At 46.6% G+C, this 518,985-nt stretch overlaps 2 protein-coding genes and 1 pseudogene across 9 annotated transcripts in view; 2 read left to right on the top strand and 1 right to left on the bottom strand.

The window, feature by feature from the left end:
* The window catches only part of GMEB1 (glucocorticoid modulatory element binding protein 1), a 283,921-nt gene extending 243,011 nt beyond the window's left edge, over nt 1–40,910 (bottom strand). The window contains exons 1-2 of one of the 7 annotated variants that reach the window (XM_086957555.1): nt 40,805–40,891; nt 39,233–39,278 (exon numbers count right to left, since the gene is read on the bottom strand). The gene's annotated coding sequence lies outside the window, so the exon portion shown is untranslated. Of the gene's footprint in view, nt 1–39,232; nt 39,279–40,800 lie in introns of all 7 variants that reach the window. The other 6 variants (XM_086957562.1, XM_086957558.1, XM_086957556.1 and 3 more) reach the window with 6 other exon arrangements.
* Nucleotides 40,911–43,087: 2,177 nt separating this feature from the next.
* Nucleotides 43,088–45,257, top strand: LOC147733007 (uncharacterized; annotated as a pseudogene). Its single transcript, XR_015308694.1, has one exon. The product of XR_015308694.1 is annotated as an uncharacterized LOC147733007 (transcript).
* Nucleotides 45,258–112,753: 67,496 nt separating this feature from the next.
* Nucleotides 112,754–363,432, top strand: LOC147733006 (discoidin, CUB and LCCL domain-containing protein 1-like). The gene is made up of 15 exons (XM_086957563.1): nt 112,754–112,919; nt 180,139–180,354; nt 214,686–214,823; nt 218,574–218,625; nt 234,443–234,515; nt 237,195–237,328; nt 241,809–241,846; nt 242,918–243,118; nt 296,562–296,686; nt 297,540–297,708; nt 314,132–314,224; nt 314,893–314,983; nt 356,664–356,701; nt 357,093–357,215; nt 358,304–363,432. Exons 1-15 carry the CDS (start codon nt 112,856–112,858, stop codon nt 358,810–358,812), a joined length of 2,064 nt encoding a protein of 687 aa, XP_086813689.1. The 5' UTR covers nt 112,754–112,855; the 3' UTR covers nt 358,813–363,432.
* The last annotated feature ends 155,553 nt before the right edge of the window (nt 363,433–518,985 follow it).

Genomic DNA, 518,985 nt, shown 5'->3' with positions numbered 1-518,985 from the left:
GTCGTTCTCAATGGGAATCTTCAAAGAAATGCCACTGCTGGAAAGAAGTGTCCAATGGAGCCCACAGGTGGATTCTTGAAGGAAGGAACCTATAAGCAGAGGGGACAGAGTCTTGGTCACTCAGGAGTGACCAGGGGCTCGGTAGACAAATGCCCAATGATGGCGGGTGCTTCAGGAGCGAAGTAGGAGAACTTGACTCTGCAGCCACGGGGGTCAGGAGACGTCAAAGACGACCAGGAGCTGGATACGAGCTGTCCCACGAAGGATGTCGAGTGCTGAGGGGTCAGTGTCCGGCAGGAGCACAAACAAGCCTTGGCAACGGCAACCCACAAAGAAGGTCACAGTCTGGCCCACCAAGGACCAGAAAGACTCACCACAGCAAGGGGAGTCAGGGCAGACCTGGAGCGACCAGGGGAGCCCAAGAAAATCGGTGTTGTCCCTCAAATGGACCCACTGGCCAAAGGCACAGTAGTCGCGAGGGTACCTCTAGCAGTTTCACAAAGTATCAGCTAGTAGGGCAAAGAGTGTGAGGAGGCCAGAGTCCTTTATATGAAATGTGCACAGAGGTTGGGGCTATGGACAGCCCAATGCAAGAAGTTGGGGAACACCAACACGCATATGCACTTGCAAATGTACGCTGTGCACAGGGGTTTGGGTTATGCGGTCCCCACGAGGATACTGGCCTCAAACTTGGTGAGAAGGCAGCTCGACCTCCTGTGCTGATGGAGCCTTCGGAGTCCGCAGGAGCTCAGGATTAGCAGACCGGTCAGTTGCAGCACACTGCCTGCGAATGAAGGAGTTGCTCCTTCACCACAAGGGAGATACTTCGGATGTCCTTGATGCTCCACAGGTCTTGCACGCAGCCTGTATGGTGCACGGGCACAGACAATGCTTTGAATGGAGAGGGGGGTAAAGTCGGGCCTAGTCGAAGTCCAGAGTGTCCAGACGGTCAAAGTTCAGTGGTTTCTTGTTCAGAATCTTGTCAAGGGGAGAGGATGTAGACTTGCGGTTAGAGCAGTTAATCTCAGACCTGGGGAACAGAGTTCGAGTCTCGGCAACGACGCTCAACATCCTGTGATTCTGGGCAAATCACTTAATTTCCCCATGCCTAACAAAAGAATGAATGTGTTCATCTGTAACTAAACTGGTACTCATGTAAAGCGCTCCGATACCCAATGTCTCGGGTCTAGTTTGCGCTATAAAAAAAACTTTAAAAATAAAAAACATCGAATTTAGGGTCCTACGGCAAGGTAAGCCCTTTTGTACCCCCAGGAGAGGGTTGGACAGATTCTGGGGTCCCTCCCAGGGGAGGGTCAGTACAGAGGATGCTCCCATGTTCTTTGTCCAGTTTCATGCCACTGCAGGAGCCAACCGCTCCCAGAACTGGTTTGAGCTGGACTAGGCACTGGGACACCAAATGTGCCCCTCCTGCATACTTTCAGGCACTTTGGAAGTGCACCCACCCAGCCCCAATACACTAAATCCTGTCTGGGAGCTGGTCACACCTCCCTGTGACAGGATGCCTATTGTCCTGCCTTCCCCTGCTCGAGCTTGGCTCAGCAGCAGGAGGGCAGAAATGTGTCTCTGGTCGGCAGAAACCATTTTGGCCTGCCCGGGTCGAGAAGGCTGGTACCGGAAAGACAAGTGACCCCACGAAGCTCACTTCAGAGGGGTGGAATCATACCTCCCACACCGGTTACAGGTGTTGAGGTATGATTCCAAGGTATTTGATACCAAACACAACATGTTTTATTTCAGCCGTTTTCGAGATAGCATTTACCGGGAGGATATAATGCACCTCTACCTATATGTCTGGCTGTATCACAGACAACCCAGGAGAATGGTCTGCAGGCTGCAGAGGGGCTCTGCTCATCCAGGGGCACACTCTCATGTAAAACCCAGCACCCTGCCTTCAGGATTGTCACTGCCTGCTATAGGGGTGACTTACAGTTTTGAGTTTAGTGACCTAAAGATATAGTAAATATATCTAAAGTAAGTGGTACAAGCACTAGCTTAGATAGGCTGTGATGGTAGACCTGTAGTTCCATTTTGCATGGCCTCTCATGGGTGTCATAATACATGCTTCAGCCGATGGGAGGCCTCTGGGGTACCTATGCCCTGGGTACATGTGTACCATGTACTAGGGACTTATAAGGGTTACCCAGTAGACAATCTGGAGTGTACCTAAGTACATGTATAACATTTTAAGGAGAAAGCAGATAGGCTGGGGTCCTGATTAGCAGGATCCCAGTCAGACTAGTCAAAACAGTAACATCAAGCAAACAGTGGGGGTAACCATAAAAAGCAGATCCTACTTTCCTACACAACCCCTCCCTCCCCCCACCCCAAACGTAAGGAGATGAGACAATCCTTGCTCAGTTGAGTCTTCATTTTCTAAGAGGAAATATCTGGAGAGTCCATCTGCATTGGCATGGTTACCCTCAGGTCTATGTTCCACTGTATAGTCCATCCCTGTAGGGAAACAGACTACCTGAAAAGTTTGGGGTTTTCACCCTTTATCTGCTTTAGCCATAAGAGGGGCTTATGGTCGGTCTGAACAATGAAGTGAGAGCCAAACAAGTATGGCCTCAGCTTCTTCAGAGACCAAACCACAGCAAATGCTTCCCTCTCAATGGCTGACCAAATTTTCTCTCCAGGAGTCAACCTTCTGTTAATAAAAGCTACTGGTTGATCCTGACTCTGCATTAAGTATTGACCACACAGCCCCTACCCCAACTCAGATGCATCTGTTTGGACAATGAATTGTTTGGATAGTCAGGACTTTGCAGAATGGGAGCAGTGCACATGGCTTGCTTGAGATCATCAAATGCCTTATGACTGCTAACTGTCCACTGAACTTTCTTGGGCATTCTCTTTGATGTAAGATCATTCAAGGGAGTCACTATTGACCCATGTCCTTTTACGAATCTTTCGTAGTACCCAGTCAGGCCCAAGAAAGCTCTGACCCGAGTCTGGGTAGTGGGGAAAACCCAGCCCATGATGGTCTGAATTTTGCTCTGCAATGGTTGAACCGGGCCTCCACCCACAAGGGTGGACAAGGTTCACAGCCTTACTCTGCCCTATCTGGCACTTCGTGGTCTTGATAGTGAGACCTGCTTTCTGCAGAGCCTCCTAAACATTTTTCAGGTGGACAAGGTGATCCTCACAGGTGGAGCTAAAGACAGCTATATCTTCAAGATATGCTGCACTATGGGCTTCCAGGCCTGTAAGGACTGTATTCACCAGCCTTTGAATGTGTCAGGTGCACTCTTCAAACCAAAGGGGATCACAATGAATTAACAATTCCCACTAGGGGTTGAGAATGCCGTTTGGGGTTTGGCACCCTCAGCTAGTCTGATTTGCCACTATCCAGCATGGAGGTCAAATGTGCTAAAGAACTTGGCTGAGGCCAAAGTGTCAATGAGTTTATCTGCCCTAGGAATAGGGTGAGCATCAATCCTAGTGTCTGCATTAGGACCCCTGTAGTCCACACACAACCTCATTTCTCTCTTATCACCCTAGGTGTAAGGTTTAGGTACCAGGACCACTGGACTAGCCCACGGGCTATCTGAGGGTTCAATCACTCCCAATTCCAGCATCTTTTGGACCTCAGCTTCGACGCAATCTGACATGGTCAGGGTGCCTATAAATCTTATTTTTGACAGGTAGGCTTTCACTGGTGTCCACTTCATGGGCACAACAGGTGGTCTGACTAGGAGTAAAAAAAAACATGTGTCTGCATTGATCAAGGACCTTCCTGAAATCAATCTGCTGTTGCTCAGTGAGGCTGCCTGCCAAGGCTACACCATCTACTGAGCCATCATCGGGGTTCTGTGAGAGGAGATCAGGGAGTGGGTCATTCTCCCCTCCTCCTGTCCCTCATCAGTAGCCATGAGCAAGACAATGTCTGCCCTGTCCACATAGGGTTTGAGCCTGTTCACATGGAGCACCCTGTGGGGGCTCCTGAGAGTTCCAAGGTCCACCAAGTAGGTGGCCTCTCCCTTCTGCTCAAGAATAGTATGGGGTCCACTCCATTTGTCTTGGAGAGCTGCTGGGGGCACAGGCTACAACACCCACACTTTCTGTTCTGGCTGGTAAACAGTCAGTACAGTCTTTTGGTCACGCCAAGCTTTTTAGGTCTCGCCTGTCGATGCGCATGCGCATCGAGCAAGGCGAGAGTATTGCGAGTTATCCACTCTTTATCTGCACTGCAAGGAATCGTGGCGATTCCTTGCAGTGCCCGTGACTTTTAAGGTCAATGCGCATGCGCATTAAGCTTATGCGCATGCGCATTGACCTTAAAAGTCACGGGCGCGTGCATGTCCGTCTTTGTTTACCCGCTCCGCCCCCTTCCCGCCGTCTCGCATTTCCCCCTGCCGCATCAAAGGCTTTCACGGCCGGCCGGCCATGCTTTCAGTTTCACGACCGGCCGGCCGTGTCAATTACATTTCTCTCCCCGCTCCGCCCCCTGCTGCGGCCGTGTCGCACTTCTCCTACCCCCCCCTCCCCACAGCAATGCCCTCCGTCTTGTTTGTTGCAGTCTGTCTTCCTTTTGTCTCTCCCTATCCCTCTTACTTCACCTCATTCTCTCCCCTTCCCTCTGCCTCGCCATCTCTTCTTTCCCTCTCGATTCCCCGTGTTTCCTCCTTTCCCCCGCCTCACTCTCTTCACTATATGTCTCACTCCTGATGTTATTAGGTTGAAGATATTTCAGTGACATATATATTTTTTAAATATAGCACTGTCCCATCCTCTCTCATCAGCCCTTGTTGTGCAGTTTCTCATTGTTGTTTACCTCACAGTCTAACCCATGGCGTCCGCGCCGTCCCGGCTAAACACAGCAGTGTTAGCGCAAATTCTGCGTTTAATCCTGTTTTATCCGCCCTGCTCCACCTCATTGTCTTGTTGATGACCATTTAAAGGGCGGCGAAGAGGTCTCAGCTTTGCGACGTCACAATAGTGGAATGAAACCATTCACTACATTGAAAAACTGTTCGCAACTATGCCTATAAAATGTAAGGCCCTTTGTACGCAGGATCCGCTAACCCTGTGTAAAGTCTATTCGCTCCCACTAAGTTTATTTATTTTAGTTTACATTTATTTTATGCATTTTTATATAGCGGGACTTTACCTGAAGGTAAGCGCTTCACAATACGAGCAGTAGTGATACATGAGGAGAACATTAGATAGATAGTAAGTTAGAACATTGCTTTAAATATTCTTTAATACATACCTCTTCCCTGTGATCTAATTTGAAAATGTTGGCTTGCGTGCTATGTTTTATCATGCACACATTAAGTGTGTTAAATTAAAACTTAGTATGTTAGAGTATGTGCCCCCACCTCCCTCCCACCTCCAGCGAAGCCCGCAGTGCCCCCCACCTCTCTCCCACCTCCAGCAAAGCCCGCAGTGCTGCCACCTCCCTCCCACCTCTAGCGAAGCCCGCAGTGCCCCTTCACCTCCCTCCCATCTCCAGCTAACCCACAGTGCCCCCCCCACCTCTCTCCCACCTCCAGCGAAGCCCGCAAGTGCCCTCCCCTCCTCCAGCCATGCCCTTCCACCTCTAGCGATGCTCGCAGTGCCCCCCACCTCCCTCCCACCTCCAGCGAAGCCCGCAGTGCCCTCCCCACCTCCAGCCATGCCCTCCCACCTCTAGAGTTGCCCGCAGTGCCCCCCACCTCTCTCCCACCTCCAGCGAAGCCCGCAGTGCCCCCCACCTCCCTCCCACCTCCAGCCATGCCCTCCCACCTCTAGTGATGCCTGCAGTGCCACCCCACGTTCCTCCCACCCCCAGCGAAGCCCGCAGTGCCCCCCCACCTCCCTCCCACCTCTAGCCATGCCCTCCTACCGCCAGCGAAGCCCGCAGTGGCCCCACCTCCCTCGCACCTCCAGCCATGCCCTCCCACCTCAAGCGATGCCGGCAGAGCACCCCCACCTCGCTTCCACCTCCAGCCATGCCCTCCCACCTCTAGCGATGCCCGTAGTGCCCTCCCACCTCACTCCCGCATGGGCCCTTTGGTACTCCTAATGCCCACTCGCCCACCAAGTGCTCTTTCAGAAATTTGCAGAGGGCAGGGTCGTGTGCACTAGTGACACAGGAATATAGTCACACGAGTGCTCAAAAGCGCACAACTACTACAAAAGTTCCATATATATATAAAAAATAGTGCGTTCGAAAGTAGTTTGCTTAGTGGCTTCAACACTCGTTGCTGACATCTGGTGTGGACGGGTTGAATCGTGTAAGGGCCGACTCTGCCTTTTATCCTTCTACGGTTGATAAATTGACATTGGTAGGCAATTACAGCGCGTTGACATCCCAAGGTCTGCAGTATTCTGGAGTTTGTGAAGACGAAAGGTATGAGATTGTACAGTGGAATGCTGAACAGTTTAATGAATTTTTGAGCACCAAGATCTGTATAGGGGTTATATATATAGCCTCTTTGATCATTCTGTGTTTTATTGGGAAATGCGAAGAATATATTTGAAATGTGGCTCTGATTTAAAACTGCCGAGTCCTTACAACGTGAGAGCAAAGGCTGAGTTTCAAATTATAATATCAATAACTCGTCTTTTATATAACACTTCATACCACATTCCTAACGTGTCTAAGCGATGTTACTGTTACTTAATTAAATGATACTTGTGCACTAGTGACACGGGAATGAAAAGACACGTGAGTGCTCAAAAGTGCACAACTACAATGAAAGTTATATATATAAAAAATAGTGTGTTTCAAAGTAGTTTGGTTAAGTCCCGGGAGGTGGAAACAGCAGGCAGCTGCCATGATTTGTTTCCTTGTGGGAAACATTCCTTCAGCAATCAGTTTACCAGTCCGGCAGGAAGGACTTTGATTACTATCTGTGTCACCATCTTTTGTTAATCTAGGAGCAGGAGCCCCAACCTAAACATTGATTGCTTTTCACCACATGCTTGCTGACACACTTAACACTTTCTCCATGCCGTCTGCACTTTCACTTTCATTTGATTTGCAATGATGGCCGCTGCACACACCATTCTCGGAACGTTGCCCTTGAGCAATGGCAGCCGCTTTTCGATTTTATTTTCTGCGTGCCTTCACTTATGTTTCGCAATGCCCTGCTTTCCTGACACAATGTGATCCGGGCTTTAGGCTTATATTCATTCACAAGGGGGGAGTTGTCCCCAGTTTTCCACTTAGTCAAATACATTTTGAGCGTTTCTTAAGATCGCTCAGGGACATGTAACTGACAACTGTCTCGGGGCTCCGTGTGAAGTAATTAGCTTCAGCTCCAGGAACATGGACACAAAGCTAAGGATCTACTTTGAAGGTATTTTATTTTTGGTACATATAAAGTACACGACTTCAAGAACACCTGTGAAGCCTGGGTTTCCCAGAGAGCAGAACCGGTTCCTCAATTGCATTGCCGAGTTGTGAATCACATTCATATTAAATGATAAGGGTGTAAGCGGAAGTCATACCAGGGTTAATCAATAACAAAAATACACCTAAATATGTTATGACCATTTCCATTAAAATCACTCATACTAAACAAAACGAAATTCACCATGCATACCAAAACAAATATGTTCTATCTATCTATCTATCTATCTATCTATCGCCCTCACTCTATCTATCGCCCTCACTATATGTATCTATTTATCGCCCTCACTCTATCTGTCTGTCTATCTATCGCCCTCCCTCTATCTATCGCCCTCCCTCTATCTATCTATCGCCCTAACTCTATCTGTCTGTCTATCTATCGCCCTAACTCTATCGATTGCCCTCACTCTATCTATCTGTCTATCCATCTATCGCCCTCCCTCTATCCATCTATCGCCCTCCCTCTATCTATCGCCCTCACTCTATCGATTGCCCTTACTCTATCTATCTGTCTATCTATCTATCGCCCTCACTCTATGTATCTATCGCCCTCACTCTATGTATCTATCGCCCTCACTCTATCTATCTATCGCCCTCACTCTATCTATCTATCGCTCTATCTATCGCCCTATCGCTCTATCTATCGCTCTATCTATCTATCTATCTATCTATCTATCTATCGCTCTATCTATCTATCGCTCTATCTATCTATCTATCTATCTATCTCTATCTATCGCCCTCACTCTATGTATCTATCTATCGCCCTCACTCTATGTATCTATCTATCGCCCTCACTCTATGTATCTATCTATCGCCCTCACTCTATGTATCTATCTATCGCCCTCACTCTATGTATCTATCTATCGCCCTCACTCTATGTATCTATCTATCGCCCTCACTCTATCTATCTATCTATCTATCTATCTATCTATCTATCGCCCTCACTCTATGTATCTATCTATCGCCCTCACTCTATGTATCCATCTATCGCCCACACTCTATGTATCTATCTATCGCCCTCACTCTATGTATCTATCTATCGCCCTCACTCTATGTATCTATCTATCGCCCTCACTCTATGTATCTATCTAGCGCCCTCACTCTATGTATCTATCTATCGCACTCACTCTTTGGCCCTCACTCTATCTATCGCCCTCACTATATGTATCTATTTATCGCCCTCACTCTATCGATTGCACCCTCAACCCCTCACCTACCCTCACCCTCAACCCCTCACCCTCACTCACCCTCAACACCTCACTCGCCCTCACCCTCACTCACCCTCAACACCTCAACCTCAACCCCTCACCCTCACTCACCCTCACCCACCCTCACTCACCCTCACTCTCACTCACCCTCAACCCCTCACCCTCACTCACCCTCAACCCCTCACCCTCACCCACCCTCAACCTAACTCACCCTAACTCACACTCACCCTAAATCACACTCACCCTCACTCACCCTCACCCTCACTCACCCTCACCCTCACTCACCCTCACTCTGACTCACCCTCAACCCCTCACTCACCCTCACCCTCACTCACCCTCACTCTCACTCACCCTCACTCACCCTCAAACCCCTCACCCTCACACAGTGCAATAGGTCTCGGAGCATTTGAGTTAGAGCTTTTACAATTGTTTATGGCTTTTTTTATTTGTAATTCTTTAGCATTGGCTACAGGAAACAAAAATGCTAAAGATTTACAAAAAAAACCATAAACAATTCTAAAAGCACTAACTCTAATGCTGCGAGACCTATTGCATTTCCAATGCTTGTTGTAATTCTTGACTTGCCTAAAGGTTTTGCTGGCCTTCATGTACTTAGACATCCTGGAGCGTAGACCATGTACACAGTCCACCATGTCTTGCTTGGGAGGGTTGACAGGTAACTCCCATCTCTCTTTCACCAAACACACGGGACCCCTAACTGGATGCCCAAACAAAAGTTCCAAAGGGCTGTAGCCAACTCCCTTGTGTGGGACCTCTCTGTAGGCAAAGAGAAGGCAGGGCAACAGCACATTCCATTTTCGCCTAAACGTTCCTGGGAGGCCCATGATCATGCCCTTCAGGGTTTTGTTGAACCTTTCAACTAACCCATTGCATTGTGGGTGACAGGGTGTGGGGGAATATGTAAATTTGCTCCACACGCCTTCATTGCAGTGATATAACTGGGCATGAAGTTTGTACCTCTATCAGTGAAGACCTCCTTAGGGAAACCCACTCTGGAAAAAAAAAATCACAGGAAGGCCCTGGCCACCACAGGAGCTGTGGTGGTCCTAAGGGGTATTGCATCTGGATACCCAGTGGCATGGTCCATCAGCACTAGAATGTAACTGTGCCAAGATGCAGTTGGAGGGTTCATGGGACCAAGTATGTCAATCCCAACCCTCTCAAAGGGAACCCCCACCACAGGTAGTGGTATGAGGGGGGCTTTTGTGGTACCACCTAACTTACCAGTGGCTTTACAGGTGGTACAGGAGCAACAAAACTCCTTTGTGTCCTCTGACATATGAGGTCAGTGAAAGCGAGAGACAAGCCTGTCCCAAGTCATACTTTGGCCTAGGTGTCCTGCTAGAGGAATAGCATGTGCCAAGCTGAGTAGGAAGCCCCTAAACTTCAGAGGTATGACCAACCTCCTTGTGGCACCTGGCTTGGGGTCTCTACCCTCTGAGTAAAGGAGTCCCTCATCCCAATAGTTCCTGTGGGATCCACTGACACTCCCAGCAGCCTCAGCAGTAGCTTGCTGTCTGAGGGGTTCAAGAGAAGGGCAGGTTTGCTGGTCCTGGCTCAGTTCTGCCTTACCCCTCCTGCTCCTTCTCTTGGAAGGCACCTGGTCCACCTTTTCAGGATCCAGGGCCTGTTCAGTAGACATCAGTTTGGCCTGTGACCTGGTCACAGCAAACACATCTGGAGAGATGCCCAGCATTGCTGCACAAGTCCTAAGTCCCACTTCAGCACAGGCTGAAGTTTCCAAATCATAGCCCAACAAGAATTCTACTAGATGGTCTTAGCTAACCACACCTTTCTTTGGGCCAGTTACCCCTCCTCAGCTGAAATTAACAACTGCCAAGGAATGATCAGTCCTGACATTGTTAGCATTGGTCACTTGGTACATCTCACCAATTATGATCTGGTCAGGGTCCACAAGATCTTTTGTCACCATAGTGACACTTGCACCTGTGTCCCTGTATGCTATGGCCTCCTTACCATTAATCAAAGGCTGTTGTCTGCATTTGCTCAGGTTACTGGGACTGACAGATAAGGTGGCAATATCCATGCCACCATCACAGACAAGAACAGCCTGAGCTGGAGTTCTGACTAGGGCAGAACCCATCTCAGAGCCCACGGTTAACCCTACTGTTCCCTTGTTCCCTGTACACCAGTTGAAACTGTACTAGGGGGGGAGCAGTTACCTTCGGGGAAGCGATGCCTGGAGTTGAATCCATGGCCTTTGGACAATTGGCATCTTTTGTCAAATGGGTCTTTTCTTTACATAAGCAACACCAAGGTTTATTTTTGCCTTTACCTTTGTTGAATTGTGATTCCTCCCCGGATGCAGTTTTTTGGGGCCCTGATGAAGACTGGTCATCTTTACCCTTGTCCCCACCCGTATGTGAAGTTTTAGAATCTTGCTTCTTTTGGTCACCACCATGGTTCAGGTTTTTCTGCTTCACCCTGGTTCTGGCCCACTCATCTGCCATCTTTCCCAATTCTTGTGGATATGTCATATCAGAGTCAACCAGGTACTGATGAAACAACTTGGTATGGCAATTATTAAGCATCTGCTACCTCATAATCAGATTGTACAATCCCTTGAAATCATTCATTTTGCTGCCAAGCAACCAGACTTCGAGAGCCTTAATGGCACTATCCACAAAGCCTACCCAGTCCTGATTCTGTGTCTTCTGGGTGTCTCTGAACCTAATCCTATACTGTTCAGTGGTTAAGCCAAATCCATCAATGAGAGCACTGTTCAGCACGGAGTAATTGTCAGCATCCTCTTCTCTAACCGGGAGGAGCTCATCTCTACCTTTGTCAGCAAAGAAGAGCCACAAGATAGCTGCCCACTGCTCTGGAGAAACCCTCTGAACTTTACAGGTCCTCTCTAAAGCAGTTATCCTTTTATGGATGTAATCCCCAGCATGGTAGGTAGGGACAATCTTGCTCAGGTCCCTCTTTTCAAAAGAATGTTCTTTAACTATAGGGCCACTGTTGCTGCCACCATGGGACTCTAGTCCCAACTTTTTTCCAGCCCTCTGGACCTCTAGGGACTCTTTCTCAAGGGCCAATTGCTCTTGCCTGAACCTAAGTTTAGCTTTCTCAAGCTCAAGAAATTGGTACTCCCTATCATAAGAGTGGTCCCTCTTGCTAGATACAGGGGTCCCTACAGACTGTCCTGAGTGATGTGATTCAGCAGAGGGCAATCTAGATCTCCTTGGTAAACTCTGCACTCTTCCAGAAGGGGTGAAGAGGGGGCCATTTTGGCCTTCTTCAGCATTTCCCTGAAGATCTGAGTTTGCCAGGTGGGACCCATGTTGGCCCTCATGGCCAGGGTTTAAGTCTAGGTCAAAAAGGTTTCACCTCCTGACCTGTCTTCATTCCGTGTACCACCCACTCTTTCCTGTTCATCTGACCCAGGGGTCTTCCCAAGGTCATCTAACAGTAACACCTCAATAAGACTTTGAGTGTTGGCACTTCTCCCGGTCTTCAACTTTCTAGAGGCACAAAGTGCTTTCAATTCATGGAAGGAAAGCTCACGGTATCTAGAAGGCAGAGAACCACTAGTGACTTCTTCTTTAGTAGACAGACTATGTGTGGTGTGTGCACCTACCTAACCTAGTGGACAACTAAACTATTAGGTTGGAGAAAGGGTGTGCTAGATCCTTAACTTAACCAATCCCAAGTTCAGTAGAACTTACTTATCTAAGCTAGTATTATATGTACCAAGTACTTAGTGGTTTTCAGTTAATCAATACAAAGATTTATCTGGTAAAACAATGCAGGCTTGAATCCCAAACGCTGCACACCAATGTGAGAAGGTGGCCTGGTATATGCTGTCCACTAATTAAAGTGGGCACCTTGCACCAGACCAAACAACCCTTATGGTGATTTAAGAGGTCAAAGATAACCTTATAAAGCTATCCAATTGGTAGCTGTGGAGAGCAGCCTTCAGCCTTAGTCTTGAAGGAATGTTAAGAAGCTTGTTTTACCAGAATGCAATCTTATTGTATTGGTTAAATGAAAGGAGAACCACACAGTAGTTATAAGAATATATATTTATGGGGAGCGTGGCCAGCAGCCAACGAGAATGGCCACACACTAGCGAGGCTCCGAAGCCCTCGTATGTCATCTGTCACAAATCCTGATTATAAACGTGAATCTGAACTCTGATTCAGGTGGACTTCAAGCCCTGGCTGCAGTGAGTGCCTGAAGGTTCGATAACAAGGAAAGAAAGTGGTGAGTCTGCCGAGGTGGAGACGCCACAAAATGGCAGAACGGCGGCTGTGATAATATTACTGTAGGATATCGGATCTCAGAGCTGGCGGTGCTCTGCATCTGCTTTTGCTGCCTGCAGCAAGGCTTGTGGGCGTGTGGCGATCGAGGGCAGCCCAAGGGAGGAACTTCTCAGCCCAAGGTAGGCGAGCGGATGACAGCAGCGCGCCAACTCGAGGAGAGACGGTGCGGACATGAAGTTGCCTGGGAGCCCTGAGCTCAGACAATGCCACAGTACTACCACAGTGTTTCACAGCTGCCTCACTTGTGCCCGTCGCCCCGGAGGTAAAGCCCTGTGGTGAGGTCACCAGGGAAAGTGCCCGAAGAAAGCCGCAGGAGGCTGGTGGATAGCGGGGATGCCGCAACCGGGTGAAAGGCGAGACATCCAGGGAGGTGGTGATCGACCCGCTGTGTGAAGGAGTAGGTGAGAGCTCCTGAGCTGGTTCCCGGGTCGGTGGTTGTGGGGGACACTCTGTTGGCCTGATACTTAAAGGGGTCCCTGAACTGAACTCCTGCGGCGTGCGCAGCGGCCACCTGTCCCGGGAAACCAGTGGGGGAGCACAATGCAACGCTATACATGTGCACAATAGTGGTGCCTGCATAGCAGTTGCGAAGAAGAAAAACCCTCGGCACACGGCGCTTCCGGGAGACTGGGTATTTCACCTGCAGCGAAAGTCAGTGAAGTGAGAGAAGGGGCACCAACGTCCGTCAATTCGCACCACTTGCGAGGGCCCGGACTAAGAAAGAGGCAAGGGCGCCTACGGCAGGCAGCAGAGACTACTGGTCCTGGCCCCGCCTACACCACCTATCGCCTGCCAAACACGGAAGGATCATAGCAAAGGGGAGAGGTATGAAGACTTTGCTGCAGATCAAGCTCAACAAGTTTGCATGGTCTAAATCCGGAGAAGATCAGGGGGTCCCCTGGTCAGAGGTCTGCGATGAAGCGGGGTCCCCACCACCCCACAAGACCCAATGCTTCAAGATATCATGGCCGCCATTAATGGAGTGCGCACCTCCCTGGAGACCCGACTTGATGTAGTGAATGTTGAGGTCTCATTCATAAGGGCGGACCTTCGGAAGATGGACGCTAGAGTCAAAGAGATTGAAGATGTCACAACAGAGCTCACAAAGGAAACCTCACAACTCACAAGAAGTCCAGCGGCTATGAGACACCCAAGCTAAAATGGAGATGCAACTAGATGACAACGAAGAGCGGCGCGTCGAAACATGCGTATCCTGGGGGTCCCGGAATGGGTCGAGGGCCCGGGTACTGATCTCTTTGTCGAGGACCTAATCTCCAATCGCCTAAAACCAAAGGGACTGTCCAACTACTTCTCTATTGAACGGGCTCATCGAATCCTGAGGGAGCGACCTAAGCTTGTAGCTCCCCCTCGACCGATAATAGCAAGGGTCTTTAACTTCCGGGATCAGGATGCCATCCTCCAGCCCACATGATCCTGCCCACCACTCACTATAGAGAACAGAGCAATCACCATTTTCCCAGACTTCACCACGAAAGGCCAAAATCAAAGTTGCAGCTTTTTAGTGGTTAAAAAGGCGCTGAGAGAAAAGTATGCAATGTTTTTGCTGACGAAATTACCTGCTGTTGCAGAGGGACAAACCTGGTTCTTCTCCTCCCTTGAGGACGCATGGGACTGGCTTGAGGGGTGGCGCTGAGTAGGGAGGCCTGCCAACGAGAAACAAACTGGTGTGCAACACAACAGGATGAAGCCCGCCACTAGGTCCTGGACAGAGTCCGCTGCTAAAGACAATAAGCTACCTCCTGGGAGCTGAGAAAACCTCAGACTTTGGCCCACCTTTAAGATACACGCCACAGCTAAGTGACTCTGGATGTGCCTGTGTCGTATCCATGTGCGGATGTTTGGGGTCTTTAGGCGGGGTTTCACTGGGACACTGCTGAATCACGAAATAGGACACAGTACATTTGACTATTGTATTTTTGAGGAAGGGGTGGGATATCACTTATTCTACTGTGCTTGCCACATAGCCCACTCTGGGAGGAGGTCCACGCTTATTATGCAGCTTGTTTACTGAAGATGTATGGATCTGGACGGGGTGGCTGCTCACCAGGCACCTCTGTTATTGTGGTGGTGGGAGGGGGGGCCTCAGGCACTCTTGCCTTGTTGCGGAGTGGGTAGTTTTAGATCCACTGGCAGGAGGGTGTGGCGGTTGGTTTGGAGCGGGGGGTCGTTATGTTTTTTGTATCCTAAGTCCACTGTTTGCAACATTGAACCCATTCACATAATTTATCTTCACTCATGCTCATTATGGTTTCTAGCCGCCTTCTAAACTCGGTTTGCCTTACTACCCCTCATCAAGGGTAGTAAGCGCTATACAAATGCAATTACAATACAGTGACATGGTTAATAATTCTATTGAGACGTCACATTGCGCCCGGACCAGGAATGTCAATGAGTTAAAGGATAAACTAAAAAGGGGCCTGGTGCTACAATACTTTAAACACCACACCCCTGATCTAGTCTTGGTACAGGAAACTCACTTGGTGGGCAATAATTGCAAAGCTCTGTCCAAATGGGGATATAAACCTCTTGTCCATTCAAGGTACACTTCCGGCTCCAGGGGTACGGTATATTGGTGAAAAGAAGTCTTGCATTCACACAGGGGACGGAGGAGTTGGCAGACTTGGGAAGACTCTTACTAGATCTCCCAGCTGGTCCGCTAATTCTGGGGGGTGGATTTTAACATGACCCCAAATTACCTGGTAGACAGACACCGGGCACACCCCCAGGACCGTTCTAGCATGCACGTTAGACTTTTTCAAAGCCATGGGTGTCATTGATATATGGCGTAATTTCCATCCAGACCTGACACACTTCACCTACCACGCAGGTGCCCAAAGCAGTCTCTCCCGGATTGACTTTTTTCTGACTCAATCGGTACATATCGATAACTTTCAGAAACCACACTGTCTGCTCTGGGGCATCTCTGATCATTCCCCAGTGTGGGTGGAACTCACATTACAATCGGAGGCAGCACACCATAGTTATTAATCCCTGTTGCTCTGGATCCCGGATATAAAAGAGAGCCTAATATCACAGTCTGAGAACTATTTCAATCAGAATGTCGGTTCGGTGGCCTCGGCACAGACGATATGGAAGACCTTTGATTGATTTTATGTTTTCTAGTTTTCTAGTTACTAGTCCTGCAGGTCTAGTAACTTGGAAAATCCCCTCGACCCAACTGCAACCTACTTGACCTCTGTCTTTGAAAACAGAGCAAAAGTGACAAGTTAACAAGATTTAAAGGCATCTTTATTGCTTAGTTCCTTTGTGAGCAATAAAAATGCCTTTAAATCTTGTTATCTTGTCACTTTTGCTCCGTTTTCAAAGGCAGAGGACAAAAGTTAGTTTGTTTCCTACTCGCCAGAAAGGGCGAGTAGGAGCTAAAAATAGCTCGTCCTCCTCCATTCTCCCTCGCAAATGAGAGCGGGCGAGTGGATTTGTCGAGCCCTGCCGCGGCGCAAATTCCACCACTGGAGTTCTAACCAGTGGGCGGGACTGCGTCGGCCAATGGAGGTGTGCAGCACTAGCGAAGTCGTGCTTGCGACGGCCGTTGGCCGACGCAAGCACAGAACGGGTTAAAACAGTGAAGGGTCAGGAGTTTGCTCTCAAGGTAAGGTATAATAAGAAGCAAAACCTACAGCTAGAGCAGCTTGAAGGAGAGCTAGTGCAACTTGAGACGGCACACTCACGTTCCCCTGGTGAGCTCACGGAACAGTCTAACCATAAAGCAAATTGAATATAAAACCCTAGCCCGGGAGAGGGCTGGTGCACGACTACTGGCCACACATCACAAGCTTTACAAACTTAGGGATTGAGCGGGCAAGCTGCTTGCGTGGTTGAAAAAAGGGAACAGTCGGAACGGTGGGTCCCTGGTCTTAAAATTGATAACACAGAGATGTTAATGGACCCCCAGGCAATCGCAGATGCCTTCGCGGATCACCTGGAGCGGATATACATGCCCTCTGCCGCAACCACTGCAGATGCCTCTCGCCACTTACTGGCCGATATGAGTCTGCCTGTCCTGTCCTCGGAGGAAAGAGACGCGTTGGAGGTCAATCTCACCTACGAGGAGATCGGCTCTGCAATTAACAGCCTACAATCGGGAAAGGTTATGGGGCTCAACAGGGTCCCCATTGAATTTCTCAAGTCTACCGCCTCGCTTGTCCTACCCCACCTGCGGGACATGTATAATGAAAGCTACGAAAAAGGGATCCTGCCGGTGGATCAATGATTGGCCTCTATTGTGGTTATCCGTAAGCCAGGGAAACCTGCTGATAGCTGCTACTCCTATAGACCGATTTCCCTGATTAGCGCGGAGGCCACAATTCTCGCGAAACTCCTGGCTGCCCGCCTCACCCAGGTCCTCACATCACTGGTCCTTGCGGACCAGTCTGGTTTTATGCCGAACCGCAACACTGCATTAAATATTCGTCGCCTCCACAATGTCCTGGGCCGTAAACACATCATAGCAGAAGACACTGTTGTTTTGTCTTTGAACGCCAGGATGGCGTCTGACTCCACTGAGTGGCCATACTTCTTCGAGGTGCTGAGACGCTTAAGATTTGGCCCGAAATTCATGGGATGGGTTAAGCGGCTCTACACAGACCTTAAGGGTCAGGTAAGGGTCAATAACCGCCTCTCCATAACATTCTCACCGAGAAGGGGCACATGACAGGGGTGCCCCCTGTCCCCATTGATCTTGGAGCCACTGGCGCCATGGGTCAGAGGAGATCCAGTGTTAAGGGGGTTGAAATTGTGTGGGAGGGGAGGAGACGGGGGGAGGTGGGGAAGGGAAGGCAGAATATCCCTCTATGTTGGTATTCTACTATATCGGGCGTCACCAACACGAACAGTGCATAGTCTTTTATATCTTCACTAACTTTGGTAAATATTCTGGATTCTCCATTAATTGGTCCAAATCCGTGTTCTTCGCCCTCCACGGTCTGATCCCTGCACTTCCGCCTGACTGACATTGAAAAGGCCGCCAAGGGTTTTCGGTACTTAGGGATCCTGTGCTGTTCCACACTAAAAACTTAGCTGCGCCTCTGGACAGATTTGCAGCGATGTCAAACATTGGCGAACACTACCCCTTTCCCTGTAGGGCCGAGCCGCGCTTTACAAGATGTTGGCTCTCCCCCATTTCCTGTATATACTCCAAAACTGCCAATACAAGATCCCAGACTCATTTTAAAAACATTGAGAGTGAGGTTCGGACTCTGCCATGGGACAGAAAGGCGCCCCTTATTGCCATTACTAAACTGACCAAGGAATGGTACGACGGGGGTATAGCGCTCCCAGATATGCATCGGTACTACTGGGCCTCGCTGGGTGTATCACAACCATCCCCCCATCCCCCCCCACCCCCCGACGGATCCCACATTTTTTCTGGATAGTTACCAAATGGGCCAAGAAGGCTACCTAGGGGCCCTCTATTCGAGGGCTGGGAGGGGCCGTTATCTGGGTTCTACGGCCCTCACCGTGGATGTCTGGCGTCAGGCCAATTGAAGACTTAGCTGGCTTGATGTGTTGACCAGGGTTTCCCCACTGTGGTCAGCCCTAAGGCTGGGTACATTTATTGTATAGCATTTTAGGACCCTAGTGTAATTTTACCGATTCATGCCCTTCTATAGGTATAAATCACCTTGTCCTTATATAGGCTTAGAAATCATAACCATATTTAGACATAGCACATGTTGTGGAGAAGTGTGGCTCATCGGTTAGAGGAGGCAGACCCTGATGCAGAGGTCAGACCCGGGACCAGGGTTCAATTCCCGACGCGGCAGGGTCTTGAGCTCAAAATGTCCACAGACACGATAATTCTCGCCTCGGTGCCTACTCGAATCATGGGTTCACACTCTGCAACTCTGGGCAATAGCTTGCTTAATCTCCACTACGGCCCTACCGCGATGGGATGCCTGGTCTTCACCTTGGGGATGCCCAGTAGGGGTTATCTCGCAGGGAAAGCCAGGACGGGTTCCCAAAGCAAGCACTAAGAGACCTGTCGGTGATTTGACGCTATATAAATCGAAATTAACATAACATAACATGTAGTCCAAATACAGGCATGGATACTTCCACTAGTTCCGAAAAGCCACAACGATTTCTTGGAAAACTCGGCTTCAGCAGTTAGGGACTTCCCCTTGCTTGAATACTGATTTGTCCAAGAACTCATGGAGTTTTCAAAGAACTTCGAATCTTTGATGACATTATGTCCAACTGTACGTCAAACTCGGCACCTTCAAGGTATAAATATACCCACACTTGCCCTAGCAAACACAGAGTGGTTTTGAACAGTTTGACTATCTACTTGCCCGACATCTCGCTGCAGCAAGTGCCGAAGGAAGCCGACCCTCCAGCAGACGCACTAAGAGAGACACTGTCTTTTCTCTTGCCGAGAAATCCAGCTCCAGTGTTTCCAAGTTCCTCTTGCGGGGTGTTGGGAAATCGAGTCCGGAGACAGAGAGATACCAGACCTCCTTCATTCTAAACCAAGGTACGGAGCTGATTAGACCCTAAGAGAAATCTTGGATAGATTCTTGGCAAAAGAATACTAATGTTATGCTGCACCACACCTACTTCTTCCCTCGTACTAGACTTAGGTTAGGTACATCGGGGTAGGCGTATTTTAGAAGCACCAGTTGAGAACTTTTAGTCTTTATTTATTCATGTATGTATGTTATGGCTTAGAAACCATACCATGCTTATACAGTATTATTTTATAATACTCTTCTTGCTGTATGCATTATACTTTACAGCCAGTATTACGATTGTACCAGTTCATTTCTTCTGTGTGAGAAAGAAGACTGTTCAATAAATACTTTTATTGAAATCGCCCGTCTCTCTATTTCTCTGCACCTCTGATGAAACGAAGCATGCACGATTGACTGAATAAAATATCTATCTATTGTTTCTACGACTCTGAAGATACGTTCTATCTGGTGGAAACAAAGTGGTCATGTTTATGCAGTTTTCAGAAACTAATCCCGTCTTGTTCATTCGAGAAAGTTTCTAGTGACCTCTGAGCTAGCTGGCACTCACAATTAAGTCTAATATATTCGATAGAGACCTAGTAGACATAAGTCCTACGTCAAATTTATAGGATATATTATTCCAATGCGTAGAGCCTATTGGGAATATAGGAACTACACTACACCCTCTGCAACCAGCCCGGGTTTGATAGATGGGATACTATTGGCATCTCAACGGTAGGTCACCTGTGGAAAAAGGGCAGAATACTTGCAGTTTACAGAACTGAAGGTGGAGTATCAACTCCCTCAGGAAGAGGTCTTTCGCTATCTCCAGATTCGTCACACACTCACAGCAGCTCTCTGGGGTGCCGAGGAACTGCTGGAATCATCTCCCCTCGAGGATAGGCTCCTCTCGGAATCACTGCCATAAAAAGTACTGTCACATACATACCGGAAGCTCTGTAATAATCTACCAGACCAGTTTCAATCCCTCAGAGATAAATGGCAAGCGGATCTGGGACAGCTTGAAGTTGACGACTGGCAAACAGAACTGATGTCCCTCAGGGAGGCAGCTATCCTTCTCAGGCTCCGCCTTGTCCCACTAAAAGTCCTACATAGAACATACCTCAAGGGTATCGCACTTCCAAAGATCGGGAACTGACAAGATTCTCGGTGTCTCCGTCGTTGCAACGGGAAGGCAACCTACTATCATATGGGAATGTTCACTTATTCAGGCCTAATGGGAGAGGGCTACACAGCACATGCAACAAGCACTAAAGAAAGACATCACACGGACACCTCAATTAGGGCTCCTCAACATATGGGAGGCGATGGATCTCACCGAGGTGGAGCAACAGTGTGTCACCCTGGGATACAAATTGGTAAAACGGAACATAGCTATGAAGTGGAGAGCAGCTGACATTCCATCTTCAGGAAACTGGGCGAGGGACCTAGACAAGTGTATGGTCGCCGAAAAAGGGGTTTTCAAATCTAGAGGTTGCCCCATGAAGTGGGATAGGAAATGGGGAAAGTGGAATATTTCTAGGGGTGACTGTGTGTCTCAGACCACGGAAATTAAAATGACAGAACGCCGATGGGACAGAAGGGAAACAGATGGCTGAGTGAAACAGAGCTTTTGATTGATAAAGTTTGTAGACAACATATGTCTATGTAATGATCGCTGATATATATGTGACTGGTGTTGCTTTCTTAATGAATATATATTTATTGTTATAAGACCTTAAATACCTCACCATATCTGCTACTTGCAGATAAACACAAAGCACACAATAATATAGCACAGAAACAAACTTAAGTAGCAATAATACACAGTAGGCTCTAGAGGGAGACCAAATTACATACGAAAATAGTGGTATAAGAACCGCGACTCGAGTCAAGACAGTGTCTAGAGGTTGCTGAATCGCTGGGATGCCAAACAACCACCCAAGATGAGCAAGTAGGGATCCCACGGAGGACGGGTGCAGTGTGAGAACAAGACCACGTGCTACGTACAATTCAACAGGAGAGTTGCGGTTGCAGTTTTAATGTTTAAGGACCCTTGCCAGTGGATTACGAGGAAACCCTTTGGAACATAGAAGGTTGGACAGCCACCCCACCCGTGGATACCGAAGTACCAGAGTTACCTATCCATGGGAAGCCGGGTGCATAGGGTTGAAGTGGCGTCGGAAACCGCTGTCGTTCTCAATGGGAATCTTCAAAGAAATGACACTGCTGGAAAGAAGAAAAGTGTCCAGTGGAGCTCACAAGTGGATTCTTGAAGGAAGGAACCTGAAAGCAGAGGGGACAGAGTCTGAGTCACTCAGGAGTGAACCAGGGGCTTGGTAGACAAATGCCCAACGATGTTGGGTGCGTCAGGTGCGAAGGAGGAGACCTTGATTCTGCAGCCGCTGGGACTAGGAGACGTCAAAGACGACCAGGAGCCAGATACGAGCTACCCCACGAAGGCTGTCAAGTACTGAAGGGTCGGTGTCCAGAGGGAGCACCAACAAGCCTTGGCAACGGCAACCCACAAAGAAGGTCGAAGGTCATGGTCTGGCCCAGCAAGCACCAGAGGACTCACCACAGCAAGGGATGTCAGGGCAGACCGAGAGCAACCAGGGCAGCCCAAGAAAATCAGTGTTGTCCCTCAAATGGACCCACAGGCCAAAGGCACAAAAGTCGCGAGGGGACCACTAGCAGTTCCACAAAGTATCAGCTTGCAAGGCACAGAGTGCGAGGAGGCCGGAGTCCTTTGTATGAAATGTGCGCAGAGGTTGGGTCTATCAATAGCCCAATGCATGAAGTTGGGGAACACCAACAAGCATATGCACTTGCAAATGTACGCAGTGCACAGGGGTTCGGGTTATGCCGTCCCCACGAGGGATATTGGCCTCAAACTTGGTGAGAGGGCAGCTCGACCTCAAGGAACATAGGAACCCACCTCCTGTGTTGCTGGAGCCTTTGGATTCCACAGGAGCTCAGATCAGCAGAATGGTCAGTTGTGTTACGGTGCCTGCGAATGCAGGGAAGTGACTTCTTCAACCCAATGGTGATACTTTGGATGTCCTTAATGCTCCAAAGGTCCTGCACGGAGCCTGTATGGTGCACAGGCAGAGACGATGCTTTGGACGGAGTGGGGGACGAAGTCGGGCCCAGTCGAAGTCCAGTAAAGTCCATAGTGTCCAGACGGTCAAAGTTTAGTGGTTTCTTGTTCAGAATCTTGTCCACGTCGAGTCTAGGGTCCTACAGCCAGGTAAGCCCTTTTAGAACCACGGGAGAGGGTTGGACAGATTCAGGGGACGTCAGGACAGTGGAGAGGATACTAGGATACTCCCAAGTCCTTTGTCCAGTTTCAAACCAGAGAAGGAGCCAACTGCTCCCAGAACTGGTTTGAGCTGGACTATGCATTGGGACACCAAATGTGACCCTCGTGCAGAATTTCAGGAACTTTGGAAGTGCACTCACCCAGCCCCAATAAACTAAACCCTGCCTGTCTGGGAGGTGGTCACACCTCCCTGTGACAGGATGCCTATTGTCCTGCCTCCCCCTGCTCAAGCTTGACTCAGCAGCAGGAGGACAGAAATGTGCAGCAAACATTTTGGGCTGCCCGGGTCGAGAAGGCTGGTACCAGAAAGACCAGTGACCCCACAAAACTGTTACCAAACATGGCATGTTTTATTTCAGCAGTTTTCGAGATAGCATTTACCGCTAGGATATAATGCACCTCTACCTATATGTCTGGCTGTGTCACATACAACCCGGGGGAATGGTCTCTGAAGGCTGCAGAGTGGCTCTGTTCATGCAGGGTCACCCTCTAACATAAAACCCAGCACCCTGCCTTCAGGATTGCAAAGGCCTGCTTTAGGGGGGACTTATAAGTTTTAAGTGTAGTGACCTATAGATATAGTAAACCTATATCTAAAGTGAGTGGTGCAAGCACCAGCTTACACAGGCTGCGATGGCAGACCTGTAGTCCCATTTTGCATGCCCTCTCATGGGTGGCATAATACATGCTTCAGCCCATGAGAGGCCTCTGGGGTACCTATGCCCTGGGTATATGTGTACCATATACTAGAGACTCATAGGGGCACCCCAGTATCCAATCTGGAGTGTACCCAAGTACATGTATAACATTTTAAGGAAAAAGCAGATAGACTGGGGTCCTGATTAGCAGGATCCCAGACAGACTAGTCAAAAACAGTGTAACATCAAGCAAAAAGTGGGGGTGCCATAAAAAGCAGATCCTACTTTCCTACACCCCACTCTCCGAAACTAATGACACTATTGTGATTTCCCATTCTGCACATCTTGGCAAAATGGCCTAAGCCGCAACACTTTCTACATTCCCCGTTATTATCAAAGCAGAATTTAGAGTATGATGAATGATGTCACAACGGTTGCAAACCTTGCCATCCTGTCTGACAGTTCCACCATACTTGATGGATTTGCTAGAAAGCGAGGGCGGTAACAGGCTCTACTGCTTTACTAACTGCAGCTATTTCAGAGACACCTCCCTGCTCCTTCTTCCTTTCCAGTTCACGCATGCAAGAAGCAGACTGTTCTAAAACCTTAGGCATTTCAATGGCTTCCCTCAACCTACGATTTTTGGCTGCCCATAGCCGTTCTTGAATTTTCTTCTCTCTCCACTGAACTATTTACTGATCCCTTATTAACGCGTCGGTCATGTCTACAAATGTGCACTTCATGGACAGCTCATGCAACCGTGAAACAAACTCATCAATTGATTAATCTACCCTGTTGGTTGGGTATAATATTTGTAGTGTGTCATGACTAAGTTTTATTCCTTTGCAAATCTTACCTCCAGTCTGCGCTTAGCTTTATCAAAAACATACAGCAAAGGTTGCCCACTTGGCTATGTAGCTTGAGGAAAAAACGTAAACATCTTTGTCCTTCACTACCTAGTACACTCAACAACAACACCTTTTTCCTAGATGGACAAAACTCCAATTAGTTATCTAACATTATGATCCAATCCTCCCATGGAACTTGTGGAGACCCTGGGTGAGGTAAAAAAATATGGAGGTGGTGCCACAGATAAGTGTGCCATGTTAGCTGTTGATGTACTGGCACTGAGCAGGCTTTCAGAAACTAACGGAGAATTTTTTCCAATATGGTCCCAATTATTCCATCAGATCCAGGGGACCTCGATGGGCTCTACCTTTGCCCCAAGTCTAGCCTGTATCTATATGGCTACCTTCGAAGCCTAATGCATCCACTCAGCACACAATCCCTTTGTTCAGAACATCACATTCTGGCGCAGGTATATCGATGATATTCTGATCCTGTGGCGAGGGAACCGGGAGAGTTGCGATGCTTTCTGTGCTTGGATTATCACCAAAACCCATTCCTCAGATTCACAGGTACTATCTCCGATTCCACAATACCATTCTTGGAATTAACCATCTGTCTAGACCAAGAAGGGCTTAGTACCTCCCTGTATCGCAAGGCAACAGACAGGAACAGCCTTTTACTCTACAACAGCCACCATCCCAGAGCTCTACGGGATAATTTACCCTTTGGCCAGTTCCTGAGGATTCGCAGAAATTGCACTTCCAACTCGGACTATAAGAAAGAGTCTACCTTACTTCAACACAAACTCCAAGATAGAGGGTATCCTTCCAGGCTTATCAAAAACTCACGCAAAAGGGCCCTTAACAACCCCAGAGAGGCTCTATTGGAAACAAATCACAAGGAACCTGACAATCTGATCACTTGTGTTACGTGTTTCACAAGAAATACAGCGTTTTTCAAAAAAACTGAACAAACACTGGGGGTTATTTAACACAGGGGGCCTTGACATTCCACGCCTCCGGTTTGCCTTCAAGCGCACATCCAACCTTAAGGATGCTCTCATCCATACACGCCCCAAGAAGTTAACGACCACTGTCCAAAGTACCTTATGGAGGCTTCCACCAGTTGTTGGTCACTATCAGTGCGGGGGTGCGCTATATGCCCACAGACAGTACAGTGCAAGGAAATCAAATTGTCTGATACATTTACCTGGCACATGAATAAACACACCAATTGCAACAGCTCTAGATGTATCTACATGTTGACCTGCCCCTGTGGAAAAAACTACATTGGCATGACAATGAGGCAAGTTAAATTGAGAATCATGGAACACAAGAGCAATATCCGATGCTCCAAAACACACACAAAACTCTATGAACATTATGTCCAAAAGGGCCACCAGGCAGATAGCATCAAATGGCTAGTCCTTGAGTCCCACCTATCAATCACTAAACAAGCTCTGTTCAGGATTGAACAGCGATGGGTTCACCGCCTTCAATTAGATACACTGGGCCTGAATGACTCTGTCCCTTGGGCATCACTGGCCTAATGACCGCTTTGTCAGTCATCACTAGTATATATTATCATAGGATAGCCGAAAACCCGGTTCCACAACCACCCCTGTGTTGTTCAATTGTGGGTAATGCCGAATCGGTATAATTTTCCTTGATGAAATTCACACTCTTATGGACATGCACCAAATTTTTGACCATCTCTACAAAACCCTGTCTGCTTCAAGACCTTGGTGCCATCCTCCCTGTGACATTAGAGAGATACCTTGTTAACGCTGGCTTGTCCGGGAGAATACACCTGTGCACAATCTGATAGAGACAATTGCCTCGGCATTTTACTCCCTTTAGAAATGGCCGCTTCGTTTATACGGCTTCCTACAGCAGCGCTTGGTGAGCACAGTCATTTCTGCCACGCATGCGCAGTAATGGGTCACGGGGACCACGCCTACCAACCGGGTCCTCGCGGCGGAAGCGCGATCGGCTTTTTAATCCCGGTTGCAATGACAAACTGGTACCAGCTGTTCCGCGCCTCCGCTGAAGCGCTAGACGTGTGGGTAGGTCTTCAGACCCGGGCTGCTCCTGCTAGAGGTAAGTGTTGTGTCTGTGCTCGAAAAGCAGACTGTGTGTACAACGAATCCCGCTAGCCGTTTTCCCGCTGATGGGGTTTTACCATAACCTCTAGAAATCCTCTCGAGTGAACCTCTTGCCGGGAAAGGACCTTCACTAATCTGACAGCTTCAGTATCTGGCTTGCCGGTAGTGTGATGGGATGAGTCGCGGGGGCCTTGGGGGCACCTGACACCGTGTGGAGCACCGCCGGGCGAAAATGGGTTACCTGCCTCGGTGCTCGACGCGGGTCGGGCCTGTAATGCGTTTCCTATTGACCCACCCATTAATCAGACCCTCCAGCATTTCGCGATTTGCAAAATAATCGCGAAATCAGCAGAAGAGCGCGATGGCTGCGATATTAAACATTTTGGCCGCGAAAAATGGACTCCGGCAGGCAGCAAAAAAGATGGTGACATCTTATTGGCTGTACGCGCACACGTCACTCCATGGCCGTAATAGCCTGTTAACTCCTGTTGCTCGCCTTTACTGCATTAATCATTAAGTGATTTATGTTCATGCGCTTTGGAAGATGAGGTGAGTCTCCGAGAATTTTGAGAAAGCCAGGCAGTGTTTGAATTTCAGCTCGAGAAAGTGCTCTTTCATCTTTCTCGGGCATTTTCTTCTGTTCCTACGGCAGCCTCAGGAAGGGAGGGGCGGGTGCAGGAGGCGGGTGAGGGGGGGATTGGGGAGGATTGTTGGTCAGTCGTCCGTGGAGCCCTATGTCCTCCCACCTTCAAGCTTGCTGAAGGAAAACCGCGACTTCAGCAAGCGGCTCTTAACTCTCCATTCGTTGCCTTGTGAAATGGATCCAAAAAAGGAAAGAAACATTTTGTTGGTCTTTCCCTGGCATATTCTGTTTGAGCTGCAGACTCGGGACAGCATTGGTAAATAAATACAAGATACAATACAATACATGGAAAACAACTGCATCCAACCAGACAAAGTGTTTGCAAAGTGACCAGAATGTTTTCTGTCACATGCAAAGATGTGGGCCAGTTAATAGTGCTGGCGTTTTAAACTCTTTCCTGTACCAGCATTGTTGTCGGAAGAGAGGGTGAGGAGATGATGTCTCCATGGCCAGGGGTGTCTCCAACATCTCCATGGTCCGGAGTGTCTCTGACGCCTTCATGGTCAGGGGCGTCCCTGGGGTCTATTGTGCTTGACTGAGCTTATACTCCTGGAATGTTACCACAAAGGCGAATATAGCAAAAAAAACTCGAAGTTTATAATGCCTATTGCATAGTTAAATACTCTGCTAAATCAGTTTGCGTAGATTTAAGGCTGAAAAGGAACGATTAAGAGTAAAATAAAGTGCCGCAATAATGCCGCTAAATTTTCATTTTTATGCCGCTAAATTTGCAAATCTATGCCGCTAAATCCTGGGGGGTCTGATTAATACTGCCGGATATACCATACAGGCCACTTATTGTGGGAGATCCTGAGGGCGTGATTTTACTCACTACGATTTAGGAGGCTTGGGAAGCTTCCACAGCGGGTTTTATCTTATTACCTACTTGCCTGGACATCCTTACATCCACTATTTTCTCTGGATGTGACATTGATTGGATGTTTTTCCATTCCCCTTGTCAGTTCCACTTAATCTGAAACCGAGTGCACCTCTGTGCATTTATCTTCCTTTACAGGCATCATACCTCACTAAGCAGCCCCACAGGAACAGACTGCGGGGCCCACTAGGGATTCTCCTGGGGTAAGCACCAGCCCTTGCAACTATTATCCTATATGTATGTGTATATATATATATATATATATATATATATATATGCTTTCATCTATTTTTTCCAGGCTTTGCTATAGCCAAACCATTTGGATGTGGCCATGGGCATACACTTTAATTTTGCCCACTAATTATGTTTAAATCGATGTGGTGTGTACATTTTGGAGAGCTGTGGTGACCTTGTATTGTAGAAATAATGCCACTATTTAAGATAGAGCTGATTTCTATACCATACCCCTTTTTTTCTAGGTTACCCTGATAGAGCAGGACCTTCTGGCCTGCCTCCCCACTGACCCAGAGAGGTTGTATTGTTTATCTTTATTTATTTATCTTTTCTATTACCTGTGTAGTACCGAGCACTTTTAGGTCCTGAAGAATTGCCAGTTAGGCAAGAAACATGTTGACCACTTTAGAGGGTTGAGGTAGCCCACTGTGCCCCTTACAGTCCCTATCTCCTCTCCCACCCTTTTAACCTAGGGAGCCAGCCACGCGAATAAAAGTTTTTGTGGACTGACGCACCTAATTTTAAACCACCCCACCTTCACGACTACACCTTCACCAGACCCCTCACATGCACTCAACTATTGGCTGGAACAAAAGATCTCCAAAAAAGAGCGCCTCTTCGGCGCCCGTCGGACATTGCAGCGCCAGTCTGACGAGGAGCAGGAGACCAATGATGAAGCAGGACATCTAACTAACTGGATGTGTGAGGTCTTCTAGTTCCAATAAGGGAACGTCTGTCCCCTGTCTTTGCTCTCCTCCCTTAGACACACTCATTGTTATTATTCCCCGGGGAACTTTGTACTTTTGTGATATATTTCAGAAACTACAACCATGGTTGCACTAACCAAAACTAGCTATGGAGGAGGAGAGTTTTTAACGAGCCAAAAGAAAGAGTGAACAACCCTAAATAAAACACCACAGAGTTCAGAGAGAGAGCATATACAATTCTAACGAACACACTAAAAGATGGAATGAGGTATGACCATGAGAATGTAGAAGATAAACTACATTAGATGTAGATAAAAGAATACTCCACAAACGTTGCCCACTCGTCCCAATAAAATGTTGTAAATGACTCGACCGACAGCGGGTCATTATCAGGTAAGGAGTTTATTCTTATGCCATCTAAGATGACCCGGTTCCCTCCTGGCCAGAAGTCAACTGACCAGAATGGAACCCTGCTTTGAATAACAGCGGTCATGTGGAACCCTATGACAATCAGATTCCACGTGCGGCACTAAACAAGCATAGGTTAATTACAACACAGTGTAAGAGGCAAAAGGAGACATTCCAGTTCATTTTACAAGTCTGGAGTTAAATGTTGTGCAAAAGTCAATGAAGTTAGTGACACTTAGGAGCACTTTCTCCTTCAAATGACATACTGTAAACAGCATTAATAACGTCCTAGGGCATCCCTCTGATACTGGATCCATTAATGGCATTAAAGTGGAGATGATGTGGACTATGGAGCAATGTTGACTATGTGATTAATGAGAAGCTCTTCAAAGGAAGTATGCGTTTGACTGAACCAGAAGCCAAATGCATATGGTGTGAAACCAACTGAAATGTTGGGTAATTCTGTAGGGCAATTCAGTTTCAGAGAGAATATGGCAAACGGTAAGGTCGACATTCCTGTAGTAGGAGAAACTTTTTTTGAGTTGGTCCCACCAAAAACTCTTGGGTATCAATTTAAATCCCAACACTACACGCAGCATTGAGTCAACAGTATCAAACAAGTTCCTGAAAAGCTCATAACAGATTTTCTTGATATCTTTTCTTGCAAGGTAGGCTGCCTGAAAAACTACTTCCATGGCATCAGTCCACCTTTCATCCTTCATAGACAGACCCTTAGCTGGAATGTCAGAACGACACCAAGAACACACACCCTACATTCCATGAACAAACATCAAACATTATGTAAGGATACAACAGTAGACTACATGAAAAACTACTTCCATGACATCAAACTTAAGGAAGGGATTTCGCCTTTTTCTTGTCGTGCTAGAAACATTACTTACAGTGTAAGTAATAATGTTAAGTTGGAGCTTGAAAAACTGTGCACTGAAGGCATCATTGAACAGGTGGAAGCCACGGAATGACTGCCTCCAGGGATGGTGGTGCACAAGGGAAGTGGGGAAATTAGACTTGTGTGATTGATGAGAAGTTTCCTCTTCCCAATATATCAGAAATAGTAAGTTATTTATCTGGGGCGAAATATTTCATCAGACCACCTTTTATCCTTCACAGACAGATAAAATAAAAATAAAAACCGTTGAGAAGTATAACCATCTGTTATTGAGCATTAAATATACATGGTACGTTGTGTTACTGTTGATCAGTAGCATAGCAGCCAACCCTTGTGACCGAAAGATATACAGTGGTTGTGCGTTTGTGATATAACAGCATAGAGGCACATGAAGTGTCATGAGGCTGGGGGACATGCAAGCAAGAATGATAAATGTGCTTACGAGATGCGGGCCAGGATCTGCGATGCCTGCCAATCATGCCGCTCTTAATAGCAGATACAGCTGTACGCAAAATAAAGAAAATCAAATCGTAGAATAAAGAACTTCTTTATTCAGGAAAACCAGCACAGATTTGCTAAGGTCGCGGAGCTCAGGAGATCACGACCGCTCACCTCAGTCACCGGTTGTCACTGTAAACATTCTATCCACCAACTAGGGCTCTATTCGGGGTGGAGGTATATGAATCATGGATGCTGTTGCCCTCACAGATAGAAGTGTCCAGGTCAGATCTTTCACACTCCACTCTGGGTTGTTTGCACAAGGAAAGCGCTGAAAAGTGCCACACTACCATCACAAAGAAGAGCTAAATTGCAAAAGACTTTGCACACTGATAAGGGTTGCGAGAATTTGTTCATTCCTTTACCTTTGTGGCCACTTTTTTTTAACCCTAACCACGTCTCCAATATTTAACCTTACAGGTCTGCTCCCATGTTTCTTGTCGTAACGCTCCTTGCAATTCAATTGTGCCTCCTCAAGCCAACACGTCACCTGGTCAGCCGACCAATCAACTCACTTTGCAGTCATCAACCATCCCACATTGTCTTTTGACATAGGAGTCCTATCCCTCATGAGTTCAAAAGGGCTATGGCCAGTACTGCTGCAAGTTGCGATGTGACAGGCCCACAGTGGCTTAAGGATTTCTTGTTTCCACACCAGTTTGTTATTGTTGGCCAACTGGATGAGACCCTTGATGACCCTGTTGAAACTCAACAACATCATTACCAGCAGGATGATAAATGGATGTGGTGTTATCTTGTTTCTGTCAAGATAGGTTTCAAACACCTCAGAGGTAAATTGGGGTCCATTATTGCTAACTATGGACTTAGTTAAGCCTTCTCGGGTGAAAACTTCATCAAGGAACTTTACGACACTGTGAGCATCTGGTCTGGTAACAAACCTGATCCCTGGCCATTTAGAGATATGGTCAATAAGCACTAACGTGTAAACGTGTTTGCCGTGTTCAAAAATGGGCCCCATGATATCTACTTCAATTCTCTCCCATGGTATGGTGGGACATGGAAGAGGTCTGAGTTGGACATGGGTTTTATCTGAATTGACACACTGTTCGATTTGGGGGTCTCTAGTTGGCAGAGGTAGGTACCGTTGACCAAATAGGGACCATTGCGTCTAGTCAGGGTAAGGGGGTATACTCCTAAACAAAAACCTGCTCACCCCCTTGGTAGCTTGGCACGAGCAGACAGGCGTATCTCAGAGGCAGTGTGTAAAGCATTTGTGAACACATACAGTAACCTAGTGACAACACCACAGACGGACACCACACAAGTTGTAGTATAAAAGGAAGTATTTTTATATAGACCTTAACACAAGACCACAAACAACAAAAATCCACAATACTCTACTTCAAAAATGGTAGAAATAGCTTAGTTCTCCTTAGATTTTAAAAGCAACACTAAGTTCAATGTACCTTTGGATGTGTAACGCTATACAACAAAAGTGTTGCAGGGAAGGTGATGTGTTGGTTCCTTACACGCAAGAACAGCGATGCGTTGGTTCCCTACTGCTGCGCAGGGGATGGTAATGCGTCGGTTCTTCTCTGCATTGGGGGGTGATGCGTTGGTTTCTTACCGCGCTTCCGTGGCGATGCGACCCGCAACGCCGTGATGCGATAAAGATCCGATGCAATGAAACAAAATGGTGTCTTCTTGATGCGACAACGATGCATGCACGCCAGACGGTTGTGCGGCGACTCAACGAATCGTCTGAGCAGCGACCGGCCCTGCGACACGCTTCTCCAATGACGCAACAGCATCTGCTGCGGCAGCGACACTTCTCCGGTGATGTGAGACGCTTCGGTGATGTGATGCGACAGTGGCGTCACCCTTCTTCAGTGATGCGAGGACAGCATCTGCGACACGATTCTTCGGTAATGCGTCTGCTGCGACGGCGACACTCTTCTCTGGCGATGCGATAGTGGCAACACCCTTCTTCAGTGATGAGACAACAGCAGCTGAGTCATGCTTCTTCTTCGTGAGTCACGCTTCCAGCTCCTTGCGACACACAGTCCCTCAGAAGGCCCAGCACAACAGCAGGCACTTCAAAAGAACTTAGGGGAAGCGCTGGTAAAGTCAGTTATCCCAGAGACTTCAGAAGGAGTCAATTTCCAAGCCCTCAGAGATCCTTTACAAGTTGATGAAAGTAGCACAAAGTTCCTTTCTCCTTTCTTTGACAGTCAGGCAACCACTGCAGGCCAATCCCCCAAATAGCATTCAGCTTAGGGCTAGTCTTCTCCTTCAGTTTCTCTCTGGTTCCTCCCCTCAGCAAAGGTTTTTCTGGTTTCCCAAAAGTGATCTTACGTTCTGGGGTCTTGGTCCCCATATTTATACTAGTAAATCCTTTGTCCTCTGAAGGCAGAGGGTCCTGTACCCAGTCCAAACCAGTTGTGTTCAGTCCTGGGGCACTTTGTTGACAAGACTCCTTCTTTCCTTTGACAGTGTGGGCCAGGGACATCAGACGCACCACATGAGGTGGAGCCAGCATTGTGGAAGGCAGGCACAGCCCTATTCAGGTCCCAGGTGCAACTCCTCCCACCCATCCATCTACATGCAGATAGCTCTATTCAGCCTTGTGCTGACTCGCCCTGCCTACAGAAATCCCCCAGCCCCTGTCACTCAAACTCCAGACAAGGAATACACAACCTAGCAGAGGCAGGCTTGGACAGTTAGGCAAGAAAATACCTATTTTCTAAAAGTGGTATTTTAAAAACACAGAATGTTAAAAACAACTTCACTAAAAGATGTTTTGTATCATTCGGAGTTCAGGCATACTAAACTCGAATAATCATAAGGTGTTATAATCAAACTGCCCATTCCGGCCTATTGGGGAAAAGTGAAAAACGAAAATGGCTGTAATTCACTACCAGGACATGCCACACACATCAAGACATGTCCTACCTTTTACCTAAAATGCACCCTGCCCATGGGCCTACCTTAGGGATGACATATGTAGAAAAGGGAAGGTTCAGGGACGACTGGCAAGTGGGTCCACTTGCCCAGTCAACATGGCAGTACCAGACTGCACACAGGCTCTGCAATGGCAGACCTTAGACACACTTTACAGGCTGCTTCTGTGGATGGCACAACCAGTGCTGCAAGCCCACCAGCAGCATTTGATTTACAAGTCCTGGGCACACTCAGTGCACTGTACTAGGGCCTGACAAGTAAACCAAACCAGCCAATCAAGAAGTCACTAATTGATACATCAATGTACCATATGGAGAGCATATGCACTTTAGCACTGATCAGCAGTGATTAAGTGCCCAGAGTCATAAAACAGTCAACAACAGGTCAGAAAAAATACAGGAGGAAGGCAAAAAGTTCAGGGATGACCCTGCAAAAAGGGCCAAGTCCAACACACACAAAGTACAATCTCTGACTATTCTTTTAACAGCCATGTTGATCCCTGGCCACCAATACCAATTCTTCATCTACGCTTGGTCTTGCCAATGCCCAAATGACCCTCATGACAATTTTTTTTTTTAAATCCATCTGATCACAACGTATTAACTACATGAACAGTGACTGTTTTTTTAGTTGGAACCACAATGAATATATAATCACTATTTGTTCTGCAAGTTCGTTTTGTTCAATTTCAGTTATGTATATCTCGCACATTTTATGATCACTGGAGTATAGAACATCAATTGGTCTCTTTTGAATGTTCATATATCTGTTCACAGTTTACAGGGTGTTGCACATGTAAAGAGAATTATGGGAGGTGTAGTTTTGGAGAGGAAAGAGGAATTAAAGTTAGGACACCGGAAAGGGGCATGGGTGCATGATATTCAATTAGATGCAATTCAGTTGAGGTGATCAACTTAATTGAAGACAGTGGCGCGAAACGGAATGTTTAAATAGCGCAGCTAGCGGCCTCAGAGGTGTTTAAGAGCGTGATGAGTGTTGCAGCACAGACGGTGTGCCGGTAGTGTTTGAAAGTAAGTAGGTTGGAGTTCTTTGAGAATTCTGGAAGATGTAATTATTGGATGAAGGGAAAGGAGGGGTGTTCGGTGAAAGGATTTGGGGAAAGCATTTATTCAACAAAGGGTGTGAGGTGCATGTGTTGTTTTAGACAAATGGGGTGTTTAGTGTTTACTCACCAACACGAATATATGGGCAGGTTTCACATCGAGGAAGGAGCAGGGGAGGTTATCGCGTTCGGTAAACTCTGCACGTTTATAGAATAAACACTGAGGGTCAGGGGTTAGTTTATCATGTATCGGGTGAGATCAGGAAAATTCACAATGTTAAAATGATTTGTGGGGAAAACTCATGACAGCGTTGCAGTATGGAGGACTAACATGGGCTTTTCTTTATCTTTTTAATCTTAACAGCTTCCCCTGACGAAGAGCTAAAAAAGGCTTGAAATGCATTGGGAATATGATTATAGCTGTTGTCATGAATTATATGTCCTTAACGTGAAGTAGTACGCGGCCTGGATTGGCACAACTATTTTATGTGAATCTAAAGGATATTTGGACTGTTTCATTGTGCATAAGTAAAACAAGTGTGACTACATGTTGGAAAAATGCGGAATAAAAACAAACATTAATCAAAACAAGGTTGTGACGTGCTCTGTAGAAGCTGTGCGATTGGTTTTGCACGAGAGTTCTGCTGCAAAGCATCGATTTCATAGTTTTTTTTCCAGACCAGCCACTACAAAGCATACCCAGCACATCACGTACAACTGTATCTTTGGTTTGCTCAAGCTTCCATTCATTCATAGATTTGTGTATGTTGGCAATGCACAACTCTTCCACATCCTCATTGTTTAAAGGAATAGAGGTATGAATTGACATGGGACTCAAAAAAAATAATAAGCAACCACATTTTTGACACCCGGCACGTACTGGACCACGTAATTGAAATCAAATAAGCGACCTGATAATCGTGCAAGCCTGGGAGAAGTTGCGAATAAACCTTTAGTGGCAAACACTTTTGTAAGTGGTTTGTGGTCGCTGCGTAAAGTGACCTTATTCATCCAAACAAATTGGCGGAAGTGTTCCAGTCACCAAACGCATGCTAGTGCCTCCAGCTCTATGATGGAGTATTTTTCCTCCGTAGGAGTCAAAGAGCGGGACGCAAAAGCAAAATCAACCCCTCTGGCATTCTTTTGTGTACGGACCGCACCAAGTCCTTTACCACTGGCATCAGTTGTGATGGTATTTTCGAACAAGGGGTCAAAGCCACCTGCACTCTTATTTTACCATCGTTATTAGTGGTTTACAGTACCTGAAGCACTGTATGGCAGTGAATGAAATCTGAGGAGTTTACAGTAAAAACGCAGTTCTTTTGTCAGTCATACCTTCTTGACAGTCGAACTGTCAGCCAACGGATCCCGCGTGCACCAACTGACAGCTCTTCCTGCGCTCTGCATTCCATGCTCCTGCTCAGCTGAAGCAACTGTTGCTGACGTTGCCTGGATAAGATGCACACAGGAGAACGCAAACTGGCTCCATATTGGATACTCTACTTTATCCTATGGTCTTCGTTACAGTCTTTAGTGCATATGCGCTACGTATGTCAATGTGGCGCCATCTTTGGACTCCGGGAGACAGATTTCATTGCGCGTATTGCATAACTTACACGCATTGTCCCTCATCCTCATCGGATCTATAGGGCGATGGAATTTATCAAAGATCGTATCATCCTAAGGAGGTATATTGCATGAGTGCTCGTCTACGTTGATGGGCACAACTTTGCAGATTCTACAGTTTTCAATCGCCTGTCACTTTAAGGTTTGTGTTCTATTTTACTTCCCTACTTCTGTTGCCTCATTTGTGACTCCGTACTGTTCTGCTCATCGCGCTTTTGTTCTAACTTTTGTGCTCTCTTGCACTGATGGGCACAGCATGACAGCATTCTTCAGTACCTGTCTCTGGGCAGATTCTTCCTATACCACAGTTACATAGCTTTCATTTTAGAGCTTCTGTTGCCAGTATCCAATGTTAATCTTCACTTTCAATGGTGTTAATGTGTGGATGCAAATATATATTTTTTCACAGTATCGTACTTATTTTGGTACTGCATAGCTCCTACATTTCCACTTGGTTACCCACCCCCTCTCCTTTCAAACTAAAATGCCGTCTGGGTACTTATGGAATTCATTGCCTCCACAGACATTCCTATCAGTGGAGGGAGAGCAAGTACGTAAGTGGGAGGAGTGGAGAGAGTACTTCACGACTAGATGTCTACGTTTGATAATGACGAAGAATTCACTGCGGACAAAAATTTTAAAATACTCTTACATTGTTTGGGGGCAAGTGGTATCAAAGAGTACAGTAGTATAAATAGGAAAGTTAGAGCAGCAGATGATGGTGATCTATACTCCAATGCCATTGATGACCTTAACACTTACTATGAAATTAAATTAAATGAAATAGGTTATTTGAATGGGCGCACAGCTACTCAGGCTAGAGTGTCCTGGCGCCTAGATAGCGGGGAGGAAAAGAGTGAGAAGGACCCAGATTAATGATTAAAAAGCAAAAGTTTTCACATTTTTCCTAAAGGAAAGTAGGTCTGTATTTAGCCTAAGGGCCACCGGAAGGCTGTTCCCCAATTTCGCACCTAGGAAAGCAAATGATCTGCCACCCGTCCGCGTCAGGTGAATCCTGGGCACACAGCTCAAGTTGGTGTTGGAAGAGCGCAACGGTCTAGTGGTAGTGTAGTGGTTGACCCATTTGATTAGGTAGCCAGCTCCTACGTTGTGGAAAGCTTTAAAGAAGATGGTAAGAGCCTTAAAGTTTGTCCGTTCTTTTATACGAAGCCAATGTAGCGATGTAAGGATCCGAGTTATGTTAGATCTGGGTTTATGTTTAAAAAGGTCTCTAGCCACAGCGTTTTGGACCACCTGTAAGCGCTGGATCAGGGATTTAAGAAGACCCAGGTACAGGCAATTGGCATAATCAAGCTTTGAGGTCACCATTGCCTGCAGTAAGATCTTTCTGCTTTTCAGCGGCAGTATTGGCAATCATTTTTTTAGCATTCGTAGGATTCTAAAGCACGAGCCAATAAGATTTTGAATCGGAGGTCGCATGGAAAGGGTTTTAGCTAACACGATTACTAGGTTTTTGGCGTTCTCCTTTTCTACAGTTGGGGGTAGCAGATCCTCAGGCCAGCAGGAGCGCCACTCAGGGGTTTCCGGACTTCCGAAGAAAACCACTTCAGTTTTGTCCGGATTGCACTTAAGCTGATCAATCCTAAACTAGTTAAACACCTTTTGAGACATAAACCCACAGTGTGTGTCGCTGTTGACAGGTACAGGTTTTTCCACAGAAAACACGGTAAGGAGGAGTCTATGGATGATTATGTCTCAGTCTAGAAAAATCTCGCCATTACTCATCTTTTTGGAGATTTGCACGACAAGATGATCAAGGTTCAGATTGTTATGTAGGGGTCTAACACTAATATTCAGGAGAATCTTTTGGCCAAGGGTGAATCCCCTTTACAAACCATTATGGATGTAGCCAGGTGGGCAGAGCTTACTGGCAGGTGTGCCAAGACAGTCCTTTCTGATAACAGAGGAAAAAAAGAGGAAGGTACTGTGGCCAAGGTGGTTGAATCTAGATCTGTAGCAAAACAGGGCAAGAAACACAGTGGTATAAAACCTGTTACCAGTAAGATGCGGGCAGCGACAGGAGAAGTTGCTACAGATGCGGTAGTTTTAACCATTTAGCAAACAACAAGAAATGCCCAGCTAGGAAAGTAAAATGCTCCTTTTTTCGGAACGATGGGGCACTTCCAAAAAGTATGTCAGAAAAGGTCTTCAAGCTAGGTCAAATTGGTGGTGTTGGATGATTATTTAACTAACAACACATCTGACAAAGATGAAGTGAATATGTATGGACTTAACATTGAAGACAATTGCGTTTTGCAAATTAATGATCCGCAGACTACCAAGTCTAAGAAACCAGTGAGTGATATGTCAATTGGTGGAGTAGACATAAGTATAGTTGCAGATTCTGAGTCTCCCTATACTATAGTAAACAGTAAAGGTTGGGAGGAAAATTTGTGCCACACCTGGGCCAACCGTTGGAAAAAACAGACACTGCCATCAAAACGTTTACAGGGGATTCCATCTAAGTGTGGTTTTAGAAGCTCAATTTCTCTTCAAGGGAAGAGAGTCTTTAGGCAAACTATATATCATTGGTTAGCCCTTCCGTCTTGGGGTGGATGGACCAAGGTAGCCTGAGTATTATACTTGATCCCAGTAGATCTGATCCCGTCCTAGTCATTCAAAATGAGGAGGAATTCAGCAAGGGCTTATTAAGCACGTTTCCTAAAGTCTTCTCAGGGAAGATTGGTGCGTTGAGTGGTTACAAGCACAAAATTTGAGTAAAGTCTAGTGACATTCCAGTTGTTCGTAAGGTCCGAAATATACCCTTCGCAGTCAAAGATGAGATCAGAGTACAACTGGATAAACTACGTGAAGATGATATTCGCCAAAAGTGTACAAATAAAGAAAGCCAACTTCTTTATTCAGGAAAACCAACACAGATTCAGCTATGGTCGCGGAGCTCAGGAGGTCACAACAGCTCACCTCAGTCACCAGCTGTCACGGTCAACATTCTAGAACGGACAGCTGATGACCTGAGAGAGCTACGGTGTCCCTGTAAGGACTCAAGTATACAGATCATAGCAGCTATAGTAAATAAGACATACCTGTATATTGGCCAAGGGGTCCCGTTTGTTCCTTCGTGTGTTCTTTCTGTAGAACCCAGGCAAAAGCGACGGATGAGTCAGGCAAACAATCCTTTATGTCAAGCTCCCCACTACATTAACCACCCACGTTGGCTCCAACCTTACATATCATCCCAGGTCAAACAGGATTACTTTAGAAGCCATCCCAGAGTCATTGGATGATCATCCAACTACCTTAGAAGTCATTTACACGTCATCAGACATCATCAAGCTCTTGAAGTCATCAGCAAGCTGCAGAAGCTCAGCCTGATGATTTGAGGATGACTTGAAAATGAGTATCTGATGACTTTAGTAGGTGTCATTATTCGTGATGATTAAAGGATGACTTGAAAATTAGTATCTGCTGACTTCAGAAGGTGTCATTATTCCTGATGATCTGAGGATGACTTGTAAATGACTCTCCGATACCTTTACAAGATGACATTATTCCTGATGACTTTGGGGTGATTTGAAAATAAGCATCTGAATACTTCAAAGGTACTATGGTGTTTTCAATAAGATGTTTTTGCGTCTGGTGATTTAACAGCAATTGTTTGTCTATTTAAAGAGCACATCCACCACTTTGGTTTCAGTTTTCCAGAAAAATGCAAACTGTTGGATGATTGCACAATGAATTGCAGATAAACGTCTGACCTCCTGCAGCTGGGAGCCCCAAAACCCAAACACACCCTGAACCCCCAAATTAACCCTTGCACCCCAAAATCCAAACACACCCTGAACCCCAATATTACCCTTGCACCCCAAAACCCAAACACACCCTGAACCCCCAAATTAACCCTTGCACCCCAAACCCACCCTAAACCCTAAAATTAACCCTGGCACCCCAAAGTCCCAAACACACCCTGAACCCCCAAATTAACCCTTGCACACCAAACCCAAACACACCCTAAACCCTAATAACCCTTGTGCCCTAAAACCCAAACACACCCTAAACCCTAAAATTAACCCTGGCACCCCAAAACCCAAACACAACAACCCCCAAATTAACCCTTGCACCCCAAAACCCAAACACACCCTGAACCCCCAAATTAACCCTTGCACACCAAACACAAACACACCCTAAACCCTAATATTAACCCATGTACCCTAAAACCAAAACACACCCTAAAATTAACCCTCGCACCCCAAACCCAAACATGCTCTAAACCCTTAAATTACACCTGGCCCCCCATAACACAAACCCACCCTCAACCCTAAAATGACCATGTACGCCTTAAAATCCAAAAGCCCTACAAACCCCCAAACTTTTTATGAATGCGGAATGCCGGGAGGCGCTGCTGTGATATGATACTTTCTGTACCCCCAGGCTGCACTTCCTTCTTAGAGTATTTCCATAAACACATTGTTTAGTGGAATCCGATTGTTAGACTCTTTAAACAACTGCGGACAGACCTGCTCATGACCCGAGGAATAGGTCTTGCAAAGGAAAACAAGCTTTGTCGTCATGGTGACTGCCGAATTCACTCCATCACAATACTAAAATACATTTATAAAAAGCACAGCTGCCTCGAACACAATGCCAAAATCACCTACTGTAAACCATCAGTCTGCCGGATGGCTGGGACTCGAACCGCAGATCCTCATTGGAGAGCAGCTCCCTCACCTTTTCATATACCGGAAGCCAGTGGCTTCCTCTAGCAAAAGCCTACGCACATCCGGGAGCGCCGGAACTGACGTCATTGTTCTGAGGCAAGAACGAAGACTGCCGTGAGTGCAATGGCCATTAAAGGGATAGATGGATTTGCATCGGTCTCTTTATTTTTCCAACTCCCATTTTCTTCATCGATTCCAGCGTATACTCAGGTTAGTGCTGCAGCTGTTAAAAAAGAGCAGCATCGATCCTCCGCTCTCGGTCCCAGCTGCTCAATTTCCGTACCAGACCAGCTTCCTCATTTTTCGGAAAGCACGAGTTTTCATTAAGGGGGCAAATTCAGACACAGCTCCCTTCATGTGTATGCTTCGTACGTGTTAAAATGAATTCCTGCGTTGCAATGTGTGTGTATTATGTGTGTTTGATGTTTGTCTGTATCAGCCTGCCTGCTTGTTTAATATGCACCTTTTGTGTTTGAGCATGTGTATTTCTGTGTATGTGTCACGTAGTGCGTGCCTGTTTAAGTTGTGGAAAATTGCAAAAAGCCTAAAAAATGTGTTTTACAGCAAGTTCTTCGCCGTAAGGTAAAATAAATTACTGCCCGTATATTGTAGGTCCCATGTTGGTTCCAAGTGCACCTGCGTGTATTCAAGATTCTCGACCAAATGGAACAGTTTTCGATCGACTGAAAAGTTGTCAATCAAAGAAGGCTAAACACATTTATTTATGTGAATATTGTATATTGTTGAGCATTACTTGTGTCCTTGCAACTTGTAATTACTAAAACATTGGCAGTTTTCATGGATGCGTTTCAAAGCATAAGGATAAATGCTTCAAATAACTTAGCAGTTGTAATGCTGGTTCCTTATTTTGTTTGCTATTTGTGTAATTGAGAGGCCTGGTTGCCTGTGGAGATTGAGGTTTAAGCCCTATTTAGGAAACGTAGTCCGACGCATTCCAACATCTTGCAATATCTACTTTCGCAAAACAGGCGATCATTTTGGTTTCGTTCCATGTGCATGCAATGTTTTTAACTCGTTTGTATATATTATTGAGATGGGGCCAATTACGTATTCCCTGTTTGCGCTAATTTACCTTGTAAAAAACAGAGAGGTACCCCTTGTGTAGGCCAAGGGAAATAGGGTTATTCAACCTAGGTAAGAGAAAGGGTTCCCTTAAGGCACATATAGAGACAGGTATAAAATAATGTACCTTATGACTTAACAAATACATACAACAAAATATGGAAAAGTTAAAAATTCATTTATTAGAATATATTAAAAAACAATCAATAGGGATAACTAAACTAAATCCCTGAACTAAAACAAGATAAAATTGAAACAATACATATAATTGCGACCTGCACAATTACAAGCAGACAGAACAGTTACAACATATATTTGTTGGATACAGGTTTGTATATTCTTTCTCCGCTCTAATATCCCCAGAGTAGTATCACTACCAAATCAGCGTATCTATTATGGTGTTGGAGACTTGAATTATACGCTTTAGGTTGCGTCGACGCGTTTCGGTGATAACTCCTTATTATGATCACCTTTATCAAGACATAAATTTTGTCTGCCAGAACCAGAGGGTATGTAAAAATCGCCCTAGGAGTAAATGTCATGCAGAAAATTAGCAACATTTTTAACTCAGTGGACTTATAGCATTACTGTAGTTAATACGTGGAAAAAATCACAACATATTTACAATTCATTGTCTTCTGTCATCTCTATTACTTATGTTGATTACAATGGACACCATTTTCTCTAGGTTAACATGTGCATTTTTTCAAAATATTAGAAAAACAGAGAAATAAGTAAATAGTTTTTGTGATTAATTAATCCAATAATGGACAGTAAAAATGAACATGCATGTCCCCACATATGCCTTGGATTGCTCCCCAGAGACAAATGTAACACTTATGAAAAGGACTGAAACGTTTAGCTTGTGGCACTACTATAAGGCAGCCATTTTTGGATAAACTATTTTATTTAGGCAACTTTTTTTCAGGAGGTTCAAGTTCAGGCTTACAATGTGTACTGTCTATTAAGGAAAACTTACTTACTTGGTTATGGATAGATTGTACATTTGTCCTTTATTATCAATACCTCTTTATTTATATATTATGGCTAGAGCGTGAAGATATATTGCAAGTGGTCAATGTGTTCTTTTCTGTTTTGATGTTAATATATATTTTTTTCTCTTGCTTTTTTTTAGTGAAGAAACAGTGTCTTAATGATTCAGGATATTTTTCAAGAGATAATTGCAAGCTTTTCTGGCACGACAGAGGGTCTAAAACAGGTGTTACTTCAAAGGGCACTGGAGAAAAAGCAGATGTTAATGGACTGTGGCAATCGGGGAAGCGCTGGTAGAGTTAAGAGGGTGTTACGCGAACTACAAGAGGAATAAATTGCAGACAAAAGATGCAAGGACAAAAAAGCCAAGCAGAGTGGACTGGATTATATAAGAGTTGGTAACAAAGCTCATGCTGAAAGCACAACTTCTCAGCCTGGTGATGCAAGTTCGCGGATGAATTTGCAGAAACTTGAAAACCTGGCAATTTTAGCAGGGATGGCTAGTGTCCTTCATCAAAAATCCACAACTAAAAATGATTCATCAGACCGTGAAAATGAACTTGTCTTGGAGTCTCCGCTTAAATCCAAATATCAAGGGCAAAAACATGCCTCCCTTTCACCACGTCATCCTAGAGTAATCAACACTCATTCTGAAAATATAATGGGGCCAGTCTGATGTAATCAATAGCCATCCTGAAGCTGTCATAGGATCATCCAGGAAAAATCCACACTCGTCCAGAAATTGTCATGGGATCGTTCCAGAGTAATCAAATTCCATCCTGGAGCGGTTATAGGACTGTCCTGGAATAATTGACAGTCAAACTTAAATTAGCTAGAACCCATCTTGGAGTAATTATCCCTCATCCTGAAGTTGTCAGTTAGTATTCGTGGAGTTGTAAAAGGTAATCACTCCCTGCCAGTAGAAGTCATCAGAACACCATCATACTGTAGTTTTTGTGATGAGTCCAGGTTCGTCATCATATTTAAATTTTTTTGTCCTACAGGCATACTTCAGGATGGCTTGGGATGACTTCCCCAGATAATTGCAGGAATAGCCTGACTGTAATCATCAGATGAGTCCAGAATGACTCCAGGATGATCTTCCTTTTTGACATGGGATATGACCAGCCCACTGGCATTTAAAGCTGCTTAATATGAACGAAACCTACATAATTGAACAAAATCTTCCATTACCCAGCTGCACATTCGGGAAAGTCATTAACACACCAGCGAAATGAAACTCAACATAAAACATCCCGTCCGGTCTGCAAAGCAGTTTTACGTTCTTCACCCTCTAAAATTCGATGGATACGTTTTCCACTTCCATCATCTCCAAAATCACCTATGCATCTCACGACCCCATCGCGGACTCAATTAACAATATTTTTAAGATATATAACCTTTAGTTTTTCACATACGCAAATAATCAACACCCTCCCCTCTGTTGCTTTCCGAGTTCCGCCGTAAATAATATAGCAAGATTAACTGGACACACAAACATTTATTACAGGTCCGTCCACATGATCAAAATGACTTACAGTTGTTCGCCTTTTACCCTCAACAGCCTGACCGCCTTATATACACGTGAGTACTTTTCTAACAATCACCAACAGCTTCCACTACATCACAGAGCTACTGTCTGGAAGCTTCGCCAATCTGCTTAAATTAATCCGAATTCTATCTAGACGAGGCATGTCAACCCAAGATAATTTTCTTTCTGCACATTTTAGATTTCAGCACATGTGAAATTTAAGCACAGCCTCCCTCCGATCCACTCGCTAACAATCCTGAAACATTTACACACTTTCTGATCATGCAATTTTAAAACTAAACTATTCAAGGGAATAAGGTGGCTACCTAGCAGCCACTAAACACACACCATCCGTGAATTAAGTCTAGTGTGGTTGTCCGTTGTTGATCTTTTAACGGATGAAGTTTGTCCGTAATTTCAGCACTTCCGGGTCGAGCAACAGCCAATCCCTTGGCATAGTTTATTAACAAACTAGTCGGGGACAGAGGCAGTGGTGATATTGTAAGGTGACCTGGGATTTGAGCATCGGCGGCACATCAAACCAATCCTATTGCACAGCTCAGAATTCTGAAGTGATCATTGGCTGTGGCGTTCGCACGTGCTCAGGCGGTTTATAAACACAGCTTGGGACAAGCTAGGGTTATGGGGGGGAATGATCGGTGAATAAATCAAATCTGGGCATAAGCTTTACTCGTCGATGACAGCTTAATATCCACCCGGTTAATCACTTCTAAACTCACGCTTGCCATTGGGTGGAGAGTGAAGACAAAATGGACTGTGCAGCAATAGCGGCAGTGTGGAAATACGTCGTAGAGCTGACCCCCATAGGACCAGAGGGAGTGTTGGTCGGTTCAGGTGGTAGGCTTTTGAATAAAGTATGTATGGTTGGATGCATTGTCCGGTTAGACAGGGTATGCTAGACGGGTGATGGTGGTTGCTGTCCTAGTTTCTGGGGCAGATTGCGGTTCGATGACTGATGTATGTAATTTTGCCGGTGGCGGGCAGTAAATTATATTTGGCCCTGTGTGTTGTGGTGAAATCCCTCCCTCACTTACGTGCAGGGGGCTATTTATTTGATCACTGACTAGCGCAAGGCCATACCAACATCCGCAGGGGATATTGTGGTAAAGAAGTCGTTTTACTCGTTAGCTGGATTAAGTATTTATTTGAGGAGAAGCAGTAGAGAACAACCCAAACGCCTGCTGACCAGCTCCAACGGAATATCAGAGAACATGGAGCGTGGAGCCAGAGCAAGCACATTCTGAAATGCAGGAGATACAGAAACATAGAGGAATCAAACCAATCAAAGCATATGTAGAGGTGGGGGGTCCCCAATGATGACACGACTCGTGGCTGGTTTGCAACTAGATTTATTTATTATTTGCGCACTACTCGGAGAGCGCCGAGCCTGCTGCATGTCTCTCTGTGGCTCCGGCACCTCAATCTCGCGCTCAACGCGCGTGACCTAAAATGGCCGCCGTTCTCGCTACGCGGCGACGTAGCGTGACCACTAGAGCACCGACTCTACATATCTTCCCCTTTTTATACCATTTGGATAAATAGTCTTTGGGGTTACCGTCCATCACCCATCTCATAGTCCCGGAACCTAAAAGGTCTCACCACCAATCACCCCCCCCTTGTACATCTTACCGGGGTGGACGTCACTTCTCTTACGCCAGCCGTCGTGGACTCCCTCTCTCTACCTTCTTGACTACCCGGACTCTCTCTGCAAGTCGGCGCTCTCCTCTCTCGACTCTGTGTCTCTGTTCTGGGTGTTTCACTGCCTCTTTGCTCCAACTCTGGATCAGCGCCCTCCCTGTCTACTTCCTGGGTGAGGTGCTTATTCTCTGATGCACTCTGATCTGCCCCTCCTTGTTCCCAATCTTCAGGAGTCCATTGTACTATCTTATTGCATCGGGCCATGCGGTCCTGGGACCACACGGTCCCATCGCTCAACAGCGCTGCACGCTCATAAACCTCTTTGACTTGGAGGGGTCGGCTGTATTTACTGTCTCCCTTTCTCTGCAGCACTGCTAGCTTGACCCTCACCCATTCTCCTTCTTCCAATGACGTGTCCTTTACATTTTTTCTTTTGTTATAATGTTCAGTGTATATGTTTTGAGCTCTTTCCAAGTTTTTCTGTACTACAGCCGGGGACCATTTGCTAGTAACAGTCTTTTCCTTCCATGCCAAATTGTCTTTGGTGAAGGGATCTCTGCTTCTGAGAATCTGGAAGGGGCTGTACCCCGTACTTGTGGGCGTGATGCGGTAGGCCCAGATCATGTGTAAAATCTTTCTCCCAGACCTTCCCTATCATGATGGCTGCCTGGATGGATCCCATTAGTACTCTATTAAATCTTTCCACTTGTCCATTTCCCGCAGGATGATATATGGACGTGTGTTTGGCGATGATCTCATTCCTCTCCATGATTTGAATCCATTTTTCTGATGTGAATTGAGGACCGTTATCGCTCAATATGGACTTGGGAATGCCTTCCCTGAGAAAGGTCGTTGTGAGAAACTTAAGTATGGTTTCCGTATCCATTTACTTTTGGACATGAATTTCAGGCCATTTTGAGTACCTGTCTATGATGACACATAGATATTTCGGAGTTCCTTGTTCGTCCAGTATTGGCCCCAGTATGTCAATGGAGAGTTCCTCCCAAGGATTCTTTGGGGCAGCAAATTTCCCTAAGGCCGGCCTCCATGGTGTCATGGTTTTATCTGCACGCTGGCATTGGTCACACTCTCTTACATTTCGTTCAATTTGTATGTCCATGCCAGGCCACCAGTATCCTTGTTTGGCCCTCCGATCTAGATGACCCTCATGCAGTATTGCCAGTAGCCTCAGGATTAGCCCCTCCCGGGGCACCACCTTATCCCCTCTGTATACAAACACACCTTGGTCATCCAGGGACAGTTCCTCTCTTACTTCGAAGTATTTCCTCAAGTTTCCATTTAAATGCCTTTTTCTGGCCATCCTCCGACTATGTGTTCTATCACCTCCTGGATGTTCCTGTCCTCCGCGTACGCATCCTTCCATTCTTGGTTGCTTATTACCTTCTCCGGGTCTTCCATCAATGCCACCATCTCTTCACACGCTTCCTTCTCATCATCGGCTTTTTCCATTGCTGCAGCCCTGGTCAGGTAGTCAGTCACCTTGTTCCTGCTGCCCGGGATGTATTCCACATCATATCGATACTCCAACAGTTTGAGGGTCATTTTTGCAATTCTGGGAGTGGCGCTCGCATGCCCATCAGATGTGAGAACTCTCACCAGAGGTTTGTGGTCCGTTTTAAGGTGGAACCTCGTGCCCCACAAGAACTGGCGAAATCTGCCCATGGCCCACACTACCGCCAGCATTTCCTATTCGATGACGCGAAACTTTTTTTCAGTTTCTTTCAGGGCTCTGGATGCAAAGCTTAATGTCTCCATCGTTCCTCCGCCCCTGTCTTGCATCAGGACTGCTCCCAGCCCCTTGTTGCTGGCATCCGTTGTCAACACCGTTTGACCCTGCAGATGGTATCCCTGGAGGGGTATGGCCTGGACAACATCCCTTTTGATGCAATTGAACTCCTTCTGCGTTTCTTCCGTCCATGCGAATGCCGTTTTCTCTCTGGTGAACTGCCTCATGTGGTGGGTCTTGGTGGCGAAGTGTTGTACGAACTTGCTGTAATATTCAGCCATCCCTAGAAAGCACCTAACTTCTTCCTTGCTGGAGGGAGGTGGAACATCACATATTGCTCTCACATTCTCCTTCTTTGGTGTGATACCCTGTTCACTAATTCCATGTCACAGATAGGTGACAGAGGCCATCTCTAAATGGCACTTCTGCCACTCTGCGGTCAGTCCCGTATCCTCCAGTACATTCAATACCCTGGACAATTTGGTGTTGTGGTCTCGTTGGTCCCTGCCCATCACCAGGATATCATCTTGAAAGTATTGGATCCCTTCCATGTCTTTAAAGAGGCGGTGCATGAGTTTCTGGAAGACGGCTGCTGCTGAGGCAAGGCCAAAGGGCATTCTGCAGAATTGGTAACACCCAAAGGGAGTTATGAATGACGTCCGCTTTCTACTCTCTGGGTGTAATGCTATCTGGTGGTACGCCGACGTCAGATCAATGGTGGAGTACCATTTTTTCCTTTGGTTTTCGCCAGCATTTCCTCGATGCAGGGTAACGGGAACTATTCCACCACAATGTTTTTGTTAAGTTCACGCAGGTCCACGCACAACCGGACCTTGCCGTTAGGCTTCATTACAACCACCATGTGATGGGTTCTATTATTCCGTTCCTTTCCAGCTCTCATAGTTCCTGTTGCACTGCTTCCCTCACTGCGATCGGCATATTCCTCACTTTGTGTGATACCGGCTTGGCATCCATCTTGAGTACAATCTTATGCGAGAATTTTTCCAATTTCCCGACCTTTCCGCCGAACACCTTTTGGGAAGTTTCTTTTCCATTTTTCTAGGTCTGGCCATGGTTCCGGCGCCGTCATCGGCACCTGTACCGCTCCACCGGGGTCCAGCTTGATGCCTAGGTCTCCTTGATCCATCCAGCCCAGGACTGACGGGCCCTTTTCTGCTACATGTAATTTGCAAGCGGCACTGCGTCCCCTGAACTCGAATTTCAACGGTCTGAACCCCACCATCGGGTTGCGATCTCCAAGGTACGTGACAGGTCTGATGTCTGGCGGTTCCAACTGTGGACCCAAATGAGGCGTGAACTTCTCAGTCCACACTGCTCTCTGGACTATCGTGTATGGCGATCCTGAGTCTGCCATGATGCTTATCATCACACCGCCTATTAACATGTCCAGTAACGGTTTGTTCGACCTCCTGGCGTCCACACTTAGAACTTGATCCTCTATGCATAGAACCTCGTCCTCTTTTGACGTCTCTCTACTATATCTTCTTGGTCTTGGTCCACATACTTCACCGTGTTGCTTCCTGCTTTCCTCCGATATACCTTTTCGTAATGCCCCATTATGCTGCAAAACATGCACTTTGCACGGAACGCCGGGCATCTCTTGTCGTGTGCTTCATGAGCCATACTGCCACAGCGATAGCCGGGATTCTTAACTCCTTTCGTCTGCTTCCCTTGTGGTCTCTGTTTCTCCGGCCATCTGTTGAGACTTCTGTATGCCGCACCTGTGTTCTTATTTCCGCCTTTGGGTTCTTCTTCATCTATCTTATTTACCATTGGCCTCGCTGCTGGTTCTCTTTTTGCTGCGTCTGCGCATCTCCGCGCCAATTCAGCCTTCTTCACTATCGCGATCACTTCTTTCAACGAGGCATCACCTCTCGCCCATAGTTTGTCTTGCACCGTTTTGTTTGTCGTGTGCATCACAATTTGGTCCTTGATGAACTCGTCATGGAGGGCGCCATATTTACACGTGGGCGCTAGTCTTTTTAGTGCCGCCATATACTCGTCGATCGATTCGCCATTTTCTTTCTTCCGCTGCTGAAAGTTGTAGCGGTCGATCGACATACACACACTGCCGGCCGGTAGTGCTCGTTGAGTTCTTCTATCGCGTGGGCGTAGACGTCATCGTCCATCTTGCCGAGGCTTGGGTACTAGGTTCTTGAATACCCTGATCCCTTCCGGGCCTAGATTGTGTAGTAAAATCCTTCTTTTCCTTTTGCTCGAGAACTCCTCCTCATTTTCATCTTCCAGGACCTCTATATTATTTGAGATGTACTCTCTCCAGTCCTCCCACTTCATCAGGTGCTCTCCCGGTTTGGGCAGGAACGGTATCGGTGCCGTCACTGAGGATGTTTGTGCACACATGGCTTCGCGCTTTTCCTGTGCCGTACTCTGGCTCTTGGGGCTATCTGGCGCACTGCTCTCCTCTCCCTTTTCTGGATGGAGCTGGGGACTTCCTGCGTCTCCTCTATCTCTGCCCCCTAATTCCGCCAGTGCTCCTGCTCAGTTGGGGTCCCCTTTTGCACTTCCTTGTGCCTGTTAGGGCCTTGGTGGGCTGTCTTCCCACTGCTTCACCCTTCGCGGTGACGTAGCGTGAACACTAGAGCGCCGACTCTACAGCATAGAATAATATTTACAACACATCTTCCTTACAAAAATACAGTAAATATATAAAATTGAACAAAAGATAAACAACAAAAATAAATTAATTGCAACAATAATCATTCAGATATGCAGGTGGTTAACGGTACCATGTCGCTCTAGGATTGACATCAAAAGAGGATTTATGAGAGGAAGAAGCATGAGAGGAAGAAACATTAGAACTGCCACAATCAGTAGCATCACCTCCACCATCAGAACTTCTGTTGACAGGAGAAGAAAATGAAACAGTTTTCTGTAGGTGATAACATGTAACCACTGTTCCCACTGTCCGAAAACACATCAGAGGAATCCTGCAACACAATATCAGAAGGCAAAGATCTATTCTTTTGATGTAGTGCTACCCTTCTGATATTCCATTTATCACCATTAGCGAGTACAACATAGTGTGGAAAAACCTCCTTCACAGAAAAAGGACCCCTACATTTTGACAAACCCTTACAGATTCCACCACGCACAAAATATTATCAGTGCAAGTAGATAATTCATCAATAACTTTAAGGAAAGGTCTGACAGAGACTTGTGAACAGCTTTCCCTCCTAGATCCATTTTTATGACCTCTTTCAATGTGAAATCATTTTGCATAGCTTTAATCCATTCATCCTTTGAAAATGACCCATCACCGAGTGACAGAACGTCTTGAATCCACGCCACACTCTTCATTAGTATCCACGTTGTAACAATCATTTGAAGTGTTATCAACATTGGTAGAGCGTCTAGTCAAACAGTCAGCCTGAAAATTACGCCAACCTTGAACATGGATAATTTCAAAATGATAGTCTTGTAACCTAGCAGCCAACCTCGCTAATCTAGGTGAACCCTTTATTGCACCACCAGGAGAAAGAATGCGAATTAGAGGTTTATGGTCCGTTTTAAGGATAAAACCTAGTGCCCCAAAGATGGTTGCGAAAATATTGTGTGCCCCAGACAGCTGCCAATGCCTCCTTTTCTATAACTGAATAATTTAATTCAGAAGAAGACAAAGTGCGTGATGCAAAAGCAATAGGGCGTTCATCCTCCCTATGCTTCTGCAGAAGCACAGCCCCTATCCCTGTTGCACTGGCATCAACCATCAATGTTGAAGTATATTTAGTGTTAAAAGGCGCAAGTACATTCGCTTCACACAATTCTTTCTTAACTTGTCTAAAAGTTGAATCCTGGTCAGGGCCCCATACAAACGTTGTTTCCCTTCTTCAAGAGAATGCGCACATTTGTAGTTTTTTCTGAAAAGTTTTTAATACATTTAGATTAAAACTCTAGGAGTCCCATGAACGATCTAAGCTGATCTTTATCAACCGGACATGGGGCAGATCATATCGCTTCAAGCAAATCTTTTTTCGGTTTCACACCAGAGGCTGAAATCTCATGCTCAAGATACTCAACATGCTGAGCAAGAAATGAACATTTTTCCTTACGTAAGGTAAGACCTGTGTCTGAGATTCTATGTAAAACCTGTCTAAGCACAAGGTTATGATCTGCCACCGATTGACCAAAAACAAAATGTCGTCTTGAAAATGCACGACTTTTTGTATCCCTTTGAAAATCTCAGTAACCATGCACTGGAATTCGCTGGCTGCTGAAATCAACCCAAAGGGAAGGCGTGTGAATTTAAAAATTCCTTCAGTGGTGATGAAGGCCGTGAGGTGCTTACAGCTGTCATGTAATCTCATTTGGTGGTACGCACTCTTGAGGTATAATTTTGAAAAGAATTTCGCACCCTCAAGAGTGGATACCAGTTCACCAATGTTGGGTAACGGAAATGTGTCTGCAATGACACTTATTCAGAGGCCTTAAATCGACACAGAATCTCACCTTTCCATCCGATTTCTTCAAAACCACCACTGGAGACACCCATGGTGACGCCTCCACAGGTTCAATAACTCCTCCACAGGTTCAATAACTCCACTCTGAAGCATCTCATCCAACAAAATCTTTTTTTTTTATATTATTTTTATTGAATAAAAACAAAGAAAGGCATATACAGGATCCAAGATTGCAGAGACTCAAAGAGGGTAGAGTAACATATCATCCAACATTACAATAAACATTACAGTGATGGGGGAAGGGGGAGGAAAAGGGAGCAGTAGAGTCAATAATAGTAAAGGGTCAGGGGGAAAGCAAGACACCAGGGACCATAGGCTCAGGTTGATCACATATATCTCCTATATCGGTTCCAAGGGCCCCAAATCTTATGCCATTTTCGGGGGCGACCCCGAGCCAAGTACACTGTGTGCATCAATCCATGTTTTCCACCCAAACATCAAGTGTAGGAGGCCTTGGGGACCCCTATAGTTATAGCTCCTCCACAGAACGAAAATAACTAGCTGGGACGACATCAAGGGTGAAGGGCATAAAGAAAACGAGGGAGTGACATCATTTTAAAAAGGCCCGCACGCCCAAGCATTGACAATGGGAAGTTTCCGCCAGTTCACAACATCTTGCTTTAACCGGGTCGAGGGAGAAGGTTTCTCTCATATCGGACTGCCGAATCCATCGAAATATAGATTCCGAGATATCGGAACCCATCCCGTGCAATCTGGATAGGACAATTATGCGGTGGGGTCGGTATTTCGCCACTGAGAACATATAAATAGGATTTCGCTCAGTTAATGACCAAGCCGGAGTTTCTGCGGAAGGAGGCCAGAACATCACAGAGTACTATTAAGGATTTCCTGTGGGAGGTCAAATACAGCAAGATGTCGTCTGCATATAATGAGATAAGGTCCTCAAACTGCGGAGACGAGTTAATACCCTTCATCGAGGGCTCCCAGCGTATTCAAGCCGCAAGAGGCTCGAGGGCTAAGGCAAATAAGAGAGGCGACAGCGGGCAACCCTGGCGAGTACCTCGTCCAAGCGAAAAAGGCCCTGAGACGCAACCATTGACTACAATCTGGGCGAGCTGGTCTGCGTAAAGAAGACGCACCCAGCCAATGAAATCTTAACCGAATTTAGCCAGTACCGCCCACAAATACGGCCATTCAACAGTATCAAACGCCATCGTGGCATCTAATGACGCCAAAATGGCCGATTCACGCAATGTCGAGGCTTTCGCGAGTACGCCATGTAAACGCCTAAGATTCAGCGCCGTATTTCTGTGCGGGATAAAGCCCGATCAGTCTATTAGCTAACAATTTAGCGAGAACCTTAGGTTCAGCATTTAACAATGATATCGGTCTATACGAGGCACATCTATTCCTAGGTTTTCCCTCCTTGTGAATCACAACTATCGAAGCTAATCTCTGTTCATGAGGAAGGAGACCACGATCTCGGGACTCCAAAAACATATCCCTCAAATACGGAGCAATCCTATCCGGGCGAAGCTTATAGAACTCAATCGGGAGACCGTTGGGACCCATCGCCTTACCAGAATTCAGAGAACGCATTGCCAACGCCACCTCATCTGCAGTGATCTTACTATCCACAAGGTCCCTATCCTCCACAGACAGGCACGGGAGTGCAATGTCTCGTAACAACAAACATGAGTCCTCCTCCGGTCTGTCCGACACGGAAGAGTACACAGATCTAAAATGGTCAGCGAAGCATGCCACTATCTCTTGTGGGTCTGTGACCAGAACACCGCCCTCTACCTCGATCTCCGGTACTACACGATTGGCTCTGTCTTTTCTGACCAGCCATGCGATAAATTTGCTCGCCTTATCCCCAACATCATAGAGACGCCCCTGTTGTTCTCAACTAAGGGCCTTCGCGCCGTCTGTCACCAATGTTCTATAATCCAACTGCTTCAAGCGCAGGACATGTAGTCTAGAGCAGGTAACCTCCTGTTCCAATTCCAGTTCTAAATCAACTATCTCCGTCTCTAACCTCACCACATCCTCTTCCTTCTGTTTTTTAACACCAGCAATGAAAGAGAGAGCTTGACCTCGAATGACAGTCTTGAAAGCTTCCCATAGCGATATAGAGGAAGAAACCGAACCCTCATTTTTGGAGAAATAAAGTTCCAATGCCTTAACCAGTGCACAACGAATCTTGGGATCACGAAGATACCAAGGGTTAATAGGAGCCACCCTCCCCCCCAGAACCCGGCGCTAATTCAAATCTAAACCAGAGCGGGGATTGGTCAGAAATACCCCGAGCCAAATGCCTGACCTCCGTGACATAGGAAGCCTGTGCAGCCGGCACCAGTACATAGTCTATCCTGGAGAGACTACCGTGGACTCCGGAAATAAACGTATATTGCCGTTGAGTAGTATGAAGCAATCTCCAACAGTGTACCAGGCCCATCGTATCAATGTAGCCAGCCCTGAGCTCCCCTTAGATCCCTAGGTGGGTCCCTATCCAACAAACCAGATACCACTGAATTAAAGTCACCCCCCAGAATCAGAAACCCCCCAGGGAGATCCAGTAGAACTCGACCCAGGTCGGCAAAGGTAGTAGACTGTAAGCCAGGAGAAACATAAACAGACATCAAGGAACGTGTGCGGCCCTCCCACCGCCCGATAGAGCCACATAGCACCCTCTCTCATCAAGGATCATTGAATCCACTTCGAACGGAAGAGAGTTCTTAAGGAGGATTCCAACCCCACGGGAACCGGATGTAAACCCAGCATGAGCAACCAAATGATATCTCTTTCTATTCATGGCGTGACATGTATTACCAACCAAGTGTGTTTCCTGTAACAAACTCAAGTCCGGGGAGTGTCGCTCAGAAGTTGCAACACCACCCCACGCTTAATCCTGTCCCCCAACCCATTAACATTCCATCTTATCAACCTCAACCCCCCATCATGAAACAGAAAGAAGACCCATCTCCCCACCGAGTCCCGCACCTCGATGTAAGCCTCTTGCAATATAGCGCCTTGCTGAAAAAGGAAACAAAAAAACACCCCCCACCACCTCTTCCCAAACAATTCGATACAACACCCCCCACCCTGCACCCCTGCTTTCGACTATAGAGCCACCCCAACTTGCAGTGTGCCTGTCGCCCCCTCATCTAAACTAAACTACAAAAAGTAAAGCTGAGGAGGAGAGAGACCCTCCGGTAGCTCAGTAACCTCCCCATTTCAGCTGTATGGAACTGCACATAACAATTAGAACCACAGCAATAGGAAATACCCCGGCGACCCCAGGAGTCAGATGAGCGAGACTTATTCCTGGTCCATATGTCCACTCATAGCCCCACCAGATTGTCCCCCCATATCTTGATGGGCCGGCAACGTATCCAACCAGTTGGCCACCATTTCAGGCTTGTCGAAGAAATAGGTCCGTTCATCACTTTCGATTCTCAGCTTGGATGGAAAAAGCATGGCGTATTTAAGTCCCATGTCCCGAAGTCGTCTCTTCACCCCCATGAAGCTGAGTCTTTGTCTTTGAGCCGCTTGAGTGAAGTCCGGAAAAAAGCTGATAGATGAGTTCTCAAACTGCAAGGGCCCACTCGCACAAGAGGCCTGAAGAACAACGTCTCTGTCTCGGAAGTTAAAGATCCATGCTATAATAGGCCTCGGAGGGGCGCCCACTTTCGGTTTTCCACCAGGGACTCTATGAGCTCGCTCCAGCGTAAAAAATTTACTGAGTCCCTTGGGCCGTAGATGGTTAGCGATAAGGTCTTCAACAAAGAGGTCGGCAGCTTGGTCTTCCGCCTTTTCCGGAACTCCGATTATACGGACATTGTTCCTTCGGGCCCTCCCTTCAAAATCCTCCAGGCGACGGACAACTGTGTCATTCACGGCCCTCAGATTTCGGACTGCAGTCTGTAGCTCCAAGACGTCATCCGTTAAACTCGACGTTTTAATATCTAGCGATTTGACCTTTTCGTTTGTTTTTTTTAAGGTCCGTGCGAATCAAATTCACATCTATAGCCACAGTGTCCAATTTATGTGCATGCAAGGGCCTCAATCTGTTGCCCGAGGGTTGACCTGACTCCCTCGATTGCGCCCATAACGTCCATTAATGTTGGCTCGGTTTTCGAAGCAGAGGAATCCTTCGTCGCATCTTGGGACTTGCCCGGGCTACCGAGCGATCCTTTAACTTGGGTATATCTATCCATGACATTGGACTGGGTGTATCCACCCTTCTGTTGGTTCTCAACTTCTGTTTGTCCCCCTCCGGTTTGCTCGCCATTTCAGAACAGTCTCAATTCTAGACAGGGGGGTAACCAGTCTCCGGGTGAACAGGTCATAGAAAAGATCAGGAAAGTACAAGACGGGCCTCGGGCCATGCACACGAATTAGCCCAAAAGAAGTACGGCGAACCCCTTAGGCTAAAGTCAAATAACTCGTATATTTGTAAAATACGATTAAGCGCCAAGAGGGGTAGGAGCCGCCACCACAATGAGGCATCTTCCGATTCCAAGATCAGTCCAAGTGTCAAAAACGAAAGTGAAAGTGAGACTGTGCCAGCCTCCTCCGCAAGCCCGTGCCGATGTTGTTCAATTACACCTCGGGGACTCTGCCAACCCAAGCACTGGGCATTCGGGAGATGAGGGCCGCAAATTTCTCCACCTCACAACTTCGGCTCCCGGGGTCCGATCGGGACGCGGTTTTCAGCTTTCATCTCTCTCGTGGTTCATACACTCGGAGACATCAACAGCAATCAGGATATCTGGCAGGATATATGCGGGAGGGTACGAGGGTCTCGGGAGCCCCTCGCTCACGCGGCCATCTTAGATGCGCGCAAAGCTCCTCCCATCCAACAAATTCTTAACCTCATCCCTAATGGAGAGTGGAATCCTTCTCAATTTGTGCTGTACAGGTATTGAATTTTCTCTAATTTTAATGAGATGAGAATAGCCATTCAGTTCCCCCAACTCTTTTTTAAACACAGATGGAAATTCACCCAAAATTGTGTCAATACAGTCATCTTCAATAACTATTACCTGATCAGGTGCCCTAGGATGTATAATGATGTATAGATCATACTGGTGTACCCAGCCTAAAATTGCTGGACCTTCAACAGAAACATATACTTTACCTGTAGTGAGTCTATTTTTAAAAACTATTTCAGACACAAAATGACCCACATGTCAATTGTTTCACCTTGAAAACCCCTAGGTGAAATGTCACTTTTCAATAAAGTCTTATCACTCCAAAGCATCTTGAAGATGGAGTTGGGTATGATGGTATATATAGACCCAGTGTCTACCATCAGTGACACTTCTTGTCCATCTATCAAAAAACTGGCTTTAGGTCTATTCTGTCTTATGTCGTCTTCACTAACAAACGTCAATGTCGTCAACAATCAGTAGTCGATCTTTCCCAGCTCTAGAAATGTCAAAATGTTCCTCAACAACAGCAGCTTTTTGCTTAGGCTTTGTCTTGCACATTTTCGAAAAATGCCCTAAACGTCCACATTTTAAACATTCCTTATTAGCTGTAAAACAAAATCTTGCTTCAGATGTGTGAGTATTGCTACCGCACCTTGAACAAAACTTATTGCTAGGAATGTTCCTCCTGAAGTTGTTTTTGAATTTGTTCTTGACTACAGCTGCGGGGTCATCACCATAAGCCGCACTTTCATCACAGTAGTTTTTTTATGAAACTTCACTAACTTTTTGTGTGGACCGTTTATTTTCTGAGACTCGATAACTTCACTGCATTTCTCAGATTCCTCAATCACTTTAGCCAGTTCAATCACAGTTTTCAATGTGGGATTTTTTGCCGCCCACAATCTTTCCTGAATCTTACGATTGTGCAATGCAACAATCAATTGGTCCCTGATGAGTTCATCACTCATTGCCCCAAACTTACATTTAATGGATAGCTCTCTCAAACGAGCAACAAAATCATCAATAGACTCTTCACTCTTCTGTTTCTGGGTATAAAATTTATAGCGATTCATGATAAGGTTTTCCTCTTTTGAGAATCTGACCTCCAACCTGGAAACTGAATCTTTATACTCATCGGGCATGGCTTGGCCGTTTGCTTGCAACGCTATGGGTAAAAATCTGAAGACATGTTTTCCTTCTTTTCCCAAAGTACTTAGCAGAATTGCTTTCTTTCTTTTAGCAGAAAATTCCTGACCATCGAGTGCCTCTAAATAATTATCAAACATGATAAACCAGTCTTCCCAAGGTATGACCGGATTACCTGGTTCACTCAAAAATTGAGATGGAAGGGTAACATTTACTTGTTGTGCCATGGTTCACTATGAATGATTACGAGTACTTAGAACAGTAAATGCTTGACAGTTCTTATTTATCCTCAACAAATGTAATTCAATATAGTTATGACAGTAAGTTGCACTTGAGTATTACCGAAAATGTTTAACCTAAACTCTTTCAAGCTTGCAATTCCCTTTCTTAAAAATATTCTTATCCAAAGCGTTGTTACTCGTAAAAATACCTTTTATTTGTGAGTACAGTTGACTGTCCATTAACTTTCGGCTTGTTATTAAAATCTGTTCAATCCGTCACTTTCCGTGATTATCGCTCCACATCGTAAATCCTGTTACCACCGATACGTTAACTGTATTTCAATATGTTTCAAAATGGCCGCTTTCAAAAACTAGGCTTGAAACGCACAAGAAAGCGTCTCATCCGCACATTACCGACAGGAACACTAGAACACACGTGAAGAACGTAGTGCGTGTTGCGTCCGCTCCGAGAATGGCAGAATGACAAGAAGCTGCAGAACATCTTGCCTGCCCCGTAGAATTCCAAAATGTTGCTAAGACATGTTTTAGAGCCGCACGCTCTCCTTACATGTCAACCGCCGAAAGGTATTTCCAATATTCCCTTTTTGTTTAAAATCCTTTAGTTTCTGTGGCTTGAGATTTTTCGCGATGCTCTCCTAAATCTTTAGCGCCAAAGTTAATGGTGTAGCTCCGTGGGTTCTCTCGCAAAGGGTCTTCTCCACCGTCGCTTGTGAATAATGCGAAATCCACTTAAAATGTTCTCCTCCTCTGGCTCAGGTCAGCACTAATCGTCGCCAGAAATGTGGTAAAAGAAGTCCATTACTCGATAGCTGGATTAAGTATTTATTTGAGGAGTAGCAGTAGAGAACAACCCAAACGCCTGCTGACCAGCTCCAACTGAATATCAGAGAACATGGAGCGTGGAGCTAGAGCAAGCACATTCTGGAATGCAGGAGATACAGAAAGAGAGAGGAATCAAACCAATCAAAGCATAGAATAATAAGATATCACGCGAGTCACCCACAATAATACACTTTTAATGGACCTCTCGCCCACAGCATGTCTTTCCTCCCCAACTTGTAAGACAAAACTCACATGTATGGCATGGACATACACGTAAAATCCAAAACAAAGGGGCATATTTGCAAGCCCCTATCGTCATCACAACCTCACTTTTCAGGATGTTGTAGTGGCGATAGGTGCTTCGCCTTATTTACATGGCAGCGTTAAGCCACGTATGCTGCCTTGTAAATATGGCACCCTTTCAAGCTACACTTAGCACGAAAGGGGTGGGCAATTGGTGTTACAGTGGACGTTTCACCGCAACACCCATTGATTTTGACGCTGCCCCCAATTTACAAGGGTGGACACCTTCCTGCATATCAACAATCTTCCCCTCAACCCAGACACCCTTGCACCAACGGTGTCTGCGTTGGTGCTAGGCTATTGAGAAACACAGAGCTGTACCATATTGTTGTAAATATTGTGCAGCCCTGTCTTTCAGAAGTGGGGGAGTGCGGTGTTAAAACAGTAAGGCTAATGCCGCACTACATCACTTCTTAGTAAATATGCCCCAAGATACGGACAGAAGAGAAGACCAAAACAGTGGAAACAAAAGGTTTCACATAGTTGTGTAGGTTCGTTAGCGGCACTCCATTACATTGAGGCATATTTACAAGAATGTAACGACGCCTTAGCGGCCGTCAATTTTTTGATGTTACGGCAGCTTTTTTTTATCGCCTTATTTAAAAGTTGCCGTTAACTACAGTTAGCTGCACTTTCTCAGCATAAACGGGAATTTACAAGATTGCCCTTTCTGTTAGCGGGACTTAACGAAAATGAGATGCAAGGTAGGCGTTCCCGTGAAAAACCTGCTGCAAACCGCACTTCGCTATATTTACAATAACATTCTTGTACGTTGATAACCCCCAAAACTGCTGCTAAGTCCAGTTAGAGACAGTTTTTAAGACCACAAAATAACTGGTCCTAAAATTGGTGCGCAAACTTGGGTCCACAGATCTTTGAGTGTTGAACAGCGATGCAAGGAATATTGCTGTGCTGCCCTGCGCCAAAACAAAAGGTCAGTAATGCGCCCTCTCAATAAGATAGGTTGCATTCTTGGGCCTCATTCATGAAAAGTGTTGCATTGCTGCGACAAAACAGTGTGGCAACACTTTTCACTGCGCCCTCCTTGCGACAACATGTAGGTACTGTATGGAGCTACATGTTGCAGTCAATGACAGATATGTCTGAAATCCTGACATATCTGTTGATGCTAAAGTCACGCATTGCTGCAGTTGTGGCCCAAGCATGACGCACCTCTAGCAGAGCATGGGGCGAGCGTCTCCATATGGCCGTGCATCACCCTTACGCCTGCCATGAGGCAAGCTTAAGGTTTTGACACAGTGGCGTCCTAGAATTGTCGCAGTGAAATCTGACATTTCACTACATCACTCCTACGAGGCTTTGTTGCGTGAGAACACCGACGCTCCATAGATCATACCTGATGCAGGTATAAAATGTAACTGGGCTTCACAAGTTCATATATCTGCCTAGATGCATCACTTTGTAAATATGGCACAACATGGTGCAAAATTCACGCTGCAAGTACATCAAGAAAATGACGTACCAGCAGCGTTCAACTGTCAGAAGGGGCTCAGGGGCCCTGTCTTTTCCCCCTACAATGGCTGCCAAGCGCCAACGCAGGCACCCTTGTGCCATGGTACAAGGGTGACTGTGTTGCGGAGTTGATTGATGTTGTGTCTCCACCTCTTCTTGAGACGTCTACAGGTGCGTCTGAGCTAGTGGAGGGTGGGAGTGAACCAGTTGGCCTTCTTGAACTGTTTGCCTCATTTATTCTGAGGGGTGCCAGAGTGTTGGCGCAATTAGAGATTAATCGGTGGAGGTTGTGCGATGTGGTATTGGCATCTATAAGCGTTGACGGAGAGGTGGTGCTGAGGGAGTTGACGAGAAGTTCTTCTGTGGCCTTGATCCAGCTGCGACGGGGAGGGGGCAATGATGGCGGTCGTGTACGGTGGGCAGGTGAAGGCGTGATGTATACAATGTTGGTTGGCCCAGGAGAGTTTGGTGGTGTGGCTTTTGTTGAATGTTTCAGCTGGCGGAGAAGACTGTCGGCGTACGAGATGATGTTGAGGTCGGGCCACTTGTGCGAGGGGGGCTATGTAGATGTTGAACAGTGTCGGGCTGAGGGATGAGCCCTGGGGTACTCCGCAGATGATGTTGGTGGCTTCGGAACGGAAGGGTGGAAGGCGGACGCTCTGGGTTCTGCCGGAGAGGAAGGACGTGGTCCAGTCGAGGGCCTTCTCTTGGATTCCAGTTTCATGGAGGCGAGTCATAAGTGTGTGGTGGTAGACCGTGTCGAAGGCGGCTGACAGGTCCAGGAGGATACTGCCGTTGTCTAGTTGTCGTCTGATGTCGTCTGTGGCAGCGATGAAGGCTGTCTTGGGGCTTTGGTTTCGTCTGAATCCAGACTGGGATGGGTCTAAGATGTTGTTGTCCTCGAGGTGGCGGGCCAGTTGCGGGTTGACGATTTTCTCGATGACCTTTGCTGGAAATCGGAGCAGGGAGATGGGCCGGAAGTTCTTGAGATCCCTGGGGTCCTCATTGGGCTTCTTGAGGAGGGCGCTGATGTCGGCGTGCTTCCAGCTTTCCGGGAATGTAGCTATCTCAAAGGAGATGTTGATGACCTTCCGTAGTTGGGGTGCGATGTCTGCTTTGTTGAATACGTGGTGTGGGCAGGGGTCTGATGGTGAACCTGAGTGGATGGAGTTCATGACCTTGCGTGTCTCGTTGACGTTGGTCCAGGAGGTCAGGCGGTTGGTGCGGGTGGTGTTCGGAGGGGGTGTGGAGTCTGGCGTGGTCGGGGTAGACTTGGTGTTGAAGCTGTCGTGGATGTCAGCGATCTTGCGGTGGAAGAAGGTGGCCAGTGAGTCGCACAGTTCTTAGGATGTCGTTGGCGCTGGGGTTGGAGAGTTCCTTCACGATGCTGAAGAGCTCTTTGCTGTCGTGTGCATTGTTATTTAGGCGTGTTTTGAAGGAAGATCTCTTTGCTAGTCCGATGAGGTGGTGATGTCTGCGGGTGGCGTTCTTGTGCGCTGCGTGGCTGTCCGGAGAACGATCGTGGGGCAATTTCTTCTCCAGATTCCGGCATGCACATTTGAGGGTCTGGAGCTCTTTGGTGAACCAGGTGGCTTTCTTGCTGGTGCGGCTGTTGAAGGGTTTCTTGAGCGGGGTGAGGGTGTTGGCGCAGTCGTCGATCCACTGCATGAGGTTGCAGGCGGCGGCGTCTGGGTTGGTGGGTGGGTTCTGGGCGAGGGTGGTCGTCAGCTGGTCTGCGGTGACTTTGTTCCAGCAGCGGGGTGGCAGCTCTCTGGTGAGGTGGTGCATGGTGGGTTTCTTGAAGGTGAAATGGATGCAACGGTGGTCCGTCCAGTGGAGTTCGGTTGTGTGGTTGAAGGCGACGTGGGTGCTCGTGGAGAAGACTAGGTTAAGCGTGTGGCCTGCGGCGTGAGTGGGTGCGGTGACGAGTTTTCTGAGGCGACGAGTTTTCTGAGGCGACGAGTTGTCTGAGGCCAAGGTTGTCGATAAGGGTGGTGGAGTTTGCGTCGTAGTTGCTCTCAGGTCCCCTAGGAGGATGTAGTCCCTGGAGGCAAGTGTGCTGGCAAGGTCAGGGATGTGGTCACTGAATGTGTCCAGGGACCGTGGGGTCTGTAGACGAGTGTTCCTCTGAGGGTGGTGTTGGGGTCCGTGTGGATCCGGAAGTGCAGGTGTTCGGCGGTGTTGAGGGTGTCGTCTGCATGGGTGGAGACCAGGAGGGTGGATTTGTGGACTATGGCTATTCCTCCTCCGATTCCTTTGGTGCGATCCCTGCGGGTGATCTTGTAGCCGTCCGGGATGGCTATGGCGGGCACCGAGGAGTCATTCCACCAAGTCTTGGTCAGGAAGGCGACGTCCGGGGCGGAGGTGTCAAGCAGGTCCCAGAGCTTAACGGCGTGTTTGCGTGTGGAGCGGGTGTTGAGGAGTATGCAGCAAAGGTGGTTGGGTCCAGTCTTTGGAGGTTTGGTGGCTCTGTTGCAGGTGAAGCTGCAGGTGCGGCAGGAGAAAGGTCTGTGGGTGCGTTCCAGGGCGGCCTGGAAGCAGCGGTGATCTCAGTCGACGTTGAGTGTGTGGAGGGTGCTGGCATCGTAGCAGAGTCTGGTGTCGTGGCGTTCGCGGGGTTCAGGGGTGTTGGCGTTGGGCGTGGGAGGGAGGGGCAGCTGGGAGGCGGATGGCGAATGGGAGCGGGGCAGGGGGTGGGGCTGGAGGGAACGCAGCGGCGGGAACAGCAAGGGACTCAGAAAGTAAAAGGGGGCAGGCCACAGGGGAGGCAGTGGCGGGACGACAGCGCAGAGGGAACAGAAGGCAAAATGGGCAAAATAGCACAGGGACAAAACAGTGGAGCAGACAAGAAATACAGTGATACAGTAAGCACAATAAACACACTGAGCACACTAAAAGAAGACCAAAGCAGGCAGTACCAAGGTGTCGATCGGCAGCACAGCTGCTCAGAGGGCTCGAACACATTTCAGCAGAGGCAGTAGGGAACGGGCGCAGTCAGGTGGAGCTGCGTGGCGTGGGGAGTGACCTGTCTGCCAGGGACAGGGTCAAGAGTCGCTCTCACTGTCACGCAGCGGCCACCATAAGTAGGGGAGGTAGGAGGTAGGGGCAGCTGGGAGGCGGGTGGCGGACAGCGAATGGAGCGGGCGGCGGGGCCACAGGGTACGCAGCGGCCCCGCGAACGCTAGTGTTATCAGCAACATTCGCCACCGCTATCAGATCCTATTGCCATGTAGCGACGTATTGTAAATGCATTGGTACCATGGGGATAGTTTTAGGCAATACGCAGAGGTAAGACAATTGCTGCTAACGCTAGTTAGCAGCAATTCTTGTAAATATACTCCATAGTCTTTTTCAGAGCCACCTCTCTGGGTTGGCTGAGTCGTTGACTCACGCACCCCTGTACATTGATTATAGGTCAGGGCCCTCAGTCCTAGGGGGCAAATCTCTAGTGTCTCCTTGGGACAGCATGGGGACATGACTATGTGCCTCAGAGGTGGTCGACCTGAAACTCTCTTGTCTTCTTCTCGAAAACTGGGTTGGTCCGCTTCTGACGACGTGGCTTTTAGCCCGCCTCTGAATGCTTTAAAGAAAGACAAGTTTTAACCGAGTGACCCTTTCCATCCCTCCACACGCGATGATCATTGCCTCTCTTATCTTTGTGACTTCCCACAGGTGTGGTTCAAACGGTTCCCGAAACCTTGACGAAAACTTTGTCCCCTTGCTGCATAGCTGCCAAGGTTTCAGATTGCTAATATGTGACATTTTCATAATTTCAGTGTACTTATGAGTGACATTCAACAACTATGAGTGACACTTTCTCGTGACCAAAAATCAAGCAATGAAGACGAGGGAAACATAAATATCAGAAATTACACCCTCATAGGGTTATCAGACTCTTCATAGGAATGGTATAAAGGTCGGACATGTGGCAGGCAACAGCGTACCTTTATACAGTTAACATAGCAGTGATTTAAAAATATTTTCGGAATAATCTAGTTATGATTACAACTATGCTCAAGGATGCCCTTTTGTATAATATACAATAAGAACCTTAAGATGGCCACTGCAACATGGCTTAATGAGTATCCTCGCACTGACTTAATAATTAAAGACCCCACATCAGAATAATAGCTGACTTACTAAAAGTACTTATAATACTGCTATTCTATTTAAGTACTGAGGATCGACAACCTAATGTCAGTGAACAACTTCAAATATGCAAACCAATAAACAACTCGATGATTCAGATTAGAGGGCTACAGAGTTTCTACTTTGACACACAAAAGTACTAGAAACTCAAGGTAACGTTGAGAAACGGAAAATGAATAAGCTGGCTATTTAAGAATTAACTGAAAGAAAATATCACTCATGATCTACTCAAAAGTTCCTTTTCCAATGTTCTTCAAGCACAGACTTTGTAAGTCCATTTAAAATTGACACTCTGAGGCACGGGTGGGAACATAGGAGCCATAAGACAAACCCACATTTGTAAAGAGAAAAAACTCACCTATGGCCAATGTGTTCGCAGACACCACCTTTCCCACCCCCGGGCTCTAACTTAAATCCCATCCTTTCCATTCCACTGGTTCTCTGCTGATGCTGCAGGTGGTCTCTGTGTCGGTGCTGGTGGCTGCAGTACTACTGCTAACGGATTCTGCCAAGGCGAGGAGTCACATGCAGCGTCACTGAGCATGGCTGCTCTGGGCCTTCAACAGAATGAAGGTATACAGCAACAAACAAATTGCGCATGTGCAATCCTTCAGTTCTGCAATAGGTCAAGAATCATTAACAGAAGCAAACAACAAGCATTTACAATGCAATGGTTTCACCTTTGGAAAAGTTTGAGCTATTAGCATTGTAAATGACAAAATCTGTATTTTTGTGTTGGTTTTGAAAACAGATAAATAAATGGTATTGTTATTTACATTGCCATTAGCTTTATCTCTCGCAAATGTGAGACCTAGTGTACCCTACGGATGAGCTCAGCAGACAGCAATTACTACCACACACACACACACACACACACAGAGCCAGCCACCCCCACCCCCACCCCCAGAGCCACACACATACACACCCAGAGCCACACACATACACACCTAGAGCCACACACATACACACCCAGAGCCACACACACATACACACCCAGAGCCACACACCTATACACACCCAGAGCCACACACATATACACACCCAGAGCCACACACATATACACACCCAGAGCCACACACATATACACACCCAGAGCCACACACACACATACACACCCAGAGCCACACACATATACACACCCAGAGCCACACACATATACACACCCAGAGCCACACACATATACACACCCAGAGCCACACACACATATACACACCCAGAGCCACACACACATATACACACCCAGAGCCACACACACATATACACACCCAGAGCCACACACACATATACACACCCAGAGCCACACACACATATACACACCCAGAGCCACACACATACACACACACACCCAGAGCCACACACATACACACCCAGAGCCCCACACACACACCCCCAGAGCCCCACACACACTCCCAGAGCCCCCCCCACACACACACCCAAAGCCCCCCACACACACACCCAAAGCCACACAACCACACACCCAGAGCCACACACACCCCCAGAGACACACAGACAAACACACACACACACCCTGAGCCACAGACACACACACTCTCAGAGCCACACACACCCACCCACCCAGAGACACCCAGAGCCACACACCCAGAGCCACACCCACACACCCAGAGCCACACACCCAGAGCCACACCCAGAGCCCCACACACACACACACACAGAGCCCCACACACCCAGAGCCACACACACCCACCCAGAGCCACACACACACACCCAGAGCCACACACACACCCACCCACCCAGAGCCACACATACACACCCACCCACCCAGAGCCACACACGCAAAAACGTCCCTAGTTACAGTTTAACCGGCTTGTATATGGCTTTGTACTAATGGAATATGTTAATGTAACCACTCACGGTATGATGTTTCATTGGGTTCTCTGCTCGTGATGGATAATTCTGTCCTTAGAAAGTTACCGGAGCGTTCAAAATACAGCGATCGAAATCTCGCGATATCGTAAAGAACTACAGGATGACGTCATCATTATTCCTCCTGTAGTTCATTCTGCATGCCCTGAATATATTTCATAAATGATTTGAAACCAGTCACAAAATGTAGTAAAAGTAATTAAATGGCCAGTGTTATTAAAGCTGATTGTATATCACCCAGATCCGACACATATCCCTTGTTAGAACGCTATCGAGAAATGCATGAAAAAAGGGAGGAAACTACAAAATGACGTCACCCGGTGTCATACTGTAGTTGTTTCAAGGGTATAGACCCCGGTACCAAATATAAAGTGTAAACTGTATGTCATCTACACGATGTATTTGTGTTCATCTCAATTCTGATACATTTTAGATTCACTGGTATGGAAAACTGCTGCCCACTAGGCTGCTCTCACACGATCAAAAGGACTGTGAAATGACGTGATACGTCGTATTCCTGTAGTCTTTTGGATAGAAAATGCCGTGTGTGCCCAACTATAGCGTCTGAAGAACACAAAAGTGTAGAGAAGTAAATGCTCAAGCATTTTTTAATCGGAGTCCAGATTTATGAGGCCCAGGGTGAAAATGATAATTTGTGACACCTATTGACACATATTCTTTTGTTTTATTATTGCCTCCTTAAAACTACCACATCGGAGAGATGCTCCTAGAAGGAGGACAGTACCCTGATAGTGACTCTTCATGTGTGCGGCCATGGAAACTCAGTCATTGTTGTCCCTCCAGTCAAGTCCAACACTGCTGTTAATATATGCACTTGAGTGTGAGAGACTGAGTGCAGTAATGAACTTTTATATTTATATGTATACATTATGCGTCTCATCGTGGAGTCCAGTGTATGTGATGTACCGAGGACGGAAACTATGCAAGCCTTACAAAGCCGTCCCTTCACCCCTGCCTGCTGCAGCCATGGAGACACTTTGGGTGAAAGTCTAGCGAGAGACGGGACACGGAGTCGAACGGGCATACGGACAGTGGGAGGGGGTCGGGAACGGGCACATGGACAGCGGGAGGGGGGTCGGGAACGGGCACACAGACAGCGGGAGGGGGGGCGGGAACGGGCACACGGACAACGGGAGGGGGGCGGGAACGGGATTTTAAAAAAAGTAGTACAAAATGCCGCTTACCTGCTACGAAATCAAGGAAAGTAAAATAGCGCAGCCCACCCCTGCAAAGCACACGTTGGAAATGACCAAAACATGCAGAGACAAAAAAAAACATCCGCCCACCACCGCATGACGTTGTTAAAGGGGCGGGATGAGTAAAAATCACCGGAACGCCCACGAATCTGCTCCGGCAATGACGGACAGATCTCTCTTCCAATGGCTAGCCTCCATTTATGGAGCTAGCCAATGGAAGAGCAGGCAGGACAAAGCCCCCGTACTGTTGTAACATAAGATTTTGCCTGCGCGAACGCTGCTGCGCAGCTGACGCCAGGCGAAACCTAAAAAGGACAGATGCTTCTCGCTTGGTCCAAAGGAATTTTTATTATTTCAAATTGTTTTGTTTATTGTTAGAAAGGGATTCACTGTCACTGAGGCTGGGCAGAATCTCCTCACTCAGCCTTGGCCTGATACAGCCTCACCACAGGACTATTCATCTTAATGACTGGGGATAAATGAATGGTCAAGTGAACACATCGCTATTTCAGCCTGACTTGCAGTTCGCACAAAGGTCTCATTAGCAGGTGCCTAAACCACAGAGCTTTTCAAATTCTGAAAAGGTCATTATGACAGCATTACCAGAACGTTCTTCAGATAACAGAACAGAATCTCTGCACACTGCATCTAGCACATATTGGCAAGTAAATTCACATTCTTGTAAGTCTCTAAAACATGATAGGCAATCTGGATAATTCTAAAACACAATCTAGCGGCCTCTATATTGGCAAAAATCAGGACGGCCCCTTGAGACAACAGTAACACAAACTTGCAAAGCCTGCCTTGGATGCTTACTTTTTGCTGCTGAACTCAGTTCCTACCTACCTACTCTCGACTGGGATCTTTAAAAGTCCAGTGCTTTTTGAGGCAGGTGCACCCTGCTGTAGCACACAGCTAGTTCCTGGGAGGTACCTCAGTGCCAGACTGCCCATTAGTAGTCGAGTTCAGGAGACTTCTTGTGAAAGGGACTACATTGAAACTAGAGTGCTGGAGAACAACGTGATTCAAGCAAGACGATCATGCCTCTGCAACCAAATCAAAACTATGTACTAATGTATGGGAACCACCAAAAGTCCCCTGTATATATTGAAATTCTTGCTTATGTCTTTTTTTTGCGCCTTTTGGTCGCTGTATATCATTTTTCAATTGTCACTTGCACCGTTCACTTTAATTTCCAGAAGCACTAATGTGCACAGATCTGTACAGGTTACATCTACATTTAATGTAACTGAGTGCCGCCATTTTGCCCTTTCTTATTTTTGCTATTTCTGTTTAATGCAGACTAGTTCTTGCATTTAAATGCTATAACTACTTTTGTCTCCCAGTCTCCTTCCTTTTGCAACTTTTATGTGCATGCTTTCTTTAAAGTAAAATTCTCCTTTAATAATATATGTTAAGAAATTGTTGTTTGCTAAACTGCTTCCGTAACCTGCACTTCTCTTGGTGCAGGGTCAGGCTTTTGTCTGCGAGATGATTGAAAAGAGCCCACAATAATAATAATAATAATAATAGGGGGATTTATAGAACGCTGAGTTACGCGCACCGGCGTGTCCCCGCGTTGACAGTGAGAAAAACATAAGACAGGGAAAACAGTGCTGGCTGTTCAAAATTTTCTAGTAAAGAGGTAAGTTTCTAACTTAGCTCGAAACTTTATTTCTGCTTGTTCCAGGCGAAGGTCCACTGGGAGTTTGTTCCAGTAGTTGGGGGCCAGGTGCCTGAAGGACCTACCTCCCATACGAGCTTTCTTTATCCTGGGAGTCCTCAGCAGTCCTCCGCCCGCAGATCTAAGCGCTCTAGGAGGTTCATAGGCTTCGATCAGTTTCTGCAAAGGTCGGGGCGCCCTACCATACAAAATCCGGTGACATGTGCAGAGGGCTTTGTACTCAACTCTGCTCTTTACTGGTAGCCAGTGTAATTTTTGAAGTGCCAGTTTCGAGGGCGCCCTTTTGGGCAGCCTAAGAATCAGGCGTGCCGCCGCATTCTGCAGCACCTGAAGACGTGCCACGCTTTTACTCGGTGCCCCAAGGTACAGCAGGTTCGCATAGTCAAGCCTTGCGGTCACCAGGGCATGCACCAGGGTTTGGCGGGCTTCCAATGGCAGAAGGTCTAGAACTTTCCTTAGTCTCTTCAGGACCCCAAAGCATACTCCTGCCACCCGATTGATCTGAGGCCCAAAGGTCAAAGCCGCATCGAACCAAACGCCCAGGTTTTTGGCCTCCTGACAAGGGGCAGGAGTAGGTCCAAGACAGGGTGGCCACCAGGCTGACGACCAGGCTGACTGGGCTCTCCCTACCACCAGCACCTCTGTCTTGCTGCCGTTTAGCTTCAAACAATTCATGGCCATCCAATCGGCAAGATCTTTCATGCACGATTGGAAGCCATCTGCAGCAAGACAGGGCGCGTGCGATAGGGAGATGACCAGCTGCGTGTCGTCAGCGTAAGTTACCAATTGGAGGCCATAGCTCTCCACAATCGATGCAACAGGTGCCACATACAAGTTAAAAAGGGTCGGGCTCAGGGACGAGCCCTGAGGCACGCCCTGGCCCAAAGGTACCCCTTTGGAGTAGTAGTCGCCCTGCCTCACTTGAAAGCTCCTTCCTGTAAGGAAGGCCTGGATCCACCTCAGCGCGGTGCCGGTGATGCCACCTTTGCTCAGACACTGTAGCAAGGTGGAATGTGCTACAGTGTCGAACGCCGCGCTGAGGTCAAGCAGGATCAAGGCCATGGTTTGCCCCTCGTCTACGCCCTGTCTCAGATGTTCGGTTGCCATGAGAAGGGCGGACTCTGTGGAATGACGCGGTCTGAAACCAAACTGCGTATCGTGGAGCAAACCCACCTCCTCTACATGCTTCATGATTTGGGTGTTCACTACCTTCTCAGCCACTTTGGACAGAAAAGGTAGGAGTGAGATGGGCCTCAGATTTTCCAACACCTCAAAACCCAAGTGAGACTTCTTTCGGAGGGGGAGTACCACTGCCTGTTTCCACCCCTCAGGAAGCGTGCCCGATTTGAAGGAGATATCCAAGACGTGCCTTATGTAAGGCTCCAGGACACTCAGACTGTCCCCCAACCGCTTAGGAGACACCGGGTCCATAGGGGAGCCAGATTTTACCGAGAGGCACGTCCTGACCAGCTCCTCAGGAGGTGGCGTGATGACATTTGTGAGGTATCCCAGGATCTCCATACCCACTGCCGTAGCTTCAAACTCAGCCCCCATGGGAGGAGGGTTGGGGAAGGTCGAGTAGATTTTCTCAACTTTGGTGGAGAAATAGTTGGCGATGCGGTCACATGTTTCAATCGAACAGCTCTTCGGGTCAACGGACGAGTCAATTGTGGTCAGTGACTTGTAGATACAGAAGAGCTCCTTAGCAGAGTTTTTTGCCCCTAGAATTTTCCCTGCGTAAAAGGCAGCCTTCGACTTTTTGATCAGTCTGTGATGCAGCCGCCTCTTCGCTAAGAACAATTCCCTGGCTTGAGCATCATAAGATACCCTCCAGGCTCGTTCAGCACGCTTACACTCTGCCTTTGTCCACTGCAGCTCTCCATTAAACCAAGGAGCAGATCTTTCCTTGCGGCCGCCCTCAGATGTACGGCAGAGTGGCGCTGTCTGATCGAACGCCTCAGTGATGCACCTATTCAGGTTGAAAACAGCAGATTCAATGTCCGCACCTCCAGGCTGGCCTTCCCTTGTCAGTGCTAGATTAAAATCCTCCAAAGAGAATTTTGCCCACTTCCTCCGAGAATAGTTCAGGGGTGCCTGACTACACTTTATAGGTTTTATGTTATTTATAGAGAATGCCACCAGAGAGTGGTCTGTCCAGGGAATCTGCTCAATTGTAGAGACTCGAACCCCTCCCCAGTTAGCAAACACCGGATCCAGCAGATGGCCTTGACGATGCGTGGGGCTAGAGAGCTTGAGTTCAAGCTGAAGTGCTTGGATGTCCCTACAGAACTCCTCCGCTCCTTTGTCCTCTGGGCTATTAAGGTGTAAATTCAGATCTCCCAGTAAAAGAAATTTGTCCCTACGTAACGCTGCCTCAGTAAGACTCTCTACCAGGCTCTCTCTAAACTTGGTGCAAGGCCCAGGAGGTCGGTAGACAAGAAAGCCTTTTATCACCGTCCCCCCATGTATTTGTATGGTAAAAGTACCTGCTTCACTCTCCGCAACCGGGGTTGACTCCAGTGCACATTCAAGATTTTTCTTAAAAAGGATCGCTATTCCTCCTCCCTTTCCCACAGGCCTATCCTGCCTGACCATGGAGTAATTCTCAGGCATGGCCTCGATGATATCAGAGTCGGAAAACTGGTCTAACCACGTTTCCGTGAGGAACAGAAGAGCAAACTTTCACAAGCGGGTGAAACTTATCTCCAGGGATTGGCCATGGGCTAAAAATGTTGTTGCTGATGTTTAATACACCTGGTAGCCAGCAAGTCCTTCGTTGATTATATTTTGGAAGACTTTGGCAGTGCTAGAGATGCCAAAGTTGAGCCTCTTGTACATTCTGAGCCCCACATGCGTCAATAAGGTAGTTATTTGTGTGAACTTGGTAGGACCCGGACCGTAGATCCTAGGGTTTGAAAAATCCACTCGCTATTGCGAGCCATATTTAATCAGGACAAGCTATTTTTAGGGCCTAGTTGCCCTTTCTGTCAAGTTGAAAATCCTCTAACTTCAGGCACAGAAAGAAAAGTAAATGTAGAAAGACAAACTGACTTTAGACCTCTGTCTCTGTAAGCCGAGCAAACGTGACAAGATAACAAGATTTAAAGGCCTTTTTATTGCTCACATAGTGGCAGATGTCCTGGGAGATCTCACTGTCGCTGTTGTCTCCACCCTACCTCCCTCTTTTTAGTTATATCACCTAGGTCTTCGTCCCAGAAGATAGATTTGTTTCTTCCTTTGTTTCCCAAATTCCCCCATAGTGGTGATCTTTTCACAAATTCCCCTGTAGTGGTCCCGGGGCTGTTTCCTGTAAAAAAAAATATATTATTTTCCCATGGAGGTAGCTTCATTGAGGGTTCTTTCTTCCTGTTGTTTTCCACATCAGCTGTGTTCATGGTCTCCTGCTGAAGTTGGGACACGATGCAGTACAACATTTTTTGGAGCGACTGGACGGAAGACTTGAGGGTCACTGGGAGTGTTGCAGGAGGTGACACATGAAGGGAACGTTTGAGGTAGGTTGGATGGACAGGTGGTTGAGGGGAGTGGATGTGGTGTCGTCTGGGGAAGTTTGTCATGTTTGGGGGAGGATTAAGATTAGGAGGGGTCAGGTTTTGCTATGTATTAGTAAGGAGGGGTTATCATTGTAATGCTATGAGACTTACTGCATACCTGCCCTAATAAAATGGCTTTTTGCTCTTCACCTCTGATCTTTCTTTGAGGCCGTCTCAACCAAAGGTTGCAAACCAAATATAGAGAGAACAAACAGGTGCTTTCTCACACCCTTGTTTTATTTCTGGAGATACTTGGGTGCACTGTTAGAAGAATGTGGAGCAGTCAGAATAGCTGCAATGTTGCCATGGGCCCTTATACAAGAAGCGTTTGTTGCCTTCCCATTCGATGCCCTCAATTCCTTCACTGCCCCATCAGTGCCATTCCTGACTTCCCAATGCAAAGCAGCCAGTGCAACCGCATCACCAACCTTCACTCCTGTGTGTAAAATGCAAGGTCTGATATTTCTTTGTGGGACTCTTTGCGACAGTGATTTTGCTGGCAGTTACCATGGAAAATGTCTCACTCTTTATGACCAATGTACAGAGCACAAGAATGTAGCAGAAATAAGAATGTTATGTGAACGACCACTGAAAATTGCAATAACACCATTTTTGCTTTTCAGTGTAGCTGCAACATCCAATCTTTGAAAACATCTAGGTATAGGAAATGTGAAAACATAAATCTCAGAACTGTGAAGCCAACAAATTGGGTATTGGGGAGACTAATTCTCACGTCCTACTAAAATTGTGTTTTACAGAATGATAATTGACTACCTCAACCCAGCCTCTGGCAAACCCTACGCCAGCTGTATTGATGACTGGCCTATCCTCTCAGAGGTGCTCATACCACCCTGTTTCCCGTCGTCATACTGAAGAGTGACCATAAAGTATTTACAAACACCAAGGCCCATGGTGTTTTATAAGATATTTATCACACCCAATTAAATCCAAAAGGGAGGTGTTCAGAAATTAGAAGGTGTGTTAATTGTTACCTATTTCGAGTTTAGCTATAAACAAATTGGGGTATGACTTGCAGATTTTGGTCCTTACTGCAACAAAATCATCATGTCCTGGTATTTAATGTGCATTTTTCACCTGATAAATTTCAGGAGGTCAAACCTGAAGGAATTTAACAGGAAGTGTGAACCTTATCGCACCTGGTAATTAACCGATTCCGTAAACATCCCACCTATTCATCATCATCATCATAATGGTGATTTTAGAAATACAATGTTTCCTTAAAGATAAATGCATATTTTTAAAAAATATTACGCGGATCAACAAAATGTGTCACAAATTTCATACTTCACAAAGTGCAAGTGTTTCAGTAATAAAAGTGCCTATACAACACACCCCAACAAATATACTGTTACCTGTCAATAGTTGATCATTTTCTGGGAGTCCACTTTAAAAGTTACAAATTTGAAAAGAAATGTGTTCTGTGGGTAATATTTGTTAATAGTTCAGAGCAAGCCTGACCGGGATAAAATTCAATTCAAACCTTTAAATAGCAGTCAAATTAATTTGTGACGTAAACCATCATAGAAATCAAAGAACATAATGAAATGGAGAGTATCCTGTTCAGAAAACATATATCACCTATATGGTTTAAGATCTTTAACCTGAGACCAACCATGTGAGATAGCCAATAGATTATTTACCAGGCTGCGTATAAATCTAGTTAAAAGAAAACAAAGGTTCATATTATTTACAAAGATCAAATAAGGCTTGATTGTCAAAGTCGACAGGGAATGTGCACGAACTGTAGCTCTTTGTAATTCATTAAACTCCATCATAGACTTTTTCTGTGCAAGAAAATTTGTTTTTGTTCAGGACATAGTAGACTTTTTAATACCTTCTAGGACAGAAAACAATTCTGGGTGCCCCAGGGCCAAAAGACGGATGCTACATGATTCAACCAAGAAAAATCCTATTCGCATTTTCAAGAGACATGCAGTCCCTTAACAAAAACTGTGTTAAGCTCAAGTTTTGGGTTAATTCAGACCGAGATCCATTTGAACAATGGTCAAAGTTTGAGCATATCACTGAGATAAGTCGGGCCTGTCTCTTTGCGGTTGATGTAAGATGAGCTACAACGAGGAAAGGCAAGTAAACGCTAAAAAAATTATTTTCAACAGTTTCCAGGAGTGTAGAGTCCATATATCCCCAAATACTCCTACCATGTGAAACTGCTTAAAACATTTAGCACCATATCCTTAGAAGAGTTTGAATGGGTCTGTTACCAGGTCTAGCTGCGAAGTCGAAGATTGATGCAACCGTCCTCATAAAATGTTGATAACTACAAGGGGGGTGGGCATTAATCTTTGTGATCAAATTGAACTCCCAAATAGGAAAATTATGACACTCTTGAAATTTCACACGGTTGGACCTGGTGCCTTCTAGAGTTTGTATTCCTTGGGCCTAGGATAATACAATGAGGTTTCCCAAGATTGGTAGTGAGATCAAGTGAGGACATGACTCACAAAGGAGTCTAGTAAACGCATAAGGCCCTTATCCATCCTTGATAGCTAAGCCATGTCATCCACGTAGAGAATGACTGGTATTAATTTATTCCACATGCTCGCTAAATTATGACTAGGGCTCCATGTTTTCCGTTTTTACTGATTTATACAGATAAATACAGACAGAAAACATTTATTTTCATGTCTGTATTTTTTTATGTGAATCAAAACGGAAATAGTTTTTTTTTTTTTTGTAATTCTAAATTCTGTCTGCCATGACTGCCAAGCCAAAAACTGTGTAGGTTGAACGGAAAGTGGGTTAAAAAAGAAAGGGATTTTAGTAAAGAGACTTTAACAGCAATAGATATATACAAGGTTGATACTGAAATGTGCATGTTTTCGTATAAGTGCATTGATTTAACTTCAGTGGGTTTTCACAGCACTGAAATCTGGCAGGCATTCAAGTATGAGTGCATATTTATCAGTTAAATACATGTGGAAATATACTAATTTTAGCTTCATATTTTCACAAAGACCAAAATAACAAGCATTTACAATGCAACGGTCTCGCCTTTGCAAAAGTTAGAGCTATTGGCATTGTATATGACAAACATTTTATTTATGTGTTAGTTTTGAAAACATAAATAAATGGCATTGTCATTTACAATGCCAATAGCTTAATCTCTCGCAAATGCGAGACCTATTGCAATTGCACACACAGCCACACACAGCCACACACACACACCCACACACAGACACATACACAGAGCCAGACACACACACAGAGCCAGACACACACACAGAGCCAGACACACACACACAGCCACACACACACACACAGCCACACACCCACACACACACAGTGCCACACACACAGAGCCACACACACACACACACACAGCCACACACACACACACAGAGCCACACACACACACACACACAGCCACACACACAGCCACACACACACACACACAGAGCCACCCACACACACAGAGCCACCCACACACAGAGCCACCCACACAAAAAGCACTTGACACCCTGCCTTTGGATGGCTCGTGGCACTACTCATCCCAACGCAGGGCGTCAGCGCTTTACATCGCACCTACACATTCTACATTGGCGATAAATCGGGTGTGTACATCAAAATAAGGTGTTACATACGACCGTGGGGGTTACAAGGTGTAGGACCCCCTCCCGGTGATGTCACGCGCCTTCTGCCCCCCCCCCCCCTCCCTAGGTGAACCTCCACCTTTTTTAGGACGTGCGCTCTGGGGTTAAGAGAGGACAAGTTGCACCTTTTCCACACTCCTCCTTCAGTTAACAAGCCAGTGCATTCTGGGACATGTAGTCTTGTCTCAATGCTCCTGACACATTGAGCGAGGGTTTGTAAGTGGAAAGCTCTGGCGGTCACTACGGAGGGGTGGGAATTCCACGTAGAGCGGACGAACTCGCCTGTGATCCTGGCCAAGCCAGAGGATCTGTGTGGTTTAAAGACTTTGCAGGCAGAGCCCGGCTTCCCGCAGCTTCCCAGGTCTGTCTCATCTGAGACGGCTGCAGTCAGACCCCCCCCCCCCCCCCGCTGTCTCAGGCCTGGGCTAGAACACCCCCAGTTTGCTCGCCCCCGCAGCATCACTTCTGCTGCCTTGAGCTTGCTTTGTGCCACTCCTGGTTTCAGTCTAAAGCTCGAAGGATGCTGGAACTTGTAGTTCTAAAGCTGTGGGGCACACACAGCAAGGGTCTCATGCTTCGGGGGCGCGCCTCGAAAGAAACAAGTGCCTTGAGGGGGCCCGGCATAAAGGAGTACACATGTGAACGGGCCCCACCCCCCTACCTGGTATTGGGGGGGTTCCTGTGTTTACGGGATGTAGAGCCTGGTGATGGAAGGGCTCTGTATACTCCGTGAGGAGCTGTGAAGGGGAGGATAGCGCTGACACGAGGCGTCTGTCGGGGGACAGGGGTCCTGGGGTGAAGGCGAGGCTGGGCTTCACACCCAGCGGCCAGAGCAGGCGGAGAGGCCTCTAGGAGCTGGGAAAGGCCTCTAGGAGCTGGGTCTGTGACACCCCCGCATTCCCTCCCCCCCTGGCCCCAGCACTGCGGCCATGCACGAGGTGCTTACTCACCTGAAGTCACTCCCGCACAACAGGAGAATCTGGCACCGCCCACGCCTTGAAGACATGGCCCGCCTCCTGGAGGTGCTTTTATACCTCCGGGCCGGTCCGAGCCATGAGCTCAGGGCTGCAACGCCTGGGGCCTCTGGGGGGCAGGGCAGAGTCAGTGCGGGGGCAGGACTGTCTGCCCAAACATTACAGGCACGGGAGGGCTGGGCAGAGTCGGTGCGGGGGGCAGGGCTGCCACCCCCTACATTACAGACACGGGAGGGCCGGGGAAGAGTCAGTGATGGGGCAGAGTCAGTGAGGGGGGGGCAAGGAAAAGAAAGATATTTGATATTTATGGGCATTTGTAAAGCGCAGGCGTTCGCTCCCAGGGGAGCATCATGGCGCTGGGCGAGTTGCGGAGGAATAACTGAGAAAGTGGGGTGAATGGAAGATAGAACTAAATGGCAGCCAAGACAGAGGAGTCTGGTAGTTTGTAGACCCATGTCTTGAGAAGTTTTCTGAAATTGTTCTCATTGTCAATGGCTCTAAGGTCGGCGGGTAAGGTGTTCCAGGCTTTAGCTGCCAGAACATTAAAGGATTTTCCTCCTCTGGTCTTATATTTAAATCTGGGAATTTGAACAAGGTTAGTCCCAGAGGATCTCAAGCAGCGCGAAGGGTTATAGCGCTTGAAACGGTTTACAAAGTAACGGGGTCCTGTGTTTTGCATGGTTTTGTGGACTGTGAGAAGCAGTTTGAAAAAGATTCTTTTGTGCAGTGGCATCCAGTGAAGTGAATTCAGGGCTGCAGATGCAGATGACCTTCTGGGGAGTTGTAAAACCAGTCGAGCTGCAGCATGTTATAGGCTCTGCAACTTTCTGAGGGTAGATTTTTTCACTCCGGCCATAAGGCCGTTGCAGTAGTCAAGTCGGGAAAGTAAAAGGGCTACCGCGACTGACTTTCTGGCTGCAATTGGGAGGAAATCAAAAAATTTCCTCAGGGATTTTATTAATCCAAAGCATCGACCGGCAGTGATCTTAACGTGGTCGTCAAAAGTAAGGGAAGAGTCAAATTGTACGCCCAGGTTTCTAGCTGATGTAACTGCACTAGGAGGGGCCTCGGATCCTGTGGGCCACCAATCTTTAGGGGAAAAAGAAGGATTCTTGCCTATTGGGATGATCTCTGTCTTTGCGCTATTGCATCTAAGATGATTAGTATTTAGCCATTCAAAGACATCAGAGAGGCAGTTTTTAAAGCGAAGCTCTGCGTCAGTACGCTGTTTGTCAATGGAGACGACCAATTGAGTGTCGTCAGCGTAGGACGTGACCAGGATCCCATGTGATTCTATCACAGCTAAGAGGGGTGCCATGTAGATATTAAAAAATAGGGGGCTCAATATGGACCCCTGGGGCACTCCAGATGTAATTGGCTTTTCGCAGGAAAGGTGTGGTCCTAGTGCCACAGTCTGGGACCTATTTGATAGGAATGATGAAATCCAGGCCAGGGCTGAGTCTGTCACGCCAATCTCTCGCATTCGATTGATTAGAATAACATGCGAGATGGTGTCGAATGCAGCTGTGAGATCCAACAGGATGAGGACAGCTTGCTTGCCCTCATCCTGTAGGAATTTGATAGAATCAGCAAGCTCGATCAAAGCTGTTTCGGTGGAGTGACCGGAGCGGAAGCCCGATTGCTGTGGGTGCAAGATGTTATGGGCTTCTGTGAAGGTTTTAAGCTCCTCGTGCACTAGATGCTCCGTGACTTTGCCCAGAAAAGGAAGTAAGGAGATGGGCCGCATATTAGTCAAGTCTGTGGATGGTTTGTTCTGTTTTTTCAACAGGGGTTTGACAGTAGCCTTCTTCCATTCGGCAGGTACAATTCCGGATTCAAGGGATTCATTAATGATTCCATTAATGTGAGGGTTGACTGTGTCAATCAGATGGTGAAGAATGATTGGGGGACAGGAATCCGTGGGTGCTCCTGATTTACAGGCCCGGATTGCCTTGCTTGTCTGTTGCAAGGATACTGGTTTAAAACTGGAGAGAAGAGGGTAGTTAACTGTAACTTGTACGATGGTCGTCGGGGGTGGAGGAAAGTCTTTCTGAATGTTGACAATTTTATCAACGAAGTAGTCTGCAATTTGGTTGCAAAGACTCTCTGAGGGAGGTATTTCGATGGTGAGAGCTTTCAGATGAGTGAAGGACTTGACTATGGTGAAGATGGTTTTTTGATTTTGGCGCGCTTCCATTATAAGATTAGTAAAATAGTCTTTTTTAGCTGCTTTGATGTCAGAGAGATATACTTTCCTCTGTTGGACATAGCGTGTTTTGGAGGTCGTGTCATATGTTTGTCTCCAGTGTCTTTCTAGTCTCCGACATTGGAGGTGGCTATCTCCCAGGGTCTTGGTGTACCATGGGGCATTGGGTTTTTTCTTCTTGGGTCCCTTTCCTTGGTTGTTTTTGGGTTCAGAGTTAACCGCAACTATTTGGTGCATCCAGGTGTGGAAGTTGCACGAGTCAACTTCGACATCTCCAGTTAGCGTGGGGGGTAAGGGCAGTGGTTTTGACTCAAGCTGTATACGTTCAGCCACTTTCTTCCAATTGACTGTGAAGGTGGCTTGGGTATGTCTAGGGCTGAATAGGGTAGCAGTAGGTGTCGTGAGGTCAAAGGGGATGAAAAAGTGGTCGGTCCAGATTAGGGGCAATGGAGGGGAGGTGGAAAGGGTAGGAATATTAGAACAGATGCCATCAATGGTATGTCCAGCACTGTGGGTGGCCATATTGATATGTTGGAAGAGTCCAAAGATGTTCAAGGACTGTAGGAAGGAGATAGTGTGGGGGTCAGTGGATGATTCCATGTGTAAGTTCATATCGCCAAGGAGCATGAAATTAGGATATTGTAATATGAGTGCGCCGAGGGCCTCATCCAAGGAGTTGAGAAAAGAGGAGGGGTTGCCCGGAGGACGGTAGAGGAGTCCAGCCGAGAGGGAGAACGAGGCAGTGATTTTAATTGAGAAACCCAGGCTTTCAGCGTCTTTAAGGTGGTATAGGTCAAATGTGTGGCAAGGAAATGTATCCTTGATAATTAGTGCTATCCCACCGCCTCGACCTGAGGGTCTGTCCCTCCTAAAAATGGTGTAACCAGGGGGAAGGGCAATAGCAAGGTCAGGGTTGGAGGATTCATTGAGCCAACTTTCCGTGATGAACAAGGCATCAAGCTCTTGGTTTAATATTAAATCGTGCACATCTTGGCAGTGGCAGGCTAAGGACCTGGCATTCACCAGACCTCCCTTAAAGAGGGTGAGGCGGGTCTTTGGAGGGTCGTGCGTATCGGCGACGCCATTTGTGGGTATAAGGGGAGTCCATTCACAACAAGGACATAACAGGGGGCTGGAAGAGGGGTCAATATGGGGGCAGGCGCAACCGTGGGGGGCGAGTGGAGGGCGTAGGGACAATAAATGATTGTTATCATACCTGATGGCGGGTTTTAGACCGACAGCGTGCCCTGCGCCCTGCGCGATCCGGTCGCGGACGGGCGCAGACGGGCTTGGCTTAGGCGCGGCTTCGGCGCGCATCCGGCGCGCCCGCTGCGCCAGCCCGCTGCGCCGTCTGGCCGGTTTACACATAATATAGGGAGAAAAGGGGGCGGGAGTATAGCGCGACTAGAGCGCTCTCCCTGCCTCCCTCAAGATGGCGCCCACCGTCGCCGGTATTGGAGGAAAGCGGCAATGCCGAAATGCGGAGTTTTTAAGTGTCAGCGGTGTCAGTGTGCCTAACAAAGTAATTCCCCTTAACTGCAGGCAAGTCCCCCAAATATAGAAGCAATAAAATGAGTAAGTTTTTAAAAGAGTACACAATGGCTTTTTCGCCGTTTAAAAGGAGCAATAATTCACCACAATTTGTCAGGAATCAAATGCAGCTCGCAGCCCCAGTTGCCTCACTGGGGAGAGCTACTGTAGGGCACCGAGCGCGGGGAAGACTCGAGTTAAGTATTCCAGGGGGGCGGGAGTATAGCGCGACTAGAGCGCTCTCCCTGCCTCCCTCAAGATGGCGCCCACCGTCGCCGGTATTGGAGGAAAGCGGCAATGCCGAAATGCGGAGTTTTTAAGTGTCAGCGGTGTCAGTGTGCCTAACAAAGTAATTCCCCTTAACTGCAGGCAAGTCCCCCAAATATAGAAGCAATAAAATGAGTAAGTTTTTAAAAGAGTACACAAAGGCTTTTTCGCCGTTTAAAATGAGCAATAATTCACCACAATTTGTCAGGAATCAAATGCAGCTCGCAGCCCCAGTTGCCTCACAGGGGAGAGCTACTGTAGGGGTCTGAGGATGAAAGGCAACAGAGAAGGGGGTTCAGGGCAGCGATGAAGAGAGGAAGGAAGAAAGAATGACAGAGAGCAAACGAGCAAACGAGAAGGAAGCCACGCATGAGGCTGATGCCGGAGAGGAGGGAATGGGAAGCCAAGTGCGGGAAAAGGTGAGTTGAGCAGCGGGAGGGGGCAGAAGTAGAGCTGAGTACTCGGAGGACTGGAAGAGCGGACGGAAAGGGAGTGTAACGGGGCAAATACGGCCGCTCTGTGAGGACTGCGCACCTGGCACGGGTGGACACTCAGCTGTTACATTCTTCGCACCCAGTGGTTCCATTCTGCTGGTTATAGAGCAACTGCGCACAGACTTTGTCCAATCCTATCCCATCGTTCTATGAGGCAGTGGGGAAGTGTTCAAGCATCTCATGGTGGTTTCAGTGGAAGCGATGAGAGAAATGGGCATCAGGTCAATTAAATTAGGATCTATGCAGTTCCAGAAACAACCGTTGTGGCCCCGCCTGCCACCAAAGGATAGAAAAAACAAGCGTTCGCGTAAACCTTTCTCTTTTAGCCCCGTCCTTTTCAGACTGGGCTCCCGGACTTCCTGCTGACTTCAAAGGTTTCTTATCTTCTTTATGGGGCCATCTGGACCCATAAAGAAGATAAGAAACCTTTTACTTCAGCAGTAAGTCAAGGAACCCAGTCTGAAAAGGACGGGGCTTAGCGAGAAATAAGAACGTTACTAGGACCTCTTCTTCAATGGCTGGCCACCGTTTAGGATGCCAACCAATGGAGAAGAGGGGTGGGACTTAACCTCGCTAGTAGAAAATACCCTACCTCATTAAATCTCGCCAGCTGGACTGCGCATGTGCTCAGTCTTTCGCAGGCCGAGACCTAAAAATGGATAAATACAGATAAAATTATCAAAAGATAAATATGAATAAATACAGACTGAAATGTAAAAAAAAAATGCCATAAAACCGGAAGCCCTAATTATGACCTCTGGGGAGCAAGTGGTGTTCTGGTTGATTAATATATAATGTGCATAATAAAGGGGCCAAGATGCACCCCTGCCATACCCCATGCTTTATCTCGTACTCCTCTGCATATTCACCATCCCTAATGTACCTTACTGAGTCAGTCACGTTCATATAGTTTATTTTCTTGCATATGTGCATGTCTGCAACTATACCGAGGAGATCATCATTGGCCAAAACTTACTCATTTTCTCACTATCAAAAGTGAATGATATGTTCATGAAGGCCATATGTGCACTACCACTCCTGGCAACTGAATTTGTTTACAGGTGGATTATAAATGTAGATATTGATCCATAGTGCCTCTGCCCATCCAAAAGACATATTGCAAATCTGAAAGTATGTGATGCTGCTCAGCCCAATCCAAAAGTGTTGTAAGAATCACCCTCCCTACAATTTTTACTGTTGAGTCTATCAGAGAGATCGGCCTATAACACTGTGGGTCACTCTTGTCACTCTTCCTAAAACGTGGAATATGATTGAATGTGACCAGGATGAAGAAATCCCTAACTTAACTGCAGTACTTAAAAGCTGGTTAAAAGGGGTCCAGTTTGAATAGATCGGGAGGTACACCACTGGGACTGAGGCTTTATTCTTAGTAAGCCAAACAATCACTTCTAAGACCTCCTCTAACTGAAAAAAATTAATTAGAATAGCTCCACACTAAAGAGGGCTCTGAATCATGTGGGTCTTCATTAGTTGTACAATAGATTCCCCTAAAGTTTTCCACCCATTTACATGTGGCAGTATTTGCACAAACGGCCGGAACATCATTAGCAAAGATGGAGCGATTCATTGTTTTCCAGAATCTTGAGCTATGCTTGAAGACACCAGCATAGGTTTACGAGTAGCCCAGTGGCAGTGGGCTGGCTCGCTGACGCTTTGAGAGCATTAGCATTCATTGCCTGCATTGTGCCCCGCTGATTGCGAGCGGTCGGCGCTTTTACGCGACGCTAGTTTTTTATCTTGTATTTTAATATAAACCTTTTTGTTATGCAGGCAACTAATCCTGATTCTTACTTTTGAAGGTGAGCTGCTGGCTGGGGGCTGTTAGTAACCGCGGGTTCCCAGCGGTAGCGGGCGCCATCTTTGATTGGGCTTGTTTCACTGGAGTGTAGCCCTGACACTCCACCCTCGTTCCGCCCCTATTTAGGAGCGCGTTTTGTTCCTTGCTCCGTGTTTACGAGTAGCCCAGTGGCAGTGGGCTGGCTCGCTGACGCTTTGAGAGCATTAGCATTCATTACCTGCATTGTGCCCCGCTGATTGCGAGCGGTCGGCGCTTTTACGCGACGCTAGTTTTTTATCTTGTATTTTAATATAAACCTTTTTGTTATGCAGGCAACTAATCCTGATTCTTACTTTTGAAGGTGAGCTGCTGGCTGGGGGCTGTTAGTAACCGCGGGTTCCCAGCGGTAGCGGGCGCCATCCTTGATTGGGCTTGTTTCACTGGAGTGTAGCCCTGACACTCCACCCTCATTCCGCCCCTATTTAAACAGCCCCCTTGTGTCAGCGCAGCGGACGAGCGCAGCGGGCGCGACGTAGGCGCGCCGTAGTTGCGCCTGAGTTAAGCCCGTCTGCGCCCGTCCGCGGCAGGCCGGGGGCTCGGGGCTTGTCACTCTGCCTCTCCCTTGATTTATACTCGCTCTTCCCTTATATCTGTTCACGACCCCGCCCTTCCCCCTCCCCAATCCTCTTCCAAGCTGGCACTATATGACCTGTATACGACTAGAACATCCTTTCCCGAGATCTCCCCTGCACTGCCTCTTACCAGTTCCCCTGCCTCGGGTCCTAAGGCCTGTACCCCGCCACCATCCCGCTCCATTAACCTTGCTTTGTCTGTGATGTATCTTAACACCCGGTCTCTGGTCCGCCATCAATCAGAAATATTCTATCTTCTGGAGTCAGAACAGCCTGACGTTTTGTTCCTAACCGAGACCTGGCTCACAGATGACTCGTCCCCAGATATCCTGGCTGCCATTCCTCCAGGTTACTACATACTGCAAGCTAACCGCCCCTCTGGTAAAGCCGGCGGAGGGGTTGCAGCCATCATTAGACACCCCATCAGGTTTTCCCCAGTGCCCTCTCCCAGTATTACCCCGACTGACTGTCTCGTACTTAGATTGGAGCAGCCTGGATCCTCGCTCATCTGCGTGCTGATATACCGCCCCCTCATCCCATGTCTAATTTTTCTACTCAGTTTGGCGACCTCATCACCCAGCTTACCATTAATAATTCCAACGTGTTGGTTCTGGGCGATTTTAATTACTGGCCGTCAGACACCCATGAAACCCCTGATTCACGCGCCTTTTCTGATCTTATGCTGGGTCTCAACTGCACCCAACATATACATGCACCAACGCATGTTAAAGGCCATACCCTAGATCAAGTTTGGACCACCTCCCTTGACATTTCTGTTCCCCTCATCCTCCCCTGTCTCTGGTCAGATCACTTCCTTATTACTTTTACCTTGGCTATGTCTCCCCCAATCACTGCTGCCCGTCAATCCAATTTCTTGGCACGTAATTGGAATAAAGCCGATCTTAATAAATTCACTGCCCTCCTGAGCTCATCGCTTCCACTAACCATCGGATCTACCACCTCTACCGACCTTCAGTCCGAAACCCTTACACACTGGCTCACCTCTGCGGCCAACTCTGTGGCACCCTTAAAACCTGTCAAGACGAGGCGCAGCCATGACGCCCAAAGGTGGTTTACCGCTGAGCTCAGTGCACAAAAACTTGGTCTCCGTCAGGCAGAAAGACGCTGGCGCCGGGGGTCCTCCTCTGAATCGAAGGAGATTTTCTCTTCTCGGTTGAGGGAGTACAAGGAAGCAATCACCTTGGCCAAATCACGATATTTTTCCAGTAAAATATTGAACTCGTCTAATAAGTCCAAAGACATTTTTTCTATTGTGGAAGAACTATCTAACCCGGCAAGAGTCACTCTAGCCCCCCTCCCCTCCCAGTCTCTGTGCGACTCCCTGAACCAATTTTTTGTGGACAAAATCATTAAAATCAAAACCAGCATCTCCACTCTAGCCCCTCCTGTTCCCACACCTTTTTGTGTCCCCAGTTATTCCCACACACACACTCTCACCCATATTCCCCTCATTTCAAAGGATAATTTTCTATCACTTCTTCACAAAGTTTCTTCTGGTTCTCCCAGCGATTGTTGCCCCCCCTCGGCCCTCCGGGAAGCCTTTAATTCCTGTCCAGATCCCCCCCTTGCTCTTTTGAACAATTCTTTGACTATTGGGGAGGTTCCTGGATCCTTCAAACAGGCCGAGGTGGTTGCCATCCTGAAAAAACCTTCGGCAGACCCCTCCATCATGAGTAACTATCGCCCAATTTCCCTCCTTCCTTTCCTTAGTAAAGTTTTAGAGTCACACGTTACTCATACCCTTAGCTCGTTTGTGGAAGACTCAAGTGTATTGGACCCCCAGCAAGCCGGGTTCAGACCTGCGCACTCCACAGAAGCAGTCATTCTTTCTGTCATGGAGGAACTGCGTAGGGGGGCGGACGCTAACATCTGCCAGGCTCTGGTTCTCCTGGATCTGTCGGCCGCCTTCGACACGGTCGACCATGATATCTTGGTCGACCGTGTCAGGGAGGCTGGCATCCAGGATACCGCCCTGGACTGGGTACGCTCCTTCCTGGCCCAACGCCATCAAGCAGTCAGGCTGTCCCAGTTTTCTGCCTCTCAGGTCAAACTGACCTGCGGAGTCCCACAGGGTTCTTCCTTATCCCCTCTTCTTTTTAATTTGTATCTCTCCCCACTTATCCGTGCCCTCCGACAGTTTAATGTCACCGCGTTCAATTACGCGGATGACATACAACTAGTCTTTACCATCGACTCTTCGGCTGACTCCATATCCACCTTCCAAAACACCCTTTGCTTCATTAGCAATTGGATGAGCTCAAATCACCTGAAGCTCAACCCCGACAAGACTGAGCTGGTTCTTGTCGGGGGCCCCTCCAATCCTTGGGATTCCTCTTTTTGGCCTGCTAGCCTTGGCAGCCCTCCTTGCCCTGCCAACTGTACCAAAAGTCTGGGAGTCGTCATCAGTAGTGACCTTTCTATGACGCCCCAGATTAGCGCGGTAGTCTCCTCAAGCCATTTCCAACTCAGGAAAATACGGAAAATCTCCCGCCTACTCACTTCTGAGGCCCTCATCCTGGCCCTGCTTGCGCTAGTCATATCTAGGCTTGACTATGCCAATGCACTTTATGTAGGCATTCCTGCTTACCAACTCAGGAGGCTTCAGTTGATCCAGAACCAGGCTGCCCGCCTGATCTATTCCCAACCAAGAGATCAACATGTCCGTCCTCTTCTAAACAGCCTCCACTGGCTACCGGTAGCTGCCCGCTGCAAATTCAAGTTGGGCTGCATCATTTCCAAATCCCTTGCTGGTCATGGCCCCCTCTTCATTTCCTCCCTCCTCCACCCTTATGTTCCTTCTCGCACTCTCCGGTCATCCCAATTAGCTCTTTTGTCAGTCCCTAGATATAAGAGGAAGAAACACGGTGGTCTTAAGTTCTCTTTTCTGGCCCCTACCTTCTGGAAATCCCTCCCCCTCCCTCTTAGGTTGTCCTCTCCTTATCCAAAATTCAGATCCTCCCTCAAAACTTTTCTTTTCACTGAATCCTATAAATAACTGGTTTTTCTGTTCCCTCATCTGCTCTCTCCATTTACAGCGCCAATAAAACTTACGGTGTTAGTTGCGCTTTAGAAATTTATTTAACATAACATAGGCGATAGCCTTCTAATCCTTTTAAATGGACCTTTCTACATATAATAGCAGCTTTATACTTCTGCAGACACTTGGCCACAATACATGTGTTTTGCCAATTACATCACAGAATACAACTGATTTTGACCATGATATAACGAAGACACATCTTCTTGTACAATATCAATAACTGAAGAAACAATATTATCCAATGTGTAAATGCGGGAAGACAGTGTGTTAAGACTATTGTCAACAACAGCAAGAAACTTTTCTAAGATTGCTTGGTCAATTTCCCCCAGACGTGATGCTGCTTCAATCTGTGAAAGTTTCCATATTTCATTGTAAGCTGCGTAAATGAATGTTTTGTTCTAGGAACCCTGGGTCCCAACACAAAGTCGGCCAAATTGATTTTAATGGATAACAACCATAAGTGTTGTTTAAAGGACAATAGTGTAGAGTGCTGCAACCACTGTTGACATAATTTGCCCACCGAATACGTGGTTACAGAATGTGTATCTGAGAAATCTTGGGTCGGGTCTATCTTTTTTATAACTCAAAGTAGTGTTATAAAAACGTAGCTGGCAGGCATTCAAATTCGTCTGCCATACCAGCCAACCTAAAGGATCCGCTTCAGAGACATTAAAAGTGTTATTTTGAAACAAAAATTGTAATTCATCAATGGTAAAATTTGTAGGTGAGCGCCAATTTTCATATTCAGCTAAAGAGGGAATGGCAGGGGCGTTCAACTTCTTTGCAGTTGCCAAACCAAAGCAAGTTGCTTGGTACACTATATCGTTTAAAAACAAAATGTGCGCTGGGATGAGGCAGGCACGATGTAAGGCTTCAGTGTCTCGCACCTGCCAGCTCTTAGAACCCCGGATTGATTTCAAATCGATGGTGGCCTTCCAGTGATCATAGCCCCTTACTGACAGGTCATGTCTGAAAGAATTTGAATAGATTAATTTTGTATGGGTTAACATGACTTTGGCACTTGAAGGAACAATTAATTAAAAATAATAGGACTCTGGTGTTGACCTATCAAAATCCCTGAAGTATGTACATTTATTTCTAAGTGTTTTTGAACTACCCTTTAACGGTGTGGGGCAATGTTTCCACTGCGTGTAATTAAAAACAGGTCGTAATGTATTTATCTTATGCGGGAAAGGATGCCCATATTGTTGATAACAGAACAAATTGGCATAATTGGCAGAGTTTAAATATAAATCTACAGCATTAAAAGCAGCATAATACTTCACTCTGAACACAATGATTGTATTGCATGCACATCCCAGTCATCTGAATGTATGTCCTGTGTTACCACATCACCCATGGAGAAACGAAATACGTATGGCACGTTGATGATTTCTGTCAGACCATGGACCCGAAAATCCACTTTATCCCAAACAATACCATCTGCAACTGGGAATGCTGAAATGTTAACAAGAGTCTGGTCACTTTTCATGATGTGGGTGGATGAGTGGGGAGCCAAAATACCATCAACCAAGTTCAGAGCAGAGCGTTCGGGTAAGTGTTGATGAGTAGGAAAAACACAGTTACAAAACCAATTGACATGAAGAGAAAAATCAGGATGAGCATCAACCAGATGTATGTCCAAGGAGGGACTAAGTAAGTCTGTTTAAACCAGGAAACTAAAATAGTCAATTTGGTAGGGCCAACTGAGGTGGTGTAGGACGAGTCATAAGAAAAGCTGCCATGGTGTAAAGGATTTTCAGGCAAAGCCTTCAAAGACTCTCCTGTGGGGTATGTATATGTATATTCAACTTCCTCGTTGCAGGAGGAAGCGGGGGATAGGCAAATGGTCGACAATAGGGTTTGTCTCGATGACTGTGTCGTGTGATGAGTTGAAAGATGCCCCAACCCCAGGATTCTTAGAAATTGTGGGGCACGAAAACGCAGACGTCACAGTTTTCAGAATCGGCCAGACATTGTCCACTGAGATGTATCTGTTGTCTTTGCGACCAGGAAGCGGAGGTAAAATGATTGTACGAGTACCCTTCAAGCCAAGGACTGAAACCGGTGCACGATATGAGGGACCAAATTCTTTTTTGTTCTCCAACTTCTCTTGGACCAGATCGCCAACTTTCGTAAGCCAGCCGGTCACCTGAATCAGCAGTGCAGTATCAGTGGCAGAGGGCAAATGTTCAGTTGCAAGACTGTCACGGGCCTCCTGTAGGACCTGTAACATGGTAGAATGATTTTCTGCATTAAAGGTTGCAGCAGCCGCCGCAACGTCTAGACCATCAAGGTCTGGCACAAACATTTTGATGCCAAAGAGCATCTCATATGGAGTCTGCCCACCCAGAGGTCTTCTAGGGAGATTATTAAGTACACGTTGAACTCCATACAAATGGGCCAGTTCCTGCCAGTAGCTAAGACTCTAGCTGTCAAAAGATTGCTTTAAGTCATGGTTCATTCGCTCCACAATTGAATTGCCCTCAGGCCTGTATGGAAACGAAAACTGCAACAGCACCCCCAAAGACTTCATCCCATCCTTGTACGCTGGACCTTGGTCAGAATGAAAGGTGCCACAGGCAAAGAACCCTACAAAGACACGCAAATCCCAGATGACATTTCGAGAGTCAGCACTGTGTTGTGGCCAAACCCAAAGGAATCTAGTGCATGATACAACTGCAACCAAAATGTATTTATATGCAGTATCTGAAGAAAATGGACGGTGGAGATCAAGATATATACAACTAATCCCGATTAGAAATGCATAGCTGTGTTTGTGGTGGATGTGTTGCCATAGAAGGCTTGATTTGCTGACAGATGTCACAAGAAAGTGCATAATTACGGGATTGTTTATATAAGCCACACCGCCAGTAACGTTGCTGCAAGATAGAAACTGTTGCAGACACTCCTTTGATCAAAGAATATCTGCGGCCCGCGTTGGGAATCAGCCTATCACCAACATCTGGTATCCTTGCAAAGGGAACTTGTTCAGGCGTTAACTGATAAGAATATTTTGAAGGGAAATACTGTGGGTAATTGGTGCCCTCTGTAGTAGCAGCTATTGCTGCCAAAATCTCATTATCAATCATAGTCATGGACCTTGTAGCGGCTGCTACGGAACACATGGCTACTGCAGATTTGGCTGCTTTATCAGCCAAAGAATTACCAAGAGCATGTGCTCTCACACGCTGATGGCCAAGAGTATACATAACATGTGTGAGGGGCAGACGCTGTTTAAGATCTTCTACCCAAACCCAAAGCGTTTTATGCTTAATTCCGCTGCCTTTAGAATCTAGCGAATCATTTTGAGACCAAGAGAATAAGTTGTCATTGAAAGACTGAACACAGTAATAAGAATCACACACAATTAGAGTAGACACATTCGGATCTGCAAACTCGAGAGCAAGAACCAGAGCGAGCAGCTCAGCCAATTGGGTGGTAAAGTCTCCTAGCGCCTGTGTGTGCACTATATTAGACTTGAATTCTCCATTCACTATTGTACCAGCCACATAGCACAAGCCACTGATTAAGCATGTTTAGAGCCGGTTGCGCCAAACCATCGGTTTAAATAATGCATTTGTACTCCTCTAAAGGAAGCAAAGACAGATGTAGTGGATGAACGTGTCATACTGCAAGACCTCCTGTGTCTGTAGAGAGGGGTCAAAGATAAACGTGACATTAGGAGACATCAAAGAAGTAGCCCATTGTATCCAACGGGATGTAATACTTTAGAGTTTGGCACACTAGACTTAGTTAATTCCTCTAAAGAAGGGAAAGGTGTAACCACCAAAATGCGTTTCCCCTGCGCCAGTGCGCGTTCCTTCAGGACTGCCATCTACACAGCTGTCAAAACTTTCTCAACCATGGAAAACCGCATTTTGGCTGAAGTGTACAAATGCGATTTGTATGCAATGGGTACTGTGTCACCTTCATTGTACATCAAGTAAGTGAAACTCACTGCAACTGGCACGGTTCGTATCACCAGGTTTGTGTGGTTATCACGTGTCAACAAGTACTTAGATTTAAGTAGATTAGACTGCAAAGATTGCAATGCAATATAGCCGAATGTTCCGGAATCCAGCTGGCTTTTGAAAATGTAGGTTGTAGCAAAGCATATAGAGGCGTGATACGCTGGGCATAATCGGGAATGTAAGACCGCCTGAAATTTAAGAATCCCAGTAAAGACTGAAGTTTCTTCAGAGTAGACGGAGACTACAATTGTGTGCATTTCTCCAGAAAGTGGGGTGCCAAGCCCCTACTTTCATTATTGAGCTCATAGCCCAAAAAGAGCACCGCACAGCTAGCAATGTGAGATTTAGCATGATTGAACTTGTAACCTTATTTCGCAAACAAAAGTATGATGCGGTCAACACAGCATAGATACAGCCATAGTTCGTCATCCGTCAGATAAATATCGTCAACGTACGAGTATGCATCTGGGTCAATGCTGTCTAACAATGAGATAACACGTGCGGCGAAAACCCCGGGGCTATTCTTATACCCCTTAGGTAAACGCCAACATTTTTTAAGCTATCCATCGGCCGTAAAGGCTGTGCATTTACTGCATTCAGGGGACAGGTTATGTCTATAGAAGCCATTGGAAACCTCAAATGTCGTTTTATATTTCTTATGAACAAGACTGTCTACAAAATCAGAACTATGGGTATTCTGTACCTTAAAAGTACGACAATGAGAGTTCAAATGCCGGTAATCTAACACTATACGATGAGACCCATCGGGTTTAGATACAGTAAAAAGAGGATTATTCATCGGTGACACACACGTCTCAATCACACCTTGATACTCCAACTTAGAACATCAGAAACTGGACCTTTAGCTTCCCGCTGGATGGGATATTGGGGTTGAAGCTGTGGCATAGACCGCAATGGAATGTGGCAGAGAATCTTTATCCCATCCCACGTGATTACGGTACACGGTCCGTGCAAGGGCCAAAGCCCACTCAGATGCAAAACCCTCTGCATGCTCTTTGGGGAAGTAACACGAAAAACTCGGAAGAATCACGTTCTCCCCTCTTGATGCAGCCAGAACAAAAGGTGGGGGCCAATCCCCCTCTGCCAATAAAATGTCGTAAGAAGAGGTCAGATTCTCCCAAAATATCCCTGTGATCACACGTTCTATGTCACCTTCAATTAGAAAAACTATGTTATACACTCTATTGGTGGGCAACTCGGGTGTCTGCTGTCTCTACAGCAATGAAAGTTTCAGTTGCTGTCGCCTCCAGACAAGGACGCAGTGCCTCCCGCGCTATGGTAACTTCCGCTGCGCTGTCGAGCAGAGTCACCGCCCAAGTCCAATCAAAAATTCGGGTTCTCACCGTCTGAGGCATATCTCGCTGTCAAAGCTGCAACTTTCTTCTTTGGAAATGATGGACAAAACCGAGGCAGCTCCTCTGATTTGGCCTTGATGTCAACCTGCTGAGGCTGATCCCGTCCCTGTTGCGTCAATGGTCCCTTGCCACGACCTTGTCGGTCTTCAACACCGAGTTGTGACCCTGATGTGTCCTGTAAAGAACGAGGAGAGCGTTGTTCAGGGACTTAAATTCTATCAGGTGACTTAAGTTTTGCACGGTCGTGCAAATCATAAGTACTTTCAGAAGTCTCAGGTGTCAGTGAACCTGCACGCGACCCTTGCGTCTGCTGTTGCTGCCCTTTTTTCTTATTCCTCCAGTTCTTTTTAGGAAAGCCTGGACGCCCGTCTTTATCAGACTGAGCTTTTTGTTGTGTTTGAGATTGAGTGTGCGTTTGAGTAAAAGGCTTAACTCCCAAACTATTGCGGCCAATTGTCTTATAAGCTTTTGCAATAATTTTTGGTAATTTGCGTGGCTTGTCCACATAAGGGACAGCCTCCAAGTGGTTTGCCACTTGAAAGCTTACTACATCGCCCTTGACATTGGCAAGGATCATATCAGCAACCACATCAAACACCCCCATCAGTCTCATCCCCAGCTCAACAGCCACTCCGGCTCTGTGTTCCTCTTGAACACGTTTATCACAGAGTGGAGTACGGTCATTGAGGGAGTGCCGAATCACTTCGAATATACCGCTGCAAACACCTTGCCCCAGATGTTACAATCAGCTAACTCTGGAAGTAAGTCTTTAGGAAAACTAATAGTCAATATCCTGCATTTTTTCACAGGAGAGGTACTTAGAAAAACTACCTCTAGCGGTCCAAATTTTTCAGCAAGCCAATAAGGTAATTCATCCTTATTCTGTGGTTGCTTGCCCATTACTGAATTAACCATAACAGGACTGATAGTCACGCCACCAGGTCCCGCATGATGCGCAGCAGCGCCAGGTGGTCCCACCTGGACGTTGCGCGTCACACACTGTATAACCGTTCGATGCACATGTATTAAAGATGTATGCAAGACACGAAGGTCTGCAATTGCAACAGTTAAATAACGTGGGTGTGAGGTGTACCCAGCCAAAACGGGACAAGTGTCCCCATCAGTCGATAAAGGACATAAACGGATCGGTGATACTGGGTAAGGAAGAGCGTCATCAACCCAAATTTGGTGTTGCCAAGCTGTAAGCAGAACCTCAAGAGCACTATATGGCTGATAATTGTGAGGAAGGGGCGTGGCAGTGTATGTAGGAAACAGACCATCAGTTCCATCTACCGCCGGAAAAGTGACCCAAGAATAAAACACCTCGAAGTGGTAAGCTGTTTTTTGGTTGATTACACTGTGCCTTCTCTTTATATTGGTCACCTTAATTATTTTCTGGATTTATTTGATTCTGACCGTGTTTTACTAGAAGGAGATCCATTTGGATTCTGATCGATCAGCTATTCCTGAGCTGGATCTGGAATCCTACCAAGTCCCAACAAATTGTTTGTTTGTGTAGGTGTAGCATGTGCAAACACCAATACATGATAGTGGCACCAGCACATAATCACTGTGTGCTTCACTGTGACTGTAAGGGAGATGCAGATGCCTCCCTTAACAGACTATGCACTCATTTTGTCTCCAGTCTGTCCTGACTGGGAGACGTTGGAGCGTATGCTGGGCACAAGTGGAGCTTACCGCTTGGCTCATCAGGGGAGCTAAGATACTCACATATCACTTCAGCTTTCACAAGATATGTATCTATGTCTCGCTGTGAGAATGCTGGATATACCTATGTGTAAGTGCACTCATAATCCAATGTAAGCCATTTTATATATAAGAATAACAAAAGATTGAGTTAAAAGCTTCACAGTTTAAAGAGTGTGCCTTGCAAATTAAATGGAACTATTTGAAGAGACCTCGTTACTCATTAAGGTGTTCTACCAGCATTGTAACTTGTGACCTGCATATAACACAAGGATCTCTGCAATATAGTCTAACCCACTGTCACGCGCCAAGAATGACACAAGGCCAGGCTATCACCGAGACAAAGAAATGTATTAGTGCACAGTCAGACAGGATGGTTTCTTTGTCCGTACTAGGGGTCCATTGGGCGTCTTCACGGGGTCCTATGGGCTTCTTCACTGGGTCCTTTTGGGGTCTTCAGGGTACCACCTTTATGAGTCCGCCCCCTCGGGAAAAACAGAGAGTGGAGAGACACTAACACCTGGTCATAGCCTATGGCTTATTGCTCCCGCCCTCTTTGTGCACAGGGGGATTAATGAGTATCTCACTGTGTTGCTTCACATGACGTAAGGAAGGAGTACTGGAGGGTGTGGGGGTAGTGAGTGAGGGAAACCTGCCTGTGAGGGAAGGGAAGAGAACCGTGAGTTCCATCCTCACTCTTGGTTCCTGTGTGCCCACCTTGCTCTATCCTCCTGCCTTTAGCTGTAGGGTTCTGTTTTATGGCCTCGAGTTACCACCGTTATGCCCCACTCCTCAATACCCCAAGACCACCACCCAGCAGAACATGCAGCTGCGCAGCACCCCCCTTGCCACAGCCGTCACTTGCCTGATACCATGAGCTGGCAACAGGGTCACGGCTGCCTCGTCCGGTGCGCCTTCCCGAAGGGTGACCTCCTGGCTTCCTTCTTCTCAGGTTGCTTCCTCCTGGCCGGTGGCGTCTGCTGCTTCCCTGGTCCTCTCGTCGTTGGTTCTCTGGCACCCGTCCGCTGTGGTTCCTTCTCCTTCTCGGTGTCTGTAACTGCCTCCTCCTTTGCAGCGACTGCCGCTCTACTCTTGTGGGTCTGTTGTTGCTCCTCCGTCCTTGCCGCCGAACGCCTTCTCTTGCTCCGCCTCGCTCCTTTTGTTCTCTCCTTCCGAGTCGCAGCATGTCCTCCCGGACGATAGGAGTGTGCCCATGTCGGTGCCCCCGGGGTCCTCTGACATTGCCCCCGCTGCACCCGCTCTGTTATACCCACGATCTAGGTTAAACACAAATCTGTGATTTACCTGATAGACCTTATGCTGAAAGGCAGGCATATTAACCCTCTGCAGTATTTTTATTCTTCAAACTTGCGAACAGAGATGGCATGCTTATCTCTCCAGAAAGTGCATTAACTACCAGAAAGTGCATTGAAACCTGCTAGATACAGACAGACCTGTACCGCAGGTGACCTAACCCTGAGGTTTTCATTGGTGGGTCACACTGGTGCTCCAAAAAGACTCTGTGTCCCTTTTGGTTTCTGTTATCTGTCCTCCATACATCCTCCAGCATACATTATCCACAATCAGCAATTTAAAAAAAACCTGATTGACTGCCTTTGTAGATGGTACCTGGCAGAACCAATAGAACCAAGACCATCAGGTAGGACTAGGGACAATACTTTCAGGGTCATGAGGAAAGCAGGAATAGAATGATTAAAACAAAAAATGCCAAAAGGCATTGGACCAAAACAGCCAATGCCAAGAATACATGCATCAGAGAACCAGGGCCTGAAAGGTCAAAACCAGAAGGATCAGGGGGATAGGATAAGGAAGTCAAGGTGACACAGTGCTAGGAGGAAAGCGGCCACGAGGACAAGCACCAGAGGGGATTACATCTACAGGATTAGGACTGAGAGGACCATGTGGAAAAAAAGGAACAGTAACATGACCAGGCCTAGGAGGCCCAGGAAGGAACAGGGCCCACGCAAGAGGACCAGGAGACCACATACAGAAGCACCATGCCCAAAAGAACCAGAACCAGTGTGACCAGAATAAGTTAGAGCAAGTGGACAAGAGACTTGAGAAGAAGGAGTAAGTGGACTTCGACGATCAGGACGGGGAGGCGGGAGGATCAAAAGAACTACAACTAGGACCATACGGACTTGCACAAGCAGATCAGGAAGATCAAGTCAGATTACTAGGGGAACTAGGCCCAGAAGGTCGATTAGCAGGACCAGGGCTGAGAAGCCTAGGAGGAATTGGACCAAAAAAAACAGAAAGAGTACCTTGAAGGCTAGGAACTGGAAAACATGAAGACCTGGAGGTAGCCCAGGTTCATTATGATGAGGGCCTGAGCGAGGAAATTGCCAATGTGATTGAAGACCACATGTATAAATATATGCCTTTTGTTACAATGGCCACACTTTTTTTACATTAACCTTGGCTACTCTCTTAGGCCACAGTTGCTTTGGAGACTCGTGATTTTTTCAGCCTCTCTAGAAGCACTGCCTAACCCCCTCAATAATCTTTAAAGGTAATCCATATTCAATTAAGTAAACCAAAACAACTTTACTACTACATTTTTGCTTGTCGCTAATTTTCTGGAAGAGGAGAGGCAACATTTGCAAATAATTATGCATAAACTTTCATTGCTCCCCGCCTCGTGACTCTTTCCTTCATGACTCCACCCCTCTTTCTTCAGTACTCAATTTATGGGTTCCCAGAGTTACCTTGCCCATTCCTAGCTCCAACTTCTATTTTATTCTGTCTTTTGCTAGGTTTGTTCCTATGGCCTATATCTGAATTGTTTGCTTCATCTGCTACTCTAAGTTCTATAGTTGGTTTCATTTTGTGTGTTTAGTATCCCCAAATTCAATCTAGCCCGGATGGGTGGTAGATCTTTCTCTTACCTTGGCCCGTCGCTCTGGAACTCATTACCCCCAGCACTCCGAAATGAGACGATCTATACCCAGTTTCGTAAGTCTTTAATAAACTTGCTATTCGAAAGATAAACTGTGTTGGCTTATTCTTTTCCTCTGAGCACAGATTCGTCCTTTGAGCCGGGAAACCCTTTTTGGGTAGCTGTTGCGCACTATAAATTTAAAAACGAAACGAAACTAAGCTAAACCCTGATCTTTTGTGATAGTCTTGATTTGTGGGTTTTTTCCTGATTGCATTCATAGAGGTGTTTTGTATCCGGGTGGGCCTCAACGAAGTCACGTAACTTGAAGTTATACTTGGGTGCTTCTGTTCATAGCGATTCAGCGGTTCATTAGAGGTAGTCGAGCAAGCAGATTTACAGAGAAAGCCGAGCCAAGGGTCTTGCTTTGATCTTAGAGCCCATGCACGAGCCAAGCCCTGAAAATGTTTGCTAGGTTAATCACGCAATAAACATCACGTAACATAATAAAGCTGATTCAAAATCCTAGAAAATGTATTTACTTAACATGTGAAGCTGTGATATTAATAAACCACATTATAGCACTGCACTGAAAAGTGCACAATAGTGTTTTGTACAATTGGTATTCGGAACTCACATGTTTGAAAGTGCTTTCATACGCAATAATAAAGAAAAAAGAGTTTTGGTAAAATAAAAGATTTATTTAAGGTCACCCAATGTAAGTGCAGACCTGCCAACTCACATGGTGCCACCGCATGACAGATGATATCGGCTCCCATGACACAGTCACCTGGTGAGGAGCCAATATCACCAGTGGCAGGGAAAATCGTCTGAAAACCACTGTGAACAGTGGATTTCCAGTTCATTTTCTGAGTCTTTGAACTGCTGACATCCATTAAGGATGTGAAAACTCCCCAGGCACCAGCCTCAGCAAATGATTTTGTTTTGTTTTTGTAGGAGGGGTTTGGGGGCAGGGTGGGGCAAAAGTGCCTCATAGGTACTTCTCTGCACATGATCCTGCCTTCTCCTAGGCCCCGGCCCAGTACTCACACAGTGAAAATTTTGTTCAAGTTGGTGACTAAGTAAGTGGGGAAGCCACATTTTATCAACGTTTTCTGGTTTCACTTTGTACAAATCAGTCAGGAACTAGTTATTATGTGTCTTTCCTTATTTTAATGCTTTGTTTTTATCTCTGCATTTTCTGCATTTCTTTTATAGCTTGAACTTGACCAAATTCATTCCTGCCAAATTGAACAAAACCCTCACTGTGTGGAGGGGGTGGGGCTTAGAAGTACAGAAGAGGCTCTTTTGAGCCCCAACCTGCCTCCAAGCACTTCCCCCCCACCCCATACAAAAAGCTTGCTGAGCATATAAAGATAGGAAGACATTTTGGACTATAGTCAGTACAGGCTGTAGTAAAGGGAAGCCAGCCATAGAGCCAAACATAGCAGCAGATGTATGGAAGACACATTTCCAGGCTTTATATACTACAAAGGAAGCAGATGGCCCAGCTGATAAAACATCCTTAATTTCCTCAGGGACTACTCATGATGAGGCTCCTGGGATCACCTTGACTGAAGTAGTAAATGCAATAAGCAAGATTCCCTTCGGTAAAGCACTGGGACTGGTTAAGTTTCCGGGAGAACTTTTTCGGGCACTATTCAACGCTATTATGAAAGGCATGGTTATCCCTGAAACCTGGGTTGGGGCAGAAATCGTCACAGTTTTTAAAAAGGGCTCACCCCTTTTGCCTTCAAACTGTAGGCCGATTAGTTTGATCGACTTCACCCAGAAATTGTTTGCCCGGGTACTCATAAATCGTCTTCAGGTGTGGATGGAAGATCATGAAATATTGAGTCCATACCAAGCCAGATTCAGGGAAAACATATCCACCATCGACCAAATCTATAGACTCCAACTGTTATATAGGAAAACGGTGACAATAGAGAGTGGCAGTCTCTACTTAATATTTGTGGACCTGAAGACTGCTTTTGATCTGGTGCCCAGGGTCAAATTATAGGGTGTACTTAGAAATCTGGGGGTTCCCCCTCTACCTTCTGGGAATGTTTATGAGATTGCACAAAGACAACTTTGCCCAAGTGAGGTATGGAAAAAGTGGCAAACTAACCTCCCAACTCCCAGTCAATGGAGAAGTAAGGCAGGGGTGCATGCTCGCACCTACCCTGTTTTGCCTATTTATTAACACACTGGTCAACCAACTCATTGAGGTAAAGGAAAATAACGCCTGAAGATAGCACGTAGAAAAGTACCAGCAATAATGTTTGCTGACTACACTCTTCTACTCTCAAAGTATCCCTATGGGTATGCAGAGGACCTTCGATAGCTTTATTGCATTCTGCAAAAGCAGTGGGATGTAGAGCAATAAGCAGAAAGCTAAATTTATGGTCTTCAACCCAGCTAACTCATCTAGTTCTAACCCTTGTTTGAATGGCACCATGCTTGAGAGCAGTGGCGGATCCTCCATGGGGGCGTTTGGGCGCCACCTCACTGCTTTCTCGCCGTGCGAGAAGGCAGAAACAAATAGTAGAGAACTACCATTTGTTTCTGCCTTCTCGCACGACGAGAAAGCAGATGTTCCTCGTTGAGAGAGTGGGCGGCGTTACTCGAGGGCAGGGGGAGTGGCTTTCCCACTGTTGTTAATACTGTCTGTTTGGGCAGCCTGAGAGGCTGTCCAAACAGACAGTATTAACTGTATTAGGAACAGTGGGCAAGCCGCTCCCCCTGCCCTCGAGTAACCCCTCCCACTCTCCCTGTTCTCTGTATGCTGCAGCATACAGAGAAATGACGTGGTGTTGGGGCAGCTGGCCGAACCAATCACAGCGCTATGCTGTGGTGGAGCCGAGGGAAGGGGAGCGAGGCTGCCTGCAGCCCTCCTGCGTGAGTGACGACGAGTCGAGCACCGTGGGAATTCAAACAGGAGGAGGGCGCCACGGGAGTTGGGACTTGAAGGCGGGAAGGTAAGTTAAGTTTAAACTGGTTTGTTTAGAATATATTTTGGAGTCTGACAGGATTGATGAAGTACGATTTCATCCAAATGAATTTTGTTCAATCATGGTTTTGTGTTTATGTTTGTTAGCACTTGCTGTTTAGATGCAGGCAATTCGGCATAGGGGTGAAAACAAACTTCAGGGAGGCGAGCGAGGATAATGACGTGGGATGAGTGGTTATGGCGGTGAGTCAGTGTGGAATACAGTGGATCGGGGTTGCGTGCAAGATGCGAGGATTGAAATGAGAGTAGGGAGAGGATGCATGTGAGTGTGTTATGTAGATTGAAGGTTTGAGGACGGTGATGTCTCAAGGGGAATTGGAGAGGTCTTAAAAGATTGTTGCTCTGAAGGGCTGAAATCGAGTCAAAATCAGATTAGGAAGTAGCACGCAGTGGGCTCTGCTTCGAGGCGCTGGAGTTTGCCTGATATAGAATCTGTCCATGTTTTCAGAGCAAAGCAGCATTCTGCGGGGCCAGACCAAGATGTAAATGCATAGAAGGTGCAAGCACGGGGAGCTATGGAGGGAAGGATGGGGGCATAGTGATGCAACCTCACTTGTCCTTTTATATAAAGGGTACTTCAGAGGCCTCAGGTGCGTGCTGTCTGGGCCCGGCCTAATGGAAGGGATCTGTCACGGAGCCAAAGCTAGGGGCTGCCCAAAGCAAAACGAGGTACTCACCGGCACAAGGATATCTGTAAATATCAGAAACACATGGGGGTGCGTGGGCACGCGGGTCCACACTGTTTACCTCGAGGATTTCCAGGACAGCCGTGCATATTTCCCTGCCTAATCATGAGACGTTATATACCGTGTGTTAGGTGCGACTGCAGAAAGTACATTCTGCTTTTTTGTTTACATTTTGGAAAGCATTGCTTCGGATTTTTAGGAGTGCGTTAGCTGAATAATTAAGTGTGCCATTATCACTGCAAGCAAGAACCGGTAACTCTGTGCTGTGATGAGGTGTAGACGGTGCAAGGTAGGCACCCAGCCACGTTTAAACCAATTAGTTGACTGTGTATCTAGCTTTCAGTGTGTGAGGGAAATTCTTAAGGTTGTGTCTGTGTAAATATTCAACATAGTGCAATATTCTGCCACTTGACTTTTGGCATTTCTAAACTTGCAAAATGTGTTTACTACCGATGGCTGCCGCCCAGTTTCAAATGTTCATGAAGTGACTGTAAAGTTTCAGTGATTATAAGTCATTCCTTGCCAGCGCATCCTTTACTGTGTGCACCTTTTGTGGTTCTACATGCAGGTCTATAGTGTTTTTGTTTTGCAGTGGTCTCTTCTTGCTTGGCCTTGAGGTGGGTGACAGTCTGACTACAGTACACCAAACACGAATCAACTCAACTGTGCAGTGTGTGCACACTGTTTTATTTGGATACAGACAGAATAGCTTTGAAGGGCAGTGATAAATTCTCGCTTTGCAGAGGTGTTTCTTTTGCTTGCCAATAATTATTTTCCCTGCCTTCCGCCATGTGCAGATTTCATTTTGGGACTGAGGATGCTGACGGTAACTAACTGCATCGGGTCTATCAATTTGGTCTCCCGTGGAGTCTGCAGTGGTCCTGGAACAATTAAAATGCTCCTTTTGCCCACTCTTTTTTTCAAAATGTCCTCTTTGGGGAGAACCTGCCTACCCCCCTAAGGTCCCTTTATGTAAGTCAGACTTGCTCGAAATGCAACAACTCACGCTGTAACTTTTACGCCCTACCACTTTTAAATGTCAACAGCCGCCACTGCTTGAGAGGGTGAGGGTATTTGATTACCTAGGTGTCACCTTGACAGAAAAAATGGAGTGGTGGCTGCAAATGGCCAACTCAAGCCTTAAGTTAGCCCAGACCACGGGGACTCTCAAAATTGTATAGAAACCCCTCCTACAAACCAGCTGGGCCAATAGCAGATATCTACAAAGTGCAAGCAACGGTTGCTACAATGTATGGGGTTGAATTATGGGATCAGGGCTCTTCTAACAGTTTGAGTAAGATAGAGAACAATTTTATGAGGCAGATAGTAGGACTCCGCCCAGCACTGCCGTCACCCCCCCACGCTTGGACCTAGGATTCAGATCAATTAGGGATGAGATAGGCCTTAGACCCCCTAACTTTCTGGCACTGATTGTGGATGACCCTGGAACTGGCCAATTATTGGGCAGTGCTAAAGGAGTTACCGAGCCTCCTGGGCGACGGTAAAATACCATGGTTTGTACATGTTAAGGATGCATGTCGTAGGCTGGGTAAATCAAGCCTCTGGAGCAATCCTGAAGAAATATGCCCTGTAATTTCGTGATCTGAATTTATAAGATGCTATAGTGTGTATAAACTTGCTGATATTCAGGAGAACTCGGCCTTAGGACACTTGTCTGCCGAATTCTTGAGAATTAAGGACGAGTATATAATAGAGTCCTTCCTGGATGACATTCAACCAACCATGACTAAGAAATTATATGTCCAGTTCAGATTTGGGACCTTACCGCTCTGTGCTTTTTTTAATAAGTAGTCTAAAACTACACCTCTAGTGTGCCCTGCCTGCAATTGTGAGGAAGAGTCAGAGCTTCATGTATTTTTTTTCTACCCTGGATACAAACCAGCTAGAGAGCGCTGGCTTATCCAACTGTGCAGGAACTTAGGGTTTGTGCATTGTGTGGATGCATTTAGATTGCTGAAGTATGATACCCACATGCCCATTGTTTTTGCTGTATCCCGATTTTTAACCGAGATGTGGCGTACTAGCTGGATGTTTATAAAGTCGCCACCGCTGCCTTAGAAGCCTGTATTGTTCTTATTCTCTTACTACCTTCTTACAAAGTTTTTTTACCTCTTTTAATGTTTTTAAACCTAATTTTTCTTATAAAATGTGTTTATTTATTGACAGTATTGTATGTACAGCTGTTTATGTCGCATGTGGTTTTTACTAAGGGGGAAAACATATAGATATGAATTGCCCGGACCTATCACCTCATTAATCATATGATGCGCTTTAATTGCTGTATACCTATTAATTGGTATAGCTAAATATGGAGACCGATTTATAGCTCATAGTTTTTATGTCAGTGAATTTATTGTATATGCACTTGTATGGTCTTTTACGACCGATATAAAGTTTATGAATGGAAGGGATATTAATAAATCACATTATAGCACTGCACTGAAAAGTGCACAATAGTGTTTTGTACAATTGGAATTCTGAACTCACATATTTGAAAGTGCTTTCATACGCATTAATGAAGAAAAAAGAGTTTTGGTAAAATAAAATATTTGTTTAAGGTCTCCCAATTTAAGTGCAGACCTGCCAACTCACATGGCGCCTCCGCTTGACACATGATATCAGCTCCCATGACATGGTCACCTGGTGAGGAGCCGATATCAGACGGTAGCAGGGAAAATTGGCTAAAAACCACTGTGAATAGTGGATTTCCAGTTCGCTTCCTGAGGCTTTGAACTGCTGATATCCATTAAGGGATGTGAAAGACCCCCAGGACATTGGCAGCAGCCTCAGAAAATGATTTTGTTTTGTTTTTGTAGGAGGGGTTGGGGGCAGAGTGGGGCAAAAGTACCTCATAGGTACTTCTCGGCACATGGCCCTGCCTTCTCCTAGGCCCCGCCCAACTACTTACACAGTGAGATTTTTGTTCAAGTTGGTGACTGTGTAAGTGGGGAAGCCACATTTTATCCAGGTTTTCTGGTTTCACTTTGTACAAATCAGTCAGGGACTGGGTATTATTTGTTTTTCCTTATTTTAATGCTTTGTTTTTAAATCTGCATTTTCTGTATTTCTTTTATAGCTTGAACTTGACCAAATGCATACCTGCCAACTTGAACAAAAACCTCACTGTGTGAGGACCTTGGAGGCTCTTTTGAACTCCACCCTGCCCCCAAGCACCCCCCCTGCACCCCCAAAAAAAGCTTGCTAGGCTGGTGCTGATGTCCTGGAGTGTTTTCACACCTTTTAATGAACATCGCAGTTCGAAGTCTCGGAAAGCCACTATTTACAGTGGGTTCAGCTTGTTGCTACAATGTGATTGTAGCGGATATCATGTGTCATACAGTGGAACCTTGTGAGTTGGCAGGTTTGCTAATGTATTGGAGCATTTTACATGACCGCTAGTTACTATATTCATTGTTTATAGGCGAGGGACGATTAAGTGATTTGCCCTAAAATTCAGGATGTTAAGTCAATGCTAAGACTGCTGGTTTGCTATTTTGGCTGTTACGCTGCGGTAGAGGGAGTAAAGCAGACATAAGTCACATGAAATCTCGGTTTGTTATGGGCTCGGGTTCCAACAGGACCGTGAGCTGATCCAGAGCCAGTTTCAGCCTCAATGCTGCCACGAGCTTTCAGTGGCTCGCCCAACTTTAAGTGTATTTATCAGTCATTACAATATGTATACAGTATTGGGTGCTTTGTTGTTAGTTGCCATACCCCATGCTTAGGTTTGTCGCTCTTTTAAGTAAACCTTAGCAGGTAGCCGATCTGAATGAATATGTGTAATGTTAGCATATAGCTTAATTAGTCCTTAGTCACTGTTCATAATGCGAACCTCACACTTACATTCTGTTAATGACAAGCTGTGTCTTATGTACTGTTTACTTTTATCTGTATTGTGGTTCGAGTTCAGCTCATGCCCCGCTTTCCTTCTCCATGGAATCCCCAACCGTGCATCCGGAATGCGGTTTAGATTCCCTGGAGATCAAACCTGTGGGAAGTTGGCTCCTGCATCTGTACAATAAGAAACTATTTACTTGAACATTTCTGCTGCTTCCTGGTGTTAAATTAGACATACTTGGAAATGAGCGACAAACTGGCAGGAGCCCACTGTCCACTTTTCTGCACATTTTTGTCATCCGACTCATCTCGTCAAGCCTGGGGTCTGTATCCTCCTCACAGCACTCTTCATATGAGCGTTAGAGGGCTCCTTTAGAATGTGGTGCATGCATATCTCTACTCGGGATTATGACACAGGTGCATCATACATCACCAACAAAACAACTCATTGAACCGCATTTTTTTTTTATTCAAAAAACATTATTGACAAAGTTCACATATACAAATTGCACTTCAATATCAAATTGGAACATTGTGCTCAGCAGGTCATTGACAGAGTACCATGGACAGAATGATAAAATAATTGTACACAAGCCTAGTTCTGTGCAGCATGGAAAGAGCACCACAGTGATCAAAATGCTAAAGGAGATGACGGCACCAATGTGAAGATAGCGGCTGACACTGCCTCAGGTGGATGTAGGGACATGAGGGGGAGCAGTCACTGATCAGCACCGGCGGCCGCCGCAGGCGAACTGTCGGCGGAGAACGTGGGGGAGGCAGAACGGCTCGGGTGTGGTCGGGAGAGGAGGTATGTCACCAGGGCGGCCCCTTATGAGTTTTGGACGGGATCGCGCAGGCAGTAAGTCCCAGAATTCTGATAACCGAGTCTGACACCTCGAGGCATCATCGAGCCAATGGGAAAACTGAGGCGCTGGTCTACGGCCCCAACACATAGCCACCCTGCGCCTAGCCAGAATGAGCAGCATGGCAATTAGGCGTCGAGAAGAGTCCGGGCAAAATTTGACCCAAGCAGGCACAACGGTGTTTCCGGCTGTACCGTGGCAGAAACAATGAAAAATTGTCTAGCAGACGCGACAAATAATTTTCAATTCTATTAAGGACACGGAGGCGAGGATTATGCTTCTCTAACCTTTACTGACAATTACAGCAGCCAATAAAACTTTAAACTTGCATGACCCCGGAAGGGCAACCCCCAACACTGGTCTGCACCAATCACTGTCCTTTCCCATACAATAACAGTCACTGAAAACAGGAAACCTCCTCTTTCTTTGCGATTTCTTCATCAGTCCAAACCGAGACTGGAACCCAATGTGGTAACTTCAATGTGGTAACTTCTGAAACAGTTCCGAAGGGAATAAACTTCTCCTCATAAACAGCACAACAACGCAGTCCACAGGAATCTTTCTCAAGTCTGCTTGTACTGATCACCTGAAACGAAAATATACATCGTAATGGCCATTCCAACACTCAGGAATACAATAAGCCATAAACATCATTCGGGTGGGTAAAATACATCACATTTCACAGTAATAATGCAAAATACATTTCTGTTAGCCCGGGTGGGATAATCCTCGCCTCCGTGTCCTTAATAGAATTGAAAATTCTTTGTCGCGTCTGCTAGACAATTTTTCATTCTATGTCAGTCCGCGGAGGCTCTGATTATGCTAGTTTAAAGTTTCTCCACCACCACCGAGGCCACATCTACAATAGGCTTATAATAAAATGTCTTAAAAGTGGAGTCAGATGACCAATCTGCCGCAGTCATGATATCCTGAAGCCGAGAACCGGCACCAAAGGCCTTTGAGGCCATAGCTCCTCTAACAGAGTGTGCTCCAAATTTGGAGGTATCAATACCCGCTAGGTTCAACAAACAGGAAACCCACCTGGCCAGAGTCGCAGTGGTGACTGGGCGAAAAGGTCTCTGCAATGAAATCAACAATTGACCAAAATTATTCCTAAATCCCCGGGTCCGTAAAAAGATCCGGAAACGATGAGATTCGCACTGGCAAGGCACACGCGAGACTCATTGCGACCGGAAACCACGCTTGTGCTCTCCAACACGGGGAGATCAAGATTACCTCCGCTTGCTGCCTCCTCACTTGAGCCAGCACTCTCGGGATCATGATAAACGGAGGAAAGGCATAAAAAATGCCCGTCTTCCACGACTGAAGAAAGGCGTCCGAGCCGATCGGCAAGGGATCCGGCCGCCAACTGTAAAACTGGGGCACTTGTCTGTTGAGCTGCGAGGCAAACAGATCTATCACACACGGACCCCACCTGTGGTCCAACTCCCTGAAAATCCTGGGGTGCAACCTCCAGTCCCTCAGGTACCGAGAATTCCAATCCGCTGTCACGTTGACAGAGCCCGGTATATACTCCGCCGTCACTGAGATCTGATGTGCCAGGCAATAATGCCAGAAGTCTTTGGCAATCTCCACCAGGAGGCGTGATCTGGTGCCGTCTAGGCAATTTATATACCGTACCGCGGACACATTGTCCATACGTAGGAGAATACAGCAGGACACTTTCTGCGGGGACAGAGTGCGAATCGCGAAAGAACCCGCTAGGAGTTCCAGGCAATTGATGTGGAGACTGAGCTCTTCGCGAGACCAACGACCCCCCGTCTCCACTGAGCCGCAACGGGCTCCCCAGCCCCACCGGCTGGCGTCCGACTCTATCACTACCTCCGGTGTTGCAGCAAAAATGGCTCTGCCATTCCAGGCATCCATATGCTCTAACCACCAGTTCATCTCCGTACGCGCCTCTGCCGACAGGGAAACCTGTTGGGCATAAGTCAAGCCCTTGCGCAGATGCATCGCCTTCAACCGTTGCAGGGCCCTGTAGTGCAAAGGGCCTGGGAAAATCGCCTGGATGGAGGACGCCAAAAGGCCCACCAGGCGCGCCAAGGTCCTCAAGGAAATTGTCGGAGAGACAAGCGCTCTCCTCAATTCTTTCCTGATCGCCACCCTCTTCTTGAGAGGTAAGAGCAATTGAGCCTTCACCGAGTCGACCTGGAAGCCCAGGAACTCCATCGTTTGAGAGGGAATCAAAATGGACTTCTGCGAATTTAATAGGAAACCCAACTCCTGTTGCAGATGAATCGTCCATGACAGGTGGAGCGAGACTATCTCCGGAGACCGACCCAAGATCAAGAGGTCGTCGAGGTAAATGATTAATCTCACGCCCCTTTCTCTTAACCACTGGACTACCGGTTTCATCAGCTTGGTGAAACACCAGGGAGCGGACGAGAGGCCAAAGGGCATGGTGGAAAATTCAAACCACCGGTAACGCCACTGAAATTGTAGAAACCGTTGATGCGGTGGGAAAATGGGGATTGCCAGGTATGCGTCTTTCAAGTCCAGACGCACCATCCAGTCCTGTTCCAGCAGGATGTCGCGCAGCAAGTGTATGCCTTCCATTTTGAAGTGCCGATACACCACCCAGGCGTTGAAGTCCCTGAGGTTTAACACTATTCGAAAGCCCTGATCCTTCTTTGGAACCACGAAGACGGTACTCACAAAGCCTCAAAGCCCTGAGCATGTGGTGAGGTCTCCACCACCGCTCCTTTTCGGATCAATGCAAGTACCTCTGCGTCGATGAAACTCTGTTCTGGTAGGGAAAAATGTAGGGGAGCGGGCGCATGACGCTGCGCTGAGGAGGCATAAAACTCTATGTGATACCCTTGTACTGTTTGCAGCACCCAGGGATCGGACGTGAGCTCCCGCCACCTGTGAAGAAAGAGAGCCACCCTGCCTCCAACCATGTGCTCTGAAGCACAAAGAACTCGTACCTGAGTAGGAATTGTCTCCTGAGGAATTCTGTTGGCCTCGATAGTTGCCACGATAGTTGCCTCTCTGTCCTCTGCCACCACCTCCCCGATTGCAGGAGGTATAGAAATTGGGTCGCTCATTGCCTCTGCCTCGTTGCTCTGCTCCACGCGAGGTCTGATTAAAGCCACGGCCGGCACCTCGACCTCGCTGACGTCCGGCCCTATCAAAAACACCGTAGTTGAACACCTTCCGGATGTTTGTTTGTGCTTTATCCAATGTGGAGAAAGTGGCGACATATTTGCCCATGTCTCTCACGAACTTATCTCCAAAGAGCATCCCATTAGCCAGTGCCCCTACTTCAGTGGGGGCCATCTCTGCCAGTTGGGAATCGATCCTCATAAGAAAAGAGCGTCTCCGCTCTGTGGAAAGGGCTACATTAGCATTCCCCAGAAAGCACATGGCACGCTGTGTCCATTCCAAGACATCCGTCACGTTCAGTGGCGCGTTCTGCTCCTTCGCCTTAACTGCGGCTTCCATAATTTTAGTGAGGGGGCCCGAGATGTCTAACAACTTATCCTGGCAGCCACGCCATGCCCTATCCAATCCCTTTTTGGGATCTTTTGCAAACTTCCTCATGAACGCCGCCATATTGGGATCCAATTCCGGCGTTTCCGCCACCTTTCCTACCAAAGATGGTCTAGGGCATTCGGATCTCAAGGTGGCCCTAACTCCACCCTCAAAGCCCTGATGTAAATTATTGCCAACATACTGCGCCACCTCGGAACAGGGTACCCATTCCGTAGATCTAGGATAGATAATGTTATTGGGATCAAATAACAAGGTCTTAGGGGCCTGACCGGCATCCGCCTTGCCTGCTGTGTGTTTCACCTTCCTGCTCTTCTTCCTGGAAACCACAGAATCCGCCTCCGAATCCGAAGTTTCGGGAGGGGACGGGGAAGAATCCCCCGATGTACAATTAGCCATTGAGCCGTGATCCCTGATGACATTCCTGGTCATCTGCGCCAACACCTGTGCCGAGGGAGTAGAGGTACCACCCTTACGGGCCGATTTAAACTTTCTCTTCCCATAATTCTGCAGGGGTTTAGTAAAAGGCTTGAGAGCCTTAATTAGGGCTTTATTAACTGACCCTTGGACCTGACTGTCCAGGGCCTCCACCAAATTTTCCTCCTACTGCTCTTCTTGTGGTTCATATTCTTCATACTCATTGTACTCAACCCATTGGTCGCCCTCCTCGGCGTAGTACGCCATGGCTTGAAAGCTGGGAGGTGTGGAAAAAGTTCACGGGGGGAGCAGCCCAGGGGTGCCTCACACACACACACACCAAAGTCACCAAAGTCCAAGATACACACTATGAGGCAAGTCTTAAAGGTGGAAGGAGACCCCTTTTATAAGCACACAAATGCTCCCCTCGAGCCTGGCTCTGATCCGGACACGCTCCGGTTAGCGTTAAATTGAGGCCAAGGATTGATGCAGGGCTGAAAACGGGACGCGCGAGGCAGTCGTCAATTTCATTTGAAAGTCGGCGCCTCGCGCAAGCGCACAGCGTATGGGGCCGACACTCGCCTGCTCCATGTGGGCGAGGAACCCGCGTCTGCCTCCTCCTACTCCACCGCCCCCTGCCGTTCACACAGCGCTCCGCCGCATCGCGCCACACGCGTGCCCACAAACATGCAGAAAACCTTGACAACACTGCAATAAACACTATCGGGCAAAAACAATGAAAGCGCTGAAGCGCTACTACGATATAAGCCCGTAAATGCCAATACCCATATCACAACTCAAAGTAAGGTAAAAGGCACTTAACTCGCTGCTGCAGCAGCAAAGAAAGAGGAGGTTTCCTGTTTTCAGTGACTGTTATTGTATGGGAAAGGTCAGTGATTGGTGCAGACCAGTGTTGGGGGTTGCCCTTCCGGGGTCATGAAAGTTTAAAGTTTTATTGGCTGCTGTAATTGTCAGTAAAGGTTAGAGAAGCATAATCAGAGCCTCCGTGGACTGACATAGAATTTCAGAAATGGCGGCATAGACCGCCTGCCAGAATTCAACCGCATCTTTGTCTTCTGAGTGGCTGTGACAACATGACATGGTGGCCATATTGGTTTGGGCTCTTTCTCACGACTGGAAACCAATAACTGCGTTTTCATGTTTTAGCAGCTTAACATGTAGCACCGATATACTCATCCAGTTACCGGCTACTGTGGGATTTCACTTTCAAATTTCTTTGATTTAAACGTGATTTAGTCGAGACAGGTACATTTTACGATTTATATTTTAAAACATGTCTAGTATACAACAATTTGCTCAGATAAATACATTTCAACAAAATCCTGGTAAGCCACCACTGTTATGGGAAAAATGGTACAATACTTTTGAATTTTTTTTTAGTAACCAGTTTTGCAGAAAAGTTTAATGCCAAAAGGAAAAGAGCCATTATAATAATAATAATAATAATGAGACTTTGAAATCGTGCAGCTACTCCAATAAGGTTAAGGAGTGTCTTAGCGCTAAGGTCATGCTCCTAACCGAGATCTCAGATGCACAATAAAGTTAGAGAAAAGGCACTTTCTAAAAAAAATGTTGCGAAGCAGTAATTCTGTCTTAGATTACCTTAACTGCATAGGGAGAGATTCCAAAGTCAGGCGCAAGGTAGCTAAAAGAGCTTCCTCTCATACGGACTCTCACCCTCGAGACCTTAGTTAATAAGGCCTTAGACCGCTAAGACTTGAAGGATTCTTGTAGTTACGCTAACACTACAATATGGAAAGAAGGAGGTGAATTTACTGGATACTTAACTTCGGTGAGGAGACTTTGAGCTTTGTTTACGAATCAAAAGTCAGACGCGAGAGGCGGGTTCCCAGATCCGCTTCCTAAAGAAGGAATAGTCTGGCTGAGCATCAATGGGCGTGGCTTGCACTGGGTGGGCGTGGCCCTCTTTGTGGGCGGGGCTTGCCTGTGCTGGGTTTGGCATACTCTTGTTTGACTTACGTAGGGTGTGGGCGTGTCTGGTTCGTTGGAGGCAGAATGTTGGGCGTCTGGGCGTGACACTGTCTGTATTAGCGTGACTAGGGGCGTCTCTCTATCCAGGAGACGTTGTGGAGGGGTGTGTGTGTCTCCGGCTGTGGCCGCGCCCTCGTTGCCCTCGGCCCGCCGCTCTTCCTCGGTGCCCAGACTGCGGGAGCTCGAGGAAGGGACGGACCATGGTCGGGCTCCCCGCGCTCCTCTTCGCCGTGACGCTGCTGAGCTCGAGCCGGGGGCAGAAAGGTGAGCGGAGGGAGGGGATGGAGAACGCAGGGTGGCGGGGGTAAACGAGTGGTAAGAGGGCACAGTGCCACAGAGGGGTTGGCATCAGTTGAGGCAGAGGCTGAGGGACAGAGTATGCACGGAAAGCAAGGGACACAGAGGCTCAGACTGGCAGCGAGGGTGCAGAGGGTACAGGTGAGCGGAGGGAGGGGAAGAAGGTCCCGGAGAACGCAGGGTGGCGTGGGGAAAAGAGTGGTAAGAGGGCACTGCCACAGAGGGGTTGGCCTCAGTTGAGGCAGAGGCTGAGGGACAGAGTATGCACGGAAAGCAAGGGACGCAGAGACTCAGACTGGCGTCGAGGATACAGAGGGTACAGGGGTACGAAGTGGCTTCAGGGGCCCACGAATCCAAAGAAAAGAACAGACAAGGGACACCGGAAGGAGCCGGGTACTGACATTATATGACCCCCTACAAAACACAAATTGTGCATAGTGTAAGTAGGCTTCAAGTCAGATGGTAGGGGACGGACAGGGACATGAACATTAAAGGTCAAACAGGTTGTGGGCAAGTGGTAGAGTGGTGCAGGAAACACCGGGGGAACACGTAGAGTTCTGCCTGGGTCTGAGATGACCGGAGCAGAGGGATACGGCATAGACATAATGCAATGATTGTAAAAGGTTTAGTTAGTACTGCATAGTACGCACAGACAGGAGCGCAGGGGCGAGGGTGAAGAGGAACAGGCAGGAGGCTCAGAGGAAGCGGGGAAAGGGGCATGTAGGTGACGGAGCTCTTAGTGCCAGGGATCCGAAATGGGACACTCCGGGTGGACCAGGTAGAAAGAAGGACACGCGAAAGATAAACAGTGTCACGCGGAGGACGGTTGTACGAAAAAGAATATGCAGGAGAGAACCACAGAGACAGGAGGCGATGGGTGAAAGAGGCAGAATGTGGAATGAAAACTACGCAGCATTTGTCAACCCTGGTATTTGGCTGCCCTGGCTTCTAAACCACTTTGCCTCCCCATTAACTAAAAAAAAAACGTATTTACTTTTACAAATGAAGTTCTGAGGTATAGCATGTGAGGCATGGGACCACAGGAGGGAGCGAACAGGCAAATTATGAGGTGTTAAACGCTACCAAAGGACAGAAAGGCTGCAAATGTTTCCTATGTGGCACCTTGCGCCAGTATTGGTTAGCTCTACAACAGCCGTTGGCATCCTGGAGCTTACAGTTTTGTTTGCCCTAATTTCAGCATGCACCGACAAGCTCCTGCATGCAGCCAGGGCTGGTTGAAGTTGTCACACATGGAGTCACTTGGCAGCAATGCATCCTTACAGCCAGAGAAGGAGGACTGGGGGCAGTAAGTGGCAGTAAGCACAGAGAGGCTATGGAGCAGTGGAAAGTGGGTTTCGCATGTAGGGCGTGTGCTGTGGAGGGCATCTGGGCTAGAGAGAAGAGAAAGGAGATATATGATGGAGATCTAGTAAGATGGGAGCACATGGAGAGCAGGCCAGAAGTGAAGAGGATGTTGACACACAGAAAGGGATTGTCATGGGAATCAACCAAGTCATGCAGCATGGAATCGGCTGTCAAGGGGCATCCACTGAGCTGGCAAATGGTATAGAGGGGCGCACGGACACGGGCGAAGAAGGACAATGGAACTCTGCCCATTCTCCTACTTCCTTCCTCTTCCAGTTCCTCCAGATTGACTATTTTAGGATCGGTGCCTTTTTCACGTAGACCTGTAGGTTAAAATGTAGGAGGAGGACCTAGGCTACAGGGATCCTTTTTAATTTTATCCTGGATAAGTTACTAAAAATACATCGAATACAAAATAATAGATTTTGGAAAATTGGGCTGCTTAATTTAGTATAGTTTTCACAAAAATGAGAAACTAAGTTTGTGTCTCTTCGTCAAATGTAGTTTTTAGAAAATCTAAGAGTGAAACTATATGGTAATGGGGAGAGGGGAAGCGCGTTCTTAGATAAGCAAGTAAATACACTTTCTTGCACACGCACACACTGCATCAGGCTGTGGGTGTTTGTTAGTGAGAGAAGTTTTCCTGCTTTTGAAACAGGTCTGCTACATGCTGCATTAGGTATTGGTGCTGGCAATGACTTGTGAGTGAGACGTGCTCCCTACCCGTGAGGCATGTAAGCACGTTGCATTAGGCTCTTGTGTGGCATGAGGTTTCCTTTGTTAATGAGAAGCTCCGTGTACAATCACACAATGCATTAGGTTCTAATGCTGTGGATGGTTTGTTAGTGACTCTGAGGTTCATGCAATGTATTGGGTTCTTGTGGTAGAACTGTGTATTTTTAGTGAGCGGGGCTGTCTGCCCAGGTGTGCAGATGCACTACATTAAGCTATGTTGCTGTCAGTGGTTTGTTAGTGAGAGAAGGTTCCTGCTGCTGAGGTTTGCACACACTGCATCAAGCTCTGGTGCTGTCGATGTTTTTTTTGTTATTTGTTTTTTTCGGAGTTTTCTATTGCGCAATCCTGACCCAAAGGTTTCAGAGTGCTTTATATGAGCCCCAGTTGCGTTACAGGCGGACACATTCATTTTGGTTGGGCACAGGTAGATTGAGTGATTTGCCCAGAATCATAGGATGTTGAGCATCCCTGCCGAGACTCGAACCTGGTTCCCCAGCTTCAAGGGTCAACCGCTGTAGTGGTAAGGCCACATCCTCTCCCCTAAGTTAGTGAGCGAAGTTGCCTGCTTGTAAGGTTTGCACACACTGCATCAAGCTCCGGTGGCATGGATGGTTTCATATTGACAGTAGCCCCCTGCTGCTGAGGTTTGCACACACTGCATCAAGCTCTGGTTTTGTGGATGCTTTGTATGTGAGGGAAGCTTCCTGCTGCTGAGGTTTTCACACACCGCGTCAATCTCTGGTGGCTTGGATGGTTTGTCAGTGAGAGAAGTTCTTTGCTGCTGAGTTTTGCACACACTGCATCAGGCTGTGGATGTTTTGTTAGTGACAGTAGCTTCCTGCTGCTGAGGTTTGCGCACACTGCATCAAGCTCTGGTGTCATTGATGGTTTGTCAGTGAGAGAAGCTTCCTGCTGCTGAGGTTTGCGCACACTGCATCAAGCTCTGGTGGCATGAATGGTTTGTCAGTGAGAGAAATTCCCTGCTGCTGAGGTTTGCATACACTGCATCAAGCTGTGGATGCTTTGTTAGTGAGAGAAGCTCCCTGCTTCTGAGGTTTTTCACAGTGCATTAAGCACTGGTGCTGTGGACAGTTTGTTAGTGAGCGAAGCTCCCTGCATCTGAGGTTTGCCTCCCTACATAAAGCTCTGATGGCATGAATGGTTTGTCAGTGAGAGAAGCTTCCTGCTGCCGAGGTTTTCACACACTGCATCAAGCTCTGGTGTCATTGATGGTTGGTTAGTGACAGTAGCTTCCTGCTGCTGAGGTTTGCGCAAACTGCATCAAGCTCTGGTGGCATGGATGATTTGTCAGTAAGAGAAGCTTCCTGCTGCTGAGGTTTGCACGCACTGCATTAAACTCTGGTGCTTTGGGTGGTTTGTTAGTGGGAGAAGCTTCCTGCTGCCGAGGTTTTCAAACACTGCATCAAACTCTGGTGTCATTGATGGTTGGTTAGTGACAGTAGCTTCCTGCTGCTGAGGTCTGCGCACACTGCATCAAGCTCTGGTGGCATGGATGATTTGTTAGTGAGAGAAGTTCCCTTCTGCTGAGGTTTGCACACACTGCACCAAGCTGTGGATGCTTTGATAGTGAGAGAAGCTCCCTGCTTCTGAGGTTTTTCACAGTGCATTAAGCACTGGTGCTGTGGACAGTTTGTTAGTGAGCAAAGCTCCCTGCATCTGAGGTTTGCCTCCCTACATAAAGCTCTGATGGCATGAATGGTTTGTCAGTGAGAGAAGCTTCCTGCTGCCGAGGTTTTCACACACTGCATCAAGCTCTGGTGTCATTGATGGTTGGTTAGTGACAGTAGCTTCCTGCTGCTGAGGTTTGCGCAAACTGCATCAAGCTCTGGTGGCATGGATGATTTGTCAGTAAGAGAAGCTTCCTGCTGCTGAGGTTTGCACGCACTGCATTAAACTCTGGTGCTTTGGGTGGTTTGTTAGTGGGAGAAGCTTCCTGCTGCCGAGGTTTTCAAACACTGCATCAAACTCTGGTGTCATTGATGGTTGGTTAGTGACAGTAGCTTCCTGCTGCTGAGGTCTGCGCACACTGCATCAAGCTCTGGTGGCATGGATGATTTGTTAGTGAGAGAAGTTCCCTTCTGCTGAGGTTTGCACACACTGCACCAAGCTGTGGATGCTTTGATAGTGAGAGAAGCTCCCTGCTTCTGAGGTTTGCACACTGAATCAATCGCTTGTGCTGTGAATGGTTTGTTAATGAGAGAAGCTCCTTTCTGCTGATGGTTGCACACACTTCATCAATCTATTGTGCTGTAGATCTGGGTTGTTAGTGAGAGAAGCTTCCTGCTGCCGAGGTTTGCACACACTTCATCAAGCTCTGGTGGCATTGATGGTTGATTAGTGACACTAGCTTCCTTCTGCTGAGGTTTGCACACACTGCAGCAAGCTGTGGGTGGTTTGTTAGTGAGAGAATCTCCCTGCTTCTGAGGCTTGCCACACACTGCATTAGGCCGTGATGCTGGAGCTAGTATGTTTAGCGACAGAGAAGGTCCCTGTCTCTGAGGTGGGTGTGCTGACACAGCATTAGACTGTAGAGCGTGAGTTGTGTATTCGTGTGAGAAGGAGTCTGTCCTAGTTCTGAAGCCTTCAGTTTCTGGGTGTGCCATCTCTTGTCTGGATTTGACCTAGACCGAATCTTTCTCAGGGTCTCCTTACCCGCGTCTTTGCCTGGTGGCTATGCAGGTGATAACTGCAGTCTATACAAACTCTGCCTGGAGTCTGTAAATAGAGAAATGGCATACAAAGTAATGTGGGAGGGAGTCGTTTGCTGGAGGGTCATGAGAAACTGTGTAAACAAGTTTAGAAGTAAACAGGAACACGAACTTTATATGAAGGCTCAGGATGTTGCTTATAAGAACAGGCAGTATTTGTGGCGATGGATGGGTGTTGGCTTGAGACAGCGGGAGCCAAGTATGAGGGTGTAAACAATCAGGTTTTCCCAACGGATGGCCAGGATGCTTTTCTATCTAGAGAACATGGCTTTCTTGCACCGAAGAGAATTTATCTCATGCCATAATCTGATTTCTTTTGATATGCAGTGCAAACACAGCCAATACCATGGTTACAAAGTATAATAAATGGTTACGTGCTGCTGCTTTACCGACCAGATGCCCAAGGACAGCCACTCAATACCACCTTGTTATGGCCCTTCAAGATACAAACACATTGGTGGTAAATAAATCCTTGTGCAAGGCTTCTCCCTATCAGACTTGCTTCCTTCTTCCCTCTGCGCTGTAAACAACTTATCAAGTTCAGGCAATCACTAAAGAATCACCTGTTCCGATAGCCTTTTCCTCTGCACCCTTCCAGACACCATGTCTTCTTGCGTTTCTTTACAGATGACTTGCTTCATAGCTGTTTTTTCTCCCTCCCATATTTGTTTTCCACACATTGAGACAATATTTGGGCAGGCCCAGTGCCATAGAAATCCAGTATCATTAATATAAACGTCTTAAGATGGTCAAATTGGTTTCCCACTAATGCCCAGTGAATATGGGACGCACTGGGCCATTGCCCTCACTGTGTCCGTGGTAATGGCAAGACTGTTTGCAAATGGTTGGTGTGAGGTGGCACAGGCCTTGTGACCAGAGTTTCATTCAATGGAGTGGGTATGTCCATCAATCAGGGGCTTGTAAAGCGCAGCTACTCACCTGTGAAGTTTTCAAGGGGGTGAGGGGCTGCCTGTCGGACTGGGTGGAGGATCATTCGAAGAGCGCGGCCTTGAGGTCCATCCTGAATTGAGTCAGTGACGTTGATTGCCTGAGGTGCAGGGGTAGGGTGTATAAGCAGGCTGGAGATAAAAACCTAATTCTGTGGCTACTGTTTTTTTCCACATAATTATCTAACGCACTTGCCACATTTTCCACCATCTAATGCTTCGTTTGCAGATACCCATGTCCCAGCTCAAATGCATCAAAATGTAACTTGCAAAATGTGCCACGCTTGTGCAGGCCAGACACTGCAAAAATTAACTGGTCGCCTTTCAGTTGTTGACTGCTGTATTGGGGTGTTAAAACTACATTATCATGGTGAAACATTTGTCCATAGAGTAGCATTATTTGCCCCCAGTTGGTGGAAGAGCTTGTGTCTGCAGTGTGAAATTATCCATAAGTTTAAGCGATAAAGGAAGCAATAATCCCTTCATTGTAGCGACATTGTTTTGCTTAAATTATTTGTACAAATTCCTGCTGCCCCAGGCATACTTTTCTCAAAACCAGAATGTATTCCAAAATGGCAAACGAAAGAAAAACTCTCTCTCTCTAACACATTTTATTGATTATAAATCATACAACACATAACATGCGTGAAACATTGAAGCATATGTTTGAACATAATCACCAAAGCCAGTAGAGTACATATTGTCTTTTATGGCTCCAAAAGCATTCACTGCGTAATGTCAGCCATCAGAGATGCCGCAGTGTTCCACCACTTCCCCCAGTTCTGCTTGTGTTTACGAAGACACATCCTGGCCCCGTTTGTTGGCTCTTATGTTGTGGAGCATTGGTCCATGATCCTCCACTGATCTCTCATGTCAGATATCCGGTGTCTGGGGATGTCTCTGTTGGCCAATAGCGTGCCATTTCCCATGAGCGTTACAAAGTGCTTGAACGCCTCGTCATGGGTAGGAGGCGCTATATAAACATAATTTACAATTCCAGTTTTTCCCAGGTTCTTCCCAGTAGTGCAGTTCGGGGCTTGGGGTCGAGAGGCCTTCTGGTTACCATTTATAGTGAATGAAATATTTATCTCTGTTTGTTTTTAATCACACCATGTGGTTTTTAATCACACCATGTGGAAGAAATATCCGAATGAAGTTTTTTCATTTTCTTTTTATCAGTGTGTATCTGCCAATGCCCAATAGAGAGATACTTATTGCGAAGTAAAGTTTTGTTGCGCAAGTTTTGTAGTGGGTAAAAAAGCGTCTCCACTGCACGTACACTTGTGCCATTCGAGGAACATCTCCATTTCAGAACTAGAGCAGGCGGAGTGAGATGATCATATGGAGGCATCCTCCTTTCTAGCATCCTATTCAAATGGTCCTTTCAACTGGAGATGGTAAGAAGAAGAAGACTGTTTCTATCTGTGGAACATTCTGAAAGGACTCAGACATATGACCATCTTCTGAAAATGAGATGCAAGTATTTTCCAGTGCCATTCTTAGGTCTCGCCTGAGACCTTGCATGGGCTGTCGTGAGGCATTTTGTTTACTAAATGGGGCTTGGAGTCGACCCATCGCTTACCATTTGCTGGTTTCATTGTCACTCTTATTTTCTGCCTTCTAATTGGACAGCGTGTGCCGAATTTACTCCCTCCTATTTCATTTGGAGTATGAACCCATTAGTGATTGCTTTTTGTTTAGTGTCCTTCTGCTTCACAATCTGTGATTTGGGTACTATTTTCTTTTTCTTCTTCCACTGTCAGCAGTGTCTTTGTTGCTTGTTCCCTCTCATTGCCCGTATTGCTTGTTCCCTCACACTCTCCGGTTGTCTGTGTTGCTTGTAATAGGTTATTTTCAGTTGTCCTAATTGTTGGGTTTGCAGCAAATGGTTTCAGGTGGGAAGCCCTTGATTGTTGAGTTCTTAGTCCACTAGCCTGGCCTCTAGTTGAACTAGAAGGAAAGTGTTAAACTGATTTAGAGTTTAAGGGTAACAAAAAATCCCCCAGTTTTTGGAGAAAATGCTAACTATGTTGTAAAATGTACTTTATGAATTTCACTGTCATTCTTTCCCAATAATCAGGGCCACTGAAATTATGCTCCGGTGGAGAACTAAATTATACGGCAGGTTGATTGAAGCACGTGGCAAGGAAACTAAATTATGTGGGGGCTAATGTGGCACATTTTGTGGAAGTATTACTTTGCAATTCTACATTTTAAAGCATTAATGATGTCTGGAAAAAAGGTTTTACCCCATTGGTTCCAGTTTAATCCCTGAATACAGTAATCTGCAATTAAAAGGTGACCAGATAGCATTTGCAATGGGCCTTCCATGACACAGTACCACATATGGCAGTTTTAGAGTAACTTTTCATCCGTTTGAGCTAAACAAACATTTTATTTGTTATAACCTGTACATTAAATAGCAAATGGTGTATTATATAGCAAGTTAGTCTTGTAAATATATAATTATGCAGAAAACTGTGGCCTTATAATTGCACAATTGTAGTGCGCCTGTGAAGGAAATTAAGCCTGTCGATTTTCTGCCACACTTTGCATATCCTCTAAAAATTGGAAGAATTTCGGTTTTACCAAACTTTAAATCCTGTCCTTTGTCTTAAAAAGAGACCAGTGACGTTTGCAGATTTGCTTTCTTCACTTGATTCATTTTTAGGTCTGGCTCAGAGTCCGTATTAGCACTTTCTCCCGAGTCACTTTGAATTAAAAAAATCTTACATCAAAATCCGTTTATATATACCTATAGAGGCTTTGGTTATTGATCTTCATCCATTGGTTCTTTTCAGCAATCAGTCACATTTTGCTTTCGCCCACAAGAGCCTAGAACATATAGCAAGCCAGCAAGGAATCACCACTACTGTTGTATTTAATATATTTTTTTAATTTATAATTTTAGTACGTCTGCACTTTTTCCTTTTTTTCTTTTTTTTTTTGTGGTAGAAGCCTGCACGTTTTTTTTTTTAAACTATTGCACAAGGGAAGCGTTGTGCTCAGGCCCTCACCTCTGTGGAAGGCAAATCACTTCAGTGAGCCAAGGTCGTTTCTGTAATCCCAGTATGGCCAACTGAAATGTACTTGAGTGCTGCTTCAGGTGTACTGAACTTCTAGGAGGTCTGTATCCCAGGCTGACAGCAATGCATCTCAGAAGGGTTTTGGGCCTGCAGATATCAGGGCCGCGGTTGAGCTGCAGTTGTCAGTCAGTGGGCATCGATCCTGCATAGATACAACGTGGGGTCCACGGAAATCTAAAGAAGGCGTTTTCCATGGCTGTTCCCTGCGCTCGGGCATTTAAGTGCTGTGCAGAACAGATATCGTGGGAATATTGATATGCATCCCTCTGTGACTCAAGGCTGCCAGTTTCCTCTGCTCGTGGTCCCCGACCCAGCGTGTGAAGAAGCGCTTCCCCAACACCACCCTGCCCCTAGGCACAACGATCGCTTCGTGCGTTGCCAAACCACTTTCTGCATGCACTAGTTAAATCCACATGCCCTGAGACCACTGGCGTGTATGTGTGCCACATTATCCCCAACGTCTGTCGTGCTCTACCAGTTCAGTCCTGGACGCTGTCGATGCCCGTGGTGTGCACGCTTCTTGTGCGAGAGAAGCTTACACGAGTCAAGTCTATGGTCAAGGGCACTAGAAATAAGCGATTGAGCAATTCTAGATTTGCTGCATTTGTCACATAATCCATCATCTGCTGGATAATCTGCCGATTTTAACAAAACAACTGTTTCTGGCAAACTTGAGGGGGCTTCCCTGCAAGGCACGTGGAGGTGCCTCCTCCGGGTTCAATCAGGAGCTCTGCAGCCAGAGTGCTGCGCTGAGGGGGCACTCTGGAACATGGGGGCTGAGGGGGGGCTGTGTTACGCCCCTTTGTGAAGTTGGACTGGTCACCATTCTGTTGCGTAGTGCTTTATTTTGGTGTTAACTGATACTAACGAGGTGCTAATGCACAGTGTTAAGTTTAAAATTGACAAAATGATCAAGTAATACTATCACAAAATGTGCTACAAAATGCTGCATAATTTGCCTTTTCCTTCCGCATAATTTGCTCAACCCTGCCGCATAATTTGCCCTCCACAGCCGCATAATACCAGTGGCCCTACCTATGGTATATCCACAATTCTATATTGTATTGTATTGCATTTATATAGCGCTTACTACCCCTGACGAGGCGTCAAAGCGCTTTTTCGGCAGGTAGCACGCTACTCCGGGACCCATAGAGGATTAGTGTTGAATTAGTATAGTGAAACATGCAAGTGCATTTTAAGTGGTGGATAGGTTAGTCAGTTATTTGGATTTGGAATGATAGCAGAAGGATAGAGGAGGACAAAGGTGCATTCAAAGCAAGCTTGCACTGCTTTTGTCGTGTAGTAAGTGCTCAGGTGTAAAGAAAGTGTGCTCTTTCCATCCTTATGCTCTGTATTGTTTGTTTCAGAGAAGCTTTCCCAAGGAAAGCTGACATGCTGAACTATGATCAAGGGAAGCGTGTACTGCTGTCTTGGATGAGAGTGAAGCTGCACGGATGCATCATTTCAATATATATTTCTGTGCCATTGCAGTCAAAATAAATGTAGCCCAATAATGCGTTATTTAGAACAATTATACGAAAATTCACTCTACAGTGCAAAGGTCAAATTCCAGCTATATACGACAATAAAGAGAAAACTGACACGAGAAAGTCACTGTTTACTGACTCTCAAATTGTATGTTGCAACTACTTTGAACATGGAAACAACTCTTGAAATACTCAGGGGGGCCTCTTTAATTAAATCTTTGTATTCTGGTTTTTGTTAACTATCTTTTAAAAAAAAATGTTTTTAATACACTTTAAAAATCCTTTGCAGAACCATATATTCACATGTGCAACGTTTGGTATGCTATTTATTACCATTGTTGAGGGATCGGAGGGAAATTATGACCCACTTGAGACTTTGCCTCTCGTAAGTAATGGCCCCTCCTCACACTCAACAATGGTAATAAATGACATTAAACTGTTAGCAGTAAAGAAGTGTAAGTGTGTGCGACTGCTACCGGAACCATGGGGGAGGTGAGTGGGGCGCGTGTGGGAACAAAAAAAGAAACAAAAAGAAAAAAAGCCACTTACCTTGCTACAGCCGGCCTCTTCTTCCTGGCTCCGGTCGGCAGCAGGAAGCTCCAAGGCTCACCTGAGCCAATCACAACGCTGCAGGGCAGCGTTTTAATTGATCTGAGCGCCGTGGTTCGGTGCTCAGATGGGGACGGGGAGGCTTTGAATGTTTCTCACCATGCTGTGTAATGCAGCCTGGTGGGGAACATGCAAAGTGCGCATGACTGCTTGGGCGGCCCGAGAGGCCCATTGATTTATGCCTACGGGTTGAAATTGTAATTGCATTGATATAGCGTGTACTACCCCATACAAGGTTTCAAAGCTACTTTTGGCGAGTAGCACATTACTCTGGAACCCAAAAAGGATTAGTGGTGAGTTAGTATAGGGAAATGTCGATAATATTTGAATAGCTATCCTATGAAACAATCAAAGTGAATATCTAAAATCAGATTAAACTTTGCTTGTTGTTTTATTAGTTTGACATCACTAAATATAACCGTATATTTGAATGTACAAACCACAGACTCCCTATTGCTCATTTGTTTGGTATACAAGGGGACACAAATAATATAATGTCTTTGGATACATTTTTTTAAATTATATTTTTAATTTGATTGACTAATCCTTACAGGTTGGGTACATGCATCATACCTGCACAAAGGAATCCCGCAGAGCTGGTGTGCATTTTTATTGCACTTCTTTTATTAAGCTTTACAAATTGCTGCTTGGTGGTTCATGCTCTGTTGAGTCCGGTATGAGTGTCCTACGTTCAACGAACGATTGAATTTGGACATTAATATATGTGAAATAAACATATCAGCAAAGCAACGTGTTTACGCCTCATTTTGAGGTGTAATGTATTGTTATAACCTCAATGGTAAGGACTTGGGCATGAGGTCAGATTAGGGGGCAATGTTCTGTTACTACCCGAAATTTCCATTACCTTAAAACTAGACTTCCTCGACTCAAACCTTAGTACACACAATCCCAGTTTGATAGAAACAGGAAGTCTGGAAAGATTGGAGACTTTGTTAGCCAAGAGGGGCGTATGACTTTAAGAGACATAAGAAGGGGGCTAGGGGAGCAGCTAGAAGGATTTGTCAGTGAGTGAAAACCTCACTAAGTGGTGAGGACTAGGAAGAGGAAGTCTAGTTTTGAGGTAGAGAAGATTACTGGTAACTAACAGAACATTCCCTAATATCCTGGGACCTATCACCCTGGAAATACTGAAATCGCACAGTATTGAACAACAACCTATTTAGTGCTGAACAAATGTTTAGCAGAGCACAACAAACGCCATCTCAACACCCCCCCTTCACACTCACTGTATCATTGCCTGTGAACGTTGTAAATATAGCCACACCACCCTCGACAAATATCTCCAATCTGACACTTTCATGACCCTGACATTAGACATTTGTAGCCATCTCAATGCCAGAAGTGAGGTCCAGTAGAAAGGGAAGCCTTGACTGTAATATCTTAGCCAAGCTGTCAGTAGTGCTGAACAAGCCAATGATTACTAGGCATGGCAAATCCTACAATGGAATCCAAGCGAGGCTGGCAGCCCGTCATCATTCAAGGGCGAGCAAATTGAGCACAAACAAGCATGACCGTGATAACAGCTGTCACTCAAAGCACCTAGAAAAGGGCCAAAACAAAGAAGTGTTCATTAATATGAGGTAATCAGTTGGCCTCGTCTTTAACTATCCCCATTCAGTCTCAAATCAGTAAACCACAAATGCCATAAGATACATCCAGAAATAAATCCCCCTCAAAAAAAGGGTAACCAGGTATACGCTTGGGCGCACAACTTGTTTGTAAAGGCAAATATTAATAAGATGTAATAAGTGAGTGCTCCTAAAGGAGAAGGATAGGTTACCAATCTATCCCACAGAACCCCAAAAAAGGGTTTCAGGATACATCAATAATAACAGAAAAGGTTCCCCCTGAGCACTTCAAATATCAATAATTCAAATACATATAATCTTGTAACCGAATCACATATCAGTAAAAGTGCAAAGCAGTACAAATGTTTCCCATAAAAAAATCCAAGTAGTAAAGTTCCGTCTGACGAACACCAAACTCAAATATCCAAGAAGGTAAGCTCATCCAAAAGGAGTTTAATTGTTGTCATCCAAAAGAACTGTTTTTGGATGACAACAATTAAACTCCTTTTTTTGTTATCAGAAATAAATCCCAGAGTATCACCTATTGACTGCTACAGTTTCTGTACATTAATCACCAGCTTAATGCTGTTTACTAGGCTAAAGCGCACATTTCCTAAAGAAGTGAAGAAGCAAGGGTGCTGTGGTGCCAGAAAAGGAAGATGCCCTATCCACAGGTTGGCTACTAAAATACAGCCATACTTTGTGTGTAATGGTTCCCCAATAACCCTGGGCCACTGCACCTACTCCCCAGCTGATGCTTATCACAGCAGAAGTTGCTTCTAAACCAGTGACTAATTTGAGCAGGTGGTCTCCGTGCTCTGCACCATTTAATCAACACGGGCGCTTTTCATGAACACCGGTTAAGGACACATTAATTTACAGGGAAATTAAACGATTTGTCCAGAACCACAGGGTGTTGAGCCGACGCTGAGACTGAAACCTTGTTCCCCAGCTCTGAAGTCGGCAGCTATGGTCATTATGCCACACCCTCTCCCCACTTTCATGGTTAGTAGTTGGTTGTGTTTTAGGCGGCGCTAACAGGGGAAATGGGCTGGCACAAGCTGCCTCCTCACGAGAGCCCCAGTACTTTTTTAAACACACATAACCACTGAAATAAACTGATCTCGATTGAAAAGACTGAACTGAGAGAAATAGCTACATAAAACACAATACTGTGTTCTTACAGATATTAAACTTGTTACTAGTCCCGGAACGCTAGATTATTATATGTATCTCTCGAACCCTGTAACATGCTATTAGTCACTCCAGTAAATCACCAAGCAAGGCAAAGAAGTCCAGGTCAAATAAAATTACAATACATTCAAAAATCAGTTGATTCTTTGGGCCAGCTGGTTAGGATATGACTGCAACATTGTATTGGGGTGTATATTAGGTTTACGACCAATGATAAGACACTGAAACAAAGCTATATTTCAAAGGATAGCGTTTTAGATGTAAACAGGTTGGTCATATGGCCAATAAAAAAGAACGTCCTAACATAATTAGTGTCGACCTACAGGTCATTTTCTCTATACCGACCTGAGGGCCTAGATACTCGCTTCCCAGTATTTTCGACATGTCAACCCTGGCAGAAACAAGGTATTTTACCACCTTAGACCTTGTTTCTGTCTACCTTCAGATACAATTCCCTCCACATTCTCAGCATATCACTGCTTTCGTTTCACCTATGGGGGCATCAAGTTTCTCAAGATACCTTTCAGCCTGGTTTCATCTGGCTCCATCTTTTAGAGAACCATGGGATCGGAGGTGGACAATGTTGTGTACTGTCTCCAGGATGATGTTCTAGCATTTGGCTCAACCTACAAACAAAATAATGATAGAGTTTGTGTCATTCTAGAAAATACTCGAAGAAGCATGTTTGACATTAAATGTTGAGAAATGTCACTTTTATGAGAAGGAGGAAATATCGTATCTTGGACACACCCTAAAGCAGGGAGTGAAGCCAAGCAAGAATCGATGGACATCATTTATAATCTTATTGTCCCTTGTAGCAAGGAAGAGGTTGTCTCATTTATGGTAATGGCAACATTTTTACTGTCCTTTCCTGCCTAATCTATCTGATAGAACCAAAGAGTTGTATTGGTTGTGTAAAAAAGTTGTGTTATTGGAATGGAACCGGGAGTACGTGAATGAATTTGATCAAGTAATCTGAGCTAAAGAAGGTTCCTGATTTACAGGCTCTAGTAGGGACACTAGAGTGGTCACTGATGCCAGCAGTAAGGACTTGGGTGCTGTACTGCTTTAAGTAGAAGGGCATCAAGAGAGGATGGTTTCCTGTGCCTCTAGGTCCCTGAAGGTCGCAGAAGGCAACTACTCCATCATCGAGGGGGAGGCGATGGCTATCTGTTCGGCTGTCAAGATATTCAGGTACTGAAGGAGACTTTCACCTAAGAAAGGTTTGGGCATGGGCGCTGCACTAGTCAGGAAGAGTGCTGTGGAATTACAGGAATATACATTCACTGCTGAATAGTGCTGACTGCCTTTTTAGATAAGTGAAGGAAGAATTTGATGAATGTGTGTATGCTGAAGTTGAAGTGTTGTTGGATGAAAAATGTTGTGATGATGGAACATGCCATCTGAGAAGATTGGTAGCATGAGCTCTGTCAAGATAGGGTGTTGGTTTCTTACTCCTAGTTTATCTAAGAAGGATGGCCCTAAAAAAAAGAATAAGATCCTCTGTCCATTTTAAGTGGTTAAGGAGGCGCTGTCTGTGCATAATGTTATAATTTTCAGATACAGCAGGTTGGTGATTCTTCGGTTGCACAGTAAGTATTTGGCCTTACCCATGAGGTGTGCCTAGACCGGGATTCAGGTGATACGGCAGATTCATTGAAGGGTTGGAAATACTGGAGATCAGCCGATGAAGGATGAGAGTGGGAGCATTTAGAACGTTAACTGTTAGTGACTCTCCGGGGTTGGGGTAACTTCTGGGTCTGGGGGTTAGAGCCCTATCTAGTCTTCGTGGGACTTCAGTCCTGTGTCTGGCAATGTGCTGCATAGTTTCATTAGCTTTCTGATTCTCGCTTTAGTGTGCACATTTTTTGGTGTTCCTTCACTGTTTTTAGTTTTTCCCTTTTCAATTCCCTTTAGTCCCTTCGCCTAATTGTATTATTGTTTGTGCATCCTCTTGTCACGTTTTTTTTGTAGAGCCTTACGTGTTTGCGTTCAGCAGCGTACAGGGGCCTTGAATAGAGTCCAGGTTAGCTTTGAGCGTGTCATAGCACCATCTGCTGCTGAAACCAATAGTCTTGTTTCAGTTGTTATTTGTTCTTGCCATCAAACTAGTATATTTTGTTTCCTGTATGCCCTCTGTCTTCCAGCTCGTCAGATCGAATTCATGTTGGGTCATCCCGATGGAGAGGTGCTGTCCCTTTAGCAGACAAAACCCTCAGAGACTGGACTCCAGTACTGACTTTCTCCCTCTTACTCCCTTCCCTGTTCCTCCTCTGGTTTACGTGTCTGTCGATACATTCCATCTGATTCACCAGCACAGACATTCAGGCATGGCAGGGGCTTTCAGCGGATCTACAATATTGAATCCTGGCATTCAGGGTCTTTGCACTGGTTGGGGCCAAACCTTGGTTCAAATTTACCAAACTTGGGAAAGTTAGCAAAATTATCAAGAATGACAATGAAACATCTGATGGTGGGATTTGGAATCTCAGCAAAGTGGTTGTTTCTAAAGTGATTTCAGAGCTTGCAAACAAGTGGGCCTGTCCATCGTCAAGGGTACAACATGGGGATTGCAGTGAGTCTGTTGTTGGACTTGGAGGTGGTGGTACATCAGTTTATACAAAAGCTAAGACGGTTTGCAAGTGACCTAATCATTTTAGAGACTTTGTATTTGAACATTGCCAACCTTGTCTCAGTGGTGTTTCACCTTCTACACTATCCTTTTGTATTCAAAGGGCTGGATTGACATTACATTTTAACAAATGTGAAATAAATAAGAATGATTTAAAAATTTTTGGACATATATTCTCGGAGAAAGGAATGAGACCAGTGCCTATCAAAATAACAGCTTTAAATGCAATACAAAGGCCAAAAGACATAACAGAATAACAATAATTATTAGGTACGGCAAGTTATTGCGCACGATATGTGAGAAACTTTGCAACTGTAAGTTCACCACTTGGAGAGTTAACACGGAAAGGTTGGAAGTTTCAGTGGAATTATGAATGTGAACAAGCATTTAAAGAAATAAAATTAGAAATATCAAATGCAACAGACTTAAAATATTTTGATCCACATTTATGTACAGAGCCTGTAGTAGATGCCAGTCATGTAGGCCTCGGAGCAATTTTGGTGCAACACAAACCTGGAAGAGAAACTCTGAGGTATGTGGTTTCTCATGCTGGTAAAAGCCTATCTGAAATAGAACAGAAATATTCTCAACTTGAGAAAGAAAGTTTTAGCTGTTGTTTGGGCGTGCGAACATTTTTATGATTTTATTTATGGAAAATCGTTTGTAATTATCACTGACCATCAAGCTTTAGTCTCTATTTTTGGAAATCCTAAAACAAAAATGCCACAGAGAATTGAAAGATGGGGAATGAGACTAATAGACTACGACTTCAGAATCGTCCATAAACCAGGAAAAGAATATAACCCAGCAGATTATTTATCAAGACATCCATCGAAGACATTGATTGAGCAACAGTTAGAAGTGGAAGAATATATATGTTTCCTAGTCAGGTCAGCAGTTCCAGGAATTGTCAAAGAGAATGAATTAATTGAAGAAACACAAAAAGATGACGCACTTCGAGAAGTAAAAAGAATGATATAAGAAAATAAATGGAGACTAATAAATAATGGAAGTCGATTTCAATCAAATATTTAAAATATATATATATATTAGCATTTAAGAACATAAGTTCTGAATTTTCTGTGACCTCTTCTGGAATAATACTTAGAGGAAACAAAATAATAATACCAGAGAGTTTACAACGTCGTGTAATTGACTTGGTACATGAAAGTCATCGAGGCATCTCTGCAACAAAGAATTTTCTGAGAGAAAAATTGTGGTTACCAAGGTTAGACAAACAAGTTGAAGAGGTTGTTCAGTCTTGCTACATATGTCAATATACCTCCAAGGAAAGGGGGATGGAGGAATTGCATATATCTGCGTTACCGGATGCTGTATGGTCCAATGTAGCAGCAGATTTTAATGGACCATTAGACTCGGGGCATTACTTTCTAGTGATAACTAGCTTTCCTATTGTGAAGTTGGTATCGTCTACGTCAGCAGTGCTTCCAATTTTGGATGAAATATTCTCAACGTGGAGAATTCCAAACACATTTTAAAAACAGACAATGGACCACCATTCAATGGGGATGAATTAAAAAAAAATATGAGCTATTTAGGAATAGTGCATAGAAGAATAACTTTAATGTGGCCTCAAAATAATGGAATGGTGGAAAGACTGATGGGTATAATTAAAAAAAAGCTGTGCAAATAGCAAAACTATCACAAATATCGATAAATCAAGCATTATGTCAAGTTTTGAGAGATTACAGAAATACTTCACATGTATCAACTGGGAAATGTACTTCAGACTTAATGTTTGGACAATCAATACAAACTCGTTTGCCGCATCTTCCAGTAGTTCCTCCAAAGTTTCATAAGGAAGTAATGGAAATGGATAAGGAGGAAAAAGAAACAAGCACTGGCGTTGCCAATAGGTCTCGCAGTAGGAAAGTTGGAGCTATTGGTTTTGTGAGTGGCGTTGCGTGTGTGAGTGGCGTTGCGTGTGTGAGTGGCGTTGCGTGTGTGAGTGGCGTTGCGTGTGTGAGTGGCGTTGCGTGTGTGAGTGGCGTTGCGTGTGTGAGTGGCATTGCGTGTGTGAGTGGCGTAGTGTGTGTGAGTGGCGTAGTGTGTGTGAGTGGCGTAGTGTGTGTGAGTGGCGTTGCGTGGGTGAGTGGCGTTGCGTGTGTGAGTGGCGTTGCGTGTGTGAGTGGTATTGCGTGGGTGAGTTGTGTTGCGTGTGTGAGTGGTGTTGCTTGGGTGAGTGGCGTTGCGTGGATGAGTGGCGTTGCGTGGATGAGTGGGGTTGCGTGGATGAGTATGAGTGGGGTTGCGTGGATGAGTGGCGTTGCGTGGTTGAGTGTGGTGTTGCGTGGATGATAGTGGGCTTGCATGGGTGTGAGTGGCGTTGTGTGTCTGTAAGTGTTGCTGTGTGGGTGAAAGTGGCACAGAGCCTTTGATGTGACATTTCAGGTGCAGAGCATGAGATTGATGCAAGGAGCAGGCATGGGAAACAAAACCTTCCTGATGTGAGAGACGATAACGGGTGCATATGCATAGGAGGAGAATACAGGTATAGGGCATGTGAAGATATCAGGTGGAAAGATTGGGTAGGGAAGATAATAGGTTCAGGGCTTGCAAGGCATGAGTAGAGTAAAGCATGACAAAATGGTGCAAGGCATGAAAAGAAACTAATGCCAGGTGTGGAAATTGAGGAGTAAAAATAACGATACGGCATGAGATGCCCAGCAAGAGAATATAAAATGTGTGCCAAATTCAGGTGGCATGGGTAGGTAATGTAGTTCAAGCAACTGTGATATAAGTGACATCACAGGCTTTGGTGTGCAAGGCTAGCGAAGGGCCGTCACTGATGTAAGGCTTAGGAAGAGAACCTAAAACGTTGAAAACGAGGACAGCGAAGAAGATAGCTGTCTGACCATAGCTGATCCGAAAGTAGCCTTGTTTGCTATGATTACAAGTGCAAAGAATGTCCCGAGAAGGTAGGGAGTGCAAGGCATGATACAGGAAATTATGTGTGCCTTAAACCATGGTAATGTAGGCAAACTGATACAAGTTGATCGGCCGGGAAGCGGCCAGGAAACACAAGTACGGCCGGCCACATAATTAGGGGAGGAGAAGCCGCACAGCACACGCTTGGAGAAGCCCTTTGATGTGCTGTGCGGCCGCGATGCGCGCTCTGTGCTGGGGAGGGGGCAGGGCCATTAGGAACAGGTACAGATGGCCATGAAAGTGTATGGGCCAAATGCGCATGCCTGTACGTGCACTCGAAGAAAACGCCACGGAAAAAAGCGGTGGTTTGACTATCCGATGGAGCACATGAATTCTCCCCCATTTCCCATTGCTTCATTGTTTTGTTTCAAATATTTACGCACAAACAAGAACCAAAAAAAAAAACGAGGTCATTGAAACCAAAGCGGTCATTCGTCTGCAGGTGATCAGATGACTCAAGGGATCTGTTTTTCATTTGTGGCTCTTTTTGACTGTTATTCAAAGAGACTGGCTCTTTCTGTGCAGTTGGCTCGGCGCTTCGTACATCTGCAGTTCAGAACAAGAACAAGTCGGGTTGGGGCGGGAGAGTGAGAGAGTGGGAGGGAAGAGCTGGAAAAGCCCAGGCTCGGCAGTGCAGCATTGCTGTGATTGCGTGGAGAGAGAGGGGAGGTGCTGGTGTGGGAGGGGGAGGCTGTGATTGTGTGGAGAGAGAGGGGAGGTGCTGGTGTGGGAGGGGGGAGGTGCTGGTGTGGGAGGGGGAGGCTGTGATTGCGTGGAAAGAGGGGAGGTGCTGGTGTGGGAGGGGGGAGGTGCTGGTGTGGGAGGGGGAGGCTGTGATTGCGTGGAGAGAAAGGGGAGGTGCTGGTGTGGGAGGGGGGAGTTGCTGGTGTGGTAGGAGTGCTGCTAGGGGAGGAGAAGCCTGATGCCGGATGGGGGCGGGAGAGGCTGGGCTTGCATGCGATGCGCGTGCATGTTCACGTGAACTTCATGAAAACCGCGGGGCTGAAAGCCCTTTGGTTTGACTTGTGTTTTGCCGACATGAATTCTCGCTCCGCTCGATGTGCTTGCGCACATCGATAGGTCGCGAGACCTAAAAATGAAATATTATGCAGAAAAAAGAAGATGTCAAAGTCAGGACTATCAAATTTGGGTTCTTGTATTAGTTTGACAACAGCAAGTGAGGAAGTCACAAAGTAGATTTCATCCTGCGCCTTTAGAAGTAACAAAGATTCAAGGAACGGCAGTGACAACAGAATAATAACAAGAAATAAAACATTCTTTAGAAAAGTCAGGCCAAGCATTGAACAAGAAAGTGTACTATCAAATGACCAGCAAAGCGAATGGATGCACAGAAAATCTGAAAGGATTTTGAAAAGACCAGAAAGACTAATTGAACACTGTTGAATTGTTTTTATTTTCATTTTTATTTTAGGGGGAAGGGGGGAGAATGAAATGATGAGATGACACTGTGATGTCATTTTGAATGATAAGGACAGAGGTTCTAGAAAAGAAGGTAGATGGTTTTCAAGGAATATTAGTTCAGTTTAGATTAGAAGTTAGGGGCTGATGTAACAGATATACTGAGCTCCAATAAAGACTATAAATATTGTAGTGAGGTTATTCTTCACAAAATCCATAAAAGAAGGGACCCCAATCACGTATGCCGCCCAGGAAGAGCATTGTCGTCTCTTTGCTGCTGGAGCAACCACTAAGAAGCAGCATTATAATTAATGCAGCAGTGAACATCCATCTGTGAGGCTAAAGACCCATCAGTAGGTGGCCTCCCACTCCTGCATTTCAGGAGGAGAAAAGAAAACAAACTAGTTTGTGGTGTGTCCCCTAGGTCACTGCAAAGAAGAAAAGGGAACAGGCATGATGAACGTGAACGTGTCATGACATGTTGACATAACATACGTGTATAGTGTGATGATGTATGCAAGCATATGCATTGCCATTTATACACGCATATGGAATGACTCAACTGCCATTTCACATAGTTTTATTTACTGTTCTAAGATGGAGTGCACTATTTAGAGTGAAGAAATTTTCCGCACCAGGTACCACCTGACCTTGCTACGCCACTGGTCGCCCTCTCTTCCCCAAAAGTCAAACACGGAAAGAGTTGTAATTGGACCAATTTTCGGGACCATAGTAAGACGGATTCCATAACACCTGTGAAATATATTTGTCTCGTAACGTATGAACAAATGGCTAGTAATTTTCTCTGGGAAAGGAGACAACCCTACATGTGACGTCATCGGACATTCTAATTAATACTCACGCCTCAGCATTCTTAAAGCTTACTCTGAGGTAAAGCGGGCATTCTAAGCAGTGATTGACTGGGCCACTCTCACCCTTGCATTCATGGTACTAATGCTTGTTGTCAAGAACTTAAATCCTATTGTCTTGATAAAATTGAGCTAACCTGCGCGAGCTTAATTTAAGAGAATGGAATTGAAGATTGCAAACTTTGTTAACCAGTGTTTCTGTTAAGAGTGCCCATATTTGTAAGAATACATCACTATTCGATTTCCTACGTCTGTCGCATGATGACGTTAGGGCCATCAGTAGCTCCCAAAATAATAATTGTGTGGCGATCTCTGTGCCAGGGATTGTTGGGCTTAATCAGTGCTGTGAATTTCTGACCTACCAGTAGCTCTTTCAGGAGTGGATTTTCTAGAACCGAAGCATCAAAGAGGCCGTTCAGTGTAGAAAACCTGACCTGTTTAACCATCCCTGCATCGCTGATGATCACCAACAATAGGCATTTTAGAATGTTCCCTCGGTGACGTCAGTGTAGTTTTGAGAGGCGCTGTGACATCATTCATCAAACGGTCCCTTTAAAATGAGCCAAGATAACCCAATTAATTACAAATGCTTCTCTCGACTCCAAAGACAGCAGCCACTCAGACCTATTATTAATATTGTTTTTATTAAAAACTATTGAAGGCAGCAACTTTACATTTGCAAATCTTCTAGAGGTCAAAGAGTGTCAACTATTCTAATCCGGGTTTTGCCAACCGGTTGTGGAGGGAGGGAGGCGAAGGTTCTCCCCTGGAAGTACCGTCGTGTATTTAAAATATTCGGGCCGCAGCCAATCTCATGTTGTATCTGTGGCTTTTGACGTCCGAAACCACAAACTCCTTTTGGCTAGCCTTAAAAGAGCAGCGGGGGTGCCAAGCCACACGCATAGCTGGATTCACTGCTTCTGGACGAATCGACATTCCTGGGCCTGTTGAGGTCCCGTTGCGGCGGCCGTGCGCGGTAGGCGGGGGCGGAGAAGTCGACAGAGGACTGAATAGGTATAATTAAATAACTACCTATTCCGTCGTCTGTCAACTAGCCTCCCCCCTGCAGCCCCGCTCCCCCTCCCCCGGGCCCCCCCTTACCTGTGCGCGCCGTAGCTGCCGGTTCAGCTAACGTCGCTATGTACAAGCCCTCCAGAGTTCTTGTTTATCTCCATCTTTAATTTAATATCTGTGTACAGCCCTGCGTCAATTATTGCTAGCCCAGGGGCAGTACATAAAGGCTGCACGTTTGGAAGTATACAAACCCGCTTAAATAAATAGGTGCAGGAGTCTGTAAAGCGGCCTTCTAATACGATAGGAGAGAATGTGGCTTAAAGGCTAGAGCGGCCAACTTTGAAGCTAGGGAACCGAACGAGGGTTCGACTCTGGCAAGAGGCTCAAACATCCTGTGATACCAGGCTGCTCACTTAATCTGCCCGTGCCTAAATGCGAATGTGTCCAGCTGTAGCACAATTGTTGTTCATGTAAAGCGGTTCGATAACTCCAGGGCGAGTTGGCGCTACATAAAAACTGGATAAAAATAATGCTTGTGCCATCTACACTCCTCTCAGGCACAGACTACAGCTTTGGTAGGGCAGTTTCAGATTCACATGCCAGCGAGAGCGTATCGTGGGGTACGTGAATCGCAGGGAGCTGTCACTGAAGGGGATATGCAGCTGTCCAGGGCTTCATTTTTCAAGTGCTAGAAATTGTGGGCAGTTCTGTGGCTTAACCCTGTTTCTACTAGATCTTGGGTATTTGAAGCTCTCCAGCTAAGCTCCTTTTTCTCAGCATTATGTTCCTTTTTCTCCGCATTATAGGACATGCCGTGGGCTACTGAAACAAGTTTCCCTGAGATATATTTTAGATTTCATGACATGTCTCCCTCGCTCATTGTAGCTCATTGGCCACTAACTCTGGGGTGTGGAATGCCATAAGATATCCATGTGTTTAAAGGAACCGATTCTTCAGCAATCCACTTGTCCTGTAAAAAATAACCATTTATCTCTTTTGATTCCTTGCGTGAGGTGACAAATTATGGCAGCACTCTCATTGCAACACACAGAGCTCTGAGAACAGCCTCTCTGATTATGTTATGCCACTTATATTAAGGTTTGGGTTCTACCAAGGCTCTAATTTGACACCTATTCCCAAATCTACATAGAGGAGCTGAAAGTGTACGTGATGTGGTAGTTCCAGGGTTTGGAATAACCTGTGAGTCTGTGCACACTCTCATACTAACATGTGTTCACCAACTCTTCTCCAATCTCTTCTCTCTCTGGAATTGTTTTGAAATCTACTCCTGACTAGGACAGAAGTGAATGTTTTCCATGGTGGGGAAAACAGCAGATCTAGGAAAAGTGCACATTTGCACCTGCTCAGCAGATTTTCGCATGAGCAGATATTTCACGTGAAACTGGAATAGACGAGTGTTTGCTAGCATTGCAGTTTCCAAGCCTACTTCAGTAAACTCATGAACTCCTGAAAGTTTGCACCAGTGCAAGGATATATACCTGTGGGTGCCTGTTGTGACTTTCTTTAAGAATTGTGCCCCTAAATTATTTTCAAAAGTATACAAAAAGTGGTGGATGCTTGAATTAATCTTAGCCACTGGTAATTACTCCGGCCGCATTCCAGTCCGTTGTTATTTTGCAGACCATTTCACCTCAGTTTGGACCCAGCTATATGCAAATCAGTCTTGGCCCTGCTCCAATGGGAACAGTACAGCCCGACCTGCCAGGCCCTCCTTGACCCGGAATACAAGCAACAGAGAGCCGGTTTTGCCCTTGTAATTGGCTCATTAGCCAGTTTTACACTGACTCCCTATTAATAACCTTTTTATTTAATTTTTTTAGCAAACTGGCATGCGCCAAACACATTTTACTAATGTCTTAGAGCAATGGCATGTAAAGTTGCACAATAGTTTTGCAAAACTTTTTCCAAGGTGTACATTTTTTATATCTATTTTAATTCTTAAAGCAAATTCTCCCTACTGTTTCAATATTTATGAATGTTTTTGCATTAGGAACCATTCTGGGAGAATTATAAATGGCCTCTAACAGTTCTATTTTACAAACGTGTACCCCTTTTTAGACTGGAACATCTATCTGTAATGCAAGCTTTGCTCACAGCTTATTGCTTTTCCTTCGAGTGCTCGCTTATAAGTAAATGCTTCGTATTAATGAATCGTATATACATGTTTGAACAAGGTATTTATATGGCTGCAACACTTGCCCTGGTGGCAGGCAGTCCTCTTTCACAAATCCTTACCATGGTACTGTAAACCAGTAACTAAAGGGTTTGTGCTGCAGGGGTCTGTCACCGAAAGTGATGTCACAACAAGAAGTGACGTCACGAAAGGTGCGCTCCGATCTCGTCCCAGTGGCCTGAGGTGAAGTCCGAGTGAAGTCCAGCTGTTTGGTAGGGGGGGGACGGTGTCCCCTCGGTAAAATAAGTGGGGGGACGGCGTCCCCCCGGTAAAATAAGTGGGGGGACGCCGTCCATCCGGATGGTACCTCGACTCGAGCCCTGCATAGAAACGTATTGCTCATGGGTGTTGGGATAGGAAGTTCACATCCTTGCTAATCGTAAGAGAGGCACACATCTCTACATCTGACTCCACCGTCCCTACCAGCTATCCCTTTAGCCAGGTCAGTCCAACACATCTTACTTTTCCATTTTTTAATTATTTTGTGTGCACTTGGGATTTTTATAGCATGGAACATCAAATAGCATTGGAGCATCCAATAAAACATAGCTAAACTTTCATTAATCAAAACAAAAAGGGCACGCTTCAAAGTGAAATCAATGGCAAAGGTGTGCCATAAAGATGGCCATAACCTAAAAACAAAGTCCTTACAATAATGGCGAACTTGCATAACTAGGGTATTACCAGTAACAAAAGAAAAATGGAGTTTACCTAAAATTAGATGAAATATGTCGAATGTTTATATAAAACGTTAGAACTGCAACATGCACTGCAGTTTTGGAGGAAGGAATTTGGCTATCAGGACACAGCACAGGTGCTGAAAGAGGTTTGAAATGAGAACTAAGACCGACCATGGAGGTCTTCCCTATAGTGCCTACATCTGCCTATGTCATGCACATCGACCTAGGCATTCTCATATGAGGCTATTGTTGGTTTTTGTTGTTGTGGTTTGATAGATAAAAAGTGCATTTTTTGAAAGAAAAAAAAGAGTAGCTTTGAGGACCCTGATTCTTATGAGCATAGAATCTAATTTGGTCAACGTCCTCCTCCAGAGTCTTTGTATTAGAAGAAAAGACGAGAGGCATGTGCGATGCACTAGCCCTGACCGCATGAATCAATTCCTCCCACTGGAGACATTCCAAATGTTTATGCTGATGCAGATCCAGTCATCTTCTAGAGCGAGGGAACTGGCTGAGCGCCATGGGGCCCCCGAGACGCATATTTCCACATTCCCGTCCTGCCTCCGCGTTGGAAACCCCTCTGCTTGGGAATGCCCTCCATCAGCAAGGCACGCTTCCCTTCGACTTAAGCTCGGCACCCAGGGTCTTTATCGCAGTTGTGGCAATAGCCATGCCCCGTCTGAGAGGTGAAGGAGATGGACTATCATTACATTGCCAAACAAGACCCGTAACACCTGCCTCTGGTCCTTCTTCACTACCTCGGATTGCCAGAGAACGAGGTCAATTGTACCTGATCCCATTGCAAAGACCTCACCCCTTTAGCTACGAACCTCATCCTCACTGCTGGATTTCAGAAAAGGACTCCAGACCTGACTGTTCAACTGAACACCCCCCCCCCCCCCCCCCCCCATCCTCCACAGGGTTCACAGCGCCCGGAGACCCTCACAGGTGATTAGCCGTGCTTCACAAATCCTGCTTGATTGATTGGGGTCTCCCAGATAAGTCTCTCTGTCAAGGGTGCTAATTGCTCAGTAGGTCTCACAGTGATCATGGTCGGGCTCCAGGCAAGGGACATTCAACTTCATTATCCTTTTGTTTTGGGGGTGAGGACAGGAAATCATAAAATAATCTGACCTCTATGTCTTTGCACATTTTGAAAAGCCTCTATTGTCGATTTTATGAAAAAATGTGCGGTAATCACCCAGTGCATGCTGGGTGTTGTAGTCTGTTTTTGCTTCCATTGAACTAATTAGACTGCCTCATCTGAAGACCGTGATGTGTAGGAGAAAAAAATCAGGGCTGGAAACAGTGTCTATGATGACCTAGAGGGATGTGGTCTCATTATTTTCAGTCGACCCCTTGGTGGATCTGTCTTTGCTTATGTGAAAACCGGCTCCTCCATATAAATGCTATGGCGATGCCCAAACACACATGCTTTGCCCTCTCGTTAGAGAGAGGAGTGCCCTGGCCTGCAGACCAGCACTATCACAACCACTTACCACATATATAGAATGAGGGCAGCACCCTCTACATCATCTTGTGAAGCGAACATGGCACAAGTCGGTGGGGGGCGCAAGTGGAGGGAGTCTGCCCTCTATTTTTAGAAAGGGGGATGCTTGTCTTCACATTAACGAGGGAACCAGAGCCATCACTCTGTTACCCTCCACCATAGTTGTTGGCGAGTGCGATGAGTGTCCTGGCACATAACTTTGAAGTGTGGTATTAAGGCGTTTTGAATCCTTTATAGAGCTATTAAAAGCCAGGGAATCTCTCCCCCACCCCCGTTACACTTTCAGTGCTAAAGGAGGTGGAAATATATCCAATGGGTCGATGGAGGCTCTATTATGCTTTGAAAGTATCAGCTGCCAGACACATTAACGCCCTAAACACAATCTGTTTAAAATACACCAAGAACATTTTATGAGCTCTGTAAAAACAGCTTGTGCGTGCACATACCAGGTGCTAACCAGGTCTTTTGAAATGTCACTTTGAGCCATTTTGAAGCTCGATTACCCCTTTTTGGACATACGTGTGATTACAAAGGATAAAAGTGAAACATGTTGTGTATGGTTATATTTATTTTATTTTCGTTTTTTGTAAGGTGCTCAAGTCATCTATAAGCTGCTGCAGAACACTAACAGATGTACTTTTATGTTAGCTTTCACTGTAAAATAGGTCCATTCCCATTCAAGTGAGTGGCATAATAGGCTGTGGTGCTACTTCCTGACAGCGGTGGCTCCACCGCAATGGCGGAGGAGCGTCGCCCCATTCACTGCAGAACAAAACAATAATGAAACTATTTGATTATCGTTTTATTTTTCTCTGACAGCCGATGTTGCAGAGTCCAGGGCAGGGCGGGCCGGGCATCCTGAAAGACAGTAAGCAGGGGGAGGAGGATTTGTTGGGCACTGGAAGTGTGCATGACTGTTTGGCCGATCGCCTTAGGCCGGCCAAACCGTCATAAGAACTTTGATTTCTCTAACCCAGCTGTATTGTACAGCCAGGTGTAGAAACGGCAAATACTACCAGACACTTACTGAGCACCTAATCCGACCACTCAGACCTGGTGCTGTTGCCATGCTGAGAGCAGCGTCTAGATTGGGTGGGAGTGCACATGGACATCCTCATACTTTTTTTTTTTTATTATTACTATTCCCCCCGCGCTGCCCCACCAGTTTATTTTAGCAGCAGCCGCCTTGCTTCCTGTGTCATCCTGTCTTGTGATATCATTGTGCACTGCATGTGATAATTAGTCCCCTCGCTTATTTTTAGTTGTAGCTTTATCCAAGATCTTTTGATTTTATTAAAACTTTATATATAATATACTTTTAGGGGTTTTCAAGCCTTTTCATCCATTGGTCTTTTTATTCTGGCATCCACAAGTTTCTTCCTTCTGCTACAGCACGGGTACTCATAGTACGGCCCTCCGGCCGCCAGCGGCCCGGCAAGCCTTCCTTGGCGGCCCGCGGACCTAGAAGACATCGTACCTGTGTTTTAAAAAAAAAAAAAAATTTAAGAGTGTCCGCAAACACTTCTGGTTGCAACTGCACGACTCGGAGACTCTGCTGCTCTTTTGGGGCCGGGCAATTCCAGTGATAGACAGAGTGGAGCTGCAGGGGCTCTTAGAAGGGGTGAAACAACAACAAAGCCTCATTAACATGCAAATGGTATTTTAAAGACCTGTGAAGTGCTTGGGTGCGGCTGTGTCTGTGTCCGTTAAGCTGTCTCAGCCTGGGCGCACACAGGCAGGGTGAGATGACAGAGGGAGACAGAGGGAGAGGGAGGGAGACAGAGGGAGACAGAGGGAGAGAAAGGGAGGGAGACCGGGAGGAGGGAAAGGAAGGGAGACAGATGGAGGGAGGGAAAGGGAGGGAGACAGGGGGAGGGAGGGAAAAGGAGGGAGACAGGGAGGGAGGGAAAAGGAGGGAGACAGGGAGGGAGGGAAAAGGAGGGAGACAGGGAGGGAGGGAAAGGGAGGGAGAAAGAGGAAGGGAGGGAAAGGGAGGGAGACAGGGGGAGGGAGGGAAAGGGAGGGAGAGGAAGGGAGACGGGGAGAGGGAGGAGGGAAAGGGAGGGAGACAGGGAGGGAAAGAGAGGGAGACGGGGAGAGGAAGGAGGGAAAGGGAGGGAGACAGGGAGGGAAAGAGAGGGAGACGGGGAGAGGGAGGAGGGAAAGGGAGGGAGACAGCGAGGGAAAGAGAGGGAGACGGGGAGAAGGGAAAGGGAGGGAGACAGAGGAAGGGAGGGAGAAAGAGTGGGAGGGAGGGAGGGAAAAGGAGGGAGACAGGGGAGGGAGGGAAAGGGAGGGAGACCGGGAGAGGGAGGGAAAGGGAGGAAGACGGGGAGGAGGGAAAGGGAGGGAGACAGAGGGAGGGAGGGAGGGAGGGAAGAGGGAAAGGGAGGGAGACAGGGAGGGAGTGAAAAGGAGGGAGAGGGAGGAAGAGAAAGGGAGGGAGACAGGGAGAGGGAGGAGGGAAAGGGAGGGAGACAGAGGGAGGGAGGGAAAGGGAGGGAGACAGAGGGAGGGAGGGAAAGGGAGGGAGACAGAGGGAGGGAGGGAAAGGGAGGGAGACAGGGAGAGGTAGGAGGGAAAGGGAGGGAGACAGGGAGAGGTAGGAGGGAAAGGGAGGGAGACAGAGGGAGAGGGAGGGAGACAGGGAGAGGGAGGAGGGAAAGGGAGGGAGACAGGGAGGGAAAGGAAGGGAGACAGGGAGGGAAAGGAAGGGAGACAGGGAGAGGGAGGAGGGAAAGGGAGGGATACAGAGGGAGGGAAAGGGAAGGTGGAAAAGGGAGGGAGAGGGAGACCGAGGAAGGGAGACAGACAGAGGAAGGGAGACAGACAGAGGAAGGGAGACAGACAGAGGAAGGGAGACAGAGGAAGGGAGAAAGAGGGAGGGAGACATGGAGGGAGGGAGACAGAGGGAGGGCGACTGGAAGAGGGAGACAGAGGGAGGGAGACAGAGGGAGGAGGGAGACAGAGGGAGGGAGGGGTGACAGACAGGGAGGGAGACAGAGGGAGGGAGACAGACAGATGGAGACAGAGGGAGCAAGACAGAGGGAGGGAGACAAAGGGTGACAGAGGGAGGGAGACAGGGTGACAGGCAGAAGGAGGAGGGAGACAGAGAGAGGGAGACAAAGGGTGACAGAGGGAGGGAGACAGGGTGACAGGCAGAGGGAGACAGAGGGAGGGAGACACAGGGGCGGAGACAGAGGGTATGAGACAGAAGGAGACAGAGGGAGACAGAGGGAGGGAGGGAGGGAGGGAAAAGGAGGGAGACAGGGAGGGAGACTGTGAGAGGGAGGAGGGAAAGGGAGGGAGACAGAGGGAGGGAGGGAAAGGGAGGGAGACAGGGAGAGGGAGGGAAAGGGAGGAAGACCGGGAGGAGGGAAAGGGAGGGAGACAGAGGGAGGGAAGAGGGAAAGGGAGGGAGACATGGAGGGAGTGAAATGGAGGGAGAGGGAGGAAGGGAAAGGGAGGGAGACAGGGAGAGGGAGGAGGGAAAGGGAGGGAGACAGAGGGAGGGAGGGAGACAGGGAGGGAGGGAAAGGGAGGGAGACAGGGAGAGGGAGGGAGGGAGGGAAAGGGAGGGGGACAGGGAGAGGTAGGAGGGAAAGGGAGGGAGACAGGGAGAGGTAGGAGGGAAAGGGAGGGAGACAGAGGGAAAGGGAGGGAGACAGAGGGAGAGGGAGGGAGACAGGGAGAGGGAGGAGGGAAAGGGAGGGAGACAGGGAGAGGTAGGAGGGAAAGGGAGGGAGACCGGGAGAGGTAGGAGGGAAAGGGAGGGAGACAGAGGGAAAGGGAGGGAGACAGGGAGAGGTAGGAGGGAAAGGGAGGGAGAGGTAGGAGGGAAAGGGAGGGAGACAGAGGGAAAGGGAGGGAGACAGGGGGAGAGGGAGGGAGACAGGGAGAGGGAGAAGGGAGGGAGACAGGGAGGGAAAGGAAGGGAGACAGGGAGAGGGAGGAGGGAAAGGGAGGGAGACAGAGGGAGGGAGGGAAAGGGAGGGAGACAGGGAGAGGGAGGGAAAGGGAGGAAGACAGGGAGGAGGGAAAGGGAGGGAGACAGAGGGAGGGAAGGGGGAAAGGGAGGGAGACAGGGAGGGAGTGAAAAGGAGGGAGAGGGAGGAAGGGAGGGAGACAGGGAGAGGGAGGAGGGAAAGGGAGGGAGACAGAGGGAGGGAGGGAAAGGGAGGGAGACAGGGAGAGGGAGGGAAAGGGAGGGAGAGGGATAGAGAGAGAGGGAGGGAGGGAAAGGGAGGGAGACAGGGAGAGGTAGGAGGGAAAAGGAGGGAGACAGGGAGAGGTAGGAGGGAAAGGGAGGGAGACAGAGTGAGAGGGAGGGAGACAGAGAGAGGGAGGAGGGAAAGGGAGGGAGACAGGGAGGGAAAGGAAGGGAGATGGGGAGGGAAAGGAAGGGAGACAGGGAGGGAAAGGAAGGGAGACAGGGAGAGGGAGGAGGGAAAGGGAGGGAGAGGGAGGGAGGGAAAGGGAAGGAGGAAAAGGGAGGGAGAGGGAGACAGGGGTGGAGACAGACAGGGGAAGGGAGACAGACAGAGGAAGGGAGACAGACAGAGGGAGGGAGGAGGGAGACAGAGGGAGGGAGGAGGGCGACAGAGGGAGGAGGGAGACAGAGGGAGGGAGGGGGTGACAGACAGGGAGGGAGACAGAGGGAGGGAGACAGACAGATGGAGACAGAGGGAGGGAGAGGGAGACAGAGGGAGGGAGACCGACAGGGAGGAGGGAGACAGATAGAGGAGGGAGACAGATAGAGAGGAGGGAGACAGACAGAGGGAGGAGGGAGACAGAGAGAGGGAGACAGAGGGTGACAGAGGGAGGGAGACAGGGAGGGAGACAGGGTGACAGGCAGAGGGAGACAGAGGGAGGGAGACACAGGGGCGGAGACAGAGGGTATGAGACCGAAGGAGACAGAGGGAGGCAGAGGGAGACAGAGGGAGGGAGGGAGAGGGAAGGAGAGAGAGGGAGACAGAGGGGGGGCGAGGGAAGGAAAGAGAGGGAGACAGAGAGAGGGAGACAGAGACAGAAAGGGGGGCCGAGAGAGAGAGGGAGTGAGACAGTAAGAGCGAGACAGAGTGTGACAGGGAGAGGGAGAGAGAGAGAGGGAGTGAGACAGTCTGAGTGAGACAGAGGGAGACAGGGAGAGAAGGAGGGAGAGGGAGAGAGAGAGAGGGAGGGAGAGAGAGCGATAGAGAGAAAGAGAGAGAGATGTGTGTATGCTGGGTCTGGACCTCAGTGGACGAATGCGTCCGATGCAGGGACCTGTGTTCAACATCATGGTCATAGTTTTTTTTGCTCTATCTCCGCCCCTCCCCCACTGACCACGCCTCCTCTCCCACTGACCCCGCCCCCACCGGTGCGGCCCTCGGACACAAACCACACTGTAAATTTGGCCCCGAGAGAAAGTTTGTGAGTACCCATGTGCTACAGCGTACTGCATGGAGCACTGGTTTAGCCCACTTCAGACATTGCCTTCACTCGCAGTGAAGTCAGCCATTCTGCACTTTCACAACGAGCGCATCCACATACAAAGACATCTCCTCAGGGGCATGGGACTACCAAGTGCATGAATTTTGAAACCAAAAATACTTTTGCTATTTGCCAATATTTTTTTAATAATATCCTTGAGAACCTGGCAGCTATCCCAAAAATAAAATGTTACTAAAACCTGCCAAGCAAAACAAATATTGACAGAGCAATAAGGCTGGCAGCCAACAGCAGATCTATTGGTGTTGCCAGAGCTTGTTTAGGGCTTGTATCTTGCTGCAAAGTTGTGGAAAGATGCTGCTAAGTCCAGGACTAGGGCACCACATTCTGCGCAAGCCACCTAGCAGAAACACAAACAGCCGTGTAAAGTAGATTACCCCCACTCCGTGCACAAGTTATGTCTGCATTTGAGCCTTGTAGGCATAATCTTCACATGCCCCCTCTGCATTCTATGGGTCGTGGATGAGCGAGTATCGGTGGATGAGTTCCTCCTGCTTTTGTTAATGAAGCTTGTTTACTCTTCTTCAATCTCCATGAGAAATGTTTGTGGTGGCACTGTTTCGGGTACTATTTCTTTCACTGCCGCCACCTGGCTCCATCTTCTTTATCTCCAACCTGTACAATGTTTGTTGCTCCTTCACCTACTAGCCCCTCCTGGTCTAAAACGCATTTATTTGTAACAAAGCAGTTCTTGAAGAAGTGTACATATTAACATGCTCATGCATGGGATCAAATGCATCATACGTTGACATCAAGCGTAGGTCGAGATAATTGGTAACCTATTGTATTATTATCTCTATAGCACTTACTAGCCCTGACCAGGCTTTGAAACACTATAGGACAATTCAGTGGCATTGCAAGCATCTTTCCATACCACACAGTGCCACTCCAGATTATGCCACACAATGGCAATCTACTCCATACCCCACAATGCTGCACAATACCACTGCACTCCACACCAATGTAGTCCACTCTACGCCACTCTACATTACTCCATTCTGTGCTACTCTACATTACTCTGTAAAAAGGTAGGAAGCAACCAATAAACAAAAATCCTTAAGTATTGCCCGGCGGTGTCGCCTCTTTAACCCACGAAATATTGATCAATGAAGAGGCAGACGCTGGAGACTGGAAGGCAGGAAACAAAGGTTTATTCTCTCCGGAGGAGAACACATCAGTTCGGACAGCAAGTATCGTCACGAGGTGCTCTAACTGCATCTCTGAGGCCTGGCCTCTTATACACAGGTTTATGATCTTTATTGCATGTAACACATTCTTGCAATGCTTTGAAGTATGAAAGGACATCCTCGGAACCTCCCCTTCAGGCCCGTTCCCACACACATTTACAGTTGAAGTCCCCACCCCGGTCACAACAGGTGATGATTATCGCGCAGCTGGACATTCCGCCGATTCACGGAATGTGTGGGGTTGATCGGATCTCATAGGGTGGGGGCTCTGATCATTTCGAATGTCCTTTAATGGGGGGAAGCTTCCTACTGTACGGGGGGGGGGGGCAATAAACAGTATCCGCAGGGCCAGGTGGCGGCCTGGGAACGAGGAAGACAAACGGGCACACAGGAAAAAGGGGGGTTGTATCAAAGGACCCGGGACCATGAAAGGAATGAAGGGAGGTGTCGCGCTGGGAACAGGATGGGATTCCGAGGCAGAGCTGCGCTGAAGAGGGGTTTATGACCCAAGGCATGTGAGAGCGGGGGCTGTCAGCATGCGGGGGATGCCTGCACGGTTAGGAGAGAGGGAGACGCGCTGGCTATCAGCGAGGGGCAGGGAGGCCATGGTGCCCAAAATGGCTGCCGCTTACGCGCACAAATGGGCTCAAAAAGGGCAAGATGGCGCCGATAATGTTGACGTTTTCGGCCTAACTTTTAACAGTCCTCCCTTTTCAACATATCTAGCCAACTTCCCTACTCAATGTCAATCTTTATCAAATTCCTAACCTCTGCATCATATAATGCTCCCATGCGTTCGTTTCCAAAGTCCACAGTCTTAGGGCAAATACAATTTGTACATAATGAACACAGAGGTGGCAGACATTGAATTCCTAAGCATAGACCGCATATTACAACTACAGGAATCAGGATAATGGTGAACAGTCTCCAGCCCCAGTTCTTAACGGTGTTCCAGAACCAACCACCAAGCGACCATTCTTCCTGTTCCTGGTGGACTTCTGAAGAGAGTCTGTGGAGATGTTCGATGGCTTTGTACACTGAGGGTGAATTGTCCGGTATGTATGTACAGCAGCTGGACCCAATAATGCGGCATGCTCCACCACGGTCCGCAAGAACCACATCTAGGACAAGGCGGTTCTGGAGTGCCACCAAGCGGACCGCTTGAAGCTCAGCGGTGTTGTTAGCAAGGATACCAGCTGTGATGTTCATTGTTGTCTCAACTGCCTGAGTCAGATGCCGGATGGCACGGCTGTTTGCCATCGGGCCCCAGAGTGGAACGAGTCCCTTCATAGCATCGAGGAACTGTGCTCCTGTTGAGTCGGCTTGTTCAATGTCCTTGGCTCGTTTTTGTCTATGATGATTCGCAGGAGCCACATAAGTCGGAGGAAGGATGAAGGAGATGAAACAAGTGCCCCCCCCCAGCCTTTGGGGAGCCAGGTGTAAGCCTTTGTGCCGCAGACGAAATACATGTTTGGGGACGACACAAAGGAAGGTGGATCAGTGGAGTCCAGAGTTCTGGTAAAACGGCAAGCACTGCGGCCTACCAGCTGTGTCCCAAGCCCTTCCATGCACATGTGGCCTGTGACGTTGATGACTGACAGGGCCACAGTCAGAGTGGCAGCCGTTCGTTTCCGCAGGTAGGAGAAGGTGGGTCTGGTTGGATTGTTGAACATCTGCATTTCAATTCGTTCTTTAGCAGGGATGTCCATGTGGATTGAGTCGTTGGAGGTCTGCGGACAGAAGTGAGTCTTGGTTTTGTTTCGCCAGACCTCGTGGAAGAAATGCGTTATGGTTTTGCTGGAGGTGGCGTTGTCCTTATAGCTTTCTTGCAGGAGGATCAGCCAAGCAAGGCAGGAGCCATGAACTGAGAAGGGTGAAGGGATGAATGGTATCGAGTGTCCAGTGGCGTGGGGTAGCAACCCACAGATCCAACAGTTGGTGGCATTGGTGGCGAGATTGTGCTGGTGCAGCAACTGTACAAAGGAGTTATTCCAAAACTCCTTTCGCCTCTCTCTGAGTTGAGGAGAGAGCGAAATCAGATAATGTTCCTTCATGGTGGTAGGCTGAGCAGTGGTCAGGAATGTTTCATGAGCAGGTGCCTTTTTTTCCACAATCCAGAGTGTGGTCATGAGGAGAAAGCAGAAAAGGATTGTGATGAAAAGTGCAATTGTCTTTGAGCTGTGGAGTCTGTCTGTTTTTGGGTTTCTGTAGTGGGTATTTCCTGTTGCTTCCATCATCTTCTTATTTGGCGCTTCCATCATCTTCTTTTCTGGCGCTTCCATCATCTTCAAGGTGCTCGGTAGCGGGCAGAACCACAGACTTCGTTTAGCTTCTCTCCGGGTGACCCTTGGTGGTGTTTAGGTCACCGTTCTGAGATTTAACTTAGTCCGTGGTCTACTTAGCCGAAGCTCCCTCCTTTCGACGCAGGAAATACCCTTCTCTGGATGGCACAGTGGGATCAGAGAATTTTGAAAGTTCAAGTGCTTCGGTATCAGGATAGCAGGTTAGTGACGGTCGGTCCTTGTTCAGGAGCTCTTCTTGGTTGTCGATGCTTTCTGTTGTGGCCAAGGTCGAGGAGACCTTCTTGCAGTGGTGTGCGTGCAGCCAGTGCCGTTTCCCCTCCACACGAAGAGCCGTCCGGGTGGTGATTAATACTTGCCAGGGGCCCGTCCACCGGGGTTCCAAACTCTTCGACCGCTGAAAGTTTCGGATCAGCACGAAATCTCCAGGTTGGATGGCGTGACCCGGACCCCTGGATGCATCGGGGATGGCCTGCTGCACCTGCTGATGAATGACAGACAGAGTTTCAGTCAATTTATACAGATAATCAGACATTAGGACGTCCGGGACGTCATGAATGGAAGTTGGTTTCGGTGCAGACCAGACACTCATGGGTCGACCGAAAACAACCTCATAAGGTGTCAAGTGATGTTTGGTGGGGGTGGAACGCATCGATAGCAATGCCAGTGGGAGGGCGTCTGGCCATTTCAGACCCGTGGTAGCCACTATCTTGGCCAGTTTGAGCTTTAGTGTGGCATTGTATCGCTCAACAAGTCCAGCAGACTGGGGGTGGAAGACTGCGTGGAACTTCTGCTTGATGCCCAGCCCCTTTAAGATGAGCTGGATGACTTCGGCTATGAAGTGGGGGCCATTGTCGCTCCATAAAATCCGACAAAGGCCGTAGCGCGGGAAAAATTCCTTTAACAGTACTTTTGCAGTGGCCATAGCAGTGTTGTCACAGGTTGGATATGCTTCCACCCATTTGCTAAATGCGCATACCACAACAAGTACATATTTCAGGCCTTGGCATCTGTCTAGCTGGATGTAGTCCATCTGCAGGACTTCAAACGGGTGATTTGGGACCCCAAACCCTCCCCGGGGTACTACAGTTCCTTTCCCGGGGTTGTGTTGCAGGCATATCAAGCATTGTTGGACCAGACGTTTGGCAGAGTCTGTGATTTTACCATTGTGCCAAACTCTGGAGACAAGTTCAATCATGGGGGCTGATCCTATGTGGGCAGAGGAGTGTGCCATAGTCAGTATGGGAATCAGGTATGAGTCAGGTAGCAACCATTTGTTTGTGTCTTTTGTCCGCCAGCAGCCTTCGTCGTCCTTTAATCCCATCCGTGTCCATTCAGTCAGTTTGTGTTGTGTGCTAGCCATTTGAATGTCTCTAATAGTGTCCCTAGCGTCAGTCCATTTTTCTGCTTGTGACCTGGTTACGTACATACGTGTTGTTGTCCTATTTTCAGCTGTCGTTCGAGCAGTGGTGTCGGCTAGTGCATTTCCCTGTCCAATAATGTCTGTCACCTTTTTGTGTGCCTGGCATTTGATGACCGCAAGCTTTTTGGGGAGAAGGACAGCTTCGATCAGGGCGGAGACTAGATCTCCGTGTAAAATGGGGGTGCCGTGTGAGGTCAAGAATCCCCTTTCCCTCCAAAGGAGCCGAAAATGGTGAACCACCCCGAAGGCGTACTGGCTGTCGGTGTAAATGTTCACTGTGGTTCCTGCTGCTAGAATGCAGGCTCGTGTCAGGGCAATCAGTTCCGCTGCCTGAGCAGATCGTTGTGTGATGCGGGCTGTCTCGACTACAGTTCGAGCCGTGGTGACTGCATAGGCAGCTGAAGTGGTGCCATCAGGGAGTTTGATACAAGAACCGTCCACCCACAGCTCTCCATCGGGGTCAGGAAAAGCTGTGTCTCTGAGGTCAATTCTACTTCTAGTCTGTTCGTCCGTAAGAGTCACACAGTCATGCACAGGGGACGCATCGGGATCGTTCTCTGGTAGGGGTAACAGGGTTGCTGGGTTCAGGGTGGTGCATCGTTTCAGGGTGATATGGGGGGCAAGCAGAGTCAGCTCGTATCCAGTCAGTTGTGCATTCGTCAGGTGTTGCGTCTTGGTTTGGTTCAGGAGGGTGTCAACTGCATGGGGTACTAGTACCGTGAGGGAATTCGAGAGCACGATCCCCTCACTCTGTCGGATAGAGATAGCAGCGGCAGCTACAGCTCGAAGGCAGGCAGGTAAGGCTCTGGCTACAGGGTCAAGAGTGGCAGAGAAGTAAGCGCACGGTCGTTGCTTTGGGCCAATGGACTGGGTCAGGACAGATAAAGCGCACCCCTCCCTTTCGTGAGTGTAAAGGGAGAAGGGCTTTGTGTAATCGGGGGTACCTAGGACAGGGGCCAAACAAAGGGCATCTCGTAGTTCCGTGAAGGAGGTTTGGCACTCAGGGGTCCAAGGGAGTGGGAAGGGGACATCTTTAGCTAGCAGAGAAAGCAGCGGTTTCACAATGAGGCTAAAGTTTGGTAGCCACTGTCGGCAGAAGGAGGTGAGGCCTAGTAGGGAGCGAACCTGTTTCTGAGTCTTGGGGACGGGGGTTTCAAGAATGGTTTGGATCCGGTCGGGAGTAAGTTTCCTTCCGTCTTTAGACAGGAGGTGGCCTAAGTAAGTGACCTGGGGTTGGCAGAATTGCAACTTCTTCTTGGAGACCTTGTGGCCATTTTCCGCAAGCAAGTGCAGGAGTTGAATGGTGGCTGTGACTGCTAATGGAGTGGTGTCGGCTGCCAAAAGGATGTCATCGACGTATTGCACTAACACCACTCCATCGGGTAACTGGACTTGATCCAGCTGTCTCTTGAGGGCCTGGCTGTAGATGCTAGGGCTTTCTGTGTAGCCCTGGGGTGCTCGGCAGAACCTATATGAGCGGGCTTTTAGGGTGAAGCCGAAGAGATATCGGCTGTCTGGGTGGATGGGGATGGAAAAGAATGCATTTTTGAGGTCAATGACAGTGAAGGTGGTGGCAGTAGAAGGAATCAAAGTCAGGATGGTGGTGATGTCTGAGACCACGGGGTACTGGGGTACAACCACTTTGTTGATCTCTCGTAGGTCAATGATAAAGCGGTATGCTTTCTCATCTCCCTCTCCTTGTTTCTTGATGATGGGCAAGATAGGACTGTTGCAAACGTTGCTAACCACTCCCTCTACCACTCCTGCGTCTATCAGTGACTGAATGATCTTTACCAATGCCTTCTCGCCCTCGGGCGATATCCGATATTGTGGAAGTTTTGGGAGTGTTGCGCCTGCTCGGACAGTAATGTGCACTGGGTCAATCATCATGCGCCCTACGTCCGAATCCGTCTTGGCCCACAGATACGGAGGCAGAGTGTCAAGCAGGGATGTGTCAGCGTCGGTGATGGAAAACATGCGTCGGGGAGGGCAATGTCTAAGCAGAACGGGGTTGTCGTAAAGGAAAACTCGAACTCCGTCTTGAGAACATCTAATTGTCGCTCGGAAGTGTTTCAATAAGTCAAGTCCCATAATGGCGTCAGGGCTATTGGAGGAAAGCAAAAACTTGGTGTCAGTGGTGTTGTTTTCTAAGTCGAAGAGGATCGGGGCGGACAAAGGGTTAGTGGAGGGCGTTCCATCGAAACCTGTCGATGTTATAAGTGAGCCAGACAAGGGTGCCCTTGGAATCAGTCGTTTAGATAACGCACTACGTGTTGCGCCAGTGTCTACCAGAAATGGAGACTTTGTACCCAGGACCTTAGCAGTGACATAAGGGCCTTGCTGGTCAACATAGAGCTCGACTGGATCCCTCCCTTGCCCTTGGCAGTCCTATGCAAAGTCGTGGGCGTCATCGTAGTCAGATTGCTGGCATTGGTTCTGTCTGGGTCGATCAAATGTATTTGGTCTGCCTGATCTGTCGTTAGTCGTGTCATTTGGGGGCCCTCGCTGCTGTCCCTTATTTCTCGGTCCACTTGCTATGTCCTTGGGGTCTTTGTTTCTGATTATTTCCAAAAGAACCGGGCATTGGGATTTCCAATGGCCAGTCCCTTTACAGAAAGCACACTGGTCCTCTCTAATGTCTGTACGTCCAATGTGGGGAGTCAAAGTACGGTCCTTGGGAGGTGCAGTCTTAGGGACGTTCGTCTGATAGTTTCCCCTGTATTGGTCTCGTCCTATAGTCACCCCTTGCAGTTGTGCAATCATCACCCTCTCTTTCAAGTCTTTCTTCTTTTTCTCTGTTGCTCTATCGTTTTCATTTTTCTGATGTTCATAATATTGGGCCATCTGGAGGATGGCCGTGGGTTTGGAGGCTGCCCAACTACTCTCGCTGGCCTGCAGTTTCTGGGAGACCTCTGGTGTCAAACCCTTAACATAATTCTGGACAAACAGATGGTGTCCGGTTGCAGTGGTCATGTCCTGGCCGCTGTAATCGGAGAACACCGTTTTAAACCGGGAGAAGTAGTCCGATACATCCTCCTGGGGTTTCTGGCGACAGGCCGTTACTATCGACCAGTCCACTTTCTTTTCTGGAATCAGGGTTTTTAATTTCTGTACGATTTTATCTGGGAGGTCTAAAATGGATTTCAAAGGCTTTTGTCCAGGTTCTCGTTGTTTATCAATGCCATCGAGTTGTGACCAGGTATGTCCAAACAGCTCAAGGTGGTCGACTTTCCGGATTTGCTTCCACACATCAGCTGGTAGACATAACCCGAAAAACAAGTCGATGTCAGCCAGGGTCATAATCGTTGAACCTAGGGCTGTACTTAATTCAGTATAGAAGGCAGTGGGGTTTTTACGTAGGTCAGGCAGAGATTTCCGGAATGTCAGAATCTCTTGCCGGTCCCATGGCTGGTAGACCCAGTTGTACACTACCCTTCCTTTTGCATCTTTGTGGTTTGCATCATCGTTAGTCCCTTCACCTCGTGGAGGAACCCAGTAAGGGGCAGCCTCTCGTATCGGCATCATGGCGTTAGATTGCTCAGTTTGTGGTTCGGTCGCTACGGATGTCGTGGGTTTAGTTCCCGATTCTTGTTCAGTGAGGTGGCGGAAAACCTCAAGCGTACGCATAAGGAGGTCCGTCACATCACACTCGCCCTCATCCCCGATATCGACCTTCCGGTACAGAGTCGTTAGGCTCTCGGGACCTTTGTCTCGATATCGGTCCTCGTATGCGTTCAAGACATGGTAACACAGTCGTACGGAGAAATGTCGTCTGTGACTTCCTGTATACGAGTTAAACATATCCGTGATGTACTCCTCATCTTCCTTCCTTTCTACCAGTGTCCTTGCTATCTTGTCAATCCCTGCTCGCTCATCTTTGCTTAGTCTGCTTGTTCTTGCAGAACCAACCCTTCGGGTCTCAGGGTCGCCTAACGTTGTCGTTTGCGTAGTATCTAATACAAGGAGTTGGGCCGGCACAGAGGCCATGGGGGCCGAAGCTGTGGCGCTATTCTCGTTTGTGCCTGAGGGTGGTGGGTGCTGTGCTGAGGGTTGGGAAGGGGCGTATGGAGGGGGCATGTAGATGATCGGAGGACCTAACAGCAGATCATCGTTGGCTCGTTGTTTCGAGGGTAATTCAGGGTAGAGTGTGGAGGACGTTCTAACCGGACACTGGCTTGATGTTTCCATTTCTAGTTTCTGTTTAGCTTCTTCTCTCTCCTTTATCTCTTCTTCTAGTTTCTGAGCAGCTAGGTGGGCCGCTTTTCGCAGCTCTTTTCCCAACCTACTCTCAGTTCTCTTTTTACGTTGTTCAGTTTCTTTGCGCCACATGCCGAAACTATCAAGCATAGTGGGCGTTGTCTTGTTTTTACCAAGGGCTGTTTCTAGCGCGTTTATTTTATCATCATCGAAGGATCCTATCAGTGGCCACTGACTTTCTCGATCCTTTTTCGTATATTTATGCCACAGCTTGCTATAGGCTATAGCGATCAATCCATGCTTCGTGAACATGTCCTTATTAGGGGTGCCTTCCAGTGGAGCCGGATGGTTCATCTCTAATAAGCGGTCCGGGCTAAACAGGCTACCAATCAGTGGGGAGAAGACAGGCATGACGGATCACAATGGGGACAAAAGTCAGCACTACCTATCTTATCACTGCGTGCAAAGACTAGACAGAATATTTCTATTCTACGTTGTTTGCAGGCAGTGAATACCTCATGAACCAATATCGAACAGTCAATGTTCGGTCAATCAAACAATCAGTGGGGAGAATAAGTAGGCCCGCAAAGGTCTGCGTTACCTACCCTTTCACTATCTGCAAAGAGGGAACCTGTTCTTTCCTGTTTGCAGACAGAGAATCTCCAAACAAATCAACAAAGAGTAATACTAGTATTTTCCAAACAATCAAACAATCATTTCGCAATTCGTCGTGTTTACACGACCTTACCCTGACCGCATGGACAGTTTCTTGTCTTCCGAATCCAGCGCCCGATCGTCCTCTATTCTTCGTATTCCTCGCGGCACTCCTGATGGTTCCCAGTCAGGACCGTAGATCACTCGAGAGAGGTCTGTTCGGAACCAGTGAAGTTCGGATGATCGGCTGTCAGACGAGGGTCTATCGGACAGGTGCACTCCCGATCGTTGCAGTCGTTCACTCTGTCGTCAGGACCTCTCCCACTGGATCCACGAGTCGCTGATGGGCCCCACGTTTGGGACGCCAATTGTAAAAAGGTAGGAAGCAACCAATAAACAAAAATCCTTAAGTATTGCCCGGCGGTGTCGCCTCTTTAACCCACGAAATATTAATCAATGAAGAGGCAGGCGCTGGAGACTGGAAGGCAGGAAACAAAGGTTTATTCTCTCCGGAGGAGAACACATCAGTTCGGACAGCAAGTATCGTCACGAGGTGCTCTAACTGCATCTCTGAGGCCTGGTTTATGATCTTTATTGCATGTAACACATTCTTGCAATGCTTTGAAGTATGAAAGGACATCCTCGGAACCTCCCCTTCAGGCCCGTTCCCACACACATTTACAGTTGAAGTCCCCACCCCGGTCACAACAGGTGATGATTATCGCGCAGCTGGACATTCCGCCGATTCACGGAATGTGTGGGGTTGATCGGATCTCATAGGGTGGGGGCTCTGATCAATTCGAGGGTCCTTTAATGGGGGGAAGCTTCCTACTGTACGGGGGGGGGGGCAATGAACAGTATCCGCAGGGCCAGGTGGCGGCCTGGGAACGAGGAAGACAAACGGGCACACAGGAAAAAGGGGGGTTGTATCAAAGGACCCGGGACCATGAAAGGAATGAAGGGAGTTGTCACGCTGGGAACAGGATGGGATTCCGAGGCAGAGCTGCGCTGAAGAGGGGTTTATGACCCAAGGCATGTGAGAGCGGGGGTTGTCAGCATGCGGGGGATGCCTGCGAGGTTAGGAGAGAGGGAGACGCGCTGGCTATCAGCGAGGGGCAGGGAGGCCATGGTGCCCAAAATGGCTGCCGCTTACGCCCGCACGAATGGGCTCAAAAAGGGCAAGATGGCGCCGATAATGTTGACGTTTTCAGCCTAACTTTTAACAACTCCATTCTATGCTACTCCACTCTACTTTATGCCACTCCACGCTACTCCATGCCACTCCACTCTACTCCATTCCACTCCACTCTACGCCACTACACTTTATGCCACTTCACTCCACTGTACGCACTCCACGTCACTCTTCTCTACACCACTCCACTCTACACCACCCCACTCTACACCACCCCACTCTACTCAATGCTACTTTGTACCGCACCAATCTACTTCATGCCATGCCACTCCACTCTGTGCCACCATGCCACTCTCCTCTATGCCACCATACTCCAGTCAACACACAATATGCCACTTTACCCCCGTTCCACTCTCCACCATTCCACTCTTCATCCCACCACTCTACTCTACGCCAGTCTGCACCACGCCACTCTGCACCACGCCACTCTGCACCACTCTACTCTGTGTCAGTCCATTCTATGCCACTCTACTCTATTCCACTCTAGCCTGCTCTACCCCTCTTCAATCCACACCGCTCTACGCCATTCTGCTTGACTCCACTCTATGCCAATGTACACCACTCAGTACCATTCTGCTGCATTCTACTCTGCGTCACTCTACTCAGCGCAGCTCCACTCTACTATGCACCAATCTGTGCCACTCTACTTATTTATTTATTTTATTTTGAAAGTTTTATATAGCGCGAACAAGATCTTTGCAGATATCGGAGCGCTTTACAAAGCCGGGAATACCAACAAGAGAGTGAATTTAAACATAATAAGTGGGAAGGGTAGGTACGTGAGGCAGCAAATTAGTACAGCAAATCAATAATATAAATATAACAGTTAAAAGTGTGCATAGATAGTCAGTAGCATCAATAATACAGGTGAAATACATAGTCATAGAGATCGAACATAATAATACAGGTCGGTGTAGAGTCTTTCTAGATCTATGCTCATAGGTCAGGTGTATTTGGCCATAAAAATAGCTTTCACTTCTTTCTTAAAAAGTGTAGTGGAGGAGATGAGCCTAGTTTCAGGAGGGAGTGAGTTCCAGATCCTGGGTGCCATTCCTGAGAAAGAGCGTTTATAAGTTTTTTCCTTCCGGAATCTTCGAGGTTTTAGCAGAAGATTGTTTGTGCCTCTGGTGTTTCTAGAGCCGCCAGAGATTGACAGCTTCTGAGTGAGGTATCCGGGAGAGCTCAGGTGTAGAGCCTTGTGTGTCATGCAGGCGATTTTCAGATGTATTCTGGCTTCAAAAGGCAACCAGTCTAGTGATTTCAGGTCAGGGGAGATATGAGAGTGCTTTTTTGATCAGGTGATGAGTCTCGCTGCAGCGTTTAGAGAGGCTCTTAGGGGTGCAGTAGTGGTTAACGGGAGACCGCAGAGGGCGGTGCTGCCGTATTCAATTCGCGGGATGACTAGTGCTTGTACTGCAGTTTGGAAGTCTTTGGCTGGTAGGAAGGGTTTAAGTTTCCTTAGGGTATTGATTTGGAAGTTCGCTCCCTTAGTAGCCTTGCTGATATGATGCTGCATGTTGAGATTGGAGTCGAGAGTTATGCCTAGGGATTTCGCTGAATCCACTATGGTGGGTTGGACATTGAGTGCAGTTAGCTGTTTAAGCCAGGTTTGAGTGGTAGAGATCTTCGCTGGAGGTGAGATCAGCAGGAATTCTGTTTTCAGAGCATTGAGTTTGAGATGATTATCAGCAAGCCAGGATTGGGTGCTTCTGATCGTAGAGTTCAGGAGTAAGATGTCATTGGGGGATTGTAATTTGAGATATAGTTGAGTGTCATCTGCGTACATGTGAAAAAGTACATTGGATGCTTGAAGCAAGGTGGTGAGAGGTTCCATAACTAAGTTGAACAATGTTGGTGAAAGGGAGGATCCTTGGGGGACACCTAACGAAACAGGTATTGGAGAGGATAGCAGGTTGTTACTCTTGAATTTCTGTGACCTGTTGTGTAGAAAGGAGGTGAACCACTTGAGAACAGTCCCGGAAAGACCCATTCTTGTGTTCAACAGATCAAGTAATTTCTCATGTTTAACAGTGTCGAACGCTGAAGAGAGATCAAGAAGGATGAGGAGGCAGGTATCCCCTTGATCTAGGATTTGAAGGGCGTAGTCGATTATGTGAGTCATAGCAGTTTCGGTGCTATGACCTGCTCGGAAGCCTGATTGATGAAGGTTGAGGAGATCAAACAGATCAATGTGTTTAGTCAGTTGTAGTTGAGCGCATTTTTCCAATAATTTGGCGAGAGTGGGAATATTGGTAATGGGACGGTAGTTGTTTAGGTCAGATGGGTCGGCAGTAGGTTTCTTTAGCAGAGGTGTGACTTGTCCAACTTTAAGGGAGTCAGGGATGGTTCCTTCTTGGAGCGAGCTGTTGATAATCTTAGTCCAGAGTGGAAGGAGTAGTGGGGTGAAATCTTTGACAGCGTTAGCAGGGAGGGGATCCGTGAGGTGATTGGAAGGTTTCAGGGTGCTGAGCAGTTTGCCTATTTCTTCTTCGGAGTAGGTTTCAAAGGTTGACCATGTAGCATTGTTTTTAGGTCCAGTGGGTGTTATACAGTTGAGTGTGGTGTGGAGTCTTGCGTCAGCGCGGAGATCACTCTTTATGTTGTCTGTTTTTTGGGTAAAGAAAGCGGCGAAGTCTTCACAGGAGGGTGCTTTGTGCAAGGTACTGAGAGGTTGGGGTTGTTCCTTCGTTTGTGTTCTGATTAACTCAAACAGTTTTCTTGGGCGGTTTTTTGCTTGGTCGAGCTGGAGGCTGAAGAAGTTTGCTTTTGAGTGCTTTATTTTCCTGAAGTAGGCATTTCTCTTTTTCTTCAGGGTTTTCAGGTGCAGTGCAGAGGGAGCTGCCCTCCAGGTGCGCTCTGCCATTCGCATGGCTCGTCTATCTTCATTGAGACTCCCGTCGTACCATGGATTGGAGATTTTAGCGGAGACTCTTTTTAGCTGCATAGGAGCAGCCTCATTGATTATTGAGGTCATGGCGTTGAGATTGTGGTCAGTCAGGGATTGTACATCTGTAGCGCCCGTGGGCGGGAGTAGGATGTCGCGTCTGTTCGGGGGTAAGGAGACTGGGTTGAGTTTTTTCAGGTCTCTTTTCCAGACTTTAGGTCTGGAGGGTTGAACCGGGTTGAGTTTGACTTTTTCATTGATGTGGAATGTGACAGTATGATGGTCTGACCAGTCACAGGGTTGAATAGACTCAAGTTGAGCAGCGTCCTCTTTGGCGATGATAAGGTCGAGGATAGAACCTTTCTCGTGGGTCGGGCTGTTGCATAATTGTGTGAGATCCAGGGCGCTGAGGAAGCTTTTGAGACTATTTACCACTGCATCATTGAGATCGTTCCAATGGAGGTTGAAGTCACCAAGGTATATTTGGGTGAGCTGTCGTCCTGCGTTGGTTGAAATCAAGTCCATCATTTGTTGGGCGAAGATGAGGTGGTCTCTGGGAGGGCGGTAAATGCCATGAAGAGAGCATATCGGTTTGCCATCACTGATGATATCGAGGCAGATGTATTCATAGCAAGTTGGAGAGGGTAGGGAAGGCGCGGAGACTTTCAGAACAGAAAGGTTGTTCCTGTATATGCATGCGATTCCGCCGCCTATCTTGCCAGACCTGTCAAGCCTAATAATGTGGTAGTTGGGGGGAACCAGAATGTCCATTATAGGTGTAGAAGATTCGGTTAGCCAGGTTTCAGTTAGGAAGATTAGGTCAAGGTCCAATCTTAGTATGAGATCAGCGATGGCGGAGGAGTGTTTAGAAGCCGATCTGCAGTTTAGGAGAGTGCATTTGAGACGGGGTGTGTCGGGAGAGGAAGAGGGAACTAGAGAGAGGGGGACTTTTCTAAGGTTATTCGGGACGGATATTCTGTTGTTTAGAGTGGAGGGTCTATGGGGATTTGAGAGTAAGGTGGGAATGGGGTGGTGCGAGGTCGAGGTGGTTGTGAGGTTTAGGGGTGCAGGGTCGTAGGAGCGGAGGAGGGAGAGAGTGTCGAGATCTGAAAGAGGGTTGCATGTGCGACGGGGGCGGTTGTTGCGATTGTGGGCAGGGATCGCGGTCCAGTGAGAACGGCGGGTGCGGTTGTTGCGATTGTGGGCATGGATCACGGTCCTGTGTGAGGGACGTAGCCTAGGCTCGTCGTCAGGACGGGAGGAGAGCAAGTTGAGAAGGGGGGTGGTGGTGAGTGAGGTGAGTCTAGGGGGTGTGGTGAGTAGCTCTTTTATGGTGTGCATGTCTTCTTTGATGGTGTGAATTTCTTCTTTGAGTTGTAGGAGGGAGGCCATAATCTTGTCCAGCGTGGGATAAGTGTTTGTGCTGGGGGTGGAAGTCATGGGTGGGTGGCTGACCTGGGACTTATCGTGCGGATGGGGTGGAGGGTTGGTGTTCATGCAGGGCTCCGTGATGTTATCGTACGGGTTGGTGTTAGAGAGGAGGTGGGGGTAAGGGGGCGATGAGAGTGGATGGAGTACGGAGGAGGTTGGTGGCGTAGAGGAGGGAATTCGTGGTAGGCGGAGAGAGCGGGGTGGAAGTGGAGTGTATGATGGTGGTGATGGGGGAGCCTGAAGGGTAGTGAGGGCTGAGAGTGGGGGGGGAGCTAGGGTTGGAGATGGTCCTGTCATGGGGAGGGGGAGTTAAGATAGTAGAGGTGATGTGGTCTGCATGGTTAGTTAGCATGTGGGAGTGGGGGCTGAGAGAAGGGGGGGACAGAGTGTGGGAATTGTCGCTATGTGTGTCGTTCTGGTGCTGAGCTAGGTTAGGGGGGTTGTGGGCAGGGTCTGTGATATCAGGGGGGAGAGGAGGAGTGGGAGTGTTATGGATGGGGGTCCCCGGGACGGAGGTGTGGGGGCGGCTGGTGTAAGATGGGGAGCTAATTGTGTCTGTGATCACGGAGTGTGGGGTGGTTACAGCTGGTGGGTGATCGACTGGTGTGGTGGGGGAAGTGGTGATGTGCATGTCGTTCTGGTGCTGAGCTAGGTTAGAAGCGTTGTCGGTAGGGGGCTGTGAAGTCCGGGGTGATGTTACTGGAGGGGATGTAAGTGGAAGTCCGATGGTTGGAGAGGTTCTCTTTGAAAATGGGGAACAGGTTGTCTAGTAGTTCCAAGTTCCTGTCTGTGGATTGAATTAGGACAATCCCGTTATTGTAGATCGTAATGGTGGTTCTGCCTAGGAAGAGTTGGGATGGTGTGATGGAGAGGGTTAAGCCATGCGCAGATTTCCTGGTGGTGGAGACAGTGAGTAGGGTGAGGAAGGTTTTTCTCCATTGAGCTCTGCGAGAGGTGTGGAAGATGATATCGATGTTCAGGGATCCATTGACCGGAGAGAAGTAGGTGTCAACAAAGGGGGTTTCAGGGTGGGACCTCAGGAAGTTGTGTTTAAAGCGTTTAGCGGCTTTTTTGGTGAGTGCGGGTGGGTAGTTGATTTTATATGTGTGCTTGCCGATGGGCTCCATGTTGAGATGGCGGTATAGGTGGGTGTGGGGTTAAAAGTGGGTGTGGGGGGGGGTGGACAATAGTGATACACATGTGCAAAGAACAATGCAGTCAGTAAGTTACATGGTACACACTTACACACTTGACAATAGTGAGTAGCAAAAATAGCCAACATATAAAGGTAGCAATCTGTGCAAAGCAAAATGCAGGCAGTAGGTTGCGTGGTACCGTGAGACACTAGTGAGTGACAAGATAACCAAAATATAGAGGTAGCATTGTGTGCAAACCAAAAATAGACAGTGAGAATGGGTGCATACAGGAATAAAACTAGGAATGGGAGCAGGTTACATAAATGTAACGGGTTCTATGTGAGCAATTAGTAGGTGCATTACAGGTGTAAAAAGTGAAGTCGGTGTCGGTAGCAAACGTGTACAGAGTATAATGTAGTTATAGTACTGAAATACCTGAATCAAAAGTGACAATAGTAATTAGTCCAAAAAAGAGTGGTCAAAAATCGATGAGGTACATGGATCAGTTACCTAGATAGAGCTGCAGCATAAGTTATATGTTGTATAACATAGTGAGTAGTCAGTAATAAATAAGGTACATGAGTCCGTAGCCAAAATACTGAGAAGTCAAATAGTGTCAAATAGTAGTCAAATAGTGAGTAATCAATAACAAATGAGGTACATGAGTCAATAGCCAAAATACAGTTGCAACCAAAAATTATATGAGGCCAGAAGTGCCCCTAATGAGCAGCCAAAATATATGAGGTAGCAATCGGTGCCTACAGGTGAAGAAGTGTAATGTGCAGAATACAATTAGGAATATAGACATATGAGACCAAAAGTGACCCTAGTGAGCAGCCAAAATATATGAGGTAGCAATCGGTGCATACAGGTGAAGAAAAAGTGGAATGTGCAAGAAACAATTAGGAATATAGACATATAAGACCACTGTAAAAGGCAGACACCCTATCACTCTACTCTACTCTACTCTACTCTACTCTACTCACTTTTAGGCATGCTTGAACAGCAGCCATGCTGCTGTACAACATGGCTAAAAGACATTCCACCCGTAGGAGTATTTCTCCCTCACCTCATGCTATTGACTGTTTAGTGTTTCAGTCCACCTCTTACAGAGTGCATACAATGCAATGCACGATGGACTACTTTACATCTTGGCAATACTTTGAATCATCACACTTTAAACTTTTTATCTAATAGACGCACTGCATACTGAAAGCAGCCATGTTGTTATGATTTTTTTTTTACTGCAGCAGGATTTCTCCATGTTTTAGTCAGGACTGAACATGCAAGCCGGACCTAAATGGCTTTGCCCAGGATTGATTTCAAAGTTGTTTGTCCTTCCCACTTTATAATTTCACACTATTTGAATTTCTAAATCATATCTTCAAGCTAATGAGTGTTCGAGTCAAATGATTTGAACTAGATATCCCGTATTCAGGCTTCTTGAACTCTTTGCCTATCCATGCTCACGCGGTCACGGCGTCCATGGCTTTAAAGACTCAAATCGCAACAAATGCCTGGAAAACTGCCTTTGGGCTTCTTGTCCAACATCCTATGCTTCGTACGTCGCCTCCAATCAAGCTACTCAGTTTTGCGCAGACAGGTGCAGATAACCAAATAGGGAAAGTAAGCTCCGGCTTGTGGGCCCCACTCCTTTTAGGAGCACTGTGACAACGGATCGAAATACAACTTAAAGTACATAAACCAGAGACATCAGATTCACATAAGTTTGTCTCTTAAAAGCTCATCTTCTGGCAGCTGTCAGTTACTAAAAAAAATCTAGTGCATTGGGTATTAGGAGATACTTTGCGAGGTGGGGCCCGAAATTTCAACGGCCTAGGGGCTTCAACTGGTTAAATCCTGCACTGAGAGGAGATATATAGAAGATCATCGTAGTCAAAAGTTGCTTTGGTCTAGCAACGGCCCCCTCCATCATTTCTCCTTCTTTAGAATTGTTCCTTGCTCAGAAAGATGGGATTGGTCCAAAGTGCCTATGCCACAAACACTTGATTAGGAGCCATAAAGTTTATTGTCTCAAAAAAGCTCTTCAGGCACAATCTGACATCATCAAATACATGAAGATTCTGGAATGCCTATTGTTGGTGATTGTTAAAGATTCAAGATAGAGTAAGTTGGAACTATTTTTTTTCTCCACACTGGGTGACCCTTTTAATCCTCTAGTCTAGAGGACCACAGGAAATTCAATGACTAAAACCCCTATCCTGAAACCCGCCTCTGCTTCCTCTGCATGTTGGAGAGACTCCTGCATTTCATTTTGTTGTAGTTGTATGTTTTAAAAAAAAAAAGAAGAATTTGGGTTATTATTGTAAAAATTCTAAATTGGGCTTCTCCAACGAGTAGTTTGTAGCTACTAGTAGCTCTCCAGCTACCTGTGAGTAGTTCTCCTGTGTGCAGCCCAGCCTGCTAAGTTAGATGCTTCTGCATGGATGAATTAACATATGTATACCAAAATCCTAAAGGGTGTATTGAAGATGAAATAGCTGATGTTTGGAGAAACATGGTTGAGCTTCCAAGGTATATTTAAAGATGAAACTTAAATTATAAATTATGTAGCGCTGAGGAGGCGTTATTGCTGAAAATACGGTATTATTCGTATTATAACCTTAGTGCATGGTCAATGTAGCTAGGGCTGGTAAATATTACCCATGTAGAGGCATTGCAAGTTGATAAACCGCTTTTGCATTACTGCTGACAACCCTTCTTGATGCCTTAGATGAACACGGCTTACACAAGGTGGCATTAATGTAATCGTGTTTTAAGTGGTCACTATACAGCCCAAATAATAGTAGTAGCTCTGGCTGGTTTCCATTGAACATAAGTAGCTCTTATTACAGAAAAGGTTGTTCTAAATAATCCTGCATATTGTGCGCAGTGGCAGTCTTCGCCCCGTCCCCACACCGTCGTGCTCCAGTGGGCGAGTAGACATTTCAGACTCCATGCCCATTCAATCCTTGCCCTCGCTGCTGAAAACTTCCGAACAGGTGTGCTACAAAGGTTCACATTGCGAAGGTGTTTTCCAAAAAAACGTGCTTACAGTTACAGAATAGGGAAGTGAGATGATGCCCCTCCCAGGTCGGGACGAGGCCCCCGCGGGCTGCAGTTGGCGCCCTGCCCACTCTTGGCAGCCGTGCCCAAAGAGTGAATGGGAAGAAGGCGGTTCATTCACAGGCGCGGGCACAAAGGTCGTAGTGTGAGTGAGGCGCTCTGAACTGAGGGGCTGTGTGTGAACAGGGCGCAGTGCTTGCTCCACAGCGATGGGGGAGGGGGCACAAACAAACAGGTGCCCCATGAGAATACTGATCAGCGCACCACATTCAACGGGCATTAGAGACGAGAGGCACCCGCAACGTTCACAGGAGGAGGAGACAAACACTCCAGCCCAGGGGTTTATGAGACACCCGGCTTAGAGAGTCCCCTCCCTGTAACGAAGGATGCAGGGGAAGCAACGACCACTCCAGCTCATGTCTCTAAGAGACCCCTCAACTATCGGGGAGACAACGAAACGACCCATCACCCGTACTTGGACTGGTTCTTCCCAGTCAAAGCACTGGAGGTGAGGCAGAGACACCCACTGCAGCCCGCATCCACACAGAGACACCCACTGCAGCCCGCACCTACAAAGAGACACCCACTGCAGCCCGCACCCACAAAGAGACACCCACACACCCACTGCAGCCCGCATCCACACAGAGACACCCACTGCAGCCCGCATCCACACAGAGACACCCACTGCAGCCCGCACCCACAAAGACACCCACTGCAGCCCGCACCCACAAAGACACCCACAGCAGCCCGCACCCACAAAGAGACACCCACTGCAGCCCGCACCCACAAAGAGACACCCACTGCAGCCCGCACTCACAAAGACACCCACTGCAGCCCGCACCCACAAAGAGACACCCACTGCAGGCCGCACCCACAAAGACACCCACTGCAGCCCGCACCCACAAAGAGACACCCACTGCAGGCCGACACCCACAAAGAGACACCCACTGCAGCCCGCACCCACAAAGAGACACCTCAGCATTTATTCAGAGAAACAACTACTCGTTGAGGTGACCAGAACTTTAAAGCCAACAACCGGGACATTTCCAAAAATGGAAGGACTTCATTTTTTACTTCAACCCAGCGCACAGTATCACAGTGCTAATTAGCAGAGAAGTACAGTAGAGGCAGTAAGAAGATACATAAAATGCAGTTTTTAAAGTCCGTAGCATTTCTGTTAATTAGATTGCTTTCTTATAACAGCTGCTAAACTATCCCTGCTTTGCAAAACATAATAAAAAGACACCTCCCACCGTTTTCAGCCGTCTCTCTAAAAACCGGGACATCGGACATGAGCTTAATTTCCTGAAACCTTCCGGGACAGCTGGCGGAAAAGCCGGGCAAATCCGGGACGCCTGGTCACCCTACCACTCGTCCTCTCCTAGACTGCGTGACATTGCGCTCACTCCAGTCAGCCCTCTTGTACTAGGAAACCACTACTTAATTTAATCTCGTATCTGTAGAACACGCAGCCGTCTCTTGAGAAAGAATATCACTTCACCTGTTGTGGGCAGTCACTGCAACTCTGGTGAGAGGCATCTCTGACGCCTCTATGTGTAAAAGGAGGCCCCACCGCTCTCAGATGGCTGCACCCACTTCAGATCAGGCCTATAATGGTGCTTCTCCTGTCTACAGGAAACCACCTCTCCAGCCCTCCTGTGAAAAGCAATGACCGAAAAACTTGTAGTAGGAGACAGCTACTTAAGCCTTTGCCTCCATAGGGTCATCACATTCCTTGTACTAGACGGCTACTCCAGTCTTGACCTTGAGTGGACATTGCATCCTTTCAAGACAGTCATGCTCTAGTCATAAGCCAGGGAATGGAAAGCTTTGTTCAGGCCCACAAATCCTGGAGCGAAACAAGCAAGAATAGGCACCTAGCACTCTCCAAACATACGCCAGGAGTGAGCTCCAGGCTTTGCTGTACTATAGAGGCCTCACAGAGCAGCATGCCAGGAGCTAAGCGGAGGCGGCATCCAGGGACCTCACTGGAGAAGCCAGCAAGGACCCTCAGCCTAAAGCTACACAGGGAGGTTCCCTGGAGTAACTGTATAGGGGCTTCACCACAGCAGCCGGGCCAGGTCTTCGCTGGATGTCGGCATGCTACCAGGGGCAGCTGCTCTTTGTATCACCGGGACGGGAACAACCAGCCTCACCAGAGCATCTATCCAGGGGCCTCACCAGAGGAGTCACCTAAGCAACCCACGGCTGGATCCTGAACTCTAAAATAGGCCTGGCGGAGTTCGCAGAGTTTTACTCAATGGAACCCTGCGAAGTGCCGGAAAAACTCTGTAGCGCTCTGCAGAGTTCTAACAGCGGCAGAGTCTGTTCAGTCGTGCTGAATTTTAGCGACAGGAGTTTGTCCCGTGCTGTAAAATCTGCGCAAACAACACTACGCGTCGCGCCAGAGGGTGCTTCTGCTTTCTGCTGCTCGAGTAGACATTCTACTCTAGCGAACACCGTTGTTTAGAGATCTCATTGGGAGGAGGTCGACCGTGCAATTTTTTCCCGCGAGCACTCTCCATCTTACTGCTTGCGAGCTGCTCGTCAGAGAAAACTCCACTCCACGTCACTCTGCTGAGTTTTTCGGAATTCAACATAGATTGCGGGTGGGCAAATCTCCGCCGGTCGAGCTGAATTTTTCCTCCACCCGGGTAGAGCGGAATTTTTCACCCACCCCTTCTTATAGGCCATGCTCAGCTTGACGTGTGTCAGAGCCATTGCCCTCAGCATCCTGTAGAGGACTCCTGGTTGAACCCAGAGGCCTTTGTCCGCTTAGAATCCTGAGTATATGGAGAAATGAGGACCCTCAAGCATCTGTCTCCCTACCTCCTGTCCTTATACTGTTGGCACACAGATGTCTGTGTCTCTTAGGGGAAAGCTGCCTGAGAGGTATGACTCTAGGCCCTGTTAAAGGGGTAGGGGTGGGCAAGTCAGCAAATGAATATGGAGAGCAGAGCCAAGGTAAGGGTGGGACCTGGTTCTAAGAGTCCTAACACAAGATGACCCATCAATGCTTTTGGCTTGTGAGTCGTGCAGCAAACATCATTTAAAAGTATGTTAAAGGCTCCGCAGTATTAAAAAGGGAATTTTCTTTAACATACAGAAGTGTTTCGCTTTAGTACATTAGATTGTCGGCTAGCATTGACTGGCATTTTTTTAGAATTAATAATAAAAAACAAACAAAGTGTGGAGGGTCAAGGGGAATGTTTTACCACCTGTCTGCTCAATCCCCTACTTACAAGATACAAAACACAACAGAGCAGACCAGGTCAAAAAATGGTGTGTGACTATACCAGTCTGCAATACAGTTTTAAGCACGTGTGAGCAAAATGCTGTTGAAAACTAACTACGATGCAAGACACAATGTTGTAGAAAGCAAACCAAAAGCTAAGACAATTCCCATCAGCCCACCCTTTTGGTGGAGTTAACATCACGTGGGAATTGCTGATCAATCCAATGCTGCATCCGACCATATGATGCCATTGCGGGAATGGATATCAGTAGTCTAGCCTTTATGTTTATCCTAGACTAATGTGAATAAAGTGCAGTGCTCAAAAAATAGTGACAATTAAAATTAACTACACAGATTCTGGAAACATTGAAACAGAAATCTATGTGTCAAAGATTAAAAACACGCCGAGTAGTGAAGACTACCCTATGGCGCTATGCAGAACGGTCGACATGTTTCAGCCAATGGGGCACTGCCCCGGCTTTCTTCAGGACCTTAAGACATGGAAAAGCTACTGCAAATGTACGTGATATTTTAAGTGAAAAAGTATCAGTAAATGTAATTGAAAAAGTCGCATATCTACCAGGAACCTTGAGCGCTTTATTTACCCACTGGAAGGAGAGAAGTACATCTTCTTCCTAGTGTAAAGACAAAGAGTCTAATTATTTCCAGCAATACCAGATAACACACATACAACCGCATGAATAGACATATGACCGCATAGACAGACACACCTGCATGAATAATTTACATTCTGCATATTAGAAAAGCATATTAGCTAAATCACCTAGAGGCATTTCCTCATAGTGATACTCACCCAGCTTTGTGTGGGTGAAGACCTCACCTCACCCGGCGACCGCTCGGGAGTATGAGGCCCCGCTCTATAGTGTAGAAAAAAGAACACATTCAGCACACAACTGTAAGGTGTCCAACCTAATTTACTCTACACATATAACCCAACAGACTTGTGACAGAACCCAGCCGTTACACCAGACGCCAATCTACATAAGGACTCCCTTGGGCTATTTCAAAATCTCACATGCTGTGACCTCCTTCATGTCACAGAACAATGTGTAGACACATGGATGTGCCTATAGATATATACTCATTGGATTGTTGCTGATAGAAACTTGCTCAAGACCACAGCCTAGAGGATAGCTTAATAAGCCACCTAGAGGCAAACAAGCCTTTAAGTGTTTAGGGACTTAATACAACAGAGTCCCAACTTATAAATAAAGTTCTCTATGGGTACACAAAACCATCTGAGTTCTTACTAGTCCTTCCTTCCTAGCAGGAGTAGACTAATCTGTTCCCCTTCGCAAAAACTGACCTCTTTTTATATCCCACTAACTGCGCATGCGCAAAGAAATAGTGATTTTCCTCGCGCTCATATCCATCATTTCTCCCTCTACACACCGCGAAGGCTTTATTACCCAATCAACGGGGATTATAAAAAGAGGAAGGACGGCACCTAATTCACCTCCACTTCCGCTTGGTTTCCAATCCGGCTTACAGGCTCTTGACCTTCATTCGTCTTAAATCCGAATGTTTTTGAGCGCATAAGGCTCGCTTCATGTTTTGATAAACGTATAAAACATTGACTACACGAACAGCCTCTTGCGCTACCAGGCCACAAGAATAAAGTAAAAACATTTGGTTCTAGTGGTCTGACGAAAAGTATATGGACAGGGTACTGTCAATCTCGAAAATGTGTCCAATTGCTTGTTTTGTATATATTATTTAATTGTACAAATTCTGTTTTTTTGTGAATTGTGTTTGTAAATATATGTAAATACATGTGTCTATGTGCAGGACAGTAAGTTACTCTTCGGACAATCATAGTATTGTAAAAATCACTGCATTTGACTTTTCTTCAATAGACAAAAAAAACTTAAAGATTGCACAGAAGGATTAAATACCTGAGTGCAAGATTCTGCCCTAAATAAAAATTGAGCAGAACCATCAAACGAGTGACCGGGTTTTCTTTCCTCTTATAATTACAATTGTCCTACCCGGCCACACCCTTTGGACAAAACCTCCCCTTGATAACAGTGGTTTCCAATCCGGGGCACCGACGGATAGGTGAGCTGCCCAGGGTCTTTTCCACACGTTTTTTCTATATGTCTATCTTCACATTAGTCAGTTTTTGCGAAGGGGAACAGATTAGTCTACTCCTGCTAGGAAGGAAGGACTAGTAAGAAATCAGATGGTTTTGCAGAATGTAAATTATTCATGCAGGTGTGTCTGTCTATGCGGTCATATGTCTATTCATGCGGTTGTATGTGTGTTATCTGGTATTGCTGGAAATAATTAGACTCTTTGTCTTTACACTAGGAAGAAGATGTACTTCTCTCCTTCCAGTGGGTAAATAAAGCGCTCAAGGTTCCTGGTAGATATGCGACTTTTTCAATTACATTTACTGATACCTTTTCACTTAAAATATCACGTACATTTGCAGTAGCTTTTCCATGTCTTAAGGTCCTGAAGAAAGCCGGGGCAGTGCCCCATTGGCTGAAACATGTCGACCGTTCTGCATAGCGCCATAGGGTAGTCTTCACTACTCGGCGTGTTTTTAATCTTTGACACGTAGATTTCTGTTTCAATGTTTCCAGAATCTGTGTAGTTAATTTTAATTGTCACTATTTTTTGAGCACTGCACTTTATTCACATTAGTCTGGGATAAACATAAAGGCTAGACTACTGATATCCATTCCCGCAATGGCATCATATGGTCGGATGCGGCATTGGATTGATCAGCAATTCCCACGTGACGTTAACTCCACCAAAAGGGTGGACTGATGGGAATTGTCTTAGCTTTTGGTTTGCTTTCTACAACATTGTGCCTTGCATCGTAGTTAGTTTTCAACAGCATTTTGCTCACACGTGCTTCCAACTGTATTGCAGACTGGTATAGTCACACACCATTTTTTGACCTGGTCTGCTCTGTTGTGTTTTGCATTTTTTTAGAATTGACAGTTTCCAAACCTTTACTTAGAAACATCGATGCCCCTCCTACCACCGCCATTGCAGTGATGCCATTGGTGATCTAAGAGGCAAGACCGCTGCGATGTGTAGCCTCCTGGTGGCTTGTATTGTTATTATAGATAGAGCGATATTTTCGTCTATTAAAACATCCCCAGAGAAGTTTTTTTACAGCACCCATCCTTAACTGATGTATTTCAAGGTACTCTCAACTATAAGGATAATAGAAAATGAGGCAACACAAGGTATTTGCCTAGAAGATCATACAATCTGATCAAGCAGGGAAGCTGGGATTGACATGTTTCTTGTTTTCAACTCGTGTAGTGCAGTGACCAGGTGACTACTTCATCCTCTCTCCTGTTTTACATTCAAGGTTAATGCTTTTTCTTTAATTCTTTGAGGAGCTCCATCAGTACATCGTTTGAAAAAAAAATATATACAGATGTTACATTTTAAATTAAGTTGAAACAAGATATTCTAGAAAATTGTACAATGCGAAAATAGAGTGATCTATTTTAATGTCGATATCATCCGTGCCGGCTGGTAGGGGACTGTGGAGAGGGGTTAGGGAAAAAAAGGTATCAGATAGTCACCAGCTGCCGCCTCTCCGCCAGGAACGGGGAGCACCCATGCTTCCAGACACCCTCAGCCAATCACGACGCTGCTGAGAATAGCATTGTGATTGGTCTGAGTGCCATGGTTCGGCACTCAGACAGGTGCTGGGGCATGGGCATGTTCTCTTCACAGGCGTAATGCAGCCTGCGTGAAGAACATGCAAAGTGTGCATGACTGGCCAGCCGGAGACGGGCGGCCAAACAGTCATGCGCACTTTAGGTGCAGCAATAGCCACTCCTCCCCCCTCTGGGTCAAGGCGCCTAGCACTGCCCCGCCCTATCATGGTGGCAATAGGAAAGCAAAAAATAGAATGATAATGACTTCCATTATTATCATTTCATTTTTTCCATTGCACTGCTTCAAAGCAGTGGGGAATGCTCCTCCGCCTTAGCCAGGGCCCGGCCTCTGGCACCTGCTTCCCCAGACTTAAATTCAATGAAGGCAATTTCACTGGTCTGGAGCCCACCTGACTTCACATCACTACAGAGAAGAGCTGTCAACAGACTTTCACACGCAGCCAACACCTTACCTGCCAACTCACACGGTCCCACCGTGTGACACACGATATCGGCCCCCATCACATGATCTCCCGGTGAGGAGCCGATATCACAAGGTGGCAGGGAAAACAATCAGAAAACCACTGGAAATAGTGATTTTGGGGGTCGTTTCTGAGGCTTTCAACTTCCGACGTCCATTAAGGGGTGTGAAAACACCCCAGGACATCTGCACCAGCCTCAGCTAGTTTTTGAGGAGGAGGGGTCTGTGGGCGCGGGGTGAGGTGGGGTTCAAAAGTGCCTCGTAGGTACTTTTCAGCGCAAGGCCACGCCCCTTTCAAGGCCCCACCTCCTCCTCACACGATGAGATTGTTCTTCAAGTTGGCAAGCATGCAACACTGTGCAGGCTTTTTTCATTTTTTTAATTCTTTGGATTAGGGTTGGCATTTCAGTTGGGCTGACTCCCTGCAGAGTGCTGTGGAAGCATGACACCCCTCACCGGGAACATTCCCAGCACTGCATGGTCTTCACTGCCAGCGCATCTGCAGAATGAAAGTGTTGCTTGGCTGCAGGAGTGGCAGAGGGGACAGAAGGAGGAGATGATTGAGGGAAGACGGTTTGCAGCAGAAGCCACATGAAGGCTCAGCTTGTTTTAGGCTTGAGGTTCCAAAAGCTTTTTGAGCTTAGCCAGACCCATGTATCCCGCTCAAGCCTTCCGTGACACCCCCACTTCTAGGAATGGGGGACTGTCTCCAGCCTCGCAAGGGCTTTTTCTCACTTTATGGCCTACTCTAGTATCTCTTTAGCAGTGCACCATCATTTATAACTCTGTTATGCCCTGATTCCTCTGACTGTCACTCCTAAACCCCTTCTTGACTTCTACTTGTTCTACCTCTTTTACATTCTGTCCACTACTGACCCCCTCCCTGTCTGCCTCCTGCTAAATTCCCACAACGCACTGTCTTTCCATCCAGTGAGCTATTGCAGTCCTGCCAACCTGAGCAAAATCTCTGGGTGAGGAGGGGGTGGGGCCTTTGGAGGGGGCGGAACCTAGTGCCAGAAATACCTAAGATTTACAAAAAGGGGGTGGTGATGAACAGAGTGTCTGAGTTAAACAGACCACTCTTACCCAGTCCAAAGATCAGGGCTTGATCCATCACCGTTATTTATCTCACTGCCCCATCCCAGCTCAGAACCTGGCTATATGCAAATCAGTCTGTCCCTGGCCCAGTGCATCATGGGAACAGGGCAGACTAAACTACCAAGCCAATTCTTCACCAGAAAGGAGACAAGCTACCGGGGACCGGTTTCTGGCATTTCAGCCTTCTTCGGCCCGGCTTGCTTGAATCCTGATGGAGCAGTGAGAAAGGGACTCATGTCTGAGTATACCCTGCCACACCTATAGTGGCCAAAAACGATTTACAAAAAGGGGGTGGTGATGAACAGAGTGTCTGAGTTAAACAGACCACTCTTACCCAGTCCAAAGATCAGGGCTTGATCCATCACCGTTATTTATCTCACTGCCCCATCCCAGCTCAGAACCTGGCTATATGCAAATCAGTCTGTCCCTGGCACAGTGCATCATGGGAACAGGGCAGACTAAACTACCAAGCCAATTCTTCACCAGAAAGGAGACAAGCTACCGGGGACCGGTTTCTGGCATTTCAGCCTTCTTCGGCCCGGCTTGCTTGAATCCTGATGGAGCAGTGAGAAAGGGACTCATGTCTGAGTATACCCTGCCACACCTATAGTGGCCAAAAACGATTTACAAAAAGGGGGTGGTGATGAACAGAGTGTCTGAGTTAAACAGACCACTCTTACCCAGTCCAAAGATCAGGGCTTGATCCATCACCGTTATTTATCTCACTGCCCCATCCCAGCTCAGAACCTGGCTAGCCCTGATCTCTTGACTGGGTGAGAGCTTTCTGCTTAATTCAGAGACTCTGTCCCTCACCACCCCTTGTTGTAAATATTTTTGTCCACCCTAAGCGTGGAAGGGTATTCTCAGATGTGAGACCCTTGCTCATTGCACCATCAGGATTCAAGCAAACCGGGCCGAAGACGGCTGTAATGCCAGAAACCGGTCCCCGGGAGCTTGTTTCCTTCCCAGTGTAAGAATTGGCTTTTGTAGTTTGGTTTGCCCTGTTCCCATCATGCACTGGGACAGGAACAGACTAATTTGCATACAGCCAGGTTCTGAAACTGGGATGGTGCAGTGAGCTAAAAAACGGTGTTGGATCTAGCCCTGATCTCTTGACTGGGTGAGAGCTTTCTGCTTAATTCAGAGACTCTGTCCCTCACCACCCCTTGTTGTAAATATTTTTGTCCACCCTAAGCGTGGAAGGGTATTCTCAGATGTGAGACCCTTGCTCATTGCACCATCAGGATTCAAGCAAACCGGGCCGAAGACTGCTGTAATGCCAGAAACCGGTCCCCGGGAGCTTGTTTCCTTCCCAGTGTAAGAATTGGCTTTTGTAGTTTGGTTTGCCCTGATCCCATCATGCACTGGGACAGGAACAGACTAATTTGCATACAGCCAGGTTCTGAAACTGGGATGGTGCAGTGAGCTAAAAAACGGTGTTGGATCTAGCCCTGATCTCTTGACTGGGTGAGAGCTTTCTGCTTAATTCAGAGACTCTGTCCCTCACCACCCCTTGTTGTAAATATTTTTGTCCACCCTAAGCGTGGAAGGGTATTCTCAGATGTGAGACCCTTGCTCATTGCACCATCAGGATTCAAGCAAACCGGGCCGAAGACGGCTGTAATGCCAGAAACCGGTCCCCGGGAGCTTGTTTCCTTCCCAGTGTAAGAATTGGCTTTTGTAGTTTGGTTTGCCCTGTTCCCATCATGCACTGGGACAGGAACAGACTAATTTGCATACAGCCAGGTTCTGAAACTGGGATGGTGCAGTGAGCTAAAAAACGGTGTTGGATCTAGCCCTGATCTCTTGACTGGGTGAGAGCTTTCTGCTTAATTCAGAGACTCTGTCCCTCACCACCCCTTGTTGTAAATAGAAATACCTAAGAGGCACTTTTGCCCGTACACTGCCCACAAGCTCCCTTAAAAAAAAGTTTTAAAAAGCATACTGAGGCTGGTGGCTATCAGGGCTGGACTGGGAACAGCAACCAACCCTGGCAGTTTGCTGCTCCTCCAGCCCTGGGAGCGGCGGGTGGGATGCAAGCGAGAAGCACTGCTCCCGTTTTTGTTACAGGGGGCCGATATTGCAAAACCGGCCCACTGGGGAAGTGCCCACAGAGGCCAGTCCCAGGGGCGGCTCTAGGCTCATGGCGGCCCTGGGCAGGGAGCGTAGGTAGGGGGCCCCGGAAGAGGGGGTCTGGGCGGGACGGAGCGAGGAGGCCAGTGAAGAGGGGGGGGGGTCAGGGTGTTTGGAAGTGGAACAGAGCCGGAGGCCACCAAATCCCTGCCAGGGGCCGCCAAGCAATTATGTATGCATTCTCAGAGGATTATTATATTATGGATATATATCGGCGTGGTGGCCCCTGGGGTTTGGTGGCCCTGTGCAGCTGCACAGCTTGCACATGCCTAAGGCCGCCCCTGCCAGTCCTGCCCGGCTGCTGATGTTCTGGTGTGTTTTCACACCCCTTGATGGACGTCGGCAGTTCAAAGCCTCAGAAAACGAGCTGAAATTCACTCTCTGCAGTGGTTTTCAGCTAATTTTCACTGCCACCATGTGAGTTGGCAGGTCTGACATCGTTCTGTGGAAGACGACTCCATCCACAAGGTTTCTTCCTCATCTTATCAATCGTGTTCCTTCCTTTTTGCTGTCCTGGACAATCTTTTCAACCTTTCCAGTCCCCCTATAGCATTTTAGGGCGACGTTATGGTACCTTTATATACAAATTAGCTGCATAAGATCAGAGTTTGGAGAAGATAATTACGTCACCTCTTACCTGGAGGATGATACTGCATTGCTCATTATCGGTACTTCTACCACACACTATCTGTGAAAGCAAACTCCGCACTTGGAACAGATGACTACTACCGCCCTTACCCATGGAAGCACAGGATGACCATCACCCTAGCCCTTGCAGAGTTTGAAGTTTAACAGCCCCCAGCACATGTGTGTACACTGGCACAGTTGTGTGTCTAACAAGGCAAGTGTTTTAACAGAACCACAAATAAGCCTGCACCACGTTTCTGTGTTTAATATTGTGTCTGAACTGTAAAAATATATATTTTTTAAAGTTTAGGGACAAGGCAGCAGGCCCTGGAGGGGGGAACGCAGCTGAAGATTGTGTAGAGAAGAGGCCTTTTGATTATGGGCCTGATTTATGAGTTTTTGCGGTCCTGAAACGGGCAGCACGCCATTGCCCTGCTCCAGGACCGCCGGAACTCGTCACCATCCGCCCACCAGATTACAGGTAATTTTGTGGTCCGGCGGGCGGGACCGCCAGTGCATGTTCATGCATGGGAAGGAAATCACAATGTCGTGCATTCCTTCCCATGTAGGAATTTGGGGTGCAACTCTACAGAGGGCACAACATGCACCCCTGTGGACACCGCCAGCAGCTACATGGAGGGAGAACCTCCATGACACCGCTGTTGGTGAGGAAAGTTGTAAAATATTTCAGGGCACCACCAAGCATATTTCAGCCCTCAGACAGCCACGGGGCAGCCAGTAAACACGGTTCCCTGCCGGTTGCAGCGTGCGATGGCAGTCCTACTGCCAAGGTCCTATTAGGGCAGCTTGACCGCCACCGCCGTGTCCCCACGAGTCTTGGACCCTGTAAATATGACAAAACAGATTAGATTTATGGAGCAATAGAAATGGGGTCTTCGGAGAGGAGTCTGCAAATCTAAGTTCTGTAAAATTATACAATTTAAACAAACCGTTGGTCCATTTTCTACGTTTGAATTTGTTAGTAGATGCACAACATTTATAGGGTATAGGGGCATTCTGAATAGTTCTTCTAAAAAAGGAATAATTTCTAAAGCATTACTTGTCTCTGATTTAGTGCAAAACATTTTACATTCCCCTAAAGTAGCCAAGTGAATGACCTACTTTCATCATTAAATTCGCCAACAATTTGTCATTCATCTGCTTTCTTTCCTTCTGTACAAATGTGCAACAGATGTTTGAATCTTATAAAGTTATTTAAGTTTTCACTCTCAGTATGACATTACTCAACTCCATGTGTACTGCATTTCTTCACTCCACCAATTTACCATATTTCTTCAATCCATTAATTTACCAAGGTTCTGCATTTTAGCAATATACTCTTAATTGTGCGCAACATAATTTTTTTTTCATTTTTAACTTACCTATAGAATTTTGGTAGTCTGTTTTCTTGAATATTATTAGTCTAGGTCATAAATAGCTTTAAGCAAGTCACTTTAAGCATCTTGTCAATTTTACGCAGCAGACTTTTGGCAGCTAGCTTGGGAACTTTTAAAGGCAGTACAAAAAGAAAAGGTTCTGTTTTTAATGTTTGAGTTTTTCTTTACCTTCTAAATTTGAAAGGCAGCCAATGATTAGGAGCGGTAGTGAGGTGATGGTGTGGGCGAAAGTAGTTGGGGTACATTGCAAAGCATGTAAGATGAGCTGTGGGACTCCTTTGCTGGTGGTTGCACTGTAACATGCCGAGCTTGAAGTGTGCCGGCATCTCACCTTATTGTATGATGAAGGCTGTTCAAGGAGGACCCATTTTTAGGTAGATGCTTATCGGACAGCATGTCTGTCTGGTTACGAAAAACTTCTTGGGGACATTCTGAAAGCTTCCTTGGGAATGCATTCCGTCCATTGCTTACAATTGGCTTCGTGTTTTGTAACTCACAGTTGCTTGCTTTCTATTTGCTGGCTTTATTTGTCTTAGGTTGTCCAGCATGTATTTCTCCCTCCCTTGGAGCATAACTTCTTTACCACCTCTCTGAGTGGCTCTTTGTATCCTTCCACAAGTGTTCACATTCTGGGAACTACTTTTTTCTTTTTCGTGAGGCACTCCACAAGAGAACATTTGGTTTCTGTCGTCTCCCTTGTATGTTAGCTCAGGAAGCAGCAAGCGTGTGGTATTTCTTTGAAAAGTTTTCCTGCCTCCTATCTCTCTGCTTGGCTGATTCTAATTTTCTTTGCCAATTTGATCATCTATCTTGCAAGCCTGTGAGGAACAACATTCTGTCTACAAGCTTCTTTATTTTGGTCAGTGCTCTTTACTAACAGCATAACTTAAACAATGCTCTTTCCCTATAGACCGTGGAAGTAGGGAAGGGGGGGGGGGGGGTAATAATCATGCTGGAGTTCAGAAATGAATGAGCACTAAACATGTCTTTACATTTTGTTTTTTCTATTGTTACATTTGCTGTGCATTCAAAGACAAGAGTAACATGTTATGCTCTGTGTTCCAGGGAGCTTGGTGTGTACTTTTCTTTATCTGACTGCGAAATAAGAGAATTTATATTACAGTCTTGCTGGGTACAGGAATGTGAAAAGGCTGTAGGAAGTGATTTTTTATTCTAGCACATAGTAACATGTAAATGTCTGTAAATTAACTGTACAAATATTTCTGAATATATCAGAACTTAGGGCAGCACAAAATAAAGAACATTGTTTTGTAATCCTGAAGTGTGGTGGAAAGGAATACTTTAATCAGATCAAAATAAATGCACACGTTGATGCTGAGTTATCATTTGTGTGTTGTATAATTTTATCAGTGAAACTGTTTGTCTGTGCAAACTTAATGGTCATTTCAATTGAATATGTGTTTGCTGTAATGGCAATGCTGCACTACACTATGCATACTCCACTCTACACCTCTCCACTGTAAGACACTCTACTACACAATACTATACCTTACTCCACTCTCTGACACTCTAAGCAATTTTACGCCGCTTCTAGCCACTTCACTCTAAGCCATTCCTTGACACTCCACTCCACTCTGACAGTCCATGCTATACTACTCCATTCAACGCCACTCAATGCCACTTTAACTCCACTCTATGCCACTCCACTCTACATCACAACACTCAACTCTACTCTGCGGAACTCCACTGTACACGCTCCACTCTACTATACTCTACTCTGCTTTTCTCTACTCTGTGCCAGTCTGTAACACTCAACTATATGCCACTACACTCTACCCCACTCCTCTCTATGACACTCTACGACATTCTAAACCACATCACACCAATCTAGGCCACTCCAATCTATGACACTACTCCACTCCACAATATTACTCTACTTCACTCCACAATACTACTCCACTCCACAATACTACTCCGTTATATGCCACTTCATGACACTCTACTCTGTTCCACTCTACTCTATGCCGCTCTACGAAACTCCACTGTACATTACTCTGCTCCACTTTATGCCACTATGCCACTGGCATAGTGGCATAGAGCCTATGCCACTCTACGACACTCCACTGTGCGACACTCTACTCTATGACACGCTACTCAACTCCAGTCTATGACACTACTCCACTCTTCAGCCCTCTGCTCCACATTACGCCATTTTAAACTATGCCACTCTACACCACTTCACTCTACTCTACGCCACTACTCCACTCGAGGAGACTCTCCACCACTTGACTTCAGGACACTCTAAGCTACGACACTCTATTCTACTCCACTCTACTCCATTCCAGTCAACGACACTTCGCTCTAATCTATACCACTCCAGTTCACTCCACGCCAATCTCCTCTATGCCACTAACTTTCAACCATGCTGAATAGCAGCCATGCTGTTGTTCAACATTGGTAAAACTCATTGGCAAAGCCAAGGGCTCTCACATAGAGGAGACACATTGGCTTTGCCAATGCTTTTTAATCCTGGCTCTATGGCTATCTCTTGTCATATTCGGTGTTCGAACCCTCCGTCTTATCTAGCTGTAAACCAGGAGTACGCTCTTTCACGTTCCCTTATTTTTCCTTTGCAGGGGATGGGTGTGGGCCCACCATGGTAGGGCTTGAAAGTGGGACGCTGGCCTCCAGGAATTACCCGGGCACCTACCCGAATAGCACACGCTGTGAGTGGCACATCAGGGTGGCCGAGGAGTCCACTCTTACTTTGATCTTTGGAGACTTGGACCTGGAATACTCGCCACGCTGCGTCTCTGGGTCGCTGACCATTTCCTCCCAAGGCATCAGCTATGGTAAGAGGTCATGGGTGTTAAGCTCAGGATATATAAAACTTTAAGAGAACTCCTTTCCTACTCCTCAAAGCAACTGGAGACCTGACTGTCTTAACGATACATGGTTCTGGCCAGTAGATATTTCTTGACGAGGCTGAGGCTGGTGTTTGTGAATTCTGGGGGTTTGCCTCTTAAAAAAAAGATTGAAAAACCACCAAAACAATGAGAAAGATTGGGGGTGGTCAAAGTACTACTTTTCCCCCAAAAAACTGAGGAAAGGCGATAAAAAAGAAACTTAATATAACAAAACATTATGGCAACTGTTTTCTCTATTTTCGAGTCATGAATAAGATAATTACTAATATGCAACCCATTTTGGTAAGATGTCTTGGTAATACCATTCTTGAGTTTAGCATTTGTCCAATTCACATAGATCTGAACTTTCACCCAGTTGGTTGAATATCATTTTCTTTCTGTTGCACTGTCTCTTCAGTTGATTTGGGGATTTTGCTTGTCATGTCTCCTCTGATAGGATGCTGCTTCAATTGTTTGAGTTGTCTCATCGGTTGAGTTGGTTGTTTACTCAGGCTTACTTGTTCCCTTAGCTGGTTCTATTGTGTCTTTGCTTGAGTATCCTACTGACTTGGTCATCTGTCATCTCAGTTGCTAGAGTTGCATGAGTTGCTTCTTAACTGTTTTTTGGCCGAGCCTGGGCAGAGCATTTGCTGCTCTGCGAGGCAGGCTGTATTTGCTTATGGACTTAAAGCTCCGCCCATATTTTTCATTGGCTTGTGTCATTGTCCTTTGTAAATACAGGCTTCTGATTTGTTAATAGGCTTGTTAGTTCCTCCTTAGTACTGCCTTGTCTTAATTTGTAACCTTCCATGAGGACTGGCCCTTTTACTTCTGTTGTTACACGGTATGTCTTACGTAGTCGGTAAGCACTATTTTCTTTAATGAGTTTCTCCTACTGCAGGCACAACATGCTTTCCTGCAACATTCAGTCCGCCATGCGCGCTTTCACTTTCCAAGCAGCCCTTGACAATGGTGTCCGCTTCTTTAAAGTGAAATAGGTCTCGCATTTACAAGAGTTTGAGCTATTGGCATTATAAATGACAATGCCTTTTAATTATGTGTTAATTATCAAAACCGATAAATAAAAGGCATTGTCATTTACAATGCTAATCGCTTAAACTCTCGCAAATGCGAGACCTATTGTATGCAAATGCTTGTCTTTGTTTGTTATATTGTCTACTTAGCCGATTTAACTGTCTTCTCATTTATTCAGTTTTCTTATTGTAGTTGTCTTCTCATGTTTTTGTTCTGTCTCCTTAGATAGTGTTGTCATTTCAATTGGTTTGGCTTAGCTGTTAGTGTCTTCAATTTTGTTTTCTCTGCAGTTGTTTGCTTTCTCTTCTCAGTTGGTTTAGATGTCTTCTAATTTGGAGAGTTGACTCAATAGTTTTCTTCCCAGTTGCTTATGCTGTCTCCTCGCATAGTTTCTTCCTTTTGTTGTTTTTTTCTCAGTTGATTAGGCTGTCCCTTCATTGGGTAGTTCTCCTCAATTGTTGGTTTACTTGGATTCTCATTCGTTTTTTTCTGTTTATTCCTTGGGTCGGTTTGTCTCCTCAGTTGGTTGGGTTAGCAACGTAGTTGACTGAATTGCCTTCCGGTTTGTTTCATTGTTAGCAAACCTTTGTATTGACAGACCCTTTTTTTGGTTTGTATTCCAGTGTGTCATGTGATGGATAATTTTTGAGTGACGACATAGGCAAGCCTCGCTAAAGAAATGGTGAACACTGTGTGCTTTAATACCTTAATCTCAAAATATTTTACTGAAATGAACAGGTGTGTCATACGAGGCCATCTTCTCCTTTTCGTTATAACCAGTTGAAGAGGTGATGGGGTCAACCAAAGCACTATGAACTTTGAGTAAAAACGCTTAAAATTTCATACACATATCTATCTATGCAAGAATGTTTGTTCTGGGGAGGAGTAAGTAACTTGCTAGCCTTGTTTGTACTCCAACAAAGTAAGGAGCCATTTTAGTCACCTGAAGGGCCGGTCCAGCCAAGTGAGCGGGAGCTCCAACCATTGGAGAAATCTTTAGCCACCAAAGGGGACCCTCCAATAAATTGTTAGTGGCACTCACGCCAAGTGAAACACACCTTTGCCAACTGAGGCGACCTCCAGCAGACTGGTGATGTGAACTTATCCGACTAAGGAGTCACGCCCATCTAACAAAGCATATGCTCACATCCAGCTTGGAAGAAGGTGTCAATTAGCTAATTAGGGATTTTGCCTAACGTGGCTGTAGCTGGCTAAGCCTTGTCAGCACAAGCTAGGCCAGGTGTCTCCAACCAGTGGATAGTGAGCTACCCGTAGCGCCCAGACACCTTCAAAGTAGCTTGCAGCCTTGAGTTCATTTTTAAGCAAGCACAGGGTCATTTTTTTCTCGTTAAGGATAACACCTTAGCTGCAGCCGTTATTTCGCGGCAGTGCTGCGGTTCCGCGGTGTGGGGGAGGCCACGTCGGCTGTTGGACGTTCGCAGCACCAGCGAGGTAGTGCTCGCGGCGGCCAACGGCCGACGGCAGCTTAAGGTAAGGCTGTGTTTACTTTACATTATTATCATCAAGCTGCAGATAGCTGAGCCTTATAATGAGCATTGCTCAGAAGGATGTATGGGCCAGGCAGGGTCACAGAGGTGAAAAACTGAAGCACTGAAGTATTTGATTCTTAAATAAATGTTCTTGTGGAGTCAGTCAATCAACAAAATCTTTATTCGATCTATTAAATACAGATCATAAAAGCACAATTAAAATCATCAGGCTCCAGGAAAACACAAAATCATTTAAATGTTAGATCCTATACTAATAAAATTACCAAAAAGTTATATAAGTAAATAATTCTTTAAAAGTTTAAAAATATTTAATAAGAAAGAGAACCCGGGGTCTTGTGTACATTTTGTCGCGCATACATATACCTAAGGTTACACATAATGTATTATTATTCTTGTGAAGTAAATATTGTAGCGTGAGAATAACATTTATGTTTCTGAATGCTTTTGAATGGGAGAAAATGTAAAGTAAATGTTACCTAAGTTATCAACTTTTAATTTTAATTTTCTCCCAATTCAAATGGCTTATGCTCCTAGTGGTCAGTAGACACTGCCAAGTTTTGTAACTGAAAAATAGTAATTTTTAGGTTTCGACCTGGCCGTAGCAACTGCGTAGCAGTTGCTCCGCCCAGGGCGAAATCTTCTGTCCTAGATATGGAGCTTTGGTTCCGCCTCTGTCTTCCATTGGCTAGCTCCGTAAATGGAGGCTAGCCATTGGAAGACATCAGCGTCAATCACTTTCTCCCGGTCAGAACGCGAATCGTGGGCGTTTCTGACTCTTTTTTTTAAGTCCCGCCCCTTGATGCCGTGTGTCCCGGGCCACACTGTGATTGGTTGCCGGCCCGGGACACCCCCGTGACGTCATTCCCCGGGCCGCGCTGTGATTGGCTGCCGGCCCGGGACACCCCCGTGACGTCATTCCCGGGCTGCGCTGTGATTGGCTGCCGGCCTGGGACCTGACTTGTTTACCTAAAGCCATTTTGTTGAACTCGGGCACATGCTGCATAGTAGAAGTTTAAACGCTTCTCGGTTAGATGCTTGTATTATGGGCATTCTTGACATAGTTTTTTGTTATTTGAAGTTGTTGACTTGAAAACTGGCTTTCTGTTTTATAGTGTAATTGTCTTTCGTTAGACATTCATATCCCGAGGGCTATAAATACATAGTTACACGCGGAACAAGCCTAATTAACAGTTGAGGAAGAAAAATAGCTCATTCACAACGCAAGCATAAGAACGTGGAGGGAATCCAGAATTCAAAAATAAAAATAAATTAAGTAGTGGCCACTATGTGATGCATGGGATGAGAACACAAAGGAGGGAAGTTTGAACTCTTAAATTACACGGTAATCGTACGTTTACGTGAAAAGTCCTTCTATCAACCGGGTGTAGTCAAATATATTTGGAAAACACAGGCCAAGGAGAGTTTTGACGACCCGATTTGGAAAGCAGACTGCCATAGGCCACCCTCTGCCATAACCTAGCGGGCGTCTTTACACGATCAATTATTCTGTCCCCATGGTGACAGCTGCAGTGCTTCGTTTGTGTTTAAAAAATACATAAGCACGTCGAACTGAAGTTAGATCTTTTTATTGCATGTGTCAGAGAAATGTAATGTAGCGCAGCCATGTGTGCAGTAAAATGTTAGAACTGGAATGCAGGCTGTTAAGAACACTACCATGACGTAGTGCGGCTATCCAAAAGGAAATAATCCATTGTGAGTGTTTTAACAATCTAACTTCAACGGGTTTGGTAAGGCGAAGGGAGATTCATGAAGTCCTGCAGTAAAACCGTGCAGAATGTGAAATATGTCCTACGGAGCTGTGAACTTTAATCCGTAATTAGGGGTGTGCAGTCTGGTGTATGCGCTGTGGTGAAAGATAAATAAGGTAAAAAGGGGTGGTGTGGACTTTGTTGCTGTAATTGGAGTCGTAGAGACCTTGCTGGCCTAGCGCCTTTTTAAGTCAGTAAGTGTCATGACCTTTCGAGATGAGCTCAATAACATGAGTCTCATTTTGTTATTTGTAGGCGATGTGCATGGCAGCCAGAACTAGACCGTAACGGAAACATGCGGTTTGAATTTTTTTTGTTTCTGTAGCCTGTGCAACCGGACATATCCACGCAATTCTAAGAAAAAGATTATTGTGCGTGTGACGCAAACACCACAACGTGATCTCTTTTAAGATGGGGCTTTGGCTGCACGCTGGCCTGTTGAATGTTTCTTGCAGAGGGCAGTGTGGTACCTTCGTTTAGAGACGGAATTTCGCCGCAAGTTCAACTATTTATTAGTCGTCATTATACTCAATGTCGGCGTTATAGACCGGGATCCTATCATAGCACGTTAACTGGGTAGGTACTGTCAGGTGACGATTACCTGTCCTCCTTTAATTTGACTGGCAGGGCGGACACACTTCTGCATAGGCTTTTTACTTCGTATGGTAGAGTATTGGCTCTTTTATGAAGCAACAGGTACCAGTACCTACTTTGTTCCAGTGGTTGATAGGTTGATAGCGAGTTCCACAGCACTTTCTTTAGGGAGAAGATTCTCTGCTAGCATAGCCGTCAGGGTGGTGTTACAGCATGCCGGAGTTCCGAAAGTGAATGAACGATAGACATGCCTTTACATTTAGTTTTTATCTTGTTGCATTTTCAAAGCGTTCAAAGATAGGGGTCACATGTCAGGTTATGTCTTCTGACAACATGCTTCTCATTTTTGTAAAAGGGATATTGATTTTTACTTTCATCTTATGACTGCAAAGTGAAAAGATTTTATAAAGTGACCTATGTCACAATATTGCTATGGTATAGGGAGTATGAAAGGAAAGACGGTAGGGTGCCCCTTTTTTTCCTAACTTACAACAAGATTTAAGTATCTGTAAATTGACTGTACAATTATTTCACAATACACTAGCAGCAAGGAAAGCTCAAATGAGGCACATTTTTATAGTTGTGAAGTGTGATGGAACAAAGATTTTAATATGATCAAAACAAACCAGTTTTCCACTATTATCATTTGTGCTTTATATATGGTTTTATCAAAAGGCGAAACCGTTGCATTTTAAATGCTTGTTTTCAAATGGAAGCAATTTAAAGTGAAGAAAACATTTCCTATGAAACATTAAGTATTAGAACATTGGAATGTTGGGAGCTCCATTGCAGACAATGGAGTGCTCCCTGCTTCTACGGGCCGGTAAAGGCCCACAGAGCAACATTCCAATGTTCTACAAAGGCTTCTCGAAGCTCGAGGGCATTTATATCCCCTCGAGCTTTGAGAACCCTTTGTTTAATTTTTTAGAACATTCTGCCCTCTACTGGCAGAATGTTCTAATAGCCTTATAGCCCTTTGTAGCAGGGCTATACCGGCAATTAAAGTCCTGCTGTCTCGTTAAAGTCCCTCGCTTTCGGCTCAGGCCTTTAACAATTCAGCTGGCCTTTAATAGCCGGTATAGCCCGCTACGGCGGGCTATAAGGCTATATTAATATCTTTCTCCACTTTCAATTAAGCTAAATACGTCTTAATCTTTAATGGAGCATGTTTATTCACTTAAGATTCTTCCCATTTAAACAAATGTATTTTTTTGTTATAAATATGGCACCATGGCTCCAGGACACTGGGAGCAAGATGCTTGGTGTTTGTAAATTTGACTCTTCGAAAAGGGGGAAAATTGAAATGATGAGTTCTATGGAATCCATATAAACAAAGTTAAGACTTCAGTTTAATTTTCTCGATACAGTGCCATATTTATAAGTGAAAAATACAGCCATTATTATAAGTTGGAGACATTCAAAGTGCGGAAAAATGTTCTATATTCCAAACATTTTTGCAGAAAATGTTTCTGCACTTAAAGTTTTTCCTATTTGTGTTATACATGTAATGGGGCCACATATGGCGAAAGGTATCTCCTGTACCTCAAGAACATACAACACAGTCTCTCACTCACCTGAACACATATATCCCACTCACACGCACATATGTTCATACATCCCCGAAGACCACACTCTCACTGACACACATGGATGGCAGCCCTTTCATAGTCCCACTAGTCAAAGTATTTTGTTCACACCATAGCATTTGGCTCTATGGACATTAGGCTTAAAGTCAATTAAACTGGGCATGGGGGTGTCTGCTAACAATGTACGATTTGCTTAGCTCTCAGATGATTTTCACTGATCAGAAGTAGCTCTCACTACAGTAAAGGTTGGAGGCTCCTGGGCTAGTCTCTCTTCCTGATATGACACTCGGCTTAGCCTTACTGGCCTCTTAGGAAATCTCTGAGTTCCTGACAAGCCATTCCACTGGCTTTTCCTGCAATCTTCCCTTCCAGTAACCGAGCAACAGTTTGCAACTGTCGCACGTTATAAATATCATTTCCCCTCCCCATTCTGTTTGTTTTAGCCTGAACTCCAGTTTAGTCTAAGCAGTAGGTCTCTGTTTTTTCTTACAGGAAGTGCGTGGGGTGGCCATGACCTCTACATGACTCACCCGCTGTCACTTCCTCTGCTGTGATTGTCGGTTGTGAGCCGCAGTTTGTTTTCTGCCTCCTTCTCTGGAATTTTGGAACTAGTAGTACCTTGAGTGAGTCCTTTCCCATTCTCCCCCTCTCGTATCACGGGTGCTGTTTCCAGTTCCGAATGTCCTCTGAGAAGTTTGAGCCCACAGGACGAATATTTGAGGCTTTTGATCAAGATAATGTTTGAACCAAACACTAATGGTTTCCATGCAGGAGTCTCCATTAAAGTGTTTGTTGAGAATGCTAGGAGTGACATCACACTTCAAAAGGAATAGTATAATTGTGGGATACTTCTCTATTCAATAGGAACCACAAATTACATTCCTATACACTTTGATTTAAAGATAAAAAACGAATGTATGTGATAAATGTTGAGTTCATCCATTCGAGCCAGTTGGAGTAACATACATAAAACGAGCATTAGCAATTCAGATGGTTCTACCTCATAACTGAAAGCGCTTCTTTCGTGACAGATACATTTAGACTCGCAATAAGTGAGCATCCGTGGACTCTGTCACCCATCCTTGCACCAATACAAGGATCAGTGACTGAGTCCATATATGAACCTTCCTTCATCCATCGAGTGGCTCTTACTTGCATTCACCCATTCTGTTTGCAATAAACACACAATGTTAACATATGCAAGACATGAGAAGAATACATTGAAGTTAGTAGCCCTAAAGAATTATCTGTAGAGCTGCAGGATGCTAAAAAACTAAAAAAAAAAGAAGAAAATAAATAGAAGGGGACCAATAAAAGGAAAACATGGAAAACTAAATGACTGGCCCAGCTGCCAAAGCCTCAGAGCACATTCGTTTTCAGGCGACTATGCACATCTGATCAGGCAAAAAGCCACCACTCACAGGGCAACAGAGCCAATTGCAGAATTGTGTTTACTCTGTGCCCGAAGCAGTGGGCTGTCAAGTGCAGAAGCAGAATGTGAATGGCAGTCAGACAGAAGAGGGCTGACACAAAGACTCTGTATGTATGTGTATTCATATACAGTTTGTTTATGTATTTGCAGTGGCCCAGACGCCACACCTGCTAGACCTCCCGGCACCACAGTGCCAATGCTCAACCCCTAGGGAATGCCAAACGAAGCACCCAACGCTAAAATCCTTGCCTATCCCATTAATCTGTGCGATTCCATGTAACAAAGAAAACTGTCTACAGGCTTTAACATCTCTCAAAGGCATATTAGTTTTCCATATGATTTTCACAAAATATAAGCCAGAAGTACTAATATTACTATAATTTTCCATAATAACAGATCAGACTTACAGCATCTGACATAACTTTTCCTAATGATTTATAAAATTACAGTTGGAAAAACTATATACAACCCCTCTTAAGAAAGAAGTCTTAAAACGATTGTCACAGCACTAGTCTTCTACCGCAAGGGTTTATCTACAGGGGCGTGGCAATGGGAGCGGGGGCGTTTGGGGTGTTACACCCCCTCCTAAAAAAATTATTTTCACTTGAATAATTGGATACCAGTGCTTTCATTCTGGTACGGTGAAGTGTCAGATTTCACCTGTGATTTGTTCATACACACACACTCTCATCTCGGTTTTGAAGGTCCCAAAAATGTTTTTTTTACAAAATATAGTGTGTACTTTCATTTAGTACTCCTATTAATCTGTGTTCCTCTCCCTTTCCACTGCCTCTAAAGCCACTCTCATGTGCCTCGATTGTCATATAATATATTTTAACATTGTATGCTAGCGTGATGACCCGTAAATCTGATGCTCACCCCCACCCCCAATCTTACTGACCAAGCTACGCCCCTTTATATCTGAGAGAGTAACCAACAGCAAAACCATTGCTAAGTTCACGTGTGAGATTCCATGCAACAAAATGCCAGTTGACCGCCTCAAAAACAGTTTCATAACAAGCCACCCTTAGTGGTCTATTGACTTTCATAAATGTATTTCACAATAATGTATTCAGGTCTACTACCTTTGTTGTAAATATTTATAATAAATAGATTAAATCCTGGGCATCTGTCATTACATTTCCCAATGAACCAATCATGCCTATAGCCTTCCTCCTTGGTCTGTCATCATAATGAACTGAGACCTCCTGCATTGCACATAAGCTGCCAACCATCTGTCATAAAATCATAAATGTACAAATATATACAAAATTACGATTGGCAAAACAATATACCACCTGGCTTACGAATAATTACTACATTGCTACTCTTCAATCCCAAGTGTTGTAAGAGGGGGTAACCCATACTTAAACACTTGCGTACTGTGGTTATCTGCGAGCTTCATGCTGCAAAATATAAGTCTACAACCTTTAATACAGTGCATTGAGAATCCACCTATTGGCTTTAACACATATTTTTCACAATGAATACGTCAGGCCTACTGCCTTTGTTGTAATGTTTCATAATAAATAGAGCACGCCTGTGGCAGCTGACAAATGTTTCCAAAAAACAATTCGGTCCTACAGCCTTTATCATAATCATTTCACACTTACTGAATTCTGCACATGTGAATGTGAATGTGAATGGGTTTTTCTAAAGCGCGCTTACACTCCAGGGAGCATCTTGGCGCTAGACATCGCTGTCTCAACAGAGAAGAAAAATAGGGCAGCTGCTGGGGTGGATCCTAATGATAGAGCATGGTCTATAGGTGAAGAAAAGGAATTAGATTAAAGCTAAGCAGGATGAGTCTTCGGTATTGAAAATCCAAGTTTTGAGCATTTTCCGGAACAGTTTTTCTGACTGTATCAGGCGCATCTGTGGTGGGAGCTTGTTCCAGGCCCTGGCTCCCAGTACTCCGATGGATTTTCCGCCTTTTGTGGTTAGTCTGAATCTGGGAACTGCAAGTAGGTTGAGGTTGGATGATCTGAGTGATCGAGGGGGAGTGTATCTTACAAACCTTTGGGACAGGTATGTAGGTCCTGACTGGTGGTAGGCTCTGAAAGTGATGAGCAGGATTTTAAAAAGCACTCTTTTGTGGATGGGTAACCAGTGCAGGGTTTTGAGTGCTTTTGAGGCAGATGATTTCCTGGGTAGCCGTAGCACCAGGCGAGCGGCGGCATTTTGAGCCATCTGCAATTTGTGCAGAACAGCTCTGTTTGTGCCTGCATAGATGCTGTTGCAGTAGTCTAAGCGGGATGTAATGAGGGCTACTGCAACAGTCTTTCTGGCTGTTAGGGGAAGAAGGTCAAAGAATCTTCTGAGACTTTTAATGATGTTGAAACAGGACCCTGCCACAGTACCTGCTTGTTGCTTGAAGGATAGTGCTTCATCGAACCTTATCCCTAGGTTACGGGCCGACGTGATGGTATTGGGGGGAATTTCGGCGTCTTGAGGCCACCAATTTGAGGGGGAAAAGGAGTTGTTTTGACCGAAAGGGAGGATTTCAGTTTTTCCTGAATTGCATTTGAGGTGGTTTGATCGCATCCAGTCAAATGTAGCCGTCAGACAGTTTTGTAAGTTTTCCTCTGCTTTGGAGGAGTTATTATCCAATACTAGGATAAGCTGGGTGTCGTCAGCGTAAGATATCGTGCTGATGTTGAAGGATGTGATAAGTTCTATCAGGGGGGTCATATAGAGGTTGAACAACACAGGGCTCAGGCTTGAGCCCTGCGGAACCCCTGTTTTTATCGCTTTTTCATCCGAGCAGTAGTTTCCTAGCACGGTAACTTGTCTCCTTTGGCTTAGAAAGTTTTTCAGCCATTCGAGGGCGGTACCTGATAGTCCTGACTCTGTCAGGCGGCCAATTAACACTGCGTGTGAGACCGTGTCAAAGGCCGCCGACAGGTCAAGCAGGATCAGGACGGCCTTTTTCCCGTGGTCCAAAGCCATCTTGAGGGTCTCTACAGTGTGTAGGAGGGCTGACTCTGTGGAGTGTTTTGCCCTAAAACCAGCTTGGTTGGGGTGGAAAAGGTGGTTTTCCTCTAGATGCTTTGTCAACTGTTTATTGACTGCAGCTTCAGTCAATTTAAACAGTAGGGGGAGTAGTGAAATGGGGCGAAGGTTGGAAAGCGTGGTGGGGTCAGGTAAGGGTTTCTTCTGCAGAGGTTTAACTGCTACATATATCACAAGGCAACCCACAGTTGGCAAATAAATATTCAACTTCTCATAAAAGGGATAACAAGTGCAGATTTTTCCAGCCACAGGGTTTGTCGGAGGGGGTATCCAGAGAATGAAACCAAAACCCTTGCTTATTACATCAATCTGTGAGAATACATGTAACGCAACACCTGTCTACAGGCTTTAATACAGCGTAATAACAATCCACCCTTTACGGCTTATTGGCTTTAACATTATTTTCTCAATAAATTAGTCAGCTCTACTAGTGTTGGATGCAAATTTATGAGACCCTTTCACTTCGCATTTATTCTTAAATTTTTTTTACATGCTTGTTAAGATTGTGTATTTGTTATGTTGCAGATAGGAAAATGGGTGAAGGCCTATTAGCTTTAACATTGGTTTTTCCAATACATAAGGCAGCCTACTATATTTGTTGTATATTTTCATAATAAAAAGATTAGACTTATGTCCTCTGACATAACGGTTTCTAATTAACCAATCAGGCCTATGGTCTTTACCACTGACTTGCTACAATAACCAGTGCATCACTATCATATTCTGCATGCTTTCTCACAATGCAACTGGTGGCATACAGCCATAAAATTACAGATCTATACAAAATTACAGTTAGCAAAACAATATACAAACCGTCGTAAGATGGCATTGCAAGCATTCTCAAATGCAAATCTTCTACACTGAGGCTTAGGCAAGAGTTTTAGGGGTGGTTACCCCCTGGCGATAATGGTAACTTGAGATTACATATAGGAAAGTACCGTTCTATAAGCTTTAACACAGTGTAAAGACAAATGACCCTTAAAGACCTGTTGGCTTCAACATATAGCTTTAACCCATTGACGCTACTGGTAAAGCATATTCACATACTGTATCAGACGCGTCTCAGTGATGGAAACTTTGGAACTGTTTGGTAAGTCACCCTTAACTACCAAAAGCATTGCAATGCCAAACCAGCTGTAGATTGTGCACTAGGCAAATGCCTATAACATAACCGCTCTGCTGATGGTAGTCACTACCCCTGGAAAGATCAACTTTCACGACTTTGAAGGGGCATGGCCACACTTTTTGGAGGTGCAAAAAACCCAGTTGATGGACAGAATGCAGAACAATGTCTTACATTCACCCCAGTACAAAGATCTGGGCCTAAATCCATCGTTTTTTGCACTCCACACCACCCTAGGTGAGACAATGGCTATATGCAAATCAGCCTTGACCCTGTGCCTCATGGGAACAGTCCAGCCCGAACTACCAAGCCATGTCTTTCCTAGACCGGAATCAAGCATCCAAGGACCAGTTTCTGGCTATCAGCCTTCTTCAGCCTGGATAGCTTGACTCCAGTGATGTGGAGAGCCTGGGATTCACGTCTGAGCAAACCCAGCCCACTCGGGTGAAAATTGCAAAAAACACAGTTGATGGACAGAATGCAGAACAATGTCTTACATTCACCCCAGTACAAAGATCTGGGCCTAAATCCATCGTTTTTTTGCTCTCCACACCACCCTAGGTCAGGCAATGGCTATATGCAAATCAGCCTTTTTGGAGACCTGTCTCATTTCATCAAACTGACTAAATCTGGGTGTTTCAAAACAACATATGTGAATCTGGAGGGGCATTCCAACTTGGTGAGTTAGGGATATGAAAGACATCAGCTGACTCACAAACTACTTTGTGAAACTGCTTGGTATACATACCAACTCCCCGGGCTCTGACCGAACTCCTCACCAGATCTCTGAATGTAGGAGACGGTAGAGTAGACATCTTTGAATTTGTGCCAAATAGCTTCAAGTGTTATCTTATTGTAGGAAACTTAACACCTGAAAATGTATGCCTCTGTTTTGCACACAGGACACAGCAAATAAGCCCCCCCACCAACTAGTGGCTTCACAAAATGTTCTGATGAAGGCCATCTTGAACCTCCTGAAAACAGAACTACTTTTTAATTTCTTTTTAAGTCTTTGGTTCAGCCCTTTGCTTACTATTTGTTGACTTTCTTGTCATTCTCATTTGCTTGGCCCGCCTCCACCTCCCCCCCAGAGCTTAGAATCCTTTTGATTGGATGACTTGTATCCTTACATGGCTCAATATCGGGGAACTGCCATACACTTTTTCTTACAGCACTTCAAAGAGTGCAAGGGTTTCCTTGCTCTCCCCCTCAGCATTGCTCTCCCCCAACACTCTGTGTTGCTCCCTACCAACCTCATCAATTGTTTTCACTGCCCCTTCACATCCCACTCAACTTTAAAAAAGTTTTTCTGTTGCTGCCTTCCCCACCATCACTGTCCCCGCTGCTCCTGACGTTCAACAGCGTTTTCTTCCAACCACCCTCCCGATCTTCTGTTGGTCCCCTGCTCCTCGCTTTTTTGCTTCAGGGCCACTCCTTTCTTAGTAAGGCGCTATCATGCACTCATAATAATTTTTTTAGATTGCCACATCACGAGGGTTGTCTGCTATCTTGGTATGGCAAATTAAAATGAAAATAAACAGCCTATGCGGTATCATGTCGTGATGCATGCACGCGTGTATGTCATCACTGTGTGGCTTCCGCGTCGGCATGATGCATATGTCCTCATACATGAAGACGCACGTGCACTAATACATCATCACTTGGAAAGAAGCATTTTATTTTTCATTTTTCCGGTGCTAAGCAACATTGGCAAAAAGCTTTGGCATAGCCAATAGCGCGACACGTCGGCTTTGCCAATGCTTGTTACAATTTGTATGTCACAGGATTGAATCCTGGCAATGTCGATTTTGTGTTTTATCCTTCTGAGGCAGAAAACTGAGTACAATTCATTTAGATAACAACAAAAATTGTTACTTGAAGTGCTTAGACACCTCAGGTGTGGTATGAAACAGTTTGCAAAACACAGGTTATTCATAATGTTATTTGCTGTGTTGAACAAAATGCATTCTTAAGTGTCCTTCCACAACCAAATAATGGCAACACGAACTAGCGTTGCAACAGTTGGGTTCAAAGGATGTGAAACCAGATGTTCGTCTGGTTTCGGAAGTGAGCCTCCCTCCTCTCCAGACCTCTGCTTGTCAGGAGTGCCCTTCATTCCAGGGTAACATCTGGAGCTGGGTGACTCATTATGCAGCGCTTGTCTGCCAGTGGTGTAGCAAGGGAGCCATGCGCCCCATGCAGGTATGGATATAGTGTATATCCCCTGGTTTGGGAGTTAAAAAATAGCCACTGAATGGAGTGTAATGGGCACCTAAACACCTGATGCCTCTGCGCCTGCTGCACTCTGTGCTGTTGATAGCTATGCTCCGACTGTCTGCAGAAGTTCCAGTGCTTTAAATGGGCCGTTGTTCACCGGTACCGAGCACCGGCACTTTTCAGTATTATTCCCCTTGAGTACCGTAACTTCTTCTTGTGTCAAGAGAGTACCGGTACTCCAAGAGGCAAGCTGGGGTCGGGCTTGGGTATATTGGTACATGCAACGCAGGTGCTGGTTAACTGACGCTTTCAACAAAGGGAGCCTAGACAACAGTGAGTGTATTGTATAGGTTTGAGATAAATGTCACTGCAGATATAGGTGTGAGATCTCTATCACTGTAGATATTGGTGTGAGATCACCATCACTGCACAAATAGGTGTGAGATCACCATTACTTCAGATATAGGTGTGAGATCACTGCAGATATAGGTGCAAGATCACTATTACTGCATATATAGGTGTGCGATTACGATCACTGCAGATATTGGTGTGAGATCACCATCACTGCAGATATTGGTGTGAGATCACTATCACTGCAGACACAGGTGTGAGATCACCATTACTGCATATATAGGTGTGAGATTAATATCACTGCAGATATTGGTGTGAGATCACTGCAGATATTGGTGTGAGATCACTATCACTGCAGATATAGGTGGGAGATCACTATCACTGCAGACACAGGTGTGAGATCACCATTACTTCAGATATAGGTGGGAAATCACTATCACTGCAGATATAGGTGTGAGACCACCATCACTGCAGATATTGGTGTGAGATCTCTATCACTGTAGATATTGGTTTGAGATCACCATCACTGCACATATAGGTGTGAGATCACCATCACTGCACATATAGGTGTGAGATCACCATCACTGCACATATAGGTGTGAGATCACTGTCACTGCAGATATAGGTGTGAGATCACTGCAGATATAGGTGTGACATCACGATCACTGCAGATATAGGTGTGAGATCACTATTACTGCATATATAGGTGTGAGATCACTATTATTATTATTATTATTTAGCGATTTATAGAGCGCCTGGTGACCCGGAGGCATCCCCGCGCTGTAAAATTTGTGGAGACCAGAGGGGAACGGGGGACCTTATTTTGGGAACAGCAGCGTTTTCAATTTTTTTCGGAAACAGAGATGGCTGGGTTCCAGTCGCAGGGGGCGAGGAATTGAGTTCCATCCTGAGGACGCTTTTACAGAAAAGCGTCGGCCGCCGGTGCGTGCCTTCCTGAATCTGGGGACGTTGGCCAGACGCTCATTGTCTGAGCGAAGGGACCTGGGGGCCTTGTATGGGGTGACCAGGTCTCTCAGGATAGGAGGGCCAAGACCATTGAGAAGTTTGTGTGCGGTGCACAGGGCCTTAAATTCTACCCTTTGTCGTATTGGGAGCCAGTGGAGGGCCTTGATCGCTGGTCTGGCTGAGACTCTGGAGGGGAGATTCATAAGGAGCCGGGCAGCTGCGTTTTGCGTACGCTGAAGTTTCGCCATGCTGGATTCCGGAGCTCCCAGGTAGACCATGTTACTGTAGTCCAGTCGCGCAAGGATCAGACCTTGGACCAGGAGTTTCCTAGATAGGGGCGGAAGTAGTGGGAGGATCCTGCGGATGGAGCGCATGAGACCAAAACAGATGCCTGCTGTTTTGGCTGCTTGAGTTTTCAAAGACAGCTCGGGTTCCAGCCAGACTCCTAAGGTCTTAATTTCTTGTTTCGGGGTGGGTACTTCCCCGAAAACGTCTGGCCAGACCGATGGGGGGATGGTGGTCCATTGCTTGCCCAAAAGCATGACTTCTGTCTTTGATCCGTTTAGCTTGAGCGATGACTCGCACATCCAGTGGTGAATTTCCTGGAGGCAGTTCAGCAGATTGTCTGGGTGGTTGTTAAGATGTGAGAGAGAGACGACCAATTGCGTGTCGTCCGCATAACTCACTATCTTGATCCCGAAGGGGGCGACAACATCTTCGAGGGGGCCATGTATGCATTAAATGTTAAATGTTAAATGTCGTATACTTGTAAAGCGCCAAGCTGCCCCAGCAAAGGGGCGTCCCGGCGCTGTATACCACTGGGGAACCCATCCTGGCTTTCCCTGTGAGATGGTCCCTCCTGGGCATCTCCAAGGTGAAGACAAGCATCCCCGGCGCTGATGGGGCCGTTAGTAGAGATTAAGCAAGCTATTGCCCAGAGTTGCTGAGTGGGACCCATGGTTGGAGTACGCACCGAGGCGAGAATTATCGAGTCCGCTGACCATGGCCCAAGACCCTGCCGCGTCGGGAATCGAACCCTGGTCCCGGGCCGACCTCTGCTTCCGGGTTTGCTGCCTCTAACCAGTGAGCCACACCACTCCACTTAAACAAGGTGGGGCTCAATGAGGACCCCTGGGGGACTCCGCTCGAGAGGGGGAGGGAGGCAGAGTGGGAGTTGCCATCCCATACCTGGAACGAGCGCCCTTAAAGGAAGGATTCTATCCATGTGAGCGCGTAGCCTGCGAGCCCTGCCACGGCCAGCCGATGGAGAAGGACCCGGTGGTTAACCGTGTCAAAGGCTGCGCTGAGGTCCAGGAGGATCACTGCCACTGACCCTCCTGAATCCAGAATGCACCTTGCCTCCTCGATGACAGCGAGAAGGGCGGTATCTGTGCCGTGGCCCGGGCGGAACCCAGTTTGGGACTGCCGCAGAAGGTTGTTCGATTCTAGAAACTGTGACAGTTGCCCATTGACCAGTTTCTCTGCCATTTTGCTGACGCACGGGAGGAGTGAGATTGGTCGGTAGTTCGCCATGTCGGCGGGGTCCAGATGAGGTTTTTTTAGAAGTGCCTTGACTACTGCGCTCTTCCAGCTAGGGGGGACAGAGCCTTGAGCGAGCAAGATGTTTATCAGCTCCGTGATCGTGGGCATGATGACAGGGGCTACTGTTTTCAGGAATCTAATGGGGGCGGGATCCAGAGGGGAGCCGCTTTTCATTTTGGCCATGGTTGTGCCTACTTCGTCCAATGTTACTGCCCTGAAGGCGGTCAGCTGAGGATGCATGTTGTTTCCTGTGGGGTTGGTAGGTGCATCATTGTCCAAGTGGTTCGGCAGGCAGGGAGGGGGGAGGGAGACTAGGATGCGGGCGATTTTGGAGTTGAAGTAGGTTGCCAGTTCGTCACTTCTGTCAGATGTGTTGGAAGAGGGGGGAGCTGGTATTTTCAAGAGCTCTTTAGCGATGAGAAAGGATTCTCTTGCCGAGTTGGTGGAGTTTTTTATTCTAGTGTCGTAGTGTGAGGCTTTAGTGATCTTCAGAGTTGATTTGTAGATTCTCACCGACCTCTGATAGGCTTCCTTGCTGGCGTGCAGCCAGTCTTTCCTCCATAGTCGTTCTGCTTTTTTGCAGTCTTTGCGGAGAGTCCGGAGTTCCGGGGTGTACCATGGGGCTGATCCTAGTTTCCCGTTTTTATGCTCACGGGTTTTTATGGGGAGGATGGAGTCCAGTGACGTGAAGATCCACTCCCTGAATTTCCTATCTGCGGTGACCGGATCTTCTGAGGAGGTAGGGGTAGTAGAGTTCAGGGTTCTGGCCCATTCCTCTGCGGAGAGTCTGGGCCATGCCCTGTCCCTGGTAAAGGTGGTGGGTTTGTGGAGTTTCTTGAAGGCTCCTGGTAGACGAAGAGGGACCATTAAGTGGTCCGTCCACGGGAGGGGGAGGGGCTCTTTGGCTTGAAGGGTGAGGATGTTGGTAAACACCGGGTCAAGCAGGTGACCTTTAATGTGTGTGGCTCCGGGGTTGGTGAGGTGGAGACCGTAGGCAGCCAGTTCTGAGATCAAGTAGACTGCCCCTTGTGTCTAGGGGTCATCGAAATGAATGTTGAGGTCTCCTAGTATCGAGAAGTTAGATGTGGAGTGGGCCTGAGACGCTATGGATTCTAGGAGGGCGCTAGCAAAATGGCCAGGGGGACGATAAACTAGGAGGCCTGACAATGAGTTAGTTGGCGCTAACTGGATTGTGAAGTACAGGCTTTCGGAGTCCAGGATATGAGCGTTGTTGGTTCTACAGGAGAAGTAGTCCCGGTAGATGATGGCCAGTCCTCCTCCTCTGCCTGATGGACGAGGTTGGGACTGGATAAGGAAGCCCGGAGGGAGGGCTAAAACAACGTCTGAATCCGAGTGGTCAGTAAGCCATGTTTCATAGAGGAACAGAATGTCGAGCTGGTGGTCTTCTATTAGGTGGTTAATGAGCAGCGCATGCATAGGGAGTGAGCGACAGTTCAGAGTGGCCAGTTTAAGTGCCGGAGGAATGCCGGGTCGACTGGGGAGTTGTAGCTGAGCTGGGCGGCAAAGTGAGCAGTTGATAAATGGTCCGTCTAGACCATGAACATAGTTACATGAGCTGTCATTGGTGGGTCTGAGACTGAGGAGGTCCCGACGCGAGTAGTTTACCCTAAGGAGAGCTGGGTCCGGCATGGGTTCTGGCCCTGAGCCCGGCCGAGCGCAGACGGGCTTGCCTTAGGCGCTCCCGCTGCGCTCGTCCGCTGCGCTGGTATGGCCGACACATTTGAGGCGAGGGAGGAGGGCGTGGCCTCGTTGTGGGCGTGTCTATGCCTTCGAGCCGCGATGGCGGTTAGAGGGGTTTCCCTGTCTCAGCGCTAAGATCCGCTGTGTCAGGGGATGTCAGGAGGGCTGCTCGGCGCGTTTTGGCAAGCGCTTCAAATGCAGGTGAGTCCGTTTATAAAAGCAGTGAAAAATACAAGTACATTTTTTAAAAACAGAGCTAAATACAGTCCTCCGGCTTCCGCCTCAGAGGTCAACAAAGAATAGTGAGGAGCGCTTTCAATCAGCGTTTAAGTAGTACTAGGAGTGGGCGTGGCCTCGTTGTGGGCGTGTCTATGCCTTCGAGCCGCGATGGCGGTTAGAGGGGTTTCCCTGTCTCAGCGCTAAGATCCGCTGTGTCAAGGGATGTCAGGAGGGCTGCTCGGCGCGTTTTGGCAAGCGCTTCAAATGCAGGTGAGTTCGTTTGTAAAAGCAGTGAAAAATACAAGTAAATTTTTTAAAAACAGAGCTAAATATAGTCCTCCGGCTTCCGCCTCAGAGGTCAACAAAGAATAGTGAGGAGCGCTTTCAATCAGCGTTTAAGTAGTAATAGGAGTGGACGTGGCCTTTTTGTGGGCTTGCCTATGCCTTCGAGCCGCGATGGCGGTTAGAGGGGTTTCCCTGTCTCAGCGCTAAGATCCGCTGTGTCAGGGGATGTCAGGAAGGCTGCTCGGCGCATTGAAAAATACAAGTCAATTTTTTTAAAACAGAGCTAAATACAGCCCTCCGGCTTCCGCCTCAGAGGTCAACAAAGAATATTACTGCATATATAGGTGTGAGATTACTATCACTGCAGATATTGGTGTGAGATCATCATCACTGCAGACACAGGTGTGAGATCACCATTACTGCATATATAGGTGTGAGATCACTATCACTGCAGATATTGGTGTGAGATCACTATTACTGCATATATAGGGGTGGATTACTATCACTGCAGATATTGGTGTGAGATCACTATCACTGCAGATATAGGTGGGAGATCACTATCACTGCAGATATAGGTGTGATCACATTTACTTCAGATATAGGTGTGAGATCACTGCAGATATAGGTGTGACATCACGATCACTGCAGACATAGGTGTGAGATCACTATTACTGAATATATAGGTGTGAGATTACTATCACTGCAGATATTGGTGTGAGATCACCATCACTGCAGATATTGGTGTGAGATCACTATCACTGCAGATATAGGTGTGAGATCACCATTACTTCAGATATAGGTGTGAGATCACTGCAGATATAGGTGTGACATCACAATCACTGCAGACATAGGTGTGAGATCACTATTACTGCATATATAGGTGTGAGATTACTATCACTGCAGATATTGGTGTGAGATCACCATCACTGCAGATATTGGTGTGAGATCACTATCACTGCAGACACAGGTGTGAGATCACCATTACTGCATATATAGGTGTGAGATTACTATCACTGCAGATATTGGTGTGAGATCACTATCACTGCAGATATAGGTGGGAAATCACAATCACTGCTGATATAGGTGTGAGACCACCATCACTGCAGAAATTGGTGTGAGATCTCTATCACTGTAGATATTGGTTTGAGATCACCATCACTGCACATATAGGTGTGAGATCACCACCACTGCACATATAGGTGTGAGATCACTATCACTGCAGATATAGGTGTAAGATCACTGCAGATATAGGTGTGACATCACGATCACTGCAGATATAGGTGTGAGATCACTATTACTGCATATATAGGTGTGAGATTACTATCACTGCAGATATTGGTGTGGGATCATCATCACTGCAGACACAGGCGTGAGATCTCCATTACTGCATATATAGGTGTGAGATTACTATCACTGCAGATATTGGTGTGAGATCACTATCACTGCAGATATAGGTGTGAGATCACTATTACTGCATATATAGGGGTGGATTACTATCACTGCAGATATTGGTGTGAGATCACTATCACTGCAGATATAGGTGGGAGATCACTATCACTGCAGATATAGGTGTGAAATCACCATAGGTGTGAGATCACTGCAGATATAGGTGTGACATCACGATCACTGCAGACATAGGTGTGAGATCACCATCATTGCACATATAGGTGTGAGATCACCATTACTTCAGATATAGGTGTGAGATCACTGCAGATATAGGTGCGAGCTCACGATCACTGCAGACATAGGTGTGAGATCACTATTACTGCATATATAGGTGTGCGATTACTATCACTGCAGATATTGGTGTGAGATCACCATCACTGCAGATATTGGTGTGAGATCACTATCACTGCAGACACAGGCGTGAGATCACCATTACTGCATATATATGTGTGAGATTACTATCACTGCAGATATTGGTGTGAGATCACTGCAGATATTGGTGTGAGATCACTATCACTGCAGATATAGGTGGGAGATCACTATCACTGCAGACACAGGTGTGAGATCACCATTACTGCCGATATAGGTGGGAAATCACTATCACTGCAGATATAGGTGTGAGACCGCCATCACTGCAGATATTGGTGTGAGATCTCTATCACTGTAGATATTGGTTTGAGATCACCATCACTGCACATATAGGTGTGAGATCACCATCACTGCACATATAGGTGTGAGATCACTGTCACTGCAGATATAGGTGTGAGATCAGCATTACTTCAGATATAGGTGTGAGATCACTGCAGATATAGGTGTGACATCACGATCACTGCAGATATAGGTGTGAGATCACTATTACTGCATATATAGGTGTGAGATCACTATTACTGCATATATAGGTGTGAGATTACTATCACTGCAGATATTGGTGTGAGATCATCATCACTGCAGACACAGGTGTGAGATCACCATTACTGCAAATATAGGTGTGAGATCACTATCACTGCAGATATTGGTGTGAGATCACTATTACTGCATATATAGGGGTGGATTACTATCACTGCAGATATTGGTGTGAGATCACTATCACTGCAGATATAGGTGGGAGATCACTATCACTGCAGATATAGGTGTGAAATCACATTTACTTCAGATATAGGTGTGAGATCACTGCAGATATAGGTGTGACATCATGATCACTGCAGACATAGGTGTGAGATCACTATTACTGAATATATAGGTGTGAGATTACTATCACTGCAGATATTGGTGTGAGATCACCATCACTGCAGATATTGGTGTGAGATCACTATCACTGCAGATATAGGTGTGAAATCACCATTACTTCAGATATAGGTGTGAGATCACTGCAGATATAGGTGTGACATCACGATCACTGCAGACATAGGTGTGAGATCACTATTACTGCATATATAGGTGTGAGATTACTATCACTGCAGATATTGGTGTGAGATCACCATCACTGCAGATATTGGTGTGAGATCACTATCACTGCAGACACAGGTGTGAGATCACCATTACTGCATATATAGGTGTGAGATTACTATCACTGCAGATATTGGTGTGAGATCACTATCACTGCAGATATAGGTGGGAGATCACTATCACTGCAGACACAGGTGTGAGATCACCATTACTTCCGATATAGGTGGGAAATCACAATCACTGCTGATATAGGTGTGAGACCACCATCACTGCAGATATTGGTGTGAGATCTCTATCACTGTAGATATTGGTTTGAGATCACCATCACTGCACATATAGGTGTGAGATCACCACCACTGCACATATAGGTGTGAGATCACTATCACTGCAGATATAGGTGTGAGATCACTGCAGATATAGGTGTGACATCACGATCACTGCAGATATAGGTGTGAGATCACTATTACTGCATATATAGGTGTGAGATTACTATCACTGCAGATATTGGTGTGAGATCATCATCATCACTGCAGACACAGGCGTGAGATCACCATTACTGCATATATAGGTGTGAGATTACTATCACTGCAGATATTGGTGTGAGATCACTATCACTGCAGATATAGGTGTGAGATCACTATTACTGCATATATAGGGGTGGATTACTATCACTGCAGATATTGGTGTGAGATCACTATCACTGCAGATATAGGTGGGAGATCACTATCACTGCAGATATAGGTGTGAAATCACCATAGGTGTGAGATCACTGCATATATAGGTGTGACATCACGATCACTGCAGACATAGGTGTGAGATTACTATCACTGCAGATATTGGTGTGAGATCACCATCACTGCAGATATTGGTGTGAGATCACTATCACTGCAGACACTGGTGTGAGATCACCATTACTGCATATATAGGTGTGAGATTACTATCACTGCAAATATTAGTGTGAGATCACTATCACTGCAGATATAGGTGTGAGATCACTATTACTGCATATATAGGTGTGAGATTACTATCACTGCAGATATTGGTGTGAGATCACTATCACTGCAGACACAGGTGTGAGATCACCATTACTTCCGATATAGGTGGGAGATCACTATCACTGCAGATGTAGGTGTGAGATCACCATTACTTCAGATATAGGTGTGACATTACCATCACTGCAGATATAGGTGTGAGATCACCATCACTGCAGATATAGGTGTGAGATCACCATCACTGCAGATATATAGAATACCTACGTGTTCGGTATACAAGAGTTTAAGCTATTGGCATTATAAATGACAATGCCTTTTATTTATGTTTTAAAAACGAAAGAAAACATAAAAGGCATTGTCATTTACAATGTCAATAGCTCAAACTGGTGTAAATGTGAGATCTATTACATTGCAAATGCTTGTTATTTCAGTCAACAAACGCATGGAAACACGGCTGAAATTGATGCGGGGGTTGACAAGAACTTTTCTGCACCGGGTATCACCTGACCTTGCTACTTCTCTGGTTGCTGCTGCCGTACACTCTTGACAGCGTGACAGGAATAACGGAGTGTGACCGGACGCCTCGAGTTCCTGACAATGAAGTTGTTGCAGTCACAATGTAAGGCTGCAGTGCTGGAATGTACTTGCCACTGACTGTCAGAGCTCCGAGCGCCTAACGCCTTTCGGCCAAGTTCGTTTCTTGTGTACAGTGCGCAATTGGCACATTTTGCAGATCTATATATCGCACACTTGCCACAATGGAATTAAAGGTCTTTAAAATGAGAAGTGCAAGTCATACATGAAACCATACTTTTTTGTTTTTATGGGACAGGTAGGTGAAATCCCAGCGTCCCCTTAATGTCCTGTGATTCTGGCTAAGTCACTTAATCTCCCTGTGCAATAAAAACAACACACATTTTCAAAGCAATAGGTCTTGCATTTGGAAGCGTTTAAGCTTTTGGCATTATAAATGACAATACCTTTTATTCATGTGTTTAATAAAGCAACACATATATAAAAAGCTTTGTCATTTTTAAAACCAATAGCTCAAACTCTCACAAACGCAAGACCAATGTAATAGTGGCCGCATCCCTTTCTTTAGACGCTTCTTGCCGTATTCAGGTTTCAATTAGCAGCGTCTAAAGAAAGGGACACGGGCAACATTAAAGTGAAAGCGCATATGGTGCGCTTTCACACAAGCGAACAAAAAGTTAATTAATTTAAAAGGTTGCGTAGCGCTGCCGCGAAAGTGAAAGCGGCCTTGCTCTTGATTAAATAAGTAAATCAACACAGCAGCTAAAGTAAAAGCATCACACTCTGTAAAGTAAATAATTAAATAAGCACAGCTGCTATAGTTCAAGCAGACCATGCTATAATTTAAATACAAATAATATAAAAGCAGGCGGCCTGCTGCGATGTCGTGGGTGGAATAGGGTAAGATCATTAAAGACTTATAAAGCAGACTGTGTAACAACACAAGTAAAATGTCCAGTCCTTATGGGAGGTTACAAATACAGACAAAGCGTACCAAGGAGGGACTAGTAAGCCTATTCACAAATGAAAAGCAATGATTTCGCCAGGACAGTAACCGTAGCCAATTGAAAAGATGGGTGGGGAAATGGGCAGAGCTTCTATCCCGTACCTCAATACAGCATGCCTCGCAGAGCAGCGCATGCACTGCCCAGGCTCGACCTAATAAAATATGCTTCAGTGTAAACCTTCTGCTTCTCAGATAAAAATCATTTACGCCCTCTGACCAGATTTGCACTATATAAAACTGCAAACACACCAATTACCACCCTGCACATATCAGCCGATTTGTTAAATGTCTCGAAGTCACACACCCTAGACACGCCCCTACAAGACCTTCAAGACCCATCCCTATCAATTTGGTGAGTGCAGGTATTTCTCTTTTTCCATTTAAGCACTGTGCAGAACAGCACAAGATTGGCACTGGAGGTGGGATATGGGTAGTTCTGGCAGCGCCTTCTGGTGGCGTGGGGAGCGACCTTTGACCCTGCTCGCAGGCAGGTCGCTCCCCACGCCACCACACGGCCGCCAGCTGCCTCGTGTCCTGCTTCCTGCTGCCCGCTGGTTCCCGCCATTTCCCGATCCTTTCCCGCCGCTGCGTCCCTGCGGCCCCACCTCCCTGCTCCCCATTGGCCCCCCCGCTCCCGCCTCCCACCAGACTCCGCTACGACGCCAGCCCCCTCCACGCACTCAACGCCGGCCGAAACCACACTTGCTTCCAAGCCGCCCCGAAACTGGCTCACGGACCTTTCTCCTGCCACACCTGCAGCTTTACCAGCGACAGAACCACCAAACCCCCAAGGACTGGACCCAACCACCTCCGCTGCATACTCAACACCCGCTCCACACGCAAACACGCCGTCGAGCTCTGGGATCTGCTCGACACCTCCGCCCCAGATGTGGCCTTCCGGACCGAGACCTGGTGGAACGACTCCTCGGCGCCCAACATCACCATAGCCATCCCGGACGGCTACAAGATCACCCGCAGGGATCGCGCCAACGGAATCGGAGGAGGAATAGCCATCGTCCACAAGTCCACCCTCACGGTCGCCGCCCCCGCAGACGACACCCTCAACACTGCCGAACACCTGCACTTCCAGATCCACAAAGACCCCAACACCAACACCACCCTCAGAGGAACACTCATCTACAGACCACCCGGACCCGAGCCCAATTCAGGGACTCCATCACCGACCTCGCCAGCACTCACGCACTCGCCTCCACGGACTACATCCTCCTCGGGGACCTGAATTTCCACCTCGAGAACAACAACAACGCCAACTCCACCACCCTGATCGACAACCTCGTCCTCAGACAACTCGTACCGCACCCACCCACGCCGCCGGCCACACGCTGGACCCCATCTTCTCCACAGGCACCCACGTCACCTTCAACCACACCACCGAACTCCACCACTACATCCATTTCACCTTCAACAAACCAACCACGCACCACCGCACCCAACAGCTAACTTGCCGCTGCTGGAGCAAAGTCACCGAAGACCAGCTGATAACCACCCTCGCCCAAAACCCACCCACCGACCCTACCAACCCAGACATCGCAGCCCGCAACCTCATACAGTGGATCGACGACTACGCCAACACCCTCGCCCCACTCAAGAAACCCTCCAACAACCACGCCAGCAAGAGAGCCACCTGGTTCACAGACGAGCTGCAGGCCTCCAAACGCGCATGCCGGAAACTGGAGAAGATATGGCTCCACAAACGCACTCCGGACAACCACGCAGCCCACAAGGACGCCACCCGCAGACAACACCACCTCATCAGATTAGCCAAGAGATCCTCCTTCAAAGACCGCCTGGACAACAACGCACACAACAGCAAAGAGCTCTTCAGCATCGTAAGGGAACTCTCCAACCCCAGCGCCAACGCCAACGACATACCGCCCTCACAAGAACTGTGCGACTCACTAGTCCACCGCAAGATCGCTGACATCCATGACCGCTTCAACACCATGACCGTCCCGACTACACCAGACCCCACCTCCCCTGTAAACAGCACCAACCACCTGACCTCCTGGTCCAATGTCAACGATGACGAGACACGCAAGGTCATAAACTCCATCCACTCAGGATCTCCGTCAGACCCGTGCCCATACCACGTATTCAACAAAGCAGACTCTGCCATCGCACCCCAACTACGGAAGGTCATCAACACCTCCTTCGAAACAGCGACATTCCCGGGAAGCTGGAAACACGCTGAAATCAACGCCCTCTTTAAGAAGCCCAAGGCGGGCCCCAAGGACCTCAAGAACTTCCGGCCCATCTCCCTGCTCCCGTTCCCGGCGAAGGTTATCGAGAAAATCGTGAACATGCAACTGGCCCGCCACCTGGAAGACAACTGAAAAACAACACACCTGCCTATGCTGAGCAGTTCTTTTCTAAAAATGGTTAGAAAAATGTGCATGAAAAATAAGCATGAACACTTGCTTTAGGAATTGCAACATTTGTTTTAATCCTTTGCAGACTATTTTGTTTTTTAGTCTTTCATTGTTTTTTAAGCATGAGAATACAAAAATAGTAGAAAGAAATACTATACATTTACAAACAAACAACGAAACAATAAATAAACTTCGGTATGTACATCAATCACTCAAACTCACATTCAACACATTCATGGCCATCCAGTCATACAAAAACATTCACACTGGTCCCATTGTCATAACACAGTTGTGAAAATACAAGAAAAAATGGCATTTGCTAATTATAAGCATTAGTCACAGTCTTTCAGTTCTTTCCAAAAGAATGATTATTTTCAATCCTATGATATATCCTTGTGAAAAATAATAATGACACGGGACCGGGTCAGGTCGACGCGTTTCGAACCCTATTGTTCCTAGGGTTCTCTTCAGGACCACAGTGTTACTCAAAAAGTGGGTCTAGGCTCCTCAAGTCATATGGTGAAGCCACTGTATGTATTCCCAGCAAAGGAGAGAGCGGAGAAGTGCTGAGGAGCAGCGCGTGTCTGCTGCACAGATGTTTGCCAGATGGGTTGCGCTCGGTCCGCGTAGTGTGTGGATCCGGCGTCCCTTGAAAAAGTATTCCAACACTCCAAACAGTGATTCGGAAAAGATCGCTCCTCACCCTGCAGTCACTCGCAGGTTACCTGTGTGAATGTTTTTGTATGACTGGATGGCCATGAATGTGTTGAATGTGAGTTTGAGTGATTGATGTACATACCGAAGTTTATTTATTGTTTCGTTGTTTGTTTGTAAATGTATAGTATTTCTTTCTACTATTTTTGTATTCTCATGCTTAAAAAACAATGAAAGACTAAAAAACAAAATAGTCTGCAAAGGATTAAAACAAATGTTGCAATTCCTAAAGCAAGTGTTCATGCTTATTTTTCATGCACATTTTTCTAACCATTTTTAGAAAAGAACTGCTCAGCATAGGCAGGTGTGTTGTTTTTCAATTATTATTGGCTCAGCCTTGCTGAGTGTCGAGTCAAGACCCTCTTCCGTTGTTTTAACCTGGAAGACAACAACATCTTAGACCCGTCCCAGTCCGGATTCAGACGCAACCACAGTACCGAGACAGCCCTCCTCGCCGCCACAGACGACATCAGGCACCAACTAGACAACGGAGAAACATCAGCCCTCATCCTCCTGGACCTGTCAGCCGCCTTCGACACGGTCTGCCATCGCACTCTAAAGACATGCCTCCTAAAAGCCGGAATCCAAGAGAAGGCCCTTGACTGGAGCACGTCCTTCCTCTCCGGCAGAACCCAGAGCGTCCGCCTCCCGCCCTTTCGATCTGAGGCCACCGACATCATCCGCGGCGTCCCCCAGGGCTCAGCCCGACGCTGTTCAATGTCTACATGGACCGCCAGCATGACCTCAACATCATCTCCTACGCTGACGACACCCAGCTCATCCTCTCCCTCACCAAGGACCCGCACACCACCAAAACCAACCTCCACGAGGGAATGAGGGCCATCGCCGACTGGATGAGGAACAGCCGTCTGAAGCTGAACTCGGAGAAGACGGAGGTACTCATCCTCTGACCCACCCCCTCAGCCTCGGACGACTTCTGGTGGCCGACCACACTGGGAACAGCACTGACACCCACCGACCATGACGCAACCTGGGATTCATCCTCAACTCCTCCCTCTCCATGTCTAAACAGGTCCGCGCCGTCTCCTCCTCCTGCTACAACACCCATGCTCCGCAGGATCTACAAGTGGATCCCGACCGAAACAAGAAGAACGGTGACACAGGCCCTCACTATGGACTACGGCAATGCACTATATGCAGGAATCCCAGCCAAACACATACAATGACTACAACACATCCAAAATGCCTCCGCCCGACTGATCCTCAACGTCCCCGCCGCAGCCACATCACCCCCCACCTGAGAGACCTACACTGGCTCCCCGTCGACAAGAGGATCACCTTCAAGCTCCTCACCCACGCACACAAAGCACTCCACAACGCCAGACCAGCCTACCTTAACAGCAGACTCAGCTTCTACACCCCCACCTGCCAGCTCCGCTCCGCCAACCTCGGCCTCGCCGCTGTCCCCCGCATCCAACTAACAAACCTCCGGCGGCAGAGCCTTCTCCTTTCTCACTGCCAAGACCTGGAACACCCTCCCTACCCACCTGCCGCAGACCCAGGACCTGCTCGCCTTCAGAAAACTCCTCAAGACCTGGCTCTTTGAGCAGTAGCGCCACCCCCTCCCCTCAGCTCCTTTAGACCCTCACGGGTAAGTAGCACGCTTTACAAGTACTTTGATTGAATATACTGGGGGGGGTGCCCAGCGTATGTCCAGATCAGTAGCGGGTTTTCAGGATTCCAAATGACTATGTGAAGGAATTCCATGTAGGTCCTAAGTACCGGTGGGTCAATAAATGCTATCCCTGTGCAAACTCCTGGTGGCGCAGGGATCAAAAAGGATCAGAACTTCTAGGCTTGTGGTAAACACTTCTCCCCTGCAGTTTTCATTTGGTAAATTGCAGCAGGCAAAACCTTCTGAAATGTTCTAGCGGAAATCTACATGGGATCAATTTTAAGAAAAGCCGATGTCAGGTGGGAACCACCAAATCTGCAGGTGGAAATACGTTTTTTTCTGTAAAAAAATTAAAAATAGAAGGTATTTATCTCACCCGGTAAATAACGTACCCCGGGTGCAAGAAATACTTCACCCTTTCCCAGCCCTCATGAAATCCTAGCTTTACAGCCATTGTATATACATTTACCCTATGTGGATGGATCTCCCGAGAGCCTGTGTGGTGTCTGGCCCTCCTGTGCCTGCGCTGGACACCCCATGCCACACCTCTGCGTCCCCAAAGTGCTTGGAAAGGAAAGACTACGATTGCAATCCATAAGTGGCTGCTCTAATTCCTGTTTAGGACTACTGGTACCCGGTGACCACCTTTGTGCCTTGTGCAACATGATCTCTGCAGCCACCCTTTCACCTGCTCGTACACAATGCCAGAAAAGATGGAGTCGAATGTTTATCTATAATAAGCACATACATTTAGGTTGACGTAGCGTACTGAGACACTCATGTTGTGTGTTTTTCCCACCGGCTGCAGTTACTGGACTTAGGCCAGGGGTGTCCAGACGTTGCTCCAGGGTGGTGAAATCCATGATAGATTTTCATGGTCATGGGAGATACATTTACATTGAGCGAATATAATGAAGTGGAATCATACTCCTGGACCGGCACTGGTCTCCGCTGGTCTCTGGCCTAGACTGGCCCTCCACAGGTGTACGCATCTGCTCATTCACAAATCAAGCGTTATCTGCACGAATCCAACACTTAAAAAAATATATATATATATAATATCAGTGTTTTTATAGAACGGCCTTAGGCCTGCGGGCCAGTGGCTTTGGCGCCAGTCATCCATCTGCCGCCTCCTCCGTGATGCCTGACCACAGGCAATAATCGCTTCCATCGCTTGAATGCAAAGTTCATCCGAGTTTGTAAATTATCCACGACTTTTTTTCTGTCTTCCTCCGCCCCGGCCCCAACTGGTGAGAGCCTGGAGCCATCCTGTGGTTCCGTCTGACTGTGAGTTTAACTTTTCTCGCACTTGGAGGGGGCGAGGGGGGGCGGCTGGGTCTCGGAGCAGAGGCTGGACACATTCTGTTCTTTCTGAGCTGCCGCGCTCTCCCCCGTTCCTCTGCTGTCCACTCATACAGCGCGCGCCAGCATTCACGTTAGAGTGAGCGCCTAGTGTCAACCAGGAAGTGTCGAAGCACCGCTGTTAGCAGCTGGTGCGTGGGAGCCGAAGGCCACTGAGTCCGTTTAGTGGTAAAGCTGGGACTTTCGCAGAGAGCCTAATACAGCCACACACCTGCCAAATCTAGAGACATCAGCCAACAGACTGTACCCCTGCCAAAGCAAGAGACACCCATTAACAAACCACACCACCTGCCCAAGCAAGGTACTACCGCCAGCAGACCACCCCACCAACACAAGTGAGGGTCAACCACCAACAAGCCACACCACCTGCCAAGCAACAGACCACAACTAACAACCCACACCACCTGACCCAGCAAGATACTATGGCCAGTAGACCACCCCTCCCACACAAGTGAAGGGCAACCACCAACAAGCTACACTACCTGCCAAGCAACAACCACTAACAACCCACACCATCTGACCCAGCAAGAAACTAATGAGGGTCAACCACCAACAGACCACACCACCTGCCCAAGCAAGATACTACCGCCAGTAGTCCACCCCTCCAACACAAGTGAAGGGCAACCACTAACAACCCACACCACCTGCCAAGCTAAAGACCACCACTAACAAACCACACCATCTGACCGAGCAAGAGACATCGACCAACACACCACCTGCCCAAGTGTGTGACACTGATCTTTGGACTGGGTAAGAGTGGTCTGCTCAATTCAGACACTCTGTTCATCACCACCCCCTTTTGTAAATCGATTTTGGCCACTATAGGTGTGGCAGGGTATACTCAGACATGAGTCCCTTTCTCACTGCTCCATCAGGATTCAAGCAAGCCGGGCCGAAGAGGCTGAAATGCCAGAAACCGGTCCCCGGTAGCTTGTCTCCTTTCTGGTAAAGAATTGGCTTGGTAGTTTAGTCTGCCCTGTTCCCATGATGCACTGGGCCAGGGACAGACTGATTTGCATATAGCCATATTCTGAGCTGGGATGGGGCAGTGAGATAAATAACGGTGATGGATCAAGCCCTGATCTTTGGACTGGGTAAGAGTGGTCTGCTCAATTCAGACACTCTGTTCATCACCACCCCCTTTTGTAAATCGATTTTGGCCACTATAGGTGTGGCAGGGTATACTCAGACATGAGTCCCTTTCTCACTGCTCCATCAGGATTCAAGCAAGCCGGGCCGAAGAGGCTGAAATGCCAGAAACCGGTCCCCGGTAGCTTGTCTCCTTTCTGGTAAAGAATTGGCTTGGTAGTTTAGTCTGCCCTGTTCCCATGATGCACTGGGCCAGGGACAGACTGATTTGCATATAGCCATATTCTGAGCTGGGATGGGGCAGTGAGATAAATAACGGTGATGGATCAAGCCCTGATCTTTGGACTGGGTAAGAGTGGTCTGCTCAATTCAGACACTCTGTTCATCACCACCCCCTTTTGTAAATCGATTTTGGCCACTATAGGTGTGGCAGGGTATACTCAGACATGAGTCCCTTTCTCACTGCTCCATCAGGATTCAAGCAAGCCGGGCCGAAGAGGCTGAAATGCCAGAAACCGGTCCCCGGTAGCTTGTCTCCTTTCTGGTAAAGAATTGGCTTGGTAGTTTAGTCTGCCCTGTTCCCATGATGCACTGGGCCAGGGACAGACTGATTTGCATATAGCCATATTCTGAGCTGGGATGGGGCAGTGAGATAAATAACGGTGATGGATCAAGCCCTGATCTTTGGACTGGGTAAGAGTGGTCTGCTCAATTCAGACACTCTGTTCATCACCACCCCCTTTTGTAAATCAAGTGTGTGACAGTCATCAAGAGATCACACCAACTTCCGAAGCGCTAGACAGCCACCAAAACAAAAGGTAAGAGAAAGCCACCAGCAGTCTATACCACCTGCCCAAGTGAAAAACAAATGCCAACAGACCACACTGCTAGTATAATTGTGACTCAGTTACCAACATGCTACACCATCACTCCCAAGCGAGAGTCAACCACCAGTGGACCACACCACTAGTTTAACTGATAGACAACTACCAATGGACCACACCACTTGTCCAAGCGAGAAGCAACCACTGAGCCATACCACTTGCCCTAGGGATAGTGAACCACACCACCTGCCCAAGCAAGATACTACCGCCAGCAGACCACCACACCAACACAAGTGAGGGTCAACCACCAACAAGCCACACCACCTGCCAAGCAACAGACCACCACTAACAACCCACACCACCTGACCCAGCAAGATACTATGGCCAGTAAACCACCCCTCCCACACAAGTGAAGGGCAACCACCAACAAGCAACACCACCTGCCAAGCAACAGGCAACCACTAACAACCCACACCATCTGACCCAGCAAGATACCAGCGCCAGTACACCACCCCTCCCACACACTTGTGGGGCAACCACCAACAACCCACACCACCTGCCAAGCTAAAGATAACCACTAACAAATCGCACCGACTGACCCAGCAAGACACTACTGCCAGTATACCAGCCAGCCCACACAAATGAGGGTCAACCACCAACAGACCACACCACCTGCCCAAGTAAGATACTACCGCCAGTAGTTCACCCCTTCAACACAAGTGAAGGGCAACCACCAACAACCCACACTACCTGCCAAGCTAAAGACCACCACTAACAAACCACACCAGCTGACCGAGCAAGAGACATCGACCAACACACCACACCACCTGCCCAAGTGTGTGACAGTCATCAAGAGATCACACCACCTTCCGAAGCGCTAGACAGCCACCAAAAAAAAAGGTAAGAGAAAGCCACCAGCAGTCTATACCACCTGCCCAAGTGAAAGACAAATGCCAACAGACCACACTGCCAGTATAAGTGTGACTCAGTTACCAACATGCTACACCACCACTTCAAGCGAGAGTCAACCACCAGTGGACCACACCACTAGTTTAACTGATAGACAACTACCAATGGACCACACCACTTGTCCAAGCGAGAAGCAACCACTGAAAGGCCATACCACCTGCCCTAGGGATAGTAAACCGCCAAGAGACCACATCAATTGTCCAAGTGAGAGACAGCCACCAGCAGACCACCCCACATGCCCAGGTTAGATTCAATCACCAACAGATCACGTTGCTCATTCAAGTGATATGCAGCCGCCCCAGTCCGAGTCACTCCCCGAAATGGGTGTGACCATGCTAGGAGTTAAATAGCAAGACTTGTCCTAAAGCACTGAAACTGTGTTGGGAGTGGGCAGGGGAGGTCGGGGACAATGGTACTGGCTACGGGGTGAGCAGGTAGACCAGACCGTGATTGCTAGTAGGCCGCAGTGAGCTAAACGAGGAAGGGTGTAGCTATGCACTGACTACTCTCCCCGTCTCTTCTTCAGGTCCCTACTGTGGAAACCTTAACCAGGCGCCGGGGACTCTGCGAGTGAACTCCAGCGACGCCTCCGTGCTCTTCAGCAGCGGCCTGCACCGCTCCGGCCGCGGGTTCCTTCTGTCCTACGCCGGCAGCCATCACCCAGGTAGGTACAGGAAGGGGCGCGGATACAGCGGACGAAGGCCTCAGCTAGGCCCCAGTTACTTATGACTGTTGCTTGTTTTATTATTATTGTCACTATTGGTATTGTTGTTAATAATAGTAGCATTCTTATGAGTGGTGGTTCTGTGCGCCTTTCGAAATTTGCCTCAAATTCACGGAAACCGCGCTCGCGTTTGGGTGAGGGGCCGGCGAGTCTGGACACCGAGGTCTCCCGTGGTGAATCAGCGCCTCGCGGCCCCCTGTGGGCGTCCAGGAATCTGGCGCGTGGGTGGGATTCCGGGAACCGGGGACACTTGGGATCACAGCCACTCATTTCCTCCCAAACTAGACCTGTAATGAGAAGCAGCCGCTCCGCCTGGCGTCAGGCCCGCGGGGCCCTGCGCCTCAGAGAGGCGGTTAGTTACCCACTCGGTTTCTAAGCGCTGTAACAACAGCTGTTACGATATGCCCAGCTCGGTGGTACACGTTATCGAACTTAAGATGAAAGGGTGAGCCGGGCCCACTTTGGTTCAACATGAGAGCAGTGAGTGTGAACAGAACTCTGCAGCAAGCGCATTAACCTGCTGGGCTGTCAGCCACGATAGTGCCACCTGTTTTTCGTCTGTACTGAGCGCTTTTTGGAATGCTTGGCTTTTTTCGGATTTCACCCTGCTTTTGCCAGCTGTGAAATTCATGTGTTTAAAGGTATAGTTGAAGTCGCAAACTGAATCCCAGCTTATATTTATGCATCGTTTTAACCACGAAAATGTTGCAAAAAACACTAACAATGAAGATTGTTTTTGTTCAGCCCAGGTTTTATTACTGGCAGTGTTCGAAGTGCATAAAGAAAAGTATGGGAAACTGTGACCCCCCCCCCCCCCCCCGCTTTAATGGGGCGTGGTCACCGAGTGTGGGGGCGGGGTTAGAGATGTGGCGAAAAATAATAAAATAATCTAACTTTTTTGTTGGCCTTTATTTACTGGTAGATGCATATAAAATATGTGCACACCTTAAATAATAAAAAAATGTAACCTAAATCTATCTGTGGGAAAATTGTTTCTGGTAGGACAGCTCGGTTGGTTCATGCATTCACTTCAAATGTCTGTTGGTGTAACCGGACGGTCATTGATTTGAATCCTGGTCGGTGCACTGGGGAAATAGTGGCATGTATTTATACTGCTAAGAGGTCCAAGGCAGTGTTCAGAAAGCACTCTGAATAAGCAATCAGATAAAAATAAGTGTATTATACACGGGTATAAGATAGGTTGCACACTGTGTAAATAGGCTTTTGCAAAATGTGCAAAAATATATTGTTTACAGTGCTTTCAAAAGCTGATTTTAGTCATAAACTGATTTTACATAGTGCAAACCCTTTTATAGGTTTCCATTTAAAGGACAAATTCCAGGACCTATTACCTTAAGTCGGTACTAGGAACCACACATATATATATTTCTTTCGGGTAGCTTGCACCCTGGAGAAAAGGCTTTTTTTTTCTTTAGCTGCTTTTTCCCTTCTCTCACTTTATGGTAAAGGAGTCTCTTCTCCTTTTCTGTCAATCTGCAGCAACTCAATTGTTCAGGAACAGTTATTTAAAAGGAATCAAAAGTATGGGAACTGTTTAGGTACCTAATGTGTGAATATTAAGAGCGGGATGTTGTTGCTACAGGTATAGAAAATTGTTCTCTGCTCTGCTAGGCTGTCGAGATGGGTCTCTCAGCTACACGACTGGTGTCTGAGTAGCCAGAAAATTGAAATGTACCCCTCTTTGAATGAAAGCTCTGATGGCACCAAGCAAGTGTGCCCAACGCTCCTTTTAAGAGCTCCCTTGTCTCTTCCATCCCAGCATCTATCCATTCATTCTTTCACTCTTTATCCACCACTGATATCCACCATTTCTCCTTTACATCCGGTCATCCATTAATTCTTTCATTTATCCTTCAGTCTTTCCCCATTCCAGCCATCGACCATTCTATCCATCTGTTCAGAGCAATCCTATATGTATCCATCCATATATCCATCCACCCATCATTTGACTTACCTAACCATCAATACAGTCTTTTATCCATCAACTGATCCTTTTGTTCATTCATCCATCAATCCTCTGATTTCCATTTACTTTGCAAACCATCCATCCACTCAGATTTAGAATTTTCTCTGCCATCCTTTCACCCACCCATTCAGCCATCCTCTCAGATTCCCATTTACTCTGCCATTCTTTACACTCACCTATTCATCCTATCAGATTTTCATTTGCGTTAGCCCTCCTTTCACCCACCCATCCATCTTCTCCGACTTCCATTTAATCTGCCACCCTTTCCTCCTCCCATCTAGCCCTTCATCCATCCATTCGCTTTAGATTTCAATTTAGTCTACCATCATTATACCCATCAATCCATGCTCTCAGATTTCCATTTACTCTGCCTTGTTTCACCTACTCATCTATACTCTTAGATTTCCATTTGCTCTGCCATCCTTTCACCTATCCATTCATCCACCCTTTGTTTTCTATTTACCCTGCCATCCATCCATTCATCAGGATTTCCATTTACTCTTCCATCCTTTCACCTATTCATGTACCCATCCTCTCAACTGCCGATCCACCTATTCTTTTGCCCACTCATCCTGTTACCCATCTATTCATCCTTTCACCCACCAATCTTTCTACCTATTCACCCATCCATCCTTTCACCCAAACAACCAAACCTTCCTTTCACCCATTCATTACCCACTCACCCATCCACCCATCTTTCATATTTACAGCTTTAATCTTGTTCTTTTATCTGCCAGGCTGCAGAAAAAAGAGGCTCGTTAAATACCCACCCCCGCTGTAGCTGCTAAAGCAGAGGGGTTCACTGCGCCCTGGTCTGGAATCTGTAAGCCAAAATGAAAGGGGGCTTGGGTATCTTAATGGCATTAGTGGAAGAGACTCGCCCAAGATCAGGTCTGGTGTCTCCGAATAGCCTGGACTCCACTGCAGCAGTGCCTTTGACATCTTACAGCTTTGCTGTCTTTGACCTAAATCCACTGAGCAGTGGTTAATGTGTGAAGTGCTGGCGCGCTCGTCAGGATGCAGCCTGCACCAGACCATTTCTAATGTTAGCCGCCTAAAAAAAGAACCAACTACTAACCATGGAAATGGGAAGAGGATGTGGCATAATGGCCAGAGCTGCTGACTGCTGCACTGGAGAATCAGGTATGAGTCTCTGCATCGACTCTACATCCTTTGATTCTGGGCAAATCATTTAACCTCCCTGTAAATGAATGTGTCCTTAACTGGTGCTCATGAAAAGCTGGTGTTGATGATTAAGTGTCGGTGCTGAGCACTGGAAACCACCGGCTCAAATTAAGTACTGCAACAGAGATTGCCTGGACCTGGGAGTTGTGGGCTTGCAGTTAAGCACCTGTTTTAGGATGCTCTCTGCGTTGCCACAGGTTGTCTCCTCACCAACATGGGTTTTGGGACTGGTTGCTTAATTTGCACCAGTTGTTTTCCTGCGTTCTGCAGTGCTTCTCCACACTGCAAAGAAAATAACCTGGCAGCTAGTTAGGCAGCGAAGCGAGATGAGAATGTGTCTTTGTGCTCTGTGTGTATCCTGCCAGTCACATGATCCACCAACTTAGTCTTCCAATGTTGCAAAAAATAACACATTTCTGAAACTGATACCTGGGGGCGTTTAGTTTGTGATATGTGCATTCTATATAATCAGTATATTATTAAAATATGCATAACTGTGTTCTGCTGTTTTATTGCAGATCCGATATCCTGCTTGGAAAAAGGTGTGCACTACAGCAGCAAACAGGTCAGGTAAGTTGGCCGAGTGTGCCCTCCGCCCCCAGACTCTGAGGAAGTGAACTAATCTACCCATCCCCGCCCTGGTCCCAAAGCCTTCTATTTCAAAGGCTGTTCATGCTGCCAGCAAGCTAGGAAGTTAAACCAATATGTCAGAAACCCACTTTGGCAACCGCAGGGGCACAACATGGCACCAAAGCATAATAGTTGGCAAAGCGCTGTTCTCTCAGCGGCACCTCCCACTCCTTTACCCCCTACACACCAACATATATCTTTATACTATACAGACAGCGCTAGATTAAACATACCACATCGTCATACAAACAATATCACATCATAGCTATTTTGCCTGGAGAGGGATGCAGGCTAGAAAACACTCAAGTATATAAAAAATGTGATGGATGGAATGTTTGAACTAATCTCAGCCACTGATAATTAATCAGGCTTCCTACCAGTCCTTTGCACACCAGGCCACCTCAGTATGGACCCAGCTATATGGAAATCAGTCTTGACCCTGCTCCAATGGGAACAGTCCAACCCGAACTGCCAAGCCAGGTCCTGCCGGAACTGATATGGCCAGGTGTTGCAGAGTGGCAGCCCCTGACCTTGTAAAGGACCGCCATGTAGCTCTGACCCCCCCCCCCCCCACCCTCCAACACCCCCATTTTGGCATAGACCACACACAACACTTTCTTTGGGAAACTTTTTGGGTTGGGGTCATAAAAAACACAGCCTTATTTATTACACAACATAATAGAAGTATTACATATAAAAAGCTTTCAACATCACTTTTACAAATAATACACAGAAACCCCATAGCACCCCATACAGTACTATTTACAATTTGTTGGATCGCTACCCTTAGCGCAGACTCTAATACATAGCCATTGCTAACCGTTTCTAGTCTTGTCCCTGCGTATCCTGAACTGACCATTCCAGTGAGATCATGATTGGTCCACCTGTGAGGTCCACTCCCGAGTGATCTTGCACAGTGGGCCTGTCTTCCTGCCATGTTACCTACCTCGGGCTCCCTACACCCTCATTACCATACCCCCCCGCCTGTGCTGCTGTCTTTGGCATCCATGCACCAGTGCAGGGATTGGCCGTAAAGGCCTTTAGGTGGCGTGCACCCCAACAACCCCCTCACCCTCTGGCCGACTTGCTGTAGGCACCCCCTGAAGGGACCTGAGAGACAGCTGTCCCCACCTATTTCAAGTAAAATGGATGCCTTCTATGTACCACTTTTTGGGGGCTTTTAATTGCGAGAAAGTAATTGGGAATTTTGGTAGGCACTCTGACACCCTTGACACGTACTTTCAACTCTTCCCTACCTCTGTCTGTGGCGATTTCTTTACGCGTCTGGCAGCGGTGGGCGCCATCTTGGGATAGCGGGGTCAGCGCTCTAGTCGCGCAGAACTCACGCCCTCCCAGTAAATTTAAGCCAGCCTCCCGGTGGCCGCGTTGCCTAAGAAGCTCTCCCCTGTGATAGCGACTGGGGCTGCGAGCTAATCGCGCTATACCAGAGATACTCTACCGAAATTGTTTTTATTGTGTTTTACTGTGTTCCTTAGCGTTTCTGTACCAGGCAGCGAGAAAACTGTACTCAGTTCGATAATTCTTTTTGGGGGCTTTTAATTGCGAGAAAGTAATTGGGAATTTTGGTAGGCACTCTGACACCCTTGACACATACTTTCAACTCTTCCCTACCTCTGTCTGTGGCGATTTCTTTACGCGTCTGGCAGCGGTGGGCGCCATCTTGGGATAGCGGGGTCAGCGCTCTAGTCGCGCAGGACTCACGCCCTCCCAGTAAATTTAAGCCAGCCTCCCGGTGGCCGCGTTGCCTAAGAAGCTCTCCCCTGTGATAGCGACTGGGGCTGCGAGCTAATCGCGCTATACCAGAGATACTCTACCGAAATTGTTTTTATTGTGTTTTACTGTGTTCCTTAGCGTTTCTGTACCAGGCAGCGAGAAAACTGTACTCAGTTCGATAATTCTTTTTGGGGGCTTTTAATTGCGAGAAAGTAATTGGGAATTTTGGTAGGCACTCTGACACCCTTGACACGTACTTTCAACTCTTCCCTACCTCTGTCTGTGGCGATTTCTTTACGCGTCTGGCAGCGGTGGGCGCCATCTTGGGATAGCGGGGTCAGCGCTCTAGTCGCGCAGGACTCACGCCCTCCCAGTAAATTTAAGCCAGCCTCCCGGTGGCCGCGTTGCCTAAGAAGCTCTCCCCTGTGATAGCGACTGGGGCTGCGAGCTAATCGCGCTATACCAGAGATACTCTACCGAAATTGTTTTTATTGTGTTTTACTGTGTTCCTTAGCGTTTCTGTACCAGGCAGCGAGAAAACTGTACTCAGTTCGATAATTCTTTTTGGGGGCTTTTAATTGCGAGAAAGTAATTGGGAATTTTGGTAGGCACTCTGACACCCTTGACACGTACTTTCAACTCTTCCCTACCTCTGTCTGTGGCGATTTCTTTACGCGTCTGGCAGCGGTGGGCGCCATCTTGGGATAGCGGGGTCAGCGCTCTAGTCGCGCAGGACTCACGCCCTCCTCAACCAGCTATATAATGTGCGTTGTCTCCAGACGGCGCAGCGGGCTGGCGCAGCGGGCGCGCCGAAGCCGCGCCGAAGCCGCGCCTAAGCCAAGCCCGTCTGCGCCCGTCCGAGCCTGGACCGAGCCCAGGGCCACCCCCCTTACATCGTCACCCTCAGCAAGGTTAGTTTACACTGCTAATGAACTACGTCATTTTAATAACACATTCCAGACTGTACATGTTCCTCCTACATGCTTATTAGCTGACCCTTTTGGAGGTCCTTTCCTATGCACTTTGTGCACTAACAAGAGCACGGTTACCCAAACCCACATTTCACCTAATTCCCAGAAACTTATACACGCTGCACTTGTTAATGCCCGCTCGCTCCCCTGTCATAAAATTGACATTCTGGAGTTGCTCAATAACTATGCTATTGATCTCCTATTCCTGACTGAGACTTGGGGAGACAATGCATCTGGGCCAGACTTTAAGGCTGCGACGCCAGAGGACTACTGTGTTCATAGGCAGGATCGCATTTCTGCCCATAAAGGCGGGGGGATTGCAATAATATACCGTAACTGCCTTCGTGTGAAAACCATCGACCTTAAACATTCAAGTTGCGAGGCATTGGCTTTTACAATTACCCTCACCAACAACCAAACATTCACAGGTACCCTTCTATACCGACCTCCAGGCTCCCGTTCTATCTTTCTCTCTCAACTTAATCAACTGAGCGAGCTATCTGCAGATCACAAACACTTCACTCTCCTGGGAGATTTTAATTTTCATCTCGATTCTTTGTTAGATAAAGATACTGATCAGCTTATTAATGATCTGCTTGCTGTAGGTCTTGAACAACTGATCACAGAGCCAACCCACGAAGCTGGCCATACGCTTGACGGTATATTTACTAATGACCCCCATATTATCAAAAACGTTATATTTCCTTTAACTTGGTCTGACCACTTTGCTATTTTATTTGATATACGAACAAAAACTACAGCCCCCTACACCACGTCTGTAAATTCTGACTTTACCTACAGAGATTGGAAAAACCTTGATTTTAATCAACTTGCACAGATCCTTACTGACGACTTTGCTAGTATAGACACTACACATGACCCAAATATTGCAGCAGCCACTTACACCTCTATTTTGGAAGAAGCTTTTCTCACCTTGGCCCCCCTTAAAACACGCAAATGCAACAGGAAGACCCCTTCGGCCCCATGGTTTACCGAAAACCTCAGACTCCAACGACAATATTGTCGTAACAAGGAACGACATTGGCGTAAAAATTACAACCCAGCAGACAAGACTGCCTATAAAGCTGCACTTCTCAGCTATAAGCAGAGCATAGTATCTGAGAAAAACATCTATTATACTGCCCAAATAAACCAAGCCCAATGCAGCATGAAGAAACTGTTTGAAGTTGTCAACCATCTTGCTGAACCTTCTAACCCCCCGACGGAAACGTCCCAAAATCTCTGTAACACACTGGCTGACTTTTTCTCTGAAAAGGTCACATCTATATTTAAGGATTTCAGCCCTAAAGTGTTAACCTCCGATACCTCTGACTCTGAGCTACATGAGACTCTGACAGCTTCTACTGAATTTACTGAATTTACCAGCACGAATCCACATGACATTTACAAATTAATTCAGTCAATCAAATCTGGTTCCCCTTTGGATCCCTGTCATCCATCCATACTCAATAATATCCCAGACATTATTTCTATGCCACTTGCACGTATCTGTAATAGTATGTTTGCCACTGGTTCTTACCCTACCATTTGGAAAAACACCATTATCAGGCCGCTTCTTAAAAAACCTTCCCTAGATCCTACACTACCCTCCAGTTATCGTCCCATTGCATCTCTGCCGTTTCCTGCCAAGATCTTTGAATCGGTCATGAACAAACAACTTTCTGACTACATTCATACCAATGACTTGCTAGACGAAACCCAGTTTGGTTTCCGGCAAGGTCATGGAACAGAGACCGCCCTGATCAAGGCGGCAGATGAAATCAGGGCCACAATGGATAAGGGTGGACAGGCTGTCCTGATACTGTTGGACCTGTCGGCGGCTTTCGACACGGTCGATCATGTAACTTTGGTCGGCCGTGTTGAGGCCATCGGCATTAAACACAAAGCTAGGGACCTCATTGCATCATTCTTGGCGGATCGTAGCCAAGCGGTCAAGTTGGGTACTTTTACCTCACCCACTTTCAGCCTTCCCTGTGGAGTCCCTCAGGGTTCCTCGCTAAGTCCGACCCTTTTTAATATCTATGTTTCGGACTTAGCGAGGGTAATAAAGGAGCATAACATCAATTTGACAACATACGCTGATGATACTCAGCTGGTGCTGTCTATTCACAAAGATGGACCCACGGTCGCAGCAAATTTCAAGAACGGTATGAGGGCCATTAGCAGTTGGATGGCTTCCAACTGTTTAAAACTCAACTCAGCTAAGACAGAAGTTATGCTCTTTGGAAACATTCAACCTGAGTGGTCCCCTTCGTGGTGGCCTGAGGAATTAGGAACCCCACCACAACCTGTCAGTAAAGTTAGAAATCTGGGAGTGATATTCGACAACAAGCTCCTTTTCCATCATCATGCGAATTCGGTAGTGTCATCTTCCTTTAACATCCTAAGGAAGATAAAGAAACTACTACCGTATCTTCCCATAGCTATGGGAAAAACACTCATATCCACACTGGTGTTTTCTCGCATCGATTACTGCAACTCCCTTTTCCTCAATGCTCAAAAAAAGGTTATCTCCAAATTGCAACTAATACAAAATGCCTCTGCCAGAATCCTACTGGGTATTCCCAAATACAGTTCTGTCTCTGGACATCTCGACCAACTGCACTGGCTCCCAGTCAGAAGTCGTACGAAGTTCAAGACCCTCTGTATTGTCTACAAGGCAATAAATAACACGGGACCCAGATTTCTGAGAAGTTCCTTTAAACCTCTGGCAACCCCTAGAACGTTGCGCTCCAATACGGCTCACATGCTTCAGATTCCCAGAACAAGAAAAGTGACCTGGGGAGACAGACGTTTCACCATAGCAGCGGCGAAATTGTGGAACTCTCTTCCCCTTAATATAAAGATCAGTCCATCTTTGATTGTCTTCAGAAAGCAGCTAAAGACTTGGCTGTTTTCTCAATGACATCCCTGTAGATCACTTTATTCACTGTTTCACTGTTTATTATCTGGTTAGTTATCCTTTAGCTGCTAGCGCCGAGACACCTACGGGTAATTGCAGCGCTTTAAAAATTGCCTAAAATAAATAAATAAATAAAATAAATACCATAAATGCTCCACTAATCATGACCACACTTGCAGGCGAAGGACACAACCATAAATACAACAAACACTGACTCCACTGCAAGAAAAAGAGATTAAGTACAAATGAGCGTGAACAATACAGTACACAACCGTATCAACTTAAATCCTGCAAGCTGAAAAGGAAAAAACTTAGTAACCTGTAAAAGGAGAAACATTAGCATCAGCCCAAAAAATACTGCCTAAAGGGATGTGGTCATGACAAAAAGGGATTACATATGTCCAGTGGGGGCAACCAGCAGCTTTCTGGCTCCTGAGAGGCAAGCAGTGAAAGAGATCACTTCGCCACTCCTCCGCCTCTTTTAAAGGGGCGGTGGTCCAGCGCTAAGCAGTTCTAAAGTGACCTGAAAGAGTTTAATCGCTTCTGGGTCACCAAGCACCTGGCGACCAATGCCTGCGCTGCTTGTAGGCTGGTGCCAGCGAAGTCATATGCCACCTCCCCAGCCCCATGAGCTAGCACCGGCATTCTGCTATAAGCGTGGCGCCCCGTAGTCGTGGTGCCTTGGCATACACAAGCAACACAGTACCTTTTTCGCCCTTAAGAGGGCTCATCATTCAAGTTTGCCATGAGTGCAAAATATCGATGGACTGGGATACAGTCCGAGTAATGGCTAGTGGTAGAGATGAATACAACATTTTCCAGCTATCGCAACAAGAATTTTAGATTCTATTAAGGACACGGTGGCGAGGATTATGCCGTCTCAATTTCTTTACTGAACTCACAGCAGGCCAATGAAAGTAAAACTACATAAGTAAAAAACTTCAATACCCATCAGGCTTTGAACCATGCCTCCTTTATCACAGCCAATGACTGCATCACAAAGTATACAAAATAGAGAGGCACATACTGGCTTCCTCTTTCTTTGTGCGAACTCAGTCCATAAGTATGAACCAAAACCAAAGTCTTAAACTCTCAACTATGAGATAAACAATTCCTTTATGTATTCTCAACGGAGAATATATCCACAGCCCGCGAAGTAATCCGCTTCTGTCACGAAGACGATGCATCTCCATCCGGATGAGCCAGTCAGTTCTTGTTGGAATCATTTCCTAAAACAGAAACAAGGTTGAGAAAGAGAACCCACAACTTCACTTCTCATAGGGTGGGCATATAACGCTGTTATAAACATAACATCAAACAACTTAACAGTTGAAATAAACTGTCCCAACGGGTGGGATAATACTCGCCTCCGTGTCCTTATAGAATCTAAAATTCTTGTTGCGATAGCTGGAAAATTTTGTATTCTATATCAGGACCGGAGGCTTCTGAATATGCTGGTTCAAAACTCATCAATCACAGCATCAGAAACATGAGAAATAGGCTTATAATAGAAAACTTTAAACATAGAATCTGTAGACCAGTCAGCTGCTTTAAGGATGTCTTCTAAACGAGATCCCAACATGTACGCCTTGGAGGCCATAGCTCCTCTCGCAGAATGGGCACCATATACAGAAATATCAATACCAGCTTCTGACATCACCCATCTAACCCACCTAGCTAAGGTGGCAGCAGAGACTGGTTTGAAAGGTTTCTGAACTGAAATTAACAACTGACCCAACGGGTCAGACCTGTGTGCAATAGTACGCTCTTCATAACATTTCAAACATCGTAAGACACATAACTTGTTATTATGCAGGAAAGAAGGATACTCCACTGAACGTGACATAGTCTTCGTCTGTCTCGAGATCACGAAAGAGACACCCTGTGCAGAAAGATCTAAGGTTGTACAAACAGGAGATGAGACATAACAACATCGTGAGCTTGGCAGATAGCTGTTTCAAAGAAAGACCTGCATTATCCGGCTAAGATTCCAGAAGGGAAAGTACCTTGGAGACATCCCATAAGGTCGAATACCTGGGACGAGGTGGATTAGCCACCCGAACACCTTTAAGCAATTTACAAACCAGAGGATGCATCTCCACAGGTTTACCATCAACATGATCATGACCTGCTAAAAAAGCGGACCTGAAGTTGTTAACTGATCTGTAAGCAAGGTCTGATTCAGCACACTCAGAAAGAAGTCTAAAATCTCAGTCACATCTGATCCCACGGGATCCACCTGCCATTGAAGGCACCAACCCATCCATCTCTTCCAGGAAGCTGAATACCGCTTTCGGGTGTATGGAGCCCAAGCTTGTTGTATAAATCCGGCAGCCGCCTGTGAAAGGCTTGCAATGCTCTCATGTCTCCTGAGAGCGTCCACACCATCAGAATTGGCTCGTTCTGCAAGACCAATGGATGGCTCCCACTAGGTCCTGGAGAAGCATCGGGAACACTGGAAGCTGAAACGGAAGATCCACAGACAATTCCAATAGTGTGGGAAACCACGACTGAGTCTTCCACAAAGGTGTCACCAACACTATTGAAGCCGTCTGTTGACTGACAAAGGCCGCCACTCTCGGGATCAAGGCGAACGGAGGAAAGGCAAAGTTATTCTGTTGGCCCCAATGGTGAAGGAACGCGTCCGTCCCCATTGCCATCGGATCCGGCCTCCAACTGAAAAACAGGGAAGTTGGGAATTGAGGCAAGAAGCAAATAGGTCTATTTTGCATGGGCCTCGCATACTCATGATCTGGGCAAACAGATTGGGGTGATGTCTCCAATCGCTGTAATCTCTGAGGAATCTGGAGTTCCAGTCCGCCACCTGATTGAGCTTCCCCGGAAGGTACTCTGCTATGACAGTGATCTTGTGATCCAGGCAGAAGTGCCAGAACTCCTTCACTATGTTGACCAGCATACGAGACATCGTTCCCCCCTGTCGATTGATATATCTCACCACTTAGGCATTGTCCATTCGGAGAAGGATGCAACAATTGCTCTTCAGAGGTGAGATTGAGCTGATGGCAAAGAAGCCGGCCAGCAACTCGAGGCAGCTTATGTGCAACTTTAGTTCGTCTGCTGACCACCGTCCGCCTGTGGCAAATTCTCCACGCGAGCGCCCCATCCCCATCGGCTGGCGTCTGATTCGACAACCACGTCCGGGGCTGCGCCGAAGATTGCCTTTCCATTCCAGGCTGTCATGTGCTCTAGCCACCAACAGCTCCTCTCGAGCCTCCAGAGATAAGGGAATGAGATGGTCATAATGAAAATTCTTCTGAATGTAAAAGATCTTGAGTCTCTGAAGGGCCCGGTAATGTGAGGGACCTGTGAAAATGGCTTGTATCGAGGACGCCAACAGGCCCACAATTCTCACTAGAAATCTCAGAGAAATCATTTGTTTGGACGAGGTGGATTTGATCTCTCTTTTTATGGACCTGATCTTGTTCACGGGAAGAAGGAGTTGGGCAGAGACTGAGTCTATCAGGAATCCCAGAAATTCTATCTGCTGACTCTGGACCATCATGGACTTCTGGATGATAAAACCCAGATCCTGTAACAGGGACATCGTCCACTCTAAGTGAGTGAGAAGAAGAGTCTAATCCTGCGTCCGAATTAGCATGTCGTTTAAGTACACAATGGGTTGCACCCCCATTTCCCAAAGGCGGGAAACCACTGGTCTCAGGAGTTTGGTGAATACCCACAGAGCTGAAGACAGTCCGAAGGGAAGTTTGCGATATCGGTGCCATTCCCCTTTCCATTGAAACTGCAAGAATTTTTGATGTAAGGGGCAAACTGGTACTGTAAGATAAGCATCCTTCAGGTCCAGCCGGACCAAATAATCTTTCTCCAGCAGGAGATCTCTCAATAGATGGATGCCTTCCATCTTGAAGTGTCTGTAGACTACATATGGGTTGAATTCTCTTAGGTTCAGGACCAGGCGTTGGCCTCCGCCCTTCTTCTGAACCAAAAAGACGTTGCTGCAAAATCTTTCGGGTTTGAAGGGTCCTATGACAAAAGCCTGTATGGCCAAAAGCTCTTTTAGTTCTAAGTCTTTAAAAATCTGTTCTTGAAGGGAAAAAGGGAGAGGACGAGGGAGAAACACCTGACGGGGAGAATCCAACAGTTCTATCTGGTAGCCCTGAACGGTCTGAAGGACCCACACATCTGAAGTGAGACTTGTCCAATTAACCACAAAGTGCAGCTACCTGCCCCCTAGTAGAATTGACGGACATACAGGACTTACCAGACGACTGTGAGTCGAAGTTTTTGTATCCTCGGTTGACACCTCGGTTGAAACGACCCTTGTATCCATGCGATATGGAGGGGTAGAAGCCGGCCTGCTCAGGCCCCTGGGTGTAACCTCTACGCCTGGGTGCGAATCCTCTCTGAGGACTTGGGTTCGTGTAGCGGTCGAGGATCCTCTGCCACGGCCGGCCCTACCAGAGACGTGTTGGAGCCCTCTCTTAAGGGAAGCCTGAGATTTATCAAGCGAGGCGAAGGTGCTCACGAATTTAGCAATGTCCTTCAAAAATTTGTCGCCAAACAGTTGACCCTTTACCAAAGGACCTGGTTCTGACTAGGCTAATTCCACTAATTGGGGATCCATCCTGAGTAAAACAGACTTGCGCCGTTCGGAAGCCAAAGCACAGTTAGTGTTTCCATGCAAATCGCCCTTTGCGCCCATCCAGCCAGGACCTCGGGGTGAATCGCGGCCCCGACTCCGGTGCCTGAAGGGCCAGCTCCAGAATTTTAGCTAAAGGGCCTGAAAGGTCGAGGACTTTATCTTGGCACGCCCGAAGGGCGTGATCAATCCCCTTCTTAGGGTTTTTTTTATACTTTTTCAAGAAGGTGGTCATTGAAGAATCTATGTCTGGAGTTAGAGCCACCTTGTTAGCTAAGTCTGGGCGTGGGCATTCCGATTTCAGATGAGCCCTAACCTCCTTATCAAAACCCTTACGTAGGTGGGCTTGCATGTATTCAGCTACAGCAGGGGGAGGGACCCAGTCAGAGGACCTAGGATGGACTATGTCTGAGGGATCGAACATGAAGGGGGAAGGGTGAACAGGAGAGGAAGCGTGCTTACGCTTTTTAGCACACTTACACGGTCTGGACTCATGGGACGAATCTGTTTCCGTGCCGGTATCCGTAGTGGTATCGGGAATAGGAATAGGAGAGGACTGTGGTGGAGGTGGAGGTGGGACAGGAGCGCCATCTTTGGAGCTTTCTTTGGACTTATATAACTTAGAATATGTGTGTACATGAGGCCAAGAGGAACCAGCAGGCTCAACCAATGGGGGACCCGGGACCAAGGAAGACCCAGAGGAGGGAAGGGAAGGGGTAGAAGGGACCAGTAGTTCCAATTTCTTAGCTAGGGGTAACAGGGCGGAAGACTGGGCATTATCTAGCTTTGCATTCAGCTTTTTGTCAATAATGTCCTCCATGGACTCTTCTTCATAGTACTCCTCATCGCCTTGTTCCTCGCACGCAGCAACCTCCTCCTGGTAGACTTCGCAATCTGCCATACTCTTTAATAGAATGTAGAATTCCAATCAAAATCACCAGAGGGAAGCTCAATTATCAGCCCGTAATTAAGGGCGTCGGTTGGGAGTAATGCCTGGGCACAGGAGCCAGTAAACAATATCAAAGTCACTCTATCAATATAATGTAGCCCCACTCTAGGACTAATGGAGGAAGTAAAATCCCTATCTGTGGGCAGAATAGAGGCACCAAAAATTGTGGCTTCCAGTAGCCCTAGAAATGCAAGGGTTAATGCCTGTGACAAGCGTGAGGGCTTTCTGAACAAAAACACTGCCTTATCTGCTCTTAAAGGCCCAAATTGTCTGCTGGCCTGCTGCGTGTTGCTCCCCAGTTCAGCTCGGGGCAGAGTGTCGTGTTCGGCAAGAGAAGGACTGCGTGTACGTAGAGACGCGCTCGAGCCCTGGAGACGCACACTGGCTGCCCGCGAAGGCCCCAACGTGCGTCTCACTCCCAGCGGGGGGAGCAAACCCCTACGGATCGCGAGCTGCGATCGGAAGGCAGACAGCGCTGCCGGCAGCGATAACGAGGCACGGGGGAAACCTAAAGCGCAACACGCGCTTGAAAGTGGAGACTAATGAAGCAGAGCGGGCATGAAGGAGCCGCGCTCCGATACCGGAGAGTACGGGAAGACGCGCAGCAGCATAAAACGCACGCTAAGCACAAGGCTAGTCCCCACAAGTAAGAAAACACCACAAAATGTACAGCAATACCGATTCAAGCAACAAAAAGTGTATCAAAATACTCAACAAAGTTTAGCAAATCACAGTAACAGTGCAAAGTATAAAAGGTAGAGAGGCCCTTATTTGGGCTGTGGAGCAGCAAAGAAAGAAGAAGTCAGTATGGTGCCTCTCTATTTTGTATACTTTGTGATGCAGTCATTGGCTGTGATAAATGAAGCGTGGTTCAAAGCCTCATGGGTATTGATGTTTTTTACTTATGTAGTTTTACTTTCATTGGCTGCTGTGAGTTCAGTAAAGAAATTGAGACGGCATAATCAGAAGCCTCCGGTCCTGATATAGAATTCAAGCGTTCCATCCATCACTCTTTTCATATACTATGTTAGAAAACAATCTGCACAGACCGCGCAATGGACAATCAGCCCCCTAGTTCAATAAAAAAAACAGCAAAATCCTTCAGCACCCATATCCATCCACATCCAATTAGTGCCCAACTAATGTCACAAGAAGCTAAGGAAATTGCATGAATTCAAGAAACCTATTTTTTTATAATCACAATGTGATGTCATATCCTGTTATTTTAGATAGTTTCAATTTCTGGATCTTACAAGTGCTATGACGCTCTTGTTTATGCTGTCACCAACCCCTCTACTAAATGGAAGACCCGAGTGTGCCATATACTTCATACAAGATCACACTCTATGAAGCTTTACTCCAGGGCAAACATGGCCGATCTAGATCTCACAATATGTTTTTCTGCTTCTGGAATAGTAACAGGGCACTTTATAGATGTAAAGTATTAATTGCAGTTTGGGCCACGTCGACCTGCTCCATTCCTTATCCCATGTACAGCACAGCAGTATCCATGCACTCTGCCTGCTGCTTTTTGCAAAAATACATCTTACGTGAGGTGAACTCTCATTTTGAGGAAAACTTGTTTGCTGTATTCCCTAATGGGCACGCTGCAAACATAACACAAAATAAGAATTTGCCCCTTTTTTACTTCAGTACAAAGCTTTATGTAATAGCAGATATGGCGGCTCGCAAGGGAAAGAGGGCACCTACGAATAGGGTTAAGAAACTAGGGTAGATACAGTCAGGCGCGAGGCAGAAGCATGTAAAGAGTTAGTACTGCGCCTGCACTGTTAACACTGTAAACAAGAATGGAGGTAATGACACTGTAAACAAGATTAAAGGTAAAAACACAGTAAACAAGACTGGAGGTAATGACATAGCAAACAAGACTTGAGGTAATGACACTGTAAACAAGACTGGAGGTAATGACACTGTAAACAAGATTGGAGGTAATGACACTGTAAACAAAGCCTGGAGGTAAACTGTAAAGTTGAGTTCCTCAAACTGCACTGGGTGTACAACATAATCACTGGCTGTAAATTGTAATCACTGTCAACCATATCTAGCGTACACTGTAAAGGCACAAGTTGTACATTGTAAACACTGAAAGGAAACTGTAAGCACTGATGGAACACTGGGCTTTCACAGCAAACAACACCACGTGTACACTGGAAACAAAACTAGGTTCCACTGAATGCAACTCCAGGTATACGGTATAAACAACACAGGGTGTACTTTGTAAACACTGGGCATAAAGTTTAGGCACAGAGTGTCAACTGTTCACAACACTGGATCTATGTTGTAAACAAAACTGGGTGTACCCTCTAAGCAACACTGGGCTTATGCAGTAAACATTGGGACAACACTGCAAACAATACTGGACGTACACTGCGCACTGTAAATTGTGTAATAGGGGCGGTTCATCATGAACAGGAGTGGTGGAACAATGTAAAGTGCACTGGGTTTCTAGTGCAAATCGCACTTGGTGTACCCTGTAAACAATACCTGTTATGCACTTTGAAACACTGGTAAGCACTATAAACAAACACTGGTAGGCACTGTAAACAAAACGCTATGTACGTGATAAAAACGAGACTATAAGTGCCCTGTACACTAGATGGTATGTGTAAAAATGTAAACCTTAGAGGGTGGACACGTAAAAACACCAAGGATACAGTGAAAATAACACTGTCCTGTTTTAACCAAAGCACAAGGGGCCCAAACAAGTAAGAGATAGGTCTTAAAAGTAATAGTAAATTGCGCACTGACGTTTTGAGACCTGCTTCAGGTTTTGCAGTCCAACCTAAGCACTAATATGTCTCCTCACAAATTATTCAGTCATAGAATGACCTTGCTAATGAATATTATTTAGAGACAGGCCACTATGTACAACCTCTGTGATTGGCTACGAACACAGGGATGAGGGCCTGCAAAGAGCAGCAGACCAAATGCCATACCTTTCTATTCCCAGACAGGAAACTTTTTTTTTTTTTTAATAATGCAAGTTGCTTTAAGGAATCAATGCTGCTTTAGAGAAGAAAAAAAAGCTGTTGGTAACATGGATCACTGCTTGCTGACCATCTGGCTGCAGCCAAAATTCATAGTGTGGACGGTGTCCCTCAGCGGACACCTTGCTCCTTTGTGAATCAGTTACCGCCTCCTTCAACGGTGTTAGTAACTGATCAGTGGTTAATGACTGCAGTTGTGGACGCAAACCGTTCATACATACCTTTGTGACTGCAATTTGGAAAGGTGTCTATTTCATAACCCCTCCTAACTGCGATTGGGTTTGGATCACAAAACTCACTTTGCGAGCTGGAAGACCTTTTCAGACTTGCAAAATGGGACCAGCACTTAGAAACAAAATCTATTTTGCGGTTGCACGTTCTGTGATTTTTACGAATGGCAGAATGTGTAACTGCAAAAGGGCTTTTGGCGACAGGCCCGCAGCGTGCAATAAAAATACTGTGTACAGTGTAAAGAAAACAATAAATGTGCAGTGTAAATAAAACTGGGTGTAGACTGCATATAAGTTAGTATAAAGCCTGCAAAGTAAACAGCTCTAGGTGTAGGCTAACAGAAAAAAAAAACTGAAAGCGTGAAATGTAAAGAAAACTGGGTTTACGCTGCCAAGGGGCTCGCGGAGCTACAACCCAATAAAGTATCCTAGATTGGCAGTATAAATATATTGTAGGCACACTGTTCGACACTTAACTCTGTGGATGTTACTCTAATTACACCTTGAATACACTTTTTAGTGGTGAAGGGGAGTGCAGTGAGCACTGTGATAAGTGTTACTCAAGTGCTGCTTGGCGCTACACTGCTTCACGTATGCGCTTTATGCTGGAAAGCACCAGAGGTGCTCTGTATTTAAATGAAATGAAATACCTCCGGAGAGGTGTCCCGGCGCTGGGGGCCGTTGGGAAGATTAAGCGAGCTATTGCCCAGAGTCACATGGTGCTGGTCTAACCTGTCCTCGGAGCCGGGGATGAACCATGCACCCTGTGGTCCGGAGTCGGGCACCCTGGCCGCTGCGCGACACCTTCCATTTACAACTCTGAGACTCTTCGGCTCTGCCACACATAGGAGATGCTATTTGCAGACAGTCTACGAATTCTGCAGGCAGGGGCGGCCTTAGGCATGTGCAAGCTGTGCACCTGCACAGGGCCACCAAATCCCAGGGGCCTCCACGCCAATATAAATCCTTAATATAATAATCCTCTGAGGATGGATACATATTTGTGTGGCGGCCCTTGGCAGGGATTTGGTGGCCTCTGGCTCTGTTCCACTTCCAAACACCCTGAACCTTCCACCCCCTCTCCCCCTCTCCACTGGCCTCCGCGCTCAGCCCCGCCCGGACCCCCTCTTCCGGGGCCCCCTACCTACGCTTCCTGCCCAGGGCCACCATGAGCCTAGAGCCGCCCCTGCTGCAGGGATTGCCCTGCAGCCACAGTACAAGCGAAGCATGCAGCGGCGGGCGCAGCGCTCCGTGCACGCGCACTGTGCTCCCGTGCAGTGACTGAGGACCTAATGCAGTGTTGCTTCTCCATGTCTTACAGTGTCTACTGCCCCGCGGGCTGCAAGGAGATCGCCGGCGACATCTGGGGGCAGGTGGCCCAGGGCTACCGAGATGTGAGTACCAATGTCTCGCCCTTTCTGCCCCCTTCGTGACTGAAGACTCGTGAATGAGCCTGGTGTGACTGACCCCTTTTTGCGCGACTGTCCGCTGGCTGTCTGGACCCATTGGAGTTGGCAGTGTGTTCGGCATGTGTGTGGGGGTGGCGAAAACTATGAAATAATCCACTGCATGTCCCTCGCGCCATATTTAATCCGATACTTTTTAGGCCTCTGCGTACCAGACTCCCCTCGAGCCCTGCGTGTCCTTCACCTTGTCCCCTCGAGACATGTCCCCCGAACCCTGTGTATGCAACTGCCCTCTAAGACCTGTCCTTTTCTAGCTCTGTGTATTACACCTCCCTCTCAAGACCTGTGCTTAGCGCTCTGTCTATCCCACCCCTCACTCCGTTTTGCAGGCCCTTTGTATCCAGTTCTCCTCTCAGGTTTTGTCAGGCCCTTTGTATCCAGTTCTCCTCTCAGGTTTTGCCAGGCACTTTGTATCCAATTCTTCACAGTTTCAGTCACTCTGGGTGACAATCCTCGGGTGATGTGAATGCCCACCTCCCTCTCAAGCCTATCCCTCTCATCCGGAGTATACCACCGCCTCTTCAATCCCGCCCAAGCCCCTTCCTCTCTCAGACCCCTGTGTATCCATCTTTGGTTGCACTCACTGTAACCTTGGACCCGGGTTTCTCTCTGACTCTCTCCCCTGTCTGGCCTTGCCCCACGTTTCCGGGGGACCCCCCCTTTCCGGCGCGCCCCTCTGATCCTGTGTATCTCACCCCCATCTCGGAGCCTGTCCTTCCGGTTTGGAGTTGCCCTTTTCTGAGGTCTTTCCCTTTGGCCCTCTGTCGCCCCCTCCTCGCCCAGGGCTTGACCCCTGGCTCCTCGTTATTGCGGATAATGTCACTATTGTACCCTGTGCCTCAGTGTTCTTTCCTGGGAAAAGTGCCGGATGTTTGGGGGTCCGGGGCTCTTCCGGGACATCTCGTGAGATGGGGAGACCCCAACAAATGCGACCATGGCACGGTTCGTGAGATCACGGTTCAGTTTTCATCACTGAGAATGAATCCAAAACGCACCCAGCTTATAACATAAACCATGTGTAAGGCACACACCAGTTGTTTCTTGGCACTTTAAGTATACATCATTAATCGACTCATTTCATAATTCGGAAAAGGGTGATACACTGAGTCAGCCAGGCCGTGTTTTGCACGTTACACGCAGTTTTGGGTAGCAAGGACTCAACCCACAGAGCTATCTTTGCCCCAGTGCAGGCAGCTGAGATCCAGTGTAATTTAGAGCGCTCGAAGGCCGAGGGGTATTTCCCAAGTCCATCGAGTTATAACCTTGCCTCTCTCTCAACCTGTTTTAATGTTAACATCTAACCATTAGCCTGCTATCCCCGGGAAACTGACAGCAAGATAAACCGCGCATGCGCAAGAGCGGTCTGCGGGTCGCACATTTAATAGCCAATGAAGAGAGCTGGGATTTCTCCATTCTAATACTCCGTGTCACGCTCAACCATCGTTCCTACACCTTTGACCCGATTTACAGTCTTTTTTGGCACACAAGTGAAACACGTGCAATAAAAGCGTTTTTGCAAACATTAATTCCACCTCGTTGCTCACAGAATGAGCACTGGTGGAATATTATGTATTTAAGGTGCGGTAACTTAGATGGCGGAGGAAATGCAGTGCTCGCATGTTTAACGTTAAAAGTAGGATCAAGGGCTGATTGGTGGGGCACCCTGCATAAGTAAATGAAAAACCCCGCTCGTGCCAGATACGTTTCAGAAGCAGGGTGAACATGCTTACACTTTGTAGTTTCTGGATATTTACTCGCCTCATGCATAAAGCCCCCAACCCTGGAAACACACAGATTTGCTCCCGTACTTTTCCATTAATCACCCTCCTATTTAATGGGAGCAGGGATGCAGGTTTTCAGAAAATAAATATATCACCATGGAGAAAAAAATAAGAATTTACCAGTATTCATTACCATTTTTTTGGGGCAGATTTATGTAGCACAAACTCGACCCGAAGGTATTGGAGCGATTTACATGAGCACCAGTTAGTTACATTACACAAGGACACAATCATGTTTTGGGGGATTTGCCAAGAATCACAGGATCTTGAGCCGACGCTGAGACTCAAGCCTGGTTCACCAGCTCCAGAGTCGGCAGCTCCGGCCGTTGGGCCACACTCTCTCAACCAGCCTTTCCTGCCAGACGTTCTAGTGTCTGTCCCTCGATTGTTACTTATAACCACTTTTTCACAAGAGTAAATTCAACCCTCTCAGTCTCAGCAGCGAGGCCACAGATTTCATGAACGTGGAGTCTGAAGCTTTTCCTGAGCACCAAAGTCACACCCGGCCATAATTCGTCTAGCGCTCCGAGGCGATTCAGTTTATAGTGTTCACCTAAAATTAGATCTCGTTGACTCCTCCGCTCCCGCTATGTTGTCAGCATTTGTAGAGCGCCTTCTATCATTAATATTTCACTGAAATGCTAAAGTACAACAGTTGAAGTGATGAGCGACTGTGGCCGGGCCCAGAGCCGTGTGTTGTCCTGAAGCAGGGCTGTGGAAGGAGGCAGAGTGATGACGCTAAAGGCTGGCGTTGCTTCAAGAGCTTTGCTTCGTGGCGCTTTGCTCTCTCTGGTGTTTATTCTATCCATTCCTCTTTTTTCTCCAGACTTCTGTGATCTGCAAGGCTGCCGTCCACGCGGGGGCGATATCGGATGAAGTAGGGGGGCAGGTGACGTTCGTTCGGGAGAAGGGCGTCACTCTCTACGATGCTGCCGCAGCCAATGGACTCCAGTCAAAAACGTGAGCTGACATCTGTGTGTGTTGTGAGAGGGGAGGGCTTTGGGGGTCTACACTGATTCCATTCGCCCCCATGTCAGTGTTTCACTGACAGGACATGGCTGGTGTTTTTATGTCCAGGCCGGTAAAAATAATAGAACATCAGCAACTCCTCCTTGAAAGATAAATTAAACAAGCATTGGAAATGCAACAGGTCTCGCATTTGCTTGAATTTGAGATATTGGTGTTGTAAATGACAATGTATGTTACCCCATGTGTTATGGAGTGATGTATGTGATGTGTAGTGGAATTATGTGGTTTGGATTGAAATTAGTTGTGGAATTATAAGGCGTGGAATTGTGTGGTGAGTTAATTGTGTAGTGAAATTATGTGGCATGGTGTGCAGTGGAAATATGTGGATAGTATATGTGTTATTGAGTGTATTGGATTTATATGGAGTGGTATTGTTTGTAATGGAGTGTAATTATGTGGAATGGTATTTTGTGTTGTGGTGCGGTATGTAGTGGACTTTAATTGTGTGGTGTGCTGTTGAATTTTGTGGCATGATTTGGAATTGTGTGGTGTGGTGTGGTGTGGTGTGGAATGGATTGCTTTCATAACTGATTCCGTAAAATTATGTAAATTGTTCCCTAAATAGACACATTTTTTAAACGGTTAACATAAAATATAACTAATGTCCTTTTGTTTACTAGCATTACACAGTTTTAATCTTACTTTAGTGTCTCAGTTTATTTTTTCTGCAAGTTGATGGTGCATTTGTTTGAGTTGGTCTTTGATGTAAACATACCAATCTTTAGGTTGAGTTTTTAGCTCCATGTGTTGTTAGTCTAAGGATTGCCTTGGCATCATTTTCTGCACGTCTGGCAGTGTCTCTTATCAATGTTGAGAAGAGTATGCAGGTAGGCGATGCATGTGTGATTGTGACTGAAAGGCTCTCCACTTTTGGACACAAGCCACAAGGAACTCTTACTGTTGCAGTGGAGAAACTCAAACACCTACAAGCTTATATGATGTACATCCAGTGGCGGCTGGCATGTATGGGGAGTGGTGAGGCGGGCAAATGGTTGGTGGGTAAAAAATTAAGTAAAATCCACTTCAATGCGACACGTCCTTCTCCTCACTGCACTTTTTGCTTCAGCAGTCCGATGTTCAACTCGGGCCCTAGCGAAGTGCCTTAACCAATCCTAGCGCTGCTCTCATGCTGCATGAGAGCAGAGCCAGGATTGGAGGGAGCATCTGCTCTCGACACTCCTGAAGGCTCTGGAGACCTGCACCTGCTCTAACCGAGCTGTCTTAAGACAGCTGGCTTAGAGGTTTCAAAGTGTGCATGTCAGGCTGGCCGTCGCAAGTCGGCCGGCCAAAGGGGCATGCGCACTTTGAAATGAAGCGCCTGGCAGACCACCCTGCTGCTGCTCTCAGTAAGCCTTGCCCCGTCCTGACTCTCGGTTCAGGATGGGCGGATGACAATAAGGTATATTAATTCTGTCATTTAGAAAATGGATTAAGGCCATTTTACAAAGTATTTAGTATTTAGTAGATAATGAAACTACATACATTGATTGTTCTAGGCATGGAAGTGTTCAGAAACCTGTTTGTATGCACTGACCGTCTGTGCTGCAGAGGTAAATATAACATAACATGTGTATTTGTAAAGCGCACGTATCACCCAAGGGTCTCAAGGCGCTGAATAACAGATGTATATTGTTACCCAACTTAATGGTACTCATTTTATCAACCTCAGATGGATGAAAGGCTGAGTGGACCTGCCGGGATTAGAACCTGTGACCATGAGGTCGAACACAGGCCCCTACAGTGGATGCATTAGTCCACTGCGCCACCAGACCTGGCTTTATAAGAGGGATGACATGGAGTTATAAGAGCATATTGTAGGCTTACGAAAGTTAAAGAGTACAATAATTTTCAGGCCTCTGAGCTTGTGTTTAAGGGTTTTGATAAAAGGCTGATGTAAGGAGTCAGTGAAAGGAAAAAACCCCAATCTGAATGTTGACAAGAAGTCCGATCAGGCAGCAGTGTATGTCATTTCTTGGAGAGGAGAGGGACTTCGCTGAGGAAAGCAATTCCAGGTATGATATTTCTGTACTTTGATATTCCCATCCCCAACTTTTCTAATTTTCTCCTCCCTGGCTTTTTATAACTTAGACACGTGTGTTGCTATTAGATATCGAAGGAGAGGGTTCTTGGAGAGGATGGGATTCGGTGTGTGGCGGTAATGGGATCCCTTGACAGATTCCTAAGGGGTTTCTGTCCTGTCTCAGGAGAGAAGATGGGATCTTGTATTGAGCTCATCACATCTCTTCCTGCTTCACATTGACTCCAGGCTCTCTCATCCACTCCTCCTATTCGCTCTTCCTGCCTGTCACTCAAGTTGATTATCGGCAAGCCCCTATGTGGAGTGTTTCCGCCAATCATCATTCTTTTTGGAAGGGCTGATCACTCCGTCACACTGAAGTTTTTGCTGAGAAGGAGCAGATCTTTCCTGCCGAGTCAGCTTGCAGGGAGGCCCTGTTCACCACGAACAGCAGTAGAGGTGTGGTGTGTGTTGTTGCATTAGTGCCCATGTCACACCATACTATACCGTGATTTCAATGAAGATTTCTACGATGCAGACCTAGGATTACAAGAGACGTCTCCTTTCTCCTGGTATCTTGCATCAGTCATTGCCTCTGTTCCAATTTATGTGAGTGTGCATGTTTACACTTAGCACAAGATACAAATAGTGAGGTATTTACCGCCTGTGTGCCTACTTACACTACGTCCATGCTACAATTAGCAGGATGTTTACTACCTGTGTGTCTGTGCAACCTAAGTCCATTCTACAAATAGCGGCTTGTTCCCGCCTGTCTGTCCGCCTATCCTAAATCCATGCTACAAATAGCTTGGCGTTTATCATCTGTGTGTCTGCCTACCCAAAGTCTATTTTACAAATGCCAGGGTGTCTATCACCAGTGTGTCTTCCTATCCTAAGTCCATTCTACAAATAGCTGAGTGTGTGTCTGCCTCCCCTAAGTCCATGCTAAACTAGCAGGGTGTCTACCACCTGTGTGTCTGCCTACCCTAAGTCCATGCTAAAAATAGCGGGTGCTAATGGTCTGTGTGTCTGCCTCCCCCAAGCCCATGCTACACATAGGGGGGGGGGGGGGGTCCATCACCTGTATGCTTGCCTTCCACAGTCCATTCTAAAAATACCAGAGTGTTTACTACCTATGTGTCTGTCTATTCTAAGTCCAGGCTCCAAATAGCGGGGTCCATCACCTTTGTGTCTGCCTCCCCAAGACCATCCTGCAAATATCTGGATGATTATAGTCTGTGTGTCTGGTTCCCCAAAGCCCATGCAACAGATAGGGGGTCCATCACCTTTGTGTCTGCCTCCCCAAGACCATTCTGCAAATATCTGGATGATTATAGTCTGTGTGTCTGACTGTCCTAAGTCCATGCTGCACATAGCGTGTGTGTCTGCTTACATTAAGCATGTGCTACAAACAGTTAGATGCTTACCGCTTTTGGTGTCTTCCTATACTAAGCACATGATTCAGATTGTAATGTGTTTACAGTCTTTCTGCATCTCTGGAAACACTCCGTACCAAAGTGATGAGTGTACAGTCCGCGAGTGTCTGCGTATACTAAGCGTATGTATGTTACAACTGGGGCTTTATTGACTATGTATGCATATTACGCGCAATATTCACGGACTGTGTTGTTCGCAGGCTGTGGTCACTTACACAAAGGCCTTGATTCAATAGTGATGGGTTTTGTTGCACCAAGTACATGCAACTGTAAGATGGTTGCTGTCTTCCTATATGTCTGCTTGCACTAACTGAATGAACAAATGTTTAGCTCGTGATGCAAGCGAGCCTGCAGCTTCAGTCATGTGCATGAACAGCGGGGATTGTGTATGTCAGACACGCTGGGGGTGTCTTTTTCTGCATTGCCTCAGTCCCATTTGGATGGGGTTAACGAGTGGGAACAGACTGCTCGAACCAGGAGGAGGGAGTATCTAGCAGAGGGGTATGTCTGGACTGTTTGGGCCCTCCAGGGGCTCTCTGCCTCTTTTATGCTTTGTTTTGCCCCACGCAAAGTCTGTGTTCCTGCCCACCGCTGTTAAATGTTCTGTGTCTCATAAGTACACCCGATGCCCTTATCGATGTGACAGGGCAGCGAGCTGCCCTTTGCAATAGACTGAAGACTGCTTATTCATCATACTGGATTCATCTTTTATCTGAGCTTTTATTTTCTCGTTCTTTAACTCTGGCATTGGGTTGGTGGGTAGTCTGCGGGTAAGATTAGCATGATAATGTTTTTTTCTTGGTTGTCTGCTGGGCTCAGCGTGTGTTTAGGGTGGTGCTGGATTGGGCATAGGTGCCATGCACAGTGTGTCGCTGAGATCCACTTCTGGAGTGCCCGCTGCGGACTGCCTTCACCCTGATCAAGCTTAGTCCAACCAGCATCTTTTCTCTCTTTCAAGGGGGTCTCTGTCTGAGAAACGGCTCCTGTTCAGCAAAGGTGAGTCTGATGGCCTTCGATGATCCCATCACCTTCTCTTTTTTTTAATGTTTTTTTTTTATTTTATTCTGTTTTTCATAGCAAAAGCCAAGCACAAAAAGACCAATTAAAAAAGACTTATCAGGCAAAGTAAAAAAGAAAAAGGGACAATTAATTAAAAAGAAAAAATCCAGGTCAATATGTACATGTTTTGGTAAAATATGCCAGCCAAAAATATAAAATACATAAATCATAACTGAATGGAGGAGAGCAACGTGGAACCCTAAAGCTCTACAGACTAAGCAGACCAGCCCTGAGGAGCAGTACCCAGTCATCCACCCCGAACTGGATCCCAGAGACGGACTAACCATTTCATCAAAGGGTCATTCTCTATAAGCACCATTTCCATTCGGTTAATGTTAAAAAAATTTCCCACCCCCAAATCCAGGGATTGGGGACCCTTCTCTGCTTTTCAGTAACCAATTATTAATAATTTTGCGCCTAGACACCTCAGGGTAGTAGTGCGCATTAAAAATTCCATAAATAAATTAAAAATTCCATTAAAAAATTACTAATATATTTCCTTGGGCATTTAGCACAGTCCACATCACCAGTGCCCAATTCCCTGCAAATTTGACCCCCATGATATCTTCACATATATGTTGTGTAGAATTTACACAATGCAGCCATGAAGCTGCCTCAAAGCGCTAGAAGAGGAAAAGAGGTATCAGGGAGAGGGAATGTGGCAAGAGCCTGATGAAATATTAAGAGAAAACCTAAACGCTTATATCATAATAGCTGGCAGAGCATTTGAGGAGCTAAATCGGTTGCCAAGTTTAAGTTGGGTTATGTCACAATAAGTTATGCTATCCGCATTTGTATACATACTATTCAAAAGAACAGTTCAGCATGGGTGAGAACGAGGTTTTGTGACCACTCTTTGCCTTGCCTGGCATAAGATTGATTCTGGCCTGCTCCTAATGCCCTGTCAGAGCCGGTTGTCCACTTCTCCTCCAGCAGATCAACCTTTATTGAGCCCAAGCATGTTTCCAGTGTTGCTACTGTAACAGTGAATCCTTTTCCTCCAAACAGATTGTGACGAGGTGCTGGATGTAGCGGTGTTCCGTGCCTCCTCTTCCTGGCGGGACTTGGACGCTGGTGGCCGGCCAATGGTGTGGACGGCAGAGCGGGCAAGCTTTGATGCTCTTGGAGCCCCCCACTCCTGGGCGGCCGATGGTGGCCACAGTGAGGAGTGGCTGGAAATTGACCTGGGAGGGCGGAGGAACATCACAGGTAAGTTAGTGTTGAACTTTCCATCTCATTCCATTGTTGTAAATGTAGTGGTCCCTCTCTTGTAACTTAACCATCACCTCCTCCCCTTCATGAATTCGTAGTATGCGCCACACCCTCAATACATACTCATTATATACCCCTTAAGAGTGAAGCATTTTTGATTCCCAAATTCACTACAAGCACAAAAGCAAGGCCATCCGGCCTTCCCATGGCAAATGGCTAGAAGTATAGTCCGGGTCACTGGAAATATGCCATTTTGCGGCAGTGGCATTTTCTGCATAATTATGGATTTGCTACATAATCCACCATCTGCTGCATATTCTCCAGATTTTAACCCAAAAAATTGCTCCTAGATCAAATAAATCAAAAGTTACTAAAATATGGCTACATTTGTTGCCGCAACGTGAAAGACCCTTTGCAAAAGTTAATTGGTCACCTTTCTGTTGCTTATTCTTATATTTGGGTGTTAAACTGGTACTAATGAGGTGAAAACTTTGCCCAGTGTTGTGTAGAAATGACAAAAAAGTAATTAAATCATAAAATGTTCTGCATTATGCCACATAATCTGCCTTTTCTTTGCGCATAATTTGGTCAACCCTGCCATATACTTTGATCCTACACTGCTGCATAGTTGCAGTAGCCTTGACTATAGTCAACAACGCGCATAGGCGTAAGTAGAATGTGACAGAGACCACGTATCGCCCTCACCATGAAGGATGTTACCGTCATAGATTCCTGATTCTCCATCTATTTCAGGTGTTATCCCAAAACACAGACTGGGAGATAGCGTGGAATATATTTTAAAACAGCCCCAAAATTCACTAAACAAATAAGTTTGATTCTCTGTCTGTCAACAATTTGGCAGGTTTCTTGATTAGGATAATTAAAAAATTGGGACAAAGCAAATATTTTACATCACACTGATCTCAATGTTTTTGCTGAAAATCCTCATGTTTTGCATGCTGTCCTGAAACGAAATGCATGAAATATTACAATATTTCAGGGTCTGGCATGACCCCAGGAGCAATATTTTCCTGAAGCAGCAAATCAAGTATCTGCCTATGAGACAACGGTGAGCTTGGTGCTCAGGACTGTCCTTTAGCTCATCCAGCTGTACAAATTATCTCTTCTGGGTCTCGTGGCTTAGTAGACTAATGCGTCCACTGTAGGGGCCTGTGTTCGACCTTATGGGCATAGGTTCAAATCTTGGTGGGTCCACTCAGCCGTTCATCCTTCTGAAGTTGATAAAATTAGTAACATTGAGTTAGATAACAATAAACATCTGTTATTCAGCACCAAGATACCCTTCTGCGTGAATATGTGCTTTACAAATACTTATGTTATGTTCGTATGCACCCCACCGGGGTGTGTTTCCTGTGGCTTATCATGTTTCTGTTTCACTGGCCACAGATTTCTGCTGCTCATTTGTTTCTTGTTCATAGACTCAAGCTCTATTGTCGGCACGACTCGTATTTTCCTGTTTTTACATCAGTTCATCCTGACCCAGAATCTCACTTCTTCTCCGGTTTCAAATGTTTATGTCCTGCTCTTGTGTCTGTTCCTCTTGTTACATATTTCAACTTCTCCATTTGTTCCACTTATTACATATTTATGCTCCACTGTCTGTTTCGCGTTACAGAATATCACTACTGTCTGTCAAACATGTTAGTTACTCGTTTCTACAATTGTTTTGTGTGTCTTCTTTCACTCCTCTAAATCACATGTCACCGATGAGTGCTTCTCTGATTCACATGCCAGCGTGTCTACTTTACTGAAGCACATTACAATGGTGTGCTGCTTTGATGCACGTCGTACATGCGTGTTCTTCTGACGTACGGAGACAGATGTGTTCTACTTTGGGTCACTTGCCAGATGTGTGACTGTTTTAATTCATGTGTTACAAGTGTGTTTGGCTTTTATTCAGTTTTGTTCTTACGATGTATGTGTGTCACAGATGTGTGCCTGACTAATTCGTGTACACCCTCCTCTGATTCCCATATGCTGTGTAATTTCTACAGCAGTGCTTGGAACCGCCGTCACTGCGCTTCCTGTCCGTGCTTCTCGCAGTTTGGTGTGGGGCTCTGTCATGTTGATGGATCCCTGCACCAAACTGTGAAAGCATTGACAGAAACCAAACTGTTTTTTATTTTCTAAAAGAAAATCCTGAAGCGGGATTTTCTTTCTGAAAAGAAAAAAGAGAATGCCCCCCTCGCAATGGGAGTAATCTCCCATGCCGAGGAGGGCATCCTTTGTTTTTACAGTCCTTTGCCGCCAGAGTTTTCCTGGTAGTGACAGACAATAAACAAGCATTTACAATGCAACGGTTTCGCCTTTGGAAAAGTTAGAGCTATTGGCATTGTAAATGACAAAATTTGTATTAATGTGTTGGTTTTGAAAACAGATAAATAAATGGCCTTGTCATTTACATTGCCATTAGCTTAATCTCTCGCAAATGTGAGACCTATTGTACCCTACGGACGAGCTCAGCAGACAGCAATTACTACCACACCCACACACCCAGAGCCACACACACACACACACCCAGAGCCACACACACACACACCCAGAGCCACACACACACACCCAGAGCCAGCCACACACACACACCCAGAGCCAGCCACACACCCACACCCACACCCACACACCCACACACCCAGAGACACACACACCCAGAGACACACACACACACCCAGAGCCAAACACACACACACACACACACACACACCCAGAGCCACACACACACACACCCAGAGCCACACACACACACACCCAGAGCCACACACACACCCAGAGGCACACGCACACACCCAGAGCCACACACACACACACACACACACAAACACACACACACACACCCAGAGCCACACACACACACACACCCAGAGCCACACACACACACACCCAGAGCCACACACACACACACACACACCCAGAGCCACACACACCCACCCAGAGCCACACCCACCCACCCAGAGCCTCACACACCCACCAGAGCCACACACACACACACCCAGAGCCACACAAACACTCAGGAGAGCAAGCACAGCGAGGGGGCAGGGAAGCAAGCACAGCGAGGGGGCAGGGAAGCAAGCACAGCCAGGGGGCAGGATAGCAAGCACAGCCAGGGGGCAGGGGAGCAAGCACAGAGAGGGGGCAGGGAAGCAAGCACAGCGAGGGGGCAGGGAAGCAAGCACTGCGAGGAGGCAGGGAAGCAAGCACAGTGAAGGGGCAGGGAAGCAAGCACAGCCTGGTGGCAGGGAAGCAAGCACAGCCAGGTGGCAGGGAAGAAAGCACAGCCAGGGGAATGGGAACCAGGGGGCGGGGGAGCAAGCACACATCATTGTCGACGTCAGGCACTTTGTGCTGCTTGTTTAGGAAGCCATCACTTGATTTAACATAAGCTGTGTTAACTGATTTAACAAAACGTGCATGTGATTTGCAGCAGGCTGACGTGAAAGAGGCGCTATCGAGGTGTTACTATCTACATGTAATTGGGTTTATTAATACGGAAGGGATTTTACCACCTATGTATAATCCAACTAACAGGCTTATACCTTTTAATTGGGTATTGCTTGCAAGAGAGACCCCACGTTGTGTGGCATTTTTCATCGGGCTCATTGCATTTGGCTTCAAAATGGGGCACAGATGGATTTAATACAGCAGTCTCGCGAGAAGGGAGGCCTTTAATCTCTTTAGCTCAATCTCGAATCAGCCAGACCCCACGTGCAACTAGCTGTTCGAGTGACATACTTATAAAGGGTGCAGGATAGCTCTAGTTGAGTTGCAAAAAGAAGAAGAATTTAAAATGTATTTCATCTGGGGGTTCTGTTTTTTTCAGAGGCCGTACCAAATGAAATTCCCAGCTTCGAGGAACAAGCTGTATAAAAAAATTGCAAATAAAATTATAACAATAATAATAATGATAATCTGACTGTTTGTAACATCAACTGGTGACCCGTATACAGTGCTGATGCGCTCTTGGGCCAAGTTCGCCGTATATAAAACTGCAAAAAAAAAAAAACACTGGGGCCTATAGTTGGTTTGACCTCCGCCCTCCCTCTCTTCAGTAACAACTGGAAGTCCTCTGCGTCCTTTCGGAGGATGTAAACTCGTCAGAGAATTAATTATTGAATAGCAGGCCGCTTTGCACCTTTCTTCCCGTTTCCTCTTCTTTTGCATTGTCTCACACCTTTTTAAGGACCCCCTATATGTCTGTATAACGCCTGTGATCTCCCCCCCCCCCACCACACGACACTGTGGGTCTTTTTACACGCCAGCTCTCTCTCTCACACACACACACCGGTACTTTCACCTACCTTCCGCTCTTCCCCTCATTTGGCAACCCCCGGCCGCGCTCCTTCCTGCCTTGAATACCGCACGCCCTCATTATTCAGGGTTCTGTCATTAGCACCCGTCCCCGCTGCCGGAATTTTGAATGAAAAACCTTGTTGTCCTTTACAAATAAACCAGGCTCCCTCAGTCGGTCAAATTCAAATAGAAGTGACTGCCAGACAAAGCAGCCCCATGACGGACAGTGCTCTCAGCAAGGGATCAATTCACACAGGAAGTTTCCCGCCGCACAATGCAGATAGCAGCGTTGTGCTCACTTCCAATGGGGAGCGCAGGGAGTGTTTGCTGGCACTTTAAAAAAAATGCATGAATATGTGTATCTGGGTGTATCTCTCCTCAGCCATCTTTAAGCCGCCCCACACCTCCACGTTCGCATGTCTCTTGCATTGGCACCGAAAAGGGCAGGCCAGCGTTTGTTTGGTTTTGAATGCTAAACTGTGCAGAGAGGGGGGCTCGCATCCTTGGGACAGCGCAGCCCCCAGCTGGGCAGTGCTATTGTCCGGGGCCCCTTTTTCACAAAAAGGGGAAAAGTTAATTGAAAGCCTGATTGTCCGCGCCCGGCCCCCGCCACTTTCAGATCCTGGAAGGCCCCAGTCACACGTTGTCAATAATGGCTGTCAGGGGTGACCAGTGAAGGGGGCCCGTTCAGCAAATCGTTGGAGCCCATTGAGCGGATAGGCCTCAGTGGCTTCTCTCAGGCTCCCTGCCTGCCACCAGCCACCCTTCCAAAACAAGTCACAGGCACAACTAAAAACAAGCACGAATAACAAGGGGGGGGGGGCAGGACAGCAGCAAGCACTCACCAGGGGACGGCTTCTTCCGGCGGCGGTCGGTGCAAATGGTAAAAACCGCCGCAATGATGTTCACAAAGGGGCGGAGAGCGAAAAAATCGCCGGAACGCCCACGAATCTGCTCTGGCAATGACTGACGCATCTCTGTTCCAATGGCTAGCCTCCATTTATGGAGCTAGCCAATGGAACAGAGAGGCGGGTTAAAGCCCCATACTGATTCTCAAAAGATTTCGCCTGCGCGAACACTGCTGCGCAGTGGACGCCAGGCGAAACCTAAAAATGGTTATATGTCTGCCCACACAAATTAGGCAGACGGACATACAGTCAGTTCACCAACGGCACTTACTCCATCAGGCCATTGGAGACGTTTGGCTATAGCAGTGATGTAGTAGTCACCCCTGTAGCCGAACCTATGGTCCGCCCGCATTTACATCGGGCGGGGGTGGACCATTTTGTTCTCAGGGAGGGAACTCCATCATCACTGCGACGGAGTTCCCTATCCACAACATATAAATCTGGCCCATTGTGAGTAGTCTGTAGACATCGTCAAATATATTATAACATTTTTGTAATGTATTCGGTTTGACAAGTATGTTTAAAATGCACAATTTGTCACTCTACTTTCTAGGTTTGGCTTTAAAGATAGCTCCCCCCCAATTGTTTGAAGTGGTAACTCCGCCTTCATTGGTTGACATGTTAGCCCACACCCCCAGCCTTCCAAAGTGTAGGTCTAGTTGCTCATTTGCTCAGGTGGACAATTGCCCTGGGTGGCTAAGTTCAGCTGACCGGGCGTCAGCACTGCATTCTCGAGTGACGTCACAGTTCCTTCCTAGAACCACCACTGAGAGCTACACTAAAGAGCTTCTCTGATTCAAGCTTTGTTACCACTTCTCTGAGTCAGGTGTCACAACAGTCTGCTGCTCCCCTCGTTATGTGTTGCAGGTGAGTCCGCCTCTGATTCAAGTGCCTCAGATGTGTAGTCCTTCGATGTGTACTCCACTGATTGATGTCACAGAAGTGTGCTCCTCTAACATATCACAGACAAGCGCTGCTGTGATTCCTGTGTCACACATGTGTGCTACTCTAATGTTACAGGTGTGTGCTCCTCTGATCTAGTTGTCACGTGTAGTTCTCTGATACACATGTCCTAATGTATTGCAATGTAATGTAAAGGGCATTTCTATAGTGCTCTGTTACTCCAAGAAGTGTCCTGGCGCTCTGCGCCTCCGATGATAACTGACTGAAAAAGATAACCACTAACCCTGCTTAAAAGCCATGTTTTCCGTTTCTTCCGAAACTGGGAGGTAGATGAAATTCTCTGTAATTCCAAAGGTAGTTTGTTCCATGTTGAAGGTCCTAAGAAAGAAAAGGGCCTAACCCCCGCTCTGGACCGCCGAATCCTAGGGATTTTGGCCGGAAAGAGGTTGTCTGCTTTTATGGTCCATCCAGGCTTCTGCGTTCAAATCCTTGCTCTGCGGTACCCAGCCCCAGACTGATTGAGAGCCCTGTGTATCAGGAGTAAGGTCTGGAAAAGGATCCTCTTCCTGATGGGAAGCCATTGCAACTTCCTAAGCTAAGGGGATACATGAGTTCTCAATGGGAGGATGAGAAAAGTGTGAGACACTGCATTTTGGACCACCTGCAGCTTACAAATCAAGTAATCAGGCAGGCTCAAATACAGTGCAATCAAGAAAATATAAATCTGAACATCCGGTTTACCAAATTTGTTGCCAGAGCTGCAAAAACGTTGGGGAAAGAAAAGGCAGCATTTCTTCTTAAGCGCCCACCGGCCCCCCTTAGCAAGGCCTACATGGACACCGTGTTCAGCATCCCAAAACAAGCTGTCATATTGACTTGTCTCCCTTTTTTAAACTTTCTTAAAACCACTCTGTGACTGCCATGTTACTTAATGAGCTTGAGCTGTTAAAGACAAACGTTCATTCGGACAGTTTTTAAATTTTATTCAGTTCTACTGCTAGACTATTGCACTGCTGTTGTACTAAAGAAAGTTCCTTTTCCGCTCCTTTTTAAATTAATACATGCATACGTGAGTCATACGGTTTTAACATTTTGTTATGATTTTAAGTAATCAAACAATAAAATTTGAACGAACTTGAACCAGTGCATTGCCGTAGTTCACGCCTAGATGGTATAACGGCCTGTACTACCAGTTTCTGAGCAGAAAAAGAAAAATGCTGGATCTTCCTAAGCACACGTAACCGACCAAAACATGTCCCTACCACTGCATTAACCGGAGACAGAAAAGTGAGCTCACCTTCAAACATAATGCCTAGATTTTTGACAGGGTTAGCGTGGTGTAGCTGAGGAGGAGCATCAACTGGCCAAAAGGACTGCCAGGCTCGTCTGCTCTTATACCAAAAAAGAGTAGCTCCATTTTTCGAGCATTACATTTAAGCTGGTGGTGAGTCAGCCATTGGAAAACAGCTGTCTGACAGGTTCTGATTTTTTCGCCAGGGAACACTTCATCCCTACCCCAGGAAAAAAGTAACTGGGTGTCACCGGCATAAGAGATTATTTTTGTTCCCAGGGCCTCTGCCAAGATCGCAAGAGGATTGAGATGTATATTGAATAAAGTGGGGCTCAAGGCCGACCCCTGTGGCACTCTCACTTGCTGATCACAAGACCCAGATGAACAAGCATTTACAATGCAATGGTTTTGCCTTTGTTAAAGTTAGAGCTATTGGCATTGCTCTTGACATTATTTTTATTTATGTTTTTTTAAACATAAATAAATGTCATTGTCATTTACAATGCCAATAGCTTATTCTCTCGCAAATGACACACACAAACACCCACAGAGAGCCCACCCACACACAGAGCCCCCCCCACACACACACCCACACAGAGCCCCCCACACACACAGCCACACAGAGCCCCCCCCCACACACCCACCCAGAGCCACACACACACCCAGAGCCACACACACACCCAGATCCACACACACACACCCACACACCCAGAGCCACACACACACCCACACACCCAGAGCCACACACACCCACACACCCAGAGCCACACACCCAGAGCCACACACACCCAGAGCCACACACACCCAGAGCCACACACACCCACACACCCAGAACAACCAAGGTCAGCCTCTTGTGCTAAAGAAATGGCTAGGAAGGACACAATTTCAGATTCTCGCGTTTGTAACTCATTTACAGAGGTCCCAGCACTTCTAGACATCTGCGTGCTTCGTGCCATAACTTTAAGTGGACTTCTGGTTTGAGGTGTAGGGCAACACCCGTAGTCAGACAGTTTTTACCAGTTTTATTAGACAGACCTTCCTAGCAGGCTGAAAGCCCCATTACAGATCTGTGATGGTCATGTTAGCGCTACACCTTGAACCATGAACCGAAGAACACAGATGCATGGCCTGAGGGTGGGAATACAGAGGACGCTGCCTACGACCTTCCAGATAAGGGGCTCTTGCAGAAAAAACATTGATTGGAAGGTCTGTAGGATGGAACTGTACAAATATAGCACATACTTCCCGGAGAAACAAAGGCCTGTACCATACAGTAAACTCGAGATTCCCTGATTAGACATTACTTCTAAGCTGGTGGTTAAGTAGTGTCAGACTCGTATGTATCAGGCATGGGAAAAGACATGCAGCGGGCTTCCTTGAAAGCAACACAATGTGATGTCCTGCACAGTAGTGCAATCCTTTGACACTGAAAGTTATTGTTTGAACCCACCTTTCATATTAAATACGACAGACTATGCCCATTCAGTTTTTGACCTCGCAGCAGTGACCGTTCTCTCGTACTTGCACTTTCACAATAAATGTACAGTAGCCTTTTTGAACATTGCTAATAATGGGCACTGCAGCACGGAAATAAAGAGACCAGTGCGAAATGGTAGTATGCCCTTACTGAAAGTAATGATTATGTGCATTAAAACCACCGCTATTAGACCTAAACGCACTGGTGCTATAATTATTTCAACCCAAAATAGAATTGGCAACACTTCTCTTAGCTTCCTCCACTAACTACCAGGGTACATCATACTTACTCAGAAACATAAAGCATGGATTGGAGATGTCATGATCATACACTCCTTGGCCTCTCACACTGAGACATCTAACAAGTAATACGAACGGCAACAAAATTATAGCAGTGTACAGTAAAAGGTTGCCCAACAGCGCTGAAAGCACCACCTGCAGGCACGTGCTTGCGACCCTGACACCACCTGAAGCCACGCGGGGGCGCTTGCGCCCTGACACCACGGCGCAGGCGCCCCTCTCCCAGCTGCAGGGCCACGCTGCGCCGGACGGGCGCGTGGGCCGCACTGACCCAACACCAGCTCTGCTCGTGCTGTTCTTTACGTGTTTGGCTGGACAGCCGAGACTTTTAATAATAAATCATTCTAACGAAATAATTATTGTGCAAGCTGTGTTCTAGTTTTCTGTCCATTGTTAAAACCGTATTGAGTGTGCGCCGTTCTCTCCCAGCGAGGACGGAACACGATTTGAACAGATTTTTTTTTTACCTGCCCCTCCCTCCCATACGGACATGGAGTAAGGACCTTCCTTCAGAGGGTTCGTGCACATGCCGCAGTACTGTACGCTTCTAGTGCAGGCCTCGGGCTCAACCTTTTCCACTCTACCGTCCAAAATGATTTGTGTTCATAGCCGCATCTGCTGCTACCACAGCGCTTAGAAGAAGCCAGGCCGTGTAAGCAAGCGGTGTATATGCACATTGTTTTTCTTGGAGGGGGGGGGGGGGGGTGTTGCCTTAGCGTGAAATCGACCCGAATGTATCAGAGCGCTTTACACAAGTACCAGTTGCTTACCCAAGGACACATTCATTTTTGTTAGGCTCGGGCAGATTAAGTGATTTGCCCAGAATCACAGGATGAAATTGGGCGTATGTCACACTCGAACCTGGTTTCCCCAACACCAAAGTCGGCAACTCTGGCCCTTACGTCACATCCTCCATTAATAATGAAGGCGCTATATTTGCTTCAGGCCGAGTTATTAGCACGAGTTTAACCAAATGCGCGCAAATGTTACAGCGAGTCAGCTTGCTGATATGAAACACACTTGACGTATTAAGATCCTTTGCAGAATTCATTAAAAAAACACAACTTACATTCTCTTATTTCTCGCCTTCTGTGTGTTATACTCCCGTCCTACTTAAACCCAGATAAATTAAATGTGAACCACTGAGCTCTGTTGCTCTTACAAGGAATTGTCTTACTCAAAGAGATTCGCAGAGTCATTTTATTACAATTGCAAGTAACTGCCACCACGGTTTGCCAAGTGTCACACAGTTTGGTCAAGAGAGGTAGCCGGGATCACAGTTCGCTTATTTTGGAACCCAAAACTAACTATATATCCAGTACCTGTACATTAGGTTTGGAGATAGTTCTGCATTTCTCGGTGTATTAGAGATTCTTCTTACACACACACGCATATGTACTTACGCTTTTATTTCCTCAGGTGAAGAATTCTGAACTTGCAATATACAATGTTAGCAAGTTCGACCGGAAACGGCCTGACTACATTTAAAACATCAGGTGCGTCAGTATCATCCTCCTCAAATGCCACTAACTCATTTGCATCGACCCCAGGAGGATGAAAGTCGGAGTCAGCGCGCAGGCCCCCCACCCCCCCGACTTTTTCGCTAAAGTAAATATAATTTTTAAAAATCTGCAAATTCAGATGCAATGCCATCAATTGGGCACGCTGTCTTACCTCTATCAGAATACGTGAGCATAATGTGTTGACACTTAACCGGGCTGACTCCGCCTTTCATCTTTCCACGGTCGATAAAAGGAATAGCCCTGAGTTGAATCATAATTTGTAAAACTTTAATATCATTTGTTATTACAGGTACTGGGTACACGGGGGGATTAAAATGTACGTCATTGTGCGTTTTAGACATGATAACGACTTTGGGCCTCTTCGGAAGCATTAGAGTACATGTACATCACTGACATTCAAAGGTACGGAGCACTATACTGGCCAGCTGGGGGTGCAGCCTCACCACCTGCATACTCGGCAGGAGAGTAAACACCGTGAAATCTCGGCAGAGATTTAGTGAGGAAAGGCACGAAGAGCGGGAGGGGGGTCGGGAACGGCCACACACGAGGTAAACGGAGGAGGGGGGCGGAAAGGCACGAAGAGCGGGAGGGGGGTCGGGAACGGCCACACACTGACAGCGGGAGGGTGAGGGGCGGGAACAGACACACACACACGGACAAAGCAACAAACTAAAAAACAAAGCACTCACCTGGACATCTTCCGGCAGATCTCTTGCTTCCTGCTCTCCACTCCTCCTCCCGATGACGTGGTGGAGGCTCGGCCGGCTGGGCCAATCCCAGCGCGGCCCTGGCTGGAGGCGGACGGCTGCTTCCTTCGGCTGGCCGGCCTGAGGAGAGGGAGGGAGACGGGCTGCCACGGAGCGGGAGGGAGGGGCTATCGAGCGACTTTTGTGCAATGTCCCGAGCAGGAAGGCAGAGGCAGGTGCCGGCAATGCCGGACCAGATTCGGGGGCGTTCCCGGCTTTCGCCTGACGTCGCGTGACGTCGGCAAAAGCCAAAGAATCTCGGGAACGCCCCCGTGTCTGGTCCGGCATTGACGGACAGGCCCCTCGTCCAATGGCTAGGCTCCATTTATGGAGCCAGCCAATGAATGACGAGGGCCGACCCAAACACACACACACAACTCAAGAGGTTTTTGGCACATGCGCAAAGCGCATGGCCAGTCAAAACCTAAAAAGGTGGACACCAGACCGCTTGACCTCTTCGCCCAGGAGCGAAGCCATCCAATCCCATGCAAGTCCCCTGATTCCAATGGCTTGGAGATGGGCCAGGAGTGTGGAGTGTGTTACTGTGTCAAAGGCTGTCCTAGAGGCGTTTCCTCTGATGCGTGTGTCATAGATATGTGATCCCGTGAAGTGTCACAGATGTTTGCTCCTCTGAGTTATGTGCCACATATGTGTATTTATCTAAGTGAATTGTCACAGATAAGCGCTGGTTTGTATCTTGTGTCAGTGATGTGTGATCCTTTAATTATTACACACGTGTGCGCCTGTGTCTTTCATGTCGCAGATATGTGCTCCTCTGGTTGGTTTGCTACCATGCGTGCACCTCTTACTCACATGTCATGGGTGTGTGCTCCTCTGATTGATCTCACAAGTGTGCTTCAATGAATCCTGCGCTGTGTGTGCTCCTATTAATAACAGGCCACAGACGTATGTTCTCCTGATTCATGTGTGCGCTCCTCTGATTAATATGTCACAGCTGTGTGCGTCTCTCATTCATGGAAGATTAAACAGTGGTGATTCATATAATTTAAAGAAACGTGGGTGTGAGCACCAGGGCAATATATAAAATATGTATACTCGATTTATTGTTATAGAGTCCAGTGTGAACCTCTACATAATGTTGGCAATAATGTCAGTGTAATTACTGGGACCAGCTCAGAGTACCTGCAGTTCCTTCTAGTTATGTTTACATATTTTATCACAGACATTTGCTAAACAGTGGTATAGTGTAAACCGTGCAGAGTACAGTGCTACGTGAATAGGTGGGTGCTCATATATCCTTCTCACTCGTGTGTCATATATGTGTTCTTTTCTAATTAACATTTCGGTTGTGTGCTCCTCTGATTAATGTGTCGCAGATGTCTGCTCCTCTGAGTCGCAGATGGGGACGCCTTTGATTTGCGTGTCACAGGTGTGATCTTCATATGTCTTACCTATGTTCACCTTGGATTCCTTTTTCACCGATGAATGCTTGCCTGATTCACGTGCCACAGATGCCTATTTTTCTGATTCTTGTGTCACACATGTGTGCTCCTTTCATTCACGTGTCACAGATGTCTGCTCCTCTGATTTACTTGTGTTCCTCTGATGTATATATATTCACGTCATGTCCCTGATCTATGTTCTTCTGATTTACCTGTCGCAGATTCCCACTCCTCTAATTCATGTGTCACAAGGGTAGTTGCCTGTTTGGGCCTGTTTGAGACTGGTCGGGACTAGGGCCAGAAATGCTGCCCTATTTCTCATTAAAAAAAAATTTTTTAAATCCTTCACTCTTTTATCCCTCCACTATCCTTTTTTCTATCAAACTTAACAGACTAACATGTTCACTTCTCAAATTCCATATTCCATATTCAACTATACTAATATACTGCCCAAATAACTGAATAACATATCTACTACTCAAATTACTTCATATTTATACTATACTAATTTACAACACTAATCCTTTATGGGTTCCGGAGTGTCGTGCTACTCGCCAGAAAAGCGCTTCAACACCCATCAGGGGTAACAAGTGCTATATGAATGCAAATCTTTCTTCCCCTTTTATCCATCCACTATCCTTCTCACTCCAAGTAACTGACTAATATCCACCACTGAAATCACCTCATATTTCACCATATTAATTCACCACTAATCCTTTATAGGCTCCCTGAATAGCATGCGTCACAAGCGAGCGATAAATAAATACTAACCTTTGTCCTACTCTATCCTTCTGCTATCATTCCAAATCCAAATAACTGACTAACCTATCCACCACTTTAAATGTACTTGCATGTTTCACTATACTAATTCAACACTAATCCTCTGTGGGTCCCGGAGTAGCGTGCTACCCGCCGAAAAAGCGCTTCGACGCCTCGTCAGCGGTAGTAAGGGCTATATAAATGCAATTACAATACAATACAATACAATGTCACAGATGTGTGCGTCTTTGATTCACGCGTTACAGATGTGTGCTCTTTGCTTCACGTGTCAGACACGTGTGCTTCTTTGATTCACCTGTCACAGATGTGTGCTTCTTTGATTCACACGTTACAGCTGTGTGCTCTTTGCTTCACGTGTGCTTCCTTGATTCACATGTCGCGGATTCGTGCCCATCTGATTCACTTGTGTTCCCTCTGATATTTGTTTCGCAGATGTGTGTTCCTCTCCTTCGCGTCGTGTCACTGATCTGTACTCTTTTGAATTTCGTGTCGTAGCTGTGTGTTCCTATCCATGTGTGGCGCACGCCTGCATGTTGTGTCTGGTGGACAGGTTGCCTCTGCGCCTTTTTAACACGAGATTTCAAGGTCAGATATTCAGATCCCCGCTGGGCAGACACAACCTGTCTTCCTTCTAAGGTCGATAACATGAGTTCTGTCAGGTGGGGTAACAGTAACACCTGTCACCACTTACTTCGGTTGGCCCCATTACGCTTACACGACAGAATATTACAATATTTCGGTTGGAGGCAACTGCCTGCCGCCTGCACACACTCACGGTGTGTGCATGGCCTTCCGGAGACACCAGTCACACCGGCACGCCGTTGGCGTGGAAGCCCCGCCCATCTGGCACTCGGGCACAGGCACTCTTTTGTCTTGGGATAGCTGTTTGCCCTGGTGCTCGGAGAAGGTTGGCACACCTCAGCCCTCAACGGCGTGTTTCAGCCGGTGATGAAATACCACACAACGCAGAGGAGCAGGGAATTCCTGCTCTGCCCAATGCCGTGCCCCTCAAGGGGCACGTCATCGCGCCCGCCCGTGTGATTTCAAAGACTAACGCAGTTTTGCAGATAATAGCAGGGGTGCTGCGGGTCACTTCATATGCATCAGCAGACTTGTGTCTGCGGGTGCTAAAGTGGTACATTGACAGATCCATCTGTGCCTCGCTTGTAGAGCCAGGCCTTGCTCGGATACCCTCCCACCCCCTTCGAGGAAAGAACATTGGCGCCCTTCTTTGCTGAATAAAACAAGCATTGGAAATGCCAATAGGTCTCGCCTATGAGAGCACTGGCTTTGGCAGCCATGCTCTACAGCGGCACTGATGCTTTGCAGTGTAGCTAAAATTAATTCAAACAAGCATTGCAAAGCCAATAGGGGTTGCCTATGCCTTTAAACAAGCATTGACAAAGCCAATAGGTCTCGCCTGTTCAAGAGCTCTTGACTTTGGCAATATGTTTTAGCCATGTTGTACACCAGAGTAGCTGCTGTTCAGCATGGGTAAAAGTTAGTAGGGTATAGGAGAGTGTTGTGAAATGTCATAAAGTGGAATAGAGTGGAGTGGCGCATAGTAGAGTTGAGTGGCATGGAGTGGAGTAAAGTGGACTGTCATGGAGTAGTGTACAATGCTGTGGAGGAAGTAGAGTGGTGTAGAGCGGAGTGGCATAGAGTGTCGTAGAGCGGAGTAGCATAGAGAGTGTTGTGTAGAGTGGTGTAATAGCACAGTAGATTGTCGTAGAATGGAGTGGCATAGAGTAGATGGAATAGAGTGTAGTAGAGTAGAGTGTTATAGAGTAGAGTAAAGTGGCATAGAGGGAGTTGCATAGAGATTCATAGAGTGGAGTAGTGTCGTAGAATGTCGTAGAGTGCTGTAGGGTGGACTGTCGTAGAGTAAAGTGTCATAGAGTGTAGTGTAGTAGAGTGGCCTAGAGTGAAGTGGCGTAAAGTACAGTGGTGCAGAGTAGATTGGCGTAGAATGCATTGGTTTTGAGTAAAGTGGCGTGGAGTAGAGCGGTGCAGAGTAGATTGCAGTGCGGGAGAGTGCAATGGCATAGAGTGGACTAGTGGTGCTGAGTGGATTAGTGGCGTAAAGTGAAGTGGCATAGAGCTGAGTGGCACAGAGTAGAGTGAAGTGGGATAGAGTCCAGTCTTGCAGAGTAGAGTGTCGGAGTGCAGGCTCGTAAAGTGGTGCAAAGTAGAGTTGCATAGGGTAGAGTAGTGCAGAGAGCAATGACATAAAGTACAGTGGTGCAGAGTAAAATAGAGTGGCGTAGACTGCAGTGGTATAGAGTGACTTAGTGTGCAGTGGCATAGTATAGTGGCGTAAAGTGCAGTGGTGCAAAGTAGTTGGCGTAGGTGCAGTGGCAGAGGGTGCATTGGTTTTGAGTAAAGTGGTGTAGAGAGCATTGTCGTACAGTGCAGTGGTTAGTACAATGGCATAGCATAGAGTGCAGTGGCGTAGAGTACAGTGGCATAGAGCACAGTGGTGTAAAGTAGATTGTTTCAGAGTAGAGTGAAATGGCGTAGAGTGTAGTGTTGCACAGTGGAGTGGGGTGGTGTTGAGTGCAGTGGCGAAGAGTACAGTGGTGCATAGTAAAGTGGGGTAGAGTGCACTGCCATTGAAGTGAGTCATATAGAGTAGAGAGGCGTAGAGTGAAGTGGCATAGAGTGCAGTTTCAGAGTGCAGTAGTGCACAGTAGATTAGAGTGGCGTAGAGTGCGTTGGCGTAGACTGCAGAAGAGTTGCGTAGAGTGGTGCAGAGTAGAGTGCCATAGAGTTCAGTGTCAGAGAGTGCAGTGGTGTAAAGTGGTGCTGAGTAAAGTGACATAGAGTGCAATGGTGTAGAGTGGCGTAGCGTGCAATGGCATAGAGTAGAGTATAGTGGTGTACAGTGCAGTGGTGCTTTACGCTGTAGTTGCGCAGAGTAGACTGGTATAGACTGCAGTGGTATAGAGTGTATTGGTTTTGAGTAAAGTGGCGTAGAGTGCATTGACATAGAGTGCAGTGGCGTGGTATGGCTTGGAGCGGAGTGGCGCAGAGTGCAATAGAATGGCAAAGACTGCAGTGGCAGAGTAGATTGTTTCAGTGTAGAGTGAAGTGTCATTGAATGCAGTGGTATAGAGTGGAGTGCAGTGGTGCAGAGTAGATTAGAGTGGCATAGAGTTCAGTGGCGTAGAGTGGCATAAAGTAAAGTGGCAGACAATCTTAACTCGAATGTATTTCCTCTGTGTGTGGCAGTTAAGAGATTCTGTGCGCTGCGGCCAAAACTATGTACACTAAAGACATGCAACAAATTTTCAAACTAATGTGCAAGCTCCAAAATCTGTTACATAAACTTCTCCAAAGTAATGTTTGAAACTGAAATGCAGAAACATGCATTTTCACTTACCCACATATATGCCAATAGACCCGATTCAGGTGGAAGATTCTGTTTTTAAAGCATAAAAATAGCTTGAGTTTAGCTGTTACCTGCCTAAAATTGCCTCTGTTTCTATAGAAGTCAATTGGGAAACCCATTCCCCCAATTTTGTTTTCAAAATCTCCCACTCTCCTGTTCTATTATGGTGGCATGTATGCTCACCTAGCTCCATGACAGCATGAATTGTACAGAATGTGAATGGGACTGACATTGTATTGTCCTCTCTAAACCTCACCTATCACAATAATACATATGTTCGAGGCATATGAGCTGCAGATTACACACTGTGCATAGATCGCCACCTAGTGTTGGGCCCGGATGTTTACAGTTGTTTTTTGTCCTGAAAAGTCTTTGGAAGTCACGAGATAGGTGACTCCTCCTTTGAACAATAGTGCTCATGAGCATCGACTCCATCCTTAGATAGTTTTTTTCCGCCATCGGGCTCTGATGTGTTTCCTGCGCTCCGGTTTGGAACCAATTTTCCTTCGGCGCCCAATTCTCACCCAGTTCGACGGTATTGTCTTGATCGCGCTTCCCATCGACGCGACTCTTCACGACTTCAAAGTCTCCGATTCTGGTCGTCGACGAAGGCCTTCGGACCTACCTGGGCCTTACTCTCTGGCTCATGGAAAGGACGCCATTTAAGAAGTGTTCTCAATGTGGGTCGAAGACTCCCCACACCGATCTACATGAGGTGTGCAACCTTTGCCTCACACCGGAGCATGAGGCCAGAGACTGTTCCGCTTGTGCCTCCTTCTGCTCAAAGAAGACAATTCGGGACCGACGAGCTCGAAGAACCATGGCTCGCTCGTCACCTTCGATCCCGGACAACATTTTCCAAGAGGGCAGGCGCAACAACATGGCGTCGACAGCGACTCAGAGGCTGCCGACTCAGACGTCGAGGACATCACTCTAGCACAGAGGGTCGTAAGTACACACGTCAACCCCGACCCTTCCTCGACACTCTCCAAAAAGGCTTCGGTCACACCCTTGCCTTCGGGCCCGGGTGCAAACCAAAAGATGCTACCGGTTCGGTGCCGAAAAAGGCTATGGAACCAAAAACCTCGGCACCGAAGGATCTACCTCCCACAGAGGAACTATTCCATCCAGATCCTACACAAAAGACTCTGGTTAAAGATCCCAACACTGGTCGATTGACTCTTAGTTCTAAAAAACGACCAATAGAGATGCCTGCACCAGCTCCTCATCCTAAGAAGAAGGACATTGCGACTTCTCCCCTAAGAATACCTTCTCCTCTTCTTCCTCCACCACCTCCTCCCATGCCACATCACTCCCCTACACCATCTCCTACTCCATTAGAAGATAATGATGACAGGGATAACACCTCTGATGACACAGGGGATGATGCAGATAATGAGCCACTAGATAATCCTAGTCCCAGGGGTGTGGAATTTATTAAAATATCTACTTGTCCACGGGGCAAGTTGCTTCATAAATCTACTTGTCCTGTAACACAATCCACTTGTCCCTTTGGTGCCATGTGGTTCGGCGACAAATTATGGCAGCAATCTCATTATATAAGAGCTCTTATATAGCCTCTCTGATTATGCCAGGGCTCATTCCATAGTAGTTTTTTAGGTCTCGCGACCTATCAATGCGCGCAAGCGCATTGAGGGAGCGAGAATTCAAGTGCTCGAAATCCTCGTCAAACCAAGGGCTTCTTGCGCTGCGGCTTTCATTAAGTTCACGTGAATCACGTGACCAAACAAGCACGCGCATTCACGGCCGCACAGCACATCAAAGGGCTTTGCCCAGCGTGCGCTCTGCGGCTTCTCCTCCCCTAATTAACCGCTCTTGTTTACATTTCCTGTCATCAGCACAATTGTGCAATTAAAGTTAGACATTACAAACTAACACGAGCATTAAAATTTGACTTCAATTTAATAAACTGAAATTGTCTGTGCATTTTTCCCTATATTTGGCTCCGAATTGGTAAATAGGAGCGCAGTAGGCTGAAGCACTGAAGTATGAACGAAATTCCATTGAACAGAAAGCCAATTAATTCCCTACTTAACGTAACTTAAACATCAATATCAGCTATACAGCCATAACTCAAACCGGCGACCTGCATTATACACAGATCCCATCAGCAGGAATTTTAGCCTGCTGAGCCATGTTAACCGTCTGATAATAGAGGCTTAAGCGTGTATGCTAAAGACAGACCCATCCCGAGCAGCAGCCTCGTGAACCGTTTGAGTCATGTACAAACCTGAAAATCACAGACAGGGCTCTGCAACATCAACCTTACTCGGCTGAGCTACTGAACCATCTGAAGTGGTAACCAGATTGAAAACAGCAACCTGCAGATTCCAGACAGAGCTCAGCTGTGATAACCAGATGAAACTCCACCGCATTGCTCTGCTTTGCAATCTACAGCAGCAGTGTCGTGTTAACCATGCATGGTACACGCAGATCTCTGCAGGAACATTAACCCGCGTGCCAGCATGGGCAGGATGAAACCCAATCATGCAGAAATACAGGGAAACGCTTTACAAATCAAAAATGCTTCATAGCTGAGCCATGCTAACCAGATTGGAAACAAAAGCCTGCAAATTACAGACAGGCTGCCTGACCCGCAGGGTAAGGGGGAGGGGCAGAGGCAGAGGTTGCATGAGTAACGGGGCTGAGGGAAGCTGGGCTCTGCAGGAAAGGCCGCTCTCGGGCGGTGGCGGGAAGAGGACCGCGTGTTTTCTTCACAACCGTTGGAAAAGCTACAAACTTCACAGGGAGCGCCAGCCACCACGTGCCAGCATGGGCAGGATGAAACCCAAGCATGCAGAAATACAGGGAAACTCTTTACAAATCAAAAATGCTTCATTATTTCCTGCACACGTGTTTTCAATGTAATGCATTACATTACACGGCTGGATTGAGAGGCTTTTAATACAATTCACATTTGCGCTCTCTGCCAGGAGGGCCGGCTTTCGGCCGATTTTGTTACAGGGACGTTTTTGCAGCTATGCTGCAAAAACGGCCCTGTAACAAAAACGGCCCCCATGGGCCCAAACTGGCCCCCACCCGTGCAGCCCACCGGGGGGGATAGCTGCAAAAACGGCCCTGTAACAAAAACGGCCCCCATGGGCCCAAACTGGCCCCCACCCGTGCAGCCCACCGGGGGATTGCCCGGTGCCCGCAATGGCCAGTCCGGGCCTGAGCACAGATTACAGCATTCAGCTCCACAAAGCCCACCTACATGATAAATCTACTTCAAGATAAAGAAGAGCGCCAAAGTTAGACCTCAAGGCTCTGGAGGAGGCAGTTTGGGGCACACGACAGCAGGGCACATAGGGCTCATCAGAAGTCCTTGCAGAAGCTGATTCATACTCTGGACCTATGTGAGTGTAAAATTGGATTGGCACTTCCTGACCTGTGCATCTCCTAGGTGACTTCTTCTCATGAACAGCAGAGACCTCACACAGTTGTTCTCAATCAGCTAGGCCAGTGTTTCTCAATCTGTGGTTTATGGTCCCCTGGGGGTCACAACACCTATTCAGGGGATCTGCGATGGTTTGTAAATTTACCCAAAAATGAGCAGATTAATAATGTACATACAAATACAGACTCAAAATTAAAAATGTAAATTTTTAAAGCCTCTGTAAACGCGTAGCGATTTGAATTTGGAATCTAAAAATTAAGTCTGTAGCCTTATCTTTATTTGTGGGGGCAAGTACAGCAACCTAAAGAGAGCATGCATTAGGAGCAAAAAAGACATTGATATGCTAGAGTATACCATATTGCGTTCTCCCAGCGTGTGCTGTGCGGCTTCTCCTCCCCTAATTATTCATGGCTGGCCGGTGGCCGGCCGTACTTTCAGTTTCCCAGCCGCTCTTGTTTTTTTTATACCTTTAACCCTTTCCACCCCCATCCCCCAACTGTTCATCTGCTTGCTCCTTCACTTGCCACAATCTCTTCCTCACTTTGTCTTTCCATGTCAGGCGCTCTTCCCAGCACTTATGAGATGATACCTTCTGCAGTTTGTAGACTGCCCTGTACCCGTTATACTACAAATACCTGTTCCTTCCCCAGAGGTGCCGCCTTCTCCCGTTCCAGAAGCACACTTCCCTCTTCTCCACACAGAAGCAACTCTCCCCCTCCCTCCATAAACTGCACACTCCCCTATCCTCAATGAGCCAAGTATTTCATTCTCTTACACTAAGGGCACTTTTCTATCACCCACAAGCAGCGTGCGTCTTTCTCCCCTACGAAAAGTGCACCCTCTCCACTACTAGATGTAAACTCCCCATAAGAAATGTACAAAAGACAGCACCTCAGGCTCTACAACTCTCTTCGCCACTCTGCTGAAATTCCCTCCTCCCCTTCATGATATGCTTACTACTCTCCACCACAGAGGCAGACAGAAATTAGGCATAACCGCAGGAATAATAATGCTGTATTGTTGGACAGCTGAACGCTGATACTGACACTTTCTGGAGGAGGGGCAGCATGTTCTGTGTGCCTGCTGCGCTAGTAAATGGGGATGTGGCATAACGGCTAGAGCGGTCGACCAAGAAGCAGAGGAACCAGGTTTGAGTCTGGCGGGAGGCTCCAGCGTCATCACCGAATCTTCTCGTAGAAAATGAATCTGTCCTTGTGTACTGCAACTAGTGCTCATGTGATGCGCTCTGATACCTTCACGTAGAGTTCGATCTATATAAGAAATGCAAAAAAAAAAATGCTATACAATTGTGGTTAGGGGTGAGGGTAACTGCAGGTTATCCTGGGTTGTGTCGAGGTATTTTAGAGCCCTAGGGCAGATGCATTTTTTTTTGGCAATTCCACCTAATTTTTTTTTATCACCGACGACGTGGCTCTAGTCTTCTCAGTGAGAGCTCATGGGTGACACTAAACCTCAGCAGGGGCCCCTAGCGGGGAAACACCATCGAAGCCCATGCATAGAAATGACACAGTCATTCCCCTAGCGCCTAGAGGGCACACTTTGGAATGTGTGGGCAGGTCTGGTTGTCTCTTGTTGTCAGTATGCACAAAGCAGGTGTGCCACTGGCTGTGTGGGTGGGTGAGTCGGAAGTCTCCCTCTGCTGAGTCTTCTGGGGGGCATAAGTTCGAGGGCAGGAGGCCCTCCGGGGAGGCTGGCATTTTTACCATGTTCAAAGGCGTGCTCCTGAATTTATACCTAGAAACTGAGACTCAACCTTTAATTGGGACTGTACTCGATTGTAGGTACTTAAAAAATGTATTGTGTAATTTATATGATACATGCAGCCTCACATCCTCACCCTCACCCTCACACACTCTCTCTCTCACCCTCACAACCCCTCACTCACCCTCACACCACTCAGTGCTACAACACATATGTGTGTGTAGGTGCAAATGCAATGTTCTTGGATTTTCGTCACAATAAAATACACTGAACATAATCTTCACAAAATGTATCTACAAACGTTTAAGATATTGCCATTATAAATTACAATAACTTTTATTTAAGTATTAATTATTTACAAAATTAAAAGCCATTGTTATTTGTAATATCAATACATCTAAGTCACGTAAATACAAATCACATTGCATTACAAATGCTATAGGTGTCACATTTGCGAAAGTTAAAACTATTGACATTGTAACTGACAGAGCTATTAATTTTGATATTTTCAAAACCAACACATAAATTAAAAAAGTGTCATTTACAGTGACATTTACAATACAATACAATACAATACAGTAGGTGTCACATTTGCGAAAAGTTAAAACTATTGACATTGTAACTGACAAAACTATTAATTTTGCTATTTTCAAAACCAACACATAAATTATAAAAATTGTCTTTTACAGTGTCATTTACAATACAATACAAAACAATACAATACGAATCGCTCAAACTTTCCTAATGCGAAAAGTTACAAGTATGGGCATTGTAAATCACAAAACAAAAAAAAATGTCATTTAGAAAACCAATAGCTCAAACTTTCCTACTGCGAGACCTATTGGCAACGCCAGTGCTTGTTAATACTAGCAATCCCTTTATGTTGCCACGTTTCTGCAGATCTACATACTGGGACTGAAGGTAGTGGTAAGCAATAGTTCCAGGGTTGGAATGCTCTTTAAGTCTGTGCAAATCTACTAACTTGCATGTTTTAAGTGTTTTCAACAACTCTTCTCTAATCTTTTCCCATACTGAGAAATGTTGGAAATTTACTCCTGACAATGGCAGATGTAAACCTTCTTCCAGAGTTGGGAAAAAAGTAGTTAATGGGAAAATGACCTTGCAAACACTCTGGTTTTTGCATGAGCAAATCTACACATGCATATTTGCTCATGATAAACTGCAGTTCACAAATATTTTCCAGGAGTACATTTCTTGCCCTACTTCTACAAATTCTTGTAAATTCATGAAAGCCATACAGCTGCACTTAATGCAAGGACATATACCAAGGGTGCACTTTTGAGACTTTCTTTAATAATAGGGCCCCTAATTTGGTCTGGCGTTAACCACAACCTTTTGTGTTTATTAAAATTCTCTCTCCCTCTCTCTGTATCAGCTGGCTTCACTGTGAGTGAAGGCATGAAGCTCTTTCACAAGGAGTATATTGGCACACAAAGTAGTTTTGTTCAGTGGCAGTAACTAATGTGGCAGTGTGTGCTTTTTTAAGAACATTTTTTGTTTGCTTTTGCCAATGTTTGTTATAATGGTGAGGGCCCGGCAGCTCTCAAATAAAGAAGGCTTTACAAAAACCATGCCAAAACAGGTCACCTATTGGCAAAACTGAAAAGCTAACCACTAATTTCAGACCTACTGGCTTTGCCATTGCTGTTTATTTTTATGTTTCTCATAATCTTATTGAAACTGGTTACACTGATTTTCAAATATGAATATTTTTGCGAAATACTAGCATGCATCAACACATTTTACTAAATGATGCTGCAAAGAAACGGTACCTGAAATTTCACAGTAGTTTAGCAAAATGTTTTTTTCCTACTTTCATTTTTTAGGAACATTTTATATTGAAAGCAAAGCGTCATTAATCTTGCTCTCAAGTTTCTGCAAATATTTGCATCTAGTCAGAGAGCATTCTGGGAGAATTATGCATAGCCTCATATTGCTAAACTTTGAAACCGTGAGTACACATTTTTATACTGCAACCACTGTCAGTAATGCAGTAGGAAATTACATTTAGTGCTCACCCTAATAATAAAGGCTTTCAATTAATGAACCATAAACACAAGTTTGAACAGCATTAACATAGGCACACAAATAATAACTTAACTTCAGGCAGTGCCCATACCTGGCCCTTAATGTGCTACTGCAAACTGGCAGCCAAAGGGTTTGTGCTGCAGGCGGGCGTCGGGCTATAGGTATCCACATCCCTGGATTCACCTATTGTTTGTTCCTCGCTGGTCTGCGATGCCCGGCTCAAGAAAAAGCACATATGAACAGAGCTCCATGCCCTCATGCTAACAGATTACCTAAGGGCACAAGTTATACCAGTAGGCCTCCAAGTACGCAACGTCCCTGCAATTTTTACACAGGATCCTAAATTTAAATCAGGTTTTGCCCACATTGGGACTACTTGTTCTCGCCACTGGATGGTGCTAGATATCGATACAGCACTAGAACATAGAAAACGGGAATTGGAGGAAATCCAGACCTTAGAACAGGCCATTAGAGAATTAGATACTCTTTCAGACGCAAAAGCCTGTCTGGAAAAAATAGACCGCACAATACATGATTTTCAAGCCTTCGAGCAACATAAAAAAACGACTAAAGTAACTAAAGACATCAAGAATTACAACAAAGACAAAACTTATCCCTATCTTCAGGAAGATTTTTTCACTGTAGGCCCACAGGAACAGCAAAGATTCCCAGCAGGGACCTGGGGTCGTTTCAAAAATAGAGCCCCTGTCACTTTCTCAGATTCCTCAGCTGAATCCGACGGTTCAGACGCTGCAGAAGGCCCTAGTACCTCAACCCATAATAATCCCCATTTTTAGGCAGGGGCCAACAGAGGAACACAGACCCCCCCAGAGGGAGAGGGAGAGGGAGGGGCAGAACAAGACCCAGATACAACTTCCCCCCGGGAGAACGCCAGATCAGGAATCGCTTCTACCTATGGGGTTACCAGTACTGAAAACTGTAACCTCTCCTAAAGAAAATATGGAAGTGATACCCATATTTAACCTCTCCCAACACCAATTAAATTCCACAGACATTTCTCTACTTAACAGAGGTTTATCTTTTGTCCCAGTAGAGAAACCTAATTGGTTCAACACACAATCTGAAATTCTACTTTTCTTCAGAAAAGTAAGACTACAAGCCTTCTTTAAAGACAGGTAAGCTAACATGAAATCTGATACCACAGGATTACGGCCCGCCTCTACATTTAATCCAGCAAGTGGCACTATGCCTCCAGAAGTGATCACTTTTGAACATCTGGTCCTTCGGGAACTGGAGAAATTAAAAACTAGCTACAAATTTACACCTTACAATATCAGTATAGAGGAAAGGAAAAGTCTAACGGAACTAAAGCAGAATAACAACATAGTGATAAAACCTTGTGATAAAGGTGGAGGTATTGCTATCCAGGACCGTAACTCCTATGAGGCAGAGATCCTGCGTCAAATCAGTAACATTACCCATTATGAAAAATTGAGACATAATCCGGTGAAAAATATTAGTGAAACCATCCACCAGATTACTCAGGAAGCCCTAGAAAGTGGGTTCATTAGCAAGAATGAGTTTCTGTTTTTGAATAATAAGGAACCCCGCACCCCAGTGCTCTATTCTCTTCCCAAATTGCACAGAAATTTGGAGGAACCCCCTGGCAGACCAATCCTTTCTGGTTGTGGATCTATTATAGAACCCCTAGGAAAATATATTGATTTCTTCATAAAAGACTTGGTCAAGGAAACCACTACTTATATTAAAGACACGACACATCTAATCAATCTGATTGAATCACACCCATACCATCCCGACTCTGAACTCTTAGTCACCCTTGACATAGAGTCTTTATATACAAACATCCCGCAACAGAAGGGCATGGAGGTAATCCAAAAACATCTAAACAACCGACCAGCCCCACACCAAGTCCCTACAGACTTTATAATCAAACTTCTCGAAATTGCCCTCACAAAAAACTATTTCATGTTCAATGAAACCTATTACAGACAATGCAAAGGTACTTCTATGGGGGCTATTTTTGCCCCCAACTTTGCCATACTCTTTGTGGATGACCTTGAATCTAACATCATCCTCAACTCCACAAACCCCTACCGCAATAATATACTGGCGCAGGTACATCAATGATGTCCTTATGATCTGGGAGGGAGATGAAAACACATTAAAGAACTATTGTGAATGGCTAAATAACAGCCAACCTGATCTCAGGTTTACATTCAATTACGACAGACACCAAATTGACTATCTGGATGTCACAATTAAATGTCATGATGAATTACTGTATACCACCCTCTACAGAAAGCCCACCGAGCGCAACACTCTCCTTGAATATCACAGTGCTCACCAAAGGGCCCTTAGGGATGGCCTCCCCTACGGCCAGTTCCTTAGAATCATGCGAAATTGTAAATTCAAGCTAGATTTCTTTTGCTGAAGCAGAAATACTATGTACAAAACTGATGAGCAGAGGGTATCCTAGAAAGTTGGTCTGACGAGCAATGAAAAGAGCGTGGTATGCCCATAGAGAATACTTACTGCAACCTCAAAATAAAAAATCGACTAAAAGAATTACATGTGTCACCACGTTCAGTCCAATCAGCAATAAATTATGTAAAATAATTAGAAAACATTGGGCGGTACTTGACCCCCTAGAGCTGGATGCAGGAATCCCCCTGTTCTTCTTCAAAAGGGGACGTAACCTGAGAGACCATTTGGTTAGGGCTGCTACCACGACCACCAAAAAGGCAACCATTGACACATGTCTAAACTTACCACCGATTGTAGGGCATTACAAATGTAATCATTGCACTGCATGCGAATTCACAGTGAATACAAAAACGTTTGAATACGACAACTGTAAACATTTGCTCAAATCATTTACCAACTGCAATACAAAAAATTTGATATATTGCATAGAATGTCCTTGCAAAAAGCTGTATATTGGGCAGACAACTCAACAAATAAAGACCAGAATTTCCCAGCATCGAAGCAGAATTCGCTGCAAGATCACAACTGCGCCTATGGTGGAACACTATTTGGAACATGGACATTCTGAAAACGATATAAAATGGCAAGTCCTAGACCACCTGCGCCCCAATGCAAGAGGCGGTAACCAACAAACCATCTTAAACCGTCTTGAATGTAAATGGATTTTTATTTGCAAAAGTATTGAAAGAGGGTTGAACACCCTCGATGAATGGAACAATTGGGGCTAAACATATGCCAAAGACTCTGAAATCTAGACTATGTACAACATAATTCTTGACTTTTAAGACTCTTATTCAAATCCATATACGTACGCTTATGGAAATTATGCATAGGTTGCTACTGTAACTGTAATTACACTATGTTAAATGTGGTTTAATGCATATTTGAATATAATTGTTTAACATAATTTTGTAGCATCACTCACGCTGTCCCCTTAAAAGAGCTCCTCACATGTGCAAGCTTAAGGCTTAACAACGAATACCCTTCGGACCTCGTTACTAAACCCATGCCTCATACTTAATTGCGCCCAACTTAGCTTTTTATTACCAAAAAGAACCCCAGTATATCCTACATCGTGCGCTCCCATATGCGCAATCTCACTTAATCAGTGTGCTCCCTGCAGGCATGCGCGTAATCTATCACTCCAAGCGCATGCGCCGCCCGAAAACCAGGAAGTAAAATATGACCGTTGCACTTCCAAGCTTGCACAAGACGCCGGAGCAGCGAGGCAGAGCGATCGTACCCGCGAACGCGGTGACTAAGTAAGTCTCTCTCTCCCCTCTGCCCACTTGCGATGGATCTCAACACAGATAACTAATAACAGTTACTGAGATCATCATATTAGATTTTAATCCTTTAAAAACTCTTTGTCCCCAGCTCCTGCTGGGACGAAGCCAAATTAACCGGTAAATATTTATGTGATTTACAGAGTGCCGATCTAGCACATTAGTTTAGCCACTAAACTTTTGCCCTAACTTAACTTTTAGAATAAAAGAAACAAGATCGTCAACACCTGGCTCGCTTAATCTATGAAATCTAACCATTTGAATCTGGGTAATCCGATTACACTATTTCATTTATTTATTTATCTTGACTGTTCCCTAAGATAAATATCTTATTGCCCCTTCTCTTGCTCTCCACGCATAGATTGTGGCCGCCATGAAAACCTTAAACCTATGGAAATTTAATTAACACCACTGTTAGAAGACACTAGATACCAGTAAGTGCCTTCCTTACGTGGTACTGAGCAATTTAAATCCTATAAGTAGTACAATTTCACTCATTAGATTTGTCTCTTGTTTTGATATTACAGAACTTCATAGTTGGCAATCAAATTAATTATCCCTTTGCCTAAATTGGATGGAAGATTTTTCCACCAACCTAAGTAAGTCTCAAAAACTTCCCTCGGAGAATAAACGCGCGTCCACGCATACTCCTTAGTAAATAGGCACGTAAGCGCGAGACACCAGGGTTGATTAATTAATCTTTTGAATTTCTAATTACCTAAAAAAATGTGCATGTCCCTATTACATGTTTTGATATGCCACTGGGAGCACAAAATCACTTTGTTCAGAATCTATTCATGTAGGATCTAGTACTAAAATTATTCAAATTTCTAATACTGTTTCAGGAAAGCTCACCATGTCCTGATGATGATCTAAATTGATATAGATCGAAACGCTGTCGAACCCATCAAGGAAATTCCTTGCCCCATTGTATATATTTATGTGGAATATATCCTTGTTTGTGTGACATTTGTATATAGTTTTTGTACATTTTCACTTAGTCACCTTATGCACCTTGTCACCAATGTGAGCACCTGAAATATATGTTTAAAAAATATATGTTTATAAATAGAATAAAGTTGCTTTTTATACGCTATCCTACAAAAGAACGCCCTCTCCCATTTTTTGATTAATTCAAATAACATCTATTAATTCTCACATATATAAGGACCTTTTTAGGCCACCAAAAACCATTGTTCTCCCTCAAAAACGACTTTAACCCCAGGTTTAACTATTGGGGTACCCTTGGTTTCTCAAACTGCGAGATACAAATCCAAGCACTACGCAGAGATGGGGATGCCCTGCGAGAGACAGTGGAGTCACTGGAGAACAACTCTCGTAGAAATAACCTTCGCCTCTTGAACATTCCGGAGGGGAAAGACGGGAGCGATATAAAGACCTTCATAGTGACATTGCTTAAGGACTCTCTGAACCTTGAGGAGTCAGTGGGTTTCCTGGAAAAAGATATCCAGAGGATTCATGGGGATCCATTTCGTCTGAACCCCAGTAGGGCTAAACCGAGGAAAATCCTTATCAATTTCCTTACCTACGCCATTAAGGAGAAAATTTTGAATTTGGCACTCAAGGCTAAATCATTAAAAGGTCCAGATTTCCTATTTGAGGTGCGCTCGGACTTATCTAAAGTAACCCTGGAGCATCAATGGGAATTGGGTCAGAGAATGGATACGTTCAGGTCTTTGGGGGCCACAGTGAAGATGAGATTCCCGGCTTTTCTTAAAATTATGCATAACAATAAAATGTATAATATTAGATCCCCATATGAGGCAGATGAGTTGTTGGAGTCTTTTAGCTGTGCTTCTTGTGAGAAAGAATGAAGCTACTTTGGAGTAGCAGCACACTAGTCCTTCTTTCTGCCTCCTTCTCTAGCTTCCTTAGTTGTACGAAAAAAATAATAATAAATAAATAAAAGGGAGTGGCAAAAATACAAATAGCAAATACTAAAGAAATGGGCAAATGGTAAAGGATTGAGAGTATTTGATAAAGGGGGGGTGAGGCAAATCTCATTGGTAGTATTCATACACATCTAACATTCTGCACATTCTTAGCATATTTAGCATCTAGCACACACTTAATACTTATTTAGCACTTGGTAAAATAGTTTGTGGGGTGGGGGGGATGAGCAGCAGAGCAGGACGCTAATTTGGCCATTCACCAGGCCAAAGAAATAAGGGATGGGTTTCCCAAAGGGTGGGGGGAGGGCACGGGGGGTAGTAGAACTACATTTTCTCATTTGCTGATACCTTACTATTATTCGATAGGCCTAATGCTAAAGTTCTATGGCGATATAATCCTGGGATTTCAGTTGTTTGTGCAGATCTCAGTTAAGGATAAAAGAAGCCCAGAATCAGATCATGACCGTGGTATGGCATCTAATGTGATGATGATAGAGACACCATGACTCAGTTGCAGTTTCTGTCCTGGAACGTTTGGCCTGCGCACAAAAAGCAGAAGAGCTAGAATTTTGCAATATTTAACCTCTTAAGTGCTGCGCCTATACCAACGGCCGACGGCACCACTACCTCGGGAGTGCTGCCGTCGGCCGTTGGACCTTCCAGCTGCACCTGCGCAATGGAACGTTCAGCAATGGAGCTGGACGTTCCAAAGCAGCTAAGGTTTTAAGGGACTCTCCGGCGCAGATCATAGCCATCCAGGAATCGCACTTTCTTAAGACGGAGACAGTAGAACTATTAAAAAAACAGAAATGGGTAGATCTTTTGCAATATTATAGGGGTGTTGTTTTTATTAAAAAAACAAGCAAAGGCACAAATACTGGAATGCAGGGAGGACCCTAGTGGTAGATGGCTTATACTTAAGACGTTATTAGGGGACACGCGTATTACTTTGGTGGCCTATTATGGTCCTAATCAGGACGACCCCTCCTGTTTGGACACAATTTACAATCATTTGATCGATTTCCCTAATCCTATTATCTGGGTAGGGGATTTTAACATTGTTCTAGACCCTAGGGTAGATAAATCTCCAAAATCAAGAGCGATTGTACCTTCTAAATCACGGTATACCCTTATAAATATAATGAAGCAGATTGGGCTCTCCAATATATGGAGGGAACGCGCAGGTGACCAATTAGGGGTCTCCTTCATTAACCTAAAATATAATCATAAATCAAGAATAGATTATGCTTTTTTCAGTCACAATCTTAGGGATTCAGTAAATTACATCGAATATTTGCCATCCCACTTGTCGGATCACTCGGCATTAGCTTTCAGTTTATCTCTTAACCATCAACAACAGTCCAGATCGTGGTCTTTTGACCGTACTATTTTATTAGTGGACGATGAGATCAAGTTCCTTATATCTGAGACTAAACAGTTTCTTGAGGTGAACCTTAGTACAGCAAATATCTCAGTTGTTTGGGATACATTGCAGGCTTTTTTGAGAGGCTGTATTACAAACAGGGCCTCTTACAGAAAAAAAGAAATTTAGCAAGGACATTAAGGGTTTAGAAGAAGAGATGAAGAAAATACAACTTAAATTAAGCTTTCAGACAGGTATAGATCCGACGGCAGATTTGGATAATCTGGATTCCCTAAAAAAACAACTGGAGGCAATTCTCCAGGAGAGAATTGCCTGCCGATGGGAAGCCAGTAAAATTTCCCACTTTGAATACGGCGAAAGCGCCGGAAAGTTACTGGCTTGGAAAGTGAAATCAGACAAGCACATAACCATATAAAACAGATCCTGGTGGAAAGCAAATCTTTACCCCGGGTATCTAATCAAGACATAGGAAAGGCCTTCCACAAGTTTTTCCATTCTATCTATACCAATGATACGATTGAAGATCCTGTAATAAGGAAAAGATGGCTGGGTAAGATCTGTCTCCTTAGTTTCACGACTGATCAACAAGATGTTCTGGGTAGGGAAATTACTGAAGAAGAAGTGAGTCAGATGATTGACCTCTCTAAAAGAGGAAAGGCGGCCGAGCTAGATGGCCTTCCAGGAGAGTTATATCATTCACTTAAAGATATTGTCATTTCAGTGTTGGTGAAACTTTTTAACTCTATACTCTTGAAGGGTGAAAGCCCTCCTGGGTCATGGAGTGAAGCCACAGTCATCCTAATATTAAAACCTGGGAAATCTCTGACTGACTGTGGCTCTTATTGTCCAATTTCACTTTTAAATAATGACTATAAACTCTTCGCCGCTATTCTGTCAAAAAGGTTGGGGGGAGTTATGGATAACATCATTCATAGAGATCAGAAGGGTTTTATCAAAGGACGCCAATTAGCGGACCTTACTTATGACCTCATAGGCGCTATCGATATCGCATCCACCTTTACCCTCCCACTGGCTGTCCTAACTTTGGATGGAACCAAAGCCTTTGACAGGGTTAATTGGACCTGCCTGTCTGACGTAATGAAGAAGTTTAAATTAGGAAAATGATTCTGTCGTGTTATAGAATTGTTGTATAAGGCCCCGACAGCTAGACTACTTGTCAATGGGTCATTAACAGACCCATTTATGATTACTAGGGGTACGCGACGGGGCTGCCCCCTCTCCCCTCTCCTGTTTAACCTGTATATAGAACCATTTGCACAGGTGCTTAGAGAAGACCATAACATAGTCTCATTTAAATTAGGAGAGTGGGAGAGGAGAGTGGCCCTCTACGCAGATGACATCCTGATTTTTACAGCTGACCTTGACACAGCGTTTTCTACTGTCATTTCCTTTGCGGAAGAATGTGGCAACATTTCGGGATACAAGATAAATGCCAATAAGACCGAGGTAATGGCATGGAATATGGATGCCACACACCATCAAATCTCCTCTACTATGAGATACTTAGGTATTATAATAACTCAGGATGTTGGGAAGATCCCTGAATTTAATCTTGATTGTGCCTTTAAAGTCTGCCAAAAACAGCTGGACTCTTGGGCCCACCTTCCTCTATCTATTCGGGGTAGGATAAATTTGGTTAAAATGTCTATCTTTCCCAAGCTAACATTTCTCTTTAATTCCATTCCACTAGCATTCGACACCAAGCAAATAGTGAAATGCCAGGGAGAACTAAATTCATTTGTTTGGAAATACAGAGCCACCGGGTTGGCTTGGAAAAAGCTTAGGCGGAAGAGGGAGAAAGGAGGACTGGCAATGCCTGATTTACAATATTATGCGTGGGCATTCCAGTTATCTCATTACAGAATGTTGTTGAAAATGCCTACTATCACAACCGTGGGAGAGATGTTCATGGCCATGCTGGATTGTCGGAAGTGGGTTATCTGTTTAAGTTCGGGGACCAGAAGTTTAAAAAAAAAGTTACATTGAAAGTCCTTCAGTCACTAGCCCGGAGTTGGCTAGCATTAAGAAAGAGAGTAGGGTTGGGATACTTCTCAAATCATGCACCTCTATGGGACTCTCCGGGCACCTCTGCATGCTTCCAGGATAGTCTGAGTATCCGGTTGAGTGATTCGGGGATCTTAACATGGGGGTCTGCCCTCTTGGGAAGTTCTCCAGGAGAAAGTATTGCCCGGCCTCTCTAAATTTAAGTACTATCAAATGAGCAGCTGGATACAGTCACAGGCTAAGCGCATCACACGATTAGGGAAGGATAGTTACTTAGAAGAACAGCTGGTGACTAAGCCGGTAGGCAAAAAGGAGGTCTCATTTTGGTATTGGGCTATTCAGGAAGAAGCAGATGGAGAATTTAAACTTGCCGATGAACTGTGGGGAGTGCAGTTGAATATGCAATATTAGTCGATTTGGATGGACTCTTTTAACACTTTGTATAGAATAGTTAAACCTACTTGGCTTAGGCGAAATCACGTTTTTACAGCCACAGATCGTATCTCTCCCTGCTCAAGTTATCGAAATATAAACCCGGCAAAGTATGTAACAAATGTGGATTGCCGGAAGCATCGGATATACACATGTTTAAAGACTGCCCCCTCATAAGCTATTTTTGAGATAGTGTGTTTAAAACCCTGGAATCCATCTTGAAGGTTTCATTGCCTATTAGTTTATCCTTAATCATTTATGGCCTTGACAAGAGAATTGTGGGCCCTTCAAAATCTTTACTCTTATATGCAATTCTTCTGGCAAGAAGGCAGATATGTAAGTACTGGGTTGATTCAACCGCACCGACCCACTCAGAATGGCTGACCTCTTTGTATGAAGTTTCTAAGATAGATCTGGCTAGATCCTGTAATAAGAACAAACTTGCATTTTGGGATCTGCTAAGGCAATGGAAGTAGGAGTGTTTTTTTTTTTTCCTTTGGGTCCTATGATTATGCCTCGGATGCTTCACGGACTATCGAAAAAGGGTCCCCCTTTATAATGGTCTGGCAGGTTCGTAAAGACTTAGATGAAGCAAAACCTCTCACCCACGATCTTCCTTTCCGGAATTGAGTATCTTTGACTGGTGGTAATAAACAAAGAGATTAGCAGGATACGAAAGGAAGGCTGGAAGATATTTTGTTTTTTCTTTAGTGGGGTTAAGGCAAATGAGGACCAAAAAAAAGAAAAAAAGAAAAAATAATAATGGCATAATTTCGAGAATTTTGCGAATCGGGAGTAAAGAGAAATTCCCCAAATTATGTCGATTACGATGGCAAAATAAAAATTTTACTGGGCCTAATTTCCAATTCGAGAAGAGCCTGTAAACTGCCATTTAGAAGGACTTCCTCAACCAGTTTAGGACTGCTTCCTCATTTCCTTTACAGCACCCAAAATGATCCCACTTTTCTCTCAGGGAATTTCTCCTCTATCAGATTCAGAAACAATCTCGCCAGTTAGAGGGCTAAAATAAAATAACTTGGAGTTCCGCGGCCATTTTCTTTTATGGGCTGGAGTAGCTGCTGATCAGGGAGGGGGCACACAGGTTTAAAATAGCGAGCTGGAAGCTCATTCTGCATTTATAATAAATCACGGCCCTCCACATACTGCAGTCCCATGTCAGCATTTGTCACCCCGTGCAAAATGCAGAATTAATAAACAATCATTAAAAAACATAAAACCCGAACCAAAGAGAGCTGGGTCAGCCTTCTCAGAAGGCGCACGAGGAAGTATGTCTGCGAGATGAAGAGAGGGTGGTAAATTGGATGAGGAAGATGAATGAATAGGAGACAGGAACAGTAAGCGCGGGAGAGGCAAGGGAGAGAGGAGGGGGCCGAGATCCAAGATCGGCAAAGGAGGAGGTTGGAGATAGGCCAAAATTCATAGGAGCAACAGAAGTGAGCCTGTATGGTAGAGAAGAGCCAGGTCAAACAATATGAAACAACAAGTTTGAGCGTCCTCAGAATTGAAGCTATTGACTTGAGAGTGGTGAAATCAGACACCAGAAACCAGAGCACATGCAGTGAGTGAGGTAGATTAATAAATAAAAGAAAATGACCATTTATTTCAGGCCAGCGCTATGCTTCCTTGTGAGGCTACATCAAACAAGGTTAAAACCTTCACAGTAATCAAAAAGTAATTTAATGTGTTAATTTTGAAAGTTTTTAGATGATGCAACATGTCTGTTACTTTTCCTAATGCTATTCAGACTACATGGCTATCCAAACCTTGGCCTCTCTGCAGAGTACACAGAGCAGTTGTCACGTTTCTCTCCTGGCAGCTTGCACCTTTGACTGAAACACATATGAACCACTTGCCCAAATGTGTGCAATCTTATCAAGTGTAATTCCTGGGATTAGGAAATAAGAAGCTAGGAATGTGAACAAAATGATTCGTAATCTCGGCCAAGAATACTTTTCTTTTTAGTGTCATGTTTTTAGGGCTCGCCTATTCTATCCCGTAGGGATTGAATAGGCGAGATTATAGTAAGCGGTCCGAAAAGTCTACCTTGCTGTGGATCGCGTACAGTTCATGTGAGCTAGGCGCGTGCACATCATCGCCAGCCACATCACACACTACCATTTGTCTGTGCCTTGGCATCAGACTTCAAAGGCTGCCGCTCCCTGCCCCCGCATCAGACTTGAAAGGAATGCACTCCCCCGCCCCTGCCACAGCAATGCTGAGAGCTTTTTTTGTTTTCTAGATGGCTTGTTACTTATTTCCTGTCTTTCTCTGGCTCAAATTTTACTTTCTTCTCTGACTTATGCTTTTTTCGTCAGATCGTGCATTTTTTCCCCCACTCTTTCATCTGCTAGTGCTTTTTCCCCCCACTCTTGTCGGCTCGAGCTTTTTTCCCCCCACTCTTTCGTCAGATCGAGTATCCCCTCCCCCACTCTTTCGTCGGCTCGTGCCCCCCCCCACTTTCTCAGTGCAATTTTTCCCCCACTCTTTCTTAGTGTTTTTTTTCCCCACTCATTCGTCGTGCTTTCCGCCCACCATAGTTTTTCCTCTGGCTCCTGCTTTTTTTTCTCTCTTTGGGTCATGCGTAACTTTTTTCCTCTCTGGCACATCTTTTACTGTCTCTTTCTTTCTTTCTCTCTCTTTTGCTAACCCCATACTGTACTTTTGCCTCTCTCCTTCTGGGTCACGCTGTACTGTTGTGTGTTTCTCTGTCTCTCTCTTTCTCTCATCCATTCCTCTCTCATGCTTTATCCTCAAACTATCTTTTTTGTCTCATTGGCTTAAGCTTTACTTTTGTGTGAATCTCTCTCTGTCCCTCTCGTTCACTCATTACTTTTGTGTCGGTCTCTTTCCAGCCCACACTTTGCTTTTGTCTCGCTCTGGCTCAAGCTTTACTTTTGTGTGTCTCTCTCTGGCGGTTACTTTTTCCCCCCCTCTCTTTTTGACTTCCGTGTAACTTTTTTTTCTCTCTGGCTCTAGTGTTACTTTTTTTTCTCTCTTTCACTGCCTCACGCTTTACTTCATTCTCTCTGGCTGGCTCACGCTTTACTTTATTCTCTCTCTGGCTGGTTCACGCTTTACTTTATTCTCTTGCAGTCTGTTACTTTGCTATCTCTCTCCACTCTTTTTTTCCCCCCACTCTTTCGTCGGCTCGAGTATCCCCTCCCCCACTCTTTCCTCGCTCGTGCTCCCCCCCATTCTTTCTCAGTGCATTTTTCCCCCCACTCTTTCTTAGTGCTTTTTTCCCCTCACCCTCCCCACACCCTCGCATCCTCACACCCCCTCACCCTCACACCCTCTCACCCTCACTCATCCTCTCACTCACCTTCACCCTCACACTCCCTCACACACCCTCTCACCCTCACACACCCTCTCACCCATCCTCACCCTCCCTCACACCCACCCTCACACCCCCCTCACTCTCACACACCCTCACACCCCCTCACCGACCCACCCTCACCCTCACACACCCTCACCCACCCCCTCACCCTCACACACCCTCACCCCCACACCCTCACACCTCCTCACCCCTGTCACCCTCACATCCTCACACCCCCTCACCCTCACACCCTCACTCACCCTCTCACTCACCTTCACCCTCACACACCCACACACACCCTCTCACCCTCACACACCCTCTCACCCATCCTCACACACCCTCACCCTCACACCCCCCCTCACTCTCACACACCCTCACACCCCCTCACCGACCCACCCTCACCCTCACACACCCTCACCCACCCCCTCACCCTCACACACCCTCACCCCCACACCCTCACACATCCTTACACCCCCTCACCCTCACACCCTCTCACCCTCACACCCTCTCACCCTCACACACCCTCTCACCCTCACACACCCTCTCACCCTCACACACCCTCTCACCCATCCTCACACACCCTCACTCCCCCTCACTCTCACACACCCTCACACCCCCTCACCGACCCACCCTCACCCTCACACACCCTCACACACCCTCACCCACCCCCTCACCCTCGCACACCCTCACCCCCACACCCTCACACCTCCTCACCCCCGTCACCCTCACCCCACACTCCCTAACCCTCAAAACCTCACCCTCACTCACCCTCACAACCCCGCACCCTCACACCCCTAGACCCCCACACCCTCACCCCCTCACCCCCACACCTCCACACCCTCACACACCCTCAGTCACCCTCACACAACCTCACCCATCCTCAGTCACCCTCACACACCCTCACTCACGCTCAAACCCCCTCACCTTCACACCCTCTCACCCTCACTCACCCTCACCCTCACACACCCTCTCACCCTCACTCACCCTCACACCCCCTCACCCTCACACACACCCTCTCACACACCCTCACAACCCCACACCCTCACAACCCCACACCCTCACAACTCCACGCCCTCACAACCCCATACACCCTCACACACCCTCACCCTCACACACACCCTCACCCCCACACACCCCATCACCCTCACACCCCCTCACCCTCACACACCCTCACCAGCATAGCATAACAAAACACAGCATAGCATAACAAAAGAAGCATAGGATAGCAAAACATAGCATAGCATAACAAAACAAAGCATAGGATAGCAAAACAAAACATAGCATAAGAAAACATAGCATAGCAAAACACAACAAAGCATAGCATAGCATAACAAAACACAAAACATAGCATAGCATAACAAAACATAGCATAACAAAACAAAGCACAGCAAAACAAAACATAGCAGAGTATAACAAAACATAGCATAGCATAACAAAACACAACAAAACATAGCAGAACAAAACATAGCATAACATTACAAAACATAGCATAACATAACAAAACATAGCATAACAAAACAAAGCATAACAAAGCATAGCAAAACAAAACATAGCAGAGTATAACAAAACATAGCATAACAAAACACAACAAAACATAGCAGAACAAAACATAGCATAACATAACAAAACATAGCATAACATAACAAAGCATAGCATAACAAAACATAGCGCAACAAAACATAGCAAAACACAACAAAGCATAGCATAACAATACACACCAAAACATAGCATAGCAAAACATAGCATAGCATAACAAAACATAGCATAGCATAGCATAACAAAGCATAGCATAGCAAAACACAACAAAACATAGCATAGCATAGCAAAACACAACAAAACATAGCATAGCATAACAAAACACAACAAAACATAGCATAGCATAACAAAACAAAACATAGCATAGCAAAACACAACAAAGCATAGCATAGCATAACAAAACAAAACATAGCATAGAAAAACAAAACAAAGCATAGCATAGCAAAACACAACAAAGCATAGCATAGCATAACAAAACACAACAAAGCATAGCATAACAAAACATAGTATAACAAAACAAAGCATAACAAAACAAAGCATAACATAACAAAGCATAGCAAAACATAGCATAGTATAACAAAACATAGCATAGCATAACAAAACACAACATAACAAAACATAGCATAACATAAAAAAACATAGCATAACAAAACAAAACAAAACATAGAATAACAAAACATAGAATAACAAAACATAGCATAACAAAACATAGCATAACAAAACATAGCATAACAAAACATAGCATAACAAAACATAGCATAACAAAACATAGCATAACAAAACATAGCAAAACACAACAAAGCATAGCATACCAGTACACACCAAAACATAGCATACATAACAAAACATAGCATAGCAAAACATAGCATAACAAAACACAACAAAACATAGCATAGCATAACAAAACATAGCATAGCATAACAAAGCATAGCATAGCAAAACACAATAAAACATAGCATAGCATAACAAAACAAGCATAGGATAGCAAAACTAAACATAGCATAGTATAACAAAACAAAGCATAGTATAGCAAAACATAACATAGCATAACAAAACATAGCATAACATAACAAAACATAGCATAACAAAACACGACACATAGCATAACAAAATATCAAAACACAACAAAACATAGCATAGCTTAACAAAACACAACAAACATATAATAGCATAGCAAAACATAGCATAGCATACCAAATACAACAAAACATAGCATATCATAACAAAACATAGCATAGTATAACAAAGCATAGCATAGCAAAGCATAGCATAGCATAACAAAACATAGCATAGCATAACAAAATACAGCATAGCATAACAAATCAAAACATAGGATAGCAAAACATAGCATAGCATAACAAAACAAAACATAGGATAGCAAAACAAAACAAAGCATAGCACACAGCATCACTCAGCACCACCACAGCATCACTTAGGGGCACCACAACATCACTATGCGCTACCACAACATTACTGAACGCCACAGCATCACTCGTTCGCCAGCAAAACATCACTCAGCGCCACCACAGCATCAATCTGTGCAACCATTCAACAACTGGTTCAAATATGTTCTCTCTCAATGTTTCAAGCTTTATTACAAATGTAACAAAAAGATGTTAATATTTCACTTCTGTTCTTGGATTTTCGTCACAATAAAATACACTGAACATAATCTTCACAAAAGTTATTTACAAAAGTTTAAGCTATTGCCATTATAAATTACAATAACTTTTATTTAAGTATTAATTATTTTAAAAAATTAAAAGCCATTGTTATTTGTAATATTAATACAAGTACGTCACGTAAGTACAACACATATTGCATTACAAATGCTATAGGTGTCACATTTGCGAAAGTTATAACTATTGGCATTGTAAATGACAAAGCTATTAATTTTGCTATTTTCAAAAACAAAACATAAATAAAAAATGTGTCATTTACAATACCAATAGCTCAAACTTTCCTAATGCGAGACCTATTGCATTGCAAATGCTTGTATTTTTTAAGAGTAGTAGGGAAGATGTGTTGTGGCTGCCTGCTGTCCATATGGCGTTGCTGGTCTTTCCTGTGATGCTATGTGACAATGACTTGTTAATTTATGTTAGTAGGAGCGCCCGAGCAGATTCCTTTGAAGTGTTTGAAGTCTGATGCTGGCTGCAAGCAAACCAGCATGAGGCTCAGAGGCTGCAAATGATGTGGGATGTGCACGAGCCCACACACATGCACTAAAGGCAATCCGCCTTTGGGAGCATTTCTGAGATCCCCTACTTAATATCTCGGCCAAAGAATTGCTAAAACGATGCCTTAGACGAGACCTAAAAAACCCGGGACATTTCACAAAAATAGAAGAAGGACTTTAAACTTTTATGTCAAGCGAGCGCACAGAATGACTGCGCTCCTCAGCAGAAAAATACAAAACAGGCAGTAAGAACATACATAAGATGCAATTTTTAAACCCAGTAGCTTGCCTCTTAATCAAATTGCTTTCTTGGTACAACTGCTAAATCTCCCTGCTTTGTAAAACATAAAAAAACACCTCCCCCCCGTTTTAAGTCGACCCTCTCCAAAAAGCGGCACTTGAGCTAAATTTCTCAAAGTCTGCCCTGACAGCTGGTGAAAAACAGGGACATTCCTGGCAAATCAGAGACTCGATGTCACCCTACCAAGGTGCCACTGTCACGTTGTATTCCACGGGGCAGTACTCCAAGTCCCAACCATCTTCTCACTTTCCCTGGTTCGGCTGTTTTCCTTTTCGATGCTTCTTTAAAAGGTTCATGGTCATTCAACCACTCTGATGGCAACTCCTGCGTCATTGAATTATGGTCTCTAGTGTGAAAGCTCTTCCCCGTTGTAATGGCGCCAGGACTTTCAGTTGCCGGCCAATACCAAGCAATTCTACCGTCCACCTTTCCCGCCCGGCGTCGCCTCTTCTTCCTTACCTTTATAGTTTGTCTGCGGAGTGCTAACGCACGGCTTATAGAGCTGGGAATGTGCAATCAATGGTGGTGCAAGACGCTGGCAGCATTTTAATGGAGGTGTGAATTGGACACAAACGCACACACTCACCCACAGCCGCCATTGCCCTGATCACACCCTGGGTGGAAAGAAACTTGCAGAAGTGGCCGGCAGGGAGAGGAGCGCGGGACGGAGCGCTGGGAGGGAGGGTGCAAAATAATACAGCATTAACAAAAAAGATTAACTTATCTGTTACTGGCTGCTTCCCGCATTGCGCCTTGGTGCTGGGACTTCCTTTTCTCAGCAGACACTGCAGACCCGTCGCAGACTCCCAATCAGGATTGACACAAGAAAAATGAAGCATACCCTGCCACTTTGTATGGGTCCTGCAATATGATCCCCAATACATATACACCGTAATTGACCAACACTCCGAGCCAAAATAGCATCCAACAATATAGGTTATATTCAAATCATTTTATTTATTCATTTTTTGTCTTTTTTCAAGTACATGTTGTTTTTCTCAGTGGAAAGCTTTACATGAATTATTTCATACGAAAATGCATATCTAGTTATATAACTTTATAAACAGTGATATTGTCCCGCACACACCGCACTCTCCTCATCAACACTCAATTCTCAGACATATCCTTTTTACTTCACATCATTCATACTATCTTTCATACATTTAAAAACAGCAACACCAGGGTACATCAGTGCCTATAAATGAAACCAAGATGGAGATTGCTTCATTTGACGAAATAGGATGTAGGGCAGGTCAAGTTGGAAAATGACCCTCCAAGATGGAAAAAGATTTCTGCCTCAAACACAAATAACGCCAACGCGCGTTTCGGTGAATGGCCAGGTCAGGCCGCACCTTCGTCCGGGCGAAGAGGTATCCCGGTGTCAAGGACAACACACCAAAGAGCACTAAACGTCCACGATCAAGTTTATTTTAATAGAGGGTCCCCTCAGCGATCGTGTAGGGGGTGGAGCACAGCTTACGGGGTTCCACAAATGACGAACGCGTCTGTTAAGTGTGGTTTGTCAAGAAGAAAGTAGTTTTAATTCTTCTAGGACTCAGTAGGCGAGGAGATATAGGGGCGCAATAAACCGCCGTCCCAAGTTTTATCGATGTATCTAGGGAGGGACCCACCCGTTATTAGGGATGCCAAGTTCGTCCCCAATATAGTAGGGGAGGCGAAGTTCCTTGGTTTTGGTTCCTTTCCGGTTCCAGGGATCCTGGCGTCCTTCCTGGAACGAGTGTTGGTCAATTACGGTGTATATGTATTATGTTATGTTATGTTAACAATGGTTTGTAAAGCGCACTGACACCGATTGGTTTACTGGCGCTGTAGAAGACAGAGGGCAGTCAGAGTTTGAAGCCTGCGGAGTTAGTGGTATGCTTGTTGGTAAAGCCAGGTCTTTAGGGATTTCCTAAATGACATGAGATCAGGGCATAGCCGGATCTCAAGGGGAAGGGCATTCCACAGGCGAGGAGCCAGAGTGCCAAATCTGCTACCGCCCGAGCGTTTGCATTTAAAAGATGGTGTTTGTAAGAGACATTGATGAGCCGAGCATAGGCTTCGGGACGGGGCATACTATGTGATAAGTTCTGTGATGAATTTAGGACTTTTGCAGTAGAGCGCTTTAAAGATCATGCAACTGACTTTAAAGGTACAGCGCTGGGCCACCGGGAGCCAATGGAGTGTTTTCAAAAGGGGGCTGGCTGATTGCCATCTGGGCTGGCTCAAACTCAGTCTGGCTGCATGATTCTGCACCATCTGGAGACGTTTCAGAAGGAACTGGGGGAGGCCCAAATATATCGAGTTAGCATAATCTATGTGAGAGATCACAGTGGCGATCACCACCTGTGTCAGGGCTTCCCGGGTCAGGAGGCGACGGACCTTCTGGATTTTTCTCAGTTGGAAGAGACACTTGGATACCAACTGACCTACTTGCGTTTCGAGTGAGAGGTTGCTATGTAAGGTGATGCCAAGCGTTTTTGCCGAAGGTGAGGGGATCGGAGCTTGACCAATGTCTGTTGGCCAGTAATGTGGGCCCCAGTGTTTGACGCTGTCCCCAGTCAAAACCAGCTCGGTTTTTCCCGGGTTCAGTTTCAAATGATTTTATTCATCCAAGCTTGGATGAACCTCATTGTTGACTGAAAGAAGGAGATGGAAGTATCTGAGTTGTCGATTGTGAATAAGAGCTGTAAGTCGTCCGCGTAGTTGAGCACCGTTACCTGTTTATCTCTGAGAGCCTGGATTAAAGGGGAGATGTAGAGGTTGAACAGGTGGGGTGACAGGGACGAGCCCTGAGGTACACCACATGTGATGGCTTGCTTGGAACCAACTAGATTGCCCAGGCGAACTGCCTGAGAGCGATCTACTAAGAAGGACTTCAGCCAGCAGGCTGCCGTGCCCCGGATGCCAGCCTGAGCGACACGGTCGATCAAGATGGTGTGATCGACCGTGTCGGGATCCTATTGCAGGACCAATACAAAGTGGCAGGGTATGCTTCATTTTTCTTGGGTTGTTCTAACCCCTTCTTACCTGCCTTTATCCGATTAACCCATGGGGAACCCCCTTCTATTTTGTTCCCAATCAGGATTGGCCTGCACAGGCTAGAAAGACACCCTGCGCAGAACAGGGAGTCTGTGGGGTTTCTCTAACGTGGCTGTTCAATACAGCCAGGTTAGAGAAACCTAAGAGCGCATGTGAGTGTTGGTCAGCCTGATACGGCCTCTCAAACTCACATGAGCACTGGGCGTGCACTAACACTCCTCCTCCCCTCACATGCCTCAGGTCCGCCCCTCTCTGCACACACTGGCTGAGCCAGCGGCCCAAAAATAAATATACTGAAATATCGTGTTTTGCTGCTGGCTCCGAGCAAGTAGATGCCCCTGGAAACTTGTTGCCCTCTGGGTAGTTGGTGAAAAAAATAAGGTAGTAGGGGGTCCATTTTGTGTTTACAGGTCATTCACACATGAAAGCAGTTTCCAATGCGCATCAAATGGCGCTGTCAGCCTTTCCCTAGCAGTGGGAACTGGACACAAACGCACACACTCACTTAATGTATGGACTTCTACACTGAGCCGCTAAAGCACAACATTCAATACATTTGATACGGTCATATTTTACGAAAAAGTACATTCTGGCTGACAGATGATGTTTCTATTTTATGAAAAATACACTCTGGCTGGTAAGGATGACTCTGTTGTGCCTCCTGGAGTCGTGCCTGCTCATGCTGTCTTTGCGACAGGGTCCAGGTGAGAAGGTAGTGACCAGAGATGCACACTCGTCAGTTGTTCGTCAGGGTACAAAGCCTGGCACGAGGCAGATAGTGTGCTAGACTGGCCCCAACCTAATTAAACCCTAAACTGTTAATCCCAGTGTGACGCTGGCCATCTCCAGCCCCTCGCAGTCTGGATTTCATTTGAACATTGTTGGAGAGTTCGTCGGCAAATCTGTGTAAGGCTATGCAGAGGCTAAGCGAGCGTTAAAGCTCCTCAGCAGTAGACCTGCACCTGTCCTGCACTGGTAAACATGTCTAGGTTGGGCCAGCCATGTTGTCCGTCTGAGTACCGGTAGGCTCCTTGTTTGAATGGAACTTCCGCTACTGCAAAGTGGAAAATCTGGAAGTTCTGGCACTTAATACCTGTGAATACCAGCCTATTTAACCATTGAGGCCCAGGAGGAACATGGTGTGAAAGCACCCGTAGAGTGTACTCTGGAAGCGTGCCCAACAAGATTGAACGAAGTACACAGTGCATGTGCTCCCTTGGGTAAGGTACTGTTATGTTATGTTGATTTGTATAGCGCACTAATCACCCGAGAGGGTATCCAGGCGCTTGGGCAAGGTGTGTGGTCCCACAGTGCTTATATGAAAAGCCATGAGTTTGGCTTCATGCGGAACTCAAGAAGTGAGAAGGAGGCTCTGCTGTGTTGTGGGAGGCAGTCATTCCTGTGAACACTACAGAGCACTGATAGCACTGAAGCCGCATCCAAAGCGCACAACCAATGGCCAGTACAAAGCACGATTAATGAACAGAAAGGGTTGATGAAGGAAGATCCTTAGTTCGTTTCCACTGCCCTGTACTTGGGGGCGCACTCCACCACCGGGGACTGTGCAGACTTGTAGGACCTCTTGCAGACGAGGTGGCCCTGGTGCACGCTGCTTTGGTCGGGAAGGTGCAGGCCGTGGTGGATGCTTTGGATTGATTGCTACTCTCTGTCGTAAGCCTTTCCCTGGCTTGCACTTCTCTGGTTTGTGAAAGACGCCCATGTATCCTTTAAATCCAGGTTCTTGCAAAGTCTTTCTACTCTGTTCATTAGGGTCCTTCAAGCTAATCAGTTGTCACTCTGGTGCAGTCTCTTTTCCACTTCAAGTGACCCCCCTTATCTATTCACATCACAGAGCTGGTCATACTCAACTGGCCTGCAGCCTGCCCTTGTAGCCTCGGGCTAAATTAAATCTTATTCACTATGCAATGTAGACCAAGTGGTAAACATTACCCTATCACCCACACTGTACTGAATTACGTGCTGGCAAACACATTTTTTCGCTGTATACTTTCAAAGGCCATATGCATCTATTTTTTTGTGTGGGCCATATGCATCTATTATACAAATTCAATTTATAAGACTGCGCTCTAACAAAGAAAAGAAAATGTTTGTACAGAAACCACATTACTCTAGCGATAGTCAATAATAATCAGCATGAAAATATTGTGACACATCTTTCCACACCTAGAAGGTTCCACAGAAGGTTCAATCAACAACATCACGCATTTTGTCAGGATTAGATTGTGCTAAAGGCCTATAACATGGCACCTCACTATCAATATTGAGAAAGCTGCAAAGAATTCGGAACCATGCAACAAGACTGCTTATACTTGTAAATATACGAATTTGTATCACCCTGGTTCTGAAATCGCTCCATTGGATGGCAGGCACAAGAAGATCTTTGCTAAAACCTCTGTGCATCACAGGGCGATAAAATGAATTTGTTAAGAAAAAATCAAATACTTTCAACCTAGGGACCCCGCCTCCAAGGTAACACTCCGGGTAATAATTCCAGCAATCAAACATTGCCGGCAATAGTTTCTCCGCACGGCTGCCAAACTAGAAGTCACTGCAGGCCAAAAAAGAGCCAGTGAGAATCACCTGAGGCTCAGAAGAATGTGTAAGAGTTGGCCTTCCTAACATCTTCACTAGATATCATACCACCAATTTTTATGGATTCTTCTCCCCAGCAAATGTTAGTCCCTGAAAAAATACCTGGACCTCAGACATAGGTTAAAGAGCCTGTTTCTAAAACATGGAAAACCGGGACGGATCTCAAGACCTCCATGTAAAGACGAGAGCTACTTCAAAGACTAACATCTGGATTACTCCACAGACAGCAAATACAAGAACAAGCATTTCCAATACAAAAGGTCGTGCTAGTTATGGGATCACATGTCTTGGGCATCTCTATAAATATAATGGCTTTGTTTCCTTTGAGAATGTGCAGCTTCAGTATAAATTGCCTAATCATACGTTTTCCAAATATCTCCAGATTAGGGATGACCTTGTGAGATATCTAGCCCTGACAAAAATATCTAGTTCTGAGATTTGGGACTGCTTGCATGGGGAGAAGACACAATCTATGATAAGCCATATGTTCAAGTGCTTTAATAACTACAGACAAGGTGATTATGAAAAACTGGCAGAGCGTTGGAGTACGGTTCTGGGGACGGGGATCACATCTAGCACTATGGAATAAGCACTATAGATGACTCAGTATATTCTGTGAGTCTGCGGCTACAGCAATTCCATACTATATGCTTGCTGTACCATATGCCAGAAAAAATAGCTAAATGGACTCCGCTTGGGCTAGGTGGTGATCGGACAAAATGTCCCAGATGTGGTTTGTACGCGGCTAGTATAATGCATATGTTTGCAACTTTTCCGGAATTAGAGACACTCTGTCAAAAGATAGGCCAAGTATTCTCTCATAAACTGTAGATAGACTCGCCTGTTACTGTTACAGAAATTATGATGGGTTACAAGCACACAAATCATAGACCTCCGTGGTTATGTATGTTCAATGTTACTGGTCGCCGCTAGGCTGGTAATTGCCCAGGTAGGGATTTGTCCAAAACCTCCTTCTATAAGTGATTGGTGGATGCTTGTTAGGGAAACGTATGAAATGGAAAAAGCTTTTGCTAAGGCATGGGGTATTCGCTCTCTGATGAAATTAGATGCAATATGGGGGCATTTCATTTTAGAAACCATTTTTTTGAATACTATTATTTGAGACATCGATAATTGTAATGTTCTGGCGATCCTTTCTGCTAAAAGGCGTACGTTTGTTTGTTCTAAGCTCTTGAGTCATGTGTTCTTTATTTTTTTATTTATTTCTTGATTGATGTAATACTGTGACAAGTATGTTGCCCTCTTGTTCACCATAAAGAAAAAAAAAATGAAAAAAAGCAATGCAATAGGTCACGCATTTGTGATAGTTAGAGCTATTGGTGTTGTAAATGACAATGTGCCTGTAGAAGAGAGGGGCATATTTTGACCCACAGACATAATACAGCGAGGAAACAAACATGTACAAAGTAGAAACATTACAGTAAACATTACATAATAATATCAGGTTTCTGTTGTAAGAACCCCACAATGTGGTGTGTAAGTGAAAAACATTTATTTCCAAGTGTAAGCAGCTCTTTTGCCATAGTTTATATTATATACTTGCTTAGTATAGTATCCACGGTTGCTGGCTATCGCACTTATTGTGCTTCACTGTTTGAATGAAAGAATCTGCAAGCAAGTAACAATGTGGTACGCTGGCAACGCGCTTCAGCACCATGTCAAGATCAGAAAGCGCTACATATATGTTACTTAATAAAACTTGCCAGTGGTAAGCAAGGTGACGGTTGTTAAAGGAGCTATGCGCCTAAATTGTTCACAGCCTTGAGGCACCGTGTCCAAGCAAGCCTTGTTTTTTCGCAGCAAAGGGGTATGTAGTGATTGAGCGTGAATGAGCAGCATTTGACAGTGAGAATACACAGGACTGTAAATACTTCCAGATGGGCTGAGGAGAAGGGGAAGTGGTAAGGACAGCAGCTGAAGATTATTTGGCAGCCTTAGTGAAGCAGAAACAGAACATGAGCTTCAATGGCTAAATAAAGTCGCCACAAAGTCCGCCACAAAGTCCAGAAGGGATAGCATCAAGCAGGAGGCATGGGACCAACTAAACGACATTAACATCTTGAGAGACAGCAGGCAATTCTGGGCTGTAGTAAATCACCCTTATTTTTCAGATTCTCCAAATCTAGATACCGATTGTGTAATACCCGACGAGAAGTGGCTGGCCCACTTCAGCTCTGTTTATGGTGAGTCTGGTGCCTGTTCGCTGCCACAAAACTGTGCAGGCTTTGTGGCCACACCTATACAATTCAACAGCGGGGAAGTGGAAAAAGCAATCTGTGCCACAACAAAGAATAAAGCCCCCGGCCCAGACGGGGTACCAGCTGACTTTTATTTACACTCCCCCAAATTCTGGGCTGGTATCCTGGCAAATGTGTTCACAGCCGCAAACACCTCGCCCCCCCCCAAATACATGGGCTACGTCCACCATCGTGCCTATATTTAAAAAGGGATGACCCAGGGTGCTACCGGCCCATTTCTCTCCTGGACTCTGCTATTAAGATCCTGGGCAGAGTCCTTCTAGTGAGATTAAGAGACAGCCTGGAGGATTGAGGTGGCCTGGCTGATATACAGTATGGCTTCAGGGAAAAAAGGGGCACGCTAGAACAGTGCTCAAACCTGCACCTTCTGATTTCTAAGTATACGGTGGCCAAGGAGGGGACCTTGTATTTAGCATTTATGGACCTCTCCTCGGCCTTCGACTTGGTCAACAGATCGAAACTTTGGGAAATCCTAACCAATATGGGAATTGACGCCGACTTGGTGGCTTTTATAGCTTCTATGCACCAGGATTTATTCGCTGCTGTAAGAGTAACCAAAGAGGGAAGATGCACGTCAAGTTTTAGATCTCTACGGGGCGTTAGGCAGGGATGCATATTGGCCCCCCTGTTGTTTACTATCTATATAAATGACCTAGGCAAGCATTTACTCGAGGCAGCATGTGACGTACCGCGTGTAGGAGAAGTTAAGATCCCTGCTCTCCTATACGCGGACGATGCTGTACTCATTGCACGCACAGGGGTATGTCTCCAAAAATTGTTGGATGCTTTTGGGACTTTTATGGACCGGTTGGACCTGAAGGTTAATGCCTCCAAATCGCACACCATGGTTGTAGGGACACAAGGGAAAAGTGGCAAGAGAGGAACTAAAACCTTCTTTTGTAAAGGGGAGATTGTGTCGGGAGTTCCCGTGTTTCCATACCTGGGAGTGCTTTTTGATAGCAGGGGTACCTGGGGCCCACAGATACGTGCAAAAAGCCTAGCGGTTACAAGAACATCTAGGGCCATCTTAAGTTTTGCTAAAAGGCTGGGACATAGACCCATGAAGGCCATCATCCAGGTTTATAACAGCAAATCCCTTCCCGTGGCTTTGTATGGTGCCTCCCTATGGGGTTATGCACGAGTAGAAGAAATCCAGGTAGCCGAAAATAGTTTTTTACGTTCAGTCCTGTCCCTCCCCCAATCCTCCCCGGTTTTCTCCATTCATACAGAACTTGGTTTGGATTACATCCAGGACAAACTGAGACTGGCCCCATTAATATACTGGCTTAAGACCTGGTTAAACCCTGAACTACTGTTAAATCACACGATCATGAGGGATGTGATGAGTTTAGAGTATAGTCACAAGATACCATGGATGGCGTATTTGTACAAATCTTTTAATGAACTAGGACGTCCAGATTTATTCACCTCCCCCTCGTGTATCACAAAGCAGGATGTGAGTCTTACAAAAAAACAGTTTATGTCTAGGGCATACATGTTGCGAGAAGAAGTCGAATTATCAAAACCATCTGTTCGAATGCATTATTTGTCACTCCAGTCACCTGCAATTGAACCCTATTTATGTTTCGTCACTAATCCGTTTCATAGATTTTTGCTTACAAAATTCAGATTTAACACTATCCATTTTTATTTGGGCCATTTTAATACCTGGATGAAACCTGAGTTAGCTCCCCCCTGCACTTGTGACAATTTTTCTGTTCAGGACAGTTTACATTTTGTTATGTTTTGCGATTTCTTCTCCGACCAAAGGAAAAAATACCTGCTACCAGTTTTAAGAGAAGCGGGCTTCTCCCAGGTGAGACCAGCCATGTTATATTTAAAATCACTGGGTAACATCTGTATCACTTTCGCCATGGCCAATTTCCTTGTGGCAGCAACCAGAGCCAGAAGGGGCATGAATTTGGAAATCTGATGTACATAATGTGTTTTTTAAATATTTTAACGTACTGATTTTCGTCTCATTAACTTGCTCATAAATGAAATTGTTTAATTCCTTTTTAAATTGTAAATAATACTGTTTTTATGTACTTTGTATGATTTTAACAAATCGAATAAAGTTAATTTGACTGACTGACTGACTGGCTAAATAAAGTCTGCCAACAAGCTAGGCTTGACAAGAATGTATGACGTTACAACGCACACATTCACAACGCAAACCATTACAACGAAACTTTTACAACGCAGGATCCATTACAATGCATGCCATTACAACGCAGCTGCTATTACAACGCATGCCATTACAACGTAAGTATGGGTAAGTATTTTTTTTATTTTAATTAATAGGAATGTAATAGTAGAGTAAATATTGGATAGTGTAGGGGTTACAATTACTATTCTAACTCCAGGGGGGTGTAATAGTAGGGTAAGTGTTGGATAGTGTAGGGGTTAAACTTACTATTCTAACTCCAGGGGGGTGTAATAGTAGGGTAAGTGTTGGATAGAGTAGGGGTTAAAATTACTATTCTAACTCCAGTGGGGTGTAATAGTAGGGTAAGTGTTGGATGGTGTAGGGGTTACAATTAAATTAAATACTTGCCCATACTTGCATTGTAATGGCATGCGTTGTAACAGCAGCTGCGTTGTAATGGCATGCGTTGTAATGGATCCAGCGTTGTAAAAGTTTCTTTGTAATGGTAGTGCGTTGTGAAAGTTGCGTTGTAATGGCTGTTTCCCCTTGACAATAACGTGAAAGTTGGGACTAAGCAACACCATCACTAGTTAAAGGGACTGCAAGGAAGGGCGGCACAATGAAAACAAACTGTGACAGCAGGCAGAAGGCAACAAGTTGAAACACAAACTGTGATACGCGGAAGGTGAAAGCAACAAGAGCATTATTAAATACACTCACTCAATGTGGAGGAACTGGTAACACATCAGTGCGGGTGCCAGGCTGTTGTTGCCGCCCATAGGGTGCAGCCGCTTCATGGGAGTAGGAGGAAGCCCTGTCACCGAAGCAGCTGGTGCCTGCAATGAAGAGCGGGCGGTAATCTGGTGGAGAGAGCTGCAGACTACAGGAGCGTCAGTGTCACAGCCATAGCTCTGCCTGTGAGAAGCGAGCCCTTGCACCATTACTGCAGTTCCAAAATAGTTAGAGAGTACAAGGAGGGACGGGTAATCAAAACAAACTGCAACTGGTGAAGGGCAAAACTTACACCTGGGCAAATGAGAACAATCTGCAACGGGCAGAAGGGAGCAATGTAAAAAAAATTCAAATGTAAAGAAATGGAATGGGCAAATTAAATCAAACTGGTGTCCAGCAGCGTGGAGTTTACACTGCAACCTCTGTGAAATACGTTTCTGTCAGAAGGTGGTTGAAGGGCAGAAGCAGCAATGGGCTTAAAGCAACATAAAAAAAGGTCTGTAAAACAAGAGATGAAGAAACTAAGCGTAAGGAGACCGTGCTTGGCCGGTGCTCCTTAGCCTTGAGAGGAAGTAATGTATAGCTGTGCCAACGGTTTAGGAGGCAGGAAAGAAGAGCAATGGAGGAGGGAACCAATGAAAGTTGTTTATTGAATGCAACAGTTTTTGTAGACCGCGTATTCGCGCTGACCCTCGACTTAACAAGTAGAGATGCCCCTACACCTCATGGATGTCACACGAGGGTGCACATCAACCCTCAACGCTGACAAACCACCTTCAACCCTGTATGAAGAAATCACCAGATACCTCTTTACTAGCTTCCTCCCCCCACATGCTTTTTCCTTCAGATTACTTCCCCTCTTATGCCCTCTAACCCTTATGGTCAACATACCTGCTCCAATCCTATATATTATCTTTTGTTAAAAAGGTTTGTTTGACTTTATGTATGTTGCCTCTTTGATCAGTAACCAATCTACTTATCTCCCCTAAATCATCTAACTAATCTGTACATCTCCCAAATCATGTGCGCTAATTTTGAATATTAGCTTCACAATGTGGTAATATCCTCTCACTTACCTCCTACCTTTATTCTGTAACCCCTAACTTTAATAGAATTCTAATCTAACTCCTCTCCATAAAGAACCGTAGCTTCAACACAAGACCAGACTCTGGTCCAGACCACAATACTAAAATCTGCAAACTTTTGCCACATGAATAATAGAATAATGTATGTGAGGGATCTCGTCTGACTAGCACATTCCTTCGCTTTACTCAAATATATATATTAATACGTCACTGTACTAATTTCTATCCATGGGGTCTCCATAGTAACGTGTTACTAGCTGAAAAAGGGCTTCAGCGCCTTGTCGGGGATAGTAAGCACAATATCATTGGAATTACAATACAATTTGTTTGGCAAATGGAGTTGGACTGTTGCTCTGCTTGAATGAATCCATTGCTGGGTTGGGAACACATCGTATTCTGAAACTGTAATACTGTCACTCACTGTTCTTCCTTGTATTTACCCCTCTTTATTATTCTTTACCAGGGATCGTGACCAGAGGTTCACACGACAGTGGGTACAATTTCTACACTATGACTTATAAAGTTCTGTCCAGCCGAGATGGAAAAACCTGGAAAGTGTACAAGCCGAGCAGTGGTACTGAGGAGAAGGTAAGCTGAAACCGACAGGGCATTGAGTGCTCTGGAATTAAACATAGATCTCTGCAAAGGCAGATGCATTCTGTGAAATCTAGGTGGATGGTGATAAAATTGGCTCTATACCCCATATGTACAAAGGCAGATGCATTCTGTGTGAGAAAAAGATTCAAGGTGGGAAAGAGGTTTGATATTTCATCCAATTCCTACTGAGGCAGGTGCATGCTGAGTAAGTCAAGGTAATGGTGGGTTAATAGCCAATTAATCTAATTTATCTGGAGGACCATGCATTGTAGGTAATTCAATAAGATGGTGAGAAACTGGACACTTTATTCTTGTTGTAAAGTATTAGGTGCACTTTGGGTGCTTCAAGATGGTTGTACAATAAGCATCTGTAGCCCAGTTTTATTGAGGTAGGCGCACTCTGGGTCCGTCAAGGGTATGGTCAGAACATAGCTGGTTATTCCTTTTGTATATATAGAGGGCCTCCTGGGCAGGGCAAAGGGGTGATGGGGAAAGGATGTACTTATCTCACATCTACAAATACCGGTGAATTGTGCGAAAGGCAAAGTGATACGGTTGTATTCATGCCAGAGGGGGATGTACTGGATAATTGGGAATTTTCCAACAGGCTAGGGGCTCTCAACAGCTGTAGGCATCAAGAAAGGAACAGGCTGAGTCCTGAGGGGCAACATAATCTTTGTCCCAAAGGGTGTTTTAGAATTGTTTGTATTGTTATAATAATTTTCTACTATTGATAAAGCTGCACGATTAGATTCCCAGAATGTGCCACAGTCCTGGGTCGGTCTGAAAAGTCGCCATAGCCAAACCTCTAATGCCCTCCTATGTATGCCCACTCCACTTGCAGGTCTTTGAGGGAAACACGGACAGCCAACAAGCCACTTCAAACAACTTTATACCTCCAATTGTGAGCCGTTACCTACGGATTGCCCCCCAAAGCTGGAACATTCGAGCTGCCCTAAAGGTGAAGGTGTTGGGTTGCATGGCGACTCGTACGCGCAGTACCCGTCCTAACGGTGAGAGTCCATGGTAGATCGAGCTTATTCTTCTGACATACGAGGAGAAAGAGTAGGGCTTAGATTTCATATTGTTTCCCTGGTATGAAGCAGAATCTCCCATAACTTCCTGGAGTTTCACTGGGCACCCAGAAGCCTCCTGAGCTCCCACAGCCTCACTGAAATCTGCCTGAAATGGAACAAAATAAAAAGCAACTTTTCTGAATTTAAGTGGGGTGGGTCCTCCCAATGATCAGTGGCAGCAGTAATAACCCAGAACTGGTAAAGCCAATAATTCTTTCCTTTGGGACCTACAGGCTTTTCCAATACCTTTTTTCACAATGCTGTATAGCATTGGCAAGATACTCTGAGCACAGGCAAAAATAAAACAGAAAAAGATTAAAAGGTGTGATTGCGCAGCCGCAGTTGCTGCATCATTTCGTAGGTGCGTGCATGGGTTCTGATGTGTATTCTTGCACGTATCATTATGTATGCACACTTACAAAATGACGTGGGTGACATTTTTTAATCTGCTAATCTGAGGTGAATTGGTAAATTTAAAAAGAAACGATAAATACCGCAAAAGACCTGTTATTTTTTAAGGTGCAGGAGCCAATAGCAATTTCCTGCTTCACCAATTCCTCAAAAACTAAATAAAATTAGGGAAATAAACAGCGGGTGTGGCGCAGTGGAGCAAGAAATTTGGGAAAGCAACAAGTAGTGGGCGAGAGAGTATAAAATCAAGGACACATGGAAGAGCATTACAAGTGCGGGGGAGAAGCCATGCAACATGTATGTTGTTCGCACAGAATATGAACTGAGTGGCATGGATGAATTCATGGTGTGAATGTTTGTTCATGACGGGGCACAATTGAGAACCCTAGAGTTGAGGGTGAAGTCAGTACGAGTTTCTGACAGAGCATGTCACTGGATCATCACACGTGTTCAGACTGCTCATCCAAATCTTGTCTCTCTGCAGCTGTGCACGATCAATGTTCACATGCATGTCACTTGTAATTACTATTCTGTGGAGAAGTGCGCAAAGGAGTAGAAGTGGGCAAGTCAACAAATTAACCAGGAGAGCCTGTTGCAGGGATTCTGTTTGGATACAGAACTGTGCCTGGAATCAGTACCTACGGGCCTAAATCCGACTAGCACACAGTGCCCCACCTGCCCTTCCCAGAGTAACAGGTGAATTGGCAACCTAGAACACAACTCTCTAGTCCCCTGGGGAACCGTGGAAAAAGATCATCACTTTTCGCTTCTCACTCATGCATGTTCATAATAAACAAAAAAAAAGAAAAACGCCATGAAAAGTTAACAATATTTATTGAAACTATTGTGCTCTAACATTGAAGCAACTATGCTGAGGTCAGAAAACATATACAACTGAGCAAACTAATCAACATTACACGCAAACTGTATACAATGAAAAGCCCTATCATGGCGAATGATAAATTTGTCTAAGCCTACCCTCACTACGTGAGCACAGGAATATATATTAATGATCTTTGGGATTACAACTATACCCGATACTTCGTATTTTGTAGTTAGGTGGTCCGCACTGTAAGTGTAAAGGTTACACAAGGTTGGGCACCTGTTCCATGACCTGTCCCTCTACAAGAATCCTCCTCCCTGTTTACCTTAAGGAAAGTCTCGGTTTATATCATAAACTGTGGCATGTTGGAAAACAGCAGCTGTGCTTTTGTGTAGGGCTTAAACATTAGGAGATGTTGTTGACCAATCATAGCAAAACAGGGCACCATGTTCAACCTTGTATGAAAGTTCAGAATGAATCCCAAGAAGAACTGAATAATAACATGTACAGCGTATTTCTAAAATAATATAATGGCACAAAATAAACGTGTTATGTGTGGCTCTGGAAAGCAAAAGCGGCTTAAAACTTGCTGTTATGCTAAAGTAAGGGAGCACCAAGTGGGCCCTATAGGGAGCTCACTGCATGCGGGGTCAAGGGGGTGGCTCAAATCTTAGAGCCTGTGCCCACGACGAGCCATGAAAATATTAGCTATGTAAATCATGCAACATACATCACTTAAAGTATTTTAAAGTCTATTCAAAATTGAAAAAAAGGTATTTCTTTAACTAGTGGAAGTGTTGACATTAATATGGCACATTATATAACTGCACTGAGAAGTACATATTAAAAGTGATAGTTTTATAAAAACTTGTAGTCCGAACTCACATGTTTGAAAGTGCTTTCATGTGCAATAATGAAGAAAAAAGTTTTTGGGTGAAATATAATATTTTCCTAAGATCTTTCATTTTAAGTGGGAAACCGTGGTTTATCCAGGTTTTCTGGTTTCACTTTGTACAATCAGCCAGTCAGTGGTTATTTGTCTTCCTTTATGTTAAGGCTTTGTTTTTACCTCTTACTGCATTTTTAAAATATAGCGCAAACTCGACTAGAAGGTTGAGTGCTTTAAATAAATGCCAGTTTTTTTCTGCTCGCAAAGTTACATTTTGGCAGATCGCTGCACTTTAGGCAGAAAAAAAGCCCAGTTTTCTTTTAGAAGGACCGTGAGTGGCCTAACAATGTATCAAACGTAATGCTAACTGCATTAGGTTAAATAAATTGCCCATACTTCTGATTTCAAAGCAACTTCCGTAGCAGGGAAGTCGGTGTGCTTTGCCAAACACAGACTTCCCTGCTGAGAAAGTTGATTTGAAGACCTCTGTCTGGTCTAGCCAGTGCAATTAACTAAATGTAATTACCATTAGCGTAATTACATTTCCGCTCCCTGACAGTGCTGCTCAGCAGAAGAATTTCTTGTGCCATTTTCCTGTTCGCACAGACTGAAGAATACTTGTTTAGCAGGGTCTTTCCCCAGCAACCCTCCCTTTTTAGGTTTTGCCTAGCGGAAGCTGCGCTCTGCGCAGCTTTTCCGCGCAGGCGAAATCCTGTTGAGAACCGTAGGGTGCTTTGGTTCGGCCCTCGTCGTTGATTGGCTGGCTCCGTAAACGGAGCCTTGCCATTGGACGAGGGGCCTGTCCGTCAATGCCGGACCAGACACGGGGGCGTTCCCGACATTCTTTGGCTTTTGCCGACGTCACGGGACGCCGGGAACGCCCCCGTGTCTGGTCCGGCATTGCCGGCACTACTGCATCCTACCACTTTGCCCTCTTGCGCACTAATGAGGATTTATGGCGAGTCCACTAGTCCTTAGTATTGGGAAACCCTTTCCCCATTCTTTCAATCGCTGAAACCGCCGCCGTGGCTTCGACAGCGCGACCAGAGCCAGTGGGCTCGTCAGGAGGGCCGCGCTGCCATTGGGTGGCCCAGGGAGAGTTGCCGCGCAGCCATTGGCTGTTCCCCGGAAGCAGAGGTCCGGCCCGCCGCCTGGTTGTGGGCGGGGCCGGGAGGACGTGTTGTTCCGCTTCCCCCTGCCTGGGGGAAGCCTTTGCGGGAGTTGCCGGTCTCCCGTGCCCAGAGGGAGACCGGGGAAGAGGAGAGGTCGCGTCGCCGCTGCTGGGGGCTCCCGGCGCCCCGGAGGAGAAGTGGATCGGGAGCCTGGCGGCTCCACTCGGGAGGACGACGGCGGAAGGAGAAGGCGGTGCTTCATTATGAGGAGGAGACCCGCCGCCGAGCCGCCGCCCAGCAGAGAGGCCGCCGCCCGGAGGAGCCCGCCCAAGAGAGCCCGGTGAGTCTGAAGGGCTGGGGAGGGCTCCGTGCGGCTGCTGTTGGTGCCGGAGAGCGGCACATGGGCGGGAGTGGAGGTAGGGCGGCCCCAGCTGGCCTCTGCCCCCACCTCTTCTCCTCACGTTCTCGCCAGCTCGAGACTGGTGAAACCTCGTGCTGCAGCCTGTGAGCGGATCGAGGGCTGTCCTGGCATTTCCAGCGGTGGGGGTCGGTTCTCCCTGAGTGCTGCTCTCAGCAGTTGGCCAGCGGTGTTGTAATTAGACCCCGCCCGGGCAGCAGCAGTATTCTACTCAGACAGGCACAGGTGCTGTCACTAATGTGTTTAATGCAGGTTTGTTGTCACTGGAGCAAGATAGCGGTTCCGAACATAGGAATGCACTAATCAGGACGTGGTTGCAGTCATTGAAGAAGGATTGTACACACTAAGGCAGGTTCGCTGACATTGACACGATTGCATTCAAGCAGAATTATAGTAACTAAGGGGGTTTGCTGCCACTGACAAAAAAGTGCGTTCGCTTTGTTTTCTGTACTAAAGTTAAACTAGAACTTCGGGCACTAAAGCAGGTATGTTTTCACGTTAACAAGACAGACTGCAGTTTCTCTGGATATCACTTATTAACTCAGGATTAATACAAGATTACTGTCACTTTGGCAGAACTGCGCCCCCTGAATCAGGATCACACTCAGTAACAAGATTGTGGTAACTCTACTGCTACTCTCACAAAATTGCTACCACTCTGGTAGTATTGCTGCGCGCAAGTAGGGTCGATGACTGTGGAATAGGATTGCCGTCAGTGAGGCTGATTCAAGTCACTCCGACAGGACTATCCTCATCCAGGCAGGGCCGCAGTCAGAACCATATCTTCCTGAAAGTCTCCAAATCGCTTTCCTAGTGTTACATTTGTTCAAAGTTTTTGAGCGTGCTTGCTGCCTGGTTGTAGGGTCGATGACTGTGGAATAGGATTGCCGTCAGTGAGGCTGATTCAAGTCACTCCGACAGGACTATCCTCATCCAGGCAGGGCCGCAGTCAGAACCATATCTTCCTGAAAGTCTCCAAATCGCTTTCCTAGTGTTACATTTGTTCAAAGTTTTTGAGCGTGCTTGCTGCCTGGTTTGTTCTATCTATAGATTTTGTGTACCATGCAGTGCGTGTGTATGCCTCTTTTCTCTGGCCAGCTTGAGGGATCCTTGCTCCTGTTACTCGTGAGCATCTCTAGCTGCTTCTTGTTTGAACCATGGGGCGTTATTACAGTAACCGGGGGAGGATTGCAGCCTCTCGTACAGGGCTGTAGTGACTCAGCCAGACTCGCTGCCTCAAACCACATTGCACTCACTTGGGTAGGATAGGACTCACCATGTCAGGGTTGCAGTCACTGATGCAGACAGGTACCTCTGCAAACGGTAGTGCAGTTGTTTTGAGGCACGGGTTGCACAGGAATCTTTATGGGAGTGCATTCATTCTTTGACAGAGCTGTTGACCTCTAGGGTCCCACGGATCATCTGAGGTGGGGTTTCGTTTTCTCAGCCAGGATTACATTCCTAAACACGGGATGCCCCGCTGTTGTTTTAGAGATCGGTTCTGACGTGAAACCCTAAATTAGCAGCACTGTCCGAAGACGCAGATTATTTACTCCTAGGGCGAGCAAGCGCTAGATATCGATTACTCCATAAAATGGATCATTCGTGGCGGGGTGGGGAGGAGAAGGCGGGCGTGACAGTCTCCATGCCTCATTCAGCTTGATGCCCCTTCTGCGGCACCTGGACCAACGAAAGCATAGCAGGCTGTTTGCTGTATAGATGCTAAAAACCATTGACCCTGTGCTTAGAAACCCTGGAACTATTGCTTGTGAGGATTATCAATATTCATTCCCTAGTGCCCAGGCTATCGAAAGTCCTTCGATGCTGAACAGGTTTCTTTTTGTTTGTGCGCTATATAATCGCTAAATAACAGCAGCATTGTGATCAAAAGCTCCGAGACAGCTAATAAAACAAACCTGTCTTCGCTTTCATTGTGGTTAGGAGTGTGAACAGGTTTGCAGTTTTTAACCGCTCTTCACCTGTTGTGACTTGAATGATCGGAGCAGATGTGCTGCCGTCTACAAACTGACTGCCGTGCACGTTAGAGGCAACCCCTGGCACCCCATCTTGTCTTCAATGGATGCACATTTTTTTTTTATTGTTGCCTAATCGTTTATAGTTTTTGTTTCCAGAGTCGACTAGCATATTCATAACAACCCTGCTAATGCGCATTTTCTTCTCCATGTTGTAGTTAGAGTTTACCAGGGAGGGAAAGACTATCGTGATTGTACCTAAGATATCTGTTTCGTGTACACCATTATTCACGTTTGGAGGGAAGCGGGCTGCGCGTTAACACAAGTGATGTCAGCATTTCCACCTTGCATGGATTCAGTATACATGTTTATTTGGCAGAATAACATCTGTCGTTCGTTGAACGAGATCTATGTACGTAAATCTAGGTCAGTCTGGGGGATAAACAAGAGAACTCTTAAGTGATGGTGGTTGGATTACATTTTCTTCTCCCTACCAAAGCACAATATACCTGGAGAAGAAGAAAAGTATTTGCATCTTACAAGCATGGAAACATTGCGAGAAATTGTGGTTATGGTGTTCATGTCATTTTGCGTTCTTCTCCTATCACTTGGACCTTGATCCAAAAGAACCTCTTGGGAATCATCTGCACATGTGAGTCAGTGGTAAAAGATAGAGGATTCTGATTCAATGTATCTGTGATTGAGGAAAGCTCCCATAACAGGAAGTCTTAACATTCCTGACCGTAGAATCCAAGTTTAAGACAAACCAATGTGACTTATCAAGTAATTCATCATGTTGGCAATTTTTGACTTGCATTATCTTTCTTGACTCGCATTAAATGTAGCATACTTCTGCTCTGTGTGGGGGGGGCTCTGTGTGGGTGTATGTGTGGAGGGCGCTGTGTGGTTGTGTGGGGGGGCGCTGTGTGTGTGTGTGGGGGGGCTCTCTGTGGGTGTTTGTGTGTGGCATTTGCGAGAGATTAAGCTATTGGCATTGTAAATGACAATGCCATTTATTTATGTTAAAAAAAACATAAATAAAAATAATGTCAAGAGCAATGCCAATAGCTCTAACTTGAACAAAGGCAAAACCATTGCATTGTAAATGCTTGTTTTAGATCAAACCCCATCCAACAGCGAAGGTGTCTGGTTCACTAAAGACATCTTGGGGGCATTCAGAAAGATTCCCTGGGCATGCATGCCGCCAATTGCTAGCCATTGGTTTTGTGGTTTGTAACTCACATTTGCTTGGTTTCTATTTATTGACTTTAATTGTTTTAAGCAGCCCAGCTTGAGTGTTTCCCACCCATGGACCATCCCTTGTTTACTGTATTCTTCAGAGTACTCGATTTCTGTAAACAGGCCTTTAAATCTTGTTCTTATCTTTTCACATTTGCAGTCATTCAAATGCAGAGGTGAAATGTCAGGCACTGTCTTCTGGGTGGAGGGAGGAGGAGCATGATGTTTACCTTTATTTCTCTGATTTCAGAGTGAGCGGATTAATGTGACAGTCATGGTGACTGCTTGGGATGTTCTGGAGGAAGGCTTTAGGATGTTATTTTTTTCTACCACACAAGAAAATTTAAAAGTCTGGAAATTAACTGTCCATATATTTCAGAATGTCTCATAAACCGCTCAAATGCAGCATCTTCTTTTGAAGATTCTCAACTGTGGTGGGATTCGATCAAAGCAAATCAATACACTAGGTGATGACATTTCCACACATTACCATTTGTGCACTGCATACTTTTATCAGTAAAACGTATGTAACTGCAAATTTAATGGTAATTTCAATTGAAGGTATGTTGTCTGTAATGGCAGTGCGCTACCACACCATACATACTGCACTTTACACCACTACACTCTACGCTACTCCACTCTACTCGTCTCTACTGTGCACCACTCTACTTTATGCCAATGCACTCTATGCCACTCTACTCTGCACCACTGCACTTTTCACCACTGCACTCTAAGCCAGTGCACCCTACTCTGTACCACTCCACTCTATACCAGTGCACTCTACACCAATCCACTCTACAACACTCTAATCTACTCTGTACCACTGCACTCTGGCCCACTACACTCTACTTTACACCACTCCCCTCAATCCACAGTACTCTACCCTCTACGCCACAGCACTCTACCCTCTACTGTGCACCACTCCACTCTAGACCACTTCACTCTACTCTGAAATAGTCTTCTCTACGCCCTGCACTCTACTCCACACTATCAATCTGTCAATCAATTGGGATTTATAAAGCCCGTTTCTAAACACCCGATTGAGGAGCCAGGCTCTTGCAGGTCCCAAAGTCTTTTTTGAATATCCAGGTTTTGAGGCCCATTCGGAATACCGGAAGTGAGGTGATGGTCTGGAGCTTTCCAGGTCTTTGCTGCGATGTGGGAGAAGGAGGGTCCTCTACCTCTGCTTCAGTAGATATGGGGAATTTGGGCAAGGCAGAGTGTAGTCTTCCCGACAATTGGTGGAAGTTAAGGTGGTGGTTAATGTAGGCAGGTCCTTATTTGTGTAGAGCCCTGTGTGTGTGGGTCAGCAGCTTGAATTGAAATCTCTTCTGTATGAGGAGCCAGCGGAATTTCCTGAGGTGGGGTGTGATGTGGGTTTGTCAGGAAAAGTCAAGGATGAGTCTGGCTGTGGCGTTCTGTATGGCCTGAAGTGTCTGTAGGAGGTGAGTGGCGATTCCTCCTTTGAGGGCATTGATGTAGTCCTGTCATTTGGTGATGAGGGCTTGTGTCATGATGCGTCTTGCGTTCGGGGACTTGAAGATCTTACGTAGCATGCCCGTAGTGAGGATGCAGGCGAGGAGAAATCGCGTTGATCTGTTATTTCATGGTGAACTTGTTGTCAATGATGATTCTGAGGTTTCTGGCGTGGTTGGAGGGAGTGAGTGCGGGTCCTAGGTTTGATGGCCACCAGGAGTCATTCCATATGTTACTGCTGGTGCCAAAGATCAGTACTTCCGTCTTGTCTGTATTCAGCGGCAGGCAGTTGTTGTTCATCCACTCAGATGTGTGTCATGTATCTGTGTAAGTTGGTCTGGTGGTGGTGCGGTTGTCAGTGAGTGAAAGGATGTGTTGGGTGTCATCTGAGTAGGAAATTATGTTGAGATCATGGGATCTGACGATTATGTAGGCCAACAATATTATATATGAGCTGAAGAGTGTGGGTCTGAGGGATGAGCCCTGGGGGACGCCACAGGTGATCTCCTTGGTGAGAAAGGAGGTGATCCATCTGAGTGTGTCCCCTTGAATGCCAATGTGGTGGAGTCTTTCTATCAGTGTGTTGTGGGACATGGTGTCAAATGCTGCTGAGAGGTTGAGGAGAATCAAAGCTGCTGTTTCTCCTCAGTTAAGGAGGGTTTGGATGTTGTTGGTGGCTGCCATCAGGGTGGGTTCGGTGCTATGATTGCTAGGAAACCGTATTGGTAGACTTCGAGTAGCTAGTTCTGCTCCAGGTGTGTCATGAGTTGATTGTTTATGATCTTTTCCAGTACCTTCGCTGAGAATGGGAGCAGTGACATTGTCCAGTAGTTTTTGGGGTTGGTTGGGTTTGACATTTGTGTGTATGGTTGCAATCTTGTCATGGAAGAAGTGGGCAAAGTTTGTCACACAGCTCCTGTGAGGGTGTGTTGTTTTCACTGGCAGCCTGCTGGGAGAATTCCTTAACGATGTCGAAAAGTTCCTTGGTGTTTTAGGTGCTTGGTTTAGATGCATGCATCAATGGTTGTCTTTTTTTTTGCCTTCAGCAGGCAGTAGTAGAGGTTGAGAGAGGTCTTGAAGGCTGCCCTGTTGGAGGTGTCCTTTCTGGTGCACCATTTCCTCTCCAACTGCTTGCTGTTTCGTTTCGCTGTTCTGAGCTCTTGGGTGTACCAGCTGGCCTTTTTGGAGGATTTTCTCTGGATGTTGCTCTTGATTGGGACAATGCTGTCTGCGCAATTGGTGATGTAGGTGTTGATGTTTCTTACTCCCTGTTTGAGGTTGGTGGTGGTTGCAGGGTTGGAGGTGTTGAAGGCGTTTGCCCAGATGGTCTGAGATTCTGTTCCACCTCCAGTGAGGGGCATTGGTCACCTTGGGGGTGGTGGTGCAGGGACTGGAGATGCTGAAATGGACAATGGAGTGATCCATCAATGTGATGTCTGTGGCATGGCTGTATTTGATACGGTTGCTGGAGGTGTAAATTGGGTCCAGCATGTGTCCTGCGGTGTGTGTAGGGTCGTGGACCATCTGGGTCACTCCGAGGCTGCTCATACTGTTGAGGAGGTGTGTGATGTTTTTGTTGTTTGGGTCGTCGATGTGGAAATTTAGGTCACCGAGGAAGATGTTGTCCTTGGAATCTAAAGCTAGGGACGCAATGAAGTCTGTGATGGTGTTGCACAAGCTGGAGTGCGGTCCTGGGGGTCAGTATGCAAGGGTGCCTCTGATGGTTGTCTTGTCATCCGTGTGGAGCTTGGAGTTGAGCTGTTTCATGGGTGTGGTGGTGTTATCGATGGTGGTGGGACACAGTATGTTCTCTTTGTGAATGATGGCTGTTTCTCCTCTTGGCTTGTTGGTTCGGTCCTAGTGAGTGATTTTATATCCATATGGGATCGCTTTGGCAATGCCCAGGGTGGAGCCAGGTCTGAGTGAGGAAGACAATATCTGGTGCGAGTATGGTGATGAGTTCCATAATTCAGTGGAATGCTTGCATAGTGAGCGTGTTGAGAAAGGTGAATGTGAGTTGGTGTTTTTGTTCAAGTGGTGTCTGTAGTGTGTTCGGGGTGGGGCTGGTGTCTGTGCAGTGGCAGTGGGTGCAGGTGAAAGGTCCTACCATGGAGTGTGGGTCGGCGAGGTGGCAGTGTTTGTTGTAGCATCCGGGGTCGAGGCTGTACAGCTCAAAGATGGTCTATCTTCGGGGGTGGTAGGGCCAGGAATTGTGGCACTGGGCCCGGTCCAGCCGCGGACGGGTTTGTCTTTGGCATGCCTTCCGTGTGACAGGGGCACGTCTGCTGCGCAGTCGTGCTGTGGCCTGTATTAAGTAGGTCCTGGGGTGGGAGGGGCTTCTGTTGCCGGGAAGTTGAGATGAGGGAAAATCTGGTTGGGAAAAGCGCAGCAGGAAAACCCGATCAGTTGCGGTCTCACTAGATCATTCTGGATCAAGCAGGAACTGGAGGCCACAGGCAAGTGGCAAGCAGGGTGTCCAGGTGCCTACTGATGTGGTTGCGCTGCGACCTGCATTAAGTAGGTCGTATGGTGGTGGGTAGGGCTTCTGTTGGCAAGAAGAACGATGAGTGGGAAAACCCAGTTGGGGCAACCCCAGTGGGAAAACCTGGGCAGCTGCGATGTCACTGGATCAGTCTGGAACAAGCAGGAACTAGAGGCCAAAGGCAAGTGGCAAACTCAGTGTCCAAGTGCCTACTCCTACGCCACTACACTGTTCGCAACTGCAGTCTAGGTTGCACCATTCCACTGCACGCCACTCGACTCTGTGCCATTCTGCTCTAACCACTGCACTCTATGTCAATGCATTCTACACTTTACTCAACTGTGCACTTTGTCATTGCACTCTACACCAATCTACTCTGCATCACTTCACTCGTCAGCACTCTGTTCTACTGTGCACCACTGTACACTAAGCCACTGCTCTCTACCCCGTCTACTCTGCACCACTCTATGCCACTTTACTATACACCACTGTTCTCTTCAACACTCTACTCTGCAACAGTACTATGCCGCTGATCTCTATGCCACTCTTTTCTGCACCAATGTACTCTATGCCACTGCACTCTATTCAGCACTACTCTACTGTACTCCACGCCTATGCACTGTACGCCACTGCACGACTCTACTCTACAGCACTTCACTCTATGCCAATCCACTCTAAGCCACTACCCTACACCCCTCCACACCACTCCACTATACTCTGAAACAATCTACTGTACACCACTGCATGCTGCCACTCTACTCCATTCTTAAACCATGCCACTGCAATCTATGCTGGACTCTTCACCTCTGTACTCTAAACTTCTCCACTCTATGCCACTCCACAACACTCTAATCCATGACAGTTTTCGTATCTCCCTCCCCATTCCACTATACTCTACTCTATTATACAAAACACTACTCCATGACACTCTGTGCCACTCCACCCTACGACACTCTACTTCACTCTGCCATTCCACTCTATGACAACCTACTCCGTTCTGTGACACTCTACTCAACTCCCTCTATGCCACTCTGTTACCACACTACAATCTATGCCACTCTACGCTTCTATGCCACTCCACGACACTCTGTCAATCAATCAATCAATCATTGCATTTATATAGCGCACTACTTACCCAGAGGGTCTCAAGGCGCTGGGGGGGGAAGGGGCGGGGGGGGGGGGGATCTGCTACTGCTCGAACAACCAGGTCTTGAGTTGCTTCCTGAAGGCGAGGTGGTCCTGGGTCAGGCGGAGGTGGGTGAGGAGGGAGTTCCATGTCTTGGCCGCGAGGTAGGAGAAGGACCGTCCCCCTGTGGTGGCTCTACGGATGCGGGGGACGGCGGTGAGGGCGTGGCTGTTCGATCGAAGCTGGCGTTTGGGAGCGTAGAAGTTGAGGCGGCTGTTGAGGTATCCTGGGCCTTGGCTGTGTAGGGCTTTGTGTGCGTGGGTGAGGAGACGGAAGGTGATTCTCTTGTTGACCGGGAGCCGATGCAGATCTCTCAGGTGTCCGGAGATGTGGCTGCGACGGGGGATGTCCAGGATGAGTCGTGCTGAGGCGTTCTGGATCCGCTGGAGTCTCTTCTGGAGTTTGGCGGTGGTTCCGGCGTAGAGGGTGTTGCCGTAGTCCAGACGGCTGGTGACGAGGGCCTGGGTGACCGTCTTCCTGGTCTCGGTGGGGACCAACCGGAAGATCTTACGTAGCATGCGCAGGATGTTGAAGCACGACGAGGAGACGGCGTTGACTTGTCTGGTCATGGAGAGGGAGGAGTCCAGGATGAAGCCCAGGTTGCGTGCGTGGTCTGTTGGTTTGGGTGCGCTGCCTAGGGCGGGGGGCCACCAGGAGTCGTCCCAAGCGGCGGGTGAGGATCCCAGGATGAGGACTTCCGTCTTATCTGAGTTCAGTTTCAGGCGGCTGTTCTTCATCCATTCGGCTACCTCTTTCATCCCTTCGTGAAGGTTGGCTCTGGCGGTGGCAGGGTCGTTGGTAAGGGAGAGGATCAGCTGGGTGTCGTCGGCGTAGGAGATGATGTTGAGGTGGTGCTGGCGTGCGATGTCTGCGAGGGGGCTCATGTAGATGTTGAAGAGGGTTGGACTGAGCGAGGAGCCTTGAGGGACGCCGCAGATGACTTCGGTGGCTTCAGATCTGAACGGAGGGAGGCGGACTCTCTGTGTCCTTCCGGCAAGGAAGGAGATGATCCACTCCAGTGCCTTCTCCTGGACTCCGACGTTGCTGAGGCATTGTACTGGGGTACGATGGCAGACAGTGTCGAAGGCCGCGGAGAGGTCGAGGAGGATGAGGGCCGCTGTTTCTCCGTTGTCGAGCAGCGCTCGGATGTCATCGGTGACTGCGATCAGGGCGGTCTCTGTGCTGTGGTTGGCCCGGAAGCCAGACTGCGAGGGGTCGAGGGATCCGTTTGTCTCGAGGAAGGCGGCCAGCTGCTTGTTGACGGTCTCCTCGATGACTTTAGCAGGAAACGGGAGCAGCGAGATGGGGCGGTAGTTTTTGAGGTCGGTGGGGTCAGCCGATGGCTTCTTGAGTAGAGCGCTGAGTTTGGCGTGCTTCCAGCTCTCCGGGAAGGTAGCGGTGTCGAAGGAGGTGTTGATGATGTCCCGCAGGTGGGGTGCGATGACAGCGTCGGCCTTGTTGAAGACGTGGTGAGGGCAGGGGTCGGTCGGAGATCCGGAGTGGATGGAGTTCATCGTGCGGACGGTGTCTTCGGCGCTGATCGGAGTCCAGGCGCGGAGGGTGGTGGTGGGGGGGCGGTGGTTCGTTCGTGGTGTTCGTCGGTTGAGTGCTGAAGCTGTTGTGTATGTCCGCGATCTTGTTGTGGAAGTAGGAGGCGAGGGAGTTGCAGAGGTCTTGCGAAGGGGTGATGTCGTTGTTTCCGGCGTTGGGGTTGGAGAGCTCTTTGACGATGTTGAAGAGTTCTTTGCTGTTGTGTGCGTTGTTGTCCAGTCGTTCCATGAATGCAGTTTTCTTGGTGGCGCGGATGAGTTGGTGGCGTTTCTGTGCCATTCTATAGCACTCTATGCTATGACACTCCATGCCATGGCACTCTCCTTTGCACTACTAACGTTTAGCCATGAATAGCATTCACGCTTGTATACAACATGGCTTAAACACGTTAGCAAAGTTAATAGCTCTTGCATAGGCGAGACCTATTGGCTTTGCCAATGCTTGCTCAACTAGGGCAGAGGCGGTGCATGCAGAAATGGCAGAATTTCTCCAGTTTTGCACCCACTTACCACTGATTGAACGAAAGGTTTTTGCCCACCATTAATGTTCACCTGTGTGTGTCGGGAAGGTGTGAACGTGTGGTGGGGAGATGTGTTGAGAGATGGTAGTGTACGAACTGAATTAAAGGTGAGAGGAGCACTCCTTTTTCACTCAAAAAGTCTCAACTAGCTTTAGCTTTCCTCAATTATACTCCAAGCGTGCTGCTGAGGTAGCACGTATGTCCTAACCGTGCCTAAACTCTGGGAACCTTATCTTAAGGGTATGGAACACTTAACCTCTGCGCACTATTGCTGTTTGCGGAACACCGCTACACATTTATAAATGCTTTAACACTTGTAAGTTTCAAAAAATCTGAACAAAAGTTGGTCCGAATCTAGACTTTGGCGACTTGTCGTTTATGCCCAATGCATTTCGAGCTCACAAGAGCTCTTCGTCGGGCGCCTGTAAACTAAATATAATTTTCAATTAATGGACTCATATATCTTTACAGAACATCACAGTCTTCATTAATATTCAACTCATCACGAATATATTCAGGTAACATTACAACTCAAAATACCCTTCACCAACACCACTGTGTGTGTGAAAAAGTGAAAGAAAACGAACTCACTGAAGTCGCAGCAAGACGAGCTCATCCAAACTAAAAGGAAGAAAATTACGGACTAAACAAACCACAGCTGACAAAGGCTTCCACTGAGACGTTACACCGCTAGTTAACAGAAATCTCGGGAGCTGTCTTACCTTGAACGGTCTACTCTCTTTGCTTAAACACAAAACTTCTGAACACCCGATCCTCACTCTCCTCCTGTGGATGTATGAAAAAACACACGCTCAACACCGGGTTCTGTGACCCTTCGCCGCTTATCTACAGAGTCATATTTAGTTTACAGGCCCCCGACGAAGAGCTCTTGTGAGCTCGAAATGCATTGGGCATAAAAGACAAGTCGCCAAAGTCCAGATTCGGACCAACTTTTGTTCAGACTTTGTATATTTGTGTTAAAATGTGATAACATATTTGACTATCATTATAAAAAGTGAGGATTGATTTTTTGTTAAAACATGTTGATAAATACATTTTTTGAAACTTACAAGTGTTAAAGCATTTATAAATGTGTAGCGGTGTTCCGCAAACAGCAATAGTGCGCAGAGGTTAAGTGTTCCATACACTTAAGATAAGGTTCCCAGAGTGTACGAACTGAAACAAATTCCATGTCAAAGGAGAGAGTGGAAAGACCGTGATGAAGAGGAAGGAAATTAAGTATGAGACATGCAGATGGAGGGGGACAGAAACTGAGCTGGTCTGGAAACCGAAACCGGCCCTGGCAAACTGCTCGGCCGGCCACCCTGAGGGGTCAGAGGGGTGCAGCCAAGCTGTTTGCTAGGGCCGGATTCTGCCAATTTTGTTACAGACACACTCTGGCGGCCCACCATGGAAACGCCCGGTGCCCGCTACGGCCAGTACGGCCCTAGACAGAAAGAGAAATGTGGGGAAAGAAAGGCAAAAGCGAGTAGCACAGAGTGAGCGATTGCAAAGGGAAGTGAAGAGAGAGAGAATGGGAATGACTGAAACATTCAGAGGTACACTCCCATTCCTCAAATCTTTTTACTGTTTGATTGACAGTCTCATTTTTTATTTTTTTGAACGGAAACCTTTTCATTTCTAATTATTCACAACAATGTAGTTTTTAATCTTTTATCTGCTAGTGTATTATATTCAGAGCTAACAGCATTAAAAAAATCAAAAGATCTAACTGGCAAATGTTGTTATATATGTTTGGATGAACTAACAGAAAACAAAACAGACGCACACAGATACTAGTCAGATGGAACAATGGTAACATCCTCAATTACATTGCCATGCCCTTCTTAAAGGGTTGCTTTCCTAGCAATGCTTCTTTGGCCATGACCCTGGGAGAGGCCAGGAAGACTTTTAAAGACCTGTCTGGTGCTTCTTGGGTAATTAGTGACATAACTTGGCTAGAACTTCCAGGCCTGGTTGGGCTTCAGACATGGATTTCTGATCTATGCTGCGGCTGATGCTCTGGTACCCATTCTGGTCAATTCAAGCCTTCATGGCCAAAGATACCCAATGAGTAGGCTAGATGGATGCTAGGGAACCAGGCAAGTGCTGGGGAGAGCTTGGCATTCATCTTAAATGAAATAGAACTTATAATTCCTAATAGCTGCTGTTTGTCAGTGGTCATTTGGAGGTAAGCAATTATCTAAATGTCTCTTGGTGTTTGAGGCCTGCTCTTCCAGGTGTCTGACTTCCGTTCCTTGTTTGTTTTTATGTCTACAGTGTATGTGGTCCCCAGAGAGATTTCCACAGTGAGCAGCGTCCCTCTAGAGCACTCCACTTTCCCCAGTGTTGAAATCCACTTGGATGGAGCAGGTAATGTTGGAATAATATCAGGGCAAAGCGAGTACCGGAGTCAGTTGTAAAACCTTTGGGTATTCAAGGAGTCCTGACCTGTGAAAGGGTTACGATGGACCAGCGGAGTAAGGAGATGCTAGGGACAGGTCATTGACACAAGGTGTGGGACAGTGGGCGGCACAGACCATTCCGATTGATAATGTCAGGCCCAGGGGTGGGTTGGTTCCAAAGGTGGGACAGTGCAGGAGGTTAGACAATGCTCAATAGCAGAGCTGAGAGTCAAAGGGTTGCTAGGCTACGCTTATTTTAACTGGTCCATATCAGCATCTGAAATGCCAAACGTACTGTGGCAAAGTCCTGCATGTCCGACACAGAGCTTCAAAGTTGCTGAGGGTCTTACATGAATCAAGTCCAGGATTTGTGTTTGCACCGTGGTGTGCATAGTCCATGTTCATTTCATGTCACTGTAACAGCACTACAAGTACCAGAATTCAGAGCTATAACCTGGAATGTATTAGCTACTCACACATGGATCTGGGAAACTTGAGTGCTAACATGACCGGCCCGCCCCGGCCCTACCTGTTTTGCAGTCTGATTGTTAGTAGCCTGCTCTCTGTGTGTGATGCTTCTTACTCAGGGGGTAAACAGTAATGTGTTTGTGTTAAGGGTGTGTTTTATCTCTGCAGATCCAGCTCTTATGCTTATTCTGATACTTGTCGGACTTGTACTGATAACAACAGGCCTCATCCTGTTTGGATTCCTCTGCTACAGGAAGAGGTGAGTCCAGTGCCATCCCCGTACCTTTAATGCACGCAGAGCCCAAGCTTATCCAACCTATCCGCTTACTTCTTTTTGCTGAACCGTACTCTCTTCTTAGTCTCCAGCTCTGCCTTTGCTCCAGGAGCTGCCTTATTACCTCTGATTCCACTTGTCTCGATGCAGTTTGTTGATAGCAATAGCCCCAGGGCAGTCCCTCGGCTGGTAGAGCATTCTGGGTCTCGCTTGGAGCACATCACACCTCAGTGCAGTGACCTGCATTGTACTGACTGCCAAGCACTGCCTGGATACTGTTCACTATAGCAGCTAACTCTTCATAGCCCTGCTGTCCAACGCTCTTCACTCTGTAGCAGTGCTTAATTTGAGCCTGTGGTTTCCAGTGCTGTACACCAACACTAATTTGTCAACACCAGGACTTATGACAGTCTGTCACATGGTGGCGCTGTATATCTAACTTCGAGATGAGGACAGCAACAGTTTATTTGTTCAATAGACTGTAAAAATGACTAAAACCGGCCGCTCAAGTCTGAATATTTACACGTGTAGGAGTGTGATGGTTAATAGCTGTGTTGGTAGTGCAATTGATAGCGTTGACAGGGGCAATAGGTGTCACGTGCTGCAGTTGCGTCCTGGCACTTTTTTTTTTTTACAAATTAAGCACTGCTCTGTAGGTTAAAGCAGCACTACATCACCCATCACTGAGCAAGTGAAAATATTCAAGTGCAGGCCTCAGGAGCCTTCCATAAGTGCAGGCCTCAGGAGCCTTCCATAAAAGACAAGTAAGGTAATGCCATGTGACCTCTTCAGACAGTCCTACCCTTTAGCCAGTAGCACATTTCATTTTTTAGGTCGAAGCCTGCATTGCAGGGCATGGCCCTGCTGCAGGGAAAGAGATATTGTGAGCAAGGGGATTTCAGTATGGCCTGAAGCCACGCCCCTTTTTTCCATTGGCAGGCCTCTGGAAACGGAGGCCTGCCATTGGAAAAAGCTCCTGTTTAGCAGATTTGTCTGCTCTGCATCCCGCCTCTTGAGGACTCCATGACCTGCCTTACGGTAGCACGACAATATTTTCAGAAATATTGCCTTGGCAACCATGAGGCAGGTCAGGGAGTCCTGGAGGGGCTGCAATCAGTATAGTGCGCTGCAAGTAACAATTATCACAGCATGAGACCCCACTTATCACAGCATGTCAACAGGCGCCCCAGGCTGCTGGAACACTCAACTATAATTAATGTGCAGTTGAGTGCTCCAGCAGTGTGGGGCGCCTCTCTGCATGCTGTGATAATCATCACTTTGGGGCCTCATGCTGTGATAATTAGGGCGGCATGCTCTATTTGCAGCACTGAACATTTTCAAAGAAGGCGAGGCAGCGACATTCATTGGAGACACTCACCCTCACGCCCTCACCCCCCTCACTCGCCCTCACCCCCTCACACCCCCTGACCCCTCACACACCTCCTCACCCTCACACCCCCTCACTCTCACACACCCTCACTCACCCTCTCACCCTCACTCACCCTCTCACACCCACTCACCCGCACACACCCTCTCACCCTCACACCCCCTCACCTTCACACACCTTCTCACTCTCACACACCCTCACTCTCACACACCCTCACCCTCACACCCCCTCACCCTCACACCGCCTCACACCCTCTCACCCCCTCACACCCCCTCACACCCCCCTTACACCCCTCACCCTCACTACCCCTCAACCACCCTCACCCTCACACCCCCTCACCCTCACACCCCCTCACCCACTCTAACCCTCACACCCCTCACATACCCTCACACACCCTCACACCCCCTCACCCTCTCACCCTCACTCACCCTCACACCCCCTCACCCTCACACCCCCTCACTCTCACACACCCTCACCCTCACACCCCCTCGCCCCCTCTCACCCTCACACACCCTCACTCACTCTCACACCCTCACCCTCACACCCCCTCACCCTCTCACCCTTACACACCATCACCCTCAAAAACCCTCAAAAACCCTCACACACCCTCACCCACCCACCCTCACTCACCCTCACACAGACTCACACACCCTCACATACCCTCACATACCCGCATAGGATAACAAAACATAGCATAGCATAACGAAACACAGCATAGCATAGCATAACAAACAAAAGCAAAGGATAGTAAAAGCACAGCATAAGAAAACAAAGCATAGGATAGCAAAACAAAACATAGCATAACAAAACAAAACATAGCATAGCAAAACACAACACAACACAGCATAGCATAACAAAACACAACAAAACATAGCATAGCATAACAAAACATAGCATAACAAAACAAAGCATAACATAACAAAGCCTAGCAAAACAAAACATATCATAGTAAAACAAAACATAGCATAGCATAACATAACACAACAAAACATAGCAGAATAAAACATAACATAATATAAAACAAAGCATAGCAGAACAAAACATAGCATAACAAAACATAGCAAAACACAGCAAAACTTAGCATAGCATAACAAAACAAACCATAGCATAACATAACAAAGAATAGCAAAACATAGCATAGTAAAACAAAACATAGCATAGCATAACATAACACAACAAAACAGCATAACATAACAAAACATAGCATAACAAAACATAGCAAAACACAACAAAATATAGCATAGCATAACTAAACACAACAAAACAGCATACATAACAAAACACAGCATTGCAAAGCATAGCAAAACATAGCATAGCATAAGAAAACACAACAAAACATAGCGTAGCATAACCAAACACAACATAGCATAGCATAGCATAGCATAACAAAACAAAGCTTAGCATAACAAAACATAGTATAACAAAGCATAGCATAGCAAAACATAGCATAACAAAACATAGCATAGCAAAACAAAGCATAGCATAATAAAACACAACACAACATAGCATAACAAATCATAGCAAAACCCAACAAAACATAGCATAGCATAACAAAGCATAGGATAGCAAAACGAAACATAGCATAGCATAACATAACATAGCATAACATAACAAAACACAACAACACATAGCAGAACAAAACATAGCATAACATAACAAAGCATAGCATAACATAACTAAAAACAAAGCATAGCATAACAAAACACAACAAAACATAGCATACATAACAAAACATAGCATTGCAAAGCATAGCAAAACCTAGCATAACATAACAAAACAAAACATAGCATAGCATAACAAAACACAACATAGCATAGCATAACAAAACACAACATAGCATAGCCTAACAGAACAACGCTTGGCATAGCATAACAAAACATAGCATAAAAAAGCATAGCATAAAAAAGCATAGCATAACAAAGCATAGCATAACAAAGCATAGCATAACAAAGCATAGCATAACAAAGCATAGCGTAACAAAGCATAGCATAACAAAACATAGCATAGCAAAACAAAGCATAGCATAATAATACACAACAAAACATAGCATAGCATAACAAAAAATAGCATAACAATCAATCAATCAATCAAAGACATTTATAGAGCGCACTACTTACCCGAAGGGTCTCAAGGCGCTTGGGGAGGGGGGGGGGGTGCTGCTACTGCTCGAACAGCCAGGTCTTGAGCTTCTTCCTGAAGGAGAGGTGGTCTTGGGTCAGGCGCAGGTCGGTCGGGAGGGAGTTCCAGGTCTTGGCGGCCAGGTAGGAGAAGGACCTTCCTCCTGTTATCGTTCTTCGGATGCGGGGGACGGCGGCGAGGGCGTGACTGGTTGATCGGAGATGGCGTTTGGGAGCGTAGAAGTTGATGCGGTTGTTGAGGTAGCTCGGGCCTTGATCGTGTAGGGCTTTGTGTGCGTGGGTGAGGAGACGGAAGGTGATTCTCTTGTACAAAGAATAGCATATCAAAACACAACAAAGCATAGCATAGCATAACAAAACAAAGTATAGGTTGCAAAACAAACATAGCATAGCATAACAAAACATTGCATAACATGACAAAACATAGCATAACAAAACACAACACATAGCATAACAAAACAGCAAAACACAACAAAACATAGCATAGCTTAACAAAACACAACAAAACATAGCACAGCAAAACAAAACATATAATAGCATAGCAAAACATAGCATATCAAACACAACAAAGCATAACATAACAAAATATAGCATAGCAAAACAAAGCATAGCATAATAAAACACAACATATAGCATAGCATAACCAAACATAGCATAGCATAACAAAGCATAGCATAGCAAAACATAGCATAACATAACAAAGCATAGCATAACAAAACATAGCATAGCATAACAAAGCATAGCATAACAAAAGATAGCATAGCAAAACAAAGCATAGCATAGCAAAACACAACAAAACATAGCATAGCATAGCATAACAAAGCATAGCATAGCAAAACACAACAAAACATAGCATAGCATAACAAAACAAAGCATAGGATAGCAAAGCATAGCATAATAAAACAAAGCATAACAAAACATTGCAGAGCATAACAAAACATAGCATAGCAAAACAAAACACAACAACACATAGCATAACAAAACATAGCATAGCATAACAAATCATAGCAAAACACAACAAAGCATTGCATAGCATAACAAACAAAGCATAGGATAGCAAAAAACATAGCATAGTATAACAAAACAAAGCATTAAATATCAAAACAAAGCATTGAATAGCAAAACAAAACATTGCATAGCATAACAAAACATAGCATAACATAACAAAACATAGCATAGCATAACAAAACACAACAACACATAGCATAACAAAACATAGCAAAACACAACAAACCATAGCATAGCTTAACAAAACACAACAAAACATAGCCTAACAAAACAAAACATATCATACCCTAGCAAAACATAACATAGCATACCAAACACAACAAAACATAGCATAGCATAACAAAACATAGCATAGCAAAACAAAGCATAACACACACAACCACGCACACACAACCACACACACAACCGCACACACAACTATCTATCTATCTATCTATCTATCTATCTATCTATCTATCTATCTATCTATCTATCGCCCGTACTCTGTCTATCTATCTATCTCCCTCACTCTATTTGTCTATCGATCTATCACCCTCACTCTATCTGTCTATCTATCGCCCTCACTCTATCTGTCTATCTATCGCCCTCACTCTGTCTATCTATCTCCTTCACTCTATCTGTCTATCGATCTATCACCCTCACTCTATCTGTCTATCGATCTATCGCCTTCACTCTATCTATCTGTCTGTCTATCTATCTATCTATCTATCTATCGGCCTCACTCTATCGCCCTCACTCTATCTATCTATCGCCCTCACTCTATCTATCTATCGCCCTCACTCTATCTATCTATCGCCCTCACTCTATCTATCTATCTATCTATCGCCCTCACTCTATCTATCTATCTATCACCCTCACTCTATCTATCTATGGGCCCGATTCATAGAAGGAACTTAAGACTCAATCCTAAACTTACTACTATTTTGGTATTCACAGAATGCACTTACTACTTTTGGCATTCACAGAGTGAACTTACTACTTTTGGTATCCACAGAAGTTAGGATTTTGTCTTAAGTTTGTCTTAAGACAAACTTAAGACAAAATCCTAACTTGTGTGAATACCAAAAGTAGTAAGTTCATTCTGTGAATGCCAAAAGTAGTAAGTGCATTCTGTGAATACCAAAATAGTAGTAAGTTTAGGATTGAGTCTTAAGTTCATTCTGTGAATCGGGTCCTATCTATCTAACTATCTAACTATCTAACTATCTAACTATCTATCTATCTATCTATCTATCTATCTATCTATCTATCTATCTTTTGCCCTCACTCTATCTTTTGCCCTCACTCTATCTATCGCCCTCACTCTATCTATCGCCCTCACTCTATCTATCGCCCTCACTCTATCTTGCTATCGCCCTCACTCTATCCATCTATCGCCCTCACTCTATCTTGCTATCGCCCTCACTCTACCTTGCTATCGCCCTCACTATCTATCACCCTCACTCCATCTATCTATCTTTTGCCCTCACTATCTATCGCTCTCACTTATCTAGATCAGGGGTCTCCAACAGGTCGATCGCGAGCTACTGGTAGCTCGCCGAGACCCTGTGAGTAGCTCGCGCCGAGTGCTGCTGAATTTAGTAGCCCTTTGGTGTTGTTTGGGCTATTTAGGCTTTTTTCTGTCTCCTTCTGCCTCCGGCGCCTGCCCTCACCCGAACCAGCTGCTCCGATTGGCTTGAGTTTAGCTGGGGTGGGGGCGGGCTCTCCTGTAGTCTCGTGACCGGGGGCGTGCAGAGTCTCGTGACTGTTTACGCACCCCCCTGCCTTTTCCTCACTGGCACCACACTGTGTGTGAGACGGGCGCCAGTGCCGAGATTAAGCAGGCATGGCAGGGCGGCGCATTGTGGAGCAGCTGGTTTGCAGGTCGAAAGAACTGCTGGGCCCGCGCATAGAACCGTCCACCAGATTAACATCAGGTAAGCCACAACACACTCTTAGTTTAATCCAGGTCCTCCGGCAAAAAGCAGTAAAAGTACACTAAAGTTATTTACAGTCATACCTGCCATGTTCAATGACCCTGCATGGGTCCGCTCTGATGATGCCCACGGCTTCCCCGTTTCATTCCTGCACACCCCTGCCTTTTCCTAGCAGCTGGTTTTCTGGTCATGCAAGCAGGTAAGAACTGCCGGGACCCGTGCGTGTCTTTTTCCTCGTTGCACCGCGCTGCTTGCTTTGTGAGTATGACGGCCTGATATATCCTTATCTGCGCAGATAAGGACATATCATGCCGATGCACTCTTACAGTTAACAGCGCAGTATTACTTCATGAACCCCCCACCTTCTTTCGGATAAGGGGATTGTTCCTAGCGAGCGTGACGTGAGGGACCTTAAATCAGGCAAAACTTTGGTAGAAAAATCAATAGTCAAAGCAAAAGTCTTGTACCGAAAGTGAGATCCAGCCTAACAAGGTTGACCGGAAGATCAAAGTAATTTCGGCAAAATGCACTTTCTCTGGCTGTGAGGAACAGAAGAGAAGGGATTAATAGCGTCGTTAAATTCGACAGTGCAAGTGTCCGAGTTTGTGTGTTAACTCTCTGATTAGGCACCACTTGCAATTGGCCATCTGTGATCTCTGCCAGGGCTTCCCCTTTGCACAACACTTTCACTATAAGGCCTCGCAGTAGTTTCTCCGAGTCTGCACTCTCGCTCACAATGACTTATCATCCCTGCCCCCTCTCAACACCCCTCAGTATTTTTCACTCCAACTTTTTATTTTTGGTAATTACATTTCAGTACCCTGCGTGAACTGAATTCCTTGTTATTCGTTTTTTATTGGAAGGGGTCGGGCCCCAGAGCTGGCTCCCTAGCTCACTGAAAGTTATTGTTTCCACATCCACAGTGATGGAGGCACAGAGTGCAAGGGCGGGACCGCGCCACTGGGGGCCAGTCCGGGGGCTGCTCCACGCTGAGAAGGTGATGGGATGTGTGGGGGCTGGAAGGAAAGCGGTTCTTTTCTGATGCTCCTGCAAGAAGAGGATGGGGCGAGAGTGAGGGCGGAAAGGGATGCTTTTCTGTTGCTGCCCTTTCTTTAATACCACCTTTCTACAGGGTTTACACTCCCGATTATAAGTGGTGATACTAGCCCTCCAGGGGTCTCCAACCTTTTGTGTATACTGTAGTTAGTGGTCATCACTATTCATGTACAAACACATGGGTGAGGTTGTTGCAGCAGTAGATTCTTTGGCTTCTACACCCCTGGTGATGTTATAGCAGCGTTTACTTTTACCCAGTCGAGGTGCTAGTAAGGCAGGTGTGTCCATCATCCGCTTGCTATGAACAACCCCCTTATCCGAAAGAAGCTGGGGGGATTATTGCTAAGTAACAATGTTTGGTGCAGCCCTCTCGCTGCCAGGTGAAGTGCAGCCTTGTATAGAATCCAGTCTCAGTTGACAGATAACCAGAGCACTGGGACCACATTGGTGGCAGCTGGGGGTGATCCTTCTTGTTGCAAGCAGCAGCACATGCAGTTTTAGGGAACTCAGTGGTGCAGTGAACTGGTGATTAAATTCTGTCTTTGCACCCAAATTCTTCTCAGAGTTTATTGTGGGCCACCATTGCCACCCTGAAACCTTGTTTGGCCCCTCAGTCACACCACACTTGACTGCTTCAGTTTCACTAGGGGAGCAATAGATACCATCTGGCCCTGGTAACAGTGTACTCCTCCTCACCATTCCCGTCCTCCACAGTTCCACTCCGCATTGCCAAAGGCTGCACTGAGTCCAGACTCCAATCCAGACACACCCACCTACAGGCACCAGAAACTGTTCAGTACAGGGCCACCTGAGCCTGCACCTGCTCTACCTCCTCACACAGCTCACAGTCCTTAGCTTTGTCACCACTTTGCACTCACTGGCCACTGTGCGCTCTTCAGGGACACAGGCAGTTCTGTCTTCCCAGCTCTGGCCTCTCCACAGCAGTGAGGCCTTAACCGCTTCATGGTGTTGTGTGGCCACTCGGGATGTTCTATGTTGGTTGTTTTTTGGGCCTTTTGTGGGAAGATTTTATTGGTTGGTGGTCTGTGCCAATGCTTGCACACATGCAAAGTTGTTTCTTTCCGTGTTAATGTGTTCAAACCACAGTATGGGGCCCATGGGCTCTGAAGAAATAGGCTTAACGTCAATGAAACTGGGCGAGGGAGGTTGCTCCGAAAAATGCGCAAGTTGCTTGGGGTTTAGTAGCTCACGGCGATTTTCACTGACCAGAAGTAGCTCTCACTACGCAAAAGGTTGGAGACCCCTGATCTAGATACTGATCGCCATCACTCTGTCTAGCTATCTATCGCCCTCCCTCTATCTATCTATCGCCCTCACTCTATCTATCTATCTATCGCCCTCACTCTATCTATCGCCCTCACTCTATCTATCGCATCACCACAGCATTACTCAGCACCACCACAGCATCACTAAGGGGCACAACAACATCACTATGCGCTATCACAGGATCATTGAATGCCACAGCATCACTAGTCGCCACCACAACATCACTCAGCGCCACCACAGCATCAATCTGTGCAACCATTCAACAACAACTGGGTCAAATATGTTCTCTCAATGTTTCAAGCTTTATTACAAATGTCACAAAAAGAGGTTGGTATTTCACTTCTGTTCTTGGATTTTCATCACAATAAAATACACTGAACATATTCTTCACAAAAGTTATTAACAAAAGCTTAAGCTATTGCCATTATATTTTACAATAACTTTTATTTAAGTTTTAATTATTAAAAAAATTAAAAGCCATTGTTATTTGTAATATCAATACATCTAAGTCACGTGAATACAACACATATTGCATTACAAATGCTATAGGTGTCACAAGTTATAACTATTGGCATTGTAAATGACAAAGCTATTATTTTTGCTATTTTCAAAACCAACACATAAATAAAAAATGTGTCATTTACAATACCAATAGCTCAAACTTTCCTAATGCAAGACCTTATGCATTGCAAATGCTTGTTACATCTTGCCCCCAGGCAGCTTTTAGATGTCTTTTGTCGAAGATCTATTATTAACAAAACTTATGACAGTGGACTTTTGTCCAGCCCATTGCTTAACATTGGTCGTCTTTCTTATTAGCTTGCTTCTTATTCAATTAATTTCCTCCTCTTTTTGTGTTTGTCCTGTCCTTGGAGCATAGTTTCTTTTTTATCTTTTTGTTTAGATGACTTGTATCCTTCCACAGCTCACATTCAGGGAATTACTTTTTTTTCTCTTTCTGTACTCCATGGGAGTGCATGCGTTTTCTTGCTCTCTCCCTCATGTGCTGCTTCCCTCTCTCACTCCTCCTCCACATGCTCCATGTTGCTCCCTTCTTCCCTCAGTCCATTGCTTTTCTTCCAGCCCCCCCTTCTTGTCCTTTTTTTACTTTTTATTTCTTTTTTATTTCGCCTTGTCCACCGTAAGCTCCTTCTTTGCTGCTTGTCCCTTCCGATTCTCGCTGCCCCCTCCTGTTTACTTTTCTCCCCATCCATTTCTCCTTTGCTTCTCTACACCCTTTGCGGTCTTTTTATTTTTTTTTAGGGCCTTTTTTGTTTTTGAAGGGTCTGGCTGCTGGAATTTGCCGCCGGCCACTTCTTTTACAAACTGCGCTTCCCCGCCCATATACATTTTTATTTATCATTGGTGTCCACCATCTTGGAACAGAAATTTAAAAAAAAATATCAGCCACGTCATGCTGTGTAGAAGTGGTGATGCATGTGCGCACATACGTCTAAATGCTGGCACGATGTTCGTAAATGCCATCAAGCTTTTTTTCCCCAAGGCTGCACATCATTGGCAAAAATATATATATTTTTGCCAAAAGCATTAGCAAAAGCAGTAGGTCTGGCAGCCAAAAGGCAGGACCTATTGGTGTTGCCAATGCTTGTTCGTTCCAGCAATAGAGTTGTTAGGGTCAAAACACCTCCACTTTATATATCCCCCAAATACATTCTGAGACTAGTAGTTATGTTTTAACATTGTAAAGTGGGCATAAAAAAATCTCAGTACACAAAGTTATTGTGGCTAAAAGCTAGATCCCACGTGCAAGAGACCTATTGTCTAGCCTGAAGAAGCGCATTTGATCTAATACCGAAATTCATATTTTTTGTATTGTGTGTAACAGAAACCGATTTTTTCTTTCCCTGTGAAGGGAACAGCGGCAGATACACTTGTTTTCCCCTTACTGATGCTGTGTGTGTGAGCAGCTTACACAACAGCAAACACGTTACAAATAATACTTGTTTAGGAGAATAACGTATTAAAATGTCCATTGGACGAAAACCGGCGCATTGTACGTCCCTTTTTTTATTACAGGTGCTTTCTCACAAGACCCGTTGAGTGAAGCTCGGCAGCACGAGGCGCTACACTGGAGCCGAGTCTCTCCACTCTTGTGTCACTACTTCACCTTATGCTGACTTCACCTTGGCATAGAGACATCTTGAATGGGTGATGTGGGGAGCCGTGTTACAGGAAGAATACCTCCGATGTGTAATGCGCCGAGAAGGCCTTTCCGGGTAGCTTTGTAAAGCACTCGGAAAGGTTAGACGGAATTTCGCACCTATTTAGAACGTAATGTTAATACGGTGAGATCTGCCTTTCGCCAATATGGAAGAGTGCCCCCCCCCCCCCACCTATCCCCCCCCCTCCCCCCCCCCTCCCCGAGCACCCCACGCTGCCCAATGTAATGAAAGGGGAGATAAGCGAACCAGAAATAGAAGGTGCCAGTGACAGGAACCAGGTCCTGGGGGAGGGGGGCCAGCGGCAGTGGGGTAGTTAGCGCCGAGGGGCGATCAGGGCTGTGAAAAGAGGGTCTCACAGGTGACGTGTGAGGAGAAGAGTGGGGGCCCAGCAGCCTGGCGCCGACCAGGTTTAGAGCAGTAACCCCGAGCTGCAGGTTGACCAGTGACTCAAGAGGGGCCTGGGGATGACTGGCAGACTGCTGTGACGTGTCAGCTGGTGATGTCATTACGCGATGGATAGGACATCAGGCTTGAGTCTGCTGTATTTGATGTGATGGGACTGCGGCCTGATTGCGTGTTCTCTCTGTGCCCTTGCCAGGAGAGGGGCAGCTCCAAGAAAGAAGATGGCGTCCTCTTGTGGGATTTGTCCTCTGACCTCCATCTCATCTTGTACAGGAATAAGCCAAGCACCTTTCGTAGAACTATCAGAGATCAAGTGACTTTGTGGCACAGCCACACTATCACCCCCACCCTCCCAAGTACGGCGCAATGGGTCATGTGGTGTAGGCTGCTTCAGTATCGTTATGCCGTCCGTTACAATTTGTAAATGAAAGTCAGTGCTTAATTTGAGCCGGTGGTTTCTGGATCTCGGCACCGGAACGAATTGGTGTCCGGTGCTCGGCACCAACACTTAATTGTCATCACCACACTTATGATGCTCTGCCACATGGTGGCGCTGTTCAACTAATTTAGAGATGTGCAGAACAACAATAGTTTATAAATAAAATATACATTAAAAATACTAATACCTGCCTCCCCAGGTATATGTAATGAATTCCTAGCATTCTAATCTACACGTACAAATATTCAGAATAAAGAATACAGAACATTACACATTCTAAAATCTATTAAAGGCATATCACTACAGTATACCTTTAGTTTTGGGGAGCTGGAATAATCTGAACTGTTGCACTTGCAGGCGAGAAACATGGTTAGTAGTTGTTTTGGCAGTATTACAGGGGCAGTGGGTGGTGAAAGCTGCAGTGGTCTCCGAGTCAGGGCCCTGGCACGTATTATTTTACAAGTTAAGCACTGATGAAAGTGCACCAGTGCCTAAAGCTCCTGGTCAGATGAGATGTCTATGGCCGCTGCGATTAAACAAAGGCCTTTTTAATTCACTTTCAGACTGCGTCTTTTCCGGTCAGTGGCATATTCCAGTTTTCTCCCTTTGTGGCGTTTTTCCGTCTCGACTTCCTTTTCTGATGTGTTTTTCTCTATCTTGCTCCAGTGCTTTAAATGGGGAAAAAAATAAGTGCAGGTACTCATCAAATTAAGTTAGAGGGTGAGGCAAAGGGGCGGAGCTGTGGGCAAGACATGGTTATTTAAAGACACTTAGCCATCTGTCAAGTATTCATTTTGCCCTTGCATTACCATTGTTATTAGTCTCAAATTTCCTGTATGTGCAAATTGCCTCTGCACATGTGTGCAAGGCATATATAGACCATTATTAACCTGTTTCCTACTATGACCCTCTCAAATGTGTAGGCCGCCAATGCTTTTAAAGGGACGTTTGGACTAAGCTTTTTATGCCGCAGGATTTTCAGTATAAACTTACAAGGTTTAGAACTGCGCATAATGACCTGCTCCGTGTGATACTAGGGCTGCAGTGACCTTGCGAAGCACTGTTAAATCTTGAGCCCTCGCTGATCAATCGTGGACCAGCAGTGTTTGATTCTGTGCCATCGCTGCGCGTTGTTAGCCAGAGATGTGTGATCTTGTGCTTGTGTTGAGTACAATTGGGTCAGCAACAGGCAAGACTGGGTGTGTTGGATTGACTCAGTGCTTTGAGACCTTGACTCATTCAGGCATGATTTTGGCTGTTCTTTTGATCACCAGTATGTGATCTTGGCTAAGCTCTGTGAGATGTTGATCAAGCATTGCCTGATCTTGGGCCATCAGCGAGTTGATATTACCCAAGCAGTGTCTGATATTGGTTCTGTACTGTGTGACCTTGACTCACGGTGTGTGTGATCTTTGGCCAGTAATGTGTTCTTGGCTCCACACTGTGTGATCTTGAGCCATCCTGGCCAGATCTTGGGCCATTATTGTGATATGGGCCAACACTGGATGATGTCTGGTACAGTCCTGTGGGGTGTTGGCTCAGCCCCGTCTGATCTTGGCTCAGTTATTTCAGATCTTTCCCAGTGCTTTGCTCCCCACAGATGCAAAAGAAAGAGATGATGGATGGAATACGGAACAATGCAAACCCTCACCCCAGTCACGCAGATCTTGGTTTAATCCATCGTTCCTTTGCTCACCAGCCACCCCAGTTTGGACCCAGCTTGCGTGAATCCAGTGGTGCAGTGAACACGGGACCCACGTCTGGGCATACCCTTCCTCTTAGGGCGACAAATGCAAAAGGAACAAATGTTGTACGGAATGCTGAACAATGCAAACACTCATCCCAGTCACAAAGATGTGGGTTTAATCCATCGTTCTTTTGCTCACCAGCCACCCCAGTTTGGACCCAGCTTGCGTGAATCCAGTGGTGCAGTGAACACGGGACCCACGCCTGGGCATACCCTTCCTCTTAGGGCGACGAATGCAAAAGGAACAAATGTTGTACGGATTGCTGAACAATGCAAACATTCACCAGCAGTCACAAAGATCTGGGTTTAATCCATCGTTCTTTTGCTCACCACACCACCCAAGTTTGGCTGCCATATGCAAATCAGTCTTGACCCTGTTCCTCATGGGAACAATCCAGGTCCTCCCTGGACTGGAAACAAGCATCCTGGGACCGGTTTCAGGGCATCACCCCTCATCAGCCAGGCTAGCTTGAATCCAGTGGTGCAGTGAGCACGGGACCCACGTCTGGGCATACCGCACAGAGGCACAGCCTATGAAAAGGCAAGGGTGAGCTTACTGAGAGCAGCACTCCGTACCTAATGGCAAAACTCATGATGTTGGTGGGAGATTGTTAGCTTAAAATCATATTTTAACGTTCTCATAATTTTCACTTCATTCTGATAAAAGCGAACTGGAAAATAAGATTATTGAAATTTATGTAGTTTCTAAAACTGTCCCCAAGATTTCTCTATATATTGCAATGTATACGAGGGCTCTGTATTGTAAGTTGTCATGGTCCTTCCACCTCTTGCTACTATCATGGAAGGGGATTACAGGGGCAGGTCCTACAGAACAGATTCTACTGCTTTGCCGCATTTTTAATTTTCACTAGCTAATACCTGTACGCCAGATAATATCTGTATAGTTCAGGGCACCATCCCCATCTGCAGCACCGTTTTCATGTGGTCTTCATTGGAAGGGCTCCATCCTCATTATCTCTTATACACCCCAGGCATATTCATGCAGTTCGCTGTGTGTGTAGGGACGGACCACACCAGGCCATTCCAAAGGATCCTCAAAATCAGTTTGATTAAGAACTGTGCACATTGGTCATCACTGATGGTGATGTTGGGCCTGCACAATGTTGTAGGCCAGCATATGTGACCGCAGGACTTTGGGATATTGGGCGCTGGTGAGATGATTTGTGAAGTTTGGGCCTTTGATATATATTGAACGAGTGCTGTTCCATAATGGGGCTGTGCTTTGTAATACCAGGCCTGCGCCTTGTGATACTGCCACAACGCTGTGTGACCTTGGCCCAACTCCATGTATTTAGATGGAGTGGGCCAACACGGTGTATTGAGATTGGTGATTTCAATACACTAACATTATGTACAGGGCAATGTTTTTACACCTTATTAAACGCTGAGTTGCGCCACTTTGATTATGTGTACAACTCTGGTCTATTGAAAGAGAGCCTTTGTTCTTTCATGGTTCATTCCAAATGGAGAGTTAATATAATAACTGTCTGTGCATATTTCCTATTCAGTGACATTCTATAGACAATATATATGAACATGGATTATTTCACGCCGTCATTGTATACCAAGCATTGATAGTGTGATAAAAGAAGTTATTTTTGCTCCAGATGTAGACGGAAATCTATCCTCAGGATTGAAAAGCAGATCAGTTAACCAGATTCACTGATTGTAACAGTGATTGTTATATACTTACAATATAACTGGCATTATGAGTTAGTTTATTAAAATTGACTAAAATAGCATCCCTAGTTCTCTGGTTGTTCAATTTGAAAGTCCCTGCTGGTGTGGACCAAACTGTTCCAAGAGGATGTAGCTACACACTGTGAATAAAGTGTGTAAGAATGCCTTCAGGGCCCAACCCTTTTTTACACAGTGACATGGAGAATGGTTTAACTTTAGATATGCTAAAGACGGGTGTGAAGACATGCTGGGCAGAGGCCCCAATCCAGAAGAGAAGGAGCTTCTTAACCTTCAGTGCTGCCACGCCCTCCACGCAATAACACTATTGAGTTAATGGTCTTCCACCTCCGTGCATCTAGTGAAATACTTCAGAACAGCAAAAATAATGAGTTACAGCAGTTTCAGGCCACACCAACAATATGTTATGCTTTAGTTCCTGCGTTTGTGATATTTGCAGCTTCAATTCTTATTTGTTTGTATTACGCACATCATTCATACATTACCTTGCTCATGAGCATGCGTACACACAGGCACAAGGACAAGCAGACATGCACACACTAAGCATTCCTCACATTTTCTTCAAAACACCTTCAGAGAAAGTCCCAATGCTCTTGCTTCTGCTCTCTCACACTCTAAAGCAGACATTCACTCACACAAAAGGCTCACAGCAGGATTAAAACACAACTTGTGGAGAAGTGTGGCTCAATGTTTAGAGCGGCAGACCCTGATGCAGAAGTCTGGCCCGGGACCAGGGTTCAATTCCCCGCCTCGGCGGGTCTTGGGCTCAAAATTCTACGGACCTGATAAGTCTTGCCTCGGTGCCTATTCCAATCGCGGAGTCCCACTCTGCAACTCTGGGCAATAGCTTGCTTAATCTCCACAACGGCCCCCCACAACGCTAAGGATGCATGGCCTCCGCCTTGGAGGTGCCCAGGAATGGACGCCTCACAGGGAAAGCCAGGATGGGTTCCACAGCGGTATTCGTACAAGTGCCTTGAGACCCTTGCGGGTGAGTAGTGCGCTATACACGTATCAATTTACATATCAATTTACATTTACAACTTCACACCTGTGATTTACAGTGCCGGGCATGATTGGGCTCTATCACTCACAGCATGACACTGAGCTTGCCAGAATTTGAACACACTTACATAATGTAAATGAGCGTCTCCTCAGTAGGTCAGTAAGTCGGCACATGGCTACGGCGGGACTTTGGCTGTCAGAGTGGCGTTCAGACAGCCTCCGCAGTCACCGCCGCCCCTACAGCAGCACTAGTACCACTGAGCCTACTAGTCATTAGTACTGGTACTCTCATTGGCAGTGAAAAAGTGCTGGTACACACGTCCGGCTACCAGCGAGGAACAGCCCATTTAAAGCACTGTCTTGCTCTCGAAAAATATCAGATGGAGAAAAATATGTGAAGGTCCTCAGAAATAAGTGCCAGTAGCATTCACCGGCTCAAATTAAGCACTGCCCTAATCCCACACCAAAGTGAGGTGTGGGTGCTGCAGATAGAAAAAAAAGGCATACGAGAGTTGCAGGGAAAATGTTGCTTGATAATCTAGAGTGTTTTCATGCTTTCTCTTATCATATATTTTTGAAAAGTGAGTTGTTTAGGAACGAGGCACTGGGACTGGATGCCTTTAAAAGACTAGGCTTCTCTACAAATTAAACATAGTACTTGGATATGATTTAAAGTCTCTACGCATCTTTCATCTCAAAATATACTTTTAAAAATAGAGAGGGTAGAGCAACTTTGCCTTACTGTGAGAAAGTGCCATCTTTCTTGCATTGGTATGCCCCCACTTTTTCTGAACTGCTGATGTGCTTTGACTGAGTGTGCACTGGGTTCCTGCCAACCAGGTACCCAGGGCCTGTGTTCCTTCCCTAAAACTGCGTTGAAACTAAAACCTAATTGGGATCTCTGGCCACCTGTCAGCCCCTAGTATATGGTACCCAGGGCATGGTAACCAGAGAAGACCCCTGAGGGCTGCAGCACTTATTGTGCCACCCTCAGGGGCCCTGTACCCCGACACCCACACACAGCCTTTGCAGACTGAGTCTGAGTACAGAACCAAACAAAGAGTCAACATGGCACACATCCCTGTGTGCCATGCCCACAGAACCCACTACCCTGGCATACTTCAGTCACCCCTCTAGGTGGGTGCCCTATGCCAGAGGTGGGGGCACAGGTGCATGAGTCCTGGGCCCCTACAGTACCCATGGCCATTCATGGGCACTGTAAGTGCAGTGATGCCATTAAGAGTATATGGTGCTGGGAAGTTGTCATTACGAACTCCACAGCACCATAATGGCTACACTGAAGACTGAGAAGTTTGGTACCAAACTTATCAGCACATTAAACCCGCACTGATGCCAGTGTGGGATTTAATGTAAAATGCACCAGAGGGCATCTTAGAGATGCCCCCCTGAAAACCTAACAAACAACCCACATCTGGGCTGAGTGACTGCAGAGGCTGCCACACAGCAGACATGTTGCTGGACCCCTGGGTAGGAGAGCCCCGTTCTCCTGGGCCTGCAACAATGCACATCCTGGGCGAGGTGCTAGGTCTTCTCCCCCTGGATGGGCAGGGGGAAGCTTCAAAGGCATGCCGCCTCTGTGAGCTTTCCTAGAACATTTGCTGTACCCTGCAACCAGCCCCCTCCAGTCCTGACCCCCACTCTGGCGGGAAGACTGGTGGAAAAACTACATCAGGAAGGGGGGGGAGTGTGCCAGCCTGTGCCAACACCACCACTCAGGTGGGGGAGACAAGGTGAAGCACAACCCCGGGCTCCGGCCATCTTGAAGATGGGGAGCCCTGCCCAATCCCAGCTAGGCTCCTGCCCCCCTCCCACAGGAGAGGAGCAGGCTAGGGTGTGTACTCGCCCCAGGACAGGGACCCATTAGTCCCTGTCCTTGCCCTACCTGTAACGCCCCTAAATTCAGTATTTAGGGGCTCTCTGAACCTTCCTTCCTTAAATCCCGATACGAAAAGAAGAAAGAAGATCAAGAAGAAGAAGACCCGCCGTGCAGCTACAACAGGACGACAACAACTGACTTGGCCCCAGCCCTACCGGCCTGTCGATCCTGGAACCTGCTCCTGCCTAATTCCCAGTGACTCCTGCGGACAGCAACCTTGGGACACCCAGAGGACCTGCCTGACTTGACCCTCCTAACGACTGGGACTCCCATCAGCAGAGGCTCTGCTGCAACAACCCCCCCGGTGCCAGCCAGGAAGATCCGGACCAGCCCAATCTGCACCCGCCGAGCCCGGGCCGTGCCCAACCAGACCAAGACCACAAGGACATCCCCCCGGCGACTGGGACCCGAAGTCCAGTGCCCAAAGACCCTCCTCGACGAACCTGATGACGCCTGCAGACTCAGAACCAGGGGCCACCCAAAGCGCGACCAGCTGAGGGTAAGCTTTTCCGACACCCAAAGACAGCCCTGCACACGCCACCCTACAGCCCCCTATGCCTCCCTTTGGGGTACCTACCTGTGCTCCAACATCCCAACTTACCTCTCGAAGTGCTGGTCGCCCCTGGTGAGTCTCCGTCCCCGAGCCTGCAGCCTTTGTTCCTTATTGACCTTTCGTATTGGATAACATTGAGCGCCCGCCGGCTCAAAAGCACCCTGCACCCAGCCGCCCGAGTGCCACTGGCTGTGCTAACTTTGCCCTATCCTATCCCCCCCTTTGCCCTGAGCAAGTGACCAGGAGCCCAGCTCCCACAGTTGCGTGGCCTGCTAGCCAGCAGCCACCAACCGAAGGCCCCCTTTCCCTCATTGGATATCATTGGGCCTAACTACCTCTGCACCCGGCCGCCCCTGTGCTGCTGGGGCTGAACCAACTGTACTTACCTGACCCTGGGGAACCCCTGAGTCTATGCCCAGAACCTTAACTTCGCCAGCCAAGTACTCACCTGGAAACCGGTAACTCACTTACCTGCCATTGGTTAACATTGACTAACTTTGACTCGAAAATTTTCCAAGTGTGAAGTTTTGGGAACTGAAAATATTCATATAAAATCAGCAGAGTTCCGAATTCCGAAGTACTCACCTGTAAGCAGGGGAAAAGCTAGTACGGTACCTTGTAGCCCAGTGCTGAACCGCAAAAGTAATCCTGACCGGGTTTACTAGTAATCTGTATTTTCTACATAGGAACCCATTATCTGTTTTTCTCTGAAATTTCTTCTGTCTACTTTTGAAAACGTGAAATATTCTTTAAAAATCATACGAAGTACTGAAACGCAATTACCCACCTGTTTTAAGTTAAGACCCCAGTGCTGGCCCCAGGAGCTCAGTACTAGATTACAAAAGTAACGCGATCGTACTTTACCTGTAACCTGAATTTTCTCCCATTGGATGACATTGTCAGGTTTACCTTGAAAAGTTTCTAAGTGTGCACTTTTAAAACAGCTTCATATTCATGCTAATTCACTACAGTAACTAAAACGGTTTTACTAAATTGGTTTCAGTTTAGACCCCAGGACTGAATCTAGGATCTAGTCCTGGAACTGCAAAAGTAATCCCGGGGGTAATCAACTGAATTTATATGCTGAAAAACCCATTGAACTCAATGCTAAAGTGTGTCTAGACTTGCGTTGCCTTCAGCAACCCCTGTATCTATTGTGTTCACAAACTTTATTGCTTCCTTGCAAAGTAACTACATGAGAGTATTCATATCTAGAAAAGTATATTTTTATGCCTGTTGGTTCTAAAAATAAAACAACTATATATTTTGATATAAAAACAATTGGCCTGGAGCTCAGTCTTTGAGTGTGTGAAATCCTTTGCTGACCGAGTGTGTACAACAAATGCTTTGCACTAACCTCTGGTACGGCCTTACTGCTCAACCAAGCTACCACTTTTGAGAGTAAGGTCAGTCCTGACTTTAACCTCTGTTATACCTTTGGGGTTGGTGGACTCTATACACACTGTACTTCATTATTGTCCAGTATATATAGAGCCACTTTCTCAAACTTACACAAAGGCACAATGCACTGCAATCTGTGCAATATCTCACCTTCAGGAAAATCAGCATTTTCAGTTTGTACAACTAAAAAAATATAGTCCATTTACATGGCAGGCACGAACAACCAACTGAATTACCCATCTCAATGCTACTTGTTTTATAGAGGGTGGAAGGATGCCAGGCTGAGCTGACTCCGCTTGTATTTGAGTCTAAGATATGAATGTTGCTCACTGCGATTTGTGCAGCTAGCATTCAATTCACTGAGCTGCCATACCAGAGTCTTTAACCAGAGTTCAGAATCTCCATGGTGTAGGAAGCTTTGTGGAAAGTCCAGACAACCATTATTGGTTTACCGGGCTTAAATTAATAATCCCAAATGATCTCTTTGTGGTAGTGTGGGCGAGCAGTTGAGGCTTATCAGAGGGTAATGGTAAGCATTTGTTGTACATTTTTTTGTGGAAAAAGTTTGGGGCCCCTGCCTTAAAGGATGAACCCTGGCAAGGTAAAGTATTCTTGGGAAAGAAAGAACACACCGGGTTATGTGTACTAATTATATCTGAGTATCTTAGACATGTATATAATAACTGATTTTCCACTCATAGGAATATGTTTGGTGTTATTTATTTTTGAGTATCTTTGATCTTCTTATCTTTTTCTAGTTCTCTTTTTATCTCCTTATTTTATCTCTTTTTATATATATATTTTAAATTATTTAGTTTACAAAAGACATTTTCACATACAATACCTATGCTAATTTCACATAAAACTTGAATTATATAAAAAACATCATTCCTGTTTGAAACTTCATATAGACGCAGAGTTAAATCCTTCAACGCGTTTCGGCGGTCGCCTTCGTCAGGAAATCTGCTTTAGTCTTTATTATCATACCCGTGGCTAAAATGGTGAAAAAGTAATACTTTAAAATCTATCTTCTGTACAATTATTCTTTTCATAATCATGTCTAATTATATTACTTCATTCTGTTGTATTTCTTAACACTTTTTACATTTATCTGTTACTTTAATGTAAGTCTCTAAGCGATCAATGAGCCTACATAGGCTAGGTGCTAACATATCTACACACTATTGCATTGTTCTGAAAGTTTCTTTGTGCTAATCCATACATAACATACATTGCTGTCTTCTTTGCATTTGAAATTCATTAAACATACTGGTTTTGCCTATTGCTTGCAGATGGGAGCTTGTCAGTTTGGGGCAGTCTTTATCAAGGTTCTAAGGTGCCCCGGACCAATCACTAACATGAGGGAAAGTTGCTTTCTATTTGACTAGATGCAAAAATTGATGAGAAATAGTACCTTAATCATATGGACATACTGGCTTCCGATAGATTTGCTATTTAGGTCTGTGTCAGGGTTAACATGAAAACAGGCTTTGTTTCTGAAAGAGGGTTAGATATATATTATCAACACCTTCTGCCCTTTGCTAATATTTTATGATAGTTATATCTCGTAGCCGTGATTACCTCAAACATGGATTCTCATTAACCGTATATATCAGTCTTGAATCCGACGTGGCAAATCTCTTCCTAGATTGCCAATGCAGGTGTTCTGGATGTATAGATTATACCCTGCATAATGGGATACATTGACCAAAATTTTTTTATTTTTTTATTTGTGCCTGTAGTTTTAACTACTTATCCTGTCTTCTATTACCCTTAGGTATTGGTTACCTTATTGTGATTGAATTGATCTTTTCAATATGACGCTTCTGTTGCCTGCGATGATTGTACACACAGTCAATAAATGAGACACACATTCACGAAGAAACTCAAGACCAATTTAGAAAAATTCGTTTTAAAAATAATTTTAGACCTCAAGATCATCGGCATAAGGTAAGTACTTTAGACGTTATGGGTTTTTAAGGGTAATACAGTAGAAAATCACAGCTGTCAGATTTGAGGTATGAGCCTTGAATGCAGTAATGTTATCCTATGAGAAAAACATTCACTGCACAGGCACCCTTACAAACGGATCTCAGGGTTTCTCTTCTGGACTTAAGGTGCTTAGGGGCCAAGGCCCAAGTAACCCCCAGCAGTTCGAATTCACCTGCCCTCCTGTGTCCGGGTGCAAATGTGCTGGTCACGATGGTAGCCTCAAACGCTACCCGTTAAAGTCAATGGGAAAATCTGTAACAGAAAAAGGCTGCACGTGGGGACTTGGGGACAAGTCCGGCACAACCCACAGGGGAGCTCAGCTCTCGAGGGTCTCTGGAGTAAGGGGAACCATCAGTTGGCTCAGAATTAGGCTGTGGGGCTTGGTGCAGAGATGTTTTGTCCAGCTGGCCACTTGTATTGGAGGCTGTCACTTCTTGGGTCGACCGGATGATGTGGGGCAAACAGGACAGCGGAACCGTTTTGGTGCTTGCAAACTGCAGGGAAGTGGCTCTTCCACTTCAAGAGAGATGCTGACTGGTCAGCGAAGTGCTGGCAGCCCTCTAAGGCTATAGGAGGATGAACAGCTGCAGGACGAGCCTGACCTTTGCAATTGTCGGGGCAGCAGTAGGCAGGGTTTGGTGCCAATTCTGGGGCTGGTCCACAGTTCTTGCATTTTGGCTCCTCTTGGTCCTTCTTCTGTTCCCAGTAGACAAATCAGAATACGAATCCTGGTGTCGGGGGTGGGGGGCACCTAAATACTGAATTTAGGGGCGTTAAGGGGAGAGTACTGTAATAGCCAATGGGCTACCTACCCTGGGGAGTGTCTACATCCCCTATATGACCATTTTATATGGTAAGTGGGCATAAACCTGACCCAGAGTTCCTAGTTCCACTAAAAACAGGATGGGAACCCTTCTTCCGTTGTTCACTTTTGGTAGCCCACCTTAAGGGTGTGACTATGTTAAGAGTGAACACACCTTCCGACTAGCTAATTTTCCTGCCTGTCCTGGTGACAAATGAGCCTCAGGGCAAGGGGTGGCATCTCCAAGGTCTGGGGGAAACAAGGGTCACATATCAAAGGGAGCATAGGCTACCAAATACCATTATTTTCAGTGATGCCATTATGTATACTTAAGATGACTTCCTGAACACTTGAACAGTGTTGTGACAATGGAACCAGAAATCACAGGGGCATATCTTCTCATGCAGACATGTCCTCAGATATAATATAATGCACTCTGCCATAGGGCTCTACAGTCTGCTGTAGGGGTGAGTTACATGTATTATTAGTAGTGTGTATGGGCATGGCGCACAGCAAGTGTGCCATGTCGTGTCTTCAAAATGGTTGCACTGTTTCACGCAGTTTGCGATGACAGTTTGCATGCAATTTGTGTGTGGGTCCCTTAGGGTGGCATAATACCTGCTGCAGTGGGACCTGCTTTAGTACCCATGCTCTAGGTACCAGGGGCACTAGGGACTTACAGGGGTGCTACATTTGTTGCCAATTGGTTTAACAATTGAACATGTACCTTGTTTAAGGGAAAGAGCACTGACACTGCGGCCTGGTTAGCAGGGACCTAGTGCACTTTCAGTGGAAAATCATCAGTACTAGGGCAAAAAGTGGGGGTGACCATGTCAAAAAGAGGCCCTTTACTAGACATGGCCACTATCTAACTTGACCACATGTAACTGAAATCCCTGCCATATTAGGTCCTGATTGGCCTTAAGCCTAGGTTTCAATTCTGCCAAAGTGCTTACTCTTCAAAATCCTATACTTCCATGCTACAGCCATCTAGTTCTGACCTTGCACATTCTTCCCCTACCTACAGTGTACCAGTACTGTTCATTTCCACTAGGAACCTTTGTTTGCAATTCACTACCGCACTGGCTTAAGTCATTCATACCCTGTACTATTAGAGCAGGCAATTCTAACTACTGAAAAAAGCATTGGTAAAGCCATTATGTCTCACCTTTAGAAGGATGAGCTTTTGGGTTTGCTAATACTTGGTTCCATTGGCCTGAACCATTTCCAAAATGGCCACTGTTGCGTGATGATTGATGGGTGGCTATTAATGGTTTTGCTAATCAAGAAAGGCCATTCCAATATGGCTGCCGATGCGTGCACATAATTTGTGACATAAACATGTTATGATGTATCTGGAGCAGTTTTTCATTTTTAATTTACCATTCCAACATGGTCATTTTAGAATGGTAAATTAAAAAAAATGTTGATAGTATGCAGGAGTGCGAAGAGAAACTAGTGGGCTGCCATCTGTGTGCAGCTACCAGCCCTTCAGAGAAAAAAAAATGTTACGCTGGAAGGGGAGGGGCTGCAAGTAATGTATGGGTAAGCAGACAGCCCAACAGCAGTGTTCAGGTGCTGTGCCTAAAAAAAACAAGCATTTACAATGCAACGGTTTCGCCTTTGTAAAAGTTAGAGCACTTTCTCTGCCACATACACACACACGCACACACAAACAGGGCCACAGAAGCAAGGCGCTCAAACAGCACAACACCGGCATGAACACCCAACATTCACGCAAACACGCACACTCAAAGTACACACACTCAAAAGGACGTGTGAGCCCAAAACACAATTACAGGAATACTTCACCGAAGCACACACATACAGCAATCAAACCATGCACGCCTATAACAATACAAACTCCTGTGCATTCGGGGTAGGCACACAACCACAAAACACAAACAAAAACTTACAAACATATGTAACACAAATCACAGCGATAGAAGCACAACCAATCACTCATACATAATGCATACATTCGACACACACGGAACACTCTTATGTCACATAGACATGTACATATAAAAACGACATGTGCACATACCCAAAACATACATTGAACACAATTATAAACTTTCAAAGGCGCACCAATGCAGTTTAGCATACAAGACACGTATGGCAAAACACCAAATACAAACTAAATACACACACATATCTACCAAAAGTAACGAAAACGGGTAACACAAAACCACTGGCCCAGAGCACACTGCGCCCTTCCAGCTCAAAGACAGCTTATGGCTTTGCAAAGGACAGGAACGACTTCCGCAGGTACTAGAGGAGGGGCAGCAGGGTCGGAGATCCGAAAGGACCAGCACAGCAGTATTTATTTATTTAGGGCATTTTTATATAGCGCGGACATTACCCAAAGGAACATTAAACAAGGCTTTCCATAAAAGGGATATGTAACTCATTTATAGACAGTCAGATCTATTCACTGGCCTCAAACTGTTGTTCTAGAGCTTGTTCACCCTAAAGAAAAATCGCTGGCTGATTTAAGACTGAAAACATACAGTCTGGTAAGATGAACGTTTCTGCAGCTTCAAGTGTGTTTACGACTCCTTACCATGGCTGCTGCTTTGCACAGAGCTGCGTGAGGGGGGAGGAGACCCTGCTTTGAAGGGTGGAGGCACCCCGGGCATTGCTCGTCTGCACACACACGTAGGTGGGCCCTAATGGAAATAGGAAGAGTGTGCCATAGAGTGCACCATCAGCCACTGTTAGTTCAAGAAGCCAGAATCAGAAATGCCACCGCCAACAGGTCTAATGCCTGCAAGCCAGACAACAAAGCGTGTTGTTTGGCTGATAAAAATCCTTCAGGGAGAACCCCAAACCTATTGTAAAGGTTGGGTCTGGTGATGCTGAGACCAATGTTACTTGCAAACGGTGCTTAAAATAAAATTTGACTTCGCTCTGAAGAGCTTGGCTTTGAACACACACCCACGGGGAATGAGTTTGGGGGGGTGAGCTGCTGGGGGGCATGTAAAACTAGGGGGTCGGAAGGGTGGGGACCTGAAATGGGGTGACCAGCTGCGGTGAATAAAAAGCAAATACAGTTTGGGCAGACTTTAAGGACAGTGTTTGGGACAGCGTGACGGAGTGATAGGTGAGAGTTCTGCGAAGGGACAAAGTGTGGGGCAGTAGGATAGCATAGATACAGACCAACATAGAGAGTTTGTAGTGAGGGAGAGGAGAAACTAGAAGAAAGACGGAGAGAGTTTTGTATGGGGGATAGGTGTTGGGAGCGTGCATTTGAGGAATAGAGTTTGTCGAGCAGAGGCAGATTTTTGGGCTTGAGAAAGAATAGAAACTTTAGAAGAGAGAGTCGGGCAGAGTTTTGGGGAGGTCGGACGGACGCTGGGTTTAAAAGGAATACGCATGAGAGAGAGAGTGAGTTTTGGGGACAAACAGTGAGTTTGAAATCTAGTTTATGGGGACAGGGGAGCGTCAGGCGGAGGGGCAGACCTCCGAGGCACAGGCAGAGTATAAAGCAGATGATAATAGGTCACTGTTCCCCCCACCACCCCAGCCCCCCCCTTCTGACTTTCATGCCTCCTTTGGAAAACTTTCTGGCTGAACTTGGCACAGATGTGCCAGCCCCTCCGGCCCCATCCTTAGGGGCACTGCCCCTTTACTGTGCAAACAATTCACGGCAACACTTATAATTCACTCAGGGGTTCACAGCTAGCCAGGTAGCGTGACGTGCACAGAGTCCCTAACACCTGTTGGGACAATATCATCCAGATACAAGGATAAACAACAGCGCAAAGGTGATATAAAGCATGCCGTGATTATAAAAACAAGGACTGACCTGCATACTATGTACTACTCCATTTATACAGCCTCTTCTTTTAGAAGCACCCGCTACAGTAAATGTTGTCTGTGAAGGGCTCTGCAACGCGTCAGAACCCTTTACTGGATGAAAATTATATCATGTGTACCTTTTGTAACTTACTTGGTTCTACTGTAAAAATGCTCCGACACCTTTGGGTAAAGTTTGCGCTATATAAAACTGCATTCAATAAATTAACAAAACGGGCAGATGCCTCGTTGAGCGCTAGGGAGAGGGGGGGTTTATAGGGCGATAGTGCACTTGGAGAACATTTGAGCTTTTTGATGAATTCAAAGAGAAAATGGACAGTGCTGTGGGCAGTATGCGCTATCAGGGCACCCAGTGTGTGCAGTGACTTACAGCCTGGCATAGCTGCACCAACCTTCCGGAATTCGAACCCTTCTGGGAAACTTACAAAACACCACAGTTTAAAAAACATGAAAATACTCTGCAACTATGGAAAGTCCTTTCTCCTTAGAACTCTCAAATTTTATTTGCAATACTGGTCGATAAATACAATACTTTTTTTTGCAGTTTTTTTATGTAGCGCGAACTCGACCCGAAGATATCGATGCGCTGTATGCGATCACCAGTTGCGTTGCAGACAGACACATTCATTTTAGGCACGGAGAGATTTGTCCAAATTTACAGGATGTTGAGCCTCCCGCCGAGACCGGAACCGGTTCCTTAGCTTCACAGTCGTCCGCTCTAGCCGTTACGCTACCATTAATAGGCTCTGCCAGTGACACTAGAAACTAGTGCGGGAAACTATCCGCAAGTGCTTCGAACGGACATTCGTCATTAGGAGGAGCTGCATTAGTTGGAAATTGAAACAAGCACAAGCAACCAAAATGTGCTGAGAAACGCAAGAAAATATACCTAAAGTGTCGGAAATACCTCAATGGATAAGGGGAATCTGAAACTGCATAAAACAAAAAAAGACACCATGTCAGTGCACAAATAAAAGCACACACTTAAATAAACACTTCACTATGCATGCGTTTTGAAGCTGTACACAGAAAGCGTACAGAGTAGTCACTCACCAGCAGCACGAAAGAACTGGTGTCCTGTTAGGCAGAATTGAAGTGAAATACCAGACGGGGGACGGGCAAAAGTGAAAGTACTGAGTAGGCAAAGAAACACGCAATTAATAAGCGAAATGCCGCTACTGCTAAAATACAGGTATTCTCAAAGCAAAAGGGCAGCGGGGGAACTCTAAACACTCACCAGGAAACAGATGAAGGAACGACGTGTCTGCTCAACCGGGTTTGGAGAAATGTAATCGACACAGCAAACAACCGTGTAGGTTTAAATCCCGGAAATTCAGCGCTGATTGAAAACCACGTAACATTGTTACGGTGACACTGGCTAAATAATATGTTTCTAGGGCGCCATCTTAACGTGGTGCTAAGAGGTAATGATGTTAAATGTTGAACAAAGCCACAACGGGATAAAAAAGTAAAAAACAAGAAAGAAAGGCACAAACAGGGGGGCAGAGGCTTACCTCATGGCATGGCCTCGGTAGACGCTGCTCAGAAAGCACAGCGTCCTGTAGTGATTCGGGGGCGTGCTCTCCCCTTCCCATTGGCTGGAAGGTAAAATTCCAGCCAATGGGAAGAGGAGAGGGCGTGACTTAAAAAAAGACACGGAAACGCCCCCGAATCGCGTCAAGGCGGGCCCTGAACTCAGTGACGCTCCTCTCCTCCAATGGCTGGCCAGCATTTACGAGGCCAGCCAATGGAGAAGAGGGGCGTGTTCAGGCTCCGTACTACTAACAAAAGATTTCGGCTCCGCCTACCCACTGCTTATGCAGTGGGACGGTAGCCGAAACCTAAAAAATATATAGAAAAGGAAATGTTTTTAAAAATAAAATCTCGGTTAAGCGAGTGGCAGCAGGAAGTAAAGGAAAGCAAAGATTAGAAATAAAGCCGGAGGTGTGGAACCAACAAAGGAAGTGAGGGGAAGAGACACACAATGGAAAGGAGGGACACAAATGTTTTTTTTTAAAAATGCAAGCACACGGGCATTAAGAGGTGAAAGCACATGTCATGGAGTGCAGGAAAAGTCTAGTCCACTGATTGTAAGCAGGGGAATGCTACAACTCCTACATTCAGGAATATTGTAAAATGGCTATGTTCCAGGGTAGTGACAAAGACAAGAAGGGGAAGAAAATCCATCGAATATGAAGCAAGGAAAGGAGATAAACAATAAGGCCAACCAATTGTAAGCGATGAGCTGACCCAAAGTCCACTCTGTGTATTGTATTGTACACAATAGGTCTTCAAAATCAATGAGCTAAAGGTGTCTGTAAGTGGGACCTAATCAGAGAATATACCCGCACCTCCCTATCCAAAGCAGTACATGTCTCCTCAGCATCCTGGTCACGAGCAAGTTGGATTACTGTAAGACTCCTAGATTGACTCCAGTAGTATTCATTCTTTATTTGGGTAAAAATAAATTTTTTCACATGCACAATCTTGAATCTTCTCCAGCTTGCATCCACTTCTTTGCACGAACTTTGTGACCAGCGGTTGGGCCTCCTGCAACAAATCATAGTTTGTGCCAGTTTGACCCTCGGCGAAATGGATCAATAACCTTAATTGCACAACTGCCTGATTTGCTGAGCTTCGTAGATAGAGTATCTGAACTGCACAGCTCTGGTAACTATTCAAATTCGAAAGATGAGTCTGTCAGCAACTAAGTGAAGCTTCCTCTGAAACCGTATTGAGAATGCAGTTTATTCATGAATACATGCACCCATCAGTTGGAAAGGCCTTCTCTCTCTGGACAGTGCTTTGGTGCTATCTGGTTTCACTTTCAGAGCCAAGCAGTCACCACATCACCTATGATCGCCTGTGGTTTTGCAGTTTCTCTGGCACTTTACCACCAGGCCTTGGGTAATACTGGACCATGGTTTTGATTGCACCTGCCCTGGACTCACATTTAGACACTGCTGTTTATCTCTTACCTGCCATTAATTGGTGTTTGCTCTTAAAAGAGTAGCAAAAATCTTTTGAATTCTTGCAATGTCCTCAGATTATATTCTGATAGACTATATGACCTAGATATCCAAATTTGGCACCACATCCATGGGATTTGAATGTTGTTCCAGGGTTGGCTCATGAACTCCCTGAAACCATAGTGATTATCGAGGTTAAACCTCCTAAAGAGTCTAATTGGTGGCTTCATGTTACCCACCGGGCGAGCAGGTTACAGTTTGTGCTAATGAGCCTTATGAGGTTTTCAATAAGGACAAGTGACTGTCACCCTAACATTCTTCCAATGTGTGATGATTGTGGTGTATTTTTTTTATTTTTATATATATATATATATATATATATATATATATATTTTTTTTTTTTTTTGTCCTTATTTGCCTTACCCTCAATATGGGAGATACCAACCACCTTGCGAGTCCTTGATTTTGGAGCGGGGCCTTTTTCTTGTGCCAGGACGCGAGTTGTTATATTGGTGGCAGAGAGGTCCCAAAACAAGAGGGGCTTGCGCTGACTCCATCTAGGTATATTTCAACCTGTAGGACCAATATCGTAACAAGGCTAGACCGGGTCCAAGGAGTATTCATGGCATAATCATAGGAAGAAAAAAAAATAACCCCGGAATACTGGGACCGATTCACAGAACTAACTTAAGACAAAATCCTAAACTTACTACCATTTTGGTATTCACAGAAGGCACTTACTCATTTTGGTATTCACAAAAGGCACTTACTCTTTTCGGTATTCACAGAAGTTAGGAGTCCTAACTTTAGGACTCTTAAATGCCTTCTGTGAATACCGAAAGTCTTAAAGTTAGGATTTTTCTCAGTTTAGTAGTGGTAAAGTTAGGACTCCCTACTTTAGAACTCCTAAATGCCTGCTGTGAATACCGAAATTCTTAAAATTAGGATTTTTCTCAACTTTACTACTACTAAACTGAGAAAAATCCTAATTTTAAGACTTTCGGTATTCACAGAAGGCATTTAGGAGTCCTAAAGTTAAGAGTCCTAACTTTACTACTACTCAATTGAGAAAAATCCTAACTTTAGGACTTTCGATATTCACAGAAGGCATTTAGGAGTCCTAAAGTTAGGACTCCTAACTTCTGTGAATACCGAAATGAGTAAGTGTCTTCTGTGAATACCAAAATGAGTAAGTGCCTTCTGTGAATACGAAAATGGTAGTAAGTTTAGGATTTTGTCTTAAGTTAGTTCTGTGTTGTTGAGAGGGTTGGAAGCGTAATAGCTTCCAGCCATCTATCCCTTGCCTGCTGGTCATTGGGAAGATCTTCCCTATAGATCGCCTCAAAAAATTCAAAAAAGGCTTTACCTATGTCTGGGTTAGTGGATCTTGCCGTGGCCTCCCCCTCTATCCTGATTTCTCTAATATATTTGAGGGCTTGGTCAGATTTTATTTTCCATGCCAAAACTTTCCCTGCGGCTTCTCCGAATTCGAATTGAGAGATCTTACTCGCTTCCCACCTTTTGTTTACTCTCTCTTGTAAGATATTTTCCAGTTGTGATTTTAACTCTGCCAGTTTTATCTGCTCCTCTGATGTTCCTGAGGACGGGCCGATTTTTACCTCTAGTAGCTTCATGTCTTTCTCCAGGCTAGCTACCCGTTCTCTATATATTTTCCGCCTATAAGAGGCTCTGTTGGTAATCTGACCTCTTAAAAAGGCCTTAAATGTCTCCCAGACTACAGCCAAGCCTGCAGAGTCCAGATTTGTGTTAAAAAATACTGAGGACTCAGCAAGAGTGTCCGGTCAAACGACCAGGATGGTTGTTTAGTCATGTTTTCAGATCTCAAAATGAATGTTAATGCGGAGTGGTCTGACAAGTGTGATGGTAGGTAATCTATCGTTGTCAGAGTGTCCTTCAAGCAATAGCTGTAAAGGGCATAATCAATTCTGGATTTATGTTTGAAGCGGCTATTCCGGAAGGACACCCCTAACTTGTTACCAACTCTTTCTCTCCACAAATCCGCCAAGCCAAGTTGTGTCATAATTGTAATAAGGGTTTGCCTAGATTTAGCGGAGCTACAGGCTCTGGAGTTTGTCGATTTATCCAGCCTGGGGTTGAGGACAATGTTAAAATCCCCCATCCAGATCACCGGATCCTGGACTGATAATAGGTGGTTCCTGACAGCATCCAAATGCGAAGGATCGTCTGAGTTGGGACCGTAATAGCCCACTAAGGTGCAGATCTGACCATCCAGCGAGACTCTCACTAATAGCCATCTCCCTGTGTGGTCTTCTTTATAGTCCAGGATTTGCACTTTTGCGGATTTAAAAAAAATGAATATTACCCCCCTGATGTTAGCGTTGTGGTCTGTGGAACAGAATTTGTCGATCCACCTCTGTGTTTTAAGTATAGTGGTGGCCTCTACTTTAAGGAGATGTGTTTCCTGGAGGACTATGATCTGCGCTTGAGAATCTCTCAAATATTGTAGAATACGATCTCGTCTGCCTCTCACACGCAGACCATTGACGTTCCAGGACATATAATGAACGGATGTCATGCTATAATGACTATCCTTAACTTCTTCACTCTTTTATGCCCCCTTTGGTGATTTCTTGATTTTAGCATGTTAAAAGTCTGAATTTGGAAAAAAGGAGAGGCTGAAAAACTAAAAAGGGCAGACAGATGAGGACTTTTTGCTATGTTAACCTTTCGTCCCCACCTCCCCTCCCACCCCCTGGGAAACCCACCCCTACGTACTCTTCGCCTGGTGTCTGGCTAGATTTACGCCCGCCTACAGCCTTACCCTTCGACCCCCCGCTGCTACTGTGTTTAGAGGTAAGAAGCTGCTATTACCGACAAGTATGGACGTAAATAAAAACCGTTAATAGTATCCCAAAAGGATGTTTTGGACCCTTCCTTAATTATTTTAAGCCTTTTTTCCCCCTTTCTTTTGTTTATTTTTATTTTTTACATAGCATTATTTTTTATTAGTTTAGATTTTTTTATTATATATTTCCACTCGGATTGGTGCAGGAAGCTGGGATGACTTGCATATAGGGACCTATAGGGACCTCTGTACTAATCTAGTCAAGACTGAGTTATTTTGTAATCTGGGCCTGGGCATGATCTCGAATGGCTTCTAATAAATCATCGGCATCCTGTATAGAACAGATATTATGCATCTTGTTGTTGTACATGATCCGTAGGAATGCTGGGAACCTCATCTTTACTGTGGCTTCTAATGACCTAAATTTGTCCATGCGCTGCCCCAACTCCCTCTGTCTATCCAGAGTGGTTTTGGAAAGGTCTGACCGAATCTCAAATGAGAAATTTGGGCCCTGCATCGTTCTGGCTTTCAGAGCAAGATTTACGATCTTTTCTTTAAGTGCGTATGTGAAGAAGTTGATTAACACCTTTCTAGGTTTGGTACGTGCCGGGTTCAGGCGGAAAGGATCTCTATGTATTCGCTGAATATCCTTGTCTAAATCTTCGACTGTTTCGTCAAGGTTAAGGGAGTCTTTTAGTAGCTTAATTATAAAGCTTTTAAGGTCAGCACCTTCCTTTCCTGCTGGAATCTTCAAAAGTCGAATGTTATTACGTCTTGAGTAATTTTCCAACACTTCGATCCTCTCTCGCATGCTCTCTCCATCTCTTTGGAGGGTGTGTATTTTGGATCTGGCAGTCTCTAAATTTGTAGTCAAAAGACCCACTGAGCTTTCCAGTATTTCAGTTCTTTCACATATCCCATCCACTTTTTGATCTAATACCTCACATGATGCTCTTATTTCATTCTGATTAGTTTTAGAGACTGCAAAATCGCGTCTTATCTCCTCCCTCATTGCAGCTATGGAACTGACTAGGGCCTCAAGTGCGTTACCTACTCCCGGATCTTCTTGACCCCGGTCTACTGCATCCAGCTTCGTCTCCTTTCCTGATGTTGTTGCGTTTTGTATCCCTTCATCTACCGTTTCGTCTTGTTGAATAGATGCTTTGCTGACAGTGGTAGTCTCTATGTCCATTAATGAGTCAAGCGGGATAGCAACTAGGGGAGCCACGGGCGCTACTACTTCAGAGGACGGGGTAGAAGAGGAGACCGACCTGGAAATAGCAGTAGATATACCCTGCCTATCCTGCTTATCCTGCTGCAGGCCCTCTTCCCCTAGATGCTGCCATATCCTGCGTGATCTCTAACACTTGGGCAGAGCTTTGAAAAAAGAGCGTAGTGATGGAGTTATACCCCCGGGGATTTTCAGATTTTTATTTTTAGTCTTTTTTGCCTAGTATTTTTATTTCCTTCCTTCGCAGTTTCTCCCTTGGTTTCAACTAACCTTATTTTGGACTCCTGACCTGTCTTTGGAGCCAACCCCAAGGTGCACTCTGGGACCTGTAGTTTGCTCTCGTCCAACCTGGACCCCTTACCTCGATTCCTGGTCTTACTCCTTGTGATCCTTACTTGCAGGTCTTTACTTTTACTGCTGCTTGTGTTGAACCCATCCCTGGTCAAATCAAACACCTTACTTTGAGGTGGAAAAAAGTCTCCCCGATCTTCTGACTCCTCAGTCAACTGCCACACCGACTGTTTCTAGCGCCGATGTTTCATCAGTAAGGGGAGAGCTTTGGTGGGCTGTGTCCTTCGGCGTTGTTCCCCCTCCTCTTCTGCCGTTAGAGATTGCACCGCGGAGCCCCAGAGCAGCGGCCGCGCCTAAACTCCACGGCTGCCAGCCTCCAACACGGGAGAAAGGCAGAGGCAGGAGAGGGAGGTGCTGCCGGCACACACATTCACCAAATCCTGACGTTTAGTGATCCCAATCTTTCGGAAATAAACAAGCTCCGTTACAAAAGCTCTCTGCGGGTCAAATCCTTCGGCATAGCTCCGTGATCTGCGGCGCAGCGGTGCAGGGTCTCGGAAGGCTGCTCGGAGCGCGCGGACCGCTCTAGCCAACGGCCGCCATGTTTCCGATTGTGGTGTATTATATGAAGGGCTCCTGGTTTTATGGTATTTATGTTTTTTAACATTTCCGTCTGTATTTATCCATATTTATTTTTTGGCCATCTTATTGGTATTTGTCCATATTTGTTTTGTGAACAGATGAGGTGATAACTTGTATATTTCCACATTTATTTAGCCGATAAACGTGCACACATACTTTGATGCCTAACAAGGTTTAGCACATTACACAGCCAAAAATAATAAACCCACATGAAAAGAATTGTATAATAGTACAAATACATGTTGAGATATGCTGTAATTTAAGGAAATCTCATTCAGCTTTGTAACTCCCATGCTTCCAATATGTACATCTATTGTCCTGAAAGCCATTAATCTCAGCATGGAGAATCACTAAACAGAAGCAAAATTATCTGTACTTTTTTGCTTTTGAAAATAAACACAGAAGGGGAAAAATTCTGGCTGTATTTATCTGTAAAAATCAGTAAAAACGGAAAACAGTGAGCCCTAATTATAAGGTTTGGTTGTGCAACTGTACCATGTAATACACCCGCAAAAGTAACTTGGGTCCAGCCAGGCCAGTTTGTGAAACCTTTAGCTCAACCTGAGGTAGCTGTTGCTTTGAGCAGCAAGGCTTAAATAAAGGAAATAGTGTAAAGCATTTAGAAGCACTAAACAACAAAATAAAGTCACACAATACAAAAGAAATCCGACACAATTTATAAAAATAGATATTTTTATTAATTTTTAGACACGAAGCACGAGCAAAATCCACCAGAGTGTTCAGGATATATAGTTTGGTTAAGCAAAATGTGCATCTCAGCTTTTTAGTCCGAAGTGCAAACAAGCATAGATACCCGCAAAGATTAGACACTTTTGAAAAGTTTGGATGAATTTTGTTCGGCTACTCTGGCCCGAGTGGGTCAACTAAATCCAACAGGCAGGAGGAGGCGTACTAATGAGTATTTGGACAGTTGCCTGGTCACCAAAGCAGTCTCATGTCCAGGTCCACACTCTACATCAAGACCGCTATAGGCGTCAGTGGAGTGGTCCTGATGCTGGGGATGCAGGATATTGAAAGATGTTCTAGGTGTTGTGCGGTCAATTGGGTTGTCCTTGTAGTTATTCTTCATTCCACTGGTTGGGTGGGGTGACTTTGGCCACAGGGTCTGTGTCCCTTAAAGTCTTCTTAGAACAAGTAAAAAGGTAGCTGCAGCTAGGCTGCAGGAGGCCCAGATGTATCCTTTGGTGAAGGCTGGTGTTCCTCGTAGGCGACCAATCTGGACTCAGATGAGAATCCCTAGTCAAGCAGACTTTCGGCAACTTCTGGCCATCAAGGATCCTTGGGGGGCAGCTACGATTCTCAGAAAGTGGCTACTGACTTTCCAGAATTCATTTCTCCAGCTTTGTTGGCCCTGTTACTGGTTCCAGGATGTCAGCCAACTGACCCTTTGAGTCACTTCTTTGGTCTGGGGCTCGGGAGCTACTTTTTCACGCGCCAAGAGCCACAGGTACAGTTCTCTCTTCCCTAGCCTGAGGTGTGGCAGGTGCAGTCCAGCAGACACCGCAGCCTCTCTTGCCAGGTCCAGGGATCCGCAGGGCAGTCCTTCTTTGGTCCTTTCTCCAGTTATGGCGTGATCCGAGATTCAGGTTGCCCGGGGTGCCATATTTAAGCCCAGAAAGTGCCCTGGGGGGATGATGTGGTCACTACCCATTGGGCTACCAGGAACCCCCCTGCCATGTGACAACGTCTGGCTATGTGTGGCATCTAGGAATCCCAGGGTGCATTAATCTGCCCACTGCAAAGATGGCTGAGCCATTCTTTGTATGTTAAGAACTTTGTAGTCCACCCTAGAGTCGTGGCTACACCCGAGATTCACGCCCACAGGAAAACCGGTTTGGGCACGGATCACTTCTTTCTGTTTCCATCGCCAGCCTGTCTACCTAAACAAAGGAGCAACCCCTTGGGTGTGATCGCCATTTGCCCATCAGAGGTAGCTACACCTTTAAAGCTTGCCTTTTGGACCATCACTTTTAAGTGATGTCCTGCAAGGTGGAGGTAGCACCTCTCCCTGTAGCAAGCTTCTATTGTTCCGGAGCCTGGGAGTGATTCACACTACTACCCAGGAGAGCAAAAGGCTGTCTGGTGGCCAGCAACTGTGCGACACCACTGAATAAACTGGGGAACACATTGGCAACTTTGTAAAAGTTGCCTTTCCTTAAAAGCAACATTAACTTTGACTGGGCATCATATCAGGTTTAATGCCATGTAATAAAGTGGCTCTATATATACTGGACCAAAGTAAGGTACAGTGTGTATAGAGTCCCCAGTCCCCAGAGGTTTGGCAGAGGCTAAAGTTAGATATAACCTTACTCTCTAAAGTGGTAGCTTGGTCGAGCAGTAAGGCAGTATCAGAGGACAGTGTAAAGCATTTGTTGTACACACTCAGTCAGCAAATGGTCTCACACACTCAAGAACTGAACTCTAGGCCAATTGTTTTGTATCAGAAGATATAGTTTTTATTTTAGAACTAACAAGGTATCAAAATATACGTTCTCAGGATGAGTTACTTTAGTTAAATACTTTTCAAATAGGCAATAGACTTTTTGAATGCAATAGTTGCAGTCTGTTGCAATAGGCAACACCATTTCAAACACAATGCAACATTGAGCTCAATGGGAATTTCTAGTTAATTGCAATTAGTTACTTTGTAGATTACTTTTCTAACCTCAAGACTGGATCCTAGATTTAGTCCTGGGACATGTCCTGTAAACAGTTAAGTAAAAGCGTTTTGGTTACAGTAGTTATTTCTAAGGAATATGATTGTATTTTAAAAGTAGACAAAGTTTTTCAGTTGAAATTACCAATGTTATCCTATGGAAGGAAATTCAATTTTCGGGTAAAGTATGTTCACGTTACTTTTGTAATCCAGTGCTGGACTCCTAGGTTCAGCACTGGCACCTCCATCTAAAACAGGCAAGTAAATATGTTTTTATGGTTGGCATGATTTTTAGAGAATATTTGTAAGTTTCAAAAATCGACACATTGAAACTTTTTCAGCAAAAAGCAGGCAATGCTATCCTATGGAAGGAAATTCAAGTTACTGGTAAGTATGCTTAGAATTACTTTTCAGGATCAGTACTGGGCTCAAAGATGCAGCACTGAGGTGTCTCCTGATAACAGGTGAGTAAATCAGAATTCGTAGTTCAGCTGATTTTAGGTGAATATTTTAAAGTTCCAAAACTCCACACTTACGAATTTCTAAGTGAAAGCAGTCAATGTTAGCCTATGGAAGAAAACTGAGTTATTGGCTTTTAGGTAAGTACTCGGCTGGCAGAGTTAAGGTTCTGGGAATAGACGCGGGGGTCTCCCAGGGTCAGGTAGGTACAGTTGGTACACCATCAGCGGCACAGGTGCAGCTGGGTGCAGAGGTAGTTAGGCCCAATGTTATCTAATGAGAGACAGGGGGCCTTCGGTTGGTGGCTGCTAGCTAGCAGGTCATGCGGCTGTGGGAACTCGGCTCCTGGTTACTTGCTCAGGGCAAATGGGGAAGTAGGATAGGGCAAAGGTTGCACTGCCAGGAGCCCTCAGGCGGCTGGGTGCAGGGTGCTTTTGAGCCTTCGGGTGCTCAATGTTATTCAATGGCGATCTTGAAAAGAGAACAAAGGCTGCAGGCTCGGGGACTGAGGATCTTCTGGAGCGACCAACACATTGAGGGGTAAGTTGGGATCTTGGAGGGTAGGTAGGCACCCCGGAGGTGGGCACAAGGGGCTGGGGGCAGCGGGTGCAGGGGTGTCTTTTGGCGTCAGGAAATCTTACCCTCTTCTGGTCACGTTTGGGAGGGGGTCCCTGGTTCTGAGACTGCAGGCGTCGTCTGGGTCGTCGAGGAGGGTCCTTGGGCCCTGGATTCCAGGTCAGAATCGCCCGGGGGACATCCTCAGGGTCTTTTCCTCTCGGGCACAGGCCAGGCTCGGCGGGTGCAGAGTGGGCCGGATTCGCGGTTCCTGCCTGGCACCAGGGGTGTTGCTGGTTTGAGCAGAACCACTGCTCATGGGAGTACCAGTCTCTAGATGAGCAAGGCAGGTATGTCCTCTGGGGTTTTCAAGGTTGCTGTCTGCAGGAGATGTTGGGATTTTGCAGGAGCAGGTTCAAGGATCAACAGGCCGGTAGGGCTGGGGCCAAGTAAGTTGTTGTCGTCCTTTTGTTAGCAGCTGCACGGCAGGTCGTCCTTCTTCTTGTTTCAAAATCGGGATCTGAGGAAGGAAGTTTCAGGGTGCCCCTAAATTCAAAATTTAGGGGCGTTACAGGTAGGGTGAGGGCAGGGACCAATGGGTCCCTGTCCTGGGGTGGGTACACCCCCTATCCTGCTCCTGTCCTGTGGGAGGGGGGGCAGGAGCCTAGCTGCGAGTGGGTAGGGTTCCCCATCCTCAAGATGGCGGTAGCCCGGAGTCGTGCTTCATCTCGCCTCTCCCACCTGAGGGGTGGAGTTGGCACAGGCTGGCACATCCCCTTTCCTGACTTAGGGTTTCCCGTCAGTCTTCCCGCCACAGTGGAGGTCAGAACTGGTGGGGGCCAGTTGCTGAGTACAGCAAGTGGCCTAGAGAAGCTCACAAAGGCGGCATGCCTTTGAAGCTTCCCCCTACCCATCCTGGGGGAGGAGACCTAGCACCTCGCCCAGGATGTGCATTGTTGCAGACCCAGGAGAGCGGGGGCTCTCCACCCAGGGGTCTAGCAACATGTCTGCTGTGTGCCAGCCTAGGCAGCCTCTCAGACAAGACGTGGATTGTAGGTTGGGTTTAATGGGGCATCTCTAAGATGCCCTCTGTAGTGCATTGTACATTAAATCCCACACTGGCATCAGTGTGGGTTTAATGTGCTGAGAAGTTTGATATCAAACTTATCAGTCTTCAGTGTAGCCATTATGGTACTGTGGAGTTTGTAATGACAGCCATATACTCTTAATGGCATCACTGCACTTAGTGCCCAGGAATGGCCCTGGGTACTGTAGGGGCACAGGGCCCATGCAGCTGTGCCCACACCACTGGCATAGGGCACCCAGCTAGAGGGGTGACTGATGTATGCCAGGGCAGTGAGTTTGTGTACATGGCACACAAGGATGTGTGCCATGTCAACTCTTTGTTTAGTTCTGCACCAAGACACTCAGCCTGCAAAGGCAGTGTGTGTGTGTCAGGGTGCAGGGCCCCTAAGGGTGGCACAATAAGTGCTGCAGCCCTCAGGGGTCTTCTCTGGTCATAATGCCTTGGGTACCTATGGTACCATTTACAAGGGGTTGACATGTGGCCAGAGATGCCAATTGAGTTTTAGCTTCAATACAGTTTTTAGGGAAGGAACACAGGCCCTGGGCACCTGATCGGCAGGAGCCCAGGGCACACTCAGTCAAAGCACATCAGCAATTCAACAAAAAGTGGGGGCATACCATGCAAGAAAGATGGCACTTTCTCGCATGCCACAATCAATGTAATGCCTTGAAGTACTTTTTTTTAAAGGTTAGCCGGGCTGAGGTGTCAGCTGATAACTCTGTAACGGGGCTACTAACTTTTCCACAGCAAAATGGCAATGGCAATTTGGAAGTGTTGCTGTCAGGACTTATTAAAAGTATATGTCCTACTTAATAATATATAGTGGCCTTCCTTAGGGGAGACCTACATAAATTAACAGAGGTGGGTGGGGGTGGGGGTTTGCCATTGGAATAAATGGCAAAGTCAAACTAGCAATTTAAAACTGCTCTTCCAGGCTGCAGTGGCAGGCGGGGAGCAATTTTGTTCTTTGTCCCACACAGGGTAGCATAACCAGTACTGTAGCCCTGGGGAGACTCTGTTCCTGGACACACTTGGTACTATATACTAGGGACGTATAGTTGCAGGTAGCCAATTCAACATACATTTTGTAAGGTATGGGGTTAGAACACTAGCACTGAGGTCTGGTTAGCAGGCTTCAGTGTACTCTGAGTTAAACAGCAGCATCAGTCTTAAACTTTGGGGGTGATAATCCAAAAAGAGTCAAGTTGCTGGTAATTGTGGTTTTAATAGATAACTATTTCTGGGCTTTTTAGCTAATCCACTAATGAACTAAGCTGCCTCCTCAATGAAGATGCTTGGTGGACCATTTAACTAGGAGCATACAAGACTGGTACTGTCCTCTAATAGACTACTTATGCCAGACCATCACCCCTGCAGGAAGGATGTTTTTAAGGCCCCAGTTGTTTTCTGCTGTACTTAATTCCCTTCAGGCATCAATACACACTCGATTAGAATCAAGGTAGCATGGATAGCTTTCTAAATCCATATTTCTAAACAAGTATTCTGAAGGGCAGCCACTTGGTCACATCCATTCACCCTTTGTAAATATTGTGTTGTCTTTTTACACTAGTTGAGAAATATGATTTGTGGCAGAACCTTGGATGTTTTTACAGCTGCCATACACCTCAGCTAATGTTATGTTTATGCTTAGTGAGAAAGAGGAAGTAGGGTTTGAGGACATGGTAGTAACTTCTAGTGATATTCCACAGTCACAGTGGCTTCTGGGCTTTTAATTCATTTGACCTCTCTGTGGTTGAGTAGAAGGCAGGGTCTTGCATACCTGTGCCTTTCCAGATGTCTTTCTCTGTTAGGACAAGTGCTTACAGTCCCTTCCTATAGCAGACACAGGCATCTAACTTGTAAAGTAAAGGGAAACGTAGTGACTTGGAGACTAAAATCACTATAGAGCAGAGTCTAGCAAACCACACAATTGGAAAAGAGTTCAAAAGAGTGGCTAAAATAAGAGGTTCCTTGTTTGACTGTGTCAAGGTGAGAGCAGCTTTGCTCCAGGACGGGGGTCTACACTTGGTGATACTAGACTCTGTTGATCTTGAGTGATCTGCCTTGAGAGATATTCGAAGGTTTTTAGTGCCAACACTACATTTGCAGTAGAGCTCTTGTGGTGGCAGCATGTGCTGAAATTACATGTCTTCTTGTCCCCTTTCCCCTGCAGGAAAACAGCGGCAGAAGGAAGCTGTGGCTGCACGAAAGGTACGTTCTTCAGGACTTCCATGTGATATTGCAAACCAAGGTACTGGGGCTGGATTGACACCCCATATCCCAGGGGTATCATGATCCTTAAAGAACAATTTCTTCACATGTGGAAGAGTAAGTGGGAGGGGCTTTCTAACACACAATCACACCAGGGCCCCCTGGTGGTGGCTTCGCAGCAACGCTGCTAGCATTTCACAGTAACTGTATGGAAACCAGACATTTGTCTGACCCTGTCTTGGTCATTCCACCTTTTCAGGTGCTCCACTTTGTCATGGAATACCCATAACTTCCTTATATGCCAGGCTAGCACTGGGAATAACAAGTACTCAGCCCGTGTCCCTCATGTGTTTCTTTCTCTCCTGTGTGATAAACTATTCCTCCTCTTTAGGTTACCAGAAACCACAGAGCAGCCAGGTTTGCTGTAGGCCTCACCTTCACCCTTCAGACTCGGAGTTGATTTCCTACTCAGATGAAGGGTCGCCCGGTGGCATCAGTGCAGCCCATTCCCCAGGTAATGGCAATCTGTTGTCTTTTTGATGGTTTTGAACGCACCATTTTAATTATAAAATATAACATGGCAGATTTACAAGCCCCTTGCGCCGCCGGCGCATCACGTTGCGTGATGCACCGGTGGCGCAGCCTGCTAAGTGATATTTACAAGAACAGGTAAAGTCACCCTGCTTGTAAATATCACCCCTGTTCACGCAGCACTTTGTGTGTTAGGAATGTGACATGGGTGTTGCTGTGGATGTTCCCACTTAAACACCCATGTTCACTGATGCATTTCCAGATTTACCAGAAATCGTAAATCTGGAAATGCGTCCAAATGCTACGCCACCTAGCGAGGTGCGACGAGGAGAAATGTTTTCATTTCTCCTTGTTTTTCCTCTTTCAATGCGTGCTGCGTTTGACAGCACACATTTGAAGAGGAAATCACCTCAATTGATTGTTTTTGTGCAGGAAGGTGCCTCTTCCTGCACAAAATCAATCTCCCCAGGATGCAAGCATCCTTGCACCATGGTGCAAGTGTGCCGGCGCATGGCAGCAGTTTGTGCGCCAGCGCAGGGTGAAGCACAGAGATGCGACATATTGTTGTAAATATGTTGCATCCCTGTGTTTCGAAACTAACGCAGCATTGTGCAGCAAAATGACTTGCGGCACAGCGCTGCGTTGGTTTCTTGTAGATCTTCCCCATCGTCTTTATATCATTGGCGTGCACTTTGGAAAGGCATCATGACTAAAGTATTCTGAACAGGATGCATGAAGGCTCAGTGGGTTAGCATCTGCTCTACAGTTTTTTCTTTCAGTATCTGGCCACAGGTTTTAAAATATCTGCTGTGCTCATAGTGCTATGTCCTAGTGGTATGTTTTTGATGACATCAGAAAGATGTACGGCTTCGTCAGTCCTGCTGAGGTGTGTATCTGAGGCCTGCGGTTTACACACGTATCCCTGCAATTGGAGCATTAAAAGCTCTCTCCAGACACCAAACACAGGGACTAAGTTGCACATATAACTTTAGAAAACTATATTTTTTTTAATAATTTGGTATGCTAATTCACTGTCAACTTTCTAACATTTTGCTGTCTGTCTGCTCACAGATTACGCAGAACCAGATGTAATTCCAGGCGGCGTTAATGCGCAGAAAGTCCCGTCCACCTTCAAGCCGGGTCCAGATGAGGGCTACACTCTTCCCCTGGTGGTGAGTCACTACGACGTGCCAGGCCGCTTCCACGAGTACACTGAGCCGCTTCCTCCTGAGCCAGAGTATGCCACCCCATTTACGGACCAGGCATTGGCCTCTGCTGCTAGGAAGAACATCTGTATTGTGAAAGTCATCCCTCCTGCACAAGGGAAGAAGACACCTCAACTCACAAGTGGCCTGCCGGGTCAGTATGACTCTCCTGCCCAGCGGAGACCAATGGTGGAGGAGGACCCTCAGGCTGAAGGCCTGGTTGTGCCTGATGGGCACTGTACGGGAGGGGGCCTAGGGCTGCCTGACAGAACTCTCACAGGCAGAGGCGTGGCTTGCCGGGAGCTACCACCGGTGCCTTGGGGCCACTTCAAGACAAGGGACTCTCTTCCACATGTCTATCAGGAGCCTCTGTGAAGTACCAAGAGGACACCGTAGCCGTCACTGGTTGCTTTGGTCCAACTTCCTGTGAGCCTTCTCTTAAGCCCAGACAAGAGGGCAGGGAGCAAAATGTTCCTGTGTAAGAGACGACATCTTGGTTTCTACTTTGTGCAGATCTGTTCGCCTGCACATGACTTGTTCAGTTCCTGCCCAAGTGGTTACACTATACATAAGACTTGGTAAATGGGCTGTTAGTGCCAAAAGTGTGCCTTCTTTTGCTTCCATTGCACATGTGCCCATGTAGCGGGAGTGGGCTATCTGTGCCAAAGCTGCTCCGTCTTTTATTTCCTTGTACTTGGGTATAAGACTTTCTTTTGTCCACTGCACTTGTGTCCAAGTAGCAGGGTGGGCTTTCAGTGTCAAAGTTGGTCCTTTCTTTGTCTTCCTGGCAGTTAGAGCCGACCATAATCATACTGTTAGTGTTAATTCATATGGTTTTGTTGTCACTGTTCACATGTTTAATATCGGTGGGCTGCTGCCTGTGCCATATATGTTCCTTCCTTATCTCTCCATTGACCCGGAGTCCACGAGAAGCAGTTTAGCAAGAAGCGCCAACGCTGGCCCTTCTTTTGTTTCTTTATAGTGTTCTTGGATCTATGAGAAGTTACTGGCTAGTTAGTGCCAAAACCACTCCTCAGTTTATTTCTTTCAATTATCCTTGCATTTATGAGACGCGAATGTCCTATTAGTGGCAAGTGGCCTTTTGTTTCCTTTCCATTCCACTTAGGCCACGCAGAAGGGTTGGGTTATCCATGCCAGATCTGGTCCCTCTTTTGTTTCCATTGCGCTTGTGTTCAACAGGAGTGACATGCTGCCCATGCCGAAGATGTTCGTTCCTTTTTCACCAGTGAGCCAGAGTCCTCAAGCAGCGAGTGGTCAGTTGGTGTCAAAGCTGGTCCTCCTCCTGTTTCTGTCCATTGCACTTAGGCCATGCTGAGGTGGGGAGCTGTTTGTGCCAAACCTGATCCTTCATTTGATTCAATTGCCATTGGATTGATTGGTGCAGGCTGCAAAGTTAGTCTTTCCTTTTTTTTCTTTTGCATTTGGGTTCATGTCTCTAAGAAGTTGTCACTGTTGCTGCGTTTGAATCATTTGATTGGCTCTCATAACAGAGGGGGATGTGGTGAGAAAGTAACCCCACTTTTTCACTGACTCTTAGGGAAGCCAAGGACTGGGAACTAGTAGCGGTCTTCTCAATTTGATCTGGTGCCCCTCAGAGAGACAACAAGAAGTGAATAATGTCAAAGACCTAACTCCCCTTCCTGTTGCCCCTCCAGCAACAAATGCATTGTTCAGGTGAACCTAAAGACCGGACACTGCCCACTTCTCTCCAGGGTGGACAAGCGCCACATCAGCACAGATGCTGCAGAGCCTTCCTTGACCAGTCCGCAAATTTGCATAAATCCGTTGCACTTTTTAAAAGCAGTACAGTCTTTTTTGGTTTATTTATGAAGAAATGTCCCTTGTCCAAACCTTCAAATTATTAGGCCTACTCTGCTTCTAAAATCTCTTTTGAAGGGGAACTCCAGATGACAAACACTCCTCGTCATCTTCAATGTACAACACTAGGCTGGTCCCGTCGAGCTCTTAGGCCATCAAGTGCAAAAACAATCCTGACCAACCCAGAATGCAATGATTTTCAAAACCCTTTGTGACTCTTATGCCTATTTTTCCACAAATGCTAAATCATGCACACTTCATTACATTCAGGAGAGCTGCAGTTCTGTTGCTTTTTGTTCTTTAATATCACATTGCAAAGTGAACTGAGTATTTGTACTCTACTCATAATGTTTGAAATGCTCAAAGGCATCATCGATCGATTTTACCGCAGCCTGAAGTTCTAAACTATGCCCTGGGTGTTCAGAAATGCAGGTATTAAATTCTTGGCCCACTTCTTTTTTTTAATCCTTTGTGGTCCATCCCTATACGTAGACATTGATCCTGGGGATTGTGGGTGTTTCAGGAGCAAAGGATGAAATAAGGAGTCTTTTGTCCCCAGTCTACTCATACATCTGCCATCTAGGCATGAGGTACATGGTCCCCTGGAACGAGGAGTGAGTGCAATAGGACACAAAGCTCGCAAGATCTCCAAGTCATTTTGACTGATTTTGGTTTGTGGTACATTCCCTCATCAAGGAGCAACAACTACAGGACACAACACCCTCAAGGCCTTGCAGCCCCCTTGAGTGATATTTGAGGGATTTTAGGTATGAGGGACGTATCTATTTGTAGCACATGTACCTGCAGATCATATGCTTTCCGCATAACTGCGATCTTGTGTTTGGCTCAAACATTACAACTTGTTTTCCTCCGAAGAAGGGGTGTTGGTTTCGAGGTGACTCATGGTACCTCCACTGAAATCCATAAGCACCAGGACAGAGATGCCAACTCTGTTTCTGCCATCGGGTTCGGACGCATCTCCACCAGCTCAGTTACAGCAGTGCATTGGAAAATAATTTTAACACCAGAAAATCGGACATTGAAGAGCACCAAGTAACCATAACTGCCTCTGGATCAAGTAATCGATGATCCTCAGACTTGGACATTTAAAGATTACCCATTTGGGGCGATGTAGAAACCTCTGTTTACATTTTGCTCTTTTTACAACAGCAAGTTCCTTGGTCATAGCCACATCAGGTCTGTAACCTATCATTATCCACGGACCACAACAAAAATTTCTTCTTGGCATGTCAAACTTTCTGGTCCAAATAGACCATTTGACGCCAGCGCTATGGAAGGGTGGCCCTATATGCAGAAACAGTGACAATAATATACTGAGTGTCCTTCTGCTGAGGAGTGCAGGGTATCAAGGGTTTTCACTCTGGATTTGGGACCAACCAGTACCACAGAGGTCCTGGGGAGGGGGGGGGGGGGGGGGGTGAATTCCCAGATGACTTTTACTCCAAAGACCAGAAGTCTTCAGTGGCCCCATCAAAACATACATCCAAGACAACGGCTTCCCAGTGGATTCTGGACCCTGGCTCCAAGAACTGATCACAACATCCCCGGCCTCAGAAGTAAACTCAACAGGTGTATATAGAGGATCTATAGTGAAAAGACCCTAATGTCCATAGTAAAGAATAGACCAGAGAGCACCCTAACTTTCCTGACAAGCCACCCCTGAAGACGTCTCGTCATTTGATGCCACCCACTGTTGTGGAGATTGCTTGTCACCGAAAGGCATCCTTGATATCCGAGGATACCTAAGTTCGATATATAACACTTGAGACCAACATACAACTTTTTGAACTCAAGATGAGTCCCAACACACTGGAGGCACCAAAATCATCCTGGACACTTAAATGCAGCTTGACATTGAGTGAACCCCTGATAGGGAGCGAACAATTATATACTCACCAGTGGCCATTTATGTAGACAGTGAGCAATCATATACTCAATAGTAACCATTAATATAGACACTGTCACCAGACACATAGTTGCTAGACCACCAAAAGTTCCCAAACACTCACCAAAAAATGTAGACTCCTCTTTGAAGAAGCCATTTTAGAAGACATTGAGCATTCCTTACCTCTAAGAAAAGGAAGGTGGATTTTACACCACCAAAGTCCACTTCACCACACTTGGTACAATCTGATATCACTGAGTACAAGCAACAGACCCTCTTAGATACAATGCCTTCTCAAGACAAATCAGGCATAATACACCAACACGACGATGTACACCAGGGTAACAAAGTGGATGTACAAGATAACTGCACTCCTGAGTCTCTTGTAGTGCGTACTTCCCAGAAAATAGCTTTAATGCAAGGAACTGGGAATGGTCCACACCAGATAAAGAATGCAAGAAAAGTAACGCAGCAAAGATAATATGTAGGTCTGGGAGCAAGTGCACAGGGTCACATTGCTATTCACTGACCTTTTTCTTTAGTTTCAACAGACACCAGTGAGATAAGATTAAAGATCACTATTTACAGTGGTTTTCAGCTCGTTTTCCCTGCCACACCTCCCAGAAACATATAAAAAGGCTTTTTTGAATATTGATGAAAGAGATGTCCTCTCCTGTGCAATTATTATTGTTGCAACAATAAACAAATATTGGTATGCCGACTTGCCTGGCAGCATATTTCTGGCTTTCATCCTGAGGTACAACAGAACCTCATTGGTCAGCCATTTGATGGGGAAGACCTCTTTAGGCCACAGGTAGATACAATGTTACAGAGGATTAAGAGGGACACAGATATGGCTATGGGTGTCCTTCAGCAGTCCAAGTCAGAATGTTATCGAAACCAAACGACCAGAATCCAAAGCAGGTCCTATTACCATCTGCTAACCCTATCAGTAACCGCAGACCCTCCCACAAGGCCAGCAGTTGGGTTTGACAAAGACAGTATGTTAGTGGCACATTTCCTGGAGATTAGAGAGGCAAAAGTGCCCAGGGCAGAGATATCTCTGACAGTGACTAACCTTCCATTCCGCTGTGGCCATCCAGAACCTGCTTAGGAAAGCTGGGGTTATGCCTCCCGGAAAGAGAGGAGATAGCCTCAGACCACTGGGTGTTCTCCACCATCACTCACAGCTACTGGCTGGAGTTTCATACCATCTCTTCAAATCTTTCATTGCGCCACCATAAAATAAACAAGGACCATCTAAACACCAAAGAAAAGGTGCAGATGCTCCTACAAAAAGAGGCTATCAAACTAGTGCCTCTGATTAAAAAAGGGAATACTTCCTTATTCCCAAAAAGGACAAGACACTATTTACGAGCACTGAAGCGATCCATCAGGTTAGATCATTGCAAGATTGTCACCCTGCAAAACGTCATCATAGGTCTAGCAGGAGGAGGCTATTTAGCAACACATGATTTAAAAGACATATACTTTCACATCTCTGTACATCCAGTACACTGACCTTACCAGAGGTTTGTGGTCAATGGAACACAGGATCGGTTCAAGTCCTCTTGGTTGGAGTTACCACAGCTCCAAGAGTTTTTCCAAATGTCAGTTGTAGTGGCAGCGTACTTAAGGCACAGCAAAATTCATGTGTTCCCATACCTTAATGACAGGCTGATGAAGAGGTCAAGTCTTGAGTAGTGCCTCACGTACACTCCGCAGGTGACTTTCCTTCTCAACAAATTGAGCTTCACAATCGGTGCCAAAATATTACACTTCTTTTCACACCAAACCAAGAGTTTTTAGGAGCCACACTCTATTCACTCACAGTGAAAGCTTACCTTAAAAACAACATAGTGATGGCAATTCAAGGGTTGGTTCCTCTTTACCACCTGTCACTTATTCTGACATTGAGAATGATAATGAAAATGTCAGTGATGATAGCATCAGGTATTCTTGTAGTCCTACATGCAAGACTGTGCATGCATCCGCTGTAGGAGTACCTAGCCAGACAATGGTGAGAAGTGGTTGTGGGAACTATTGGTGGTGGAGCCCAGGATTTAGTACAAATTGTAATGATGGCACAAGATATGGTTGCTACAGGGGCTATCATTACTCATCCTTCAGCCGCAGGTGGTTATCAACGCAGTCACATCAACGACAGGTTGGGGTGTGCACATCGGCCATCTTTCTTTACCGGGTCAGCGTTGTGCTCAAGAACCGCTCCTCCATACCAATATGCTTGAACTGATAGTAGTACAGTTAGCCCTTCAAATGAAAATTCAAAAAGTTGGTCTTAATATAAATAGACAATATGATCACAATGATGTACATATAGATACAAAGGGGCACACACTCTCCACAACTGTCCAAGCTGGCACAGATCATTTGGCATTGGGCATTACACTATCAAATATACTTATTGTCATGACATCTTCCAAGAATGAAGAATGATTTTGCTGACCAGCTCAGCAGAACACATGGCCAAAAGCAAGAGTGGGAGATCAATTCCTAAGTTCTACAGAAGTACATTGGGGTTGACAAAAAATAGGCTTGTTTGCCACACGCAAAAATGCCAAAACATTGCACCTTGGTACACAGACCCAACATTCCATGGCAACATTCTGAGTATGAGCTGGTCAGACATATTTGCTAATGTCCGCCCTCCCAGCCCCCACCCCCACCCCCCAATTACACGGAGTTCAAATGCTGTACAGAAAATGGTTCAAACTTAAACGGCACTCCTCATTGATCCAGCGTGGGCACACCCAATGTGGTATTGCCTACTTCTGGAGATGTCCGTTCATACTCATGAAAAACTACTCGACATTCAGAATTTCCTAGCATCACAGCAAGCTAAAATATACCAACCTCAAATCACGCAGTCTTGCGGTTAGGCACCAAAAGTCTTAGAATATGGTTATTTGAATCTTCCACACAAGTATATTAAAGTCTTAAAAGAGCCAGATGGCCTAGTATGTGGGCATGTTTAATGACTAAATGTGAAAGATTGTGGTGTGCATTGCAATTCTTCAAAGTAAGCATTGATACAATCAGTAGAGCACATTGTCTGTTACTGATTACACTGACCGAAGTCTGGCCTATCCTACGCTTGCATCCAAGTACAAATGGCAGCAACTTCTGCAAAACTGACAACGGTCAAAATCCCCGCTAAGCGTAACATTACATTCTACTGTACCATTCCTATGGAATATCCCATTAGAAGATTTCTGTAAGGCTCCCATGAGGTCTTCCACCCACACATTCACTAAACACGACAATGTCTATACTAACGGCCAACAAGAGACAAAATTGGGCATGCAGTACTCAAACCATTATTCCAAATGTCTATCACACTTGCTCCAAGCTTTAGGATGATGGATATTGCTTTTCACTCTATGCAAAGCATGTGAACTACCGTTACACATGCTAACAACAGGAAAATGTTACCTCTAACCATCAGTAGGTTATAGTGCTGCAGATTCACATAAACCCTACCACCTCACAGGAATCAAGCAAGTATTAATACTAATGGAAACTGTTGCAATGTAATGCTTGTTGCCCAGGACTCAAGTTATAACTTCCGGCTGCTAGGTGCACATACCTACCCTTACGGAGGAAAAGCAATATGCGTTGGATTCTGATGCATTTTGTGTTTCAATGGAAGTACCAAGAGTCCCCTCATGCCCAAAGCCCTTTCTTTGAGATAAACAAGTAGTAATATTGAGAGCCTAACACTAGATGGAAGGAGTGTGTGAAGCATGCAAATTTAGACGAGTACAAGCTACAAACCGATCATTACATGTAAGTAATTTTTTCCCTTGCCTCATCGAGGAGTGCACACCATAGGACACAAAGCTCTCAAGATCGTGGAGAGAAGGAGAGGGATATTTTGGACCAAAGCTTCTTCTTCTAGTAGCTAAAAATACTGAGCAATGGTGTTAGATTCTGTTAAAGTTTATGAGATCCATCTAGACTGGCCAAAAGTGAGATTGTGCTTCAAGGCTCACTTGCTTATGAGGCTCTTGACTGACGGGTGAAATAGCTCCCAGATGTGAGACTTGCGCTCAGCAAGCAAGACTGTGCTCTAAGATGTGTTTCTCACCCCTAATTGTCAGCAGTTGATTGCTTTAGGGATCTGTATACACACCCTAAAGCCTGCACACAAGTGTTTAATATGAGCCGGTGGTTTCTGAGGCTCGGCACTGGCACTTGTGACAGTCTGCCACAAGGTGTCTCTGTCTGGCTAATTTAGAGATGACCATAACAACAGTTAATTATTAATTCTATAACCATAAAAATGACTATTACCTGCCACCCAAGCAATGCTTATAGCTTTGGGGCCTGGAATAGTCTGTATTGTTACAGTAGTATGAGAGTGTTGGTATGTAGTTGTGTTGTTACTCTCATTGGCAGCTGCGATGTGTGGTGCTAGCTGCAGTGGCCTCCTGACAAGAGACCTTGCACTTATTTTTTTCTTTTCCTTTTTTACTAATGAAGCACTTGCACGCACAATGTAATTCCCTGACTTCAGTCATACTAATGATTCAGGAGCCTGCCATCACCAGAAATCTGCGAATCAGTCTGTAGGTGGGTTCTCTCTGGACTGATGACTCAGTAGAATTCAAATTATTACTTAATTTGGGGGCATTTTAGATGAGGTCCTCGATAAAACCTAAAAAAACCTTAATTAGGTAGAATCTAAACACAAAAATGCCTGCACTACACAAATCTCTCCTCCCAAAATAAGATAGCCCCTTTGCCAATTCCTTAAATGGCTCTAGCCTCGAAAATGTTAAGGCTAGGAGTTAGAATAATAAAATGAACCCAATACAGCTAAAAGTGGGAAGTGGTTTTTGCAAAACTTTTCTAAAAATGTATTGAAGGACGGATGGCATTTGGGGATTTTTGTAGGGGATATGAGCTAAAACCGCCAAGTCCAGGCCTGATTGCGAGCAATCGTGACTGCAATGTGCCTGGCGGGGAGTGTTTAGTTAAGTCCAGCATCCTCTCTGCACATTCCCCCTGACCCCATCCTCAAGGCCACTCCCTAAACATTTTGCCACTATCAGTCTTGACCCATACATATTATAATATACACAGGTTTTTTTATGAAAAGAAATGATTCAGTCTTGACCCAAACACATACTAATATACACAGAGTATTTTATGAAGAGAAATGTATATATTTTATTATGTATTATTTTTGTATAACAAAGCACTATACAATCTCTCACTACCACCCTCCTGACCCCATGAGTCGCATTCTTCCTGCAGCCTTTAGTCTTTTCTTGAGCATTGAAAATGTTTGTTTACGTTACTTATGGGGGAGGCAGGGTTCTGCCTTCAAGAATATAGTGTTTCAGAGATGTGAAATAAGGAGACCAGGTTGTTCGACAAATGATGTAGTTCTTGATATACTATTATCAATGAAGGAGTAAAGCAGAGTGTCTGCTGCTTATATATGTACTGTAATGTATGTGAGTAATAATGTTGGGGACCCCCTGATCTGAGCTGTGAAGTCTGTAATGATTCACTTTGGACCATGTGAAATAAAAATACTGATAACAGTACTGAGAGATGCCACAATCCCTTTTCTTTCGCAACAACAGATATATACGCTGCACTCCTTTATGACGTGGCTGTTGTGGCATCTGCTCCATCACCTGGGTGCTGTGTTAGGTGCGTGTGACTTTAAATGCACCTTAAAGGAGAATGAATACTAGCGCCACCCATGGCCACTCTGAGTATGGCATTGTTTGAATCCTGGAGGCAACAGAAAGGTATTAGGATGCCATCGGTGCCCGATTTCTTTTCATATTACTGCATGCTTACCTGTCAACTTGAACAAAAACTTCACAGTGTGAGGAGGGGGCAGGTCCTTCGAGGGGATCGGGCCTTGTGCCAGAAGTACCTAAGAGGCACTTTGGAACCCCACCCTGCCCCCAACCCCCCTCCTCCCAAAAAAAGAAAAGAAAAGCCTTGCTGAGGCTGGTGTCTGTGTCTAGGGGTGTTTTCACACCCCTTAATGTTCGTCAGCAGTTAAAAGCCTCGGAAACTGAGCTAGAAACACACTATTTACAATGGTTTTCAGCTCATTTTCCCTTCCACCGTGTGATATCGGATCCTCACCAGGAGACCTTGTGCTATGAGCCGACATTGTGTCCCACACAGTGGCACCGTGAGTTGGCAGGTATGTGCATGTTATGCTAGAAACGGGTGTAGCTTCGGGGGGAGCAGTGTTTGGGGTGTCTCCCTCCCCCCCCCCCCCCACCCTCGCCAATAAATGCATTCTTGGCTTGAGAGTTGGGTCTGGGTTCCGGGGTCGGGTCTCCTATGCCTTTGTTGTTTTTTAGGTCTCGTCTGAGCCAGAGCATGCGCTGTCTGGCGAGACTTTTAGACAGGGGGCTTCAAAAAGCTGACCACATGCTTTTTGTGTGGCGTAAAGCGTGCGGTTACGTGCACGGTTACGCGCACAAGTGCCATCTGGCTTTCCTCTCTCGTCATGGCTCATTAAGCGCATCGTGGCTGGCACCCTTACAGTGCGCACACATCGCACACCACTCACCAGACGTGCCTCCTTGTTTTTAGATTGCTTCTTTCCGAGTTCTTTCACGTGAACCAACAGCATGGGCCAAAAGCATTCCATTTAACTTTCGAAGGATGCCTCCGTTTCCCACTCTTCAGTTCACTATACAGTGAAACGTCTTTACCGCATATTTAAAAAGCAGAAAACAAAAGGTAAGGATTTCCCTCCCTCTCCGCTTCACCTCTTCCTCACTGCGTCTCCTTTAAATACATCTCTTTGACCTAAACATTACCAGTGTTTCTCTACACAATCCCCCAATGTCTGAACTCTTGTCTTCTTCCTTTCAGAGAGCCTACAATTGATCTCCAATTGCCCTTCATGTGCTCTGTGCCCCTCCTGTCCCTGTCTGCCCACTGCCACCTCTCTCCTTGCTTTATGTCTCCTCACTGCCTGTTCCCATCTTACCCTTGTTTAATAGGTATGAGCATATAGGTCCACCAGTAGTTTCTTCTGTGCACAATTGCATCTGAGATATGCAGGTCCTTGATTTGCGTGCATTTGGAGTTTGTGAGTGTGTAAAAAAAGTGACATCTTTCTTGCATGGTATTCCCCCACTTTTTGCTGAATTGCTGATGTACTTTGACTGTGTGTGCCCTGGGCTCCTGCCAATCAGGAGCCCAGGGCCTGTGTTCCTTCCCTAAAACTGTATTGAAACCTAAACCCAATTGGCATCTCTGGCCACATGTCAGCCCCTGGTAAATGATACCCTAGGTACCCAGGGCGCTGTGACCAGAGAAGGCCCTTAAGGGCTGCAGCACTTATTGTGCCACCCTTAGATGCCCTGTACCCTGACACCCACACACTACCTTTGCAGGCTGAGTGTCTAGGTGTAGAACAAACCAAAGAGTCGACATGGCACACATCCCTGTGTGCCATGCCCACAACACACTGTCCTGGCATACCTCAGTCACTCCTCTAGCTGGGTGCCCTATGCCAGTAGTGTGGGTACAAGAGCATGAGCCCTGTACCCCTACAGTCCCCAGGGCCATTTCTGGGCACTGTAAGTGCAGTGCTGCCATTAAGAGAATATGGTGCTGGGAGGTCGACATCACGAACTCCACAGCACCACGATGGCTACACTGAAGACTGAGAAGTTTGGTATCAAACTTCTCAGCACATTAAACCCACACTGATGCCAGTGTGGGATTTAATGTAAGATGCACGACAGAGGGCAACTTAGAGTTGCCCCCTGAAACTAATCAACAACCCGCATCCTGACTGAGAGGCTGCTTAGGCTGCCACCCAGCAGACATGTTGCTGGACCCCTGGGTAGAGAGCCATCCACTCTTGTGGGCCTGCAACAATGCACCTCCTGGGGCGATGTGCTAGGCCTCCGCCCCCAGGATGGGCAAGGGAAGCTTCTAAGGCATGCCACCTTTGTGAGCTTCTCCAGGCCACTTGCTGTACTCAGCAACTGGCCCCCACTGGTTCTGACCCACACTCTGGTGGGAAGACAGGCGGGAAAACATAAGTGAAGAAAGGGGGTGTGCCAGCCTCTGCCAACCCCACCTCTCAGTTGGGGTTTTGGCAAAGTGAAGCACAACTCCGGGCTCTCGCCATTTTGAGGATGGGGAGCCCTACCCAATCAGAGACAAGCTCATGCACCCCTCCCACTGGAGAGTGGCAGGATAGAGGGTACCTGTAACACCCCCTTTGTTAGTCTTGTAGCTATCCCATTGAAAACCATTGGGCGCCCGACAGCCCAAAAGCACCCTGCACCCAGCCGCACGAGTGCCACTGGAAGTGCAGCATCTGTTATATTTTACTTGCCCTGTGTAAGTAACCAGGAACTCAGCTCCCACAGCCCCGACATCTCCTATGGTCAGCTGCCTTCTAGCAGCCACCAACCAAAGGCCCACCTACCCGCCATAGGCTAACATTGGGCCTATTCTCCCTGCACCCGGCTGCCCCTGTGCTGCTGAGGGTGTAACAACTGTACCTACCTGGACCTGGGAGTCCCCTGAGTCTTGTCCCAGAACCTTAACTCTGCCAGTCGAGTACTTACCTGAAAACCGATGTCCTACATCTTCTCCATAGGGTAACATTGACTGGTTTTCACTTGAAAATTCTTCTAAGTGTCGAGTTTTGACACTTTGAAATATTCACTAAAAATCATCCGATCAACGAAAACAAAATTACTCACCTGTTACCAGGAGAGATCCCAGTGCTGGATCTTTGTGCCCAGCACTGACTTTAAAAAGTAATTACAACTGTGATTTTCCGATAACCTGATGTTCGAGGCATTTGAGCTGCAGATACTACACTTAGCATTAGATCGCCACCTGGTGTTGGGCTCGGATGATTGCATGTTGTTGTCGTCTTGGTAGAAGTCTTTGTAGTCACGAGATAGGTGACTCCTCCCTTGGACGATAGTGCGCATGAGCATCGGCTCCATCCTTAGATAGTTTTTTCCGCCACTGGGTTCGGATGAAGTTTTTCTGCTCCGGCTAGAAATAGACTTTTCAAGTACTTCAAAGCACAAAAAACTTACTAAAACTTTACCAAACTACTTTCGATATCGACTAACATAGTTTCGACTCCATCAGCTCGATTTCGGTTGTCGACGCGGGCCGTTGGGCCAATCCACGCCGTGAGGCCTACACCCCATGGAAAGGACGCCATTCAAGAGATGCCCCGGGTGTAGAGCAACGTTTCCACACACTGACCACCACGAGGTCTGCAACCTGTGCTTATCGCCAGAACACGACAAATCCAGCTGTACAGCCTGCGCGTCCTTTCGATCGAAGAAAACCATCCGAGATCGGAGGGCCCGTCGACACGACATGCAGAGATCAGCTCCGGAACCGGTGGATATCCTCGAGGAGGAGGTTCTGCACGTTCCCAAAGAAGATTCTGATGATCTCCAAATCGTATCAGAGGCAGACGACTCAGATGACTCCATACCATCGGGTCAACGCTTGAGTACTACTGCCCCTGCACCACACACAGCACCCAGATCGAAGGCAAAGGTCAACACTCCGCCTCCAGGGCCCAGTCGCGACCAAAAAAACACTTCGACAGCCCCGCCATCGAGCCTGGCTCCGAAGAAAGTCATTAAGCCTTCCGGTAGCTCAGTACCGAGCAAGCTGCACGTGCCAATCCCACAAGCTCCCTCGGCACCGAAACTGAAAGAAGTCTCGACTCAGAAACCGTCGACTTCTAAAGACAAGGGTATGAAGCCAGCGTCCGACGCCTCGAAGCCGACGAGACCAGCTTCCCCTCCGAAGCCATCGTCTTCGGTGCCAAAACCCACAAGGCCTGATTCCGACGCGTCCAAGCCCTCGAAACAGCCTACAACACCTTCAGTGTCGAAAACTATGCCAAAGGACATTGTATCACCTAATAAGGCTAAAGACAAAAAATCAACCTCTTCCGGAACCGAACAAATCAGAGCCGACAAAGGTTTCACAAGCAGAGACCTTTTCCAACCAGATCCTCTGAAAAAGAAGATCTACATTGACCCAAAGACAGGTCATGTATCCACTACACCACACAAGAGGAGGAAGGCAGATGTAACATCCACACCTGTAGTTCCTGCCAAGAATTAGGACTCTGTCACATCTCCTATGCACCCTTCTTCTCCTATACTTCCTTCTCCTTCATCCCCTGTTCCTCTTAACAATTCACCACAGATCTCTCCTCCACATTCTACTCTTTTATCTTCACACTCACCTCAAAATGATGATGAGTATAGTTTGGTGAGCGGGATAGAAACAGATGAGCCTTTCCCATACCCTATAGATGATACAGACTGGGAGTACCCAAACCCACAGGATGTGCCAGATATTCCTGACCCATAGTCATACCCATCAAAACCTTCTCCCCCAGAAGATAACATTGGTTTTGGTCACCTGTTGAACAGAGTAGCCATTTACCATGGGGTCACTATGCATTCTGATGAGACAGAGGAACATTTTCTGTTAGACACATTTGAACAATCGCAGAGGTCTGTTCAAATTCTTCCCATGAATAAAGGGGTCGTCAAACATGCTCCAGAAATATTGAAAGACCCCGTACGTACTATGATCTTAAACCCTAGAATTGAGAAAAAAGATAGGCCTGCACCTGCAGATCCAGCCTACATTAAAGGACAACTACCATTAGATTCACTAGTTGTGTCAAATGTTAGGAAAAGGGCAAACTCACAAACGTCAGGTGAGGCACCCCCACCTGACAAAGAATCCAAGGTAATAGATGCTTCAGGCAAAAGAATAGCTGCACAAACTACCAACATATGGCGTATAGCTAACACACAAGCACTCCTTTCACGATAGGATAGGGCTCATTATGATCAGTTAGAGAAACTACTAGAACATCTACCTGACCAATATAAGGCACAGGCAAACAACCTTATACAAGAAGGCAAGCTAATTTCTAATGCCTCAATCAAGTGCGCACTAGATGTAGCAGACACTGCATCTAGAGCTGTAAATACTAATGTCGTACTTAGGAGACATGCATGGCTACGCATTTCAGAATTTAAACAGGAAGTGCAAACTACCATCTTAAATCAACCATTTAATCAAAACCAATTGTTTGGACCAGAAGTAGACACAGCACTTGAAAAGATGAAGAAGGATACAGACACTGCCAAATCTATGGGAGCTTTACAGTCCACCCAAGCTAAAAGTTCCTTTCGTCGCTCCTACAGAGGAGGCTCCAAACAAACTAACTATCGAACACGCAAACATCCTCTAACAAGGGATATTTTAGAGGAGGATATAGAGGTAATAACAACAAAGGAAGAGGTCGAGGTAACCACAATAATCGAACCTCTTCCACCACAAAACAGTGACTTCCCTCTGCTCCCCCAACAGCATTCCACTGCTGTGGGGGGCAGATTAACACAATTCCTGCCTGTCTGGAACTCCATCACACGGGCTGAGTATATGCCAGAGACCTTCCACCTATGCGTAAATTGATGGGGAAGGTCCTTTTATTAGTGCTGCAGTTACAGCTTCATGAGAAATATATCCCCTGGCCGGTACGAGTGGAAATGGCCGTGAGAGGTTGTGCAGACTAATTTGTCCATATGCAGTGGCTTTAATGTATATGACGCCCTGAAGAAATTGCCCAAATCTGTGTATGGCAATGAAACATGTCGGCAAGTATAGTAGTGGTGGTTGGATAGTTAGTGACCTCACTCACTATTTTTAAATTTCCACACCCAACAGTTATATATCTGTGTTGCTGTGTGATGTGCTTTTACATGTTGTTGGACTTTTTGTAGATCACTGTTTGATCTTTCTTTTTCACTGCATATATCTTGACACAATTTCTTTATGTGTTCTGGACACTTTATTCTATTCTTTTCTGAGCTTGAAGGCACCAATGATGATAACAGGGCTATCCTGGTGAGTACCTGCCAGGTTCCCGTTGGTGGTGCGCCCGTGAGGTGCTTTCTCGCTCTCACTCACATTTTTTGTTATGTATGTATCATTGGTTGACACTAAAATGTGTAAGTGTGTGTTGTCTCACAACTTAATTGATTCTCTTGGAACGGGCGATTGTTAAATAAGGCACTATCCAGGGCCATACCGACTACCCTAACAAACTAATGATAGGGGAGTGGCTTCTTGCAATATTATTGCGAAAATTGGTATGCCCACAATAGAAGGATAAAGTCTATAAGTGCCCAACAAGTCTAGGTCTTGTATTTGTATGTTGGAACTCCATCACAACAGACAAGTGGGTAAGACAAATTATCCAGTATGGCTACTGTCTCGAACTTACAGCAACCCCATCACACATACCACCCAGGCAGCGTCCAATGTCTACAGAATACCTTACTCTGCTCAAACAAGAAGTTCTGTCACTTCTACAAAAGGACGCAATACAAATAGTTCCTTTACAAGAACAAGGAACAGGGGTTTACTCGCTGTATTTTCTAATTCCCAAAAAGGACAGGACACTAAGACCAATTCTCGACCTCAGGCCCCAAAATCATTACATACAATCAGATAATTTTCATATGATCACTTTACAACAAGTGCTCCCACTGTTGCAACAAGGCGATTACCTTACAACACTAGACCTAAAGGACGCCTACTTCCACATTCCTATACATCCTGCTCACAGGAAGTATCTAGGGTTTGTACTGGAAGGACAACATTATCAGTTCAAAGTCCTCCCATTCGGAGTGACAACGGCACCACGAGTATTCATAAAGTGCCTAGCAGTAGTAGCAGCACATCTCAGGAGACAACAAATACATGTCTTCTCTTATCTAGACGATTGGCTAATAAAAGCCAAGTCATTCAATCAGTATGTCCAACACACACATCAGACAATTTAAACATTGCATGACTTAGGGTTCACAATCAATTCCTCCAAGTCGCACCTGCAACCCTCTCATGTACATCAGTACCTAGGGGCTACAATAAACACGTCTACAGCTCTAGCAAGGTAGACGAGCATTCAAGCCTTAGTCACAGCCTTTCAACACCAACAATCTCTGCAAGCCAGAGTGTTCATGAGACTAATAGGCATAATGGCATCTTACATCTTCATAGTACCGTATGCAAGACTGCAAATGCGTCCGTTACAAGAATGTCTAGCACAGCAGTGGAACCAGGCTCAAGGTCAACTAACAGACCTGGTGTTGGTAGACAGCCGCGCACATCGCTCTCTGCAGTGGTGGAACACCAAAAACTTGACAGTTCCTCAAACCTGTTCCACAACTAGTGCTCACAGCAGACTCATCTCTCACAGGATAGGGAGCCCATCTCCTACATCATACAACTCAAGGACAATGGAAAGGTCAACAGAAATTGTTCCATATCAACCATCTAGAGCTTCTAGCAATATTCTTAGCACTCAAAACATTCCAAGTACAAAACAAAGCTGTCGTAATCCGGACGGACAACATGACAGCCATGTATTATATACAAAAACAGGGGGGGGGGGACACTCTCTACAACTGTCCCAGCTCGCACAGAACATTTGGAGATGGGCCATTCCACAAAACATATATCTGTTAGCAGAGCACCTTCCAGGAGTTCACAATCAGATAGCAGATCTGTTGAGTTGTCAGACACAACAAATTCACGAATGGGAACTACATCCGCAAGTTCTGCAACCATTCTTCCACAAGTGGGGTCATCCAGACATAGATCTGTTCGCCACACACAAAAACGCAAAATGCCCAACCTTCGCCGCCAGGTTCCCACATCCGCTGTCCAAGGGCAATGCGATATGGATGAACTGGTCAGGCAGATTTGCATACGCTTTTCCGCCACTACCGCTAATACCATTAGTAGTGCGCAAGCTCAGACAACAGTCTCTCAAATTAATCCTCGTAGCTCCCACATGGGCACGCCAACCGTGGTTCACCACACTGCTAGAACTCTCTCTAGTTCCACACCAAAAGTTACGACTAACTCCATCCCTGCTAACGCAGAACCATGGAGACATCCGACATCCAGACACAAATCAACTGAATTTGGCGATCTGGCTCCTGAAGTCTTAGAGTTTGGTTATCTTAACCAACCACCAGACTGTATGAACATCATTAATGAGGTGAGGAGACCTACTACCAGAGCTTGTTATGCTGCTAAATGGAAGAGATTTGCCATTTATTGCAACAATAACCAAATTGATCCCCTGGATGCTTCCATCCAGAATATCATTTGCTACCTTTTACATTTACAAAGGTGTAACTTGGCATATTAATCCATACGCCTGCACCTTGCAGCAATTGCAGCATATTTACAAAACAGACAACATATGTCTCTTTTCAGAGTACCTGCAATTAAAGCATTTATGGAAGGATTAAAAAGAATCATCCCACCCAGGTTGCCACCTTCTCCAGTGTGGAACCTAAACGTTGTTCTTACAAGACTCATGGGACCCCCTTTTGAGCCTTTACATATATGTGAACTGCAATTTCTCACGTGAAAAACAGCTTTCAGTATTGCTATTACCTCTCTTAGAAGAGTAAGTGAGATACAAGCTTTCACAATACAAGAACCATTTTTACAACTGCATCGTAACAAAGTAGTTTTAAGAACTAATCCAAAATTCCTTCCAAAAGTCATTACTCCTTTTCATTTAAATCAATCCGTAGAGTTACCTGTGTTTTTCCAAAACCCAGACTCTGTAGCAGAAAGGGCTCTACACACACTAGATGTTAAAAGAGCTCTTCTCTCCTATATAGATAGAACTAAGTCTTTTCGAAAAACAAAACAACTGTTTGTGTCTTTCTCTCCACCTCATAAAGGCAACCCCATCTCTAAAGGTGGGATTGCAAGGTGGATTGTAAAATGTATATAAATATGATATCAAAAAGCAGAACGTACATTAACAGTTCCTCCTAGAGCGCACTCCACATGTAAACTGGGAGCCTCTATGGCTTTCTTAGGAAACATCCCCCTCGAGGACATATGCAAGGCGGCAACATGGTCTACAACACACACCTTCACTAAACACTACTGTGTTGATGTGCAAGCTAAGCATCAAGCTGCAGAAGGCCAAGCTGTCCTTAAAACTCTCTTTCAAACTACTGCAACGGATACAGGCGACCACAGCTAGGGAAGACACTGCTGCACAATCGATGCTAAGTGTAGTATCTGCCGCTCATATGCCTCGAACGGAAAATGCTACTTACCAGTATGCATCTGTTCTTGGCATGTAGAGCTGCAGGTTGCTACACGCCCTCCCGCCTCCCCGGGAACTGGATCTGTTCCAGTTTTATCTTACTTAGATGCACACGTGTGGACATCTTTTTCTTTACTTCTACTAACTCCATAATTTCCCATCATGGCGAAAAACAATCTACGGATGGAGCCGATGCCCATGCACACTATCGTCCAAGGGAGGAGTCACCTATCTCGTGACTACAAAGACTTCTTCCAAGACAAACAACAACATGCAATCATCCGAGCCCAACACCAGGTGGCGATCTAATGCTAAGTGTAGCAATCTGCAGCTCTACATGCCAAGAACAGATGCATACTGGTAAGTAGCATTTTCCTTTCCTCCGTAGGATAACATTGGCTGGTTTATGCCAGAAATTCTTCTACGTGTCGATTTTTGAAACATACAAATATTCCTTAAAAATCGCCTGTGTAACAAAAACAATTTCTTTCAACCGTTTACAGGAGATGCACCAGGGCTGAATCTATGATCCAGCCCTGAGTAAGAAAAACATACGTTAACTAATTGATATTGCATTTGACTTAAAATTCCCATTGAGCTCAATGTTATAATTGTGTTTAACTTGTGTTGAATATTGCAACAACTGTATCTATTGCATTGAAAAGTCTATTGCTATTTGAAAGTATTCAACTGTAGCATCTTATTCTGAGTAAGTATTGTTATACCTACTTGTGGTTCTAAATTTTTTTTATTTTTTTTTAAATATTTTTTATTCGCATCATGAGTAACATCAGATACAAATAACTCAAAAAAAGTTCAAGATAGTAAGGATATCAGACAAATCATGTGAGATAAGGCATCAATCAAAACAGTACTAAAAATCAATGTTTCAGTTAAAACATTAAGACATAATTAATCCCCACATTTTTTCTACTTTTCGTTTTTTCTCCTGTCCCTTAGTTACCGCCAAAGAGCTTTCCATATTATAAATGTCTTTAACCAAAAGCCACCATTCCATAACCGTGGGGGGATGACTTTGAATCCAAACCCTGGCAATAGCTAATCTGGCACATGTCAAAAGTATATTCATCAAGTCCCGCGATCTGTTATTTTCCCCAGCAACTCCGATCATAATATCAAGTTGCGTGAGTACAATTGGCCTAGCCATTTTGGCTGAAATAACACTAACTACATCCTTCCAAAAAATGGATAAATCAGGGCATGAAAAAAACATATGAACAATATCTGCCCCTTTGAGTGCACATTTAGGACATTTTGTACGATCACTCAAATCATTATCGCAAGCCCATTTTAGAATCCTGTCTGGAGAATAGTACAATTGAAATAAAGTTCTAAACAGCTGTAATTTCAAACTTGACGATTGAACTGATTTATTTACACTGTTCAGTGAGGAGGTTATCATATCGGGGGTTACATTCACCTCTAACTTTGTACTCCACTTTTCTGCCACCTTACTGATATCATCCTTGTGTAAAGCAGAAAAAGTCTTGTAACCATAGCTGATTAGTGCTTTGTCAGAATCTCTATACATACAGCTCCAGATTTCGGATTCGGCTATGCTATCAAGGCCTATTCTACGAATAATATAATCCTTGATCTGATTGTATTTAAACCAAGCCCCTTCTGGTAGATTATGCGTTATCTTTAGCTTTTCAAAAGTAGAAAATCCCATATGGTCATACAGGTCTCCAAGATTACTTATGCCATTATCCGAAAACATAGTGTTAGCTGAATCATGAAACACTCCTGGCAAACCTGGATTATACCAGAGGGGCGTTTTGGCATGAAATAAGGAGATATTATTCCTATTAAGAATAGATCGCCAAATATTAACCGTGTCTCGAATCGTCTTAAACCGTACTCGTTTAAAGTAGTTAGGGTCATTAAGTCTATATAAAAACATAATAGCCTCCCCCCCTAATATAAATCTATGACAGTAAAGACATTTGTCAGGTATAAGCAAGCTACGAAAACGAGTTAGAAAAGCAGACCAATAATACAATTTAAAGTCTGGTAACCCAAGTCCACCTTGATCATAGGGGAGTTTAAGCAAAGATAAAGCCCGTTGTGCTTTCTTATACCCCCATATGAAGCTGCTAATGATACCCTCCAGTCTGCTAAAATATGTATTACACACTCTTAAAGGTATAGACCGAAAAAGGTATAAAAATCTAGGCAAGATCTTCATTTTAATTAAGTTAATTCGCCCCAAAATCCCCAGCGGAAGTTTACGCCATTTCTTAAGGAGAAGAGAAGTTTCTTTTAATAGGGGTTCGTAGTTAAGTGCTATTATTGATTCAGGATTAGAAGAGATTTTTACCCCGAGGTATGTTGCCACATTACATACTCCAACTATTGGTGTGAGGGGAGGGGAGTTTATGATTACTTGCGTTTTGCTAATATTTAACCGATACCCTGATACCAAACCATATTTATCTGCTTCGGTACCTATACCTAGTATCGCATCAGGGACATTTGTAGAGAAAACCGCTACATCATCTGCATAAGCAGTTATTTTTAGTACATTAAGACCATTTTTAAACGGGATAATCATCTCTTGCTTATGCAGTGCAATCAAGAAAGGTTCTATTGCTAAAGCAAATAACAAAGGAGATAGAGGACACCCCTGTCGTGTACCACGTTCGATTGGAAAAGTAGGTGAACAAAGTCCTGAATAACATACCTTACCCCTTGGTTGATCGTACAGGGATTTAACCCATTTCAAGTACTGACCTTTTATGCCGAATGCAGCCAAAGCTGCCCAAAGGAAGTCCCACCCCACACGATCAAATGCCTTTTCTGCATCTAAAAGGATCATACCGAGTGGGGTGGGACACGTCCTAGCAACGTCAAATGCTACTATAGCAGTATTAATGTGGGCAGTAGTATCCCGTTTAGGGATAAACCCATGTTGAAATGGTGAAACCATCTGTGACATTAGTGACGCAAGCCTTGTTGCTAGTATTTTTGCAAATATCTTTGCATCGGCATTAATTAATGATATTGGTCTATAAGACCCTCTCTCTTGTGGGGGTTTGCCCTTTTTAAGAAAAAATATAATTTGAGTATAGTTCCAGGATAGTTCCAGGATTTTGGAGCTTGTTCTCCTTTGCCAATAGCCTTAATGACCATTAATAGGAGAGGAATTAGTTCTTCCATGCATTTTTTGTAAAGTTCTAAGGGGATTGTGTCTTCTACTTGTGGTTCTAAAATAAAACAACAATGTATTTTTATATACAAAACAATTGGCCTAGAGTTCAGTTCTTGTGTGTGTGTGTGAGACCATTTGCTGACGGAGTGTGAACAACAAATGTTTTACACTGTCCTCTGATACGGCCTTACTGCTCGACCAAACTATCACTTTAGAGAGTAAGGTTATATCTAACTTTAACCTCTGCCAAACCTCTGTGCACACTGAACCTTACTTTGGTGCAGTATATACAGAGCCACTTTCTTACATTGGTGGATCAGAGGTGGGATACAAACTTGCATTTGTTGGACTACTTAGTTACCATCTGATCACACAACAGAACTCTTAAAATTGCCTTTAGAATTCTGATTTTTTTCAAATTTTTTTCCCCCTCCAAAATACTAAAAGTCTTGTCAGGGCCTTGCTTAAGTCCCTTTATAATTGTAGAAAAATAAGTCACTGTAGTCAAGGGTAGAGGGTTAGAACTGTCTGGTTAGAATGTCTCAAAAGAACCCAGCTACTAATGAAGCTAATACCATGCAGGACCTGGTTGAGGAGCTCGACCTCACACCTTACTTACACTTGTCTTTCAAGGAGTTAAGGTCCTTTTGCAAACTTAAAAATATACCAATGGGCCTGCGACCGACCAAACAAGGTCTCCAGGAGCTCCTGGCTGAGTATGCTAAGGACCACCCCTCTGTGAATGGTGACGACCACTCAGAGGAGGAAAGGGATGTGGATGAGGGGGATAATCCCCCCCCCACCAGTAATCCCTAGGGAGGAAAGGGTAACTCCAAGCATCAACCCCTGGAGACCTAGGGGCCACACAGGTGACCTAGGCTTTAGTGAGGACATTGGGGATAGCCCCAATGAGGAGGACAGCTTTTTAGCAAAGCTGGCCAAAAAATTAGAACTAGAGTCCAGACTCCTGGCTCTAGAGGAAGAAAGAAATTAGATGGGTTTAGCACCCATCAATGGTGGCAGCAATCAAAATAATAAGGATAAAGAACAGTCTTATGATCCTAAAATCCCCAAAGGGATTGTCCCTAAATTTGAGGAAGGTGGTGACATCACCAAATGGTTCACAGCCTTTGAGAGGGCTTGTGACATGAGAAAGATGAAGAAACTTCTCTTGGGGGCACTCCTGTGGGAACCGTTCTCTGGTAACTGAAGAGACAGGCCGCTGACCCTCTCTAGGCCAGATGCAGGGTCCTATGACCTCATGAAAAAGACTCTGATTGAGAGATTTGGGCTCACCACTGAGGAGTATAGAATTAGATTCAGGGGATTGATTTTGATGACTACTCAGTAAAGACAGTGGATGGGTGGTTAACTGGACACAATGTGCATGATTGTACTGGACTTTACAATTTGTTTATGAAGGAACACATACTAAGTAATTGCACACATGAAAAGTTACATCAGCATTTGGTAGACCTAGGTCTAATTTCTCCCCAATAATTGGGAAAGAAGGCAGACCGCTGGGTCAAGACTAGGGTGACAAGAACAACCACTGGGGGTGACCAGAAGAAGGTGGTTACAAAACCTCCCCAGGGGAAAGGTGATGAGAATCCCCAAGATAAAAAGTCTGAGTCTTCCGAAGGGCCCCAAAAACCTGTACAGGGGGGTGGATCGCAATCTACTCCCTATGTGCCTCAGCCCTATAGGGGGAAGTACTTTGATCCCTTAAAGGTCTGGTGTAACAACTGTAAGAAGTTGGGACACTTAACTGTAGATACATCTTGCCCCCACACCAAGGCCCCTAAGGCAACCAGTACAGCTACACATGGGGTGGCAAGTCTACAGATGGGATCAAGAGAGTGCCCAGAGCAAATCAGGATGCACACTGAAGCAGTTCTAGTTTCAGAAGGGGAAATTGAGTTTGCCACTGTAGCTGTGTGGCCACCCAACTTAAAGAAGAATTTACAATACCCCTGGGTTAACGGAACTAGGATAGAAGCTCTGAAGGCTACAGGTGCCAGTGTCACTATGGTGAGAGATACACTGGTTTCCACTGAGCAATATTTGATTGGGCGTACTTACCAGTCACCAATGCTGACAGTGTTACCACTAATCATCCAATGGCTATGGTGACATTAGGCTGGGGGTGGGGGATTGCTGGCCTGAAACAGGTAGTGGTCTCTCAAAGATTACCAGCTGCATGTCTGCTTGGCAATGACATGGAAACCTTAGCCTGGGCTGAGGATGAATTGAAAACCCATGCAGCCATGCCGGGTATCCTCGAATTGGTGAGTGCGCAAACAAGAGCACAGAGCAAAAGGAAGTGTGAAAAAGTAGGATTGGAGCCTGAAAGTATGGCCCAATCCGCCAAGACAAAAGGTAAGAAGACTGGGGAACCAGCTTCTCTGCAGCAAACTACTCAGGACCCCTCTCCTCAGGGAGAGGACTTGGACACAACAGAGGGAACTAAGCCTATGGAGCTTGACCCTTACTGTCAAAAAGTGAACATAGGTTAACTAACCTCCAAAGCCGGATACAGCGGGAGCGATGAATGTTGCTTGTTCTCTGTCTTCCCCTATATGGAACCACCTGTGAGTACTCCGAGGACTCTAACAGAGAGTACCACACCAGGGGAAGGGGAAAAAAGGGATAAAGAAACAATAAAGTTGCAGCAGTTTCAATCATCCATTCGGAACTGGTTGGGAGTTGCTGGGATTACACTCCTCTCTAGCCCAAGAATACTGCAGGGGATAGAAGACACGTCATACACAAAATACACACACAATTTGGTGTAGATCAATATAACTATGTGTGTATATAACTTACAATTTAAACTGCTGCAAGTATCTTCCAGAAGAAAACCACAAAATGTAAAAATAAAGTAAAAAGAAAAAGAAAAGAATATAAGCGTACAAATACGCACGCAGTGATTGTCAATAATTATTCACTGTTCCTGTGTGGACAATGATTCACACCCAAGGAGGAACTTAACTGTAACAAGATGACCTTCTTGTACAAGTAAACGTGGGTTTAAAGCTCATACGAACTTCTGAGCTTATAACAACCTTTCCAAAAGTTAATGAAACAAGATAGGTATACACCCGTTACAACGCATCTTTTACTCCGCATACCATTACAACGCATTGCGCTGGGGGGCGCTCTAGGATAGGGAATAAGTATAATTTACTATCCAACACCTTCCCTAGGATCCACGGGGACTGGAGTTAGAATAGTAAATATACTTACCACTATCCAGCACCCCAAAGCGCTATGCGTTGTAATGGTATGCGTTGTAAAAGTCGCGTTGTAACGGTATGCGGAGTAAAAGTATGCGGAGTAACATGGTACATCCAACAAGATAGCTTTCTTTGCGCTGTTAATCTCTAAGGCGTAGGCACTTCTAAAACAAAAAAGAAACTAAAAATAGGAAGTCTCAATGTCACTCTGCGCACTATGCGCTTTTGAAGCAACACCCAGGAACTCTTCAGGCCCAGCGCTCCTTACTTAAATAGCGCAAAGCTTTCCCTAATCCAGCGCGGCATGCGCTAAACTAATTACTACACTGACTTCCGCGTGAGTCAGCTCAGCACACGCTTACCGGCAAACACCAAGCGGCTTCACTTCTCCAGCGCGTCTCAATGATCCGTGACTCAGCGCGGCCCAGTGTTCAGTGAGTCAGAGCGGCTTCAGGAATCCAGTGCGGCAATGCGCTTTCAAAACCAGGTCAAAACAAGGAAAGTCAAAACAGGCTCCTCCGATTACGATGTCTTCTCCAGCTTCTCAGAACTACGATGTCAGGTGACAAGCACCTGATTCAGGAAGAGGAGGGAATAAATATGGCAGGAGAGTGGAAAGAGAGGAGGAGACTCACTCCATAGCTTTCTGGGACATGTAGTCAATTCACTCATACCACATTAATTCCTCATGTGTGTAGGCAATTAGGGGTAGAGTGTGACAGAACCCCCCTCTCTACGACCGACGTCCCAGCGGTCCACCAGGCTTCCCAGGAAACCGTGCGTGGAAACGCCGCAGAAGCGCTGGGCAATGTAAGTTGGACCTAGGCTCCCAAAAACGGTCTTCAGGACCATACCCTTTCCAATCCACAAGGCAGAGCACCCTCCCCCTAACCCTTTTGGAATCAAGAATGGCCCGAACCTCTTACTCCATCTCTCCCTCAACTTCCAAGGGGCAAGGTTTTGCAGACAACCTAGTTTGAGGGATACACGGTTTCAGAAGGGAAACGTGAAATACTGGATGTATATGCCATGAGGAAGGAAGAATGAGTTTCATGGCAACAGGGTTAATGATGCTGTGAATGGCATATGGCCCTACAAACCTAGGCTGCAATCTGGTGTTCCCTTTAAACTTTAAGTGCCTTGTGCTGAGCCACACCTTGTCCCCCGCGTTATAGGATGGTACAGGTTTCTTCTAATGGTCTACGTTGTGATTATCCCTATCTTGAGATGCCTCTAAATGTTGTCTGGCTTCCTGTAACACCTTTCTCAGATGTGTATGGTGTCCCTGTATAGTAGGATGGGAGGACGTAATAGGTTTGTTCAAATGGCAACATATTGAGGTGATAACCATTGAGACAGAAAAAGGGTGAACATCCCAAAGAAGAATGAGTGGCGTTGTTGTACGCAAATTCTGCAGTCCATCAGAGAGTACGCCATTCATCGCTATGCTGTAGGGTGAAACATCTGAGGTATTGTTCCAGGGTCTGGTTTAACCTCTCAGTTTTGCTGTCAGTTTGTGGGTGATAACTAGTCAATAGACGAGCATCAATCTTCATGCTAGTACAGAGTGCTTTCCAGAACTTGGACGTGAATTGCGTTTCTCTGTCTGTGATTTGAACTGAGGTTATTCCATGTAACCGTACCACCTGATGTAAAAATGTGATAGCTAGCTCCCCTGATTTTTTTTTTTTTTAAATATATTTTTATTGCAGGAATCAGTAAAACAATACAGTAGCGACCAGCATTGTATTATGAACAACATATACAAAATAGAGCCCACCGACCCCCTTCCATAACGTTCGTATATAACCATTCAGCCCATATCCCTGGGGTTGGGCGGCAAATGCAGCTGGGGTCAGTAGGATGCTGGAGCTGGTCCGGATAACACACTGTCCGTCATCTGCTTTTCTAAACAAACCCAAAACCCCTAAAATAACCCCCCCCCTCAAAATTCCCAATAACTGTGAAACCCCCCCTCCCCCCCCCCCACCATCAGCGCCAGGGAGCTCATCAACATAGGATCCACTGCTTGACCCACGGGGAAGGTAATAGTGCTGTCAATGCTAATGGTTAACGGGACTCGGGGCGAGTTGCTTCATCACTTTCGGAGTCGCTGGGGGTACAATAATCCCTGAGGGCCTGCACCAGCGTTTCCCAATCTAACGCGGCCTCCTGCGCCTTCTCATTGCCCTGCCTCCAAGCCAACTGATATCTTAGCGCGCTCTCACCCGCCGCCCATTTCAAAAGCTCACTGTGCCATCTGCTGCCTGCAGGACCAGCTCGTGCCTTCCAGTTCCTGGTCACCTCTCGCTTAGCCAGTAGGAGCCCCAGGTCGATAAATTTACTGGAGATTTTATTCCGGGGGGTATGGGGGAACCAGTGCAAGAGCCCTACCGCCACATCGAATGATAAGTGCCTCCCCGTCACCTCTTCCAAAGTCGTCGCCACCTCCTGCCAGTAGGACGTCAGTCCTGGACAGGCCCATAGCATGTGTAGGAGGTCCGCTTCCTGAGCCGGGCACCTAGGGCATTCCGCTGAAGCCGTGGCAAAATAACGCCTGATCTTTACCGGGGTCAGGTACGCTCTATGGAGAACATAATAGTGGACCAGTTGGAAACGGGCGCTACGTGTACCCTTCCAGGCACGCCTCACCAACTGGGACCAGGTCGTCTCCGGGATCTCCCTACCAATGTCCTCTTCCCAGCGGGACTTCAGTGCGGTGAGAGGAACTAACCCCTCGGTAATCAGCCTGCCGTAGAGGCAAGTGACCGCCTTCACTGTGCCCGCCGACATCATTACGTACTGGCACACCTGAGACAATTGAGGTTCCTCTAGCCCGTTCTGCCAGTGCGCCTGGATCGCTCGCACAATGGCCGAGTGCAGCAGAAAGTCGCCCCGGGGGATCCCAAAGCGGTCAATGAGATCCTGAAAGGACAGGAGCGCTCCGTCCTCGTACAGGTCCCCGACGAGCTGTAAACCGGAATCCTCCCAGTCCGCCAATCGTGACCAATCCCCTCCGTGGGGGAGGGCCGTCAGCATCCCCAACGGTATTTCAGGCGCATATGGCATCCGTAGGTGGCCTCTGTTGTGAGCCCGATTCCAACAGAGTCGGATAGTCCGCTCCTCCATCGACAGGTCCCGTAGGACTAAGCGCTGTCGCAGCGCGATAAAGGAGAGGACGTGCCTGGCCATACCCGTTCCTCTACCGTCTTCCGGGCCTCTGAATTCCCTGGCTATCTCCTGGGTGTAGGTCTGGAGCTGCGCCGCTAGATAGTACTTCTCGAAGTCCGGCACAGCGAGCCCCCCCTCGTCCTTCGGCCTCATCAGGGTATTGAGGGCCACCCGCCGCCGGCCCGTTCCCCAGAGGAACCCGACCACCATAGAACGCAGGCGACGAAACGTGGCCGGTGGGACCCAGATCGGCAAAGTCCGGAAGTAATACAATAGCCGGGGGAGCGCCACCATTTTGAGCAGGGCGATGCGTCCCGCCACTGAGAGCGGCAGCGTGGCCCAAAAGTCCATGCAACCTCGGAGCGCTCGTATGCAACGAGCAATGTTCCCATCCAGGAGGTCGGGTTGGTCGTGGTACACAAATACCCCAAGGTATTTAAAGCAGTCGGGCTCCCATCTGATCTCCTTACTTAGCGCAGGAGTGGGGGTACCCCTACGCATCGGGAAGAGGCAGGTCTTAGACCAATTCACTTGGAGGCCTGAGACCGCTCCGAACTCCGTTAGCGCTAATTCCGCTCCCCGCAAAGCGTCGACCGGATCCTCCAGGAAGAGCAACAGGTCGTCCGCATAGAGCGAGACATAATGCGGGCCCGCCGCTGTCCATAAGCCCGTATAGTGGGCTCCCGAGCGAAGATGCATCGCCAGTGGTTCCACCGCTAGTGCAAAAAGAAGCGGGGATAAAGAGCACCCCTGCCGCGTGCCACGCTCCACCGGATATCGCGATGAAATCAATGGGCCCGATCTAACCCTGGCCGAAGCGGAAGCGTAGAGGACTGCAGTCCATTCGACAAATCCCTCCCTGAGGCCGAATTTCCGTAATACCGTGCATAAGTAGTCCCACTCTAGGCTATCAAAAGCCTTCTCCAGGTCCACCGACAAGACTACCGGGGACGGGGCATCCACGAGTGGTTCCCCGAGCAAGCGGAACAACCTTCGGATGTTCATAGTCGTATTCCGCCGTGGGATGAAACCGGCTTGGTCCTCATGCACTAGGGAACTCATATGTCCCAGCAGCCTCGAGGCCAAGATGCTGCTCAATATTTTGTAGTCCACCGTCAACATTGAAAGGGGACGGTAGGACCCCGGGTCAGATGAGTCTCGGCCTGGTTTGAGGAGAGGAACCACCAACGCCTCACACATCGAGCCAGGGAGACGACCCAACCTCTTCGCCTCCCTGTAGACCACCAGTAATCGAGGGGCCAAGAGGTCAGCGTAAGCTGCATAGAACTCCACCGGAAGGCCATCTAGGCCCGGGGTCTTGTTCCTCGCCATCCGTTTGATGGCCCCGCGGATCTCCCCCAAGTCGATATCAGAACCCAGGGTTTCCGCCACTTCCTGTCCTACTGTGCGGAGTTCCAGTGGGCTAAGATAGTTATCAAGCCGGTCTGGGTCACGTGCGGAGCGACTGCGGTATAAACTTTCGTAATAATGCCGGAAGCAACTAAGAATCTCCGGTTGGGTGCATACCTCGGTCCCATCTGCCCTACGCATATTTGTCGTCGTTTGGGACTGGCGCGTAGGGTTGGCCAACCACGCCAGCAACGCACTCGACCTGTCACCCTCCGCAATAGACCGGACCGTATAGGCCTTATAATCGAAACAGCGGAGCCGTTCTACCTCCACCGCTACCTTCTCCCTCGCCTCTACCGTTTGTGTTTGCAATTCCGGGTGTCCGGGGCGGCTAATTTCGAGCTCGCGGAGTGCCCGGTCCGCTGTGTCTAAATCAGCCAGGATAACACGCCGCATGCCCACCTTCTTAGAGATACAGTAGCCCCTCACCACCACCTTAAAAGCGTCCCATTCGAACGCCCTAGTACTCGCGGAGCCGCCGTTGGACGCAAAATAATCCGTGATTCTCTCCCCTAGGTCCGCCTTGAAGACACTGTCCTCGAGGATCTCGGGGCGCATCTTCCAGGTGGGTACTGCCGGCGTCCCAGGGAACCAGCGAATGTCCAGCAGGAGGGGGTTATGGTCCGAGATGGTCCGCGCTAAGTACTCCGATCGGACCGCTGCCAAAACTAGTTCGGACGAACCAAGAAAGCCATCTAGCCTGACATGCAGCTCATGAAGGCTCGAAAAGTATGAATAATCTCTAGACGCGGGGTGCTGCGCCCTCCAAATGTCCGTCAAACCCCAGCGGGTCTGCCAATCTTGACGACCCTTAGCCGTCCGCCGGACCGGGGAATCTGGGAGCGGGGGATGCGAGCGGTCTATGTCTACATCCACTACGGAGTTAAAGTCTCCCCCCAGCAGGAGGGGCCCGGCGAAAAAGTGGGCCAGCGAGCCCGATAACCTGGAAAGGAAGGCAGTCTGGTCTACATTAGGAGCATACACACAGCAAACGTTCAGGTCCCTCCCTCCTAGAGTGCCTGAGATGGCCACGAAACGCCCCTCTGGGTCCAACACTGTCCTCGTGACCTGGAAGGGGACTCCTGCCCTAATCCATATTAGCGCCCCCCTGGCATAAGCAGAGTACGCCGTGGAAAAGACCTGCCCTCGCCACCTACGCTGAAGCGCCGCCCCTTCCGCCTTGTTCAGATGCGTTTCCTGCAGCAGCGCCATTTGCACTCCCCTACGCACTAAATAAGCATGGACCTTGTGACGCCTGGACATAGTGTGAAGCCCCCTCACGTTCCAAGTAACACATTTCAAGTTAGCAACATCAGCCATTGTCCCAGAGTGTTCTTGCACAGTCTCCCCGTTCGGGTCCCCACAAAGAAAAAGCATCAATCCTCCCAGCGCTGATGGCGGCCATTTTCCCCAACCAGAACCAAACCACCCAAAAACCAACAAGGCCCCCCCCCAACCACCCCAGAACAGGACCCAAACTGCACCATCTAGATCCCATCCAAACCTCGACGTAGATCAACCCCAAAACCCCCACTAGTCCTACGGTCGCCACCGTAGGAAGGCCTTATGGGCCAGGTGCGGGCTGGGCAGAGGCAGTGGGCCCTCGTCGCCCCGGCTACCAGGACTATAGCAAGCCCCCCCCGGTGTCAAAACCTTCCGGGGCAAGAGCAGAAGCCCCCCAACCCTCTCTCCTTCGTTGTCAGCAATAAAGAAAGGCAACCGCCTCCCCCCTGCCGGGCCCCCACCCAAAACAAGGCAGCATACCCCGTTACCCTTGTCCGTCCAGAAGGTCCTCCACCGATTTCGGTGTGATCACCGGTGTATGGGTACTGTCTGCCACTGAATCTTCCGAGTCCGATGGTGCCCCCTGAGCACCCGGGTTTTCTTCCTCCTCCTCGATGACTTCGCCTCTTGCTCCCGACAGTTCCGACAGAACTTCCAGCACTCCCCTCCGCTCCGATGATGTCTCCGCAGTCGAGGGCCCTCCCGTGCGGCCGCGGCGATTCCTGACCCTCTTAGATCGCCTCCTTTGTTCCGGCTCATCCTCCTGATGGGTCGAGGCGCCAAAACCATCTTTCCCTGTCCGGTACAGTTCGAGCCAGTCACAGACCTCCTCCGGGGTGTCGAAGAACTGGGTTTTGTCGTCGACAATGACGCGGAGCCTTGCGGGAAATAGGAGTGAATATTGGATGCCCTCACTCCTGAGTTCACGCTTAACCGCCAGGAAGGAGAACCGCTTGCGCTGCGTCTCGTAGGTGTAGTCAGGGAAGATGTTCACCTGACTGTTCGCAACCTGGAACGGGCCATTGTGCCTGGCGGCATTTAGGATCAGGTCTCTGTCCCGAAAATGTAGCAACCGCGCCACCACCGGCCTTGGGGCACGTCCCTGCTGTGGGGGCCGTGCTGGGACTCTGTGGGCCCGTTCTAGAGTGTAAAAGGAGGACAGACCCTCCAGGACCACCGTGTCTCGGAGCCAGGTCTCCAAGTATCGCACCATATCGCCATCCTCGATTTTTTCCGGCAGGCCCACCACCCGAATGTTATTCCTCCTGTTGCCGCCTTCCGCATCCTCCGCCCTTCGTTCGAGGGTCTCAATTCGGGACAAGGCATCCTTTATCGTCGCAGCCAGGGTTCTCTGCGCCGGTTCTAAAGTTTTCACCGTGCCCTCCACCTCCTTGACCCGGTCCGAGAGTTTACCATGGTCTGCCCTAAGGAGTCCCAGGCCCGTCGCCACCTGAGCAATGTCCTGTTGGAGGGCCGACCGAGTTGCCTCTATCGCCTCCAGTACACGGTCGAATTGTTGCTGCAGTGGTGCGCCACCAGGTCTTTTTGGGTCTCCATGCTCTTCCTTGTCCTGGGCTTCAGAGTCCGAGGTGGTCTGGTTGGATCCCTTGGCTCCTTTAGGTTTCCCCATGCTGCCAGGGGCTCTCCGTGAAGGTCCTGGAGAGGGCGTCTCCGTGTACAGGTGTCCAGCACGACCTTCCCGGGGGTTCGTTCCCAAGTCGGGTATGGGCGATCTCCTTCTCCAGAGCCTGTGGAGACTCCGCCGCTTCGGCTCACGCCACCGCCACGGCGTCCGAGGGCACCGATGAGGGGGCGGGGACAACCGTCGCCGGGTCGGGCAGGCCCGTTCACCCACTATAGCTCCGGGGCGAGGGCCACCAACTCCCTCGGTTGATCTGTGGCGCCAGAGTGTCGCGCCTCCCATGTAGTTGGGCTGGCCAGGAAATCGTAGTTAGTTGCGGAGTCGCGGTGCAGACCACCGTCTGGATCAGAGGGCACCCGCACCCGGAGCCCCCTAGTGCGTGGGCACCCGCCCGGTCGTCTAATCGAGTATGAACCCGTTGCAGAAGGTCCGAGCCTGCCAATGTCCAATGTCTAATACCACCGAGGATGGTGAAGCCGGGTGCCAGTCGACATCCGCGAGCCCTCTTCAACTCCGTAGTTTCGATCAAGGGGACAAAGGAGTCCGGGCGCCATGTTGGGTCGCACTCCGCAACTCCGCAAACTTCGGCGTTTCTTCGTAGCCACCCCGGTCCAAACTCCACCAAGGCCCCCGGCAGGGTGTCGTCGCCTCGCTCAACCGAATGCGGGGTCTGGGGCGCCCCTCAGCCTCCGATGTTCAGGATAATCTCGGGCTTAGTCCCGGAGCCGAGCTCTCAGGCGACCATCGCCATCGGCGCCCAAGCCACGCCCCCTAGCTAGCTCCCCTGATGTGGATAATTTAGTCAAAGCTATGAAATGCCCCATTTTAGTCAAATGGTCTCTGACAACCAAAATGGTGTTATGTCCTGCACTAGAAGGCATTTCGACTAAGCAGTACATGGAAACCGTATGCCACGTGATGGAGGCACAGGAATTGGTCTCAACAACCCGCTAGGTGGTTGGTGACTTGTTTTTACCTGTGCACAGATGGAGCATTTAGTAACACAATCATTTGTGTCCTTCCTCAATGATTCCCACCAAAAGTATTGAGACATGTTATGCAAGGTTTTTTGTTGCCCCAAATGGCCCCCCAACGGAGAATCATGAATCCAATGAAGTACTTGTTGTCGTAAAGGACCAGATGGTATATATAATTGTTTATCATGAAACAACAAGTCATTTCTCATGCATCGGTGTAGAGGATCTTCGTCTTAACCATGCTTGTTCGTCTGGGATGTCGTATTGCTCTTTTACCTCTTCAAGGAAACATTCAGATGTTGTCACAGCTGATATTTCAGTTTGGAAAAAAGCTTTTTGTAGAATAACAGGAGGCTCCTCCGATTCCGTCAACATGGGTTCGGTACTAGGCACAGGTCTTGACAAGGCATCGCCCTTCCCATTCTGGGGTCCAGGTCGGTATTTGATGATGAAGTCAAAATCAGCGAAGAATAAGGACCAACAGAGTTGTTGTGGTGTCAAGGCTCTGGCACTCTTTAGAAACAGGAGGTTGCGATGGTCCGTATATATCTCCACTGAATGTTTAGCCCCCATCAAATGATGTCTCCACTCTTCACATGCTCTTTTGATGGCTAGCAGTTCTTTGTCTGTAATACTGTAATTAATTTCACATGGAGACAGTTTCTTGGAGAAGAATGCAACTGGGTGGAGCTGCCCTGTGTCTGGATGTCTCTGTGAAAGAACTCCACCTAGAACGTAGTAGGAAGTGTCTGTTTCCAACACAAAAGGTTGTCCAGGATCCGGATGTCGCAGGATCGGAGCACTAGTAAAAAATTTCTTTAATGTCTGAAATGCCTTTTCCGCTAAATCGTTCCAATGAAACGTGGTTCCTTTGTGTAAAAGCAATGTCATTGGTTGTATGATGCTGGAAAATCCTTTGAGAAATCTCCGATAAAAGTTGGAGAATCCAAGGAAACTTTGTAGACTCTTCACACTAGAGGGCGATTCCCAATGAATGATAGCATCCGTTTTCTTTTTGTCCATACATATGCCTCCAGGGCCAATAACATATCCCAAAAACTCAACTTCAGTTGCATGGAACAAACATTTTTCCAGCTTGGCTAAGAGAGCATGTAGCTGTAAACGCTTCAATACTGCAGCCACATGTAGTACGTGTTCGTCTTCTGACGCAGAGTATATTCAAATGTCGTCTATATAGACGATACAGGAGACGTCCAGCAACCCTTTCAGAACTTCGTCCATGAAGTATTGGGAGGTGGCGGGGGCATTGCACAGGCCAAAGGGCATAACCTGGTATTCGTACAACCCATATTTAGTACGAAAAGCCGTCTTCCACTCGTCCCCCTTCCTCGCCCGTACTAGATGGTACGCGCCTCGGAGGTCCAGTTTGGTAAAAATAGTGGCTCCTTTTAACTGGTCCATCAACACTGGGATTAAGGGCAGAGGTTACCTGTTCTTCTTGGTCACTCTGTTAATCGCTCTATAGTCGATGCATGCCCTTAGGCCCCCTTCACGCTTAGGTATAAAAAAAAGCAGTGATGAGGCGGGTGACGTGGAGGGGCGAATAAACCCAGAGGCCAAAAGCTTCTTCAAGTATGATTGTAAATAAGTATTCTCAGCTTCTGTGAGGGCATATATCCGGCTGCAAGGTATACTTGCTTCTGGCTCCAGGTCAATCACACAATCATACTCTCGATGGGGTGGTAATTTACTTACTTCCTGTTCATTGAAGACGTCCTGATACTCCGAATAGGCTTCTGGTAGGGATGATACAAGGCACACACTCTGAGTACTGCAACCCGATGCTAATAGCACCGCAGGGTTTTCCTTGTGGGATGATGGCAGTAGGTTTCTTTCTTTTGTACAATGTTCTGCACAAAACGAGGAATTCATATTGATGGTACGTGCTGCCCACTGTACATGGGGGTCATGCATAGTCAACCAAGGCATACCTAAGATTAGTTTAAAGTTTGGGGCGTCAATCAGATCAAATTGTATGGTCTCGAAATGAGTTGATCCCATCTGCATAGGTATAGGCTGGGTGTGGTAACATACTGGTCCTGACGTCAAAGCAGTACCATCTACTGCTTTCACTGGTTCCGGTTTTAACTTCTTTATGCAAAGTATGCCCAATTCGTGAGCATATCTTTTGGTCAATAAAATTTCCAGTAGCCCCACAGTCCAATAGAGCATGAACCAGTATGGGTTTTCCTCCATTCATCTCCAATGTTACACACACATTCATATGTGCCACAGAGTTTGTATAGTGTTGACCAAGGCGGGATAGACCTCTATATTCTCTGGCCTCAAACAAAGGGTCTCTGTCATGTTTGAGGACCTCAGTTTTCCGACGGCTCTTCCCTCCAATCCACGACAGGCACTTACTTTCCTTCGTTTTCCCCTTTGTATAGGGTCTTGGATTTTGAAGTGCAGTTTTTTATGAAGTGTCCAGCCTTTCCGCAATACATACAAAACTTCAACTGCCTTCTTCTGTTTCTTTCCTCGACACTGAGTGGCCCTCTTATGCCACCGACTTGCATTGGCTCTGTTCCATCCAAAGATGAAGTGCGTTCTTCAGCCATCGTTCTGGGTCTGGCAAACAAGACTCTAGTGTCACCACGTTGTCTGTCTCCCTTTCGTTCTTGAAGACGGTGATCCAGCTGAACTGTCAAATCGATAAATTCCTCACAAGTAGCTGGCATATGAACAACCTGGGTTAACACATCCTTTAACTCACTCCTCAAGCCTTGATAGAACAGAGATGTTCTCTTTTCTGTTGGCCAATCAGTTTCTATTACTAGACTATTGAAGTTAGTAATGTGAGACAAAAGGTCTTGTGAACCCTGCTTTAACGTGATGAGTTCTCTATCTAAGGATAACAAATGTGCCTTCCTATCAAAAAGCTTTCTCATTTCCTCGCAAAAGTTAGGAAAGTTAAACAGGACAGGGTCATTTCGCTCTATTAAGGGGAAGGACCAGCTAGCAGTGTTACCCCCCAAACAAGACATAACAAACGCAGTCTTAGCTTGGTCATCCAGGAAGACAGAGAGTTTGCACATAAAATGCAGCTTACATTGCCCCAAAAATATGTCAAATGTTTTGGGATCCCCAAAAAACCTTTCTGGGGGGGGGCAAGTGGCAGTTGGAGTGGCTGGATAACCTAAATAGTAGAGGAACTAGCTCCACTATGAGGAGTCTGCGCGGAGTCCTGTGATGAGAGGTGAGGGAGCGTCCAATTTCTTATATATAAGGGCCCTCGTGCTCCTGTAGCACTACATTGAGAGAGGCCTGCTACCTCCCTCCTCATGGTAACCATCTCGTTACGTAGCTCCATGTTTTCCCCACAAAAAGCATCTACTTCCATACGTAAAGCAGTCATGGTTTCTAACACTGATGTAAGAACAGTGTTAGTATCCATCGCTCAGGCTGTAGTAATCTGTGGGCTTGTCACTCTGTCATAAAGTGAACATAGGTTGACTAACCTCCAAAGCCGGATACAGCGGGAGCGATTAATGTTGCTTGTTCTCCGTCTTCCCCTATATGGAACCACCTGTGAGTACTCAGAGGACTCAAACAGAGAGTACCACACCAGGGGAAGGGGAAAAAAGGGATAAAGAAACAATAAAGTTGCAGCAGTTTCAATCATCCATTCTGAACTGGTTGGGAGTTGCTGGGATTACACTCCTCTCTAGCCCAAGAATCCTGCAGGGGATAGAAGACACATCATACACAAAATACACACTCAATTTGGTGTAGCTCAATATAACTATGTGTGTATATAACTTGCAATTTAAACTGCCGCAAGTATCTTGCAGAAGAAAACTACAAAATGTAAAAATAAAGTTAGAAGAAAAAGAAAAGATCATAAGCATACAAATACGCACGCAGTGATTGTCAATAATTATTCACTGTTCCTGTGTGGACAATGACTCGCACCCAAGGAGGAACTTATCTGTGACAAGATGACCTTCTTGTACAAGTAAACGTGGGTTTAAAGCTCATACAACCTTCTGAGCTTATAACAACCTTTCCAAAACATAATGAAACAAGATAGCTTTCTTCGCTCTTTTAGTCTCTAAGGCGTGGGCACTTCTAAATCAAAAAAATAAACTAAAAATAGGAAGTCTCAATGTCACTCTGCACACTATGCGCTTTCGAAGCAACACCCAGGAACTCTTCAGGCCCAGCGCTCCTTACTTAAATAGCGGCCAGCTTTCCCTAATCCAGTGCGGCATGCGCTAAACTAATTACTACACTGACTTCAGCGTGAGTCAGCTCAGCACACTCTTACCGGAAAACACCAAGCAGCTTCACTTCTCCAGCGCGTCTCAATGCTCCATTATTCAGCGCGGCCCAGCACTCAGTGAGTCAGATCGGCTTCAGGAATCCAGCGCGGTAATGCGCTTTCAAAACCAGGTCAAAACAAGGAAAGTCAAAACAGGCTCCTCCGATTACGATGTCTTCTCCAGCTTCTCAGAACTACGATATCAGGTGACAAGCACCTGATTCAGGAAGAGGATGGAATAAATAGGGCAGGAGAGGGGAAAGAGAGGAGGAGACTCACTCCCTAGCTTTCTGGGACGTGTAGTCAATTCACTCAATACCACATTCATTCCTCACGTGTGCAGGCAATTAGGGGTAGAGTGTGACACTTACCAGGTTAAACACCTGTGCCCAGGGGGACCCACTAAGGAAGAGCTGTGCCAGGGTCAGCGAGACTGTCCCACTCTTGAAAGCCTGAGGCAGCAAGCTGTTTCAGAAGCACAGGGAAATGTCAGTGGCACCCACAGAGCTTATTGGGAAGAGGGATTACTTTATGCTGAGGCAATAAACCCCACTCCTGGAGCCAACATGAGAGTGGTAGTGCCACAGAAGTACAGGGTGTTCCTCCTAACTTTAGCTTAAGACATCCCCCTAGCTGGACATCTGGGGCAAACTAAAAATTGGGAAAGGCTAGTTAGTCCCTTTTACTGGACCCAGATGCACCAAAAGGTGAATGAGTCTGTTAGCTCCTGCGTTACCTGTCTGGCCAGTGGCAAGACAGGTGGCCACCCAAAGGCCCCCCTGATACCACTACTTGTGGCTTGTGGTGGGGTTCCCTTTGAAAGGGTAGGTATGGATATTGCGGGTCCACTTGAACCTCCCACAGCCTCAGGGAACAAGTTCTTTCTAGTAGTACTGGATCATGCTACTAGGTACCCTAAAGCAATTCCACTTAGGATTACTACAGCTCCTGCAGTAGCCAATGCCCTGCTAGGTGTCTTCACCAGGGTAGGGTTTCCTAAGGAGGTGGTTTCAGACAGAGGTTCCAACTTCATGTCTGCTTACCCGAAGCACATGTGGAAGGAGTGTGGAGTGCAGTATAAGTTTACTACCCCATACCATTCACAAACCAATGGCCTTGTTGAGCGATTCAACAAGACATTGAAAGGTATGATCAAGGGATTCCCTGAAAAACTCAAGAGGAGATGGGATGTCCTGTTACCATGCCTGCTTTTTGCTTACAGAGACGTGCCACAGAAGGGAGTATGGTTTTCCCCCTTTGAACTTCTGTTTGGTTATCCTGTGAGGGTACAACTCTGTCTTGTGAAAGAGGGTTGGGAGATGCCTCTCCAAGAACACAAGCAAGACATTGTGGACTATGTGCTTGGCCTAAGGTCCAGAATGGCTGAGTACATGGAAAAGGCATCCAAGAATCTTGAGACCAGCCAGGAGCATCAGAAGAACTGGTATGAACAAAAAGCTGCACTGGTTGAATTTCAACTTGGGCAGCAGGTGTGGGTTTTGGAGTCAGTGGCACCAAGGGCACTCAAAGAAAGATGGAGTGGCCCTTACCCTATCCTTGAGAAAAAGAGTGAGGTCACTTACTTAGTGGACCTGGGCACAAGCAGGACACCCAAAAGGGTATCCATTTGAACCGCCTCAAGCTCTACAATGACCGGGCTGACATCACCATGCTGATGGTGACTGATGAGGAACAGGAAGCAGAGAGTGAACCTTTCCCTGATCTCCTCTCCTACAGCCCAAAAGATGGGTCAGTGGATGGTGTAGTATTTTCAGACACCCTCTCTGCCCAACAGCAGACTGACTGCAAGCAGGAGCAAGAGAGAAAACAGCATTCTCCACACATGATGGGCACTATCAGTTCACTGTGATGCCTTTTGGGTTAGAGAATGCCCCTGCCACCTTCCAGAGGTTGGTGAATCAAGTCCTGGCTGAGTTGGAATCCTTTAGCGCAGCGTATCTTGATGATATTGCTGTCTTTAGCTCCACCTGCCAGGATCACCTGATCCACCTTGGGAAGGTTTTAAAAGCACTGCAAATTGCAGGCCTAACTATCAAGGTATCCAAATGCCAGAAGGAGCAGGGCACTGTGGTGTACTTGGGCAACCTTGTTGGTGGAGACCAGGTACAGCCCTTATAGCCCAATATCCAGGCCATCCTGGACTGGACAGCTCCACCAACCCAGACCCAAGTCAGGGCATTCCTTGGCTTGACTGGGTACTACAGGAGGTTTGTGAAGGGATATGGGTCCATTGTGACTCCCCTCACAGAACTCACCTCCAAAAAGATGCCCAAGAAAATCAACTGTACAGTTAGTTGCCAAAAGGCTTTTGACACCCTGAAAGAAGCAATGTGCTCGGCACCAATTCTAAAAGCACCAGATTATGCCAAGCAGTTCATAGTGCAGACTGATACCTCTGAGCTAGAGACAGGAGCAGTCCTATCCCAGACCAATGATAAAGGCCAAGACCAACCTGTTGCTTTTATAAGCAGAAAGCTTCTCCCCGGAGAGCAGCGTTGAAGTGCCATTGAGAGGGAGGCCTTTGCTGTGGTTTGGTCCCTGAAGAAGTTGAGGCCCTACTTGTTTGGTACTCACTTCCTGGTTCAAACTGACCACAGACCTCTCAGATGGCTAATGCAAATGAAAGGAGAGAATCCAAAACTACTAAGGTGGTCCATCTCCCTACAGGGAATGGACTTTGAAGTGGAAGACAGACCTGGGACTGCCCATGCCAATGCAGATGGACTTTCCAGGTTCCTCCACTTACACAATGAAGACTCCATAGGGCAAGGTTAGTTTCATCATCTTTCGTTTGTGGGGGAGGACGGGGGGGGGTCGTGTGAGAAAGTGCCATTTTTCTTGCATGTATGCCCCCACTTTTTGCTGAATTGCTGATGTACTTTGACTGAGTGTGCCCTGGGCTCCTGCCAATCAGGTGCCCAGGGCCTGTGTTCCTTCCCTAAAACTGCTTTGAAATCTAAACCCAATTAGCTTCTCTGGCCACATATCAGCCCCTGGTAAATGGTACCAAGGGCACTGTGACAGAGAAGGCCCCTAAGGGCTGCAGTACTTATTTGCCACCCTTAGAGGCCCTGTATCCTGACACCCACACACTGCCTTTGCAGGCTGAGTATCTAGATGCAAAACAAACCAAAGAGTTGACATGGCACACATCACTGTGTGCCATGCCCACAACACACTGCCCTGGCATACCTCAGTCACCCCTCTAGCTGGGTGCCCTATGCAAGTGCTGTGGGTACAAAGGGCATTTTTTTTTAAACATAATTTTTATTGCAGATTTACAACATCACATTTGACACAATGGGTTACTTCACTCATATGTGGATACAAGGGCATGAGCCCTGTACCCCTAGAGTACCCAGGTCCATTCCTGGGCACTGTAAGTGCAGTGCTGCCATTATGAGTATATGGTGCTGGGAGGTCGATATCACGAACTCCACAGCACCATGATGGCTACACTGAAGACTGAGAAGTTTGGTATTAAACAGGATGGGCAGGGGAAGCTTCATAGGCCGCCTCTGTGAGCTTCTCCAGGCCACCTGCTGTATTCAGCAACTGGCCCCCACCGGTTCTGACCCCCAATATGGCGGGAAAACCTAAGTGAGGAAAGGGGGTGTGCCAGTCTCTGCCAACCCCACCCCTCAAGTGGGGGAGGCGAGGTGAAGCACAACACCAGGCTCTCGCCATCTTGAGGATGGGGAGCCCTACCCAAATAGAGACAGGCTCCTGCCCCCTCCCACTGGAGAGTGGCAGGATAGGGGGTGTACTCACCCCAGGGAAGGGACCCATTGGTCCCTGACCTTCCCCTACCTGTAACTCCCCATAATTTAGTATTTAGGGGCACCCTGAACCTTCCTTCCTCAGATCCCAATTCCGAAACTACAACGAAGAACAAGAAGAAGGAAAACCTGCCGTGCAGCTGCTCACAAGAGGACGACACTAACTGACTTGGCCCCAGCCCTACCGGCCTGTCGACCATCGAACCTTCTCCTGCTAAACCTCAGCATCTCCTGTGGTCAGCAACCTCAAAATCCCCGGAGGACCTAACTGCCTTGCTCATCCAAAGACTGGGACTCCCACAAGCAGTGGTCCTGCTCAAAGATGTACAACCCCTGGTGCCAGCCAGGAACCGCGAATCCAGCACACTCTGCACCCGCCGAGCCCGATCTGTGCCTGAGTGAACAAAGACCACAAGAATATCCCCCCGGCGACTGTGACCGAGAATCCAGCACCCAAGGCCCCTCTTCGATGCTCCTGACGCAGCCTGCAGCCTCACAAAATGAGACCCCTTAGGGTAAGATTTACCGAAACTAAAAGACACCCCTGCACCCGGCGCCCCACGGCCCCCTGTGCCCAACTCCTGGGTGTCTACCTAACCTGCAGCTTCCCAACTTACCTCTCGAAGTGGTGGTCACACCTGAAGAATCTCCGTCCCCGAGCTTGCAGCCTATGTTCGTCTTGTATCTTTCCCATTGAAAACCATTGAGCACCGGTTAGCCCAAAAGCACCCTTCACCCAGCCACCCAAGTGCCACTGGAAGTGCAGCATCTGTTCTATTTTACTTCCCCACTTCCCCTTTGTAAGTGACCAGGAGCTCAGCTCCCACAGCAGCGTGGCCTGCCTGCTAGCAGCCACCGACTAAAGGCCCCCTTACCCGCCGTAGGCTAACGTTGTATTGTATTGTATTGTAATTGCATTTATATAGCGCTTACTACCCCTGACGAGGCGTCGAAGCGCTTTTTGGCCTATTTTCCCTGCACCTGGCTGCCCCTGTGCTGCTGAGGGTGTAACAACTGTACCTACCTGAACCTGGTTGACCCCTGAGTCTTGCCCCAGAACCTTAACTCTGCCAGTCGAGTACCTACCTGAAAACCGATAACCTACATTTTCTCCATAGGGTAACATTGACTGGCTTTCATTTGGAAATTCTTCTGTGTTGAGTTTTGAAACTTTGAAATATTCACTAAAAACCATCCGATCAATGAAAACAAAATGACTCACCTGTTACCAGGAGAGATCCCAGTGCTGGATCTTTGTGCCCAGCGCTGACCTTTAAAAAGTAATTCCAACTGTGATTTTCCGATAACCTGATTTTCCTCCATAGGATAACATTGGCTGTTTTTTTGCCAGAAATTCTGCTAAATGTCGATTTTTTAAACATACAAATATTCCTTAAAAATCGCTTGTGTAACAAAAACAATTTTAACTGTTTACAGGAGATGCACCAGGGCTGAATCCAGGACCCAGCCCTGAGTAAGAAAAACATAAGTAAACTAATTGATATTGCATTTTACTTAAAATTCCCATTGAGCTCAATGTTATAATTGTGTTTAACTTGTGTTGCATATTGCAACAACTGTATCTAGTGCATTGAAAAGTCTATTGCTATTTGAAAGTATTCAACTGTAGCATCTCATTCTGAGAAAGTATTTTTATACCTACTTGTGGTTCTAAAATAAAACAACAATATATTTTTATATACAAAACAATTGGCTTAGAGTTCAGTTCTTGAGTGTGTGAGACCATTTGCTGATTGAGTTTGTACAACAAATGCTTGACACTGTCCTCTGATACTGCCTTACTGCTCGACCAAGCTACCACTTTAGGGGCATATTATCGAGGAAGAGCGATAAACATCACTAAGCGCACTTAGAGCGTTTCTGTTTATCGCCGTCTATCACTGAATTACATTGCTGTGTTAGCAGCGTATTATCAACGCTTTGCGAACAGGCGATGTAATTCCAGCGATAGACGGTGAGAAACAGAAATCTCGCCTGAAATCCAGCGATGATTGTGGAGATGCTTGCTGATAGGGGAGTGTTTGTCGTAACATGGCAATCCACCTCCCACTATCAGCATAGCTAAGTAAAAGAATAAGCAGACGTTAACTTCATGCGATAACCACAGTTAGCGCGGTCTTTTACATCTGTGGTCGCATTGTTAATAGTGCGATGGTCTGTCTGCCATGTAAATCATGCAGACATTGTGAGGAACGCCCATTTTGCATGTCATTAGCAATAATAAACGGTGACATGCAAAATGGAGAGAAAACGGTTACTGAATCAAGGAAACACACGTTAGCGTGTCTTTGAACATAGTGAGATTGTTTATTTCACCACTTTTCGGCAGAAATCGGCCACTAAAGCAGCGAAAATTAACTTGAAAATATGCCCCTTAGAGAGTAAGGTTATATCTAACTTTAACCTCTGCCATACCTCTGGGGACTGTGGACTCTGTGCACACTGAACCTTACTTTGGTGCAGTATATACAGAGCCACTTTCTTACAAAGCGCACATGTAATTTGAGTGTATCTTGGGTGCTTGTGTTTGTATTTGCATGCCTGTGATTGAAACTGTATATTTCTGGTCTTTATATGAACGCGGGTGATTTGAGAATATTTATATCTACGGTGCTTGTGATTGTATATGCATGTGTGTTATTTGAGAGTGTGCATATCTACTGTGCTTGTGTTTGTAGCTGCACAAATTTGACACTGTTTATCTGAGGTGTTAGTATATACACAAGTATGATTTGTGAGTGTGTATCTGTGGTGCTTGTCTTCCTTCTCCACGTGTCTGGTGATCTCAGTCAGAGCCCCTTGTCCATAAACCATCTCTGCCCCCTACATCCTGGCCCCTCATTTTCTGTGGCTGCTTCTGCAGGAGCACTTCCAAGCAAACACCCCCCCTTAACTCAAAGACGTACAGAGTTGTGTGTTTGCAGAAAATATCTTGATTGCAGAAACCCCCTTTTGAAAATGCCCAGCAGCCTTGAAGGGGCAGGCCTGGTGCTCAGAAGTAGGCGCATTCCTCTTGTCTTTGACCCCAAATGCCTCAGCTTCCCCGCAAAGTGAATAAAATGTGTCCCAGCACCTGCAGCCAACTCAGGGAAGCAGAGGTACTTGGCAGACCCTTGGCTCTTCCTCAGGAGGAGCTATAGAGTATGTCACACGAAGCACACAGACTTCAGGCATGGAGCAGGAAGCCTGGTTTCTTCTGCTGCTGGCTTTGATGATGGACCGTGCTGGTGAGTCCGCCGTGCACTGGTCTTCTTGTGTGGTGCTACCTGCTGTCTGTATTGCACATGTCTACCATGTGATACCAGCCTATCGTAGCACTTAAAATGTTCATAGTCCTATTTGAGATGCTGGGTGGGTAGAGAAGGGATTAACCGAGACTGCTTGTTATGTTATTTGGTTTTTCCATAGCAGACTTCTACAACTGAGGTGGCCTCACATTTTATTCTGTCTTTATGTCATTGACATGTCATTTGTGTAGCGCTTAGAGTGCTAATGGTACTAAGGGAGTAGAGAAGGGGTGAAAGTGCACTGCTTGCTATGTTACTCAGTTTTTGCGTAGCGCATCTCTGTGACTGTTATGGCCTCGTAGCTCTACAAAGTACTGCCTCTTGTTTTATACTGTTTTTATCTCAAATTGGTAAGATAGTGCTTAGATAACTTATGACACTTTTCAAAGCACCCGGGGGAGACAAGGGAGATTAAGTGTTATGCTATTTGTCTATTTCATACTTCAGCCATTACTATAGCTCTGTAGTACCCTCAAAATCTGGCAGCTGTTACTTCTCCCCGAACATCCGTCTGCATCTCATATTATAATCCACTTACTATTACCCACCCTCTCCCCTCCTGTTGTTTATATTTCCACCCACCCAAAACACAAAAAAACCTATAACAACCATTGGAACAGGCAGGAAAAAAGGTGCCAACATTCCAAAGATAAACGCTAAACATTTTTTATATTCTTTTTAGGACAAGCCTAGGCAGCACATGCGCTGCTCTGCGTGGCATGCTGTATCCAGAAAATGTGCTTAAAGCACCTCCCATCTTTTTTTTAGGCTCCTGGTAGAGCCCTTCCTAAATGCCTGCTTTTGTTTGGTGGATATGCTTAATTAATCCCATCTTTTAGTGTTTCGGATGACTGCCCAGTTACATGTGGTCTTACTCTTTTTTTTCTGTATGTTCCTTCCAGTGCACTCTTTTTGTGTGCTTTTCCTGGCTCATGCATGGATGCAGTGCTTCATGTTTTGGACTGTGACAGGATTCCGTGCTTAGCTGATGGCATTAGGTTTGCTCCTTGACTCATGTATCGGCACCGTGCATGCTTTACGGACAAAGCGCTTCATGTTTTGGATGGTAACGTGATTCCTTGCTTAGCTGACGGCATCTTGTTTGCTCCTCAGCTTGTCTTTGATCCACCTGCAATAAATTCAACCAATTGCATGGATTCCTCTGCCTCACCACGATGTGGGGCCCCCATTCTGAATAGGATAAACCCCATCTGCTTTCCCCTCCCCACACTCATGTCACACCAATCACCTCCCAACAGTGTTCACGTTTCCTGATCTGCCGCTGGCAGCGCCACCCTCCCCTTTCTCCCCCTTATTCCCTCTCTTTCTGTCTCCGTCTTGCTCCTCCTCACTTACTGAAAACCATGACTTCAACAAACTGCTCTTACCCTCTTTCCTCTCCTTCCCTTTATTTGTTCCCATGTGAAATGGATCCAAAAAAGAAAGAAAAACACTTTGGCTCTAAATGTCGTCTTTTGCTGACATTTTTTAATTCCAAAGTGCAGCTCAGGGATGTAGAGAAAAAAGGTACAAAATACGAAGAAATGAAAACTAAATAAAGCAAGACAGAGTGGTCGCAAAGTGGCCAGATTCGTTTCTATTCACAACCACACACATTAGCGCCACTTTACAGAGTTTGCCAGTGAAGCGCTCCTTTCCTTTTCACATCTTTTTTTTACTACACTTGTTTTCCCCGGGTGGGAAAGTGCACCATTCCTGGAGGTACGGCAATACCTGGTTGATGTGTAGAGTGGAAAACGTTTAATGTGATCATTATCAGCTGTTTTCCTTATTTTAGTTTATAAAATATGTACCAGGGATGTTGTCACACCATACTGCAAATGTTTTGTAAGGATATAAACCATGGAGATTGAAACGGGTCCCTTCTAGGCCCTGTAGTTATGCCTTTACCTTTTCAGGCAAAAACACTCATTGATTTCTGAATAATAAGTGTAAAAGTGTTAAGGTAACCGTGTTGTGCCAACTTACATTTCACATGCTTTACTTAATCTTGCATTCCCTACGAGTGTTTGCTTTTTCCAGGATGTTGCTACTTTTTTTTCAGCCAGCATATTACTTTTGTCTCCCCTCCCTCATAACCTAGTTCCCATTTTCTGGTTCTCCAGCGCTGCGAGGTCATACGAATGAAAATAGTGCTAGGCAGATTTAATCAGTCCACTGCATACAAAAAAAAAATGTAGAAAACATTGTCATTGTCAGCGCATTGAGCTCTAACTTTCACAAATGCGAGACCAATTGCATTGCAAATGCTTGTTCTTGTTGCCTTCCTTTGACTAATAGATTTGAACTTTTTTTTTTTTAAAGGATCTTAGACAGAGGACACCTACTGCAAGTAAATATAGAATTTTTACCTCAAGGAACAGTGTATTCCAAAAACTTAGTCATCCCTCCACCCTTCGACATACTGGTTTTAGTTAGGAAATTTACGATTCTCCCAGTCACCCTCCCCCACACCTAATCTCACGGACTAAACTACCTCCCTGGCTGCACAGCGGTGACCAGCCCTGGAAGGCACAGTATATTATTATGAAAAGCTCGCAAAAGGTAAGATGGACTCGGTTTTGCTAAGTATAGTCATTCCACTCCGGTCTTGTCCTTGCAGCGGTCAATGTGTCACTGTTGCCAACTCCAATAATAACATTCTAGGCCCATGAGATCATAATCCACATTCCATTCCCTCAAGCCCTTCTCTCGTTCACATTAAACGGCTGTGATAAGGAATGGGCAGGCACAGTATATAATGAAAGTCTAGATGGAGAAGACAGACTCTGGGGAGGCAGCGCCACTTAGTGGCTAGACTAAGTAAAGCAACGGCTAAGATTTTGGTGCTAGCATGAGACCCTCGGACTCACTGACCCCAGTGACCAGTCACAGTGGCTCAGCTCATAGAACTCAGCATTTAACAATAGCCCCGTGGCATCTTGAGATTGCCCAAAGTAAGAGTAGATGGACCTCAGTCCAGCAGCGGCACCAAGTGATCAGTCACTGTAGTGCAAGGATAGATATGCTAGAGCGGGAGCAAACAGACTCCGCCGCAGCCAGAAATGTCACCAACTCGCCAGTTTAAGTACCGTTAAAAGGTCCCAAAGGCGAAATTGAGGGGAAAAAAATAACTTAATGACTTCCTGAGATCCTGCAGCACACATACAAAGTGGGAAAAGCTTTTAAACTTATCTGGGCATGGTATTTTGTACAGGAAGAATATTCTTCCTGTACAAAACCTATGCTAGGCTCATGCACACACCCTGGGGCGCTAAGGTGTGTGGTGGCGCTCGGTAGCTGAAATCATCGCCGGCGCTTGGGAAAGGAGAGGAGAGGAGAGAGCCATATCTCTGTAGATATGGCTCTCTTGTGCTCCCTCCCTGTCAATCAGCACTAGAGGAGCAACTAGAGCCACATTTCGGGGGGGGGGGGGGGGGGCAGGGGGAGGGGGGGTGGGTGTCTAAGAAAAAATTTCAGGGGGGGGCTGAAACTTTAAGCAATAGGCAGAGTGGAGCTGCAGGGGCTCTTAGAAGGAGTGAAACAACAACAAAGCCCCATTAACATGCAAATGGTCTTTTAAAGACCTGTGAAGTGCTCGGGTGCGGCTGTGTGTGTGCCCGGTAAGCTGTCTCACCCCGGGCTGCCAACCACGACGGGGGGGGGGGGCTGAAGCCCTTTGAGTCCAATGGGTGTTGCGCGCCTGATCAGCACAGCCTCTTTGGGTGTTGTGCTGCGTTGTGTGTATTTTTTGAAAATCTGGCCCACACAGAGGCAAATTACTACCAGTGGCTAATTTGTAAAAACAAAAAAATAAGTGCCAGGGCTCTCATCAGTAAGCAGCTTGCACCAGCATAAAACAGAACCAACTACTTAGCATGAAAGTGGGGAGAAGATGTTGCTTAGTTGCCAGAGCTGCTGACTTCGAAGCTGAGGAACCAAGTTCGAGCCCCAGCTCAACATCCTGTGATTCTGGGCAAATCACTAAATCTCCCCTTGCCAACCATAAATGAATGTGTCTTAACTGGTGCTCATAAAAAACCCAGGTATTGATGATTATGTGCCGGTCCTGAGCACCAGAAACCACTGGCTCAAAGTAAGCACTGATTACTATCCTGTATTTCCGAGCTGTTCACTGAAGCTATGCAGTAAACTCCAAGCTCTTTTGAGTTAATCTATGTGCTGTAGATAGTACAATGTAGAGAAAAATAAACAGAGCCTATGTGCATCTGTAGTCCTCATCGAACGGCATCATGGTGCAGCTCCAATAGAGAAGGTCATTGCTTGTGCTGTGCACATGTCCCACTCACAGGCACACACAGCATAAGCAAGAACGCATCATCTGCCGCCATGATGTTTTCTTTTAAACAGTGCTTAATTTGAACTGGTGGTTTCTGGTGCTCAGGCCAGGCACTTTATTGTCAACACTGGCTTTTATGACAGTCTTCCACATGGTGGTGCTGTTCGTTTAATTTACAGATCAGAACAACAACAGTTGTTTATTAATACAATATACATTAGGAATGACAAGTACCTGCATCCAAGCTATTACTGTTTATTGCATTTCTTGACTATTCTGAACTGTCACACTTCTAGAAATGTGATGGTTAGTAGTTGTGTTGGTACTGTCATTGGCAGCGATGTCAGGGGCAAGGGGTGGTGCAAGCTGCAGTGGCCTCCTGACAAGGGCTCTGGCACTTAATTTTCTACAAATTAAGCACTGCTTTAAAAAAAAATGTATTTTGTGGAAAGTCCGCTACTTTTGCACACGTGCAGGCATATATTCCCGCTAGTGCAAATGCACATCTGCTGGGCTGTATTCACTTCTCACAGACACCTCGAGGGGTGTGGGCACTCGGGCCAAATATAAGGGGAGAGGATATGGTGTAACAACTAGAGCTGGCGACTTTGGAACTAAGGAACCGGAATCGAGTTTAAGCGTTGGCTCAACATCCTGTGAATATGGGCAAAATGTGTCTACAAAAAATGAATTCATCCTTGTATAATGGAACTAGTGCTCATGTAAAGCACTCCAATAACTTCGGGTCGAGTTCTCTATAAAACAAGCATTTGCAATGCAATAGGTCTCGCATTAGGAAAGTGTGAGCTATTGGTATTGTAAATGACAATTTTTTTAAATATGTGTTGGCTTTGAAAATATATAAATTAATAGCATTGTTATTCACAAAGACAATAGCTTACATTTTCCTAATGCGAGTCCTATTGGCTATGGCAATGCTTGTTGGTAGCAAGCAAGGACAGTGCTGTTGTGGTGCTGAGGGATGATGTGGTTGGGCTGAGCGATGTGGTGGTGTATTAGAGTGATGGGGTGGTGTCCCTGAGTGATGTGGTGGTGTCCCAGAGTGATGTGGTGGTGTCCCTGAGTGATGTGGTGGTGTCCCAGAGTGATGTGGTGGTGTCCCAGAGTGATGTGGTGGTGTTCCCGAGTGATATGGAGGTGTCCCTGACTGATGTGGTGGTGTTCCCGAGTGATGTGGAGGTGTCCCTGACTGATGTGGTGGTGTTCCCGAGTGATGTCGTGGTGTCCTTGAGTAATGGGGTGGTGTCCCTGAGTGATGGGGTGGTGTCCACGAGTGATGGGGTGGTGTCCCCGAGTGATGTGGTGGTGTCCCTGAGTGATGTGGTGGTGCCCCTGAGTGATGGGGTGGTGTCCCTGAGTGATGGGGTGGTGTCCCTGAGTGATGGGGTGGTGTCCCCGAGTAATGGGGTGGTGTCCCCGAGTGATGTGGTGGTGTCCCCGAGTGATGTGGTGGTGTCCCTGAGTGATGTGGTGGTGTCCATGAGTGATGTGGTGGTGTCCATGAGTGATGTGGTGGTGCCCCTGAGTGATGTGGTGGTGCCCCTGAGTGATGTGGTGATGCCCCTGAGTGGTGCCCCTGAGTGATGTGGTGGTGTCCCTGAGTGATGTGGTGGTGTCCATGAGTGATGTGGTGGTGTCCATGAGTGATGTGGTGGTGCCCCTGAGTGATGTGGTGGTGCCCCTGAGTGATGTGGTGATGCCCCTGAGTGGTGCCCCTGAGTGATGTGGTGGTGCCCCTGAGTGATGTGGTGGTGCCCCCGAGTGATGTGGAGGTGTCCCCGACTGATGTGGTGGTGTTCCCGAGTGATGTGGAGGTGTCCCTGACTGATGTGGTGGTGTTCCCGAGTGATGTCGTGGTGTCCATGAGTAATGGGGTGGTGTCCCTGAGTGATGGGGTGGTGTCCACGAGTGATGGGGTGGTGTCCCCGAGTGATGTGGTGGTGTCCCTGAGTGATGTGGTGGTGTCCCTGAGGGATGTGGTGGTGCCCCTGAGTGATGGGGTGGTGTCCCTGAGTGATGGGGTGGTGTCCCCGAGTAATGGGGTGGTGTCCCTGAGTGATGTGGTGGTGTCCCTGAGTGATGTGGTGGTGTCCCTGAGTGATGTGGTGGTGTCCATGAGTGATGTGGTGGTGTCCCTGAGTGATGTGGTGGTGTCCATGAGTGATGTGGTGGTGCCCCTGAGTGATGTGGTGGTGCCCCCGAGTGATGTGGAGGTGTCCCCGACTGATGTGGTGGTGTTCCCGAGTGATGTGGTGGTGTCCCTGAGTGATGGGGTGGTGTCCCTGAGTGAAGAGTTGGTGTCCCTGAGTGAAGGGGTGGTGTCCCCGAGTGATGTGGTGGTGTCCCCGAGTGATGTGGTGATGTCCCCGAGTGATGTGGTGATGTCCCAGAGTGATGTGGTGGTGTCCCCGAGTGATGTGGTGGTGCCCCCGAGTGATGTGGTGGTGCCCCCGAGTGATGTGGTGGTGTCCCTGAGTGATGTGATGGTGCCCCTGAGAGATGTGGTGGGGCCCGAGTGAAGTGGTGGTGTCCCCGAGTGATGTGGTGGTGTCCCCGAGTGATGTGGTGGTGTTCCTGAGTGATGTGGTGTTCCCGCCTGATGTGGTGGTGTCCCTGAGTGATGTGGTGGTTCCCCTGAGTGATGGGGTGGTGTCCCCGAGTAATGTGGTGGTGTCCCCGAGTGATGTGGTGGTGTCCCCGAGTGATGTGGTGGTGCCCCTGAGTGATGGGGTGGTGTCCTTGAGTGATGTGGTGGTGTCCCTGAGTGATGTGATGGTGTCCCCGAGTGATGTGGTGGTGCCCCTGAGTGATGTGGTGGTGTCCTCGAGTGATGTGGTGGTGTCCCTGAGTGATGTGGTGGTGTTCCTGAGTGGAGGGTGGACTTGGAGGGTGGAGTTGGAGGGTGGAGGGTGGAGTTGGAGGGTGTAGTTGGAGGGTGGAGTTGGAGTTGGAGGGTGGAGTTGGAGGGTGGAGTTGGAGGGTGGAGTTGGAGGGTGGAGTTGGAGGGTAGCGTTGGAGGGTGGAGTTGGAGGGTGGAGTTGGAGGGTAGAGATGGAGTTGGAGGGTGGAGTTGGAGTTGGAGGGTGGAGTTGAAGGGTGGAGTTGGAGGGTGGAGTTGGAGGGTGGAGTTGGAGGGTGGAGTTGGAGGGTGGAGTTCGAGGGTTGAGTTGGAGTTCGAGGGTGGAGTTGGAGGGTAGAGTTGGAGGGTAGAGTTGGAGGGTAGAGTTGGAGGGGGAGGGTGGAGTTGGATTTGGAGGGTGGAGTTGGAGGGTGGTGTTGGATTTGGAGGGTGGAGTTGGAGTTGGAGGGTGGAGTTGGAGTTGGAGGGTGGAGTTGGAGTTGAAGGGTGGAGTTGGAGTTGAAGGGTGGAGTTGGAGTTGAAGGGTGGAGTTGAAGGGTGGAGTTGAAGGGTGGAGTTGGAGGGTGGAGTTGGAGGGTGGGGTTGGAGGGTGGAGTTGGAGGGTGGAGTTGGAGGGTGGAGTTGGAGGGTGGAGTTGGAGTTGGAGGGGGGGAGATTGCATGAAGAGAGAGTTAGGTGGGGTGAGGGGCATACAGAGGGTTAGAGGGTGAAGAAAGGGTTGGTGAGGAGATGGTAGAACGGAAAAGGGAGAACACGGAATGAGCAGAAAGGTGGGACACGGATACAACCATTGTGGTGAGAAAGAAAAAAACCAAACGAGAAAACACACAAACCCGAGGAGGGTCACAAGAGGCAGCAGGAACAGAGAGAGAAGAGACTGAAATGGAGAAGGGAAGACAATTGAGCAGAAAATGGGAGGAAGAGTGTGACTGAGTGACATCATGTGCACTCGCCTAGGTGCCTCGAAGCCAGCAGCAGCGCAGTGCTGGCTGGCAGCGCAGTGCAGACCTAAAAAAATGATATTGGACTTAAGCACATGTGAACAAACTTTTGCACAAATCTGTTATGTATCATTTACGTATTACTTTTTCGTTTTTTGTAATAACTAATAGATTTAAATTTAGATGTTTCAACTTATCTTTGACCTTTACTGTGACATTTTTAGGTTTCGCCTGTCGAAAGCTGCGCAAGCAGCGTTTCGCGCAGGCAAAATCTTTTGTTTTGCAGTATGAATGATCGTCCCGCCTCTGTTTCCCATTGGCTAGCTCCATAAATGGACGCTAGTCATTGGAAAACAGAGGCGTCCGTCATTCTGCGAGGCGACTCATGGGCGTTTCTGAGAATTTTTCTCATCCGGCCCCTTTGGACACGTCAGTGCGGCGGTGGGCGGTTCCTATTTTTTTTTTGGGATGCCATGTTTTTATCATTTGCCGCCGGAAGATGTCCAGGTGAGTGCGTCCTTGTTTCTTTCTCAACCCTCTTTTCACTCTCTTTGCCTGTTTGCCTCCGTTATTATGCATGCGCGGTTGTTCTCAGACTCTGGTGTTCCTGTGCAGAGCTGCGTTAATAACGCATCCAAAAGTCTCTCACCTTCGAGGCACAGTGACTGATTGCAGCTGTGGGGCTCAGAATGGTATTTTTTAAACCCCGAGACCAGCTATTGCAGTTCTTTGCTCCCAGCCCGTACTAAACGGAACATTTTGTTCGACCTTTCTAATTTAGATTTGCGCTGCGCAGCTGAGGTTAAAATCGGGATAGCTGTAGGCCGCCTCCATTTTATATACGCAGCCGCACCTCGCCAAGGAGCCGCGAGCCCCGAATGTCCCCGCGTATCTGGCTCACACACATGCTGTGGTGGCAGAAATGGGGTTTCATCGGGATGGCGGGCGATGAAAAGACAAGGCAAACTTTCCAGGCATCACGTCTTTTACAAATATGCGTTTTTCCACTTTGCTTAGTCGTGTTATCTTGGCCAAATTCGCAGTTTCTCTGTGTTCACCGGCTCCCATATCTGAGAAAATGAGTGTGTTAATTGTGGAGCTAAACCGCAGAAAGAACGGTATATGTGATAGCTGGACACGTGTGTTACATTTACACTATAACGCAGCAATAGCTGAATGTACGTTCAAGATATCTTGCGATAATTCTGTTCAGAACATCTCCCCATCAACGAGAGGTCTGGTCGTAAAATGGAGTCCACAGTCTGGCACGGTTTTCAGTCTTTTGCAGTCAGGCGGGAACTGATCCAAGTGCACATGTACAGCACAACAGTGCGCACAGCACAGTGACCACACGTTTATGGGGGAGGGGCGAGCTCTTGCTCTGACAGGCGGTCATCGTGTGTTTGAGGCTCACTGCAGGCATGTGCTGTCTCCTCCACCACGCTGTATCGCACGGAGTTGTGGTGCTGTGTACGCTTCGCCAGCCTCCGTTCCTGATTCACTAGGGGTCACTGTTGGACTGTGGTGACCCAGTGCTGAGCCTTCTACTTATGGCAACAGTCCATCCTGAACCTTTTGTCTCGTCCATTCATCCTATAGCCCATTTTTTTTTCCAAGTTGGTAATTTGAGCTCAGCAAATCTCCCTGATTAAGCTACGTCCCTGAGTGTAAATCTGAACTATATATTTGTAATGAGCTGGCTTATATGATGTCTTCAGTAAAACAAGACAAATATTCAGAATACATTAAGCTATCGCACAAAAGGTCAATACTGGAAACGGTTCTAAATTTCCCGTAAAACAGATCTTCTTATATATGTGGGTATACAGTGTGAGATTAACTAGCATACTGCATATTCTGCTGTGACAGGAGCTAGCGTACACTAAGCACATCTACTTATGGGTGATTTATTTTAACATATATCCATGTAGTTGAGATACTTGATGAGTTGGTATTTAGGAGGTCCTAGCATATCAGGTAAGTTGGTGTGTAGATTATATCCATGTTGGTAGCCTATGTATGTGCAGTGTGTGGGGAGGCTCTGTGTGGGTGTGTGGGGGGGCTCTGTGTGGGTGTGTGTGGGGGGCTCTGTGTGGGTGGCTCTGTGTGGGTGTGTGGGGGGGGCTCTGTGTAGGTGTGTGGGGGGGCTCTGTGTGTGTGTGGGGGGCTCTCTGTGGGTATGTGTGTGGCATTTGCGAGAGATTAAGCTATTGGCATTGTAAATGACAATGCCATTTATTTATCTGTTTTCAAAACCAACACATAAATAAAAATGTTGTCATTTACAATGCCAATAGCTCTAACTTTTGCAAAGGCGAAACCGTTGCATTGTAAATGCTTGTTACTTATACTGTTTTCCTTTTCTTCTTTGTATTTTCCTCTGCTTATGTCTCCTATTGTATCTTTGACAGTTTCTGTTTTTATGCAGAGGTTTGTTTACTGATCGTTGTTTGATTAACCACTTGGATGCTAGGCGTTTTCCCCTCCTGTGCTGGAAAATGCCATTTTAGTGGCACCATGACGAGCTCAGCTCGTCATCAGCACACGACACCCGTGGGTGATGACGAGCTGAGCTCGTCATCAGCATCGAAGGGGTTAATATTGCTAAAGTTTAATAGAGAATTGAAATACAAAAAAAGGATTTCATGTTCAGATAGATGGCCTTTTCAAAAAACGTCTCAGCCTATGAACTCGTTGTCTCAGACGTTAATATTTGACCTTAACATGGTTTGCGGCTCGTTTCCAGGTTAGACCGGGGATGCCTCTATGAAGTCAAGCTCACAGACTTTAATCGCAACGAGCTGGTCATCCTGGTTGCAATATGGTGCTCGAAACCTAAAGGTAAAATAATTCACTTTTTTGCGTTATGAAACTTAAAAGTGCCCGAACGGATGACATCGAAATGTCCCTTATAATTTCACGTGACTTTGTGCGTCCACGTGTTTCAATTAAAATGATGAGTCCCGAAAGAAGTAATGACTGGCCCGTGTACAGTGGGGACGGTCATGTTACCCCTGACCTGACCCTGCCGGGCAGATGGGTGGAAGCAGTCAGTGGTTTTTGTAGTATGTTTAGTTGGCCCGGGAGGCGGCGAATAAATGAAAGATTTTATTGGGGTCGATAGCTGAGGAAATAGCTGGATATCACGGAATACGGTCTGATAAGCAACATGTGCCGGGAAGGGCAAAACAAGCACCTGGCTGGGACAAGGGAGGTATTAGCGGAAGGTGCCGATGGAGATTGCATGGAGGAAAGAGTGCGAAAAAAAAACAGCGGCGAAGTGGAACCAAAAAAGAGCGAAAGGAAGAGAAACAATTTGTTGGGAGAGGCGGAAATGAAGGGAAGGAACACGTGTTCCGAATTGTGTGCCCTCTTTTCACAGGTTTGGGGTGTACCACCACTTCTGGCTCATCAGACGCAGAACTAGTTTCAATACAGGCCGACATGTGGAAACAAGGGGCAGTGCTTGAGAGGGCAGCAGCATAAGGAGGGAAAAAGCGAACACGGAGGCAGAGCAGGCTCAGGTCGCGGAAGGTGAAGCAGAATCTTTCGGGGCGGCGCATGATGAGGCAGACGCGGGAGCTGGCGGACCGGAACCAAGGAGACCAGGGAAACCAGTAACAAAAGGAACATTAATTAACTAGGAACATTGGAAATAGTAGAAAGCTGAGCAGAGCTGCAATTGTTTTATTAACTAAAAGGTGGGGGTTAAATGCTGTTTGCGGGGAAGCTGAGTGCTGAAAGCCAAAGAAAACACGGCTGTGAAAGTGAAAGCGATGGATGGTAATGCGTCCGTGAGACTAGCCCTGTGGTGGGAGAGGAACAGTTGTGAGAGGCGCCATGAGGAAACAAGCTCTTGGCAATGCTGTGGGGGGTGGGGGGGGGGGTGGGGGCGGGGGAGGCATTCCTTTGAAGTCTGATGGGGTGGGAGCCTGTGAAGTGATGCGAGGCACAAATGGTGGAATGGTGGTGTGCGAGCGGCTTGCTTTCAAGTCCGATGGGGGGGGGGCGGGGGAGCAAATGGCGAGCGCGCGCACGAAGCACATGCACTGTCGATAATCCGCATTGAAAAGCCCCTTGGTAAGCTTTCGTGAAGCAGCTCTCTCTATCTCTCGCAGAGCGATTGCTACGCAATACGCTAGGCGAGACCTAAAAATGCACACCAAAAAAGGTGAACTATGACAAAATAGTTGAAGTCAGACACTCAAATAATAATTCCAGCCTAGTGAAGCTGATGATTGCTATGAACCTTTAATAACCAGATTTTATTGCAGTCGAAAAGCTTTTAAAAGGGTGTAAGAAATCCCGGCAAGTTAATCCTGTAAATTTGGTGTGTACAGCACGTGGTAGCATGAGCCGGATCGAAAGAAGGTTCGAGACTCTGGCACAGCTGTGCCCCTCCCCTTCAACAGCGCAAAGTACATTACTTGGTAGACTGCAGGCGTGGTGGTCCGGTATACATTAAAAAAATAGCAAGACGCAATGCACAAATAAAATAAAAAAGTAAAATTAAGGAATGAAAACGCAGCTGACCTCTGTCCAGGTCACAATACATTACGCACCTGCTCCCTCGCTCCCTATTATCAATCCGAAAAGTACAATTTCTCATCGGTCACTTTCAGAAATCCAATGGGCCAATGGGCAGTTAAACTCTTCACCACATTTTAGCATACTTTGGATGGTTCATGTTTCTTTGTCTATGACGAACTCACAAAATGCATTTTACCCAATTTAACATTACATGTTCCCTCTCTAGCGTTTGCTGTTACAGCCCCTACGTCTTACAGGTGCTGATTGTATTCTGCAGGCATCCTACCCTGCAGACCTATCTCATCTGGAAAGGAATGTATGAAATGCAGCTGTTGCCCTGATCCTCTCGTCTATGTTACCTACATGTAACATACAGATCTCCAAGTTGTACTTTGTGTGTGTATGAGTTTTCGAATTTGGAATGCAAACACTATCAAATCACACAGAAAGGTGTGGTATACTATGTAACATGAGATGTTGTGGCAGGGTAGAGCTACAGTAATAACAGGCATCTGTCAGAGCTGCAACATTCTACAAATGTGGGCAGGGCAGGCAACCTCTCTCCTTTCTGCGTCGACTTCAGTCGATGCCCCCCCTGTACTTTTTCACCTCTTTAAGTTGTTTATTAAGTTCGCTATTGTGATTGCTTAAGTATTTTTGTTCCAGCTTCACTCCGTCGACTCCTTCAGCATGATGTCCATATACATTTTAATCTGCGGTGAAAAATATAAAAGAAAAAAACATGAATATTGACATGCTATCCTCCTTATTATCCCATGATTCCTAAATAGTGTTTTTTCAGTTTAGCTATCTACACAGTTCTACTGGTTCTCTCATATTAACCAGCACTGTAGTATGTATTATGTATGTGGTATTCCAGTTTCTAATAGATGTGGAACTACCAGGAGCAGGCTAAAATTAATTCATATTTGTATAAGAACTAGTGCAGTCATAGTGCTTGTTTAAAAACAAAAATTTACCACAGAAACACACACACACACAATCAATCTCACTAGCTGGGCGCTGCGCACTCATCCCAGTCGCGCTTGTTCTCTAGTGCAGGCCCGCGCATGCCCGACATCTGCCTACAAAGTCGAGACTGTTTGCTAGGCTGGTGATGTCACAGCCCTGAGGCCTGTGAGATCATCAGCTCGCAAAGCCATAGCCTCAAGGACCAATCTCCACCCAGTGTCGTCTTAACACATGGGGACGCTGGGTTGTTGCTCGGGGGCCCCACGAGAATAGGGGCTTCATGCAAACCAGAATTTAACACTAATTTTCCGTAAAAACAGTGTATTCCTGTGAGTGGCTGTGTAGGGAGGGCCCAGTGCACTGCTTTGCCTGGGGGCCATTAATGCTGTGAAGATGGCCCTGTCTCGTCCCTCCGATGACATGGTGGTAGAGTTAGCCCAGAGTGCTTCAGGCTCAAGCTCTGTAGAGCCAGGGCTTCACGTCAATCAGAAAGTAAAGAACATTGTCACCCCACTCTTTTCTAAATCGTCACAGGGTGTGGTAGGGTCAGTGTCCATCACTGACCCCACCTCACCCTGTGATGATTTGGAAAAAGAGTGGGGTGGAGGCTGCAGGCAGGAAGCCGAGAAATTGGGTCTGCGCAGTAGATCATCATGAGTTTTTAAGACCAACTGCACAGACTTGAGGTGTCTGCTTCCAGTACTGCATTTACTGAAGGACGCCATTCCACTGCCAGCAGACTGGTGTGACACTGAGTGATGTGCATGCCAGTAGATCTCATTCAAGCAGGACACACCAGATTTTTTGGGCCAAAATTGGCTTTGTTTTGGATGTCTCCTGCCTGAAATTGCCTCTCCTGCAATAGAAGCCTATGGGATAAATACACTCTCCTGAATAGCCCACTTTCCTCTTCCAAAATGTTAGCATGTGTGGTCAGTGAGTGCAGACTGTGAGTGTGCAGCTCAACAATGGAGCCTATCTTTTTACCTAGATAGTGCACCCCACCCCTGTGTTACTCTCATAGGTGTACGGGAGGAGCTAGAGAAAAAATTCAGTGATGGGGACTGTAGAATACTGACTCACAAATAACTTAATTAAAGGGTATAGGGATAGTAACCCTCCCTCCAATTGACCCAAATGTTAAGTAATTTTTAACCATACCAGTGGTACCCAAAAATAAGCGATACGGAAATAACCACAAGGTATTTTTAATATATACCCTACCCATCAGGATTAGATCATTACCCAAAGTGCAACCTGGAAGATGGTTGAGCCCACCCTTGTTTATAAGGACCAGGGTGCGACCCAATGATGAAGCATCGCACCAATAGGGTGGGTGAGGGTCCATAATAAAAATAATTAACGTTCCCATATAAGCAACAGGACCAGATAATCACTTATAAACTTGCATATAGGGTGTTAGGCGGTAAAAAAAACAGCTTGTCCACCAAGTATGCGACTCGTTCACCGTATTTGTTTAAAGCAGGCGAGTATCAGTTGTGTACAATATCTTCTTCATCTTGCTGGCTGTATGGACACTTTAAAAGCTTCCTGCAATTTGCATTTAGTAAAAAAATCCCATCAGGATGTAGTTGAATTAAAATATTGATCAATAACTGCATCTTATATTCTGGGGCATTAGTATCTTAGGCCTTTTTTGTCCTGATTATAAGACACACCCTTCAGCAGTCTCCTCTTCCTATTTCTCAGACTACAGCTTGGCTCTCTTCTCCAAATCTTTCAACACACACCAGTGTCATGACGAAAAATATTCAAAATGGTTTATCCGTCAGTAAATATTAATGCCTCAATTGTGATTCAAATATAGCTGTGTGAATATGATTTTCATTAGCTGGCTCTTAACTTGATCTCTTCTCCAAGAACAGGTTGCCATGATCTTGCAGGCCTGAGTTTCACAAGTATGTTCAAGCGTTGTAATAAGTGTGCCATGGACCTGGTATCAGTAAGGTAATTAATATTCCCGGGTAGGCCTTGCATCAATGCCTACCTTAAGGCAGCATTACTTTCTTGATGCTGAATGCTTAGTGCCTGGCCCTTAATTGAGGTGCCTGTGAGTGAAAGGGAATGAGAATGGTAGGGCTTAGTTTGAGCCACATGGTGGCACTGTCTGAGATGAGCACAACAGCCATGTTTATTCAGTCAAATGGCATTGAAATTGAATAATACCAGCCTCTCACGCCATTATTATAGCTTTGTGTGGCCTGAAATAGTCTGCATTGTCAAACTTGAAGGAGTGTGATGGTTAAGTGTTATTTTGGTACTGTTATTGGCAGCACTGGCTGGGGCAATGTGTGGTGCAGGCTGCAGTAGCCTTCCACGGAGGGCCCTGGCCCTTCATTTTGTTTTACAAACTAAGCACTGGGGGGGGGGGGGGGGGGGGGGGGGGCGTGGCCAAGCAGCATGGCAAACAGGACGTGAGCTCATTCGGCTCCCTGCCGGCCACCACTAAAATCCTGACTTTCGACCCTTTCAGCCCACCTCAGAAGGCTAAATTGAGCTTCCGCGATCCCAGACCGTGCTGTACTCCTCCGGTCCCGCTTTCAAAGCTGTGGGCGCCTGGATCACCAGCGAGCTCGACCCGACCGATCTGCCGCCGCCGGTCCAGCCTGAAATCGAGGCCGGGAACTGCGGCCTGACCCGACCATCGGCGGTTCCGGACACGGGGGGACCCATTGCCATCGGGCCCCCCCCAGTTACCAGGGAGCCGGAGCGGCATTGTGCCCATCGAGGAATGGGGCGCCTTATTGGGCCAAACTTACTGGCTGGCTGCGGACTCGCGGTGGAGGCGGCGGCCGCCGCTAATTGAGGCCGGGGATCTGGCCTAGTCGCGGCGGAGCAGCAGACTTGCCGGAGGGCCCCATTGCCATCGGGGAGCTCTGCGGCGGCGGAGGCGATAGCGGGCGCCAGGGTTGCCGCACCAACCGGTTTAGGAGGCAAGGTGACGACCTGCCAGTGCCAGTAGCTGTGACGGACTGTGCCCTGTCCGCCGCCTCCAGGGTTGTCTGCCGCGGCCGGGGTGTCGCCCTGCAGGGTGCCTACTGCTATCTGAGACCCGGCCCTTGGGTCTGAATTGTGCCCCGGTCCTGAGGTGAGAGGGCGGCCTGTCTGCTTCGGGACAGGGCCGCGCGAGCGTGGGGACCGGGGACTGGGCCTGCCCATTGAGCCTGCAGGAGGAAGGGTCTCCAGGGCACTTGCTGCCATCGGGGGTTTCCCCCCCCCCCCCCCCCCCCCCTTACATGGGAGAAGTACAGGTTGACAGTGGGTCGACGGAGGCCTGAATCCTGACTGCCCGGAGGCAGGGTTATCGAAGACCGGACTGTGAGCGGTATACTGGGCCCCTGGAAAAAGTCTCTCCTGGTGCTGGGGGACCCACGTCAATGGGAACTCTCTGCTAACGCTGGGGCATAAGCTTTGAGACACAGCGTCTAGATGCCCGGTGGCCCGGAGGAGGTACCCTCGGAGAGAAGGCCCTACAGCTGATGAAGATGGGAGGATACCGTGTTGCCCACACATAGCGCCACTCAGGACTGGAACCGGCGTCTGGGCCTAGCCTCTCCTCTCCTTATGGTACATTGGATCCTGGGACGCACCCCCACAGTACCCTCCTGGCCCAATCTGCATGAGTGAGGGGCAGCTCGGATAGGTGGCCGTAGCCCAGCGGGCCGGCTCCTACAGGACGATTTTTCTGGGGATACGCAAGGCAGAGCTACGCATGTGACGTCCCTGGTCAGTGGGGGGCCCAGAAGTGGATATAGTGGGCCTGGTGCCCGGACCGTATAAGGCATCTGAGTGTGCTGCTGTGCCGACAAGCTAGAGGATAGGGGACGTTTGAGAGGCCCTCCGCCGCAATTCATGATGCGCAAGGATAGTACACCCCGGGCGGTGCATCCCAACACCATTACACAGCATACTACGCAGAGGCTCACTCGCCAGTCAGGTCAGGAGGAGGGGGGTACATCGCCCAAGGAGCCGTCACGGGCGGAATTACTGAAGGCGATACAGGGGTCCCACTCGGCCTTAGAACGTCAGATCGAGACTGTGTTCATCGACATGAACCTTCTACGGACTGACCTGCGCAAGGTGGCCGATAAAGTCACGACTGCGGAAGGGAATATTACTCAACTGCAAGGAGAGGTGGCGTCCCTCAAGAAAACGGTCTCCCAACTTTCGGCCGCGACGAAGGCCCTGGAGTGGAGGGCGGAAGACGCAGAAGGGAGGGCGTGCCGCAGTAACATCCGTGTGCTGGGTGTCCCGGAACGAGCGGAGGTGGGCCACCCGGAACGCTTCCTTGAGCAATGGATTCGTACGGTGTTGTGCCCTGAGGGCCTGTCGGACGTTTTTGTGATAGAGAGAGCACACAGAGCGTTGGTCCCACCTCTGAAGCCCGGTGTCCCTCATCGCCAAAATTCTGAACTTCCGTGACAGGGACTGCATCCTACCAGCGGCGAGGGAATCCAAGGAGCTTACTTTTGAGAATGCGAAGGTGTCCATCTTCCCGGACTATACGCAGCTAGTTCAGGAACAGCGCAAGTCCTTTCTGGCAGTTAAACAAAAGCTCAGGGAGATGCACCTGCAGTATATGCTACTCTATCCAGCGAAACTCAAGGTTCTCTCCCAGGGAAAGGCTCACTTCTTCGAAGCCCCTGCGGATGTGTGGGAGTGGCTCGAGATTCGGGGAGATGATCTCCCTCCTGGAGAACGGGCTGGGACTCAGAGCACGTGGGGGACCAGACCGCGGAGGCGGCGCAGCCGGAGACGGCGTCGAGGATCCCGTGAGGATGAGAGTGTGGAGAGCAACCGTGTTACGGTGAGAGAAGATGGCTCCCTACACATGGATTTACCGGCAGCGTCTCAGCCTGCTTCTCCTGGGGAGATCCTGGTATCTGACACATTACTGCCCTCTGCGGAGGAGGTTTCCCCGACCAGTGCAACGGTCCCAGAGATGGCTAGAGCGCAGGGGCAGGAGCCGGATGGACTATCGTGAGGAGGGATCATGCATCCGATAATTTCCTAAACTCTGGACAAATTGCTAGACACTGGCTGGACAGTAAGAGGGCTATGATGGGTGGGGGGGGGGGGCGCTGCCTAATGCTGAGATTCGGGAGTGCGGGACGCGGGTGGGGGACGGGGGGATGTGTTAATGAGGGTCTCCTTTATTGCTAACAATGAGGTGGAGGTTGTTTTTGGGTCCTGGAGGGCGGCCTGGGGGGTGTCGGGTTGGGGGGGAGTTTGGGAGGGTTTTTACCGTTTGGGTATTTGGGAATGCTGTGTACGTCCTGGCACCGGCAGGGGAAGGGCATATTAGCGTGTTTAATTGTTGCAGTAATATTGCTCGTGGGTGGGGGGTGGTTGGGGTTGAGGGAGGTAAAGTTGGGGGGGAATGTTGCAGGCATCAGGTGTATTACAGTTCGGGCACGGAAATGGTGGGTCACAGGATGAAGAGTGTTCGCCCGGATGGGCGCTATCACCACTCATGGCACACAAGTTCTTAAGCTGGAATGTGAGGGGGCTGGGCACATGTACCAAGCGGCATTGGGTTCTATCCTTCCTCCGGAGACACAGGATCTCTATTGCGTGCCTACAGGAGACTCATCTAGATGAGGAGGGTGCCCAAAAGTTGGCAAAGAAGTGGAGGGGCCAGGTGTTTCACTCCTCATTCTCAACATATGAAGTGTGGTTCAGGGTTTAGAGGCGGCAGACCTGGAGCTTGAGTTCGGCCCGGGACCAGGGTTCAATTCCCCGCCTCGGCGGGTCTTTGGCTCAAAATTCCACTGACTCGTTAATTCTCACTCCGGTGCCTTCTCGATTCACGGGTTCACACTCTGCGACTCTGGGCAATAGCTTTCTTAATCTCCACAACGGCCCCTCGCGGTGGGATGCCTGGCTTTCACCTTGTGGATACCCTGCCAGGGTTATCTCACAGGGGAATACCAGGACGGGTTCCCTAAGCAAGCGCTGAGATGCCCCAGGGTAAGTCGTGCGCTATATAAGTTTCATTCATTTCATTTCATTTCATATGCTGGGGGGGTCCTAATTTGGGTGGCCCCCGGCGTCCCGTGCACTGTTCAATATGTGGAGGCGGATATCAATGGCAGGTACCTGCTCCTGCGGGTGAAGCTAGACGGGAGGGAACTCTCCGTTTTAAACTCATACGCACCCAATGTAGACGACCCTGACTTCTTTTTGCACCTACAGGAGGTCCTTGTATCGGATCTGGAGGGCCCACTGCTATGGTTCGGGGACTTTAATTGTGTGTTGGACCTGTATTAGATAGGTCCCCTCCCCGCACAGGGACAAAACCACGCATGACAGCGCGACTTAGGGAGGTGATGCAGAACTTAAGATTCAGTGATGTGTGGCGCCTGGGTAACCCGACTCAAAAACTATTTACGTGTTTTTCCCCCACTCATAACACACACAGCAGACTAGACAGGGTACTGGCGGCCAATGTGGACGCTTCTCTCTCCCTAACGGTCACGCATCAGGCCAGTTTTTTATCCGATCACTCTCCGGTAGCATGCATTGCCCAGTGGGAGAACAGCCCTCCCGCCCTCACACCTGGAGGATGCCGATAGACCTCTTACAGGACCAGATGGGGAAGGACCATGTGGAGACTGCCCTCACGAATTACCTTGACTTGAACTGGGAGGGAGGGGACCTTACATATTCTACCAAATGGGAAGCCCTGAAGACGGTCTTTCGGGGTAAATGTATGGCCCTCACCTATGGAGTCCGGAAACAGCTACTTCGGGAATTGCGTGCTGCGGAGGATGCACTTCTGCATCTGCAAACTTTGCCAGATCCCGACGACCTTGGTCAGGAGTCGGAATGGACGGCTCGCGCGTGTGAACATGACATACTGAACCGTCTAGACAAATACACTCTGGGCCAGTATCGGCAGTGCCTCTATCGGGAAGGGGACAAATCGGGCCGTCTATTGACTTGGATCCTTCGGCGTGAGTTTGCCCCAGAGAGGATTGTGGCCCTGAGAGGCCCCGCAGGAGGAATGGTACACTTGGAGGCAGGCATCCTTCAGGTCCTCCGGTCCCATTTGCAGACGGTGTATGCCGTGGATCCCATGGTTACTGGGGCCTCCTTCCTCCCTTATCTCCGGGGACTTACCCTACAGACACTTCCGCAGGAAGCCGCGGAGGAACTGGATGCAGTTTTGACGCTTCGTGAGGTGAAGATGGCGATAGCTGGCCTGCCGAGGGCTAAATCCCCAGGAGGAGATGGCTACCCCTCCGAATTCTATCAAGCATTTGCGGACACCCTTGCCCAGCCCCTCTTGCAGGTGTACCTGGAAGTGTTTGAACGGGAGGCTCTTCCGCCCAGTATGAACCAGGGTGAAATCTGTATGATCCTGAAGCCGGGCGGGGATAGTGGCGACCCCGCGGCATACCGACCCATCACCATGATAAATACAGATGTGAAAGTTTTAACTAAACTCTTGGCTGCCTGGCTGGCGCCGCACATGGCACACCTGGTACACCCCGACCAATGTGGGTTTATCCCTGGCCGCAACACCGCCATGAATTTGAGACGATTGAACCACATCATTCATGAGGTGCGAGACAGAGAGGACCAGATGGTCCTGGTGTCAATTGATCTTGCTAAAGCATTCGACACCGTGGACTGGGGGTACCTCTTAGAGGTCCTCCGGATGGTGGGGATGGGCCCTGGCTTCTGTCGTTGGATCCGCATCTTGTACAAAACCCCCCGGGCCAGAGTGCGGCTCGGCGCAGCACGATCCGAAGAATGGCTCTTGGGTCGGGGCACGCGGCAGGGGTGTCCAGGTCCGAACAGACATGACACAATGGGGCATCACAGTGGGCGACACATGCAATGTGATCATCTTATATGCGGATGACGCCCTCTTTTATTTAATGACCCCGCGGGAGTCGGTGCCCGTCCTCCTTCAGCACTTGGACCGCTTTGGTGTGGCTTCGGGTCTGAGAATTAACTGTGGGAAGTCCCTGATTTTCCCCCTGGCAGGCTACGGCGTGGGACCGCTGACAGCCCTGCCGAATCTTGGGCTACGATGGGAGCAGGAGGCATTCCGGTATCTCGATATCCAGGTAACACCCACGGATGCGCAGGGGTTGGCCCGTAATATTGACCGAGTCCTCAAGTCCTTACAACAATCGGTCACTTTCTGGAACTCCTTGCCATTATCCCTTATGGGGCGACTGGCCGTTGCAAAGATGGTGATGCTCCCTAGGACGCTCTATGTCCTTCAGAATTCCCTGTGCCCAATCCCCTCGCGTGTTTTTCGCACACTTAAAACGTTGCTTACGTCGTTACTCTGGGCGGGCCAGCGTAGCCGAGTTGCCCTCCATACCGTGGTCCGAACATGGGAGGAGGGGGGGTTAGAGCCGCCTAGATTTGACTTGTACTACTATGCGGCACAACTGTTGCCGGCTGCACGGTGGTTCGCGGATGGAGACAGCTGGGAGATGAGTCTACTGGCCGGCAGGGATGACGAGCGAGTATTGTAGGTGGCATTGATTCGAGGACGGGGAGCAGATGAGGCCCTGCCCTTCGTGGTGCGCCACGCGGCTGCGGTCTGGCAGCGGTTTGTGGAGAAAATACTGCGGCGAGCCCCCTTTCATAGGGAGTTGCCGGTGTGGATTCTGTCCCCTGTAGTTGATATGGCGGAACACATGTCCTTTAGGGATTGGAAAATGGGAGGCTGTGAGACTTTGGCGGACCTTTATTCCAATGAGTCATTCCTGTCCTTTGAGCAAGCCATGGAAGCCTTTGGCCTGGGGGAGGGGCAATATTTGCATTATCGGGGCCTTCAGGAGGAAGCAAGGGCGACGTGGCCCCAGTTCTCTGAGGCACCCCCGTTGTCCCACACCCTGAACATCCTCCTCTCTTGTGGTAGACGGCGTAAGCTGATATCTCTGCTGTATTCGGCCATGAGACAGGACTCGACCCCGCCAATTTCACCTACCTGGGGGGCCTGGGAGACGGACCTGGGGCTCACCCTGACCACGGGAGAGCGTAAGCGCATAGGGAGCCTTACCCATAGAGTGTCCTGCAATGCGAGATTCAAATTGACACATTTCAACTTTATGCATCGTACCTACTTGACCCCGCTGTCCTTGAGGCGTATTTCGGGAGACAGGGAGGACAACTGCCCCAGATGTGGGATGGAGAGGGCGGGGTTCCTATACCTGGCCTGGGACTGCCCCCTGGTCGGTAGCTTCTGGAGGGGTGTGGTGGATCCTATACAAGCCGTAACCGGCCTCCGGATTGATCTGAACCCGCTTCACTGCCTATTAGCCCTTGTCCCTAAGCCTAGGAAGAGAAACCTTTCCTACAAACTTTTGCAATTAATGTTGGTGCTGGCGATCACCTGGATGGGGCGGAGGGCTCCTGAGTTGTCAGCGTGGCGTAAAGATGTAAGAGAGTGGTCACTGGCTGAGGAGACGCATATGCAGAGTACCCGCAGGGATGTGAGGTTGCAGGATGATCTCCTTGCATGGCGAGTCATGTGTGCCACGGAGTTGTCTCACAGCGATTCAGATGGCACGAGTGCTGAACTTTTCTCTTCAGGGGACTCGGGGTCTGAGAGGGAGGGGGGGGGGGGGGGTTGGACCCGCTCTAATGTAGATGCACTGCCTGTTCCTCAACAGCATTTCACGTTATTGATGTGGTCATTACGTCGCTCATGAACACAGCCTGAACTGTACTCACTGTACCATATAGTGCCATAATGAGGTTATCGTACTGTATACACATGCTTGATGATTGATGCCAAGTTCGGGGGGGTATTGTTTTTTCTATGTTGTAAAATCAAAAATATAGTTTAAAAAATAAATAAATAAATTAAGCACTGGGGGGTCTTCTTTACTGACAGTCCATGGATGCGGGTACTTCTGCTTGTTAGAAAATAGACATTCAAATATATGTAATTTATTACTCCGATTTAAAGACTACTTGGAAACCGTAAATACTTTAATTGACAGAATCACTTACAACTTCATGAAATTCGGGAAAATGTGAGCGTGGTACCAGTATACATGTATATTTTGAAAGCAATTGTTTTTGCACATTTTGCAGCAGTTTATCTTATGTTGTGTGTAAAACATTTGTGAAACAATGACTTGTAAATTCACATCTTCAGTCACAGGCTGGGAACTTGTGGCACTGTTTCCCCACTGCACCAATCGGTTCCATAACTAGTTATAACAGTCGTCTGCAGTGATTGCATGTTTCTACCATTTGTAGACAATTATATATTATGAATAGGGCTCCCGGTTTTATGGTATTTATTTTTTTAACGTTTACATCTAAATTTATCCATATTTATTTTTTGTCCATCTTATTGGTATTGATCCATATTTATTTAGTTTTTTCCAGAATAAAGGGAGATGTGTAATGGTATATTTCCTCATTTATTTAATGGACAAACATGCGCTCATATGTTGATTGCGGTCACATTTTAGCAAATTAAGCAGCCAAATATAACAAAACACTATAGCACAGGTCAATATTAGCTTTATATCCAAATGTATTTTAACATATCCCTGTATTCGGGAATTTCTCATCCTCTCTTTTAACTCCCCAGGCTGTCTATCTGTTCAGCTGTTTGCCTGGAATTCATGAAGAACAGCATGGAGAGTCACTCACAAGAAGCAGTTTTCCGTTTTTTCCCGCTTTTATAAATAAACACAGACAGGAAACACATTGTGTTCTGTCTGTATTTATCTGTAAAAATCAGTCAAAACTGAAAATTGGAAGCCTTAATTATGAATGTTGGGAAGCAAAATTCCCCTTCATTGTGATGGGCATGTATCCTTGCAGTGAGTGCAAGGATACATGCCCAACAATATCTGAATATTCAACAATATCTGAATTCCTGGTACAGATTTTTTTGTCATGGGTGTACAAGGGCTATGCTTGTGTGGCATTACAGTGACCTATCTTTTGGTAACACAGCCTGTTTACACTGGAAGGGACTCACCAGCGACACCCTGGAGAACGTACACGGCTACTATCCATACCTGCAGTTAAGGGACACAAGCAGGGTGGTGGCAGCATACTTATTTTTGTTTTCAGTAAAATCAGTAGCCTGAACTGGCCTCTTTACCTGTGCCAATGGAGTGGCGACTCTTAGGGCGAGTGCAACTTTGATTATGGTCCAACCTTTGGGCCTCATTTATGAGAAATGACGCATCGCTGCGTGAAAGCAGCGATGCGTCACTTCTCAGTGCGCATCCTTGCGACATTCCTGATGCGTCATATTTAATGTATGACGCATCATGTCGCAAGGAGTTACAGATACGTCAGTATTTCTGACGTATCTGTAAGCGCAAAAGTGACGCATTGCTGGAGTGTGTCACAAAAGTGACGCAACTCCAGCAATGCGTCCTTTCACATGGGGCAAGCCCCATGTGAAAGGGCCTGCGTCAGTCTTACGCCTGCTGTGAGGCAGGTGCAAGATTTTGACGCAACGGCGTCCTAAAAGTGACGCAGTGAAATCTGATAGATTTCACTGCGTCACTTCTACGACCCTTCCTTGCGTCAATACGCCCCCTTGCATACATTATACCTGGCGCAGGTATAATGTGGCGCAGGGGTTTACAAAGTGACGCATCTACCTAAAGTGACGCACAGCCTCATAAATTAGGCCCTTTGTGTTTTGAGAGAACATAACACATAAGAACTTGTACGCTAAAGTGAAACTGCATTTTTAGGTCTCGCCTGTCGATGCGCATGCGCATCGAGCTTGCGAGACTATGGGGGCTTACCAACTCTTTAACCAACTTGCAAGGAATCGTGGCGATTCCTTGCAGTGCACGAGAAATGTAAGCTCAATGCGCATGCGCATTGAGCTTAAAAGCGCGTGCACATGCCCCCAGCCGCCTGCCTTGCCTACTCTCCCGCCCCCTCACTTCTTGATTGCACGGCCGCTAGGCCGTGCCTCCCCTACTCTCCTCCCCCCTCCCGCCTGCCTTGCCTACTCTCCCGCCCCCTCACTTCTTGATTGCACGGCCGCTAGGCCGTGCCTCCCCTACTCTCCTCCCCCCTCCTCCTCCTACTCTCCTCCCCTGCCTGCCGTGTCGCACCTCTCCCCGCTCCGCCCCCTCCCCTGCCCGCCGTGTCAGCTTTCGGGAAAACAACATCCGTCACAGCCTTCCACCCGCTCGCACAGCCTGTCGGACTTTGGAAGCTAGAGTAGCAGACTCCCCTCTTGCCGTGTCCCATTCCCCCTCCCTCCCAGGCTGACTACATCTTCCTGGGGAAAGCCCATGCGTCCTGTGTCTTGTTTACTTAGTAAGAGCATCATTTTAAACGCCAATATTATAAACATGTTGCTATGTCTTCAGATGCTTCTCTGTTAACGTAAACACTGCTCCCTCCCTCACAGGTGTGGGTATGATATGTGCCATTCGTTATGTGGACAAATTAGACACTGCTTGAAGTTAAAAACAAAGATGGCTCTGTAATTATAAAAGGTGCTATAGCTTGCGTTCCAGACTTTCTAGGGTACAGTACATCTCAGCAGTGTTTGTCTTCGTCCACAGCCGTTCCCGCCATCACCACACCTCCCCGTCATGAGATGGAGCCTGCCCTAGGAACACTGCGGATCAATTCAGATTAGAGAGTTGCGCTCTCAATCAAACGCGGCTGAGTTCCCAACACATTAGATGTAAACCATACCTGGCCAGCAGATTAAAGTGTATTGATTTTTTTGTTCCGTAGCTGTCTAAAGGAAGTATTAGTCGACGTTGCTTTCTTTGCAGCTGTAAGGGAAAAAAATTCAAATTACCTCCGATTCAGTGCCTTTGCCGCCAGGGCCTGAATGCTAAACAGTCTTCTCACAGACCAATCTGTTCGGAGCTCGGCTAATGATCGTTCTCCATAGAAACCCCACTGCAGTCACTTAATATTCTCCCCCCATGCGGCCGCCGCTGTCCTGTATTTATACAAGATTAAGTAGCGCTGTTAGTTCTTGCCTCTCTGATTGGACTTCATTTTAACCTCCATTAAAGCCGCCAACCTAGCTTTGGTGAAAACTCTACAATAGCTTCACATGCGAATTCGCCTCACCTTTGTACAGACAGGATGCACATGATTGGTTGCTTTGGGGATTACTCTGTGGCAGGTAACCAATGAGGGCAGTCAGGGAGGATAAATGGCGCCAGATTCCCAGAGGTGCTGTGGCGCTTTGTAATTATCGTCGCAGACAGCTGAAAGCAGCAGGGTTTCCACTTTCCCTGCTGAGTCTCTGTCTGCCGTGATTGCTGCTACAGAAAGACGCTGATTTAAAGTAAACATTCCCTATGCCCTGCTGTCAAATTACGGAGATGAAGGGTTTTCCAACACACGGAAAAAAGAAAATCTGCATTTTTAAGTACCATTTTAGGTCCATGCAAACCCACCACATGATTTTAACAGCATGATTTGCATTTTTTAAAATTCCACGAACTCCAGGTAGCTTTTCGACCCTTAATTGATATTAGTTTGTTTGATTTGTGCTTTACCATATATGGGTGTATTTATAAGGCAACGCTGGCTGTGTGGTGCTAACAAGGGTTACATATTCTGCTAAACTAGGATTTACTCTTCTATTTATTCCGTATATTATTCCATTTCCAAAGCTTTAACATGTGTAATTAAAACTTTAAAAGGGATTGCCGCAAAATACAGAAAGTGCAGGCGTGGGCATTCAGTTAAGCGGTGTGTGGTGACTTCAGTGCTGCAATGTAATGGAGTCCTCGCGCATCAGTGGGGCAGACCTGCATTGCAGTGCACGAGAGTCAATTTATTTACCTGGCTGATCTGCTGCTTTACTGTTCATTCGACGGATTCGCTTGTTAAAATGTGAGAACTATTGCATTTTGTTCATGCATTTACCAGGGTCTCTGCACCAACTGTAATTTGAGCGGCAATGCCCCTATTTCTTTACACCCATTATTTTACTCGTTATAGCAAGTACATAGCTGAATTTGAACAGACTTGTTCTTTTATTAGATGAATACATCTAAGTCACGTACATACAAAACATGTTGCTTTACAAATGCTATAGGTGTCACATTTGAAAAAGTTTAAAGTATTGGCATTGTAAATGACAAAGCTATTAATTTGGCTATTTTCAAGACCAACACATTTAAAAAAAATTGTCATTTACAAAACCAATAGCTCCAACTTTTCTAATGCGAGACCTATTGCATTTCCAATGCTTGTTAATATAGAGTTCACACTAAAGGATGCAGCAGGGAGGATATAGAAATCCCCATGGAATGCTTGGAAAAGAACACTGGTGTTTGAGTTCACGATTGGCTGCCATTTTAAATGCAAGTACAGGTTCCCTAGATAGCTAGTACTTTAATAACGTTCTAGGTATTAAACTTAAACCTTTTATATTTTATTTGAATCATTCAAATTGAGTGTAATGGTTAATGGGGGAACTCATCGACAATAAATAAAATTTCAAAAAAAATTTAAGCAAATATTAATGCTGGTAATCTCAGCGCTTGTAATGGAAAAATAGTAGAGAAGATACCTTATACCAGAGTGCATGCTTACTTCTGAAAAGATCCACTACTCTCCAATTAAAAGTATTACACCTCTGATTAGCCGCGTAGGTAGTCTCCCACTCCAAATAAATAAATGTAGGCATTCAGTACCTGACAGACCAGCCCATTTAAAGCACAAGACTTATTACTGCAATCTTTTGGATTCTTCCATGGCTTACACTTTTCTGGTCAAGACATGAGAAGCGGCAAGCTTTTCAACCAACCCCCATTGCTGATGAAGTGCGCCAAATCATTCTAATATAGACTAGAGCGCTACATTGCTCATGTAATGTACCAACATTGGGTGCCATGCTCCTAGATCAAACCACTTTACAAGCCTGTGTTTTTGTGAGCAGCAGGCTGAGTCGGTTTGGAGCAGGGAATTGTGTCTGTGTTGCTACTAATTGTACCCATAGGCGGGAGACGACATTACACTCTTTATTCTTCCTTAGCTTAGCCATAAACATACATTTGTTTTGTTCTGTAAAACTTTTACATCTGTGGGATAGATTCATATTTCTATTGGTATTTAAAGTAATAGACAACATTTTCAGTCTTACATTGGTTCTGTCAGAAAACGCAAACAGCACAAGCATTGGCAAAGCCAATAGGTATTGCCTTGTAGAACACTTGGCTTTGCTGATGCAGTACAGCATTGGCAAAAAACACTTTTTGCTGGTGATTTGCAGAATAGGACAAAATAAAAATAAAATCGGCCCAGTGACCTGGCTTTGTTTTGTAGGTGAATGAATGACATATGCACGCACGCATGTATCGTATTGTAATTGCATTTATATAGCGCTTACTACCCCTGACAAGGCATCAAAGCACTTTTTGACAAGTAGCACGCTACTTCGGGACCCATAAAGGATTATTGTTGAATTAGTATAGTGAAATATTAAAGTAATTAAAGGGGTGGATAGGTTAGTCAATTATTTGGATGTGGAAGGATAGAAGAGGAAAAAAGTTTTTTAAATTTATATAGCTCTTGTTACCCCATATGGGGTGTTGAAGCACCCTTTTTTGTTTTTGTTTGGGGGGGGGGGGGGCAGTAGCACGGTACTCTGGAAACCCATACAGGATTAGTGGGGAATTAGTATGGTGAAATATGAAAGTAATTTGAATGGTGGATATTAGTCAGTTATTTTGGAGAGAGAGCGATAGCGGAGGGATAGAAGGGGGAGAAAGGTTTGCATTCATATAGCGCTTATTACCCCGGAAGGGGTGTTGAAGCGCTTTTCTGGCGAGTAGCAAGCTACTCTGGAACCGATAAAAGGAATAGTGCTGAAAATTAGTATAGTGAAATATGAAGTAATTTGAGTAGTGGATATGTTATTCAGTTATTTGGATAGAGAAGGGTAGAGGCAGCATAGAGGAGGGAAAGAGGTTTGTATTTATATAGCGCTTGCTACGACTGATGAGGTTTGTTCCCTCTTCTATCCCTCCGCTACCTTTCTCTATACAACTGAATAACATATCCACCACTCAAACTACTTTCATATTTCACTATACTAATTTTCAACACTAATATTTTATGGGTTCCGGAGTAGCCTGCTACTCGCCAATAAAGCGCTTCAACACCCCATCAGGGTTACAAGCGCTATATAAATGCAAACCTTTTCTATTTTCTACCCCTCCCCAACCCAAATAACTAACATATCCACCATTCAAATTACTTTCATATTTCACTATACTAATTAAACACTAATCCTTATGGGTTCCAGAGTAGCGTGCTACCCACCAAAAAAAAGCATATGTCATCATTCAAGCTTATGCCATCATTAAGGCTATGGCATTGCACATGCGAATGCCTGTAAAATGACGACTGCACCAATTTTGTTTCTTTTTTATGAAATATAGCTAGTACTTTCATAAGCATGATGGCCTGGCATCAGTCTGTCTGCAAAAAATCAATAACAAAGGAGCAGCAAGGGTTGAGAAGAAACAGACGCAACGGTGGGGGGAGCAATGAAGAGTGGGCATGAGGAGGATAAAAAGATATATAAAATCAATTAGAGGAGGTGGGCACTACACGGGACAGGGCGACATGATGGACGAGGAAGAGGCAAATGAGGGAGAGAGCAACACGAAGGAGGGGGTGGATATTTGGCAAGGGGAGAAGCACACGAGTGAGAGAGATCAAAAACACATGCTCTCTCATGGAGTGCCTAACCAGAAAGAAGAAAATAGTTCCCAGAGGAGAGGATTAATATGAGTCAGCCAGTCCAATAAATGGCAAAGAGAACGTGCTCCCGGGAGGAAAATACACAAGAAAAGTAAGGCAAGCCATAAAATATGAAGCAAGCAAATGTGAGTGACAAGTCAATAAGTGGTAAGCCCTGGGAGGGCTTTAAACCCACTAAGTTCATTGCAAGTCCACAATAGGTCTTTCACAACCAGGCAACTTGTGCCATCTGATAGGTAAGACCTAAAAAGGCTATGGAACTAAGGCATTAATTATTGTTTGTATTGCTTAGCAATATTTACATGTTTCTATAAAAGTTCCAAAAATGTGTATGGTAGAATAATTCAACTCTAGCTAAACTTGGTGCTGTGTGAAACGGGTCTTTAGGACCAGATAAGTCTATTCTTTGAAATAGCACAATCAGGATTCTTTTTTTTTTTAAGAGGGTGTAGCTGTATGTGAAAATCAAACAAACATGCCCTCACTCCTGATTTAGGTGGGAACCTCCTTGTTTTTGTTGTTTGTTTGTTTTTTACCAAAAAGCAGGCCATTTAGCTTTTTTCTCACTTAAAAAATTCTCTATTACAATGCAAATAAATAGGAAAATAAAATTATCTTGATTTCTGTATGTAAATCTGCTTCCTGCAGACCTACTAACTCACTCTGTGTCACACGATATCGTCTCCCTTCACAACAGCTCGCCCGATGAGGAGCTGATATTACACAGTGGCAGAGAAAATGAGCTGGAAACCACTTCAAAAGATGCATTTTCAGCTCGTCTTTCGAGGCTTTGAGCAGTAGATGTCTCTTAAGTTGTGAAAACACTCCAGGACATCAGAACACTCTTTTTTTTAGGAGGAGGGCTTTGGTGGGCGCAACGTCAAAAGTCCTTCAAGTATTTTACGCAGCGAGGCTCACCCCACCCCTTCTCACACAGTGAATTTGTTTTTGTTGGCGGTCTGCTCCTGTGTTTTGCGAAATATTCATAAACAAAGGAGGGAGTATCACCACTGGACCAAACAGGTCCTAATGGAGTGTGGGGAAAGGGGATGTTCAAAAGAAAATTGTTCTTTTGGTAGAAGACCCCTCACTCACCAATCTGGTTGGTGATATGCTTCATCATCGGGGTCCCACCCGGACAGCCGAGTGCCATCCAGGTGTGCTGCGACACCGGATTACAGTGGAGCAGGTAGATTTTTGTGAGTGTGATGTAAACAAGTGAGTTAAAAATTGGCCCAGTATAACTTCAATGAAAAAAACTTTATTCAGAAGCTACTGGACCATGTTAAAAACAGTCATATGATACTTGAGTTGGTTAGATTGACCGACAGTATCTATGTGGGTGTAATAAGCTCTACATGTTTCAACTTGTAGAGGAAATTCCCAGGTTTTCTTCAGGACCAAGTGAAAAGAGACCTGGGCGGTATACACACGCTAAGGTGTACCCAACCCTCGGCCCCTGTGGCCTAACTGCTACTTACAGTCAGGTGACCTTGCGTCCAGTGTTTGGAGTAAGGAAAAATAAAACTCGATAATCAAGTGGATTATGCCTCATAGTAAACTGGGTCAGGCTGGTACATCCGAAACATAATTGGGACCGGATAGTAGGGGAGGCACTTCTGCCTATGCTCCGACTACAGATCCTCGAAATATTGGCATGCGTGAGCTGTGCCGCAATAATTTACTGGTAATCTTCGTTCCGCCACATTCATCATCATCATCATGAGATAGTCCTCCCCCCAAAATAAGATAATCCTATGTATCTTAATTGGAAAGAATGATGTTTTCTATCTATCCAGATAGTGGCCCTAGTCCTTCCTCCGTTTATAACGTCATCTATTGGCCCCAGCGAAACCCCCATTAAATCAGCCTGGATGCCCCAGCTAATATATAACAGAAGGATTCAATGGAAATCCCAGCAATGGTCACTCTCCAAAACTTACTAGACAGGTTTACAGGACAAGCTAACCAGAATACCACTAACTCTAAACCTCATATTAAAAAGGAAAGTACAAGACCTCCAACACTACTCATTCGCTTAACACTACACAATTTCACAAATACCTGCAGCTCCGACATGCACTAGCGACACATATACCAAAGGGCACCAGACTCCCTAAGTTCAGCCCCCTTGAAGTGAAGATACTTATGGGGGAATTGGGTCAAGGAGGAGTCTCCCGGATTTACAAATCCCTCGTCATAAACACCCCCACGTCGCTTGTTCGCATACAAACCAAATGGGAAGGTTAGTTAGGTCCTATAGAAGATGACCATAAGAGGGATGCTGTAATGGCCCCCCGTGTGATTACCAAATCGGCCAGGTTGAGACTTATCCAACTCTACTTCCTTCATTGTGCCTCTCTCACCCCTGTCAGGTTACACCGGGCAAGATGTTTGCCTGCCCCGAGGTGCTCCCGCGTTGCGAACAGCCTGCAGACTTTTATCATATGACCTGGTCCTGCACCCCCTTAGCAACCTACTGGGCGTCAGTGGTCGGGAAGCTGACTAACACACTGGGGTGGGAGGTCCCCTGTACACCCCAGGTGGTGCTATTGGGGATCCTAGAAGGTATAGGGGGTTCTGGGGCAGATCGGACTTTCTTGAGTTCAGCCAGGTGGTGGCCAAAAGAGACATTGCAGCCAGATGGAAGAGTTCTACCCCCCTCCCTCACTGGCCCAATGGAGGAAGGGTGGGATAGGTTGGTGTGCCTCGCAGGAACAACTGGTATATCTGGCTTGGGGATGTGCAAATAAATACAAACAACTACGGGACAAATGGCTGGGACTGCTGGGGTGAATGGAAGGGTGGAACTGGGGGGGATCCTTGATTGTGTATCTTCACCAACCTACACACATGTGCATCAATTACCTGTATATGGGCGTATGGGGGGGCCGTCGATCCACAATCTGTACTATCTATCTGTAATTATTGTACTAATGTGATCGTGTCTTTATATTGTTTGTGTAAAACCCAATAAAATTTGAGTATTAAAAAAAGGCAAGTACGATGTCAAAAGAATCTAAATAATCTTCCATATCTATGTAACCTAAAAAACGGACAGACTTAGTCAATACCATCAACAGTTAAAGCAATATGTCACCACCCACACCTTTTTTCTACTCTTTTTACAACCCGAGATTGCCTGCTTTCTCAAAACACCTACCCCACCATATTCCTAAAAACCAGCATAAAAACTGTCCTTATTTCATAGCTACTGATTATTCTCTCTCATTCCTTTCTATTGAATGATCCTCCCACAGTCCATCCTCTGCATGTCGGCATTCCTCTGAGTGTAGCTATCTCGGCTGTATACCTGTCTGCCTATCCATACCTCTTCTCTCTCAAATCACAAACTCATCTTCTGGGTTATCATTCCTTACAGTCTAGCAATACCTAAACTCTTTTAGCCTATCTACTCATCACATTTTAACTCACCACAAACTCTTCTGTTTAACCCCCGTTGCTATCTAACATCAAACCTCCTTTAGTCTATAAGCTTAGGTTATTTTCCATTTGCACGAACTCTTACCAATAATCATACCCAACTCCTACTGACCTAATCTAAAAAAAGAAAATGGAGGAAATGTCTCTAACAGTTTCCTAAAAGCACAAGTCTTACCCAATAACCAACAAAATATAACAATAACTATTAACCACTGCATTAACCACTAGCTTTGGGTTACTGAGTAGTGTTCTATCCAGCATAAGGTGATTCAAAGCCGTGTGAGGGGTAGTAAGCTCTATATAAATCCAATAACCATCCGCTACAATACAATACGAAGAACCAGCTAACGGCATGGCCACCATTTTTTTCAAACCAACTTTATTGATTTTCTCCAGAATCAGTACAAAATGAATGAACATTCAATGTCATAGTTACAACTTAACAAGTGTATACCTACATACAAGGTAGTATTCACATTTTCTAATAAACACTACATGTTGTGCCGTTGTTCGACCAAATTGGTCCAATGGCTTCTTGTATTCGGTATGTTGTTTTATCACAATAACATACAATCTCTCCACGCTGTATCATATAGAAGGTTGTACAATTTCCTAATTATCTACTCAATAACATACTTTTTATTAACTCCCATCCCCCCACCCCTGCTGACGAGTCTTCACATAGGTATGAAAAATCCAGAGACAAATGAGGATTAGTCAAGGCCTTAACTTTAGACTCACCTATATAACATAAAGACAATCTAAGTAGCAAGAGAAAATGTACACTTCGAGCAGTTGGAGGTAGTGGTATCTCTGTAACCCAGTGATTATCAACTTAGACTATCAAGTGATGTCTGTACACAGTACAGGTTTAAAGATGGGATAAATTACCTCCTTTATATAGACCTATGACGCAAACGTGGCAGATGCTTTAAAAGATTCCAGTAGTTGGTCCCAGTGCATTGCTATTGGCTCCTTTCTAATGCCTTTTCTCTCCTCTCTATGGATCACCACACTTTCTGCCAATCCCCACCTCTCTACTTCCTCTTTCCAACTAAGTATTGTGGGGATCTTGGGGACTTCCATCGTCGTGTAATACCCCGTTTAGCTAAGAGTAAAGCTAAATCTGCAAATCTGGCCTGCACTTTCAGTTCTTTGCATCTCTTGTATAGATCTAGTATACTTGCTTCAGTCTTAGACCATCCGAACTCTCCTACTACTTCTTTTAAGACAGTTAGTATACCCTCCCAATAATTTTTCAAAGTGGGAAAGTCCCAAAGCACATGCAACAGGTTTGAGTCTTGTTCCGGGCATCTAGGACAGTGTGGCAGAATTGCAGGAAAGATGACATGTAATTTGTGCGGTGTTAAATATGCTCTTTGCGTAATCATATATTGAATAAACTTGAAACGGGGGTGGCGAGAAGTGAGTTGTGGATATTCTAGTATTTTTTTACCATTCCTTGTCAGTCAATGGCCTGTCAAGATCTTGTTCCCACTTTGCGCAGGTTGCAGCAAGGGGGTGGGACGGTGTGTGCATATACCCTGGTAGAACCAGCGCGTTAAGCGGCTGCCAGTCCCCATGAGGTACATTAAATGAACAAGTTCATGAGTGTCCGGTCAGCTCCATTAGGAGCCCAATGTTTTTTGACATAGCGCGATAGACTTGCATGCGTCATAAACAAAGTATCCGAGACCCCGCTCATTTACAAAGTCTGTGTGAGTGAGTAGCATCTTATCGCTAAATCAATCTCCTATGGTGGTTATCCCGGCTTGCAGCAATGGGTTTAACTTGCGAGTAGTGAGTGTGCCTAGATTAGTTGGGATGCCCAATTAAGGGACATTTGGAGCTTATGCAGGGAGAGCATTAGTGTATTTTAATGCTTGTTTCCAATATGCAAATGCGGTTTTGAGAAGTGTACCCACTGCATGAGGCAATGTTCCGCTCGGGAGAAAAGTCTGTGTAGTGCACCTTGAGCTAACATTCACTCTGAAAATGCTATTTCCTGCAAGTTACGACCAGTAACCAAAAGGATAACCACTACAGTTGTGAGGCCAAACAATATGCATACAAATCTGGAGCTATCATTCCCCCAGCATGAGACAGAAGTTGCAACTTTGTTAAGCTCAGGCGTCTGTGTCCCGTCCCCCATATTAATGAAATTAATAACATATTGAGAGTTGTAAATAAGGTTTTCAGATTACCACTGGAAGATTTACAAAATAGTACCATAGACGTGGAAGAATAACCATGTTAGATATCGCCAAGCGTCCCGCTATCGATAGTGGAAGTGAGGTCCAAAACGCTATCTGTGTCCTTGGTGAGGGGATCGCATTGTGCAGGTTGCCATCTATGAGATCAATTTTTGTTCTTTATATCTGTATCCCTAGATACTTGAAGTATGATGAGCTATAGTTATCTCTGTGTCCGAATGGTATAGATTGGTCAGTTATATTGGAACCGAAGGGGAAGGCATAAGATTTTTTGTAGTTAATGGCTAATCCAGCAATGCGTTCAAATTGCCCGAACAGCTGTGTCACAGGGGTTACATTAGTTCGCAAGTTTCTAGTATATAAAATTATATCATCTGCATAAAGAGACACAGCATGATGAGTGTTGTTAATGTTTATCCCCCACTCCATAAAGGAATGCCCGGAGTTTGTGAGCTAAGTTTCAAGGGCCAGGGCGAGCAGTATAGGTGAGATGGGGGGCAGCCCTGCCTCGTGACAATTGATAAGGTTCTGAGATATGTGATCCCGTACGTACTCTTGCTGTGGGAAGTTTATATAGGAGTTGGATCCAACACATATATTCATGTGGGATCCCAAATTTCATTAGTCTGGCCATCATGTAACCTCAGCTCAGTGTATCAAATGCTTGGGTGAGATCCATTGTGATACAGCCTGCTTCGGTGGTCTCATCAGTGCAGGCAAACATTATGTAACACAGTCTACGTATATTCAAAGATGTGATACGCCTAGGGACAAAGCCACATTGGTCAGTATGTACCAGCTTTGATATTACAGGTTGTAAGTGGTTAGCCAGGATTTTACTTAAAATCTTAAATTCTGTATTCAGTAGTGAGAGACGGCGATATGATAACAACTGAGAATGGTCCCACCCGGGTTTAGTGATTGAAGCTACCAGTGCTTGTGTTGTAGAGATGGGGTTGTTCACTAGGACATCATTGAGATGCCGGCCGGGATTTATTCCACGTGTTACCGTTGATTGACTGAGACATTAAAAGATTTCCTTAGAAATTCAGGACAACCCTGCCCGCCAGAGAAGAAATCCTTTGATAAATTGGACCTTTATACGCTACATAAAGTACACTAAGTGACGCCTCACTCCTATCCGACTGTGTTCCTTGGAGAGCCACGGAGCCCCCCTACTCCACAATTGATTTGTAAGAGGCCCTCTCACCCAGCATTTATGGTGCCCCCAGCCCTTACCACTTCTCACTTGTCCTAAGGAAGTCCCCGCTTGTAAGGTTCAAGACACCTACGGGAAAAGGGGTCGAAACGTCGACATTACAACACTTGCCAATACCAAATCAACAGTAATGTGTTATATGGCAAATATGTATAGACTATGTGTACTTTGATCATCCGGTATATGAACAATATATACCAGAAATTGTTTGTGATATTTTGTCACCAGCACTAACTTTCTCTCTCAGCACCTACCATCTTGCAGCACTCCCCACCCCCTTCTCTGGGCACTATGTATGTGAATCATGTTACAGTGTTAGGTTTTCCTTACAGTTTATTTCCTGCATAAAATGCGTATCTCCAATGTGATTAAATAACATTGGGTGAATATGATTGTGTTTCTTTCCCTCATTTAATACCTTGAATATTTTTAATGTGTTTATTTATCCCCTTTATGTGAAAGCTACCAATACACTGGGACCACTCTAATATATACTGTGTTGTAGAGATGGGCAGTGTACCCCTTTCAGGAGACTCATTGTATAATTTATGAAGTTGGGGAGTCAGTTGTTGTACATACGTTGAATAGAATTCCGCAGGAAGACCATCCAGGCCTGGGGTTTTATTCCTAGGAAGACCCTTAATTGCTGCCTTTATTTCTACCATTGTGAGGGGGTTAGCTAAAATTTTCTTGTTTTCGTTCGATTTCTGCGGCAGTTCTACTGAGTACAGAAAAGCAGACAGTTCTGAGTGGTCGACCCGCAGAGGAGCAGTATAAAGTGCTTTTTAATAACCATTAAAGGCTGTATTAATATCAGTCTGTGTGACGAATTTAGTGTTCAGAGGACCAGATTTCCGTTATTGGGGTAGGGGGGGGCGTGCCAATAAAGTACCTGGCCTATCTGATTCTGCACGCGTTGTGCGCAGGTGTGAGCTATAGTCTATTGTGGTCAATTGATCCAATAGTTTGGCATATTTAATATGTGCTTCTTGGAGATCAGGCATAGACAGGGGGTCACGGGCTATCTTAGTTTCTAATGTGTGTAATTTATCTTCTATATCTTGCAAATCGCGGTGCACCTGCTGTCGGGCTCCAGTGGATGTCCTAATGGCTGAACCTCCGATTACCACTTTGAATATCTCCCACTCTATGCCTGTTGAGGACACTGTGCCAGCATTTTCTGCTAAATAGTGTGCTATAGTAGATGTAAGTGTCTCATGATATACCCCATCTTCTAAATGGACAGGGTTAAGGCGCCATGTGGGTACCGGCGTCGGAACGTGACCCCAGGAGAGCGTAATCTCCAAGGCACTATGATCCGAAATGGTTTTGCCCACATATGCGGCTCGAGTGGTCTGTGTTATAATCGATGGGCTGCAGAAAATATAGTCAATTTGAGTGTGGAGATCATGTACTGACGAGTAGTATGAGTATTCCCTCAGACCCTTATTGTGTTCTTGCCATACATCCATCAGGTTCCAGCCCTGAGCCCAAGTAAGTAAGGTTTTCGAATAACGCATAGACTGCCCCAGCTAGGGGAGGATGGAATCTGTCCAAGACAATATCTGCAACTGCTTTAAGGTCACCCCCCAGTACCCATCCAACATCGGACCAGTCTGCCAGTACCGTATTAACACAGGCATAGAATGCTTCCTGGTCCCAGTTGGGCGCATCCAGGTTTCCCAGTACTATTGGGCTCCCGTCCAGTGTGCTATGGACTAGTACGAATCTACCCTCCTTAACTATCCTCGTTGCCTGCTCTACAAATGGGACCCCGTCTCTAAGCCAGATAGCCAACCCTGGGCGAAAGCTGAATAGGTCTTATTATTTAATTGTCCCCTCCATTTACGTTGTAACTTAGTTGCTTCCTGTGCAGTTATATGAGTCTCTTGTAAGAGCACTGTCTGTGTTTTTCGTCTAATCAATTGGGCATGCACTCTATGGTGCTTATGCGGTGAACCCATCCCTCTGATATTCCACGTAATACAAACATACTGTTGCATCGTGTTTGATCTAGCCATCAGCATATGTCAAGTTAAACAAGTGAAGGATCAATTGCTGTGAAATCTGGCTCGTCGGCACCTCATTCAAACACCCCAATTCACGGTCCAACTGCGGAACTGGGTTCGACCAAACAGTGAAAACAACACATTTAAATATAAAAAATTTAACTTTTGCTATTGCGATAGGGGTCATGGCTAAAAAATACTTCTGGAGCCAACAATACTCTGTAATGACTGCTTCGCTTAAGGCAAACATAGGAGAAGCACCGCCACCTCCCGGCCCTGGGACCCCCACCAACCCACCATATGTCAGTATTAACAGTTTCAGCCAATCAATGGAGCATTTGCACCCATCTTTGCCAGGGGTGTAAATACAAAGTTCTATCACAGATTGGGCATACAAGGAGTTCAACAGATTGTCTTATATCCTCACAAGGAGAAAAGAAAACTACAACTGCCCTCCTAAGAGAGTCTCACCTACTTACAAAGCGTAATACGAGAAGGGCGCCTTGGCAATACAACCAAATCAGTACCAAAAAAATCTTACTGTGCGACTTTCAGTTAAGGAGTGTATTTTCAAAATGCGAAGATAGTGAAGAAAACAGCAGTAGGCGGTGCCCCAACTCGGACTGAGCCGCATCTCCTGTGGAGGATTCATCGTCAGTGATTGTTCTTGTGCCTCTGAAAGTGGCGGCAGAGATAACAGTCCTCCTCTGATCTTCCAGGGCCTGTGCTGATGTTGGGCACGTGTCTTCGTCATATCTCTTGGATTTAGTTCGCCGACGCTGGGATTGTCTCCTTTTAAATTGGGAATCCTGCAATTGTCGATGAGCTGTGTCAATAGGGAGTTCTGGGAAGGTATGTTCAATCCATTCCCATGCTTCTGTAGGAGTATCGAAAAAATGACTTTTTTGGTTCTGCATTATTTTAAGTTTTGCCGGGTATAGAAGTGCGTACTTTACATTTATTGTCTGCAGATGACACTTAACCCCTTGATATTGAGCTCTCTGCTTTTGCACTTGTAGAGTGTAATCCGGAAATAGGGAGATGCATTGGTTGTCTTTTATAATGGGTGCTTTCTCCCTTGCAGTCTGTAGTATCCGATCACAATCCCTATAATTGAGCAGCCGAGCTGCAACAAGGCGAGGTGGCATGCCCGGCACACGACGTCGTGCGGGAACCCTGTGTGCCCTTTCGATACAGAAGGTGGTGGACAAGCTTCCCGGAGGCATAGGGGATTGGAGCCAAGTTTCTATGTAGAGCTAGCATTCTGACACTCAACATTTTCCGGCAGGCCTATAATTCGCACATTGTTCTGCATCTCCACCCTTTCTTGAAGTATCTCAATCTGATGTTGCATCCGTTCCAGCTCAGTTGAGTGTTTCTTTTGCTCTGGAAGTAAATCCTGAACCACCAATTTGTTGGCAGAGACTTTCTCTGCAAGCTTCTCGTGGTCGTCGCAATTAGGGCTATATCCGCCGTTAGGGACGCCAGTTGTTGTTCCATCAGTACTGATGTATCTCCTGCAAGATCAAGTTTAATTTGTCTGGTTGAATATCTGCTGTGGGTGGAACCATTTCAGGAGAGGAAGCGGTCGCGGCTGGACAGGATTCTTCAATGTGCTGATTTTTCCCCTTTGTTGTTTCCATTGCACTGTAAATAATATGACAAGGTTTGTTAGAAAGTAAAAAGAGTATGATATTTGAGTGGACAGTGCTCGTGCCATTGCACTGTCGTGCAGTGTAGATGCTTTCCCCCCCTGAGGATAACGTTCCGTACAGGATCTGCAAGCCCAGTGCTTTAGATTTATTAATCCCAGTTTAGAGACAAGTCGGATATATCGGTCACACAGCAGTTGATCTTCGCCCGCAGGGGTGATGACAGACCAGGCCAAGTGGAGAGTTCAACCCGCTGAGCCACGTGCTGGGATTGTAAACAGCCTCAGCAATGTTACTCAATGGATTTTGGGCTTTTCGCGCCCTTCATCAGAAGTTCACTACAGATTATAAAAACAACACAATTATAATCAGACCCTGTTACAAGCAAACTAACAACAATAAATCAAGGATTTTAACTGGTCTTTTTTTAAGTTAAAATCGTTGGTGCATTGAGTAACATCGTTGAGGCTGTTTGATGTAGAAGATGTACTGTAGAAAGAGGCCTGGATTGGCACATTTTACAGTATTTGAAACCTTTTGAATACATCCACGTCTCCTGTGTGACAAGTTGAATTAGGACTGTATAGTTATGGAATTATTGCTTAACCCACAATAAATATGATCTTTTGAACTTGCAAAACTTACGACATTTTTGAGAGCCCAAAGGGGATTTCGCTGTGCGTCCGATAAAATGGCGAGCTGCCGCTCCAATCATGTGTTAATGTGCTTAAGTGAGTGGTGTTAGGCAAACCACAATATATCTGGACTGCACGCAATAAAAGCAAAAAACAGCATTAATCAAGGAACTTTCACACAACGTCGGAAGGAACTGGTGTGCATTTCGTCACTCTTAGTTTTATATTGTAGATGTAGTCAGTTGCACTCGCTCTCTGAACAGTCCAAGCTTAAGTGTTGACTAAGCAATAAACATCACCATGCTCTTGCTGAAAAGGTTGAATCAAGATGTCACAACACCCAGGAAAGGAAGGAGCTTTGATCAGATTCTACAATGTCTTGTGTTGGAAGGTCGAATGGGCTTATAATACGATGTGTGTATCACCAGGGTAAGCGTAAATGTAACTTCCGCCCACGAGAGATAGATTGCGGGTGTCTCAAGATTCAACACACCTCATACCGCAGGCCATACAATTGCTCAGGCACAGCTCACAGCAGTTCTGTGTCTTTCAATTGGAGGAAGGGAGACGGTGCAAATGTCCCTGGGTGTATCACACTGATAGAATCTTTGGGGCGCCCCACATGTTGGTTATTGCTACCAGGTGCAATTCCCGGGCCGGTGCCCGCTTTTCAGGACAGTAGTATGCGGCCCAGACCGGTACAGATGGCTCAGTTCAAGTGCCGGATCACTCGCCTCTCACCTCATTTAATTTCTCCAGAGTGTCCCAGTTCTCCGCCTCCGTGGTCGTGGAGTAGTCCGGCTCATGGCGTCACAGCGTCCGCGGCTCATCAAAGCCAGAAAGCAGCTGATCCCTCAGAGCGGTAAATCACTGCTGATGTCATCAGGGCACATCAAGGGGTCTTGCGGCGGCCTCGGGAAGGGCGCATCACAGCCAGGTGAAGTCGGCGGTCGCCATCTTGACTCAGAGTTGGTGATGGCGCTCAATCTTCGTTTAAACGGTTCTCGGCAGTCATGAAAGGTTCCAGTGCCAGCGTTGCCTCCGCTAGGGTGTCACAGTCCTCCACTGCACTTTTGGGGCTACAGGGTACTGTCTCTCTGCTGCAATCAGCTCTGACAGGGGTCTCCGGCCAGGAGCCCAGAGATTATGCAGCTGCCATTCACTGCAGTTAGCCACGCCCTCCCCAGCATGGCCACTATGAAGTTGGCTGAAGACACCAGCAGAGGAGGTCCTTGGACGGGAGGGTGAGTGTTAAAGAGCACTCGGTTGAGAAAAACTAACACTTGGAGTAATGTCATCCTCCTTGGTCCTTGATCCTTGGGCAGACCCTTAAGATCTTGCATCTATATTGCCATTGCCAGATGATGTTCTGATTGAAGCCTCTACATCTCTTGCCACTGAGTTCATTGCTTTTTAGTTGGTAACTACAAATGTTTGCTCTAACCTGGGAATGAATAGCAGACTATTAGTTCTTTAATTGCATATATTTGTTCACATTAAAACCCACCCTTGTTAATGGACTCCCAATTGAACTCTATAAGCTCAGACCCGATAAGCTGGCTCCCTATCTCAAAGGTATGTTTGTTGAGGCCCGGGAAAAAGGGATCTTGCCCAGTGATCAGAGAGTTGCGTCAGTGGTGGTGATCCATAAGGTGAATAAGCCCAAAACTGCTTGTGCATCTTATAGGCCTATTTATTTATTGAATGCGGAGCCCAAAATTCTGGTCAAGCTTCTCTCCAATAGGCTGGTGAAAGTGGTCAGCGGGCTGATCCACCCAGATCAATCGGGCTTTATTCCCCATAGAAACACGGCTCTGAATTTACGTAGGTTGCATGGTGTGATAGCCAGGGCCCACACCCTGCAGGAACCGGCAGTTATTGCTTCACTTGATGCAACCATGGCTTTTAATACAGTAGAATGGTCCTATCTGTGGGCGGTCCTGACTAAATTTGGATTTGGCCCTGAATTTATAGGCTGGGTGCGCCTGTTATACACTGAGCCACTGGCCCATATAGTCGTTAATAATCTGGTATCGGCGTTCTTTCGTCTTGGTCGTGGCACTCGGCAGGGCTGCCCTCTCTCTCCCCTTCTTTTCTCGCTGGCCCTTGAACCAATGGTGGCTTGGCTGTGCTGGGAGCCATCTATCCGGGGTATTCGGTGGTCCCCTGATTGGGAGGACCGAGTTTCCTTGTACGCGGATGATATTCTGCTTTATTTAACCTCTCCCCGTAAATCCCTAATTGTTGTGTGTGACGTCCTGTCCTCGTTTGCTAAGAACTCCGGACTCTCCATTAATTGGGGTAAATCGCTGCTGTTTGTCCTCAAAGGAGAGTCCCCGATCCCCCCGCGAAATTGTCCTATTCAGATTAGTACGAATGGGTTCAAGTATTTGGGGATTTTCATATCTCTTGACCCTGTAGTCAGGTACGCCAAGAATCTCCTCCCACCTTTTCAAAGAATTAGGAGTGACATCGCTAACTGGAGGAAATTTCCGCTCTCTTTGTTGGGGCGAGCGGCCCTTTTTAAAATGATGGCTCTGCCTCGTTTCCTTTATGCCCTTCAGAATTCCCTGGATGTAGTGCCGGCCAGCTATTTGCATGAGGTGGAGGGGTTGCAGCGTAGCCTTTTATGGGAGGGCAGACCCCGTATCGCTTTAGCAAAGCTGACGCTCCCCTGGTATGATGGAGGCATTGCCCTCCCAGACATTAAACGGTACTATTGGGCTGCCCAGCTTGCTGCGATCAACCATGGGACATATTGCCCCGTTGCCGATCCCGGCTATGCCATGGATAGATGGCTCCTCCTTGGAGGCAGATCCAATAGGGCATTGTACTCTAAGCCAATGGAGTTAGATTTGACAGGACCAACTAGGCATGCGGTCCGGATCTGGCACGATGCCACAAGTTCTTTGGGATGGAGGGACAAGTTGACGTTAGCTATCCCACTTTTTTTGATTCGGAACGGCTGGGTAAGCTTTGGAAGACAAGAGGGTTTGATAAGTGGGACCTGATAGGAATCTCCACCATTAAAGACGTCTGGAGTAAGGGGAGGATTAAGTCATTTGAGGACATGCAGACTGAATTCGAGCTGGCGAGATCTGAGTACTCTCGCTAAGCGCAAATTCGACACTCACTACAGGCAGCCTTGCCTGTGGACGCTGACCTTCCGGAGGCTTCACCCCTTGAGGATAGAATTTTAGATGGTCACCTCCCCAAAAAAACGATCTCCCTGATCGATAAGAAGCTAATTAATCAAAGGGCGGACCTACTTAGCGAGTTGAGGGACAAGTGGGTGCGTGACGGAATAGAACTCGATGATGAGGACTGGCAATCGGCTGTGTCTTCTCCTAAAGTGGTTGCCATTCCTGCACGGTTGCGGCTTGTTCAATTAAAAATATTACACAGGGTCTATGTTACGGGCCTTGCCTTGTATAGATGGGTCTGTCTGATACCGAACAGTGTAGACGGAACTGTGGTCTTGTGGGGAAGTTCCTCCATGTTATCTGGGAGTGTTGATATATTGCTGAGTACTGGCGTAAGATTCACAACACTATTCATGAGGTTTTGGGGTTCTCCCTGCTACCAGAGGCGAGGAGGTGCTTCCTTAACCCCTTCACTGCTGGCCCGTTTCTGCCCCTGTGCTGTAAACAAATGAACAGGGGCGGGTCATGACGAACCCCAGCCGTCATCAGCACACGAGCACTGTAGTGCATGACGGCTGGGGTTCGTCATCAGCATGGAAGGGGTTAACATATGGGAACCTACTGACCTTAACTCTGCACAAACACAGTGGGTCAATTTGAGTTTCATGATAGCGAAAAGAAACATTGCCCAGCAGTGGGGATCAGAACAGCCTCCCACCCTTGAGATCTGGAAGAATAACTTAGATTGGAGCATGTTCCGGGAAAAGACTGTTTTTATGGCAAGAGGTCGCCCTCGAAAGTGGGATTCATTATGGGGACCCTGGAATAAATATAGAGGGGAGATTTGTGTGCCAACCTGGATCGCTGTTTTTGATGTACCCCCATCCCCGTAAGAATCCTGACGTGTATGTACTCTTGTGTCCCGTACCCCTGTGGGAGAGGTGTTGAATGTGACACTATTCTTCTGTACTGTGTTTTTTACTGATGCTTTGTTTCAATAAAAAGAATTGTTAAAAAAAACAACCCCACCCTTGTTGATCCCAACGACCAGTAACTACTGTAGTGATTTACACAACCATAGGTGAAGGTGAGCCCAGCCAGTGGGTCTTTAACACGCCGTGTTTGAATGTGGGGGACTGAGGAATGAGAGAGGTTGTCTCGGGGATGTTCTTATGCAATAATAGGGATTGCTGAGTACATGTTCTGTAGCAATTAATTGATGTGATAAAATATTAAAATGAAGAGACTGTAAACCACAGTATGAATACTATTTGTGTCACAAAGTACATTTAAACCTTTGAATTTTTATTTTATGGGTAAGTGACTTCTTTTCTTTGGTGTATATGCCTGGTGTTTGCTCTTTGAAATTAACGCTGCAGCAATTATAACATACTAATTCTGCAACTATGAACATCCAGGGTAGACTCTCAGTTGGCATTGCCAGAGGGGTCATCAGAGCTGCTCCTGCAGGTGTGGTCTCTCAGATGCTGGAGTGCCACCAGTTTCTAAATACATTGCCAGCTTATGGTGTTGAAAATGCATGTGTTATGATGGAAAGGGGTGGCCAGGAGGAAGCACGCACAGAGGTGGGGGCATTTTGCATCAGCTGCAGAAACCATTGAGAGTTGGTGGACAAACAGGCCCAAGAGCATCAGCCTGCATGTGATGCCAACAGAGGAAGGAACAAGCATTGGCAAAGCCAATAGGTCTCGCCTATGCAAGAGGTATTGGCTTTGCCAATATCGCCTATGCAAAAGGTATTGGCTTTGCCAATGTGTTTTATCCATGTTGTACACCAGTGTGACTGCCGTTCAGCATGGCTCTAAAGGTTAGTGAAGTAGAGGGGAGTTGATTGGAGTGTCACAGAGTGGAATGGCGAAGAGTGCAGTAGAGTGGCAGAGTGTTGTGTATTGGAATGGCATAGAGTGGAGTCGCGTACTGTGGCATACAGTGGAATGGCGTAGTGAGGACTGGTGTAGAGTGCATTGGGGGAGAGAATTCAGCAGCCTTCAATGTAGCGTTGTAGAATACAGCGACATAGATTAGAGTGTTCCCATAGTAGAGTGCAGTGGTGCAGATTGGAGTAGTGTAGAGTATAGTGGGGTGGCGTAGAGTGCTGTGGTGCAGAGTAGAGTGACAGAGAGTGCAGTGGCATAGAGTGATCCAGACTAGAGTGGCGTAGAGTGGTTCAGAGTAGCATATAGTGCTGTAGGGTACAGTGGTGTGGAGTAGCGTAGAGTGCTGTGGTGCAGAGTAGAGTAGAGTGGCAGAGAAATAGAGTGAGGCAGAGTAGAGTGGCGTAGAGTGCATGGACATATAGGCATTGGCATAGAATGCACAAGTGCAGAGTAGAATGGCGTTGAGTTCAGTGGTAGAGTGTTGCAGAGTATAGTGGTGTAGACAACAGTGGAATGCAGTGACATAGATTAGTGTTCCCATAGTACAGTGCAGTGGCATAGAGTGCAGTGGTGCAGAGTGGAGTGGTTTAGAGTATAGTGGAATGGGGTAGAGGGCTGTGGTGCAGAGTAGAGTGGGAGAGAGTGCAGTGGCATAGAGTGATCCAGACTAGAGTGGTGTAGAGTGGTTCAGAGTAGCATATAGTGCTGTATAGTACAGTGGTGTGGAGTGGTGTAGAGTATAGTGGAGTGGCGTAGAGTGCTGTGGTGCAGAGTAGAGTGGCAGAGGCAAAGAGTGATGCTGAGTAGGGTGGTGTAGAGTGCATGGACATAGAGGGCACTGGCAGAGAATGCGAAGTGCAGAGTAGAATGGCAGAGAGTTCAGTGGAGTAGAATGCAGTGTTGCAGAGTAGAGCGTCATAGAATGCAGTGGTACAGTGTGGCATGAAGTGCATTGGTGTAGAGTGCAGTAGTGTAGAGTACAGTGGTGTTGAGTAGAGTGGCGTAAAGTGCAGTGGCGTTGAGTACATGTTGCTGAGTAGAGTGCAGTGGCAAAGAGTAGAGTGCAGTTGTGTGGAGTGGTAGAGCAGAGTTGGCTGGAATAGAGTGCATTGGCATAGAGTTTTGCAGAGAATAGTGATGTAGGGTGCAGTAGCATAAAATGTAGTGGTGTATAATGCAGCATCATAGAATGCAGCGAATAGATTAGAGTGCAGTGGTGAAGAGGACAGTGGCATAGAGTGCAGTGGTGTAGAGTAGAGTGGCAGAGGGTGCAGTGGCTTAGAAAATGGCATTACGAATCTCGAGGGCCCCGGTAAAAGAACATGGAGGGGGGCCCTCCCCTGCTCTGGACCCATTGAGGACCTCTCAGGCCAGGTGCCTGCCACCCATGTACAGTACCTGAGGAGGCCCTTGGAGCTCGGGTGCCCTCTGCACCGCGGTAACTGCTGGAACTATTGTTATGCCACTTGGCTTAGAGTGGTGCAGGTTGGAGTGGTGAGTGCAGTGGCGTAGAGTGCAGGGATGCAAAGTGCAGTGGCGGAGAGTGCAGTGAAGCAGAGTAGAGTGGCGAAGAGTGCAGTTGTAAAGAGTGCAGAGGTGGGAGTGCAGTGTTGCAGAGTGGCAAAGAGTAGAGTGGTGTAGAGTGGAGTTGTGCAGAGTAAACTGGAGTGGCCTAGACTGGAGTGGTGTAAAGTGCAGTGACGAATAGTGTAGTGGTGCAGAGTAGAGTAAGGAGACGTAGAATGAGGTTGTGTGGAGTACAGTGGCGTAGAGTGGAGTGGTGCAGTGCAGAGTGTAGTGGCGTAGAGTAGAGTGGCATAGAGTGTAATGGTGTAGAGTAGATTAGAGTGGGGTACAGTGGACTGGTGTAGATTTGTGCGTTACAGAGTAAAGTGCATTGACGTAGAGTGTATTGGCATTGAAGGCAGTGGCATAGAGTGCAGAGTGACATAGAGTGGAGTGGAGTTGTGTAGAGTAGACTGGAGTGGTGTAGAGTGCAGTAACGAATAGTGTAGTGGTGCAGAGTAGAGTAGGGAGGACTAGAATAAGGTGTGGAGTACAGTGGCGTAGAGCTGAGTGGTGCAGGGCAGAGTGCAGTGGAGTAGAGTGGCATTGAGTGTAATGGCGTAAAGTGGTGTAGGATGCAGTGGCATAGAATGCAGTAGTGCAGAGTAGATTACAGTGGGGTACAGTAGATTGGTGTAGAGTTGAGTGTTACAGAGTAAAGTGTATTGGCAAAGAGTACAGTGGCGTAGAGTGCAGTGTTGCAGAGTGGCATGGATTGGAACAAAGTAGATTGGAATGGCCCAGATAGACAGGATTCTATCTAGAGCGCAGTGGTGTAGAGTGGCATTGAGTAGAGTTGTGCAGAGTAGAGTTGAGAGGGATAGCGTGAAGTGGCATAGAGTGGAGTAGAATGCAATGGCGTGGAGTGGAGTGGAGTATAGTAGAGTGTCGTATGCATGGTGTGGTAGTACACTGCCATTACAGACAACACATTTTCAATTGAAATGACCGTTACATTTACCCAGACATATAGTTTTCTCTTATAAAACTATATAGCGCACAAACGATAATGTGTGGAAATGGCATCACCTGGTGTATTGATTTGTTTTGATCATAATTAAGGCTCCCGGTTTTATGGTATTTATATTTTTGTCATTTCGGTCTGTATTTATCCATATTTATTTTTTGCCAATTTTACCTGTAGTTTTCCATATTTATTTTAGGTTTTGTGAAAAAATGAGTCTGAAATGTGTGTATTTCTGCATTTATTTAACCAGTTAATGTGCACCTGTGCCTGAACGCCTGACAGGTTTAAATGATATATACACACTCAGATGGTAAAATATGCACTTGTAAGAAAATATGTAAATTTTAGAATCAAGGTTGTGCAAATCTACTATTGTTTAAGGCTCTTTACTAAAATCACTATTTTTTTGTATCCTTTTGCCTGTCAATCCGCACAGCATTTGGCCTGGCAGTCATGACTGACAGCATTTCTAATCACTCAAAAACAACCCAATGTCCATTTTTATAAACATTTAAAAATGAATACAGACAGGAAAATAAATGGTGTTCTGCCTGTATTTATCTGTAAAAATCAGTAAAACAGAAAACAGGGAGCCTTAATCATAATCAAGTATTACAATTAACAACAAATGTGCTTCATTTGTGTGTTCCTAATTCTGATATATTTTGAAATACTTGCACAGTTTTTGTGTTATGTGCTAGAAAAAAACCTTACCTACCCCCAGCATCCAGCAAGATTGTCACATAAATGCTCTCACTTTGAAGTTAGAGAAAGAAAAGTAAACACCAAACTCCCTCAGAAGACAGAGCGTGACATTTGACCTCTGCCTTTGAATGGACAACACATGTGACATGATAAGAACAATATTTACAGGCCTGTTTACAGAAAGGAGCACTCGTGGAAGAATACAAGGGCAATTGGTGTGCAAAGCCTTTGCTCCCTCAGAGTGATGAACGCACCCTGAACAGCCTAAAATATAAAAGGCAGCATATAGAAAGCCAGAAAATATGAGTTACGAGCAAAAAAGCCAATGATAAGAAACATGCAAAATAAATTCCCAGGCAAACTTTCTCAATGTCCCTAAGATGTATTTAGCAAACCAGACAGCTGCACTGTGTGGTAGGCTTTGACCTAAAATTTCAGAAAGACAGTAGTTGGCAGGAATACTTACCCAAATCTTTCAAAGAGGCGATGGAGAAGTAAAAATTCTGATAGTTCTAGAAGCTGGCAGGGCACCAGGGAACAAGTCTCAGAATCTACCGAATCGGGCCTTGCAGCACAGCGCATCCTCTTTTTTTAAAGTATTTTTATTGGCATTTTGATCTGATTTAATATGACATCAGAGCGTATCTTAAAAGTAGTAAGTTGTACACCCTTTTATTTCAGTTAAACATCGCACTTTCTAGACAGGTTCAGATGTTGCTAATATTTTGCTTTGTTATATGACACTTGAAATAACCCCTTGCTTTTATGAAGGGGGGTATATGCACATCACAACAGTACAATGAAGGCACATTCAAGGGAAATTGAAATGCCAGGAATAAATAAAAATAATACTTTCAACAAATAATAATACAGATAAACAGATAGACTGTGCACAGTGAATTAAAACAGTCAGCTTCAAATCGCCAGCCCTGAGCTTTAGTGGGTACCTGCCACCAATCGGCATGGGTGTGAGTGTGGGGTACAAAGACTGGGAGGTTCCCTCCTAGTAGCAAGGCGGGCTTCTCGTATGTCCCAAAGCATCCCCTCTGTTAAGTGGGCCTGGCAATTCAATCTTCAATCAGTGTCTTTTCCACACAGTACACTACTCCTAAGGCACTATAGAGGGATCCTGAATCTCCCCGAGGACATTCCCATTTCCTAATCTCCCAGCTCCCCGTCCACTTTGTCTTCTAGTGGGTCACTACTGTCCCCAAGGTCCTACTCCTGCCCAATCTCTGGATGCTCCCACGCCACTTACACTTCAGTCCATAGGTCTGCTATAGGGCGAACCTTTACATCCCAGGCTTCTTCTCTGGCCAATGCCCTTTCCTCAGCCCTTGCCCATTGGGTAACATACTCCCTCCAAGTTTGGACCCAAGGGCCCCCAGCCGATTTCCAGGTCATAGCTATTTGTCTTTTAGCCAGCAGTAATGCCAAATCTATAAATCGTGTACTGACTTTTCAGGGGGGGGTCAGACTTGAAACAGAACCAGAACCCACCCTTCCAGGGAGCATGGAGGGGAAGGGCCAATTGTCGCCTCCAGGGCCGCCCCCATTTCCGCCCAATAAGGTTGGATTGTAGGGCAATGCCATATCGTGTGAGCAAAGTCAGCGTCTAAGTGACCACATCTAGGACAGGGGCGGGGCTTGCCTCAGTATACCATCTAGAGTTTGTGTGGAGTCATGTAAGTCATGGTATAAAGTTAAACTGGGTGTATTTCAGCCTGGTGTTCCTGAAGATCATTCTAGGGGAGGCCAACATTTTTTGCCAATCCCAGTCTGATAGTTTCCGTTCTAGAACACTCTCCTATCTACCCCTCAAAGCCAGTAAGGGAAAGCGTACCATTGCCGCAATGAGACGATAAAACCAGGTCACCAGGTGTCTGGTTGATCCCAGGTAGGCCTATAACTGCAGTACGACATGAGTCACAGATTCATCCCGATCCACCGCTCAATGTCCTTGTGAGTGCCTCATACGTAAGGAATTGTCCTGGCAGCAAGCTTTCTTGCTCCATCAAATCATCATCTGATGGTAGCAGGGACCCTGATGGTAACAATTGCACACAGTAACAATCCCAACGTCTATCCTGGCTGCCATTTACCCAACAGTTAAGTGGGTTACGGGGTCACTATGAGGGAGTCCCAGCAAGGGCACAGCCAGCGCATATAATGGTGTCCACTCTTCCTGACTACCCATCTACGCCAGCATTTCAAAGCTACTCTAAGTAGCATCCGTGGGTGCAGGAGGACCATTAGTGGACAGAGTAACTTGGCCAACTATAGTTCCCTATATGGTGAGAGCCCAATTGCACCCAGTCTGCCCCGAGCATTGCAGTTGAGCCATCGTGCAATCCACTGGAGTTGGGCAGCCAAAAAGTAAAGCTCGAAATCTGGAACTCCCAGGCCTCCCTCCTCCAAGGGGCGCCAAAGAATTGCCAGCGACACCCTTTGGCGACCTCCGTCCCATATCAAATCCCGTACCAGGGTATCGAGTTGTTTAAACTAGGATATTGGTACTCCCACCAGTAGGTTTGCAAAGAAATATAGGAGTGTGACCATCTTAGTAAGCGTAATCCTATCCATTATAGGCAATTTGAAGAAACTTCAAAAGGGAAAAGTTTTCAGGGAGCGAAGGGCATTCCCATATTGGGCTCCTGAAGATCATCCAAGTGATGAAAAATGTGGATCCCCAAATATCGGAAAGAGGCGAGCGCCCACATCAAATCCAGAGGGAGGCCCTACGGCAGTGCCGCATCCGGAGAGAGAGGGAATATATGTGTCTAGGCCTTATTGGCTCTCAGCCCAGACACCATCTCAAACCTCCGCAAACAATCCAAAGCACACACAATGTCCTGCACTCCGTCCCTCATATAAAGAAGAATATTATCTGCATAGAGGAGACAATATGTTCTCATCCTTCAACTGTTAGACAGGAGCCCCGACATTCCCATCTAAAAAGCACTGCGAGGCGTGCGATGGCCAGAGCGAACAGCAGTGGGGACAAAGGACAAACCGCATATTGTGGGGATATCGCGGAGCCCGTCTTCACCTGGGCCGTTGTGGCAGTGTATAGTAATTTGACCCAACAAATCCAGTTCTCACCCAATCCCATCTTGTACATCACTTTGAAAAGATAATCCCAGCGCACTGTGTTAAGTGCTTTTTCGAGGTCCACTGACAACAGCACTCCATCCCGGTTTCCCAGGGCCTCAGGGTAATGCATCACATGGTAAAGTTGCTTAATGGTTTGGGATGTGTAGCGGCTGGTGATGAAGCCACTTTGATCTTCATGAATGAGAGTCTGCACATGGGGGAATAAACAGAGAACAAATACCTTATTAAGGGCCAGATGTACTAACCTTTTTTGCGTGTGCAAATGGGTTTTAAACCCGTTTGCGACTGCAAAAAACATGTGGCCCATGTACTAATCCTGTTTTGTGAGTCGCAAATCAATTTGCGTCTCGCAAAACAGGATTCGCGACTCGCTATTAGGAAGGGGCGTTCCAAAGGCGTCTCTTCCTAATAGCGACTCCTGAAGCTATGTATGACTGTTTTGCAACCACAATTGAGGTTGCAAAACAGTCACAGTTAACCACCCTTCACAGAAGGGTGGTAAACCAATTGCAAACTGGAAGGGGTCCCCAGGGTACCCCTTTCCCTTTGTGAGTGGCTCGCAAAATATTTTTTACGGTCAGGCAGTAGTCCCAGGGACCACTGTCTGTCCTTAAAAAATGAAACTGAAAAGTTTAATTTTTATTTTTTAAATGCATCCTATTTTACTTTAAGGAAAATGGACTGCATTAAAAAACTGCTTTATTTAAAAGCATCCCAGACATAGTGGTCTGCTGACTCCAGCAGGCCACCATCCCAGGAAGAGCCAGCCATTCCCAATGGGGCGCAAATTGCGACAGCCTCATTAATATGCATGAGGCATGCACTTTGCGACCCCATTGATAATCGCAAACAGTATTCCAGACACTGTTGTGCATCCTGATTTCCGAGTTGCAAATTGGTGGGTCATACATCTGGCCCTAAGTATTTTAAAGTCTATGTTCAATATAGAGAGAGTGCGGAACTCTATAAGTTCGGGGCTCCCTGCGTCTTGGTTTTGGGAAGCGGAATGACCACAGCCTCATTAGAAGACTTCGGAAATTCACCAATTGCCACGAGTCAGCATACAGCTGAACCAATCGAGGGATCAGAGTCTCGGCATAAGTCCAGTAGAACTCGAGTGGTAGGCCATCAGGACCTTTTGTCTTACCTCTCGCCATATCTTTACTAGCCACTCGGATCTCCTGTGCTGTTATAGGTCCTCCCAGATCTCTACTGCATTACTCTGGGATGGAGGTCAGGGGAATGGCCGCTAAAAAGTCCAATAGGTCTGCCACCCAGAGGGGCACAGGAGCAGCATACAAGCCTTTATAATAGTCATGATACTCACCGTTGATAACTGCGGGTGAGTGTAAAGAGTGACCATTTCTCTTTCGGATGTGCGTGGTAGGGCCCCCCCCCCCCGAGACTCCGGCCGGATGAGCCATGATAACAACCACTCGCTTTGCCCTCTTCTTCATGTGTTTTAGTAATGTATTGTTTATAATCATGACTGCGCATTCTCTCTAATATGGCTCCATGTTGTTCTCTTGTCTCTTGTATTTCCTTCAATACTCCTATTTGGGTGCGTAGTGTCCCATCCAAGACGTGCAACTTGTCTTCTAGTGTTTGGAGTTCCCTGTCAAGTTCCCCCTGGGTGCATACTGTCAACCCAATATAACGACCACGGACCACCACCTTACAAGCCTCTCACTCTACTACATTTGAGGATACAGAGCTCTGGTTCGGAGTAAAATAATCTGAGATTACCTCTGCAAGAGAGCTGCAATAACACACGTCCTCCAGAGGCTTTTGCTAAGTCGCCACAAAGGTATAGTTGGGCATTCCCCCAATAGCTGAAATTCTAGGAGTATGGGTCGGATAAGGTGTGACATGAATATTCAGAGTGTACACTTTGGTGGATATGTTTCTGAGAACACACAAATCTATCAATCCAGATATGAAGATTATGGATATGGGAAAAATATGATAAACCTCGCTCCTTCCCATGCTGAATCCTCCAAATATCTACTATTTTCCAGTGTTGAATCCAGTCTCTCAAACCCATCGGCAGCTTTCCCGCCCCAGTGCCCATCAGAGGTGGTGTTGAGCGGTCTAATAACCCATCCATCGCACAATTAAAATTGACACCTATCAGCAGATTATCGATTGGGAGGCTAGCCATACGAGTGGAGTGTGAGTGAGTGGAGGAAGGTAATCTGGTCCTGGTTTGGTGCATAGATGAACCTCAAAGTAATCTCTTTTCCGAAGAATATCCCCTCTACAAAAACAGACTTACCTTCCTTGTCTATAATGGAATGGGTGAGCTCAAAAGAGACCCCAGGCCTGATCCATATTAAAACCCTCCAGTGTAAGCTGAATGGTAAGTGGCAAAGAGCTGACTTCACCATCTACCCCACAACCAATCTATCTCGCTCCCTGTGAGGTGGATCTCTTAGGGCATGGCGACCTGCAACTCACTCTGACTGAGGTACCTATGAATTCCATGTCTCTTTGAGGCTGAACCCTTCCCAGTAATGTTCCAGGACCTAAACTTCAGGGTTGATCATTGGTTAGCTATAAGTAATTTTGCCAAGGTACTCCTGCCACAGCCTCCAATAATCTCCCCACCAATCCCCCACCACCCCTTATGCCACTGTGCAGTCTCTGTATGCACAAAGAAAAAAAAACATAAAAAAGAAAAGATAAGGAAACAGGGCATAAACAGACCCAACTTGGAAATCCCTACCCCAAGGGCAGCGGGGTAATGGCCAGCATTACAAACCAACCACTTCAAGCATGTCCTAATTAAATTCCATCCCGGAAGCTCGGCGGCATACAATGATAACACAGTGCACTGTAGATCTAGAAGTGAACAGATTAGTATTTTTTTATTTTTTATTTAACAGATCTTTATTGACAGCAAAGCCATTGACAACACCAGCAGTATCACATGTGCATGAGTAAACGCCGGGATCGACACCGGGTACACAGTACTTGTTAGATGTTAAACGTACACAGCCTTAGTGCCAGCATCCCGGAGGCCTGGCGGCAAAGTAGGAAGAAATTAGTACAACAATTCAAATCGAGGGCTCCCAGTGCCGGCAGTGTACCGTAGTGATGTGTCAACTGGCAATCAAATGTCTACATGCTAGTCAGCGATCCAACGATTAATGTACCCTGTAATTGTAAACAGCCCCCAACTAACCCCCCCCCCGCCCGCTAGTGTGTGTCTGTGTGTCTGCCTAACTCATCCCGTCTATCCCACCTCCCAAGTGCCCCTATCCCGTGTCTCCACCCCGTCCCCCTCAGAAACCTACCCTTATTCCACCCTCTACAGCAGCTCGCCTACTGGTTCTCACAGCTACCTTCAGTCAACCAGGGGCCTCCCCATTCCCGCCTCCCCCGTGTCCCCGTGCTCAGTGTTGACTTCGAACTCTACCACTCTATCCTGCAGTTCCACCTCCTCCGCGATGTCAGTATCTTCATCCTCGCCTCTCTGTTTGTACTCTTTGTAGAGGTCCCAAAAATTCTTGGGCCTGCTTCTGGGCGGAAGAAGATCGCTATACAGTTCCGTCTGCGTACAGCAGTACTGCAGATCTCGTAGCCATTTAGCCTTGGTGGGGAGGGGCCCCCTCATCCAGCAGGTCGCCACCACTCGCCTTGCCAGGAGCAACGCCATGTCCACCAGACGACGCAGTCCCGGGGCTAGCGGTTTCGAGTAGCCGAGTAGCGCCAAGGCCGGGGCACGAGACAACGGCTCCCCTAACATTTGATCGAGTTCCGCAAAGACCTCCCCCCAAAATGCCTGCACTCCTGGGCACAGCCATGCCAAATGGAAGAAATCAGCTGTCGGAGTCCGGCAGCGCTCGCACTCGGGTGAGTTGCGAAGGCCATAGCGATGGAGGCGAGCAGGGGTATAATACACTCGTTGTAAATATTTGAAATGCACCAAACGGTGCCGTCCGTTTAGAGAGATCCTGCGCGTGCTTGTGCAGCAGTAGCGCCACATTCCGTCGTCTATGGGGGATTGTAGGTCCGCTTGCCAGGCCTCCCTGGCCTTCGACGGCTGCAGACACTGCTGTGTCACACCCAGCTTGTTAAGCTGTGTAATGAGTTTCGCCGCGGAGGTGGACTTCAGTATGTAGGTCAGTTCCGGGATCTCTACCGGTTCCTCCAAGTCCGGCCCCAGCAGTTCACGAAAGGCCGAGCGGAGCCTGTGGTATTGGAATTTCTGTAAGAGGGTGTGTCCCGCCCCGGCGACTGCCAGCTGGTCCCAGGTTTTAAGCACCCCGCCCTCAAACAGGTCTTCCAGTTTGGTTACGCCAAGAGAACTCAGCGCTTTGACCACCCCCTTCTCACCAAGCGGGTCGAGCCACAGGGCCCATTCCACCGGTAACAGTGGGGAGTAAAGCAGTGTGCAGCCCCGCGAGCGCACCAGGCAATTCCAAGCGTGATTGGTCGCTTTCAGCGAGACCATCCGACCAATTGTGCGATCCGTGGGCAGGCAGACAGTAGCTGGTAGAGGGAGCGGGTCTGCAAACAGCCGTTCCAGTATAAGGTGCGGGGTCCGTGCGTCGCCGTGCACCCATGAATATAGGTGCGACGCCTGAGCGACTCTGTAATACCGTTCCAGGTCCGGTGCTCCCAGTCCCCCCATTTCGCAAGGTAGAATCAAAGTTTTCCAACTAACCCTGGGCTGCTTCCCCCCCCATGCTAATGTCACCAGCACCGAGGTGAGCTGTCGGAAGAAGGTCTTGGATAAGACCACCGGCAAATTCAGGAAGAGGAACAGAAATCGGGGGAGCACCACCATTTTTATAAGTGCAATCCTACCCGAGAGGGAGAGTGGGAGGCGAATCCACTTATCCACGTCCTCCACTAGGTTGTTATAGGCCACCCCATAATTGTCTCGAACGAGCACTTCCGGGTCCGAATGAAGTTGTATGCCCAAGTAGCGAACTGAGTCGGCGGTCCATTGCAGTGGGTAGTCCATGTCGAATTGTCGCGTCACCGGAGTGAGCGGGAACGCAATCGACTTATCCCAGTTCACTTTCAGGCCCGAGAGCGAGCCGAAGCGGACCACCTCGCGAAGGACCGCAGGCAAATTAACTTCCGGCTCTCTGACGTACAACAGCGTGTCGTCCGCGTAGGTTGAGATCCCTATCTTGTATGTGGGGAAGCTAACCCCCTCTAAGCTGTGGTACTCCCGCATGGCACACACCAGGGGTTCTGCCACCAGTGCGTAAAGCAGCGGTGACAAAGGGCAGCCTTGTCGGGTACCCCTGCTAATGTCTATCGGGTCCGACACCCTGTCACCCAGGCGGAGCCTAGCGAAGGGTCGATGGTACAGCGCGCCGACCTGCTGGAGGAACTGTTCGCCCAATCCCAACTTGCGCAACACCCGAACCATGAAGGGCCATTCAACCGAGTCGAACGCCTTCTCCATGTCGAGAAATATCGCCAATGCACTATTCTCCTGCTTAATGTGCTGCATCGTGCCCAACACTGTTCTGATGTTGTAGGTTAAATTCCTGCACGGGACAAATCCGGATTGCTCCGGGGCGACCAACTCGGGCACCAACAGGGCCAGGCGAGTAGCCAGGACCTTTGCGTAGATTTTGGCGTCTACATTAAGTAGACTGAGGGGTCTATACGAGCCGCAGAGATCGGGGGGTTTACCGGGCTTTGGTATGGTGATTAGTAGCGCCTCGCGCATGGTGGTCGGCATTTCACCGTTCTCGCAGATGGCATCAAACAGGGTGATCAAGTGTGGCAGCAGCATATCCTTAAATGCCTTATAAAACCCGACCGTGAGGCCATCCGTGCCCGGCGCACTGCCCGAGCGCATGCTTGCCAGTGCCTCTGCTGTGAACAGATTAGTATTACCGTGATGTCCTTCCAAAACTTGTGTCATCATGCCGTTGACTGCGTACAGGGCTTTGACACGGCAATCCCAGAGGCTCAAAGGCTGGACTCACCCTAGTTTCATAGAAAAAGGTCCATCTAAATTCTACCCCAACTATCCCCCCACCCACAATTCGCCAGTAGTTCTCTTGCCCAATTTACAACACAGCAAAAACGTGTCTGACCACCCTTCTACCAGAAATGGTAGGGGGAAACGTGTGCTCCACTCAACGTCCAGCTCTCCACTCTTAACAGGCAGTACCCCCCAGTATGGCCCACTAGCAACGCACCCATCCTACCCCCCGCATGTAGCCTGCTCCCCAGCGCCCCTCTACCCGCCATATCCCTACAGCTCTACCCTAGGATCCCCTACTATGTACCAACCTCAGACCCCTGTGAAGGCCCCTACCCGTGTTCCTCAGGTGTGAGCAGCTCGTCAGTGTTCCCACCCTGCTCTGTCTCCTCCTCGCCCCCGTTACCGCTGATGTATGTCTGATACAATGTCCAGAAGTTCTTGGGCCGACTCATGGGTGGGAGCAGGTCGCTATATACCTCAGACTGTGTGCAGCAGTACAGCATGTCCTTTGCCCATCTTTTCTTTGTGGGTAGTGGGCCCCTCATCCAGCAAGCGGCCACGACTCTCCTGGCTATCAACAAGGCTATATCCACCAATCGTCTCAATGCAACTGGCAAGGCCTTCGAGTATCCCAGCAGTGCCAACGCCGGGTCAGCTGCGATCTCCACATCTAATATCAAGCCCAGTTCCGAAAACACTTCCCCCAAGAATTTGCTGACGCCAGGGCAGCGCCAAGCCATGTGGAGGAAATCAGCTGTCGGCGCATGGCAGCGTTCGCACTCCGGGGATTGCCGCAAACCGTATCTATGCAGCCTCTCCGGGGTGTAATAAACACGCTGTAGAAATTTGAAATGGACCAGTCTGTGTCTCCCATTCAAAGACAACCTTTTAGTGCTGAGCCAACAGTACCTCCAGATGTCGTCCTCTATCTGTATTTGAAGGTCGCGCTGCCACTCTGTTCTAGCTTTGGAAGACTGGGGCTGCTTGTGACGGGCACCCAGTTTGTTTAGGTTAGTCACTAACTTACGTGAAGGCACTGTTTTAATCACGTAGGAGAGTTCCGGTACCTCAGCTGGTTCCTGCAGATCCGGTCCCAGAAGTTCCCGCAATGCTCCCCGGACCCTATGATACTGAAAACGTGATAGAAGAGAGACGTCCGTCTGCAGGGGAGATAATCTGTGAACAGGTCCTCAAGTTTTGATATTCCCAACTTCTGCAATGTTCTTGTGACTCCCCTCTCCCTCAGCAGGGGGATCCATACCGCCCATTCAATTCTCAGTTGCGGGGAGTACAGCAGGTCGCAGTTCTGAGACCCGCGCCAGCTCATGCCAAGCGTGGTTCGTGGCTTTTATGGAGTCCAGTCTACCTATGCCCCGGTCCACGGTAGGCAGACCGTAGCAGGCAGTGGCAGTGGTTCCGCGAAGAGGCGCTCAAGTATGACATGTGGGACCTGCGGGTTTCCATGTATCCAGGAATGCAGATGTGCTGCCTGCGCCACCCAGTAATATCTCTCCATGTCAGGAGCGCCCAGGCCTCCCATTTCATATGGTAATGTCAAGGTCTGCCACTGTATCCTGGGGTGCTCCCCCCCCCCCCCCCCCCCCCCCACGCTAGACGAATGAGTGCCTGTGTCAGTTGTTTGAAAAAGGCCTTCGAGAGGACAACTAGAATGTTTGTGAACAGGAACAGAAACCTAGGTAGAACTACCATTTTCATGATAGAGATCCTGCCCATCAGTGACAGGGGGAGTTTGCACCACCTCTCAATGTCATCTACAAGTCTGGAAAAAGCGGTTCCATAATTCTCCCGAATCAGAGTTTCAGGATCCATATGTAACTGTATCCCCAAGTACCGAACCGGGTCAGAGGACCACTGCAGGGGATATTCCATCCCAAAAGGTTTGGTGACTGAGGTTAACGGGAACGCTACCGATTTGGTCCAGTTGACCCCGCTCCCCAACCTTTATTCACACTCGGAACACAAGGCCCCTCACAAGAAAGGATATCAAATCGGGTCATCTTCTGTCCGAGGGGTGACCACTGAAAGTCCAATCTCATCTCCATGGGAGGACATAGAGTCAGACAGTATTTATTTTCGGTCCGATGCAATGTCCGCTTCTGAGACCGTTGTGCGCTCCTGTACAGTGCCCACTACTGCCTGCAGTGCTGCTGTACCTTCCAGTTCGGTTTGTGAGGGCGATGGTTTGCTTTTGGGGCCCCAGCGCCGGGCCCAGTGTGAACAACTCCGCACCCTCTGACTGGGAGCCAAAGATTGTGGGCGTGTATTAAGAAGAGTTGTTCCCGCCTTGTAGGCCTCCAACCAGGTCCAGGCTGATTCAGGGTCCTCACAAAAATGCGCTGAACCATCAAGTACAATCCGGAGTTTCGATGGGAACATCAATGAGTATTGAATTCCATTATCACGGAGAGCTCTCTTTACTTCTAAGATGGAAGATCACCTGTCCTGCACTGCCACCGTAAAGTCCAGGAATATAGAGACATTCCTGTTATCCACCACATAGGGGTCTTCTGAGCAAGCCTTTTGCAGTATGATGTCCCCCTCTCGGTAGTGAAGTAGCCTGACCACCACCGGTCTGGGGTGGGGGCCCGGGTCGAGCCGGGACCAACGGTATCGCCGGCACTTGATTAACTTGTTCCAATGTGTAGAATGGTGTGTGTAAGTCAGGAGCCACCTCTGTTTGCAACCAGTTCTCCATATAACCCACCATATCACCTTTCTCAATTCCTTCCAGAAGACCCACCACCCTAATGTTATTACGCCCGTTTCTGTCTTAAGCATCTTCTTCGCGCTGCTCGAGGCGTTGTACCCAGTCTTCTAGATCTGCCATTTAGCTCGTAAGTATTGTGTATTCGGGTCTGAGATCAGTGATGGAAGTCTCCACTCCTTTGACTCGGTCCGCTAGCTTGTGGTGTTCTGGGCAGAGTAGGCCCAGACCCACTGACACTGTGCCTATGTACTGTTGTAGAGTGGCCTTGGCATCCTCTATGGCGGCTAGGATCTTGTCCAGCTGGCGCTTAATGGGGTCTCCAGATTGGGGGGCTTCATCTTCTACAGCCACCGTACCCTTATTGGGACCAGGACCGTCGGGCAGGCCCCCGACGGTTTGGGTCGTGCCTTACCCATCAGGGCTACAATGAATAAGGCACCAATGTCCAAGCCAACCCCTTAAGGACCAAGTGAACTACTGCACCTACGTGTCGATGAGTGGACTCCGCCTCAATATCTTGGGTGAGTTCTGCCATGGACTATAATCACTACTGGCAACACATCAGTCCCACTGACCATATGTTTCAGGGAGAGATCCAACGTTAGAGAGAGCGCCAGGAGACATCCGCACTCCCAGCTCAGCTCCTCTTGCCCCTGCAGCGGACGGCAGCAGGAAACACCTTGGTAACCCCTCTTAAGGGGAGTTACCATGGATAGCTTCCACCCCCGGGGGGCTCCCCCCACCTCATCACACTCTCAGGGGCCTCTTTCCCCCAGACTAGAGGTCCACCTATCTCTCTTGTGTCTTTCCAGGGGGCCCTCACTTTACAAAGTGTCTAGAGACCTCTCCTCAGGCACACTCCGTGTCCACAATACATTCAGAGAAGAAGGCCACCCCGCAGCGCTCAAAGTATCACACTCTTCCGTGGTGTGCGGCAACCAACCCGCTTCACTAGGCTCTTCAGGGAGCCCAATGCCAGGCCACGCTCTCAATAAACTCACTGCCGCTCCTGGAGCTCTTTGCATATGCTCTCTCACTCACCAGGGTCTTCCAGATCTTGCATGTCTCGCTGAGGCGCAGGCCTCTCGCTCGGCCCCCAGGAGGAAGAGGGTGCCTCAGACCTAGTGGCAGTGCGGCTTGTCGCACGTTTAGCAGTGAAGCAGGTTCCGCCCTGGGCTGCAACCAGGGCGCTCCGTGTCGGCTCTCTCCTCAGGCAGGCGTCCCGTCCCCCGCCCTCACTGGCACTAATCCTCAGGGAGGCCGAAGAGGCGCCTTGGGCGCCATGCTCAGTATTCTCTCTCTTGACTTGGCCTCCGGGCATCCATTTTTTGCTTTTCCTTTGTTGTCGCCGAAGCATCCAGAGACCCTCCACGGTGTCAGGAAACCACTGGGGCATTGCAGTCCTCCTCTGGGCATGATCCCTCCATAGCAAGGCCGAGTCCGCATCACTGGCAACTCGCGGGGGTCCGGCAACACTGCAGACTGTTTGTGCAAGGGAAGCTGGGAGTCGCAGTCGCTGCGGCAATCCCTCAGGCCAGCCCCGCTCCAGGTAGCTGCCGCCCACGGTTGAGCACTCCACAGACCACCCACCACCAGCGGCCCGGACTCGCAGGCAGCGCATCCGAACCTCACCATCACTGGCCCTACCTGGTATCACCAATGTATACCGGAGCTAGGGTGACTTAATGAGGGCTCCTCAACCGGCTTCTGACGCTGAATTGCAGGATAATTGGCGGGCATCTCACGGAGCTTCTTTAGAACACGTCCGTTGCTGCCGCCATCTTGGCCATGCCCCCCTCAACACAGCTCATTCTCGTGATGTCTCAAAGTGGCAGATTAGATGATAGCTCATCTGTAGTGCATGAAGGCCGTCAGTGGACCCTTTTCATTACTTTATCATAACAAGCCTAAGCTCTACAGAACAGTACTAAAAGTTATGCTCCCTCATGTACGACTAACAGGGACAGGCAGCCATGAAGTTCTCTGTCCTACTCAAACAACACAACACTACCAAGGGTACTTACCTAAGAGTTAATTGGCTGTGGAAAACCTCCTGATTGGGTGCTTAAAGCAAAGAGGCTGGGCTCTATTGCTGATGCAATTCAACAATAAAAGAACATGGTATGAGGCTGTCACATGGGTTCCACTGATATGCAGGATTATTTTGCCTTTTGCATTGATGCAGGTATTTTGTAGTTATTGTTAATCTAAAGTGCCGCACTGGGCAGGGTTGTTTTAACTGACAGCATTTTGCATGCAGTAATATATAGACCCATTCTAACAAAGATGAAAACAAAACTATAAATCCTAGAATACAATTAATGTTGGCTTATACCCCTGTCCTGGGTAAAGGTTTCACACATCGTAAGGGGTTACTTGCTAGCTATGCCACTCCAGTGCTAGCACCAGCAAAAAGCCTGTTCCAGTATAAGATGTTTGTTGTGGTAATGCTAAATAATGTCCTAACGTTTTTTAAGGGAAAATCAGGAGGCTTAGGAGTTTCCAACATAAAATACAGCTCAGACCGGAAGCCATATCGTGCATTCACAGGGTTAGAAATATCCCTTTTTTCTATTAAAGAGGAGGTGAAGTAGAGCTATTTAAGTAACAAAGAGCTGGCATAATTGAGCCAATGGAGTCAGCTGAATGGGTTGCACATTTGGTCATAGCCAAAAAGGCCAATGGAAAGTTGTGTTTATGTGTCAAACTTTGAGATCTTAACAAGAACATTTTGGTTGATCAGTTCCCTTAGCCAAAAATAAGTGAAATGTTATCACGCACCACTGGGGTCAAGTGGTTTTCGACTACTGATCTCACTGCAGCGTACCATCAAATAGCGCTGCATCCTGACAGCAAATGTCTTACCACGTTTGTGATGCCTTTTGGGTGTTTCAGATTCACAAGGATACTGATTGATTTGGCCTCGGCTGCGGCTATGTTTCAGAGTTTAATGGAGGTGATCTTCAAATATATGGCTGATTTGTTGATCTTTCAGGATGACATCAAGGTAATGGGGAAAAACAGGAATGAACATGTTAGTAAATTGGCACATGTTATGAGAATCCTAGAATGATTAGGGCCTTGCAGCAAAGTTAAGCAAGTGTACATTTGCAGCAGTGGCATAGCTAGCCCTTTGGCCGCCCACAGCGGTCTCTGCGATTCAAGCCGGGAGGGTGGGGGGGCTGTCGAGATTATGGCGATTGCTGCCGCCCGACAGCCGCAGTGAAGAGCGGGGGGCGATTGCTTCCCCAAAACGGCAGGTAGGAGGGGGAGGATTCATTGGTCCCTAAAACTTGTTCCCCCACTGCCTCCCCACCCCGCTACACCACTTGATTGCGAAGGGTAAAGTCCCTTAACTTGGGCATGAGATCACCGAGGAAGGTATTAAACCGGAAGAAAATAATTGTTGTCTGCCATCAAAGATGCTCCCTCACCAAGCCACAACAATGATGTAAAGGCATTTTTAGAGTTGGTGGAGTTTTACACCAAGTTTGTGCATGATTTCTCTACTAAAACCTATGATCTGAGACAACTTCTTAAATTGAAGAATAAGTTTGACTGGACTGATTTGTGTGAAAAGACACTTAGGGGGCATCAAAAAAGATATTTGTGTTGCACCACCCCTGCAAGGTTTTGATACTACCATAGATAGTGTGGTAACCACAGACCCCAGTGGGGGAGGAATTAGTGCAGTGTTGACCCGGAACAATTTAAAGGGCTTTGAGAGGACCATTGCTTTTGTGTCTCCCTCATTTACACCTACTAAGTATAAATACTTGGTCATAGAGCGGGAGTCACTAGCTTATGTCTGGGGTCTGGAGCATTTCAGAGAGTACATTTTGGGTAACAAAATTACTCCACGGAGTGATAATAAGCCGCTCATGTAAATTCTAACCACTAAGGGGTTGCATAGTGCCTCTCCCCATCTTGCATGTGTGTCGGTAAGATTGTTGGACTATAATTACTAGGTACAGTACATGTCTGGGATTAAGAATATTGTTGCAGACTTTTTTAGTCATATGCCTTTACCTTTGATGGAGGGATGTGAAATAGATTTAGAAACTTTCTGTGTTACAATTATTCTGGAGAAGGTACCCAGCATTTCTCATGAAGAATGGTTACTACTTAACATAACATGCAGATATTACAATATGCGAGGTTGGCAGGAGAATCAAGGATGGTTGGCCTAAAAAGAAATTTTTCCTAAGAATTATCGCACCTTTTGGGAATTAAGGCACGAGTTGTCTTTGGAGGGAGGTCTAGTGTTGAGGAATGGTAAAAGTGATACCTCTAGAATGTCTTGGGTTCAAGATTATGGACAAATGTAACGAGGGGCAGCTGTGACACCATAACTTCAGAACATTTATGGACTAGGAGGAGATTCTGCCAAGAAGAAGCTGGAGAAGCTGTAGGAGGGGAACTGCCACTCTGCTTGTTGCAGTGTTGTGCTGGCCTACACTGTGCTGCTTCTGTCTTGGGAAGTAAAAGGACTGGCCTTTGCTTTCTGTATCCTGCTTGCCCAGGTTCTCCAAGGGCTTGTGTGTGCTTGCCTCCTGTTAAGAAGTCTCAGAGCCATCATAGACTTCATCTGCTGCCCCTCAACTCCTCTGCTCGTACTTCTGCCTTGGCAAGTGGTGGCAATTCTAGTTCTGGGCCCTTGGAGGTGGTTTTGCTATAAGGGACTCCAGAAAATCCAAGCATCGATCTCTAGTGCCTGTTTACCTGACGCAGCCGCCGTGCGGCTGAAAAACCAACGTATCACCACGGTGCGGCTGAAGAATCAATGCAGCGCCTGCCGTGCAGTTGAAAGATCACGAAGCACTGAGCACTGTGTCACCGATGTCCATGGTACCCGCTCGGACTCCGACACAGGTCTTATTGTGCGGCTGAGGAATTTGCTGCATGACCTGCTTCACGGATGAAAAATCGACGCAGCGCCTGTCTGCCACCGCCACTTCAACCCCAGTGCGTCCGGATTTTCGACGCATCGCACCTGTGCCCAAGTACTTCATCGACCTAGCCCTGCAGTAAGGAACGGAGGCCGCTTGTCCAGAAACCGATACATCAACTCCCCTGTGAGTAAGGAATCTATGCATCACCTCCCCTGTGAGTAAGGAATCGATATATCGCTTTCTTTTCCGGCACCTCATCTTCCCTGTGCCTGTTTTCGTCTTTGATTTTGATGCATCCCAGGTACTTAGTGATAAAAGTGGCGCATCCTAAAGGTCCTATGGACTGAACTATTTTGAACCTTTTAAAAATTATATCTTTACTTTTTTATGTTGAAATTTTGTCGTTTTCGTCTTGTTTTATTCAGATAAATATTGGTTATTTTTCAAAACAGGTGTGGTGTATTTCAGTAGTGTTTTCACGATGTTACTGTGTGTGTTTGTACAAATGCTTTGACATTGTCTCTGAGATAAGCCTGACTGCTCGTGCCAAGATGCCAAGGGGGTGAGCAGGTGTTATCTTAGCTGTGTAATACCATTACCCTGGCTAGAATAATGGTTCCACTTGGACAGGGTGCAAGCCACTGCCAACTAGAGACCCCCATTTCCAAAAGCAAGAGTAAAAAGGGGTGGCATTTTGAAGAAAGTCCAGAGCTATTTTCTGCAACCATTGGTGGTCGAAAAGATCTTTTGCAGTTTTGCTGAATGGTGGGAAAGTATGGCATTTCTCTGCTTTGTCGTGTAAGGGGGAGGAGAGGCCGCACCAGTGACACACCACACATCTACTGACAACCATAAGATTGACTGGCTGACAGAAAATGGCTGCCGTCAAGGAGTACTGGACATGGATGTGGGGGACATTGAGGATCTTACAAGACAAGAACAAGGGGAACCTGTAGGGCAGAGTGATGGTGAGGAGTGTGTTCGACGTTCTAACGAGGAGTTGGTAGGGCAGGACGCCTGTGTTGGATTTTGTATTTGTGTATACTTCATTTTTAATCTCCTGTTTTCCTTTGTAATGTTCTATTTTGTACTACTTTTCTCTTGTAACGTAACTAGCTCTATTGTACAGCGCTCTGACACCATCGGGTAATGTCCGCGCTTTATAAAAATGCACTAAATTGAAGAAAAAAGAGCAATGAAGACCCACAAACTGTTGTGCAATCTCACAGAGAACAAAGTGAGTAAATGTGGGAGATAAGTGACCTGCCAGGTTGCGAGATTTTGTTTGCAAATAAGCATTGTGATTTTTCCACTGAGTACCTATTTGGGTGCATCCTTTCGTTCTATACTGGAAAGTTTTAAGAATGGGAACACACATTATAGATGAAAGAAGATTTATTAAGTTAAAAGGAACAACCCCTGAAGCACTCCTCTCTTGGCAGCAACTGTCCCAGCTATGGCCAACCTTTCAGAACATGGAAGGCTCACACATCACTAGGATACCACAAAGTAATCATGTTACCAAGATACAACACATCTCCATTTCCTACAATGCAACAATAAACTAGTACAAAGAATACAGAATAAAAATATTACAACAGCAATTTCCAATAATGTAGCAATAAAGTAAAACGCACAGTACAGAAGAAAGAAATAATAATTGTGATGTAAAGTACTAAATTTGATGTTAAGGATGTAATGCACAAAATGCACAATCAATCACACTCAATCACACACGTAATCATTGAGCCGTACAGGTCTCCTCCTGACACGGGTCTCCATGGCTTGTTTATCATTATCGGTTGACCTGCCAGATCTGGTATATGGTTGTGACTCCCACTGGCAGGATTACTTCCACTGGCAGGATTGGCAGGATTACCATCAACAACCTCCTCCCCTGAATTGTCACACAAACCTTTCTAGGTCCAAACCTCCTTTTCCAGAGGATGGCATAAAGTGACTCTGCACACATTCCATTTCTTACTGTCTGATAACCACAGGTTGTTGCCAATTACCTTAGTTACACACTTAGGTACAGACCACTTTGACATCTTCTGAGTCCTGAAACTATTAGTTCTGACCCAGTCACCCACACTGAATATTCTTTTGTTTTTCTTTAACTTGTCATTGTGTCTGACAACATACTTAGCTTGACTTTTTTTTACTCTTCGCACGAGAAAGCCCTAGTCTACAGGATGGGTATGACCCTTGAACATCCATATTGCAGAAACTTTGGTACCCGGCTGTCTACCCTTCAAAAGCATGAAAGGAATTTCTAGAGTAACTGAATGTGGAGTGGTGCGGTAGCTCAAAAGCATTTCCCTAACCACATCCTTGCAATTGCGCCGACTGCCATCATTCAGTTGCACACACTCCTTTAAAACATGGTTGAATCTCTCAACTAGGCCATTCTGCCTAGGATTGTAAACCGATGTGGTATGATGTCTGACTCCCATCTTAGATAGGGAATTATTAAACTCCTGAGCTACAAATCGAGGACCATTGTCTGTGACTAATGTGCTGGGACACCCTTCTCTGTGGAAAATTTTGTCACAAAACTCAATTATATTAGAAGCCTTAACTTCACTAGAAAATGCCACTTCTGACCATTTAGAATAATAATCAATCATGACAATTGCTAATTTATTAGAAATGCCTTGAGCAGAAATGGGACCACTAATATCCATGGCTACCCTTTCCCAAGGTCTGCTTGGAAATTCAGCGGATGTAATGGTAGATTCTTCAACACACTGTGACTTATCACTGCACATGCAATCAATGCATCCACGTACACATTCTTCAACCTGCTTGTCTATACCAGGCCACCAGAAAGTCATTCTCACTCTCCTTTTCATACTTGACATCCCATTGTGTCCTTCATGTAACAACTTTAACAATCGAGGACACAAACCCTTAGGTACAACTAATCGGTTACCCCTCCCTAGCACCCCATCTTCAACAGACAGCTCATGCCAAACAGTTCAAAACTCACCAATTTTTTTAACAGCATATTGGGTAGGGAGGGACACGATAATTCCTTCAACAAGTCAGATAATGTCATCCTCCTTCACAGCAGATTTCCATTCATCTACTGAGATGGCACCCTTGCAAGCTTCAGAAATATCTGCAACTACATATTCCTCCTTAGACTCATCTTCATCATCCATGCATTGCAATTGCAATCGAGGCAAGCAATCCGCATTGACCTTACGGATGCCAGGTACATAGTTCAATGAGAAATCAAATCCTTGCAGTCTATATGACCACTTGGCAATTCTAGGGGTGGCTTTCCCTGCACCTTTGGTGGTGAATATATCTATTAAGGGTCTATGGTCTGACCTAACTTCAAAGTGAATCCCCCCACACATAAGTCTTGAAATGGTCAACGACCCACCAGCATGCTAACGCTTCCTTCTCTATGACCGAGTATGTAGGTTCAGCTCACTTAAGAGTACGAGAAGCAAACGCAACAACTCGCTCATTCCCCAAATGTCTTTGCATTAGAACCGCACCTAAACGTATGCACTTGCATCAACTGCAATAATTGTCTGATCACTTGGGATGAACGTTGCAAGTGCAATGGCCTTTGCAATTTGTTTCTTAATATCTTCAAAAGCATTATGACATTCCTCACTCCCTGCAAATTTGTTACCCTTTTTCATCACAATTCTTAAAATGTGCACTTTGTCCGAAAAGTTTTGCACACATTTAGCATAGAATTCTGCCAAACCCAAGAATGATCGTAATTGTTCTTTGTCTTTAGGAGCAGGTGCATCGGCAATGGCATCTAATAATTTTCTTTTGGGTTTAACACCAGTCTTGGATAAAGTGTGACCTAAGTAATCTATTTGTTCTAAGCCAAACTTACACTTGTGCATACCCACTGTTAAACCAGCATGCTGTAATTTGCTCAAGGTTTCATTTAAAAACGAGTCATGCTCCTCACGGTTTGAACCCCACACTAGTACATCATCTTGAAATACCAAGACTTTGGATATACCCTTCAAAATTGTACACATCACTCTCTGAAACACTGCAGAAGCAGACGGCTGGTGCCCTGGCTCCAAAGTTTGAAACTGCAGGGCACCGCACCATCTCTGGAAAGATTTGCGTTTGGAGCGAACCGCGCCCCCCCCGTTCTTCTTTAATGTTTACTGACGATCCCCCGCTGAGGAGACTGGCATAAGGCCTGTCCCACCCAGTCGACCCGCCATGGGAAGTATGTTTATCAGGCAGTGTCTGCTCAGCGACCGGCACAGGAAGTTCACAGGAGGTGCGGAGGGCGCGGGCGAGCTTTGCCAAGATTCCCTGGAGACTGCCCGAGAAGGAGTGACTGTCAGTGGGCTTGGAGCACATTTGACATTAGGTTTGGGTGTGCTCCTGTTCAGGAATTTGAAATGGAAATGCAGAAGTTTAGGTACTCACTGTCCCAGAATACCCGCGGGATACTGCGAAGTGACGGTAATATTCCCCTGCATCTCTGCTGAGAAGGGCAGGTGCTCCCCCTTCATAAGTAAAGTGCAGAAACTCTGTATCTAACTGTACCTGCCCATTTAAAGTGCACATCGGCTCCGAGCGGGAGCCGCTGCATGGGGTGCACCCCGTGCGAACCATGCAGACTTTGGTGCCCCCACCCCCTGACCGCAAAAATACACAGATCCTAAGCTATGAAGAGGAGCAGAGAATAGGACAACTGAAAGGGCAGATCTCGGGTAAAGACACCGCAGATATGCCCACAGGAGACAGACCTGAGGTCAGATGCACAGGACAGGGCAACTGCGGCGAGCCGACAGAGAAGGAAGGAGGGCAGCCACATTGGGCATGAGGGCACATACAATGGGAGTGATACAGCATGGTGGCGAGGGCACCCTCATGGTATAGGAAGAGGGTAGCATCAGGAGTTGCAACAAAAGCTGAAAGGGCACAGGAATGGAAGCATAGAAATCCTGAGACAGACCAGGGGGCAGTTTCGGGCGAGGAAAGGGGCAGCCTTGGCCGCCACCCTGAAGTTTCTGCTGATACCATGTGCCGTGCCAGGGCGCCTGCTGCCAGAGAGCTCTCGAGTCACAGGTGAGGAGTTTGCCAAGTCCGCACACTGTTGCATGCACTGATAGGGAGGGGCTCACCCACGCCACGGGCCTCTACATGAACACTTTCACCCTTAAACTACCGATGCATCCTGTGCCCGTGCACCCCTTAGCTTGGCAGAGACACAGTTAGCACTGCAGGGGCACTGTTGGCAGTACAGGGGTAGACGACGTCCCATGTGACCGGTTCTCTGCTGCAACAGAGCATCAACCAAAATCACAACAAGGGGGCTGCCCGCCCCCCAGCACCCAGATCTGTCCCATCCGCAGCTCTCCTTACCTGTGTAAGTCTCGCCTTCCCGCACCGCAGTCACAAGTCACAAGCAAAGTCCCGAGGATGGCAGCGAGCGCCCGCGCCATGGCTGCTGCCGGACTGGCGGCGGCGGGAGGCGCCCCTGCACCCCGTTGTTCCAGCCGCGCGTCCGCCCGATGCTCCTGCTCCTTTCCGGCTGCCCGCGTGCCCCCCCGCACAACTCCTTGCTCCGCCAGCAACTCTTTGTTCGCGCGCCCGTCTCGCGCTCCATCAGCCTCCAAGCTCAGGCGGCCGCGCCGCTGACGTCAGCCGCGCGCGAGCTCTTCTACCACACCGGGCCACTAGAGGGCGCATGACTGCAAGAACTGCTGAAGGCTGGGCGAGCTCCCGCTGGGTGCAGAGCGCGCGCAGCTCTAACTGTACAGGAGGCGCAGCGTTAGGGAGCCCGGGGGCTTAGTCAGTGTTACAGGGGTGTCGGAACGCCCGGCACTCCACATCAACAACTACCGGACGTGTTGACGCCTGCCCCTTGAAAGCAAAACTCACTATGAAGCAAGCGCCCGGCCCACGGTAAACCAGAAGGAGGCGTGCTCGCGACAGGCTGGGGAGCACGCGCACACGTTCCAGGCAGCGAGGGGGGCGTGGCGCGCACCATGGATCTCGTCCCCTGAAGGTATGGCAGATCTCCCGATGCATGGGGCGGGTGTGTGTGACTGTGGGGGGTAGGGGGCAGCGGCGTGTGTATGCGTGCATGTCTGTATGTGTGTGCGTGTCTGTTTAAGGGGGGGTGCGTGTGTGTATGCAGTGTGTGTGTGTGCCTGTGTATGTGCGCATGCGTGAGTGTGGCTTTGTTCGCGAATGGGAATGAAAGGCACGGCGACGTGCACGGTCCTGAGGTGAAATCTCCTCTGTCCACATTCCCCCAAAAGTGACAACATAAGCTGTCTCGCCCTAGATGCAAAAGTCTAGGCGAGACCTAAAAAAGGAGATAAAATATCCTAAAATGGGGCGACACGTTCGTTAATGGAGTTTACTAGAGTCTGGGGCTAGGTTTACAGCAGAGTTCTTCAATCTGTGGGGCGCGCCCCCCTGGGGGGGCGCCATACCGTCCCAGGGGGGGCGCGCATCACTCTCTAAAATGCTTCCTTTGTTTAACTTGTAATGTCCTATGATCGCAAGTTGTCACCTATTTAAAATGGGGGTTGTTGATAGGAATACTATGGAGCAGCAGCAGCTAATCAGCAGGTCGCAGATTGCAGGAAGTGCCGTGAAATATGCGTGCCTAAAGTTCCTGCATTCCGCTGCTTGCTGCCTTTTCTTCTTCGATTCCTGACGTCGCCTGGCTATGAAGGACTTTTCTGGAATAAAATATACATAGAGATAAGAGAGCTTTTTGGAAGAGGGTTGGGGGCGGGATGGCCAGGGGTTCGGCAGTAATGAAGGGTTGGAGGGAGGGGGGAGGGTTAATCGATGGGGCATGACGTGCTCCTTTTCTAATTCTAATTGTCCTAAAGCAGTGTAATCATCTTCCAGTTCTGGCAAAGTTACATAGTAAATCATCAAAACATGTGGGCACAATTAGAGCAATTACGGCACTGAATGTACAACCATAATAATTTCAAACACCAGAAATGTGTCACTGATATACATTTCGGTATGTTGCCTTTGCATAGTAACCTGCAATGAGACACGAGCTTTAGAGATCTTTTTTTATGGAAAACATATAAAAACGGCAACAACTTATCACTGTCTGAGCACAGCAGAACAATTTTACAAATTTATAATAAAAGACAATTGCAGGAGGTGCATCTGTCGTTCTCTAAGCACAGCAAACGTTGATTCTGATAAAACTACAAAAGTCACAAAGGAGAAATAACCTTCCAGAACAGAGCCCTTGCTCAAACTGCCCGAACAATCTCTTTTCAAATGAGCTAGGTAATTCCTTAATGCTTTAGCTACAGTGGGAGGCAAGGAGTCTCCTTTGCTAAAACCAAAAGTGAACGAATAGACAGTCCACTGTGGACTGTCTGTTCCTTCCTGTTTAGTTTCATAGCAGAGAAGACTCCTTGCCTCTCACTGCAGGTGAATCATTTCAGCCCAAGGAATTTAACCCTCTACTGTTCCTAGAAAGGTGACCACGTTTCTGTTAAAATTACACAGGCAGAAGCACAACGTCCACAGGGCTAAAATGGCTTCGAGTGCCAAAAGAAAACGCCATGTGTGGTTTAAAGTACCAGCAAATTACTTGTCTTGACACTAAATACAGTGTTAGAGATAAAGACGTTTGTATTCATTTGTAATGTTACTTTTCTGTCTTTGTTCCCTTTAATTATCAGTCAAGGATCATTCAGGCAGCCCTAGAACAAAATTAAAAGTGCTTTCTATTTATATTTGCTGTTTAGAGTATGCACAGATAAGTACTGAAAATATAGCTTTACTTGACTGCTTATTTGTAAACCTCCTGGGACATAAAAAGAATGAGCTGGCAAGCCTAATCGTAAAACTGAAAGTTTGTTGCAAGATCTGCACATTATTTATTTCCTCCACCCTCAATCCCTGGTTAATGCCATAATTGCAATAATTTAACTTGTATCTGAAACCCTTCACCGCTATCAATAACATGCTGAGTTACCTCAAGTGTCTGGGAATGCACCCAGCATTCAGACAACTCGCTCCTCATTCTTGCCCTTCACTTTCATGCTACCCCTGCACTCACAGCGATCACAATGCCCTCACATTGATTCCCATGCACTCACAGCATTCACCAGCTCAACCTGCACTCACACTGATCACCCTGCACTCACAGCATTCACCAGCTCAACCTGCACTCACAGTGATCACTCTGCACACACAATGCACTTGCGCTGTTCGCCTTGTACCTCACCCCGCAGTCACAAGCGCACACTACTCAACCTGCACTCATGTGACACTTCACTCACCTGTCTCTCACACTGCTCAATCTGCAATTTCACTCAAGCAAGCCCATCAATAACCATACATTCATTCATCCCACTCTGCACTTAAATCCTCATCCAAATTCATATGATCACCTCACTCACCGTGCAGTCACTCCTCTCACCTCACTCTCACACTGATGCTTTGCTCAATGTGCATTCACATGTTCACTCCTGCCACCCACACAGCACAGAGGGATAATGTTCCTGCTACAAAGTCTGAGTAAACTATTAGCAGTGCTATAAAAAAAAATGAAATATTTGTCAGAAAGGTGCTATAGAGAATGAGGTGCACTGTTGGTGAGTGGTGGTGAGGGAAATCATGGAGGAGGAAATGGGAGAGGGGGTGCCAAAAATACTACTGCACTGTAAGCGACCAGTGCTATGGCCATCCCTGGCTGAGAGTGTTAGACACCCCCTGAAGTTTGGGTCTAGTTGCGCCCCTGTACACAAGTAAGGGCATGTCGTGCCCCATCAAGTTTTCGTCCCAAAGTACAAAAGTGCACATTTACATGTACTGCAATCCAACCTTTCAGGTTGCTCCTTCATAGAGACAGCTCTGTTGTTTTTACCCTGATGGCCTGGAATAATTCCCAAACAGATTCTTATGAATACCGTTTTATCATTTCTTTTGAATGTGATTGATGTGGGAGAGTCTATTACTATTTGCAGAGAAATGTGTTTGTTTCATGCAACAACCATAAGAAAGTTTTTTTTAGATCAAAACGGGGCCTCCCAAATGAGAAATTGGAGGATTTCACAGATAGTATTTGCTGTAAATTTAGTGTATGTGGAGAACAGCCTGAGGATGGCAGTAGCACAAATCCATCCACAGATTGACCGTCTCTGTGGTGAAAAATAGGCACACCTTTCACATTATTGTTGGGGGTGTTAATATCAATATATGTCTTGTATAAAATAAAGCTTCCTAGTAAAAACAATTTGCACACATTTTATCTTGGAAAATAGTTTTTGGGCTGTGTAAAAAGCCTCTGTCATTTAACCACACCCACTCACAATCCTGCAGGTTACTAAACGCTCTTATTGTGTTGAACCTTATTTGCCGGATATGGGCTGGGATATGCGGGTGGCAGTCGAATGTGTAGCGTACCAGAGTCCAGAAATTTCTGTCAGGTGGTGGGGGGGCCCGACATCTGAAAAAATTCCGCTGGGGGGGCTCAGCCTACAAAAGTTTGAAGACCTCTGGTTTACAGGTTATTAAGGTCCACTGCTTCTCGTGTGTTTCTTAGTCTCATTGCTATCTTGATGAAGCTTATTATACATAACAGAGTGTGAGGATCTGAAGCTTCTTGCAAAAAAAGTAAAGCTGCCTTCGCCTGTCCCAGCTTCTTTTTCTTCAGAATCCTTACTAAAAACTTACGCCTAGGGACTGAATAAAAGGGGCATAATAAAACAAAATTAAGGGTATCCTGCGGAGACCTAGTGTCGCAGCCGCAGGTACCCTTCGACTCCACTGATCTTGTAAAACCCAAGGGGACGGCGAGTAGGTGGTATAGGAGATTTAGTCTGAAGCGAGTCATGTAAAATCTTTCCTGCACATTATGCATCACTGCCAGGTATGGTTACATTCTGCATGAAGTTTTCAGCAGGCAATGCGCCGTGACAGACGATTTCCCCTTTTCATTAAGGGCCCTTTTCGAAGACATCCAGTCAGAAAAAAGTTTTTTAACCTGAGTCCTATTCAGGTTAGTCATGGACTTAGGGTCCATAAAGGAATTCTTGCAGCCAATTGATTCCAGAGAGTCTTTTACATACTTTAACCACGGGATCTGTCCCCCTCTGTCCCGGCTCATGCTGTCTTTAATAATTTGTCGGCTAAAATTAGCCTCTTGGTTGATCCAAATTTTAGTCCAAGCCAGGAGTGGTCTAATCATTATTCTATCTTCTATGTATGATTCCCCCAGTTCATTGTGTGTGATATAAGAGGGGGGTACTCTGGGGAACCTTTAATAACCTTTTGAAGAACTTATTTTCCTCTTTTTGGATCTGGCACACCTGGTTGATCTTAAAACCCCATTCTTCAGCACCGTAGGATACTTTGGAGCAAACAATTGATCGATACAGGTTAAGTATCTGCTCCGGCGACCATCTGCCAAGTCTCCTTCCGTATGCCATTATGGCACTCGTTGATGCCACAAGTTTAGCTGCAGGTTTTTCAATGAGACCTTTGAATTCCAGTTTCTCGTCAAAAAGGACTCCTAGGTAGGAAAAGGACTTCACCCTTCCCAGCCTATGGGATCCTATCCTGTGTACAAAGTCCCTTTTGGTGCTTGTGCCTATTGACATTATGTATGATTTTTCCAAGTTTGCTGCAAGGTCAAGCGAGTTCATGAACTTGACAAAGCCATCATCAGTTTTTGGAGTCCCAGTGAGATGCGGGCCAACAACACGGCGTCGTCCGCATATAAGAGGACTGGCACCGGGCGCTGACCTATTTGGGGGGAGTCCACGCCCAACTTTACTAACTCTTTATCCAGATTGTTGATTTATAGTGAGAATAGGAAAGGGGCTAGTATACAGCCCTGGCGCACCCCACTGGTGCAGGAGAATGGCTCTGTCTTCATTCCTTCTTGCGTGTATCTCACTGAGGCTGTGGTCTCCCAGTGTAGGGCTTTTAGTGTGTCAACTAGCCCTTGATCCACCCCTAGATTTGTCATCAAGGCCCATAGTTTTTGTCTGTTGACGCGATCAAAGGGTGCCGAGAGGTCCATGAACCCCATGAGGATAACCCCTTTGCTGGCAATGGTGTACTTCGCCGTCACAAGGAATAAATTTAGACATTGGTCTGTTGTTGATCTCCCTTCTCTGAAACCGTATTGCGTGTCAGATACTATGTCATTGTCCTCTGCCCAAGACTGTAAGCGGCTTAGGATGACACGCCCCAGGACCTTGGCCGTCACGTTGATTAATGATATGGGACGGTAACATTGTGGGTCATCCAGATTCCCCTTTTTGTAGGTAGGCACGATGGTTGCTGTGGACCAGGAACGAGGCAGTCCTGCCACTACTGCCTCATTCAAGACCCTCGTGAGAATGGGGGCCCACAGATCGGTGTTACTCAAGTAGAGGTCCGGTGGTATACCGTCAGGGCCTGGCGCTTTGTTTTTTGATAGCCCTGAGATTGCAAGTTTCACTTCTGTCAGGGAGAAGTCTAAGCTACCAGGTACTGATGGGCTTACTTCCTCCTCCTGCTGTGGCGCTCCCGTGTGACTATAGAGGCTTTGGTAATGGGTATACCATTGTTCGGGTAGTATTGTATTCACCACCTGTGGCCCGCTCGAGTCTCTAAAACATGGATCATTGATGACTTTCCAAAATGCAGCCATGTCCCCCCTCACTGCCGCCTCCCTTAGATCCTCCCATACCTGGGTTTGCAGAGTTAGTTTGCGAGATTTCAGGTTTTTTTTGTAATTAGATCTACAACAAGCTATTTTAGAATTATCCCTTAGTCTCTGGCTGAGGCATTTTTTTAGATCTTTAAGTGCCTTGGTGCAGTCGTGGTCGAACCATCGTGGGGTCTGAGTTGTTTTTGGTCCTTTTGCTGACTTTAATAGTCCGTCCACAAGGCGGGCTATTTCTTCAAATGCCCTGACCACACTTTCTCCTACCATGCTTTTATCGAGGCAAGCATTTATTTGTTTTTGGCCTTTTATTACAAGGTTGCGGTAGAATTCATCTCCGTTTATCTTGGACCACCTTAATCTCCTCACTTGGTCTGTAGCCTTTTCTACGGTGCCATATCTGCCCTCTGATTTTTCAAAGTTGAGGCATTTTAGGACCACCACCAAGGGATTGTGGTCGCTGAAGGGGCTGAGTTCAATATTGAAGTGGCCAATCCACTTTCTGAGTGTGGGGGAGACCATGATGAAATCTATGTAGGAATGACAACCTCTACCTTTAAGTGTTGGATTGGGTTCCCCAGCACTATCTACCTTTATTAGGTCCATTACGTGTGTCAGATTGTGCTTGTCAATAAGGTTATCTATTTCCAGCCCTTCTACAGAATGGACAAAATGTGGATCGTTTGCTACTGTACATCTTGACCATTCTTTGTTAATTGGTCTTAATCTCTCACACAGATGACAATTAAAGTCTCCTGCAAGGATGACATATGGGTTCCTGGCAGACTTGTTGGATACTAGCTGTGCCTGTAGATGACCATCCAGCTCTTTGATGGTATTGGCACTGGTGTTTGTTCCCACGGCATTGTACCAATTTATCACCATAATGTTTAGCCCCTTATTGCGGAAGCCTATCGCCTGCATATTTACTGATTCCCATTTTAAATTGGACCATGCCCCTTGTATGCGGAGATCCACATAAATAAGCAATCCGCTGATTGCTCTCCCTGATGCCGCCCTTATAGCTGGGACCGGGAAACATTTAAACCCATCCAGTATGTATTGGCCAGGCTCGACTGCCCAGGTCTCCTGGAGACATATAATTTGAAATATGTAGTCCCTCCATTCCTTACGTTTAAATTTGGCCACCACCCCAGCTATATTCCAAGATATAACGCTCACTCCATCCTGATTGCAGGCCTATTTGCGCCCTCCCCTAGTGTACTTGGTCCCCTAGCCTTCCCCGGTATTGTTGGGCTATCAGTTGTGGTCTGAATGTTACCTTCATTTGGCTCTGCCCCTTTTTCTTTCCCCTTTATGTCTACCCGTTCAGTTGCTAAAAAATTTGAGGAGAGACCCCTATTGCTACTGGTCTCTAGTACTACAGTAAGTGAGATACTCCCTGATTGTGGGTATCCTTTCTCTGAGGGACCACTAACGGGTTGAGATGGACTTGTTTGATCCTGGGCGAGTCAATCCACCTCATCCAGTGCACAGAACTTGTTCCAATGTGCGTGCATTGCAATGGCTGGATCGTATGAGGAGAGAGCCTGCCACGGTACTTGCCACTGTTCCCGCCTGTTATCCAGCCCAAAATGTGGGGCTCTACTCATCTGGGCCCTGTTTATATGTATTGGTCTCAATGGTACTGAGGGATAAAAATATGATAGGTGTAATGGGTAGATGTTGGAGGTTGAGCCATGCATTGGGACGCTACAAATATGGTTCACTGCTGAGGTGTCCCTAAAATGTATAGCTATAATGTCTCCAGCTATGGTTTTTATTCCCTTCCCTATCCATTCCCCTCTTCTCACAGAGAGTATTTCCCCGGAAATGTGAGGCGGTAAGGGTCTATTTATTCTTAGCCATTGTATGCATTTATTTTTTAACTCTGTGTCATCTTCTTTTTTGCCTTCCTTAAGCGGGGGAACCCCTGTTAAAACTACTACATAAGGTAGTGCCTGCGGTGGTAAATTAATTGTGTGGAAGCGTATTGGGCCTTTTTTCGCTTCTGGTTTTTTGGGGAGGCTATTCTTTGCTGGGTTGGTACTCTTCTCCTGGGTAGTGCCTGTAGTGTCTTTGTATGCGATCAGACTGTTCTTTCCTTGTCCTTGACTTACTTGTGACTTCAAAGTGGTAGCACTGGGAGCAAGATTGTGGGGAAACTGTTGGCTTAGGGGTGCTAATTACTTGAGGTACTGCGCTATTCTTTTGTGTGGGTGAATTAGTATCTTGTGCTACCTTACCAATATGTGTGGTAGTTAATGTGTTTGATCTTCCCGTTGTCTGGGCCTGTGGGGCTGGGATGGTCACTGGCTTAGCTGATCCAGTCCCTCTACTATTTATTAGCGAAGTGAGTCTATCAATTTTTGATATCAGAGGTTTGATGTGGGTGATGATAGACTCTTCCAAGCCAGCCTTGAGATCTGCTACCATGTTAGTTATCCAACAGGGTATGCCAGGCGCAGTGTTTGCTATTGGTGTCACTAAGTTGTGATTAGTTTTATGGTGGACCCCCCCCCCCTTTTTTTTGGACTTGTTTCCGGGGGTGTCTTTCCTCCTTCTCATAGTGGAATTGCCTGGGTTCGACTTTTCTAGATTAGGGGAGGAGGACACGTCTGAATGATGTATCTGTGGGTCTCTAGGTGTATTTATACCTGCCTGTGCGCACGGTAACTCTACGAATGAGGAGGTTAGAGAAAAGCTGGTGTCTGGTTCATCTGGTATTACCACGACAGGGCCATCCTCTGAGTCCTGGATCGCTATTGTTGGTGCGATTGAAAGCCGTCTTTCCGTATTAACAATTGCGGATGCCACTGCCCCTATAGTTTGCTGCAGCATCTTGTCAATTGCAGTTAAAGATGGTAATGGCAGTGGTGTATCAGCTTTCTGCCTTGTGTTGGACCTTAAGGTGGGCATCCTGCTCGTCTTGGCCCCTTTCCTCATACTTGGACAGTCTATACCCCTTTGGCTGTTGACTGGTATCCACCTTAGCACTAGCGGTCACTGCCAAAGTCACAACGTGAGGATTGAAAGGAGAAAACAAGGTATAGGGATTAGGAGACAGTACCTTTGTAAGTGCCGGGTCTTGTAGCCTCAATCCTGAGATGAGTGGGGTGGCCCAGCCCAGCTTTATCTGGCCTTGGAGGACCGTAGAAGGCCCGCCCTTTGCCCGGGCTTAGCCCGGCGATGCCCGCGCGCGTCCCGCGACGCGGGGGGAAGCGCTGGCATTTGTACGCCTGCAACCGGAAGTGTCTCCTGTCCGGCGGCGTCCCCGTCAGGCAGGGGACGCTGGGATCTGTAGTCCTGCCTCAGCCCCTCTCAGCGGCCGCGTGTGTGCTGCGGCGGCGGGGGCGACCAGCGCGGATCGTGGGCCTCCTCAGGGTTGCTGCGCCTCAGTGCCGGGACCCCAGAATCAGGTGTTGAGTCTATTTCTTCATGTAATTCCTTAAATCTACAAGTGGATGCGAGCATTCTAAGTACAGAAATATATTGTTCAACGGATTCACCCATGTTTTGTGCCCTGGAGAAAAATGTGTGTATCTCAACAACTATACTGACCTTTTTACCAACACTTTCCTCCAGTGCCTTAGTTACTTCCACAAATTCATCAGTGTTATCCACACGTGTGCCCTCAGAAGTGTCACATTCACCAGCTTTGTGAGATATAGGCGCAATGGTAGCAATAGGTAATGTTTTAAGAACTTTCCTACCTTCAATCCCCAAATTATGTTTAAGTAAAGCAACCTTACGGGAAGCTACAAAATCCTCCCCACCAATAGCTTCTAAATAAGTCTCGAAGGACTCTAACCAGTCTTCCCAGGTATAATAGGTTCGCCTGGATTTTGTAGGAATTTAGGAGGGGCTGTGATGGTAGATAAATCCATTTCCTTATTTTTGTTAACACGTTACACAATATAATGCAATTCCCCCCAAACAGTAGTTACAATAACAGTTTTAATATAGGTATATCAAAGTCTGTAAAGAACGACGATCCAAGTATATATATCTAAATGTACGTTTATTAGATAGCAAGCAGGTACGTCCTTATCCTGTCGGGCTCCGCACAATAACAGATACTCTCCCTACGTTCTGGAGTGTGGTTGTGGTGCATCATCCAACACTATGGCAACCGGAGAATGCACCACGAGCACGACACCACATCTTCCCTCTTTACATTAAGAGAGAAACAAAAGAACATTAAATCTTCATAATAAACTTTGCAAAATAACTTTGCAAAATAACATTGCAAAATGATAAACATTGCAAAATGATAAACAATATAACCCACACCCCCTTCTTTCAATGAACTTAACCCCTTAAGTGCTGCTGACGGCCAATGGTCGTCAGCAGCGCTACCTCCCCAGTGCTGCGCACGACCATTGAACGTCCATTCAGCACTAGTTCTAATGGACAGCGCAGCACTGGGGAGAAATGTTTACACGCAGCTAAGGTGTTAAAATAAAAGAAGAGCAATAACTACAAAAAACATAAATAAGTTTACATCACATAGCTCCTAAAACGAGCAGGAACCTTAATTTGCCTACCAGTGCGTGTGGTATTCTGGTTACAAGCAGATGAAGAAGGCAGCAGTGTGGACAAACCAGAGGAAGGCAACTGAGAAGGAGACAAAGCAGGCAACTGCGGAGATGATTCCAAAACATCATTTGTAAAAGTTCTAACAACTTCCTTCCCAGAAAAATCACCCTGCATAACCTCATCCCACATCCATTCAAAAGACGGGTCAGGTCCAGTGTTGGCCTTTGAACATGAGAAGTTCCCTTTACATTTTGCCATCCTATTATGATGCCAAACCTGGTTATCACTTAGCTTAGCAGACTTCGCATATAACTCCACAACTTGCAAAGGATCAGAAAATGTACTTTGACCTTTCTTAACCTTAGTGTCAAGTTTAATTCTGACCCAATCCCCAACTTTGAGCTCAGCCTCTTTAGTAACATTTTTCGTTCCAAATTCACTAATGTGAGAATCCTGAATCTTCCTTAGTCTTGAACGAACTAAAGCAGGAGACCACTTACCACAAATTTTCTTTGAGTTCCACGCAACATTATCCTTAGTAAATGGCTCCCTACCTCTAAGGATCCTAAATGGGCTGTAGTTGGTACTAGTGGGAGGGATTCTATAGGCCCAAATGGTTTCTAGCAATTCCTTTTCCCAATCCTTATCAACACAAATAGAGGCTTGGATGCTCCCCATGATTACCCTGTTGAATCTCTCAACAATGCCGTTCCCGGCGGGATGGTAAACAGGTATCTTTTTAGGAGTAATACCATTCCTTTCCAAGAAATTTAAAAAAAACTCAGATCTAAATTGTGGACCATTATCAGTTAAAATGTTCCTCGGAACACCTTCATGCAGGAACAACTTGCGAAGAAACGCAACAACAACTCTAGCATCAAACTTCTCCGTTATCTCAACTTCAGGCCACCTGGAGTAATTGTCAATCACAACTAGGATATGTTTAATACTGCCTTCACAATTTTCTACAGGACCCAGCCAATCCATGCTTAAATCCTCCCAAGGATAAATAGGAATATGTCTAAATCCAAGAGTAGGTTTAAATACACGTAAGGACTTATCTGCATTAGCACAAATATCACACTCTTGAACAAACTTCTCAACCTCCTTATCCAATCCAGGCCACCAATATGATAATTTTACTCTAGATTTCAATTTCAGGATACCCAGGTGACCTTCATGGTTGATAGACAGAATTTTACTCCTTAAAGAACAAGGAACAATAACTCTTTCACCTCTACACAAGTGGTCAGCATCATCTATGCAAAGCTCATCTTTGACTTCCCAAAATAGTCTAAGCTCTTCCTTCAAATTTGATTTATGTGGCCATCCACTAACGACATAGTTACGAACAGAGCTCAAAATCTCATCTTTATTACAGCACACTTCCCAGTCCTTTTTAGAAATGGCCACTAATCTTTGGTCATTGTCCTCATGGATAACAGCAACCTCATTAGACTCAAATGAATCATATGAGTCATCACAACCAGGTAAGGGAGAACGACTTAAGTAATCGGCAACAATGTTCTTTTTGCCAGGAAGATATTCAACATCATACGTATATCCTAGTAACTTAAGACTCATTCTTGCAAGTCTTGGAGTGGCCTTCAACATCCCTTCTGAGGTAAGGATTTACAGTAGGGGCTTGTGATCTGTTCGCAAGGTGAATCTAGTGCCCCAGACAAATTGTCTAAACTTCCCAATACTCCATACAACAGCTAGCATCTCTCTCTCAATAACTGAGAACTTCCCCTCATGAGTGGTTAGAGACCTGGATGCGAAAGCAATTGTGACTTTGAATCCATCACTGCCAGACTGTGAAAAAACAGCCCCTAATCCTTTACCACTAGCGTCAGTAGTGACTATGCTGTGCAAGGTGTGGTCAAATGCTTGGAGAGGAAATGCATTAACAATTTCTTTACCTTATTTTATCAAAGTCATTTTGTAACACATCATTCCAAACAAATTCCTCTCTTACTTTAAGTAATTGTCTAAGATTAAAAGTCTTGTCTGCAAAACCCTTCACAAATTTTGAATAAAACTCAATCATCCCTAGAAATGATCTAAGGTCATCTTTAGAACTGGGAATAGGAGCGTTTTCAATTGCCTCAACCAACTTTTTGGGGGAAAATGCCCTTTGCACCCACTTCATGTCCTAAATAGGTCAAGGAGTTCATACCAAATTTGCACTTTTTTAACTCAGCTGTCAAACCAATACTCTCAAGAGTTTTCAATACAGAAATAAGTCTTTTGTCATGATCTACTCTGGCTTTACCCATTACAAGTATGTCATCTTGGAAATAAGTTACACATTCCATACTCTTGAATAACTTATGCATCAGGCGTTGAAAAACAGCCGCTGCCGATGCCAGTCCAAACGGCATTCTTATAAACTGATAACACCCAAAAGGAGTTATAAAGGCCGTTAGTTTTTTACTTGACTCGTGCAGGGAAATCTGATGGTAAGCTGATACCAAGTCTATAGAAGAAAACCATTTTATACTGCAGCTTTGTGCTAGAAGTTCATCAATCCTGGGAAGAGGAAATTTATCAATTACAATGTTTTTATTTAGGTCCCTTAAATCAATGCATAAGCGGAGACGGCTGTCAGATTTCCACGCGACGACCAATGGAGCCAACCATTCTGAGCTTTCTATAGGCTCAATGAGTCCCTTCTTTTCCAAGGTATCCAATTCCTTCATGACATCGCTCCTGACGCTCAAAGGGATATTCCTTGCTTTATGGCAAATAGGTTTAGCACCATCCTTTAAGATAATTTTGTGTGTGAAGCCAATCAATTTCCCAATCCCACCTGAAAAAACTTTAGGAAATTGCAAGGTTATTCTGTCTAGGAATTCTTTGTTATCTTCTTCAAGGATCAAAACTTGAACATCACTTCTTGCATTTAAGATAATGCCTAATGCACCTTGATCGATCCAGCCAAGAACGGATGGACCAACTTCAGCAACATATAATTTGCCCAAACATTTCCGTCCTTCGAATTCAAAAATTTCCTCAACGAACCCCACCATGGGAATTCTTTCATCAGTATACGTACCAGGTTTACTATCAGGTGGCAATAACTCCTTTTTTAAAACATGTGCAAACAACTTTTTCCATATATCACGCTTAACGATCGTGTAGGGAGAGCCAGAATCAGGTACAATATTAATTAAAACTCCCTCTATTAAGATGTCACAAGTAGGTTTTTTAGATCTGCAATTTACATTCAGAACAGCATTCTCATCGTCCCAAAAGTCAAGGATGCAAAAGATGCTATCATCACTAGATGCATCATAGTTCTCAGCATTCGGCTCATTAGAGTCATCAATGCATTTCACCATTTTCTTATCTTTCCCAGATTTAAATTTACAAACTTTAGAAAAATGACCAATTTTATAGCAAAAATTGCATTTTGATTTTAAGGCTGGACATTTAGGATCATTAGCATAATGTCCATTGAACCCACATCTGAAACAATTAGGAATGCTTTCTTTTTATCTTTAAAAGATAGACCAGGATTAGCGGTTTTTTTATAAGAGAAAGAGGATTTATAATTATTCTTTTTTTGATAATTATGAGACACTTTGCTCACTGTTAGTCATCTTCTTAATCATTATCCTTAAGAACAACTTTAGCACACCTCTTAGACATCTCTGCCTTTCTAACAATTGCAAAAATGTTGTTAAGTGGAGAATCACCACAAGTCCAAAGCTTTTCTTGAATAGAGGTATTGTTGCAATGCATTACTAATTGGTCCCTAATGAAACTATCATGAAGGGTGCTAAACTCGCAATTAATGGCTAACTTCTTTAGAGATGAAACATAGTCCTCATCAGACTCTGACTTCCCTTGTTTCCTTTTGAAAAACTCATATCTGCTTATTCCTACACAAACTGGTGGATGGTAATGCATATCTAAATCCTCCAGAGCGTCTAGGAATGCAGTGTTGTCATCAGCTCTAACCTTTTTTTCCATCTGATTAAAAATTCTATTGCCTTCCGGCCCTAGACTATGTAGAAGCATTTTCTTCTTTCTATTTTGAGAAAATGCATCATCCGGTTCTTCCTCTAAGGCCTCTATATAATTTAAAAAGTAGACTTTCCAATCCGACCATTTCATTGATGGTTCACCAGGACGGGGTAAAAATGGAACAGGAGTATTCAACCCTCCTTGTGATGCCATTTGATAACAACTAAAGGCAACCTGAAAATAAAACGTTAATATTAGAGCAGAAAAACAAAATGAAGGTATAATGAGTTAAAAAAAATAAATAAAAGTACAATGTAAGGGAAATGAAAAGAATTTAAAACAAGTAAGAGAATTGCAAGGTGTGCATGTCACCGAAACTGTTCAATGTAACATGCGACAATGGTGTGCATATCACCGTAGAATCAAATCTTCAGAATATTTCAATGTTTCTTAAATTCACTGAGAAAAGGATTAAAGCAGTACCTTGAGTGTCTAAAAGAATCCGTTCGAGTAATTCCTAAAATTTCCGTTACTCGAAAATGAAGCAAATAATACTTGTGGGTGAATCAATGAACGAGAATGATATCGACAGTGAAGGCAAAATGGAGTCACGTTGCGTGACCTTGATCACGTGATGATGTAGTGCGTGACGTGACGTGAGGTGAACTTCGCCGCGTCGTTTCAAGATTCCGTAGAAACGTCACACAACTCACGGGGAAGAACAAAGAGCCTCACAAGTAGCGAACTGAGTCGGCGGTCCATTGCAGTGGGTAGTCCATGTCGAATTGTCGCGTCACCGGAGTGAGCGGGAACGCAATCGACTTATCCCAGTTCACTTTCAGGCCCGAGAGCGAGCCGAAGCGGACCACCTCGCGAAGGACCGCAGGCAAATTAACTTCCGGCTCTCTGACGTACAACAGCGTGTCGTCCGCGTAGGTTGAGATCCCTATCTTGTATGTGGGGAAGCTAACCCCCTCTAAGCTGTGGTACTCCCGCATGGCACACGCCAGGGGTTCTGCCACCAGTGCGTAAAGCAGCGGCGACAAAGGGCAGCCTTGTCGGGTACCCCTGCTAATGTCTATCGGGTCCGACACCCTGTCACCCAGGCAGAGCCTAGCGAAGGGTCGATGGTACAGCGCGCCGACCTGCTGGAGGAACTGTTCGCCCAATCCCAACTTGCGCAACACCCGAACCATGAAGGGCCATTCAACCGAGTCGAACGCCTTCTCCATGTCGAGAAATATCGCCAATGCACTATTCTCCTGCTTAATGTGCTGCATCGTGCCCAACACTGTTCTGATGTTGTAGGTTAAATTCCTGCACGGGACAAATCCGGATTGCTCCGGGGCGACCAACTCGGGCACCAACAGGGCCAGGCGAGTAGCCAGGACCTTTGCGTAGATTTTGGCGTCTACATTAAGTAGACTGAGGGGTCTATACGAGCCGCAGAGATCGGGGGGTTTACCGGGCTTTGGTATGGTGATTAGTAGCGCCTCGCGCATGGTGGTCGGCATTTCACCGTTCTCGCAGATGGCATCAAACAGGGTGATCAAGTGTGGCAGCAGCATATCCTTAAATGCCTTATAAAACCCGACCGTGAGGCCATCCGTGCCCGGCGCACTGCCCGAGCGCATGCTTGCCAGTGCCTCTGCTGTGAACAGATTAGTATTACCGTGATGTCCTTCCAAAACTTGTGTCATCATGCCGTTGACTGCGTACAGGGCTTTGACACGGCAATCCCAGAGGCTCAAAGGCTGGACTCACCCTAGTTTCATAGAAAAAGGTCCATCTAAATTCTACCCCAACTATCCCCCCACCCACAATTCGCCAGTAGTTCTCTTGCCCAATTTACAACACAGCAAAAACGTGTCTGACCACCCTTCTACCAGAAATGGTAGGGGGAAACGTGTGCTCCACTCAACGTCCAGCTCTCCACTCTTAACAGGCAGTACCCCCCAGTATGGCCCACTAGCAACGCACCCCTCCTACCCCCCGCATGTAGCCTGCTCCCCAGCGCCCCTCTACCCGCCATATCCCTACAGCTCTACCCTAGGATCCCCTACTATGTACCAACCTCAGACCCCTGTGAAGGCCCCTACCCGTGTTCCTCAGGTGTGAGCAGCTCGTCAGTGTTCCCACCCTGCTCTGTCTCCTCCTCGCCCCCGTTACCGCTGATGTATGTCTGATACAATGTCCAGAAGTTCTTGGGCCGACTCATGGGTGGGAGCAGGTCGCTATATACCTCAGACTGTGTGCAGCAGTACAGCATGTCCTTTGCCCATCTTTTCTTTGTGGGTAGTGGGCCCCTCATCCAGCAAGCGGCCACGACTCTCCTGGCTATCAACAAGGCTATATCCACCAATCGTCTCAATGCAACTGGCAAGGCCTTCGAGTATCCCAGCAGTGCCAACGCCGGGTCAGCTGCGATCTCCACATCTAATATCAAGCCCAGTTCCGAAAACACTTCCCCCAAGAATTTGCTGACGCCAGGGCAGCGCCAAGCCATGTGGAGGAAATCAGCTGTCGGCGCATGGCAGCGTTCGCACTCCGGGGATTGCCGCAAACCGTATCTATGCAGCCTCTCCGGGGTGTAATAAACACGCTGTAGAAATTTGAAATGGACCAGTCTGTGTCTCCCATTCAAAGACAACCTTTTAGTGCTGAGCCAACAGTACCTCCAGATGTCGTCCTCTATCTGTATTTGAAGGTCGCGCTGCCACTCTGTTCTAGCTTTGGAAGACTGGGGCTGCTTGTGACGGGCACCCAGTTTGTTTAGGTTAGTCACTAACTTACGTGAAGGCACTGTTTTAATCACGTAGGAGAGTTCCGGTACCTCAGCTGGTTCCTGCAGATCCGGTCCCAGAAGTTCCCGCAATGCTCCCCGGACCCTATGATACTGAAAACGTGATAGAAGAGAGACGTCCGTCTGCAGGGGAGATAATCTGTGAACAGGTCCTCAAGTTTTGATATTCCCAACTTCTGCAATGTTCTTGTGACTCCCCTCTCCCTCAGCAGGGGGATCCATACCGCCCATTCAATTCTCAGTTGCGGGGAGTACAGCAGGTCGCAGTTCTGAGACCCGCGCCAGCTCATGCCAAGCGTGGTTCGTGGCTTTTATGGAGTCCAGTCTACCTATGCCCCGGTCCACGGTAGGCAGACCGTAGCAGGCAGTGGCAGTGGTTCCGCGAAGAGGCGCTCAAGTATGACATGTGGGACCTGCGGGTTTCCATGTATCCAGGAATGCAGATGTGCTGCCTGCGCCACCCAGTAATATCTCTCCATGTCAGGAGCGCCCAGGCCTCCCATTTCATATGGTAATGTCAAGGTCTGCCACTGTATCCTGGGGTGCTCCAGAGCCCCCCCCCCCCCCCCCACGCTAGACGAATGAGTGCCTGTGTCAGTTGTTTGAAAAAGGCCTTCGAGAGGACAACTAGAATGTTTGTGAACAGGAACAGAAACCTAGGTAGAACTACCATTTTCATGATAGAGATCCTGCCCATCAGTGACAGGGGGAGTTTGCACCACCTCTCAATGTCATCTACAAGTCTGGAAAAAGCGGTTCCATAATTCTCCCGAATCAGTTTCAGGATCCATATGTAACTGTATCCCCAAGTACCGAACCGGGTCAGAGGACCACTGCAGGGGATATTCCATCCCAAAAGGTTTGGTGACTGAGGTTAACGGGAACGCTACCGATTTGGTCCAGTTGACCCCGCTCCCCAACCTTTATTCACACTCGGAACACAAGGCCCCTCACAAGAAAGGATATCAAATCGGGTCATCTTCTGTCCGAGGGGTGACCACTGAAAGTCCAATCTCATCTCCATGGGAGGACATAGAGTCAGACAGTATTTATTTTCGGTCCGATGCAATGTCCGCTTCTGAGACCGTTGTGCGCTCCTGTACAGTGCCCACTACTGCCTGCAGTGCTGCTGTACCTTCCAGTTCGGTTTGTGAGGGCGATGGTTTGCTTTTGGGGCCCCAGCGCCGGGCCCAGTGTGAACAACTCCGCACCCTCTGACTGGGAGCCAAAGATTGTGGGCGTGTATTAAGAAGAGTTGTTCCCGCCTTGTAGGCCTCCAACCAGGTCCAGGCTGATTCAGGGTCCTCACAAAAATGCGCTGAACCATCAAGTACAATCCGGAGTTTCGATGGGAACATCAATGAGTATTGAATTCCATTATCACGGAGAGCTCTCTTTACTTCTAAGATGGAAGATCACCTGTCCTGCACTGCCACCGTAAAGTCCAGGAATATAGAGACATTCCTGTTATCCACCACATAGGGGTCTTCTGAGCAAGCCTTTTGCAGTATGATGTCCCCCTCTCGGTAGTGAAGTAGCCTGACCACCACCGGTCTGGGGTGGGGGCCCGGGTCGAGCCGGGACCAACGGTATCGCCGGCACTTGATTAACTTGTTCCAATGTGTAGAATGGTGTGTGTAAGTCAGGAGCCACCTCTGTTTGCAACCAGTTCTCCATATAACCCACCATATCACCTTTCTCAATTCCTTCCAGAAGACCCACCACCCTAATGTTATTACGCCCGTTTCTGTCTTAAGCATCTTCTTCGCGCTGCTCGAGGCGTTGTACCCAGTCTTCTAGATCTGCCATTTAGCTCGTAAGTATTGTGTATTCGGGTCTGAGATCAGTGATGGAAGTCTCCACTCCTTTGACTCGGTCCGCTAGCTTGTGGTGTTCTGGGCAGAGTAGGCCCAGACCCACTGACACTGTGCCTATGTACTGTTGTAGAGTGGCCTTGGCATCCTCTATGGCGGCTAGGATCTTGTCCAGCTGGCGCTTAATGGGGTCTCCAGATTGGGGGGCTTCATCTTCTACAGCCACCGTACCCTTATTGGGACCAGGACTGTCGGGCAGGCCCCCGACGGTTTGGGTCGTGCCTTACCCATCAGGGCTACAATGAATAAGGCACCAATGTCCAAGCCAACCCCTTAAGGACCAAGTGAACTACTGCACCTACGTGTCGATGAGTGGACTCCGCCTCAATATCTTGGGTGAGTTCTGCCATGGACTATAATCACTACTGGCAACACATCAGTCCCACTGACCATATGTTTCAGGGAGAGATCCAACGTTAGAGAGAGCGCCAGGAGACATCCGCACTCCCAGCTCAGCTCCTCTTGCCCCTGCAGCGGACGGCAGCAGGAAACACCTTGGTAACCCCTCTTAAGGGGAGTTACCATGGATAGCTTCCACCCCCGGGGGGCTCCCCCCACCTCATCACACTCTCAGGGGCCTCTTTCCCCCAGACTAGAGGTCCACCTATCTCTCTTGTGTCTTTCCAGGGGGCCCTCACTTTACAAAGTGTCTAGAGACCTCTCCTCAGGCACACTCCGTGTCCACAATACATTCAGAGAAGAAGGCCACCCCGCAGCGCTCAAAGTATCACACTCTTCCGTGGTGTGCGGCAACCAACCCGCTTCACTAGGCTCTTCAGGGAGCCCAATGCCAGGCCACGCTCTCAATAAACTCACTGCCGCTCCTGGAGCTCTTTGCATATGCTCTCTCACTCACCAGGGTCTTCCAGATCTTGCATGTCTCGCTGAGGCGCAGGCCTCTCGCTCGGCCCCCAGGAGGAAGAGGGTGCCTCAGACCTAGTGGCAGTGCGGCTTGTCGCACGTTTAGCAGTGAAGCAGGTTCCGCCCTGGGCTGCAACCAGGGCGCTCCGTGTCGGCTCTCTCCTCAGGCAGGCGTCCCGTCCCCCGCCCTCACTGGCACTAATCCTCAGGGAGGCCGAAGAGGCGCCTTGGGCGCCATGCTCAGTATTCTCTCTCTTGACTTGGCCTCCGGGCATCCATTTTTTGCTTTTCCTTTGTTGTCGCCGAAGCATCCAGAGACCCTCCACGGTGTCAGGAAACCACTGGGGCATTGCAGTCCTCCTCTGGGCATGATCCCTCCATAGCAAGGCCGAATCCGCATCACTGGCAACTCGCGGGGGTCCGGCAACACTGCAGACTGTTTGTGCAAGGGAAGCTGGGAGTCGCAGTCGCTGCGGCAATCCCTCAGGCCAGCCCCGCTCCAGGTAGCTGCCGCCCACGGTTGAGCACTCCACAGACCACCCACCACCAGCGGCCCGGACTCGCAGGCAGCGCATCCGAACCTCACCATCACTGGCCCTACCTGGTATCACCAACGTATACCGGAGCTAGGGTGACTTAATGAGGGCTCCTCAACCGGCTTCTGACGCTGAATTGCAGGATAATTGGCGGGCATCTCACGGAGCTTCTTTAGAACACGTCCGTTGCTGCCGCCATCTTGGCCATGCCCCCCTCAACACAGCTCATTCTCGTGATGTCTCAAAGTGGCAGATTAGATGATAGCTCATCTGTAGTGCATGAAGGCCGTCAGTGGACCCTTTTCATTACTTTATCATAACAAGCCTAAGCTCTACAGAACAGTACTAAAAGTTATGCTCCCTCATGTACGACTAACAGGGACAGGCAGCCATGAAGTTCTCTGTCCTACTCAAACAACACAACACTACCAAGGGTACTTACCTAAGAGTTAATTGGCTGTGGAAAACCTCCTGATTGGGTGCTTAAAGCAAAGAGGCTGGGCTCTATTGCTGATGCAATTCAACAATAAAAGAACATGGTATGAGGCTGTCACATGGGTTCCACTGATATGCAGGATTATTTTGCCTTTTGCATTGATGCAGGTATTTTGTAGTTATTGTTAATCTAAAGTGCCGCACTGGGCAGGGTTGTTTTAACTGACAGCATTTTGCATGCAGTAATATATAGACCCATTCTAACAAAGATGAAAACAAAACTATAAATCCTAGAATACAATTAATGTTGGCTTATACCCCTGTCCTGGGTAAAGGTTTCACACATCGTAAGGGGTTACTTGCTAGCTATGCCACTCCAGTGCTAGCACCAGCAAAAAGCCTGTTCCAGTATAAGATGTTTGTTGTGGTAATGCTAAATAATGTCCTAACGTTTTTTAAGGGAAAATCAGGAGGCTTAGGAGTTTCCAACATAAAATACAGCTCAGACCGGAAGCCATATCGTGCATTCACAGGGTTAGAAATATCCCTTTTTTCTATTAAAGAGGAGGTGAAGTAGAGCTATTTAAGTAACAAAGAGCTGGCATAATTGAGCCAATGGAGTCAGCTGAATGGGTTGCACATTTGGTCATAGCCAAAAAGGCCAATGGAAAGTTGTGTTTATGTGTCAAACTTTGAGATCTTAACAAGAACATTTTGGTTGATCAGTTCCCTTAGCCAAAAATAAGTGAAATGTTATCACGCACCACTGGGGTCAAGTGGTTTTCGACTACTGATCTCACTGCAGCGTACCATCAAATAGCGCTGCATCCTGACAGCAAATGTCTTACCACGTTTGTGATGCCTTTTGGGTGTTTCAGATTCACAAGGATACTGATTGATTTGGCCTCGGCTGCGGCTATGTTTCAGAGTTTAATGGAGGTGATCTTCAAATATATGGCTGATTTGTTGATCTTTCAGGATGACATCAAGGTAATGGGGAAAAACAGGAATGAACATGTTAGTAAATTGGCACATGTTATGAGAATCCTAGAATGATTAGGGCCTTGCAGCAAAGTTAAGCAAGTGTACATTTGCAGCAGTGGCATAGCTAGCCCTTTGGCCGCCCACAGCGGTCTCTGCGATTCAAGCCGGGAGGGTGGGGGGGCTGTCGAGATTATGGCGATTGCTGCCGCCCGACAGCCGCAGTGAAGAGCGGGGGGCGATTGCTTCCCCAAAACGGCAGGTAGGAGGGGGAGGATTCATTGGTCCCTAAAACTTGTTCCCCCACTGCCTCCCCACCCCGCTACACCACTTGATTGCGAAGGGTAAAGTCCCTTAACTTGGGCATGAGATCACCGAGGAAGGTATTAAACCGGAAGAAAATAATTGTTGTCTGCCATCAAAGATGCTCCCTCACCAAGCCACAACAATGATGTAAAGGCATTTTTAGAGTTGGTGGAGTTTTACACCAAGTTTGTGCATGATTTCTCTACTAAAACCTATGATCTGAGACAACTTCTTAAATTGAAGAATAAGTTTGACTGGACTGATTTGTGTGAAAAGACACTTAGGGGGCATCAAAAAAGATATTTGTGTTGCACCACCCCTGCAAGGTTTTGATACTACCATAGATAGTGTGGTAACCACGGACCCCAGTGGGGGAGGAATTAGTGCAGTGTTGACCCGGAACAATTTAAAGGGCTTTGAGAGGACCAATGCTTTTGTGTCTCCCTCATTTACACCTACTAAGTATAAATACTTGGTCATAGAGCGGGAGTCACTAGCTTATGTCTGGGGTCTGGAGCATTTCAGAGAGTACATTTTGGGTAACAAAATTACTCCACGGAGTGATAATAAGCCGCTCATGTAAATTCTAACCACTAAGGGGTTGCATAGTGCCTCTCCCCATCTTGCATGTGTGTCGGTAAGATTGTTGGACTATAATTACTAGGTACAGTACATGTCTGGGATTAAGAATATTGTTGCAGACTTTTTTAGTCATATGCCTTTACCTTTGATGGAGGGATGTGAAATAGATTTAGAAACTTTCTGTGTTACAATTATTCTGGAGAAGGTACCCAGCATTTCTCATGAAGAATGGTTACTACTTAACATAACATGCAGATATTACAATATGCGAGGTTGGCAGGAGAATCAAGGATGGTTGGCCTAAAAAGAAATTTTTCCTAAGAATTATCGCACCTTTTGGGAATTAAGGCACGAGTTGTCTTTGGAGGGAGGTCTAGTGTTGAGGAATGGTAAAAGTGATACCTCTAGAATGTCTTGGGTTCAAGATTATGGACAAATGTAACGAGGGGCAGCTGTGACACCATAACTTCAGAACATTTATGGACTAGGAGGAGATTCTGCCAAGAAGAAGCTGGAGAAGCTGTAGGAGGGGAACTGCCACTCTGCTTGTTGCAGTGTTGTGCTGGCCTACACTGTGCTGCTTCTGTCTTGGGAAGTAAAAGGACTGGCCTTTGCTTTCTGTATCCTGCTTGCCCAGGTTCTCCAAGGGCTTGTGTGTGCTTGCCTCCTGTTAAGAAGTCTCAGAGCCATCATAGACTTCATCTGCTGCCCCTCAACTCCTCTGCTCGTACTTCTGCCTTGGCAAGTGGTGGCAATTCTAGTTCTGGGCCCTTGGAGGTGGTTTTGCTATAAGGGACTCCAGAAAATCCAAGCATCGATCTCTAGTGCCTGTTTACCTGACGCAGCCGCCGTGCGGCTGAAAAACCAACGTATCACCACGGTGCGGCTGAAGAATCAATGCAGCGCCTGCCGTGCAGTTGAAAGATCACGAAGCACTGAGCACTGTGTCACCGATGTCCATGGTACCCGCTCGGACTCCGACACAGGTCTTATTGTGCGGCTGAGGAATTTGCTGCATGACCTGCTTCACGGATGAAAAATCGACGCAGCGCCTGTCTGCCACCGCCACTTCAACCCCAGTGCGTCCGGATTTTCGACGCATCGCACCTGTGCCCAAGTACTTCATCGACCTAGCCCTGCAGTAAGGAACGGAGGCCGCTTGTCCAGAAACCGATACATCAACTCCCCTGTGAGTAAGGAATCTATGCATCACCTCCCCTGTGAGTAAGGAATCGATATATCGCTTTCTTTTCCGGCACCTCATCTTCCCTGTGCCTGTTTTCGTCTTTGATTTTGATGCATCCCAGGTACTTAGTGATAAAAGTGGCGCATCCTAAAGGTCCTATGGACTGAACTATTTTGAACCTTTTAAAAATTATATCTTTACTTTTTTATGTTGAAATGTTGTCGTTTTCGTCTTGTTTTATTCAGATAAATATTGGTTCTTTTTCAAAACAGGTGTGGTGTATTTCAGTAGTGTTTTCACGATGTTACTGTGTGTGTTTGTACAAATGCTTTGACATTGTCTCTGAGATAAGCCTGACTGCTCGTGCCAAGATGCCAAGGGGGTGAGCAGGTGTTATCTTAGCTGTGTAATACCATTACCCTGGCTAGAATAATGGTTCCACTTGGACAGGGTGCAAGCCACTGCCAACTAGAGACCCCCATTTCCAAAAGCAAGAGTAAAAAGGGGTGGCATTTTGAAGAAAGTCCAGAGCTATTTTCTGCAACCATTGGTGGTCGAAAAGATCTTTTGCAGTTTTGCTGAATGGTGGGAAAGTATGGCATTTCTCTGCTTTGTCGTGTAAGGGGGAGGAGAGGCCGCACCAGTGACACACCACACATCTACTGACAACCATAAGATTGACTGGCTGACAGAAAATGGCTGCCGTCAAGGAGTACTGGACATGGATGTGGGGGACATTGAGGATCTTACAAGACAAGAACAAGGGGAACCTGTAGGGCAGAGTGATGGTGAGGAGTGTGTTCGACGTTCTAACGAGGAGTTGGTAGGGCAGGACGCCTGTGTTGGATTTTGTATTTGTGTATACTTCATTTTTAATCTCCTGTTTTCCTTTGTAATGTTCTATTTTGTACTACTTTTCTCTTGTAACGTAACTAGCTCTATTGTACAGCGCTCTGACACCATCGGGTAATGTCCGCGCTTTATAAAAATGCACTAAATTGAAGAAAAAAGAGCAATGAAGACCCACAAACTGTTGTGCAATCTCACAGAGAACAAAGTGAGTAAATGTGGGAGATAAGTGACCTGCCAGGTTGCGAGATTTTGTTTGCAAATAAGCATTGTGATTTTTCCACTGAGTACCTATTTGGGTGCATCCTTTCGTTCTATACTGGAAAGTTTTAAGAATGGGAACACACATTATAGATGAAAGAAGATTTATTAAGTTAAAAGGAACAACCCCTGAAGCACTCCTCTCTTGGCAGCAACTGTCCCAGCTATGGCCAACCTTTCAGAACATGGAAGGCTCACACATCACTAGGATACCACAAAGTAATCATGTTACCAAGATACAACACATCTCCATTTCCTACAATGCAACAATAAACTAGTACAAAGAATACAGAATAAAAATATTACAACAGCAATTTCCAATAATGTAGCAATAAAGTAAAACGCACAGTACAGAAGAAAGAAATAATAATTGTGATGTAAAGTACTAAATTTGATGTTAAGGATGTAATGCACAAAATGCACAATCAATCACACTCAATCACACACGTAATCATTGAGCCGTACAGGTCTCCTCCTGACACGGGTCTCCATGGCTTGTTTATCATTATCGGTTGACCTGCCAGATCTGGTATATGGTTGTGACTCCCACTGGCAGGATTACTTCCACTGGCAGGATTGGCAGGATTACCATCAACAACCTCCTCCCCTGAATTGTCACACAAACCTTTCTAGGTCCAAACCTCCTTTTCCAGAGGATGGCATAAAGTGACTCTGCACACATTCCATTTCTTACTGTCTGATAACCACAGGTTGTTGCCAATTACCTTAGTTACACACTTAGGTACAGACCACTTTGACATCTTCTGAGTCCTGAAACTATTAGTTCTGACCCAGTCACCCACACTGAATATTCTTTTGTTTTTCTTTAACTTGTCATTGTGTCTGACAACATACTTAGCTTGACTTTTTTTTACTCTTCGCACGAGAAAGCCCTAGTCTACAGGATGGGTATGACCCTTGAACATCCATATTGCAGAAACTTTGGTACCCGGCTGTCTACCCTTCAAAAGCATGAAAGGAATTTCTAGAGTAACTGAATGTGGAGTGGTGCGGTAGCTCAAAAGCATTTCCCTAACCACATCCTTGCAATTGCGCCGACTGCCATCATTCAGTTGCACACACTCCTTTAAAACATGGTTGAATCTCTCAACTAGGCCATTCTGCCTAGGATTGTAAACCGATGTGGTATGATGTCTGACTCCCATCTTAGATAGGGAATTATTAAACTCCTGAGCTACAAATCGAGGACCATTGTCTGTGACTAATGTGCTGGGACACCCTTCTCTGTGGAAAATTTTGTCACAAAACTCAATTATATTAGAAGCCTTAACTTCACTAGAAAATGCCACTTCTGACCATTTAGAATAATAATCAATCATGACAATTGCTAATTTATTAGAAATGCCTTGAGCAGAAATGGGACCACTAATATCCATGGCTACCCTTTCCCAAGGTCTGCTTGGAAATTCAGCGGATGTAATGGTAGATTCTTCAACACACTGTGACTTATCACTGCACATGCAATCAATGCATCCACGTACACATTCTTCAACCTGCTTGTCTATACCAGGCCACCAGAAAGTCATTCTCACTCTCCTTTTCATACTTGACATCCCATTGTGTCCTTCATGTAACAACTTTAACAATCGAGGACACAAACCCTTAGGTACAACTAATCGGTTACCCCTCCCTAGCACCCCATCTTCAACAGACAGCTCATGCCAAACAGTTCAAAACTCACCAATTTTTTTAACAGCATATTGGGTAGGGAGGGACACGATAATTCCTTCAACAAGTCAGATAATGTCATCCTCCTTCACAGCAGATTTCCATTCATCTACTGAGATGGCACCCTTGCAAGCTTCAGAAATATCTGCAACTACATATTCCTCCTTAGACTCATCTTCATCATCCATGCATTGCAATTGCAATCGAGGCAAGCAATCCGCATTGACCTTACGGATGCCAGGTACATAGTTCAATGAGAAATCAAATCCTTGCAGTCTATATGACCACTTGGCAATTCTAGGGGTGGCTTTCCCTGCACCTTTGGTGGTGAATATATCTATTAAGGGTCTATGGTCTGACCTAACTTCAAAGTGAATCCCCCCACACATAAGTCTTGAAATGGTCAACGACCCACCAGCATGCTAACGCTTCCTTCTCTATGACCGAGTATGTAGGTTCAGCTCACTTAAGAGTACGAGAAGCAAACGCAACAACTCGCTCATTCCCCAAATGTCTTTGCATTAGAACCGCACCTAAACGTATGCACTTGCATCAACTGCAATAATTGTCTGATCACTTGGGATGAACGTTGCAAGTGCAATGGCCTTTGCAATTTGTTTCTTAATATCTTCAAAAGCATTATGACATTCCTCACTCCCTGCAAATTTGTTACCCTTTTTCATCACAATTCTTAAAATGTGCACTTTGTCCGAAAAGTTTTGCACACATTTAGCATAGAATTCTGCCAAACCCAAGAATGATCGTAATTGTTCTTTGTCTTTAGGAGCAGGTGCATCGGCAATGGCATCTAATAATTTTCTTTTGGGTTTAACACCAGTCTTGGATAAAGTGTGACCTAAGTAATCTATTTGTTCTAAGCCAAACTTACACTTGTGCATACCCACTGTTAAACCAGCATGCTGTAATTTGCTCAAGGTTTCATTTAAAAACGAGTCATGCTCCTCACGGTTTGAACCCCACACTAGTACATCATCTTGAAATACCAAGACTTTGGATATACCCTTCAAAATTGTACACATCACTCTCTGAAACACTGCAGAAGCAGACGGCTGGTGCCCTGGCTCCAAAGTTTGAAACTGCAGGGCACCGCACCATCTCTGGAAAGATTTGCGTTTGGAGCGAACCGCGCCCCCCCCGTTCTTCTTTAATGTTTACTGACGATCCCCCGCTGAGGAGACTGGCATAAGGCCTGTCCCACCCAGTCGACCCGCCATGGGAAGTATGTTTATCAGGCAGTGTCTGCTCAGCGACCGGCACAGGAAGTTCACAGGAGGTGCGGAGGGCGCGGGCGAGCTTTGCCAAGATTCCCTGGAGACTGCCCGAGAAGGAGTGACTGTCAGTGGGCTTGGAGCACATTTGACATTAGGTTTGGGTATGCTCCTGTTCAGGAATTTGAAATGGAAATGCAGAAGTTTAGGTACTCACTGTCCCAGAATACCCGCGGGATACTGCGAAGTGACGGTAATATTCCCCTGCATCTCTGCTGAGAAGGGCAGGTGCTCCCCCTTCATAAGTAAAGTGCAGAAACTCTGTATCTAACTGTACCTGCCCATTTAAAGTGCACATCGGCTCCGAGCGGGAGCCGCTGCATGGGGTGCACCCCGTGCGAACCATGCAGACTTTGGTGCCCCCACCCCCTGACCGCAAAAATACACAGATCCTAAGCTATGAAGAGGAGCAGAGAATAGGACAACTGAAAGGGCAGATCTCGGGTAAAGACACCGCAGATATGCCCACAGGAGACAGACCTGAGGTCAGATGCACAGGACAGGGCAACTGCGGCGAGCCGACAGAGAAGGAAGGAGGGCAGCCACATTGGGCATGAGGGCACATACAATGGGAGTGATACAGCATGGTGGCGAGGGCACCCTCATGGTATAGGAAGAGGGTAGCATCAGGAGTTGCAACAAAAGCTGAAAGGGCACAGGAATGGAAGCATAGAAATCCTGAGACAGACCAGGGGGCAGTTTCGGGCGAGGAAAGGGGCAGCCTTGGCCGCCACCCTGAAGTTTCTGCTGATACCATGTGCCGTGCCAGGGCGCCTGCTGCCAGAGAGCTCTCGAGTCACAGGTGAGGAGTTTGCCAAGTCCGCACACTGTTGCATGCACTGATAGGGAGGGGCTCACCCACGCCACGGGCCTCTACATGAACACTTTCACCCTTAAACTACCGATGCATCCTGTGCCCGTGCACCCCTTAGCTTGGCAGAGACACAGTTAGCACTGCAGGGGCACTGTTGGCAGTACAGGGGTAGACGACGTCCCATGTGACCGGTTCTCTGCTGCAACAGAGCATCAACCAAAATCACAACAAGGGGGCTGCCCGCCCCCCAGCACCCAGATCTGTCCCATCCGCAGCTCTCCTTACCTGTGTAAGTCTCGCCTTCCCGCACCGCAGTCACAAGTCACAAGCAAAGTCCCGAGGATGGCAGCGAGCGCCCGCGCCATGGCTGCTGCCGGACTGGCGGCGGCGGGAGGCGCCCCTGCACCCCGTTGTTCCAGCCGCGCGTCCGCCCGATGCTCCTGCTCCTTTCCGGCTGCCCGCGTGCCCCCCCGCACAACTCCTTGCTCCGCCAGCAACTCTTTGTTCGCGCGCCCGTCTCGCGCTCCATCAGCCTCCAAGCTCAGGCGGCCGCGCCGCTGACGTCAGCCGCGCGCGAGCTCTTCTACCACACCGGGCCACTAGAGGGCGCATGACTGCAAGAACTGCTGAAGGCTGGGCGAGCTCCCGCTGGGTGCAGAGCGCGCGCAGCTCTAACTGTACAGGAGGCGCAGCGTTAGGGAGCCCGGGGGCTTAGTCAGTGTTACAGGGGTGTCGGAACGCCCGGCACTCCACATCAACAACTACCGGACGTGTTGACGCCTGCCCCTTGAAAGCGAAACTCACTATGAAGCAAGCGCCCGGCCCACGGTAAACCAGAAGGAGGCGTGCTCGCGACAGGCTGGGGAGCACGCGCACACGTTCCAGGCAGCGAGGGGGGCGTGGCGCGCACCATGGATCTCGTCCCCTGAAGGTATGGCAGATCTCCCGATGCATGGGGCGGGTGTGTGTGACTGTGGGGGGTAAGGGGCAGCGGCGTGTGTATGCGTGCATGTCTGTATGTGTGTGTGTGTCTGTTTAAGGGGGGGTGCGTGTGTGTATGCAGTGTGTGTGTGTGCCTGTGTATGTGCGCATGCGTGAGTGTGGCTTTGTTCGCGAATGGGAATGAAAGGCACGGCGACGTGCACGGTCCTGAGGTGAAATCTCCTCTGTCCACATTCCCCCAAAAGTGACAACATAAGCAGTCTCGCCCTAGATGCAAAAGTCTAGGCGAGACCTAAAAAAGGAGATAAAATATCCTAAAATGGGGCGACACGTTCGTTAATGGAGTTTACTAGAGTCTGGGGCTAGGTTTACAGCAGAGTTCTTCAATCTGTGGGGCGCGCCCCCCTGGGGGGGCGCCATACCGTCCCAGGGGGGGCGCGCATCACTCTCTAAAATGCTTCCTTTGTTTAACTTGTAATGTCCTATGATCGCAAGTTGTCACCTATTTAAAATGGGGGTTGTTGATAGGAATACTATGGAGCAGCAGCAGCTAATCAGCAGGTCGCAGATTGCAGGAAGTGCCGTGAAATATGCGTGCCTAAAGTTCCTGCATTCCGCTGCTTGCTGCCTTTTCTTCTTCGATTCCTGACGTCGCCTGGCTATGAAGGACTTTTCTGGAATAAAATATACATAGAGATAAGAGAGCTTTTTGGAAGAGGGTTGGGGGCGGGATGGCCAGGGGTTCGGCAGTAATGAAGGGTTGGAGGGAGGGGGGAGGGTTAATCGATGGGGCATGACGTGCTCCTTTTCTAATTCTAATTGTCCTAAAGCAGTGTAATCATCTTCCAGTTCTGGCAAAGTTACATAGTAAATCATCAAAACATGTGGGCACAATTAGAGCAATTACGGCACTGAATGTACAACCATAATAATTTCAAACACCAGAAATGTGTCACTGATATACATTTCGGTATGTTGCCTTTGCATAGTAACCTGCAATGAGACACGAGCTTTAGAGATCTTTTTTTATGGAAAACATATAAAAACGGCAACAACTTATCACTGTCTGAGCACAGCAGAACAATTTTACAAATTTATAATAAAAGACAATTGCAGGAGGTGCATCTGTCGTTCTCTAAGCACAGCAAACGTTGATTCTGATAAAACTACAAAAGTCACAAAGGAGAAATAACCTTCCAGAACAGAGCCCTTGCTCAAACTGCCCGAACAATCTCTTTTCAAATGAGCTAGGTAATTCCTTAATGCTTTAGCTACAGTGGGAGGCAAGGAGTCTCCTTTGCTAAAACCAAAAGTGAACGAATAGACAGTCCACTGTGGACTGTCTGTTCCTTCCTGTTTAGTTTCATAGCAGAGAAGACTCCTTGCCTCTCACTGCAGGTGAATCATTTCAGCCCAAGGAATTTAACCCTCTACTGTTCCTAGAAAGGTGACCACGTTTCTGTTAAAATTACACAGGCAGAAGCACAACGTCCACAGGGCTAAAATGGCTTCGAGTGCCAAAAGAAAACGCCATGTGTGGTTTAAAGTACCAGCAAATTACTTGTCTTGACACTAAATACAGTGTTAGAGATAAAGACGTTTGTATTCATTTGTAATGTTACTTTTCTGTCTTTGTTCCCTTTAATTATCAGTCAAGGATCATTCAGGCAGCCCTAGAACAAAATTAAAAGTGCTTTCTATTTATATTTGCTGTTTAGAGTATGCACAGATAAGTACTGAAAATATAGCTTTACTTGACTGCTTATTTGTAAACCTCCTGGGACATAAAAAGAATGAGCTGGCAAGCCTAATCGTAAAACTGAAAGTTTGTTGCAAGATCTGCACATTATTTATTTCCTCCACCCTCAATCCCTGGTTAATGCCATAATTGCAATAATTTAACTTGTATCTGAAACCCTTCACCGCTATCAATAACATGCTGAGTTACCTCAAGTGTCTGGGAATGCACCCAGCATTCAGACAACTCGCTCCTCATTCTTGCCCTTCACTTTCATGCTACCCCTGCACTCACAGCGATCACAATGCCCTCACATTGATTCCCATGCACTCACAGCATTCACCAGCTCAACCTGCACTCACACTGATCACCCTGCACTCACAGCATTCACCAGCTCAACCTGCACTCACAGTGATCACTCTGCAGACACAATGCACTTGCGCTGTTCGCCTTGTACCTCACCCCGCAGTCACAAGCGCACACTACTCAACCTGCACTCATGTGACACTTCACTCACCTGTCTCTCACACTGCTCAATCTGCAATTTCACTCAAGCAAGCCCATCAATAACCATACATTCATTCATCCCACTCTGCACTTAAATCCTCATCCAAATTCATATGATCACCTCACTCACCGTGCAGTCACTCCTCTCACCTCACTCTCACACTGATGCTTTGCTCAATGTGCATTCACATGTTCACTCCTGCCACCCACACAGCACAGAGGGATAATGTTCCTGCTACAAAGTCTGAGTAAACTATTAGCAGTGCTATAAAAAAAATGAAATATTTGTCAGAAAGGTGCTATAGAGAATGAGGTGCACTGTTGGTGAGTGGTGGTGAGGGAAATCATGGAGGAGGAAATGGGAGAGGGGGTGCCAAAAATACTACTGCACTGTAAGCGACCAGTGCTATGGCCATCCCTGGCTGAGAGTGTTAGACACCCCCTGAAGTTTGGGTCTAGTTGCGCCCCTGTACACAAGTAAGGGCATGTCGTGCCCCATCAAGTTTTCGTCCCAAAGTACAAAAGTGCACATTTACATGTACTGCAATCCAACCTTTCAGGTTGCTCCTTCATAGAGACAGCTCTGTTGTTTTTACCCTGATGGCCTGGAATAATTCCCAAACAGATTCTTATGAATACCGTTTTATCATTTCTTTTGAATGTGATTGATGTGGGAGAGTCTATTACTATTTGCAGAGAAATGTGTTTGTTTCATGCAACAACCATAAAAAAGTTTTTTTTAGATCAAAACGGGGCCTCCCAAATGAGAAATTGGAGGATTTCACAGATAGTATTTGCTGTAAATTTAGTGTATGTGGAGAACAGCCTGAGGATGGCAGTAGCACAAATCCATCCACAGATTGACCGTCTCTGTGGTGAAAAATAGGCACACCTTTCACATTATTGTTGGGGGTGTTAATATCAATATATGTCTTGTATAAAATAAAGCTTCCTAGTAAAAACAATTTGCACACATTTTATCTTGGAAAATAGTTTTTGGGCTGTGTAAAAAGCCTCTGTCATTTAACCACACCCACTCACAATCCTGCAGGTTACTAAACGCTCTTATTGTGTTGAACCTTATTTGCCGGATATGGGCTGGGATATGCGGGTGGCAGTCGAATGTGTAGCGTACCAGAGTCCAGAAATTTCTGTCAGGTGGTGGGGGGGGCCGACATCTGAAAAAATTCCGCTGGGGGGGCTCAGCCTACAAAAGTTTGAAGACCTCTGGTTTACAGGTTATTAAGGTCCACTGCTTCTCGTGTGTTTCTTAGTCTCATTGCTATCTTGATGAAGCTTATTATACATAACAGAGTGTGAGGATCTGAAGCTTCTTGCAAAAAAAGTAAAGCTGCCTTCGCCTGTCCCAGCTTCTTTTTCTTCAGAATCCTTACTAAAAACTTACGCCTAGGGACTGAATAAAAGGGGCATAATAAAACAAAATTAAGGGTATCCTGCGGAGACCTAGTGTCGCAGCCGCAGGTACCCTTCGACTCCACTGATCTTGTAAAACCCAAGGGGACGGCGAGTAGGTGGTATAGGAGATTTAGTCTGAAGCGAGTCATGTAAAATCTTTCCTGCACATTATGCATCACTGCCAGGTATGGTTACATTCTGCATGAAGTTTTCAGCAGGCAATGCGCCGTGACAGACGATTTCCCCTTTTCATTAAGGGCCCTTTTCGAAGACATCCAGTCAGAAAAAAGTTTTTTAACCTGAGTCCTATTCAGGTTAGTCATGGACTTAGGGTCCATAAAGGAATTCTTGCAGCCAATTGATTCCAGAGAGTCTTTTACATACTTTAACCACGGGATCTGTCCCCCTCTGTCCCGGCTCATGCTGTCTTTAATAATTTGTCGGCTAAAATTAGCCTCTTGGTTGATCCAAATTTTAGTCCAAGCCAGGAGTGGTCTAATCATTATTCTATCTTCTATGTATGATTCCCCCAGTTCATTGTGTGTGATATAAGAGGGGGGTACTCTGGGGAACCTTTAATAACCTTTTGAAGAACTTATTTTCCTCTTTTTGGATCTGGCACACCTGGTTGATCTTAAAACCCCATTCTTCAGCACCGTAGGATACTTTGGAGCAAACAATTGATCGATACAGGTTAAGTATCTGCTCCGGCGACCATCTGCCAAGTCTCCTTCCGTATGCCATTATGGCACTCGTTGATGCCACAAGTTTAGCTGCAGGTTTTTCAATGAGACCTTTGAATTCCAGTTTCTCGTCAAAAAGGACTCCTAGGTAGGAAAAGGACTTCACCCTTCCCAGCCTATGGGATCCTATCCTGTGTACAAAGTCCCTTTTGGTGCTTGTGCCTATTGACATTATGTATGATTTTTCCAAGTTTGCTGCAAGGTCAAGCGAGTTCATGAACTTGACAAAGCCATCATCAGTTTTTGGAGTCCCAGTGAGATGCGGGCCAACAACACGGCGTCGTCCGCATATAAGAGGACTGGCACCAGGCGCTGACCTATTTGGGGGGAGTCCACGCCCAACTTTACTAACTCTTTATCCAGATTGTTGATGTATAGTGAGAATAGGAAAGGGGCTAGTATACAGCCCTGGCGCACCCCACTGGTGCAGGAGAATGGCTCTGTCTTCATTCCTTCTTGCGTGTATCTCACTGAGGCTGTGGTCTCCCAGTGTAGGGCTTTTAGTGTGTCAACTAGCCCTTGATCCACCCCTAGATTTGTCATCAAGGCCCATAGTTTTTGTCTGTTGACGCGATCAAAGGGTGCCGAGAGGTCCATGAACCCCATGAGGATAACCCCTTTGCTGGCAATGGTGTACTTCGCCGTCACAAGGAATAAATTTAGACATTGGTCTGTTGTTGATCTCCCTTCTCTGAAACCGTATTGCGTGTCAGATACTATGTCATTGTCCTCTGCCCAAGACTGTAAGCGGCTTAGGATGACACGCCCCAGGACCTTGGCCGTCACGTTGATTAATGATATGGGACGGTAACATTGTGGGTCATCCAGATTCCCCTTTTTGTAGGTAGGCACGATGGTTGCTGTGGACCAGGAACGAGGCAGTCCTGCCACTACTGCCTCATTCAAGACCCTCGTGAGAATGGGGGCCCACAGATCGGTGTTACTCAAGTAGAGGTCCGGTGGTATACCGTCAGGGCCTGGCGCTTTGTTTTTTGATAGCCCTGAGATTGCAAGTTTCACTTCTGTCAGGGAGAAGTCTAAGCTACCAGGTACTGATGGGCTTACTTCCTCCTCCTGCTGTGGCGCTCCCGTGTGACTATAGAGGCTTTGGTAATGGGTATACCATTGTTCGGGTAGTATTGTATTCACCACCTGTGGCCCGCTCGAGTCTCTAAAACATGGATCATTGATGACTTTCCAAAATGCAGCCATGTCCCCCCTCACTGCCGCCTCCCTTAGATCCTCCCATACCTGGGTTTGCAGAGTTAGTTTGCGAGATTTCAGGTTTTTTTTGTAATTAGATCTACAACAAGCTATTTTAGAATTATCCCTTAGTCTCTGGCTGAGGCATTTTTTTAGATCTTTAAGTGCCTTGGTGCAGTCGTGGTCGAACCATCGTGGGGTCTGAGTTGTTTTTGGTCCTTTTGCTGACTTTAATAGTCCGTCCACAAGGCGGGCTATTTCTTCAAATGCCCTGACCACACTTTCTCCTACCATGCTTTTATCGAGGCAAGCATTTATTTGTTTTTGGCCTTTTATTACAAGGTTGCGGTAGAATTCATCTCCGTTTATCTTGGACCACCTTAATCTCCTCACTTGGTCTGTAGCCTTTTCTACGGTGCCATATCTGCCCTCTGATTTTTCAAAGTTGAGGCATTTTAGGACCACCACCAAGGGATTGTGGTCGCTGAAGGGGCTGAGTTCAATATTGAAGTGGCCAATCCACTTTCTGAGTGTGGGGGAGACCATGATGAAATCTATGTAGGAATGACAACCTCTACCTTTAAGTGTTGGATTGGGTTCCCCAGCACTATCTACCTTTATTAGGTCCATTACGTGTGTCAGATTGTGCTTGTCAATAAGGTTATCTATTTCCAGCCCTTCTACAGAATGGACAAAATGTGGATCGTTTGCTACTGTACATCTTGACCATTCTTTGTTAATTGGTCTTAATCTCTCACACAGATGACAATTAAAGTCTCCTGCAAGGATGACATATGGGTTCCTGGCAGACTTGTTGGATACTAGCTGTGCCTGTAGATGACCATCCAGCTCTTTGATGGTATTGGCACTGGTGTTTGTTCCCACGGCATTGTACCAATTTATCACCATAATGTTTAGCCCCTTATTGCGGAAGCCTATCGCCTGCATATTTACTGATTCCCATTTTAAATTGGACCATGCCCCTTGTATGCGGAGATCCACATAAATAAGCAATCCGCTGATTGCTCTCCCTGATGCCGCCCTTATAGCTGGGACCGGGAAACATTTAAACCCATCCAGTATGTATTGGCCAGGCTCGACTGCCCAGGTCTCCTGGAGACATATAATTTGAAATATGTAGTCCCTCCATTCCTTACGTTTAAATTTGGCCACCACCCCAGCTATATTCCAAGATATAACGCTCACTCCATCCTGATTGCAGGCCTATTTGCGCCCTCCCCTAGTGTACTTGGTCCCCTAGCCTTCCCCGGTATTGTTGGGCTATCAGTTGTGGTCTGAATGTTACCTTCATTTGGCTCTGCCCCTTTTTCTTTCCCCTTTATGTCTACCCGTTCAGTTGCTAAAAAATTTGAGGAGAGACCCCTATTGCTACTGGTCTCTAGTACTACAGTAAGTGAGATACTCCCTGATTGTGGGTATCCTTTCTCTGAGGGACCACTAACGGGTTGAGATGGACTTGTTTGATCCTGGGCGAGTCAATCCACCTCATCCAGTGCACAGAACTTGTTCCAATGTGCGTGCATTGCAATGGCTGGATCGTATGAGGAGAGAGCCTGCCACGGTACTTGCCACTGTTCCCGCCTGTTATCCAGCCCAAAATGTGGGGCTCTACTCATCTGGGCCCTGTTTATATGTATTGGTCTCAATGGTACTGAGGGATAAAAATATGATAGGTGTAATGGGTAGATGTTGGAGGTTGAGCCATGCATTGGGACGCTACAAATATGGTTCACTGCTGAGGTGTCCCTAAAATGTATAGCTATAATGTCTCCAGCTATGGTTTTTATTCCCTTCCCTATCCATTCCCCTCTTCTCACAGAGAGTATTTCCCCGGAAATGTGAGGCGGTAAGGGTCTATTTATTCTTAGCCATTGTATGCATTTATTTTTTAACTCTGTGTCATCTTCTTTTTTGCCTTCCTTAAGCGGGGGAACCCCTGTTAAAACTACTACATAAGGTAGTGCCTGCGGTGGTAAATTAATTGTGTGGAAGCGTATTGGGCCTTTTTTCGCTTCTGGTTTTTTGGGAAGGCTATTCTTTGCTGGGTTGGTACTCTTCTCCTGGGTAGTGCCTGTAGTGTCTTTGTATGCGATCAGACTGTTCTTTCCTTGTCCTTGACTTACTTGTGACTTCAAAGTGGTAGCACTGGGAGCAAGATTGTGGGGAAACTGTTGGCTTAGGGGTGCTAATTACTTGAGGTACTGCGCTATTCTTTTGTGTGGGTGGATTAGTATCTTGTGCTACCTTACCAATATGTGTGGTAGTTAATGTGTTTGATCTTCCCGTTGTCTGGGCCTGTGGGGCTGGGATGGTCACTGGCTTAGCTGATCCAGTCCCTCTACTATTTATTAGCGAAGTGAGTCTATCAATTTTTGATATCAGAGGTTTGATGTGGGTGATGATAAGACTCTTCCAAGCCAGCCTTGAGATCTGCTACCATGTTAGTTATCCAACAGGGTATGCCAGGCGCAGTGTTTGCTATTGATGTCACTAAGTTGTGATTAGTTTTATGGTGGACCCCCCCCCCCTTTTTTTTGGACTTGTTTCCGGGGGTGTCTTTCCTCCTTCTCATAGTGGAATTGCCTGGGTTCGACTTTTCTAGATTAGGGGAGGAGGACACGTCTGAATGATGTATCTGTGGGTCTCTAGGTGTATTTATACCTGCCTGTGCGCACGGTAACTCTACGAATGAGGAGGTTAGAGAAAAGCTGGTGTCTGGTTCATCTGGTATTACCACGACAGGGCCATCCTCTGAGTCCTGGATCGCTATTGTTGGTGCGATTGAAAGCCGTCTTTCCGTATTAACAATTGCGGATGCCACTGCCCCTATAGTTTGCTGCAGCATCTTGTCAATTGCAGTTAAAGATGGTAATGGCAGTGGTGTATCAGCTTTCTGCCTTGTGTTGGACCTTAAGGTGGGCATCCTGCTCGTCTTGGCCCCTTTCCTCATACTTGGACAGTCTATACCCCTTTGGCTGTTGACTGGTATCCACCTTAGCACTAGCGGTCACTGCCAAAGTCACAACGTGAGGATTGAAAGGAGAAAACAAGGTATAGGGATTAGGAGACAGTACCTTTGTAAGTGCCGGGTCTTGTAGCCTCAATCCTGAGATGAGTGGGGTGGCCCAGCCCAGCTTTATCTGGCCTTGGAGGACCGTAGAGCCGCCCTTTGCCCGGGCTTAGCCCGGCGATGCCCGCGCGCGTCCCGCGACGCGGGGGGAAGCGCTGGCATTTGTACGCCTGCAACCGGAAGTGTCTCCTGTCCGGCGGCGTCCCCGTCAGGCAGGGGACGCTGGGATCTGTAGTCCTGCCTCAGCCCCTCTCAGCGGCCGCGTGTGTGCTGCGGCCGCCCTTTGCCCGGGCTTAGCCCGGCGATGCCCGCGCGCGTCCCGCGACGCGGGGGGAAGCGCTGGCATTTGTACGCCTGCAACCGGAAGTGTCTCCTGTCCGGCGGCGTCCCCGTCAGGCAGGGGACGCTGGGATCTGTAGTCCTGCCTCAGCCCCTCTCAGCGGCCGCGTGTGTGCTGCGGCGGCGGGGGCGACCAGCGCGGATCGTGGACCTCCTCAGGGTTGCTGCGCCTCAGTGCCGGGACCCCAGAATCAGGTGTTGAGTCTATTTCTTCATGTAATTCCTTAAATCTACAAGTGGATGCGAGCATTCTAAGTACAGAAATATATTGTTCAACGGATTCACCCATGTTTTGTGCCCTGGAGAAAAATGTGTGTATCTCAACAACTATACTGACCTTTTTACCAACACTTTCCTCCAGTGCCTTAGTTACTTCCACAAATTCATCAGTGTTATCCACACGTGTGCCCTCAGAAGTGTCACATTCACCAGCTTTGTGAGATATAGGCGCAATGGTAGCAATAGGTAATGTTTTAAGAACTTTCCTACCTTCAATCCCCAAATTATGTTTAAGTAAAGCAACCTTACGGGAAGCTACAAAATCCTCCCCACCAATAGCTTCTAAATAAGTCTCGAAGGACTCTAACCAGTCTTCCCAGGTATAATAGGTTCGCCTGGATTTTGTAGGAATTTAGGAGGGGCTGTGATGGTAGATAAATCCATTTCCTTATTTTTGTTAACACGTTACACAATATAATGCAATTCCCCCCAAACAGTAGTTACAATAACAGTTTTAATATAGGTATATCAAAGTCTGTAAAGAACGACGATCCAAGTATATATATCTAAATGTACGTTTATTAGATAGCAAGCAGGTACGTCCTTATCCTGTCGGGCTCCGCACAATAACAGATACTCTCCCTACGTTCTGGAGTGTGGTTGTGGTGCATCATCCAACACTATGGCAACCGGAGAATGCACCACGAGCACGACACCACATCTTCCCTCTTTTCATTAAGAGAGAAACAAAAGAACATTAAATCTTCATAATAAACTTTGAAAAATAACTTTGCAAAATAACATTGCAAAATGATAAACATTGCAAAATGATAAACAATATAACCCACACCCCCTTCTTTCAATGAACTTAACCCCTTAAGTGCTGCTGACGGCCAATGGTCGTCAGCAGCGCTACCTCCCCAGTGCTGCGCACGACCATTGAACGTCCATTCAGCACTAGTTCTAATGGACAGCGCAGCACTGGGGAGAAATGTTTACACGCAGCTAAGGTGTTAAAATAAAAGAAGAGCAATAACTACAAAAAACATAAATAAGTTTACATCACATAGCTCCTAAAACGAGCAGGAACCTTAATTTGCCTACCAGTGCGTGTGGTATTCTGGTTACAAGCAGATGAAGAAGGCAGCAGTGTGGACAAACCAGAGGAAGGCAACTGAGAAGGAGACAAAGCAGGCAACTGCGGAGATGATTCCAAAACATCATTTGTAAAAGTTCTAACAACTTCCTTCCCAGAAAAATCACCCTGCATAACCTCATCCCACATCCATTCAAAAGACGGGTCAGGTCCAGTGTTGGCCTTTGAACATGAGAAGTTCCCTTTACATTTTGCCATCCTATTATGATGCCAAACCTGGTTATCACTTAGCTTAGCAGACTTCGCATATAACTCCACAACTTGCAAAGGATCAGAAAATGTACTTTGACCTTTCTTAACCTTAGTGTCAAGTTTAATTCTGACCCAATCCCCAACTTTGAGCTCAGCCTCTTTAGTAACATTTTTCGTTCCAAATTCACTAATGTGAGAATCCTGAATCTTCCTTAGTCTTGAACGAACTAAAGCAGGAGACCACTTACCACAAATTTTCTTTGAGTTCCACGCAACATTATCCTTAGTAAATGGCTCCCTACCTCTAAGGATCCTAAATGGGCTGTAGTTGGTACTAGTGGGAGGGATTCTATAGGCCCAAATGGTTTCTAGCAATTCCTTTTCCCAATCCTTATCAACACAAATAGAGGCTTGGATGCTCCCCATGATTACCCTGTTGAATCTCTCAACAATGCCGTTCCCGGCGGGATGGTAAACAGGTATCTTTTTAGGAGTAATACCATTCCTTTCCAAGAAATTTAAAAAAAACTCAGATCTAAATTGTGGACCATTATCAGTTAAAATGTTCCTCGGAACACCTTCATGCAGGAACAACTTGCGAAGAAACGCAACAACAACTCTAGCATCAAACTTCTCCGTTATCTCAACTTCAGGCCACCTGGAGTAATTGTCAATCACAACTAGGATATGTTTAATACTGCCTTCACAATTTTCTACAGGACCCAGCCAATCCATGCTTAAATCCTCCCAAGGATAAATAGGAATATGTCTAAATCCAAGAGTAGGTTTAAATACACGTAAGGACTTATCTGCATTAGCACAAATATCACACTCTTGAACAAACTTCTCAACCTCCTTATCCAATCCAGGCCACCAATATGATAATTTTACTCTAGATTTCAATTTCAGGATACCCAGGTGACCTTCATGGTTGATAGACAGAATTTTACTCCTTAAAGAACAAGGAACAATAACTCTTTCACCTCTACACAAGTGGTCAGCATCATCTATGCAAAGCTCATCTTTGACTTCCCAAAATAGTCTAAGCTCTTCCTTCAAATTTGATTTATGTGGCCATCCACTAACGACATAGTTACGAACAGAGCTCAAAATCTCATCTTTATTACAGCACACTTCCCAGTCCTTTTTAGAAATGGCCACTAATCTTTGGTCATTGTCCTCATGGATAACAGCAACCTCATTAGACTCAAATGAATCATATGAGTCATCACAACCAGGTAAGGGAGAACGACTTAAGTAATCGGCAACAATGTTCTTTTTGCCAGGAAGATATTCAACATCATACGTATATCCTAGTAACTTAAGACTCATTCTTGCAAGTCTTGGAGTGGCCTTCAACATCCCTTCTGAGGTAAGGATTTACAGTAGGGGCTTGTGATCTGTTCGCAAGGTGAATCTAGTGCCCCAGACAAATTGTCTAAACTTCCCAATACTCCATACAACAGCTAGCATCTCTCTCTCAATAACTGAGAACTTCCCCTCATGAGTGGTTAGAGACCTGGATGCGAAAGCAATTGTGACTTTGAATCCATCACTGCCAGACTGTGAAAAAACAGCCCCTAATCCTTTACCACTAGCGTCAGTAGTGACTATGTTGTGCAAGGTGTGGTCAAATGCTTGGAGAGGAAATGCATTAACAATTTCTTTACCTTATTTTATCAAAGTCATTTTGTAACACATCATTCCAAACAAATTCCTCTCTTACTTTAAGTAATTGTCTAAGATTAAAAGTCTTGTCTGCAAAACCCTTCACAAATTTTGAATAAAACTCAATCATCCCTAGAAATGATCTAAGGTCATCTTTAGAACTGGGAATAGGAGCGTTTTCAATTGCCTCAACCAACTTTTTGGGGGAAAATGCCCTTTGCACCCACTTCATGTCCTAAATAGGTCAAGGAGTTCATACCAAATTTGCACTTTTTTAACTCAGCTGTCAAACCAATACTCTCAAGAGTTTTCAATACAGAAATAAGTCTTTTTCATGATCTACTCTGGCTTTACCCATTACAAGTATGTCATCTTGGAAATAAGTTACACATTCCATACTCTTGAATAACTTATGCATCAGGCGTTGAAAAACAGCCGCTGCCGATGCCAGTCCAAACGGCATTCTTATAAACTGATAACACCCAAAAGGAGTTATAAAGGCCGTTAGTTTTTTACTTGACTCGTGCAGGGAAATCTGATGGTAAGCTGATACCAAGTCTATAGAAGAAAACCATTTTATACTGCAGCTTTGTGCTAGAAGTTCATCAATCCTGGGAAGAGGAAATTTATCAATTACAATGTTTTTATTTAGGTCCCTTAAATCAATGCATAAGCGGAGACGGCTGTCAGATTTCCACGCGACGACCAATGGAGCCAACCATTCTGAGCTTTCTATAGGCTCAATGAGTCCCTTCTTTTCCAAGGTATCCAATTCCTTCATGACATCGCTCCTGACGCTCAAAGGGATATTCCTTGCTTTATGGCAAATAGGTTTAGCACCATCCTTTAAGATAATTTTGTGTGTGAAGCCAATCAATTTCCCAATCCCACCTGAAAAAACTTTAGGAAATTGCAAGGTTATTCTGTCTAGGAATTCTTTGTTATCTTCTTCAAGGATCAAAACTTGAACATCACTTCT

The sequence above is a fragment of the Lissotriton vulgaris genome, chromosome 2_1 (genome assembly GCF_964263255.1).
Source record: "Lissotriton vulgaris chromosome 2_1, aLisVul1.2, whole genome shotgun sequence".
Taxonomy (NCBI): Eukaryota; Metazoa; Chordata; class Amphibia; order Caudata; family Salamandridae; genus Lissotriton; species Lissotriton vulgaris.
The sequence above is the reverse complement of the archived record's forward strand: the minus strand, read 5'-3'. Positions and strand labels throughout refer to the sequence as shown.

Bases quoted from the DNA above. Each gene is read 5' to 3' on its own strand.
- LOC147733006 (XM_086957563.1), top strand. From the start codon at position 112,856: ATGGTCGGGCTCCCCGCGCTCCTCTTCGCCGTGACGCTGCTGAGCTCG. The intron at 314,984-356,663 runs GTGAGTCCAGTG...TTTCCCCTGCAG, and splicing joins TTCCTCTGCTACAGGAAGAG to GAAAACAGCGGCAGAAGGAA. The intron at 357,216-358,303 runs GTAATGGCAATC...GTCTGCTCACAG, and splicing joins CAGTGCAGCCCATTCCCCAG to ATTACGCAGAACCAGATGTA.